Source organism: Anas acuta, chromosome 18 (assembly GCF_963932015.1).
Source record: "Anas acuta chromosome 18, bAnaAcu1.1, whole genome shotgun sequence".
NCBI lineage: Eukaryota > Metazoa > Chordata > Aves > Anseriformes > Anatidae > Anas > Anas acuta.
In genome coordinates, this window is record NC_088996.1 from 1,862,144 (window position 1) to 2,418,100 (window position 555,957).

The window sequence follows — 555,957 nt, forward strand, 5'->3', positions numbered from 1 at the left end:
CCTGCTAATTTAAAATCAAGAGCTTTGCAAGTTGAGTGCATTAAATTCTCCATGTATTTGACCATATAGGACGTATAGATGCACAGAGCACTGCTAAATTGAACATATAAAAGCAGGAGCAGAACTGCAGAACAGCAGTGCATTGTGCTCCAGATAACATTGCTTGGTTAGTCCTTCTTTGATATTTCTTGACAACTCCTTCTGCCACAGGCTTTGCACTGTTCCATAGGATTTCCTCCATTCCGGAGTCTGTTACTGTCAAAAATTTCATGTTTTCTCTCTTTTAGTGCCCCCTCTTCCTTTTTCCAGCATACCACAGCCTGCTCAGTATTGCTCTCCAGTTGTCCCCATACCTGAAGGGAAGGATAAGTCCACCAGTTCCTCAGGCACTGCTTGCTCTTTCCAGAGCAACAGCCTGGGCTGTTCTCCTGCCAGCAGAAGAAGAATGGGATGTTGACAACAAAATGGATCCGATTGTTTTATTATATATATCTTCCTGCATAATTCACCAGTTGGGCAGACAGGGTAGTGGGGAGATATTTATAGATACTAGAAATGTCACCAGGGTGCTCATTCTTCATCCTTTGAAAATCATCACGGGAAAGAGTTGGCTGCAAAATGCTACAACAGGAGAGTGAATAATTTGGTGCTTTAGGGGAGGAGAAAAAAATCTGACAGGCATGAGATTTTCCAACCATATCTGCCTAAAACAGGCAATTAAATACAGCTGGCCAAGCTATTCATTAGGAGTAGTGCATTAGTCAAAGGTGAACTTTTTCTGTCTGTGAGCTCTTCCAAGACAGCTGCCTGCTTGGTGTTTCCAGCGTACACCTCCCTGCCCACCCGTGGTCAGGTGGAAGGGGGCTGAGCTGCGAAGGACCCTGTCACCAGGGCTGGCACAGCCCCTCTTGTGTGCAGAGATTTGCTACTGAAGGCAGAGGAGCCCTGCAGCCTCTGCGGTGGTCACACACCACCCTCTGAATGGCAAATCGCTGCTTGGAAGGCCTGGTGTTTAGCAAGAGGCTGGGCAGTGAGGATCAGGGCTCCTTATGCAGAAACTGGTTGTGTTTTTTCAGGCTGGCTTTTCTTTCATACCTAGATGGTGTCTCTCATCACTTCTCACCAGCTGGATTGTGGCTGCTTCTGCTCGTGTCCTCTCAGAGCACCCACGTAGCAAAATGAGGGTAAGACCTGGCCTTTGGCGGAGCTGCTGAGCACCAGCAGAAGCCATGAAGGGAGCTAGCAATGGTCATCAGCCAGTGGCTGTGTGGTGGGGTGGCACCTTCTCATGGGAAGCAAATGCTCAGCCCCTCATGGCAGGACATAGGGATTTCAGATGGTGCCACCTGTCTGGCTGGAGGAAGCTGTATGTCTCTGTGGGACATGCAGCAGGGCAGAGCCTGGGGCAGTAGGATTTTGCTTTGGCTTCAACATGGCATCCTGCAGGGTTGTCCCTTGCTGAAGAAGGTCTGAAGACAGGGCCCCATCAGGTCAGGTCACTTCTGAACTCTGAATCTGAGGTGTGAGGTAAAGCCTGAGTGCACACAGACTTATGCACCCCAGTGTCATGGGGCTGCAGGACCATCACCATGGGGCTGCAGAGTTTCACCCATCACCATGGCTAATGGCCTCAGAGTCCAATGGTCCCAGTTCCTGTTCAGCACTAAAACCCTGCCTGGTGTTAAAGCAGTTTTCGTCACCTCTTTGTGCTTCATGCCGATCCACAGAGACAACAAATGACACTATCCTTGGCAGTGTCTTGATTGGCGTTGGGGTGGGCACCGTTCTTCATCCTAGAAGGGCAAGAGGGAAAATTAAGGGGAGTCCACGGGACTGGTGGACATCTAAGGCTTCTCCTGACACAGGAATCACACCTCATTTTTTAATAAGGAATAACAAGACCAAAAAAAGATAATAGTCATTTTATTTGCACTCTCCCAAATTTCACCCCTTTTACATCAGCAGGAAGCTTTGAATGCAAACCCTATGTGGACTATTGCCCCTTGAGTGCTGGTCTGCTCACTATCTGGCATCTCAGTACAACATTCACGTGCCCTGACTTTGGGCACTGAAAAAGTAAGTGTCTCAGTCTGAGCTGGTCTCTGGGCATCCTTTGCAGCCAGCAGGAAGTGGCTCATGTAGCGAGACATCTAACCCATCTTTGCAATCTCATCATGAGATCAAGGTCTGTTGAAATGCCCAAGAGACGCCAGGTCTGGTGGAGATGCTGAGATTTCTTACACCTGAGTACAAACTCCCACCCTTTTGTCCTGTCCCATTTCAGCCAGGTCCTGCATCCTACGATTTCATGTGGCACTGGATGCCCAGGGCAGCCCAATAAAGCTCTCACCTATTCTGAGCCTCTCTGCAGCTCACAGAGCCCAGTCGAGCTGGTTTGGTGCTGGCTCCTCAAAGACTCTGTGGTCAATTAGTTAACTTCAGACTGCTGACATTTTCCAAGGGGATGAAAGTAAAAGAAGGAAAATTGTGCTATTGAACACTTCATATCAGCCAAAATTGAATGAGCTCTCCTGGGACAGTGAAAAGGCTTTTCCATAGCCTGAGAGTGTTGTACCTGCTGCAAATTATAATCAGCAGAACACATTTCAAAGTAAAGTCTTCACAAATGCTTTGTAACGGTGCCCACAATGTTGAGGTTAACCAACTCCATTCTACTGCAACCATTTCTCGCAGAGCGAAGGAAAATGAAGGCTCAACATGTGAAAGGAAAACCTGGCTGATGGTCAGTAGATTGGTTGCACTGGGGCAAATTTATTGTGACTATTAAGAGGCACGGGCAATGCTCAGTGATGCAAATTCTGCACGTATTACTGCTCAATTATTTACAGAATAAAACCAGCTTTAATGTGTCAGCTAGACACATTCATTTTATAAAGTGGCATTAATACATTTAATTAGCAATGGCTTATTAGATTCATGTCCATTATTATGCATTGTTTCTTAAATGACTGTAATTGCCCAAACAAATCTACAAATATATTTACCTTGTTAATGGTTGTGCACCTCATTTAAAAAGCTTTTAGACTGCAGAAGACATTCATGGAATCATGAGCAGCCCTTCTAATTTGAGTGCTAGTGTGCCTGTTAGTGCAGAAGGATTATTTAAGGCTTTACATACTTTGTTAGAGCTTTGCAGCCTGCTTATCTATGCACAGACTTCACAAAGTTTTCCTTTAGGACATTTACATCATTCATTCCAATTGGTGTCAAAAGATGTGAGAATAAAGCCCAAATCTGCATTCAATATCTTGGCTCAATACTCCAAAGAGTGTGGCAGGAGCTAGGACGGGGGGAACTGAGTGCTTTTGTATCTCTGGTGTCTGCAACACCTCCTGTGTTGGGGAAGGGCTGTTTCAGGGTTCCTAGATTCACTGTTGAAAATGCTGCCTTGTAGAAACCAGAACCTTTGCAGTGTTGTGTAAGGTCTGATGAAAGGTTCACAAGGAAAAATGTCCATGATCGAGGTTTGGTCCAGGCCAGCAAATGTGGGCTTACCTCTGAGCTGGGCAAGCAGAGGGATGCTCCAGACCACAGTGCGGCACCTGGCATCTCAGCTGGAGGCATAGCTGAGCCGCACGGTGTGCCGTTGGCTGTGCTTAGCAGAGATCTCCACTGCAGCCTCGTGCTGGAAAGTCATCAACACCCACGGTACATGTGGGATTGGATAAATGGAGAAATGATTGTAAGAGACAGGCAGAGTTCACAGGGTCTTAGCAAATTATACAGTGAATGCATAATTGTTGAAGGGAAATAAGTTTTGTTAGCTGCTGCCTGACAGATTAGCCGTCTGGATGTGGCTGTTCACTCTCTCACAGCAGAGGCAGGATAAATCAGAACAAAACCAGCTTTTTCTTTTGGAAACCACTTTTCCTTCAGCCATCACCATGTGCTATTTATGGAACTGGATTGTTATGACATCGCCTACATGTTGCCTGTGCCCTGTCTACTTAGAAAGCATTTCAATTAATTACTGTAATGCTATTAGTGGGAAGAAGCGACAGATAAGAAGAAAATGATTAGAAAATGAGAAATAAATTACTATCAGAGGTATCAGAGGTACTCACAACACAGAGTGAGATTACCTCCCTTCGGAAAGGTATTTGATACATGGATGGATACGATGGCTGCCTGTGGATGAAGGGAGGTCTGCTCAGACTGGGGCTGGCTGACGATACTGGTGGTAAGCACGTGGAGATGCCTCCACCCAGGGAACCTGGTGCAAGCCGATGTCATTAGTCTCTTATTAGGTGTATTTACACGGGAAGCTGGGATGAATTGAACAGCACAGACAGGATTTGTCCCTCCTCATGCAGACCTGGACGTTCACACTCCCATGCCAGCCTCCGGGCTGGTACGGATCAGGCCTCCAGCAGCTGAGTGGGGCTATTCACGTGATGTGCAGCAAATGCAACAGGGCCCCGCTCCTGGCCTCTGCACCAGACACAAGGCTGGAAGGTGGCGGAGATGCCAGCTACCAAAATATTGGAGGGTTCACAGGCCTCAGGGCTGCGGGCTGTCAGGGCATGTGTCACTGGGGAGATCTCTGCCTGCTGCACTGCTGATCCCCAGTGGCCCAGGGACTGGTCTGGACTGGCTGCCAGCAGACTCGAGTTTGCTGCTTGCCTTAATTAATTTCCCTGAAGGAGCCACGCTTTGGGATGGCAGGAGTGCAGCCAGATGCTGACCTTTCCCCAGACCCGAAGGTCTGGGGGTAGGGAGTGCCAGGGAAACCATCTCCAGCCGTGTCCCCTGCTCCCCATGCCCCAGCTTTTTTATGTTGTCCCCTCGGGTATTTATAGAGGCTCATGAGATCCCCTCTCATTCTCCTCTTCTCTAGGCTAAACAGGCCCAGTTTACCTACAGAACAGATGCTCCAATCCCTTAATCAGCTTCGTGGCTCTACGCTGGACCCTCTGGGGTCTGTTCTACATCCCTCTGGTACCAGGGAGCCCAGAACTGCACACCGTATTCCAGGTGTGGCCTCACCAGAGCTGTGTAGAGGGAAGATCACCTCTCAACCTGCTGTCCACACTCCTCCCGATGCAGGCTAGGATCCCGCACCGTCCACGTCTGCTCTCCAGGAGTCTGTCCCATCTTGTCCTGTCACACCAGGTCCTGAGCACCAGAGAAGGGGTGTGGCCCCATGGGATACTCCCCACACGCACCATGAGAGAAAGGCACCTGTGGCAATACTGTAAGATGGGGTCACACAGGATGCCCATGGCCTCTTTCTCACCCTCAGTGCCAATGTGACAGGGTGCTGGATGTGACAGGTCCACCCCTTGAGGTGCTCCTGCTGGACTCTGAGCTGCTGTTTTCATGAAAATCTACTGAGGTAGCTTGGGACAGCGGAGAGCACCTGCAAAAGCCCCACCACCACACAGGTCCCCTCAGTGTTAGCTCAGAGCCCACGCCAAGCAGCTCGGTGCATGGCACGGGGCCCGGCACAGCACACCATCCCGTCGAGAGCATCGCCCAGCATGCAGTGTCCTCCTTCCCATGGCAGTGCCTGCGCTGCCACAGCAGGGCATGATGCTGAGGAGGAAGATGCTCTCCATGCACTGATCCTGGAAGATCTGGGGGTCCCCAAGGCTCCAAAGCCTGCTTTTACCTGGCACATTTCTGGGGAGAGCTGAGGGCCCTTCCCTCTGCACCTCCCTTTAACAGTTCTGATAAGCGACCTGTGGCTGCTTTCACGTCATTAGAAGCTCAGCTCATGCATGCACCAGGCTGAGAGCATGGGATCTGCCAGATATTCATCACAAAACCATCTTGCTGTTGGCAGATTCCTTCCATATGTTTCTTAAATGGGGTGAGGCAGCGCCCCTCTCCTACCACTCATGCCTCAACCTGCGCATTGTGCTCTGCTCCACAAGATCCTCCTGCACAGGGCTCCTTGATGCTGACAAGCAGGGGAAGGGGAGAGGGGTTGCATGGCATGTCCTGCCCAGGAAATGTGAGGGAGGTCATGAGCAGCAAGCTGGAATCCCCACAAGGTCTGGCCTTCACTTTCCAACACAAGAGACATCGCACAGGGCATGAGGGAACATGGATATGAATCTAATTATGGTGTGGAAAGAGTTGTCAGGCCTGGAAATCAATTAACTGTTCTTCAGAAGGACTGAGTTCCCCAAACTGAGAAAAGTTATGAATAGAAAAATGTAAAGGCAAAAAGAAAATGGACAGAAAACTAAAAATTCTTTAAGGAAAGTTACTTGGAAGCAAAAATCCACAAGCAGAAAGGCAGGTGTAAGATCACGGTGAATGGATGGCATTAGCAACTGCAAATAAATCTGAATGCAATGCAATGAAACAGAGGAAAAGCAAACCTTCACAAACCAAACTGTGAGATGTAAGAAATCAGTAAGGGAAGTAAGCAGAGGTGTTAGTATCTTCTGGGATCAATGCACTCAGTTGGTTTTCCTGTGGCTCTCCCTAGAAGAGCTGGGGCTATTGCCCACCCAGCAATGTTCACTTTTGAGCTGCCCTCGAAAACATGGGAATTTCCAAAGGCCCCACAATTTGTGAACGTAATGAAATGGCCACCTGTGATGACCCAGCTAGATGAGGTGCTTAGGAAGGGAGCATGAATGAAAGGCCATATGCAGTCCCTCTGATGCTGAATGAAATGCCAGCAATGTGATTATTGCAAGTTTCCAAGGCTTTAGAGAGCACAGGTCTGTCACACAAACAAATGATGCAATTACTGGTTGGGCTGACAAAGGTATCTGCTCAGACATAATAGACTTAGTCCACAGGAGGCATTTTATTTACTGATGCATAATATGCTAATAAAATTTTGGTTTGGGAAATGCAGAGTGAGGGGGTGGGTTTTGGGAGGAAGGACTCCACCAGGAACTGCGATCCCAGGGTGCCCTAACTGTGGAAGGGGAGCAGGTCAGTGCTGGCAGCAGACCTACATGTCAGCATTGGAAGAGATGCTCAGAGCATAGCAGTTAACTGGGAGCATCTCAGTTTTGGACAAGGATACCTGAGAGCTGATGCTTTTACATTACAATGTGTTTGGTTACTAGCCTGGCAGTAAACCCAGGCACAGAGCGGAGATGTCCCTGTCCCTGCAGGTGTAAGGAGAGCAAAGTGATTGTCTTCTCTTCTGCTCACCTTCCTTGGAGACAGGTCACCACAGGGCTGTTTCCAGAGATGAAACCATCTCTCTCTTGATCATGCACACTGCACTCTGTCCTCCGTGGCCTTAGCATGAACCCTAAGGGTGAATTGGCTCCTGAGGGGAGGTGTTTCAGCACTCCTTAGAAGAACCAGTTCTGACTCTGCTGGGAGATTGCGCTGGAGCCAGCAGCACCTCGTGGTCAGCAGCCCACACGCTTGCCTTGCCTGCCTGCAGGCCTGATCCTGCTCCCCTCTCTGTACCAGCCAGACCTCCTGCTTTATGTGTTTGCTCTTAGTAGTCATTTGTCCCTAGCCTGTTTGGTTTAGGAACATCTGGGATGGGTTATGACAACAACAGCATCTGGTGTCAACCCAGCCAGGTTGGTGGGACCGAGGAGCAGGGACTGGGGACATGTGTCAGAGAACTGCTGGGGCAAAGTGTCAGGCTGCCTGCACAGGTGATGGTGCGTGGGAGAAGAAACGAGAGGCATCTCTGCAAATTAACGAGACATTTGATTGCTGGCTGGGATATACTTGACTTCAGAGGACCTCTGCATCTGGGAGCAGTGCCAGTAGGCTGAAGAATAGAATAATTGGCATGGGTTGATGGGTGGATAACAATAAAAAAGCTCTATTAACACTGACAGTTGATGAGATTGGAGAACTGCTTTGTCAGGGGCCATCTCTTCCCCTTCAGTCTCCACATGCATGCAGAGGATTGTCTGATTTAAGGTTAAATCTGTCTAAAGAATAAGCCAGAATTGCTGTTATATGAGAGGCATGAAAACAACTTCCTCATTACCCTGGCCACCACATATCACCCATCCACACCCACTCATCCATGGGCTTATGATAAGCTGATCATAATGTCAAGTGGTAAGTGTTCCTCCAAATAGTCCTTGTGGCCCCATCCTCAAATCTATGCTAAACCTTTCTGTCTTTTTGCTGTGTTATACATAAACATATATGTACAAAATATTTTTCTGATTTTTTTTTTAAGATATCATGGTAGCCAAAAGGGTTGTCTGGGAAATCAAAAGGCAACCGAGTCCTTCCCAGTGGAGAACAGCTCAAGGCAAACCATTGCCTGTGCTGATCTTCAAAGAAGATAGCAATCAAATGCTTTCAGTCTTCCTGGACGATTGTTTTATTAGTTAAACCTGGAGAACTGAAAAAACACAGAAAATTTACTCATCTTATAACATTTCTTTGTAAAGATCAGTCAGGAAAATCTGTGGATGGACTCCCAGAGTAGGTGGTGAGTTAGCAAGAGGTGATGAGCAAACACGTCTCTCTGCAAAGACCACCTAAGAACTGGTGATGCCTTCGCAGTGCTGCAGGGACCGGCTGCCACTGCAGGCTGTAGCTAGGGCTCCTGCAGACAGCAGTGCGGTGGATGAAATCACACCAGGCCAAAGACACATCTTTTCCAGAAGTGGCACCTTGAAAAAACTGACAGGGAGAGTTCACCACTTCTGATGGTGCTTGCTCCTGTATCATTGTCTCTGGTAAAATCTGCAACTTTTATTTCTAGTCGGTCTATGCCTGGCTTCAGCTCCCAGATATCAGTCCTGTTGTCTTTCCCAGTGTACTGCAGAGCCTTTCAGAATTTGATGTTTCTCCTCATTAAGTTACTTATTTGTTGCGAGCACATTGCCTTTCAAGTCTCTCTTCAATTAGCTAAACAGATCAAGTTTTTAAACCCTTTACTTCAAAGTGTCCTCTCCTGTCCTCAGAACATTTTACGGCACTTTTTTTTGCACTCTCACACTTTTTATCATTCCTCTAATGTGTGTGGTTGGCCTCAGCATAGCCATCTCCAGAAGACAAAGTCACCTCCCTGCCCCAGCCCTCTCCTCTGTTCCTATATCTAAAAGCAGTGTTAGCTGTCTTGCTGCTGAGCCACGTGGAGCTGCAGTGCTGCTCTGAACCCTAAATCCAGTTCAGTGCTGGGGCTTTGAGGATCAGCTTTGGTCATGGTTGCATCAGCTGTGAAGCTGTGCCAGAGCTCTCTGCAGTCACACTGGGCAGCTTACCTTTAAGTATATATCTGTGTTTATATATGAAATGGAGGCTGTATCTTGGCTGTGTTGATCAGCTTTAAAACCAGTGGCCTGGGTTTGATCCTGCCTGCTGTCAGCCCTTGTCTTGCAGAGCGGAGGAGCTGGCAGCTCACTCAGAGCTGTGACTGCAGAGGAGCAGGGCAGCCACTGCTGCCAGCCACTGCTGTGGTGTGCCTTTTGTGCAGGAGGATGTGCAGCCCCCTACAGCCCTCGCTGTGGTCCCCTCCAGTGCCCCATCACCTCCCAGCATGTCAGCACAAATGACCTCCTTGTCTCAAGCCACAGCCGGCTGGCATGCTGCAGCAGCAGCAGCTGGAGGAAAGGACAAGAGATGGGGAGTGTGATCCTTTCCTGGACCATTTTTCCAGCTCCACTGACCTGTACACTTCCTGAGCTGGGATTTGTACCTGATTCCACAAGGAGAGCAGAGAGGGGTGCAGGCTGGAAGAAGGTGAGATGGTGGCTTTCCCAGAGCTTTTTCCCTACCTTGGTCATCACCACATCCCACAATATTTGGAGCTGATCCTCTAGCACATCCTCCCCACTTCTTTCCTGTAGGCTTTGTGCACATAGAGATGAACGTGCACTGACTGATTTTCTAAAACTGATCAAGTTTTTAGCAAGTTTTCGCAGAAGGATGTCCCAGCCTGAATCAGGTATGACTGCATGTTGTTGCTGTAGAGTGGGTTTGTTAATTAACAATGAAGGAGGTGGCTGCCTGCTCCTGAGACAATGAGAAATTGTCTCCTTTTAAATGAAAATCCTTTGAATTCCAATGTACTAGAGCCAGGACATTGACTAATAGGCTGTCCAACAGGTGTTAATTTGAATTTACCTTGGAAAAAAGACGTGACGTGGAAGGCGGATTAAATCACATAATCCAGCATTTGACTAAATCCATTTCTTGAGCTCCTTGATCTGTCCTATTACTTGATAGCAACCTGCCTTGGAATAGTATCTTCAAACTTTAACAGGGGTCGGTGAAAATCATGATTTGGCACCCTCAGTGCTCATAACTGGGCCAGTAAATAGGGCAGCATGTCCAACACAGCCTGGCATACCTTGGGGATGAGCGGATGCCACTCCTGACCATAGTCCATCAATGGCAAGTCCCATGCAGCATGCTGCAGGCTGCAGGAGCTCTCCAGATACCCCCATTCTTCAAGTAGTCAGGCACATGCCAGAGGGATGGGAGCTCTGCTGGCATGCAGGGCAGAAAGCAGCAAAGCAGGACCCTAACTTTGCCCAGTCTCTACCTTGCAAAGTCTGCAGCAACTGCCTGCCCTGGAAGCAGATGAGAAATGTCCAGCCTGATGAGCTGCTGTACTCAGCTGTTTCCTGAGATGTTTGGTTCCTCTCCCCATCCATTTGAAGAAAAGGTGTCATGTCTTCCCATCCACTCACCTGCAGATAAAGGTAGCACTGAGCTGGCTGTCCTTGGTGGACAGAGAAACAGCCCAGCCTGGTGGGACAGGGTGAGCAGATGTGACCAAGCTGCAGTAACCTGGTTCCAGCAAGCACCAGCCTAGGGGGAGTGGAGGAGATTAAACCAGAATCCAAGCTGGCTGCCAGATTCCCCTTGTGGTAAAGCTTTTCCAGTACAGTTAGCTGATTCTTTCATATTTAACACTATGCATGTCCCCAGGCTGAGCTTCTCCAACATAAGCAGAACAGGGATACCACACCACCCATGTTCAGCCTCCCCATGCAGTCCTCCTTTTCCCACCCGGTCTTTGGAGGCTCAGGTAAGAGCATCTCTTCAGTTCCACAGACAGGGGGATGTTTCTGTGTAAACACAGCCACTAAGAAAGCTTGGGTAAATGCCTCTTTATTTTGCTCACAGCAGGCAGCTCAATTTGTCTCTAATGAGCACTAGCATGCTCTCCTGCTATCAGTCATAGCAATTACCCCGGACTCACCAGTTGCATACAGAAAACGTCGATAACCAACAACAACCTGCAACATGCCTGGTGACATCAATGACACTGTGGCAAGGCCACCAAACACATAGGAAGAGGTGAGTCAATGGCTTCATATGAACACTGAGGACAAGGCATGGGGGCTGCTGCATCTCCTGCTGCAGGAGGAGGGTGCTTTGCAGCAGGGTGAGCACAGGGGTACCTGTGGCTGGCAGCTCTCACCTTCTGGTGGTTCCCACGGGTGGACAGCAGGCTGCGGGGAGCTACCACCAGCCCAGGGCTTTCGTGAAGAGGCATTGTTTTTTTGGCAAGAGAAACCAATGGCCCTCCATATGTAGGAGCAGAGGAACTTGTCCTGGTCCATTTTAAGAGCTGTCCCCTGAGACCTTCTCCTCCTTTGTGCGTTAGCCCTACATAATGAAAGACCTGGGTCTGCAGAAGTTCACTATGGGCAGACACCTCTCACTTAGATCAGAGGCCATGGGGCACACCTCCAGCAAGAAATCTTTGTCTTTTGCTCAAAAAGACATAAATTCTGCCCGTGAATTCATTTTTTTGGCTGAGGATGAGATGGGACATGGAGATGGAAAGCAAGGTGACCTCTGCCCACAATCAGGTGAATTTCCTTCTTTTTGCCTGATGTCCAGCAATACTGACAATGAATCATACGTAGTACCCACCCCAGGGGAAGGGGATGAAGGCATAAATAGGCCTGGCTGCAGGTGGCCTGCAGAAAATGGGAGAGCTGTGGCTGCTTCGGGTTGAACAGGCAGAGCTGAGAGCAGATCTCTGGGGTAGGTCTACAGTTCATGGTCTCACATGGCGCATCTCTCCAAGAACACAGGCTGCAAATCCCTGCTGAGCTGTGGCCTAGAGGTCCCTGAAGAAATGCTAGCAAGCTTTCAGGAGCTTTCACTGGTCTCTCTGCATGTCCAGTATGGCATCCTCTCAATCCTCCCACAGGCAGTGGGGGATTGCAGCACCATCAGCCTCCTAGAGAGTACAGGGATGAGCTGAGCAGGGTTTTCAGCCATTCAGGGAAAAAGGAAAATGCTCAGAAATAAATGCTGGGTGTATTTCAGAGGTGTTTCTATTCTCATCATCAGCTGATCTAAAGGACAGCTCTGCCAAAACAAAAATAATATTCTACTCAAAATATTAAAATAGAGACTTGTGAATAATAAAGTGTCTGGAGTTCTATCCAACCTCCTGTCATAAATGCAGGATATAAATTTTCATGCATCCTTCTTTGCAGACTGTACAAGGGGCTATATTGCCAAAGTGGTTGTTCTAGGTAGCCTGCTGCTTGGACTATTTTTCTACTGCTCTCTACACTCAAAAAGGGCACAGTTAAAACTTTGTGAGAACTGTACTTCTCTTTTTCTGAAGTCCTTGGTTGTACTGCATAGTATGCAAAGCCAGGAATGAATTTGCCTTCAGCCCTGACCTAAAATCAGATCTGTGCAAAATAAAACAGGTTAGCACTAGCCCACCTGCCTCGTATTTTTCCTTTTAGAGAATTACAGCCAGAATTAATCCTAAATTCATCTTAATAAAAATAATGATCTTCAAAGGAGATGGAGCAGAGCAACCACATATCAAAGGGGGATGTTATAACAAGAAGACTTCTTGCAGAAGTTATCATAATTGACAACACAGTAATTGGAAGAGAGCAGTGGCTCCTTGATAGAAGGATAGCTTCTGGGTAAGTAATGTGAACTTCTTGTTACTAATTAGATTATATTTTGCAGCAGATATATCACAGGTTTTGGTACTACCTCGGTTCCTTTTGGTAAGTGCTTTGTCTGCCACACTCCCTGTGAAGATGTGTGCATGCTGTCACGGCAGTCGGGGCTGGTGGGAGGCACATGGTTCTGGCTGCTCAGCATGTCCCAGGGGAGGAGACCCTCTTCCCAGAGGTTTATAATTTTGGTAAACTTTACTCAGGGTGACATTTTTTAGGAAAGATTCTGCATCAAACTGAAAAAATCCTGGACAAAATTCTGAAAGCTATTTGAAAATGTTTAGATGTGTGAACTTTGGGGCTGGGAACTAATGGGTTTGTCCAAACAGCCCCAGTGCCTAAGAATGCCTATTCCTATGAACATTCACTCACATTCAAATGATTTTATATGCCTTCATAAAACAAAAAACAAAAACAAACAAAAAATTTCTCAGTAGTGTCTGAAAGATGTCTTACAGGGAAGCAGTGAAGTGTGTTCAGACTGGGACAGGAAAGGAACTGGGATGAGTTGGACAAAGCTGCTAGGAGTTGGTGGGTGTCTGTCTGGAATATGACATGAGAAAGATAGGGGAGGCCTGGGAGAAGAAGCCGGAACTGTATTTTACTGAGTGTTTATTAAAAAGAACTAACCCGAGGTAATTCCACAAGTTTGCACAAGATGTCCTAGCACCAAATGCAAAGTCAAACCCTGAATCAATTAGTAAATACCAACACACCCTCCCCCAAACCAAAGCAAAACAAAACAAAACAAAAAAGTAAAAACAAAACAAAACAAACAACAACAACAAAAACAGCTGTGTAGTCCATTACAGATTGCAGATTCATTTTTTCATGTGTTTCCATCTCATGCACTGCACAGAACAGATCTTCTCCAGGGACATGCCAGAGCTGGGTGCTGAAGGGACACTACTACCTATAGAGCCCTACATCAAATTTGGAAGGAGTTTTGGGAATGGAGTATGGAAGAGCTTTTGGCTGATGGGGTCATGGGCAGTGTTGCTGGTCGATGGCTGGAAGTTTGGTGTCTGTGTCTCCATGTGCTGCCTGGGAAATCATGCACAAAAGACAACACTGATTTTGGGCCTTATTTTCCAGACACAATAGTACCTGATTTGCAGAAATTCATAAATGCAGCTGAGACTCTTCCTTTACATCCCAAAGATGTTCTATGATGGTAAATCTTCCCAAACAAGTTCCTTTTATAAACCTGGCCCTTGAGAATGCACCAACACAAATACTATTACCTTTCCAAGCCTTAAGTCTTTGTACAATAAGGAGACATTGGCCCTTCATCTGGGTGTCTGGAGATAAACTTACCTTTATACAGCCTGATTTATTCTGGTGATGAACACCATTAAAGAGGCTCTTGGAAATGAGAGTAGGAGATGTGAAACGGGCAATAAAGAAAGCATCCTCTCTCAGGACCAGGACTAGGAATTTGTGTTGTCTGCTGTGAACGCCAGGCTGCTCGGAGAGCAAGGAGACAACAAGGGATGGCATTTCTTCCATCAGAGAGCACTATTCAGGTTGGTGGTGAAAGAAAGAGTCACAGGACCTGGACATTACTTATGTCCTGTGACCTGGACGGAACATTATTTATGTCCTATGAACAATTATTATTTATGCTGTCCTATTTGACATGGGGCAATTTCTGGACTCTTCTCCACAGAGGCCACCCATGCAGGCCCCTGCTGCCAAAATCTTGCCGCATAAACCCAGTACAAAGACATCTCTGACCAGTGGCTATGGGGCAGAGGGACAGTTCAGGCACCAGAATCTCATCTGATCACAAGGGGCTTTGGCCAATAGTGGAAGCTTTAAAGTCTTTGAGCAAAGTTTTCTTAGGTGCTGACAGGTTCTGATGGCAGAGGGAAGGAGAATGATTTGTCTTCACAGCTGTTTTTTTTAAGGCAGAGCAGGAGTAAAAAGGATTATTTCTTTCCGTTAAGTAGCGTCTTGCCATGGTGCTGTTTGCTGTGGCTCTGTGTGGACACTGAGCTGCTGGCAGTGCATCTCCTCCCTGTGCCTGCTCACTTGTATTTGGTCAGTGACAGACCTGCCCTGCATGGACAGGTTTCTCCCTCCTCTCTTGACCACTAAAGCAAAGACTTCATAAACATGGCAGTGCATGTTTCCCTGCTTGCATGCTCCACTGTGAGCTCCCTGTTCGGCTAAGTCAGTCTCTAGTTGCATGCAAGGATCAAAACACAGGCATGGAAGATGATTTAGGAGTGCTGCAAGCAGCTTCTCCTAGTTATCTGCATTTTTTTTTCCTTGAGTGACTTGATTTATCAAAGTCTTCAGCCCAGTTATTCTTCCATTTCCCACTAGAGCCCAGAATAGAAACCTCTATGCAATACATCTCCTTGGGGGACTCCCCAGATGGAGCTCTGTTAGCTGTGGAAGCACAGATACAACGTCAGCACAGATTCTCCTGACTTCTTATCACAGAGTTGAGCCTGAAAATCCCAAAGTTCTGACTGAGCTGAGTGCTCCCATGTGCTTGATCGCTGCCAGTGGTGCCAGGTATTGCAAAGACTGAAGGTGGCCAAATAAGTCCGTGCTGTCCCTACAACAGCTCTTCTCCCAGGCTCCTTTGGTCTCTTAATGCTGCCACTAACACAGAACATAGGTGAAGTCACTGGTAAGGCTTAGATAAACTGAGTCCCAGTGGTTTGAGGGCAGTTTGATGGAACAGAGGTGGCATGAGGAGTAGGAGAAAAACCACGCCTTGCTGGGGGATTCTTTGGGATCTGGAGGGCCTGGATAAAGCACGCAGCAAGAGTCTGCTGTCCGGGGAACTTTGCTGGTGGAAATCTGAGCAATGCAGCAGGCACTCACTTCTTAAATAAGCTAAAAATAAATTCTTCAATCCAAAGTAATCCCTTTTTGGGCAGCCCAAAGGGCAACTGGTATTAGGCAACTCTTTTACCTTGCCCTAGGACATCTAACTTTCAGTTACTGCATCAGGGTTAGATGGATCCTGGCCTGAAAAGACTGAGGTAGCTCCTGAGCTTTGTTGCAGCCAAGCAGTTTTGATCACAGCAGGCACCTCAGTCCAATGTATAAACCCTACAAAATCTCTGAGCAGATCTGGCCCCTAAAGAGTTCTGAGGCAGCATTTTGGCACCAAATGTTCTGAAAGACAATTTAGTCATCCCTGAGATGACTTCTACCCTGATGCAGTCTTGTGGCAAGCAAAGAGAGACACCAAGAAGGTGAGCAAAAAGGACTTCCTGGCCATGCTTGGATATTGAAATGGACACGTGCTGCGAATCATCCAGATCTGTCCTCTGTCCCCTGATGGATGTCCCTCTCCTACAGCAACTGAACTGAACTGAAGAGCACTGCTTTTTTGGCAGATGCAGAACTCTGTCAGCAGCCTGAAGTTCAAATTAAAATAAACAAACAGTGCTTCCCAAAGCTCGAGCTGCTACCTGGCATTTCGACAAGGAGGGAGATGGGGCACTGGGGCGTATTCCCAGGCTGCTCCTGACTCACTGTATGACTGGGGTGAGTCATTTCCGAAGGTCTCTCCTTCTGATGTCCTCTCTGCTCTGCAGGGAATGATAATGCTGCTGGAGGCTCTTGCAAATCTCCATTCTTTATTAAATGTCTGTAAGTGCACTAGTGCCTGGGAGGAAATGCCCTGTGGAAACAGATCCCTCCTTCATGGGCAGAAAGCACATCCAGGCTTGAAGTGAACTTCAACTCACAGAACAGAAGTGCTCACCAAATTGTGGGTTTTGTCTATGAAAATAGCTGAGAGAAAGATGATTTATTGTTCAAAGAATTACTGAAGCAATAAGTCTTAGCAGCCACATAGCATTTATTACATCAAGAAACATCACCCATCTGGTCTCAATGCCTTATAATGAACAACTATAACCAGCACCCAACCAAGGAACTTGGGGTTGCTGAAGCAGACTTGCTTTTCAGAAAACAACTGAGTTTTTGAAATCACCCATACTTAGAAACTTCACTTTCCTTGTTAATTTGTTCCAGTGATAGTCCATCTGGCTTCAGGTCTCACCAGCTGATTTTTCTGATGCTGGATAAAAGAGCTGCCTTAATATCTTATAATTTTCATTCCCTAAAAGTGTTTTCACTTAGTGATCAAGGCACCTCTCAGCCTCTTGCTATGAACTAAAATGCTGATCTTTGTAAAAACCTCACTGAAGAGCATTTCCCCTGTTCAGTTTTGAGTTTGTCTCCTTCTCCACTAAGACATCTGTATCCGTCCCAGGAGTCCTGCTCCAGTTCCTGGAGGGCTGACTTCTTTTACTGTATTCGGCATTTTTTGTTCAAAGGACTCAGAATACCCTTGCATCAGAACTTTCTTCTTTTGTTGATCTTTGCTTCCAAACCCCTCTGTGTCTCTTGCAACTTTTAGTAGCAATGATTTTATCTTTATTTCTGGGTTGCTGAGCTCAGTGTTGAACAGTGTATGGTGTTATGCTAAGCTTTGCCAAATGCCACTTGCAACAGCTCTTCAGAGGGTAAACCCCACTGAAACCCAATCTGAGATCTGCCAGATCCCTGCTGCTGCACCCATTTAACATCAGCTTTCTCAATAATGTGCAGTGATAAAATCTTAATCAGATTGTCAAGTAGCATATTATCCAATACTGTAGGAAAAACTAAGCGTATTGCATCATTGACAGACCAAATTTTAATATTAGAGAATGATTTCAAGTGTCTTTGACAAGATCTATTTTCTTAGTCCCATACTGACAGGTGTTAATTATTCTGCAGTCCTTTAATTTGTCATCCGTTTTCAACGTCTTTGCAAGGCAACTGAGAGCAGGGCTAATCCTTAGGTTCTGGGAAACATCACTATCTGTTGTGCTGTAGCCAGGGGTGGTGGGATAGCTTCTGGGAAGATGAGGCTTATTGGGCTGGCCATTCCTCCCACCCAGACTCTTGTCCTCCATCAGACTACTCCACCACCTTTGTGGGTTCCCAGCAACATTTCTGTATTTTTCCCTTCAAGGAGAGGATTGTCCGTTCTGGCTCTGGATCTTACCCTCCCCAGAGGGACAGATTGCTGCTTTGGTGTTCAGTTTAACTCCCTGCAGCCCTGGCTGTGCTCTGTGCCAACAGCCACACGAGGAGGTGGCATCATGGTCTTGCTGTTGAAGTGACTTGTAACTAAGCCATCTCCACTACATAGAAGAGACTGCTGGCAAAATCCAACCCTGTTGTTCCCAGCTGACCCTCATCATGCCCATCCACAAGGCCTACCAGGTAAAGGCCTTTTCTTAGATGGTTTCTCTGCCCATGGCTAGTCTTGCTCTTTCTGTGCTCCACTGCCTCAGTCCTCAGAGAGGACACCTGCTCAGCACACCCCTGCCCTGCCAGCTCTCCTCTGTGCACTGATCTCCAGAGAGACAAAGCAGGGTCTTCATCACCACACCTTCATCCACAGAAAGTGGGAGTGAATTGTGCCACACCCTGTCTGTGTATGTGGGTGTGTGCCCACAGGGACCGCTGCCTTCCTCCACACAGCCCAGGAGGACCCTGCCAAGTGACCCGGAACAGGGCAGGCTGTGATGGCCTGCACTGGAGCAGGCCAGGCACTCTCCATGCCACCCATCGGAATCCCTCCTGTCACACAGTCAGACCCTGTGTGGCAGGAACAGTCTGGCAGAGACCTCATCTGGGATGGTGCCAGGTTGCCCATGCCCATGGAGATGCCCCTCTGACCACCAACAGGGATCCTGTGGAGATCACCTAGTGGGGCCAGCAAAGACGGCTGGATATCAGAGCTTAAGGTCCTCACCATAGAACTGAAATCAATTATTACAGGAATTGGAATCAGCAGGTTTTATTGTCCTTTGAGACAAGAATTGGCTCCAGCTTCATCTCAGTCATCATTGGTTCTCAATGCCATAAATCCTGCTGTTCTCTTCAATACCTTTTATGGGAAGTGAAGAAATTAGCTAATTCCCCATTGCTCCCTCCCCACTTATTAGTACTACAAAGGGTTGGGTAATTATGAATAGAACCGCCAGGCAAAATGAAACTTCTCCCTTTAAAATGCTTTTTAATTAACTCTGCTGGGTTTGTGTGTTTCTTAGGAAGTGCTGATTATGCTTTGCTGACTTTGAGCTCTGCTTTTGTGGAGACAGGTGATCCCCAGCACAATCCCAGCCAGAGGGGCAGAAAGGGGCCCCATCTTCTTACCAGACCTGCCCTGGGAAATGCTTGTCTTCTCTTGAGGGCAGTGGTGTGTTACAGCCCAAACCTTGTTTAATCTGTTTAAGCGGAACAGCAAAGAAACAGAAAGCTATGGGGAAAGCCTGAGGAGGAGCTTGGCAGGTGAGGGGTGGTGATGGGGTAACCTCTGCACCATACTGAAGAGGTGGTGGGGAAGGATCCCTGGGGCTCAGCACCCTTTGGAGCTTCATACCTTGGCCCATAAGGTCTGCAAGGTGGCAGAGATGGGGCAATCTGGCACCAGCAGATGAGGAGAGCTTCTCTCAGAGCCTGGCAGCACAGGGACAGGCTGCTGGGGCTCCATGCTGGGAGGGAAGCCCCGCTGTGGTACCTGCCCTCCTTCAGCCTATCCCAGTGGGGTGCTGTGAAAGCCTTCTGATGCCTCAACAATTTCCATTTCCAGCAATCCTTCCCAATTACCAGATATCATTTTTTTTTTCAATATATAAGCAAATTTGCATAACGCTCAAGGCAAATGAATATTAAAATTAAAACACAAAATCTGACATCTCCTCAAAAAAAAAAAAAAAAAAAAAAAAAAGAAAAAAAGAAAAACACTGCCATGTTTTCCAGAAACCCCAAACTCAGAGCTGGCGGAGGTGAAAGTGCAGTTGCCCCCCCATGGTAGTTCTTGTCACCGCCCCCCCATGATGAGGGATGTTTAGTGAGGAACACACTCTGGCTTCACTGGCACTGCTCGCACCGTGGATGAATGATGAAGAAACAACTGAGTGTGCCAAGCTGCCAAGAGTAAAAGGAAAGTCCTCTTTGAAGCCTCCAGTGCTGTGGGACACTTCACTGACTTTGCAGTACAGCCTTTTAGATGGATAGTGAATCACGGCTTGCCAATGTAAAATTAATGGAGGCCAATTTTAAAATAAAATCTTATAGGCTTGAGCGACAAAATTTTACAACATGTAATAATGTCTTGCTTCTTCACTCTGCTATTTCCTGGCATAATGATGAAATGCAATAAATAAATACATAAAAATAATGACTCTTCCAGACCTTGTAGCTTTCGTTTTAATAGATGCTATTTAAATACACACAGACGTAAAGATATCTACCTTTCAAACGCTGGTTACAAATGTTGGGAAGGCTGCCAAGAAAATGGCCTTTTATTTTTCCCCAATAGATATCAAAAAGGAAACAATTTATATGTTGAAATTGCCTTTATTTTTGAATCCATAAATATTTGTTACTGACAAAAGTGGAAAAATCCTTAAGACTCTAAATTTTACTAAACTGATAATATTTTTGTTTACAGTACATACAGAATGTGCTTTTACAGGTAAGTATAACAACAAGAATAATACAGAGAAAAACAGTCAAATACTGCTCATCTTGAAGCTTGTTTAATGGTTAACCAAGAGTCTGTGCAAAGTTACAGATACAAATGTACTTCCTCTTCAGTACTACTGTATAATAAACATGGAATCCATAAACTGGGCTAAAGCACAAAAATATCCACTTAATCCCTCTTAGGAAATATTGTCCCCCAAACTAAAAATATTACAGTAAGAAGTGTCTTTCTCAGAGCCAAGAAATTCTTGCTACAAAAATGTCTAGCAGGTTTACAGATGGAAGGCTGGGAGTGGATACGAAGCACATGGGCGGAGGGTGGGGATTGGGGCAACGCACGTCTCCTCTGGCGGAGACCTCCTGTCGGGTCGTGGTGGAGACGTGGGATATCGCCTCGCTTGCTGCTGAGATTTGGCTTCCAGATTTATTCCAACATGTTCACAGCACGGGTCTGATTCTCCCCTTGCCCCCAGCAAGTGAAGCGCAGGTTGGTTTTCATGGCTGGGGTTTTGTGCTCAGTGAGGGCACCTTCTTGCAGCCTTGAACCAGCTAAGAGAGGCTGGGAACAACACCTTCCACCATCCACTTACAGACACACAACACGGAAGCGGTTGTTCTCTAAGAAACAACCCCAGCACAGGCTTATTGCTAACAACACATTTTATGAAAATATTTAAGCCCCCTTTTCATATATTTCCCCTTACTAACTTTTACTCAACTGAAATACACCTGATCATGAAATCTGTATGTGTTAAATATATTTCAGCAGAGTCCCTCCTTCTGGACCAAGCACTAAATTTGAAACAAACCTAAGACAAGCTACTTCTCCATCACATGAACTGCAGATGGCAAATTGATCACAAATTAGAACACTTACTTCAAATACAATTAAAGTTACCCTGTTTCACGATGTTTTTGTTTGTTGTGGAAGAAGATGAAGAAATCTTCCCAGCTACCAGGAACTACCCATCTCTTACAAAAACTTGATGCCAGGCTCTTGCAGACTTCTGGTGGGAAAGCTTCTGATAGACACAAGAACAGAAATACACATGCAGGAAGCCCAGATGCATGGGATTAGCTTTGCAGCTGGCCAGGTTAGCAAAACAGTAAGCAGAAATTAAATCTAGGCCAGGAAAGGAGGGCTTATTTCCAAGTAGTTGTTTCACCCACCCACCCACTCCCATCCCCCAGTAACAGAGCATCGTTTATAAAAGGAACATTAAAACATTGAAAAATATTTCATTTTTCCGTAAAACACAATTCACTGTCATTAGAAGTCTTTTATGACAAAATTTCTGTTCCGTGTGGTGATCTGCATGGTTCATTAAAAATAGTTTTCCACATTTCAAAGAGTGAGTCAATAAATCTTGGAAGCTTAAATTCGTACAGGGTCATTTGGAATCTAATGACATTTTACAGTATGTATATATATATATATATATGAGTATTTATGTGTATACATATATACATACATGTATCTGTATTAATGAGATAATTGTATAAAACCCAGTGCAGCTCACTATTAGGTGTTGCTGCTTGGGGAATGCAAATAATTATCAGTTTGTAGGAAATAATATAAACTTTTCTACATCACCCTCCCCCAGTCCCTGCACATGCACTCTGGGAACTGGATGCTCCACAGATGTGTGTTTCCACCTGTGAGTTGGAGAAAAAGACAGATCAATTCTTCATAGTACATTAGGTTAATCAAGGCAGATTATATTTTACTGTACAGAGGAATGTGACTGCTTCCTGCTTTCCTCCTGAGTGCAGAATGAGATGGTGACTCAGACAAGAGAAGAAGAAAGCAGAATAATCACAGTGCAGGTAACAGCATCCTTAAGAGCTGCTGCCTGCCAGTGGGACCATGACCAGAAGGAAAGCAGTGGGAAGTCTGGGGAGCTGCATCCCCCTACCCAGCACTCTCTTTCCAGGTAGACACCAGATTGCAACACATCAGACATGATGTGGCAGGACAATGGTGACAAATAATAATAAAAATGCTTTGCTTTTCTACAGTGTCTGTTGTGAGAGGGTCTCAAAGCACTTCATAGACATTATGGAATGAACCCTCATAATGTCTCTGCGGAATAGGAATAGTTGCTATTATCATCATGTGTTGACCACAGAAAATGGAAGTGCTAGGGACCAGGCTGTGGACCTTGACTTCCAGTCCTGGCCCAAGGGTCTTTTCAGTGACAAACTCTCAGAATGAGCAATAAGTTAAAAATGATGAACACCTCTGTGTGCTGAAATGCTACAACCCTAGATAGCAATACATTCCAGCACACAACTCAAGCCATGGGAACACACAGTGCCCAGAAACAAATTGCAGCCATCCAGGCCATGGTGCCTTCTCAAAGAAATTGCTGAAAATTTTGCGTGGTAGTGACAGAGTCCCTGAAGAGATTTGGCCTAGAATTTTTTTTTTTTTAATGGTTCTCATGGGACACATCTGCTTGAAACTGTTGTGTAGGTGTAAGAGGTAAGGAAAAAGGGCCACGATTTCTTTGGAGGATTATTGCCCGATAAGACAAGTTATCAGAGGGCTTGTGATGTTAGTTAGTATAAGAGAAGGCTCTGAGGTCCTGGAGCACAGCATAGCATCTGCATGGGCTACTTGAGTGAAAATTTTCCATATTTGCATCTGGTCCAGCAGCTTCTTAGCTCACAAACTGAACACTTAGACAAGGACTAGAGGTTGAGACATACAGCCATGGAAGTAGAAAGAGAGGAGCGTTCACCTACCCGTGGCCTCACATGGTCACTCTGCTCCTCTGTCCCTGCCACCTCAGCTCCTGGAGAGCTTAGATTGGACTCTCCTCTCCCACAGTGTTCGCATTTCCCTGCTTGCAGAGAAGACCCTGTCTTTGTATGGTCCAAAATTGACTGGAAAGGCCCCAGAATCTCAGTAAGGACTGCCTCCCCATCAGTAGTGTGCACTTCTCTTCAGATCAGTCATGAATTTCACATTGCAGGAAAGTCACCAAAGGCAATGTTTTCACAGGGATTTGCATTCTGTGAAGAAATACCCAGTGACTGAGCTGAGGAGCTTGAAGGAAGCTGGGGAGAGGAGTGTCCATCAAAGGAAAGGTCAGGAGATGAGGTGTGAGCCTTTTCTCTCTTGTCCCTCCCGTGCTATTGAACTTCTACCCTGATCCACAGATAAATTTGTCTGTTGCCCAGAACAGTTTTGCCCAATGCTGCATGTTATAGACCATCTGGACCATGGAGACACTTATTTGTTCCTTCCCATCTCAGTTTCCGTCAAACAAAGCCCCAGTACTCCTCTCAGATGGATTCTATTCTGAACACAGTCTCCATCAGGTGGGGCAGAAGAAAGTCCATGAACTAGGAGCAGCAACCCCAGGATGGTGTGGGAAAGAGAAGGGCCTTGGATACCTTTTGAAAACTGCAGCACAGTGAAAGTCAGCTTGGCTCCCCCTCTGTGGCCTCTCTAAATTCCACCTGGAGTAGACAGCATGCTCCTCCTGCCTACTCTGCACCAGAAGATGCAGGTGCTGCATCATCAGCTGCCACGCGAGAGTCAAATTCACAACAACCCACAATCCTTGTATGTAGTATTGAGCTGGGAACAGCATTAAGGCCAGGAGGTGGGAAGTATTTGAGGGGTGGAGAACAGAGCTAATTTAAATGGAGTTTAGTAAAGAGTCAAGTAGGAGAAGCCTCAATGTGGGTAAGCAGAATGTGAAAAGTACCATATGGGAACGTGTTTGCAACCTAAAGTCAGTCATCTTTTCACTCCAAGGAGGGAGCGTGCCTGTCATTTTGGTTGGGTGCAGGGGTGTGTGTGTGTGTGTGTGGTGCATGTGGTGGTGCTTTGAGTTCACACCAGGGACAGTGAGTGCTGGATAGTGTCCGGCACTACTGCAGTTACAGCGCTGGGTCTGGGGGGCCTCTGAGATCCTTTCCTGGCCAAAGAAGTGCATTCCAATGTGAGTTGGTTCTACAGAATTTGATAGGAGCAAAAACGAAGAAAATAAATAAATAAATAGATAAATAAATAAACAAATCAGATCTCAAGCTGTATAGAAAGCCAGAGATAAAACCCTCACAAATTCTGGACCCATGAGTCTATTTTTTAAAGATTTTACAAATATACAGTATCTAATTACCATTATATCAGATATACAACATGCCCATTTATTATAATTATGCTGGATATATAATTTATATGCATGAAATGTAACTGCATGGCTAGGATTGGGACTCAGTGGAATTGGAATTTGGAAGGTTTCTTTCCTGGGCCATTACCTAGTAAGACAATCACAGAAAATTACCGGCCTACTTTTTGGTAGACAGACACCCTCAGCTTTGTGTTTCTGCTAAGGGACAGAAAGAGATTTGCTACATACAGAGTTCTAGGTTGCAACTGAGAGGAGGAAATATGTCTAAAAACAGGGGAACTGGGCCACTGGAAAATACTGTCAGGAAAAGAAACTCTTGTGGAGAAGCCCAGGCTCACTGAAAACCATGATAGGCTTTCCTGGTAGGGGTTTTAGTGGAGTCAGGGCTTCCCCCAGTACAGGTCAGCAGCATGAAGCTGAACAAATTCTGGTGCTGTAGGCTCAGCAGTGGCAAGAAGCTGAAGAAAGAGAGAGCCTGTTCTCCCTTCCTATTTACATGTTGGAGACACCGAGATACTAGAATGTGGAGAAAGGGTCTAACAAGCATTTCAGTATATTTGTGCTTATTGAACACATCAACCCCACTACTTCCTACACCGAGAGAGCAGGCGATTTGTAGGCACTAGTATATTTTTATCTTATGAGCATATTTAATATAAACTAAATTGTTATTTCTCAGCCAGGCTATTCTTGTCCCTAGATCTGCCAGTCCCCTAGCAAAGTCTTCCCTTGAATTTGCTCCAAGGGTGAGGAAGACCAGATGGATGGGTGCTGGCTGATACCAAGCTGTCTGGAGGTGATCCCCAGCAGCCAGAAGCTTACCTACTTGCTACTGAAAGGTAGCTTGATGGCTGGCATGAGGGATGAGAACAGGGCCCCTTCCTACCAGGATGGGGTGCTGCATTTTCTCCTCCCCGTCACAGGCTGCATGAGACTGGTTCTACTTGTAGCAATTGAAAAGTCCTAAATTGATAAAAATAATCAGATAATGCAGGTGAGCCCTTGGAAGGAGCCATCTACTACTATGGCTTTCTTTGACAGAAACTGATGCATGTCAGGAAATTTCCTCCATTATCCCTCACTAACTTCAGTTTGGTTGGGTTCTCCTTATGTCATCAATGTAGGGGTGGCTTTAAAAACAACAATGTGGGTGGGACTGTCAGAGAAGTCTTTTCAGACACTGAGTTATTAGAGGTTATCTTGGCCTATAAGGCCACTGCAGTATGGGGTGAGGTGGCCACCCCAGTCCTTACTGAATATCTACAATGCTCGAGGTCATGATATCAAACAGTCACCTCTGTTTTGCTCGCTGTGCGGTAGTGATGGTGGTGTCCTGGAATATAATGCAGCTGCTCTACTGTGTTGTGCCGTCGGGAGGCGAATGCTTGGCGCTTGGCGGAAGTTGGGTTCATACCTAAGGTATTGTACAAGTTATTTGAGGCACTGGGATGGGAGTGCATTTTTGTCATCCTGTAGCGATCCAAGACGGGTGTGGAAACAAAGACGTCTGTGTGTGACAATGCCCGTGACATTGACTGCTCGGGGTATCCCGACCGCTCTGGGGAGAGCAGGGGGTCTTGGGAGTGGAGGCGCTCGGCGGACAGAAGCTGTTCATCTGAGAGGATCCGTTCATAGGACATGCTAAACTCCTCGGGCATGATCCTCTCAGGGGACAGCACCCTGTCCTGGGACATGGCCCTGATGGGACGGCGGGGCCTCTCCCTGTGGTTGGTCTGCTGAGACATTTTGATGACGTTGATAGGGAGCGTGCCCCGGGCTGCCAGGTCAGGCAGGTGTCTCCTCCTCATGTAATACTCGTCAGCCTCTTTGTCAGCTGTGGGAAAAGAAAGGGAACAGTTAGAAATGTCAGAGCCATGTCCCACAGGCTGTGTGCTTCACACAGCCATGGAGAAGCCTCCTGAGGACTGTCTCCAGCAGCTGGACCTGGGCATGGACATCCACGTCAGGGTGCTGCCTGTCAGAGAGGCACCAGCCCTGCATGTGTTGTGTGGCCATGGGCTTATGGCAAACAGAGACAGCTCCAAATGCATGGAGACAGATGCTATTCCCAGTGTGATGCATCACACCTTCCCACACCATGACACAACAGACTCCATGCGCTGCTGAGTACAGGTCATGGTACCACACGATTTACACAAACAGCAAGTCATGGCGAAGTTATCCAACATCACCTTTGCAATACAAAGGAAGCATAGGGAAGGTGAGCTGGAGCAGCCAAGTTCCCCATTTGGGGGAACCCATGCCTCGTTTTTGACCTCAGATGTAGATGTGCTGTGGCATTCCTAACTGATGTTATTGCATTTTAAATGCCTGTTTTTAAATAAAAAAGAAAAGTAGCTGTGGTGGGCTCTCTCTAAGACATTGAATCATCTGTCTGAGATTTTATTTTCCAGTTTTTCCAGATATTTTGCTTGATATTGTAGAAGTTATCTCATGAAAAGTTTCTTGCTCATTTTGCTTCTTCTCTGTCTTAAACTATATCTTTGTTGCTCAGGATAATGATAACTCAGCACATAGACACAGACACACAGCATCATCTTTTTGTATTTCAAGCATATGAGGATTTCATCTGTTGCAGATATATCCCAACATATCACTTTAATCCCAGAGCAGATGGAATAACCTGACTCAAGCAACTTGCAACTTGAAGATGAAGCAAAAAAAAAAAAAAAAAAAAAAAAAAAACCAAACAACCCAACTTTCTGGTAAAACTGACTGATGTTCATATGCCATAAGCAGGTAAGATTAATCAACAGCTGCTGGGCTTCAAAGCCAGTGCAGCTTGTGGACTGCTATGATGTGCCTGTGACTGCAGGATGCAGAAAGCTTCCCCACACAAAGGTAAAGTGAAGTTCTCCACCTTACAGAGAGAGCAAGATCTCTTGCAAAGTGACCTAATGGGAGCTGCTTAGCACAGGTACTACAGAGTTGAGAATGCGCATGATCCAGTATGCCTTTTCATTATCGATCTGGAGCCAAGTGTTGATGGGCAAACACCTCATCTCCTATAGACCACACATAGCTCCTAGTACCTGTCATAAAATTCATTTGCAAAGTCTTTTGCCTATAAGATAAATACAATAAAGATATATATATATATAACCCCTTTTCTCTGCTTCAGTATTTCACTCCATTGATGTAGGTGATGTAAGATGGGAAAGTATCAGATAGAGGAGGAGGAAAAAATTACGTGTGGTGTTGCTGAGGTCGCTCAAGTGATAAAAATTGCAAAGCTCTGCTGCAAGACAGTCTAGGCAACCATGGGGTGTGCGAAGTAGATGATCCTCTCATGGGACAGCACCTTGTCCTGAGACATGGCTCTGATGGGATGGTGGGTCCAGACCCTGTGTCCTCAAATGCTTACAGTCTATGTAGACATTCAAAATACCTAGTAGTTAAATAGGAATTTGGTGAGGAAATTGCTTGTTTACTCTGACACAGACATAGATCTATAGGTTTTAGACATTACATTGGATGAGGAATTGTCTGTTGTCCCACGAGGCAGAGTTATCTGAGGAAATGCCAATGCCTTATGATACAAGACCAAGTGTTGACAACACCCCAAAAGTTAGCTCACAAGAGAACAGTTTAAAATTGGTGTCTTAAGCTCTTCAGGAGGAACTCAGATTGCTTTAAGCAGACTGTGATGGATGCTCTCACGCACTGGTCTCCTCCTTTCCTATCCCACATGCTCAGCGCTCTCTTTCATGCCCCCTGGCTGCCGTTATTCATGTTTCTCCAAATAGTCCAAATACCCTAGAAGGTTCGTGAAGAGAATGGTTGGTCTTATCTCAGCATCCAAAAATACAAACTGAGAATATGTGTGCTGAAATGCATGCCCTGTTAGCACCATCATTTCAGTCAAGCTCTTCTTTACAACCTACTAATTGCCAGGGCATGAAGATTACCCAGAGCACTCCTCTGTTGGCATGCTTGCCATGAATTAGCTTTGCTTACCAGAGTATATATTGTAGAAATGAGTCGCTTTTTGCAATCAAAAACTTCTTGGAGGAATCTTGTTGCAAATGTCAGACAGCAGCTCCCCTGGAATCAAATGACTTGTCCTTTCAAAATCACCTTATATGAAGCCTGAGAAGGACTGGGGAATTTTGATATGGCCACAGGAATTTTAGATATTTGTTTTCTATCATGTGGCCATAGATAGACTTGCGTACACTTAATGTGCACAGACTTGATAACGATGTGTAAGGCTGGTTGCAGAATAGGAGCTGAGCAATTAGCACTTTGGCACTTGGCCTCTGCTCTGGAAGAGAGAACTGCTGCTGGATTTGCCCAAGTGACTCTAAATAGATGTAATTAAAGCAGAGAACATCCCAAATGGAGATGTGCTTGGATGCTCACACCTGGCTGTAGTAATTGCCAGCAGGAGCTAAACCAGTTTAAGTGACATTTGCAGCAGTTTGATTCTGTTAGTGAGGTGGCAGAATCAGCTGATTAAAAGTGGTTCAAAGTTGTTCCTTGCTAATTTAGGTAAAAAATGCAGCATGGTCTACACTCTAAAAAGAAAAAAAAAAAAAAAGCCAATTAGAAACATAAAAAAATATTCTTTCCTTCCATTTTCCATCTCTGTAAGCAGTGTAGAAGTCTCCATGGCCTTTTACTAGCAGTGGCTAACCCATTCAGGGACCTGATTTCATTTTAAAGGTGTTCTGAGGCTCATGCAGGCTGTCTCCTTCTTTGCTGCTGAGAGACACATGTAGATGTTGGCACAGCTATTCCAGAAACGTTTTCAGGTGCAGACAAACTTCACATCTCCATCTCAGAGGAATCAAAACCACAAACTCCATGCTAGCTGGCTTAAGCAGGCACAAAGCAGACATTTAACAGGCTGCTGTCTCTGAAATGTAGTGCCAACTGAGAAGCACTGGACTGGTGATGGAGAGCAGAGTTTGAGGAGGGGTTGGGTGCATTGTGTCACATGAGTGCCTTTGCGCCAAGGAGGAAGCTCTGTGGCAACTTTCCTACTGCAGTGAAGAGCAGTGAAACAAGCACACCTCCAGGCTTCTGAGTTTCAAGGCTCCAGGTGCTTACTCCCTATGGGTGGTGGTGGAACTGCTGATGTCTGTTTATATTTGTCTGCTGAAACCCAAATGTCTCCAAGACCTGAAACCTGCTAGTCTGTTTTATCTCTTCCTTGTTGCACCAGAAAGTTCACAGGGATAATAGTGCTATCCCTTATCATTTTATTGATGCTCATGTGATAACTGACATTTTTAATTTTAGCCAAAATAAAACTGCAATCAAACAAGTTTCTCCCTCATGGATGTGCTTAAAATTCAAAAACGTATCCTGAGTGGATTTCTAAAGGACAGAAATGATGAGTAGACAAAAGAAAATCACTGGTCTATTGATTAACAGTGAGTTTTCTCTCTCTCTCTCTTTTTTTTTTACTTCTTTTTTTTCTTCTTTTTCTTTCTTTTCTTTTCTTTTCTTTTCTTTTCTTTTCTTTTCTTTTCTTTTCTTTTCTTTTCTTTTCTTTTCTTTTCTTTTCTTTTCTTTTCTTTTCTTTTCTCTTCTCTTCTCTTCTCTTCTCTTCTCTTCTCTTCTCTTCTCTTCTCTTCTCTTCTCTTCTCTTCTCTTCTCTTCTCTTCTCTTTTCTTTTCTTTTCTTTTCTTTTCTTTTCTTTTCTTTTCTTTTCTTTTCTTTTCTTTTCTTTTCTTTTCTTTTCTTTTCTTTTCTTTTCTTTCCTCTTCCTCTTCCTCTTCCTCTTCCTCTTCCTCTTCCTCTTCCTCTTCCTCTTCCTCTTCCTCTTCCTCTTCCTCTTCCTCTTTCAAAATCAGTATTATATTTGTGGGGCTTTACTCATGTTTTTCAAATGTTTGGAAGTGGAATTACTAGAAATTACATTTTCTAGACATTTTTTCCCCCTTCCCATTCTTTGCCCTTTTTTAATCTTTGGAACATTGACCAGGGTTGGTCTCATCAAACTTCAGAAATGTTTGAGTGCTTCATCTTGACTTGGCTTTAGGACAAGCTGACTTGGCCAAGAGTTTTTTTTTTTTTTCTTGTTTTTTTGTTTTTTTTTTTTTTTCTTCTCTTATTTAGAGGGAATGCCTAAATGAGTGTTCTTCCTCATATGTCTCACCTCAATATGTCTAAGATGAATGAGACAAACCCATCGCAGTAAGGCAGAGAAGAGCTCCTCCGACACTAATTAGGGAGATGAGGTACATTGGTGGAGTTCTAGGAAGAGAGTGTGGAAAAGCTAAGGATGGTTTTTATTCTCATGGCTGTAAGTTAGCATGACTAAAACATGTGCATGTCTGTAAGCAAGATCATCAGAGCAATTTTTTTGCTTTTCTCAAAGGTACTTCTCTGCTTTTCTTTCTTAGCAATTCCAGTGTATTCCCTCTTTGGACTTGTCTCTCCTGTTTCAATTGGCTTTAACAGTTTCAAGCTGCCTAGTCATTTGTGATGATTCTTCAGCCAATACCGAGTGGCTTAATATGCCTGAAAACATCAGCTTCCATTCTGAGTGATCTTTCCCACTTGTCTGGAAGCAACTTTTCCATGGGGTGCTGGGTAGGGCAGAATTAACATGGATGCTCTTGCTTGGCTGCATGTTCCCACACCCCATGCACCACTGCTCTTCTCCTGCACAAGCCCAGCAGGGTGAGGGCAAAATTGGCACAGAGCATCCCGTGGAGAGGCCCTCAGAGATCCTCCAGCCTGGCTCAACTGGTAGCACCCCCCCGCTGGGTCTCCAGGTGTCTGTGCTGTGAAGCAGCTGTGTTTCCTTGTTGCACAAATCACTTAGATGAGTCTCCTAGACTGGGAAATACTTCATTAACTTCTAGGCATCAAAAATCAGGCTTGTTATCCAGCAACAGGCTAGGTAAGTTTGCCAGAGCAACTCAGGAGCGAATGAGAGACTGGCACCTTCTAACCTGGATATGACTGTCCTTCACTGGTTATAGAGGTGCCTGGATGAAACAGAGACAAGATGCCTGATTACTGCAGGATAAAATAGGGTGAGGTAGATCTGACCATAGCCTCACTGAGCTCTGGATCCTCATCTCTAGCAAGGAAATAGTAAATAAGTCTTTGTTCCTGGAGACTCCTTGATTATTCAGTTCAGATGTACTTGGGCAGAAACTGTCTTCCACTACTTGCCTCTGCTAATTGTGGGAAAACAAGTGACCTTTAACTGTCTGGAAAGCCTGAAGAAACCCAGAAAATTAGCTGAAACACAGATTTTAAGAGTATCTAATGCATTTTGTTTGATTCAAATAGAAATATTATATTTGCTATTGATTTTTTTCAGAACAATTCATTTTTTCCAAGCATGGAAGGCAGTTCACTAGAAACAAAGAATTTTAAATATGAAAAATTCAAATGTAATAATTCATTTGCAAAGCCCAGACTTTTTTGCTGTTGTTGTTCTGACAGACTTTCTGTTGTCTTTAGCTCCTACATATGCACTAAGAAAATGATGTTGCTCTCATTTTGGAAGGGAAAGTGTGGCTTCTTATTTTCCTTTGGCTCTGGAGAAGACCAGATATAAGAACATGATTCAGTTATCCTAGAGGTGCTGAGTCTATGAAAGCCCAGTGGGAGCATGGAGTGCTTAGCACTTTCAGAGCTGAAAGTTTTTATTTAGTTACCTAAACATATAGTGTGAGGCTGTTGGTTTAGCATTTGTCAAACTGTTTGCAAGGCGATGGACTGGGCTAGACCTGACAGTGATGGGAAAATAACTTCTCTTTCCCTTGTATAATGCAGGGATTTCCTTTTAGGGCTGATGACGCTGAAAAGCTAAAGGGGTGAATGAACCCCACATATCTTCCATAGCCAATAGCTAGAGATGAACTCTCATATTCTTAGGTTTGTGTTGACTGCCAGGTGTCCCCTGAATGGAGACAGAGATATAATTGCCCAGAGGGTCAGGAATGCCTTGGGAGAGGAAGGCAGACTCTGCTCAGCACATTCTTGAAGGCATTTGAGCTTGGTACCTTAACACAAGCCTGTTTTAATCTTTTTATGCAAATATCTAGAAAACAGTGCTGGAGGACAATACATATTCCCTTCTTCTGTGACACACTGAGGGGCAGGTTGGACATGGAGGGACCTATCCTTTCTTCAACTGCAAAACAAAATTTTCCAGACCCCATGGGCCAGACATTTAGCAAGGTAATGACCAGTTCATGGGTGGCATTACTTGGTTTGAGTGAATTTATATTCAGCGTGAGTCAGGTAAGCATGGTAGGAGTGGGTAGAGAGTAATGTTCAAATCAAATATACATTTCCAGATGTTGGCTGTGAAAGATGTAGGAGTTTCAGTTAGCACGCATTTGTTGTTTTTTAATGTTTCAGTGAGCTACATCAATATCCTTTACTCAAGGAGCTTTCAATGACTTTCAATCTATGCACAACATGTAGCACAATGGATGAATCACGGGCTGATCATTTGCTTCATCACAACAAGAGCAGTCATTGGTGCAGTTCCTGGTGGGTGCTTCCCTAACTTCTTCCCAATAATGTCAAGAACTCGTCCAGCCTCTGAACTGGAAGTATTTATTCCAGGTAATCCCAAGCATTGCAAACCAATTGCAAATAAAAGAACATTTGGGGGGCTTTTCAAAAGATATATTTCAATGCAATTTCATCCGAGAAATTAAAATGAGTCATCACCTCAAATTAGCAACATTTTAAATCAGTAATGTTTCAATGTCATGATTTCAAAAGTTTCCCATTATCAGGTAATATCATCAAAACTGTGCAAGAACATGGACAGCTCATCTCAAGGACGCAGGGAGGGGAAAATGTTTATGGTTTGGGAGAGAGAGCTCCAAATGTTGTGTCATGGATAGTCCAAGGGCTTCTCAGCTGCTTAATTTTGTGTGTCTCTGTTATCTGGCTGAATTGGGAATGTAAATTTTATACAGACTAAGGAAGTAAGATCTACTTGTCATCCCCAGCTACCTTCAATGAAACTATCACAAGTATAGATACACCTAAATAATTTTTCTAAAATAAGCAGTATAAATACCTGGCTGCACCCAAAAATGTCCTTGGAAACATAATAAAAACTTGATGTCTCAGTCTGGAGAGAGGGTTTTTCATCAAAAAATATTACTTATTTCAAAATCCCACCAAACTGAAGAGAATTCCATGATTTTCTGAAGAGATTTCCCATCAGCAACAGTGTTGTGCTGGAGCATTACAGAAAAGTTGTCAGAACAATGCAATACTTAAAACAGCAAGAAAGAACACATACTAACTGGTGTGAACAGGGCAGAGAGCAACACGCCAAGACATCAGAAATGTACCATCGACCAGTGTACAGTGTGGGTCAGGACCGGCTCTGGACACACACACCATGACACATGGTGCGTTTCAGCACTGCTCAGGAGAGGCAGAGGTGCTCCTACTGAAATGGATGTTCTCAGCCATTTCAGCAGCTTTTCTTTGGCCTAGGTTTGTCACCTGGTTCCAGCTGCTTGTGCAGATGGTGAGCACCGAGGCGAGCTTGGCTGGTGGAGACACAGCCAGCCTGGCTCACCCTGGCTCCGCCACAAAGAAAAAGGATTCTCAGGTGACTCCACCAGGAGCAGATATGAGGTGGAGGATATGAGGCAGCCCTGTGAGGGGGCCAGTAAGCAAATAACCACATGTGCTCTCATGGTAATGAAGGGACTTTTTCTCTCTACTCTTCCTTGATAGGAAGTGACAGCCGGGAGAATCATTACCAGAGATGCCAACTTGGGCAGTGCAACAACAGAGGGAGGAAGATTGTTGTCTTAAAGTTCCCACCGCGGCTGATGAGCAAATGAGATACAAAGGAAATGAAATGAGCTGGCACCTACTTAGTCTCTTCAGAGAAGAATATTTACTTGGGTTTGTCTTGACAGCAGACTCGTAAGATGGTGGAAGGTGAGAGAGGTTCTGGAAGGACCGGGAGAAGGACAGATCATAAGGTTCAGTGGCAGAAGTAAGGATGTTGTTCATTCGTGGCTTGTCTGCAAAACAAAACAAAACAAACAAACAAAAAAAAAACAACAAAAGAGAGAAAGACACGTCCACAGCATGCACCAAAACAAGATGAGAGGTGAGCCATCCCCACAGATCTGGCTAGGGAGGAGAGCTATATCTGAGCGAGCCTCAGCAGCAGGCTTTTGGGCATAATTCAGCTTGGTACCCACAGACTGGTAAAAAATGGGTCCTGTGGATCTGTTTCCTTTTCCACAGCAATTATGGAGAGAAGCAAACTGCCATCTTGACAGCCCCCAGACAGACAGAGCAGCCCTCCTCCCAGGGGCTGCTGGACGGTGGGTCACGTATCCTGCAGGGCTGCACCACAGTGTGGTGGGACCAACCCCAGCGCATCCTGTACAAGTTCAGACACCATCACCTACCTTCACCCAAGCAAGATATATGTTCCTCAAAGCCACAGAAGTGTGTCTGTGGGTTCATTTTAATTGGGGCTGATAATCAAGCTGCTCTCTCATCATGCCAGATTTCTGGCCTGTGCTTTGAACCTGGAAGCTCCTGTACAAAGTCCAGTCCACAGCCCCAGAGATCTGGTGGGCCCTAGGGATGGCCATGATCCCCTGCACATGGGAAGCGTGAAGTGGAGCTGAGCTCATCTAGGTGCAGTCACAAGACGAGGCAAGGCCTGGAGAGGTTCCTGAGGTGAGGAAGCAGGGTTGGAGGACGCCCTCCTCTACTTTTTTCCACTTTGTTGGTCACTGAGGGAGTCCCCAGCCCATGTCAAAACATCCTCTGTCAGGATGCTAATGCCGAGGGCACTGCCAATAAAGATTAGCACTGAACTACAATGTTAAGAGCGAAGTCCAGGAAATCTGCAGAGTTTGCCTCGTAACTGAAATCATGTCCCTTTGCTGCAAGCTGGATGGAAAAAAGTCTTTCATCAGCTCAGCTGAGGGACAGAGGCCTGTTGAGGTAAAGCATTTATAACTCCCAGGTGTTCAAATATTAAAGTAGGCAGAGATAAGAGTATTAAAAATAGCAAGAGCTGATATTGTTGGGAGCAAAGCTAGAAGAGGCTACAGGGTCATTGAAGGGGCTCCGTGTGGGCTTGTAGCAGTGATGAGGTTGCACTACCTGGGTCAAAAGACCAAAGAGGTGGCGACTCCAACTGTGCTGTGATGATATAAGTCAAAGGACAAAATGTTCTGATGCAGCTGAGGAGCAGCAGAATGCCTTAGGCTTGGTTTCATGCCTGCCTGCCACTCTTCAAAAGGGTGCTCATGAAGAGCATTATTATTATTATTATTATTATTATTATTATTAATAATTTATTTATTTATTTTATTTTTTTCAGGAGTTGTACCATCTCCTCTCCTGCTGCCTGGGTCCTGCCTGGAGCCTTATTTGAGCTAGAGAGAAGGACTATACTCCTGGAATAGTTATTACCTGGTAAAAAGAACATAACCCCAGCTGAGCATATAGTTAATGTGTCATCTCTCTGAGAGCATTATTTTTCTTCTGATGACTTCAATGCATGTCTCGCAGACTGACTGCAGGATTAGGAAATGCATCATATTCATCAGGGAGGGGGAAACAATTGATTAGATATTATCCAGTAAACAGAGACTGTATCAGCATGGAAATTATATCCCCACTCCTATTAGTGTTTGTGTGGCAAGGAGCCTGGGTAAGATCTCTGCAATTTTTACAGACAGAACCTGCATATAATCTCCATTTTGCATGGACATTTGGGCAAGCTGAAATAAGCCCAGTCATATGTATTGTGTTCAGTGCCAAAACAGGAGCATTAATTGACTGCTTGCATGAGATGTATGAAATTAAGTGCCACACATTTCTCTGATGGGCTTGTGCAGAATCACTGCATCTTCTTGCTGTTTTTTCCATCCAGTCAGTCAGGAACTGATCATTTTGATTTTGGCAAATTAGAAGTCACCTTGAAATTCACTACTTATCATTCAGTAAAATAAGTAATAAACTGAAATGACCAAAGATAATTTCAGATGTCTTTTGCATAATGTAGTTTGAGGGAAAGATCAGAGGCCAGAGAAGCTCTAGTAAGGAGAAACATCTTGTGCAGTTTTAATTCTGGGAACAGTTCAGCAGAAGTTTCTTAGTAGTTCATCACTCCTGCAATGTATTTAAGTCACAATTTCCTTTGGTCACTCTTTTTCATTTGTGGTGCTTATTGACTTCTATGGAAGGTGCAAGACATAGTTAATTAACAAGATGTAAATAGGGAGATCTCCCCATTTCCTGCAAGACAGATGAGGTGGCACGCTGCTCTGTTCCCCATCATTCCCACTCATTCCAGTTCAGTTCTATGTTCTGGGCAATGGGAGATGCCCACTGGAAGATGGACAATGTGCTATGGTTACTGGATTTACCTTTGAAAGTCAGTATTAGACCATGTTTGCCTCACCTCCATCCTGCAGCCACATCCCATTTCATGTCTGGGCAAACTTGCAAAGCTATTTGCAGAGGAACATGGATGAAATGAAGCTCACCCAGTGCATAGTGCACTACAGAAATGGGAACATTACCCAGCAACCTCATTTCTACTGGTTTCAAGATTCCCTTTTGCTACAGCATTGAAGCAACCGCACCTTTTTACAGCCAATGCAACATCTTAAAATTCAGAAAGTGTCTCTCTGATTAATTCAGCAGGAGAGGGCTCAACCCTGCAGAATTTCCTCTTCTGCTGAGCATCAGCAGTTTCACATTGCTGCTGACAGAGTGCTGCATTACTCCAGCCACAGGCAGGACTGGTGACATGGGACAGCATTGCCAAACACACAAGGCTGCATAACATTGGCACGGTAAGCTCAGGAAGGGAGCCAGCATCTTTGTGGACAAAGACTTGGCCTTTGCAGCTCTAATCTTTCTTCTTGGGGACCTACCAAGCAAGAACAGCACATTTCTTCTGCTTCATGGGCCAGAACTGTTGAGCCAGTCCAAACCTTGTTGTACTTCCATGAAAACCAGTGGACTCATGGACCAGACTCAGAAAGGCTCCCCTGTACCACTTGGATCACGGTCTTAGAGGAAGACTTGAGAAGGTGCCACCCTACAGCAGATGGGAGCTGTGACAGTGCAGAGAGCTCTGCTCCTGAGGAACCAGGAGCACTGCGGCACTGCGGGACTGCCAGGGGAGCACCTCTCCTGCAGTGGCCTTTACAAGGGCTGGCATGTCACCTGCATTGATTTTAGGGGGCTTCAGCACTTCCCTCCATGCACTAGGGATGGCAATTGCAGCTGGCCTCTGAGTGGATGTTATGGATTCACGCTTCTGCTTTATGCATATGCCCCATTACTTAATAAACTATGAAGGAAAGAAAAGTGCTCTCATTTCAGGGAGATACTCATTGTACACTTTGCAAATTCTGTGCAAGCACAGGGCTGAGAAGCAGTCTCAGGATTTTTAAAGCTTGTGTGGTGGAGACCAGACCTGAAGTCTGTGAAGTGTCTTGCTCTGTCCTTATTCTTTGAAGACAGTTTCTTTCAAAGTCTGTTTACATGTGGAACAGAAACTTTTATGTATGAGGACAGGAGCAGATGATAACCAAGACCAAAAAAAAAAAAAAAAAAAAAAGAAGTGAATTTATGGCAAAGTTTTAAACAAAGCTCAAGTGGCAAAAAGGATGTGCTCCATATTTGCATATGAGTCTGCACATATGTTGTGTGAATTTTGCAAGACATTTCAACAGATGCCTTTTAAAACATTCACCCAGAGAAACCAAACAATGTCACCTAGGAGAAGCTGATACAACCAAGCCTTCTGCTGCTCAGCTTCAGCTCAGCCTAGCTTCAGTCCTCTGTCAAAGCACACACTGCTCCCCCAGCACTGCCTTCTGCTCAGCCATTTGAAGGCTCAGACACAAAGTATTCTCTGATTCGGATGCAAGCCCTTACAAAGGGACACATTCCTCAAGAAAATCTGTTAGTTGCTAATGATGTTTGGTAGCCTTCTGTGCCAAGACTTAGCACCGCCTGAGCCGTCCTGGGAATGACACGCTGCTATAGCAGGCACAGAGCTGATGTTCACACACTGGAATTAAAATTTACAACTTGTATCTTCAGCTTTTTTGGAGGGAGCTATAAGTGTTTTCACACTTTTTTTTATTATTTTTTTTTTTTGTGTGTGTGTTATAAATACTGTTATTAATAGTCTTTTGCATGTCTCACAAAGAATCTCAGAGAGGTTTATACATTTCCAGCTCAGATCCTCTGTGGTGTAAATCAGCAGCTCTCCAGTGAATAGCTGTCCTTGTTTATAGGAGTTGGAGATGTGGGGTTTAAAATTCAGTTAGTAGAAAATAAAATACCTCTGCATATCAGGATGACTTTTGGATTAGGTCTTTCAGGGCTGAGTACAGAACAGCAGGCGAAAGGGTTAAGAAGCAAAGAGGGTGAGCTATACCAGCACACTGCAAGATGCCCTTACATGTTACAACGTATGCACATGATTTAATAATATAGCTGAATTATATCACCCAGGGACTATTGACATGATGCTTCTGAGCACACTGTGCTTAACAGGGCATAGCATAGTTACACACCACAACACAGGGTGACAGGAATAATATTGCCAACTAAAACAAAAGGAAAAACTTCAGAAATTATGATTACACTTAGCAATCACAGAAAAAGACACTTTCACTTCTCCCTAGGCTGGTTATCTTTTTATAGGGATGCAGAAAACAACTCATGGCTCTGGCATGAGAGCAGCCAGAACACAGAAGGGTGCACAGCTGGAACCAGGACTCATTCCTGCTGAATTTGAGACTGCAGTTGGAAAACATCAGCCTGTTAACTCCTTCCACCTCTCAAGTGCTTCCTGCTCAAAGCTTGAACCTGCAGGGAGGGGAAGCAGACTCGAAGAGGCAAAGACATCAGGTGTGATCCTGGGAGCAGTCTAGAAAAGTAAGTTGGTATTAGCTCTAGCCACTGAGAGACACGAATCGTCCACCCTGGGTGGCTTAACTGAGGTTAAGCTGTCCTTTCAGCCCTTTGGGACTAGGGCAAGGAACAAGCCTCTGGTGGGCTGGGGGTGATGCAGGGAGCACCACAACCTTCTGGCTGTGTCACAGGGATCTCTACACCGACAGCACTCCTAGCAATGCAAATAGCAAAGAGCCATTGGGCTCAGCAATTCTGCATGCTCTGATATTTATGATGCTGTTGTTTTACCTCCAGAACTTTTTTATTAATTAATTAATTTATTTTCCACTCATGTCCACTCAGGATAAAGACACTGTTTTGCCTCAGTTATGGTTCAGGGTCTTCTGCTTCTGTAAGAAGAGCCTGAGGCCAGTGTCAGAGCTATCCAGTTCATGTGGCCCTTTGCTTCCCAGTGGTATTGTCATAAAGAGAAGCTTCTCAGGGTCCTCCCACAGGTGAGAATGGAGACACAGGGGCACATCTGGGTGGGCCATGGGCCACATCAAGGGTGTCAGAACAGCATCCATCTGCATGTTGAGGCATCCATGCTCCGCCGGGGGGCTGCACGCAGAGCTGGGACCCTGTTTTAGTCCCTCCATAACAAGGCCATGAAAACAGTGATTCCTTCATCTGAACACAAGAAATATTTAGTCTAAAAAGCAAAGAACAGTTGCTTCAATGCTGAAGTCTGTAAAGAAAGCTGCCATTGAAAACCTCTGTCTGTGCTCTGTCCCAAGGTTGTTCTCTGTCCTCTATTGACTAGAGGAAGGTCAGCACACATTATCAGAGGCTTGTCGCGTGACTCAAATGCACCCACAACCCAAGTGAAACAAATACACCCCTTGTGCTGAGGCTGGCTCTGCACTGAAGGACATTACCAGTAAATTTCCAGGTCAAGGCAGGTGAATGGTGAGCTTCATTCACCAAACACTTGGCTCCAGTCTGCCTCATGAGAGTGTAACTGGAACTGTACCACAACACACCAATCTCTGTGTACTTTGCTTTGCAAAGTTTGTGCACAAGGTGGTTGAATCACTGATTGCCACTGATATCTCCATCATCAAAGCCCTGCTGCTTTGCAGAAAGTGCAGTGAACATTATGTGTGTACTTGTTACGTAGGTTATATACTGATTATCTTTAAATTCCTCACATATATTTCTGCTGGGGATAAATCTAATTTAAACAGTCCTTAATTGTTATGATTTTGTAAACAGTATCTTAAACACAATAGACATAGAACTCTCAACAAATTGCTGGAGGAGATGTGACAGTATAGGGAACCGTTTTCATATCCTCTGGGATTGTCCCAAATCAAAGCTTCTGGTCTGATGTCAGAAAATTGATGCAAGAATTATTATAGCAATATATCCCCCAAAGTCCTGTTACTGTGTGGGAAGGAAGATGTCCTGAATGTTTGAAATGAAAAAAGGGAAAAAAAGGAAAAATAAAAAAGGGAAAAAAGGGAAAAAAAGGGAGGGAGGGAGGGAGGGAGGGAGGGAGGGAGGGAGGAAGGAAGGAAGGAAGGAAGGAAGGAAGGAAGGAAGGAAGGAAGGAAGGAAGGAAGGAAGGAAGGAAGGAAGGAAGGAAGGAAGGAAGGAAGGAAGGAAGGAAGGGGGGAAGGGGGGAAGGGAGGGAGGGAGGGTTATAAATGAGAGGCACACATACATGCATGTGTACATAGGAGTTTGTTTAGAGTTCAAATGGGTACTGCTATAGAATTGAATTCACCTCTGTCAGAGTAAACCCAGACATAACCTCTGGAGAAACACTTGACCAAATTAAAAACTCAAAGTGAAGCCATTTGTTGCTTATGGTTTTTGGTTTTACCAAGTATTTTTTTGAGATGATTTTCAAACGAACTGACATAAAACTTATAATGTGAACTTCCTACTAACTATATTATTTAGCAATTTCCTTGTTATTTATATAGACATAAAAATGTTTATACAAGGCTTTTGGTGGTTTAGTGTAATTAAATATGCACTAAATACAATGAGATTAAACTTAAGTAGCAGTAAAAAATAAATAAAGCTTTACAGAAACTGAACCAAGGCAGTCAATATATATTTGTCATAGCTAATGCTACACTGCTTCAGTTCTGTACACCTATCTTCTATTTTTTCATATTTTAAGTTTTTTATAAGGGAATATTTTGTATGTACTTGTTTTGTATAAAGACTAAGTAGATAAACAACATAAATTAACATATCAAAAGGTGTACCTGCATTTCACACGCAAAATTTAGTTGCACATAGAAATGAGTTCTTGAGCACTCACATTCACCTTTTGTATACAAAATACCCAGTATTCCAGAAGCAGGTGTGGAATTCTCTATTTGGAGCTAAAATATGCAGCTAATGTCTAGAGCTGAAGTTTAGAGCTAAGGGAACCAATATTAAACTTCTTATTTCAGTGGAACTGAGGCTTGAAGGCTACTGAAAGCAGAATTTAGACTGAGGTTGCTAAAGGCCCATAGAAATTTCTATAATGGGATGTTCAGTGCCCTAGGAATTAATTAGGTACATGAACAGACCCACATCAGAAAGAAAGCCAACAGCCTTCTTTCAGAGGTGAGATGCTGAAAGTCACAACGGGGAGTTGAGAGTCCTCAGCAACAGCGGAAATGAAATCCTGGTGTGGCAGACCATGAGCTGACAGACCCACTTGCCTCTGGTTATTCATCATGGTCTTCACTGGAAAGTGTCTTCCCGAGCTTGCCACGTTCTACAGGACAGCACAAACGCGTCACCTCTCTGCAAACGCTTTTTGCTGGCCAGGCAGCAGGAAAAGGGAGACTTTCCTCTCACCTTGCATTGGCTGAGCTGCAAACAGCACTAGGTTAATTAAATGATAGCAGCCTGACAGAAAAGTTTATATACGATCCCCTCATTAATTAGTGGTTATTCCTTCCTGCATTAGAAGAATTTGGTATAATCACGCCATGATCTCATGGCTGCATGACCCACTGCGATGGGCATACCCTTGCACTGAGAAGCTGTGTGGCACAACCACAAGCCAAATTAAAACTGAGACCCTTTTACCTCTCGGAACCTGATGCTGAATGCGAACAGCTCACGTAACTCATGCCAAATTTGCCTTTTTTTATTTCTTCTTTCCTTTTTTTTTCTTTTTTTTTTTTTTTTCCTCCCTTGGGCCTCATGAACATGGATTTACTTTATTTTATTTCAGTTTGTTTATTTGCAGGAAAAAACTGCCGCAGTAATACAAGGGAGTGTTTGGATATGGTGCTGATAAGCTTTGTGTGCATACAGAGAGGGCTTGTCACAGTGACATCTGCAGGCAGCAGGGCAGGGGCCACCAGGAAATATCAGTCCATGGAAACTGGTGTTTGCCATCCTCCAACTGTCTCAGCTGAACAAAGGCTGAGTTGCAGACAGAGGTATAGAAAGCTGCTTCCAAAACACTGTTTGGTGGAACAGATGCTCCACTGCAACAGAACATCTGGATCATTCCTCTCTACTTAGATCCTGTTATGATTCCCAAGACCATTGGGGAGGACGATGGTCTGGTGCCATTTGCTCTACATTTGCAAAAGGCTAGCTGGTTAAGTGTGGGGAAAGGAGAGCTCAGGGAGCTTGGCTTTCATCCCTCCTAGACGAGGAGGTCCCTTGCAGAGCCCTGGGCCCCACATCTATCACATGTGGAGAGCCTCCTCTGATTATTGCCAGGGTTATATGACTTTGGAGAGGCAATGTAATGGGAATAATGGGAGAAAGTAAGGAACCACGAAGTTGCTGGGATGGTGAGGATAGGATCACCAGCCCAGAGGATCTGAGTTTTCATCCTGATAGGTATTCCAGTTTGCAACAATCCACTCTCCCCATCATATACATGTATACCAGGCCAACTGCATCCTGCAGACACGGGGTGGGGTGGGGTGAGGGGGAGGAACCAAATACAACTCTGAATCATACAGTTATTTGTAGTCAGATCATTCAAATTGCTTTGTATGACCAAACAGTTTAAAACCATAGAACCATTGAATGACTTGGGTTGGAAGGGACCTTAAAGATCACACAGATCCAACTCCCTGACATGGGCAGGGATGCCACCCACTAGATCAGGTTGCCCAGGGTCTTGTCCAACCTGGCCTTGAACACTTCCAGGAATGGGGCATCCACAGCCTCTCTGGGCAATCTGTTCCAGTGCCTCATCACTGCCTGAGTGAAGATTTTCTTCCTAACCTCTAATCTCCCCTTGTTTAGTTTAAAGCCATCAATTTTTAAGGCACAGTAGTGGAGGGAAAAAAAAGAAAAAAAAAAAAAAAAAAGAAAAAAAAAAGAGTTTCTAATCCAAGATCATGAACACTTCTGCTGTGGTTTTGTCTCTCAAGTAGATAAAAAAGAAAAGCATCTGTCAGGTTCAGAAGGAAGTTTAACTGTTCTAGCACATTGTTACTTTGAATTATTGAATGCAATAGGGATCTGGTGGGCGAGCTATGTTAAAACCTCTGCACACAGATCACAGACACAGGTAAACTGGGCTTATCTGTGTCTTTTGGGGTAGATCTGGAATCCCAGGCCATTGTGGATGTGAAGAACAGGTGGTAGCATACAGAAAGAAGACAATACAATTCCATTCCTATTACTTTTCTCATGAAAGTAGTAAATATTAAAAGAAAACAAAAAAAAAAGAAAAAGAAAAAAGAGAGAGAGAAAAAATATTTAAAAAGGTAGTTTGAGAGTGTTTGAGGCCTTCAAATCATGTTCAATAAATATTTCTATGTTACTGCAAGATCTAAAGCTGATGTTTCCCCTGTGGCTTTGGGAGATAGGAAGAAAAAAATAATTAGTCTTACAACTGAAGGTAACATGCAGACTGAGCAGCAGCAAGACCCACCCAGTAGGAAGGGAAAACACCAAAACTTTGAGGAGACTTTTTTAAGGCTCCCACCCTTTTTTGCAACAAATTGTGGAAGTTCCTATTCAAGCACACATGACTTTCACAATAAATCTGTTCCCTAATATTTGTCAAGATGAAGTTACAGAGTTAAAAAAAAAAAAAAGCCAGAACACAAAGAGCAACAAATACAGCAATTCAGAGCAACAGGTAAAGAGAACCAATATCTATTAGGATGAGATCTACTCATCATTTACTTGTTCCTTAGCAGAGAGGAGGTTCCAGCTGCAAGTGCTGGAGGAATATCTCACATTCACAGGGTGAAGGGTGCAGGAAAAAACAAGGAGGAGACCCAGACGAGGCACGAGGTGAATAGGGAAGAGAGCACAGAGGGCTGGGGTGCACTCAGAAGTTGCACTGATTGCACAGCGGCAGTGGGAACCAGCGGCTGGTTTGGGTTTGGATGGAGCTGGGAAGAGGCAGGTGGTTTAACTGGGTGGTCTGTGATTGCTACGCTGCTGTAAGGGACATGCTGCCCACAGTAATCTTGAGCCAAGGCAATCAAAGCAAGGAGGGAGCTAAGGTAGAGCTAACACAAATTCTGGCCACATATTATGATACCAAAATCATGCCAGTTTAAGAGCCCCTATCCCATATTCACTGTCCTTCTAACCTATCTTAAAAAAAATGCACAAGCAGCACTATGAGTTGAGGGGCTTAGCTGACAAGATCGACTTTTCTTTGGTTATCATTTGGATGGTTAAATCTCACAGAACTTTGCTGATGTGAAAGTGAGAAAGGAACAACCAGACAAGGGAAACCACAAGGTTGATAGGTAAAGCTATAAAAGATTGGGCCATATTTAATTGTGTGCTCTAATGTAAAATATGGTCCTATGTTTAATGTTAATGGAATACATCATTCATGCATCATTGCCATAGGAACCATTCCATTAACATTAAACATGCTTTGATACCAGTAAATACTACTGGCTGGCAGAGGAAAGTTACAACAAGTGTAATTTTGCTCTTTGTTTTCTCTTACCATGTGTAGGTGTCTGGGTGGCACTGTTTAGTATCAGGTGATTATAATTTTGTTCTTGGTCATCTGAAATTCACAGAGAAAAAAAAAAAAAGATCCCTTTAAGAAACAGCTTAGCAAACCCACTGATCTACAGATGATAATTACAGCTCACAGTATTCACAGGAAGTCTCAGCATGATTAAAGAAAGAAGAAAATGCTTAAGAAAGCAGAAGTTTCTGTTATGTAGTTCGCTTAAAATTCCAGATGCAAGAAGAACATGATAATGGCAAACTGCTCCCCTTCTGCTGAGCCTGCAAATTAGCGTTGTCTGTAAAGGTAAGAAGCATGCCCAGCCAGGAACAAAACAATATCACTGTATCAGCTGCTGGAACCTCACAGTCCCAGCTCCACTCCTCCTCCATCCCACATGAAGCTTTCCAGGACATTACCACCAGCTATACAGGTAACAGACTCTCCCACTGAGACCACAACCTTACACAATAGCAATGTCACGTAGAGTCTAGGGAAGGATCAAGTAAGTAGCTTAGTAATGCAGGAGGAAGAGTTCAACAGCTGCACCTGGGCTGCAGCTCTCTCTCCCCTGAGAGCTGAGACTACCACGAGACCTGGTGGATTCTTATTAAATGCACCATGCTGAAAAGTAGGAGGGAAGCAGTCAAAAGCAGCTTGACTGCTACCTTAGTGATTAGTAACTGTCCAGAAAAAGTTTCCAGAAAAACATTCAATAAGGAATTAAGTGTCTTTGTCCAGTACTTTTTTTGTTTGGTATGGGGATTGTATTAAAGTAGGGGGAAAAGATTTCAAGGATTTTACATCTTATGCCTAATGTCTAATCTGCTATTCTTGAGAACCTCTCATGGATATTTCACTTTGCCGCCAGGAGACCTGTTTCATAATAACTTTCTTACTGCTTTTTAGATCAATTTCTTCTTCCTGTTTACCAGGAACATGGAGAAAATCCCTGTTCTTTCTGCAATAGTTTTTTATGCCAAAGTTGTTATTTTGTGTTCCCTTAACTTTATTCTTCAAGCTAAATGACATAACTTCCTGTATGCTTCCCTATAAAATTTGCTTTGCCTTTGATTGTTTTCATCCTAGTGCCCTGCATGCTTTATGATTAAACTAGATCCTTCTCCAGCCTTTTACCCAGCCTGGGACATGTTTGTGGGAGGAGACCTTACTAGTACAAAGTGGAATGTGTGGATTTTTCCAAGTGCTCTACTGTTGTTCACACAAACTTGTATGGTATTTTCCTTTTCCATAATGATGCAAAATTCCTGGTTCATATCAAGTTTATGATTCATTATGCTTTTCCTGCTTTTCAAAAGAACTGCAACTTGTCCATTTGTTCAACAAATACAAAGTTTTTTAGTTTTCTTGTTTCAGTCCAATGCATAGCATTTTTCTCCATCTAATCAATTTATTTTCAGTCTATTTCTCGAATTTTTAAAGAGTATTTTAAATTCCAATCCCATCCTCTAATAGACTTATGGTCATCCAAGCTTCATATCATCTGTAAATTTAATAAGCAAATTCCCTTTCCACCAGTAACAAAAAGACTGAATGTGGAAACACATCAGTTCATCTTTCTACTGATATTTACTCACTTTTTATGGTTAGTCAGCCCTTATGGCATCTACCCTATCGAGGTTCATTAGCACCATGTTTCTCAAATTAGTCTCACATTACTTTCCCACAAATAACTGAAAACCTAGCTAGAGTCACAGTCCCTCATACAAGCTATTTCTCCCTGGATAAAAAAGCACAGTAATAATAATGATAATTAAAAGAACAGCTTGACATGATTTGTCTGCTACTTTATCTCACTGGAAGTTCATCTTCTTGCACAACATACTGGATGTCTGTGTACAGCCAGGATTAAAACCAGAGGTTATTATTATTATTATTATTATTATTGGATGTCAACAGACTAGGTACCTTAACTTACTTAGCATCTCCATCTAGAAAATAGATACTTATCAAATACACTGCCAGTGAAGCTTAGAAATTATTAGCCTGGCTACCAGTATGTTATGAGCAAACCTTGAAAGGAGGTCAGGTTCCCACAGGCATTTAAAGAGTCCTTCAGTAAGTGGCCGACAGATCTCCTAAGACAGAATTTTCCTTTCGATCTTCCATTGACGGTTACTTTTAGCAAGCAAAAATTCTGCAGTCATTACTTGTGATTTTGTTTCTGTTCCTCCATACTGCCTCCTTTCACTTTAATGTGAAAACAGAATCAGAAGATGAACGGCATAAATTTAACTCTCTGATATTTCTGGAATCCCCCTCAGTCTGGAGGGACTTTCAGAGGTTTGGGATCAGCTAGGATACTTGTCATCCAGTTTCCAGCAAGTATGGCACAGAATTCTGCTCACTAATTTCTACATTATGTTTTAACATTTTCTGGAGTTCAAACAAACGCTTTTGGTAATACAGTTTTAAAAGACTTTACATGATGGTAAGTCTGACAGATACTTAAAAGAAATAACTGCAGTATTTTTAGACTTTGCTACCAAAAAACATTATATACTTTAGTTCTCAATCATCTGTCTTCAACTCCTATTAGATCTTTCATACTTTTTGTCCAGAGTAAGAAAACAATTTATTATTAGAAAACTCCTCCAAAAGTAGATATTTCTAGATCATGAGACTTGTCAATCCGCAACTTGATTATTCTCTTAGATAGTCTAAATATTTTGTGCTTCTGAAAAGCTTTAGAGATAAGGTCTGGGCCAGACTTCAGTTATAGTCAGTTCATGAAACTGTCAGGCACAAATGTGTTCTGGATATTGCCATTTCAGTGGTGTTTAGTCAATACAGCCAGGAGCTGGGCTGCTGAGACTGACAGATACACAACTTTAGAGCAGTCTCCTCTATGCAGAATTTGTAGGGTCTTTGGTTGCAAAGGTAGCCATTCTGTTCAGTGTGCATCAGGGGTGTCTGTGCCCTGATACCAACTGCTTCTCTCTTACAGCTGTTTTTCTGTTCTTGAGTTCATAGAATCACAGAATTGCTGAGACTGGAGACATCTCTGGAGATCATCTGGTCAACCACCTAATCAAAGCAGGGTCAACTAGAGCAGCATTGGCCAGCATTTGGCCAGCAATTTGGCCAATCAGTGGAGATTTTGAATATCTCCACTGATGGGAAGTACTTCCAGTGCTCCACCACCATCATAGTAAGAAAGTTTTTTTCTTAGATTTAATTGTAATTTTCCATATTCCAGTTTGTGACCATTGCCTCTTGTCCTATCAGTGGGCCCCAGTGAAAGCGCTTGTCTGTTTTCTTTATTTGTCCCATCAGGTATCAATACACATTGATTAGATCCTCCCCAAGACTTCTTTTCTCCTGACTGAATAGTCTGAGCTCTCTCAATCTCTTCCTATACAACAGATGCTCCAATTTCTCAAACATTTTTGTGGTCCTACTCTGGAGCCTCTCTAGAATATCTCTCTCCCCTGTGCTGGGGACCCCAACACTGGACCCAGCACTCCAGATGTGTCTCGCCAGTGCTGAGCAGAGGGGCAGGATCACCCACCTCGGATTGCTGTGCTTCTCCTAATGCCACCCGGGATGCTGGTGGCCTTCTTTGCCACAAGAGTGCGTCATGGGATCATGTTCAACTTCGTATTCATTATGTATTTTACCAGTTATTTCATCCATCATTTATTACTTTAAATTATTTAATTGAATTATTAAATCTATTTTTGAAAGGTGCAAACTAGGTACTGAGTAATGAGCCTATTGTATTTTATGATGACCTGTCCTTGACATTTTCACCTGGTAACTTTACTGAGCATGAAAATTTCTACACAACCATTTCTCTCCTTAAAAAGTGAGATACATTCCCAGGAGGTCTCCATACTTCCATGTGCTTTGTATAGCAGCCTGTGGTACCTATGCTAGTTCTTCTGGATTCCAGCCAGGCATAGGGCTGCAGTTATGCAGTGTAGTTAAGGACAGCAAGGACTTCCAGCATGGCTGTGGCAAAGCTACTTTTCAAATCAAATTGCTAAAAACATCCAAAGATACAAACTGTTTGTCCTATTCTCTACTAATGCTGCTCACGCTGGAGGAGTTGACAGATAAAAGGCTACACAGAGATGATGGAGACATGCACTTGAAATGTGAGCATTTAAAACAGTAACTGACAAAACTTTAGCACATTAACTATTCCAGAAGGGAAACAACAGTTTTCTCTCTCCTCGAGACACAGAGTAGTCCAAAGCAGTGACTTCCACTCGCAACCTCACTCCTGGGGCAAGATATGTCTTCACTGAGGACAGTATGACTATATCAGCATGAGTAGGAGCCATGGTCTTGTGACTCAGCTTTCCATTTCACCCTAATTTCCTCCCCTCCCCTCCCCTCCCCTCCCCTCCCCTCCCCTCCCCTCCCCTCCCCTCCCCTCCCCTCCCATATTTCCTCTGAAAAATCTCACATGCTCTTAGGTTACTGTTTAAGAAATGGCATTCAAAATAGTCTTATCCTGAATTATTGGCATTTTCATATGGCTGAGCTAATCAGGCATCTGAATGCAGTACTTGCCTTCATTTACAGTTTCTGTAGCCTATTGTAAACACTTTCTAAGCAATAAAATGCTTTAAAATGATGGCCGAGCCTTCCTACACCTCTTCAGGTTTAACAAGATAATGCTGTTAATTGTGAAATGCCAGTTAGGCAGAAGCATATCTATTGTATAGACAAGGATCTGAGTTCAAAGCTATTTACTAGGAAACTCCATTAGGGAAATAAAGGATTCATAGTGCTCTGAATTGCCAGACCACAATGCAAAATTTCTGAGCACAGCTGGAGGAGTGATCAGATACAATAACCAGCAGAAAGAAAGAGGCATTTTACAGTGGGAAAGAAAACCTGTGGTCCCAGAGCCTTGGGAATCCAGGAGAAGCCACATGGATAGACAGGGCTGTAAGGGTTTCAAGTTTCTTTGCAAAGAAAATGGGCTCATACAGTTAGGACAGAGAAAAATGCTGCATCCCACAAGACTGTGTCTGTGGTATACATGTGAATCTTATAACCACTGCTCTGGGAACTAGAAGCCGTGTGGGGATGGGGCTGTGGTGGGGGCGTTAATGACAGGAGAAGGGAAGATGGAGCAGGAGGGATGGGATGCTGGGCCTGCATGAGGGATGGTGCAGGAGAAGTGTGACACAGGTCAAGAGAAGGCTGTGTCCCTCTGAGGTGAGGAAAAGACCAAGTCTTTAGGAGGGAGAAAGAGAAGTCTGCAGGTGCCAGGGGATGAGGGCCTGTCTAGGTGGCCTGGCTGCCTTGCTCAGGTGGCCCTTCTGCTGCAGGTACCAGCCTGTCCGAGCCCTCCAGAAGGCTTAATGCTACCAGGTAGGACCCAGTCGTAAGCACCTGCATTAACTTAGACAACCATGGGACCAGCCACAAAGCAGCCTGCCCTGACATTTCCTGCCTGGTCATGTCCCTGCAGGAGGCCCTATGCAGCCACCCCAGAGAAGTGGCCCCACCATCAACACAATGTGCACGGCATGTCCGGTTCCCAGCTGTGCTGCCCACCTCACACCCCTGCCACCACCAGTGCCAGCACTGCTGGGGACAGGCCCCAGCAAACAAATTCTGCCAGTGGCAGTGACATCTTGGACGCTGAAAAGGGGAGAGCTTCTTCTGAGGCAGGCTGTCATTCAGTGCTAAGGGCATCAGATAATCTTGTGCACTGTCACAAAGCTGTCATTGTCTCTTATCCTCCTCCCTTCCTCCTGTTTCTCCAGGTCTCCCTGTGGAGGTGACACTGAGGTGGGCTGGCAGCTCCCCGTGGCCAGGCCAGGTGTCTCCTGCAGGAACAGGGTTTCTGCTGGGCTTGGAGTCAGGCCTCAGAGAGGTGTGGGTATGGGCACATGAGAGGGATTCAGGAGCTCCCCAGACTTTCCCAAGATCCTTTCCTCAGTGTCCCCAGCCAGCATCTCCAGATGGAGAGGAGAGATCTCTCAATTAATAATCTCCCAGATTTTGCTGAGAGTGCATTGCATTTTTTAAAAGACTTAGTCTGGTGTCAGCTGTGGCATCCAATGATTGATTTGAAGAAATGTAAATGTCTTCTTTACTGTGGATGATAAAACATGAAGCTGTAATTTTCCCACTGAATATGCAGAATGCTTTATGGTCACCAAAACAACAAAAGAAGTAGCTGAGTGACTTTGGTGATGGGACAATATGAACTCCCTCAGATATCTATGGGCAATGGGCACTGTAAGTGCCCAGAGCAGATCAGGATCAGACCCCTGGGGACCTAAGAGCATCTCTAATGGCCATGTGAAATCAGCACACCCTGGGTCAGCTCCAGGGGTGGGATAGACTGAATAGCCCCTCACACCCTTCTTCTCAGAGGTAGGTCTTTGTCTGTGGAGGTATCGATCTCAGCATTGAGAGGATCTCTTTTCCTGTGGTCAGGGTTGACAGCTCTAATTTGCAGCATAAACTGCAAAGTCAATTGTCTGCCTCAAGGTGTAAAATTCCGAGTACCTGGTGAAGAAAACTTTAAATATACCCCAAAGAATTCCCATTGTACTTCTTATCCAGGAGATGCTCTTAAGAAACAATTCTTTTTGTGTAAGGACCTTTGTGTAAGTAACCTTTCCTTTGCTACTTTGTTTTACTCTACTCTAGGGTACATTTTTTTCAGTCTCAGGGATTTTATGTGTGTTTATTGTTAATAAAAACTTGATTTATTGTGATCTCCAATGGAAAAAATAGCAAGTGTCAGAATATGGAAAGAAATTGCTGTATTTTCTGGTCTGTCTTCCCTAATAAAGTCCCTTATAAAAACAGCAAAGGAAGGATATTTTTAATATATGCCAGCTATATAACAGATATATGATAGCTCTGAAAGTCATGCAATAATTTGTGTTAGGTTTGCAGTAGTTATTAAAGCAGTGGGAACTGCTCTGAAATCTATATTTGACAGGACCAAAGAAATGGACTCAACAGAAGCTATTCCCTTATGAAATACACTTTCTTGCGTTCTGCCCCTCTGGTCTTTTCAGCAGCCTCAGCGTTTGCCTACCTTCAGCCTTATTCTCCAGCTGAGATATTCAGCAGAGAACATAACAAGCAGTTTATTTTTCTGATGACAAGATAACTGTTTGCCATCTGCATTAATGAAATGAAAATCCCCTTCAAGAGCTAATCTTCCAGAGTACTTAAATGCAGCAAAAGACTACAGACTTTAGGAACTGAAAGAGATGGAGACCCCCAAGGCAATGAAGAAAGCAGACCAAGAAGTGATGATGAGAATGTAAATGCCTGTGGCACAAAGCTACCAGTTTATTATCTGCCTGTCCCCATTGGGCTTTTTTTTTTTTTTCCCCACAATTTGTGGTCAAGGGGGTACCACTTGAACTGATGGCCTTCAACTGCTGCCATGCTGGTCAGGCAAAACTGAGCAGTGTGCCTGGGTGAGGAGAGAAGACAGCGACTCTTCTCTACAGGAAGCCTTCTCCCATCAGTTCAGATCAGACAGGATGGTGGCAGAGGGCATCTCCCAGCACTGGGGACTGTCCCAGGGAGCTGGCGGAGGCTGAGCCCTTGGTCTCCTCCCGAGGGAGACCTGCCCAGCCAGGACTCTGTGGTGCCTTACCAGGGTGACGAGCATACAGATGCTAAGCCTAATACTCATTAAAACCCAGCTGTCTTTCATGTACATTAGCCAATAACTAATTACCTTATACTTTTATACTATGGATATTCAGCCTTGCAGAGTGTTTCTGCACCTGGCTAACAATACCCAAACTGACACCCAAAAAAGGGACTGTAGCAATGGACACAAGAGTCAAAAACAAAAATTAAGCTACTAGTGAACTCAGAACATCAGTTGTTAAAGGGACTGGAGATGCCAGATTAAAAGCTGTCCACAAACCTTTAATTTGATCTTCATTAAGTCAGGTTTTTGTTCCACCATTCCAGCCTATTTTTCAACTGTAATCCTATGACTCATTCATTGAACAGGATGCTCAGGGAATAAGGCAGCTATTCAAGAGTTATTTTAATCCTCATTAAGTAGTGAATGGCCCTGTTCTTTAGTATCCCACGCCATCCAAATACTGCACTGATTATGGAAACTGTTATTTTCCATACAGGCTTCCCTCTAGTTCTCATCTAAGTCTCACAAATGTCTCTATACTCTCATTACAGGTAGGGTGGGCTCTGTTAGCCCCAGATTTAAGCTGAGCAAGAGAGCAATTGTACCTGCATCTGCAAGATTTTATTACTTTGAGGAACCCCCATGGAACAGATAGGTCAAATTTTGCAGATCATACTGGGGATTTTTATTAGGATTTTGCAAGCATAACTAAGACGCTAATTAATCATATCACTTTTGTGGGGAAGGTAAGGCAGGTGCAAACATTTCTGGTTTACATGTGGGGAAAATGAAGAATGCAGATGAAAGCACTTCCTGAGGCCATGCAGCAGCACAGGGAGGATGGAGAAGCTGGAAATGTTCCCCCCAACCCAGCTCCATCCCAGGATGGTTACTCTCCTCCCCCAGCCCCATCATCACAGCAGTGAGAGCACATCCCACTAGTTACAGCTGTGGAAGCTCGATGGAGCTTAGCACCTCTGAACATCTTCTTGCAGGTGTTGGAAACTTCAGCAACGAGAAACCAAAGTGACGTGCAGAGGCTCTGATTAACTGAATGGCTCAGCTTCCTCCAGGCTGCTCCCAGGAGGCAGGCCCACGTTAGCAGAGCCTCCCCAGCATCCTCCGACAGAAGGTCACCTCCTGCCTGTCCCCTCAGCAGCACCTCTGAGGGCACAAGGAGCCCTTGCTGCCAGCCTGGCTCTGTGGTTAGCTCACATAGCAAGGTCAGGCAGCAGGTGAGTGTTTCTCACTCCTTTGGCTACTTCAGACTTGCCAGCAGGATTTGTGTGGTGGCTTGACTGCAGCCTCCCCACTGGTGGCAAGAGAGAAGCCAGCCAAGTGCTTACCCTGCCCAGTTGTCAGGTGGTGCCTGCTTCTCATGTCTTGGTGCTCCTGCTCCACTATATGGTAGAGACTAATGCCCAGAGCTACCCTGTCCAAACAGAACTCAAGGCAGATATTTCTTCTGGGAAAAAAAAAAAATCCATCTTGTGCGTAAAGACTGTATGAACTAAGATTTCACTGGAAACTTCAGCTCAGCCATTAGCTACTTTTTGACCTCTTCTTTTTGTAATGGAAGGTGAAGTCTTTTGAAACTGAAGTTACTTTTATGTGGACACATGAAGAGTCTAGTCTAACGAGTGAAGGAAAGAAATGGCAGAACCCAGGTCAACCCAGATGAAGTACGTGCTGTAACAGAGCAAGTTACTGATGGGAAGCTAAGATTCTGCTGTTGAGCTGGTTACAGTTTCTTATCAGCAGGTTTTTTATGTAAGTGTGTATGTATCTCTACAGGGACATAATGTGAGAGTGCATATGCTTTATACATATACCTGTATAAACCACCTATGATGGGTTTTGCCCCATGCTCAGTGCACAGTCCAAACTGGAAGACTCAAACACCTTTAAGTACCAGAACTGTCTTCCCAGAAAGATCTTATTTTGGCTACCGAAGATCACATATTGCAGCTTTAATCTTTTATGTCTGACTTTCTATGCACACTTCTGGAGCCTGTCAGCATTGGCAGGAATAGTTGATTGCATGGGGGGAACTGAGGGCAAAATGTATTAGAAATACATGATTCGAAGGCAGGTGGGTGCAATCATCAAGGGTGGAGGCTGAAGTACCTGGACAACCATGGTTAGAGGTGGTCCTCATGCAGAATAACAAAGCATATGTGGGGGCAGGGGACATCTCACTTCCTTTGAAATGTTCTCCTTTCCTTGGCTTTGCAACAGGTAGGGCTGTGTATGGAAGCCGTAACTTCTTCACAATAACCAGTATTGTTCTTTCATTACTTCAAGGTTACAGGAGATGGAGACTTAAATGAACAGTAATAAGACCACTTGATAAAAATCACACAGCCTGGTGGGTACACCAAAAACAGGTGGAAGATAATCCTTTGTGGAAAATGATCCTTCTCCCACAAACATCTGAGCAAACAATGGTAGTGTGAGAAGGACTGTCTCATACAATGGAGCTTCAAGTTTGCTCACAAAAACATCTGTCTGTTGAAAGCACTCAGAACTCACACTCTCAATCACATTAGAGTTTCTTCCTCCTACACGTGTCTTAAATCTAGTGATGCAACCATCGGTGCCAAACTGCAAAAGAAAACTCTCTGGAAGACCTCTCTATGAGGAAAACACAACTTTTGTTTTTAAGCAACTAGAGTTAAAAAATACACCTACAGAAAAATAAAACTACCAAAAAAAAATATCTCAGTCTTGGCTAAACTGATATTTTAAAAGAACAACACTGTGTTGAAGATAAAGGTTATACAGTTTCAAGTATCTCTCTCCAAGGAAACAGATACCTTTTGAAGCATCTTTGGAGAAAGCTGTTTTCTTGATGAAGAAATGTTTTTCCTCCAGGTACACAACGGAATATAAGATCAAATAGTGCAGCTTTTTCCAATGCTAACTAGACTCACCAGCAGGAGACTCTGGAAAAGAAACCTGTCGTGCACAGGAATTTTTCAGCAGCCATGCCTCTGTATTTAGAAAGCAATAGTGACAATAAACCCCCCAAAATGGGTATGTTTGAACTCAGGATTAATCTAGAGTTTAAAATCTCTCTGTAGCATTTCAGAATTTATTTGCTCTGATTTTCTTTGATTTTATTAATTTATTTGTTTATTTATTGCATATTTAAGGCTGCCATTTCTTGCATGTTCCAGCATAAATCAGGAAAAAGAAATGGGGAAATTAAGATAAGAAATCCAGATGAAGAGAAAGAGAATAGGGACCTTCTTTCTGGGACAGAAAGCTCTGCATGGCTGGAGGGAAACTGCACTGTACAAATTTAGTTGGTGTTGACAGTCAGTGCCTGGGATCTCTTCTGCATTTGAGAACTTCTCACCGACTCTCCAAACACAAAGTAATTAGATAAATATGGACTGGGTTTCTCAAAAATCAAACAGCTGAACAGGCTGCATGACTAACATTAGATAGCAATGCACAAACAGCATCTGGGGGGAGCAGTCCTGGATGCTAACCTTTGGAAACACATCTAAAATACGCAGATCACAGTGAAAACATATGGTCAGATAGGAAAAAATTATAAATAAAAAAAAAAAAAATTTAAAAAAAAAAGAAAAAGAAAAGAAAAAGAAAAAAAGTGTCCTTTAAAGGGCATTTCTGAAGATGAAGTTGATTTTGGAGGATATAAATAGTATGGGTCTCTACAGCAGAATTAGTTAAATGCAATCTTATGTGGAACACAGCCAACTATTGCACATTCAGAGTGGAGAAAGAATTATGCTAATACCTTCGGAAGAAATACATGGTTGTTTTTAACCCTATGGTATTGGCAGGAAAGGGAACACAAAGTCCTCCCCATGTTTTCCCTCTTTCATGAGGTATCAAGGGAACCAAAAAGTGAGGATGAAATCACTACAGGAAGGGCTCTCCAGTGGGGTTGGACTGCACTCTCACTGTGAGAGCAGAAAGCAAATACCCTATTCAGTACTGCGCTTTAGGGAACAGACCAGGGAAGCCTGACCCTCCCATCCTGCTCTCCCTTTACACAGAACATACAGACTACTTAGCAGAAAGCCAAAGCCAGAGGCCTCCTTGCTTGTTACACTCCAGGCATAAGTCACTAGTAACAGCTTCTTGACAGACAAAAAAAAAAAAATAATTTGGATTCCCATGCAACCAAATGGGGTTTCCTGAAAACAGGTATGCAGTCAGTGATGCAGTCCATGCTCCCCTGCAACAGTATCCAGTGGCCCTGTATCTTATGTCATGGGCTAGAAAAACAGAAACCCCATGAGATGCTCTAACACAGCCTTGTGCTCTAACTCCCTGGGTCAGGTAGAAAAGCAAACACCAGTTTGGGGTTTAGTTCTCAGGAAAAGGGATTTAAAGAGCAGTGGAGCCAGGAGGCTGCTGGAGTTCAATGGCATCCATTGCATCATGGGGCAGAGAAGAGAGCCAGCATGGTGGCTGGTGAATTTGCAGTGTGCCTAACCTCACATGCAAAAATACTCAGAAAATTAGGGGAAAAGGAACTTCTAGCTCCAGAAGCAAAACGGTACCCCACATAGGACTGTCTCCTGACTAGCCAGGCACATAAAGGATAGTAACTAATTCAATTCCTTTATATGGAGTGAAATTGCAGATTGAAATTTTATCCCTAAGTGAATTTGACACTCAAACTGGGAGAAAACTCAAGGGAGGAAAACCCCTCTTTATGGATCCCTGAGCTTGGTTTAGAGGCAGGGAACTCTTCTTGTAAAATCACTCATTATGTCCAGCCACCCAGATGGAAAATCAAAACAGACTGAAACTCCTTGAGAATAAATGCTCTTCCTCCAAGCCCAGATGTGAAGTCAGTTCATTTTCAGCACCTAATTAATTTCCTGGTCTCAGTTTCTATTTCCCCCTCAATAGCTTGGGGCAGGTACTTTTCCTGTAACCTTAGAGGAAGATGCCCACAGACCACAGCAAGGAGGGTGGGCTGTCAGCTTGCACCAGAATGTGGGCATGGTCCTTCCAGCCTCCACTCTGGCCTGGGAGTGGGAAATGTACCTTCTTATAATCAAGATGATGCTATAGGAAATCAGATTCTTAACTCATCAACTGATTTTAAATCACACTGAAGACACAGAAATTCACTTGCTGTCAGTCTGCCGGTGAGACACAGTCAGCCTGAAGGTGCCTGGACAATGAAGCAGGGACTTTCTCATTATATTGCACAGTTCTCTGCTAGGGGCCAGGAACAAGAACATTTGTGTCATGATTGTTTGAAGTTTATTTCTTCCTTTTGCTGATTTCTGGCATTTTCTGCTCCCGGAAGCTGGACTTGTTTGCATGCTTGTTAACTGCTGAGCATTGCTTTGGGCCAGCACTGTACAGACAATTAAGACCCTGAAACAATCTAACACTGATCATATTCTTAACTTCAAGCATGTAAGTTAAGTCACTAGACCTAATGAAACACTTAAAATGAACCATAGGCATAAATGCTTTATTATGGCAAAAAGAAAGTGGCACTATGTTAAAGAACTAAAAGCTCTATTTAAATCCATCCCTAATCCTAACAGCAATTAAGCAGATGGTTAACTTTAAGCATCTGCTTAAGTCTAACTGGAGTCACATTAAATGGTGTCTTTCAAAATAGAACTCCTGTAGAAATATCTGTATATGCCAGCATCAAAATCTAGCTTTTTGCTATTAATCATCTGTTCTCTTCTTGCAGTGTTTCCTTTCCATCAGATTGGATGTGGGAGAGGGTGACATGCACTGTTTGAAATAGCTGAGGACAGCTGTATTAACTCTGACCGCCAGCAGTACGACATTCCTCCTATGAAGCACAGATCTTTGGATATTTTATGCATGCTTGTTATTTTAATTTTTTAAAAATAAATATTTAATTAAAAAGCCCTTTTCCATATGCTCTAATTAGAAATTTTCTGCTTGGCTTACTCAAAAACAGCTGAAATGATGAACTACTATTTTTTCAATGATTATTATTATTTTTGGTATATTTGTAAGTCTCAGAGAGACTTAGATGTTGGGAAAATTGGATGATTAATGTTAAAGGGAAAAAAAGTCATTTAAAATGAGAAGATCTGGATGTGCTTCATAGAACTCGCTTTCCTTTTTGGGGAAGTAGAAGCACAGAAGCAGGGGCTGAGTGCGAGCTCTGTGTACAGCTGCTATCAGCCTAACACAGAACTTAGAGTCCATCCAGTGAAGGAAACCTGCCTGGATTTCAGTGTACCAAATTGCTTGGCACACTGAAATATTTCTAAATAATGAATCTGTTTATACTGCCAGTAAGTTACAGAATTCACTGTATCATAGTTTTGCTCAAATAAGTATTATGTTTGGAAACCCTATTTTAACTACTGAAGTAATAGTTTTAAAACTAGCACTGATGTTATGATGAAATTGTTAGTTTGTCTTTACACTACATTTTTTTTTTTGGTGGCATCCTGGTATCTCTCCATAGAAGATGAGCATCATGTAAAACAAATGCTTTTTTTTTTTTTTTTTTGTCAGTATATCCCAATTTTAGCAGAAGCGTAGTTTTTTTTTTATGATAAGTATTTAAAGCCTCAGGTCCTTTGATTAGATAGAAATTTCATCTGTCTTTTCATTAAAAGGAGATCATCTCCTCCTTGTTTGTTAAAGGAGAGGAAGCAATAGCACATTACTCCTTGGAGGCCCTGAAGGCAAACAAAAGAACTCAACTTTTATTTATTTTGAACCTGGGGTTTTTAATCCAACCTCAGATTTGTTTTCAGATCTCATTTGCAGTTTCTTTAACATGTGTGGATGTAATACTGAAAATCCCCTGATAACTTATGCAATATTTACTACATTTTTGCATTGAAACCTAGCAATATGGCAGAGTATAATATTTATAGCAGTATGAACTACTCTCCTGTAGGTAAAGCAATTTCTATCTATTTACTCATTCTCTGCCTTCCATGGGAATACTTATGTTATCAAATTTGATGCTCAGCTATGCTTACTGGAACATAGCTTTTTTGTTGTTTTATTTTATATCTATACCAAGTTCACCAAGGCCAAGCAAAGCAGTGCTGTGGTCATATTAATTGGATGTAAGTGCATGATACTACTGAAGGAGGTGATCTTGCTCCTTCCTCAGCACTTAGCCACACACTTCCATCTCTCTAGTGCCTGTGCTAGTGTATACATGTATATGATCTAGTATAATCTTGCAGGAAATCGATCAATTTCCTGATCCCATTTTCTGCACAAAAGTACAAAAGTTGGAGGTAAGACTGAGCAGCTGAAGATGGGAAAGAGGATGCTGCTGTGCATCTCAGAGGCAAATGTTATTTTTGTCAGATTGAAGGGATCAAGGCAAAGGGACTGGTTTGCTTAGGTAATTCTGGACCAAATGTGAAGCTACTAGAGGAACAAAACTTCAATAAGAATGTGGTCCATGTCTTCAGAGTAAAGATTACAAATTTCAATAAGAAAAAATATATTTGTCCAAGCTAGATAGTTTTTCTGAGCCTCACATCTCCATTTTCTGGAGAACTACAAATTCCTCTAGTTCAAATACTGCTCAAGGACCACCCTGTAACTATGGAAAATCTGGCCTCAGCTGACCAAGGCATTTCAGATGACATAACACAGCCTGACTGAAGCCTTCTGAAGCTGGCAAGCAGTTGTGTCTGCAGCCTTTGGGTAAAATAATGCTGAGACATGGGGTGCCAAGCAATTAATTACACTGTTTATTGTGTGGGTTGTCCTTGGAGAGCATGGATAGTAAAGAAGACAGAGAAAATGGGGAGAGAGATGAAATACAAAAGTAGTCAAGCAAGCTGTGTTGGGATGGTAGGACTGGGGAAATTCTGCTTCGTGGCTGCAAAACCACACAGACTACATTGCCTCCATCACGGGTAAGCCTCTCCATAGCATTCACTTAAAAATTCAGCATGCAATGATTTAAGGGTGGAATTTAAGTGAAAGCACACTTGCCCAGAGTAATGCTGAGCAGACAGCTGGAGTGAAATTTATGTCCAAATGTGTCTGTCTCCCCTGTGCAGGCCTGGGCTCCTTTCACAGTCTGCAGAGACGGGACATGCTTCTCTTTGTCTGAGATCCAAAGCAGATCACTAACTCAAGCTGTAGACATGCAGACATCTCTCCTTCTCCCTGTTGACTCTGAAAGTCCACCAGCACTTTGGGGAAATCCCTTAACTAGTTTTCAGATTGAGAAGCTGGGAAAAGGAAGAGGAGTAGCAAATACTCCTCTGAATAGCAAAGTGCTCTACTGAATAGCAAAGTGCTTCCTGCAGGATACAATTATAACGTGCAGGACATTTTCCCAATGCAGAAAATATTTTTTTTCTGTTTTACTCTCTGTCTGCTTTGCCCTTAGATGCTGTGGTGTGTTGTTGTCCAGATGGTGCTGACATACAGCAGAGTGCGAAGTCCAGGTGCAAAGCACATCCCTTGGGGAAGGTGGGTCCCTCTGAACCAAGATATGAGCTGCAAAACCTACTGAGGAGGGACTTCTAGACCAGAGACCTAGCTTCTGGGCAGCAAAGGAGGAGAAACCTGAGCAGGAAGGGATTTTATCTGAAGTCTCTATATAGAATTTTGAACAACCATTTTCAACCAGGAAACATAGAGCCAAACACTTTGTTGGTACCACAGATCTTTGTTGACATTACATATCTTGAAAAACATGGGTGTGTGAAACAATTCTTAAAGGGAAAAGTGGGGTGCTCAGTGTAGGCAGTATGAAGAGGGGGTGCCCTATGGGGACGTTACTTTGGCACTGATCATGCAGTATGCCATTTAACACGTGTATGTGTTCCAGTACAGTCTGGATGACATTATCCTCTCTTTTGCACAGTTGTCCTGGTTATGGGCAACACCTTCACTATTAGGTGGATGTCACTGAGATACTGACACACAACTGGTATCAGAACCATGGGTCCACCAGACCTACTGTCAAGTTCCTCTGAGACTCTTCTCCCATCCCCTGGCCGACACGATCCTCTTCTATCTCAGAGCTCAGAAATCTAGCTTCTTTCCTTCTGCAAAACATTTGAAAGTCAGTGTGCTGGTTGGTCAGCGTCACTTAACCTGGCATCTTCAGGAGACACTTGACTTCCTCACACCTGGTATTTCATGACACCAATTTAATGCTGTCAAAAACATTTTGTTCATGAGGCTAGCAGTGTGTCAAGTACCTGCCAAATAAGCCCTCTTAAATGAACTGGTTAACAGCTAAGTTGGAAGCAACTTTCCTCCTGACAGGTTCTTTTCTGAGGCTCTTTTTGGGAGCATTTCACTTTGGAAGAAGAGATACATTTCTCCAAAATCAGGCTTGGGAAATTCTACCAAATGCAAACTCAGCCTCATTTCATGTGACCATTTTGCTATTTCATGCATGTGCTCTCCTTTCCTCAAATGGCCTTTTTTGTTTAGTGTTGTATGTATTCATGCTGGTATCTTTTACCCAGACCACCTCCAACTTCAGCTCTAAATGTAGGAAAAACAAATCCACTGGAGAAATACAACTGCTTGGAGAAATGCTGGAGATCCTTCAGCACACAAAGGATGAGAGCCTATCCTATGCTGACAACGTCTACCATTTATATTGTGAAAGTCATTGACACGTTGAGAGAAAGAAAAACGTGGATTCTCCCTGCCTAGAGAGAGCTGGTGGCACTGCCAGCTCCTTCCCCCCTGCCTCCCTGCTGCTGGGCCAGGGTATGGAGAAACTGGAATGGGGCACAGATTGGCCAAAAATTTTCCTTCCAGAGCTGGGTGAGGCCCACAGTTTGTTGACCATGGCTCTGTGCCAGCATTGCACAAAGGGGGTGGAAGGCAGGGCTGTGGCTGCACTTGTTGCGCTAGGCGTTGTGAGCCCCTGGGCTGTAAATCCAGGCTGCGTGGAGCTCTGCAGGCTGAGATCAGCCCCTCCTCTAGAATGGGTGCCTTGGTGCACTTGGCTGTCACAAACACAACATCTTGGCTGAGATTGTGTCCCATGGCCAGGTCTCAATGTGGCTGACAACAGCTTTGCACACAGTTCGGACCAGATCCTCCTGCTGCATGCTGCACTCCACCATGTGCCCCCGCTCAGCTGCTGGCTTAGGGTACGTGTCTGGGGAAAGGACTTGGCAATGCCATGCACTGGGTGTGCCATGGGGAAAAAAGGCCTTTCGAGGATTGTACAGAAGTAAGTACTTGATAAGAATTGCAAAATCGGCAGGCTGTCCCAGAGCTGAGCCAACATGTAGTACAAGGGGTGTAGCTGGGCTTTCGGAGCCGCTCCCCACCTGCTCAGGAGTTTTCCTGGCTGATTTTGGAGCAGGCTTTCAGCCCAGCTGCTGAAAGCAGCTTCAGTACAAACCCATGGCTGCCTTCCTGGGACATTCACATGACACTATTGTGGCTACTTGTCACCCATAAAACTCATTGTGCTTTGCAAAGCAAACCACAAGTCACTCCCCTGATTCTGGGGGTCAGTGGCAGGCCCCAGAGCTAAGTGCATTGAATGCCTTGCAGCTGTTCCTCAGCTGCACTCCAGGCAGAGCAGCCCCACAGCCCACAGCTGCAGCCCCAGAAGCCAGGAGGGGACTGTGGCAGCCTGCATAAAAGCAAACAGGGGGCTCTGAGGACAGGCCAACTGTATGAAGTTCAACAAGGCCAAGTGCCGGGTCCTGCACCTGGAGTGCAACAACCCCAAGCAGAGCTACAGGCTGGGAGAGGAGTGGTTGGAAAGCTGCCTGGCAGAGAAGGACCTGGGAGTATTGGTTGATAGTCGGCTGAATATGAGCCAGCAGTGTGCTCAGGTGGCCAAGAAGGTCAACGGCATCCTGGTTTGTATACGAAACAGTGTGACCAGCAGGGCTAAGGAAGAAATGGTCCCCCTTTACTCGGCTCTGGTGAGGCCGCACCTCGAGTACTGTGTTCAGTTTTGGGCTCCTCACTACAAGAAGGACATCGAGGTGCTTGAGCGGGTCCAAAGAAGGGCGACGAAGCTGGTGAGGGGCCTGGAGAACAAGTCCTACGAGGAGCGGCTGAGGGAGCTGGGCTTGTTCAGCCTGGAGAAGAGGAGGCTCAGGGGCGACCTTATCACGCTCTACAGGTACCTTAAAGGAGGCTGTAGTGAGGTGGGGGTTGGCCTGTTCTCCCACGTGCCTGGTGACAGGACGAGGGGGAATGGGCTAAAGTTGCTCCAGGGCAGGTTTATGTTGGATATTAGGAAGAACTTCTTTACCGAAACGGTTGTTAGGCATTGGAATGGGCTGCCCAGGGAAGTGGTTCAGTCATCATCCTTGGAGGTCTTTAAAAGATGTAGAGCTTAGTGATATGGTTTAGTGGAGGACTGGTTAGTGTTAGGTCAGAGGTTGGACTAGGTGATCTTGGAGGTCTCTTCCAACCTAGATGATTCTGTGATTCCGTGAACCCTCTCCTCACCCCCTTCACCCCCCTGAAGCCCCTGGGACAGGCAGCCCTGCACCAGGCTCTGCTTTCATCTGCATTTGGAGGAGAAACCTCTGCACCCTAGTACACAGGAGCACAACTCAGAAGAGCTCATGTAGGTGCTTTGCTTCTTCCATCAGGGAGAGTTCATTGATGGTCTGATCTCAGCACTCCTCCTGCCAGATCTCTCATGGACCCCCTGCCCTGCCCTGCTGGGGTGCAGGCCCACCCCAGGACCCGCGTGTCCCCAGACCGCCAGCACTGCTGCCTGTCTTGCACAGGTTGGAAGAAAAGGATTTTCCGAGAGTACCTGGAATCACAGACAACCCTCCGCATTCACAGATTTTGCATCTTCTAGTTCCTCTTTGCTTAAAATGTCACCAGTGTTTGTTGTTTTATTTTTCCTTTGTTGTTGTTATTTTTTTTTTTCATTTCATATTTTGATCAGGCTTATTTGCTCTGAGAGACACCAGCAGTGACTCACTGTGGTTTGGGAATCTCTCTCACCCGTCCCCATCTGAACACACATAGCTAGTAAGGTTCACTATTTCCATTCCACCTGGCTCTTTCTGCTGCCCTTGGCTTTGCCAGCAGCCTGGCAGCTTTCACAGCTTCCCTTGGGAGAGACCAGCTCCCTGCTGGGTGCTGATGGCAGGTGGGAGGGATACAAGAGAAAACGAGGCAGCATCCCTTTGCAAACTTCCCCTTGGCAGGACAACATGCAATTATCAGAAAGTCAGTTTTCATTTCACGGCAGCCCTCCTCTGTGCCCGAAACCCCTGTGTAGCAGGGATCAGCTTCCACGGAGGAAGCTGTGGTGTCAGTCCCAGACAGATGAGGAATGGGGGAAGAGCACTGCAAAGCATGGTGACTGACCAGACATCCCTCTAATTATTTAATTAGCTATTCTGTAAGTTGTGTTATTAATTGCTATTAATTAATGGAAAAAAGCCCTGATGTTCTTGTTGTGGATATAAAGTACATATTTTTTTTTTTTTTAAGTCAATTAACTCTTGACGTCAAATGTTGTGGATTTTACCTGGGTTTGGGTAAAAAGATCTAAAGGTAAGATTTAAATTTGTCACTTGAATGTCTCTTGTTGTGTAAGGAGCAACGAGAGGAGCTGTTACAAGACCAAATGGATCTAATCTGGTCATGAACACATTTTGGCTGGACAATAGGAGAAGAACCTGAATCAGCCATGGATCCTGGCTCTGAAAGCCACCAGGTAAGAGGAAAAGAGGTAAGAAAGGTGACGATACCTTTACAGTGGGAGAAGGCAGGAAGATAAGAGACAGCTGCCTGCAATGCAGGGTACTGGCCTCAGGCAATCCTTTGAGGCTGGGACAGCTGAGTGCCACAGGGGTGGCATCCCCCAAGCACACAAATCAATCACATGGTGAACACCAGCACCTCTTTGTCTTGCTTGCAGGAGGCAGGAGGAGAACAAACCCTTGTGCTGGACTTGGGATTTTTCCTATTTCTTCTCCCCTGGATATTTTGCATTCTGCGAGGGAAGCAATGAATCGTGATTCATTAGCTCCTGATCAGAATGCAAAGGCTGGGTCTGGCAGTAATAAGAACAGGTGATGAAAACACGGTCCTTTTGCTGAGATGATCCTTCCCCACCCCCCACCCCACCCCCCATGCTGTAGCAGTGTGGTGCTGGGGATACAATGCTGCACTGCTTCCCCGCAGCACAGCACAGCTCGGCATGGCCAGAGGTTCAGACACGTTAGCGTGGCAGGAGCTGATGAACAGTGAATGAACATGGCATCTTACAAAGAATTTTAGCACACTTGAAAAAATGTTGCTCTAAATCTTTAACACCCACCACCAAACAGCTGCTTTAGGGTGGAACGCTGCAGCCGTTCAACAATTCATGACAATGCTAAAAATGGATGAGTAGGATTGTAGTAACCACAAGTACAGTTTGCTCCTGGACACAACTGCAGAGATGTCTACACAGATGGCAACTCCCCAGACTCTTGGGAGACAGCAGCATGATAGGGACTACAAGCGGCACTTGCAAGTCACACTCTATGAATGATGCTCAAGATAAAAGTTTCTAATGCAGAAACACAACCTGACTGCATAAGAAGGTCCAGAAAAAAAATCTCATCTAGTCTTTGTCTCACCTCTCGCTCTCCTCCCCCTGCACGCATCTCTATCCCACTGTGCAAAAGAGCTCCTTCCTCCAGAAGCCATACAGACAGTATAACAGGGACTGCAGGCAACAGGGAGAAGAGCAGAGAAGCTGGCTGCAGGGAGTATGGCAGAAATATTTAGGGCAAAACTATAATTTCCTGGGGAGGTCAGGCTTGCTGGTTTGGGCATGGCTGGTGGGCTAAGCTGTGAGCTGCAGGGTGGAGCAGGGAGGTGATGTGGCTGGGAGGCAATACGAAGGGTGGGCTAACACACCCTGCACACTCACCAGGGGCTGGGGGGCTGGGCCTTATGCTGGGACTCCTTGGTGCAAAGTGGAGGGCAGAATTAACAGCACGAATGATTTTCTTGATAGAGAGGGTTTGGTAGCTGCTTTTGTAATGGGGCTTAGAAGAGGTCAGAATTCTTTGGGGAAAAGGGTCTGTGGATTGGGACTCAGCATGCTGTGGTGGTAGAAGAATGGCTTGTGGGAGGGGTAAGAGAAGGTGCTCATCTTCAGAGAGGCTCCACAGTGCTTAGCTCATCACCGCCAGCTTGGGAAAACGCTGCAGCAATGGCATCTGGCTTTGAGGCTGCTGTAAATGGCACAAGTCCAGCCTGCTGCCTGGTAAGCTACATGCAGCTTGCGAACACAGCATCAAGCCAGATCACGATCTGTTGTTAATGTTACAAGGTTAATAATAATAATAAATAAATTGCACGCTGCAGATCCAGGCAAATAAAAACTGCTGTCCCTGACCACAGGGCTCTGAGATGTCTTTGCAACATGTGAGCTTTGTGCCCTCAGTCATCCATTCCAGCCCTCTGCCACAAGTGCCACCAGCCAGGTCATCACAGGAGATCCTGTGATTAGAAAGCTTTGCTTTTTGTTGCTCCTTGACCTGCACTGCCACGGGTAGCTGCCTAAGCATTCAGTGGCCCAGCTCAAGGCTGCCAGATGAAACTATTCATATTCACAGGAACTCTCCAAGGCCAGGGCACAGAACAAGCATTCTGTGAAATATTTGAGTTTTTCAAAATTTGCTTTTCCTCCCTTCATGGAAGAGGAGTTACCTAGTGCCAGAGGCCCCCCAGCAGAAGCCTGCAGCAATGACACAGGAACAGTGGCTGAAAGTAAGCTCTGCCCCCAGCTCCTAGTCCTGCCTGGGGCTGCTCCCACCTTGCAGCAGGAAATCATCTGGTGGACAATTAAATCTAATGGTCGCTGATGCATTGATTCCTTCATACCTGGGTCTATTCTGGTTTGAAATTAGCCTAGTGTTTGAGGGGTTAACACATCCCCAGCAGCCTCAGCCACAGTCCTTTCTGCAGGAGCACAGGTTAAATATACATATACACTTATATCCATCTACATATTTATTAATATATATATATTTATTTATATATATGAAGGACTCAGCAACCGCTGACTCCAGACACCCAGAAAGGGCTGCTGGTGTGCTGGTGCACAGGAGTTGGGGTCCCTCTGCCAGAGCCAGCAGTGACACTGCAGGATGCTGAGTAAAGAAGCAGAGGCCAAAGCACTTTGGAGTGACTCCCAAAGAGCTTCCAGCTTGTGGCAATGCCCATGGGTATGGGGCAATGCCCAGCACATCAGATGTGGCTTCTTCCTTATGGGTCTTTTTGCCAGGAACCCTTTGGTGCCTCAGCTTCTCTGCATCTCGTATGGTGGTGGGCGGCCCCAGCTGGCCTCTCTGTGCTGCTGTGGCCTGGCTGAGGAGCATGGAGAGAGCTGAACACAACCAGGTATGAAATCCTTGAACGAGCCCCAGGGCTGGAGGGAGAATGACAATGTCTGCAGTGCTGCTGTTAGGGCAGCGAAGAGGAGGGGAGGCGGCCTGCAAGCCCCACCATCAGCACCCTCTGTCAGCAGGGACAGGGTGTAGGAAGCACCTCTTCGTGCCTTAGGGAGCTGCAAACACCTTTCTGGCAACCCCTGCTTCCTCCCCACCTTCCTGCTGGCAGGCTCACTCACCTTTCTGTTATGAGCCCCAGGCAGACCAACACTTTTGCTGCAGCTCTACCGTGGCACTTGGCATGTGAATGAGCACAGGGGCTTTGTTCAACCCTGCCACCCTCAAGGATGGCCTGAGAGGGCAGAGGGGAAGCAACAGTGGGGCAGAGCATGGGATCATGGGATCATGAATTTTCAGGGAGTCTTAAATACTTCCCTGCTTGCTTTTTATTCTGCAGGAACCATTAACAGGGAGCTGTGCTTGCTCAAGAGCTTTGCTGTGCTGGGAAAGTCTTCAGGAGAGGCATCCTGAAGAGTAGAAAGTCCTCTCTTCTCAGGACACGGCCCAAAGCCATGACGACCCATCCCAACAGATGCTGAACATCCACACAACACTATCTGGGCCTGATTCAGGGTCTGGGATGCAGGAGAAAAGTCCCACCACATCCTGAAGGAAGTCATAAAGCAGCAGCCCCACTGAATGTTTGCTTTGAAGCCTCTGAAGGTCTGAACTTGAAGGTTCCTTTGAAGGGAACCTGAGATAATACGCAGTTTGTAACAGAGCTTGCTCTCCCTGCCTTTCTGAACTGGAGCTTGATGTGTTTGGAGGACAGAAGAGCCAGTTGTTGAGACTGCTTGCTGAATCAAGATACAGGCAGCTCTGTCCCAAGAGTGTGGACCTGTCTGGACTTGGTGCATGGCATGAAGACAGTAAGCACCATTTCAGAGCATTCCATTTAGTCACAAGGCAGTCCTGTGTCTCGCTCTTCTGACTTTGTACAGCATATCATGGGGCTCAGAACAACCCTTCTGTATCCAGCTGAGCTCCTAGCAGGCTCAGGGGGTATTTCACTGGTGGTGCTGGTGTTTCCATGCACGAGCATCTTCCTGCATAGAGCACATTGTGCTAGAACTCATATAACCACCGGGGCACAGACCCTGCACTGACAGGCTCTTCTCTGTATCAAAGGCAGCAGCTTGCACAGAGAAGCATCTTTGGGCATGTTTCATCTCTTTTCCCTCATCATCACTAACATGAGCTCCTAGCCACGATCACAGAGCTGTGCCACCACTGCCAGCCCTGCTCAGCAGACTCACGCGAGCGTGCCCTCTCACAGCAGTGACGAGCAGCTCTGGGGAAGCCCCTGTCAGCCCGCCAGGGTTGGAGGAGCAGCTCCCCGACAAGCTCTGTGCTTCCAAATCCCATGACATTTCTCATCTGTCAGCCACAGCCTTGCCCTGCTCCTGTCTACCTCTCTTGCATCAAATCTCTTGCATCAAAAGCTCTTTTCACTTTGCACGCTGCGACCCAGTGAGTTGCATCTCCTGACTGCCAGTGCTGAGGAGGCTCCAGCTCACAAATAACCCCCCTGAGCTGCACTTCCTCTCCTGGGGGGTGGAGGAAGGATGGTTTGTGCGGAGCACAGAGGCATCAATATTTCAAAGCTCCTAATGCAGTCTCTCTATGAAGTCTCTGCTGCTCTCCTGTGCATGCCCCTTGCTAGATAAATCATTAGCAGGGAAACCAGACAGTGCTTTGCAGCACTCAGGCTGATGGCAGAGCCCGGCAACAGCACTTGGTCCCCATCAGTATTATTGCACACTGCTACTAACAAAATCTTCACCTGTGCTGTGGGCTTCCCAGAACTGTGTGGCCAGTGTTAAAAATGAGGTCTCAACTCAATCTGAATTTTGTAATATTTATAAAACAAATATTTCTAAAAGGTATAAAAGGTATAAAAGCTATTAAAGGTATAAAAGACAAGTAAACAGCGCTGGGTGTGCGGGGAGTCTACGCTCCACCAACATGCACACACGAACATCAAACATTCTAAATATACAGAACATTGCTTTACATACTAAACCCAAGTATGCCTATACATATGTACAATCAGGAAAGGTAACAAACAATCCTTTAAGTTCCATAACTTAACAGTCTCCATTTTCCATTCCTTTTCTTGATTACTAACAAGTCTCCATTTTCCATTCCTTTTCACTCCTTTTTCCTGCTTCTTTATTGATGTAACTTCACCGTGTTGCCTTTTTTATCTTGAGGGCAGGCTCCCCTCTTATACCCTTCTCTCCACAGCAGTTCTTTTCAAAACAACTTTCCATTGGTCAAACAACTTTGAATGTAACAACAACAGCAAACACTCAGAAACATCCATGCCTTAACGGGTGGAGAACAAGAGAACCAGCTGGAGAACAAGAAACTGGAGACTGTATGGAGTCTCCTGAATCACCCTTCTTTGTTCCCTCTAAACTCTTATATTCCTGATGGCCAGTTATCTCAATGCTATGTTCAATGGCTCGATGTTATCTCAACCACAGGGCTTTCCAACCCCCATGGCCACATTCCCAAATCTCCCCCTTCTTTATTAATATCAACCATTTTCTTGACACGAATCACCACTCCATATATAACACCAGCATCACCTCTTTGTTTTCCTTATGTATTTGGTACCAGATTTGTTTTACTGGTGCAGCACTGTATCTAGAGCTGGGCAGTCCCATAGACACCCTTCATGGCCTATTCACATCCCTGGATTAGTTTAAACACTCTGTTGTCCATGATATGCCTAGCACGGAGCACTAGGTGCAAGCTGGACCTAACCCATGGATTTGAACAGTCGGGAACCAGACAGCCTTCAGTGAGAGATCTTTGTCTTCAGGGGATAGGTGTACAGTCACACTTGTAATTTTCCTGGATATGCCATCTTCTAAAACCTTAAGAGGGTGCCACCAGCAAACTCCCACGAGTCTGTAGCCCAGTCCTGCTCATTTTGTCTCACAGGCAACATCAAATGGAAACTGATTTCTGGGGTTCTCATCCAGTGTGATAAAACCCAGACAGACATCAGCTCTGTGTGTAAAACTGAGCCAGTGCTCAGCTGTGTGTAGAGCTCTCTCCCTTCCTCCTTGCCCTCATATTTTCTTGGACCTCTTGAATTGCACTTTCAAGCAGAGATCAATTTACTGAACTTCCTTACAGCCTCAATGCTGCCCTGGTGGGCAATGAAAGGATGATCTTGTGAGGGCAATCCCTTCACTCCTACAAACCCAATTAGGATTGCAATCAGCATGAGCCATGAGGGCCTCTTTCCCTGCGGACAACAAGCCTCAGAGACATAATTTCATGCTCTTGCTGTCAGCTGCCTTGCACAATTTATCTTCTCATTACCTCTTTAACAGTAGTGCTAGTCACTGACTGATCAAGGAAAATAACTCTTGTGATGGAGACATTGACTTAGGAAATAAAGCAGTAAGCAACATTTTGTTGCATCAATATATATGTTGTTTCTGTAGCCAGAACCCAGAAGAGTCTGGAAAGGTGTAGTACAATTGGTTCCCAGTGTCCTGTGTGCTGATGGTGTTCAAAGGTAACCCTCCTTGGCTTGTCTAATGTCATCACAAGATGAGTGGCCTATCACAGAAACAAATGCTGGTTGACTGTACAGAAGAGAGAAGAGAGAATGGTTGATGGTAAATCCATATCTGGCAACACATATTGCAGACTCCCACATTGGAGCAGATATTTATTAGATTCTGGTGTTTTTGAACCCCCCTAGATGCCCTGGTGCCCTTTAAACTGTTGGAGGCCCCACTGTGACCCCAAGGAAGAACTGAGAAGAAATGACCCTAAGAGAAGAACATCTGGCAAAATGACTAATGCTAATCACAGAATCACAGAATTGAGGGGGTTGGAAGGGACCTCAAGAGATCATCGGGTCCAACCCCCTTGCCAAAGCAGGTTCCTCAGAGCAGGTTGCCCAGGTAGCCGTCCAGATGGGCCTTGAATATCTCCAGAGAAGGAGACTCCACAACCTCCCTGGGCAGCCTGTCCCAGTGCTCCGTCACCCTCACCGTGAAGAAGTTCTTTCACATGTTGGTGCGGAACTTCCTGTGCTCTATCTTGTGGCCACTGCCCCTTGTCCTGTCCCCACAAACCACTGAAAAGAGGTTGGCCAAATCCCTCTGTCTCCCACACCTCAGGTATTTATACACAATGATGAGATCCCCTCTCAGTCTTCTCCAGGCTGAACAGACCCAGGTCTCTCAGCCTTTCCTCGCAGGGAAGATGCTCCAGGCCCCGGATCATCTTTGTGGCCCTCTGCTGGACTCTTTCCAGGAGATCCCTGTCTTTTTTGTACTGGGGAGCCCAGAACTGGACACGGTACTCCAGGTGAGGCCTGACCAGGGCAGAGTAGAGGGGGAGGATCACCTCCCTCACCTGCTGGCCACTCTCCTTTTAATGCACACCAGGATCCCATTGGCCTTCTTGGCCACCAGGGCACACTGCTGGCTCATGGACAACCTATCGTCCACCAGGACCCCCAGGTTCTTTTCCTCAGAGCTGCTCTCCAGCAGGTCATTCCCCAGCCTGATACATGTGGTTGTTAAATGACTAATGGCTTGGCAAAAGCAGCAAGCATGTGGCTCATGGTTTATGCAGAAGGACAACCCTTTGTGGCAGCTTTCCATGTTCACCTACAGTCATGGCATTCATCTGCAACCACGAAGTGATAAGGCAGCTTCTTTTTCAGCTGAATCTACCACTATCAAAATCCCTCTCACCTTCACAGTTTCTTTTCTATGCAATCCCACAGCTTTCTTGGAACTCAAGGAACCTCTTACAAAACTCGGTTCTAAATAGTGCGGTGGCATTTTATGGTAGGTGCAGCTGCAGCTATGGGTTTTTATGAGGGCTTTCTGGTTGGACACCTTCTGCAGTGGTACACCAATTTCTCCCTCTAACTGAGCATATTGCAGGAGTCCATGGCTATGCGATTTGGCAAGGAACCAGAAATGCTTTGATTCTGGAGGCATTCTGTTTTCAGGAAAAGCCTTGGCATTTTCCCTGGGGAGCAGACACTTTTTATGGTGAATTTCACTTTGCTGTGAATTCAGCTTCCAACAAACAGTAGTTCTAGAAATGTTTTGAACAGCTCAGTGCACACCCAAGCCACTGGAACTGTAGAGGCATATAGAGGCACCTGTTTCTAGCTGTGGGGAATGGTCCAGCACCCCCATGAAGTGTGAACAGCCCGGCAAGGACACAAACTTTCTCAGCACAGCTAACTCAAGCTACATGCAAGCAACAATACAGAGAAAAACAACTTGCATCCGAATTTCAAGCTTCCATCTTAGTAACTGTTGTTTTATTTAGGATATCTAATCCTGAAATTAAAGCTCTTCACCTCATCTGTTTATGTCCTGGAGGACATTGTGAATTAGTGCACTTGTCCAAGAAATCCAGCAGACCTAATATGATAGTTGAGTTATCTCACGATCCGTAGGAAATCTTTACTGCAAGAGGAATGCCTCAAGGCTCCTGCAATCAGCAAGGTCCCTGAGAGGAGGAACGTAAAGAGCAGATCTTCCCAGATGCGTGTAGACAGGAGGCAAATGGTCTGGGTTTCTGAAACTCTACCCAGTGGCATCATGAGATACCTGCTTTGCCAATGACATTTTCTGTCAGCAGCACCAGCACCAAGATGATCAGTTATCTAAAAACAACCATTACTTTTATGGATGAGTGGTCATCTGTGAGATATGCCACTGGTTGCTATGTGCAGTGAAACAGGTATTCGTTAGTACATTTGCATGGTAGTGGAAAGAGCAACCAGCCAACACCAGACATCAGTGTGCTAAGCACTGTTCAGTTAGAACCTTCCAGTCGCAGTAAGTGAGATACATGATGGATAGTGTAGTGCTGAGCATGCAAACAGCCTGGAAACTGTTTGTGAGTGCTGCATCCAGCAGCTGCTTTGCTGGTTCAACATCAAGGCTACAGCAGGGTGAGCATGCAAGGCACTTTTGCCAGCAGAGAGAAGCCCAGCAGTTATAGTTTTGTCTCTGAACAGGCCTTTGTCTCAGTCCCTCCAGCTTCCCTTTATTTTTAGGAGGGAAAAACATACTAAATAAAATATAGACACACCAGCAAAGACGCTGTTGGCACAGGAGTTCCCCTAGCTCCATTTGGTCCCAGCTCTCCAAGCTTGTTTTGCTATATTTGCTTCCACACGCTGGTGTGTTTCACTCCCTGAAGTAAGAAGGGAGCTGTCACAAATCATTACAGCAGGCACATCTCCGTATCTCCCCACATCCCTTGCAGGGCTGTTGGCAGTGCTTGTCACTATGCAGGAGTTTGCTCAGGCAGACCCTTTGGATTACCCTGCCCTGTGCTGCTATACAAGACAGTGGGTGGTGTGGGGAGCCTGTAAGTGTCCCTAGAGTGGAAAAGGCTGGTACAGGGAAAATGCTCCCCCTCCCCAGATGGCTGTAACAACAGCTAAGGGCTGATGTGAACATATTCACTGCCCCCACTGCTTTCACACTCCATATCCAGCAGCCTGCAACAGCAGAAGAGCTTGCCACCTTGTCACGGGCTCTGATTCTGGATGGGTTGCACATGAACTCGCCAAAGGTCTGCTCTGTCCAGCAGTTATCCCAATAGCACACCATGTCTGCCTTCACCCCGCCTGAGAGGGGGGATGCACCCAGCCAGGCGTGCAGGCAATGTCCCCATGCACTGCCCCCTCCACAGCAAGGCCATGGCCTCCAGGCATTCAAGCCTGGCTGAGGAAGCAACCTCTGAAGCAAAGCGAGCATGCACAGCCACCCTTTCCACATTGAACTACGGCTCCCTGAGTTGGAACCATTGCCACTCTACTTACAGATCTTAAAAACAAGGTCTGGATCTTGTGCTGCAGGGTCTGAAATGCCCTCCTAAGCATGGCGACCTAGTTCAGCATGGTGCCAAGGCACTGATGCAGACACGATTTCTGAATCCTTGGCCAGCACCTCCAGCATGATCTTGCCCATTAACTCTGCATAAACAAACAATCACTTATAACGTCAGGGAAAATAATCTCACCCGTAATCACTGATTAGAAATGTTTGCTTATGGCTGGATATTTATAGCCTACAAGAGGTAAATGTCACCCTCATTGCCTGCATTGCATGGGAGATATTGTTTAATTAGCAATCACAGCCTCTGGGCTGCTGCTATTTGGAATGTGAGATGAGTGCTGCTGTGCTTTATTTACCCTTCCTTCTTATCCTGTTCCTGTTCAGGAGTGGGATGCAGCCAGACTCTTATCTGCAGTTGCTCTCAGACTCACAGAGTAAGCAGGACAAGTTTTGAGATGCTTTTCTGCAGGATCTGTGGGATCTGCTTCACCTCTCACCACCACAGTCACCTTGCTTGGTCTCCAGCTGTGATCTACACAGCATTTCCTGGCTACTGTGCTGAAGCCCTCAAGTTCCTCAGCTTCAAGAACAGCTCCAACAATGTTGTCCTTCCTAAGGACAATTTGGCAAAAGGGTGGAAGAGATGAGAACAGTAAGCTGATAGTGATGGAAATAAATTGACCTCAGTTTTGGAGTAAGTTTAAAGGCAGTTAGTTCCTCAAGGAAGTCCAGCTGAGTAAGGCATCTGAGACTACAGTTTTGACCAGCCCACGGAGGAGAATGGGCTGGAGCAACTCTTGCTTAGAGACCACCAGTTGTGAGCTGGGCTCAACAATCCAAGTGTTCCTGGAGAGGGTGCAGGGACTGAGGGAACACAGTTTCTAACCAGTGACAAAAGCAGAGGCACTTGAGGTCCTAGCACATCCAGAGAGTTTGGCAGGAACAAGAGTAAGTATGAGGCCTCAGAATGGCCTGGGTTTGCTAAGAGATCAGACAGACACCTGCACTTTACACTTCAGCCTAGTGTGGGATCAGTAGTAACGGTGACTTGCTTATGGGCCTCTTTTCCAGATTCCCAGCTTTGTTGTCCTTGATGCCTGCTGAGCACACTCAGAGCAGCCTCTAAAAACACAGCCCATGATCACCTCGTCTCCACAAACAGGGTTTGTTCATGCTCTGACAAACCGAACCAGAGCAACAATCTGTCAGCAGGAGATTGTTCACTCTCACTTAGACCATGGCAGTGCTGAGTTTCTTGCAGAAAAGCAAAAAGACAGAAGCCCATAAAAAGATCTATTCCTCACTTTTTTCCAAGGGCATCCAAACGTTGTCTCGTTGTCTTCTCATGATTCTTCTACCAAGACTCTATGCTTGTGACAGAAGTATACTCACAGTATCCCCGTCACTGGGGAAATATACCAAACAGACCCAGCACGACCACAATATGTGGCAATGAGATAAGGAAGTTCATGCCACTGTTAGCCATCAGAAAAAGAGTCATCTGAATTCAGTGCCAAGGAGACCATCTGTGCCTCAGTACTCCTCAGTACTGAGCTGATTTACAGAGGGACACAAGGGTCTTCTTCCAGCAGACAGGTTATTAAGGCAGGAGCACATTTGGCTTGACATTTGTGCAGCACAAAGCAGTTCACCTACCAACACCCTCAACCACCATAGCCTACATCTGGGCTAACCTGGGGCTCCTGTGGTACAATCAGAGGCTCTACTCCTCCACATTTACCTAAAAGAGCCCTTTCTCATGGGCAGCAATCCCAGAGACTGGAGGAGCTCAGAGGTGTTTAAACTTCTGGGACAGAATGAGGGAATGGCCTCAAGTTGCGACAGGGGAGGTTTAGGTTGGAAACTAGGAGACATTTCTTCTCAGAAAGAGCAGTCAGGCATTGGAACGAGTTGCCCAGGGAGATGGTGGAGTCACTGTTCCTGGGGGTGTTCAAGGAAAGGCTGGACCTGGTGCTTAGGGACATGGTTTAGAGGGTGATATTGGTAGTAGGGTGATGGTTGGACTAGATGACCTTGGAGGTCTTTTCCAATACTAATGATTCTGTATTTCTGTGATTCTATGACAGAGATGTAGAGGTGAGGTACCGGTCATCCTGAGACTGTTTCTGTGGGACACCTCATGGCTGCGCAGGCAGGATGCAGAGGCCTTCTATTTAGGTTCTGAGCTTCAAGTGCAGCTTTTTGGTTGAGCGTTATCTATTGAGATAATTTTTTCTTTATCTGACTGATGCTCATTCTTTCCTAAGTAGTTGTTTTCAGTGTAGCTTTAGCCACTACCTCATTGCCTTTATATTCCAAGGCTATCCCAGAAGACTTGGAAGAATGTATTTGAAAATTCTTACACTGGACAGAGCTTTACTAGGCAGTTTTATTGAGCTGCAACTCACCCACCTTCTCAGCTGACACACCCTCTCCTATTACACAACACAGGTTTCCCCACTCCAGGTCAGGCCCTGCAATGGCTCCCCATAAAGAATCTGCCCTCTGACTGACTGCACTCACCCAGACCAAAATTTCTAGGTGTAGTGGGTTTATGTGAAGAAGCTCTATATGTTAAGAAGTGCTATAGACTGACCATAACCCCCGTTCCCTCATTCCTCTGCGCTGCCTGGAAGAGGATGGATGGGGGAGAAGGTGCTTTTGGTTTCTTTCCTTTGTTTCTCACTTCTGTAGCTTGTTAGTAATAGGTAATAAATCTTATTACCTCCCTTTGCTGAGTCTGTTTTGCCCATTACAATAATTACTGCGTGATATCCCTGTTCTTATCTCAACCCTTGAGCCCTTTTCATTGTATTTCCTCTTTGTTCCTCTTTGAGGGGGGGGGGAGTGAGAGAGCAGTTGTGGTGGAGCTCGGCCGCCCACCCAAGTAAAACCACCACACTAGGGATAAGCACTGTTTCCTTAATAGCAGCCACACACACTGCTAAAAGCATGGAGAGCAATGTGGTATGGAAGTCCCAGGCCCTTTGTGACAGGCAGAAACCTTATACATTGATGTCTACCATCAGTGCTTTTAAGAATGGCCTGACATGAATTTATTGCCACCTCTGCAGCCTGGCACATGAGCACTAAAATTGCACTAGGTTTAGACTGTACCACTACTCATTTGGTAGACTGCGGCATGTCTGAGTGGGTAGTTCTGCCTTTTACTGTGGAAAAGGTCAGTTACAACTTTGTAGCTGTAGAACAACATCATCTAAGCTCATGCAGGGGCCTTTGCTGTGGCAAATCTTGAACAGAGATCATTTATTACTCAAGTTAACCACAATGATTGCCTGGTTCCTGCATAAACACTCCATGTCCCAGACCAAGTGCTGGCTGCAGCACTGAACAGTCTTACAGCAAAGAGAGAGCTTTTGTATTGATACTTAGTGCTGCCAGGATGGTAAGAGGAAGAACAGGTATTCTTCAACACTGAGGACTTGCTAGAGAGCCCTGGGCCAAGAAGAATGCTGAGCTGCCCAGGTTAGTGTCTGCATTAGTCTCCAGCATCCTTGGACCTTGAGACCAAAAAAAGAGGGCTACGAAGATGGTGAAAGGCCTGGAAGGGAAGACGTACGAGGAACGGCTGAGGGCACTGGGCCTGTTCAGCCTGGAGAAGAGGAGGCTGAGGTGAGACCTCATCGCAGTCTACAACTTCCTCGTAAGGGGGTGTCGAGAGGCAGGAGACCTTTTCTCCATTAACACCAGCGACAGGACCCGCGGGAACGGGGTTAAGCTGAGGCAGGGGAAGTTTAGGCTTGACATCAGGAGGGGGTTCTTCACAGAGAGAGTGGTTGCACACTGGAACAGGCTCCCCAGGGAAGTGGTCACTGCACCGAGCCTGACTGAATTTAAGAAGAGATTGGACTGTGCGCTTAGTCACATGGTCTGAACTTTTGGGTAGACCTGTGCGGTGTCAAGAGTTGGACTTGATGATCCTTAAGGGTCCCTTCCAACTCAGGATATTCTATGATTCTATGATTCTATATAACCAACAGAAAACCTTCTTAGTGTGGCTGTAAAGTGATTACAGACAGACCAATGAAGCAGCAGACACATCCCTATCTCACAGAGGGGACAGGACACTGGAGGAGCAGAAGCACAGGGACTATGAACAAGGGATCCCATAGGATTACAGAGGGGAAGCTGTGGAGGGAGTGAGGAGTGTTTGTTGTGGTGTGTTTAGCCTCAGGTTAGCTATGGCATTATTTGGTGGGGTTTCAGCTTGAAAGGTGCATTACAAGTGCAGTGATTATAAAGGCAGTATATTAACGAGAGTTACCTTGCATTAGAGGACCAGGGAGAAAACTAAGGTGAGAGATGGCATTTCCCTGGTCAGGCAGGGAGTCTGTCATTGTACCCAGTAGCCAGACTTGTGGAAGGGATATCAGCTTACAAATGGGTCCACTGCAGAACTAAGCATGGATGAATATAACCTTCTTCAGGTTGGCTGAGGGCTTAGCCTGCCAGGTTGCCACTGGGGCAAGGCACACTTATTTTTTTGATAAAGACAATTAATTACAACCCATCAGAACAATACAGATCAAGACATCTGTATCCTGCACTGGTATGTGTCACACACGTTTGACACAGTATGGAGAGCTGCAGATGAATTAGGGTGTTATTTGCAGCTCCACATCCAGAGGTGGTGCAGCAGATGCCCTATGAGGTGGAGCACCAGAGAGGTTACAGGTAAAAGCCACTGGGAGCTTTTGAGCAATATAGGCCTGAGCACTGGAATGTCACTTCTCTCTATTTACAAATGCATTTGGGTGTCTCTGGGTAGACAACAGTTGCCTTGTGTCTCTTAAACATGCTCTATTAACTGTCATCACATTTTATCACTCCTCTGGCAATATCCAGCAACACCTCTATAATTTATTGTCATTAGTTTTATTCACAACCATCACAGAGGTCACAGCATGTGGGGGAGAAAAGCACTTCATCCATTTCACCACTGAACATGCTGGAATAATAGCTTTTCAAGTGGCTGATGTTAAATAGATATGAAAAGATGATGTGTAAGGAGGGATAAGGGAACTGACCTTTTTCCGATGAGAGGCTCTTTCAGCATCACAACACTTGAAAGTTGGGTGAAATGAACCCAGACTTCCAAAACTGTGCTTTCTGACACCTCTGATGCAGATGTGTCCCTCTGAGCTAATCCACTCAGGCTCCCTTTGCAGGCAGGAGGAGGAATGGGAAGCACTGTGTTCAGATGTGTGAGATGAATTGTACCATAGGAATGCCTATTTCTTTCAGGACTCTGAAGAGATCCTGGTGAGATTGACTTGGAGATATCTACAGTGGTCAAATGCTTCCTACATACAGGGCAGCCTGCACTTAGTGGCTGATAAACTCAGAGGAATGGGAACTGGCTTCACCCACTCTCCCTGTTGCTTTGTTGTTCCAGATGACTATTGAACCTGCCAAGGGGCCCTGCAGAACTCATTCCAGGGGCTGCTGGGATTTACTGTAGATATCTTTCCAGACAGGCCTGTGTGTTTTCTGTAGAGAAAACAGAGTACGAAGAGGGAGATATGTGCCCAATTGAGTTTGTGAGATATAGTCAGGATGAGACCGGATTCACACCCAGACTAGACAGTGGAGCAACATGTCCAGGATCCACTGCTGAAGTGATTCTCATGTACACAGGGCAGAATGAAAATCCTAAACATGTCAAATGTGAGAAAAACTTGGATTTCCATCACATGCACAATTCCAGATGGCAACTTTTTTTCCATTCTGAAGTATTTACATACATTGGAATTATATTCCCATTGTCAGGAGCAGAGCAAAAGGCACTGCATAAGCCACAGTATGCTTCGGGAAATGTAATCTGTCCAGTAAATGGATTGTAATGGGAGAAATAATGACACAGGACACCCACTTATACAGGTTTCAAAAGATGTTTAGGATTAAATACTTCTGAAAAAGACTTTTTTTCTCCCTGTCATGGTTTAACCCGTCCGGCAGCTAAACACCACGCAGCCATTCGCTCACCCTCCCCCCTCCCTCTCTGGGACGGGGGAGAGAAATGGAAAGTGAAGCCCGTGAGTTGAGATAAAGACAGTTTAATAAGACAGGAAAATAATAATAACAAAATAATAATAATACAATGATGACAATAGTACTACCACTAATAATATGTACAAACAAGTGATGCACAATGCAATTGCTCACCACCTGCTGACCGATGCTCAGCCTAACCCCCGAGCAGTCCGGCCCCCTCCCCCGGCTAGCCACCCCTATATATTGTTTAGCATGACGTCAGATGGTATGGAATACCCCTTTGGCTAGTTTGGGTCACCTGTCCCGGGTCTGTCCCCTCCCAGCTTTTACTGCACCCCCAGCCTGCTCGTTGGCAGGACAGAGCAAGAAACTGAGATGTCCTTGGCTTAGTATAAGCACTGCTCTGCAACAATTAAAACATTGGGGTGTTATCAGCACTCTTCTCATCCTAAGCCAAAACACAGCATTCCACCAGCTACTAGGAAGAAAATTAACTCTGTTCTAACTGAAACCAGGACACTCCCCCATGGAGGAAAGGGAAAGAAGAATTTGAAAGGAGTAAGAGTAAGCTTAATTTGCCCTGCAGAGGGCAAACACTTACTCTCCTGTTTTTAAGAGATTACAGAAATGAAGCACCTCAGGTAATTGCCAATAACACTGTAACTCCCACCCCAAATCTAACACACCTGTGGAACAGGACAAAATAGGAGTCTGACACAAAGCTTGGCAGTTAGCTAAGTGAATAATCCATTCGTTTCTGATACATCTTCAGCAAAACTATGTTTTACCTTCCTGGAAATCAGCTTGTCTCTCTGTAAGTGAGAGGCAGAAGTTATGAGGGGCTAAAGACTCCTGGTCACCGAGACACTTCTGTTACAGCTACAAGCAGTGTAGGCTTTCATTAGGTTGGAAAGATCCACTACAACAGTGACATTCCCACTTACACTTCCTATGGAAATACTCTTCCAAATTCTCACTGCTTTGGTGGCCAGGAACACCTTACTCTAATCCTAAACATATCTGCAACCATGTATGTTCCTTTTTTTTTTTTTAATGTTTCTTCCCATTTTGATTTCTCTTCTATTCAAGGTTGTATGCCTCTTCCCATTGTCTGAATTGTGGCTGTATCGACAATGCTCCCCCAACATGTGTAATTTGCGCCTGACATATTTGTATTGAGACCTTCAATGAAAATATTAAATAGGATTGTACTTAAAGACAAACCCTTGAGGAGCTCTTGTAACTTCTTTCCTGACTTCTCCCTTTCAACACAACCCCTTGCTGTCTTGTCTATGCAGTTCCTCCCTTCCCTTATAATTCTTCTGTAATCCTTATTTTCTCTAGCATCACTAATCAGTTCCTCATGTGACACCATATCAAATGCCTTCTTAGAGTCCACAAAGATGGTATCTAACATGTTTCCTTTGTCTGAAAACTCCATTACCTTATCAGAGAAAGATATCGGATTAGCCTGCCACAATCTCCTTTGGATAAAGCCATGCTTCGTTCTAGCCCATTTCCCACTTATTTCCATGCCTTTAATTACTTCTTCCTTCCAAATCTGTTTTAAGGCTTGCATTAAGCTGAGTTCATCGTTCAGGCTCCAGATCAGGTTGTTTGCTCAGGTTGTATTGAGGTTGTATTGAGACCTCATGTCCACGGCAGATGGCTTCTGCTTTGTCCCCAGCAAGGATACAACCAGGCGGGGAGCACTCCCTGCTCCCTCCTGGCTGCAGGGCTCAGGGTCAGCAGGGGAGGTGAAACCTCCCTGGCGACAGCTGGTGAGGTATAGCTGAGAGGAGATTCTGGTAGGCTGGGTGGCAGGGGCTGCTCAAAATCTGGAAACAGGCACACAGACAGACCTCAGAGGTGGCACCAAGACACAAGCCCAAGAGGGACTGTGCAACATTTGCCACTTCTTTCAGGCAATTGGACCTCCTAGCTCAGACAGAAAGGACCTGCCTCCTCCAGTTGCTGTTCAGATGAACCCCAGCTTAGCTTGTTTGGAAGATGTTTTTGTCTATTTGGGAAAGCTTCCTTTAAGGAAAATGTCCAGGGAGATTCACCTAAGATCTGGGGATGAGTAGGAGATCCAATAACAAACTCCCATTCTCCAAACATGGCCTGTGTGGAAGATTAACAATCCCTGAGTCTTCTGTGCTGATGTTTGTTTCAGAACCTGTGATGAAATCTCTGGTACCCCTTGGAGGTGTGCCTCAGCTCCTGGAGTATTACCTCTGCTTGGTAATAAATGCTCTCTCTCTATACTTGTGTTCTTTCTGTCTACCCTGCTTCTGATATCCTTGTAAACAACCACATAATATAAAATGGTAACCAGGTCCTCCTTTTCTTTTGGAGACATACTAAGTCTGGCTTTAATTTGGCCTCCCTTTCATTTCACAGTTGCCTCACTTATTCTTTCCTTATCCTCATTTCATTTATACAACCAAAGAGCTTTTTTCTCTGGTTTAGTACATAACTCACTTTGACACTTGACTGTTCTGCCTTTATCACTATGCTTCTTGACCACAAAGATGTACTATTTTGCTGATTTTTTTTTTTTTTTAGTATGGTTTCCCAAGTTACAGCTAAATAAAAACATCATACGATGGGTGAGCAATTGGCTAACGGGCAGGGCCCAAAGGGTTATGGTAAATGGGGCTGCGTCAGGCTGGTGGGCGGTCACCAGTGGGGTCCCTCAAGGCTCCATTTTAGGGCCGGTACTTTTCAATATTTTTATAAACGATCTGGATGTAGGAATAGAAGGTATTTTGAGCAAGTTTGCTGATGACACCAAACTTGGAGGAGTTGTGGACTCGAATGAGGGTGGAAAGGCCTTGCAGAGGGATCTGGATAGGTTGGAGAGCTGGGCGATCGCCAACCGCATGAAGTTCAATAAGAGCAAGTGCCGGGTCCTGCACCTGGGACGGGGAAACCCTGGCTGCACGTACAGACTGGGCGATAAGACGCTGGAGAGCAGCCTAGAAGAGATGGATCTGGGGGTCATGGTAGACAGCAAGTTGAATATGAGCCAGCAGTGTGCCCTGGCAGCCAGGAGGGCCAACCGTGTCCTGGGGTGCATCAAGCACGGCATCGCTAGTAGGTCGAGGGAGGTGATTGTCCCGCTCTACTCTGCGCTGGTGCGGCCTCACCTCGAGTACTGTGTGCAGTTCTGGGCACCACAGTATAAAAAGGACATGAAACTGTTGGAGAGTGTCCAGAGGAGGGCTACGAAGATGGTGAAAGGCCTGGAGGGGAAGACGTACGCGGAACGGCTGAGGGCACTGGGCCTGTTCAGCCTGGAGAAGAGGAGGCTGAGGTGAGACCTCATCGCAGTCTACAACTTCCTCGTAAGGGGGTGTCGAGAGGCAGGAGACCTTTTCTCCATTAACACCAGCGACAGGACCCGCGGGAATGGAGTTAAGCTGAGGCAGGGGAAGTTTAGGCTGGACATCAGGAAGGGGTTCTTCACAGAGAGAGTGGTTGCACACTGGAACAGGCTCCCCAGGGAAGTGGTCACTGCACCGAGCCTGACTGAATTTAAGAAGAGATTGGACTGTGCACTTAGTCACATGGTCTGAACTTGGGTAGACCTGTGCGGTGTCAAGAGTTGGACTTGATGATCCTTAAGGGTCCCTTCCAACTCAGGATATTCTATGATTCTATTCTATGAAGTTCATACCCAAGACCAAATTTCAGCCCCACCTGAAAGGACAGTAGAATCACCTATGATCATTAAGACCCTAATGAGACCCTAATGCAAAATATTGGCAGCTGAGTAGATGAGAGATATTCAAATGAGTGTCTCCACCTAGAGAAAAATAAGCATCTTTCTGCTCTTATATATTCTGTTTGGCAGCTGCCTTGCTGTCAGTCCATGCATGCTGTTTTGCCATGCTCTGCCTGTGAAATAGCATGTGTGTACCTTCAGGCTACCACAACTTGTGCAGACTCTTGCCCAGTGGGGATAACTGGTATGGGAGACTGTGTTTAAAATTTTGAAGTTGGAATTTTGGTTGTTTTATGATCTTTTTTCTGTAGATGGGCAACAGGAAACAGAAAACATCTGTGAGCAATCATGCTTCCCTCTTTGCATTGCTTGCAGAATAAGTTGTTCTCCTCCCTTCCAGGTTCTGCTTACTCCTAATCTGCCATTTTAAAATTCAGTTAATTGTGGAGCTGCCTTCCCTGCAAACTTTGCTTGGGTACAGTCTTCTAATTGTTTTACACCTGGAATTTGAAACCTGATGTTTCTGAACTGAGGTCCTCAAATTCTTTAGGTCTTGCTCAACACTTCCCTGAGTTTATGAGAATTTTCCCTTTTCAACTGAAAAGCTTTACCCCCAATTCCATCCTTTTCACTATTATTTAATTTCAGTTGAAACCTTTTATGATCATTCCACCCAAAGTTATTTTATTCTAACAGCCATTTGTAATGTCTTGCAATCCCTCAGTGTAAGTATTGCTTCTTGCTTACAGAGTGATTATTTGGCAAAGAAACATGATAATTATCATGTCTAAGGCACCAGACATTTGCAACTGAGCTGTTCTGGTTCTGTAAATTATTATCTATGAAATTAAAGTTACTCATGTTGACAAAATTCCTCCACTAACACTCCATTAATGTTTACCCTATCCATGCTTGATCCTGCAAGCTTTCAACTCATTATAAACATTTCTCTGATATGATTTCTTCTACCATTCGTTCCCATATTAGGAATGACAATGACAAACTTTCATTAGTGTGATCTCCTTGCTTTTCTTTCTCGTCTATCATATTACTAGCTAACTCATATAGTTCTGCCCCCCCTACATACCCAAGAACCAGTCCAAAAAACTAATTCTACATGTTGGTTAACTCTACCAAGTCCAATTTCACATCTTTACAGTAGCTATGTTTCTTTCTCACGGTTGTTGTGGTTGCTGCTGCTGTTCCCATGCTAGTATTCAAATCCATTCATACATGAGAGAACATTCAGACATCACCTCCCCCTCCGCTCCCCTGTTCCCTGCTTAGTGATTGCAGAGACCTGATTTCTATACTGTTTCAGAAAAAAAGAAGTGAAGAAAATCAATCATTCCAATGCTAACAAAGTCAGGATCCATCCTTGGGACGGATGGACTCCAGACAATCATTTTAACTAGGCCAAGAACTCCTTAAGTACCTTGTTAAATGCCACAGCTCTAAGAAGGAATCAAACAGCTGGATAATGTGACAATATCGTGGTGCCGGCTCTTGGTGGAGCCCGAAGGAGAGGCATATCCAGTACATCTTAGCTCAGGAATGGGGGAATGGAAACAATCACATAATGCTATTTTTTAGTTGAAAAGAACATTCTTTTAGTTAGGAAAAAATCTTACCTAGACCTCTCAAATATTAAATATTAATAATTTTACCTCCACACTTTACTTGTTGAAATTTCTGCTTTCATTACCTGACTTTCCTTCTCCTGCTTTACTATTCGTCATTACCAGTCATTGCGAATGCATGAGCACCTCCCAGATTTCTCCCCTCGTTTTTCCTCAGTCAGACCAGCTTTCTCCTCAGGTGGAGCCCATCTGTCAGGAGTATTTTCATCTGAGTTCCTTCCAGAGAATGAACACCCCAAAGCCTTTCTTTTAGCACCAATATTGAAGCTATCTTTTACTGATTATTTTGTCATTGTTTCCCTGCTATGTCTCAGGAGATCCTACAAATCCCACAGAAAGTTACTCAGAAATGCAGCAGTATTTGTCTCAATAAGAAATGTGACCAGTGGTAACTTTTTTACACTCACCAATACTTTTCAATGCCATATCTACATGATATGCCTTCCATCCTTCTTTATTCTAGTGAAAGTCCCTCTGGAAGTCCTTAATGAGGACTCCCCAACCACACAGACCTTTCTATTGTTCTCTGTGTGTTTCCAATCCTCTGCTTTTTGAGAACATTTTCATTTCTGCTTTTCTGTTTCATTTTCCATGTACTCTGTCCTCTGTTTTTCTTGGACTCTAACTCTTGTAACTTCTACTGTCCTCTTTTATTTTTACAGGCTGGGGTGCTTCTTCCCTCTCCACAGATTCCTAATTTGCATTTGTGCTGATTTCTTTTGCATATTCATTGCTGCAGCAAATCTTTTTTTTTTTTTTTTTTTTTCATTTTTTTTTCAGAGATGTTTCTATTCCAGCATCTGGCCTCTTCCTCTGCTACATGGTCTCCAAGTTCTCCTGATCACCTCATGTCTGCAAAATTTGACTTTCTTGCAGTCATTTCTACCACCTGCCATCATTTGCTCAGATTTCTATGTAAACTTTATCATCCTGTCTCTGTTTGCAGTCTTTGACTTCCTCCAGGTTAGTTTGTATTTGGCCTTTTAGAGTTACCACTCAGGAGTATTGTTTGCCTGATCCTCCTTCCTAGTTTCTATCATTCTTCTGAACACTAATATTACTTCAAATCATTACTACTGTCCAGGATCTATAAATTGAAAGCAACACATACAAGGATGTGAGAATGCAAAAGATGGCTCAACCTTAGCTTTACCATACCCTGGAGGCCATGGAAAAAGAAAAAGAAAAAAAAAAAAAAGAAAGAAAGAAAAAGGCCCAACTTTTAGCAAAAGATATAAATGACAGTTCTGGCTTCTGAGAACTTCATCTGACCAGATTAGCCTCATTCTGGGAAACTGGTGGGACTTTGGCAATTTAGCTCCACTTCTCCATCATACAGAAAATGACTTAGATCTTCTCTCTTCAGTCAGCAGATAAAGATACTTTCCCATTGCTCATGGTTTTACAGAGAATAATTCTGTCCAAACTCTGCATCCAGAAAGAAACCTTTTAATGACTGGACATTGAACAGTGTAACTTGCTTATCAAGTGGGAAAGAAATCTGCAGTGTAAAGGTCCTCTCTTCTGCAGCTATTCTCTCTGAGGGACTTTACCAGCCTCCCTGGCAATTTGGGCTTGTTAACATAGGGACACATGCAAGAAAAACACAGTGCTCTCATGAGCGTTAAAAGCCTCAGGATACAAGCAACTGCCAGATATTTACACCTTTAACTGTGGGCTAATGAAGTCCTTAGCCAGGGAACAGAGCAAGAATCTAAGTAAGGCCTCACTAATCATTCTATTATCAGCACACAGATCAGAAGCTGCTCCTCTCCACCTCCCTTTTGATATACAGCCAGCTATTAGGGAAGCTCCAACACAATGAAATCAGCCCTGTTGTGCTGCTGTGGGATGAGCTGAATGCCGCTCAAGAGATGCTGTGGATGGCTTCAATTCTGCAGAACTGAATGCCCCAGTGCACACAGCAGCACTGGTAGGGAGGGAGCACTGCGTGCATCATTTGCTGCCAGCCTGAAAGAAGGGGAAGGCAAATGCAAACCAAAGGAGATCATTTTTAATGTATATTCACATAAATTTAATGCAGGGCTTTCAGGCTGGTATATCCCATGGGCAGATGTGCATAGATCTTTTTGCAAAGGATCTGGTGCTGTGATCTGTGTGGCAGAACTCATGCCCTAGAGGGCCCTATTGCAAGTAACTAGCTTCCTTTCTTTGCGTTAGATTTTGAAATCAGTTCTAAAATTCCTGAAAACAATGAACAGAAGCTGGGCTTGCAATTCCCTGCCCTCCCTCACAGCTTCAAATACTCGCTTAAGGGGTAAGTATCATGAAATGCTGGTGAAATGCCCCTGGCTTATACAAGAGAAGCCATCCCAGGATGGATCTCATTATTTACTTTCAACAAATATTTTTCTGATGTTTAGTGCATTTCAGCGACCACAGGAAGGTGAGAGATGTGTCAGCACCTGTAGCAGGGCTGCAGTTAGAAAAGAATTGGGAAGTTATGCAGATTCAAGAAGGAAGCTGAGGCCCTTGTGATAGAGGGTTGTGGGCTGTAATTATTTCCCAATTGGTAATTCGGATGTGTTGCTTTGGAAAGCAGCAGATGGTAATTACTTTCCATTAGATGTTTGCATTTACTGTGGAGCTGTTTCAGTCCTTTCAGCATGGGGTGGAGCTGGGGCCTTGCTGAATGGGCTGTCTGACATCTTTACCAGGCTTTGGAGCCGTCACAGCGGCTGATGTTTGTTGGGGAAGTGTGTGGACGCTTCCACAAAGCAAGACAGGCAGAAGGATAGGAGGTACTCTGGTGACCTGGGATCAGACTTGGAGTTCAGGGTTCAGTCGTTGGGAGCAAAAGCAGCACAATGCAGCACAGCATGAGGAGGCTGAAACACAAGGAGCCATTCTCTCTGGCTGGGGATTCAATGTTAAGCCCTGTCTGCAAGAGTTTATTCCTCTTGGCTCACATGTTAACAAGCCCTTCTCATTCTTTATGTTCTACATACACTTGCATTCCTGACATCCTGATTGCACAAACCATTGTAAGATAAAGTCGTGTTCCATGGCACAGACGTTAGGTTCCTGTCACTTTCCAAGCAGCATTCAGTTCTTTCCTATGCTCTTCAAGTGGACAGTTTTGCTGCAGGAGTAATAACTTTGCTTTTCTGTTTTTGTTATGAATATATAAAGGAAGTCTTCATATCCTTATTTTCAGAATTCTCCCAACTGAAAGCCTAGTGTGGCAGGGTAGCTTCCCAGATATCCTCATAGAAATCTGCTTTAGCATACTGTGGTGTAATTGCCTGAAGTAACTAGGAAAATAAAACTAACATTCACATTTTTTAAGGAAAAGGTACAGCATTGAAGAGGCTTTCAGGGTAGGGCATAACTGCATTACCTGGGCGTTCCCTAGGCTCCCAAACTTAGATGCTATCGCGCTGGGGAAACTTGGTGTGCTAGCCCTAAGGAACAGCACGGAGCGTAGAGTGGAATGGAGACACCACAGCTAAGCTCTGTAACCAGGTGGGGACTCGATTGTTCTTGTGCACAAAGCTGCACTTTTTGCCACCCTGAGCCAAAGACCTGTCATGTTTTGACAAATGCTGTACCCTAGTGTACTTTTTTGCTCATTATAATATCATTATAATACCAAAACACACCTCCATCCCAAAAGCTACCCATCTCCAAGGTGCGACCACCCCTCACTGAGCATGCCCCCTGAATTTCTCAGAGCCTATTACTTTAAATGGAGACGGGAGAACTTTTCACCAATCATAACTAAGATATGGTTGACTAGAGCCACTCAAGTGCCACCTAAAAGATAGAAAATAATATAAATTGGACTAAGAGAGAGGGGATGTCAGGGAAGATACCACTGTCAGGGGAGATACCATCCCAAGGAAATACAACATCCTGTGGACCTCCTGACTCCTGGGATCAGTCGACGGGCTGAGCCTCCCTTTCCCCCCCATTGGGACACCTTTGGGTGAGATCTGAATATTTGCTTATAAATCTCTATAGAGTCTTTGATCTTTTTAACGCGTTCATTTCTAGGCTGTGTACCTGTAACACCTGTAACACCTGTGTATTTCATGCATTCTAGCTTGCTTTGCAGACAGTCACTATCTCTGGCAATCCAAAAGAACCTGATTATCTGTTGCTGTAATAAACCATACTTGATTGCATTGTGATAGCTCTCATTAAGTGCAACTAAGGGTGGTTATCTGTGATAGTTCAGTGTTCTGAATCCAACCAGACCCCCAGACGGTTAATGCGTTGTTGGTGAATGTCCGACTGGTTCAGTACCCTGAATCAGACCGGGCCCGTAATGGTTAATCAGCTACACCCCTTAACATGACACATACTTGTTAAAGTCTGTGTTTAAGGGTCTGAAACTATTTGAAAGGTTCAACAAGCCTTTCTTAATTTTCATATTCTTATCCATCTTAACCAGGGAAATTCAGCCAAGATGGATTAGATCACAACTTAACTGAGGCAGTTACACACTGCCTCACAAGTTAAGCTGAGGCAGGGGAAATTTAGGCTTGACATCAGGAGGGGGTTCTTCACAGAGAGGGTGGTTGCACACTGGAACAGGCTCCCCAGGGAAGTGGTCACTGCACCGAGCCTGTCTGAATTTAAGAAGAGATTGGACTGTGCACTTAGTCACATGGTCTGAACTTTTGGGTAGACCTGTGCGGTGTCAAGAGTTGGACTTGATGATCCTTAAGGGTCCCTTCCAACTCAGGATATTCTATGATTCTATGATTCTAACTTTTTCTGTTAGATATTTCTCTTCCCATGTATCAGAAGATATAAGAATAGCCAGAAGGGGTAGGTCTATACTCATATAAGCTTTATCCAAAAGGTTCAATAAGAAGGCTAAGATTTTTATAAACTACATGTCTATGTCTATAACTGAATGAATGTCTGTTGCTCACTCAAAGAAGTACGGGCAGCCTGAGAAAGGAAACGTGCTTGGGAAAATATTTCAAGAACTTTGAAGTTCAAGGTTACAAATACTTGTTAGGAAGGGAAAATGTGCTGTGATTATGGATAAGCAAATCTTGGAGTAGAAGGGGATGGCAAATTTGACACATATCTGCATACAGGCCACATGAAAGGATAGCCCTATAGTTCTGCAGACAACACAGAAAGCAAAAGTCCTGTGCAGCAACAGATCTGGGTATATTGGCAGCACAAGGTCATAGAAAAAGCAGAGGGCATTCAAAACAGCCACAAAATGACTGAATGACAAGCTAAATAGGAAAGATTAAAGGAACTAAATTATGCATGGCTTGGCCAAACAGTGATTAAATAGCTGGTTGAGGAGCAAAATTGTTTAGTGTAGTCTGATGAGGGACAGCCTGAAGTTAAAAGGTGAGACTGATATTGGAAAATGGGGATTGTACATCAGGAAAAGATTTCTAAGAAAAGCTCTAAGACTGCTTAATACGATATTTATGAAGGGTGGTGGAAATCCAATTATTTAAAACAGGACTTGACAAAATGCTGGAGAATATGCACAGGAACAAGGGTGATTTGCCCAAGGCACAATACCAGAACTGCCTAAGAAAGCAAGCGGTGCCACTTCCAATGTGGCTGTCAGTGCTTGCTCTGTTATTGCTGATCCTGTTAGCAAAGACATCCCTGTGACAAGCTGTATGCAATCGAGGGAAGGTCTTTAAAACACAGTTCCAACTTGGACCAAGCCATCTCATTATTATTGACATTGTAGTAAAAACTCTTCACAACCCTGGTGAAGATTGAGTGGGTTGTGGATTTGTCTAGCCAAGTCTTGAACACCTCCAAGGATGGAGAAGCTGTTGCCTTTCTAAGAGACCTCTCTGGCTGCATAACCCTCCCAGGGAAACAAGTCCAGCACCCTCCGCATCTATTTGAGGTCCAGGTACACCAGACCCCAGACTATCCTACTGTCTGCTGGAAATTTCTGAGTTCTTCTACATCCTTCCTGAACTTGGGAGCCCAAAGCTGCACACTGTGATCCAGGGATGGTCTCAACAAAACATGGCAGAGGAATATAATTACTCATTCCGGTCATTGACACCTTTCCTGGTGTCACAGTGAGTGCATGGTTCAGCCACAGATTAAATGCAGAACCACCCTCTCACTCCCAAACATTTTTGCTTGCTGGTCCTCATGCTGTGTAACTATGTGCAAACATTGTATCCTTCCTGCTCTCCTCTCCACAAAAGGGGGCTTAAGGGAGGAGCAGAAAATTTTGGTAAGATGAGGAAGATGGTTCCTTTGAAGAAAAAACTCAGATTACTCCCTATGAGTACTTATCATATCCTAATATGTCATATATTATGGAGTGCCAAACATGCAAAGACCCCACAAACTTACTCAAACTGAAAGGAGAACATGAAGCAGATAAACAATTTTATAATGATTCCCAGTAGTCCCTACATTCTTGAAAAATACCTGCCAGAATGACAATAAAAAGTCCTTTCCCTACATAGGCCTTTTAAGGGGCACTGGTCAGCTGCAAGGTGTCCTGAGGTCTTTTAGCTCTAAGGATGTCATGTAGCATGCAGCCTCCATGGTCTGAGCTACTGGACTTTTTAGGATGCACTGTAGAAATGAAGAGGATTGGAGTCTATGGGAATCCTTTCAGAATAACTTTTCTTTCTAAGTGTAAAATATTATTCATGTCCACGATAATTATTAGAATAATAAAGATCTCATTACTGAACCAGCATGACTATTCTCAGGTACTGCATTGAATCCTCCTTGGGAAATGCATCAGTATAAGATATGCTGATACTGCCTTTTAGCAGATACATTTGAACAACTTGCGCTAATTAACATTAATAAATATATGCTAAAAGCATAACAGGAAACTGGGCTACAGTGCACAGTTTTGGCTACTGATTGAAAATTATACCACCAGGCAAAATTTTCTGTTCAGTATCATTATCAATCTTCCAGGGACTTTTATTATTTATGTCTTCAATCAATGCAACATTTGGCTTCTGCTGTGGGCTGTATCTTCCCAGCTCACACAGTTGCTCCATTAAAGCTGCATCCAGATACCTAACGGCCTGTTGTGTATTTAAATGAACAAATGACCAATGAGCTGTTTTCCTCATGGAGACAAAGGTCTAAATTCTCCCGCATGTTCAAGTATTCTTTCCCCATTGGATATTAAGGCCATATAGTGGAAGGCCACTGTTCACACAGTGATAATCCTGAAGGTTGCTTGGTTTCCACCCCCGCTGACCCATTGCACATCACAGTTAACAGACAGCTCAGACATCACTTGTGCTGAAGCCACTGAGCCCACAGGAGCATTCTCAGCATCTCTCTGAGGAGAGGGTTCATGGCTGAGGACCAAAAGCACAAATTTGGCCAAGGATAGGTGCCCATTTCTAACCACATGCAACGTTGATGGGATGATTATACACTTTTTTGTCTCTTTCCTCTGTGTTTCAGCCCCACTTGCCTACTCTGTTTCTAAGGATTCCCTGTAGGGTGCTAGTAGGACACCTCTCCCGAGCATTAGATACCCTCAGACGGGATATGTCCAAGCCTGGGTCACCCATAAGACTTCCTAACTACTTGATGGGATGATTGCTTTCACATGACCAAAACAGAGGCATTCTTCTTTATCAAAGTTACACAGAAGCTAAGGATGGGAAGAAAGGCATGACTCACTGTCACATAAATGAGGACAAAGGAATTGCACAGGTATAAGTCAGTAAATCCAACAATAAAGAGTTAATTTCAAGGGCAGGATACATCTGAAAGCACTGGCTGTCATAAAAATATGAGTGCTCCTCCACAGAGTCACTATCCCCCTTAAGACCAACTACATTTAACAGGCTGAGTGTGAAGGTCACCCTCATCCCAGATTGTATGCTGCTGCCAAGCATCAGACCAGCGCTGACCGTCCTGCTCCAGACCAACTGCTCCGGTGCTCAGGGTGCTCCCAGCCCGCTTGGTGCTGGGCAGACACGGATCCCCTTTACATCATGATCACAAGGAGCATGTTTCCCATCTAAGCCAAACAATCCCATTAGGTCTTTTAGCAGTTTCAAGCTTTCATGTAGGCATCAGGATTCCTCCACTCAGCAATTTGCTGAATTACCTTGGGGATTTATAGTTTAATAGTGTATAAAACAATCCAGCTACTCCTCCCTGTAGTCCTGTAAACTCTGACTGAAAATACCTTTCTTTCTTACCTAGCTTCTTCACCTGTCACTGGGATTGGCTGACATGGGAAGGGTGCTGAATGATAAAGCACTTTCACACAGGCTTCTGCATGCCAGCTGACTTCCTCCAGCTCTTGGATGCTCAGCTGTGACGTCTTACCCCGCTTGTGTCCTCACTGTGCAGTAAATATGTACAGCCATGCCACTGTACCCCCATTGTGACCTTAGAGGTGGAATCAGCAGGTACAGCCTCTGATGTACTTACATCAATCCTCATCCTCCTTTAGTGCTACTGCCACCTCCATCTGCACAGGGGCAGATGCTGAAGGTTATCTAACATCTGTAAACTGAAAAACAGAATCCAGCCTGGAACCTTGGGCTGGCACCTGGACCACTCCTCTGCTCATGTCAATGCTCCTGTGAAGCTAACAGAGGAATAAACCTGAGGAGCAGAGACTTGAGTCTAGACATACTTGAGTCTAGACACAGACATGTGGAAAGAGATTTCCGGTTGTGCCTGGCAGTGGTAGCCCTGGTAGACCAAACTAATTGGCCCTTTGTACCTTTTGATTTTTGCTTGGGCCGAGATTGATGGAAATCTGCAGACTCAATTCATTGTCCTCCTGAAAGTGCCAATTTCTCTTCATTGACTAAAGAGGGAGCCTATGCGCCTCACACACAACATGCTCCTAAATGAGACACTTCAAGTAAATACTTGGAATTGGTCTAGATGAACCTCTGCCTCTGAGTAATTTGTTTTGTTGAATAGAGAGTGAAAAGGTGAAAGAGCAGAGGAGAGCATTGGAGGCAGCAATGATTATCAGTGATGGGCTGAGCACCACCACTGCAGGAGAACACCTAGAGAAGAGAACATTTAACAAAGAGCCTCCAGCATAGTTTTTAGAAGAGGTCAACCAAGCAATGACCTGGATTCAATTCTTCTGGCTGACCTTTGTTGTCTGTTGTTATAGACATGAGTGACATGGTCCGAGGGGGGAGGGGGAGAGAGATTATTCGTACTGCCACAGTCTTCAGACAAGGTTTCAGAGGTGACTTGCAAGAAAACTGAAGGTTAGACCAGTCCTCCCATCACAAGAGCACAACTGGATGCTTGCTGCAGTGCTGGAAAGCCAGTTAGCATATTTTGCCTCTCCTCTATTGCAGAGCAAGGCAAACATTTCAGTGTAATGGACTTCTCAGAACTATTTTAAATCACAAATATCAAAACAAGAATATATTTGCCCTGTCAGAATATTTTTTGATATATTAATACTTTTTGACATTGATATTAAATGAGATATGCATGCCTAATAAGAGAAGCAACATCTTTTTTTCTCTGAAATTGTTCTGACATACTTTGGTTCAGAAATGAGAGGCAACCCTGTTTGGGGACACAGTATGTATCCTTCCTGATACAGTATCTTACTAGGAATGCTGCTTTGAAGAACTTTGGTATCAAATACAATGAAAAGAAAATGGAAATCTCACTGTGGAAACTAATGATGAACTAATTTATCCAAGTTAAAGGAGAAGACTGAAAACAATTCTAAGCAGTTTAATGACAAAATGCTCTAATCCAGTCCTAGCGTTAGAGTTTCATTTGTGGCATCTTTTATTACAGAACCTTTACCCATGGGAATATGGATGTGAATAAAACATTTCATTTTATGGCCACAGAACCACAGAAACAGGAAGAAAAAAAAAAAAAAGCACACCAACTTTGGAGGGTTTAAAAGCTCTTTCATCATTACAGAAATCCTCTAGATTTAGAGCAATTTTCCAATAATATAGATTTATGTTAGTCTCTTTGGAAATGCTGGTTGGGTTTGGCGCAGAGGCTCAGCAAGGAGTCCCACTTGCATGCCCTGGGAGACATCCTGGGGAGAGCATTCAGGGAGCTGCACAGGTCAGAGTCCTAAGAAACCAATCTTGGCAATTAATTTTCCAACAAATGTGTGAAATTTGTGATTATTTGCGTCTGGAATAGAATCTGCACCTGCAATGGCATCTCTGCACAAGTGTCTGCAATGGCATCCCCATGTGCAATGGCATCACCTAAACAAGTTCTTTGCAGCCCAAAGGCCTGTCCTGGTTGTGTCCTGACAGCTGACAGCAAATGTATGTGGCAGGCGGATCAATCCATCCTTGGATTCAGCATCTGCTTTGGGAAATGTGCAACGTGTGGGCTCGTGAAAAAACAAAGCCCATTGTCATATTTATGACATATATATAGCTGGTACATGGTGCTGAATCCAGAGGATTTCACGAGGTAAGCAGATATGGCTACAAACCAGTTGCCTCCCTGAGGGAAAAAAGGTGAACAGAAACAAGGAGTCAACGTTTCTCAAAACCTTTTAAACATCAAAGGAAATTCATTTCAGAGAAGCTTAAGGATGCTTCGTCTGCAGTCTCAGACACCAAGAATTCACAACAAGCTGAAGCCCAGCCAGATTCCCTCAAAGAGAAGAGAGGCAGCTCTTCCAACATACTTTGAAACTTCATTTGCATTCTACAGCAGCAAATAAACCATGAATATAACTGGGCAGAGAAGAGGCCTCCTATCACTCTGATTTCATTTGCAGAATCCCAGGGAGAGTAGGAAAAGCAGTTTGAGTAGAGGAGGGCTCTAAAATTGCATTTTTTCTTATTATTTGGTCTTTTACAACTGTACTTTCAATTCTGTAACCAGAAGCTACATCGTCTTTTTAATACAGAACCTCATGCAAGATTTCATATTAAACTTGCTAGCTGTTTTGAGCAAGTACAGCTGGAGAAAGTACATTTGTCCAAAAAATATTAACCCCCACCTACAGGTAAATTCTCGGGCTCTTGGAATCTAGAAAGAATAAGGAAAATTCAGTACATTGGAACATTTCTTGCCAAGCTGCAAGGAACATCTAGAAGTCTGCTTATCATCAGCTGCAGGTCTTAGGAGGGCTCCTGAGAGGCACCTGCTGACAAGTATCACAGGGACAATTTGTGTCACTAAGCGACTAAGCTGAATTACTGGGGTGGTTTTACTATGATAGGCAGCTAAACTACACCACAACTGTTCTCACTCCCCCTGCCCCTTTTCTAAGGAAGGAAAGGATAAAAATAGAAGAGCTCAAGGTTTGGGATAAGGACAGGGAGTTCACCCACCAGTTATTGTCATGGGCAAAACAGACTCAGGGTAGGGAACTTAGTATAATTTATTGCCTATGACTAACAGACTAGAGCAGTGAGAAACTACAAACTGCCCTGTTCTCTTCAAGTACTGCTCCAACACAGCTCTGTGCCATGGAGTCCATCCTCCAGGAGCAAACTGCTGCAGCACAGGTTCCCCACTGGTGGCAGCTCCCCCCAGACCCCCTGCTCCTGCGGGGGCTCCTCTGCACGGGCTGCAGCTCCAGCCCGGGGCCTGCTCCTGTGGGGGCTCTCCATGGGCCACAGCCTCCTCCAGGCCACATCCACCTGCTCCACCGAGGGCTCCTCCACTGGCCCTGGGTGGCAGGTCCCTTTTGGAGCCAGCTGGAGCTGGCTCTGGTCTGACATGGGGCAGCTGCTGGGCTCTGCTGACAGAGGTCCCCCCTGCAGCCCCTCACCACCAAACCCTTGCCACGTAAGGCCAATACAGTCATCATATCCTTCTTGTAGAAATGCAGCAGGCCAGGCGAGGGGAAGTCTGATATGAGAAAGAAGAGGGGTTCTCTCTTTACTGTCATTGAGAAGACTTAAGGCCTCCTCAATGATTTTTCAGAAGAGAATGGCTGGGATGAGTCCCCAAGTCTCCAGGCAGAGAGCATTTCTGAGACAGCATTAATGCTTTCCTCAAAACATCTGTTTCAAGAGCAATGACTGAGCTCCCACATCATAAGATAGACTTGTTTACCCTATGCTTTAAACTTCAATACTTCAACACTGCATCTCATGTTCTCTTATTCAGAACATAAAGCTGCCCAGACACTGCTCCCATTTCAACAACTCCATGCGGCGGCATTTTCCACTCAGTGGAGTAAAAGCTAACGTCTGCCTGGTCCTGTGTTACAGGACCAAAAGCAGTCAGCAATGACTTCCTGCACACCACAGCCCAGCTGGCCTCGAGCAGCAAGTCTTCAATCCTCTGATGCATGGCTCTGAAAACCAAGTCCAGCGGGTGGAATCATGCAGCTGGAGATGTCAAAGCTTACCACATGCAGTGTCATCACAGGGAAGATTTTGTTTCACCTGCCTAAAACAAAGCCAGGTCTGGAACAGAACTGGAGGATATTTTGCTTGGTGTTGCTCTGCTGTGTGGTGGCTGTTGATATATTCACATCTGCTGTCTCTCTCTCTCCCTCCTGGGCTGCTCCAGGTATGTAGTGACAGACTTCTGACAGACATCTGCTGCTGCATTACCCAGAGAAGCAGCCCTGGGATGCTTTCTCCTGCAGGTTAGCTCTTTCCTCTCTACTCCTATTTTTACTGCCCCAATGCAAAATGAAGGTGAGAATTCAGTTCATTAGTAAGAGGCAGAAGCTCCTTCTCCATGCAACTAGTTTAGCACAAGGGCAATATTTCTGAAGATCCCTAGTGCAGATTCAGCAAGCCCTGGACACTCTGGTACTCTTGAAGGGTCACTTCACCTTTCACCCCACCTGTGACTAGAAGCAGAATGCATCTGTTTGCTCAACAGCCTGAAAACATTTGCTTTTAGATTAGGCATAAATTTTAGCCTGTTTTCAATAAGCTGGAAGATACAAGACAGCTGAGGTCAGAAAGCACCACTGAAGCAGACACTTCAACACTGAGACATTCATTTTACTCTGCAGAAGACAGTGGAAGAGCTGTCTGGAAAACTAACAGGACATTTAAAAATAAAAAAAAAAAATAAATCTCTGAATTTGTTCCCTGCTGTGCACAAGATATATTCTGAGTAAGAGAAGGTATCAAGCAAGGACCTTTCTATATCCCTGGAGAGACAAAGAACTTGATGACAACTGTCTGTCCCTGGAAGGAGCTGCTGGGATGCAGGCCAGGTGGTGGGGAGGCTCTGAGCCCTCTTATCTCCATCCAGAGACAGGAATCTCTCCCTCTTGGCCAAACTCCATCCCTCCTTCCCAGAGATACTGTGACACTTTGTACCTTTCAGAAGAACCACTTAGTAAGCAAGCTCGATACGGACTTTGCAACAACTTGGTTGGTCCACTCCTACACTGGTACCCAACAAATTCCAAGTAATCATAATTTCCTTAAGATTTGAGGCAGAAGCCTCAGCTCCATTTATGAGAAAGAATAGCATTTGAATTTGACAGAGACCGACAGATGCACAGACGAGACAGAAAGCAAAACACAGAGCTGAGGTCCAGAAATTCTTGATTACAACAAAACGTGCAAAGATCTGGTCTGTAAGTCTTCAGGAAGAGCAGCCACACACCCAGGATTTACACTTCACAGGAAGTGTTGTTTTTGAAATTTGTTTTCTGACTGAACTAACATCTTGTTAACCAGAAATTCAGAGAAAAAATCATTCTGGCAACAGTAATATGCAGTATTAACAAAACAATATCTGTTCCTGGTAGATGCTCATGGTAATTGATACAAGCTGCAATGAAGCAGACAGACATGCCTATTTCTCCCTTAGGTTCCCTGCTCAGCACCTCTGGCTAGACTCGGCCGCCTGGACTTTCATGTCCTTTTTCTCACAGACACTTTTGGAGCCCTCGCATCACTGGTTACCCTGGAGACAAGGATTTGGAGATACGGTCCTGAGGGAGTCACTGCTGTCAGACTTGAGAGACACACCCTGAAATAAAGTCTTCCAACACAAGACTGGTTTCCTCATGGGTCCGTCCAGAATTATAGCATCTGGGATGACCACTGAAGAGAGAAGTATTTTCTGAGTTCTCTCTACAAAACACTCCCTTCCTTCCTTTCCTTTTAAATAGACAGTGGTGCTGTGATTGACAGTCAAGTTTTCTAGATTCTACAAAGGTTTGTACAGCTCTAAAGTGTCCAATGAAATGCTGGTGCATCAGCTAATTGTTTGCATTCTTCTGCAAGGCTTTATTTTACTGGTATATTTGCAGCAGAGCTTGAGTTACCCAGGTTCAATTTGGATTGGTTGGCTGGGCTGCCCTGCGTCTTCCTCAGAATCCTTTGGTGACTCACAGAAACAATTATTATCACTGCCTTTTTATTTCTTGTTGGTGCTTATGAGTACTTGCCATAAGATGGACACCATAATCTAAGATCTGGGTAAGCACTGTAAGCCCATCAATATTTTGCTGTTCCTGCTGTTACAAGTGTCTTCTGTCTTTCTTCTAATACCTTCTCTTTGAATTTTCACTCGCCAGGCTGTCACTGAATAGAAGGTGTTAGACACAGCTCAATCCAATTAAAATCTTCTGACTTCTGAACAAGAATAAGTACTGTATTATACACAAATGTTTCAGTGGGAATCTGTTACTTCCCGTTATCCTTGACATCTGGTCTAACTGAAGCTTAGACTGATGGCTCTGGGATTGGATCTGCAGGCTATCACTTTCTCACAATTTTATTGATTTTTTTTTTTTCCCAGATTTTTCTTCAAAACCTTTCTCAATACTAATCTAAATGATTGGTCTCTCCTACAGCAAAACAAGAAGGTTGTTGGCCATGTACTGGCCAGTATAACTAGAGAGGGGTACTGTGTGCTTAGCACTTCTAACACAGAGTACAGACTTCCCATGACCACCTACAAAGCAATGAATCCAGACAGTACCAGGGTAAAAACTGTCCTGAGACATTGGCTCCACCTGGTGCAGCATATAAAAAGCACACACCTACAGCTCAGCCTCAGGAGACATAAGATCCTCTTGCTAAGGCTAATTGCATGAATTCTGTGCCAGACTGCTCCTAGGCCCAAGCAGTGCTGGATACTTGCCAGTTCCCAATGAGCAGTGAGTATCTAGAGTCTTAACCTACAGCCATGATGCAACTTTTGCAATACTTTCACACCATTCACTCCAGAAGCCAGTAGATGGGATCAAACACGCTACAGAATTAAATACCTTAAAAGCTATAGCAGACAACAGGCAGATGAGGTCTGAGGAATGGGCAGGGCACAAGCAAAGAGGAGACTAAAGAAATCAGATAGTGAGCAGTTACACCTAAACATCAGCATCAGCAGGTGATGTTCAACTATTGCTGCTGCGAGACAAGAGCCCTTCACCAGTGATACAGGGCAGGACCATGAGGACCCACAAGTCAGCCTGACTTTGGCATGGTGTCCCTAAGTTGTCTTTCTGTCCCATTTGTTTCCCTTGGTACTTGAAAACCACTGTCTCTGAGCAAAGGGAATAATAGGACTTCCTGAGCTTTTTTCCTCTCCAGCAATGCCATTTGAAAGTGTTGTTATTTCTTATGTCAAATGTTCAGGTAATCTTTATTCAGGGAGTGGCTGAAAAGATGTGGTGTCCTGGGATACTGTCTGGGGTATTCACCTGATCTCAGATAGATAACAACAATTAATAAGTGCTCAGTGGCAAATCCCCCCATATATCCTTTATCTTGGCTGGCTGTCAGGGCATATCATACACAGCACCATCATTTCTGTAGATATATCACAGTTTGTTAAAGCAGATGTATAAGAAGAAGTACGAGAGAGGGAGAGTATGCTGGGATGACTGATATAATCCAATCAACCCTTGTCAAACGGTTGTGCTCAGAAACAGGAGTGAGGAAGGACCTGACATACAACAGGTGTATCCGTTATTTGCAATACCATTACTTACATGGCAAATTGATGATAGTTAGGGTTCTAATTAATCTCAGTCAGATATGAGTACTTTTTGTAATTTTTCAAACTACACTGCACAAATACTTGATAGTTCTTAGGAGGGAACCTCTGTCCTCCAAGATCTCTACCATTTATCTCCCCTCTTAGCACCTCTCCTTCCTCTTGGAAGGGCAACTAGCCACTGATGGAAGCAGATGAAGTACCAGTGCTGAATGACACATACAGGACCAACAAAACAGAAAATTTTGCTGAACCAAATACATGAACCTGTATTCCCAGAATGTTTCTGACAGAACATGAGGGAAACAGCTTCTTATTCCTGAGGTTTGATAATGTTCTATTCAAGCCATCTAAGCTTGCTTTCTTCAATGACATATTTTTGCAGCTCTATTTATGCCAAGATATTTTTTCTGTCAATCTCTATTTACACTGCTTCAGTATTTTTCAAAACATCTGATTAAGTTTGCAATAAAGTTTCTAGTGTGAAAGAGAATCAAAAGAGGCCAATATCATTTTCAGAAATGCATAGAAAGCCATTATCTGTTATTGACACTCTCTACATGGCCATAATTTTCATGAGAAGCCATCTGAAATACTGTATTTATTTTGACATGAGGTTGCAGAAGAAAGAGTTAAGAAAACAGAAATAAATTTGATGGGATAGGGGGTGGCGCTGGAGAAACGGATGAGAAAAACAAGTACCATATTCCACATCTCAGATATATCTCCTAACAGCCTGACTAATAAGAAAGCAAAGCAACCTGCAGATTTATTTATTTTTTATTAGCCCTTGAGCAAGGGTAAAACATATGCAGTTAACATAAAGATCACCTTTGGTCACAGTAGGTTTATATCAAAAATATTCCATTTAAGCATGCCTAAGGCTTGTGAACAACTCCATGCAACAGGTAATTCGGAACAAGGGGCTGATTTCTCCTGCCCACTTGGTCACCTGGATCCACCATAACCATCAGATCATACAATGAGCATGTATTGTCTCCAGGCCTCCTGCTGAAGCTGCTGTGTAAAGACTGAGAAAAATCAATTTTGCTGGAAAACAGGAAGAAGGTATGAAATATTCTAGACCCAAGCAGGAATAGCACCCAGGCCATTGATTCCAGTCTCTTGATCCAAGAGACACTGTTCTCTTCTCATCCAGTGACTCAACAATGTGAAACATATTCCAACTAAGCCATTGATTTTTATTGTCATTAGACAATAGCTTTCCTAGGTGCTGTTGTAAATATTGTTTTGCATCTACTTGTACCTTATAACTGTAAGCGTCCTTAAACATCCAGATCAGTTATAGCTGTGACTCCCTGGTCTGTTTAAACCCCAAACTTACTGACTTCCCCAGCAAAGCTGATATCTGGGTCTTTCCAAAAAGTTCATGTTGAATGACAAGTCCAAGTAGAAAAAAGTCATCCAGCTGTGATAAACAGCAAGTAAAGACCCTGCCAAAATATAGGCTGCAGGAAGACCTGGCTCTAGATTGTGATCTGGTCTTTGCAGGACCATGCAAAGTGGTGCATTTGAGTCAGAGGTTCACGGGCCATGTAGTACATCTACCAGGCTACTCAGCACTTTCTCCATCAAAGTGGCTGTGAAAGTTGACTTCACAGGTCTGAAATCACCTCAACACTAATTACTAATAAAGATTAATTATCAGAATACTGTGATAGCAGGCAGGGAGCTTTATAATTTCTAAGTGGCTACAATTAAAGTTTTACATCAGCAGCTGCTTTGGCATGAGTCATGCAGGAAATACCACAATATGAGTGCACAGCCTGTTGGAGCAGGTGGCCTTACGTAAAAACATGTTTTGGTCCCTATCTTTCCAAGAAACATTCACCGGCAGTGAGTACAAACCAGACGAAATTCTTAATAGGCTATGCTGGAAGAGTTAAAGGATGGAGTGCCCATAGAGCAGCCGTGTGGTAGAGTGCAGACATGGGAATCCATATCAGACCTTCTTCTCAGGCAAAGTGGTTAGGTGTGGGGAGTCCCAGAAAGATAATGAGAGTTTTTGGGTATTGGTGAACTACGTCTGTTTTGTGTGGATTTATATTAAGCTTCTTGATTGTGACACAGTACCCATGGGATAGTGTGTGTCTCTTATGGGAAAGGCAGTCATGAGTGAAGTGGAAAAATACCTGTTTTAGAGAAAAACTTAGGAGATCTGAGGAGGAGTAAAATAACTCCAGGTACTCTCTGCATGGATCTGGATGGTGCAATGGAAAAGGGTTGTGGCTGTCTGTGAATTTGGGGAAGACCAGACACAGTGGTGATGCCTGGGAGGATTGCTCTGTGGAGGATGGCCAGAGAAGACAGTTTTGTTTAATGTTTAAATGTTTAATGTTTAAATCCTGGCAAGGCTGGGAGGAAGGCAGAACTGATAGTGAATTGAGATCAAGGAAGTTTAAAAACAACAATGACAAAAACAAACACAACAAACTACTAGGTGTAGGGGCACATGCCATGGAAACAGTGAAAGAGCTCGGGCCAAATGTGCAGCACAAGAGAGTGCAAAATGTCTTAAGAGAAGCATCTAGGTAGAATTGAAGAGGGACAAGGATGAATAGACTACAGGCAGAACATTGCTTGCACTAAATATGCCCTGACAGACACTAGGAAACACTTTCACCCCGTGAACAGAAAGATCACTGGACCCACTAGGCACTGAAGGGGAGGCTGCAGGGTGCCTGTTGATACTGAACTGCTGAGATGCTGTGTTTGAGACTGATGAATGGCTGCAGGGAGACTTCTGCAGTGGTAGCAGGTTATGTAAAGATATCTGATCTTCTGAAAGTAATCTCCAGAGACCTGAAGCATAGCAAACTATGACTAGTATGGGCATCTTGAGTGTTTACCATGCATACATGCTGAGGAGTTATTGACCATCCAGACCTCTCTATTAATAGATTTCTTTTGTTCAGTGTTAATGGCATCATGATGCACCATGCTGTTACACAAATTGAAAGCACTGGAAGGCAACTTATCCATCAGAGGGTTGTTCTGATGCAAGCAGATAAACAGTCATACAATAGCAAACAACAGACATCTCCAGTGTCAGCTATTCCAAGAGTCTGATCCTCAGCTGAACTTGGTTAATAAACAGGGCAAAACATATTATAGCTGCTCAATACTAATATATATACATATAAATCCACTTTGATTAATAATAAAAGATTTTCCTTAATTCTTGATAACTGTTAAGTAATTTCCATCCATTTTTGCCATGATTTTAATTCCTGGTGTATGAAAAAAAATCAATTCCAGCTTAAGGCATATTAAAGTATTACTCCATCTGAAGATGTGATTAGACTGAAATGTACAAAGCTGGGTGTAATGGTCTTGCTCTAGTAATGTCACTAGCTAATTAGAATCCCTTGTGATATCATGGCTGTGCTATGCTTCCCTCCCATCAGGAGATACTTCTTCGGCAGGCTCCAGTAGGCAGTTCACTTACAAGTGATGTGTCCTGCACAATTTAAACTGCAACCAGATTCTACTTGCTCCTGCATGCTCTCCCATAAACCTTTGTTTAATCAAAAAGATGCTTCAAACAACAATACATGAATTGTCACTAGGAAGCACGTTGTCAGAAACTGATCTGAGTTTTCAGTGTAAGAGTCCTTGCTCTTCATGGGGCACAGAACACAATAAAGAGACAAGGTATTTCAAAAAGGGAAAATGTAGTCTTGGTAGTGCTGAGAAGCACATTTGTGAGGCAAGAAGGAGGCAGATTGCAGTCTCTGAGAATGATCAGCAGAAGGCAGAGTCTGTGTACCCAGAGCGGGACTGATAATTGTGCAGGGGGAGGAAAGATGGGCAGAGCTCTGGGGTGGGAGCCACCTCACCTGATCAGAGATTTTTGTCTAGGTTCCTCTGTTCCCCATGAAGGCCATTGCTAGAATGAGTAAAGTAATCCTCCTAATGGAGTCTCTGCTCCATCTAAGTTTATCTGCACCTGTGTCCTTAGCTCCCATCATGAGGAAGGAGGAGGGATAGATTTATTCTTCCTGCTGTAAGACAGGGGAAGTGGGGTATACAAGATCAGATTTTGGTAGCACTTAAAAATGTGCTGTGAAGATTGAAGGACTTTTTAAAATCATCTTGATCAGAGCTACTTCAAATATTGGAATTTTGGATTTTTTTTTTTTTAAATAAGGTTTTCTAGTTGTGGTTTGTTTGTTTGGTTGGTTGGGTGGTTTGGTTTGGTTTGGTTTCAGGAAACGTGGTCTAGATGAGTGTCCCCCAGGAGTCAGTACTGGGTTCAGTCTCGTTCAATTTACTCATCAACAACCTGGATGATGCAACAGAGTGTACCCTCAGCAAGTCTGCTGATGACACAAAGCCCAGAGGAGTGGCTGACAGCCCAGAGGGCTGTGCACCATTCAGAGGGATGTCGATGGGCTGGAGAGTTGGGCTGAGAGGAACCTCATGAAGTTCAACAAGGGCAAGTGCAGGGTCCTGCACCTAGGGAGGAATAACTCCAAGCACCATTACAGGCTGGGAATGACCTGCTGGAGAGCAGCTCTGCAGAGAGGGACTGGTCCGTCCTGGTGGACAGCAGGCAGACCAGGAGGGAGGAAGCATGTGCCCTTGTGGCCAAGAAGGCTGAGAGGATGCTGGGCTGCATTTGGAAGAGTGTTGCCAGCAGCTCAAGGGAGGTGATCTTCCCCAGCTGCTCGGCCCTGCTGAGGCCACACGTGGAGCATTGTGCCCAGTTCTGGGCTCCCCAGTACCAGAGGGACATAGAAGTACCAGAACGAGTTCGGAGGAGGGCTCCTAAGATGATGAGAGGACTGCAGTGCCTGTTGCACAAGGACAGGCTGAGAGAACTGGGCCTGTTTAGCCTGGAGAAGAGGAGATCGAGGGGAGATCTCAGTAATGTATATATAGATACCTGAGGGGAGGGTGTCGAGAGGATGGGGCCAGTCTCTTTTCAGTTGTGCCCAGCAACAGAATGAGAGGCAATGGGCACAAACTGAAGCACAGGGGGTTCCAGCTCAGTATGAGGGGGCACTTTACTGGGAGGGTGACAGAGCACTACAACAGGCTGCCCAGAGAGGATGTGGAATCTCCTTCTCCAGAGATGTTCAAAATCCACCTGGGTGCCATCCTGTGCAAGGTGCTGTAGGTGATCCTGCTCTGAGAGGGGTTGGACTGGGTGATCTTCAGAGGTCCCTTCCAACCCTGCCCATTCTGTGATTCTGTTTGTTTTGTTTTGTCAAGTTTGTTAAGGTCCACTCAACTTGGAGCAGTTTTCTTGTTTTTCATGTGAGCTAGGCTTTTAGAGGAGAGAATACCTAGTACCTGCTACCTTATCTACCCCATGGGAAGTGCCAGACTTTCTGCACAACATTTCAGGACAGGATGCATAGAAACCAATGCACAGAGCAGGCACTTGCCTGGGGCAGCTGGCAAGAAATGTTGAAGACTTAAACCTTGGTCCTCCTGTGTTGTTTCTGTCTTTGCTCCTCGCTGGAAGAAGGGTTCTTTTTCAATTCTCTTGTGACTTCCTGATTTCTGTTTGTGGCTTTTAACACCCTAGTCACGAGCTAGAAAATCAGGTTGAAAATCAGGTTCCTCCTTGAGTCTTATCCCTTGTCTGAGTTCAGAAAGTGCTTCCTACCAGAACACTAACAACAGCATCTAAAAAGAGAGGTCTAACTCTGCTCACATACCAAGTTTTCTCTAGTTTTGATAGAATTACACACTCAGTCCAAGGGACCAAGGTCTGAATCCGTCATATGATCTGGGACCAAAATACTAAGTTTTAATCAAGTTATTGCTGTTAAACACTGGAGTCAAATTCATCTCAACTTTCTATGAGTTGTTCATAAGAAATGTTAAGCTGGTTAAACTTTGATAAAATCTACATTTAAATAGCAGTCTCCTCTGAAGTAAGAAGACTTATACTGATGTGTGAACTGAAATAAGATTGACATTTGGAGGACGTGAAATCTTTTGGGAAGCCCTAAAATATCCCCTAAGTAGGTCAGCTCAGTGACCTGGATCTGTACTTTTAATACAGGAGTAGCCTATATTTTCTCAAACTGTTTGCTGAATAACAATTGTTTTTTGGGCTGTGGATTTATTTTTAGTAGTTAAATGTGACCTTTGTAGGAAATCCTGTAATGAGAACAGTAATGAAGCTGGCTGAGGGTGAGCCACCCCACATGCTTTGATTTAAAAGTGATAAACACGTACCATTCAACCCCAGCTATTTCTGGAAGAAACAATCTTAAATGCAAATTTTACTTCAGGAATCATGTCAATAATTCCAAAAAGTATAAAAGGAATTTATTCATGGCACACAATATTCCTTGACTTGCCAGGTAACTAATAAACATCACTGGAAAAACAGATTTCATTAGGAATTTAGAATGAAAGTAAAAGCCTGGGAAAGGCCAGAGGTTCCCCGCTGCCTTGCCAAGTCCAGCTCTGATTGCAGCAGCCACCACCAAGGAGTTCTTCAGATCAACCCCAAAATAAGCTCCCTTATTTTTCCTTTCTAAAATGGAATATGGCCATTTAAGTACAGAAAAGGCTGACCCTTCCTCCCAGTTTGGGTTACTTAACCTGAACTAAAAGCCCTGCATAAGAACCCCAATTCATACAATCCAGCTATGGGAGAAACTGCAACCTAGATTGGAAAGAGAAAGCTCTTATCTCTGTCTTACGCCACCAAAAATATATCTGCCCAGCCTTCTCAGGGAGTTAATCTCAGTTACCATATGCATTACTCTGGTGATCTAAATTCATACTGGGTTCATGGAAAATGAATATATGTTTGAATATTCTTCAGCCAAAGGATGAAATTAGTCACAAGATATTAAGTAATGGGTATATCAAATGATAAAAGGAGTGGCTTCTCAAAGGACACAGTGGAGGCTTTTTTCCCTTTCTCAGGCCCTTAGCAAAGATCTGGCTGTCTCTTATTAAATCAAATGCTCTAGCTCAGCTAGCAGAGGTAAGAAAGATGCATTGATCACATGGTGAAGTGTATGGCCTGGTTGTGCAAAAGATCACCGTAGATGTTCATATGCATCCCCGGTGTCTCCAGTCAACAAAACTCTTTTGTTTCACACAAGGCTGTGAGGAGCACATCTTCACTACAGTTTATTGTGAATATCATAGGAGACACAGCTACCACCTTTATTCTTTCCAGAGAAGTAGGATAATTGTTGCTATCCCTTTGCTAAGATACAATTAATTACATTGAGAAAATAGATGGAATTCATCAGAACTAGGTGTTGTTTTTTTTTTTTGCTTTGTTTAGTTTTGAATGATATGAAATTATATGGAATGTAGTCCTGTGTGTGACATCAGATCCGGTACGTTTTGTGAAAGATCACATTACAGCTCTGGTCAGCTATAGTAGCTCTGCTTTTAGTGCTATTAAGTTACCTTGTCATTTTCCCTAGCTTTTTTCACTTTTCTGCTAGCTCCAAGAATTTGCCCCTTTTCCTGTCTTTTTTTTTTTTTTTTTAATATTATTGTTTTATTATTTTTTCAAAAGTAGGCTAGTCGCTGCTAGAAGAATGATGCATTTTAGATCATTAGAACACACACACAAAAAAAATAACAGTTTCTTCAGTGAGTTTCTTTAGTACAAGCTTGAAGTGTGCCGAGGGATATATGGGCACCATACAGCAAATGAAAGGCTAACGACATTTAAGCAAAAGTTTAGAAGTTCCTTGTAATATGAGCAGAGTGTAGTACATGTATGCATGCTACTAAGTTTTCTGAGAAGCTGGAACTGTGAGTTAAGAGGTGCTTATGTCAGACATCTATTCCTTCACACTGGTTAGTCAAGGTGATGAAGTGGTTGGTCTGGGAGATAAATTCCTGGAGTATTCTCACATCATCAGCTAAGGACGCAAGCTCTTCAGTAAGCAACTGTTCTTGCAGTGGGAACACCACTTCCCTATGCAGTCAATTAAGGATTAAAATTGTCTCCAAAAGACAATTCAGATTTTTAGTGAGATGTTTTGGTCATGTAAGATGAGTCTTGATGAAGTGATAAGAGATAACGTTTTAGTGGATAAATATCAGATAGGACCAAGCTCTCCAGTGCTTTTGGCTGCATCTTCAGAATGGGTCCAGAATACTTTTAGTATTGCATTATTCCAGCATGACTCCACTTTGTCCTCTTCTTCATAACGACTTTTAATGATCCATCAATTATCTGGAAGATTTCACCCTTCCAAGCTTTGACTTCAAGGAAAAATGCTGATGTATTGGCACTTGCTAGCAGAATACATTAGAAAAATAAATCAGACTGTTAAAGGGATATTAAATGGGAGAATGATTTCCTTAATACTTTTAATGAACAGAAAATTCTGACTCTCTTAAAATGTCAATAACATTATGCAACCATCTGCACAGTTGACTTAAAAATCAATTTATTTGGGTATTTGGTACAAATCCATCTTAAAATAATACAACCAAGAGATATGTTGGCATCTTGGTGGTCTTTTTGATTTATCTATGGAAAGACTGACAAAATGGGACCCGGAAGGGGTGTTAGAGTATTTGTGATACACTTCTTTCCCCTCCCTATCATCCCTTTTTAAGATTTGCCCTCAGACTGCGTTTATCTTCAAAGTGTTCTAGAAATTCAGTGCAATGTCAGATTAGAGACTAGGTCTCAAGTAAAAAAATACAGCCAGAAGACTGACTTTTATTTATGGCTAGAATGTGCAATTCTTGTACTCGTGTTGGCAAGTTCTAACTAGAACACCCTTGCTAACTCCAATGACAGAAAGAGCTCAGGGAATCTTGGTATGAATTACACAACCGGAACCTTAATAATAACATAGGTGAGCAGGGTCTGCCCATTGTCTCAGTGATTAGGGATGCTTGTGTGTGCAATTACATTGTTCTACTGTAGCTGTATGTCTGAATGGGAAGTCAAATTCCAGAGGGACCTTGACAGGCTTAGGAGTCCCAAAAGACCAGGTCAGGCTTGAGAGATGTGCCTGTGCAAGCCTCATGAGGTTTAACAAGGCCAAGTGCAAGGTCCTGTAGCCGGGCTGGGTCAGCCCCAAGCACAAATACAGGCTGGAAGTAGCCCTGAGAAGAAGGATCTGGGGGTGCTGGTGGATGAGAAGCTTGACAGGAGCCAGAAATGTATGCATACGGTCCAGAAAGCCAACTGTAACTTGGGCTGCACCAACAGCAGTGTGGCAGCATGGCAAGGGAGGGGATTGTCTCCCTCTGCTCTGCTCTTGTCAGACCCCACCTGGAGCCCTGCACTGGTCTCTGGAGCCCCCAGCACAAAGAAGGACATGGAAGTATTAGACCAAGTCTAGAGGAGGTCTACAAAGATCATCAAGGGGCTGGAGCACCTATCCTATGAAGACAGGCAGAGGGAGCTGGAGTTGTTCAGTCTGGAGAAGAGAAGGCTCTGGGCAGACCTCACAGTGGCCTGCCAGTGCCTGAAGGGGGCTGCAGGGAAGCTGGGGAGGGACTTTTTATCAGAGGGTGTAGTGATCGGACAGGGGGTAATGGCTTTAAACTAAAAGAGAGGAGATTTAGATTAGATATGAGGAAGAAATTATTTACAATGAGGGTGGTGAGGCACTGGCATGGGTTGCCCAGAGGAGCTGTGGGTGCTCCATCCCTAGAAGTGTTCAAGGCCAGGTTGGATGGGGCTGGAGCAACCTGGTGTAGTGGAAGAAGTCTCTGCCCATGCCAAGGGGTCTTTAAAGTCTCTTCTAATGCAAACCATTCTATGATTCTATGAACAGACACCTTTTTTTAAAAGTAGACTGTAATAACTACCAAAATGAGAAGACGTAGCTTAGTTTCAAATCCTTTCCTAATATGCAAATTTTATCTTTAGGCATACTTTCATCTTTTTCCAAGGAAAAATATATATTGGGAAAACATGGAATGACACTGAAGTTTTGAGTTGATCCCAGTGCTAGGCATGATCTAAAACATCTGAAGCTGCATTTCCTGTAGCACATTTCTTGTTCTTGGGTCTTCCTAAACCTGTCCTGTTATGAGAAAAGCGGGCATGTACTGACTTATCTGTCAGACACTGCGTGGGGTTCATCCCAATATCTTTTAGTCAATTTAAAGTTAGATGTCTTAAGCTAGGTTTCTGTGCTCCTCCTGCAGTAAAAGGAGAAAGAAAGTCATTTCCAGAATACAACAGAGACAACCTTAAAATGATGCATCATTCTCCAGAAGTGCCCATCTCCTGATCATGGCAGGAGGTGGATGAAGTCTTAGATCCTAGCCATTGGGTATCTCTTCAGCTTGTGTGGTTGGCCAGAGCTCCCCATGTTTAAGCCAATACATCTTTTCTTAAGTGGGAACATCTCATTTCTTAGTGAAATGCTGTATTATCTGGGTAGGTGATATGAACTCAATATGGTCATTTATTCCATACATTGGAAGAGATGTAAAGGAGCCATGATGGTTTATAAAGGTCTAAACACGGTGGATAGCTGTCTTTCTGGGACTCACAGCACAAAGCCCTGTGTTGAAATCAAGAGGGAAATTATGTTTCTCTTCTGAATCTCCACAAGAAACAGATTTTATGTACTGATTTCACTTGGAATTAATTTGAATTCAAGAGTTTCAGGTAAGTGGGATCTATTTATTTAAGTACATTATAAATTTTGGGGCATGAGGCTCAGCTTAAAGTGTTATCTACATTTAATAGTAGTAATAAATAGCTCCAATAATGTTTCCATAGCAGTAGCTTTCTTATATATTTCACATACTGAAGGTTAACTGCTTCAGAAATACTTTGGATGGACAACTTCTCTTGGAGTAACCATTGCGACTGCCTTATAACTGTACTGATAGATATCACAATTATTAGTTTTGAAACTGGTGAGCAATTCTAGCTGTAAACAGCAAATCTCTCACAATAATCTGCTGATTATTATCCTGCTGAAATAGTTGGAAAAGTTCCCTTGAAAGCTAAATGTTGAATTCCAAAACCACACTGTTCACTATGGCAAATTTTTAGGTTACATGTTAGGAAGAACTACTTTACCGAAAGGGTTGTTAGACACTGGAACAGGCTGCCCAGGGAAGTGGTGGAGTCACCATCCCTGGAAGTCTTTAAAAGATGTTTAGATGTAGAGCTTAGGGATATGGTTTAGTGGGGACTGTTAGCGTTAGGTCAGAGGTTGGACTCGATGATCTTGAGGTCTCTTCCAACCTAGAAATTCTGTGATTCTGTGATTCTGTGAAATGTGACTTTCAACTGGGTGTACTCAGCCTCTGGAACTACTGACAGGAAAGAAACCTAATTAATGGGAAGTTAAAAGAGAATGACAACAGCTGAAGCAGGATTACTAGTGTGAGCTTTTGCTCTTAGTTTTTTGTCATTCTAGAGAAATATTTTTTTTATGTATTTATTTTATTTATTTATTTATTTATTTTGAGCAAAAGACACAATGCAGACATTTCGAATATCTCATTTAAACTATATGATTTGGAGTCTGCTACAAAGAAACATCTGATGGAACAGATGCCAAAATCACTGGGGAAATGACTGCCTGTATGTTAAACATCCCAAGATCTCTAAATATCCATGACTTTCTCAGCTTCCAATTCACAAGGTGTTTTCTGGTGGCAGCTGGGATTCTTTTAATTAAAATTAGAAGAGGAGAAATAAAAACTTACGGAGTGGTATACCTTGCAGCTACAGATCTAACAGCTGGCACTCTAGAGAGGGAGAGATCATGCCCTTAATTTTACACTCACAATGTCGTACGGTGTTCAGAAACAGATCAGACAATTTGGGGACATGAACCATCATCCTGACAGTTACAGTCCTTAACAGAGGTCTGCGGTTAATCAGTGCATTTTAACTCCCTCTTCATCCAGGATAGATCGACTGGTCATAGTACTACATACTACCATATCTTTGTTAGAGGTCCTGCCTTCACAGAAGGACGATGAAAACACACCAGCCCTACAAAAACAATGTCCTGCAGGACACCTTTACTTCCCCACAGAAGAGGAGTGATGGTTGCCCATCTCCCATTTTCCTCTTAAGCAAAGTCACTGGCAATCTGGCACATGGCAGTCCCAGCTGGCCATGCTGTCATCATCTCCAGTGCCCCAAGAATGAGCTACTCCCCACCTGCACTGGATACACTGGTGAAATAATAGAGGGGTTCCTTCTGCAACAAGCAGGGAAACGAGCTGTGCTTTAGTGACAGGGTACTTTTCAGAGCAAGCCCTTACTTTGAAAATGTGCCTCTCAGGAGAGAAACGACCTGAAATTGTTCCATTCTACGGCTTTCTGAAGCCCAGTCACCTATCCTTGCTCTGAAAAGGAAGTAGAGGACAGTAAGAGTTAAACCTATTTCACTGTTTTCTTGTCCAGATTTTGTTGGGAAAAGATTGGTGACAAAAAAAGGATAGAGCTTGTGATCCAGCTGGTTTCAAAGCTCTTCACAGGTTCATGGATTGAGTGCAGAAACTCTCATGTTTATTCTGGAAAAATCTAAATAAGAAATAACAAGCAGGACATAATGTCCCAGGGCTGTCTGAGGAGGTGGGCTAACAGGAGCTGGTGGTCATAGTCCCCATCTTTGCAATTTATTCTCAGCAAATCTCTGATTTTCCTTGCTATTCCAGGTTCTGTCCATTTCCTGAGGTAGGGAAGTGAAAGGAGGATTTGCCTGTTGCAAAACCTTCTATCAGGGTATGAAGGACATACCAGACAATTTTTCTGAGAGATGAAGGTGTCCTCCACAACTGGCAATGCCCCTCATTGGGATGCTAAGGATTTGTTATTTTGCCTAGTAAATACTCAGGGTTATGCCTCTCAGTGCTCACTACTGGGATTTACTGATGTACCCATCCATGCTGCACCCACTGACAGGGGAACATCCTTCCTTCCCCATGTCTTTTGAGTTTTGAAAGAGCCAAGCTGACAGGTGTCTTTAGGTTCCTTTCAGAGACTGCAGCATGCTGTCTGTCCCAGTGAACCTGGCAAGATGGCCTGTCATGACACACTTCAACCACAGCTTTCTGCTGCTTGGGGAAATGCCCTTCCCCTTTTTCCTGAATTCATTTTTGTTTCCAGTGACCAGCACTGCCAGGACACCCCTTCCAGCATGCACAGCCAGGGCTATGCTAGGTGACCAAAGTCGCCTTGTGTTCTCCTTATCTGTCCTCCATAAACACTCTGTCATTTTGTCACAGCTCTCCCCATGTTCAGTGAAAAAATTTCAGGTTTGGGTTCTGAGACACTGGTTGGAGTTATTCACTCAGGTCAGGTTGGATGGGGCTTTGAGCAACCTGATCTAGTGGAATGTGTCCTTGCTCATGGCTAGAGGTTGGAATTAGATGATCTTTTAGGTCCCTTCCAACCCAAACCATTCTACGGTTCTATGATTTCCAGGTTGCAATATCAATATGTGAAACTATGGGTACACTTATAAATTAATGGTCCAAAGCCATAGGTTTCACAGTACTGTTTCATATAATTCTTAAAGACTTTGAGTATAATGAGTTTGTGCCTCTGATCCACGCAGTGTGAAGCACTTTTGCCAAATACTTGTGAAATAATCTCTTTCTTCTAGATCCAGCACTGCAATCTCTCGTGTCCAGCCATAGTAACTACTAGCTGTGGGGTAGATTTTCTGTTTAAACCGGTGCAACTCTCATGAAAATGCAATGGGAAAAAAAATGGAATTACTATAGCATAAGATCCACTTGCTAGAAATCAAATATTTACCCAGCAGGACACACACACCACACTGAACAGTAAATGTCTGAGGGAGTACATGCACAGTTTGTATAGCACTGTATAAACTTACAGCACTATATAAAAATAACAATAATAACATTCCTCTCCTTGTATTATTATTTCTCAGCTATTATGTACACTAATGAGGATTTCCAGTTATAACATGTTTTCTGCTAAGTGCATTATTTGCAGATTCTCTAATAAATCAATGTTTTATGCAAGCAAAAACCTTAAAGTTAATGTTAGAAAAAAGTGCCTTATCATCCCCAGCAGCTTCTGAAACCCTGCAATGCAGGCTTTTATTATTTCTGTAAAAGAAAAAAAGAAAATCAATAGAGATTCCTTGTGCGTAATCCTCAGCAAGATTAGCACTTTGTCAACCTCTGTTATAATCTCCTGGAAAGCACAAGGAAGAAAACGAGGGGAAAAAAAAAAAAAAAAGAAAAAAAAAAAGATGCCATGAGGAAACCAAGAAGTGGGAATCTGGGGGTGTTCACTGTTCTTATTCTTAAGATGAATATTTGAAAGGTAATTGTGGTTTTCTCAGCTTGGGACTCAGAAATTATGGAGGTGCTTTTCCCATCTGTTGCAATCTTGACATTTGTAATTGGAAGAGAAACCTTCCAGAATTGCCATCAGTTAAGCATTCTGCTTTAACAGGTGATTACGGAGCTTGATCAAAACTCATTGCAGGCCCTGCAATGCTGAGTGCTGCAGAGCTTCAGGTTTGGGTGTCCTGCCCTGCACAGCCCACCTTTGCAGTATGGGGGTCTCAGGGAGCAGGGTGGGATCAAGCCCCAGCCATGCCTGGAGATCCAGTGTGCTGCATGGGGGACTGCCTGGAGCAAGCTGGCGAGGGCATTTAAGGTAACAACTCACAACTGCAATAGAAAAAATCCATAGGCAATGTTGCAAGCTCTGAATAATGGATCAAGGGCTGAAAGGGAAGGACAGGGAGGGACAGGAACGGATAAAGCTGTGTGCATGCAGGACTGAATATGTTATGTCATATTGTATCTATTATTTCCATAACACTGCAACCACCCATTAATTAAATTCATAGATGATCTGCATGGAGAGGTAATCCAAACATGAGAAAGGATGAGAAATAATATTCAAAGATCAAATGAGGCCAGAAACATAGGCAGAAATTCAGCAAAGATGGCTGGAAACACAACAAACAGTTCATCGAGAATAATCATATTTCAGTTCAGGCCAATATATTCTGCAAAATCATGTCAAGACAGAAGGGTGGGTGGTATTGTTCCACATAAAAGCTGGAATCACTGAACAGAGTGAGAGACAGTATACATGGAGGGCAGACTGCTCCAAGGGATGCATCTTGTACGAGCACATTGCTCCTAGATTCTCATTTGCAGGTGCCCAGAAAACCAGCTTTGCTGCCAGGGAAATTCCCTTTTCCAGACAGCAATTCCTAGAAAGTATAGTAAGTGCGATAGACTACCAAGTCAGAGTTTAGACAGAGAATTCAGCAGCTGCTTTCTATTTAGCCAACTGGGATCCTACTGGGTAGAAAAGTGTCGTTGCCTTTTAGTACTGTATTCCTAATGAAACCATCCTTGACTTTTACTCACCTCCACCTTACAGCAAATATTCAGGAGTTTAAATACAATGACTGATTTCAATGCATAGTTTATTTTGAAAAATGGAACTTTCATTTTTTTTTGTATCATTCCCTCTCACCTGAATTTCTTTTTATTTATTGGTATAGAAATGGCCTGCTAAATAAAAAAAAAAAAAAAAAAAAGTTATTTTCTGTAAAAAAGAACTATGCATTGCTAGCAACTTTCAGATCTCTGCAGCTTGCAGCTGGAGAAGGAATATGCTTTTCATGCAATTCCCATTTCACCTGAAAACATAAGGCTCAGTGAAAAACAATCAGAGAAAACTGAATATACTTCATGAAGAATTTGTATTCTCAAGACCTTCACAAGTTATCCATTAGTTACAGTTAGCAGATAAAACATACTTCCAGGTAATCTTACATCTACATGTAAAACTTAATTCTGCATGTAGCAGTAAGCTACTATGGGTCTTACAGCTGATTAATAGCATTTAATAAACATGATTTTATTGTTACATAGAACTCATTTGTTCCGTATGATAACGGTGTAATGGAAAAATGTGAATATTGGTTTTACTTCCAATGTCTCTGCTATGAAGATGGAGATCAAGGCTTACTACACTATAGGAGTTGCTGAAGCAACAGAAAATAGGCTATATTTGAGATCTGAATTGCCAAATAAAGAAGCTTCTTTCTCTTCACTGACTGTACAGGAGAGTAAGCTCCTGACTATTAGAGTGCCTAATCTATGACTAAATTCTCTTGTAATTTTTGCTCCAGATCTGTGGAATTCCCTAGACCAACAAACCTTATTTATTAAGCTCCTGACACTGGGATTCTGGACTCCTTACATAAAACTAGCAATAAAGTCTTCTAAAATCTCATTAAAAGATTAACCTCCTATCGCAAACAGCTGGGACATTGCAGAGGAGTCTGCTGAGCTCCCAATATGAGAATGTAGAGTAAAACCTGGGAAAAATTCTTCTCTCAGCACATTCCTTCAGTAAATACTGCACAGCTGCAAAGAGACTCAGATGGGATACATATCACCTAATATTAGCTGTATAAAAAACTTAAGTCTATGTTCTTTCTACAGCCCCCTCCAGAAGGCAATTCAGATCTTAGATAAGATGAATTGTGCTTAGGAAGGACCCATTTTTATCTGCTGACTGCAGAAGGCACCTTGGCTCCTGACAGACTGGACTGGGAAATCGGGAACATTGAACAAATTCCTAATGTTTGGTTGTGATCATTCAATTCCTGATCACTGCCAATTACTGTGCAGCTGTAGCTACATCAGGTGAACTTTGTCTTTTTTCTAGCCCCATCCTGAAAACTTCCAGGGAAGGAGCATCTCAAGACTTTATTGCCCATATTGCTTTCCTGAGATGAGCTCTTTTTCCTCTCTCTGCTTGGGTTTAGCTATTAGAGAAACAATTTATTAGATCTGTCATCTCATCTCAGCTTGCCTGATATTCGTGTGCCAGCTTTTTATTCAGTAAATTCAGTGCTGTCTGAATCCCTGATTTCATTATGAAACAAAGCCCAATTTTCTCAAATCAATAAATTATTTAATTCTAATATTCACAATTTTCACTCACTTCATGGCTGATTGGTTTAAACTCAGAGGAAGAGCTGTGTTATTTCATTGTGGTTGTTTGCACACACCTCCTGGTGCATCAGTTCAAAATTGCACATGAACTAAGTTTTTATAAGTATGTGGTACCTGAAGCTCAGCAACACACTTCTGTGTGTTTTTAAGTGCGGACTTTTCATTGTCTAGTTTCTATTGCAAATACTCAAAAACAAAGTCTGAAAACTAGCTTCCTGTAACTTCACCTAATAAAAGGCAGGTAACGAGAACACCTGAAAATCTAAGGAAAGATGTTGTCGTAAGTACAACGAATGAAATTTAATACAGCAGTTCAAATAAATATCTGCAGGCACTTTCTTGTCTTCTGTCACTACTCCCTGAGCTAAGTGACAGCATGTCCTTTATCTGTTTGATTTGAAAATGACTGGGCTTTCTCTTGGGAGCTGTGGATATGCTTTCCACACATACAAAGTTTCCATCAAGTTAAAGTTAACATGAACAGCTTTAGAGATTTATGTAAGAAAATAAATCTGTTTTTTGTTGTTGTTGTTGTTGTTGTTTTTTTTGTTTTGTTTTGTTTTCTTACTCTATCATCACATCTTATTTCTGTATTTAACCCATATTAACAGCAGAATCCCAGCAGCATACATATTATTGAATCTTCTTGGTAGGACAAACCATTATTTTGTTAAGAAATTTTAAACTCTTTCAGTTAATCCACAAACCCTTCGGATACAAGATTCATCAAGGATCTGGCCAAGGTATGCAAATGAACATTTCCCTGGCATTATTCATTGTTGTATTTCTCATTTTTTAACCAGATTATGACAAAGCTGCTGTGAGCCCCCTAAGCAAAAACACTCAAAGTATCAGCAGAAAGGGTAAGGTAATCAGTTGATTGTACTAAGAAGAGATTTGAAGGGGGCATTTGTGCCAGGGAGCTGGTTCAAAGGGAGAGGACACCAGATGTCTTCAGATCAAGGACTACTCAGACTACTTCTCTTTTATGAATCAGTGTTAAAATACCCACTTTTAACATGTCACCAACACATACATACACCTAGGTAGTTCTCAAAAAAAAAAAAAAAAAAAAAAAAGAAAAAAAAAAGTAAAGAAATCTTGAAAGCATTAGTTAAAATCTATCTAAATTCTTACGCTTATCTGAGGGTCTGAGGAGTGTGAGCTGATGAGCCAGGGCTCCAGGGCTCCATACCCAGCTACTATGTGCCCCACAAAGGAAGGAGCTCCTCTTTTGCCCTACCACACATCTGTCCCATCAAATTAACGAGTTAAAGACAAAGAAAACTATTCTAATTTCTACATACTCAGTACTGGGCTGATGCCCAACCAAGCACTCCTGTGGTTCTACAGACAAGCTGATAGAAAAGGTCTCAAAAGATAAAGGATCTGCCAGTCCTTGGGAAATCATGGCTGCTAGGATGTTCACTATGGTAGAAATGCAAAGATGAGAGAGAGAAAAGATAGAAGTGCATAAGACTGGGGTGGGAAATAGAGGATTTGATTTATTTTCCTGTCCTCATTCTTACTTAGCAGTCCCAGTAACACCTCTCTCCAGATTTTCTTTTCTGTACGAGCCTCTCCACTCCCTCGGTCATCTTCCTTCATAGCCCTAAATGGTGGTGCAGAGCTCTGTGAGGGTACAGCGTGGCATTGTCCCACAAGGTTCTCAGGAAGGCACAAGCAGTTTGGTGCCATGTGTTCTGTGAGCTAGTATAGAAGGGGAAGGACACATCTCCCTCCTGATGGTGCACGATGCACCGGAGGTGCAGCCATTGTGTTCCTGCAGTTCCTAGGACTCCAGGAGGGAGAGATCCTTACACGATGTAGGGAGCTGTGCACTGGCTGTTCTTCATTGTTCCCCAGACTGGGCTTTTGGCTAACTAGGATAAATTTTCTCATTAATTGTCAGTTTGTCATCTATGCCACCTCCCTCTGTCCTTGCTTTTCTCTGAACTCTTCCAAAGAGAGTCCAGTACAGTACTTGACTTCTTCCCACATTCACTGGTTTAAAACCAGTGCTGTGGAGCTGGTTTGGTAGCTGCCCCCTGATTTGCACAGGTGCTGGAATAAGCCAGAAGCAGTAACAGGAGAGCTGATGCTTCCTTGATCATTGCTTTGGAACCAGAGCTGGGGGAATAGGTTTTTCAAGCAAAATTGGTTGAACCTCTTAGTATGAACTATTTTCTGGTGGAAAACACATTTTTTCATTAAAAAACAAAACAACAACAACAAAAACACAAATAAACAAAAAACAGCCACAAGCCAAATCAAACCACCACCAATGACAAAACCCTAAGACTAAACTTTACTATTTGCCTTCATTCATACGCAGATTGGAGGGTCATTTTGGAGTGTCGACATTTCTAGGAAAAGGAGAATGATGCTCTTGGCACTGCCCAGAAATCTAGTTTAAACAACCTGGAGCTAAATGACTTGAAGGAGGGTGGAACCTGCTGCTGACAAGAAGTGGGGGATAAGCCCCAAGCAGTAGAAGAGTAAGGCTGAATGCAGGATTCACAGGCCCTCAGCTCAGGAAACTGAGAACAGAGAGCACCAGTATTGTAAATGCAGGTGTGAAAGAAAAGGCTAAGGCCTTAGGAAATAGCAGAACACTGCAACTAACTTTGGTGCTTTGCTAACTGACAGGAGAAATAAGAGTCACTCCATTACTAGTACCTGGAGAAAATAACTTGATGAACAATACTGTAGGTGACAATTCTGTCAAACATGAATCAATGCTGATCAAAAATAATTTCTTGAGGCAGATAATGGGATGCTGGTACTGTGTGGGTTTAGCAGCGAGGAACACACTGAATCATTGGTTTAAGTGAAGCTAGAGGAAAAAAAAAAAAAACAAAAGAAAACCACCAGCATCTTTTTAGGGATGGGCAGGTCAGTCAGCACAGTCAGCTCTCTGTCTTTGTGTGCTCTGCCATGACACTAGGAACTGGTTATTACTGCTCCCTGCTACAACCAGAAAACTGAGGCAGAACCAATGTTCCTATAGATCCATTGGCAGATGGGGACCTTTAGACCCGTGCTGATCACCCAATCATCTCAGGGTAGAAAACATCATATACATGATCCTGCAGAAAAGAGTCCTGCTCTGCTTCCCCAGCCCACAAAGGCTTGGACACCAGACCAAATCCCATTGCTTTAAAGGTTTGCTTTTGGGTGGAGAATTGTACTTTGGTAACTTAGATTTTGTCTTTGATTCTGGAAGATCTCAAAACCACTCCTAGCTCATGATAAAGCTGCCAGGGAAAAATATGGACAGATATATACAAAATAATTATTTTTACAGCATGTAACAACCCATCATTTTGCTTTCACCCTTGAAAGGCAGGGTAGCTGTCCTCAGAATATTTATAGAATAATAGAATGGCTTGGGTTGGAAGGGACCTTAAAGATCACCCAGTTCCATGCCCCCTGCCATGGGCAGAGATGCCATCCACTATATCAGGTTGCTCATCCAGACTGGACTGGATAACATCCAGGGATGCAGAATCCACAGCTTCTCTGGACAACCTGTTCCAGTGCCTCACCACCCCTGCAGTGAAGAATTTCCTCCTAATGCCTAATCGAAATCTCTCCTCTTTTAGTTTAAGACCATTCCTCTTTGTCCTATCATTATCTACCAGAGTAAAGAACCCTTCCCCATCTTTTTTATGGGATCCCTCTAAGTATTGTAAGGTCGCAACGAGGCCTCCCCAGAGCCTTCTCTTCTGCAGGCTTAATATCCCCAGCTCTCTCAGCCTTTCTCCACAGCAGAGGTGCTCCAGCCCCTTGATCATCTTTGTGGCCCTCCTCTGAACCTGCTCTAACAGCCCCACATCCTTCTTGTGCTGGGAGCCCCAGACCTGGATGCAGTGCTCCAAGTAGGCCCTCACCAGGGCAGAGCAGAGGGAGACAATCACCTCCCTCAACCTGCTGGTCACGCTTCTTTTGATGCAGCCCGGGATGCAGTTGGGCTGTGAGAATATTACCCATATTTCTCCCACCATAAAAGGTCTGAGTGTATCAGGTCATGGTATCACAGCAGTGATTTTTTCATTGTACCTTGTTTCTTCTGGGCACATGGACATGTTCTCCCAGAGCACAAAGCACAAAGGACTTCCCTCTGAGTCTTACTGCAAGTGGTTAATTTCCAGTCTCTTGGCTACATTAAGTGCACTGGAAGGGACTGCATGACTTCAAAAGCAAAACCCAATGGTCTGGTGTCTTCTGATGCTCTGAGGGAGATTGATAGATCCTGTGAGCTGCAAGCACTTTTGCCTCCTTTTCTCTCCCAAGTTATCATCACCTTGCATATTTGGGTAGAACATCTGGTAGTACTTTTCCCAGTTCTGGTGTAACCTGCCTCTGCATCACCAAACAAGTGGGAAAGGATATGACTCATGCAGACACCATCTATCTGAAAACTATTGTGTGACATTTAAATAGCAGGAAATATATCCTCAAAATCACAGCGTTGGCTTAAAAATTATGCCTATCAAATTCCCTGAGTGTGTTGGTGTATATATTGGTGAAGTTAGGCTGGGAGAATAGCCATCTGGCAATGTCTCTATTTCCATGAAGTATTCAAAGAGCAGGGGGAACCTAGGCTCTTAGCTTGGGTGCTGAAAACACTTTGACAAAAATTTGACAGAGATTTGCATGCAATCACAGCACAGATAAACCTGAATGATCCTGAGTCCTGCACCACAGCAAGAAATCAGAGCATGCTGCTCCTTCCCAAGCCTTGAAGATTGTCCTCTGGATCAGCCAGGACAAACTAGGCTCAAATCAGCCCTAGTATATTTGAACATGTCAAACATATCTGTTGGAATCCACAACATTGCAGCACGATATAGATGAATTTTACCCACCGTACAGCGTGTGCTCAGAGCAGAAGTGTGATTTCCGTCTTTCATCTGCTTTAGGTGTTAACTTCAATTATTACCTTAAAATATGTTTGAGTCTTTCACTCTGTCCCTCTGAAGCCAGACTGGCTCCTCTTTCTTCTCACTTTTTCTTTCTGTCCTGCTGGTGGAATTGAGGTGGGATTTTGTTTCAGTGACTGTGCCACTGAGGAACATGGTCTAGTGCAAATTGGTCATGGGGTCAGGGAAATTGTCAAGCTCTTGCTTGCAAGATCCCTCAAGACTCAAGCATATTAGAGCCTCTCAATGGGCAGTTTGGACACTGCAAGAGGTGTTTCGATTTCGTGTTCTGTTTTTTATATTTCACTGTTTTTAACAGATTTCTGTCCTAACACCAGAGATGAAAGGTGATCTCCACTTCTCAGCTACCCTTTTCCCATTCAGACAGTTCCACTGGGGTGTCCAATTGTAACAACATTAATATTTGCTCTAGGAAGCTTTGAGTTCACAAGGTCACCCTTGTAGAAAAGAAAAGGGAATGTATTTGCATTTCTGCAGATCCATACGTGTCCTCAGTAGGAATTTGAATTAAATGTAAAATGATCTCACAGCCTATGCAAATGTAACTGACACACAGCAATTCTGCTCTCATTTCCCTAATGTGGGCAAATCGTGTGTTGCCCTATTAATGAGTCTTTGTATGCAGATCATTATCAGTGAGACTGTGGAAGACAAATTAAATAGAAGCCCTGGTCCAACAGGGCATGTGTCACCTTGCATGCTGCTGCATGCTCTGACATGGGAGCAGGATCTAGCACCTTGCAGAGGTACAAAGCACCGTCTGGCCAGGGATGGGTGCAAGGACTGAACGTTGGAGGTACAGGTAAGAGAAGGAAAAGCCTGGTGCTGGCCCAGCAGGTGGGAGGAAATGTCACCCAGATGGCTCACAGAACATTGCAAGATCACAACAAGGAAGTGAATCTTTCCAGAAACAGGTTTTTCTCAAAAATCATAGATGTCTTCAAACTAATGCTGCTCATGGGAATGTACCAGTGTCAACACATTCTTAATTGGGAAAAATGTCTTGGCACCTAGATGGAATTTCTAGTCAAAAATCAGAGGGAAGGAGAGAGCTGAGGCTTGAGCAGAGGCAGTATTTCAAGTCTTGTTGTAAGGGCTTTCACCTTCGATAGGTAATGTGGAGGTTCGGTCCCATGGGTTCTGAGCACAGCCACTCCAGCAGGAGAGGACGGCTGTTGGTTGGGCTGCATTGCTGGAAGTGTTCAGGATGTTCTGGCTGGAAGTGTTCAAGATATTCTTACCTCAGTGCAACCACATCTCCTAGATGCACCAGATGTAATGGAAGCCCTGGCTGATCTCCCTTCCCCCTGCTCCCATCTCCATGTTCTTGGTCCTGAAAACTCTTGGTTTTGTCTTGTTTCAGAAGAATAATTTCATGGAAGGGCAGAGTCTGGTCTGATTGGGGACTCTAAGAAATACGCAGAGCAACCCTGATACAGCAAGGAGTTTGGAGTAAACTTATTTTATACAAATGGTTAGCCAAACTGCCTGCAAACAGGCTAGTTGATAGCAGAGATCTATGCTCCATGGTTTCAGCTGATGCCTACACACCAGCATCTGCATGCTTAGGAAAACTCTTTTGGTCCCTTTAGAACTAATAAAAGACAGCCTAATTTTTTAAGCAGATAACTGAGTTTTAATTTATTTTTTTATTATTATTTTATTTTTTATTATGTACAAGTTAATGACTTGTATTTGCTTGAGGCATTTTTAGCTTCCAAGAGATATTCAAAATAGTACTATGAAGTGATTTGACAGATAAAACATTGGTGCTACATCTGGGATTAATAATACTGAGCTTTTGCTTGTAACCTCCTGCTCAGCTCTGTGACTTCTATATTATCAACTTGAAATACCAATCTAAAGGAGCTCTTGAGTTAATATTTGTTTTAGTCTTGTAGAAATTGCACTATTGTTGTCTGTTATGGTCAGAAATGGATGCAGAGCACAGTTCAACCATGCCAGTGAATTTGTATCCTTTCCAAAGAACTATGAAGTGCAGCAATGAGGATTGAATGAGAAGTTATTTTCCACAGTGCCAGGGCACTTCTCCTAGCATGAGATTAGGTATATTTTACTGGAAGCACAGAGCTTTAGATAAATGAGAAATTTCAATATCAACCATTGCCCCAAAAAAACCTGCAGCCCAAATAACAGTTAGAAGCATCACAGAAACACAGAATCACAGAATCACAGTGGTTGGAGGCACCTCTGGAGATCAGTCCCAGCTCCCTTCCCAGAGCAGGTTCAGCTAGAGCTAGAGCAGGTTGCCCAGAACCATGGCCAGCTGGGTTTTCAATATCTCCAAGGATGGAGACTCCACAACATTACACACCATAAACACACTTCTGTTGCAGTGTTTAGTCACATTAAGAGTAAATGTATTTTCCTATCTTTACACTGAATTTCCTGTACTTCAGTTTGTGCCCATTGCCTTTCATCCTGGCACTGGATAAAGCTAGGACAAGTCTGGATCTGACTTTATGCCCTCCCACCAGGCATTGACACACACACTGATCCTGCTGAGCCTCCTCCAGGCTGAGCAGTCCCAGATCTTTCAGCCTCTCCCCATAGAACAGATACTTTGTTGTCTCCTTTGCCCTGTTCTGGACTCATTATAGGATATCCTTATGTTTCTTCTGCTGGGGAGCCCATAACTGGACCCAGCTCTCCAGATGTGTCTGGCTGGTGCTGAGTCTATGGCAAGGATCACCCACCTTGATAACAACAGTTCAATGCGTTAAACATCATCAGATCCATGGCTCTGTGCAGTGGGGTCACCTTCTCCAGCAGAACAGCTGTGTGTTAACGCATATTTTAGTCCCAGCAAGGGCTGAAAAGTGGGCTGCAAGCCCATCTGCAGCCCCAGTGAGCAGGACTCCATCTCAGCCCAGCCCTAGCACTGCACCCCCCTGCCGTGCACTTCTGCCAAAACAAGAGCAGTCCTTGCCAACCCGATTGGTGGCTGAGGTGGGTTGAGGGTGAGATGGGTACATTAGGGGAAATTGTTCAACTTCCCTCATTTACATTTCTGTCCATTTACAATGCTATTCCAGTTTAGTATTCCAGAAATATGATTTATGCAATCAAATTTCTTTGATCTTACCCAGCTCACAAAAGCTTTCAAGATGCTTTGCCTTTGCAGACTGAGTGGGAGTTGCAGCAGACAAGTTCAGGGGCTGGACGTGTATCTTTTAGCAAGCTCTAACAGCAGGTCTTTGGCTGCAGCCATTGCCAGGTGGATTACCTGGTTTGTCTGGATGGGAACACTTAAACAGAGAGCTCTGTGTCACTGAAACTGAATGGCCAATGATGGGGGACACAAACTACTTAAACAGAGCTACAATATTTGCTTGTGGCTCACCACAGGAAGAGAATTTTTTTTAAGGGGAGGCTGTGTTTAATGAGAGCCTTTGAACAGATTTGGGGCCATTCCACGTAAGTAAATTGAGAATACAAAACTGTCAGAGGCTTTCACTGAAAGAGAGGGACCCTGCATTACCCCTGGAATGCTAATTAATCCATTATTACTAACTTGTCAAAACACTGGTGTAGACAAATTTTCAAACCCAAGCATGGGCAAAGGTTAAACACTGTGAGCCAGGTATTTTGGTCGTGTTGTCGAAGACTTTACAGAGCTCTGGGATTTGGCCCTGTGCTATGGGTACTACACATGATTTGTGGCTGAGCTGGAGCTGACTTTGACTGTTCTGATGGAAGTAAATGTGAATTTGGTACCGGGTCATCACATTAATTCCATGCTTGAGATCTAGTTTGGCAACATTTGAGAAAAAGAGAAATATGCAAGGAGGTTCACCTGTCTGATTCATTCTGCTTTTATTCTATGGCATGTTCAACTCTCATCTCTCCTCAAGGGCTGTCAGCCAGCACCAAGGTACCATCCCAGGCCAAGCAGGTGAAGTCTTTCTGAGATTGCAGTGGAGGAAGCTGACATCTGATGTTTGCACACCTTCAAGATGTGCCCAGTTCAGCAGAAGCCTTAATGCACAACCTTTGCCTCACTTTTGAGATGTCACTTAGTCTATGGGAGTAAAGAGTGCTTTGGCCCATGTCTTGCTGACTAGAATTACAAGACTATTATCCACTGAACCATCTAAAAGTGTTTTACTAAAATTCTTTCAGTTTAAGGACATATCCTGCTGGATCCTTGGAGTGAACTTTGAGCTGTACTTCATGGTGGCTGTGGGGCAAATATGAATGCCTCCCAAAATTATAGCTAAAGCAAGGAAACTTTTTGAATATTTTATAACTTTCTACAGGCTAAACAACATCAATAGCAAGCTGGACCTCCAGATTTCTGGGCTGATTAAAGGACAAACCAACTTTTCTATATAATTTCCTGATATATTAAAAACAAGTTCTGAAGGAGAGTGAGTTTTTCACCAGTTTAATTACTTGATCTCACCAGTGTAACTAGGAAAGGTATGATCTACTGTGTTGCAGAATTTCTACTTATTTATGCAAATTTATAAATATGTGGTAGAAGAAGAAATTTCAACAAAAGAAGTTTAAATCTGTCCTCACTGATTGGTCTTTCCTGGACATTATGTAGTCATTGGTAACAGATTTCATATTACAGTTAACACCTAGTGTGGAAAATAATAATATCAATTCATGTGATGAAGTTATAAAAAAGTAAGTAAATAAATAAAAACAATATTAATAGCAAACAAAGTAATACTGTACACCAGTAATTCTGAAGCTGAGATTGTCTCTGAGCCCAATCTGTGCTGATGTTCAGAGCTTGGTGATAATGAACACAGCAGCTCAATGCCATTTGGATTATCATTAACGAGAATTTGCTGGTTTTGCTTGTTTGTTTGTTTGTTTGTTTGTTTTTGTGTGTGTGTACTTTTTTTGCCTGGTACTTAAACAGACATTTAAATGTTATCCAGAACTTTCCTAAGCATTGGCCCTATTTTAAGAGTGACCCTTTATGCTGTTGTTCTTTCTCCCTAAGCTATGACCAATGAAGGTAGAGAAAAGCCCAGTCATTTGCCAAATTAGTCACCATGGCATCACAACAGAAAAATAAGAACTCTGATAATGAACAAACCTAACAGGAGAATATTCTAAAAACTAACAGGCAATTCTGGGGCCTTTATATGTTTTGCTACAACAAAGCAGTACATCTGCCACCATATATGTTAGCAATAACGGGACTGTTTCTGTCACTTTCTGTACAATTCTCATATTATATTTTAAGTTCAAACTGCTACTCTGGACAGTATAAAGTCAGAATATTACACGGCTCAATGAGTATTTGAATCCTAGGAATAAGAGATGCTAAATATTCATTTGCTTCCATCTAACTACTGCTGACTACAATCTCTGTTCAAGTCCTTGAAGTCTAATTTTAATTAATAGGAATTATTGCTTAATATTCAGCTTGAAATTTCATAGTGCTTCCCTCTTTCCTTTTTGGAGGTTGTTGAATATTCATTGCCCTCCCTGAATTTGCATTAAGCCAGGAGAGGTTTTTCTCTTGAAATGAGGATGGATGTGTGCTACAAGTATCAGTGAGATAGTGGCGCATCCTCAGGAAGCCTGGCATGCAAGTTTCCTCTGTTTTTCTGCTTCAGTAACCCCAGACCTCCTGGGTCATCTTCTTGAACATCTCTGCATGGGATGTCTGCCATCACTGGCAACTAAGTAGTCACAATCTATAACGGAGGGTGAAGGAAGGAGGCTGGGAGAGTTTCCATAGTGACTAGCCCATCATCAGGGGCTGTGGGTGGAAATGAAATATCTGACATTGTGAGAGTTTCCACACTCGGTATTTCATAAAGTTGTGTATGTGTTCAGGTAGCTCCATAACCAGGTATGCAAAGTGAAAGAGACCTCATTTGCTGTGTCACCTCATGTTTGAATTCAGTTCTACCTCTGTAGAAAGGGAGAAATGTCAGACAGTAAGCTCCCAGCAGACTGATATTCTGACATTCAGGAAATGCAGGTGAGCATCTGGATGGCTGAAGGATGCAGGAAGCTTTGAGGAATGGTCCAAGGTAAATCCCACTGTTGCACAGAATAGAAAAATCCTGAGTTGTGACTGCCTGAAAAGTGGCAACAAATGCAAACATCTGCTTACAGTCTCCTGGGAACAAGAAAGGCTTCAGGAAAGGTAACCATGTATGACCTCTGATAACTGAAATCACCAGGCCTGATCACAACAGGACTCTCTGCAGCTCAGCCTCCTGTCCAAACAGGAGCCAATAACAGATGAGAAACCCCATGGTGGATAATTATCAAATGAAGTGCCCGGGGAAAATGTTCTCTTTGAACTGCATCGGTTATTGGTGGTTGGCTTGTGTTCTGGAAGATAACAGATTATGACCCAGAAATATTGCCTGTGTGCACACATAGGCAAAGAGTGAAGTGGAGCTTATATAAGCTCCTCAAAGCAGCATATAAATAGGTATGTGAATATACACACACTACATTTGAAAAGCACACGTATAAAATGGGATGTGGTCTGCTAGACCAAATGTTGCTCAGGAATTTCCTAATTGCCATTTTGACTATAGTGTGCACACACAGGGGAGTTTGAATGTGCATGGCTTTTCCTTTTTCAGACTTAATTCTTTTCTGCATTAGGTGGTTTGTGTGGAAAATGTCCACAGAAGAATTTCCTCGGAAAATCTTTTGTCTTGGCTACCCTCATAAAAATGGTCTGCCTGTGAGCGAGGCCATATAAGTCAGTGAGAGTGAATGGGCTTGGCCATGGCCAGAGCAGCTCCACCTGTAAGCAAGCTGCCTTGGGAGAGGAGATCAGCTCTCTGCACATGAAATCTTAAGGCAGATGTTTCCAGCTAAGGTAAGTGATAAAAGTCCATATTGATAGCCTGTCTCACGAAGCATGATTTGCTGTGCCTCCTACTTCTGTAAACCTTGGTAGCTACTGCTCCTTGGTCAATAAACCTTGATGTTTCCCTCAACAATTGTCGATATTTATGTCATTATATCATGATTCAGGGGACAATATTCCTAGGTTCTTATGCAGCAGAAATCTTTAGGTCTAAAATCAAGCAGGCCTTTCATGATATATTTGTGCTATACCAAATTCAGCAGGACTGTCAATAATGTAATATAAATAATAGCTTACTCAGTTTTGCAAAATTTATTTTTGTATCGGTTACAAAAGCTTTCTCCTTTATTTTACTTTATTTTAATATCCTTAGTTCTTAGTTCACATCTGATCTGAACTTAGAGCTTTTCTTGTTTTACAGAGAAAGAAGCACATCACTTTCAACCCTTCTTTGCAGAAGCAAGCATTATGTTTTCTGTGTCAGAAAAAAATCCATGGGGGAAACTGTGTGCATGGGTCCTTTCCACAGTCATAGAAGAGACCGGCCACCATGAGCTCCCTCCCAGTTGATGGCAGCCTGGAGTGAACAAGAAGCCCTGCATTACCTACAAGCAGCCTCTTTATTTCCTTCAGTCCATGCAATATGGAAGGAACTGAACAGGGCATTGAATGGACAAGTGATGGTGTGTTAGATGGTTCCCACCATCTCATCCTGGTTGGTCGTGGTTGCTAACTCCAGGCAGAAGAGCAGGACATCGCTGATCTCAGCATCCTGCCGGAAGACATGGCATGCCAGGACCCACTCCTTCAGCCCTTGTAGAAGCAGGAATAAGTGAAGAAGCAAGCTGGGACCACGAACATTTCAATAAAGATGACAGATACTTTCCCCTTTCAGGCTTTCCTATGTCCATACTTCTGATTTCAATTTTGTGACAAAAAGTATCACAAAAAATGTACTTTTTTGCACAGAAAATATCTTTCAAGAAAAACTTTCTCATGTTCAGCTTTTCAAAAATAAACCAACATTTCCTGTGTCCACCCCCCTCCCATCCTCTCTCTCCCCCTCTCTCCTGTTGCTCCCCCCCATTCTGGGCAGCTTGAGATGCGGCAGAGCAGACAAAGGGGGCTAGAAGCTGCGCAGGTTCACAGACCTGCCACCACAGAGCTGTGGTCCCTGAGAGGTAGGAGATTTTCTGTATTTTATCTAGGACTGTTCATGCAGCTGCTTGCTGATGCATGACATCCTTATATAAAGAGGTGAAGGATCCTTAAGGCAGAGCCATCACTGTGCTAACTACTGCTGCTTCTCCCTTATCCCTGCAGGTGTGACACAGGGCATCACCTTCAAGACACCTCTTTTTCCTTACCTTTGAAAAAAATTCTTACTTTAACAGAAAATCAGGAGCATGATCAGAGATTTTCCTCAACACAGTTTGGTCAGTCATGCCCTCAGCAGCCCTGGATATATCCTAAAACTCCTGATGTCTGTCCCTCTCTGGTGGGCTGGCTTCACTGTATTCTCTACATCATTTTTTATTTTATTCATGTATTTTTTTAACTTTTCTTTCATCTCCAGTTTAATGAGACCATAGCAGGTTAGGCCACTTTCACAAGACTTTGCAAAGGTCTTTAAGCCAGCGTGAAGAATGTTGTTGTAGCTCAGTTTTGCTCTCAGTTTTCTAGGACACTGCATACCTGATAAGGTCACATAGCGTAAGCCCAGGCTGTGGGTAGCCAAGCACAGAACTGCAGGTTTCAGGGACGTAAGCCCATTTATTTCCTATCTCTTGCTATTCTGCCTTTGTTCCTCTTCTGACTGTTTTGACCTAAGAGGACATAGGAAAGAGCTTTAACTAAATTTTAAAATGAAATGTTTAATTCACTCATAAATACGCTTGTCTGTGGGTTTCTTTTTCAGATCTTGGTTCAAGGGAGGAAGAGAGAGGTAAAAAAAAAAAAAAAAAAAAAAAAAGAATTTCATTTTGAATTGACCCAAAAAATCCAAAAAATCAGTTTTTCAGTTCAGTCAGCAAACCAGATCATCAATTATTCAGCGTGTTACACATCAGTGTGAGGGAGTCAGCTCTGTGCTGGGTCTGGGAAGGGGTGTGGGAGGCCAGCAAGGTAACTGGGGTGAGAAAATCACTCCAAATGGTGTGAACCTGCTCTATGCTGAAGCCAGGTGGTCTCATACAGCTTTTGCAATGGGACAATTTTTAAGTGCTCCTCGGCCAGTCTGGGCAGCATAGCAGGTGAGAGACACGAGGTGGGTATGAGGTTTTCAGCACCTCTGTTTGCTGCTTGAGGAGAAATCCATTCTGCAGCTGGTGTTGATACTGCAGCACACTGAAGTATCTGTCTTCTAAGCTGACTGGTTTGGTGTATGCATGGAGGCACTTCCCATGCTTGCTTAGGTGTAGGTTCTCCTAGTTCTTGTGCAAGACAGAGATGTTCAGACCCTTCAGAACAGAACACGGTGAGTCCTGAAGTTGTGAGGATATGCTGCTCTCATCTATGTTGCTTCTTGGATGTTGGCCAGACTCACAAACGTGTCCTCTCTCACCAGTAGTAGCCTTCCTTCCTGAGCTGCTGCTGAGGCACCTGCACACAGCATCCTCACTCTGCACAGCTCCTTTCTGGCATTATGCCACTGCTGACTGCCTACAGGGAGCCCTGAGCTGAATAACCTACTGCTCTCCTGACATGGCCTGGTGCTCCTGGAGCTGGGGAACTCCCATCCCATCACACTGGGCATGGCAGGAATCAAGAGATCTCTGCAGAGCTCTTTTGAATCCCTTTTATCGTACTGTGTAGGAACATCCTGAGCACATCCCTATTTCCATCCTCAGCACTTTATTGTGACAAGTCTAAAAACCTGAACCTAAATCTCTAGACCTCCTTGAGAAGCATGAGCTCTGATTCCCAAAGGAACTGCCACGGGGCCAGAAAAGCCATCCAGGAGGCCATAAGCCATGTGTGATGCTGAAGGAGGTCAGTCTGTGGGACTGCCAGCAGCTGCCTCCCAGAGAGAGATGATGTGTGAAAGAGAAGTCTTTGACACATTTCCTCTGTTCGTAATTTCCAAGATTTCCTTGGTCCTCAGTGACCTTGCAGATGGGAAACACTATGGTGAGTGGAACGTATTGCATGTACCATTTCTGCACCTTGACCCCTCTGAGTTCCTGCCACCAAATATTCCACATCTGGCTGGTACAGCACTTGTAGGACACACAACTCATCAGGTGTAAGGCATCAACCCAAAGGGGCTCTGGACCTTGCCTTCTGCTGGGGAGCAGATTACAGTCTGTTAATATCACATCTACCATTCACCAGATGCAGTTCAGATAAAGCAGCAAGCTCATCTCAGCCAACTACACCACCAGCCCATGGCCATTATGGTCTCTGCTTAATTTTCATGTTATCTTAAGAAAAAAAAATCTGTCTCGTTTATTATTATTTTTTTTTAATACCAAATGAACATTTTCTTGAAAATTTGAAGTTAGGGGTTGTTGGGAATTTTGAATCTGTTTTTACCGTGACAGAATTTATCTGGGGCTAATTGGCCAAGCAGTCTAAACCAGAATACTGCATCATGGGGATAGAAGCTAGAAAGAGAGAGACGTGTTTTTTTCCCCCTTCAAGAACTGAATTTCCTTCAGGGAATATTGGAAAGAAAAAAGAAAAGAAAAGAAAAGAAAAGAAAAGAAAAGAAAAGAAAAGAAAAGAAAAGAAAAGAAAAGAAAAGAAAAGAAAAGAAAAGAAAAGAAAAGAAAAGAAAAGAAAAGAAAAGAAAAGAAAAGAAAAGAAAAGAAAAGAAAAGAAAAGAAAAGAAATAAGAGAAATATAGAAAATTGAATACATAGAATAGAATATAGAATAGAGTTGAATATACATATATTCTATGGAATAGAAAATAAGTAAACCAAGTAATTTTCAATAGTATTTTTCCCCAGTTTGTGAAAATTTTCATTAGTTAAAATTTCAATTTTTATCTACATAAAGCTATGCTGGAAATGTATTGCCCACTTCCCATCATGACATATTTATTCTTTGCTATCTATCATTCATGTTCCAGCTCTGAATCTGGAAATTTAATCAGAGGTTCTCTGAGCACAACTCAATATCCCTCTTACTTCAAACCAGTGGTTACTCTGGGGGATCATACCCCAAACCAAGCATGAATCATGTGTTTTATCAGACATTTTCAAGAATCCTAGGGGGAAAAATGCAATTATTGGTAAAAACTTAATATCCTAGACTGAAATAAATTATAGTTCTAGTCATTGTTTGGAAGAGTTTTACTATTAAGCATTTATCAGGAAGCCAAGGCATGGTGGATACTTGATTGTACCTTGTTTGATATGTGGCACTTCATTATCTCATCAGGAACAGACCTGGGGAGGGGCAATCTGAGAATCCAATCAAACTGGTATTTCCAAGACATAGCAGCAAGCTCCGTTATAAAAAGATGTTCACAACATCTTTTCCACATGTAGACTCTCTCAGACCACCTTATTGACGGGACAAATAAAACAGAGCTAGGTAGCAAGCACTCCTCCATCTCATGACTTTGAACAGTCTCACAGCCAAAAAAAAGAAGGAAAAATCAAACTCATCTACATGAATGTGGATCAGAAAAATAATTTGATTTTTCTCTTCTTCTTCTTCTTCTTCTTCTTCTTCTTCTTCTTCTTCTTCTTCTTCTTCTTCTTCTTCTTCTTCTTCTTCTTCTTCTTCTTCTTCTTCTTCTTCTTCTTCTTCTTCTTCTTCTTCTTCTTCTTCTTCTTCCTCTTCTTCTTCTTCTTTTTTTAAATTTTATTTTTCCTGAGCATCATTAAGACCCAGGTACTGAGCACTTGAAAATAGCTAACAAAATTTATGCAAGAAAATGATGCACAACCTACCATTTTTATTCTGTAAAACTTTCACCTAGGTTTTACAGCAATGTCTGCATCTTTCTTGTTCTCTTACTAGAGAACATGTACACAAATAACTCCTGTCCCAGACAGGCCCCCTTTGTTTGAACCTCTGCATCTTCTGAAAGGGCCAGACAGGAGGAGTGGACCAGGAGGGTTCCCTGCTGCTGGAGGGGACCGTGACGGTGCTGAGGCTCACTCTCACAGCTCCTGGGCCAGGGTCTTTTAGCAAGAGTAATGACTTGCAACACAGCTCACTCTTTCTTAACCTCAGCAAGAGCACTCCACCTCAGCCTCAGGGCAAGCAGATTTTCTCTGGTGAGAGGAGGACTGAACTGGGGTACCAGCCTTTCACCTAGGTGGAGGTGCCTACAGAAATTATTGGTTCCAGATTGGTGAATACAATCATAGTTTCCTGGTGTCTAAAAAGAAACGGCTCTTGTCTGGGGCAGTTTTCTTCTGCTATCACCACTAATCCTGTTAATAGAAATTGCATCAATAAACTCAGCTCCTTTTGATGTCTTCCTCCCTAATCTTCATGGTGGATTACTGCAGTAGGTCACCTTGAATCCTCCCTTATCCCTGTTAAAGCATCCTCCTTTGAAATCTGTAATTATCTCTCTGAGATAATTGCCAAAATCATTTGCAGTCCTGGAGAGATCTTCAAAACCTACTTGTTTATGAAAGCAAATAATTCAGGTTAATCAAATATTGTGAGATTTCCACTCTGCCTGTCTAGTCATTTGTACATTTAAATCTGCACCTTGACTGTTATGCAACTGGCCTGAAAGGCAACTTTCATTGCAGGAGGGAGGAAGACAAAGTGCTTAGAGGAGAAGCCACTTTAGAACAAACCTAGTTTCAAGAACAGGCTCTTATCACTGCTGGATGGCTCCCAGTGTGTGGAGGGGTGTTGCTACAAGAGGTATTGAAATAGGCTGGGCGAAGGCGTGCTTGAGCATTTCCAGCACCCACTAAAAACAATAGAAACTGCAGGTGCAGGAGTAATTCTGTGTGGTTGGTGGCTGTTTTCAGCATCATTTGATGCTGACAGACTGAAGGAGTTTGTTGGCAAACGGGTCTGTCTCACATGATGGGGGATGCAATTGATACAAAGGAAGAAACTGCAGACCTGTCCCAGCTGCATCCTTCAGGGGAACACTTCTGGGCAGCAGAAAATCCCTGCTGCTGCCTCAGAGCAGGTAGGCTCAAGGTGTGCCAAGGGCAGACAGGCTCCAAAATGGGACACAAACTCTGCTAGATGTCTCCCGCAGCAAAGCTAAAACAGGGACCTGGGAGCATCTGGGGGAAGCGTATGCTCCTGATGTCATTCTGTAGGAACTGCTGGATTTGCCTTGGTCCTGGCCCTTGTCTGGACTATCCTGTGTCTTGTGCCCTCACCCTCTGGTCCAAACAGGCTGTCCTGGCTGAGACTTGCCAGGGTGGCTGCAGAGGAAGCCTCTATGGCTGCACTGAGCCTCCCACTCACAACCAGCCACTTCTGCTCTCTGCGTTTGCAACATAGCCTTCAGTGTTGGATCAAGAGAAGAAGTTGGGCTGAGACACAACCAATAGACCTTTCCAAATGTAAAGAGCCTAAATTTGACAGCACATTGGGTTGAACTCAGTAAATCTGATCATTTGCCATTTAAAAATCCTGGAAGAGACTTACTGGTATTTCTGGGGCTATTCACACATTGAAAAAACATCAGGACCCTCTTCACCACCAGACCGGCGGTCCAGTCACATCTTTGCTCCACACCCATTCTCCTTCTTGTCCCAATGGGAAAAAACAATAATAATAATAAAAATCCTTTCTGACATCTACAAGCCTGGAGCAGCAGATGTGATTGACCCTGCAAGTGCCTGACACTGCAGACGAAGAGAAATCACTGATGTTCACGGAAATACCTATTTTCCAGAGTCCTTTCCTAATTTATTCTCTACAAAATCAATGAAAAATCTTAGATAGCTGCTTGCAGTTAAAATGTTTATTTTGGACAAATGATCCTACTATCTGGATTCCCTGGGTTTACCAAAAGAGTCTTCTTTCTTATTAGGCGCTTGGTTGTTCTGAACTACATTGTGGCTGTAACACTAAGCCAAATACCTGTCTATTAATGTGCTATGAACACATCTTTTCATCCAACCCTATATACTATGATTTTCTACTCTGATAAAATAGTCTAGATATAGTTGCAGGGCTATGACTAGAAATTTTATTTTCTATGGTAACAAGAATTAATTTCCAGTTGAGTTGAGCAGACTCTTTCAAGGATCTAGAATTGTTTATCTAGGACAAAGTTTTGGTTCAAATTCTGGATAACGCATACAATATATATAGCTATCGTATCATATTTATTTTTAACATTTCAGTGATACTCCTCAGTGTTCTTTTCCCAACATTTGTTAGAGGTGTCACATCATGGTTCCTTGAAACAATAAGTATTTATGAGAAAAGAGATTTTTGACAAATCTGTACATTTAATGGCAAACAATAATAAACTCTTTAAACATTTCTTCAGATTCTGAAAAAGGTGATCTTATTCTAAATGACATTTGTTTCAAAATTTCATTTATAGTCATACTAAAAGTGAAATAAGTATATTTTAAGATTGAAAGTGAAATGGAAATGTTGCAAGATATGTCCCAAATTTCTGTTATCAGTCACAGTGAATATTTTTAAACATCCTTTATCTTCTCTTTTCAGAAAGGAAGAACACACACACATCAAAATCTCAGCATTCCTTATCCAATCTTCACATCCAGCTCTACCTTCCTGTCTCATCTTTTCTCAGAAGCTAAACTCAGAAGAAAGCACCTCTCTATAACTATGGCAAGTACCATCAAGAGCAGTGATTCCAACCTGGCTGTCCTGTCTACAGAATCCAACAGTTTACAGCAATACACAGCAGCACTGGACACTCTGCTCTAATTAAAATGCCATAATATAAACTTAGTTTTTATAAGACCAATAAAACTTCATTCTGGGAGTGGACTTGGCATAAGCATGGGACCAGTCTGCTGCTGTTTATTTATTTTTTATTGATTTGTCAAGAAAGTAATATACATCGTGTTCTAATTCTGTAATACTGTCACTGTATAATTGAAGGAGGCACTTCTGGTCTAAGTCCCCATTTGCAAACAATTACATGTTGCTTTAAAAAATAAGTCTTGTGAAATTGATTTTTCATGTCTCTTGTGAGTGATGAAGTATAAGTTTCAATAATAAAAAAAAAAAAAGCGTAATAGGTAGTTCTGAGACTGTCTAGTTAAAATGTTAAAACAAAACCAAAAACAAAACACAAACAAAAACAAACCAAAAACAAAACACAAACAAAAACAAACCAAAAACAAAACAAATTATTCCAGGTGAAGGAAACAAATGCATCACATACAACTGCGTTTTAATATTACACAATCTAGATCCATCAGATTATGGATCTGATGCAGGATATCTCTATAGCCTCTGACAAGATTGTGACCTTTGTGTCAGTGACAGTAGAAGCATACAAGCAGACAAAAAGGAAAGGTCATTTTCTGAAATGTGGATTAAAACATTCAAGGAACACCCAGTGACCTGTTCTGCTGAAACATAAAACACCTTTGGCCCAAAGACCCACCAGGTTTCTGACCATACTAGAGCACTGGCTGCAGACAGAGTTAATCCTGATGCAATCTCTGCATGCTCTGACAGCCCTTGAACAAATGTCATTGCTGCCCCTTGTTGGGAGGCAGAGCTGCAGAAGGTGTCCACCAGCAGGGACTCAGCTGGGATTGCTTCTGCCTTTGTGAGGAGCCCAGTCCATTGCCTTGCCCTGATTACATCCTTGGCAGGGGTGGACACTGATATTTCTCCAATGCTTCAGTAAGAAAAGTCAATAATAAGGCTTCTCTGTGAATACACCAGATCTTCCCAGGTGCTCCACTCCCTGTGCAGACACCATCCCTCTGATCATTGCTTCCCACGCAGGGCACCTTTGAACCATACGTTCCAGCTGGACTCTCAGTCAGTGCCCACCTTTAGAAGCCAACTCCCACCTCCCTCATCCCTCAGGGGGAGATTTTTCCAGACATAGTTTTCTATCTCTTCCTCTGTATTTTTAGCAATATCTCAGCAGTTCTGCCTGACACTAGAGCTCATGGCAGCTTGGCTTGAGCCAAAGGATTTATTTCAATTCCTTGTAACACTGCTTCCTTTCTCTTCTCTACAGTGCCCTTTACCACTGTGGGTTTCCTGCCCTGCCCTGTCCCATGGCTCTCAGAACCACAGATGTTTCCAAATGCCGGGGGAAAGCAAAGTAGAGTCTGTCCTGTCTCATGTGTCACTGACAACTGTTGGGGGGAGTCCTTGTTCCCATTGCAAAGAAGGCAATGTGTTTGCTCCCAAGCCAGAAGAGTAGCAAAATGTTGGCAATAGAAGTATTGTTTTACTGAATGTATTTAATTCCTTAATCTTATGAATAGGTACCCCTAGATGATCCTTTGTGCTTGGGCTCTGTGTACTCAGAGCTGCTCTTATTTTAAAGAACCTGTAGATTGAAGAGGGTGAAGACTGAGTGCAGGGGGAACTGCAAATCCCCTAGCTCCCTCCCAACAGCTTTGCACCCACTCCTGCTTCCAGTCCAGCATCGCACCTCCAGGACTGCCATCCTTGGGATGTATATGCAGTACCACACACCTCTTCTTATTTTGCCTTTCTCATTATTTTTTTCTTTTATCATTCTCCTGCTCCCCATCATGAATCCACGCATGGGAACCTTTGCTGTTCCCAGAAGCTCTCCTTGACGCACATCATCACGGCTTGATTCAAGCAGTACAGATATAAGAGCTGCTGGATATGTAATTTAAAGACATAGCACTGCTAAACTGCACTGTTACAGCTGCTGAGCACCTATTCTAGTTTGTAGCCACAGCTACACGCATTATATTAGCTGAACATTTGTAATTGCAGCCCAGTGAGCCAGACCCAGGGAAGGAAAAGTGGTTAAAACTAGCAAAGGTCATGACGGGAGTGCGTGATGCAGTATGGTTGAAGGGGAAACTGATAGCACAGCTAGAAGGGAGAAACCGTATACTAGGATTTGGGTTTAATTTCTGCTTTATACAAATTTTTTACTTACGCTAAATCAAGTTAACAGGATGGCATGCATAATACGATACAGCATGCAAAATCAGTGCAGCTTACAGTGACTGCATATAAGGAGGCATGTTTTGTTCCTCGCCTCTAATGAAGTGTTAGTCTTGGCATGGCAGCGAGCAGTAAATGGATTAGCAATGCTACAGTCGTTTGTGAACACTCCTAGCAAACTCAGCAAATTGCCTAGCGTTCGGAGTAGAGAGGGCTATTCCACATTGTGCTACAAATACTTGGGGACTTTGGAAATGTGATCATGACAGTGCAGCAGCAAAGCTGTCCCTATAGTGGACAACCCAGTCCAGTCCTTCCTGAGAAAGGCTGGCTTAGGAAGCACCATCTGCAGTTTGCATAATGACCTATTCACACACAATTAAAGGCATGTGTTGCTACCACTCCAAGAAACTTGAGATTTCAAGGTTTCTCCACTGCTATGTTTTTCTGAGTCTGTGTTTTAATCTCCTCAACAGCAGGAGCAGGATTCGACCCTATAGTGTGCAGCAGCTGTAGGAACAGTTTAATCAGTTATCCCGAAGGCATAAAGGGAGTTGGGACGGAGACAATGGTCTCTGTAATATTTTGCTGTGGATGAGGCAAATGCATGCAGCAGAGCTTGGTGCTCAAGTTGGGAGGGTCTGCGAGTTTTAAGAAGTGCAGACAGGATGGAGGTGGATTTAGAGCAGAATTAACTGCAGTGGAAAAATAAATAAATAAAAAGGAAGAGGAAGTAGATCTTTCATTTGCCAAAGAAGCAAGTTTAGGCTGCCTACATCCATCCTCACAGTGAACTCATTAGGTTTGTTCCATCTGGGATTAAAACAAAACAAAGCAAAGCAAAACAAAACAAAAAACAACACAACAAGTCGTTGGCTTTTTTTCCTCATTTCAGACAATGGAGCATTTTCCCTTGACATCTTCACAATGAAGTGCTTTAATTTTTAAAATTTGCTTAATTTGGCTGTTTTTGTGTAAGAAAGTGAAAACAAAAACAATCTCCACAGCTAATGCAAGTCATTATGTCTGTCAATGATTTTACATCACTTTCCCATTTGACCAGTGAGCTGAGATGGCACAGCTGTGTTTCCTGCCTCTGCAGGCTGGTGGGGCCATGACTGAATACAGGCAGCGTACTGTGCCTTGCAGCTACTGATAGTCATCCTGGCCTTTGCAGAGACCTTCAACAGCTGTCCCAAAGCTTGGAGACAGTTTGAGTGTTTCTTTCATTTTCTGAATACATATTGGAGGCAATGGAAAAAGGTTCAAACCATGGCTTAATTTCTAACATCATCTGAGTGTGAAATACTCTTTCTAAGTTTTTTTGGGGAGTAACTTAAGACCACCATAGCTCCCTTCTCCTTGGTTTTATCCCAAACTAATTCTCTCATGGCTATGCAGGAAGCTATTTAATGCTTTTATGGCTCATTTTTTTCCTAGCCACAAACTCCAGAAACTATTTTTTTTTTGTTCTTTTTAAGTGAAGGACAAGATCAAAGATAAAAGCTGTGATCATTGCCTTCTAAGAACTGCACAAAAAGCACACCAGATTTAGGGAACTTCTCAATAAGATCTCCCAGAGGCAGAGAAAGCAACATACAGATAGCAGGCCAAGAAGGGGCTGGAGAATTTTCAGTGCTTCCCTTCCCTGCAGTCTCCAGCTGCATTTTCTCCTCCCTACGGGGTGTGTTCTAGGTGGGAGTGCTGCTACGCTTGTGTGGTAAGGAGCTCTGCTTCCTCCAAAATTACTGGGAGCTAAGACCATTGTTCTTATGGTCCAGCAGCAAAAAGCTTTAATGGAAGCAACATTCACAGCTAAAATCTGCAGTTTGTTGCACAACAGTAACCATATGGCAACTCCATAAATCCAGTACACTTACATTTGCCTTGTGGAGAAAGACACACCTGTGTTTTTTGTAAATATCACCTAATTTACTAAAGCATTCCCTTGAATTCTGCTGGGCTACAGTTATTTCCCTCCTAAGATGTGACCTCCCTGGGTAATGGCAGTGGGTATAACTCACTCTCAGGAGTGAGGTAGAAAGCAAGGTTCCGACTGGCATTGCAGGAGCTTTGTAGTCTTTGCAGTGACAAGAGCTTCACATAAAATGTTATCTGTTCTCTTTTTTTAATGAAGAGAGTGGTTAAAAATGCTGTCCAGAAAACAGCTACATCCTGAAAGAGAATCCCCAAGCCTTGGTTTCTTACTCAAGCCTTTATCTCCAGTGGTCTTGAACCCAGCACTGTTCTCCCCTTGACTTTTGTACAGGGGTTTCACATGCCGGTTTAAAACTTTCCTGTGGCTCTGGGCAGCATGATGTATCTAAGGGCACCACGATCCCTCAGGACTGCTCTTCTCCACAGGAACATGTCTTGTTTTCCATGTCTAACAAAATGAGTGATGGGATTTGTCTTCCTAAGGGACTAGTGGGGCAGAAGTCCGTGGAGTGAATGGCAGCCACTGGAGGCACAGAAATTCAGAGCAGGACCATCCTGTGCCTCCGCTGCCAGACCATGACAAATGCCTCTGGTTTCTTCCTTCAGTTAGGAAAGAAGGTGTTTCCTGCAGAACACAGCTTCTGTACTCTCCTGTACCTGTGAGGTCTGGTGGGCTCAATTCCCCAGTTAGCATGAATTAATTGCACATCTGTCTTTCTCACATGCAAATCAGAATTGGGTACCACATACTGCAGCAGGCAGCACGACTACAGCTGCGCAGGGAGGAAGAGATAACCCTAATAGCTTATGTCAGCAACCTTCAGGTCTTTTAACATTTCCAAGTGAAAGGTTCCTCTGCTACCCATCAGCAAGGCGTCCGGGGCCTGCTGCAGCACAGCCTCTTTTCTCCCACAGGCACATTCTATCAGACTGCATAGAACAAGACATCCCGAAGCTTTCATCCTACTTTTAGGACAGGGAGGATGGGATATAAAAAGCAGAAATGACAGCAGTCCAGACCAGGTCAGATCAGGACTGGGATCATAGTTACCCAGGCCTGCTGGCATTAGGACTGGAGGAAGAGTGAGTAGCAGCTGCAAAGGAGCTATGAATGTCTGCCCATACACAGAGGTCTGTGTCTCTGAGTGTATGTTACAAAACACATCTCCTCTTAGCACTGACCAGTGGAGTGGTAACATGGAACTTGCAAAGAGAGAGAAATCAGCTGAGCAGGGTAGGACCACATCCTACTTGTGACATGTTACACTAATGATTAAAATGAGTTCACAGACAAAGCTCATCATAAACAGCATGCAAGCAATTTTCTCTTTGTGGAATCTCAATTGACACTCTAATTTCATTTCTAGAAAAAATAAGTGCTAGCTAAGATTTCTAACAAGTGCTCTCCCAACCCTCACACAGCCCCCTTTTCCAAAGCCATGTCCTCTAGAATAAATCCTTCATGTTCCATGGGGTGTCTTCCTAAGGCTGAACATTACTTAATTATTAATAAAAAGGGCTTGAAGAGCTATATCCTGCTGATGCCCCTTCCACTGTGATGACCTCATTAATATGCAGGTCCACAGCACACTGAATTGACAGGATGGCTTCTGGAGTTCAATGGACTCTGGACCAGCCTTTTATTGAATAAATTAAGTAAATATTCCTCTTCTCCAAAATACACTGTAAAAATGATTGCCTTCCTAATGTTAAATTGTGAAACTCGGGCTACTATTTATGGCTGGGTTTCTTCCTATATAATCATACGTCATTGTTTTCTAATGAAATGCATGATCTAGTTAAATGAGCATGAATGGAAGCAACAGTGCCACAGACAAGAAAGCAGGAGGGATATATAATTAATGTGATCATGGAAAAAAAAGCTGTGTGATATCATTCCATCAATTATCAGCTTCTAATAATTCTGTCACCAAGTAAACAAAAGCATTTTATCAATTAGTGCCGATCGTTTCCCCATAGAGAGCACTGAAAACTGCTGAAAACCAAATCGTAACTGCAGCATTATAGAAGGAAAAGAAGAGGAACATAGGAAAAACCTGAAGACTGTTACCCTTCTGTATTGCAATGACAGTCACTTAACAAGGCTTTGTTGAAAGCAGAGAAAAGATTTGCGGCATAAAATAGTAATAAAGAGTTTTGGGTGGAGCACTCTAGCAATTTGGCTTCGGGAGACCAACTTTCATTTCCTTACTGTCAGTGATGTTCTTTGAGACTGACCCAGCACATCTCTCAGTAGGTCGTGTTGTGTCCTGGCCTGAACCATCCAGCTCAGTTAAACTTCAGTCCAGCTTGGAGGAGCACATGTACTGTGGGTCTAGACTGCCTCAGTGGGTTCGACATTACCTTTTTGAGGCTGATGACTTCTTTAAAACCAATTACATGCATAGTGTTTCAGGTGTTTGAGAAACTACAGTTTATAGTGATCGTAAGGGATAGATTCTTCTCTCTCTGTGTGATGATGGCACAGATATCTGTATCTGAACTACCTATCTTGGCTCCTCCTAAGTTCACAGGAACAAACCTTCCTGCAGTGACTTATCTGCCCTAAAAGTGATGCTTCTTGCTCCCTCTGTTGACCACCACTAGCATGATGCAACTTCATTGTCTCAGTTTAAACAAATCTCCATTGTGATGAAATTCACACCTGCAGGGAAAAGTCTTCAGGACCTTTGGCTCTGACTGCCCCAGCCTCACATTAAGGTCACCAAGAACAGGGTCAGCTTGGCCACAAAGGCAAGTTTCTGAGCACCTCAGAGAAAAAAAGAAAAGTTGCCCAGAGGAGCTGTGGGTGCCCCATCCCTGGAAGTGTTCAAGGCCAGACTGGATGGGGCTTGGAGCAACCTGGTCTGGTGGGAGGTGTCCCTGACAAGGCAGGGAGTCAGAATTAGAAGATCTTTAAGGTCCCTTCCAACCCAAACTCTTCTGTGATTCTCTGACTCTATGCAAAGGTCCTAGTGGGAAGGGGCAGAGAGAGGTACTGACTAGGAATAAGATTTGGGGATCCAGAACTGTGTATCTAATGGACTTCACATCTCATAGCAGGTATGGAGGGTCTGCAGCTGCTGCTCTCTGATAGAGCCTGGAGTTACAGTTAAGGGAGGACTGGAGAGATGTTTTAACCTGCTGGTATGACTGCTACCCCTGCAGAGGCTTTATACCCTGCACAAAGATGTTTGTGAGCACTCAGCAAGAAGCTGTCTATTCAGAGGGATTTTCATTCCTCCTCTCAGGATGGGAGGCTGGTATTTGACTTCATTATCTCCTAACTTAAAGTTCAGGCCATCTGGCATCCCAGTGTGCAAACAATCTTGTAAATTAAAAGGAAAAATATGGTCATGATTCCCTTATGGCTACAGATATGCAAGCTATTAAATAACTGGTGATGTGCAGAATGTACTTGGAAAGAAACAAATTTGGTTCCCAACTTTGCACCCCCAGTGGGTCGAGCAGTATTTTATGTAGGAATGTGACCTGAAATACGGCTGACCTTTTTCCTTTATGGCATGTTTCCTTCACCAGCCCATTGCACAGACTTCTGATCCTCCTGGAACTGGGTAGAGTGCTGGTGATTTTGTGTCAGAGTCGTGATTTTGTACGGCAATCCTTAGAGTTTTAAGCCAGCCTTTTGAGACCTTTTCCAACACCTTCACTCTTTATCTTAGTCCACAAGCTAATTTTGCTCTCTGCTGAACACACAGAACTTTTTTTTCACTTCATTTTCTTTACCTACTCTGAAAAAGTTTATTCATAAAAAAAATAAAATAAATTACCACCCTCTTCATTTCTTTATTGGAAGACCCACCTACTATATTTGGTGTCGTGATGCATTTTTTGCATGAGAGTCCTATTTCATTTAAGAGCATTAGCAGTTTCAGAAGATATATAAAGATGAAAGATCTTTGCATGTTTTAACGAACCTCAAAATGAGCTTTGGAACAATTTGATTAGAAAGCTCTCAAAACCTCAAGCATTCCCTCAGGACTGAGCCATAATGAAGGTAATAATTAGCAAGATCAAATTTGAAAATGACTTATTCCATAAATATATGTTTTACTCTTGGTATATGGAGCCAGACCCAAATAAGTAAAGGTCTGGAGAAGTGGAACAAAGCTAAGAGCATACATACAAATGAAAGTACAGAAGCCTTGCCTCCATGGACAAAAATAAAATAAGGTTGTAGGGTAGAAAAGAATAGCTCTGTGTCTGCTCTGAGTCTGGGAGGAGTGGAGCATCTCACCTTGATGGAGAATACAAACATTCTCCTGAAAGTCTATGTGCTGAAGAGCTCGTCCTCCCCTCAGCTTGTCAGCTGGTTCTGCCGACCTCTTCCTGGGATGTGTGGGCTTGCATCAGGAAAGGGGAATTGCTCTGAGAATTTCAACAAAGACCAGGTCTCTTGCTTTTCTGTACCAGCAGATAATTCCACGAAGTTTATGCATGAACTCCACTCTTACATTTTCTTTCCCATCTTTTTCAAAGTTGGCAGGATCTTCCATCTTTCCTTGGTATGTGTGTGTGAGTGTTTCTAGCAACTCTTTGCCGACTGAGTATGAACATATACCCCTCTCCAAGAAGACATATTTCAGCTGGGACTTGGCTTAGTGTGATCTGCCAGACACGGGCAATACAGGAGACCAGTCTGATGAGTAACACCAAAGGCCTCACCTACTTGTTTGAGATTGGGCCACCTGTAATGAGACCTCAGTGTAATACCAGAACCAAGATCCAGCTCTGACTCCCAAATGTCCAGCAAGTCTTTGCAGATCAGACAAGGTATTTACTTCCAGCTCTGAACTAATTAAGACAATCATAGTGCTGCTGCTTGGAGTGAAAGCAATCCACACACAAAGATGTTATCTGAACAACACAAAGTCTCCAAATCTGATCTGGTTAATTCACTGTTGCTGTGCTCTGGGTGATACCCCAGAGAAGGCAGCACATTGCCATGAGTCTGTCTGGATTTTGCTGGGATTCTAGGATATAACTTGTCATTCCCAAGACCTGGGAGAGATGGGGAGGGTTGGGAGGGGGGGTTGCTGTGCTTCCCCTCTCTGTTCTGACTCATCAGGAAGAACAGACACATCACTTACAGTGCAAGATTGCTTTGGTTTGTGCCCTCCCATCAGCAGCTTCCTACTCATTGAACATAATTGGCATTGATGTGATCGGTCTCACTAGGTAATCACTTAGATGACACAGTGAGATTTCACTGTAATTCAGATTAGTTTTTCAACAGAGATTATTCTGCTGAGGAAAATTACCTGGTGAGGTCCTCGTGGCAAGACTCCCCTCAAAGAAGAAGCCAGTACTTCCAGTCTGTGTAACTATGCCTCCCAGCTCTGCTCTGCAGCAGGGTAGACTGCAAAACACTGTCCTTTGCAGAGTCCCTGGTGCTACACTGGATCATTACAGCTCCTCCTGCCAACTTGGTAGAGAGGAGCATCCTTTCTCACCCTCTGGGACTGGCTGGGAACAATGACAGGCCTCAGGGAGAATAACCCAAGCAGAAGAATTTGTACAGGCTGCACAGGGCAATGATATCTTTCTCACTGCCTACAAGGTCTCAAAACCTTCTTCCTGCCATTGTCATTCTACACATAGCATGCTTGTTCAGAAAATTCCCCCAAATTAGCTCTGCATCAGTTTTATTTCCAAGACCTCTCTGCTCACCAGCCTGATGTAATAAGTATCCAGAGGTGTGATACTGGTGTGGCACTGCCAGGAGCAAATGTGTCAGGGTTGGAGCAGATAGACAGGACAAGACCCACTGCAACCCGCTGGACCACTGAAGGAACTTCCAGCATATGCTTTGAACTTCAGTGTGCCTGGAAGTGCTCCCTCTCTGCCCCACAAATCACTTCGGAGCTTGGTACCAAGCCTGTGTTCACCCATTTCACCTGATCCAGCCTTTCACATGCCCAGCGCCCACACAGCTGTGTGATCCATGGCCCATCCTGCTTAGGAGAACCCAAACACTGCCTGGATCCAGGACATACAGGACTTGCCGGCAGATGGCCTTCAGGCTGAGCCCAGGCTTTCCCCATCAGCAAGCCCTCCAAGGGCAGAAGAACAGATGTGCAAAGGGGCTGGAGAAGAGGACTTGGCAGCTCCTCTGCACAGCTGGAGTGGGGCGAGGCAGTGCAGAATCTCAGAGCAGGATCCAAGTCAGAATTTTGCTTGTTTTCCGTGAGATTATCTGTTTCTCTAAGTATCTGTCTCTTGCTGCTAAGCTATTGAGTGTGTCACCAGTGATGGCAGGATTCTAATAAAGAGTTGCCCTGGGGAAACTGCATTGTCCCCTTTGCTTCCCATTGAAATCTCTGGTGCTCTACAAATTCAGATCTGCAGTTGTCATGCTAAGATGCAGCAGCTCCAGCACTTCCTGAGCATGAAGCTGCAGAAGAGCTCCATCCTCAGGGCCTGAGACTGTCTCCATCTCCAGCCTGCAGCATCAGATGCATACGTTAGAAAGCATTCTGCATGGATGGCTAACTGTGCTGCTACCCTGGCTGCATACAAACCACCTTCCAGATAACTGCAAACAAACCTGACACTTCTGCTGGTCACTTGGGAGATAAAGCCCACCAGAGTGTGTTTGTTTCATAGTTTCTTGATGTTCTGATAGAGATTAATCAATCATGTCAACTCTTTGGCTTGCTCTATAATTTAACCACTTGCAGTGGTTTGTACCACTGCTCTCTTTTTTTCTGTCTGGTTAAATGATCTTCTGCAGGACACCCATAGCTTAATGCACTCCCTGGGCTTTGTGTCATCAATTAATAATATTTTTAACTACCTTTTCATTGGATTTTTGCCTTGCTGTCATTTGATTGTGCCATTCGACTTGCTAATGACTTGCACGCCACTATACCAAAGTGACAGGCCTGTGTTTCCAGCTGTTTAGCAGTTCAAGTCCAGTGCTAGTCCAGGGTTGTGTCCTGCAGTCAGCAACAGAATTGTCCTGAGGCAGGAGCTGCTGGGTGTTGGGTAAGCTGGGTGTATAAAATCAGTCTCACTTGCTGCACACCAAGGTCTGTCCTGCAGTGAAGCCCTGGTCATAGCTCACCCAGAGCACACAGAGTATGGACGTGCCAGTTCTCAGCTCTACGTACCCATCAGGCATCTCCTAACATCACGTTAACTGATCACCCTGGATCCTGGAAGGGTCCTGAATGCTGCTTTCAAGCGAGGGGACAGTCCTTGGAAGCATGCACAAAATTGTCTTAGTCTACTTCTACATTTTTTTTACTGTCCATCTTACCTCTGTCCTTGGCACTCCTAACCTTCCTGCTGGCAGGTGCTGGGACAAGACCTCTGTGCTCACAGATCACCCTTCCTTGTATGCCTTGTCCTTAGGCATGCTGGAAAAGAAATCTGCACATTAATCATTTCCTTCCGTTGCACTCAAAATCACACTGAATCCTCTTTGGAAAAACACAACTTGTGAACAACTGAACTTTTGGGCTTTTCAAAGCCACCACCAGGATGGCTGGAGGAATGGGAGCCAGGAGCTGGGCAGCCAGGCATCTCTGGGGAAGGAACAATGAGCCAGCCTGCACATTCAGGCCATGGGAATGTGCAGAAAATGGACATTTCCTAGGAAATAGAGTAGAGTTTTAGTCCTGTGACTGAATGAGAACAGTGCTCTGACTATTGTTCCTAGCACATCACAAATGACCTTGAAGCTTTCCATCTGGGTCTATGACATTTGCCTCCTCACAGTGATTGACTTCCACAAAGAAGGAATGACTCCTATTTCCTGGGGCCTAAGGGGGATTTCTTCTTAGTCATGCTGACTTGTGCTTTCAACACCAAATTCTCAGTTTCTTTTCCTATTGACTGCAGTGGCACCTACACACTCATAGCACAGATTTGTGAGAAACATGCAAAAGAGAATAGTGCAGTGACAGTCCTCCCTCGCTGGGACTCCTTCATGTAGATTAAAAAGAGGAACTGTTTCAAAAATAGGATGATCAGTTCTTGACATAAAAAGGCAGCCAGTTTTATCTCGGGTTGTGCATTAAAATTATCCTTCTTTTTTTTCGCAATCCCTCCTCCTCATCAGAAAAATCTCACCCCAGGCTATTTTGAAGCTCCAATGTGTCGCTTTTCATTCATGTTTTTCAATGTACTACTAAAGCATGTGCATTTTTTAAATTTCATATCTGAAATGTGTGAACTGCTCTCCACTGAAAGGAAAGCCTGAATTTCAGAGGGCCATTGCCATTTGCTCTGTTTTGAGGTTAAGTAGTATGGAGAATGCCTGAGGCATTCACAAAACAGAAGATTTCACAGAATGAAGCGAGGTGCATGAACGTGTGGTGATGAGCTCTCTGAACTGCTTTGCAAACATTTATGATGTCCCCTGAGAGGAGTGGGAACGAATTCATTAATCTGCCATTAACACAAGAAGAAAATACAAATGTGCACATCTCATTCCTTGGAATGGCACAGCAGATGGGACTGGACAGTGACTGCAGGCCCAGGAAAGGGGCAGCCTTGGGACAGTATTGCTTGGAAGACCACCACAGGATCAAAAGACCTTTCTCCAGAGAGACTCAAGGACTTGGGTGGACAGTCACATCAAAGCAATGCAAGCTTTGTGCTGGCTCCACAGTGTGGACTCTGGTCCTTGTGTCCAGGAGGTGTCCCCTGACTCAGAGATCTGCGGAATAGTAGAGGATCAGGTTGGCAGCCAGGCTCCTGAGGACTGAGATCCTAAATGAGGATCTGAAGACAAGAAAAAAGATGGATAAGCCTTCTGCTCTTGAACACTGGCTAAAGCATTACTACAAGCAGCCTGGAAGAACACCAAAGACTTGATTGAGGAGGGAAACTAGGGAAAGCTGTGATGGGGAAAGTGAGAGGGAAGAAGGAGTTGCCATGCAGAACCACTGTGAGATGCCGAGGTCAAAGATCTCAGTGACTGAAGTCTTATTTCTGCCACTGGAAAGTTTGGATGGGTTTCTCCAGCTTTCCCTGTGCCTGTGTTTCTCCCCACCAGCTGTGCATTTGGACTGCCTGTTCTTCAGGTCGTTATGTCTCACAGGGCCAGTGCCCAGCCCGGTGCCAGGTGGGACCCTTGGGAGCTACAGACTGCAGCAATTCTCCTGCATGCATCGCCTCTGGGCTCAGCTGGTAAGAACAATTGGAGAGGGCCCACGTAGGATTTCATCTGATCCACACTTGCTTAATAAAGCATTCCAGTTTCATAGCAGCTTTTGTTGCTGAGGACACAGCGGTATGAGGAGGAACACTATAGCTTTGTTAGCATGAGTGAAAATTTCAGCCTGCTGCTCTCCAGGTCTCAAAAACAGTTGGGGGACATTTCTACACAGCATGCAAAAAAGCCAGGTGTGTACTGTTCCCCAGCATCGATCCATTTCCTTAAACATCATCGTTCTCTGCCTAATGCATTAAAAACACTTTTTTTTACTGATTTAAAAGGAACGGCCTGAAATATGAGGCTATTTATGTTACAGTAACCACAGTCTAGAATGAAGAGTGTTGCAGAGAGATTGCATAGATTATAAGGCATGTAATCATCTTTAACCTTTCCTGCCTGTTAAATTGGTTCATTTCCTTTCATTCATGTATCTGAATTACTTTTATGTAAATATATACTTTTCTTAGCTTCTTTTCATGCTTTTTTTTTTTTTGTTTAAAGACAAAAGCAGCAATTAAAGAATGATAAAGACATTACTAAATAGATCATATGCTGGTTTCCCGTTAGAAAGGAAAGTGTTACCACTTTGAGTGACTCCAGTGACTTCAGCTACAATATCTTAGAGAGCGAATTAAGTGTTTTGCTAGCTACTCATATTAAATTTGCTGAATCTCCTATTGAATCCCCAGCATCCCAGCTTCAGGAAGCCAGGACAGTAATGGAAGGAATGTGAGTACTTGAGTACTTCGCAAGACAAGAGAAAGCAAACTCAGCCTAGGACTGTGCTGTCCTAGGCATGTTTGGAGCAAGCAGAACCCCAGGAGATGACAGCAGACAACGTGAAGGCAGGGAGTTTCAGTAAGAATGCAAGAAAATCAGGGTCCTGCTGATTTCCAGTGGCATCCACCAGGGGAAGGAACAATTTAAAAACAGTTATGGCCCAGGAAGGACAAAACAAAAGAGCGAAATTGTCAGGAAAAGCAGTGCCTTCCTTCAGACAAAGAGAAAGCATGCAATTAGGCATGGCCAGAAGTAGGCACAGGAGGTTCCTTGTGTCCGTATCACAGAACCAGGGCAAACCAGAGAATGTGTCAGGTTGGAAGGGACATCTGGAGGTGCAAACTGTCAGAAGGGACAGGGCGAACAAGAGCTGTAGTGCTCCTTCTCCTCCCTTGGGAATTCCTGCAGATCTTTGCTTGATGCTTTTGTACCATGCAGCACTTTGGGTCTGCTGGTGCTGCATGGTACAAGCTCCAGAATTAATATCCCCAGCTTTCTGCCTTGGAGGAGGCCTCCAGAACCTGCTGCCTGGCGCTGGCTATGTCCAACAGATGCTGCAGCCAGCAGCCAGTGCCTGCAGTGGGTATGCTGGCTGCATGCTAAACCAGGTGCTCTGGTCATCTCCACTGCGGGCTGCATGCCGCAGCCAGAGCTGCCCTCACCTTCCTCTCAGAGACAGCCCAGCTCCCTTCTGCCACCACTGACGACTTTCAAATAATCAGGCGTTCCCTTTCAGGAAATCCTGCCTATGCTACTGCTTTTCCCTGCTTTGGAGAGGAACCGCTTCCTAACACAAATGCAAACACCTCCTTTTAGCTTTGAAGACTCAGAACTGGATGAGTAAATGTAGACACCTTCCTTGCCTTTCCATGTAGCCTACCAAGGGCAAGGTGCTGCATTGGGCCAGGGCAATCTGAAGCACAAATACTGACTGGGCACAGAATGGACTGAGAGCAGCCCTGAGGAGAGGGACCTGGGGTTTTGGTGGATGAGAAGCTTGACCTGAGCTGGTAGTGTGTGCTTGCAGCCCAGAAAGCCACCCGTATCCTGGGCTCCATCAAAAATGGCATGGCCAGCAGGGCAAGGAAGCGACTGTCCCTCTCTGCTCTGCTCTGCTCTCATCAGACCCCATCAGTAGCACTGTGCTCAGCTTTGGGGCCTCAGCACAAGAAGGACATGGAACTGTTAGAATGAGCTAAAAAAAGATACATTTAGATTGGATATTAGGAAGAACTTCTTTACAATGAGGCTGGTGAGGCCCTGGTGCAGGCTGCCATGAGGAGCTGTGGGTGCCCCATTCCTGGCAGTGCCCAAGGCCAGGCTGAATGGGACTGGGGGCAACCTGGTATGGTGGGAGGTGTCCCTGCCCATGGCAGGGGGTTGGAATTAGGTGATCTTTAAAGACTCCTCCAACACAAACTGTTTTATGATTCCAGGATCATCAGGGTTTTGGGAAGCTGCCATCCCTGTAGGTGAGTTCTGTGACTTTTTGAAGGGCAGTGCTGAGAGAAAGCTTAGCAGATGTAACATATCGGGCTCTGTGCACTCATGTCATGAGTGCTATTTGTACACTGCCAGTTGCATCTGCTGCTTTGTAGCCGAGTGCCCTTCCTCCTTCCCCCACCCATATCTTCTGCACCTGTGAGACTAGGTGAGTCCGCTGGCAGACCCTAACAGTGTGATCAGAGATGCCCAGATCTCTTCAGCGCTTGCTTTTCTGGAGCTGTAGTGGCTCAGCCCACAGAGGCAGGAAGAATCCCATTGAAAAATGATTGCAAGATAGTGCTGCAAGTAGTGGGACACCTACACCATGCCTTCTTCCTGAAGCACAAACATCTTCCTTGGCCTGGGCTTTTGGGATTGCTTGAATGCTTCTGTCATGAATGCAGCTCCTGTTCCCTAGAGTTCATGGAGCCTTTTGGGATGATGCTCTGCCAAGCATTCTGCTAAGGTACTGCTGTATTAGGCAAATGAAGAAAGAGATGATGTAAAGGAAATCGTGAAGAGGAGATTTTCACCAGACTGGCCAGAAATGTTGTCTTTGCAGAAACAGCAGCTAGTTGTTCACCTGACTTCTTTGAGCAATGTTCCCTACTGACATAATGGAAAGGCTCCAGAGTGTGAGACAGAGAAACAAACAGGGGCTTTACACTATTCCTTTAGCCTCTTCCTTACTGAATACACAGCTCTCGGTGGCATTAGTAGATAGGCTGTTTGCCATCCCAGGATGAACCTAGTGAATCCAGCACTGGCCATGCTCAGCATACAGCACACACAGGGAATAGTGCTCACCGTGGAAGTTCAGAAGTATCTCAGGAAGCATCCTGAGGACGTGTGGTGTTAAACCTCCTCTACCACCTTCCTAATCCCTGTAATCTCCTTTCCAGCCTCCTCCATAGATGGGGCTGATCCGGCACCCTCCAGGAACCATCACCTTAGCCAAGGCTTCTACTTCTTTACACCTGCAGAGCCGACAGGTCTTAGGGTCCGCAGCATCTCTTAATGACTTTCATTGGTAGACAAGTGGTCATCAGTGTGGGCAGGGCAGAACTATTTACAATATTAAAGACCCTGCTCATCAGTGATGGCCATGCAGGGACTGTTCTGTGTAAATGCATCCATTAGAAACTAAGCTTGCATCCTGAAAACAGGTCCCAGCACTTACTCCCAGGAGGTATCAGCAGGGGTTTGGTTAATGTAATTCACTCGGTGCTGAGCAGACCCCCAGGTGAGCAGGACCAGACCTGATGACATGCTGTTATAATAAGCAGGGCTGGCATTGAATCACTGAAGATACACAGACAGGAAGCTGGTGATCAGAACTGGTTCTTTCAATTATCAGAACATATCTATGTCCAACAGAGAGCCCTTCACAAACTCAGAGCTGGATCTACCAGGCTACACAGCAAGGCACTAGGCTGGGTTGCTATCAAAGGTTTCAGCTATGTTTCAGTCCTCTTTACTTTAAATCTCAGCTCCTTTGTCTCTGTAGTCCACATATCTCTATTTTCTGACTCACTGTTGGCATTAGCAGATAACAGATGTTCTTCAGCTCTAATGTTATGTCAATGGTGATTTATAGGTTTGATTGGGAAGCTACATTGCAAGTTCTCTACATGGGCTCACCCTGGGGAAGCAGGAATGCAGGGTCTCTGAAATTGTGAATAACAAAGGAGGAAGTGAAGACAGATTATTCACATTTTGTCAAAATGCAGGCATGAGAGGCCACCCAAGGAAATTATAATTTCAGAAACTTTAAAGAACACAGAATGAAGGATTTGTTCATGTAGTGACTAGTTAAACTGTGAATCTCATTAATATGTGCAGGAAAAAAAAAGACAAAACCAAAAACAAACAAACAAACAAAAAAACAGATTAGACAGGCAAAAGCAATAGCCCACGTACAATGTTAGGTGTGGAAATCCCTGAACATCTAATTACTGGGAGTTGTAAGAGGAGTGTAGAGACAGAGGAAAAATCATTCTGTGCTTTCATGAGTTTTACACTTTTTTTCTAATCTTCTTCTGTCCAAGGGAGATACAGCACTGGATGGTACTGGGTAGGCCTATAGCAGTTTTCTCACCAAGGAGCAACCTTGGTGTAGCACACCAGTGCTACAAGGAAGCAGGATAATTGGTGAGTTTAAAAAAAAGGAAATGCTTTCTGTAATACTTCAGGAAAACTCAGGTCTCTGGGTGGGTGGTTTGTGCTAACAGCAACAGATCTAAATTTGATGGTGATTTCTATAGAGAAATCACAAACCTGAAATTAGCTTATGCTCACATTCTGGCATATATGTATGTGATCTACATTACAGTCAGGAGACAGTCACCTACAGCAAGCTTATACAAATAGTGATGTGTTGATTATGCCTTGACATTCACTTATGGGTTGAAGTGAAGACTTTTAGAGATGAAGAAAGAGCTAAAGTGCCAAGTCTGTATGAGCAAGGCTGATGACAAGACATAACCATCATGCACTGAGTGCATATGGAGGGCTGGGGAACTGCTCAGAGTGAATAATCCTACAACAGTAGTGCCTCTCTCACTAACCCTCATTTACCTCCTTGTCATCAGAAGGGACAGTACTGAAAACACCACAAACACAATGTTCCCTGGTGGTTTTTTTGGTCACTAAATCATCCCATCTCCTGAACCTATAGAGTCCTTCCAGGTGCTCAGGTCCCCTGACCAGGTCAGAATTCAGAAAGACAAAATCTGGTCAGCTACAGCATAGAAAAGTGTTGCCGCATAAAATGTAGTGTGGCAATGCTTGATGGGGCCATTGAATAGTGGTGCTCCTATGCACCAGTGCTTCCCCCAGCTTAGCTCACCATGCTCACCTTCCCCTTTGAGACCCCCATGGTGTGGCAACCTGCCCTCCAGCCCATGGGCTCCCACACCACATGCTTGGCTCTCACACACTCAGTGTAGAGGAAAATCTGAGCAATATCTACATTTCTTTTGTATGATAGCTTCCTGTGTGATGTGAATCATTGCTGTTGCAGCACAGGATATTTGTAATAAACAATTTTTGTTACTCTTCAGTAGCTAAGCCAAAGCCGCCTAATCAATATCTGAAGTTGGGACCTGCTTAAGAGCTCATCAAGCCATGTGTCGTTATTGTTGTACAAGCCAATGTGGACGCTGTCGTTTTGGTAACAATAATCATAGAATATGTATGAATTCCAGTGAAGCACCCCACTAATGAATGTCTCCAGGTTGGAAAGTAAATCACAGAGCATCGAGACAGACAATTGAATATTTAAAACAGTCCCCAAAGTGCTTCACAGTCTCTGAGCACTGAAGCAGACATTGAATGGATGGTATAAAAAAAACAAGAAGCAAGTAATTAGGGGCTGAGGAAACAAAAGCAGGTTCCAGTAGCTGGACTTTGTCGGAGCCACGCAGATTTTAATTGATTTTTCACGAATTGGGACAGATTCACTTTTCTGATCACCAAGATGGTTCCAATAACAGCCAGTTTGGGACTCATGCCTATCAATACCCGCACAGACCATAGTTTGGCTATGTGCTCAGAAACCAGCTATACTTAGAGGCTGGGCTTCATTTTCCTGAACACCAAGCTGCTGCCAGCAGCTTGCACAGTGAAAGCGAGCTGCTCTCTGTTCTGTTTGTCATTGTCCATCTGTGTTTCTAATGGCCAGCACTAGGAGGACAGGGAATGGGTGGAAAGCCAAACTTTCTGAATAATGGAGCCAAAGTCCATTTCTGCCTGCATTAGAGGGAACTGACAGGGGAGAACCTGGCCAGAGAGAAGGAAGGACTGATGCCCTGTGGCTGGAATGATTCAGCAGGGATGGGGCTATTAAAGAGGATGGACCCAGGCTCTTCTCAGTGGTGCTCAGTGAAAGGTCGAGAGAAAATGAACACAAACCAAAATACAGGAAATTCTACTCACACAAAAAAAGTTGTTTTGTCATCCCCATATCGTTCACCCTCCCCCCTCCCCACAGCTGGACACAGTCCTGGGCAACCTTCAGTAGGATCAATGGGATGGGACCAAGCTGCACAGCTGCCTCCAGCCCCAGCGGTGCTGTGATGCTGTGGCTGGCCGGAGCGAGATGGCTACTAAGAAACAGTAGTTATCTTGAGGAGATGCTGAGTTTATCTTGAGTTTCTACCAGGGAAGCCATGTTCTCCTCTCCCATGGAGAGAGAATAGAGACAGAACTGCATTGGTGACTGGGACACAACTAGGATGAAACTCTCCTTTCCTCATTCCCTTTTATCTCCCAATTCCTTAAGATCAGTTCCTACACTTATTATCTGACAGACGACTGTCAGGATTTCTGCATGCAGTAACTCACAGCAATGATGCCAGGTAACAGTGGAATTTTCCTAGCAGTCTAAAGCCCTACTTGGCAGCCCTTGGGCGGGTGATCCAGACAAAATTCTGATACTTTTGGTTGCTCTGTGCCCACACTCTGTGTTGGCTGTACAAAAAAAAAGACATATAGACAGGCAGACAGATAGAGAAAGAGAGGGAGAAAGAGAGAGAGAAGGAAGGAAGGAAGGAAGGAAGGAAGGAAGGAAGGAAGGAAGGAAGGAAGGAAGGAAGGAAGGAAGGAAGGAAGGAAGGAAGGAAGGAAGGAAGGAAGGAAGGAAGGAAGGAGAAAGAAAGAAAGAAAGAAAAACGAAGGAAGGAAGGGATGTGGAGCTATGGAAACCTTTCACATGCTCACCAAGCTCAGCCCTGGCTTAGATGCAGAGCCTCTAACCTAAATTAATAGATCCTCTGGGGTCTGCAAAACTGGGCTAATATTTTGCAAGAATAGCTCTCCCCTGCTTCTTGCCCTCCAGTATGATGAAGACAAAATGCCTTCATTATTGCAGCATTTAACAGTGTGCAGTGTTTATGAAGAGGCTGGAGGATGTGAAGGAATCCAAACCAATTACATTAATCTCACAGCAAATAAAGCTGCAAATATTTACCTTCACTATACTGCTTTATCTTATTGGACAAGCTCTTGAATTAATCTAAATCCAGTCCTTTAACCTTGCTAGATGGATTGTCCTCTTTGACATCAGGAGGTCGCCTAGACTTTACAGTTGGTCTCCACAAGCAGATACCAGCTCATCTGTATTGCACTTTGGGCATAGAAGCCTTAAATCTCTTTCGTCTATTGTAGTTCTAAGAGAAGTTTTCCCTGTCTCCATCTGGTTGCTTAGTGTTGCAGCATGATACTGCAGAGCAAATGGAATGCAGGATAACTCAGTCAAATGAGTAATAAACAATAGAGGAATGTTCAGATTTTTTTACCAGTTTTTCTTCCTGGAATTATCTCAATTCACCACCGTGAATATTTTTCTCACTGCAGCTCACTGATGCATGATATAGAGAAAATTCTCCTCAAGATGATGTGCCTCAGAAACCTCCTTATTGTACTACATACTAGCCTGGGATGGGAACCTCCAGCTGTATGTTTGCCTTTTTTTTTTTTTTCTCCTCATGTGACACCAAACATAGTGCTTTTGGATGTGAATTCAGCAAATACAATGAATCAGAAAACATTAAAGATGTGAGCAACAAATAAACTTGTTTTCCCTATGGGACAGAAGCACTTAGGTCTAGGGACAGACAGCGTTGGTCCACTGTATGAAACAGCCAATTTATTTGCTGTTTTCCCTGTACCTCTCAGTTCTCTTTTCTATGGCATTACCTTTTCAAATTGCAGCTTCTTCACCATACCACTACCTATAATCCCAATTCTTTGAGCTCTTCTTAGCCTTCTTGCCCACAATGGCCTTTGTACCCAGACCACAGAAGTGGTGGTGGATGTGTTCTTCCTTACGCAGTGCTTGGCAGAATAAAAGCTCTGCAGACAGTTGGCTACACAGGCTTAGAGAGCACCTAAAGACCATATTAAGCAAAGATACCAATTATCTTGAGTTACAGAGCAACTTCTGTTAGCTGTTCCTAACTGGTAGCCTAGTAAATATAATTTTATTTTATTTTTTCTATTACCAGTGGAAGCCAACAGGCTTTCTTTTGAACTTACAGCACAGGGTCTCAGGATTAGTCTGGATTTCCACCTGCCTGAGCTGTTTTGGCTTATTCTAGCTGTGATAACAATGCAGGAACCGGGATTTACTCTAGATTATCTCTGCCCTGGGACCAGTCTATGGCAACGGCTTGACAAAGCCAGGTAGCTCCTGGCAACAAAGAACAGCCCTTTGTGTTATTGGGGCTGGGGCAACTTTCAGGCTTTAGCTGGGTGTTTGGACAAGGAGGAAGCAGGTTATCACAAGAAAATGCACAAAAATAGCCAGAAGCAGACCCAAATCAAAGAGGGAGAAACAGCCACCATCAATACCAAACTCCGTCCGTTGAAGGACTGATGCCAATGACTTCTTGCAACCTCTCCTCCTTTTTTTGGGAAGGAGGGAACTGTTGATTTTAGGATCCAGAAGGAGATGGAGAGGCTAAGTGCAACCCCAGAGGACAGAGTTACCTGGGAGCTTCCGTATAACAGGTTTTACTGTTTTATTAAGGTGGCTTTCCTATTCTACTTAGACAATTTGGACAACTAGACTGTTAAAACATTAATTGAAATGATGAATTCTGAGCTCCTTTTGCCCATAATGATGTTTGTGACACAGCTCTGTCTGTGATTTTAAATTCCACAAATGCGTGCAGGTGCATGCATCAACTTCTAGAATGGCCTTTGGCGATACATAACGGGGTACATTCACAGTACAGGTGTTAGCATGCTCTTGCCTGAAGCCTATTGACGCAAGTTGTTTGGAAAGATGTTGCCTGAGGGTTCAGGAATACAGGAGTTTACTGTAAGTTCAGCTGTCTGTCATGCTGTGCATGTCCTGCTACAACCCTGCAGGATTTTCATTTATTTCGTGACAGGTGGTTTATTTCTTTACTTTCCACTCCCTACACGCAGGTATAGCATTTTGCTTATAGAAGTGCCAAAGCAGAAGAGGGGAGGTCAGTAACTCCTGTGTCTGCACAGAGGCAATACGCTGTAGGAAGCCACACACAGCCTAACCAGCCATGGCACACCTCATGCACCTGCCCGGGGCTCTGCCCAGCTGCTGCTTCTTCCTGTGCTCACGTATCTAACCAGGCAGGACGTCAATACCTGAGCTCTCAAGAAGGTATGTGTATTCTCCACAAGAAATCTGGAAGGAAGATTTGTGTTTCAAAGAGAAGGTGTTAGTAGGATATAGAGTCTTCCTTCATAACCTGGTGCTCTGAGGGCACACAACAGCCTGCAAGACACACTTCTAGTGAGAAACTTGAGCTAATTTAATTTATCAAAGCAAAAGAACTACTGTGAATCAAATATAGTCCACAGATTTCTACACTGGAAAGATACCAGTAGTGGGAAAACACCTTTGTCAAGTATAAAAAGGTGACACAGAAGCCTCTGGAACCTGAAACCAGACACGTTTCTACAAGTGTGGTGTATGCATATGCAAGTGAAGGAGGTGTAAATATACATAAGTGATGGAGACTCACAGCTGAAAGAAATCATCTGGGTATGGTGTTGAGTCTCCATCAGAAGAAACCTTTAAATCAAATCCATATATTCTTTCAAAACAACTGTCCTGACACCAGCAAAGCTACAGCATTTTAGGTATTGCAAGCAGAGATCTCTTTCTCTTGAATGCAATGGTCCAGACATCATAAGCCAAGAATACCTATCAGATATACCAAATTTTGGTGCAGCTGTAGCAAAACTGATACCAATGGTGGAAATAGTAACTGGAGAAAGGCTGTTTATTTAGGACGAGACTGGGGTGGCAGTACAGAGGTACAAGTGCAGCACAAATAATGTTCAAGAAATGAGAAAAAAAAAGATAAATTATTCAATTGATGTGACTGGACCCTTGTTCCAGCTATACCATGACAGCCAAATCTGTTCCTGTGGACAGAAGGAGCTGGGGGGGAGAGAGGTGGGATGCTTCACCTGGGTGGATGGACTGAGCAACAAAATTGTGCCATGCTGCTTCCCAGCCTAATGGCACTGGCAGGTACCTGCCACTTCATAATAGAGGCAAGATGACAGACTGCATGAGCAGAATTCCCCTAATGTACCTGATATTTCACCATCATTTTAGAACTGCTCTTGCACTTCATTTCCTCCCTCTTGCAGGTGATCAAACAATATGAAGAAGAAGAAATAGATTTTCAGAAATCACTCCCTGAATTTGTTTCCAGTCTAACTTTAACACAAGTGTAAAATCACTGCCTGCTAAGGAGAAATTCCTGATTTATACTTCTATGAGAATGATCCCCTTCCCTCTGCCGGGAGTACATAGCCATAGACACAGACCATGACTCACACATCTGCTGTACCTCGTAATTCTTCACTGGACTCAAAACAAAACATCCCCCATGTGCACCCAGGCAACTGCTATGTCCATTTCTCTGCAGGTCTGAAATCCCACCCTTGCAGTTCTAATAAACCACCAAGAAGGAGCTCTGAGAGGCAGCACAGAAATAGGAGTTATGGAGTTGAAGAACAGAAAGGAGAAAACCTGTTCAGGATATTAAAAAGCCCTAGAGAGCAGCTCTGTTGAATGTAGTGGAGCTGGCAGGGTCCTGGATATCTGCAGCATTTTACAAGTGTTTGCATTTTTTTTGCAAAAAATGTGTTGAAATCTGAAATATTTTATTAACTCATCTTAGTTTTGCTGAACTATCTGTTTAAGAAAAAGAAAAGCAAACAAGCAATTCCATCCACTCCAGATGAAATGTTTCATTTTGACATCTTTCAAGGAAAATCATTTATATTTTCATTCAGAACTAGCTCATTAGGAAACATCTTTCAATTGTCATTTAAAGAAAAATCTTGAATTGGAAACAAAATACATTGTTACACATAAAACAAAAGACTTCCAACTGAAAGTGACCAGCTGACTGCTTGCCAGCGAGCAGGAACCCCATTCTGGCATATCACTACAGTTGTGCAAAGTCCTGTTCTGCAGCCCCCTCTGGGGACACGATCCGGAGGCAGCACCTGCAGTCCTGGCAGCCCCAGGAAGAACCACGACACACACCCTGTTTAACCGTGCAGGCTTTGAGGATGTATCAGTGTCCAAGAAGAGATTAAATACAACAGGAAAATTGCACAGAGCAATAACCAAGGCGGGACACTGTAATAAGCCTGGGTTCTGGGTCATTAATTCCTTGTTATCTGGCTTAATTCAAATGCAGAGCAGATACACGGCACTGCCCTTTATTTTACTGAACCCAAACCTTACCATGAGGTTTCCATTTGCTGTTCACTTCAGAAGGCATTTTGGTGCAATATCTCCAACAAGCTGCATGTTTTGTGGGATTCTTTGTATACACTATATATGTTTTGTGAGAACCACATGTGGGTGCAGCATCTCCCCAAGTGGGGGTGTCTGTAAAGGGCTGTGCCCAGATGCTTCAGCCTGCAAGAGGGACAAACACTGTCAGAATCCCAAGACCAGCAACTGTACAAACAGCCTGGCAGTGCCAAGCTGGAATATTTCACCTTCAACAATGAAACTATAAAGAAGGAAGCAGAAATTCCAGATTACTCCATTTTTACAAGCCTGCTGCTTTTCACAAGGAAAGGAACAGCAGAAGATACTAAAAATGAAAGTCTGGATAGTCTACCTCCATTACACTTGGAAGGGTGACCATTGACCATGATCATAAGGTGCCCTGGGAGGGACTTGGGAGCCCAGAGCACTACTGATGCTGGAGCCTCAGAGAGTTACACCAGCTCCTACAGAGATCCTTACCTACAGTGAGACCTTCAAGTACAAATTAATCACACACTTCATAGCAAGCTGTGAAGTTATATGTACCCATAAACCTGTCTCTATCTCTTTGCAAAACCTGAGTGAGGTTTTTGTCTGCATCCTAATTTGTTGCGTTGAATGCACCAGTTCTCAGGTCAGGCTCCCAAGTCACTTTATAGAGGAATGAGTCTGGAGGCCCCAGAGGAGTAGGGCAGAGCAGTAGATTAATCTCTTCCACATCGCTTTTGTCCCTATCATGTCCACAGTTCCCAAACTGTCTGCACTCTTCCTGGGATGCACTGGGATGCTGGATTGCATCTCACAAAAGGTATCTCTGGGAGAATTACACAAAGCTTCCCCTAGCAAACATGCTCATGGACATCACTGAGGCATTTGCTGTGCAGGTGGGATTTGGGAAGCACACACTGCTTGTCTCTGCTCATGGTAACATGCCTGTGCTTACTAATAAGCAGACACTCTCAAAGGAATCAAGGAAGAGAAATGGAAACACAACACTTCTGCCGCCACAGCTTAAACAGAAGCTAATGAGTGGCTGATCATGCTGATCACTAAGAGCAGCTGTTTTCCCCACCTAGATCAGAGAAGATGCACTTTCTTTAATTGTAATTGCTGCATAAAATACTGACTGAAATTTGAACTTCTTTATAGGCACTGCAGCCCATTTCTGAGCATGCCGTTTGCTGCACATAGTTTGACCAGCTCTGCAACCTTCCAATGCATACAGTAAAAAAGTGCTCATTTTTAGAACAACTTTTACTTTTCAACTGCCTAATATCTGTATTTTATGTACCAAAAAATACAATTCATTCTACCATAATAAATATCCACAAGAATCCTAAGAGACCCTGGACATTTGGATTTGGCCAGATCAAGACAATGATTTTCAGTTTTACATTGCAGCACTATTTGTTTTGCTGTTAATTCTAGTGAGGACAATTGATCAATTGTTTTAATTTTAAATCAGAGAGCTAATATCCAACTTTGGCTTCCCTTGTGGTCTTTCAGTTACTGCATCTGAGCAGCAAAGATCACATTCGTTCTTTCTTTTCTGTAGTAAATTCAGCTACCCCATATGAAGACTAGCAGCTGTATTTTCCCCATTAGATTGGACATGATTAAATATCTTTGCTTTTAATTATATTCATTCCATAGTATGTCTGAACAATAATATGTAAGTCTGTGGTCACTCCAAAGTCTAGGGTAGGCAGATACCTATAAAGCCAGAGAGCAGGCAGACTGCAGAGCCATTTGGGCACATTTGGGGAGGTTTTGAGATCTTTACATAGCTGTTGAGGTGTTCTTCCCTTACCACAGTATTTCTATTGGCAATACCTGTACCAGCATATACGTGGGAATAAAGGTGGTCTAACACACTGCATCTGTCTTCTGGCACTGTCTGCTACTTCACCTCTCTCCCTACCAAGTTCCCACCTTCCTAGGGTATCTCTCTGGCTGTATTGTGACTTGGCACTTCTCCACCTCAGGGTTGCTGGAGGTCTTGTGCCCTCCCTCCTCCTCATTTGTCCTTCTCATTCTTGTCCTCCTCCACCTTCTCCTCTTGTTCTGCATCAGCAACCAGCCCTCTCTACATGTCAGTCCAGATTCTGCCCCAAACCTCACCTACCTTTAAAGATATGAAATCAGGGTCTTGAGTGAGGTTTATCTCCCCTCACTCTTTGGTTTTCATGAGCCTCCAGATAGTCTTTTTTGGAAGTAAGGATGTTCAGTATAAATAAAGGTGTTGAGCTTTGTTTGCTGTGTTCCTCTTTCAGAATCAATTATTCTTGCAACTCTCATTTGTTAGCAGATTTATTGCTTTGATTTCTTACTGCATACTGATATCCCCAATTTTGGTCTCTCCAGGTACCTAGAGTGGTGGCAAATTGCATTCATAGTTTGTGGGTCAAAGGCTCCAGCTCAGATCCCAGTGACAGCTCAGGAAAGAGGCAAGTTGTGATTTCATTTTAAGTTCTGCAAATAAGCTCTGGTTCAGCCTGCATCTTCCCTTGACACTTTTGGTCGAGTCTAATTCCAGTCTCTGCAGTTCTGTTCCATTCCCACTGAAAAGCTTATTTTGTGAGCTTAATTTAACTTGAGTTGATGCTCCATAGATCATTCTGTAGCCAGAGCACATTGTGCTCTGTGATCCTGCTGATCCTCACAAGATAAACCAAGCCAGACTGGGTCATGGCATATGAGACCATCAGGAAGCCGATGCTGCTGTAATCAGTGATCTTAACTTGGTGCCCTGTGCTGTAATAGGTTAAGTCATTGGTGATGACTCATAGGAAAATGTCTGGGATAGCTCTCAAGAGGTCATCTATTTCACCTTCCTGCTAGGAGGCATTGACCCTACCTGTGTTAATCCTGACACATCTGTTTAGCCTGGACTTAAATACCTCAGAAGGCAGAGGAACCTGTTAAACAATGGGCGCAATTGCTTCTGGTCATATTTATTTCCCCCGTTTTTTGTGGTAAATGAAGGGTGACAGTTATTGTGGGATTGGGAGGGCTCTGGGATTGCCATTTAAATGGTTATCCCACCAGTCTGAAATTTTCTTTCATTCCAATTTAGAATAAAAAGGAGAAGCCATTTAAAAATTTCCCTCAGATCTTTTTTTTTCCCCTAAAAAAGGTTTTGCTTGTGGGCAGAGAAAACAAACTGGTGTCAGCCTAAAACTAAAATCAATAAAAAGTTCAAATACTGTATAAAGTAAAAATTTGTTGTTCCTGTGCTTGAAAGGCTTTTTAGTAAACAAACAAACAAAAAGACACACATTGAAGTTACTTCCCGTAAAATAAACAGAATTGCACTATTCACCGTAACACTGTCCCGTCCCAGAGCTCTGTCCCCAGCCAACACCAGCACAGGGTTATATCCCCATCCTCAACCCCTGATCCCGTAGTACTCATCCCTCCACCTGCAAGTGGCCCATGGAGCTCCAAGGATGCTGGTGGACAGGTTGTAACAGCCAGGTTGTAGCTTTCTGCTCCCTCTGGCCACATCAGGTGCTTCTGCGAGCAGTCTGGAAGGGCTTTGCTTCTCACCTAGGGGCTGCGAGCTCCTTTCCCGCATCCACAGGCTCTGTCCCTCTCTTACAGACCAAAGATGCTGTGGCCCACTCCTCTGTTTAGAGCAGTTGCAGCTCTGCAAGTCTGCATCTTCAGGCCAAACCCAGGGCAGGGGCAGCTGCAGTGGCTGCCAGGCACACTTTCTGCCTGCCCCGGCTTTGTTGTACACTCACAGCTGGCACTGCTTCCTTGCAGGCTGGCAAAGGAGGCTGGCTTAGGAACTTTATGGATATCTGAGGCTCGTCCAGGAAAGGCAGATCCCTGACATCTTCCCTGGCTCATGGTGGATGCTACAACACCACTGGACAAGAGTGGGCACAGAAATACAGTCTGTAACAGTGCTCATCCATGGCTTGGGCTTACCAGCTGGCCACACTACCAATTGGCAGAGGGTCTGGGGGTGGTCTGGGCTGTGAACATGTTGTACCAGTGACTGACACCTTCAGCTGCAGCTGCAGCTATAGCCAACAGCTCCGACCTCTACAGAACCTCCTTTTGAAGGGAAGGATATACATCAAAAATAGGTCCCTAGACTGCTTGTGCAAGCCTCTAGGGAAAACTGTTCACATTGCCTCCCTTTGGGGACATGTTGGAAGAAGCAATGAGGGAGAATGCAAAAGACATTCTGCATCTGAAGAAAGATGCAGCTGACATTCAGCTGTGCTTGATCTGTCTGGGGGATGCAGACCAATGCAGACCACATTCCAGTCTGTCTAATGAGGCCGTGATGATTTGTTTGGCCTTGTAACTACTTCAGTGAAGAATTTAGCACATCTTGTACATGCACGTCTCACTCCCATGCCACCTCTGTCCCATCCACTGCTGCAGCTCACACTAACCAGTATCACCAGGCTTGGAAAGCTGGCACAGGATCTGAAGTCTTAAAAAGGTAGACAAGGAAAAACTTAGTTATCTAACAGATTGCAGGATACTGACAAGCTATTCACATCCATCTTCCTCCTTGACAATCCAATGAATACTTGGTGCAAATGGGAGGTGATAAGGACATGGTAAAGTAGCCTTCTGCCATGATGGAGGTTCTGAACGCAACAGAGATACTTCTGAGGATGACAGCTGCTTTCCTCTGGCCTCAGAACCAAAAGCTTTTTACAGAAGTGTGTATTTATCATAACCCTGGTGAGACACAGAGAAACAGAAAAGGGGCCTGGGGCAGGAGATGGAGTATGTGGTTTGCTCTCCACCACACTGTCCTGCTCACAGGCAGGCAGACTGGAAGGTAGAAGAGATTAGATAGAGAGGAGATGTATTGTCTGCTGGGCTCTCTCTTTCTCTGTCATTAATCAGCTTCTCTTCTCAGATAATTTGTATACAGTATAACTTAAAGCAAAACAAAGCCTGTGGAATGATTTGTGCCCTTATGAATTCTTAATTCAAGCAGGACAGCAGATAATGTCTCTCAAAATGCTTCTGCTGTGCTTTACAGCAGAAGCCAATTAATTACTGCAGTGATGGTGTTTCAGGGCCACCTCCTCTCCTAGATAAATCTTCTGTGTCCAGTGACAGAGAGGGTTCTTATTCCCCATGCATTACACACAGGGACAGCTCTGCACTGGAAAAATAGCTTTGTCTACTGTAGGAGAGGTGTTTTGATGCCAGGAATGACCTAGACACTGCAGAGAACACTTTCTGCTCAGGAAATCCATGTTGCATGTGGCACTGTTAGCCCTGTCTAACATCTCTCCTGCCTGTCTGTACTCAGGCTATGACAGTGATGGAGTTTTCACCTGAAATATTTGCTTCTTAGACCTGCAAGCTGGACTTTGTGCTGGTGGAAAACAGGGGGCAGTGTTTTATCTAAAGACAGGCTCCCATGGGAGCAAACCAAGCATGTATGCAGTTAGCAGGTCTCTAGGAAAGCTAAGCTCCAACTGAGGCATCAAAATATCTAGTAGCTTTCCCAGTGTCCTATGAAAGGCCTTGCCATAGCTATTGAAGTGTAACAGTAACTCCATTGGTATTACCCTCAGAGTCAATAAACTTTCATCATTATCTCAAAGCTCAACAGAAGCTGAAGTCTCTGGTTAGTTTTTACATCTGTTTATTTAATACTGATACATTAAGGGTGTTCAGCCTCTGGCAATCAATTAAACAGTACAGGCAGTCAGCTTTGGGCTGGCTTCTAACCTTTCAAGACAAGTATGGAAATCTGTCTGCAGTTTCCCCTATAATGGTTTCTTCTAGGAATAAAAAGAAAAACAAAATAAAAATGAGTGTTGCAGTGTTTCTAATACATAATTCTCTCTAAACCAACTCTTGACTGAAAAAACTTGCCTCAGCTTGGGATTTTATAGGTTTTCCTTTATGTTACAAATGAGGATTAATGAGTAGCCCCCCCCCTCCCCCCCCAGTGACAGCTGGGTGCCCAGTGTACTCAGTGCCTTTCAAACTTTTAAAAGGAACAAAGGCCAACTGCAGTCAGTGGGAGTCATTGCACTAGTTCTTGCACTAAATGCAGCAGATTTGGGATCAGAGCTGCAAGAAGACAGATGATCATGAATAACAATATGTACCAGCTGAAAACTCACTAGTCTGCTTCATCTCTGGTGCTTTGTGTGCTTAGATGAATCACGTAAGCCTCGAAACCTTTCAGTGGTTTATCTCCGCACCCACTTTGCAACACAGTAAATTGCGAAACAGATAGGTCAAACCCCTAAGTTTTCTCCAGAGCAACTCAGAGTTTACTGGGAGACACAAGAAAAGCGCCCAGGGTCCTGACTCACTTTCAAACAAGAAGGAAAAAATAATGAATGGAAAGAACCAAGATCATAATAAATCTTGTTCTGAAGTCTTTAATAATGAAGCTATATTGTAAATCCATCACAAAGAAACATTAATATGGAGTCACCAAATAGGTCAGGTAAATTACATCATCTGAAAATGGTGTGATACCTCGAGCCTCCATAAAAAAAAGCAACCTAATCCCCTAGGACTGAGAGATGACTTTTTTTAATTAGTTGAGTATTAAAATCTCTGTGCTAACAACTCATAGTATTCTTCTAGCTTAGCTAGGATGATACATTTTACCTACCATTTCACAAAATATGACATGTACAAGGTAAGTAGTAATTAAGGATGCTTATCTGTGTGCCAATTTGCATCCTACATGGTTAGCCCACTGTGATGTCACAGAAAACCTCCTGACTAGCTGTACAGGCTTTGCTGCAAAAAGAAGACATTTTCAGTGAGCACCTTCCCTCGTTCTGCTCGGTATGTGCAGCCTGTGACATCTGTCCACATTTCATACTTAAATTGTTATGCTAAATAGAATCACATAATCAGGTTTTAGTTGGAAGGGACTTTAAAGATCATTTAGTTCCAACCTCCCTGCCACTGGCAGGGGCACCTTCCACCAGACCAGGTTGCTTCAAGCCCCATCCAGCCTGGCCTTGAGCACTACCAGGGATGGGGCATCCACTGCTTCTTATGGGTAGCCTGTGCCAGTATCCAACCATCACTACAGTAAAGAACTTCTTCCTTACACACATGTATAATCCAAATCTACCCTTCTTTAGTTTAAAAAAGTTACCCCCTGTGCTATTACCATATACCTTGTTAAAGAGTCTCCTCCTGTCTGTCTAGTAAGTCCCCTTTAAGGCTGCAGTAAGGTTCCCACAGAGCCTCCCCTTCTCTAGGCTGAAAAACCCCAAATATCATAACCTCCTTTGATACAAGCCAGTGCTGGCTGAGTTAGTGGGGAGGAGAGAGCTAGGATGTATTCTCAGCCCTTCCTCTGACTTCCTGGGTGACACTGGTGAAGACTGAGCTTTCACCTCATTCTCCTGCTCTAGTGCTGCAAGCCCCCACGTTTGCAGCTCAGGTTCCCTCTGAATCCCAAACTCTCCCCAACCCTCCATTTCCAGCAAAAACCCAAGGCTTTCAAGACTCTTGCACTTACCAAACCAAGGAAAATATGGTCTGCGTCCCACAGATGCCAAGCTGAGGAGGTACAGTGTACAGCTATGGATGTGTCAAAGATGTAGCTCCATTTATATGTGCAGCTGATGCAGTTTAACGTTAAATACCATTGGGAACATATTCAAAGATCACTTTAAACGAAAACACTCTGATAGATTGTGTGGTGTTTGGGATCGGCCACAGTTCCTCATTTCAAGTGCCCTTTGGCTTTTCTTTCAGATAGAGCCATCAGAACAGGGCTCGCCAAAAATAGTTTTTGAAGGGAAATCATCTTTTCAAAAGGAACAAATATTTCCCTTGAAGAACTGAATTCTTTTTGAAACATCCTCCTAGTAGGTTTTATGTTTTGAAAACTTGAAACATTTTTTCAGTTCTCAAAACAGGATTTTTCCCACTTTTCATCCAAAAATACTCTTTTCACAGGAACTGTTATTATATTATTACAATATATTATCCTCCTTGTCTGTAAAGTATCATTGAAGATATGTATTATTGAGTTATATTAAAACATCTATTTATATTTTCCCACTTCAAGCAAATGGTATTTTTACCAGCCTTACTGTGCATTCCCCAGCAGCAATTCCAGCAGACTTTCACTCCTGATTCACTGGCAAGATGCTAATAGTGTCACTGAGGTTTCTGCACCCAGAAAAGGTTTGTTTAAAGCTTTGGTAATTGCTTTGAGCTCCACAGACTAATAATTGCCAGGCAGGAGAGCTGTGAGTCACCAAGGCATCTAATCCTGTGACCTGCAAAAGTACCTGGAAGAGGCAAAGGTTATTTAAGAAAGCAACATTTCTCCTTTCTGGTTAAATTCAATTTCTTTGTGTTGCTTTGCCAGTCAATGTGTAGTTGTCTAAGGAGTGCAGAGTGTGACATATAAAAGTGGTAGGTGTTATTACTAAGCATATTAAACTGACAAGAAAAACATAGGGCTCAGAGACAGCTGAAAGGCACTTTTAAGTCTCACCAAGAAAAACAAGCTTGTGACGTACTCCTTCCTGACCCAGGCTTGTATAAATGAACCTCAGAAGTCCAAGGAGAGATGAGGTCCCCCACCATAAATGACAGACAGAGAGGAAGACTGGACGATTGTCCAAAATTCAGGCTTTGGAAAAATAAGCTGGAACTGAGAGGGCTCTGAGAAAAAAAAAAAAAAAAAAAAAAAAAAAAAAAAAAAAAACAACTTTCTATAAATAAACGTGGGCAGGGAAAATGCTGGGGAGGGAGAAGATCTAACAGACAAACTTGGCACAAGAACAAGAAGTATACACTAACCATGAATAAATTCAGACTGGAAAATTGAAAGAAGTTTTCAGCCATCAAAAGAACAAAACCCTGGAACAGGCTTCCATGAGGAGCTTCAGGAGGAAGAGATGCTGGGTATAAGATGAAGGGCAAGAGAAAGGCACTGAGAGAGAAAGGCAAGCCTCTGTCCCTAGTCCTGCAGGGTAACCACATCCTGAGGGTCCAAGACCTTGGAGTGATGCGACTGCACCATCCCAGTCCCAGGGACCTCAATATCTCGGGACACAGGTGTGGGCTTGGAGTGATGTGCCCACAGCAACCTATCCATCCCTCCTGCATCACCTTCCTCAAAGGCTGATGTGACATTTCCTCCCTGACATTTCATTTTCTTTATCCACTGGGTCAAGGAACACTTTGCCAAGGTCAAAGCAATTCTGGTTGCTGCTGTTCTGAGCTCATTCTAATGGCATCAGTGTGAAACCGTGATGAGTCTGACAGCTGAACTCCAGGCTTAGAGATCAAGAGGTTTCTTCAAAAAAAGAGGTTTCTCACAGAAACCTTTGTCCCTGGTTTATAGCATGAGCCTTTCCTTCAGGGATGCTGCCTCAAATTCATACTCTCTTCCCATTTATCACATGACCTCTGGCAACCCTCCTCACCAAAATAATGGGTCTAAAGAAGAGGGATTTTTGAACAGTGGATTTTATTTTTTTTTTTTATCACTGGAGAAATTTAGGAAAAAATCATCAGGAAAACTAGTTTGCAGTCATTTTATTTATTTATTTATTTATTTTCCATCAGGAACAAACAAACAAATAAAAAACATTAAAAATGGCTATGGTCAAATGAAACTCTTATGGATTTTTCTCTTCAGAAGACTGAAACTAACCTAGGATTGAAACATTTCAAATGAAAAATTTGATCGTTTTTCAAAACTGACAAAATGAAATATTTTTCTTACTGTTCTTCTACCTAACCCCAGTCTATCAGACTGTTTTTCCTGACCACTGCCATTTCTCTCTATTAAAATAGGTTTGCACAATGCAGTTTTCCTACCTCTTCAAAATCATTTTGGACAACTTCAACACAGCTCTTTCATTCAATGGGAGAATCATGAGCAGAGAGTGATCCTAAGATCCTTTTTCAATCCTTTCTACAGGGTTTAAATATCCACTCCATGAGACTGGTGAGAACTCCCAGCAAGTGGGCACCCTCCCTGTGACATCTGTCAATGGCCACTGAGATAGCTACATGAGAAGCACATCAGAAGAGCTAGAAGCTAACACTGGAGATGTGAGATTAAGCTGATCTACCTGATCTATATCAAAAGACATCAATTCAGAGCTTGCACAAAGACACAGAACATCACTGGGTTGGTTGTTTGCAGCTAAAGATCAGGTTTCCTATTGCATGTAGGTTAGGGATAGAAGTGGATGGTCCTCTTAGATATATAAGCAACAGAGCAGAAACACACTTCAAAACTGAACAAAATGTTCACAGATCACAAAGAAAACCAAGCCCACCACCAAGTGAGTCTGGAAGTGGATGATTCAATTAATTTTCAATGATACGCAATTCATGCCTGGCACCTGAAAGACTCTTTTATTTCAAGGACTTTTTGCTTTGAGACTGAAAATGAAATTGAAAGTAAAATATTTGGAACAAGAAGTGAGGTGAGCATTTCAAAGAAGACTGAACAAAATATTTGTGTAACAGTCAGCAAGAGACAACACTTGGCTTTTTGCTCAGCCATAATGCTAAGACTCATGCACACTCTGATATTAGCGACTACGTTAAATAAACCCCAGAAATAATGCTAGATGTTCACCATGGGACTGGTAAAATGTGTTGCTATTCTGCATAAGAAAAGACTCCTCTTTACATGTGCAGGCAGTCTATCTCAATTTACTGATACACATAGAGCAGCTCAGAGTCAGAGTGAATACAGAAAATGTTTTCTTATAAGCAAATAGGAGATCACATTATTTCATAGAAGTTACTATAATAGCTGGAAATTAGCAAATGTTTTCACATCCTTGTTACAGGAAAAAAAAAAAAAAAAGAAAAAAAAAGAGATCAAAAAAAGAGAAAAAAAAAAACTCAACTAGTGTTCCTGGATAAAAATGACATTAATTGAAAGTTTGATTCTATTCCCTAATGTATTTTCCTGTTGCATTATAATTAAGAACTACTCACACCTAAGAGAACTCAGTATCCCTTCAAATTAGGGCATTACTAATAAATATGTTAATGTTTTTTGACTAGTTCTTAGTCAAAAAGAACTCCACATTGCCCTCATAATGGGTGTCAAGGCGAGGCACACTACCAAGGCCTCGGTGGATGTTACAGCTGCTGTTGGGCAGGAGGGAGCTTATAAAAAAGATAGAGAGCAACTTTTTGCTCCATCAGACAATGACAGGACAAGGGGGAATGCTTTTAAACTAAAAGAGGCGAGATTTAGATTAGAGGTTAGGCAGAAATTCTTCACTCAGAGGGTGGTGAGGCACTGGAACAGGTTGCCCAGAGAAGTTGTGGATGCCCCATCCCTGGAGGTGTTCAAGATGAGGTTGGACAAGGCCTTGGCCAACCTGATCTAGTGGGTGGCATCCCTGCCTGTGGCAGGGGGTTGGAACTGGATGATCTTTGAGGTCCCTTCCAACCCGAGCCATTCTGTGATTCTGTGATTTCAAGGCCAGGCAGGATGGATGAAGGCAGATGTCCATGGGCCATTCCATGTGCAGTTTCACTCTGGGTCACCTCCAAGTCACTGCAAAGATGCTCTGGAGGGCAACAGGTGCATGGTCTTTGGCCATACTTGACCACCTAACTTGGCTAGGAGGCTGCTCTTACAAGACAGCAGATACATCACTTAGATGCTGTCTGAGACTCTTTGAAAAGAGCTTCGGGGTTATTTTTTCCTTGTTCCTGGTAAAGAAAGAAATGCAAAGGAATGAAAACAGTGCAAGAAGCAAGCTGACACGTGAATGTGCCTTCCTGCGCTTTGGCTCTGTCACTGTTCCTGCTAATGCAACACACACCCACGGCCAGGCTGTGGATGGTGCTTACAGCATTGAGCCTTGACACGTGCTGCAGGATCCAGGCCAGTTCCCATCAAAGTCAAGCTGATTATTTTAATTAGCTTTGTTTCCTTCCAGCCCCCTGACTCTTTATTTTGTTTATTATGGTAACTGATTTGAATGTTACGTTGTTAACCTCAATCACAACCCAATTAAAAAGTCCACCATAAAATGCTGTGTCTTTGCCATCTTGACTTGGAATAATTAATGTGAGTAGTACAAAAAAAACTCCCTCTACTACTTCTCATTCCCATTTGGGGAATGTGGCACAGAAGTGAGGACCATTTGCCATTTGGGACTGTCACCCGATGGCACTGACCCTTTCTGCACCATCACAGGCAGCATGGACATCTGGGCAGCCCTGAGAACCAAAAGAGAGGAAGGTGGAGAGGAGGGTGGAGAGGTGGGAGCCCCATTATTCCTCTAATGCTTCCAAAGGGAAAGCAGGCTTCTTCAAAGCAGGAAAAACCCTTTGGGTGACAGTTTGAAGGGGACATGGTGGAAAGCCTGGAAAACTTGACCAGTGGCTAGATGGAGGTTACACTTCTAGCAGGACCAGTACCCAAGACTGCCTGTTCTGGGGAAAGGCTAGAGTCAGGTCCTTAATGAAACTGGCTTTACATTTGGGAGTTTTTGTTTTGTTTTGTTTTGTTTTATGTCTGTTTGTTTGTTTTAATTGTTCCTAAAACCCTTTTAGAACAGCATTCTAGTGTTAAAAAGCATTAGGATTGTATTTTCCCTTCTGCCAAAAAGAGAAAAGGGTTAAAGAAAAATTACTCATCCCAGGGATTGAAGGCTTTTTCTAAAGCACTGCTTGCTCTGGTCCTTGGGCTACATCTAGGAAAACTGGTCCTTGTCCATCAGTACCCCCAGAACAGCCTTTCTCTCCTTCCATTATCCAGAAACCTCCACAGATTTCCCTGCTCAGAAATATCCCTCTGCCATCAGCTTTCCTCCCCATGATAGCTCAGAAACCCATAAAAGCGCTTTTTGCAATGCTGCGTGGATTAAATAAAGTCTCTGAGCCACCCCACCACAAACACACACACACACACACATACACACTGCTGTATTTACAGATTGCAAATTGTCTTTACAGCCATGAGCTGCACACATGCAGATACAAATCTCAGCACAGCAGGGTCCTGGGTACGCTGTTGCTGGAGCAGCAAGAAATGCTGCTGGTAGCCACCGGTGTGTTGATAGCTAGGGCAAAGCTGCGTCTTGTTCTTCAGGCTGCAAAGCCGGGGAAGTGGTATAAAAAAAGCTGGGCATGGATGTGTGCCAGGAGGTAGTAAACAAACTGGGAGCTCTGTTTTTCCTCTGGCTTTCACTCCAGAGCCTTGTCTGTCTGTGGAGGAGATTGCCCGGCTGCACTGGGCAGATTTCTCAGATTCTAAAACCGGCACTTTTATTTATTTTTTGGTGATGGGGAGGAGTAGGAGTAATTAACCCTGCTTTGTAGAGAGCCAGGTGAGCAGCAGGAAGCTGTGTGGACTCTGCATTCAGGCCAAAGGCAGTAAATGGCACGAGAGCAAAGTTCAGAGCTGCCTTCAATCCTCGTTCACATAATGAAAGCATGAAAGCAGATTCACACGATGGATGAACATGAAAAGCCAAACATATCGATCACTCCGTACATCGCTGGCAACCAGCTGTTCTGGCAGCAGTCTTACAAGGGCTCTGCTGCAGTCAGACACAAGATAATGAGGAGCAAGCAAAGGAGCCTGGATCGGGTGGGTTTTATGCCTAGGGAGAAACCCTGCTTGTCCTAGCATCACCTGTGCTGCTCCGATGTTGCTCACGGTGACTGTGTTTTCTAGATGGTGGACTCTGTCCAGCAAACGCATTTGCTGTGTGCCTGAAACCTGCTGCACAGAGGCAGAGAAGCTGTGGCAGTGCTGCAGGGAGCATCAGGACGCCAGAGCTGCCCGAAGGGCCCAAACATCCAAACCCTCTGCTTCCCTCGGGCTCTGCTGCACGACTAACAAAGCAGGTGGTGCGCAAGGTAAGACAGCATTTCACGTTCGTTCTTCTCCGTGCAATTAGGCAGAACGAGGCCTCTGCACAGGCAGGGCAAGCGCTGCAGGCAGGGAAGGCAGCAGCACGGGGCTGGCTGCAGCGTGTGGGCACGGAGCAATGCTGAGGCCGGTGTGGGCAGGGGCGCTGGCTGGAGAGCTGGGGGTGCTGGGCAATGTAACCCTCACCATTTTCTCTGCCTCTTCATGCTGTTTTTTGTCTCAGCACAAATGCCCTCGGGTTTGCACATTAGGTGCTCACTGCCAGCTCGCCAGCTGCCTTCCCTGCTCCAGGAGCCCCTGGGGATACTCCCGGGCCTGTGACCCATCCACCTCCCCAAATCTGGAAGCCAGATCTTTGCAGACGGAGGCGGTGACCTCAAATTGTCCCTGAGCACGGATGGTCCTCTGGGAACCGATTTAAGAGTCTGAGAGGCACCTTAATGGGGGGAGGAGGGATGGGGGGCAGCAGCAGGATATGTCCACTTGGAGACCCACCAGAAAGGAGGTCCTCGGCCTGCTGGTGGCTGAAAGCACCAAGCCCCTCTCTCTCAGTGCCACAGCCCCAAGGAGGAAGGGCAGTGCAGGGAGAGCCAGCCCCCAGAGGGGGCTCACCAGCTTTTCCCATGGGAAGCACCTTCCCAAGGTTCCCTTTTGCTCATACATCTGTGAAACTGTGCAGAGATGGAGAAGGAAAGTCATGCTTCCCGTGACAACACTGCTGCTGCCTGGTCCCCGAGCTTTTCTTTAGAAACATAAAAATAGAGATAACAACAAAACAAGACAATGCACTGTGTCACATTCTCCATGCCAAAGGCTGTGGCTAAGCCCTCATCCCCTGCCATGTCCTCAGAGCCTTTTCTCAGAGCTCCACAGGCTTCTGCAGCTCCTCCTTTGACCTTCCATCTGCAGCAGCAGAATTCTCCTCCAGGATTTTGATCTGGCTGTCTGCCTGCAAGGGTGCCTTGTAGCTGGTTACCCATGCCCTGCTGACCTCCTCGAAACCTTAACCAAAGTTTCTGCTCCTTTCTACCACCAAAATAAATGTTGAACAGGCTCCTGGCTCTGCATCAGCCTGATTCTATTCTCAAATGGGTTCATATGGTTTTCTTCTAGGGAAAACGTATGACCTGTGTGTCCAGGTCCTACAGACTCCACACAGCTGCTCTGGAAGGCATTGTCTGACTCTGTGGGCACAAAATACCCTTTTCTTGTATGCCCTTCTCTGTCCTTGTGGTTTTAGGGTTAGCTGTGGCTATGAGATATCTTTTTCATTTGTGACAAAAAAATGAAGGAGGATAATAACAGAGATTGCAGGGAGAGGAAAATAGCTTTATATTTAAGGAGCTGGATGCTGTTCTCAAGACCTGGAGTCTGTCTCCATTCCAGCACTTCTATGTGATGCCAGGTGAAACCTCACCTTGTTATGGTCATTTCTTTCCTTTTTTTTTTTTTTTTTTTTTTTTTTTCTTTTGTATTTACTTGCCAATTCCTTAGTGCTCACAGCTGCCTCTCTATTGAATGAGACAGTGTTTTCACCTCAGCAATGCTAGACCCAGGATGGCATTATTTTTTTCTCGGAAGTGCTCATTTTTCCCCATCAACCATACAGGCTGCCTACCCAGCTCAAGCAACTAACTACCCAACAGCTGGGGCAGCAAGATGAATTTTACCTGGTGTGTCTGTCTGGGAGTGGGGATATTTTTCCTTTTAGGCTCTGCAGTATTATTGTCCTTTCCTATCACTTTATGATTATCCTTTTTATGACAGGGTTTTCCGACTCACAGGGTACAGTTCATTGAACAATGCAGAACTCAAACTAACAAAAAACAACCACCCAAATCTGAATAAAAAGGATGTTCAGCATTCAGGTCCAGAGCTGGAAGATTTTAAATGCAACCAGACTGCAGCTCATGTTAATACAATGTTCTGTGAGCAGAGCTCTCATTTGATTTGTCATTTATCAGTGACCAGTCTCAGTGCTACAGATGGATTCTGCAGCAGACATTGGGGATTTCAGGAGAAGGGGGAAGCCAGGAGAGGCAGCAGACAGGAAGGGCAGTTCTGTAGTTTGCTAGTGCCTTACACACCTCTGCATTCATTCACAGATCAAAAGTACTTGCTCTTTACAACTGCTCAAACCCACTGCTATTGCTGTCTGTAGGATCAGGTCATCTACTGAGCTGTAGTGCAGAGGGAATTACTATTCTAAGAGAATACACGATTCCTTTTTTTTAAAAAAAAAAAAAATTGTTTTATCTATAGAATCTATGAACAATGTTGGTATTGATTAATTTACCATAACATTACACATTTCTAAATGAGGCCACATGTTTTTCATCGATAAATGCTCAGAAAGAAAAGCGTAGAGAGATGAAAGGTAAAGAGGTAAAATGAATCCAGGGAGAAATGCCACAAGATGAATCCTGGGAGAAATACCACAGGAAGTTTTGGAAATTATACTTTTAGAAATAAAAAGTTAACAGTTGGACTTGATGATCTTTTCCAACCTAAAATCTATGATTCTATACATTAGAAAATGAGAATTAAGACTGAGATTGTGGCTTAGCTCTAATTCCTTCCTTAAAGGATATCTCATTATTTTGATATGTTTGTGTGCTGATTTAACGTGCTGTGCAATGCAGCTTCCATTATTCATACCATCTAATGTGTGGTAAAGTACAGCTTCATACTTTGGATTTGCTTGGACTTCCACTAGTAAAGGAGCTCATGAGAACAGGTCATGCTAGAAGAAAATCAATTCTTATAGATTTTTCCAAACCCTCTAATGAGACTGATAGCAAATCAAGAGCTAGCTTTGCTGTGAAGAAACCCCAGGCATTTGGTAACTTTTGGTAATTTCAGTTATTTACATAAACACGGAAAGCGCTTGATACTACAAGTACTGTCTATCTCTTTCTGAGACCTCAAGAGCTAAAGACTCACAGAGCAAAATATCTGATTCTGCTATCAGGATTCGGGACTATGGCAATACCACAAATTATGAAATTCTGAAATGTGTGCTTTATGATCGAAAGAAAGTGGATTTTCAGACTTAAAGGAAATCTGTGCATCTGTTTCACTAACACGTTTTGAAAATGTCTGTCTGTGAAGCTTTGAGTCCTTCGTTTTTTTGAGTAATTTGGACTTACTCCTTGTAGCACTAGGAAGTAATGGGATGACTTCCAACACCTGATACTGCTACATCTGGAAAAGCTGCCCCTGGCACATGGCAGTGTTTGCATTAGAGGAAAACACTAAGCAGAGACAGAATCAATGTCTCAGGAGGGAATATCTCTGTGGTCTTCTTTCAGTGTCACAAGTGTGAGACTCCTTAATGGCCTAGATGATTAAAATGATTTTCGTGTGAGATGGAAAGAGCAAAGATGAGGATCACAAAGGCACGTAATAAATGTACCACGTGGTTAGGCATCGTACAGCTGCACCTTGACACTGTAACTCATGCAGATGATATCTGGATCACTGCAGGGATCAAAATAAGAAGCCATAAGCTCCATTCTTTCTCATGCTTGTCCCTGGTAGAAAATACTCAGTAAATAAGTAATTGGTTGTTTCCTCTCTCCAGAGGAGTCTGTATAAGAGAAACAGTTAAACATAATTATGCCATATGAGCTAACAGAATATGTCCGTTCCGGCAGAGGCTTACGAGCAGCTTCTGATGCCACATTGGAACCTCACTGGCTTTTCAGACTCAAAGGGACTTTGCTTAAGTTCCCTTCTAAAGGAAACGGCTTCAGCTCATTATTTGCAGACAGCATCTGTCACTTTTCTATGCCAGTGGATGCTGATCGTCCTCAAAGAACATTGTACAAATGTGCAGACTGCTGTGTGTTGAGAAAGAACTGCTATTATATCAATTTTCCACTTGAAAGCAGCAATAACAGCAAAAAAAGCCTGAGCCACATGACTCTATTGGATCTGGGGCACTTTCACTGAGGCATTCACCCTAAGTGAAAGACAAGAAACTAAAAGAGAAGGTATAGACAGTTTCAGTGCTGCCAGTGTGTTACTGAATACTCTTGGTAACCCTGGGAAATGCAGAAAATGGGTGCTTGTGGCCATACTGGTAGAGAAAGAAAATCCAAGGAGATCTCATTTGTTGTTTCATGTGGACCTGCTGAAGGAGCTTCTGCTCACTGCAGCATCTGAGACTCACATGCCATTGGGTTGCATAAAAGATCTCCTGCAGCAAAAGCTGCCACAAAGTGCAGATTCTGTAACTTACAGAGCCTTTGAGGCTCCTGGTCCTGTGAAATCTGTAGGAGCTGAGTACATCATCTCCTTTCTTAGATCTGGACAAGGGATATTTGCTGTGCCTTGTGTTCCCATCAGCAAGCACAGCAGACATACGGAAGTTTACAGGGAGATGGGATGCTGGTTCATCCCTCCATCCATCCACCTATCTAGTTACCCTGGCAAATACCACTTTGTTAGCTAGTTCTGCTGCTACAAGTCCATCCTCCACTTTGATTGCTAACTGTAATGTGGGAGCCTCCAGGTACATTCCCATCAGGGGCTCTGTCCCAGCCAGCCAGACCCATTCCCTCTCCTGGGTTGTACAACAGGCAACATGCAGGTCTGTGGTGAGACTGAGAATGTCTGGCACAAGCAGACTTTTTCTGAAGTCCAACAAGCAACATTTGCCTATAGCAAGTAGAGAACAGTGGATAAGCTAGTAACCGGTCACTGCCCTCCAGCTCTGAGCAGCTTTATCTGGACATAGCCTACATACCTGCAGGAAGACAAGGACGTGAGGACAGGGCATTTCAGGACATTTGATTCTGAGTAGGACCAGCAGGTATTTTGGTGTGAAAGTGGGGCCAGAGAAACAATTTCAAAATAAGAAAGCAGGGCACTTTCATGAGCAGTGTTACAGGAACACATTTGGTAGGAACACACTGATTGAGTTTTGAGGCTCCAGCCATGCATACAGTACATAATGCACCTAGGGAACGCCAAAACTTACCATCCCTCCTTCAAGTTTCATGGCAGGTCTGACTGGGACATGAAGAGACATTTATTGTACGTCTGCTGCCACAGTTGTGCCCTGAGATTCCTGCAAACAGTTCACTCTGTGCATTTTGTACAGTTATTTGAGGCAGTTTACTTGCAGTGACTAGTGAGGAGTCTGTGTGACTTCTGGATGGCACAGGTTAAGTGAGACGACCTCACTTCCTTGAGTGCTAAAGTGAATGGAGAAATAAGGAGCAAATGTCAAGCAGCAAACACTTCTTGGCATGCCCTGACTTCTCTTACAAAGACGACTTCACTTCATGGGCCATATTCTCTAAAACCTCTCTAGGAGAATCCAGAAGATCGCCTGGAAGACAGACGGAGTACAGATGGAGTTACTGGCAAATCTTCCCCTAATTTTAGGGGAAGAAGATTCCCTCTTTGTGACTCGGTAACTTGATCTTTCACATCTGCCTGTGTACCATCCTAAGCCAACCCTCAAACTTCAGTAAGGCTGGGGCTTTTGAACAGCTGTAGAACAGGCAAATATCACGGTCTTGGCTGCTCCATCTTCCCAGGCCTGGGCAAGGAGGCACTTACAGAAACTCTAGGGAAAGGAGTTTGAAGAGCATCACCCACTGACAAGCTCTGCAACCTTGCTTGCTTCCAAGAATCTGTTCGCTTCCATGTAGGACAGTCAGAACTGGCATAATGGGAGGGCAGTGGCCTGTGCCAGATCCATGTCTGAAGGAGGGGCAGAATTAGGTAATCTGCTCCTCTGGAAATGCTGAATGGAGAAACTTGAAAACCTGTAGGAATTCTGACTCAGCTGGCCTGCATCTCTCCATAGGAAGCTAAAGATTTCTCAGTATGATCAATTCAGATGTGTTTTCCCTACATAAGAAAAAATGGAGTTTTCACATAGAAGGGCCATTTCAATTTTCATCAGCTAAAATTTTCATTGTTAAAATAATAGTCCTGAGGCAGGAGAAATGAACATTCTTCCTCTGACTGCAAAGGGAAACCAAGAAACCAAGTAACAGTCTGGTTCCTGTCTTCTTATCAAGTCCCCACCAAATTTTTATTTTTTTTTTTAGTTTGTTTGTTTGTTAGTTTTTTTCCCCCTCCCTGAAATACAGGAAAATGAATTTTGGAGAACTGCCAGAATGATTACATGAAATGCCCTCTTTGCAAGAAGGAATTTAGAGAAGAGCAAGATTTAGTATCAAATTAAGAACAGTTGATGGACATTCACTGCTACCCCAGCAATCAAAAGAGGAATGACTTTCCACAGCAAAGGGAAAGGTAGGGGTTTATGAAGAAGTATCTCTTGGTAGTGGGTTCTGATTGTCCATCTACACCTGTCCCAGGAGCACCTAATCCCCATCATGCTCCGAGATGGATTGGAACCTGGACTGCAGAGATGTGCTCAAACTCCTCTCAGGGTTTTACCAACAATGTCAAAAAGCTGACATTCTGAAATGTGTCACTGCAGATGGATGACCCAGATAGCAAACCTGGCAGCTGGCAGCTGTTCTCAGGATATCGCTGTTGGCCTTTGGAGCTACAGGCCAACAAAATTTTCTGAATTTTCATTTTTGAAGGACCAAGTTTCTAACCTAGTTGACTGACATTTTAAAGCACTTGTAGAATATTTTGAGGAGGTTACTTTGATCAAAATTTAAAAAGTGTACATGTATCTCAGCATACACATACCAAATGCATTTCATAATACACTTTAAGTTCATTCAAAAAGAAACAAACAACCTTTAAATATATGGATGTTTTTTAAATCCTCAAAATTTCTGTTTCAGCTATTTTTTTTTATTCATTATTTTCTTCATTCATTATTTATTTTTTGCTTAACTGGTTAAAAATTTTGTCACTCTCTAAGGGATTCTGCTGCAATAGGAAGGGGCAGAATTTTAGAATGTATATGGATTTCAGGGAGCCCTAATTCATTCTGTGTTTCATTAGAATGCAAACAGCTTCTCTATACACTGGTTGTCCTCCAAAAGGGTTGGGATTTAGAATTAGCTGGAATGTTTGAAAACTTCAGCCTAATTCTTCTCTCACTGAAACTAGTTGCAATGGTATTGCTGACCTCAGTGGGAAAAAATCAGGAATAGGGTTAACAGAATCTCACACCAGAGTGACGTGCTGGAATATCAATATTGCCAGATCAGCATATTTTGTCCCAAAAGGTAAGCTGTAAGTGACATTACAACTGAACGATACCCTTTTTACAGTTCTCCATCAGGTCCTCACATTGCAAAGCCATGCAGCAGGCATTTACATGTGATACTTTCAGTAGTAATCACAGATTTCTCATAGATGGTGTTTTAGCAGTCTTACTGCATGTCACAATTTAATATTGAGGTGAAACAAATCCTTTCTGTAGCTTTGCTCCTTGGAGCTGAGTGTCAGGCAGCAGCAGACTGAGCAGTCTCTGCTTGCAGCCAATTTACTTGAGCAAGGTTTTGAAATAACTTTGTGACAACCTCCTAATGAAACCAGGGACAGGGCTGTTCAGAGAAGTCTAATTGATTGCGAATGTCCACTGTTTCCCAGTTCTGGGGAAAGCATTGCAAGAACCATAAATAAGCATTGTAGCTCATGGCTCATACATCATTTTAAACATTTGACCTTTTTGAAAAGATGGAAAACAGCAAAATAAACAAAGGCTCTAATTTTGGTGTTCTAGCCACATTGGATTTATTAAATCTAGATGTGGAGAAATGAAAAAGGGGGCCTAGGAGTTTTCTGCATCTTCATTGCAGGGGGAACTCTTGCTGGGAGGGATCATAGAATCATAGCATGGTTCGGGTTAGAAGGGACGTTAAAGATCACCCAGTTCCAAACCCCTGTCACAGGCCACCCACTAGATCAGGTTGGCCAAGGCCCCATCCAGCCTGGCCTTGAACACCTCCAGGGATGGGAATCCACAACTTCTCTGGGCAACGTGTTCCAGTGCCTCACCACCCTTACAGTGAAGAGTTTCTTCCTAAAATCTAATCTATATCTGTCCTCTTTTAGTTTAAGACCACTCTCCTTTGCCATATTGTTATCAACCCAAGTAGAGAGTCCTCCTCCATCCTTTTTATAATTCCCCTCTAAGTGTTGAAAGACTGCGATGAGGACACGCTGGAGCCTTCTCTTCTTCATGCTGAACACCCCCGAGCCTTTCTTCATAGGATAGGTGCTCCAGCCCCTTGATCATCTTTGTGGCCCTCCTCTGGACCTGCTCTAACAGCCCTACATCCTTCTTGTGCCTTACAGCCTTACAGCTGTAATAGCCTTACATCCTCCTGGATGCAAGGCTCCAAGTGGGCCCTCACCAGGGCAGAGCAGAGGGGGATAATCACCTCCCTCAACCTGCTGGTCACACTTCTTTCATTGGCCTTCTGGGCTGCAGGCACTGCTGGATCATGTCAAGCCTTTCATCCATTAGAACCCCCAAGTCCTTCTCTGCAGGGCTGCTCTCAGTGAGTTCTCCTTCCAGCCTGTGCTCATACCCAGGATTGTCTGGCCCCAGGTGCAGCACTGGTTGCACTGGTTGAACTGAGGTTCAACTTGGACTGGTTGAACCTCATTAGGTTCATGTGGGCCCACTTCTCTGACCTGTCCAGGTCCCTTTGGATGGCATTCCTTCCTTCTTTGGTATCAACCGCAGCAGCTTTGTGTCATCTGCAAACTTGCTGAGGGTGCACTCAACCCCATCGTCTATATCATTCATGAAGATATTGAAAAGCACCAGTCCCAAGATAGACCCTTGAGAGACACTGCTCATAATGGGCCTCCACCTGGACATGAAATGCCCATGGGTGGCTTTGCATCGCCCCATGCTCCAGCCATTCTCAGCAACCGTGGTACCACCAGCAGCCTTCCTTCCCCAGCAGTGGATGAAGCCATTTATTTGCTGCTTGGGATTTTTTAATTTTTTTTTTCCTATGTGAAATCATACATCTCTTGAGGAGATACTGTGTATAGCATAAAAAAATAAGTGAGGCAGGTCTGCACGTATGTGGTTCGAGATGAATTAGCCAAGCAAGGTTGAAATACGGTTGCTTCTAGAGCTATGTAGGAGCTGGCACTGGCACAGGCAGTCTAAAGAGAGTCCAAACAATTCTTCAGCAAGTCTACTAAAGTGACCTTGGTCGTCCTGAAAAGCACAGACTCACTACTGAAGCTGCTGATAGATGAAGATAATGCTATGTCTTTTCTAATTAGATTTTTAAGTGCTTCAGGGTGAGGACTGACTTTTCACAGGGGACACTACAACATCCAGCAGGATGAAGCTCTGAAGCAAGTCAGAGCATCTGGCTTTATTATCTGAATAATGACCAAATCATAAGTAGCATAATAATAAGATGAAAATTGTATGATGGAACAAGAAGTAACACTAGTAATATGATAATAACAATAATTATAGTCCTGTTATTAGTTATAATTATCCCACTGTGTTCGGCAGACCTGATCAGAGGTCAGGTTCAGCTGGGGAGTGTGTCCAAATGTAACTGGTCACATTGTCCATGTGCGAGAAGCCCCAGGGAGGAGCTGGTGGCTGTGGAGGTTCCGTCCGGGTGCAGCTTGTCCCTGAATGTCTCAGGGCTCTGTCGGATATTTAGTGTTACAGGTTGGGACAGTAAGCTAGTGACCTGGAGATGGGGTGAGAAGCTGAGTCTGAATCAGAGGTGTGGGTGACTAAAATGGGCCATCTGGGAAGCACTTCTCTGCCCACGTTGCCTTTCTGACAATGAGGAGTCCAATCTAAAGCAGTAATTTAAGGTTCTCTGGTTGTAGTGCAGAGAAATAGGCACTTCCAAGGCTCATTTATCAGACACAGGCATGTCTGAACTTAGACCACATGCCTAATTTTTGGCAATTCAGATTCTTAGGGCTTCAGATGGCCACGTTTAAATTGGGTGTAATAACACTTTGTCATCTATATTTAAATTGTCAGTATTTTGGGAGACAACTATTTTTTACTGCAGCCATACTACACTGATCTTACTTGGACTCTGTAGATCCTACCGAAGTACCGTTAATCTACGGTAACAATAATTACAAACAATGCTTTATTTAAATAAGTACAGTGATCAGCCATTCTGGTTTCTTTTGAGGAATATCTCCTAAGCTTTCTGTTGTGAATAGATAAAATACTCCGCTATTGATCTGTGAACACTGTTGACCACTGACACAGGCAGTAAACTGGCACAGCTGGGAAGTCTGGAATTGAGAGAAGCTTTCTGAAATAACTCTTGCTCTTGTGCAAACTGGAATGACAGCAATAATTTGTCTGCTCCTGTGTTGGCATGCTATGATATCACCCAAAACAGAGAACAGCAATGGGAAGTCTCCTGAGATATTTCCCCTTCTGGAGAGGCTATGAGCTGCTTTGCAATTCATGCTGAACTACTGGAACACAAAGAAGTGCCAGCTAGAGATATCCTCCTGTGAGAGTCACGCCCAGCCATGGCTTTATTCCTGTTATTTTAATTAAGATTTTCAACTGAAAATTGATTCTCTTAAAATACTGGAGGACCATTAGAGTGGTCCAGAGAACTCTACCTGGTGCCTTACAGCATTCTCAAGCTGCCCCTTACTATCCTTTCAAGAGAAGACAGTAAGTCTTACTTAAGAGAAGACAGTAAGTCAAAATCATGCCCAGGTATGCAACTGGAGCCTCAAACAGCTGCGACCACACAAAAATAAATGCTGCAGTCAGACGTAGCCAAGCCAGGGATCCGCCATTCAGTTAACTGTATGGGGTGGGGACATGGCACTTTTTTCTCCAGTCCAGACCCTCCAAAATCTTGCTTTAGCACTTGCACTTCACTGGACAAAATGGGAATTGCTGGAGGTGGAATTGTCTCCTCACCAAGGCCGTGACAGTGCTCCACCGCCAAGTGCCACTGTCATTAGTGGACATGACTGGTGGAGCAGCATCGGTGTTGCACTTGCATGGATTCTTGCCTGACATGGCTGTGAAGCATCTGTTACCAGCAGCTTTCCCTGTGCAAACCTCACTAGGCATCAAGAATAAAGCTAGTATAGCCATGACCTGTAGATTTCTTTTTTTTTTTTTTTTTTTTTTTTTAGGTTTTGAATCATCCTTACCAAAAGAAACTCACATAGGGTCAGTGGGATAGCTCCCTGAGCAGCGAATGGGACATAAAATCAGCTGGACTGTACCCCATGCTGACAAAAATGCATTTGTCCTCCACAAAGCAGGCATGAATCTTCATTTATGTGTGACTCCTCCATTAAGTAGCCCATTGCCCAGTACTTATTGCAAAGTAGATGCACATGTGGGTGCACAGCAGAGATTTTCCTTAGCCTTTTCCCCCTCATCTGTTCTGCGTCAAGTGCACTCCACTGACTTCAGACCAATCTGTCGAAGACTTATAGTCTATCTTTGAAGACCATTAACAGCTAAACTTACTGAATCTATGTTGGTATTTTTGATAGCTCTTTTCCTCCCTGTCCGCACAAGAAGAGAGAATTTGGGGTAAACTAACAGCCTGTGCTGGACCTCTCTAGAGAAGGGCTTTACTGGTAGCCTGGGTAATAAAATAATGTATCATATAGGAAACACTATGAGTAGGCATTTTTTCATCCAACAGCAAAATTAGATCCAGATGAAAAATATTTTTTTTTCCTCCAAATGTGTATTTTCAATGAAAACTTGGAATTTTAAAATTCTGAACTTGTTCCTATTTTACTGGTTTTCTTCCCCGTGTTTTCTGGCTTTGTGGTTTTATTCAGAAAGCTGTATTCCTTTTGTGAGTGTGTGCACATCTGTATTTGTGAGTAATTGATGTGGTCTAACTGGGATTGTTCATTACTGTCAACTTCCTTTGCAATCCTATAATTTTGACATCTATATGTTTTTCCTCAATTTTACATTGGGTTGACCCCAAATTACTGTGAAGCAAGGCTAACTCTGAGACTAAATAAAATGATGCCTCTGGAAATTGAGAATGTATTAGTTATGTCATTGGATGGATTCCCTGACAGGAGCTTAAACCGAGCACTTAAGAACTGTCTTCAGCATCTTATTGTCTCTGACGAGATCATGATTCAGACTACTCAAGCAGTATCTCAAGTAACCCTCGGGGAGTAGAACTGGATCCAAGGACAGCATTTTGATACATAGGTTAGCAATGAATTCAGGTTTAATTACCTTGTCTCTGCCAGCTTAAAGGAAGTTGTCAAATAAGATCACAGAGGGTACAGACAGCCATGCCCAGGTATGCAACTGGAGCCACAAACAACTGTGACCACACAAAAATAAATGCTGCAGTCAGACGTAGCCAAGCCAGGGATCCGCCAAAAGATTCACCCAGTCAACCTCTCCTGCCCCTCAAAAAAAAGAATCCTACGCCATGCAAGCATGTACCCAGCAGGGAGAGGTCTGCTTGACCCATCACAGAGCCACTTGCCTTGACCACACGGTATTAACCAGCTACACCACCTCATGTTTTGTGGGTTTTGTTTGTTTGTTTGTTGTATACATCCTTGTCTCATACAACCCTGAGAACTGGTTGTTTTCAGGTTCTCCTTCCAGACCACATTTGGCTAGTGTTTCAGCTTCTTGGATGTTTTTATTTTGTTTTGTTTTGTTTTTAAGCTGTATTTTTCAGGTCACAGTTTAAACTTTTTTTTTTGGAGGATTGCAACTCCAAAAGAATGAACCACCCAGGCCTCGATAAAGAGTTTACAAAGTATATCAGTACTGCCAAGTTACGGCTGCATGTGCTTCAAAAATCCCTGCTACTTGCAAGAAATCTATGCAGTTCACGTATATATTAGCCAAATGTGGAGAAACAGAATTCAGTGCCATTCAGAGCAAATAATATAATGGACTGAGAAATACTGCAGTGCAAAATTCAACCCATGGCACAAAATATTTGTGAGAAACCACTCCATATAGCCCCATGCTTCCATATGTGCTAGATGAGAATACTTGAGCCTGTTTCCCCAGTCATGATGGTCAAGGTCTAAATGTAAGTTTTCCCAGCATTTTCTATTGTTAGAACCAGTTTCCAATTAATAATGACTTTGAAAACTTGAATCCATTGGGCCAAACCTCTCCATGTTAAATGCATTCCTCAGGGTTGATTTTCTTCTTTTATTCTCATTCTCAGTCTCATTCTTAATTTTCTTATTCATACTTATTATTGTTATTATTTCCCTTGAAAGATGTTTAATCATTTACCAAGTAAAAAACAGCAAGGAAAGGGTTTGCCTGTATTTTAATAACTTCAGTTTTTTATTTTGAAGCAGGGGTTTGAAGACCTGCAGTTTGAAGAGCACGTGGGGTAGGGCACTATAGGGGCTCTATAGGGGCACTATAGGGCATTCCTTTGCTACTACTTCTTAGTGTTCCACTGAACTGTAAAATGGGCCTGAAATTCCAGGAGCAGAGCTATGGAAACATTCTGCTCTCATACCTACAGCTGAAGGCAGTGAGATTGTGCATACAAGTGCTATAAAGTGCTACAAGCAGAAGTATTTTGTTCATGAACTGTAATATTTGACAGAATACAGAAAGGAGTTGGTGAAGATAACTTATTTGATAAAAGAGTCAGGAGTACATGAGAGTATTCAGAGTAAAAATATCTAATTTAGCATTAGTAAATTGTCTATACTGACCACTTTGGCTTTAATCTGAGCAGAGCTACCTGGTTGTAATAAAAATACCACACCTTCCCTTAAAAATGGTGTGAAAGAAAATGAAATGAAAAATACCATGACAGAATTAATATGCTCTGATCATCTTAGAAAAGGTGATAAGGAAACTGATATTTCTGTATTCAGTGCAGACCATGGACAATATGCAGTAAAGCATGCCTGGCACCATGAATACACGGAGAGCTTAATGACATACTGAGCAGGTACAGAATCAGAACCAGAATCAGAATCAGAAATAGCATCTATATTGTGCTCACGATGAGTCCAGAGTTCTGTGCAATCGCATGAAATCTCAATTGGAATATGTACATGTAAATGAGCCCAACTCAGAGTTACCTCAGTTCTGTCATTCTTGCTAGGAACTGGGAACATGACTTTTTTTAATGCAGCAATTTTGGGGTGAAAAAAATGACATGGTCAAGACTCTCTGCACCTTTGCTGGGTTTTGCAATGGAGACTGAAAGCGTCTGATGATGGCTGCTTTTAAAAGCTGAGGTGATACGCCCTGACCACAAGGAGCACCTTGCTGTCAACAAGGAGCACATCCAGATGGCTTTAAGGAAACTCCAGATTCAGATTTTGTTTTCAGGAACCAGCTACATGTGAGTTCCCATGCTGAATTTTGACAGTTCACCCAAATTTCCAGCACTGCTGAAGGTTGCTGATATTTCTCCTTTGCATTTAAACATGCAATAAAAGTTTTTAGCCATTACCTGCTTTCATTGCCCCTTCTTATGCTCAGCCAGTCCAACAAAGGACTTTGCCAGCCTCCTGCAGTAACCTGCCTTTTCCACACTGGGTGTTGGGGGAGGGGGAACGAAGAGCTCAAATAGAATTGCTTTAGGTTCCGGGGATGACTGTTCTGTTGCAAAATAAAAGTGTTGTGAAAGTTTCCCCATCTCTGAGGGATCAAAAGGAAGTGTGAAAATTATCTGGTTCTTTGTGTGAGATCAAGGAAGTAAGACCACCAGGGAAGTCTTCAGATGACGACAGGACTTCCCATACCCTCATGATTCTGGCTTCTCTAGGACTTTTTTAGTCAGTAATTACATTTGCCAGGACTAAGGTTTTAGTTTGGCAATTCTTTTCATTTTGAGGGAAGTTAGTAGTAATTACAAGTTTCCAGGCTGGCCGTTTCATAAAAGAACAGAAAAATCTCAATTACAAGAGAAGGTCACTAAGGCTACTGCTCATTCTCTTCTTCTCACTTTTGCTTAAATTGTCAGTGAAGATGGCAGCTGGCATCGAATGGGGTGCCTGATTGTATAGCCCCATTTCAGCATCTTCTCCAGGTGGAAGTAGAAGGGAATGCAGGTGACCAGACTGCCTTACCCTGATGCAGCAGTGCCCTCCAAGCCTCTTGGCTTTTAAACTATCCTGGCTGTCATCTTATTGCTCATTTTGAATTATGATATTAATAGAAATAATGTTAATTTAGCCATTAAATTCAATTAAAGTGAAATGCTGACAGCTCCTGAGTCACTAAAAAGCACCTAGTAAAATTTTCAATAGTGCTCTCAAAATGCAGCCAGATGTTCTTTGCACTTTGAGTTACCTAATGTCTAAGAAAAGTTAGTGGTTTGACCCAACTGTATTTATTGCCTTTAAGCCTAGGTATTTGACGTTTCTGAAGATGAGATAAAGGAGAAGAACCTCCCACACTACCTGTGAAGCCATGACCAACTCCGGGGACACAATGATTTCTTTAACAGTGCTGTGAGTCTCTTTGTGTGTATGGTAAGTTGTGTTGTGCCTGCAATCCAAAATAAAGGCCAGCACATGCCACTAGTGTGCTTCACACAGAGTGCACCAATGAGTACATACATGGACTTTCACAACTACATCTTCAAAAGCTGTTTTAGGTGAGCTGAAGTCCTGCTGTGCTCTGCTGTTGGGCTTGTGTGGCTCAGACACCAAAGCATGGTGTCTGATGGGTATGGGCTATGTGTAAGGGTTTTCTTTTGTTCTTTCATATTTTCATACAGGATGCATGGGAGCAGGTTGTCTTGCCTTGAGACACTGCTTGTAGGAAGGGCAGAAAGCCTTTGGATGCCTGTCTCACCCCAAGCATATAATTCTGTAGCTGCCTATCCTCCTCTGCAGCATCGCCCAGCCATGAGGTCCTGCTGTTGCCTGCGGTCCAAATTGCACATGACTACTGATTTTTTTTCACAGGTTTCACTAAACACATGGCTACAGTCAGGTAATGCAGGTTCTGCTGAAAGCCTAATGCAGAGTGTTACAACCCCTGTACAACTCAGGATGGATTTTCATCTGTACAGCTTTGCAGGTAGTCACGTAGCTAAGTGACACTGAGCTGAGAAATCTATAAAGTGGAACGTCTTTGTTAGCCATCTCGTGGAATTGTTAATGTCATCTTTAGCTCTCATTCATGTCAATTAGCCAAAGCCCCATGGAGGAGGACTAGATACATAATTCCAGCTGGAACTGGTGCGTCGTGTGGTTGCTGCCACAGGTCCTCAGCTCAGACTCATCACTCATCCGGCTAGTCACAGGGGTACTCTGGCAGTCCCATCCGGATGATGCTTATTTAGTCCCTTTGGTCTGCTGAAGCTGGTAATAAATCAGCTCCATAATGAGGTGAAATTGCCATTGGAACACGCTATAACTACATTGTCCAAAAGGCTTTATTAGGCAAAATAGCTGCTTGATATCTGCCTAGTTTGTTGGTAGCCTTTCTAACTGGTTTGTCTTATGGCTGATCTTGAATAGTTTATATATACAGAAGGTATTTTCCAAGACATTTATAGGAGTATTGGGCTAACAGTCCATAGCAGCACTCAGGACTGGTCATCTTTGTTCTCCTGGGACAAGGGTTACTTCATAAGAGTAACACTCTTATGCCATTCACACTCACATGCCATTTTTTCTTGAAAGCAATTCTCAAAGGTGGTTACAACATCAATACTACACATTTCCTTTCCCCTCCACTAAAATAGGGCAGCCCCGATAATTTTCCTTATATCAAACTGGATTAAAGGCTAGCAATTCCAGCGCTGTCTAGGGGATTTAAACACCCTGATTGCCAGTGATACCACTAGAATCCAAATAGCAGAAATCTTTCTAAATGCTTCCACACTGCTTTCGCCTACAGCAGCCACCAGCAAACCTTTATTTTCCTTCTTTTCAGCCCAAATGTTTTTTTTTTCCTAATGTAATGTACTTCCTGATTACATTTGCCTGTATCATTCTATATGCTATTTAAAAATGACATTTATTGTTAAATAAGCCCTACTCATTTATACAGTCATCACTCAACCATACTAATGAGAGGCTAACTACAATTTGTAAGCTGCCGCTTTTCTTTCCCTTCTGTAATTATATCAGTGATACTCAATCTTTTCTGCCCTGTGAGCCACAAGGCCTATTCTGTGGTCACTGAAGAGCTGGGTGCCTTCTCCACAAAATATTACTTCTGAACAGGGGTCAAACAGCTGGAGGACATAAAGACTCAGCCCTATTGACATTTCCTTTGCCCTGAAATGGTGCTGATTATCTCTCCAAGTGTTCTGGAGACTGTGTTTTGCTTAGAAGCTTTTCTGAGTGCCACTTGAGCTCCTGATATCTTCTGCAAAGATTTTTAGGATGAAGAGGGGTCCAGATTCCCATCAGCACCACTAAACACAAGTTTTCTACCACCCTCGCTGTGCAAGACACATGGTATGTTCTCACTTTTGCTTGGCCTTCTCCTGGTCTTCATCTGCCCAACACTGTCACTGAGAACATGGCTGTCTCACTTGGGAGCAAATAAAGGGTTTATAGACTTTTTTTTGATTGCAATTTTCCCCTGCTGCACAGGAGAGGGTATGGCTCTGCTGGTAGCAGAAGTCCTGCTGATAGCAGCTATTGTGATCTGCCTGCCCAGCTCTTGCCCCAGCTCTGTGCTGGAAACCACACAAAACAGAAGTTTTCCAGCACTGTGCCCAGGCTCTTGGGCACAGGTGCACTTACTAAGTTGAAGACACTTGGCAAATGGCTTACAGGTGTAGCCTTCTCCACTAAATCCATGTCTGATCCTGGTGTTACCAGGGCAGCCAGATGCCCAGGCCATGCCTTTCTACAGGGCATGAAGGGGATGACACTTTAGCAGCTTTAGCATCTGAACCAAATGCCTGAGGCACCCTCAGAGTCCTACAGTTGGGAGGAAAATTGCTCCAAGGCTAAGCCTTGCCCACAGCAGCTCCAGTGCCAGGTCCTGCCTCTCCCTTTACGTGGCAAAGGACCTTGTCTATCCACCAGAGAAAATTTCTTGAGGAAATCCAGGCTTTCCCAGGATCCTTTGAAGCCTGGGGAAAGCATGCTGAGAAAGGAGACTTCCTCACTATTTACCCCTGTCATGACGCCAAAGTCAAATTTTTGATCCTAGCCTTTGGTGTGGATGCAATTAACACGTGGCCTGCTCACTGTGGGATGGTTAATAGAAGAGTGAGGAGAGACAGGAGCAAATGCTGGCCCTTTTTAGCACTCTGTTACTGCTCCTTCTGCTATCTGAAATGCTGCAGTATATCATTATCTGTTGATTGCAGTCTTTTGCCCAGTTTTTGCTCTTGCCCAGTCAGCACTCATCTCCAAGACAATCTGAATTAATTGTGTGAAGGACTTCACAACACTGAAATATTCAGCAACATTTAACCAAAATCAAGACAGAGCAGGACTGGTTCTGATCACAGTTTGAGGTGGGCAGACATCTCAAGGATTGATGGGTTTTATGGCTGCTCTTTACCCCAAGAGAGGGAAAATGCTGCATTTACACCTTGTTGTGCCACAGATCTACTATTTTATCAGCAGAGCATGTATCTGGTGGATGGAATTGCTCTCTGAAGCTCTTCTTTCTTTGTCCTCTAAGGGTTTTCTTTACCTTCTTTACGAACCTCAGATTTCCACCATTTTTTTCTGTAAATTCTGGTTAATAACCCCTGTCGTTGATACTTCTGCTTGTAATAATGAAGCGAGTGCTGGGGATTAAATCAGACTTACCAGACAACCACTGCCAGGACAACCGTTTGTCCCTCTCTCAAACACTGGTACTACAAGTGACTGCTTCCTGTACCTTGCTGGTCTCCATGGCTTTTCAACGGAGTTGGCGGAGGTGTGGAATACTTATTAGCTAACTCTGTTAACACATTAAGTGGATGTTATCCAGATCCACTGACTAAATGCAAGTATGACTATTAATTGTCTCTTTCCCCGAAAGAAGAAGAAACAGAATTTTATCAAACCAAATACCACTTTCTCAGCTATGTCTTGCCACCTGCCCAACCAGAAGAGACAGCATCCTTATCTTTGTGACAATAGTAGTAGTAGTAATAAGAACAACGGTAACAATAATTACAAAAATATCTCTTTTTGAATGCAGTGTTAGGGCGCATAAGTTAAAAAAAAAAAAAAAAGGATGCTGCTTTCTGGAACTCTTGATTTGGCAAGCTGAACAACCAAATCAAAGGAAAAGATGTTGCACATGGATGCTACTGGCAGCTTGATATCCCCATTGCTGTTCACCTCTTCTCCGTAATATTTTGTGCTGTTTGCCTTCATCTTGTATCAGTGCATGAAAGTCAAGCAGGTCTCCAGTCCCAGCCCTACCACTGAGCTATACAGCTGTGGATACATGTCCTTACTTCTCCGTGTCTGCTCCTCTACCTGTGAAGGGGGCAATCAAACTAGCTTTTGCACAGCTATATGGAATTTTCAGACACTGAAGCAGAGGAAGGCTGTATTTCAGCACCGCAGACAGATTGTTAGTAGTATCATCTTTCTTTCTCCTCTTTCCTTCCTCCTACCTCTCAGTTACACAGCATCCCACTGTTCTCAAAGTTCATATGCTTGAGGGGAAAAAAAAAAATCTGTTTTTTCCACTGAGTGTCAGCATAGATCAGAGGCTACAGTAACATCTTTAGCATGGGCAGATTATAAATGAACTTGGAAGGTTCAAGTAATTCATATTCATCATTTGAAAATGTACAAGACTAAATCACAAGTTTGAATGAAAAGGTCAGAGAGAAAATTCAATCTATTAAAACAGAGCAAACTATTAGCAATAGTCAGGTTTGAGTGTTTGTTTTTAATTAAAAATCATTTTACTTGACTATCATATTTTTGTCGCACAGCAGGTATTTTGTTCTTTTAAGGAGTAACATAAAATCTTTATAAAGATTCTCCTGCCTAGAACCTCCCTTTCTGCCCATGCACAGTGCAGTGTAGCCTGTTTGCATTTGATTTAAAATCCTTACAATGAGCCACTTTTTGAGGATTGCACTGGTTTTATTCATGTGCTCCCAGACACAAGTGTGGATAGAGCTTTCTCTTCTGCTCCCTCTCCAGTTATTCTGGCAAGCAGGTTAAACTGAAGCAATGGTGCAGGGAGATATTTATGCAGGCATTCATAAATTGTTGTAGTTCTGTTTCCACCGCGGGGGCTATTGAAGCCCTTTGGGTTGGCGTATAATGAAATGCAGACTCCCTGTACTCCCTGTGTGAGGACGTGAAAAAAAATCAGATTCCCTTTTTACTTTCCTAGATAATAAGTCCTTTGTTTTAACTAATCTTTCACTTTCAGGGGTGACTAGATGGTTTAGCTGAATGAATCCTATTATTTAAAGCCTTTCCTTCCTGCTTCTCAAAGTGTGTTCTGACTCATGTACCTATTTTCATGTAGAGATTATTTAGATAAGGTGTTTTTTCTCTCCCTTTAAAAATAGCAGCAAGCAGCATTTTGGACTAAGCCTTATGTGTATATATGGACAGTCACTGGCATCAAGCTTAGCAAAAGGCATGGGTGCTAAAATGCCCTTGCGAACACTTGGAGATGATGTTTGACTATTGCATAAGAAGATGCAATGAAAATACGGATGCTGACTGATACTTTCAGGCCTCCTTTAAGTATTAAACGATGAATACTAAACCCAGAAGTACAGCCCAAACTCAGAAGAGCATTCCCAAGCTTGTGCTTCTTCTCGAGCTTGTGCTCACTGGGTTCAATGGGAAATTCCTGAAACTGAGCGATCACTGGTGACTGTCCCTGCTGGAGTGGGACTCAGCGCGGCCATGGGGCCATGGGATGCAGGAACACAATGCATTGGCCAGAGTGGAAGAGAAAGTGAAACTCCTCCTCCTTCAGCTCCCAGGACATAGGTGCTGGGATCTGGCTCACTGGATCACAGCAAGGGAGGCGGCTGCAGTCCTGTGAGCTGAAAGCTAAGCCAGGACCAGAGCGTGCTTTTTCTTTAATATAAATACCACTAACGTATGTGCATAGGATACATTTTCATTGAGTTCCCCATGTACTATACACCCACATACTCAATGTGAAGCCATTACCTCTGCCTCATTCTCCCAGTCCAGCCTACGCTCCTATTTAACTTAGTGCTCCCTGGCCAAGACACTTTTTAAATTCCTTATTCTCCCAGCACGCTAATGATCTCCTGGAGCAGGATCCACCACCCCCCTGACGTATCTTTCTACAAGCCAGAATGTCTGAGATTCAGCTGCAAAAATGTCCACATGAACCTGGAGTCAACTTCCAAAAAGATCTTTTAAAAAAGAAGCCAGATACAGAGAATGGGGAGGGAGAAGGAACAGCAGCCAGCAAAATGCCTTTGCCTGATTCAGGGGATTTATCTGCATTTCTAGTTAATAAAAGACATTAATTGATTCACGTTTTTTATGGCTGCACACAGAGCTATTTCTGGCTGGAAGGAGACACTGTTAAATGGAATGAGTCAGACCAGACCTGTTATGTCACCCTGGGACCCTGGAAGATTTGTTAATAGCTCTGAAGAAATCAAGTTGCTTCACGGGGCTATTTGCTTCTCAAACATCAAAAGGAGAGGGAAAATATAGCAATTCTGAAGGATGAAAATATTTTTTTTTACATGGTCCTTTGCATTTGACGAATAGCAACAGGATAATCAAAGAGCTTTGCTCTCCACAAGGCACTTGCATAGAAATCTCATCAGGATTTATCAGCCCAGCCAAACCTAATCTCCAGAGACATGGCTCTTAGCTAAGGAAAGTCCAGGCAGGTCACAGCTCCTCAATTCACTTCCGAGGATTTCTTCCAGATTAACTTCACAAATCAAAAGATTGTGCTGAGAGAGTTTTACAGGAAGCAAAGTCTGTATTTTTCCTTTTAAAACTATGTAGAAAACATATTATTTCACCAAACCCCACATTTTCCCCACAAAGGAACCCATTTTATAGACATCAGTATTCAAAGTTGTGCTGGAAACAAAACTGTTTTAAATTAGAATTTGTCTTTAGTGAAGAACTCAGTTGCAGCTGAGGTGTTTCATGTTCCTGTTCTCCCTTCTGGGTCATGGTACCCTACCAGATGACACCTCCAGGATGTGACATGCGGTGGTGACTGTGATGGTTACTCACAGATGGAGTCCAGCCAAGGAGCCCACAGAGATGGTGGTCCCAAGTGGCAGGGGCACCGAAGGAACCTCTGTTATGCCTTCAGCCCTCTGACCACATTTCTACCTTCAGTTTGGAAAGTAAATTGGATAATTTTAAACTGAGACATATCTACGCTTTGTTTTTCACCAGAAGACCAAAAATATCCATGGAAAATGTTGACAAATTGGAAGTATTTGTCATTTCTGCTTCTGTTTCCCTGGTGACGAAAAAAAAAAATAATATTTCCAACTAAGACAAAGCCTGCGGCTCAGTCTTGGCCAGTTCTTCCCAATATTTGCCTTTGGTCTTGCCTCCATGGTCTAAAGCAGAACAATGGTGGCCAAAGCTTGTAAAATGTGTCTCCCTCTTGTCTACGAATTTGGAGCCCATTTGCCCTTGTTACCACCTGTCCAGGACAGTTCATGATGGGATAAATGCCTATACTGGCCTCATCCTATTCAGAAAGTGATACTTATGTTTGTTGTCATGCTATAGAAACAGCATTGCTCTTTGTGGTGATGGTACAAGTTTTCTGTTGTTGTTTTTTTTCAGACTTTTTTTTTTTTTTGTATTGACATCTTGAATATTCACAGATCCTGGCCATCAGAGGAGTCCATCAAAGGGCTCAGCTCTGTGTTGTAGATATGCAAAACAGAATCCTGGGTTTCTTCTGAACTTTTCTCACACTGGGTGGTGAGACTAATTTAGCAGCATATGGTTTGTAAATCTGCATGCGGCCTCAGTGTGATAGCATTAGCAGACTTAAAGGGGATGGGGGGAAGTACAGGCATGTTCAAATCCTTACAGTTCAGACAAATCTGCCTCCAGTTATGCTTGTATTGTCATTTTTCTTATGGAAAAAGCATGCCAGAGAAAAAAAGATCCTAAGTGGGCTCCTCCAAATCCACCACTGCCACGGAGCCTGAATGGAGCACGACTTTGTGCATCGTTTGTGCGACTGCTGGATTGCAGTGTTTTAGCTCTCCCTCTCTGTATTAGAAAGCGAGTGATGGTGCTTTTGGGGAAAGCCATTCTTCTGTGAGAACAGCTCATGGGGACATGCAGATAAAGTAATCTCAGCCTCCAGTGCTCCACCATCAGCACCTGACAAAGCCCCATTCTCTGGGTGGCTGTAGCCTGCTGGTTTCCCAAACCAAAATTTCCAGCTTTCACATAGCAACCAGGGATTTTGCTGTTCCCTTTCTCCCCCGTATCGGTGAAGACTTCCATTAAAACACCCTGGAATCCTTAAAGACAAGAAATTACTGTGGCACAGCAAGGATCAATACAAGCAAGATAAATACTGCTTGTGTTGGCCAGAGCTCTTGTACTTCATAACACAAATCTCAAAAAGCGATGCCAGCTACAAATCCAGGCTAGTCTTTCTGTAATGCTATGCTTTTTAACTGTGATGCACTGTGTTGAGATGCTACAAAGTGGGCTTCACCTGGTGCTGGAGTTTCGTACTTGCTTTAAGGACCAATGCTGCTGAAACAGTCCCATCACTCCTCCCCTGCCCTTGCCAGCTTTGTCCTTGCCTTGCCTGTCCTTGAGCCAGGGAAGCATTCAAGAGGACACAGTGAGCTTCTTTGGGCTCAAACCACTGTAGGGTTGGTGTAATCACACTTGAAGTCTCCAATATGGCCCATTGTGTGGTCACACCAGTGCTTGTGCTGACACAAAAGAGCACACAGGGAAAAATGTCCATCCCAGCTGCCCTGCTGGGCTGAAATCTTAAACTCAAAATCCCTGGTTTTAACTGTAAAGCTTGTACACATAGTCTTGTTAATCATCTGGGCTGTTATTTCTTCAGAGAAATGCATCTATCTTAGGACAGAGATGAAGATCTCCCCCTGAAGAGATGCCTAGCTCTCCCCCGGACCTTCTGAGAGCCTACATGATCAGCTTAGACTGAGAGCCCAATTTTTAGATGCTATGAGCAGGATGATATGAATCCCATCTACATGCCCGATATAGAAGACTCCAAAGTTATTATGAGCTTTGCAAGGCACTGGGCCACCTGAGAAAGGAGGGTGGACTAAAGTGTGTCCTCTTTGGAGAGGCCTGGAGGCCTAATGTTTGAGGCAGGGGCCCTATCTTGGCAAGAAAACCAGTGGGCAGATGAGAAGAATGCAATAGCCTGCTCTGTTTTACTTCTGATGCTTTCAGCTCCTGTAGAATAAGGCTGCGAATAGACACAACTCTCATGAAAAAGAGCAGTCAGAAGCTGATGTACTCAGAGGTACAGCAGCTCTTTCATGGGGGATATTATTTGTCCTTTCAGAACAAAGCTATAAAGACTCAAATAATCTGTCCTTCTCTGGGAAATTGTCCTTTATTCTACTCCCATCAGGCATTCTGCATGCTAGCACAGGGTTATTACAGAAACATTGTCCCTGCTGGTCTCCAAACTACTTCATCATGCTCCTAAGCTACAAAAAGGGAACCAGAACTGGAAGGTTGTCATCCTCTGAGCCTTGTTACAGGAATGTTGGGACATATGGTTCTTTCATGGATTGACCAAGCCCCATGCTGCAGAGCTGGCGTGCTTGTCCCAGCTTGTACCAATATGCTAACTGTCTGACTGTCAGAGAACTTCACAGCTTTGACCTTGAAACCTCTTGAACTAAAATTATTCATACCAATCCTCACCTACTTGTCTTTGTGCTGATATTGCTCTAATTTACACGTGATTTTCCCTCTCAGCTATTAAGCCGCTGCTGTGTTTGTGCAGGACGTTCCCATATCTCCCAGCTTTCCTTTTCTGGGCTAAGCAAGCTAAACTCCTGTATTGTCATCTTGCTTGACAGGACCACTGCTACCCAGCAAACCCTCTTTGTACCATGGATTTATGCCTGCTCCAGATTGAATTAATCTTCCTTAAACAGTAGATAAAGAGAAGCTGCTCTGTGGCTCCTGCACCTCCTGTGGGTGATTTCTTATCTAAAAAGGATTAAATAATAGCTCAAAGGCACCAGGTTTTGTTTTTGTTGGTTTTCTTTGTTTGTTTTTCTTCCTTCCTTGTTCTTCAGTAATAAAAGCCAGTGGATGGCCCATATCGATCCTGAGGGCTGGAGGCTTCTGTCCCAGGGTACCTGTGCAATGCCAGTACCGAGCATTTAGGGTGGGGATCCTCAAAGCGGGTGTATCAGTGAGGTCTCTTCTTGAGGCAGTCACCCTGGTAGTCAGGGGAGAAGTTATGCACGATTACAATGAAGCTCCTCTGGGCTACTCTGGACGTGTGATACAGGATGTGCTACACAGCAGGGCCTCCTTCTCCCCAGGCAGTACCAAGGAAGACTGAGCAGTGAAGTCAGATGGAGATGCCGCACTGAATCTACTTTGTCTTTACTGCCTGTTTCAAAAAAAAAAATAAAAAAAAAATCTGCTACTTGGGAAATCACACATGCCCAGGAAATACAAGAATCCAAGTGAGTAAGCATGCATGGACAAATGTAGGCTTTTCTCCTAGCCAGCAACATAACCTGGCAGGGGTCCTAGTCCCACTGAAGCCAGTGAACCAAAGGGACCAAAAATCAGAGCTCTGCCACAAGGATCCTGCAGTGCTGCAAATTGAGAGGAAAATATTGATGCTGCTAAATTTCTGCTGATAACTGTGTCTGAATCAACATTTGTGCAGACATCGGGCTTGTGCTGGGAATTGTCTCTCACACTATAGCCAGCCCCCATACTGCAGGATGATGAGAGGGAACCTGAAGAAGAAAAATGAACACTGCTTTTGCCCTCAGATGTTCCTGAAGATTTTCTGTAGACTCCACAGGCATAAAGTCACTATTGTCTAATCTCAGCTTCACCAGTACGGCTCTCAATGCACACAGATCTGTGACTGAAAGTTTTCTTGATGAGAGTGTCCTGGAAGGCAATAGGTACGTCAGTGTTCTCCTGAAGAAAAGCCTATGTTTAGGCACAAAGACAGCATGAACAGGTCCACGACTGTCTCATCTGTGCTGCCTGGGCCATCTTAAGGATGCTGCAGATCTGAACACCTTTCTGATACAATCTGAAAGTCACCTCAGCTGTGTGGTGGGCATGGCTAATGCCACTGTTCCAGGTAGACACAGTCACTGTGTCTCCTATCACTCAGTCTCCTGCATCTTCCCACCAAACTTTTTTCCTGATCTTTGCATCATGTTGGATCCACGTTCCTGTCTTGTCCCTGTCTCTGGTTCCCCAGCTTCAAAATTAAGTTAGCAATTCCAATTTATTTGGTGAGTTTCTTGGGCAATATTCATTCAGGAAAATGCTTTGCAAATGGTTAAAATTTTCTCTATTACTGTTGCCATCCCCTGTTCAGTGCCTCTTCTGCAGATCAGCCTAAATATTTCAAGGTACTTCCTTCTTATCTGCATATGAAAAAGAAGCCAGCAGCTCTGAAGGGCTTGTTTAGAAAATCCAACAGCAGCTATCTATTAGGTTTTCACTTGCTCTATTCAAATCTTTGTTCACATCTAAGGGGTGAAAGCTCCATAATGAGCATGAACATGATAGTGCATGATACTCCTGACAGCAAGAGGAAGAGCTCTCCTTGGTGGCAGGATCAATGGGAGATCAATGATGGAGACCATGATGGAGACTGTGGAGCGAACGTGCTGTCCCCGTGGCTTCCTGACACGTGCTAGCTGTGGCTGTCTGCATTCCTTACACAGTCAGGGTCCGTGTCCCTGCAATTTGCACATGAAAAATTTCAAAAGGATCACCAGCCACTTCAGAGATCCTAAGAAAGGCTCAAGATTTTCCAGAAACCTTGTGTTGCAGCTGGAGGAACAGAAGGAACTCCGATCACTCACCAAAAGAAGAGCCTGAATGCCTTACTACCAGGTGCTGTCCTGACGAGCCAGATAAGTTTGCTCGAGCAGTGAGATGTGGAGACATGGGGCCATGTCTGTGTTTTACACAGGAGAGTTTTACACAGTGTCTTTACTACAAGACGCAGACCGTGCTGGAGGCTGCCAAGCTGCTGGAAGGACCTGCCTTGTGCTCTGCTTTGTGTTTGTAGGGTAGGGGAGGGAAGGGCGCAGCCTGGCCCCCTGTGACTGCCGTGCCCCCAACAAGGTGGTCTTGTATTCGTCTGCAGCCAGCCTGGAGGCAGGGAACAGGGGTTAAGATGCAAGACAAATTACTGGGGCTTTGTGCATTCAAGAGCACGCATCCCTTTGGGCTGCCTTCTTATACGGCACTAGAGGGTAGGCCACACATTTGCCTTTTTCTGCTCATCTTTTATTTGTGCTTTTACTTAGATTCATTTGATGGTGTTTTGTGCAAGCCCTGAACTTGCCCAGGCACAGTGCAGCTGGTGAAGCCTGCTCTTGGTAATTTGGAGTCTGCAGAGTCAACCTCCCTGTTAAGGCTCTGGGCTATCAATGACCCATCAAGAACTTAGATTGAGGTCAGCTCAACAACTTCAGCAGGTCTGTTTTGCTTGTGCTCATTTTTCATGCAGCAGTAGAAGCATTCAGGAGGCTGAAAGTCCCACCTCATCTGGGGAACAGCATGAAGCTGGATGTCCCATAACCTGGGGGAACCTTGACCAGGACCCTGAGAAGCAAGCAGGCCAAGAAACCCCAAGAAGGGCTGAGGTGCCATCAAGCACAGCATCAAAACTGCATCCCCTCTGCAGTGCCCAGAGGCCAGAGCAGAGCAGTGAGGGTCAGCAAGGGCCCCCCACCTTGTGCTATCTGCAAACGTGCCCCAGTGACTTGGATGCAACCTCCTCCCATGCAGACGTCAGTCCGTTCTTGCTCTCCTAGGCTGGAGTGTCCTCTTATTCTTCACTCAGGTCATGCCAAACAGGAGTGAATTGAGGGTATTTCTGGAGCTTTGTGGGTAGACCATATGAACTGTTTTACAAGATGAGATCCTGCCACAGACACATTTGGGACAGCACGAATTTCAGCAGGTTTCCCCCAGCCCCCATAGTTTGAGGCACTTAAACCTCAGACATAGATATTGGGACCACATTCTTCTGACACTTACAGTAACTTTGCCTATTTCAATAACTGCACAAGTATCGCAGTCTGTGTTTTGTGCCTGCACCCTCTTATCTCAACAGCATCTTGTGACAGTGTGATCTACATGCTAATGTTTACATTGAATGAAACAGAATTTCTTGCTAGCTGTGCTGAATTGAGCATTTTTAATTCGATGCCTTTCAGGTGCTATGCAGAGAGAGAGGATACATAGTAGTCACCAAACTGATTTCTCTGTCCCAAATCTACTTTCCAGACTTTTACCCAATGCTCTTTCCAAGCACACGATCTGTCAGGCACCTTTAAGTGTTCATTCATATTGTACTTCCTAACATGAGTCTTAGGTTATTCTTATCACCTATATTTGAACTAGATTTATTTTTAGTTTCTCAGTTTAAAATGAATATGACGACATGCCTTTTATAGACAGTATGCTCTTGGTATCTGAGCATATCTTGAATTAATAACAGTAGCATATACTTTAGAATAAAACATGTTGTATTTTAAACAATAGAGGTGGGGTAATGACATAAGAAGAACAGATAAGAGTATAGTACTTTAATAAAATTTTGAAGGTTTGCATTTCTAGAGAGAAATCTGTGAGCTGCGTGTACAGATATGGGCCCACATAATGAGCAGATCTCAGAAATATGACTGTGCAGGATGAGGATTTTTGCTCAGCAGATCTGTATCTTGCTGTCTGCACTAGCATTTTTCTTATCACAGTTGAGGGTAAGGCCCTCAAACTCCTTATGCCTTGCCCACAGAATTTGAACATATATTAGTCAAATCCAGTTTGACTCTTAGAGCCAGGGATCAATTTTCAGCCTGACTACTAAACTCCTTTTTGTTCACAGTTTAAACACATTTTGTTCAAACACATTTAAAGAAAAATAAAAAGACTCTAACATGCCTTTAACTCATTCCTTGCTCAGAGGGAAAAATGCATCTCAGGAAAACAAACCCATGATTTTCTCAAGATGGAGAATGGGGCAGGTGTGCAACAGCAATGTGGTAAGGTCTGCATTGGCACACACGAGTGTATTTTCTACTGCAGATACAAGCCAATGCCATTGAAATCGATTCAAAAATACCAATCATTAGCAGAAAGTGTGCTTGGAATCTGCTCTTTGGTTGAGGAACTAGGCTGCGGTCCAGAAACTGTATGTCAGCTATATGAATTACTGGCAAAATCCCAGCTTCTTTATTCATTCATTTACTGCTAGGACTATCCAAGACTCAGAAAAATTGTCATGAATAGATCTGTTCCTGCTCAAATGCTTCCTGTTCCATGCACCTCGTTTCTACAGGGACTGCCTCATCATTTGCCTCCAGCTGAAACACTGCTCTCTGTTCTGCAGCCGATAATCCAGAAAGAAAGTCAGCAAAAAAGAGATGCTTCTCGCTTTTCACCTGTCAGACAGAAAATATTGGGTTCAGTCTAACCACCAGTCTTAGAAACTGCTGCAGACCTGGGTTCTGGCAGTTTTACTCCATGACAGCACCAGCAGCATCCTCAAGGCACTGCATGGAAATGATGTCCTCATCTAGGAAATTCTTTAGAGAAATCATCATGGCAAACAATGTAGTGCCCTTGATCCCATCACCTTGCTGTTCCTCAGGACCTCTGCACTTTTTTGTTCATAGAGAACAGGAGCAAATTTTGTGCTCCACAAACTTCCCCTGTCTATAACAAACGTATGCCACAACCTGGTTTCAAAACCTAAACTGAATCACAGCAATGCTGCTCTGGCAGGTGGGAAATTGCTGAGACTGGTCTCTCCATGAATGCACAAAAAGTAACTCAACATTGAGAAATATCTTCCAGCTAAAACAAGAACTTTTATGTATGTTCCAGAGATAAGCGTCTCCCCTAGGGGAAAAATAAGATTCTGATTTCTCAGACCTGGGCTTCACTGTGAAAACTTCTTCACACTTCCTTCAGCATCTGCTATACCAACCTATGACAGCACAGGCCATCCACTTGTGAGCACTCTCTCCCACTAGCCCATGGCTTACAGCAACCCACGTCGCATCCTGGCACACTGCAAAGCACAGAAGCAGAGTGACAGCCATACAGGTCCTGTCAACGATCTCAGCCTGTGGCATCAGGATAGATGAAATGCCCAGGCTCTCTCCACTGATTAGAGAAGGATTTTGTTGCCTAGCTGAGAGTACAAGCCTAACTTTAAGCCAGAGAGAGCAGGAATCATCTGGCTTCAATTCAGACCTTGCAGTCCCATGAATGGAAGATTAACGGCTCAGTGACAAATGCCACCAGCACTAACACCTTGAGCACTGTGTACAGTTTTGGGCACCACAAAATAAGGACTTAAAAGTGCACGAGAGTGTCCAAAGCAAGGCTAAGAAGACAATGAGGGATCTAGAGGGGAAGACATATGAGGAGCAGCTGAGGTCCCTGTGTTTGTTCAGCCCAGAGCAGAGCAGGCCAAGGGGAGGCCTCATGGCGGCCTGCAGCTCCCTCATAGGGAGAGGAGGGGCAGGTGCTGAGCTCTGCTCTCTGGGGACAGTGACAGGACCCGAGGGAATGGCATGGAGTTGCGATAGGGGAGGGTCAGGATGGATGTTAAAGAAAGGTTCGACACAACATGAAACAGTCACGGCCACAGGTCCCCACACCATCAAGAGATAGAGATTAATCTGTTTCCAAGAGTAGAAAAAGTCAATAAATAATAGAAGTCTGTCTCTCAAAAACTGTCTGCAATTACATTTGTGGCAGTCACCGTATGAAGTCCCTACAACTGTCCGCAGTTTTATACAGACTACGGGAGGGTAAACTGAAGCTCCTGGGATCAAATAATTTTCCCATGAGTACTGAACACGGAAAGCAAATCTGGAAAGTAAATCTACGGCTTGTGTGTTCAAAAACACTTCTAATATAATGAGCCAATTTTTCTTCCACGAGACTTACGAAGATAAACTTTATATAATATACTAGCTTTGCTGTAGCAGTAAATTTTTGGACATGCCCAAGCTCTTCACCTGCTGAACTCTGACTGTGGGATTTGGCTGTTCTGAGGACACAACTGCTTCAAAATTAGAGATTGACCTGCTGAGTCCCCCATTTTCACCTATGAATCACCATTTTTTTTCATAATATTTAAATTCCTTATTTACAATCCTCAAACACATTTAAGATTGAATGGCGACATGCTAAAGAAACAGTATTCCAAATGCAAGGGTGATTCCTAATTTCACTTAAAATCCCTCTGTATAGAGATAACCAGCCTAAGATGCTCAGTAACGTTGCAGCAGGAAATCATATTTTTTTTTTAATAAATCAATTCTTGAAAATAGATATAGAAAACAAATCTTCAAAGAGATGTTTGGGGCATGCAGCTGAAGCTCCCTGTTTCATAGATAGCTGGGCTGTAACTGGCAGCTTTTCACCAGCCTTCAGCTCAGCATTCAAAGGTACCTGCCAAAATGTTGCAAAGACTTGACAGACTCTATGAAAGGGCATCCAATAATAGGCAGGGCATTTTTCTTCTCCTCTCAGCTATTGCAATTTATTTTGATACACTGTTAGCAGATAGAAGAAAGAAGAGAAATCTATTCTGGAACACTACACTATTGAAAACCATCCATGGGCACTCAGCGGAGTGCTGGCCACAGTGGAGTATGCAGGACAAGGAAGTGGGCAGGAAAATGATTCACTAACTACAGGAGCAGAATGAGTTTAGAGATAGCTTCGGTTCTTTAAAATTGCCATGGAAACCTAAGGTGGCAGGGTGGTTCAAACACACCATTTTGGTTTAATGTTCACTCGGAGAGAAAGAAGAGGCAACCCATCCTGGCTAGCATCCTCCCTTCCTGCCCCAGTCCTATCTGTGTCCTCCAGGAAGCATGTTTCATGAGGTCAAGTTGAAAATGCCATCAACAGGCTGAGGCGGTGAGCGACATGATCTCCACATGATGAGATTCTCTTCAAGTGCACCAGTGAGACTGCCTGCACGGGAAGTTTTTGCTGTTGGTGCAGGAAGCAGACTCCATTTAATTGCTGGCTATGGAGCAGCTGTGGGCTTCTTGCCATAGCAAGCTGAATTTCCTGGCTTAGCAGTGACATATGCACTCCCTGCCCTGCTTGTGGTCATTTTTCTGCTGCTTTCTCAATAAACTTGAGGAAGGCTCTCAGATTATCTGCCAATCCTCCTCCTTCTCATTGCTCATAGAGTGGGAGACACTAGCTTGGAAAGCCCCTTTCCAAAAGTCTCCCTAGGTTGTGCTTTAAGCTCAGTTTGTGGCCAGTTGATTGGAAGACAGAAGGGTATGAACCCCTCACCTTACTCATTTCAAGGCACAGGGCAGAAGGTGACCCCAGGGACTGATCTGGGTTGGCTTATGCTCATCCCATTCCTGGTCTACAGATGTGGCATGCTGTACAACTGCTGAAGGCATTGGTATGGTTTCCACAACCTCCCACCCTCCTCCCACCCAGATATTCAGAGGGCTATAAAAAAGAGAGCTGTCCAGACTCTGCTGAGAAATGGATGGTTGTGTCTGGAGTTGGCTAAATAATTCAGAGCGGATTGAAATGCCCTATTGCGTAATGGAATCTTTCTGCAAAGCCGTGCAGCAGTTTCCATATCCCAATGATCCTATTTTCAAGTCAATACAATTAAGTGTCAGAATATGCAATAGCTGAAATTAATCCGGAATCAGAATGCAAGTGATCTTTAGCACATGCACTGCAAGAAACCATCAAAATCATTAGATATTATCCAGGATGACCATAAAATGATTCATTGGGATGCTGCGGGCTCTGGCTTGACATCTTTCCATTGATATGACATGTATAACAAGTGTTTAATGAGAAAAAGGACTCAACATACCTAGCCCTCAATTTTTGCATAATCTATTCATCATGTGTTACAGAGGCAGGCATGAAAAAAATGACCCTTAAACTTCTCTTTTCCACTATTTTAATGAATGTACTGCATATGTAGATTACTAATGATGGGGTGAGGCTGTAAATTCCACTCTGCAGCTGATTCACTGCATGTTTTGAAGCTGCATCAGGCCAATGCTGAGTTGAAACAGATGTAAGCCAAGACCCCCAAATAAAAAAAAATAAGGGTATGAACCAGGAAAGAAACTGAAATGCGAGGCTGTTAACACCAGACAACAGGGAAACATCTACAACAGCAGGGAACCAGGACTGTGCTGGAGAGAAAGGAGTCAGAATCCTCAAACTGCTAATGATAATTACATTAATAAATCTCTTCTCTCTCCCTGCCCTTCCCCTCCCCCCCCCCCCGAATCATATTTACATGCAAATGAACCAGTAAAACTGCTTTCTGAGCTGCTGCTTTTAAAAGGAGCTCAGCTTTTTGTATGCCAGGGTCTCCAAAAGGAACAGAAGTGTGTGTAAAAGGGGGGATGTAGTGCCAACAAGTATAAATACTCGATCCCATTTCACCACATTGTATCACGTCTAGGGTCTATGCAGAGCTCACAGCATGCTGAATGTTATAAATCCACTGAGGTGTCTGAATAAAGATTAGTTTGCATACAGACATGTCGTTTATAAAATACAGAGCCTGTCAGATATTCTTCAGCTCACAGAAAACCAATGAAGGTGGAAAGAATGTGCAAATGAGGCAGTACAATGGATGGGTAGATCAAGACATCTCAGGAAAAAAATGATCTGATCCTCATACTGACACGGGACATTCCAAAGCCCTATCATTGTCAACATGCTTTTCTACGAGCCACACTCACACAAACTTGGCAATGCTGTCTTGGGCAACCACCCCAACCACCCTGCAGTGGAAGCTGGGAAAGCGCCGGAGCTGTGAGGGCAGAAGAAGATAAGAAGTGGAGCTGCCGCCCACCTCAGCTGGCTGAGACATCGAAGCAGCTTGGGAAGATCTTGGTTGCTAAGTATGATCTGGAGCTGCATTGTCCTCTTTCATGTTTGTAGGAGGATCCCTCATAACAAAACAAATGTTAAGTTGTCAGAAAGATCAAGCTGCTGCTTTATTCTATAAATTTGTCTTGCAATAAACCTGTGTGATGACCCCATTGGCATCAGGCCCTCCATCTCCTGGTACAGGCACACTGGGTTACTGTGAGAGCACAGTGGAATCCCCAGAGTGATCTGAATCCCCAGGAGGCTGCAGGGTGCTCCCCAGCAAACTGAAGGTCTGGCCATGCACTGGCACAGATGGTGGCAAGACACTTCCCTCAGCTTGTGCTAAACAGAGCCCACAGGCAGGCGAGCAAGTGAGGAGCAGCCATGAGACTCAGATGCCACCTCAAGCCTATCAGCTCTCTCTCCCACCCTGTCATCACCTTGTCTCTTCTCACTCTCACAAACCCCTACAGCTTCCAAACCTCAAACCTGTGTGGTTTGATAAGATGGAAGAACCCATCTTCCACTGCTTTGACACCAGGGGAAATGTGGTCCGTCATTCCTTAGAACAACTCTTTCACCTACACATGGTCTGGGAGGGAAAGATGATCATTTTCTAAGGCAGGACTAAATGAAGATCAATTTGCTTCTCTTGCATATGAAGAAGAAAAATGCTGATTTGAGGGTGATACTGCCTGTGAAAAAGCCAACAACAGTAGACCTCTCATTCTCCCTTCTGCCTGTGCATTTCTGTGCATTGTTTCAGGTAACTGGGGGTAGGATATTTATCAGGAGATGGCAAAGGGTGATGCTATGGCTGGGGTGGATGTAAGGTCCTGTTAAAGGACAGGTACCATATTTCCACACTCCAGACACATGCTAAGCCAAACCTGTCTCAGACTGGACAGCTGTACCTCACATGATGGTACCAAAACAGTCCCCTGGGCCACGCTGTGAATACATGAGGTACCAACGATGCTTCAGGACAGTGAGAACAGAAGCAGCAGCCAGTAAAAACCATGTTCAGGTTGTAAATCTTGCCTTGTTTGCACCAAGTATCACAAGATACAACCTAACTGTGGGTAGTTGTTATTGCTCAGTCACCAGGCTCTACACCGACATATTTTTCACAATTCCCACACCGCAGGATGCTCCGAAGAGATGGCAGCAGCAGTGTAGTCAGTTTCTAACAACCATATCATACTGTCTTGGGTATATGGTTCAATTTTTTTTCCTGCCTACTGACACTAGTGGAGAACATCTTTGGTGCCAATTCTAGCGGGATACTTCAAGAAAAAAGATTGCTACAGATAGATGCCTCAACTCCCAGCACATCTCCCAGCAAATCCTGGACCAATAAAGACTTGCAGCCCTGAACCAAAGGTAAGATGTCCCATTTCAGAAAGTAGTATTGGGACAGCTGTGAGGAAGGACACTTGGTTCTTCCTGAACTTTTCACACATGCTTTTCAAGCTGCTCCCCTACCTCTGCACCTCCTCAAAGATCTAGCATAAGCTTACAAGAAACTAGCAGATTTCCCTATTATTTTCCCATTTCTCTGTTATATGGGTCTGCAGTAGAGAAGTCTAAAATCCCATGTTCCTCACTGTTTCCTGACCACCCAGTGCTCAGTTTAACTTTTCCTGCAAAAGCTTCACTATATTTAACACCATTGCAGTGTTACCAGGAAAACAAGTTGTTTAGATATGAAGTGAGCTCAGTGAATTTCTGCTGTTGGCAAAGACTGGTGAAATACAAGGAGCCCAACTCAAATTCTGAAATAATTTTGAGGGTCTGAGGCTAGTAGTGAAAATCAAAAGTCAAAAATCAAAATCAAATCAAACCTACTTTTTTTTTTTTTTTTTTTTTTTTTTTAACCTGAAAGCTCAACAATCTTGATCTGGAGTGAATTTACTATTCTTCTAGACATGTTGACTCACTGTGGTTCAATATCCTCATGGCTGCTTGCCCCGTGTTTTTTGTGCCTGGAAAAGTTTCTATACCAGTTTGTGCGACTGAGAAAAGCCCTGGCAGGACTGTGAGTATGGTCTTTTTGGGGTAGGCTCAACCTGGCACATCTGATATTAGCAGGAATCTCAGCCAGAGAATATGTTGAAAAAGGTGTTTTGTTTTTTGTTTTTTGTTTTGTTTGTTTGTTTGTTTGTTTGCTTTTTAATTAGGTTAGTGCACAGAGGAATATCCCATCTTCAGAGCTCCTGCTTGTTTCATTGGAGCACTGAACTCTCATAGCAACTCCCACAGCAAACAGAGCACTAGTAACTATGTCTACCGTAGCAACTCCAAGTAGATGGGAACAAGTGTCTGGTGCCCAGCCAGTGAACACTCATTTAGAGGTGCCAGTTTCTCCCAGGTGTGTCTAATAAAACATCCAACTTCTAGCTACCTGAAGTTTGATGAAATTAACCCAGCTGTGTGTCTCTCCATGGAGACCTTCTATGGATTTCGGATTTATTTCTAGATCACCGTGACAGACTGACAGTGAAGGCCTTTACTGTGGTTTGAAGAACTCGCTACATAGTGACTTTATAGACTTAAATGCCAGACAGTGATGCATCGCCCAGTGGAATGTCATATAAGAACCATAAATCACAATCTTGCAAGAGCCTGTGGATGTCAGACATGTGAATATGCTGATTTGGTATCCATGGTAGTTTGGCATGTCTCACGTCTTTGTCTTCCACCCAAAATAGACTAGCCTTTAAATATTACTCAGCACTTGGAGTCCTGCCATGGCAGAAGACAGTTGAGAAAACACCAAAAATGTGTCTCCCAGTGCAAAGAAATATTGAGATAAACTTCATTGGCTTTGTTCAATCTAAAAGCAGAAAGCCATTCCACAGTGGTGTAATGACAACATAGGATGAGGTTATTTGGCTAATAGTAGCTGAGGTGGAGATTTTAATTCATGCATTGGAACTGAAATAAGATGAAATCTGAGCATGACGTAGTTCAGCTAAAGCTCAGGAGTGTATCCCTTGCTGGAGCACTCATCTTTCCTGTCTACATGTACACCTGCACTGCCAGCTCAAACAGAACACAGGGAATCTATCATGTAATACTGCCTGAAATAATCAAATGATATACGGTGCAAACATAATGACAGAGACCCTAAGTCACTTGCTAAAGCCAAAGGCCCTACGTTCACAGAACAAGTAGGCAATCAAATCAGATTGCAAACACAGACAAATCTACACAAGCAAACAAGGCAGTTTGCCTGCAGAATGTGTGCACGTTAATTACTTGCACCAATCATGCATGGGCATGTGAATTTACCATTACGAAGTTAAAAGTTAACACTAAGCATTGTTCAAACAAAACATGAATTTGCAGGTAACTTAGAAGTAAATTCAAAGGGCAATACATTATTTTAGGTCCATTAGCAGCCCAACTATTTGAATTTCTTCAACTAAAAGCCTTATATACACTTTTATCAGATAGGGTAGAAAACAGCACCCTATCTGATAGCTGTTCAGAGAGGTGGCACACAAACAATCTGGACTCCTGTTGCCCATTCTCCCATCTTCCCAAGGATAGGAAATGTGCTCTGTGGGTTTTCCAGCAAAGCCAGTGGGAAAGGTGTGAAACCCACTGGCACATCTAAGGAAGAACAACCCCCCCCAAGCCTTTTCAGTTAAAGAAGGAAAGCAGGTTTTATTTTTATCGGAGAAGGTACTGGAAAAAAGTATGTTGTAAAGAAAACTGCTTGAAGGTAACTCAAACGTCTGAGACAAGGAGGTGGATTGCAAGGCTCTGCCCAAGGTTACCCATGATCTTGATGAAGGCCATCAGGACACACCACTCTGTAGACTGTGCCTCTCCTGGGTACACTTTCTACCTCATCCTAAATACAGCCAGGCCTAATGTGTTAGGACATGACTGTAAAACTTCTTTTTGGTGGGGAGGAGAAAGGGAAATTTTGTGTGACACGCCATCCATGAGTCTTTCCTTGAACCACTTTAGTTCCCCGCCCACCTGAAGGTTCTTGGTGGTTTTCTCTGCTTTCCTTCCACCGGTGCAGTGCCAGGCTGGAATTGCCAGGTATTGTATTACAAGTCCCACGGGTGCTGCCTCAGCCTCAGTAAACTTTATTTAAGCACACACAGACATACACAGACAATATACATATATTTGTTTCTTCTCTGACAGTTCTACAGGACCAACACTGCTTTGGATGACACTTGTGGTAATTTTGAAAAAGTGCAGGAAATGTAAGAAAATAAAGGTCGTTTAATAACTCGTGAGTCATGGTCATCCACGGAAACAACACAGGTGCATTCAACCAGGCACATGGACACATCTCCACATACAGTACATTGTGTCTATATAGGTATCTCCACATACATTGTGTCTATAGAAATGTACAACAGTCTCAGAAGTCATCAGGACACAAAACCAGATGCATACTGGCATGGCACATGCTTGCAATCCCAGTGTCGCAACCCACTGCCAGTGCACCACTGTGACTCAGTCAGGGTGCGGGTGTGAACAGAAAGATGCTCCCAACATAGTCTCACTGTACACTATAAAAACTCACCAAACAGGCAACAACGTCATAAATGAACATTCATCTGGGGTTCTGGTGACCAGCTACTTCGAGTCAAATCTCACAGCTTTTGTGTCACCACAACTCCTGGGATATACGGTTACTTATCTAATATAGCTACAACTGTCTCTCAACATATATCATATATACAGTACATATACACAGAACATACACAGAGCAGTATATGTATATTTTTGTGTTTTCGTGTTTGTACATTATATCACAGATTATATGAACACATAAAATATATGTTTTGGACCTAAAAAGAAATAACTTTATAAAATATTCATAATACCCCATCCCAAAAAAAGCCCAGAAATTAAAAGAAATCCAGAAACACACTCTTGAACTGTTACTGCCTGCCCGTGGACGGCATTACACTCCTTCCCTTCCCCTTTATAAGTACAGCAGCACAATGGTGGTTTGTATCCATGCACCCAAGAAAACACAAAGCAGTATAAATTGTTGAACTGCAAAGTCAGAGTGGAGTCTGCAGTCTGGCTGTCCGACTCTACACTCTCCCACCGTCTCCCTTGCTAGAATTTAAAAGGTTCTGCCAGGAGCACAGTATTTTACCTGCAGCAATATTTGCTAGACTAAATCTACCAAGTGCAGTCCAATACTGTTATCTCATAGCACTTAGAACCCAGCTTCTGAGTTATAGCTTTTTATTTATTTATTTATTTATTTAAAAGAATCTTTTTTATTTAGCAAAAAATTGTTTCCACTGTACCCTTCGTGTGTCCTCGTCCTAACGTGACAAACCCGGAGGAGATGAAATTATGGAGATCTGGCCCTCCACTTCGATAAATATCCTTTCCATAGTGACCTGCCAAGGGAAAAAAAACAAAAACAAAAACAAAGCAAAACAAACAACTTTATTCAAGTTTTATATATATACAAATACATTCTGTGTAGCCCTGCTGTCACCCTTTATATGAGTACCAAGGCCTGACCACATGGTTGCATTATTAATGGTAAGCAGAGGCTACAGAAGAACATAACAGCTGCAGTAGCAAACCCTAATTCCCATATGGACAAAGACTTATGAAGAGTAAGATGAGTATTTTGGTGATGACAAGTCATGAACAGATTCTGACAGGGGAACCAAATAACCAATATTAAACCAAACACCCCAAATTCCAGGGAATTTGACCATCTGTGCTTTGGATTCAGGTTTGCTAGTATCAGCATTCCCAAGGAACTGGACTCACTCAGGCCTTCAAGAGTGAGAAGCTAAAAGACATCACATGAGATGCGGCTTTGACTAATCCTGATTCCAGCCAGGCCCTTGACAGCATTTGTTCACTGCTGCTGGAGTTTTTCTCAGCACAAAAGTGAAGTTGCAAGTATCTCTTTTGTCCAGGCTGGACCAAAGTGCCCATTAACAGTATGACAGCAGACTTTGTCTTTTAGCTTTGATTTATTTGCTCTGGTCCTTGAACAACATCCACTGATAATTTCTCAAGTGCGATAGTCCTCTGCAGAACACTTCCTAGGAGCTCTCTCAGTCCATCACAACAGAGTACTATCAACTGTTCAGGAGACATCCAGCTTTTTAACGTTCTGATATATTAATAAGAAAAAAGGCCTTCTGCCTCCCTGTTACCATGCAAAGCTCTGAAATGAGGACATAGATAATTTTCCAGATACTCTTTATCATCTCCTCCCTTTTTCATGTTGTTAATTTTGCTATTCCTTTTATTTTAGAAAGAGGCAAAGATAAGATAGGTGCCAGGGGCGGAAAGCAAAGCAGCCGCAGGGGCTGGGAATGCAGCTCCCTCCCTACCAAGCCTCCATCTTCTGTGTGCCTTTCTGCACGAGCTGGCGATGCATCACTGTTCCTCCAAGCCATGGTGGCTGGGAGCAGGGCAGATGGTCCAGCACACGGCACCCGAGCAGGAGAGCTGAGTCAGGAGGCAGTGGGGAGGGCAAAATGGGCATCATGGAACCAGGTGGAAACGCAGCCCAGGGCCATGTTCTGGCTGGCTCATGTTGCCTCTGACAGATGCTACAGCCCTTTACTATTTTTCAAACACAGACTGAATGCCGTGTGTTCTCACACATTTTCAGGCTTTCTGGGAACATTGTGAAAACTAAAATGCACAGAGACTTTGAAACCTCAATACTCTGCAAAATCTTCTTTCCCTTTTTGCCAGCGATTCCCACCACAGTGCCTTGGCAACTCCTGCTGACTTTACAGACCACTACCCGTGTCACCAGAGTCCCCCTTGCATACGGGTGGGCTCAAGGTGAGCACCTTCTCAGGGTCTAAACTGTGCCACCAGTCTGCCCTGCAATAGACTGGGCAGGCTGCAAACCCTGCTCCCAACCTGGGGAGGACACCAGCAACCCTCTGGCCAGGAGAGGCCAGCACAGCCTTTGTGATCACAGGAACACGTTGGAGATCCTCAGACCACGTTGGAGATCCTTCTGAAAAAATGTTTGTTCCTATCTAGTAGAAAAAGCATCCCACTCCTTTTCCTCACATAGTTTTGCTGGTCAAGGTCAGTCAAGTGCTCCCAAACTTCTCAAAACACACACGAAGTGTGTCTACAGGGTTGGGAGAGTTAGCAGAGAGACAGTTTTCTTGTATTTATAGTAATGCAAGATGGTAGCAAAAGCCTTCAAATGTGCAGGCATCCATCCATAAATTGGCTGAGAAATATTTCTAGGAAAAAAATAAGGGTTTTCTGCTTTCACAGGAGAGAATTTGGTCTGGTCTCTTGTTCTCGTCTTCCTACCCAGCTCCTGCAAACCCTGCCTGCTGTGTTCCTGGAAGAGGATGGCAGACATTTGCCTCTGACTCCCTGGAAGCTATTCTTGCTTTATGCAAGATTTGTTCTTGCCCTGAGAAGCCTGCAGAGGTGGTTTGTGGTTGCAGTGCCCAATTCTTTTTTTTTCTTTTTTCTTTTTCCTTTTTTCTTTCTTTTTTTCTCTCTTTTCTAAAATGTGCTGCCTTTTTTCTTTCTAGTAAGCCAATTTTTGCTCTTATTCCATCAAATTGTATGCTCTCAGGGCCAGCTACTCAGGTGGTTGTCACTTTATCAGTGTCATAACTTTGCAGTTTTTAACAAGGATAAAAGAAACATAAACGTGTTCTGTTACCTCTAGCTGAAACCAGGGCTCTCTTTTTATATCCCTTTGGAGGATCTGTTTAAGTCAGAGATCAAGAAGGCAAAGTATATTAAAAAAAAAAAAAGCAAACATTTACTGGCAGATTTAAGATCATTCATCAGCCTTTTGCTCTCTGAACCTTGCTCTGCCTCTTCTTACGCTACATAATAGTTAAATTAAAAGATTCCTGTGATAACAACCTATTAGCATTTGAACAGGAGTCATGTTTTCCCATGAGAAATTCAAACCTGTAGACTTCAAGTAGCACAAGTTTTTCCTTTTTACGGGTACATTATAGGATGCCACGTTTGTTTTACATGGTTCTTTATTCCTGCTCATTTGTGATCATTTCTCCTGCCCTCACCGTATAGAAGTGCTGGTACCAAGCTTGTACATTCAGGAGTACTGTGGGGGCTGCTGGTGCGTCCAACTCAGGACCTGTTATTCAAGTGGACTTTTTCATCACCTCTTGACATTGAACCTGAATGCTCCTCCATACCTTACTATCTCTGTATGTGTCCAGGAGCCACAGCAGAGCTGAAAGACCTCAAGCAAAGGACTCAGGGCTGCAGGACAGGGTAGGTGCTGGCAGGGCTACGCTCAACCAGAGAACATCCCTTTTCATTCTTTGTTGGGGATGTCTTCCTCCTTCCTCCTTTAGTTGTGTTTGTGTGCTCACCTAGGGGCTGGGCATCTTTCCATGGTCGCTGGGAGGGTCTGGGCCTTCCAAATGGGGCTACAGCCATGAGCTGAGCTGAACTGCTGATAGAGATGACTGTTCCATGGGCTAAAAGGGAGCTTAACCAAGGTGTTCATTTTTAGTAGGCTGAAGGTGGATCTTTGCCTTATAGTGAGAGCTAAAAATGCCCTGATTCCTGGCAAAACAAGTGTAAGTGGGTCTATTTTTAATTCATTTCAGACATCTGAGATATTTTTATTGCTAATCAACACCCATCCAAGAAAACCCTGCCATTCCAGACAGAAAGGACCTCTATGAAACCCAGCAAGGCTCCTGGAGCCCATCCTGGATCTGAAGGTTGCCAGCCATGAGCTGCTCAGCAGGGCCAGGTGGAGGCATGGAGCTGCTGTGGGACCCCAGGTGTGCAGGTACATGGAGAACCCTGGGCTAGATCTGCTGCGGAAATGGGGTGGGGACAGTTTGGTGGCTCTCTTGTACCTGCTGTCCACAGGCAGTGTTCACGTTGCTCTCCTTCCTCCCTGACGTGAAAGCACATCACGGCAAAGCTGCCTTTTGATGGTGCATTTCCCTGGGACAAGCCTGCAGCTACGGGGAGCTGAAACCCACCACCCGAGAACTAAGAGAAGTCAGAGTAGTCAGGCAGAGACAGAGCAGCAGATCAGTGTCATGAGTGAGGCGGGGCAGCCCAGACCTGCACATTCATGCCCTCAGGCTCCCAGCACACCTTCCCTCTTTTACAGCTCCTGCTGTCAGTGGAATTAGCTTCTGTCTGCCGGTTTTCCACACCCAGGTGTCCTACCCAGCTAGCTGGTGTTATCTCTCTCCAGGGCTTGTTGGTAGCCACCGAGGGTCACATCTAGCATCACCATCACCCGACCAGCCCTGAGCCGGCCGGCTGGGCAGCTGCATCCCCTCCCTGTGCCTCTGCCCCACGTTCACAAGGGGAGCTCCCTGGCCTGCAAACACCAGCTGATCACTGAACAGGGAGACCTGAGCAGGAGCCAGATATGATCACAACAGAGCCTCACAGCATGCCCTGCTTCCAAAGCGACACAACCACCCACCTACCTGATCTCACAGGATGGAGCATGCTATCTTCCAATACAGTATTTCTGGGGAGATTTTGCATCCATAAGATCTATTTCTTAGGACTAGGATGAAATATAAATGCTGCTTCAGAGCACTGTGTCTGACTGCCTGGAAGAGGCTTTTCTTGCTCTCTTGCCCCCTGGTCTCAGTCACTCTCATATTCGTGCGCTCTAATGCATGTAAACTCTCAGACACACACGGGCTTGCAGGCTTTTTCATTAAAAGAAATGACCTGGAGTCCAGCAAGGCAGTGTGTTACTAAAGCAAATGAGGACTTACACAACTTAAAATTTCCAAAAGAATTTGAAACAAGGAGAAACATGACTTTTTTTTCCTCTCTTTTGGTTATAACATACATCAGAGACAGAGAGTGGGTGAGCGTTGTGCCTGCCATGCAACAAAGACATATTCTTTAGGGCATACAGCTCAAAGAGGGAACATTTCATTGTAACTGCATCCTGCATAACACACATATGGAACAAACTCAGTCACAAACAGCAATTACAAGCCTGGCTCCAATTTAACAGAATTATTAGAGCTGAACTAAAATGCTGTTATCCACCTTTCAGAAATGGTATTATTGAGCACGGATTACATCACCCAGAGAAGGGCAGACAGGGGCTGTCGTGGACAGCCTTTCAGATGATACACACTGGGATTCTGACCTCATCCCCGCCCCAAGGTTTCCTTGGAATTAAACTACATCCAGAGAGGAGGTCCCAGCACCTCAACACCTCAGCAGAAACTTTATCATTAGATAGATCTCCTGTCCCCCAGCCAGCCACCTCACATTAATTGTCCAGCATGATATGGAATAATACCCCTTTGGCCAGTTGGGGTCAGCCGTCCTGCTTCTGTCCCCTCCCAGCTCCTGCTGCACCCCCAGCCTCCTCGCTGGCAGGGCAATGTGTGAGAAGCTGAAAAGTCCTTGACACAGTGTAAGCACTGCTCTGCAACAATTAAAACAAGTAGGAGACATTTCTTCTCAGAAAGAGCAGTCAGGCATTGGAATGGGTTGGCCAGGGAAGTGGTGGCGTCACTGTCCCTGGGGGTGTTAAGGGAAGGTTGGACGTGGTGCTTAGGGACATGGTTTAGAGGGTGACATTGGGGGGGGGGGGGGTGGACCAGATGATCTTGAAGATCTTTTTCAGCCTTAATGATTCTGTGTTACACTGATGAGAGGCTAGAGCCTGAGCTGGAAAAGGTCACGTGGAATGTGTGGAACAAGGTAGAAAAAGCTGCAATTTACTAGGTCCTGCATTTTTGCCACCTAACCTTACCCACGTAAGTGGCCTAGAAGAAAGCTGGAGAGGAACTCTATCAGGGAGTGTAGCCATGGAACCAAGAATAATGGCTTTGAAAAAATGGAGGGGAAATTTGGCTTAGATGTGACGTGAGGAAGAAATTCTTCACTTGGAGCACAAAGCACACATGGGAATTAGGGCTGAAGATGCACCTTGCTTCTGTTCTTTTCCATAAAGAATAGAATGAAATTACCTAAAAAACAGTTTTAATAAACCCAGGGCACAGGATGGGAAGTGCAGGGCAGTCCCTGTGGCCGAGGGGCAGCCTTTTTCTCTGGCAAGCCAAATTGCCCGGGGGAGCCAGCCCCAGAAAAGGGGCCCTCAGCCCCCCAACCCTCCTCCTTGTCCACGTGAGGGCATCTTCCAGGCCTTTACCATAGGAGCTTTACCATAGGAGCAACGGTGACATGGGGCAAAGTCAGGAACATCAGGCAGACAGCCACTGGAAGCAGAGGTGTGCCCATAGTCCTGATAACAGTGCACGACCCAGTAATGGCCGTAAGACAAAAGGCAGCACCGGACCCATGCATGACAATCAAGCTGATGGTGGCATGGCACCGAAGTGTGGAACTGGACGACCCCCTGGTTTGGCACCCTGGCCAGAAAACATTCCGGATGGAAGGCATCCTGTTTGGGCAGTCCCAGGCAAAGACTGGCTTAGCCTTCTGCCAAACACGGTGGAGCCCATGCAGCTGGATCCACCACATGTGGAGGAACGGATGGAAGTGGATCCAACTCGTCCAGAAGAGACCTGGGACTACTGCAGCATGTCTTTGTGCTCTGCCATCCGAGAGCACCAGCAGCATCGCAGGAGTGCCCGGCAAGCCCCCTACTCATTAGCTTGGAGCCACCGAACACCACGGACATCCTGCAGGCTTACCTGCAAGATGTGCCGGCAATAAACAGCTCTTGCTAATTCTCAGCGGTTGGTTGAGTGAGTGCTTCTTTTTTTTTTTTTTTTTTTTTTTTTTTGGGGGGGGGGGGGAATGGGCTAAAGTTGTGCCAGGGGAGTTTTAGGTTGGATATTAGGAAAAACTTCTTTACCGAAAGGGTTGATAGGCATTGGAATGGGCTGCCCAGGGAAGTGGTCAAGTCACTATCCCTGGAGGTTTTCAAAAGATGTTTAGATGTAGAGCTTAGTGATATGGTTTAGTGGAGGACTGGTTAGTGTTAGGTCAGAGGTTGGACTAGGTGATCTTGGAAGTCTCTTCCAACCTAGGTTATTCTGTGATTCTGTGATCTCTGTGAGGAAAAAAAATGTGTTTTTTTTTGGGGGGAGACCCACAGCCTACCCGTTTCTGAGCTGCTCCTTTCTGCTGGAGTGCTTCTTCTGGAGCTGTTTTGCACAAATCAGCAGAGTGAGACAAATGATGTAAGCAGCCAAAATTACTGTAAGGTGTTTGCTGAGCACAGGACAGACGGCTCTGCATCATGCACATCTGTCTGTCCTGTTCATTAAACACAAAAGTCTCTAAAAGCTCTGAAGGCACAGCTGTAGACCCCCAGATTCTCTTTTTGAGGCTGGGGAGCCACAGGGCACAGCCTGTAAGTGCACAAACCTTCTCAATTGGAGGTAAGTGCCTGTGGAAGTCGGGGGTGTTAGACACAGCTGTGGGCTACACTGATGGACACATTTGCAGTCCGGTCAGGCACCATGATATTTTACTGCAGCATGGGGTGCAGATTAACAAAGATTACAATAATAAGAAAGGGCACCCAAGGGACGTCACAGAAACATCACCATTTTCTTACTAAAAAAGCAAGGAAAGAGAAGCCAGCTGGCACCTCTCACACTTGTGAGAAGAAAGTATGGTCAGGGCCACCGCAGTGTGTTTTTTCTAGTTTAATTCCATAGTTCTGGGATCACCGTGTCTACTCTGAAAGTGCAAACATATGGAAAAAGCAACTGGGAAGAGTTCAGTTGTAGTTAGGATGAGCTGTCAGCATCGTGTAGCCAGGGCCTGGACAAAATGTAGTCCAGATCAGTACAGGGAATAATGGAGTTTTCTATGCCTTACTGATACTCCTTACCTAAATTACACTGGTGGGGTAATAAGAGTTGTACTTGCCTTGTATCGATAAAATAACCCTATCCACAAGTTTACCCTCTTTCAAAACCACCGCTACCTCCTCCTTCTCCTCCCCTTCCTCATGCTAATCCCCTGTCCCTGCATCATCCCTCTTGTTCTCCATCACCACTGAAGACAGCAACTGACCCTGCTTAAATTAACTGTCCTCAGCCCCATGGTCTTCTAGGTGAGGGTCTCTGTGATGCCTGCAGGTCCTATGGGGGCTGGTCGAGTGAAAACACAGTGTAAGGTCAGCCCAGGATCACTCACAAGCCAAGGGGGAACTTCTGGTTCCAAACAGAAGGAAAGGATCATTCAGCTTAGGATGACTTCAAAATTGGGAGATCCTTGTTTTTCCTCTTTTTTTTTTTTTTGGCTTCTGGCTTATCAGCTTTTGGAGAGCATCACATCTTCCTGCCTTCTTCCCAACAATGAAAGGTAAAAGCTTACTATTGACAACTGAACACTGGAGCTCTCAAATAAAATTATTGGCCAGGAACCGGGCTTTATGGAAAATGACGCGCACTGGAAGACTTCCCACAACATCGCAAGAATGGGGAACAATTCCCTGGCATGGGGTATGTGTCAGTCCCAAACAGCAGCCATGCCAAAAATATGCCCATTCACTGCACAGCAGACCAGGTGGCCAAATCCAGTGCAGCAAACTGCATGAGTCCAGGTCGTGCTGTTGTATTTGTCTGGCATTGGAAAAGATGGTGAAGTAAAGATAAAAGCAGTACTAGATTTCCCGATAAGTGATCAAGGCAATATCTCATTTTGTTAATTGTTTACTCTGTTTACAGCAGTTGTCCTTGATTTTGCAATCTCCCTGGAAGCCATAACAAGCTATATGAGGTTTCAGAAAATATCAATTTTTACTATTCTGTTAACTTAAAAAATGAAATCTGTGAAAGCAAAACACAGGACTGCAGTGCTGGAGAGTCTCACCAGCAACATGCACCAGAGTGACAGAAATACAATGATGAGCTCATATTCTGCTGAGATGTCTAAATAAGACACTTTCAAAGAGAAAGGATTAAATTGATAGGAGAATAAAACAGAGCACCTCTCAAAGGCTCCGAATGCACATGCTGGTTAGCAGACAAGCCTGCTGAAGTTTCTGGTTTGTGCAGGAGACGGCTCAGCTCCCTGTGGTGTGCTTCTTAGCACCACACAGCTGTACATGGCCATGCCATGAATCATGCTCTGAAGCTCCACAAAGAGCAAACATTCAAGCCCCCTAAAGCCAAGCAGAGCAGTCCTTTCATCTGCAGTACAGCAAGCAGAAGTGACCCGATGGATGGACAGGTCCACCAGGGTCGAGGGGCTCACCCAAACCACAGGGTGCCCAGCTGTCAGTGCTCCCCAGCCCCTGTGCTAGAGCTGCTCCCTCTGCCATGGAAAGGAAGAAGGAGGGAAAGGGACGCTGAGCCTTTTCCCCTGTGGAAATAAGGACCTCTTTCTCCATGTGCCCAGTAGCATACAGCTCAGTGAAAGCACAAGCACATCCAGACCGGCTAATATCTCCATAGACAACTTGCAGCCCTTGCCCACTGAGCACAAGAAATAATACAAGAAAACACTAATAAGCCTGTGAACAACCCAGCAGGCTTGGAGCTCCCATTCAGAGGAGTTTCAGACATGTCAGCACCCAGCACAAGTGCAAATCCATCATTCCCACTGGTACCAGGTGGAGCTGTGCCATCCTGCTACATCCCTACGTGCTCAGCTGTGCGCAGGGCTGGCATCAGAGCAGACCTGAGCAGAGCAGGGGGCTTCCACGCATCAGGGGGATCCTCACGGCTCACGCTGTCAAAACCTAATGATGAAGCAGCCCTTAATCTTTCTTCTGCATCTTTAATTACACCCTTTAATTGTACAGCCAGGAATGCAGAGGCAGATCAAGTTTTGTATGACTCAGGAGGGGGAGAAAAAGTTGTGTATTTTTGTTGTGTTTTTTTTTTTCCAAACCAGGTCATCAATCAGTTCACATATCCCCCATACTCATGCATTCATACTTAGCATATAATACCCTCTCAGGGAAACATAATAGAGACCAAGGACTGTTTTATAGGCCTGCTGAATTCTCTAGCAAGGAAACAATTACTATGGGTTGATTTAAAGTATTTTATACTGAGAATATCAGTCATGATTAAAGGCTGCAGGTTTGCACTGCAATGTGTGTATGGCTTTATCTAGTTAAGTGGTTAGCCCATTCTCCCAGCTCTCAGAAACAAGATCTTTAATTTTCATCCCTGCCATGCAACACTGGAGACTTTGCCTCTTCCTTGCTGAAAGAAAGGAGAGAAAGAGAGAAAGAGAGAAAGAGAGAAAGAGAGAAAGAGAGAAAGAGAGAAAGAGAGAAGAGGAGAAAGAGAGAAAAAGAGAAAGAGAGAGAGAGAGAAGGAAGGAAGGAAGGAAGGAAGGAAGGAAGGAAGGAAGGAAGGAAGGAAGGAAGGAAGGAAGGAAGGAAGGAAGGAAGGAAGGAAGGAAGGAAGGAAGAACGGCACTTCCCTGGCAGAAGTTTCCAGGGCACAGTTGCTGGGTGTGACAGAGCACAAAGTGGAGAATACATCCACATGGAGCCATCAGCTCCTTGGTGTCTTTCCCATGCCATGGAGCCGTCAGAGCCAGTGGCAGCGCCATGGCTCACAGGGGGCTGCCCTTCAGCGTCCAAGAGCTGCTGCAGGTGCAGCCCAATTAGCGAGCCTTTTGCTGCTACCAGTGAATCTCCAGGCTTTGTACCAGCAGTGCAGGGTCTTGGGGTGGCCTGGGCTCACCTGGGCTGGTTTTGGCTTGTTTCAGCTGTGGAAGCAATGCAGGGGCTAGGCTATCACCTACCCTGGGCTGGCCCCACTCTGCGACCAGCCTGTGGCAACAGCCCAACAAAACTGGGCCGCCCCCTGGTGCCAAAAAACAAAAAGCCCAGCAGAGAGACATGGAGGTGAGACCCCCAGTGAACTTCAGGCCCTGGCGCAGGCTGCCCCAGGAGCTGTGGGTGCCCCATCCCTGGCAGTGCCCAAGGCCAGGCTGGATGGGGCTGGGGGCAGCCTGGGCTGGGGGCAGGGGACCCTGCCTATGGCAGGGGCTGGAACCAGGGGGGCTTTAAGGTCCCTTCCGACACAAACCCTTCTGGGATTCCGTGACTAGTATGTTTTATGTATTCGTTTTAAGGGCATTATAAATAAGCCTTTCTGTATTAATTCGAACTACGAGTGCTAGTATTGTTGTAACTGTTAGCTGTGCTTTGATTAGAGTGCTAAGACGTTAATTAACTCACCATACAAATTCAACTCCACATACGAGGTGATGTGATCTCCTGTGGGCTGTGCAGGATTTTGTGTGTAACACTGCAACCATGAAGCATCGCCATAAATCTGTTTTCTTTCTCCCAGTGCTAATTCCCAGATGAGTATGGAAGAAATTCAGAAGTTTGCAGCCAGAGAAAATGCCAGCTTAGACGCACATAAAATCTTTTGGATGACACATTTACAGAAACCACCTTAATTAATTATCTCATGAATATCTTGGCTGCTTTCCCTGTAACAGTGTTATATTTCATGGCTCACGAGTTCTCCCCAGCAGTGGTGAGCCGGAGGAGGCTTGTCCCACCAGCCCCAGCCCCATGCTATGCTCTGCTCATAGCACACCACTATGCTTCACCATTTGCTCATACTTTGCTGGTTGTTTCCACTGCTAGAACATCTTAGGCAATGCAGCACAGGGTCCAGCATGCTCTCCTTATGTGGAAGCCTGATTTCTTACTTGCAGTCAGATCTACAAGCTTCTCCTGCTGAGACAAGTTTACATATGGGACTAGTTTTTCTTGGTCAAAGCTATGTTGGCTTTTAGTCTGTGCCTGTGCAGCACTGAAATTACTAGACCTTTAAGCTTCTCACAATAAATTGATGTTATTAAGAAACCTTAGATTCACACAATGCATCTGGTGCTCCGCTTTTACTCGAGATGGCCAACAGAGGTACAGCTGTTACAGTTAGCTCTGGGTGATCTCAGGTAACTGCAGGCAACCCAGGGTACCTCAAGTGACCTGGTTGCTGGAGTTGCTCATGACTCAGACCTTTTTGTTGTGCCATGAGAAAGGACTGAACCTCTGCTTCCCACGGACAACTCACATGCACTGAGAATTCACATAGAAATTAGGAATAATGGAGGACTGATGGTGACACCTGTACTGGTGAATGAGCGTGGGCTCAAAGAGAAGGTGATGCACATGAGCTCCCCTGATTCAGGGCCCTAGTCTGATCCAGAGCCCCTGCTCCTGCATTATTAGTAAATAATTTATATAATGTGCTTCTCCCATTCCCTCTCTAGAGGACTTGGGCCTGCGTTCAGTGTCCAAGGTATGAACATGGCAGAGCTGCACCTTCTCACTTACTCTACAATGTGGATGGTTTTACCCATTTCCATTTGAAAATTACAGTGGGCACCCCCACTCCTGCGCCCAGGCATGCACTCATGGCTGCTCCTGTTTCTGCATTTCCTACTGAACCTCTTTCCTCAATAACACTTTTCCAACCTTCCCAAGGGAGCAGCAGCAACTACATACACAGAAGAGTAACCCAAGGGGAATGTCGAGTGCTTTTCCAGTGCTCTGTAATCTGACTTCTGAAGGGGAAGCAGCAGGGAAGAGTTACTGCTCTGTTACAACAGGTGCTCAGAAATTATGTCAAGAACTATGCACTAGAGCAACATACTTCTGCTAAGGAGATGAATATGTTGTTATCAAATTACACTGAAAATGGAAAGTCTCCAGAGGATAAGAGGTGACATGATCTTTGAATCAAACTGCAAGACTTCTTAGTGTTGCTTTGGAATTTTGTTTTGCAGGGACTTCTGCAGCTTTGGCTCTATATTTCCAAATAACATCTCTCGAGATAGCTAGGTGAAATTGGTTTACGCCTGCATGCTTAACTGATTTTAAATCAGCAATTTTAATTTGGTATGAAGATATTAATTCCAGAAATGCTTGAAATGATTGCATTTACAAAAATCATTTTGAATAGGGAAGCTACAAAACTTTGGAACCATCCCCAAATGCACTTGGCTTATGAGGCTATTTCTCAACAAACAGAATTTTTGGAAATACATGTCGCACACTGCAGCCTGCATACTTGTACAATGAGTTTCAGGGGAAAACGGTGATAACGACTTATTTTTCCTTCTGGGTAAGGCAGTTAGTGGGAATGCAGCTGCTGCTGCCTCAGTTAACTCTGAAAAGCTGAGTCCTTCCACTACATTATCTCAGGAAATCTCTGCGAGATGGGATAAAAGGAGATGAAATAACTATGTATGTCATAGCCTTAGTGACTTTCTGAGGGGCCTGGTCCTATCAGTGTGAACAGAAAGGGCAGAGGATGTAAAGACAAAGATTATTAAATAATGAGAATTTGGCATTAAAGAAAAGGTTTATTTTTCCTGGTTAATGAGAGAAAACCTTCATCTGAAAGATGCAGCAGCATACAAGTTACTAGGGAATTTTCATGGAAAGGGAAGTGAAGGAAATTGATAAGGTTGACCAAGGTGGTTGACCAAATGGCATAAATGATGAAGCACTCCACTGTTAAATGAGAAGAGGAAAATGGCCTCAGGTGCTCTCTGCTAATGTGAGCAGACTATCTGTTATGGTTTTGGCTGGGATAGAGTTAATTTTCTCTGAGAGAGAAAAATGCATGCTGTGTTTGGACTTCATTGAAAATAATGCTGATAACACACTGATGTTTTAGCTGCTGCGCAGAAGTGCTTACCCATAGCCAAGAACTTCTGTGCTTCTCCTGCTGCTCTGACAGCGAGGGGCTGGGCAAGCTGGGAGGGGACACAGGCAGGACCCATCTGGGACGTCCCATACCACATGGCATCACGCTCAGCCATAACAGCTGGGGTAAAGAAGGAGGCAGTGGGGGATGTTTGCCTTCCCTAGAAATTGTTACGCGTAATGAGCCCTGCTTTCCTGGAAGTGGCTGAATACCTGCCTGCAGATGGGAAGTGGCAAATTAATTCCCCATTTTGCTTTGCTTGCATTTGTGGCTTTTGCTTTACCTAGCAAACTGTCTGTATCTCAACCCGTGAGTTCTTGCACTTTTACCTTTCCACTTCTGTCCCCTGCCCTGCCTGGGGCTGTGAGGTACAGAGCTGCCTGCTGGAGTTAAACCACAGCACTGCCTCTCAGAGATGCTCTGCTATCTAAGCCCCATCCTGTCTTCTCATATCAAACCCCAGAGCTGATCATCTCACTGGTATTAAGCAATCCTCTTATATGACCCTTAATCTGCCCCATTCATGGTATGGCTATAGGGAGCTCAAATCAGGGTTTGTCCTGGATCTTTTCTAAATTCAGTCAAACTTTTAAAGCTGTGGAAGAAAACAGCTTGGGTGCAAATAGAATGGCAAATGATATGGTACATGATACACAAGGAGGACAGCACGCTCCTTTGGACTCCTGCTCTAATACGGTTCTGACATGAGTCTTGTCTGTCTCCACTTTATTTTCTTTGTAACAGAAGGAGATCAAGCCAGAGGACTCGATACAGGCATCATTCATTAGCAGTTGCTTGTTCATTAATGTCTCCTCTGTTGGTGTTCCCCCCTCCTGCTGAGCTCCTGTCATCGGTAATGTTGCACTGAAGGCGCAGGACCATGGGTACGTCCAGCTGCACAGGAGGCCACCTGGGCACGTCTCCAGCACTTGCCTGTGCATCCAGGGCTTCCCAGCGCAGACACGTGCAGCAGCTCACAAACTCAGCAGGTGCCTTCCACCAGGGCAGATGGGGAGAAGTGAGACTTTGGTCGAGTTGCAGGCCCCTTAACAACCAGGCGTTTCTACTAGGAGTGAGGGCAGGGTACATGAGACTGTTGGGGTTTTTCAAACCTCTTCATAACGTGTCAGCATGGAAAGAGCCATGTGTCTCTTGCAAGTGGAGATGCAGAAATGCTATGCTTGTGCTGGTGCTCACAATGGATCAGGAGCACAGGACACACACAGCTCTCTGCGTGGAGTGCCGGTCCCTTAGCTCATGTTGCAATCTGCATGCACCTCTCCCTGCAGAGCAGGAGGACATGTTGTAATTCCCAAAAATTGCAGATTCCTAGAGCTAGCAATAAGTTGCACCAGTACTGTCTGTTTACTTGTTTAAATGCTTATAAAGAGTTGCTTCTGGGTATCTGATCTGGTTTTATATGATAATTCCAGTGCTTATTCATAAAGCTCTCTGTAGCTAGGAGGAATGTCAGTAAATAGCACTGTGCTGGGCTCCACAATCAGGTAACATCCTCTTTTATTGGGGTTAGGCAGACAGGGATATGACAGGGAGACATTCCCCCAGTACAGTGAAGCAGTCTCATGACACATCTTGTACCCTTGTTAATGAGAGGCAGAAGGCCACCAACTCCCAGAGTTGCACTTTGATTTGTACCCTGGAATGACTTTTAGCATAGGTTGCTCCAAGCCTAATCCACTTTCTAGTGACGCTGCCAGTGTGAAAGCTATGCACAATCTGTGGAGCTGAGCAGCTGCTCGGGAAGTGAACAGCATCATAGCCAGTCAAGCTATGCTACTTCTGCTGGAGATTTGCTGATCTAATTTAGAGAGGGCCTAATATTCCCCTTCTAATTAATTTGTTATGTTCGCCTGCAACTGAACTGGCTTTTGTTCTTTGTGTGCTCCTGAAAAATTGAATGCAATACCTGATGGAATTTAATTATATAGGCTGGGAGAAGGTGATTAAGGGCAAAGGGAGGGCTGATCACACTGTATACATGCTTCAAGGGTATTAGCAGAAGGGAAGGTAGAGGCTGCTTTTTCACAGCTGGAGGGGGAACACTAACAAGTGATTGTTCTTCAGCAGGAACTTTAAGGTAGAGATTTCATTCTTTGACAGCTGACTGCCTTTGCAAGGGTCAGATGTGCATTACTAAAGTTGTCTGGATCTGTCTCAGATACCGTTTCAATGGAATTAGGTCTGAACCTCACCCTTGGCCTTGTGCAGAGGATCTTGTTTCTGATGCTCTCTTATCCCCTTGGGAGCTGTGTGCTTCCACAGCAGGGAAAGGAGAATGCCAGGAAAGGCTCGCACATGGAGCTGAACACAAAGATATTTGCTCCTGATCTCTGCCAGGGCTAGCTTGACCCAGAGCTCAGGAAGCCCTGGACCTCATATCCCAGTTCTCAGTGGGAGAACTGAGTTTCCTGAGGTGCTTAAAGTGAAGGAAATTCAGGACTAGGGGCCCTTAGGTTCAACTTCAAGAGATATTCAGCAAAACTGCACAATGCACCAGTGTCTGGTCACCACAGCAATGACCTTCTCTGCTTCATGGTATAGGAGTAACACTTATTCAGAGAAAAGAAGTGGAATTGCATGAAGGGTAGCTAAGGAAAAAATAGCAAAGTGAAGAAGAGAGTGGATAGGAAGAACTAGGACAAACGAGAATGCCTGATCACAAGAAGCTGTTCTGTTAGACCCTTGGGAAGTGCTAAAAGTCACACAACTGAAGGTATTCACTGATACTATGAGCACCCACCAGGCTTTAAAAAGCACAAAGTACAGAGTCTTCCAGGCTCACGCTGCATTTCAAGGTACTTGAATAGCAGGGATGCTCAGGCATCCTGTACCATCAGATCCCTTACGGAGATGGGTTCCAAACAGTGGGGAGAGAGGTGGTCTTGGGACCAGGATGTCCAGAAAGCCAAAGGAACCCAAGGCCATAACCCCCATCAGCAAAAGACAGTTTCCTAGGGCAAGGGTGGCTGCAGATTCCTGGAGCACAGCACTAATCCAAGGACAGGCAAAGTTGTGACCTTAAAGGAAAACTGGTGGTCAGAAAGGTGACAGAGGACGTGCCTCCTGCTCCCAAACTGGTGGGATCCTCCTGTGATAGTGTACTGTTGGATGCAGAAAGGGGTGAATGTGCAAGGCTCTCCTAGAGATGGTCCTGTGGGCTACACATTCCTACCCTAGCATCCCCATCAGGGTGAGTCTTTAAATAACTGAAAATGGAAGAAAACTGTCAAAGCCTTGTTCTCCTTAGAAATGCTGAACATACTCTCAGCTGGGAATCCAGCAGCAAGGGGCCAGGGGAAGCAGTGCAGAAGCTGGCTTTGCTCCCAGCTATTGCTCTGGTACCACAGAATATGCCAGCTCCAGGGAAAGTGACAAGGAAGCTCATGAGACTATACTCAGTACTTTGAGACCCCATCTGCCATGTTGGAACACCTCGTCCCTGTCCTGCTTAATGATCATTAGCTGGAGGTGGGTGAGAAGAGCCCCCATGTTAACAAGCACCTGAGTGGCAGAGAATAGGACTTCCCTGCTGAGTGAGAACCCCTGAGCAGAACATCAGCTCTTCTGTAGCATACAGCAAACATGTTCCTGCCTGAATGATTTGTCTCAAAACCATCAGGGTGGCCTCTGAGTCAGACTGTCTGACTGTCAGTGATGATGGTTGTCCCATTGAGGGGGTCACTCAGAGCCCATCCTACTGCAAACCTATCTCCCCAAAATACCTTATCATTATCATTAAACTCTCTCTCAGCTACCACCAGACTTCAGGAGGTTTATGCTGCTGCAGCTACAATGCTGCTGCCATCCCAACCAGCAGGACATGCGGAGAGGAGTTGTTGTCCTACTTCTCTGCTGAAATGGAGACAAGCCCAGGCATACACAGGTCTGGATGTTCCCACACATATACCAACCTAACCAACAGAGAGGTCAAAGCTACTCCACCTGCTGAGCTAAACACCACATGGTCCAGGAGAGTGTGCAGCAAATGCTTGCAGATTTATATGAGAAAGGATTAAAAGCTGCTATGAAAACAGCCATGAACATGAGGTGCTTCACAACTCACCCACTATCTCTGTTTGCAGCCAGCTGGTGGTACCCATACAGTCTGCATAGGCGGGTGTGCCTGGTATTATCCTGCCCACTGATGCACCAGGCTGCTGGATCTGCTCAGAAGCACTGAGCTCTTTAGACTTGAAGGTCTGACTGCACTCAGTGCTGCTGTACAGCCCTGTTCTGCCAGCTGGGGCACGGCCTATGTGAGTCCTCCCTATGCTCAGGAGCAAAAAGAGATGCTCTGTGAGAGCTTGATCCCATGTGAATATAATGGTAAGGAACATGAAATAAAGCAAGAAGAATTTTTCTGACTTCTTTTGACACAGTTGGATCTCAGGTCCCTTCCAGTCAACTGCAGCTGCGTATGGGCCATTGGACTGCACGTTGAACTGTGATTCTGAGTTACAAAGCAAGAATGACAATACCAAGCATCAGCTTCCTGAGAGCAAAACATATCCTATACTGTTTTTCACTATATGGTACAGATTAATTGGCTTTTAAATTCTTTGGTTGGAATGGAAATGGTCGCTGATTTTACCCCCCAGCATGCAGCAGTTCAATCTTTTCCAGTATTTATAAGTGTTCTAAACATGTGCATGAGATTTGAATGTAATGAACTTGCTTTCCGGAAGGAAGGAATGAACTGGGGAGAACATGGCAAATTGGGAAGCCTGAAAAGAATTATTTGACATTGATTGCTAGTGGTATATTAAACTGTCCAGTGTGAGTATTATGTTTGTTCTGCTGTTCCCAAAGGTTTTTGGTTGGTTGGTTGACTGTTTTTGTTTGGTTTATTTGTTTGTTTCTTTACTAGTTTTATAATTTTATGGCTGCTGACCTCATGAACATAGCATTTCTGACACAACCCTGACAGGGTGATGATAATGACCAATGACCAATCCCTTGTGATCGAGGTCAAACACCACACTTGTGCCTGGCCTGTTCTGCCAGTAGCTTTCACAAAGGTGAGTTACAGTGACTATGTAGTGAAATACATGAGCAAGCTGTGTAAGGGAAAGCAATTTAGATTTCAGTTTGGTTTGGGAATTTTTTCACTAGTGTTATGGCATGTATTAGGAGCAGAACAAAGATTTCTCAGGTGGACTATGGTAATTTGTATCCCTTCACTAGTTCCCACTGCTGTTTTTTCTACACAGTGCACTATTGTGATTTTTCTGTGCTCCTACAGCACACACAGCAAATTCAGTTCCTCCCATTTTACAGTTGTCTGCATCTGGATGCCCAAAGCAGGAGAGAAGCAGTATGCAGGCAGGCAGCCTCTTCAGAGGGACCACAGCCCTGTATGGTGACCTTCCTCCATACCTGGATGAAGGTCAAAGACAAATCCCAGCAGAGGGTGCTGTGCAACTACACCCAGACCGTGTCATCCCAAGTCAACATACCTCTGTGCTCAGATAACAGGCAGCATGAGCAAATTGAAACACATTTGGAGACTGGTGTTTCTGCATCTGCAGTGGGTTTAAATGACATATAGCTGCTGAAGACGTGTGAGATCAGCTTTTCAGTGCCTGACCCACAAGGAAAAAGGGACCAGAAGACATCAAGAAGACCTAGGTCTTTAATTCAGCACAAAATTTTTGCTTTGGAGATCTCAGGCAAAGCTGGATGGAATCTGGGGTTGAAATTGCACAAAACTGTACTGCCACACCATCACAAAAAAAAACAAAAACCACAGAGAATCTATCATGAGAATCAAACATTTCAGCCTGGACTTCCATTAATTGTGTAATCTTTTTTAGATGTATGGTTGTTGAAGTCACAAGTTTTTTTGGTGCAGGAAACCTTGTGTTTTTCATTTGGAGAATGTCAATGATAAACACATCAGTGTGTTCAAAAGAAAACACAAGAAAGAAATTGAGAATAATAAAAAAAAAAAAAAAGGAGAGAGAGAGAAATATATATATTAAAAAATCCTGCTGCTTTTAGAGAGACTCATCCTCTGGTCTAACCCAAAGGGTAGGAGCCAGCAAAGATATGTCACAGTGCTTCACAGCTGGGATTTGGAGACTGCAACAAACATAAAATACCAAGGAGAACTTCCCTTGGGGTCCCAGAGTACCCTGATAACAGTTAAAGCTAACCAACAACTTTAGAAGAATAGTATAGCTTATGTTTTATAAACTCTTAACTCCAGGAGAGTGGGATGATCCTCCTATGAAGGAAGGCAGATTATCTCCCATCTCCCATCTCCCATGGGGAGGCTTTGCACCTTCCTGTGAGGGAGAAACTGGCCATTGTCAGAGTAAAACATGAGTCAAAATTTGTGTCTCTTCATTTCTGTATGTTACCTGAAGGGAAGGAAAGACATGAAAGTGGGGAATCCAGGACTTCATACGTGAATGCTGCTCAGCCGTAAATGAGAGACCAGGGACGGAGCCTGGCTTGCACATCCCAGAAAGTACCTGTCGTTTTGCGGGATCAGGCCCCACCATACTGATATGCACTTGGTGCAAGCCATTGATCAGCCCCCAAAGCATGAAATAATTAGAGCTCCAGCTACGGCGCCAATACTGCAATGATTGCATCTTAAAAGCAAAGAAGCAGCAGAGAAGTGTGGGCAGCCTCCTCCCCTGCACGCTGCAGCCGCTGCAACATGCTGAGCAGCGATCACTCCACCCCAGCACGCTTTCCACCCCTGCTACTGCAGGAGGAAGGAAACGAGTCTTTGGGGAGCCTTAGTCCTTTAATGAAAATCAGCCAGTAATAAAGTGTGCTGCTCACATACACTAATGAAAAAAATATTCTCTTCCCAGCGAAAAAGCTTCTGGAGCTCGTTGGGCACACTGCTTCCAGGAATCGGTTTCAAGACAGACAATGAGCCCTGAACGGCCTGGCCCCAAGGAGGCATGGATGGAGGGTGAACTACTGCTGCCGCTTAGGTTACCCCAGTGTCACTGTCACCAGGCTCAATTCCAACGGGGCTGGCACCACGCTGCCATCCTGCCTGTACTGAAACACAGGATTTCTGATCTCTACTCCCCCCCTTTCTCCAGCTTCAGACCCAGATCATCAAAAATGTCAGGAAGTTTCACTGACTTTTTAGGCTTGATCTCAACAGGTCAAACAGTGGATCTGGATGATTCCTTCCTCCCCTTGCTAACATACAGCCAGGAAGCAGCAGGGAAGACAGAAGGAAGGACATGGAAAAACACAGGGGGAATGGTAAGGACCATGAGAAGGGAGAAATGAAGAAGAAATGAAGACAGGAAAGAGAAAGAGATGGGCATAATTTAGCCAAAGCCCCTTAACAGCAGGAGCAGCACTATCCGTTCGGGTTAAAGACTGCACTGATCAGTTCCTGCAGGGGGAAGGGACATCTCACAGCTCACAGCTGGGAAAGATGCATGGTAAGAGAGAGAACTGAGCAGGGGCAAGAGACCATAGGAAGTGTCACACACCAAACCAAAAGCTCTCCCATTCTTATCCTGAGCTCTCTAGCTGTGGAAGGAGGGTGGCTGGTCAGAAGATCAAGCTGCCAGAGATTTTCATTTTCATGCTAGTAGAAGCAGGCTTTGAGTATGTATTTTTGTAGGCGTCAAAAAATACAATGGTCATGCCTAAAGCACTGGGCTTATTTTTTACATCAGACACAGAGATCATCTTTCCTCCTGTTTTAGGAAGCAGTGGACATTTTTACAAGACACTGGGAGTTTCTTCCAGCAACCTATTCCAGCACTGCATGTCCCTCAGATTCACAAGCAGGATCAGCTCTGTTTGCAATATTTCTTTATTTCCTCCAGTTCTATATGTATCTTGCACACTGAAATCCACAGGCACCCCACACATGTGAAAATGTGAACACCAACTGAGTCACCTCTGCACCTCTGGGCTTTTTTTGCTATGGTCCAAGCTGCTCGAAATGCAACACAACCCTCTTCTGAAGTCCAGAAAGACACCTGACAATTTCCAAAAGATCATCAAATGTCAGCATGAAAGGAGAGTCACAAGTTTTCTTGCGTTTCTGAAGGGATCCTCACAGTTCAGCCCAAGCATTGAGAAAGGGAGAATTATAATAGGTCTTGCCCTTGTGGTCTAATGTCACCTGCCATGATGAGTGATCTAACCCAGCTCTGAAGGGGCTACAAGTGAGGCAAGTGAGCCCTCTGACCAGCCATCCATATGCTAAAGATCTAGCCCTCAAGGAAGGCAGGAGCGGTTTATCATTTCCAATTGAATGCCACAGCTTGACAGATGCCAGCTGCTGTGGGTGCCTCTGGTAGAAAAAATTAGAAACTGCAGATGTGCCTCGGTGGAAAGTTCTCCTTGCACCTCCTGTTGTGCCCTGTGGCAAAACCTCGCTGCATTGCTCAGCTCCCTGACCATGCCCGGGCTGTCGGTGCTCCAGGATTTTCCCCACTGCCACAAGCTCCAGCTGCATCCACCTCTAGGAGAACAGGGGGATGGGCCTTGTGAGGGAGAAGCCCTTGTTCTCCTGAGCAGAAGACAAGATTCTGGCTCAGCTAAATAGGAATACTTGGATGGCAAGAAGCTGGGATACCTTCGGGGCACAATTTAACTCCTAAAAGAGCGTTGTGAGAGCTGTTGGGCCATACAACCCGCAGCATCTCCTTGTCTGAGTTGTGTAATGGCTCTGTGTGCCTGGCACAGAAAGGAGCAAGAAAGCTCTTTAGGTGAAGAATTAAATCTCCCGTTTTATTTACAGATAAAATAAAGCCTCAGTTTCCTACAGATAACATTCATTTGCCGTAACTTAGCTCTCCAGACATGTAAGTCCTCCCCTGGCCACTCCTTTCTATATTCAGTGGAAAGAAAAGAACATCTTAATTTCCAGGTAGCTCAGATAAAACCTCCTCCAACTTCCCTCCAATTCACCAGGAGCTCTGGTGACCTGTGCAGCCTTACAGGTGACTTTTGGATGTGAGAGTCTCTAGATGCGAGAGGTGATTCTCAGCCTTTGGCTGAAGACCCAAGCATCACAGGGCCTTGAGGGATGTCTGCTGCTCTGAGACATTACTAGGAAAAACTTTACTCACTTAACTTTTGTGTGTTGGCTAGAACAAGACTAACTGACATGTTCCACGTCCGCCAAACCGAAGATTCTTCAAACTTTTCCTACAAGGGGTGTGGTGGTTAAAATCAGTGCTATGAAGAAAGTGTTTGAATGCTCACCCGTGTGAGCACAGTGGTTGGAGGCACCGCTAAGCGTAGGAGTGATGATGGAAGGGATGCGTCAGTGATGGCTGTAACAGAAGGAAAGCTGACAGCCTGGACTCAGTTATGATGTTAGCCTGCTTGGTCTCTTTGGACAAGTTGTGCCTCCTCCTGCGCTTCAGTCTGACAACTGGTAAATGGTGATAATACTTATTTTCTCAGTTGGGCTTTGGGAGCTTCCTTATTAATATTTATGAACAGCTCTGTTTATAATTGTGAGTAAATAAATGGGAATTGACAGTCTAAGGATACAAGTTGTCCTATTTCACACACTAAACATAGTCACTTCTTGTTTCTGCTTTTACTTGGAAGCAAGGAAGTTAGGAACAACATCTTCAAAAACTCTCACATCTCAAATGGAGCCCCAATTAAGAAAGAAAAATCAGTACTTATGGGACAAATCCCGCTGACATCAGGAAAGACTGGGGAAAGCTCTCGCAGGTATTTCAAATGCCTAAAGATGTAGATAGGTGCCTGTTGAAGTTCACCAAAGTGCTGAAGTATCTTGCTCTTTTCTTACATCAATTTGAGAGGGGACGTAATGCTCAAATACTCAACAGCATTTGGAATCCTATCATCCACTCATTTTCCCATGGCATCTGTATTAGGTTACATTTGGGACCCTTCTGACAATCTCCCTAGTTTTATTTTTGCATCTTCCCATTCTTTTTTGTCTTGACCAGCAGCTGCCCTTGACCATGTTCTTGTCCCTGTTTCCAACTCAGCAGACAGCTGCTAGTGCACCATTCTATACTCATCCCTTCTAGTAAACCCATTTCTCTTGTAATGGTGGAGCTCCTTGAGCATCAAGTGCCTCCTGACGTCATTGCCCAAACTCTTCCATGGCACTTCTCACTTCTTCCTCTACCCAAGCTACTGCAAAAGGACCTGAAAATGAATTCTTCTTTTCTGAAGGAAGTTGCCCTGAACAGTGTTTTCATCATCCTGGTCACTCACCACCACTCACCCATGAGCAATAACCCTTACCCCTCAAGCCCTCGATCCAAGCACATAGTTAAGCACACTCCTTCTGAATGCAACATCTTCTACAAGACAGACATCAACACAGGGCTCAGAAGACCTGTCATCTGTTTCTTTCTTGGCTTCATGATGGCTCACTGAATTCATGGAAACGGTCTATACCGCCTCCTGACTCAGTTTCCCCATCTGCAAATAAATCATGGATTTTGATTCTCTCCATCAAGTACTTAAAACACACTAAAACCAGCACTTACAAGCAAGTCATGGTTATTCTGGAAAGAAAGTTAATACTGCTTTGAAAATGGCTTTGGACTAACACAGAAGTTGGTCCTGCATTATCAGACTATTTTTTGGTCCTGGTTATCAGACTTTTTTTTTATTGATTATTAGATGATATATTTTCATGTTTCCCTGAATTACTTGACTTTGCTCTGCAACCAACCCTTGAAGATACCTCCAATCCTTTACCATGAGAGATTGTACTGACAAGCAATGGGTGATCATGGCACAGCCAACACTGTGCAGACTGCCAGGGGGCCCTGTTTCAAGGGTCCCACAACAGAGATAGCCACGGAATCCCACTTTACAACTGTGGGAGGTGCAACTTGCTGCCAGGCCTGCTGTGTATTTCAGCTGCTATTGTGAATGTGCAGTGTGAATCACAATGGAGAGCTGGTAACACACTTGTGATCACAAGTTTAATAGGCTGAATGCATCACTGACACCTTGAACACATTTCATACTTGACATTAGCTGCTCCACAAGGGTTAGAGGTGTCTGTAGAGCTGTCCAGAATGGGCTGGAAATGGCTAAGCAGAAACAAAAGAGAACAAACATCCACAGTCAAGCCTACAATGCAAGAGTGATATTATAAATAGAATTACAGTGAATAAAAAATTAGGAAAGCAATTGTAAGTTAAAAGGCTCTGAGAAGAAGAGAAAGGACTGGAGAAGCTTCCTGGAAGTGCTTTATCATATGCTGCTGCTGAATGAAGAGGCTGGAGAGAACTGACAGATCAGGGTCTTATACCCACACTAAAATAAAATACTAGTAAATCCCTGTGTGCGGACACATGGAGGAGTCTAGCACTTCAGGGGTGTTTGAAGGAGGCCAGGCCTGGGAGGTGTCCTGCCTGGCTGTGAAGGGCCAACATGCTAAGCTTGATACTGCCAACTGCAGTAACTTCAGCAGGGCTCTGGAGGACAGGCACCCTATGGCTCCTGGCCTATCTGCAGGACCCACAGGCACTCTTCCCCCAGACCTGCAGGCTCTTTCTGGGCTGGAAAACAATCTGAAGAGGAGTGACTTGACACAGCTATTCTGTCTTTGCCTCTCTCTTTCCCTTCCTGAGACGCAGCCCTAGAATATGGACACAGAAGGGCTCACATCCATTAAGCTGGGTGCCAGAACGTGGGATTGCAGCACCAGATTTGAGATCTCTGCAGATCTCACAAGAGTTCTATCTGTTGTTCTACACCCAAACTGTCAAAAGCCCAGGCTGGTGAATTGCTGTGAGCAACAGCACAGCCTTGCCTTTGCTTCAGAAGCCAAACTTCAAGCTCTCTCTCCACGCAGTGGAGTCCCTTGTTGGAAGATCCGTGTTGGGATCTTCCCCCTTTGCAGTGCAGCAAGCTGTGCCAGCCTGCCCCATGTCATCCCAAACTGGATGAGAGTGGTATCACACTTTGAAACCACCTGATGCAATGTTAACCAGGTCTTCTGCAAGATTCACTTGAGGAGAACACAGAATCGTAGAACTGTTCAGGTTAGAAAAGATCTCTCAAGTCCAACTGTTAACCATTAACATGTGGTACAGCTGCACTCTGCAAGCCAGGCTCCATGTTTACAGCCCCTTTTCTAGACCCCAGCCATCAGGCCATGGCCATCACAAAGGCCTTAGAGCTCCTCACATGCTGTCCTTGTCACCATTTGCACCTCCAATCATACACTGTACCAATTAATGGTTAGTGATTAGTGACTGCACTGGTTAGCCGCTACCTCCCAGGTGCCTGTGCTCTGCACCAGAACTGTTCCACCAGCCCTGGTTGCTTCTGTTCAGCACGATGGGCAGCTGAACAAAATGCCCTGGCACCTGCCTATTCTACATTAGCATGGGAATGCTTTACTGCCCATGCGGTCAGGAGACGTCACGGAGTTAAATTGCACAAGACAGCCACTGATGGATTATGGCACCCAAAATTAACAAGAGGGATATTTATATTTTCACTGCCGAAGCCCTGGAACAAGTCCCTTTTTGTTTGGCAGCACTCCCCCAGAATTGCATTAGAAAGCTGCTGAAGGCTAAGGCAGATGCTTGCAGAAAGCGAGTGCTGGCTTTGTTTACTAGGTAGTTACTCTCATACGGAGGAATTCAGCCAGGCGCTTTGATCTTAAAGGTGACACCATTATTTTTCTGACTCTCTTGAATGTGAGCTCAGCTTTGGCCCCTCTGTCAAGCAGTTTTATTCAAGGAAAACAGTTTTCTTGGGCTGAGTCACGCTGAGCCTGTCCTTTGCTAGTCCTGGGCCAGATTTGCACATGATTTTGGTCATTTCCTGTCAGGAAAAATGCTGGCAGAGTTCCCCAGTGGCAAAGTCTTAACAAGAAAGTACATGGTGGCTCAGTAAAATCATGGCAGTGCCATATGTGGAGGGATGCTGAGGCCAGCTTGAAGAGTGGGGGCTGCTTTAGCAGCTTGAGGCTGATCAGCTGCTTGGTCTGAGAGACGGACTCTGCCTCGGGACAGGGGCTACGGGCAGTGGTGGGACACCGAGTTTGTTCCTTGTGTCCCAGGCCAGGAGGTGTGGCAGCCACCACTGAATCAGTTCCTCGGATTCAGCCTGTTCATCATAAGGGCTGTATTATCTTTCTTTCCTGCTGTGCAAAACAAGAGCTCAGCAGTCATTTTAATTTTAACAAGCAACTGGAAGCAAGTGTAGTTTTAACCCCTGAATTTTCAGCTCGTGGCAGAACCTTGCCCTAGCTGCAGGGAGCCGTGATGGGAAGCAGCAGAAGCTGCCCACAGACCTGGTGTGTGACCTGGGGGACCCTGTGTCCTCGTGGGCAGGACAAAGTCTTGTCCACCTCCCTCACCTACCCACGGTGCTGGTGTTTGCTCCCTGTCCCTGACCGTCCCTTGGCAGTCAGCAAACTGGCCATCAGGGCAGATACCATGCCACCTTGCTTGCAGGACTATTTTCTGTTTGGCTGAATTGCTAATGTCATCGTAATTACTTAGGAAAATTCCTTAATCAAAATCACATTTATGGAAGGTAATGAGCAAATAGGTCAAGGAGAGCAATGTCTGTTTCCTAATCAGGAGCTGCTTCCCTGAGCATCTGCAGAGCTGGCTGCCTTGAAGGGCCATTGGGGAGGCCCAGGAGACAGGGCTGTGGTCCAAGCCATGACAGAAGTACAAACTGTCTGACCAAGAGTACCCTTAGGGGTGCTGCACGCACTGGGGATTCTGCACACCTATGAGGACTGATTCATGAGCCATGCTGCTCAGTCATCCTGGAGCTCATTGTGTCCAAGAAGGTGCCACAAGTCCCTGAACAGACCTGACCATCAGCTACAGCACCCAGAGGTCTTGGAGGAAACCTGGTTGATAGAAATCATCCTGATTCTCGGAGAGGTGACATCAGTCGGAGACTTGGACGGTCTGAAACACTGCAAATACAGAATACAGTTTCTGCAAGGCTTTTTATTTTGAACAACTAAATACAAAGATGAAGAGGGTACTACCGAGGCACAAATCTCTAGCTAGGTGGTCAGCATCCCTGTCCAGTGGACCAGCCAGATGGTCTCCCTCTCTCTCTTGTTGGAAATCTTTCTGCTAGGCAATTGCCTCTATACAGTTAAGTCCATGCTGTTAGCTTCAGATCTGAGAGTTCAGAATAAACCCACATCACACACAACCTTTTGTCACCTCACTGCACATGTTTTCTAGATCATTCAAAAGTGCATCGAACAGCACATGTCCCAAAACAGATCTTCCAGGACTCCAATAACATTCACCCTGTGTGAAACCCGACTGTTCTCAATCATTGTTTTCTATCCTTTAATCTCCTATTAATTCTTGAGAAGACCTTTCCTCCTGTCCCATGGTATTTTCAAGCATTGTTGATGAAAGACCTCACTGACTATTTCTGAAGGAAAATGACTGAAAATGACTGCACTGCTTTGACAGAATCACATCCATCCACCTGTCAGTCGATTCCTTCACAGAGCGACAGCAGACTCATAATGTGTGCTTTCCTTTCACAAAAGCCATCTCGACTGTTCTGGCTCATTTTACTGTAATCCCTCACAGTGCACCTGCTCTACCAGCACATCTTTCACATTCCCAGCATCGTCTCTAAAGACTTTCTAAAGATGAGCATTGCATTTGCCACTTTCCACTCATACAGCACAAAGGCTGATTAAATGGTTAGACCAAACCTCAGAGTAACACAGCAGCTCTGCTTTAACAACCCGTCAGTGCATACTATCGAGTCCCACTTACTTTTTACCATTTCACTGATAGTTCCATACAACACGTCACTGATTCTTTAGTTTCAGGGAGCCCTTCAGAAGCAGCCCCACCACATGGAAATCTCCTGTCCCCAGCACTGCAGCAAGCATTAGTGCAGCTTTCATCAAGCCACTTGCCAATAGTTTTATTATAGTTCCTCTAGTATTCTCGTGTTTTGAAAATACACATTGCCATAGTTCTCTAGCATCTCTGCCTGCAAATTTTGCTTCCTTTATTTTAAAGAACCCAGACCTTGATTACCTGAATAGAAGTTTTATTAGAAAATTCTGTCCATCCTCTTAGTTCCTTGTTCTATTCTTACATAAACTTACATGCCCCAAACATGTTACTCACAATCACTGTGTTTCACCTTTGGGGACGGTTTTCCAAGCACAGCATCAGCCACACTATGCCTGAGATTCACAAATTCTGAGAAAATCTGAAAAGACTCTTGGTGTCCTGTTTCTTTTGGAGTGTGTGAGTTCTCTTGGTCCCCACTCTGTATTTCAATCCACCCAGCAAAGGTGGAGTGAAGACATCAGATAGCATAAGCCAAAATAAAACATTTTTCAGGTGCAAAACCTCCTTTTACTGTAGCACAGGTGAAATCTCTGCATCATGCATACCACTTGTCTAGGAGACAGCTCTCTCAAACAAAGTTGGGGATACTGTCCCAAAAACTAAGGGCAATTCTAGATTTGAACCTCTCCCACTATAAAGGTAAGAAGGATGTTGTCTTTTATGACATAATTCACCCACAAAATGCTAAGAGCAAAAGCAAAACAAACAAAAAAATCCCCAAACCTATCAAACTAGAGAGAAAGAAATGCATGTAAGACTGAACATAGCTGTGGTCTTTAATGTAATGCTGGACTTCTTGAGAGGAAGAACCACACTCTCATTCCAAGTTATCCTTCTCCTGGTGAGGACTCATGTTCTCCATAGGTGTGACAGTGCCTGGACTTTGCCCCATTCTCCTGACTACCCAGAGCTAAGCCAGCATGCCTCAGACAGGCACTTGCACGCCATGCAACACCTGAGGTGCCAAGACATCAGTGCAGGTATGAAAGGAGCCACCTCTGAATGCAAGCAGTGCTTCCAAGCTGCAGGGAGCTGAGAGCCTGTCTGCAGCATCACACTTCCACGGGGCTCTGAGCTTCCATCGTGCTGTGGGGTAGAGGCTCACGGGAGGTTATCGGTCGTGCCAGCCTCCCTCTCCTGGCTTCTTGTCATGGATGCCCTCACCAACAGGGCAGAGAATTTTTGCTAATTGAAAGTGCCCCAGAAAAGCCTGAGTGCCTGATTTATGAAGGGCAGTGCAATTAGCCTCATAAACAATTCAACACTGTAAATCGCGAAGGGCTGGCTGGCAGCAGACAGTGAAACATTAATGATCTTACAGCTGCTCAAAGGTAAATATTTCATTAGCTCCACCAAGTATCATTCTGACAATTATGTTAAACCGATGTTCACAGGTGTCACCCAGCAACGTGATGCAACACTGGGACCACATCTGTGCAAATCCCGACCTGAGTGACCAGACAGCCGGGGTCTGCCAGCTCCCAAAGAAGCACATATGCCTGCAAACCTGGACACACGTGGACATCTGTGCATGGAGTGAGCACAGAAAGGCAAGAACTGGACTTAAAAGAGCAACGTTTGTACTTCTGTGCAGAAACCAGCACTCCCCAAGCCATGTGATGTCCCTTGGTGCCAAGGGCAGGGAAGGAGCTCTTTGCATTGAACTCATGAATACTGAAGACGTCCAAGCACGGAAGAACCAAATGTCACAAGATCATGGGATTCTCCTACAGAGAAGGAACTAGATCTTCAGCACTAATCCCTTGCTCCTCTGGCTCCTAAACCACACAAGCTAACAGCAGCAGGACCCTGATCGCTGTGCTGTGCTGACCCGGAACAATCATGCTACCTGGAAAAGACTGCAGATCCCTGGGGCTGGGGTTCCTTGCTTGGCCTTCCTTGGGCACTTGTGCTCCTTGTTCTCTGGTCATATTGATCCTGAGCATGATGCTCATCCCCTGAGATCCTGGCGGAAGATCCTGGGCACCCTGTGCAAAGTGTTGGTCTTGCACGCTGCATCCATGTGAAATGTTTAGAGAAACAGAGACAGACAGAGGAGCTGGCACAACAGCACATAAGGAAGTAGCAGTGAAATGTGGAGTGCACAAATAGGAGATGAAGAGGCTCCTGGGAGAAATGTGATTAGATAAGCACTACTAGAAGCATGCCAGAGCTGGAAAACTATGGGGTACAGTCAGGATTGAGTGACACAAATGGCTTTGCCTGGAGCCTGGGATGAAAGGAAGCATAACCTGGTACAGTATGTGCAACTGGACACTGCAGGGGTACCAGAAAGTCTGCAGCAGCAATGCAACTGTGAAATCAGGCACAAAAAGTCGTGTGCTCCTCAGGAGAGACAGAAAGAAAGGCATAAGTGGCACTGAGTTCCAGGTGGGGAGGGACAATTCAGTTTGACAGCTTGGATAGAACAAAATCTGCTCAAATAAATAAAAATTGCTAGCCTGGATTTAAAAAGAAAAAAAAAAAAGTTTTCTAAAAAATCCATGGGTGAAATAATTATGGAGATGTTGAAAAGGAGCTTACTGTAGGACCTGAAGCCTGCTACAAACTTGCACAGTGGGACACAGGTTTCAATAGAAATCTTTGTAATGTTCTCAGTCATATACCACTGAGAAGTGCGTCATTGTGGGAGAGTTTAACTCCCACCTCCAGACCAGAGAAATAACGGTACTGATAACAGGAAAGCCCAGTTATTTCTGGATGCAACAGCTCACACATTTCTCCATCAGCCGGGAGGCACACCAGAGGTTATGCTGCCTGGGACTGGGGCTTGGTTTCATAATACAGACCTTCTCAATAGACTCGAACTGAAATATGGGTGTAATGTGACTTCAGAGGACAAAAAGAAAGATAAAATAGGGAGATTGTCTGGGATGCCAATGGACTAAAGAGCTCAAAATCTGAATGCTGGAAAAACTAGAATTTCCTCAAATTCTAAGACTAAAACTATCCAAACTGATGGACTTAGAAATCTCCCATGTAATCTAATAGTTGTCTGGTGTCAGACGTGACCATAACTAGATGTGATTTTTGTGCACAGCACAAATTACCCAAAACCACACTTTTCCTCGAATGGTACGATAATGCAAACCTCATCAGGGTGCTTCGCTGTCTCATATGGCATATCAGAAAGGGACAATCAACTCTGCTGTATGTACTGAAACTGAGAAATTATGTGCAATATTTTCATAAAATCACAGGGTGCTTTGAGTCGGAAGGGACCTTAAAGCCCCCCTGGTTCCAGCCCCTGCCATGGGCAGGGTTCCCTGCCCCCAGCCCAGGCTGCCCCCAACCCCATCCAGCCTGGCCTTGGGCACTGCCAGGGATGGGGCACCCATGGCTCCTGGGGCAGCCTGCGCCAGGGCCTCTCCGCTCTGTCAGTGAAGAATTTCCTCCCATGGGAAGGGACCTCCCGTCCCGAGGCTTTTTTCACAAAGCAACTTTTTCCACAAACATGCCATTTTTGTGTTTATTGGCAGCCACAGTGCCATACAATCCCTCTCTTGCATGTCAGATGGCATCACAACAACTTGTGGCAACTTGTCCAGCCCCTCAGCTCTCCCATAAGAACAGTCAATGATGATCAAAATCTGTCCTTACCTACCTGAATCCTTTGAACGGCAAGCACACTCAGAACCACACTAGGTGAGAGCAGAATGGAAGCAAATGGAGTTAGTGGAGACATTAACCCAGGTCCTGGTGCTGCCCAGGGGCTGGTGCACAGCAGGATGCTGAGGACAAAAAGGAAAGGATCGACACTAGGGCTCCTCCTCCACCTTAGCTTTTCCAGTCAAGTCACACCTGAAGTCCTCTGTAGTCATCTCTGTACTTCTCAGACACTTATCAAGGAGGGTGACCCTCCCAGAGCAAGTGGCCTCAGCAGGAGGAGGACAGCAGCTAACCCTGTGCTGTGAGGTTCTGGGACCAGGCACCAAAGTGATGCAACAAGGGTAGCCAGAAACCTGGAAACTTCGGGTGAAAAGCTCTCAGATCCACAATGCTCATCCGCAAGGTAGCTGTGGGACACAGCTGAAATGGCCACAGCTGGAGCTCCCTGATGGCACCCTGAGCATAAAGAGCCCTTTCGACTTCCCATCCACTGCCCTGCTTCCTGACCACTGAATATATTAATATTTAAGTAGCAATTAATAGAAATATTTTTTCTGCTGAGCTGGGCAACCTGGATGCCATGCTGCCATACTCACTGTCAATGATTTCCGGCAGCCTGCAGAACTTCAGTAGGCTTAATATTACATTAAGTCTACAGCATGGACACATCTCAACACCTTCCTTCACCCTCCAGCCAACACAAGGGCTAATTCCTTGCTAAGTTCCCCAAAGCTATCCTATATAAGGACCACAGCACTGCTTGCTACGAGGAAGATGGGATGTATAGATACCTGAATTTTGAGTACAGGTTGCCTATGGGAACAGTACAGGGATCCGGCACATGGCCCCAGGACTGATCTGGATTTCAGATTCCTCTGGTAAGCACGATGTAGACAGTATAGCTGCACCCAGCCCGTGGAGGTTGCTGAGAAATGCTTTCTCAGTAGGAAAAAAGGTGGATCCACTGAGGAGAGATGTGAAATGAGAGGTTGTGTTCCTGCAGCTTGGAGATATTGGGTAAAAAGACTCATGCCTGGGAATTAATATTTATCTTACTGCATTTTCAGTGTGGTTATTCCGAGCACTGGAGCACTGATCTGTGACTGGCAGCAAATGAACATCTTCCATGGTTTTTGTTTTAGAGAGCAACAGCTATCCACAGAAAGTGATTTAACACTGGAAGATAGATGTGTTGGCACAGCTGACAAACCAGGGACAGATCTGAGGAGGAAGCTGCAAAAGGCCATCCACATGCATTAGAATTATTTTCCTGGGAAGGATTTGATGAGACGTGAACTACATTATTTGCTAATGTTGCAGCATAAGCCTTGTCCAAAGCCCAGGAGAGTCAAAAGGAATCTTTCCATTAACTTCCCTGATGGTAAGTAAGATTGTGACAGATGTACTCCTTTTTTCTTCCTGCTCAAATATTTTAAATCAATCAGAGAGTAGTTTGATTTGCCCTTTTATGGAGAAGGGGATCATTCCCTCTTAGGTATGCTCATATAAACAGCCACATGGGAGTCCTTCCAGCTACCTGTAACAAGTAAAATTGTTCAATGGTAATATGCTTCAGAGCAGAGGAAAAGGAGGCAAGATGCACTGAATCTCCAAGCTGCACACACATGGCTGGCATGCCAGAAGGAACAGGGACTTGCACCAATGCTGTTTGCAGACAAAAGCTGCCTCCAGATCCTCAATATAAGCCAAACCTTCCTGCTGTTGTTCAGTCTAGAAACAGTCTCCTGCTGAAAGACACCAGAAAACACCCCTCATGTATCGCAGAAGGTGGGAATACCCAAAGATGTGAGCCTTGCGAAGGAGAAGTCAAGCTGCCTCATGTAGAGAAGCACAGCCGAAAGAAACAGGGAGGCAGCCCTGCAGACTTCTCATTTCATCACTGGCCAAGCAGAGCTTGAGACAGGGCAATAAGAGATACCTGGCTAAACCTCTGAGTATTTCAATGACTAAAACCACAAATCAACTAGTTTTTCAGGGTCCTGAGCAATACCATCTGCTGGAGATGCTCCCGCTTTCCCTAAGAAAGGTCTCAGAAACTTTCATTTATGAACATCAGATAAGCTCTTCAATACCTACTCAAACAGTGATGTATGGAAAGTTAACTGTGACTTCCCCAGTATCACCCTAATTCTCACAGCTCTGTATGCTGAGCTGAGAGACTTCCACGGCAAGGCTGTAGGAGTTCCTATGGCCTTGTAGTGCCAGTACCAGCACTCTTCACAGAGGCTGTGGCCAGTGCTGACCTGCGGAGACCACAGCCTCTAGCACTAACACCAGGGATAAAGAGGTGAAGCTTTGCTTCAGAACATTTCTGTGTAATTTTTAACTCAGTGAAGTCAGCTGGGTGCCAAAACAAAGGAAGCTGAAAGGAATGAAAGCGGAGTATAGATTGAGTTGTAATATTTGGGCAGGGGGTCAATAAGAGGGGAAGGAGAGTTTAGTGATTATGGTACATTCTTAATTAGAGTATTGCTTCCAGCTCCTCACCTCTGTTTATATAGAGTGTGATAGGATCAGCAATCACAAAATGGGGGGAAGCTCAACACACAGAAAGTCCTTATAAAGATTTCATTCCTCACAGTGTCAAAAGCGACCAGTTGCATTATCTTCTGGAGGCCAATTTAATTGTTGTCAATACAAGTTGCAAATTGGCTTTAACATTTTAAATTGATGTTTTCTCTAAACTGCTCTGATTAATGGAAGAAAACATTGTGTTTCTGCCTTTCATCTGAAGATCTAATGCATTTTACAAACAATAATTGATCCAGCACTACACATGGAGGCAGACAGGGAGAAGCAAACCTGCTGCAGAAACGATTTTACCCTTTCACAGTGCTCAGCAGCGCTGCGGGACAGCTCAGGGCAGAGAGATGGTTAGACAGAGGCTTAGTTGGTTTTTCCCCATGGAAAATACCGAGAAGTTTAAAACTAAAACTAAAACTAAAAAACTAAGCTGCCAGAGCATCTAAGCACAGGTTCTCCTGCATCCTTGCTCACAGGCAACCTCTGAAACTCTTCCTCATGGCTACATTTACATGGGACACAGCTCGGTGGTGACAAACTCAGCGCTGCCGAAGCAGGACGATCCTGCACAGCACTGCTCCTGACTGCGCTCCTGCACCTCATCAAGTGTTGGAAGGCCTCTTCCTGAGCTGGTTTTGCTGGGTGGATGAGCTAAGCAGACAGAAGGATATGACGTGCTGCAGCCAGCACCCAGGGCAGCGGGCACGGATGGAGCCCCCTGCTCAGCACCAGAAGAGCCATAAGGTGACTCAACCACCTGTGAAACTGGAGTGTGGGGGAAGAATGGGGAAGCCTGCAGGTTCAAATCAAGAACCAGGATGGGGCTCAATCAAAGCCTGAGCAGGAGCAGGACCCTCTCACCTACTGCTTCCTCCAATGCACGACCTGAGCTGGGCAGCTGCTGAGTGCTGAGCTGGCAGATGAGCTTCAGCTCAGACACCCCTGGATCTCCAGGAGAAGGAATATCTGTCCTAACCTGTCTCACAGCACCTCTAACACTCCTCTCAGTTACACCCTGTGCCACGTACCTGCTTGAACACCCCTCTGCTTTTGATCTTTGCCCGTATCTCTGAGTAACACAGGATGAGGACATGAACCACTATCCCACCTGCGATGTCACATTCCATAACTGTTTCCATGTCTGCTTTTGTGTTGTTTGACAAGGGTATTCATTTGCTATCCCCAATCCAGCTGTACAGACCAAGAAATTAGGAAAGCATCCAAATGTACCGCGTGGACCCCCTACACACTCAGCCTCCATCCTCCAGTAACTCTTTTCTCACTGCCTGTGGTCGGTGTTACTGCATCACTCCCGTGCCTCACTGAACCCCAGGATTTGCTCATAAATTCAGTAAAACTGTTACAAAACCCAAAGCCTGGTGCTGGGAAGGAGGGACACACAGTGTGTGTGCAGCAAGCAGGTGCATGGCCCAGGCCAGGCGCAGCACGTCCCCATGATCTCTCCATCTCCTGCACCGTGCAGGGCCCTGGCATCAGCCCACAGGATGCTCTTTGCACATTGATGCCAGAAAAGCCTGTTTCAGTAAGTTTGTCCCTTCTCCATGTGGCTGTCTTGTTTTCAGCAGGCTGAGTTTCACTGTGAGGCTTTGTTTCAAAGTAAATCTATATGCTTAATCCTCTCTCCTCCTCACAACTTGTATTAGTTGCTCTTAAAAAAGAGATGCTGTTCCCATAGTAACCTAGCATTTCTAGATATCGCTGTGGATGATAAGCACTGCCGTGCCTGGCCTTGTGGCTCTGGGACTGCACTCTGCTCAATGAATGCTAAATTCCACCAAAACACTTTTACCAGGGGCCTGGTATTTATTCTGCAGCTCTGGATGTTGCTACTCTGTTATGGCTATGCGGCTCATGCGAGTATCAAGACATTATATTTATATGTGTGTATATACACACACATTCCACCTACCCATGTTTTTCTCCACAGTGGAGACTTTTTTTTTTTTGCAAATTTTTAAATTTTGTCACTTGTTAGCTGTTTTGATGCCTGAAACCCTGACATCAGTCACAGCAAATATTTGGATGCGAGACACAAGAAACTGTTGTAAATGTTGTTGCTTTTTATTCTCCAGTAAGCTCATTGCACAATATATATGCAGTGGGGATATTTTGCTGTCTCATGGGGCTTGTTAGTGGGGCGGAGTTTTCCCCAAGGTTCTTTTTTTCACCAATTTCTCTAAAACTTCACAGCTCAGTGAAACACTCAGGAGAACAGACTAAATCAATAGCTGGAGGCAGCAGTCCCAGCCTCGTGCAGGGAGGGACGGAGGCTGCATGGCTGTGGAGGGCACTGGGACCACAGGCTTTAATGTTGTCATTAGTGGGCAGCATGTACTAAACCTTTACACTGCCCATGGCTGAACATCCCCACAGCTCCAGGCCCTGAACACTGGCAGCAGGGGATAAGGAAGATGTCCAGAAAACGAGATAAGCAAAGAATTAGTGACTAGTTTAAAAAATCCATCTGAAATCAGGGGAATTGAGCTCACAGGAGATAGCTTTGTCACTGGTTCACCTGACTTTCTGACCCATCCCTTCTCTACTGTTTCTTGAATTACTCAGGGACAAGGTGCTTGCTCTCCAGCACGGGGATAACAGCTCTCGCTGGTAGCGGGATGCAGGACTGAAGGAGCCAGGTCCACACCCGTGCCATGAGGCCATGTGCCCCATGCATTCAGAGCAGGGCTGGAGGGATCAGCAGCACTCGTCCCCTCTCAGGCTGATAGGTCCTGGGGCACAAATGACGCAGCAACAGGTATTTACAAGGTTTTAAGCATTTATTTTGAAGTCAAGGGAAGATGTAAAAACAAATATCTTTTGAACTAAGCTGTTAGCCTCTCCGTGCTCTGCATTCCCATCTCCCAGGCAGAGATCGGCAATGCCACGGAGGATGGGAGGACATCAGCTGCTCTGGCACAGCTGGGATAAGTGAATACCTGTATTATCTGACACCGTACAGTCTAACGTAGGTCCTAAATAAGTGAGGAGCCCAGCTCCTCACACCAAAGGAGATGTCTTATTTCATTTTTTTGACTGTGTCTTATTTTAGCTATCCTGCCCCAATTCCAGCTGCACCCACCTCTCCCCACTCTCTGCTGGACAACTTTCTTTCCTGTTTGGCAATGGTTTTCTGGATGCCAGGACACTGAGTAAGTCAAAACGCTCTGAGACAGAAAAATCTGTCATTTTCTGTCTGTTCAGGAAGTGCATTAAGCTATTTGTGATTTTCCTAGGTGGGAAAGGTGTGGGAAGGATTGTGGATTACCGTAACAGAGATGTGGTTGGAGGAAAAACAGATTGAGTGGCTTTCAACCACTTTATCTTATAGAGATCCTAGAGGTTTCAGTTTGTCCTGTTTCTCTCTTTAGGAATACAGTGAAAAGAAAAACCCTGTTCCTGGAACTCTCTGGGTGTTTTCCAAGTTGTTTCCCTAATTCTTCACCCCCCTGCACCGTAACTAGCTTTACAACAGAGCACGGGCTGTAAAATGCTACTGCAGGGACTGGGGGATCATTTTACACCTGCTTTGTATTCCCCTGAACAGCTGTAAATGACAACACAAACTGTGAAGCAGCAGGGAATTTGAACGCCTTCGACATACATTTCTACGCTGATCTTTGGTAAATTAATTCAAATAGTTGCTGGGGATTTTTGGGAGAAGCTGGAGAATTTGCTGCATGAATAAAGGAAGCAATTCAAAGCAGAGGCCAGGAGACTTGGAGGAGAGGAGGGAAGGGAAGGAAGGAGGATGGACAGGGACAAGATGTGGATAACCTGGAGGAGACCTGAACCTTGGCTTACCCTGGCCTTACAAAAGGCCCAGTGTGTGTGCTGACCCACGTGCAGGCTGAGGAGGGCATGGCCAGCTGCTATGAACTCCTCTCCCATGCGATAAGGAGGACGGATGCACTCCCCGTGCTGCTGTGCCTATGTTTGGCTAGAAATGTTAGCTACAATTTCCATAAAGATTAAAGGCCTCCCCTGCATTTGTTCACATTCAGAACAAGCTCAGAGTATGCCTCTGGGTGGAAGGCACTGCTGAAAACAGCACTTTGAATATGTACATCTCTGGAATATCCTGACTCAAATGGCTTATTAAAAGCCTTCCCCAGATATATCAGGCTAATCAGAGCGTTAGCCTGTGTTGTTTGCTGCACTGAAAGTGGTAATCCTGTCAATAGGCTGTTCTTCACACCTGCAGGCACCCCCATCCCTACAGCAGGTGAATAGAAGATTTTGTGCACTGGCAAATTATCTCAGCCTACCCCAGAGGTCATCTCTTCACCTGCATGTCTGGGGCTGGTTTCAGACCAAACTCAGCATATTCTGTTGGTGAGGCAATGTGGTATGCTGAGAATTTACAGAATAAAAGAATATAAAAGTAGGCCAAATTCTTTTCTCCAAGCGCAAAAAAGGAGTTCTGCCATTGTTTTTGCAGCCTCCTGATCCTGGATGTAGTGAGAAGCAGCATAAGTCCAGGCACAGATTTTACCTACCTGCCTCATGGTTGGGTAGGTGCTCTGCTTTGGAGAGCTTTATTACTGAAAGCATTGCACAGTGACATCAAGGACAACCTTGTCCTGAACACATCTGGAGATATCCTCCTCCCACAGAGCTTCCCACATCAGTCTAACGGTCCCTAGTATCCCCTTTCCTAAGGCTTGCAATACTGACGAAGTGAATTGTATGAAGAAGAGACAGAATGGAAGAGACAGAAGGAGACCAGGAGAAGAAAGGTCCAGTTCACACCATGCACTGCCCCAGAGCATCATAGGTTTGTGCCAGCTGGGAGTCTGGGCCGTAAGCCTGCCTCCCTGAGCCACAGAACTTTACTTAAACCAAGCCCATGTCCCATCGCCACAACAGCACCACACTGATTTACACCAGCCAAAGACCTGGGTCAAAGTTTTATTTGGAGTCTTTTGTGGTTTGGTCCTGTTTTGGAGGGGAGGAATGAGGTCACTCTCTGAGTGATGGTTAGTCCTGAGCTGGCTGCCCCTCCACCACCATGGCAGTCAGAAAACTCCCGTCAGACAACTTCTGCAGGGGCTGAATATTGCAGGTCCTTTGCTCAGCCACATTTTGGGTTGAAAGCAAACCATCTCCTTGCATCTGACTTTCAGAAGACCTTCAAAACCCTAACGGCATTGGAGGTAGTGGTCTGAGCTGAGAATCTAGTCGTGATTTTTCTACAAATGCTAATGGCTATCAGCATCACTGTCGCAGGAACTGCCCACGTCTTTCCTGGCACACCAGCTGACTGTGGACGATGCAGAAGGATTGCCTCTGGTATGACCTCTGCCCCTTGTGCCAAACACAGCGTCTTCCCCCACAGGAGCCGAAAGCTCCTGTCTCTGCATTGCAGATAATGTATGACGTTTTCCAAGCCCACAGAAACTACTGACCTTTCTCCCACCCCTCCTCATTCCTGTCCATGCTTGCTCTCCATCCACTGGCAAATGGATGGCACTAACCTTCACAGCAGGTGTCAGGAGAGCTGACGGCCAGGGAGAGAGTTAACATAGTTCTCCTTCTGACAGGCCTAAAGTTGCTACTATGATGGAGACATTCAAAATGCCAATAGATAGCTAGGTGAGATGGATTTCCTGTAATCTCAGACTCATCATATGATACCTGTTACTCACAATAGCAAACAGTGAACTAACAAGAGGTCTGTGTGGGCTGAGGGAATGTTCCTGTCTACAGAGAGCGCTGTAGCTCATACTAATTAGGTGGTGCACAGCTGGAGAGGTGTGCTCTGACCCAAGCAATCTGTACGCACACACTTTGGCTTTACTTATCTGCAAAGAACCTACCTGTATCAAAACAGCAGCACTGTGTGAAAGCCATGAACAGAAATGTCAGTGGGACATCTCAGTGTTCAGGGTGTGAACTGTTCCCTGCCATCCCTGAAGGATTTAAGATTCTCAGGGGAAAGCAGAAGGTGCAAGAATCCCTGGGGTGATGCCCTTCATGCACATGGAGCCACCAAGCAGAAATGTATTCTCTTTCTGATGAACAGCCAGCCCCCACACCAGCTAGGGAAAGCGGCAGCTCTAAGGTGACAGGGTGAAGCTTTCTTGAAAATCAGTGTCCTTACCTGAAGAATGGTAATTGTCCCCATGTCTAGGACAAAGAGACCTACTTTTTCTTTCCCCTTCAAAAAGTTTTAGGTAGACCTGAGTTCCTCTGTCTCAAAGCTTAACAGTGAAGTGCAGACCAAACCCAACACGAGGCCCTCCCATCTGCCATGGAGCTCTGACAGCATTAAAGCCCCTGCTGCGCAGTGCCCAGGTGAATGTGCTGAGGACTCCTCTCTGTGTCTGCTCTGGTCTTCAGCTCTCCTTCGGCCACTTGCAGCAGCTGGAGACAGTGACCACAGTCCAGTGGGCTACCAGAGGAAGCTCCCACCCTGTGATCTGCTGCTGTGACTCCCTGAGGGCTGTCCGAGTGCTTGCTGGAGGAGCAGCAGTTGCAGGTGGGAAACGGGCACCTCTCCATACATCAGGAAACACCAAGCAGCGCCCAGCGAGCTATGTACCGCAGGCAAGTCCTCAGCAGCACCTGCTCATGCTGCTGTGTTTGGACTCTGCTGCCTCAGCCACGGACCACCTCAATTTGTCACTGTCACCCACAATCATTTTGTTCACTGACACCGAACCAGCCTGATGGAAAAATGAAGCCATGGTTTATTTAGCAAGACTTAAGGGTGCCCTTCTAGTTTTAAGTTTGGAAACAAAAGTTCCAAGTAAAACAAATATAAAACTCAATCTCGGTCTGTGTGCAACTACTGTAGTCCTTTCTGGTTGCTTAACCTCTCATACTCTGGGGACCTGAGACAAACCACAGCCAGTAGAGCTGATGCTTCAGACCCCACTGCAAAATGCTGCAGCTGTGGTCTTTTCAGGACAATTTACAGCACCAGTGAGCAGTGCTTAGCCTGGTTCCCACTACTACATGCTACTGCCTCCTTTTCCCCCTCAGCTTTCCCTCAATCCTCTCTTTTATTTTTTTTCGTGTTTTCAAAAAGGAAAGACAGATAGTGAGCCCTCTTACACTTCTATACTGGGGCTTACCAGCTTTATTCCAATTGAGCGTGATATAACCCAGTTTTGTTCTCCAACTTTTACTTCCTTCCCAACCTTAAAGATTTTAGCATTCACTCATCCTGATTCCTGCAATAATCTGAACAACCAAGTACAGTGAGAATGGAGCACTGCCCTATTTTGCAAATGAAACAATATAAAAAAGCATTAACTGTATAGCTGTTTTATGAGCTCATAATCTTTTGTAAGTGATTAGCTTTCTGTCTCATATGATATATGAGGACATGTTAATAACGGACACAACTGAGCCAGGAACAAGTTCTTTTGGGCAAACTACAAGAGCAAGTTTTCCTTTCCCAGCTTTGGCCAGGGCTCAGTGCGACGTTTGGTCCAACTGGCTGCCCCAAGCAGCCGTGACTGACTGCACCGACAGCTTCCAGTGGCTGTGCTGGAAGTGAAGTCCCTCTCCTCTCGAGCTGGATTCGTGAATATTTGTACTAGCACCCCACTCATGGCACCCATGCATCCATTACTTTAGTAGAAAGTCCTGAGAGCATCCATTGGAGCCATTGGCTTCTGAAAGGCACCCGAGAAGGATACTTCAATTAGGTATTCCTTTCACAAACCTTCCCATTTGCCTTTTTGTTAGCTTTGGCAGTGCATAAATGTGACATTTAATTCAGGCTTCCAGTATTCAGCTGGTCTCTGATGCTGCAAGCAAGGAATTTCATCGCTGTTCAGGGTTTGCCTGCCCTAACTGTTGCCCATTACTCCACTGGTGCCAATGGGAAAAGACAGGAGGGCTTTTGAAAGGGGTTCACCTCATTGTAGGGCTTATGTCAGAGTTGCTCTCTGATGGAGCCTGTAGCTGTTTCCTGGCCATGTACCCTTATTTCTCATGTTTCTATCCAGGGGCAGCATCACAGAGCCTCTCATGAGCCAGCAGATTTGCAAAATCACCTTCCTCTTCCAGACAACTCACCTCACCATTCTCCAGCCCAGCATTTTATTTCAGAGGTATAATTCTTTAGCATAATAAATAAATAAATAAATAAAATTATAGGGTTCACTGGCCGCTGTGCAAAAATCAGAGAGAAAAGAAATCCTTCTGACTTCTCAGGGAAATTATTTTGTTCCCAGCAGTAAAGGAGCCTCCATGAGAACATGGTCACCTGGTTCCGTCTCCATAGGGTGGTGGCACATTGCAGCAAAACTTTTTTAATAGTCATCACAACAAGGCAGTGATACCAGCCAATACCCTCAGTCATGGGCACTTTCCACAAAGAGGGGAGTACGTCGAGTCCTGCAGGTTGTGGAGCAGCCAGAGCTCCTGCTAGCTTCCTTCAGAAGCTTCCCCAGAAGGGACTATTAGCAAAACCTCCTCTGATCGCTGGGTGGCACAGGCCAGGAAATGCCACCCAGAAACTTCTGTGTGAGGCCGAACAGCTTGTGACTGAATGAGGGCATATCTTTAAGGCACACATCCAGTTGCAACTGAAAGATGAGAAGTGATGGGAAGCCTGCTACATCCTTCTTAACAAAGATGGTCAGCAACCATCAAGGTATTGTTTTGACAATTATTGATATATGAAGCATTAAACCAATCAGAGTAATATCTTTACCTAAGAGGCTTGCATCCTTATTCCTCTGGGGAAATCAAGGCAAAGAACAGTCAAGTGATTTGAGCAAGTTCCCCAGAAGCAGAAACCAGAAAAACATTTGTGTGCCCCAATTCCAAGGCCAAGGCAAGCTGGTGTCCTTTAGCTCCTGGAATACCATCTAGGTCACCTTCCACACTTTGCTCTTGGCACAAGCCTACAGTTCACCTGAGTGAAAAAAGTGGCCTCCATTAGGTGGATTTCTTCCTTCCCAGCTGCTGTGTGCAGAGAGCCCAATTATGCTTTATAGCATGTGTGTTTGGTTGGAAATACACAATGTTCTGAGCTTAATGCAAGCATTTTAGTACGAGCTGAATTTATACCTCACTGATTCTGAATTTTTAAAATGCCTAGAGAAAACAGCCACTCTGTTCAGCAAAAACCTTAAAGAATCATCACCACTGATCCTTGTACTGCTCTGCTCTATCTGATTGCCTTTTAAATGCATTTATTATCCTAATTTGAGTTTTCAAAATCTGCTATGGTAAAGTGTGATGTTCTGCTGACTTCTAACATGCCACTGGCACAACCACCTCAGAAAAGAGATCAGGAAAGCAGCACTTACCTGGGTTACTTTTGGAGGTGCGCACAGGGGTGTAATGGTTTTTGGAAGATGTCCTGACTGGGGTGTTTTCTTTGGGGGAGGTATCTATGGCCGAGATAGTCTCTCTTTCACAGTGTGCTATTGGGATTGGCCCCTGCTGCCTTAAGATGTCAGCCAGAGCCCTGGGGAGAGAGGAAAAAAAAGAAAAAAAAAACATTTTCACAAAGCAGCCAGAATGGCATTCAGCATTCTCACTTCCACAGTCACTGTATAAAACCAGCAGTACATGGGTTTCTACCATAAGAAAAAAAGAAAAAAAAAAAAGAAAAAAAAAAAAAAAGGGAAAAAAAGGCAATAAAGCAACAAAAAATATGGCTTAAAAGCTCAGTGTTTGTTGTTTTTTTGTTTGTTTTGGTTTGTTTCTTGGTTTTTTTTTTTTTTTTTTTATCTGTGCATGTGTCTACTGCATGTATTTGCAGGTTTGCCTAGCTATTGTTTCCTTATTTCCTATTATTTCACCCCAGGGTAATGTCATCTCTCCATCACTGTCTTTGCTGTCAGCAAGAGTGCAGATGGACTGCTCTCCACAGCACACAGCCCTTCACAAAGAGTCACCATGGAACTCGCCAGAGACCTAAGACTCTGACACTGTGAGCTTATAAAGGTTTCTCCAAAACTGCCCTGCCCACACCAAATTTCAAGACTGAATCAGATGAGCAGTCCAGTCCCCATGCTTCTTAAATCCTTACTTTTTCTGCTAGAAGGTCAATACACAGCAGTGATAGGAGTGGGTTTCTTAAAAGAGAACCAGCAGTCCATAAGAAAAGGACTAAAAATATTTTCATGGGTTAATGTCAATACAGCCATTAGCCTATCTTTAGCTTTTGGTCCATTAGAGGCTTCTTTAACGGTTCTGAGGTCTCACTGCTATTCCCCATGAAAAGAAATGTCACAGAATTCAGCTGCATCCAGTGTTTTCCCCTTGGATGAGTGGAGACTCAAAGGTTTTTTCCTCTGTGAATATCACAAACACAGTGGAACAATTACAGCGTGAAATGCACTGATTTTCTTAGTGCAGCCACAAGCTATCTCTCGAGCCATAGGAAAAGGGGTGGCTCGTGTGGATTATAAGGGACAGCAGCATTTTAAAGATGATGGAGTTTGAAAGGTTCCTTTCTCTTGGTAGAAGGAATCTGCCTAATGTCACCTCGGGTACCAAGAAAGATGTAAGGAGGAGAAATTCCTTCATTGCATATTGATGAGAATGATGATGGTGTTGCTCATACCTCCTCGCATTTCTTAAATGCCATATTTTTGGTCTTTTATATGAGAAATAGTTTGGGACCTGAGTCCATTCCATTTTCCAAATCATTTCCTTTACAGACTGCCATCCTTGTACATAATGAATTGCAACACTAATGTGCTCTACAGAAGAACCTCTTGGAAGACCTCAGAGGCTCCAGAGCAGGAATACATTAGTTCACACCCACCCTGTACAGCATAAGAATATTTTTTAATGTTATTTGATTATTTACTGTTTGTACAGAGGGTATAGAGGCTATACCCACTTACATGATGTGTATACATGCACACACACACAATACATATGAAGTAAAAATGTTGTCATGTGCAGGCACATCAGAGCACAAATCCCTGCCCTACATGGTACTGCACGGTTCCCTCCTGAGCAGAGGATCCATTCAGCCACCAGTAGATAGACCCGATGGCTTTTCTAGGTAAGTACCTCCCCACTATAGTACTGATCTTGCTGACTGGGGAGGATGTGGGAAGTTAATAAGGTCTATTTGGCACCAGGATCCAGTACACCCCTTTGGAGACAACACATTTTCTAAAGACGGTAGGTTGGCAGAACTGAGCCCTTAGTATGTATCTCCAAGATAAATTAAGCATCAGATGACCATTTAATGGTATGTGCAGTTCAGAAATGCTAAGAGTCATTTTTCAATCACATGGATTGTGTTAGGACCGTTATTTACTAGCCCATAGAGGCTTGGGCTCATTTTGAGCACTTGCAGAAGACACTCTTAGTGTCGAGAGTACAATCACTTAGAGCACAGAGGACGATGACAGCGTGGATAGCACTAAAACACTATATACCACTTAGCTTAATATAATAACAGCCAGCTGGGAAGGAAAGGACAGGTCATTCAGAAGGGGCTGTGTAAGGTGAGGAACGCAGAGGCAGTACAGGAAACTCAAAGACGTGGAAATGGAGTTCGAAGTATGGTGGGATGGAGATGGCAGAGCACAGGCCAGTGCTCCCCCAAGCTGAGTTTGCTTAACCTGACAAGAACAGGCTAAGAGAGGATCTGCAGACCTCTAATGGGGAGCTGTGGAGAAAACGGAACCAAACTCTTTTGGAGGTGCACAGCAAAATGACAAGAGGGAAGTAGCACAGGTTGCAGTAAGGGAACCTCTTCTTACTTATAAATTAAAACAAAGCCATGGTGGGGTTGTAAAATACTGAAATGGGGAACCAGAGAGGCTGAGGGATTTTCATGTTTGGCGATTTTCAAATTCAGCTGGATAAGGCCCTGAACAGTCTCATCTAGCATTGAAGTTGGCCTTGCTTTAAGTAGATGGCAGGACGAAGGACCTCCAGAGATCCCTTCCAACCTAAATTCTGCTATAATGCTGAGTTCACACCTCACACTGCAGGTCACCTTTTTTCTTCTGACTCTGTTGTCTCTTCTCCTACCATTATTGATCTCTCACTGGGGTTTGATACAGTCCTAAGAACTAGCTTTTTTGCCTCAAGTGCGGACAGTTTGCCTCCATTCACTAAAAATAATTGAGGCAATTAAAGGGACTATGTTTTGGTAGGACTGGAGCCAGCCAGCCTCTCAGACTCTATCTACCTGAGAGGCAAACCCCGAACCTGCTGCCCTCCACGAGGGCAAACCACATGTCTGGGTAATATTCCAGTTTGCGAGCAATTCCCCATAAAGCTCTGCTTGGTAACAGACAGGACCTGAACCCACTGGTCCTCAGCACCAGCACAAGCACAGCTCAGATGCTAGAAATTAGTTTACTCCCTTCTTTGTTCTTCCTCCTGAAGGCACAACAAGAGCTACTCTCTGGGTTAGGTGTTGGTCAGAACATGACAAGAAAATGCTTTCTAGCCAGGTGCCAGCCACATGGCATGGAGGAGACTGTTACCCTCAGGAGCACTGAGGTTATCACAGTCAATACTCAGGAAAGTGATGTCTGCTATGTCAGGCTACACATAAGATAAATTGAACATAACCATCAAAAGCAAGGCATAGCTCGTGAGTGTATGGGACTAAAATACTGTGACTTCAACCGTGCCAAAAGTATATATCTCTAAGCACACCAGTCAGGACACAGTTGTGTGTCCTGATTGCTAACTCTTAGTCCTCTTCTTTAATGTTTATGAAGGAAAATACATTGTTCAGCACCAGCAGAACAAAACATTAAAGGTGGAGGTGAGAGTCAAACCTGGATCAAACTGGTTAGTTCCTTGCCAATTCAATCACATCTCCGTGTGTGATTCAGTTGATTTCCATAAAGCACAGAGTGCTGAATCCCACACTGGTGGAAGGTCAGTCATGCTTACTGAGGAAGGATTTGGTCAGCATGAGCTTTTCAGGTACACCTATCTAATCATCCACTGAAAAAGCTTCAGGGTAAAGCTTCAAGCAGGGTAATAAAGTCACTGGAAATATTTGGGTCTTGCATGTGCAGCCATTTGGGTGCAATTAGTCTCACTGATGTCAACAGCATCCTACTCACCTGCCCCAGGCTATAAGGCACTCCAGAAATCATTCTATGACACGGGTTTTATCTCAGGGAGACAAACCTCACTTGCAAGAATGTGTTACCTGTGGCAGCAGGTGGAGTGGCCTGAGCTGCTAACTGTGCAATCATATCCTGAGATAACAATTTACAACAGCATTTTCATTAACCTCTATTAAGTGAGAACACTAAAGCTTCTTTCCATGTAAACCCAGAACAGAGGTACTGACATCAGGGATGTTATCCCAGACCAGTGCTGGACTAGCAACGCAGAAGCAGACCCAGTGATGTCTTGTAAGGCATCCCAGGTAATGAGCTTGTGTAACTTCAGACTAGTTCTTAGGGGAGAAACACAGTGGGACAAACACAAGGACCCTAGTGCAGATAAATAGTTGTGGCCATTTTCAAAAGGGGAAAAAACAGCTTGTTGGAAATTCAAAGAGACAAAGGGGATGGTGTAAGCAGGAGGGCAGCAAGGTTGGGTGTTAGCTAGGACCTTGATGCTGAAGGATGCAATCAGCAGACAAAAAGAGAAAAGAGCGAGGGCAAGCTGGGAGAGGGGCAATGGCAGGGGGTAATGGAAAAAGAAAACAGAACAAGGAGAAAGTGAGGAGAAAGGGTGGTAAAATGTAGGAAACAGACAGGAAGTAACCACGTTGAAGAACAGGTAGGGTCTAGCAGATATGTGGAGGATACTGATGTGGGCTGGGACAGAGGATCCTCTTTGCGCAACAGGGAAGTAAATTGCCAATAAAGCTTCTGCAGGCTGAAGGGAGATGATCCTTCTCTACTCAGCTCTGGTGAGACACACCTGGAGGTCTGCATCCAGTGTTGGGCTCGCCATGGACATCCTCAAGCAGGTCCAGTAAAGGCTCACAAAACCAAAGAAGGGCTTAAAGCACCTCCTACATGGGCAAGAGGCTGCGCGAGCTGGGCCTGTTCGAACTGGAGAAGGTTCGGGGCCCTCATCAATGTGTGCCAACAACCCAGACAGAGGGTGTAAAGGAGGAGCCAGGCTCTTCTCAGCTGTGCCCGGTGACGGAGGTAATGCACACAAAGTGAAGTACAGGAAACTCCACTCACACACAAGGAATACTGTTTTGTGCTAAGGGTGACAAAACACTGAAACACGTTTCCCAGCCTGTCCGAGTCTCTGTCCCTGGTGACATTCAAAATCCAACTGGCCCTGGCTGTAGGCAACCTCCTGTAGCTGGCCCTGCTTTAGGTCTGTACTAAATCTCCCAGAAGCATCTCCAGCCTCAGTGATTTTGTGAAGTTCTTGCAGCCAACTCGGACTACCCCACAGGAGGATGCAGACCCATGACCCCACAACGAAATAGGCTCAAAACACAGCAGAGGGAATTCCCTGTAGGAGGCAGATACCGATCCTTCTGGACCCACCCTAAAACAACAGCTCCAGTGGGGTGTCCTCAGGCTGGTCAATGGCACTGAGAGCAGGCCCAGGCTGAGAGCCAGGTCCTACAGGAACATCGAAATCCTCCCATCTTGCACAGGCAGCACCACCACAGCTTCCTGGCTTCAGCAACACTGGTGTGGTGATTTGCTTGTCTCCTGCACCCCTGGGGAGGAATTCCTTGCTCTCCAGTGTTCTGTGCACTGAAGGAGAAAGGATTTGCTTAAGATCACTGAGAAAGCTTGGGACAGGGCTGGGACCAGAGCCCCCAGCTTCCCAGCTGAGTGCCCTGTCCACTAGCCAAGGACGCTCCACCTGAACACACACATCCCCGCTACCCTTGGCTGCTGGTCAGGTTTTTGCAGGATGGATCTGTGGAAATGCAGAACTCATGTCAGAGCCCCAGGGACAGCACCATGAAGATAAGAGAGAAGGATTGCATTTGACAGGCTACCTCCAGTGCACATACAACCCTCTCCTTTTGGAATGGAGAGAGAGGGGGGGAAAAAAAGAAAAGAAAAAAAAAAGAAAGAAAAAAACCAAACAGGTCCTAGGTATACAGGGAGAAGCAAAAAGCTGAAACAGGAAGGAATGGTTGCTTTAAGAGGTGAGTTTGCAACACTTCGGCATTTGCCTCTGAAATGAGCTCTGAGAGACAGAATAGAACCTGCCCTGCTATCTGCCTTATTTTACCTAATCTTGGGGCTACATGTCATCATGGAAAGTGCATGTCAAACCCTTTAACTAACAGTGTCCTGAAGTGTGGCATCGCTTCCTAGATGACTATAATAAAGTAAGATATATTATTTGGTAGAGACTCTGATCTGCAGAAGGAAGAACAGCCCCTGCCTCAGCTAGACAGACATCAGCCAGCAGAAGGGGAAAAGAGGAGGGAGTATGGTGCAGAGGCAACGCTCAACTACAGAGGCTGAAGACCTCGCGGCTGGAGAGAAGAAAAACTTGCAGGGGCTGCAGAAGATCAGCTTGCTTAAGCACACTCTGCCTATTCACCAACCCCGCCAAGAAATTTAACCTCCTGTCTTCATTACCAGTGAGGTAACAGCAGGCTGGAGGAGTGCTGTCCTTCACCACAGTATTTTTAGAAAGTGGTGTCCTGTTTTCCAAATATCCACGGGTTTCCAGCACCAACTGATAGTGTGAGCATGGACACAGGTCTCCCTTCTACTGAAGAGATGGGGAGCTTTGCTGGCAACTCCAAAAGGCCAGGATGTCATCTGTGGGAAATCAGATTGGAGAAGAGAACTCTGCAGATGGTGGACAGGAAAAGGGATTGACTGTTTTCAGTAGTGCAGGTTGTACACTCACAAATTCAGTCATGCCTTATGAAAATCCTCTCTCTTGGGGATCTGACTTCCTCACGTGTGGGCAAGGAGGGGGGTGTTAGAAAACAGAATTGCCTATTCCAAGTCCCTGTGAATTTGGGGAAGAATAGAAAAAGAATGACCAAATGGATCTGGCAGAGCACAACAAAAAGAGCAACGTCTGGCTGAGCTAAAAGCCTGCTAAAAGCATAGCTGTGATGGGGTTTGTGGCAGAACTCCAATCGACTTCAGCATGGCCAGGATTTCACTACAAAGTCCTTAAAAAAAAGAGTGAGGTTAAAGACTCCCCTGTGCCCTATTACTAACCCAGAAAAAAAAAAGGCAGTTAGGCTGTGAGAGGTGATTTGTCCAGCTAGGAGCCAGATCACCTGCAAACGATGGGTGATCTTTGATCTTGCCACCAGAAGGATGAGGCATTTACTGATTACACAGCAGTGCCTGAGAAACCACTGCAGAGCAATAAATGGAGGGACACATGGGGATGCTGCTGCCAACAAACCCTGGAGATGCAGACCTGGAGGACTGAAAGTGATTCCGCCCCTTCAGACACTGCTTCTGAAGGTGCAGGGGCTGGGCAGCATGCTATAGACACACAAGTCCCAGGTCAGCAAAAGAGATAACTGGTCTCTGCGTTGAGAAGTGAAAATATCTGCAACTTCTGAGAAGGGTTTCTGGGGAGGAACTCTGGAAATGGTCATTTGCAGTAACTCAAGGGGGCACACAGAGGATGCCTGAGTATGTCTGTGAGTGTATGCATGTGCACAGGAATGGATGAACACACACGTGGCATTAAGAAGGAAAAAGGTTTAAGCATGAGGACACCCAAGAGCAAAGCATTGAAAGTTCCTGCACTCAGTAAAGCTAAGGAAGTTTTCTTTCTTAAAAATAAATGTAAGAAGGAAAAGTCAGATGTCTTCTGAAAAACCACTATCTATGAAGCTCCTGGAATCTATGAAGCTCCTATGAAGCTCCATCTTTAAATAAAAAAATCACTGAAAACTTAACTACAGACATGCTAGGGGCCGGATCCTTATTACCGTTTATGACAAAAGAATGAGGCTGGAAGTATTCCTGGTGAACTCAAAGCTAACACAGAGGTGATGTAATTACATTATGGATATGCATCCACTGTATGGAGGTAGGTATGTAGAACATACCCTTCTGCTGAAACAGAAGAGGCATAGGAGTTATATTGAAACAAGAACACAAGTTTTGCTGTGAGCTCGTCGTATCTCCTGTCTTTAAATGTGAGATGAAATCAGCAACAGGAAAATAAAGCTCCTGTCTTCGGGACAGGTTCTTCATTCTGTATCTAGGATATTAAATGGCAGCAGTGCTTAAACTGAACACATTACTCAAGCAGTTTACAGCTCTAGCATTAATATACGCGTTGATTAAGTCCAGCTCTTATTGTGATGTGGGCAAGGAATTTGCTACAATCACTAAACAACAGATAGTATGAAAACCTTTGAGAAGTGACACATTGGGTCCAAAGAGAAAGACTGTTATGCAAAGCTTTTGTCATTAAAAAGTAAAAATTGAAGCTTTCTGACTTGGTGCCAGCCTTCCCTGGCTTTATCCAGAGCACAAGGGAGAGCCTGGTGAAGCGGCGTGCCAGGGAAAGCAGGCTTGGGTGCTGGAAAGTGCTGGGAGCGGTGCTGTTGTACAGAAAAGGAACTCAGCACTTGTCCTAGTTGGAGAAAGAAGGTAAAATAAAAAGAGCAGGTATTCCAGAATGATAAAGATCTACAGGAATTAGGCCTCATACAGTTTTACAGTGTGCTATTGCTTGTGCTCTTGTGTCTGCATGCACAAAGCCAGCGAAAGCACTTGGTGGATGTGCAGCACTTTGAAAGACAAGCCAAGTTGTTCTGCACACAGAAGCAGTTTCCTGCACAAGGCATCTGTTTTGCACCAAAGCCTATGTTGTAGGTACAACTAAAGGACTTTAAATTTACTGATGCAGACTCTACTTTCTCTAAAAATCCCTATCATTGCAGCAAAGGAGACTGGGGCAAGGGCTAAAGCCCAGCAAATTATTTGCTGTGAAAGAATTTCAGGCTTATCTGCCTGGGTAATGAGATACTTGAGACCTCAGCACAATACAGAGCACCCAGATCCAAGGAAATACAGATTGCCCATGTGAGTAGGGGCAAAGGCAGGCAAAGAAACCACCATGATCTGGTTTTCCTGATAGGGTTTAGATCTTCTTATGTGAAACAGAAGTTTTAAAAGGCTTGTGATCTCCAAAGACACAGAGATCAACTGGTAGTTAAGGATATGAGACTAAAAGAAAACAAGTTCAGAGCTGGGATGGATTCCCTTGGCACCTTGTGATGGAGGGTTACTAATAGAGGAAGTTAATTAGAAAGCAGAAAAATATCAAATATATGAGAGACGCTGAAAGGATTCAATGGAGGGAGCATGGTTTTTGAAAGCAGCCTCTCTTACTGGGAGAAGTTCAAAAAGAAAGGAGAAAACTCAGGGGCAGCCAGAGTCTCTGTGCTGTTACCAAAGGCTTTCCAAAGCAGATTTCATGTGGAAAGCACAGCACAGCCCAGTTACAAAACTGTGACCAGAGCTTCAGACCAAGGTTTCCCCAGTACGTGTAAGTGAAGCAAAAGAAAAGAGGAATTGTCCAGGTACACCACACATAGGTGCACATATCCTGCCCTGGCTGGGCTCACTGGGAAGGGGCAGCCCATCACTGTCAAACAGCAGAAGGCTCGGGGCTTCTCCCTGCCGGGAGCTACAGCAGCTACACAAGGCAGTGCTGGCTGGAAGCAGGACTAGTCATGGGCACCTGCTCTGAGACAACATGACCGAGACTCAGAAACATCAGGAACAAAGGATACAAAGCAGAGCAAGGAGCAGCTGAAAGGGATGTGAGCAAGTCGGTTGAATGAGACAGAGCAGAGTAAAAATAAGCAGAGTATAAAATCAGCAGGAAAAAAAAAAAAGAAAAGAAAATAATGACAGAATCACAGAAATATTTTTTTCCGTGCAATCCCCATGGCCAGACATGTGCTCGCTGCACTCACCCTGCCCTGGGGAGGTACAAGGTTTGATTGCTTGGCTCAAGCAACGTATGGCAGTGGAGAGGAGAGCTGGATGAGCCAGCTGTGATTGTGATTCACAAAACTAAGTCAAGAGACATGTAGCTATGACAAGCTCCACTGCTCGTAAAGAGGGCTGAAACCAGCTACCCTCCAGTGACTCCTCTGGCAACCACAGGGTCCGAGAGCCATGGTGAGGGGCACCCTACAGGAAGAGAAAACCTCCTGTATTTAAGCTTTGTGCAAAACTGTGCACACCACGTTCCTGGGTCTGTGGACAAACAGATCCATTGCCTCCAGTTCCTGCTGAAATTCAGAGCTGCGGAGTGAAAACGGCAAGAAACTGATCAATTTAACAACCAAGGCCTACTTGGGAAAAGGATGTTCATTTATAGAGACAGTCACTGTTGTTATTCACAGAGCGGAGGATGCGCGGGCAGGGACTGAAGAAAAGAGGAGCACAAATATCTTTCCTCTTTGCAGCAACAAAGACGCCCTGGGAGCAGGGGACTGCGAAGCACTCCGAGCAGAAGGCGCCTGTGTCCCTTCTCCCTTTCAAAAGCCAAAACATTCATCGCACACACGCCGTGCTTGGACGGAGCCAGTGAGTGGCCTTTTAGCAGAGCACAGAGCTCATTTGCTGGGAAAAATCCCAGCGCTGCTTCTCACAGCTACGCAAGAACAGCTGGGCTTCCACCGCCGCCCCGGGGCCACCACTGCTACTAGCTCTCTCTGGCTCACAAGCAAAGGCTTCGGCTGTCCATGCAGCAAGCAATCAGTAACATTTCCAACCCTAGCTGTAAACTATAAACAGTTTTCCAATTTGTGCATTCCTAACTGAGCAATGAGTGCAATGGTTCCTGCTGCTGAGGGCTAAATAGGGGTCACAGAGCGATAGTACTAACAGTGAATTATTTATGTACTGTAGCACGGGGATTTAGGGTCATGACCATGGGAGGAAAATATTCTGGGTCACCCCTCCTTGCTACAGAACATAACCAGCTTTGAAAACAAATAGCTGATATTCCTCATTCACTGCACAAGATTCCCTAACTCGTTCCTGCACTGAAAATAAACCAAATAGTCTGCTCACTTAAGAAATGCTTGAGAAAAAAAAAAAAAAAACAACTGACAAACTGATGAAAACAAACCCGCAATCAGAGATTACGAGCAGACAAAGCATTGCTCGGTATAACTCTCAGAAATCAGCCCCAATTTCTCTCTGGAGCCCAGCATGCATCAGTTCCGGCTGTGTAACTCCAGAGCAAGATCCAGACAAGAGGCAGTCACATATGGCCAGGCTGATCCTATAATCATTAAGATCCTATAATCATTAAAAAATCAGCTGTGTTTAAAACGTTCCAAGTGTTTCAGTAAAATATGAATACTTTAGCTCCTGTTTTTCAAAGCACTTCCACTTACTGCTCTTAAAAATGAACCTAAGTATCAGTTCCTGGCGCTGCTCTGCCCGGGATCACAGCAGTGCCTCTGCTTTAAAGGTGCATGGTGGTGCCTGAAAGCAGGACCGGATCTTCAGCTCTGAAATGCACACACATATCGCAGCGCACAGTCAGCCTTTCATTCCACATGAGAGTGACGGTTCTCCTGTGGATTTGTAAACCCTCCTTTCTATCAAAAGACAGAAAAATGAGCCCTGCCTCCATCAAAACATTCATTCTAATGGAGTTAATAAGGATTTTCTGTAAAAGCTGGATGAGAAGGTAGCAGAGAAACAGCATCTACACACAGCTCTGCTAACCGACCATTTACAATGAAATGAAATTTAAAGCAGGATCTTGCTTATGCTGAAGTGCAGGGGGGTCTTTCTTAATCTTCCCCATGTGTAGGATACTGTTCGCAATGGGCTCTTTCTAGGACAGCAAGCATTTCTGTTTAAACTCTTGCTCTCCTCATTCCAGAGGTTTTGGTAGGATGCACACGGAGATTTAACGCACGTGTCATCCCTACCGTGAATTATTCTGGATGGTACACTTAACTCCAATTGACACAGCCTCAAACAGATATAAATACCTGACGACATTCTGGTTTTCTCTTTCCCTGTTACTCAGCAGCAGCAGTTCTCAGAAGCAAACAAAGACAAACCATTCCACTCCACACATTTACATTCTGCTTAGAGCACAGATAGCATTATTCCTCAGATAGTGCAGACCCTGTCTGCTGGAAATGCACTTCATAATATTTAAACCATCGTGCAATGTTGATCAAGTTCAGGTAACACAGTTCTGAAAGGTATAATCTTTTACCAGCTACCGTATTATAGAAGTCAATCAATTCCTTAAAATGCACTGAAAGTCAAGCTTTCCAAGCACTCAATCTGCCATTCATACTTCTACACAGAGGTGAATCATTTCACCAGAACTTATCTAAATAAAGAAAAGCAAGCATCAAAGAAATGAAAACATCAGGAATAATTCAGACAAGTCTGGCAACACTGTCTCTGATTTCAAAGGAGCCAACCCCGTAGCTCATTGGAGCTAGAGCAAAAGTAATACATGGACAGGCAAGCCAGATCTCCAAATTTAGTGTGAAGATAATGCACAGGCAAAGTTGCCTTAAAGCCAAATGTGCTGGACAGTTGGGGAACTAGCTCTTGGTAAAGAAAATACTTTAAAGAGCCCATTTTCTGACTATGCTGTTTTCAGGACCTGCACAGACATAAGTGACCAAAGAGTTATTACAATATTTCTAACATTGCAATGTTATTTTCTTGCAGTGATGGGGTTTGTGGTGGAATACATGGGCCAAACCCTTAGCAAGTATAAAGCAGCATTACTTTTTGGCTTTGCTGAGGAAACGGCAATTTACACCAGCCGGCACCCCCGTGTGTGTAGGCTTATAAAGCAAGGAGTCTAAATAAAACACATCTTCCCAAATAAATGAAAACTGCGTCATTCACCTCTTTTTTCAGTATAAAAAGCTAAAATTCTTCCCCTAAGACTATGTTGACTGCATTTGAAGTTCAGTCTCAAAAATATGACCCAAGGTTTTACTTGTTTTGATTAAAAGTTCTTAATTAAAATAATTTCTATGGAACATCATCTGCAAGAAGCACGGACTTTTCTCACTGATGTGCTCACAGCTGTTCTTATAAAGAAGCTCCTTGACAATTTATGTTCAAACATGGGAACCTCCTGGATTCCCAGCACACTAGAAGTACACACCATTTGAAGGGACTTGAATGCGAGCTGAGAACGTACATGTGCTTGTCCAAAAGAAGTATCATGGAAGCCTGAGCTTTTGCTTTTAAACAAGCTTTTCTCTGACACATCAAAAGAGTTTTCTCTGATTAAAAATGTTAAAACAGCAACGAGAAAAGGATATCAAACTAATTCCCTAGCAGTCAGACAGAAAGGACTATGAGCTTGAGTTATCTGATTTAAAGGGGAAAAAGAGAGAGAGAAAAAAAAAGCAATGGAAGAAAATGCACACTCCCTGCTACCACTGCTTTCCCTAATAGCCCTGGGGCTGCCCGGCAAAAGACACTTGGTGGAAGGACGCAGAGCAACTGCCTGCACGTTTCCTCAACTTCTCCCCGGCTGCCCCAGGGGTGCTGCTCCTCAGGCCGACAGGGTGGGACCCGTGGGGTTGGGGACCCCCAGGAGCGCCCCCTGGGGCCAGTAGTAGTGGTGCTGAAGGGGGTGGCGGAGGGCATGGGAAAGTGCCCCCCTTCTGGGGGGCGCTGAGGGGGCACCGGGACGGGACCCTGGGATTGAAGCTGAAGGGGGTCGGGAGGAATGGGTCAAGGGGAGAGGTGGTGCCTGGACAGACAGCACCAAGGGAGGGGGCCCTGGATGGATGGTGAAAGGGAAAATCCGTTGTTGGGTGGTGCCAAGAGGGAACTCTCAGACAGCCCCCGCAAACGGGAAAATCTGGGGTGAGTGGCTCAAGGGGAGGCCCTCGAAAGTGACAGTGCCATGGAAAATCACCTGGCCACGAGGGGCAAAAGGAGAGCTCTTAGACAACCCATGGAAAGCAGAAATGCTTGGAAGGGTGGTGCAAGGGGTAAATTCATGGCCAGGCAGTGGCCATGAGTCAAAGCCTTGGACACATAGTTTGGAGGGGTGCCCCTTGGACAGGTAGTGCTGCTAGGGAACCCTCGGACAGCCAGTGCAAAAGGGGAACGCTCAGACACCTGGCTCAGAGGGGAAATGCTTGGACTGGTGGGGCAAAGGAGAAACTCTTTGACAGGCTGTGCAGCTGGGAAGACCTTCGTCTGCTGGCTGAGAGGAGGAACAGTGGAACGGGTAGTGCAATGGGGGAACCCTTAGCCAGACAGAGCAAAGGGAAAACTCTTGGGCAGGCAGCACAGCGGGGGAACCTTCGGGCAAAGGGGCGTCCCGAGGCGGCGGTGGGGGGAGGACGGCATCGCACCTGTGTATGTTCATCTCCCGGGGCGGGCGCCGCGCCTTGTCGTAGGCCACCTTGGCGAAGACGCCGGCGATGAGCACGAAGGCGATGGCCCCGCACGAGATGTAGACGGTGGCGTTGGTGCTGTCCTTGTCCGGGTCGTACTTGTCGGCGTCCCCGTCGGCGCCGTTGCTGCCGTCGGCGGGCAGCGCGCCGCTGGCGGTGGTGGGGTGGGCCCACTCGGGGCTCTTGTAGTTGCGGCACAGGCTCTGGTTGAGCTTCTCGGCGCGCTTGTTGCAGCAGAAGCGGTAGAAGCAGGTGCCGCAGCAGTAGCGGAATCCCGTCTGGCTGTTGTTGCACTCGAACTCCTTGTCCCACTGCCCGCTCACGTCGTAGTACCCCCAGCACGTCTCGTACGCCGGGGCCGAGCCCCCGCCGCCGCCCCCGCCGCCGGGGGGCGTCCTGCCCTTACCGCGCCCGGGCAGCGCCGTGGGGGCGGCCGCCGCCGGGCCCGCCAGCGTCTGGTTGAGCAGCTCCTTGCCCGGCCTGGGGGTCCGCCGCGGCGCCGCCGCCCCCTGGGTCCGGTTGCCCTTGGCGCGGGGGGGCCCGGCCGCCTGCGCGGCCGGCGGCGGGGCCGGGAGCTGCAGGGCGAGCAGCAGCAGGAGCAGCAGCGGCAGCAGGTGCCGCGGCCCCATGGCGGGGCGAGGCGGGGGCCGGGGGGCGGCGGCGGCGGCGGCGGCGGTGGCGGGGGGCGGCGGCGGGCGGGGGGGGGCGCGGGGCTCAGCGGCCGCGGCGCTGCCCCATGGGGCGCGGGGGCGCCGCTGCCGCTGCCGCGGGGGGCTCCTCAGCGGCGGCCGCCCGGCGCCGGGCGCTTCATGCCGGCGGAGCCCGGCGGAGCCCGGCGGGGCGCGGCTGGAGGCGGCGGGGTCCCGCGCGGGCCGGCGCTGCTCCGGCGAGGGGCTGCGAGAGACGGGGAGAGGGTCAGAGCGCGCCGCGCCCCGGGCAGCCCGGCCCGCCCCCGCCCGCCCCCCGCCCACGGCCTTACCATGCCGGAGCGGGACCGCAGCGCGGCCGCGAGCAGCAGGCGGGCTGCCCGCGCTCCGTGCCGAGCCGAGCCGTACCGAGCCGCTCCGGATTAAGCCCGCCCACCGGCGCCGAGCCCGCTCCTTACATCACTCCGGGCCGGCGTCACCGCACGCCGACGGGCCGGGTCCGAGCCCCCCCCGAGCCCCCCGACCCGCCCGGGGCACCGTGCAGCCCCCCACACACACACCTCCGCCGCCGGCCCCGGGTGCGGGATGGGTTGCCGTGCCCCCGCGGGGCCGTGCGCGGTGCCCGTGGGCTCGGAGGGCTGGGGGGGGTGGGGGGGACACGGCCCCGCCGGGCTGTGCGGTCCCCGTGGGTGTGCACGGGACGGCGGTGCCCGGAGGGGCGTGCAGGGGGTGTAGGTGTGCAGTCCGTGTGTCCCTCCAAGTGTGTGCGCTGGGCGTTCAGGTGTGAGGTTACAGTCCCCAGAAGTGCAGGAACGCGGTGGTCCCTGCAAAAGTTTGAAGGCTACATAGACCCTGTAGATGTGTATGGGTTTTAGGGACCCTGGGGACAGACGCATGGTTACATTCTCTGTTGGAGTGCGTGGGATGTGTGGCCCCTCGGTGTGTTTGAGCAGGCCCTATAAATGTGTACAGGTTGTTTGCGCGGAGCCCTGCAGACAGGCATGGGCTGCCGGGGCTGATGGAGCCCGGGTGCCCCCAGGCAGCTCAGGGGCAGAGCTCCATCACCTCCTCTGAAGGTCTCTGTCCCAGGGCAGTGCCCACAGCAGAACCCAGTGCTGCCAGGTGTTGCCCCTTGGCCCTGCCACCCCCTGTGCAGGGAGATGCCTCCCCAGGCTTCACAGCAATTGCTGCACCAGCCTGCACCCAGTCCAGCTGTGTCCCAGTTCCCTGCTGTGCAGGCTCAGCTGTTCCCCTCAGGGCAAAAGAGAAGGCATCCCTCAACCTGGCCAATGCACTCCCCACATCTCTGAACCAATTCCTTTCCAGGGTGATTGGGGGTGCCTTCAGATGGGCTAGTAATGGGCTATCTGTGTCCAGAGTGATCCAGGCACAGCCACCACCGGTTTGTTTAAGGTATCTTTGAGCAAGCTTCCTGCAAGCACAGGCGATTTCAGTGCTGTGAGCCGCTGGGCCCCCAAGCCAGAATTTCCTCAAAGTACTGGTGCTTCCCCCATGTCCCACTGCAAACTACACTAAAGCCTTTACAAACATTTCCTGAAGACATACAAGGCACTGCCAACTGTAAGGACACACAGAGGACAGAGAGGAATCACAGCAAAGAGGAGTGCACGCAGACGGAGCTGAAGTGATGCCCCGCAGCTGCAGACAAGCGGCTTTCGGGGACGTGGGGAGGGTGGTGTAGGGGGAGAAGGAGGACTGGAGAAACCACCCCTGAAAAGTCTCCTCCCCTGTACCTCACACACTGTGACTCATTAAACATGGGTTTAAATCCCCACAGCTCGCGGCTGGAGACTCCCTTAGGAGAGCCCACAGGCTGTGAGGTTGGCAAAGAAAGCTTTAGCTCTGCCATCTCGATCTGCTCTGGTGCTGGGGTGACTGACATCAGACTGTCTCTTTCTTCCTCGAGAAGACCCGCTCTACCATAGGAGCACTGGACTTTGCAGACATGCCCAGGTCACGCTGGTAAATTACAGCCTGGGGTGCCCAGACCTCAGCAGCAGCTGACCCCAAACTCAAGGGAGGCAGGAGGAGGCAGCCTGAGACCCGTGTGGCATGTCACCACCCAGGTGAGCATCAGTGTGAGCTGGTTTAACACTGGTGCCTTTCTGAACCCCGCATGCTGTGAGCCCAGCTCATCTGTCCTCCCTCTGGGGACAATGCTCCTATTTTGGTATACCACAAAACCTTATGTTAAAGGCTGCAAACCAGACTCCTTCCTACTTGTTCTCTGAGGAGGAAGCAGCAGGTTTGGCTCCTATTGGGAGGCCATCTCCAGACATTATAGGTCTTCCAGCTCCCCAGCTTGGCTTTGTTAAAATCACCATGGCAAGGATCTTTAGCCCAGAGCTGCCTTGAAACTCTGTGTCCTGCCCCTGCCTCTCTAAGGTGGGTGCTTTGCAAGGTGCGTGAAGTCAGGATGGACAAATCTGCGTCTTCCTCTCATCGGGTTGTTTCCTGCACCCTTGCGCAGGTACCGAGGTCTGTGCAGAGGCACTGCTCTGGGGAGGGGAGTCACCACCAGAGGAAACCCAGCATCCTCTCCCACGTGGGCAAGGCTGCCTGCCTAAGGGAGTCCAGATTCACAGTTCTTGAGACATAAACTGTCTCAAGACTCCTCTATCTTTATGCTGACTGTTACAGTGACATAGAAAATGCCTAGCAAAATGGTATCACCTGGAGAAGAGCACCAAGTGTTAAGTATTCTGCCCTACAGAATATTTTGGGTCAGAGACTCGCCTTTTTTAGTGTGCCTGCACAGAACTCCAGTGCTGGCTGATGTCTGGGCTCCGCATCCTGTGATGCTGCTTGGGCTGTGTCGGAGCGAGGCCATGATGAAACACCCAGGTGCCTCTGCTTCCTCCCACTCCATTTATCACCACCAATAAGCGTGCTAATGAAGGACAAAGGCTCCACAAATCTTTGTGATCCTGTTGCCTTGCCCTGAGCCAAAATAACGGGATGGAAAGAGCTAAAGCGGATGTGGAAGGAAGTCACTGAGGTGCGATACCGGGTGTCTGGGCTTTCCTGGGGCTTGCAGCTCGTTTCTGGCTGCAGAAGGGAAGGACAGTGGCTGAGATGCACGCAGCAGAAGGGACCCTGCCCCACACCGACCCACGACAGCAGTGACGAGAAGCCCAGGACAGGGCACTCCAGTTACCGCCCTGCTCCCTGGCTCCATCTCCACCTGGAAAACACTGCGAAATCTCCAGCATTTTCTGGTTTGTCTCCAGTTCCATCCTCCCCCGTTGTTTTTATCAGCGTGCCTGTTTCAGAGCTGTTGGCTTGTTTATCTTCTTTCCTGGGTGCTTTCATCTCTCTTCTGGAAATCCCGCGGCTGCTGGCAGCGAAGGGAAGTGCAGGTCCAGTAACTTCTGTTTAATTTGATCCGTGCACAGGCTCGTTCACCTTTAGCCTGTTTTCCCTGCCACCACTTGTCGGACTCTGATGACTTTGTGAGGAGTTTGTAATGAGTCTGATGTGCTCAAAAGCTGATTCTTCCTCGTCAGGGGATTAAATTGTGACCGTGAATCTTTATTAAAATGAGCTCAGCACTTTGGACCTAATTTTTCTTCTAAAATTAATGTAGCTACAAAAAGCTAATAATAGGAGTTTGGGAGATTATTTCTATGAAGCTGAATTCTTTCTTGCTTGACTCAAAGTGGGCTTCTTTTATGATTGTAGCAGCGGTATAGGGTGGATCCCGTGTCTGTTTTAAGCAGAAGGCTGCCTAGTCCCACAGACAGGACAGGCAGTGAATGGAAATGAGACAGGAAAATGTGAGGGGAGCAAAAGCAGTGACGGTGAAGGTTCAGGGAGCAGGGGTCATGAAGCAAAATGGGCAGTACCAGACAGGATCCACTCCTTCTGCAGTATCCTGAGCAGCCTCCTGAGGAAATGTCAAGAAACTAGCTCAGAAAAAGGGGCATGTCATCAGCCTCTAGCAGGTGTTTTATTCCCTGAAGCCTAAGAGAATTCTGTGTTTTATATGGTTTTGTATAGTTTGGGGAACTGTGGTTATCTTTACCAGTGGGAACATCTTCTTTCTCCTTCCTATCTAGCCAGCCACTGTGGCAGTGGATGCCGCAGGCTCGTGATGCCACACAGCAGTGATGTGTGTACCTGTTTTTGGGGCATTCTCAGCACTCAAGCCTCTGTTTTCTGTCTCAGCAAGACTGGAGAAGTGACTGCAGGGCCATTGGCAGATATGTACAGGGTGGCAGGAACCCACCTGTGCCACCTGGGCTATGAAGATGCTGCTGCTGCTTGTGATGGTGTCAGCAGCAGGAGGTGCCACCAGCCCGGACAGCTGAGCACTCCCAGGATGGCTTCCCGAGTTGGCACCAGCCAGAGCTTTGGCTCAGCAGCTCATCAGTGCACTCACTCGAAATGTCCATGTGGACCAACAGACGCAAAGAAACTTCTCCAGCAAATGCCCGATTCTTCATTATTCCTCCAGGTCTGCTTACAGAGGAGGCTCCAGAAGGTTCTCTTACCACTGCTCCTCTGCAGACCCAAAGGCCTGTTGTCAGGTGGGCAGAAGTAGGCTTGGTGTCTTCTCCTTATGGAAGAAACTCTGACTCAAAGCTTACCGACCAAGACCCATGAGGTTCCTCCACTAGTGTCCTGTGGCCTGGACAGGGACAATGCCAATGCCTGCGCAGCTCACCTGATCATTTTCTGCTGCTTTTTCTCCTGGTTTGAACTCCTCTAAAATACACTTGCATGGCAACACTGGTGTAGGGGTGCCAGAGGCATTTTGCTCCTTCCTCTGTGTGCAGAGAGCCAGCTCTGAGGTCAATCTTGCTGTCCCTTGCTTCACCTGGAGGGAATTCACCCAGCAGTGTGTCTGTGCTTTGTGAAATCTTGTGATGCCTTCTTGGTGGTAACAGAAAATTTAGCCCAAGGGAGTCTCTCCCACTACTCACTGCAATGCGTGGCATCCCCTGAGGATCCAGGCATACAGACAAGAATGCAGAGGCTGTACCATGGGCTTCTTGTCCCTTACGGGTATCTGCCATGCAACAGAAGGACATTACAACCTGTGTGGGCTTTCTGTTTTTGTCACTGCAGACTGGGTCTTTGCCACAGGCTGGGTCTTTGTCAGCCTGTTGAGGACAACGTGCCAGCCGAGTGGTAGCAGATAGATGATGGATGCAGGTATCTTGCCCCATATTGGGTACTGGTGGTTAGCTTCCTTTGTCCTGCTACATGTGCATGGGAGGGAAACCTGCAAGCTTTCTTTCACATCATTAATGTTGCTGTTATTTCCTTTGCCACTGTGGCACCAGCCTCCCTTGCTAACACAAGGGCAGACTCCTCCTGCTTTTCTCAGCACCTAGCAGGTCACTGCTCCATCAACGTCCAACAGATCTGACTCTGCCATTGGATCTGGCAGTCCTCACAGTTGTTCTTCCACTCAGATTACCCTACAGCTCAATACGCTTCATCACCAACCCATCTGAGCCAGGAGAAACTGTCCTGGTCAGCAAAGAAGCAGATGGAAGGAACCAGATTGAACATATTCAGCACCTTGCACAATCATTACCTAGCCGTGGGCTGGAAGCAGATGATAACTCAGAATGAGAGTTATTAACTTTGGTGTTGATTATCACAGGCCTCAGACAGCATCCTGTCTGAGATGGTCTCCTGGCCTGGAGCTCAGCAAGCCCTGTGGCCATACCCCCCTCACCCAGGGCTCCAGTGACAGCACAGGCTCTGACAGCATCTCAGGAGAGCTGTGGGTAGGGTACTCCCAGCTGCTAGCACATAAGAAAAATCCATTGTTTTGTTGTAATCCTGAAGACTTTTGGGCCCAGGAAAATTCAGCTTATACTCCTTCATTCACAGAACAGAAAGTCATCAACTTGAGTGATTAGGTTCAGTTGCTCAGCCTCTGGACCTAAACAGCATGTATTGGTGTCTTTGGTTTTCTGATATCTATGCTGAATGAACAAAGAGGGTGGAAGCCAGACCACAGGGGTCATACAGTATCAGTTGGGACATGCAAGCTGAACACAACAAATTACTCACAGCTGCCTCTGTGGCCATGGAGCAGACAAGGAGCATTTCCCAGCAGCCTTCTTTTCTGCTGTCACTTGTGTTTCAGAAAGCTTTGCATTATTACCAGCCATTTGCACAGCTATGAGTTCCCACCAACCATGGTGAACATTTATCCTGGAGACAGCTGCCTGCCTGCTCCTCTGACAGCATCACCCTAGCTGGGGGGTGCTTAGAAGGTCACCCTTCAGCAGCTCCTCTGCATTCCTGTACTTCAATGGAAACCTTGGAAGTGCATCGACTCACAAGAGGTAGTTACACCCTAGGCACCAACTGCTGCATCTTAAACATTATCTGAACACTTGACTGCTACAGCCAGTGTTTCTGTCAGGGAAGGAATTCCTCTTGTTTGGAAAAGATGTTCAAAAGCCTGTGAGGGATGAAGAGGTGATTCAGCTGAACATGAGCAAGCGAAGCTAATGCTGAGCAGAGGGAAGCAGTTGAATAGTTCACAGAGAGGGTTCAGCCTGTTCGGAGGCTGCACAACTAGTGTGCATCGTCTGTAGGTCAGGATTCCCACTCCATTCTTTGCTTCTTTTAGTTTCTCAATCACAGAAGTGACAGTTCGGACTATCACTTGTGATCAGTAAGGAATCTCTCTTCCTACATGGGTAGCTGGGTACCCAGAACGACCACCCACCTGCCCGGGGATCTTCATTAACATAAACACAGAAAACAAAACAAAATGTACCAAATAAGATGCTTAATTGTGTGTGTATTTCCTGAAGAGGGGACAGGCACTCTGCTTATTGGACTTGAGCATCCAAAGAAGTTACAATAGCGGGCGCAGCATAAGATCCTACAGACAGGAAATGGGATGGGATGGGATGGGATGGGATGGGATGGGATGGGATGGGATGGGATGGGATGGGATGGGATGGGATGGGATGGGATGGGGTGGGGTGGGATAGGATAGCGTGGGATAGGATAGGATAGGATAGGATAGGATAGGATAGGATAGGATAGGATAGGATAGGATAGGATAGGATGGGATGGGATGGGATAGGATGGGATAGGATAGAAAACAGAGCAGTTGTTTAGCAAAAGTAGGCCAGGCTGTAGGTATTGTGGGACTAGAAGGCTGCTAAAATGGAGTCCACAGCTTGTCAAAAGAATTGGATTCTTGTGTTTTATGCTGAGCCTCTCAGGCTTGCTTTGTAGTCAGGACACAGAGACAGAGGGAGGCTGTGCTGCATGGATTTGCAATTGCTCTTTAAGGAGAAACTCACGTTCTGAGAAAACAAAGTCTGAGGCCGTTACAGTGAGTGTCACACGGACAGCGACTACTGGGGCTATTCCCATCCCGCTGTGCCCTGTGGCTGAGTCAGAGCCCCCGGGAGAGCAGGGGCAGAGATGCTGGCCCAAACCCCATCCGTGGTGCAGCTGCAGCAATAGCCTGTGCTGGAGGATTGCCTCCCTTCCCTGCACCAAGGCTAGAGGCAATTCCTGCTGCCAGCCGGGTGGAGAGCTGGGCTTGGTGTCAAGGAGAAGCAGCCTTACCCAGGCCACGGCTGTCTCCTGGAGCCCGCTGCCTATGTCAAGGTGCACTGGAGGAGCTGAAGGACCTGGAGTTTGTCCTGGGGGATTTCTCTGTTGTTGGTGGGGTGCCACCCAGCTTTCATATGGGAAGTAATATAGTACCTTCCCTGGCAGGGCTTCTCCTGGGGTCTTCTCATCACTCCCTCTGAACAGGATAATGGTAGTGAGGCCATGGAGGAGCAGAGAATGAGACACCTCCAGATCTAAGGCTCTGCAGAGCTTTTCTGGTCTGACAGTCACTCATAAGCTGAGGCAAGGAAGCATGCCGGGGCACATTGAACGGTGGCAGCAATAGGGGATGCGGGAAGGGCTGGCAAAAGGCACACTGCCTTGCATTTTTGCATAAGGTCGAGCAGCACAACAGCCAGCACAGTGCTCACACAGTGACCTGATAAAAGACAGTCGGCTGCCCAGGAGAACAGCCTGTCTGGTGTTCAATCCCCCTCGTTGCAGCTGGTGTGTCAGTAGGGGAGATCACTGCATCAGGCAAATGAGTTACCCAGCCATGGCAGTGCCTTCAGTCCATGTGACACATCCTGCCCCTCTGTAAGGCCCTCTATTTCTCTTTGCAGATGATTTGTAATGTACATCTTTCCTAAAATCCCCAGTTCTTCCCAGTCATTCACAGGCCAGGTAAATAGCTGGAAAATGGGTGGCATCAAAAGGTTTTTTGAACAGAACTCAGAGCACTCTGAAATTAGGATATTTTCTAGGGCTGTGAGTGAGACTGAAGAAAGCCAAGCCCCAAGCTTTCAAAATTCAGAAAAGTCAGGGATGCGAGCATGGCTCACACGGCAGGCATGGGAAATATTTACCCAGCACATGAGCAGCGCCAAATGGCGGAGCAGGGCTGGTGGGGGACCAGGGCTGCTGTGCTGGAGGCAGGTGCTGCTGCTTAGGCAGGGTGCCTTTGCCCCATCTCGGGGTATGACAGAAGCTTTTTCTTTAAATCTTTCTGCTGCTGCTACTTCTGTTGGTAAAGCAGCCAAAGCCACACGCTAGGAGTGGATTGCTGCTGCCGGCAGCCAGCACAACAGCTCTCAGAGCAGTCCAGGAGAGGGCAGGCATCGTCCCCAGCCGTGCAGCACCGTGAGGGAGAGCTGGGCAGGGGACGGAGCATGTGGGACGTGGGGACACCAAAATGCATCAGCCAGCCGGGCTGCTTCCACCAGAAACTGTGTCTGGGAAGGAATGAAATGAAAATCTGTTGTATTGTTGTGTGGGGATGTGTTCGGCACAGGCATACAAGGTTTTTATTGAAAGTTCCCTTTCATTCCCTGCACAGGATGTGAGCCTGGAGAAATGAGCACAAATCAAAGACCTGCAATGCCGGGATGCTGTGGTGGTGTTTCTGGGAATACTCCCATGGTTCAAAGACATTTTTGCCAAACTCTGTCTCACTTCAAAGTAGCTGCACAGCTGTGACAACTCACCCACATACTGAACAAATTTAGTGAGCATCAGTCAGAGGTGCATGCTCCTGACGGTGTAAGTTTGGGCTCTGGTTTAGTCCTCAGAAGCCAATGGCAAGTGCTGTCTGAGAAGAGAGGGTTGAGAGACAAAAACCTGATGGCAACTAATGGAATCTGGATCCTGGAGTAACAGAAAAGCAACATGGAAATGTGAAGGATTCATCAATTGCATGGCCAACAGCATACAGCTGTTGGTGGAACTGGTCAAACACACTCTAATAGCACAGGGAGAGCCAAGGTGTTTGATGAATTGCTCTGCTCTGCTCTGTTTGGTCCTCTGCACCAGGGTGGCTGGCTGCTGCCTGCCCTGCTGCTCTGCAGGACAAAGGCACTTCTCCTCCCTGGCCTTGTGTTTAGCATTTCTAGCTGTCTTACATAGAAGATGCTCTCCCCTGCCTAACTCCCCAGCTGTAGCAGATCTGGGTTGTGCTGGTTTTGCTCCAGCTTGGTTTGCAAAAGCCATGCAAGTCCAGGAGTCTGTCAGCAGAAGGACACCACCAGGACCCCAAGCCATGTTTGCACCTCATTTTCAAAAGGTCATTGCTGTGAGGCAATGGACATGTCCCACATTTGCAGCACGGTGGGCAGACCATAAGATGCGATGGAGACACCTATATATTCAGGGCTAGAGGGCAAAGAAACACAGGCTCTGGAAAGCTTTTTGCAGCCTTCCTGAGATCTCAAAGAATAATCACTCCATCAGCTGCCTTGTTCACAGTGCAAAGCCCTTCTGTAGGATCCTCAGGCTGCTTTCCCCCTTCCTCAATGGAAGCAGCCGAGCAGAGAACCGGCTTGTGTGAGAAGCAGGCTGCTCCCTGTGCGTGTCTGCCTGTGCGTGGGGAATGGTTAGCAAACTTGCTTGGACTTTGGAACTTCCCCACTCAGATTTTATTAATTCTCCGTTTGCAATAATCCTCAATATGTTTCGCTTACATTCAACGAGCAAGAGGGGAACACTGCCTCAGTTAATTTAACTCCCACAAATTCCCACTGCTGCTGGGAAAGATTGTGCTGCCTAGCAGATAAAACAGCCTCTTTATATTTCAAAAGGTTAGAGATTAGATCTGGTTACTGTTATACTTTTATTAAAATTCCTATTTACATTTTTTTCATTGATGCAATTACAGAAAAGACAGAAAGAACATTTTCAATTCAGTTCTTGAGCACTGAAATATCCCCTGGCCTGTAGCTTACATGCATGTAGAAAGCCACAGCCCCATTTCCCTTCCCTGCAGATGGGCAGGGAGGAGCTGGTGCAGGCAGTGCCTGTCCTCCTCTGTGCGCCATGCTGCCGACTGCCGAGAACTAGCACAGGGCTTGACCGAATTTCTCAGGCTTGTAAAAAAAGGGGAGGTGAGCCTCTGAACAGAAGGGCTCTGCAGATTTTTTTTTTCTCCTGGAAAATAGAGCTTTGGTTATATCCCAGATGTGAAGCTCAGTGGAATTTGCAGTTTGGCCTCTGGTGCATCCCTCTGTGGTTTTGGTAGGGTTGCAGAGGCAGAGATCGAGCTGCTTTATTTGCACCAGCTGAATCTTCATGATGCAAAGCCAGATATTACAGCAAGAGTGCAGGACTCTGGGCTGCCACACACGTGGCATCAGGTGAATGTATGCCTACAGGTAATGGCAAGGACAAGAAAACCAAAACCTATGGGCACTTGCATTGAGGCAAGTCCAGAGTCCCTCCAGATAGAAAGAAGAATTGGGCTGCTTAGGAGGAGCATTGCCCATGTGGAGCAGGAGGAGAGGCAGGGCATGCACACAGCGATACTGCTCCCACTCTTGGCAAGGTAAGAAAGAGGAGACAGCAGCTCTTGAATGCCACTGACCCCTGCTCTGACACAAATCATGTTCACTGCAAATCTACAAAACTGTGACCTGCCTGCTCTCAGCTCACACGCACAATAAAGCAATGAGCGATGGAGACACTTAAACACAGCAGCTCCTTCGATCAGCCGGCATCTCCCTGTTCAGGAGAAAGGGGCATGCAGCGGGAACATCAAAGAGCAGCACAGGGGAGCATGAAGGGTGGCCCTTGCAAATACATGCAGGACATCACAAGCAGGGATCAAGAAAATCTTGAATTCACTGCAGCAGATGAGAGTCAGCAATGCACTTAGTAAAAAGCAGCACTGGTGGAGTACAGCAGCAGAACCGTGTTTCCTAAAAGATTGCTCAAGAAAAGTGTATATTTAGCCTGTAGGGGGTATGGGGCTCTCTTCAACAGTGTCCAGCCTAAGGAGGTCTCTGCCACCCCCAGGCAGCACAAGCAGGTGGAGGCTGGTAGCCAGAACAGAGGACAACAGGTAGAAGATCAGCGTGGGAGCTGAAAACCAGAGGGGGCATTCAGTGGGCCACTGCACAGCACTCCTGAGGCACAGGACAGTGGGACAAGGCAGAGACAGTCGTGCTTCTGTGTCTTTGCTGCACTGCTTACCAGCAGCACTGACCATGCTTGGTCCCCACCTTGCTTTCAGCCCTGGATAACAATGGGCCACCCAGAGCATGACCCCCTTGGGAAGCCAACGGTCCTGCACTCAGAGCCAGCTCCAGAGCCAGCAAGGAGTAGTTACTGGTGGGGAGTGTGAGAACAAGCAGCTTCATGTCCCTGCTGCAGCAATGCTCTGCAGGGCCCCGCAGGGCGCCTGGTGCTGAGGGCCCAGGGTGTCCTCACCAGGCAGAGGGGCTGCAGCTCCAGCTGCACAGCCAAACAGTGCCTGGGAACTCCTCACTCTGCTGGAGGAGGAAGCCTTTAAAAATGCAAAACCTCCAGTGAGACAGCAGACACCACAGATGCTGCACTCCTCCAGCTCTGGCCCCGGGTGAGTCTTTGCAAAGCCTCGCGGTCTGCACCAGCCCTGCAAGTTCTCCCAGCGGCTTTGTGCGAGAAGTGAGCCCACGGTCCTTCATACTGGTTGTTTTAACTCCTTTCTTGACAGCACAGAGATGCTGCTTTCAGGTCCCTGTGTGACATATGGCAGAGTGGGTGTGGGGTGGCTGGAAGCCACCTGGTAGCCAGAAGCTTGCTTGTCTCTTCAGGGCTGTTTATTTTTATAAGGTGTCAGCAGACTCAGTTAGAGACTCTGAGACTACTAGAAAAGCATTTGGGAGAAAAGGCTTCTTCCCCACACTGCACCACTGGCCTCCTATGACATTATGCAGCCAGCTCTGCCTCTCCCCTGGGTTTGTTCAGGCTGCATGTGCCTGCAGAGCATCCTGGATGCCAGGTACAAGCAGCACGCTCCCTTTTGGTTTTCAGAGGAAGGTCAGGGCCACCCTGGGCACCTTCTATGTTTGCTTTCCTGCATGAGCCTAGTTCCTGCTGGACTAGTCCAGACCTCATTTCTTGTAGGGCTCCTGATGCTGTTGCTGTGGAAGGTGGACCAAGGAGACCCCAGAGCCCTTCAGGCAGCATCAGCTGGTGCAAACAGGGGTGCAGTCACTGAAGGGTCTGCAGAAAAGCCATTCCCAAATGTCCTCTCCAAGGACAAACACTTCTTCTGAGAAAAAGCTGTCTGTTCCCTCTAGTTTATCCCATTGTGGGAGTCTACTGCAGGTGGGGAGAAGACAGTTGTGCTGGGAGAATTTTTTCATGGGGAACTGCATTGCCTATGCCCCCAAAGAAATGCTCTGGATATTTTCACTTCAATGGAATGTTTTGAACTGCGTGAAATTCAGAAGTCAGGTTTGGGGCTCTGATTTTACAGTGTCACAAACAAAGAACTTGTATTTTATTTTATTTTATTTGTTTTGTTTTGTTTTGTTTGTTTTGCCACTATGGCAGGCAGTGTTGCAAGCTGGGGTTATTTCCAGGAATGGTGAGGCAAGCAATGTGCACCAAGGGCTTCTGCCTGTACCCTCTGAGGGGCATGAGGGGCTGTAAGTGGGTGGATAACCCACATGCCAGTCATGATGCCTTAAGCACATCAAAGGGGACAGAACTAATTTGAGGCTTACCAGGTGGTTCGTGATGCACACACAAGCGAGGGTGCACACACGTGTGATGCGGGTGGGGAGCGGGGAGCTGCAGAGAAAGGCACATCTTCCAGCACAGCCATCTTCACACAACCCAGCTCCCCGGAGCCAGCTCAGGCACCTACAGGTCTGTGCTGAGAGCCAGCATCGCCCTGAGTCACTGCAGGAAAAGAGCTGCCTCTGGAGGGGTTTGGTGAATTGTGTTCTGGATGTCCTAGGGCACTTTTTTTCCCTGGAGAGTAAAGGGAGAATAAGAACCTCATGTACCCCTGTCCCAGCTCCTTCTGCCTCTCAGGTGAAATGGGGACTGCATGTCCATGGGCTGGAGGCATGGGTACGTCCCTGGGACATACGTACAGGAACACACACCCCCGGCTTCTCTCTGTGCTGCTGGCGAGGATCACAGGTGCCAGGAGTGGGAATATTCACTGTGAGTTGGGCACTGCCAGCTGGCACCTGAACAGAGACCCTAAATCCTGCTTTTCACAGGCTGCTGCATTGCTGTGAGGTGGTGGCAGAAACTGGTCTGCCAGAAACTCTCCTCTCCTCTCCTCTCCTCTCCTCTCCTCTCCTCTCCTCTCCTCTCCTCTCCTCTCCTCTCCTCTCCTCTCCTCTCCTCTCCTCTCCTCTCCTCTCCTCTCCTCTCCTCTCCTCTCCTCTCCTCCACCACCTTCTACTTTTCTGTTATTAGCAGTATCACAAAGCATGAATCCATACTAGAGGATTTTTGCCCACCTGCATTCTTACTTGCAGAGAAGATGCCCTGTGCTTGGGGGCTGATGTCTCCAGGGAGGTTGGGCTGGATTTTGTCTTGGTGAAATGCGGGTGGGTTACAGCTCCACAGCCTTCATCTCATAACTGTCCTCTGTCACCCTGTAGCAGCTTTAGAAGACCATTGAGTGTAGCATTGCAGCCTTGGGAACAGTGGAGATCGTTCTGTCTCTCACCACATGTGGCCAGCTCTGGAAGGAGAGCAGTACGAAGAAGAGTGCACACTGCTTAGGACACTTTCACTTCACTGAGGAGAGGAAGCAAAAAAGAAAAATGCATTCAATTGACATTGGGGGAGAAATTTAGGTCAGCTGAATTGTAATTACCTGCGCGGGAGTCTTGCCAAGACTCTGGGTTTAACACCCCTTCTCGCATGAATCTGATGAAACTTGAGTATGAAATCACAAAAGGAAAAACTTGTTCTCCTTTGTAGGGCTGCAGAGACATTTTCTGCAACTTGGTTTCTCAGAAAAGGGGTCAAAATGTCTTCCCAGTCCGCCTGTTTTTACAACAACAAAGAAGCCCTTTTTTTTGTCTGAGGGCAAGATCTGAGTTCCTAGCAACTTCAGAAACTTTCCAAGGCATTTTGATGTTTCCCAAACAAAGTAGGAGGAGGTGGGAATCGAGGTTTTATGGGAGCTTTGCTTGTCTCACCAGCATCACCCCACTTGTATAGCTTCTAGACACCCACCCGCCAGTGGGGATGGGGAAGGTCAAAACGGCAGCTGGGTGGTAGCCGCTGTGAGCCAGGAGAGCTGTGTGGAGCTGGTGGAGCTCTGCTGATCTCTACAGCAGCAAAACTGCAGATTACCAAAAATCATGAAAAGTGGTAGTCAAGAGTAGTCAAAAGAATAGTCAAGACTTGTGGGGTTGGGACTGCAGTGTGCTGGCAAGCCCTGGTAGCAGATATGGTGGAGCTTCCTGGGGGACTTGGAGGAAAGGTCTTTGCAGCAGAGCTTTCCTCCCACCAAACGATCCTCTGATGTGTGGAGCCCTTCTTCTGCCTGGGGACAAGGCTCTGGCTGACCCAGTAGCATTTGCCATTTCTAGTTGGAAAGATTCGAGGTTTCATGGCTTGTAATTTGGAGCACGCTGGTGTGGATACATTGGACCTGCCAAACAAAGCTCAATCTCATCTCTTGCGAGCATGGTGCAAGCAGCTCAACACAGCCCTTGCCCAAAAGTGATAAAGAACTATTTTTTTCTCTTGAGCAGGCTGCAAACGGCAGCACACAGGAATCCTTCCCACCTGTGTGGTGACTCAGAGACCCAGGTCCAACCTCTGTATCTATAAGAGAAAGGTGGCTGCTTTGCACTGGAATTGCAAATTGGTGTTCTAAGGTTTGCAATTTAACTCAAAGCTGACAGGAGAAAAACAAAACAAAACAAAACAAAACAAACAAACAAACAAACAAAATAAACATGTCAGGCTCCAAATTAGCATGTCTTGAACATGGTGTTAGTGGGGAACTCATTGCCACAAGAAATGCAAGTGGGTTTGAAAGGCTATCAGGCAAACCCACAGTGGGATGCTAGCCTGGGGCTATCACGCACACTGCCTGAATCCTAAGAAGTGCAGCTGGCCTCTGCACAGATGACCACAGCTCTCTAATGGGCTGGACTGACGTACAGCCAGGGGATGTCCTGCTTGAGAGGCAGGCTGAGCACCTGCAGAGGGCTTGCAGGCTTTGTGCAGTGAGCACCCTTTCCTCCGGTGACACAAAGGGACATTCTGACACTGGCTTTGAGTGGGGCTGGGACTACCTGAGAACCACAGTGGGACTCCCCCTGGAGAGATGGGAGCCTTCACCCCGGGGTCACTCCATGCCCAAAGCCTTTTCTGCTTGACAGGGTTCAGCAGAAGGCCTCTGGGCCAGCCCAGAAGCAAAGTCTCCTGCAGCTGTACTCTTGCACATCTCTGCGCCCCTCTCTCTCATTCACTGTTAATTGAAAGCCAGACTTGCAGATAGCAAATGATTTCTAGGTGCTCACAACCCTAACACCACCTTAATTAAGTTCTTTGGATGAGAATTTCCTTAGGCTGTTAGTTCTTCTTAATGAGACCCGACAAGGGGATGGAGAGAACAGGCCATTAGACACGGTGTTCTGAGATAAATCTTTGCCAGTGCACCTTTGCTCCTGGAGCTTCAGTGCTCGTCTCCCAGGCCTGACAAGCCCCATGTCACAGATGAAAGTCTTCTTCATCTGAGTGATTGACCATTTGTTTCCAGTCTATCAGTTGCAGTAATAAAGCTATGACCTCTTTGACAAATCCTTTTTCTGGAAAAATAGCAAAGCTTTACTCAAGCTAAGGGTGGATAAGAAATGTTGATAGACATTGCCCACTCCTCGTACTCTTAACAAGCAGAGAAAAACTGCTAGTAAGTGTTATACAACACCAAAGCTCTCGGAGTAAATCTTCACCATGATGGAGTGATCAACTGTGGGATGACTTCCGAGACAAAATGCTACCAGCAATGGCAATGCTTTTCTTTCCTTGTCAGAAGAACAATCTCCTTACCCACCCCAAAAGTAACCAGCCAGGTCTCACACGATGCACAACCAATAGGTCTTTTCTAGTTTTATTGACTCCATGATAATGATGGTCTCTTTATCCTTACTTTTCTCAAACAAAACAAACCAAAAAATGTGCATTTAAATTTCTGCTCCGAGTCCCAGGATGCTTTTTCTCCTCCACCATTTATCCCCAACCCTCAGACTCACACCAGGCTGCCTGCATTTTTTTCTTTATTTATGTTTTAAGGAGATGCATTAATTTTGCAGGGGTTCTCCGGGGAACAGGAGAGGTAGTAAATTGATTTATGAAATTCATTTGCTCGCATTTGTATGCTGGCAGCTTGTCCCTTCCTCTGCTGCCATCCACCTGGGACTGGGGGAGTGGGCTGAGGGATGTGTGGAGGGGAGCTCTGAGCTCACACACCTGCTCCTGCCCAGCTTCCCATTTGTGTTTAGCATTAAAGATCCTCTTTTAAGCTCCACTACTGGGTCAGAGACTGACCTGGGTAGGTGGGGAAGAGCACAAAATGTGCAGGATGAGCCTCACTACCCCAGCTCCTTGCTGAAGGCCAGAGCCCTCTTTAGCCCGCAGGGGATGCCTCTTGCTCTCCTTACATCATGGTTGGGACAACAAAGATCTTGCTGGGGAGGCCTCAGCTGGAGGCTCCAGAGACATGGTGACCACATATTGATGCTGCTGCTGGTCAGGACCGAGGCCATGATGATGCACCTCTACTGGGTATTAAGCAGCTTATGTCTGGGTGAAGTTTAGCTGAGGAAAGAAAAGCCAGATGTGACACTCAGGAGCCTCGTCCCTGTGCCCAGAGTACCTGGAGCTCCTTCCTATGGAAGTCTCAAGTCAGGAGCTCAGACTCCGTCCAGCAGCAGCTGTGCCCTCTCTCTCCTTCCCAGGAGGGAGAGTTGCTGGGACAGGTGCAAATTACAAGAGAAGGGCATTGCTGGGGGAAGGTGAGTGTATCCAGGCTTAGCAGCTGGGAAATGCCTGGAGCTGGCATCTGGAGAGACGAGGTTTGGTATCTCTAGCTTTGCCTGAACACAGCCCCAAACACCTCATCTCCCTGCACCATACTTTCCCACTTCCAGCAAAAATAGCTTCGTGAAGGGGCAAGGAGTGAATCAAGGTGATGCAGCCCAGGGGAGGATCTGGCTTCTTAGCACAGGCCCCTCTTCAGTTCTGGGCAAGCAGTGCTGAGCATGGGAATGCCTGAGCATCACGGGCTGTGGAGGTGGGGAGGAAGCAGCAGAGCTTTTCTCGTGCCTCTGGCTGGTTAAGATGCGGAGCTGGAGCTCGATTCAGCCCTGCTCCTTCAAACAGCGGGGGATCCGACCTCAGCTATTTACTCCCGATTGTCCCCCCCTGGTTAGCGATTACCAGCACAGCTCTCTGCTCCCCGATATGACTGCTTTGACCTTCTCTATGCCACCAGGCTGCCACATGCTCCTTCATCCTTCTGGGGTACCGCAGCGTTCAAGTGGGTGCCGCTGTTCATGGATGGATGCACCCGGCGGGCTGAGGGCTATGTGAGGTGGTCGTGGGGGGTGTCCCCATCCCCTCCCACCTGGGGACAGCATGGCGTTGGGGCAGCGAGGACAAGGCAGGTGCTGCTGTGCTGGCCGGAGGCTCCCTCCCATCCCGTGTCCACACATGTGGTGGCCCCTTGGGGCTCTGTCCCCAGCAGCTCCCTGCACTTTGCTCACATCGTCAGTGGGCACCCTGCGCAGTTTCAAGGCTTCCGTATTTATGAATTGGTCCTTCTTATTACTATTTACTTATCAGTTCTTTGCTAGAGAGCTGCCTTTTCTACGCAGATGGATTTGTCCCCTCGGCACATGTTTTGTTCTGTTACGAGATTATATCAACGTGTTTGTTCCCCTGTTTACAGATGTGTTATAATCCTAACTGCTTCATGTAAGTGTTTAATAAAGGTATTTACTCTAAATTGCTTGCTGGGATTTTCTTCTGCAGTTGAGGAATAAGAAGAGGCTGGAGCGTGGTATTTCATTCCGACAATTTATATTAATTGACATTTTCTAATGGAGGAGACTTAACTGACCTGAATGGTTGTTCCATCTGAGTCAGTGGCTCTACTCGGAGGACTGACACTGCTGAATTTTGTTGCAGACACTAACAGATGCTCTGTGCTCAGGTAACAAACACATCCTCATGTGCAGCCACCGCAGTACCAGGGCAGCTTGTGCCATCTTGCCACAGCAAAACAGCGATGCAAATTAACCATGACGCGTCACCCAAGGGTAAGTGCTCCTTGGCATGGTCCCTCAAGGATGTCGCTCGCAACACCAGGAAATGTTTGGAAAACTTAATGCCACCACATGCAGAGGTGATGCCAGCTGGAAATGGCACCTGGCACCACTGGGACAGCTGTGCTCTTCGTGTCTCCCAGGCTGATGACCTGTGTCTGGAGTGGGGTCTGGTGGAGCTGCAGAAACAAGTCCTGCTCCCTTGGCATGACCTACGCCCTCCTCGCTGCTGGGTATCCAATGCCCATGGCCCTGGCAGGAGGGGTGGCAGGCTCCCCGTGTGCTCAGGGCAAAGCCACCTGTCTACCTTGCCCCAGGGGCTTTGCCCCCAGCTCCCCACCTTCCCCCAGGCAGATGCCCTTCTACCTTGGGTTCTGGCACCAGGTACAAAGCAGCTGAGCCATGGGACCCCCTGCTCCAAGCAGCACCCTGGGGTGCAGCCAGCCCTGGGTGGGCAGCGATTGCCTCTGGGACAGCTCCCAGGAGCTGGAGGCTCTGACAAGGCTACCAACCTGCTTGATGAGGTTGTATTACAGTCCAGGTGCTGGAAAATGTACCATGAGCTAAACCACACAAAGGAAAAAAAATGTAGATGACATTGCAGGATCCCCCCCAGCCATTTGGGATCCAAAGCAAGGCTAACCCCGTCCTCCCAGAACCCAACACACCCCAGCAATGGGGCTGTTGCCTCCTGCAGAGCACGGTGCCAGGAGAGCCATGCTCTCCCTGCATCCCCTTTCCCATCACACTCCAAGAGCCTCCCAGCCACGGCCCTATGTGCCCACACCAGTGCCACCACCAGTTTTGATTAATGAGCAGGTTTGGCCTAATGGCAAACTGCACAGAGTCCAGGCACTAGCAAAAAGGAGGGTTGCGTTTGTTGATGGGTAAATGCTTGCACTAAGAATAGCTCCTTCCAGCTTTGCTGCTCACCTACCTTATCCTGCTCCAATTACCTAACTTAATTTACTCCAGCTGTTCCTCCATATCTCTATGATCTATTTTGTACCTCCTTCTGGCTCCTCTTTGATTTCACTGTATATTTTAACAAACCAGATTCATTTATCTTTGAAAGTGCCTCTCCTTACAGGAAGACTGTGTACAGCTCAGATATATTCACATCGCTTCCAGTCCCAGTCCACTCCCAGCCAGGCTTTGTGGCATATACAGGTGCTGGCAGCACTGTGGTTATCTGCATAACACAGTCAGCCCAGGAAACACTTGTTCTTGAATGAAACTTATTGTCCTGACCCTTTCCTATTTCTTTCAGCAGATGGGTTTGAGGGGGGAAAACTCTGATCTGAATTCCTGAGGTATACCCTCTTTGAAAACAAGGCTCAGCCATTATCTCCCCAAGCTCCTCTTTCAGACCTGTCTGCCAGGGAAATGCTGGTGCTGTGGCTTTTGCTGTCATTCTCAGCAGCAGGACTACTCCAACATTTGTCTAATTTCTTGTTTTGATAGGGAAAAAAATGATGACTTGGCCAAATTCTGGCAACTCTGTTCCATGTGTTGGAGCACACCTGAAGTGGATCCTCCCTTCTTCTCTGAAAGTCCTTTCCATTGTCAGGCCCAGGGAAACTGGAGAGCACAAGACACCACTCTGAGATGCTGCAGCGTGACCCACAGATGGGTCCACAGGTAGAAATTCTCTAGCACATTCACAGTGGAAAGGAGCAGACCAGAATGGAGCATCCTCCCCCCACAAAGGTCTTTGATATACCTTGGCCTGTTGGCTTTGTTCAGCCCCAGCCCTGATCCTCTGCAGTACTGGGGCACTGGAGCAGCCTGTGGAGCTGAAGCAGGTCTCCAGGACTCCTTCGACGGGTGAGGGAAGGTGCTTTTAGCCCCGTCCATCTGTCTGCAAGCCTCTGCTGCCGGGCTCAGACTCCCCCTGGAGCTGCCTGTGCCTGGCAGGTGTCTGCAGAGCGAAGGGCATGGCCAGGTGAGGCTGAATACAGCTCTCAGCCCTCCAAAGCTGGGGGTCAGGGCCCCACCGTTTGTACCTACCATGCGAAGGCTGCTAAAATCAGTGGATGATGCCCAGCGTTTTGGGGTGAGCAGGTAAGACGCCCGTTCCTGGTCTTTGAGACTTGCTCACCTCTTCTTGCTTCTCATCCCCTGTCCTCTCAGGGGCTTTTATCTCTGCCCCGGGCCGGGGCTGTGCCAGGAGCCGCCACGGACCCGAGCTCAGCGCCCCTCTGCCAGCCCCGGCCGGGCCCCCCCCGAGCCCCGGTGGTCGCCCCCGGCCCGGCGGCAGGATCAGCCCCTCGCGGCCCCTCTGAGCGCTGGTCGGAGCGGGAGGAGGAGCGGGGGCAGCGCGGGGGGCAAGGGAGCAGCCGGGTGGTCCGGGGGGGCTGGAACCGGGCGGCGGCACCGCTAGAGGGCAGGGACGGACCGCCGGGCGGCGCGGAGCACGGCACGGCACGGCACGGCACGGCACGGCACGGCGATGTATGATACCGAATGGCACAGCACCGCCCGGTAATGCACGGTACCGCACGGCACGGCACGGCTCGGCCGCCTGCCGGTCCCGCTGCCCAGCCCCGGGCCAGCATCTCTCCGTGCTCAGCCACCGTCACGCTGCCCCCTCGCTGCTCCCCCTGCTCCCCATCCCTCGGCAGCGCGGTCGCAGCCCCCGGGTGCCTCCTCAGAAAGCAGGGGGGAAACTGAGGCACGCTCAGAAATGCCCCTAAAGCCCGTGAGAGCTGCAAGCTGCCCCTGCACCACGCACGCTGGGGAGCGGGGATGTGCTCGGGTACCTGGCAGCATCTGTGAGGCCACCGCTGCCGCCCGCTGCCAGCTTTTCCCACCAGGGTGCCAAGCTGCCCCGATGCCCTCCTGCTGCCTGCGATGGTGGAGCTGAGCAGGGAGTATTGTCCCCCATGCACATAGCTTTGATGTCTCAAGGACTTTCTTTCCCTGCTCTGAGAAGAATTGGATGCTGTAACTTTTTTGCTAACAAATCCCATTGGTATCCAGATTGGACCTACTCCCTAAATGGGATTTTTGGCCAGTGTTGGGGTGTTCATCCCTGATTCTAGCATCTTCCTGCATGCTACAGTATGCCATGTTACAGTGTGGCAGTGTGAGACTCCCCAGGCTCCTGAAGATTTTCATACTTGGGTACATAAATATTTGCTGCATTAAGGATATCTGCTCCACCATCCAGCTCAGCTCTCTGGGTAATGTTCCTTCATGGTGGAGGCAAAAGCTTGCCCTCAGCAAACAGCATCCAGGCTCATGTTCTGATCAAAAGGCAGAAAAATGGGAATTTTCTAATAGAAACCTGATTCTCTGGGACAATCCTAACCAGTGCTGAAGGCTGCAAACATTGCTTACTGCAAGATTGGCAGGCCTCTGTCAAGCAGCCAAGGGATTACTTCTTTCCTTCCTGCTAGAGCTCTCCAGTGTTTGGTCCCTCTCCATCACACCTATCTGGTGCTTCACACACTCTTTGCCTTTCATCTCCTGGTGGCAGTGTGGTCCAGGTGCCTTGGACCTGTTCCAAGCCCAGCAGGACAGCAGGGAGAGAGCAGCTGATGCTGGGCACCCATCCCACCACAGCAAGGGTTTCCTTGTCTCCTTTGGACAGCTCTGCTCTTCACTGCACCCTCACAGGCAAACGCCTCCCCTGCCTGCGAAGTGGCTGTTGTCCTTGGAAGTGCCCTTTTTCCTCCATGACCAGCTGTATAACATGCCTTTTCACATTGTTCTTTTGCCTGTGACTGATGCTGTGGTTTTGTCCCCCCAGTGAGCAATCAGCCATGGAGATGCCCCCAGAGATGCCCCATGTGGTGTGTTGGCCCTACAGCAGCTGGAGGAGGCTTTGCACTGCACATTGCAGGAAAGTGCTTTCAAACCCTGTATCTTAAAGCACTGCAAATAGAGCAGAGACCCCTTGGTAGATGAGGACACTGTGCCAATGACCTAAAGTGGACTTCTTGTGGCTGTGCCCCCTGTCTGCTGCTCAGGCACATGCTCACTGAGCTAATATAACTTCACTCAGAGGCAAAACCAAAGGACCAGCAGGACAAGGTGTCCCAGTGTCCTGCACCACGGGACCAGAAGGACTGGGGGTCTTTCCTGGCATCATGTGGTTGGGATGTGCCACACATGTGCCATTGACCTGATGCCTTTCTTAGCAGCAAGGTGGTTGCAGGGATGTGTAGTCCTACCAAATACCCATGGTTTTCTTAGAAAAGCCCAAGTGATGCCAGGGGTGGTAACAGGTCAGGGCAGAGCAGAAGTGACCAACAGCTCACAAACTGCTTGAAAAGACCTGGCTGAAATTAAATAACCCCCACGCAATTTCTGCATGAGGTTTTTGACCAAGGTGGACTATGACATATCTTCTGTGTGGCTGTACATTAAATGTGTGTGCATCACATGGCTGTAGAGAATAAATCCTACAGTTCTGCAAAACTAGGAGAGTCCATATGACTAGGCAGCCCTGAAAATAGTGAACATTGCAATCACTTCTCTGGACCGTGCAGGAGGGACATGGCTGGAAAGACCAAGGTCTGGGTGTCAGCTATTGACAGAGAACTGATGCTGAGAAGGTCTCAGTGCCCTCTGTGTGGGAGCTAGGTGGGCTTCGGTAAGGATCCTATTTTTACCTTTTACCCCATGCAGGAGCCCACAGAATTGACCAGCCCCTGTTCCCATCTGGTGTTGTGGGATGGCATCACTTGGGAAAGATCCAGAGGACTCTGGGGTTTGTAGAGATAATGGGAATGGGATCCCCAGGATCTGGGGACAGTGAATCCGTATCAGATCTTCTTCATAAAACTCCTTGTTAGCCTCTCACAGACAGTCTCACTGGCAGTGTCATCTCTCCACACACACCCCCCCCAACCCCCCCCTTACCCCAGTGAAGTTTGCATGGCTTCTGGGGGTATGCAAAGGAATCCCAGCCCAGGTAATCTGGCCTCTGGTCAATATTGGATTTCTGCTTGCTGGATCTTTTTAAAACCCCACACTCCAAATACTCACTTTCCAAACCTTAAGAACAATAAAATGACTTTAAAAGACACTAGCTCATACCTAGGGGGAGAAAAAATCACGATAAAGGTCACTTCTGTTTAAAGGGCAGTAGCCAGTGTTTTGTTTAACTCTTAAAGCATCATTTAAAAATTTACAGAAGAAATCTGGATTTAAAAGAGCTTCTTTGGTGACACAAAGGCTTTAGTCCAAATTCCTTTAGCTGCACAGAAATTAACCTGTTCCTGACTCAGGCAGCTGGCAATGAATGCCCAGATCTCACCAAAGTGTCCAGCCAAAGACTTGTCCATTGCTCCTGGGTTTGCCAGGCACTGAGCATGGTTCTGGGTATGACATCTCTAAGATGGAGTGTGGAGAAGGACAGAAGGTTTGTTTCTGGAAGGGTATCAAAAGCTTGCTTTTTTTCATGTTGGAATGAAGATATATCCATTTTAGAATAATCCAAGTTTTCTTGGATTTTTCCATTTCTTCGTCACTGGTTTCAGTGCCAGTTTTCTGGTGCGTGTGTGTGTATTTTAACCAAGCAGGGGGGACTGGAGTCATTGCAGGCAAGAACAGCAAAGATCCTCCTGTCATCATCTGAGAAAGGCATCGGTCTTCCCGGTGTTGCCATGTCCCAGCTGCTCACCCCATGCAGATGTCTCAGACAGCCATGGACACCCTCAGATGTGGGTGCTGAATCCCACCCCAAACAGCCAGCAGAGCATTTCAACAACTCCAAAGGCATTTCCAGCACAATGAGACCGACTTCATCTATTGCTCAGTCCTGGTGGATCACAATTGTGACTGAAGTTCTGTGACTGCCTCTCATCTTGGTGCGTGTGTGAAAGAAGCTGCTTTTTATCTATGTAAATCTGTGTCTGAATCACTTCTCTTCCTTCCTAGGATTTGGAGCACAGTGGACATGTTTTTTTCTTTATACTTTACCATAAAATTGGTCTGATGTAAGGGGTGATTTCCTGGTCACTGGCACAAAAGGTGCTTTAGCACCATGATGCTGAGCCTTGCATGGGCTACAGGAATAGGTTTATACTTCTGGGAAGCTACATGGGATGCCTTAAAAGTGACCAGCTCTGGGATGGTCGCTTCTTCCCATAATGCATGTTATTGACAGGCTCTGTGGGAGATGGTGAGCTTGTCAAACCACTCAGTAATGACAGGAAGCAACCAGAATGCTGGGGTTGGATCCAGTCACCCAAAGAGGTGTCTGGCACTGTCTGAGATACCCTGTGTGTCCGTGGGTCTGCACAAAATGCCATCCGACATGAAATGAGTTCTGCGGGATGTCTACACTCTCCTGGCACTGCAGCAAAAGGAGCACAGCACAGCATCTCCACTGCATGAGCCTGCCCTGTTCTGGTGTTTGAATCCTCCCCCTGGCTTTGCATTTTCATGTCATAGTTCTGACTCAGTTCAGATCTCTGAAACTTGAAGTGTGCCAGGTGCTGCTCCAGAGCCACGGTGCTGTGTCAGCAGCGTCACATCCCTGTCCCCTGCTTCCAGCTGCCCATTTGCTCCAGGTCTGTGCCAGTGGTCAGAGCATCCTGAGTAGGATCAAATGGAAACACCGATTTTGACAAAAGCTCTTGACCCTCACCTCACTGAGAGTGGCACTTACAGAATTGGCAGGCATTTTGTACCAGTTTTTAGGTCTTCTACCATCATCGTTAGAAAAATCTATAAGAAATAGTGATCAGCTGCCCAGGGGTATAAGAAATGGGTTGGGCCAGGCAGGGCAATGGCAGTTTGGATGTTCTGCTGTCTATGGGGGATCTGGATGGATGATGAAATATCATTTCCCCTAGTGGACAGAGCCCAGACCCTTGGTGGGACTGGCTGAGGAATGATCCAAGCAGTGCTCTTGGCAGTGTGGGCAGCCCTCCTGCTGCCTCCCAGGGCTGGGATGGAAGTGATGCTGCTGCCCGAGAGCTCAGGGTAGTGAGCTCTGCCCAAGCCCTTTCCAAGGGACCAGTTCTGCCACGGGACAAGGACTTCGACCTCTTTGTGGTGAGCCCAGGCTGTGTGTTACTTTGATTCCTTGGGGCTGGTGTCTCCTTGCTGACCATGGTGCTGCAGCCAGTCTCGCCAGTGCTGTTGTTCTCCAGGCAGCAGACACCAGTGCTTGCCAAGGGAACAATAACCCCAGCTTCAGTCCTCTGCAGGGCTCAGTGGGATCATTAACACCTGCCCAGTAAAGCTGCCCTGTCCCCCTGGAGTGTCAATCCAATGCCTGATTTGCCCTGCTCTGCCAAGCATGAGCCTTGGTTTTTCACTGCTCTGGTTTTATTGATTTTCATTTTTATGACCGAAGCAAGTGCTGTCATGCTCTGCTGTGAGCAAGCAGCAGCCTGCCCCGCTGGTGCGGCCCCACGGCACATCATTTACTGCTGCTTCATGGTCCTCAGCTCCTCATTAAGCGGGGGCAAGGCTGGGATCAGGCACACTGTCCCCAGGAGAGGCCGTGCCTCTGCACTCCACATGCCGCCTTGTTGAGGGAGAAATGAGGCTGTTAATGGTCAGGAGAGGGGATGCCAGCAGGCAGGGTTCATTTGCTATTCCCACCATGCCCTCAGCAAGGCTCTGCTGCACTCTGCAGCTGTGCTGTCCCCCAAAGGGCTGGGTGGGATGCATCTGATGCACAGCTGCCCACAGGGTTAGTACGATGATGCCCTCGAGGGGCGGGCTGGCTGTCCTCTCTGGACAGGTCCAAATGTCTCCACTAAGTTTATCCCTTGGCCATATCCCTGCTTTGTTCTTCCCCTCTATGGGATTTCCTCATCCTCTTTGCCCCTTACCTTCTCTGTTGCATTTGGCCTGGGATTTCCAGATGATCTCCACGTCTCTAGTGTCTACGTGGGGGAAAATCACCCCACAATGTCCTGATGCAAGCAGGAGCACAAGGATCCATCCCCTTCCCCTCCAAGCTTGGTGGCTTGGCCAGATAAAGGCTAGACCACCTTCTACAACATGGGGTCACCTGCCCCAGGCAGGACATCTGCCTCCTGCTTGACCCTGGGCTGGTGACACAACTTGCCCAGCACCACCAACTGTGGAGGTCCACATGGGGTCCAAGGCCGTCAGTAGACACCATGGGCTGGCCAAGGGCCACCACCCAGAGATGCCCTTGGCTGAGCCACCTGTGAGCCTTCCTGGGGCTCAGACACGGAGCTGCACCCACCCTGCTTGCAGCCAGCCAGCCCTGGTTGCCTGCCAGGCAGGCTGCTTCCCCCCGGCTTTCTCCCTCCCTTCACTGTGCTTTGGATGGTCTCCCCTTAAAAGTGGGTTTCTCCCCATGGGATCCTCACAAGACAATGGTGCAATGGTGAAGGTGAAGGTGTTCAGGGTTTGGAGTCTGTCAAATCACATAACGAGCCTGAATTTTCCCCCACCCAAGACAAAAAGCATCCCTCGGGGCTGGTCCCCACGCAGCAGGATGCTCCATGCACTGAACTGGAAGCACACTGATATTGAGGGGGAGATTAGTAAGACTGGACTTTTAGAGGCTGCCAGTGCTTCCAGTTACATGACCCTACACTAAGCTCCTTGCTCCTCCACCAGTCTTGAACCTTTGGGGCAGGTGATTTCCATGCTGGGGATCTGGCACAGACCGAACCATTCTGCAGCGTTTCGTCCAAGCACAGTAGCTATTTCTGAGACTGAGCTGGAGAGAAAAGGTTTCATTTTGTTAAGATTAAAAACACTGAAGACTTAGTCTTTGAGTAATTCAAACACTTCTGTGCTTTGGAGCAGAGGCTGGAAATTGGACAGAAAACAAACATTTTTTTTTTTCTTTCTTCTGTCCTGTGAGAAAAGAACATTGACTTGGGCGTTCTCCAAGGGGTTGGTGTTTTATAGCTGGACCTTCTCTGCTTGAAGGCAACCAAGCACATTTCTGGCAGCACCCAGAAGGTTCCCTTTCCTCTCCCTCTCACTACATACATGCAGCAAAATATTCCTGCCATGTATGCTTGCAGATGCACTACAAAGCGTGCTGTGGTCACCAGCAACAACTCCTCTGCTGCCTGCCTTTCCAGATGCTGCCTGGGTGGCATTTGGCAAAGAGTGTGCTCAATCCCTCTCTATCCCAGTTCATTCAGCAAATGACCACACAAGACTTTTTAACCCTTTAACCTCCCTCCCTAGAAGGGACACATACAGAAATCAGCTCAGAAGTAAGGTGAAATCAGATCACGTGCATACAGAAAAGGAGCAGCGATTTTCCAGTGTGCCAAAAGACTTGTCTGCAGGGACACTGAGTGCTTTGCTGAGGTCCTTTCACTGTCTTGCAAGCATGATGGTGATGGATGAAGTCATCTTCTACCATGCAGATGAAGTCTTTCTGTGTTTTTGTTTGTTTGCTTGTTTTGTTTTGTTTTCACTTACACTGTATCACCGCTCCTCAAGTGCCGAAGAGAGGGAAGAGTAAAGTGTGCTGGTCTGACTTTGATGTCAAGGAGCCCAGCCTTTGATGATTCATTTTTAATCAGAACAGGTAAGCAACCTTTTATCATTTTAACCTATAGCGTAAAAAGCAAACATAGTTCAGTACCAAGTAAAGCATTAAAAAGGTAACAAGTATGTAACTTTTGAGAAATGCTTTGAAAATACTAGACTCAATGATAAAGATTTAATAGTGCAGGGATTTCTAGCTCTCACTCAACTAGTCCTTGGAAAAATGTTTCTGGTCCTTGGATAGGTCCCTGTCCCATACCAGAAGGGTAAGATTTGTCTCAGACCAGGTCCTTGCTGCAAACATCGTTTGTTTGTTCCCATGCCAGACTTACAGGCTCTGTAATGTCCACTCATTGTTCCTCGGGGCTGACCTGCCAAATGCTTAAACAGCCTTTTACCTGCCCATTTCTACAATGTGTCTTTCTTCCTTCCTTCCTCCCTCCAGGACAGGTCTTTAGCTAAAGGTTGGTGGAAATGCCTGTTTATTTTCATTAAAGTTGCCAGCTCCATTGCCCATAATCCCTGGAGTGCAGTTTTTATCACTTCTTGTTGAAGACTGTCAAAATAATTCCATTAAAAAAAAAAAAAAATCCAGATGCATTTTTTAACAGATAGTCTGTTTTCTCAGGAAAAAAAAAGAAAAAAAAAAAAAAAAAAAAGAATGAAAAGAAAACCCAAAGAAGGTTGCTTTTCGCCAAGCAATACAAAAATACATCTGAGCAATATCAAAGTACATGTGTAGATTCCAGCTAAACTGTCAAGCCCTAAATATCTGCAGTTTCCAATGAGGTAGGGAAATGAAAAACCACCATGAGACCTTGCTGCAAGCAGCTTGTCCAGCTCTGGTGTGTAAATGTCACCTATGCACAGGCGTTTTGCAGGAGAATGGCAGACATCAACTCCTAGAAAAGTGTGTTTCAGGTTTTATGGGGAGGGGAGCAGCATGAGGAGAAAGGGGAGAGCAGGGTGGGGAATGTGGGTGGCGAGCACAGCTCGCGGTTGGTGGCCCAGCAGCAGAGAAGGTGGCCCAGGGGCTCCTTGCCCTCCACCAGTGGGGGGGTGAGGTGAGCGCAGGGCTTGCTTTGGCCTGAAGGGCATTATTCCCTGAGCTCCTTCATGCCTGCACAGGGCCCAAGGGATCTGCACATGAACAGAAACCAGCATGCCCTTGGTTAATAGCACAGCAGCAGAGTTACAAATTCTGGGACACCCAGGGGACCTCCTGCAGCTTTCCTCTTCAGGGAAGAGCAGTTATCTCCAAAATGGCACTAAAAAGGGCCTCACCTATGGTGACAGCAAATAAAGACCTGTCAGGAAGCATTCGGCTGTGACAGTGATGACAACATTTGCTAGGCCATGTGTCAGAGCTCAGGACCTTAGCTTACCTGCTTAGGATCAGGCATCGCCTGGGACCAAGTGGCACTGAGTGAGTGCAGCTCATTGACTTGGACATCTGCAGACATGCTTTTCTTGCTGCATCTCAGGCATTTGACCTGCTAATTGCATTCAGCCCTAGAGCAAATGGCTCAGTAAAATTCTCTAGAGGTGAAGGTTTCTACGGGAAAGCTTGTGAGAAGTTGTGTCACAACAGGAGTGGAGACGATACAGTGAAGGCACTGACTGTGCTCTGTGCTGCATGGAAGGAAAGCCAAAGGGTTGGACAAGAAGGTGCTCAGGAGGTGAAGCCCTGTATGATGTGTCCCAGGCTTTAAGACTCACAGACCTTCATATAAGCCCTGAGACAGGGCTCTCCTGTGTGTAAGACACTAATGAGAGTGAAGGAGCTGCTGATGCTTGGTTGGTGGTTAGCTTTACGTCTTCCTTCAAACTCACCTGTTCCTGGTGCTTCTTCTTGCCTTCGAAGCAAAAGACTGGTTGGGAAAGAAAAGCATGAATTTAGCTTTAGGTCCTGAGAGGTCAAAATGTCCTTCTCCCAATTCCTTGTGTCCTCCTGAAGTGCAGTGGAGAACAGTGCAACATTCAGAATGTCACTGGTAGTAGCAACAAATATGATATGGATCCCTATTTTCTTCACTCAGAGTGTGATGAGGCACTGGAACAGGTTGCCAGGAGAGGTTGTGGGTGCCCCATCCCTGGAGGTGTTCAAGACCAGTTTAGATGAGGCCCTGAGCAATCTGATCTAGTGGGCGGTGGCCCTGAACATGATGGGGGGGTTGGAAATAGATGATCTTTAAGGTCCCTTCCAACCCAAGACATTCTGTGGTTCTATGATCCCAGTGATGGGAGTGTGCTGATGGGTCGCAGGATGCCTGGTCCCCAAGTGCCAGGGCAGAGATCTGTCATTTGGTGCACGGAGCAGAGATGAATCCTTAACAGACCATTAAGGAATGATCATCCTGCAGCCAAAAGCTCTTTGTCAGCTCCAGTCCCATCCTGTGGAATGGTTCTGCTCAGAAGTGCTGCTTCCTGCTCAGGCGTGGCTCTGTTCAGCAGCACATGGATAGGGTTGGGACCACCTCGAGAGGTGGGAGTCAGGAGACCTGTCAGGCTCCACCTGAACACCATGGACCCCTGCCCTCCATCCCACCCTTCTGCATCAGCTATGGATGATGGACAACTTCTGCTATGGCCACAGCCCAGCACAGAGCCGGGGCTCTCTGCGTTCACCCACACAGGCTCTGTGACCTCACTTGGAGAACCAGATTTGAAATGGACCCATCAGACTCTTGTAGCCTGCCTGAATCCAGCTCATGTCTTGCGGTAATGAGAGCCATTGTGAAGCCACTTGTGAAGAAAACAAAAGTAAGGGACTCAGCAAGTCGGTTGGTGCAAGTCCCCTGTGACACTGGGGACCTGTGCAGTGCCTGGTTTGTGTGCAGAGCACACCTGGTGTGCAGAGCACTTTGCTCCACGGTCCTGGGGAAGACGAAAAGATATCTTCCCCCAGGGCTGTTCTGCTTAACCTACATTTAGGAGCAGTCGTCACTCAATCCTGCAAGGAACACGTTATCATTTACTTGGTGGCAGAGATGTGAGCTTTTGTTTATTGAAAATAAAAACATACATGCTGCTTAAAATGTTTTGCAAAGGTGGCATGAGGGCAAGGCTGGGGAAGAGCAGTATGCTTCATCTCTCCTTGATAAATTACCTTTCACAGTGCTTCCAGCACCTCTCTCTTGCAACAACCACTTAATAATGTACAGGCGCTGCAGCTCTCTCATTATGGGGAAGAAAGAGAGACATTTCAAAGAGCCACAGTGTAGCCAGTTCTCAGGGGTTCACTTCCTGGGCTCCTCTGACACAAATTATTAAAAACATTTCTCAGCACAAGCATGGCTTAGGCGACCTTCAACAGCCTGCACCATAAACAAAACCTTAGACGCGCTTGGCAAAAGAAGTGAAAAGGAGAAAAAAAAAGGGGGGGGGGGGAATTAGAAACATGGAAATGTAATAACTTTCCATTATGCAAATTTGATTTAATCAGAGATGAAGCTGAAGTGCAATAAAAACATACTTTCATTAAGTTTATGACTTTCAGACTCTATAATACCCCAGAAATGTCAATTATGAGGTTACCATAGTGATACATGGCTACAACTTCGAAGTGATCTCTTTCCTCGCCGATAAGTGCACAATGAAGCTAGGCCAAGACCTGGTTTCTCAGCTCCTTAAACTGATAAGAGCTTGTGACTCAAATGGCAAACACTTTTGACAACCTAGGTGAGAATTAAACCTTAAGCCCTGCTCAAATCAGCTGTGCCTGAGGGACTGATGGGATAAGTCCCCTTGGCCCTGCGTGGGACGTACAAGACTCAGATTTTAATTTCCAGATCTCAAGATCCATTGCGGTTGTTAAGTCCTAGAAGCGGGCAGCCCATGAGGGACATGTCACCTGTGAGGGACAGACTGGGGTGTGTTCTAGCTGTATGGTGCTCCCTGGCTTGTAGGATGGGGGCCATAGACCAAAAGGCCATGATGACCAAGTGTGGTTCCCAGCAGTGCATGCGTCAGTCCTGGGCTGGCCACGCGGTGATTGTGCTGGAGGAGCTGGCTTCAGTGCAGATGGCCTGTACGGGGAAAATATTCTGCCAACGTGCAACACAGTCCAGAAGAAAAATAAGCTTCGCAGCAGGGCTTCCAGGGCTTCCTCCTGTGGGTGGGAGATCACCAACAGGTGGGTTCAGCCAAGAGTCCCGATGGTCAGACAAAGGCCATAGTGACTAGCAGGGGCTGGGGGTGAGTTGTGAGGTTGTCAGCAATCTGGGGCCATCATCAGGTCTGGAGAGAGCATTTGGGATCAGACAGTGTGTTGATCCCCAGGCAAGCCTACAGTGATGGGGAAAGTCCAAGGTCAAGCCAGAACCTGTCAAGTTGGGGTCATGAGAGCCTCAGCTTAAAAAACAGCTCCCAGGAGAAGGAGAGGGAACCCCTGGTGCGGTCTGAGAGCTGCACTGCTTCAGCTCTTTCTTGAAGAGGTCCAGTGCTGATCAAACTTCTTGCGCAGCTCTCAGCAAGCTACCCATCCAGCTACACCCCTAAATGCTGGGTGTGTGTTCAGTGCTGGGGCTTCCCCCTTTCCTTCACCCCCTGGGATCCCACTCAGCACCCAACTCCTCCACCAGGGCTTTATGCAAGCCACACTCCAGTGCCACACCAGGGAGCTGGATGTTCCCCTTGCTTACAGGAAGGTATTTGCTACTGCTTGCTATGCTGCTTTTTCAATCCAGTACTACTGAAGGTATAAACAGGAACCACCTGGGATTCAGAGTCCCATAATCCCAGTGCTGCTGGTTTTGTCAGCCCTGCAGAGATCGTGGGTTTGTTTAAGCCTGGAGTGCAGAAAACAGCCAGAGAGGAATGGAAAACATCCATGTGGGTAGACAGCAAAGACAATGTTTCTTTGGACTCCTGCAAAACACCCCTTCCAAGCTCCCACTGCTTATGTGTTGTCTTCAAAGAGATGACAGGTCCCCAGCAAGCCCTGTTTCTAAAGCAGCAACTTCTGTTTTTCTGGGAAAAGGTCTGAAATTAGGTGACCGCAGATGTGATGAGAAGAATTTAGCTACCATGCATGCTCTGAAGTGAAACCCAGCTGGTAAAGATCACAGTAGAAATCTCTTATTTTCTGCATGCTATCAGATGAATGAGGTGTGCCTTGATGCCTGGAACTGTCCTTTGCGGATCTGCACTCATGCTGTTACTCAGTGCCCAATATCCCTATATAGCAAACTGAACATTAAAAAGTGGTGTGATTGCAAAAATCTCACATGGAGAGAAAATGAAGTGATATCTCTATGTGAAACACATGACACGGATACTGATTGTGGCCTATTGATAAATGAATTAAATGAAGTGGAATACCAGTTGCAATTCAAAAGGAAATCATTTAATCATCTTTTTAAAGGTTATAATTTAAGAGTTTACAGCAACTTTGTACAGTTTACTAGCAATTTTTTAATTGCCTCTGAACGAATGCTTCTGTTCAAAATGTCAGCACTGGGAAATTCACAGCAGTCTCAGCTTTCACTTCTCATAGCCCCTGATAAGGTATGCATCCACTTTGTGCTAATTACATAAATCTCTTTTGCAAAATGTTATTTTGAAGCAAGCCTGCACTGAAAAGCCAAAACACTCTCAGAGTTTACCAAACTTCTGCTTTTATCCACATGTTAAATTAAAACAAGCAAAGGCACAAACAGAAAAACAAACAAACAATGAAAACCCAATGATATATATATATATATATATAAGAAGCTAAAATATTGATAGTACCTGAGCAAGGAGGTGCTGGAGATGAGCAGGAAGGGTGTTTGGGGACATGCTCACAGTTGTTGAATAATCACCAATTTTCCTTGATTTGCAGGCAGTGTGAGGAGCTGCAGCTGCCCAGTGCTGGGCAGTGACAACGAGGACCTTGCTTTGCTTGGGTTGAGAGTGAGCAAAATGTGCTCCTGGGTGCTCTCCTGGAGCTCTCCCCACCCAGACGCAGCTGGTGCTCAGCCTTGCAGCCAGGCTCTGCCTCGGGACTTTCAGGGCTCTCACTGCTGGGCACAGCAGCAGCAGCCCCACTGTGGGGCCTTCAGCCATCAGTCTGCTATCACACACTGCTGCTGCTGAAACTGAGAAATTCAGTCTGTCTGGGCTCTGCAAGGTGTTCTGGGCTGCTTTTTTCTTTAATTTTGGGTGCCCACATGTGATGGGGCTGGGTGTTCCTGGAGCTCTGTACCAGTGGTTGCCAATGGCCAGGCATTCCTCAGCTCATGATGCTTGCCCTAGGTGAAGCTCTTCAGGACTCCTCAAAGGCTCTTCAGAGCTTTCCAAAGCAGCTGGAGTAATTAAGAAAACAGCTCAGTAGGATGGATTGACAATATTTAGCTGGAACTTCGTGTGGCTGGAATGTGAGTAGATGTTTGTGTTGCAGAAGTCTGAATTCCTTCAGTGCAAACCTCATTTGTAGTTACACTGTTACATGTGGGAAGAGGGATTGTCCCTTTGCAGTTAGTTCTGGGCTGGAAGAGTGAAAGGACATTTTAATCCGCTATCTGCAAAGGAGACTAAAAGCCAAAAAATGAGTGGTATGCTTGTAACAGCAATATTCAGCTTGAGATGCAGGGCGAGTATTGATCATAAAGCAATCATACATTTACCATGGGATTTTAGGACTAACTAAGCTACAGTCTGGGTATGAGACACACCAGTGTTCCTCTATTTTTAATTTTACACAGACCTAGTTGGTTCCACCATGGAGACAAACTGTTAGGAGTTTCAAGAATGACAAAACTGGTCAGTGTGTTTCTTATTGGCACAGATTCAAACTAGTAAGCCTAATTTTCTTTTGTTTGGCTTGTTGATAGGTCATTCAAATCAATTAGCATTTTGTGCTGCAGAATGGTACCACATTATGAAGCAAGTTGGGGAAAAATGTGCTCTTTTCTATTTGATAGCAACCTCACCCACTGCATGGGAACTTCAGCTTCTGAGCTGAGCTCTGCGATCAGAGGCTGGCTGCAGATCTGATGCTGTCAGTGAAGCCCCTGAGGTTGATTTACTGCTGATGAGCTGTAAAGGATGGGGCTGCCTTTCTCCTGGAGGGGGGCTTAGGAGAGGGTGCCTGGGTCCTCACCCCATGCTTTCTAAGCAACAGGGAGTGGACCAGCAGTTATCCTGCTGTCTCTGGCTCAGAGGGTCAGTGCCTGTCTGCTTGGCTTATAGAGCACATGATGGTGCTGCCAAGTGGGTTTTGGAGAAGGACATCAGTTCAGTGCAACCACTCAGCACCAAGGACGGTGTGTCTGTTCCTGCCTGGGACTCTTCACCATGGAACTCTGCAAGGTTACGGGATCTGAGCCATGATGTCCCCTCCTGTGACAACATTGGCCCAGGAGGCCCTCCCTCCTCATTCCCACTCCTGCTCTAGCATTTAACAGGGGATCAGTTTGTCCACACAGCTTTCCATCCTGCCGCACTGCCCCTTTGCCAGGAGCTTGCTTCTAAATCATTGCTGGGGTCCCCAGGTTCAGTGGAGGACATTACATTTCCCCAGCTTTTGCAAAGGCTGTGATTTTGTAGAAAGAGATACAGTAAAGAAGGCATTGTCTGGTGGATTGAGGCCTTGATATTTCTAATCATACCCTGCCTCAGCCTCTTTGAGTGCTGAGAACCCTATTCACTGGCATTCAGTGGTTTCTCTGGGTGCTATTTCAGATGCAGAATAATTAGCAACATGCAGGAAAAGCAACAAAGCCTTGAATGGTATTTAGTGACAATTATTCCACCGAACCATTTCTTACTATTATAAATGGAGCTTATTAGCACTAAATTGTTTCCATAGGAAGCAGCATCAGCAGTAAAAAGAATGGCTGCAGGCTGGCTCGGCAGTGCGGGAGTCAGCGCAACAGAGCCTGCCCGTCTGCTCCTCACTGCAGGAGCGTGCGGTGGGAGAAGCCCACATGCCTGCCATGGCTCGGGGAGCTTTTACTTGGTGCTGGAAGCTGGCCTGGCTACTGTTCCAGCCCCACTTTGCAGCACAGCGATGCAGACACCCACGGTGACAGATCTCACACCTCTGGGGTAAGCTGGTTTGTCAAAGGGGCTAGAGATGTTGGAGAAGTGGGGAAAAGAGATCCCAACTTTCATTTCATCCCTCTGCTTGGAGCTGTTTCCCATGGGAGAGGTCCTGCTGTCCTTCCTCTTGCTGTCCTTGGGCCCAGGTCTGGGCTGCAGGATGCAGGGTAGTTAGTTGGCAGTACAGCTGTAAGTGAACTGCTCTTTGGTCTGCTGGTTATTGAATAAGAATCTTCTATGCTCTAATTTCAGGCCATTTAAAATCTGCGATCTCCAGAAATGTTCCTGGAATATATGTATTATTTTTTTTAACTTGATTTTTTAACAAAGAATTGATTTAGGAAACTTTTGTGAGGAAAAACATATAGCTTTAAGCAATATATATGTGTACATATTATTTCATTGATACAGTTGTTTGACAAACCTGCCCGGTACAACTGAGTGATTTCAAGTGTTCTGAATGTGCTGCTTTTAGAGACAAAAAACTTCTCTGAACAACTGCCCACTTTTATCTGGAAGCTGCTCAGGTTCAAGCCCCTGAGGCACAGCTGAGACTGGGGACAGCTGGTTGGCTACTTGGCAGACCTGTCACCAGCTGAAACCTGCAGCAAGATGGGGAATCTTCCCTCCCTGGGCCTTGAAGCTGATGAAATCTTGAAAGTAGGATACCAGCATCAGAGCCATGACCCACCAGAGCTCCACCAGGCTGTGCTGCAGGAGATGGCCCCTGCTCCTCTGTTACCCATTCATCAGGGGGTATTGGAGCTAGTTGCACAAATCCCCATTTAGTAGCACTCCGGGAGGTAATTAAGACTCACACATGCATAAATCCAACACCTGCAGCCAACAGGAGAGAAGCAACCCTCTAGGCAGTGGCCTCCTGCCTACACAGGGCTTGCTCCTCCCCAGTTTTAGTGGTTCCACAGGCTCAAGGCAGCTGGAAATCCAGGAATGTCTTAGAGAGACAGGTGAGATTTAGAGATGCAGCATGCAGAAACAAAAGCATAACTGCTAACTAAACACATGATGCATTCACCGTAGTGGAGCATGACAGCCCCATAGATTTGTGAGAGCGTTCACTGCACACTTCTCTCATGCTTTACAGATGATTTAGTGGGTGCTTCAGTTCATCCACTGTTCAAAATTTGTGGGAGATTCCCTCTCCTTCCCCATAAAATACCTCCAACCATCTATAAAATGTAAACCAACACACCTGCAAGACAGACAAATAGAGGGCCACGCATGCATGGCAAAGGTACTTCTGCAGCCAGTAAAATAAGTACTGATGGGTTTGACGTAGGGAGCTCAGGCTCTTTTAGAGGAGGAACATTCATTTCCCTTTGCTGGAAATTTGATTTCCCTGCTTTTTTATCTTCAGGACATGATAACAGCACCAAACACTGCAGAGAGCTTTAAAGCCAGGCAGTGCACGCTCTTGGATGAATCACTCGATTCGACTTTTGAAGGTCTGGGATCCTCTCCAGGGTATGCCCTCTACTACAGGGGATTTTTCTTGTCAGCCCCTTACTTATCCCAGCTCAGAGTTGTCCTGAGATGTGTAGCAGCAACACGGTCATTACTGCCTTGTTCTGACATGTTCAGCAATTAAAAGCATCCATGACTGATGAGTTTTCGGTATTTCTCTGTCAGATCGGGAAGAGTAGGCAAGTTCCCTGTGTTCAGTGGGCGCTACCTGACTCTGTTAGTCAGCAGTAGGTTCTGTCTGAGCAGCATCCTGCAGGAAACTCCTGTTGCTTTGTCAATTGTCCATTAACATTTGCCATTGCTTAAAGCTTTGCAGATGAGGAAGAAAAATTTTTGTAAAGTGGCAGGGGGAGTCAGGCCAATTAACAGCACATCTATTATGGGAAGGACAGAAGATGGCTGCGTCTTTGCTGTGCAGGAAGGGCACAGCGGGTGGCGAAGGCTCCCCCAACAATGGCAACCAGCAGCCGCTGCATGGAGCTCAGGCCGTTTTGAGCAGCATGGAAATTAATTAGAGCTAAAGATCAGCAGCCAAAGAAACTCGAGGAGTAAATGTCACTTCCAAAGTAGGGCAGGGGGGTAGCTCTGGACTAATTAACCACAGCTTCGCTGCAGGAAAAGGACACGATTGACAGCTGCAGCTTCCTGTGTGTGTTCTGGGCAGAGGCCACTGAAGGTTAACATGGACTGAAACAAATACGAGTCGCTCGGTCTCCTGCAGGAAAAACACATAATTCAAAAGTAAGTTTACTGTTGACAAAGCACAGTGGAAAGCACTATGCATCTGTCACACATCCTGTCTCCTTGTGGCTGTGCAGAGCTGCCGTAAATAATGGTCATAAATACTGTAACCAAGTGAATGTTTACCTCACTCCCATGCTATTTGTTATTATGCACAAAGAAAGTTGTATTAAAAGAGTAGATCCCTGCAAAGTCACCTCTCACATGCATGCAAAGCACAGGCTGGGCGCTGCCATGAGTGTACAGCCTGGCAAGGGTCTCCCTGGCATTTCACATCACTGCTGTACTCATTTTCCCCAGGTCCCTCTGCCTCATTCGGCACGCGGGAGGCTTTCCCACAAGAAATCTGTGCAGAGGACTGCTTCCCAGCTGGCGCTGGCAAGGATGGCACAGCACAGGGTCCATCTGCAAGAGCCGCCCACCGTCGTGGCTGGGAGGTTTCCCCAGGCAGACGGGAGGAGGCACGTTTCTTCCCGGTCTCCCTTGCAGCTGCCTGAGCTGGGGTAAGCTGCAATCTGGGAAAAAGCTGCAGAAAATCTGTGTCCTCCTGCCCTGCCAGCTGGGAGAAATCACACAGCCTCCTCTGCCTCCCTTCTGCCATCTGGGCACTGAGTGGGCACTGCCAGGGAAGGGACACCGAGGTGACAGTGGGCAGGAAGGCAGGAGCAAGGTGTTGTCCTGCAGTGTCCAGGTGACTGAGCCCACCTGGGGACAGGAACCAGGGCTGACCAAGAGCCCGGGGACTACTGGACAAGTCCCTGGTGGTGAGGCAGGTGCAGGATCAAGCCTGGAAGGCAGCTGAGCAGGTTGGGGTTCAGTGAAGTACCCACAGCGTAGCCCAGGCAAGAACTGTGGGCAAGGAACTGAGCTTCAGAGCAGGTCCCAGGAGGTGCAGGAGACAATGCGTGTGGTGTCTGTCTGCGGTAGTCCAGTACCAACATGCTGGAGTTTGGGGTATCTCAGCTCACCCCTCTCTACCTCACCTCCCATAGCAGACATTCAAAACACAGCTGAAACCCCAGACAAACAGCACTGCTCAGCCCCAGACCTGCTGGTACTGCTGGTACAGTACAGAATTTCTTCAGAACCTGAGAGAGATCTCAAGGGTCAGAAGTTGTTTAAACTCAGATGCAAGGCATCTCCTTGGCCATGAAGGGCAAGGAAGCACGATTCAGACATCTGGGGAGTTCCTAATGCACAACTGAAAGATTCTCTCTTGCTTTTAGGGTTCCAAGTTTTGTGTTTTTTGAGGGCATGTTGCCATTTTATGCCTGACAGCTAATGAAATTGTATGTGCATGTGTATGCAGAGCATTCCAGCAACTTGATTTCATTATGCAGAACGTGCCCTGAACTAGCTAGGGAATCATTAAGGCACATGGTCTTGCTGCAGGATGGAAGGATGGCTTCCCATCCCTAACAAGCACAACGGATGACTCCTCCTGAGTCTCTTACTGGGCTAAATAAGGGGGGGAGGGGGGGGGGGGAGCAGATAAAATCCAGTCTCCGTTGAGCTAGGAGAGGACAGCAAGAAAATGAGCTCTTAGTGCCACCTTTGCAGTGAAGAGTGAATAGCAAGATGCTGCGCTAGAAGAGATGGGCTACTGCAAGCCCTCAAGTAGTTCCCACAGTCTGGTATGGAGATGCTAATGCAGAAGGAAAAAAATAATCAGTTGCAAACAGTGATTTAAGATCAGAAACGTCAGTCCTGTGTCACTGTGAGAAAGACCCAGAAGGCATTGCTTATGACAGACACTGACAGACAGGGACAGAGTGGTGTGAGATGTCAGCACCAAATCCAAACAAACCTGTGCCTTGCAACAAGCACCATGCTTTCATGGTTATGCCAAACCACATTATTCTCTTGGCCACAAGTCCTCTCTGCTCCCAGCACTGAGCATCACTGGGATTGCAGAAGAGTTCATCCCACTCTGTCTGTGTCGCTTTTGTTGGGATGTCTCATGTATGCTCCTTCTTCTTAAGCTTTTGAACTCAATCCTGAGCTGAAGAACAGGAGAAGTCCCATGGGAGAGTACTTATAGAGCTGTGGATGGATGCTGTAGCAAGGACTGGAGACAGGGACTCAAATGGACTTAGGTATAAACTTTCCTGGAAACAGCAACATAAAAACACCAACAGGCACCCAAACCATCACTCTCAAAGCACACAGCAGAGTGCTCAGCACCGGCTGTCCCCCACGCTGTCTGGACATGTCCATTTGTCCCCAGGCCAGCCCTGACCCGGGGGCCTGAAGGTGGAGTCCCTCTGCAATTCAGAGCTCCTCTCCTTTTGCCACCTCCCAGGTGATGGCATCCCCATCAGAGCAGCCCTGAAGAGAGGACAGAGCTACTGGTGGGGAGGGGACAGAGGCGCAGGCGGGGAAGGGGCCCAGACAGAGCTGTGCAGGGTGCTCGTGCTGACCCCACATAAGATCTGGTTCACCTCTGTTGACTCAATCAGCCAAATGGAGCCAAGACCCTGTCAGCGTCTGCCCGTGGGTTTGGCCAGTTGAGTGAGCAAAATGTCTGGGACATGAAAGCCATTTCAGGAATTTTCTGTTTCTTGTGCCAAAGGACAGACCTCCCTCCACTCCTGCTGCTGCTGCTGCTTACTGTGGTCCAGAAGCTTCCACTGAAGGCTCTCCTCTGTTTTGAGGTTTTGTATTATTTTCTTCAGTGCTTTGCCTGGTGACAGCTGTCATGAGATGTTTTGCTCTGCATGGGGACAGCTGGGTGGTGATTATTAATTGCCAGTTTGGAAGTGCTGCAGGTCATGAGGGTAGGATGAGACAGGCCCTACCAGGGTCACTGCTGTCAAATGCTTGTCTAGCCTGGCCTGCAGGTCTCTGGTGACAGGCACATAAGTACCATGCTTCTCTTGCACAGTCTGACCGTAACACTAGGGAGTGTCTTCACATTCCTCCTGAAACTTCCTTTCTGCTTGTTCTTTTCCCAGACATACCAAAAAGATCATCTGTCTTCTTGTGCAGGAATCTTTTGTCTCCATGCCAACTTTCCGGAAATTCTGGTTTGTTCAAACTTCCCTCCCAAGGCCATCCTCAGGAACTTTCACTCACTTTTTATTTTTTTGCCTGGAGGAAACTAGATCCTGTTTCTCACAGCTCCTACATCTAGGACTGCTAGTAGGCACCCTGGTCTCCATCAGTCCCTGGCCTGGGTGATGCAAGGGGCAGTGAGAGTCCCCTGGTGCAAGGAGCTCTGCTTCTGGTGCACGGGGAGCACAGAGAGCAGGAGCAGCCCAAGTGATGGCAGTGAGAAGAGCCAGAAGTCCATTTGCAAAGCAAGCTGTGAGCATCCTCTGGGTTGGGCTTTCTTGGAGCCAGCAACCAGAGAGACCGTGGGGACACAAGTGGATGTGGGTTGCTGTGAACTACTGCCCAAACAGAAAAGTGTTTGGGGTCCAACTCCAGCCAGCAGAGCTGGAGAAGCTCTTATTTCACATATCAAATGTCTGCTATATTTCCATTACCTCAAAATAATGGATGCTTGATATATGAATGAGAACTTAGTGACCAAGATCAGGAACAAGTCTGTCCCATTGCCCAGAAAGGGAGCCTGAGGACAGAGCAGGGCACACTGCTATCCCTGTCCCACAGGGGCACTGGTCGTTGGGTGGATTTGGGGTTACCAAATGCTGATTGCAGGTAGAAAATCCTCTAGCAGAAAACAAAACAAGATGAAAACTACCAGCAAACAAAACAAAACCAACCAACCAACCAAACAAACAAACAGGAGTCCTGGATCCCAGCTCAGTGTTCTTGTCAGGTGTGATAACCGATGTCTTCCTTCCAGACAGCACCCTGCTTGGGAAATCCTGCTCAGAGATTGGACCGAAGGGGCTCTGCAGCCTAGGGAATCTCTAAGCTGGTGAAGATGGTGGTCCACCAGGATTTGAAGAATATCCTGCTCCATCTGTGGTTTGTTCACCCTTGTGCCTAGTCACTCTTGTTGCTATGCCCAGCTTTCAGTTTGAATTTGCCTGGCTTTAGTTTCCAGGCATGGATTCAGGCTTTGCCTTTCATTTCAAGACAAGAAAGTCCATTAGCACTCAGTGTTTTCTCTCCATAAGGTAACTTTATCCTTCATCAAGACAGCTTTCAATCTATTTTCTAAAAGCAAGACAGAATAAACACTTCCCATTACTCTAGCACTTTTTGTCCAGCAGTCACATCCTGTTATGGCTCTTTATGCACGCTTTCTGTGTTTTTATCTTCCCTCCTGAGCAGCAAGTGCCAGATAGAGATGAGAACAGTACAGTCAGCACCACTGCTGCTCTAGAGAGAGGAAATGCCCTTTCTGCTCCTTTGCCCCCATTTCCATATGCAAACATCTTGTTACTCCATGCCAGAGTGCTGCCCTGGGAGCTAATGCAAAACTTCTGTAAGAAAGAGCTGCCAACATTGAAGTCATTAATGTTGTTCAGATCAGTGCTCCCTTGTTCCTTGGCAGACAAAGGATGGGGGTCCAGCCCCACGTACCCAGGCCACAGCTCATAAGCCAGCAGGTGAGGAACACTTGCTCACTGCTTTACAACTTGTCTGTGTTAAAGCAGACCTCAGGTTTCTGGACCCTTAGTTATTTTTTGAAAATGGAGGCACTGAAGAGAGAATGATTTTCTCCAGTTGCTGTGGTACCAGTTGAGAGAATGACCCCAGAAATATGAAGAGGATTGTACTCCATCCCTCTGCTCATTATCCTGGCCTAGCGACCCCTCTACTTGAAACCTGGTTGAAAAACTCTTGGCTTCTTCTTGCTTTCCTCATTCCGTTTGCTGTTGGCTGCAGATGGGGCATGCTGGACTGCTAAGGGGCTCAGTCTGTGGATCCTGCAGCTGGGTGAGACAGAGTCCGGCACTGAAAGGCAGTTCAGGCTGGCTCACGTGTGGAGAATAGGTCTGCAAGTCACAGGGCCAGGCAACAGGAAAGACTGGAATAACAAGAGATTTTCAGAAGGTGTACATCCTTCTGCGTTTATAGGATGGCAACTTAGCAGATGGAAACAGAGGAACCCAGGCCATCAGGCAGCATATGAGCACCAGAGCAGAAGGGACACTTGTCACTGAGTAAGTGCTGGGACTGCTCAGCTTTCGGTGCCAGCTCTACCCGCAGCATCCTGAGCATGCAGGCACCTCACAGCACAGGGAACAGCAATGGTGGGTGAGGAGACACCACTTGGGTTATCCCATCTGACCTGCACACATGGCCAGACTCGCACAGTCATGTCTTCACCACAATTAGAGCCTCCACCGTTTTGCTTTAAAAGGATTTCAAGTGAAACTTGATTTATTGCCTGCCTATCCCAAGAGTTTGGCTGCTTCATTAGCCTCATTGGAGCTTGTTTCTAGGCTGAATCTGTTGGGACTTAACTCCCAGCTACCAGATCTCCGGCTACCTGCTTTTTGCTGCTGTCACATGTCCAGACTGCTCCACACAATCCCCTGCATGTGAACTTTGTCTCCTCTTAAATGAAAGCATGATGCGAATGGCGGTGCCTTCAGCAAGCAGAGCTCTGGGCATTGCCTCCATGGCATGCCTCAAGGTTACATTGCTGCATCTCCCCCAAAGCTCTTCCGAGCCCTCTAAACATGCTGCGTGGGAGGAACAAGGTGATTATCATACCCGAAAAGCTGCCTTGCCCAATGAAATGGAAATGTGATTTACTGAGGTTCTCACTACTGTGTGGTGGTCATCCAGAAGAAACCACACACCACAGCATAAATTTGATGCTTTTCTTGCTAAAATGGGCAAATGACCTATTAAGAAGGGAGCCTTCCCAGATAAATGAGATAGATGGAGTATCGAGCTGGCTCCAATGCCCACTAATTTAAGAATAGCCCTGCTGAATCAGTTCTTCCCTGCTGTCAGTCAGAGCTACTGTGGTCTGCTTCTATCAGATCTTCAGTTGTTCTACACAAACACACATGGGCAGCCTAGAAAGAAGCCGTGTTTCATGCTAGGAGCTTTGTGTTGAGACTACACTTAATCAAAACTAGCACTCTTCTCCAAAAACCAGAACTCTTTTCCAGATATTCACCAGTTGAAAAAGAGTTGCTGAAGCCAGGCAGTTTCTGATAGGTGTTGCACATGGGCTTCTCTTGGACACCAGACCATGTGCCCTGTGAATATTTCTGACTCTGGGGCCTTCTCAGTGCTGTGCATGTGTCTGGTTTCCAGAGGCTCCTCGTTGTGGCTCCTCATGTAGTTCAGAGCGAGCTGTGGGCTGTTGGGCTGCGGACAGCTCCAGTCTCTCTGGAAGATGTGGATCAGATAGTTCTGGTGCTGTTTGTTTGGTGAGCACATCCCAGTTCAGAGCACACGACTTCGTTCTCTGTTCCCGCTCAACAGTGAGGAGGATGAGGGGTGCTTCAACTTCAGAAGTCATGAAGCTGGCACTTGAGCTGCAACATAGTAGGCCCAGGCCCAAGGAAGGAGTTTTTGTGGGTGGAGATGGATATCTTTTGTAGGCACTGGGGGCCTGCCTGAGCCCCCCTGACAGCCATGGACTTGGGGCCAGTGCTGCAGAGGATGTGCACATGCCTTTGCTGGAGGCCAGCACTGAGCCACAGGGATCATCTCCTACCTTTACCGTGCTCTTTGAAGACAAAACTCATCAAAGTGAGTCAGAAGAAAATTCAACTTAGTCTAGTATGCTGTCCCCAAACACATTTGCTAGATGGTATTACAGAGAAGTGGAGGAAGAGAGAAGGCAGCCAGCCATGCTTCTCTTCTTATGGTCAGCTTCCAGTGAAGTGAGACTGAGAAACTTCTGAAGTCGGTCTTTGTGATTAAAGTCCTGCAAAATTTTGTTTCCAAGAATCCTTCAAGGATTTTCTCATGTTCTGAAAATGGCTAAAATAAACACGTGGGTTAAATACGTGAAATGTTAGTATCCATGACATCCTGAAGTAAGTATTCCTCGAGTTCATTACATCTACATGAAGAATTGATTCCTTCCTTGTTATGAACATGCTACCTGGTCATTTAATTTGAAGACAGCACAGTTTCAGGCTGAGAAACTGTGATACTTTCTTCTTCAGATTATGCATATGGCTCCTTACTTTCTAGATCTCTGCCACTTTCCCTCTCTGTCATATATTGTTAAAATCCTAGTTTGTTTGACCCAAGCTATCAATGTGGATCCCGTCTGCTCATCCTTGCTCTTTTTTTCTGAACTATTTCCACTTCTTTCATGCCTTTTTGTGACCAGGCAATTAGACGTATGGGCTGAAATGGGGGAGCATTCTTGATATGTGCAATAGAAATCTGTGTTTTCTCTCTTCAGAGCTTTCTTTCTGGATAGAAAATCTTTCTTTCTTTTCTTATTCAGTATATTTTTTGGCCCACTGTGGATCTCTGAGGTGTTCATCTCTGAATTTTATCTGTCCTTGCGTGGTGATGTGAGGTAGTTTGAAGCCCATCACTTCACATGTGAAGTAAAGCTTGCTTTTCTCCCACTGCAAGACTTTCTATGCAGCTACCTGACTTTCACATGCTACTTTATTGCACAGTCATTCAGTACAACGAGGTCCTTCTACAACTGCTTTCAGCCAATTTTCCTTTCTATTCCAATGAATAATAAAGTATCTGCAGGCTACGGCCCCTTATTATATAGTCCCTTCTCCAGAGCAGTTATGAATATGCTGAAAAGTCCAAGTCACTGCACAGAGCCCTGGGACTGCCTTTCATTTATTCCAGCCCATTGCTTCCTCTTTTAATGAGTTCTTAGTCCATGCGAGGGATTTCCCTCTTATCCCATTGCTTCAGTGAAGCAGCTTGTTAAAAGTTTCTTGAAAATCCTGGCTCTTGTTCGATTATTCATTGATTCCTCCCAAACCCTCCAGAAGATTTGTCTGCATTGAAGCCCTTCTTCATCATACCATGTTTATCACTTCTCTGCTAATTCTGTTCTTTACCATCTCTACTGACGTCTTGTGGAGGAGATCAAGTGTACTGATCTGCAGGTTCCCACATTTGGGCCATACAATTTTGAAATAAATGATATAGTGTTTATTACTGACTTTTCCACTTATACCAAGGACACTTTTTTGCAGGATGCTCCACTCCACGGTTAGTAATTCTGTAATTTATTAGGTAAATTCTTCCTGGTTCACCTGTGTATTACTATTCATCCTATTGAATCTTTCAAAAGGTTCTTCTGCAGACCCAGATGTCTGAAACTGTTCCTCTGTATCATCTGACATCAAGACAGGTGTCACATCTCTAAACACCTTCATTTAGCTTCTCTGCTGTGCCTTTCTCTTTGTAGCTGTATTAACACTTCGGTCAGCTATTGGTGCTATATTTTCTGACTGCTTTTCTGTTCTTCATGAATTTAAAATGAATTAATTAGTAGTTTATCATGCCTTTAGTGAGTTGTTCCTCTAGGTCTCTTTCTTGGCTCTTGCAAGAGCTCTGCTACTTCCTTGTCTTTGAAAACTTAATCTCTCTGTCCATCTTGCAGTTTTTGTTCTACCTGGTAAGTGATATAAGTTTCCTTTGAGCCTTCCACACACCTTAAACAATTTTCATTCTTCTAATTGATTTATTTATCCTTAAGCTTTTCTTTTCAGTTTCTTCTAAACAAATTTCATTATTTTTATGTATCTCTCCTATTTGAAATACAGCATTTACACTGCAGCAGACCTTACTGGTTTTTTTGCTCCTAAAAAGATACTGAATTTGAAAGTACTGCAGTCACTGCTGTGAAACAGCTTTTTTTTATTATTATTATTATTTTTATTTTATTTTTGAATTAGAAATTCTTTTTAAGTTTGAAGACAAGAGATGTTTCTTCTCTTTCTAGTTTCTGGCGATCACTTACAGTGTCCATTCCCTGTCTCAGTCAGGTATGCAAGGATGTTAGCCTGGGATACTCTGGGAACTCTGCCAGGCTGTTAGCGTGGGATACATGGACAAACTTTCTGCTTTCCCTGCTTGTCTGGCCTCTCATAGCATGTTACAGACACATTTGCACTCCTGCTCAGATGGTGACAGTAAATCCCGTCTCTGTTTCTCCTCCTCTGGCTTCTCATTTCAATCCAGTGACATACATGTTCCCTGTTGAAAAAAAAAAAAAAAAAAGACTTTCCATGAGGTTATCCTGAAAGGATGCTGGAAAAAGCCATGACTTGACAGCCCCTGGAGCAAAAGTCCAAAATGTCCCCATTCTGATACAGTCAGGATTCTTGCAGGAGACGGGGAGCTGGACAGCCTGCCTTGGCAGTGCAGTCACACAGCTATCTCACTACTTCATCTTGGGACAGAGGAGCTGAGGACCCACATGCCTCTGCATGGGCTCTGAGTGCCATTACCTGCTCCCTTAGCCCGGGGTGGCAGCACCATGCATGAACAGGAGGCTTGGAAGCTCACAGGGGAGCTTGGCTGTGAAACAACATCAATCTTAAAAGTAATTCAGAGCAACTGAGTTCTGGACACACTTTCCTCCTCCGTGCATGATTTTTCATTTGTTGCTTCAATTTTGTTTGTTTGTTTGTTTTCCTATCTTCAAAAGTTTTGTAAGTTGAATATAAAGGGCTTGGTTATTTGCTCAGCTTTGAAAGGCCTTTCGGCGTCTGTTAGATCTGTTTCATTGCATCCTCCTCTCAGACTTGGAACTGGGATGGAAAAGAGGGAGAGGAGGCAGTTGTGGCAGCCCTGGGAACACAGCACTTCCCTGTCTCTGATGAGGTGGAAAGCAAGAGCAGGCTGGCAGAGTCAGGCAGTGCTGATCTCTTTGGAAGCAGGAAAAAGAGATTTTTTGATGACACGTTTTGGGGAATGTGACCTATGATTCCCAGTCTCCTGAAAGTGTTGCAAACTTGGGTCTGTATTGCAGGTTTGAGGGATGCATCTTCAAGTGGGGCTTTTGTGCTGTGGTTGTTCCCATGAAGCTTCTTCCCTGAAGGGGACGTGAATCAGTCTGCTCTTTCCAAGCTCCTGTATTGCACCCGGTAGTCACATGCTCCTCCTTTCCATGCTGCTGTGTTTTACAGGCAGGGACCACAGAAAATGAAAGCAGCTTCCAGCTGACCAGTAACAGACCAGTGCAAAAACAGGTCTGGGACTCTCCAGCCAGCAAATTGGCCCTGACACCTTTCTCCTCATGCACTTAGGGTAACAGCACAGCAGCAGCAGCTTAAAAGTGTAGTGACATTGCTTCTCCTCTCTGAACATAGATTGCACTGAGACAAACACTGATTGCAAACTGAGACAAATTGCCTTGTTTCAATAACAGAGAAATTAAATACAGCTAATGAGTAACTGTTCTATGAGATAATGTTCTGTGCTTCAAAATTTTTGTCTTTGTAATGAAAGGGAAAAAAAAAAAACACATCTGAAGTTTTGGGTATTCACAATTGCTTGAATATTTAGTTGGAAAGTAGAAAAGAGGGGTTTCAATCTGAGTTTCTTCACTAAGGGAACCTTGAAACTCAGAAACTCACTGCCAAAACTATGTTAAAGCCAATATGCATACACAGAATATTCTGGCTTTCAACTAAGCAGTATGTTTTCATGGGAATGTGTTTTGTCAAATGTTTCTACTAGGCCTAATTGAAATTTCTTCCTTCATCAAAATGCAAACATTTTCTTTTGACAGCATTGAGATATAGTTTATGGTGATATAAACTCATATTTAAGCGGAAAGCCAAAAAAAAAAAAAAAAAAAGAAAAATTGTCAGTATTGAAATGAAAGCAGAAAGTCATTTTTCCCTCCTCCTATCAAATGCCAAGGGAATGAAGATGTTACCACAAATATTCCACTTCAATAAAATGGTGAGTTTGTGATGGAAACTCATGCTGCCAAAATAGTTGTGACAGGCTCTGCTAATGACAGGAGAAAAGGGCCAGAGAAAAGTTTGTGTGTGTCCCAGCTTCTCATTTAACCATGGCACTAGGGTACATTTCAATAAAAGAATAAAGTGGCTGGATATGCTGGTGTGATAGAATCGTAGAATCGTGAAAAGGTTTGTGTTATAAGGGACCTTAAAGCCCATCTAATTCTGACTCCTTGCCATGGGCAGGGCTCCCTGCCCCCAGCCCAGGCTGCCCCCAGACCCATCCAGCCTGGCCTTGGGCACTGCCAGGGATGGGGCACCCACAGCTCCTGGGGCAGCCTGAGCCAGGGCCTCACCGCCCTCTGAGTAAAGAATTTCTCCCTCATATCTAATCTAAATCTCCCCTCTTTTAGTTAAAGCCATTACCCCCTGTCCTATCCCCACACCCCCTGACACAGAGTCGTTGCCAGCTCTCCTGCATCCCCCTTCAGGCACTGGCAGACTGCTGTGAGGTCTCCCCAGGGCTTTCTCTTCTCCAGGCCAAACAGCCCCATCTGATATCCTATATCCCGCGGTGAGACCCCTGCAGGTCCCCGTGCCCATCCCCTCTGCTGACAGCCATCCCTGATACTGGGCTTTCATTAAACAGCAGCAGTGGAACCCGAGAGCTAAGGACACAGCTTCTCAAAACAAGGCATTCCACAGCTCTGCCTTGTGCAAAGCCTCCCTGTTCACTCCAGATACAGTGAGAAAAATGAATCCATCATAAGCTACGACCTTTGAGTGAATATTCATTGGTACCAAGGTTCTACCCCTGGCTGCCAGAGCACCACCCTTCTACAAAGAGAGATGAAAACTTCACAGGCAGTTTGTGTCTGACCAGTACTGGAGAAAATGGCACAGGCACTCTGTACCTCAGCAGTCCCTAAGCAATAGTATCTATCTGCAGCTCTGCTTTTCTTTACAAAATGCTCAAGAAAGGCAGATCTGATTATTTATTTCCTATTGCAATAAATATGAAAGCACAGCATAATTACCTGTCAGAGACTCACGGAAGTTGCATAACTGCTCAAGCTTCGAAAAATGTAAGGAAAAAATTTGTGAAGATTATTTATGGAGGAAAAATATTGATGAATGTTAATAATAATCATAGAATCATAGAATATTCAGAGTTGGAAGAGACCCACAAGGATCATTGAGTCCAGCTCAATAATAAGCTGTAATTGAAATGTATATTAGATAAAATTTTCCTTCCCACTCAATTAATGTGGTTAGGGAAACAGGGGAAAGTACAGTCATTGCATAGATGTCCTGAGCACCTGCCATGGTAGCTGGGGGACAGTAAAGTCCAGGGCATCAGGTGGCTGTCCCCTTGGGACTTCCATTTGTCATGGCCTGCTGCAGAAATGCAGGCTGACAGCAAGGTCCAGAGAGCTGCTGGCTGCAGAGGATGTGTCTGGGTTTAGTCTGCACCTATCCAGCCATTGTCAAGGTTCTGCAGCTGCTTTGTGGTGCACCTGAGGGCACAGCAGAGAAAACCCTCAGGTACTGCACATTGTGTTTAAGTCAGTGGAGCTAAACTGCTGGCGTCAGTGTTTGATTCAGACAAACTACTTAGAGCAACACGTTCACTTATATAGGTACTCTTTTACTCTTTTTTATTATTTTTTTCTTTTTTTCTTTTTTTAATATATATCTCTGTATTTTTAATTACAAGGGCTATTAAGTTTTATGAATATAGTATCTTTGTTCCTTGAGTTCATGTTAATTCACTTGAAAACCTATTAGTGATGGAAGAATCTCTAAAGGTTTTCTCATTCCAGTAAATACTTGGAAGAGATCCAAATCAAAATTGTAGGCTCAGGTTCTTTAAGTGTGTGCAAAATGCAAAACCACATTTCCATCTGACCTTGGCTTTTGATCATCTGCTGATCCTAAGCTCAGTCCTCCTGAAGTTCCCAGAAGGATCAATGGAATGGTCTGGTCTATGGCTGTCTCATAGGATTGTGAGTATTTCTAGTCTGGCTGTGGAGGAGGAGATACACAACATGTCTTCATTACCCAATGGCTTGGCATGAGGAGCAGGATGTTCTCAAGCTTTGGACTACCTAGACTCAAGCAGATTTGGTTAGGATCAACCTTTCTCTCAGGTTTTGACTGTTCTGAATGATTTCCCAAATAAAAGAAAGAATTATATCAAACAAGCCCTTGAATGTTATCAGGCATTTCATCGAGGTTTTCAGGAAGGTACTCCTCAGATTGGGCACCTTAAAGACATTGATATCCAACCGAGTTCATCCAGCTCTTTGCCTGGGTCATTAAATCTTGCTAGTCACATTGCGTGGGGTTTCTTCATGTGAGACTTTCCTCCAGCATGTTTCTTTTGGGCTGCAGCCATGCAGCTTGAAAGCCACAGGGTTTCACACCACAACAGAACTCCTGCATGTACTGCTGTCACTGTGGACCTGTCCCTTTGTTCATGCTTAATACAGAGCAACCTGTTGCAGCCTTTGCTAAATAGAGACTTTAATAAACTGAGATGTCAAGTAAGAAGAAAATCCAGCTCTTGGGGAGTTGTACAAACCTGATGTTATTGTGCCCACTGCTGCTTCGTATGGGGTCCAGGCAGGGTTCTTCAGAGAGCTGGTGTCTGTGCATGTGCTGTGATGACTGGCTGGAGCACTGAGACAGCCACTTTTTCCTAGTACAGCAAGCAAGCCATGTGTCAGATGGAGAGAGCTCTGAAGCAGAGCCATAAGGAAGACATCATGGGGTAATTGTTAATTTTCCTCATGAGTTCATTCATTTTTCTGTGCAAGCAGCGGCACCTCCATGCGAGCTGGCGGTGGATGTGTTCCCCAACCATGCATGCCAGCTGGACAAGAGGCCACTGTCATCTCTGAGGAGTGGCACCAGAGTGAGCACAGGTCATGCTGAATAACCAGGACACTGACAATCATCCAGCCAACTGACAGTCAAAATGGAGAAATTGCATCCCAGAGCCAACTGGTGAGAATTTCTAACTAGAGTGTGAGCAGACTCATTGCAAGGAAATGTAGAAGGGAAACAGCTTTTAAGTCTTGTATTCTTAAGTCTTTATTTATCTTAAGAGAAGTAAAGGTATTTGCTATTCTACTGAGAGACACCAGAAGGGCTGAAGCAGGGCCCTCAGCTACTATTCTTGATCTGCAGGAAGCTTTATAAAATACCCAGCTGCTTTCTTTGGCCCCATCCCTCAAAAGACTGTCACTACAGTCCATTCTGAAGAATATCGGAGCTGTTTCTTGCTCTCCAAAACCTTTTCGGAGAGGCCTTTGACTTTCTGCCTGGATACACAGGAGTATCCCAAAGCTGTAGGGCAAAGGAAGCAGATACTCCCACACCTTTTCAGGACTATCCTTACTCAGTAGGATGTTTACTGAGACAGTAGGAAAGGCGGTCCTGGAGCTTTTGTTCAGTGCTGGGTCTGTTGAAGGCACAAACTCGGGGCAAAGCCTGGGCTCCACCAGAGCCACAAGAGAAGGAGAAGAGAGAATTTTTATTTATTTATTTAATATAATATGCCTCAGAGGCGGGACTGCTACAACTGTGTCTGGGTGGACAGCCCCGGTATCTGCCCCTTAGTAGCAGCTGAGCTGAACATGCATTCCCGTGCATTAACAGCATATGAGGCAGATCCCTGTGGCAGGTAACTGCCTAGTGCTAACAACATCCTTGTGTGTCCTCACTGACACACAGCGCTGGGCACAGCCCAGCAATAAATACTTTCTGTATTGCTAATCAAGAAAAATATTTCCAGAGCCACTGAGCTGTCAGCTTTCCTGCCCGCTGCACACAAGCAGTGCTGAGGACTCCATGACAATGCTTACAGAAAAAGCCTCCTTGCCTCCTGTGTGCTTTATTATGCATAGGAAGTGCTTGCTGGCAGCAGCTCCTGATTTTCCCAGTCACCTTCAGGGATTCACATGTATAAAAAGGATGAAGGAAAGTTGCTGCTCATTGTCAGACACCATCTGGGGCCATCCACAGGGAGAAGGTTTTGAAGAAGATGAGCCTCACATTTGGGGTTTTGCTTTGATGAGGTGGACAAGAAGAAAACAGTTGTTAGCATATACAAAACTAGAAATAGGCAGATCAAAAAGAAAAAAAATCAGCAGCTTGGGAAAACTGGAAGCAAATTCGGCTGTGTGGATTGTCTACAAAGTGGGGCAGGACGGATAAGAGGGGTGGGTGGAATTGTCAACTATTTGAATTTAGCTTTGGGAACAAACATCATGAACATGGCTAAATTAGGATACATTCTTGCTTGGAATCTGAGTTCTGGTTTCCTTTTATGCCATATGGCACCATGTGGAGTGTCAGAAAGATGGTCTGCTTTACTGGTGAGGACTGGAACGCAGATGTTAGAGGAGTTGTTTGACATGCCCGGACACACAGCGTGCTGCATCATTTGAGAGCAGTTTGAGCTGTGTATTGATGTAACCTGAACTGGATTTCAAGAACTCATTGCCCATAGAAAAATCTGATGTTCAAAGGGAACACATTCTTTGAAGAAAAACATGGTGAGGTTGTCTAGCTTTGCCTGAGAGGTATCACAGCTCTCTCTGTAGATGAGGGTGGTCCTGCTGGGAGATGGCACTAAGGCATAAAGTGACAGTCTCACAACACGTCCTCCCTGTGGCAGCAGTTCTCTTTGAGGCTGTTTACTGGCAGTAGAAGCTAGTCCAGTGTCACCAGTCTGCACAAGGCACTGGACCTCAACAGGGTGCTCCATGGCACTGGCCTATATCCCAGTGCCTCTCACTGGACCATGCCTTGCTTCACCACCTACAGATGCTCCCAGCATCAAGAGACCATGAGAAACTGAGCTGATCCAGTCTGCAAAACAGACTTGGTTCTGAGATTTTAAAAGCAAAACCTAAATGCATTGTTTCATTCCAGATGAGACAAATATCTTGGCTAACCCACAGACATGACAGACAGGATTCTTTTCCCAACCTCTTCCCCCCCCACCCCCACCCCCACCCCCCTCCTTCATCTCTTAGAAAATAAAAAAATTATTTGGATTTGTGTTGCTTTGGCTGGTCTAGGAATAATTATTTATCAGCACAATTGGTTTTGGTTTGATCAATGAGCTGTAAAATGAATGCCTTGCAGAACCCTAGCTGGTTGTGCTTTGTATCACGTCCAGTCTCAAAGCTCCAGCTGCATCCCTGTCCAGGAGCTGGGAGGCCTGAGAGGTGGCGGTCTGGGGAGCATTAATTCTATTTTCAGAAGTCTGTATCTGAACAGCCAGAAAGCATCACAGGAAAAGTGTTACTAAATCTGTATTAATGACACTTTTTGGTTGTGAATTATGATAATATTTTTAAGCCTTTATGATAACCCTACCTGGAGCTATCATACAGCAGTAAAGAAGCCATAAATGTGATAACAAAGAATTCTTTCCCGACATGCAGCCAGCCTGATTTTACAGCTACAATTCATGTTAAGTGTGCATTCATTAAATTATTCAGAGATGATAATGTCTCCTCTTCATAATCCTTAATCACCATGCCAATATGATTCTGCTTGCACTGGCTAAAGAGTAGCTGAGGGAGAAATGCATTTTGGCAGGGCAAGGATCACTAACGCTTTACAGTAACGGTAGATTAATTAATGACAGATGATGATGGAACGTGTATCAGAGTAAACAGAGCTTCCACCTCAGCCCTGCAAGGACTCACCATGGTTAGCACTATAGTGGGAAGCATCTCAGTGCCTTATGTAGTAAGATAGGCACAGCCCCTCATTAATACTGCCCTCTGCATAGCTCCAATATAATAAAACATTTTCAAAGAATAGAAGCTTTTCTGCCAAAAATCCATTGAATCAGAAGAGAATTTTCATATAAGATAACATGGTTCTCTGAGGGATGTCCTGGTCCCTGACCAGGACATGCAAGACACCCACCCTGATGTGTGACCTGTGTTCATCGCTGCTACACTTTGCCTGTTCCACCCTGGAGTCAGCAATCACGGCTCACTGACAGATGGGCAGCCCATGTTCCCAGTGGTGGCATACACTGCAGCTGTGACCTGCCCTCAGGTACATGGCTCGCTCCTCCGTCTGGAGGCCTCATAGCAAAAGCGATGCCTGGCTGAAGGTCATATGTGCTCCATCTTACCTACCTTCAGTCAGCCTGCTTCATCCTTTTATAGATTTTCACAACAGACAATGACAATTTTGCCCAAACCTTTTGCATCCTGGTGTAATACTAACGCTGGACCTCTCCATAACAGCATTTATGGCTAATGGCTGAGCCTTGCATCTGAATGGCAACATTTTCCATGTTCCCTTTTCCACTTTCCATTTCTATGAACTATCCTAAAAAAATTGATCCTTTTTTTTTTTTTTTTTTTTCCTCTTTGTATTTTGCATATTTCACTCCATCTTCTATTCTGAGCCAGAAATACGAATACTGGCAGTTTCTTCCTCCAACACCCTTATGTACTGTTAATGTTGATACTCTGTTGAAAGTCACCAGAAACATGGGCCTTGCAGATCAAATCATTGCTGGTGAAGAAATCAGTGAATCCAACTGTGGGAACCCAGTGACAAGTGGCAGAACATGAGGAAACAGCCTCACGTTATGCCAGGGGAGGTTTAGATTGGAAACAGGGAAGAATGTGCCCACAGAGAGGGTGGTCAAGCATTGGAATGGGCTGCCCATGGAGGTGGTTGAGGCCCCATCCCTGGGGGTGTGTAAGAGATGAGGACATAGCACTAAGGGATGTCGTTTAGTGATGGGGTTTGGTTGATGGTTGGACTTGATGATCTTGAAGGTCTTTTCCAGCTGAAGTGATTCTGTGGTTCTATGGCTCCAAAAGGCACTGTTCATTGTGTGCACTGTGGCAGCCATCCTGGACTTGCTGTTCTGGGCTAGAGCAAAGCAGTAACTTTGTTCTCAGGAATTTGCCTGTGAACACCAGTCCCTGGCTCCCCAAGTGTGAGCAACTATTTCCCGAAAGGGGATGACAGGCCCTTCTCTTCAGCGTATGTGAGCGTGACAAGAACCAGGACCTGAAATTTAGACACAAACTAGTCCAGACCAGAAATAAGGTGTAAATACTAATATATACTCTAGAAGAACCTTCCAATGTCCTTTCTTTATGGTCCTGCCTGAGCAATCCTTTCCTTTTCAGATGTCTTGCACAGGTCTCCGTGCTTCAGTACCAGCGATCCTGTTAGAGCGTGTCACAAGGAATCGAGAGCTCTTTTTAGTATCATGATAAATGGAAAACCCTGAGCTTCAGCTTAAAAAAAAATTGCCCTGCAGGAAATGTCTTCCTTGGGGCCTCATTACTCTCCACACTGATCGCCTGCAGGAACATCACTCACTTTTTAATGAAACCCAAAGGGAGGAACGTGTTCTGCTTGGGAGCAAATCACATGTGGTTTCCATCTGGCCTCACAAGTTAGCTGCATGGTGCAATCACCACCTGCATTGAGAAACAAGTTAATTATGAAGCCCCTTGGCAAGCATTTTTCCTAGCATGGAATGAAGGGACCCTCATCCTCTGCTCCTTCACCATTCCCATCAGAAGGCTCAATGGGCACCCGCATTCCACTTTACCACATGATGAAATGCTCTATATTATCACTTCTTTTTTTTTTTTTTTCCTGGTATGAAAGCATTAAGCCCATTATGCTCCTTAATGCAGGATTGAAAATCCAGCAACAGATGCTGGCACATCTTCCAATGGGAATGGCTAGCAGTAAAAGTAAAGCATTTATTGGTGCAGAGCAGGATGATGGTGTCAACTAGTGTGAGCTTGTGCTGCATATGGCTTTGGAGCAACATTGCGTTTTCTTGGCTGGAGTCTCTGAAGCCTCTTGCAAGATCTACTCAGGAATTTCATGTCAAATGATTTTCCCCTGGGAGATGTGTTTGTCCTTTTTTCCAATAGTTATTTTCATTTATTTATTTATTTATTTATTTATTTTCTGAGAAGGTAGTATTTTTTGTATGGGTTGAGGGGTAGAATATTTTACCTATATCAGAATGTTTCATTTCTTTATTCACACTGAGCTGGTTTGTATCAAATCAGTTCAGAATGCTGTCAAACAGCTGGTTGCTGCCTGTCAGGAGCTGCTCTGTACCAAATCCCCACCTTCTCTGTTGGACTGGGCTTTCAGAAAGACCTCGCCTAGTACATGCCATGGTCTTTGCTGCACAGGGACCGAAGTGGTTGCAGGACTGATGACCAGAAGCCACGGCCACGATGGTGGGTGTGGGACAGCAAAAACAGGCAATCTGCTCCCATTAAACAATGCTGTATGAGTTCATATGAAACCAAGGGGCTGATCATTTTCATAGGCACAACTAATATTTTCCAACTTCAGGAGTGGCAAAACAGCCTGCTGTGATCCCATGACCTAAAACACTGTTAAAGGATGCTCTGGAATCAGAGGGGCCCTGGATGCAGAGAGGATGCAGAGATAATGCAGGCAGCTGTCCTGGGCTGCTGGTGTTCAGCAGGTCTTTCACTGATTTTTCTGAAAACCAGCACAGGGACTGTCTTGCAAAAAGGATTTGAGCTGTAATCTTTCTCAGTGGGAGTGTAAGAGACCTTAAAGCCATTCTCATGGTAGCTATGTAAAGGTTTTGGTCACACCTCCCAGTAATGTGGTGGAAATACAGTTTTCTGCCTTGCTTTCTTTCCTTTCTGCTAGAAAGCACCAGGTCCAGAAGAACAGTAATACTTGGACTCCTCTAGGAATGAGGTTGTGTGCTCTTCCCTGAGCACCCCAGTCTCTGGGTTTTCTTCAATGTCTTTTCTTATATCATTAGTTATCATCCTTCCCTGTGTGTGACACAGCAACAGACACAAAGCCACCCAGGTACAGAGCTGGACCTCCTGCACGTGGATGCTGGAGCCTTACGATCCTTCCTGCTTTGAGATTACAAATGGCACCCAGCTCTGTTCCCAAACCCACAGACATTTCTGCACCTCCACATGCCACAGAGAGACCCAAACCCTGACCAGAATCCCAGTGTGCCCATCAGTTTGTCTTCTTTTTGGTGTTGGAGGTGGCTCTAATTGCTGAACTTGTAAGGTCAAATCAGAGCTCAGCTCAGACCTATTGCAGGGGTCACTGCAGGTTTTCCTCATTCTGTGACACAGTTGCAGTTTACCAGAATAAATGAACTGAAACTCAGCTCAGCTCCTGCAACCCTCTTTGCAAACTGGTCTTTGGGAAGCTGGGGCTCAGAATGAAATTTCAGGATGTCCTGAGCCCTCCATGAGTGGTTGTCACAATTAATTCATTGGCTTCGATTTACGGATGGAGGAAGCAGCATACAGGTATTTTTTTTTTATTTTTGATTTAATATCACTCTGTCAGTAACCGATCTCAGCTGAATTATAATCAAAGTGAAATGAGTGTGTCTAGACGAGGTTTTGCATAGTTTAACAACATATTTCCACTTCATTTGGTGCTGGTTTATGCATAGACCTACAGGGAAGGACAAGCACAAACAGTTCTTTCCAACAGAAGTGGCACTGGACCAAACGTTCTCACAGTGCAAAGACCCTGGAGAGTATTTTTCACCTGCTTTGGACCCGTGGCACCAGACATAGATATGAAAAGACGGCATGGAGCTGGACAGGTGACACTGAGCCGTGTCTCTTCTGTCTCTCACATTAAATAGGGGGAGCTTCTGAGATGGGCTCCAGCAGTGGCCTCTCACAGGAGTGGAGCTGTTTGCCCCTCGATGCAGAAAGTTTCCCCTGCCCTGGGTGGCAGTGGCCAGCCTGCCCGTTACACTGGGCAGGGGTGACTTCTCCAGGGGTGACAGGTCCTGGCTTTATTCCTTCCTCAACCTCAGATAGGGAAGGAGGAGACAGGGCCTGGCAAGCAAAGAAATAAATAACATACACATTTAATAGAGTATAATCAAACTCATCTGCCAGTGGAGCATGCTAATTAGCTTAATGAGATTTCTTGGAATGAGAAAATATTACTTATTTCATTAACTGCATGACAATTGTGCTCCTAAATGAATCAAGAAATAAATCTAAGAATTAAGATGTAAAAATAAAGCATTAATAAAATAACCACTGCCAGAAAAGTGCTTTAACCCAGGAAATCAGGTTAGGTTTAATACCCTGTAGTATTTTATGAAAGAAATGACATGAAGCATTCGGAATATGACTGCTTGCTTCCAAGACAAGCTGCAAAGAGCCTCTCCCCTCCATGTCCCCAGGGTCCCAACACTAAGCATGCCTTCTGCAGCAGTTGGACCACACCTGAACCCAATGCCAATGAGGGGAACAGCACGGGTAATGGTCCACAATGGGGGCACCTTATGGCACCCACACTTCTGAGCTCGTGTTCATTAACAGCACTGCTTCTTTATCACCAGGGTGAGGGTGCAAGAAAAGTGCTGGGGACAGGGCTGTTACAATACAGTTAGCCTTCTGGAACCTACCGTGGAAGTCTCCAGTGATCTGGTGGAGCTGTTGGTGGCTCAGACACCTCCTTTCCCAGAGCACAGGTGGTATGTGGAGCTGGGCTGGTTCACTTTGATGCTAGAGAGCAGTAAGGGTTGCTAGGTTTGAGAATTTAGCTGGTAGGCTGGTAAAATTTGATGAATAATAGGAAAACTGCACTGTGAATAACAGGCATATTGGATGAATAATCTCTTGGCAAATAATATCTGATCTGCTTGAGTTGTCAGCAAGGGACATGTGCTGCCTGCGTATGCTGTGGGAAGGCACCGAATAGTCTGCAGCTTCAAATTTAAGCTTTGTTAAACAAAGCCAAACAAAGCCCATATGGTTTATGAATAGAAAAGGTTTTCATCCTGTTAAAAAAAAGCAGTCATGTAATCAGTGGCTATGCTGAGCTGCTGGGTTGGGAAGGGAGTTAAAATGAAACAGTACAATCTGATTTCACTGTAATGGCAGAGAATGGAAAAAAGCAAGCAAGCAGGGTCAGGGCCTGCACTTTTAAACACCAGAAGTTTCATAAAAAAAAAAAAAAAAAAAGTCATCTTGGCAGGTCTCAGAGACTCCTTTCAGCTCCAAAACAAGGGGACCAGCAAGGAAGTCCCCAGATCATCCCCGTGCTGTGTAAGCATGTGCCAGGGGCCACGGGAAGGTGTGGGCACAGTCCATGGTGCTTCGCCTCACACATGCTGCACGGACAGAGCTATGAGCATCCCCTGAACCAGTGCCTGAACTCCCCCAGGTCACAAAGTCTGAAAGCAAAACGGAAATGTTACCTTGGGAGCCCACAGACATGGGGAACCTAATTCCTGTGTTACTTGCACAGTTCTTGTGTGCCTGGGGAGTGGATCCTGTCACATTCACTGAGTGTACCATCACTGCTGGCTCTGTGCAGCCCCTGACGTTCAGAGGCTGTGGATGTAGCCAAACACTAAAAAAGTGGTGTTGGAGTGCAGGGACTGCTCCTCTGACGTTGCCCTCTTTCCCAAGCTCCCCCAGTCTTTGCTTTTTACTTTCCCTCCTGGTTTTCTGTAGACACTGTCACACTGCATCCCTCTGCAAAGTGCCCAGCCCCTTCCCACAGTCTCCTCAGAGCTGCCCTTGTACAACTATCCTGATTCCGCTAAGACAGTGTTAACAGTTATTTCAGACATTTTTTACTTAAATAAAAGAAGCAGGATCCTTTCTGGGAAGCAGGGACCTACACCATGGTGATGTGCTTTTGAAGTGACACCATGCCTGGGGCTGGGTTGAACTGATTTCCAGAACTAGGAGTTTTCCAAGCACTGTGACAGGGTTGACCACAGCCACGATGCATTGGTTCTGTCCTCTCTGGCTGAGTCCGGAGAATGGGGAAAGCACTTGCTAGTGTCCCCACACAGAACTGGAAATCAAACCTGTGAATCAGAGGAGGGTTCCAAATACACGTGGACTTCAGTGCCCCTCTTTTTGCTGAGTCTGTCTGCATCAATGGCTTTGATTTCTCTGCTGCATATTGTATGCCTTAAATGATAGTGATGAGTTTCAGCCCATGCTGCATCGCCAATGAGCTGCAATGGGAAATGTGTACTTTGAAAATGATAGCCAGCAGCTGTGGTGTTTCTTTTGTCCCCTGAGATCCCTGTTTGTTTAATAAACTTGTATTTTTCTGAACAGCACAGCTCATTGTGAAGGTAATCTTAAAGGGAAAAAAAATGCCTGTGAACAGAACTGATTAAATATCAGAAAATACAAAGCATCCCGAAACCCAAATGACAAAGCCACCTGATGAAAAATCTACAAAGACATTTTAATTAAAATTGATTACAACCAGCAAAAATAAACATCTAAAAAGTCAAGATTAAATCCTTTAATCAATAAAGACCTTCACACTAATAGAGCCCTCTTGATCCTTCTGACATTGGCCCAATCCATTCTCTGAATGCCCTCTCAAAGAATGGAGACAATGAAAAAATATCTAATTCAGCAGATTTCACAGCTGGATGGAACCAAAAACCCTGAAGCCACCAAGATCTCCTCATGTCCCTGGCCTTCCACCTCCATGGCAGCAAGGCATTTTCTGTCTGACCATGTCAGCTCACAGCACACCAGTGTCCTGGGGACCTTTCTTCTGATGTTTACCTTCCACTGCACCAGACTTAGGAACACAGAAAAATATTTGTTCCACTTGCATCCAAACTGCTTTGATACCTTCACTGAGGGCTCCACTTGACCTTTCTCTTGCTGAATGCACACCCACTGCCACCTGACAGCGTGGGTAACTGGATTTCCTGTGCCTACAGCCCAAATGTTCTGCTCTCCGTCATGTGAGAGAAGATAGAGGTGGCCCCACGTTACTGCTGGGCAGTGACGTCCTATTGCTAACAGTGTCCCCAAGAGGGACCTGAGTCCTGCTGTGTCACCTGGGGCACAGAGGGGCCAGTCCCAACCTGCAGCACCTTGAACCCTGAGTGCTGCAGTGTTCTGGCTTCAGGAAGCCAGAGCACCATTCAGCCTCCTTTGGTGAATATATTAACCAGAGAGGATCTTTGTGAACTTCAGTGGGCTCAGAGCTTCTCCCTCACTACACTGGTTGTCATCCTCTGGCAGCTGCCTTTGCACAACACACTCTTCCTTGGGACAGACCAGGCCAAGATTTGGATAGCAGGGCCCAACACCCTCTCCAACACACTGATTGGATTTTTCCTACTTTCTTTTCTAACAGAGAAACAACTCTCTATCAGGCCAGGCCAAAAGGACATCTGGAGCATAATTCCCACCAGGTCTTTGGTTTCTGTGTCTTCAGGGAGGGGATCCATCACCTTGTGGTCAGACTCCTCTGAGACTGTCACAGGGGATGAATGGAGAAATGCATAAAAGGCAGTCTTTGGCCAGAACCACCTGGGACAAAGTGCCAAGGCTCCATTTGATTTAGTGGGGATTTTATTTTGCATTTTGAAATAAACAGCAAGGACTGAATTCATGGTCTCTAACAAAACAAGATGACACCAGTTACAGACAGAGCAGTTATTCTAATGTCCTGCATGTACCGATTCCCCATCGAAGGGTAGTTAGTGATAACCAGCCTGGTGCCAAGTTCACACATGGGTAAGTCGGGTGCAACTTTGCTAAGAGTCACCATTTTCTTAGTGTAGGACCAAAATAGACTTGATAACAGCATTTCCATGGATTTTTTCCCCAGCACTTCCTTCCAGCATGGCATAGTGCCATGAATTTAGATCATTTTGTTTATTTTCTAATATTCATTTCACAGAATTAACCTCTTTACTAAAAGACAAGAGAAGATTTTTGGTACCGGTGTCATTGAAAGTGGATCTGGTTCCCAAATAATAGGATCATCAGATAACTCAAGGGGGAAAGGATCTTGGGAGTTCTCTAGTCTGATTTCCTCCTCAGTCAAGGGTCAACTCTCAGAACAGACCAGATAACTCAGGATGTGACCCGTTCTGGTCTTGAAAACATCTAAGGAGAGAGACTGCAGAAACTCTCTGGGCTACCACTCTTACTCCTTGTAATGTTCCTAGGGTGGAGTTTTTGTTACATCCTGTTGGAATGTCTCATCTCAGCTTGTCTGCAGCTTCTCATTCTCCTACCATGTGCCACTGTGAGAAGCCTTGCTCTTCCTTCTTGATCCACTGCCCCAGACAGTGGGAGCATCCCTCAGATTTGGAAGGGAGACAAGGTGTTTAATGAAGATTTCAATAAACATTGTTCTGAAGACCTGGGGACCCAATATTGTTCTTGGATTTGTGGTGGTCTGGAGGAGCACTGCTGTCACAGGTGGTCCTGTCATCACCAGGACAGAGACGAAAGCTGTTTTTTTTGCAGCTGTGACTTGCCTCTGTGCAAAGCAGCCCGTATCTCTGAACAATCCTGACAGTGCAGCAAAAAAGATTCCTGACAAGCATATAATTCAATTAGCTTCTCACTTTCACATCAATGCAGTTCTAGCTCATGAAATTGCTTGTCATTTATCCATCACTCCCAGAGACTCCAGAATCCAATTGCCTTTCTTGAAGCCAGAAACGAGACACTAACAACAGGACCCATTAGAGATGTCATTCAGGGCTTTCACATCTGCTCTCCCTGATAATAGATGAAGCTTTGTAGCAGATTGCAGCTCTGGAAGAATTCGGGGCAGCTTTTTCCTTCTCTCTGGAGCCTGTGCAAAGTCCCCCAAGACCTCATGCAGAGGCAGACCCTACAGATGGCTGTGTCAAGACAGGCCAGCACATCTCCAAAAATACACCCAGCTGAAGCAGACCTGACTTTTTACGGTAATTGCTTGCACCAACTGATTTTCTTTTTAATAATGATTAATTTATTTGATGAATTTCACCTTTCTTTCCTGTTTACTAATTGCTTTCAGACAGATTGCAAAAATACCATAGTTATTTGGAGACTAATTCTGGAAAAGCAAAATGCCAGAAGGCCAGAGGCTTCCAAAGGGGACTTCATCTGTTCTCCAACGGTAGAAACCAAGCTCACTGTTTGGGAGGGAAATCTGGAGCAGGCACAGAGGTGGAACAAGACAAGACAGTGGGACAAGACACGTGGGTTGCATGCAGAGGGGTACCTGGAGGCAACAAATGTTCCCTGTGCACATAAAGACCCTTCAGCAGAGAGAAACAGAATCAGTTCCTGACTGTCACTGAATGTCTGTTGGATGCATGCAATCTTTATTCACCCACGGTCAGAGTTTTGGATAATGACCTACAGCCTACTATCCATCCAGACTTCAGTGGCTTTGTCTTTCAGGACAGAGCTGATCAAAGCCCAATTCCAGGTAAAGGGTTGTGTTTCATTCTTCCCTTTGTAGCCAAGAGACATTGGGATACAACTTAGTGCTGCCTCCATGCATGTAAACATATGGATACCTGCTGATGGCAAACAGCCTGCCTGGAGTCACCTTTCTAGCAAAGCAAAAGGCTTGAACTTTCCAAAGCAAAGCGTGCAGCCATGCCCTTTCATCTGGTGCACCAGGGATGATGGTCTAACATAGTGGCTGCACAGTGGACTCCTCCCTGGCACACATCTGGGAGCACCCACCTGGTGGAACTGGCCAGGCTGTGATCTCACAGCCCCTGGCTTTTTGTGTCCAAGACCCTCCTTCCTTGAAGCTATTGGCCTGCACTTGGATAGCTAACATCAAACCCTTGGAGGAGAATGCAGAATTTCTGTGAAGTAGGGCTACAAAATGGAATGTAGCTGCAGGTAAAGGTTTGAAGCATAACAGAGGAATCCAGTATACACCAGCACTAGCACCAGCATCCCAAGCCATTATCCTGTCTAGAAGAGCAGGCTCTGGCTGTTTATGCCGTCTGCCTGTGCCCTCAGAGTGCAAATATTCATTTTTCCTGGGATGTGATGCCAACAGGAACTGAATGTGCATGAGAGACCCAGCTAGCAAACAGGCACAGGTGGCTTTTATTCTCACTGTTCATTCACTGTGGCCATGGCTTGATGGTATGGACACTGGCAGCGGTGACATCGCCGTCCCTGCTCATTGTCAGTGCCAACACAACTGCTTGGGAGATTGTGCTGAAACCAAGAAGTGAACTCATCTAATTTTATGTGATTAGCAAGGCTTTGCAGGTTTTATTAATGTTGGTCATGTCTCCAGCTAAAGGCCAAGGACAGGCCTAGCAACAGCTTTGTGGACCTGGCGGGAGATAAGAGCTGCAGCACAGGGTAAGGATAAACAGAGAACAGGGACATTATGGGACTGTCTATAGGCTGGAACCTTCCTCAGAGCCCTTCATCACCAAGCCACAGCCTGTGTAGCCTGCTGCAAAAGGCACAGCAGTCTTTACAGCCTACATGAGAAACACAAGGAATGGAACTGGGATTTAAGGCCAAATTAAGTCAGATCTCAGGCACCACATACTGACATACCATCACTCCAAGGAACAAACAGAGCTGGGAAAACACTGGCATTTCTCACTCACTGAGATTTAGGTACCTGAGAACACTCTCAAAACACAGAATCTGGACTGTGGATATAAATATTCTTATTTCTCTCCAGACTCACTAGGATTTTCAGCCTATGCAGCCCCGGCATTCACCCATCTACTTCACTGCCATGGGTTGAGATGCTTCAAGGAGCAGCATGCAGTTCTGTTACCTGGAGCATCCTCTTCTCAGTGGAAGCAGCCAGGCTGAAGCCTCATGTAGAACAATAATTAAAAGAAAATACAAAGCCAATTCTGCCCTTGACTGAGAGTTGCTGGAGCCTAGCAGGTTTTGGTGCTGCAGCTGTCACTGCTTCCCTGCTGAGTCTGGGGCATGATCTTCACCGGGATTAATTCCAGACAAATGACTGTGGCCCTCCATCTGCTAGTTGGCTCTGAGTTTCCTTACTGAAAGGTCTCTGACGACTCAAGGAAATTCTTTTTTTTTTTTTTTTTAACTACCCACAGAGCAGCACTCAGTACCATGCCCTGTGTGCGCTTATGATATTAACTCATGCAGCCTTGTTGAGTTGTGGCAATAACACATCTTATGGGCATGAATATTTTGAAAGACCTAGTCATTCAAAAACAAGGGCTTAAAAATGTTTAATATCTTTATAACTCCTTTCCAAAGAGATTATTCCCTTCTTTCTTCAGTCTTTTTCTGCACTTGCCACTGCACTAAACCAAGCTCATTGTTCCCTGGTGCCACAGACACAACAGCCTATAAATCCCATTTAGGAACGATAGGTAGAGGCATAAGCCCAATTTGCACCAGGGCTCGGACTAAACATGAACGTTGGCCCCCATTACATGATCTGCTATCTTCCTGACACGGTGGCCTTCATGTGCAAAGAGCAGAAGCTCCTGGATAGGTCACAAGGAAGCCACACAGCTACGTGGGTGCAGGATCTGGGCTTCCCAAGCCCTTCTTACCTGCAGCGAGGAACAGGTTCACTCCAGCACACTGTCAGTGACTTTTTTGATACTAATTATAATTCAATACTGTGTCTGTGGTGTCCAGAAGACCAAACCCTCTTCCTGTAGAAGATGGATCAGATGCAGAGCGAGATGCCTTAAAGTGAACTTCTTACCGTCTGCATTCCATGAAAGACTGGAGGAAGAGATTTCTCTTTAAAAGATATTTTTTAGAGATGATCCATCAGTCTCTACTGTCTTTTCAGCAAGGAAGCACCTATGTGCTTTGAGACCATCGTCTTGAGATACAAAAACATGCCACATGAGCAGCATCCAACCAGAACAACTTGGGTTTTGTACAAGGGATGTTCCCCTCTAACAGACTGTTGAGCACCTGCAGCTGGGAAATTATTCACAGAAACTCTGCACTGAGTTATTTCATAGATGTAAGAGAATAACAATCTGCCCACGAGCAATGTATGAGCTGAACAGGAGTTACACACCGAGAAAAAGCTTTGTGCAAATCCTCCTCCTCCCCGTGCCTTTCAGAACTTTTATTTCACCAACTATCTGTGGGTCAGGCTGCGTACAGAAGCATGACAGAAATTGTGGCAGAAACATCTGTTTTGGAGGGAGCAGAAAGCATCTGCTGTCTGCAGATTCAAAAGGTAGAGCTAGGGTGACCGCACACCTGATGTCACCTGGTGATACCTGTGTCTCCTTGACACTGAGAAGCACCAGCAAAGAGGGGCTGTTTATCCTGCTCTATACATGGGAAACCTGATTTCCCAGAGGCAAAGGCAAACTGGTGGGTGCTGTTTGTCTCTCCAGCACTGCCCTGGGTATTTGCTGGTGTGACTACCCCCTGCACTGGCAGGGGCTGGTACACAGACAAGGCATGGATGGGACACTTGCAGTCAGTGGAGGTGTGGCATGGTGCTGGTCACTGTGTTGAAGTGTGCTCGATGGGGACCTGCTCCCTCTGGGTGTGCTCACAGCCTCAGCTGAATGGGGTGTGAACGTCACTGAACAACACCAAAGTCTTTGATTTTGCTCAGAGCTGCTCCCAGAGCTGTGACAGTCCTCAGAGAAATGCCTAGAAGGGTTTCTGAACACTGTCAGACTGTAGCACTCTCCACAGACTACAGGGCCAACCTGAATCACTGGTTCTAGGAAAGCCATACTCTCAGCCTGCTAAAGCTACCGAAGAACATCACCATATACATTTATGTGGCAGCAGCTCTCTGTGAGACCAGAGCCGTCACTCCATCACTGATGATCCCTGGTACTTGGTCTGGCTGACAACAGAAGATTCCCTGGAACTATTTGCAGGTGGGTGTAAAAATAGACCTAGAAGTGAAGAGCAAGATACCCTCACCATGAGCATTGTGCTCCTCTTGGTGGAGGATCCAGAATGACAAAAACTTGCCACCATCTCCCCCGGAGGTTTTCTGAGGACCCTGAGGGACACAGAAAGGGTGAACATAACCACAGAGTACAAAGATAGGTGTTAGGGAGATTTTTGTGTAACAAGTTTAGCTATTTTATTCAGGAAAGTTTTCCATAATTATTAGGTAATTTGGACTATTATACTACTGACACATCAGTTTTACTAACAATAAATTATTTCCCCTACATTTAAGATGTATTTCTTTCTGCTCATAATGACATTTTGAATGTAACAGTGTGCTTTAATATCCTCCCTGTAGACAGTGAAGGGATCATATCAAGCAGCTCTTTGAAGTCAGGTATGTTCCAGAACAAATCTGCTGAGCAGGTAGGGTTTGCACAGGGGGAACTGAGAAGTTTGCTGCTGCCAGGTGAAGTGGACAAGATGTTACGCAGGTCAATGAGCCTAAAGATGAAAGGCAGACAAGAAAAGGCAGTTTCTAATGACAGGAGCTAGTCAAACCTGGAGAATTAATATTTCCCATGTGAGCACAGAGCAGGAAGCTGTCATGGGAGTCTGAAGGATCAGTTTAGCTGCAGAAAGTCAGCTCACCTTGGTTTTAGCAGGTTAAGGTGACAAGCAGTGTGACAGGGGTTCAATTATTTGCTTTGGTGTTTATCCCCTAGATGACTGTGAACAGCTCTCTCTGCTTCTTTTTGTGCAGTTACTAAAATGGCCTTCGTAATGCAGAGGGTGCCAAAACCAGACAAGTAGGAAGTCTATATGTATGTATGCAGAAGAGACTTTACAGGTTTACACACTGATTTAGTGAAAAAAGACACCTTGCTTCAAGTCAATACAGTGCCATAAAAGCGTGTCTGGAGGGATCCTAAGCAGAAGTTAGATAATAATCCTCTTCACTGCTGCACCGGAGGCCTGGCCAGGTTTGCATGCACAGAGCTGTTCTCTCCGAGACACTGCGGGGGAATTGTCTGTGCTTTGAGGCTGGAGCCCTTGAGCGGACTTGGCTCATCACCAAAGGTTGTTAGTTGTAATGATACTGAAGATGGGGTCTTCAGTCTCTGCAGCTGGAAGGGCTGATCTAATTTTCTGCAATGAAATCAACCTCCTTAAGAGTGGTGGACAGCAGGAAAAGGGGCTGAAGCCACTTACAGCTGAGGCAAATCATTTTCTCTGCAATGTCAGGCAGCACTGCAAGAGGTAATGCAAAGAGGCTGTGGAATCTGTCTCTGGAGGCTTTCAAGACTTAGTTAGACAAAGCCAGGGGGACCTGATCCAAAAACAGCAATATCCAGATGATCCTGCAGTAGTCCTGTTTCATGGGGAGGTCCCTTCCTACCAGCCCGTCTCAGTTTTTTTCTTCTCACTCAGATCTGAGGACTTCTTGGAAGCACCAGACTGATGGATAGATGTGCAAAGTTATGCTACACTTGGAAGAAGGTGTATTTCAAGGTGGCACCAGGCTGCAACCTAAAGAGAAACAGTCTGGGTTATAACTCTGATTTAAACCTGAAGCAGCCTTCAGCCCAAGCAGCACTTCAGGCCCACCAGTACCCCTGCCTGCTGTCCAAAAGACACTGAAGTGCTAATCAGCAGATGGCAAAATATCTGTTGTTCTGGCAACCAATTAATTCCGTGTTTTGTAATGAGCCAAAACGGAGGTGGTAGAAGAGAGGTGGAGACAGTGGGAAGAATGTTTCTGAAGACATTGTTCTTTCTTACTAATCAAGTAAAATTTGCAGACTCTCCCAAACTCATTTCATGCCTTTGACCCAGATGCAGACTGATTTTAAAACATCCCGTACCCATGCTGTGGTTCAAGTGAACATCAGTAGATGCACAAGTGAGTGCCAGTGATGAGGAATGCCAGGAGCTGTGTTATTCAGCTGGGCTGCAGTGGTTGACTTCACCTGGTCACTCCCACAGTCTTCCCTGCACTTTGCTGAACCACCACATTGTTAATTTGGATGCTGCAGGACTCACCTTCTGGAAGTCTAGTGATATTTGGTGGCTTCCAGAAAAAATTGGTCATGTTTGAGTTGTCTCTGAAAGGTGATGCACGGGCAGGGTTTGTTATGGTTAGAAACAGTTTGTGGCATTTGAGAGAAGGTCAAGTGGTGTGGTCATATCCCAGTCAAGCTGTTAGGCATGCGTCAATGTCCCTGACAAACCCCTTGCTCAGCACAGCCCAGCTGCTAGCAGAGTCTCTGGGAATGAAGTAGTACCCCCAGTTGGGGAATACAGAGTTAGAGAGCACTTAAGGCAGGCATAAGTACTTTGAACTGGATAGGATACATCTGGATGGACCTGGGTTTTGTCCTTGTGAATTTCTAACATTTTTGAAAGGTCATTGTAACTGGAGGAGGTTCATGACAACTGGGGAAAGGCAAACCTTGTACCCATCTTCGGAAAGGAGCTAGGGAACTCCAGGTCATTCAGCCTTACCTCGGTCCTTGGGATGGTTATGGAGCAAGTCCTTCTTGAGGCCTGGGGGAGAGCCAGTAGGGACTGACCAAGGGCAGTATAAATCTCTGTGCTACAGAAAGAATTGTTTGCATTATTTTCTAAAAGTCCTTTATTTTGACGTGAAAAAGTGAAGTGTACTTATATATGTATCTAGAAATCCCCCTTTTAGCCCTCTGTTTCTTTGCTGGTAACATGAGTTTAATTCTAAAGAGCAGTGTATACCAGGAGTGTCAAAACTCAAGGTGAATGGGAGTCTTTTGATATTCATAAAGAAAGTAAAATGGCTTTAACAGCCACTGTCTGTCTTTATGAATGTTACCGCTCAAAACAGAAGTTTGTCTGTGGTGGAAAATAAATGTCCTTATTTACATCCTAGCTCTTGGAAATCACAAAAGAAGCAGTCAAAGCCTTGCATGAAAAGAGAGAGAGAACCATTGCACAAATGAGAGGAACAGAGAGCAGTTACAGATGGTAGAGAGACACTTTGAGATGCTTTGGAGCTGAGACATTTTCTAATGAGAAAGTGAAAATGAGCTTAACTGGCACAATATGAAAAAGGCACTACCTAGGAGATTGTCTTCTGCCTTAATCCAAAGGACACTAACAGGGATCGAGGAAGAACAGAGGTCTGAGACAGAGCTAAAATTTGGACCAAGTGATTTAAATGGAAAGTTTCATCATTAAATCTGATTTACTGTGTGATTCTTAACTTGTAGGAAGCTCCTGAAACAGGAGTAGGCACCTGATGATCTTATACTCTGTGTGAAGAGCAGGTCTGAGGACGTTCATGTCCTCCAGACACACTGGACTGGTTCTCCAGCTGTGTTACCCCAAGAACAGGCAAAAAAAACAAGAAGCCAGAACCACCATGGTGTGTCAGGTTCTCCTTCTCCTTTCCACCTGATGTGAGGACCATGTTTCTTGGAAAGAAATTATTTGACCAATAAAGAAGTTAGATGAAGGTGAAATTAAGGGTGATATTTTCTGGTCCATGAGACCAGAAGATAAGGAAAAGGAGAAAAGGAGATCCAATGTGTGTCCTGCTATCTCCACTGCCTCCTCCTTTAAGCAGATGGCAGATGGGAGCAGAGGTCCCAGCCCAGCCCTGGCTGTATATCACAGGCCCAGAAATCCCTCATTGCCTGTAGCCACCCTGCTTTTGGCCATGCACCAGCCTGGATATGTCCGTGGAGGCCCTGTGCTGGTAGGAGGCTCCTGAGGAGCAAGGTATTCCTAAGAGCATGGCACCATCACCATGCCCCCGGGGGCTTTCCTGCCAGATCCCTCTCAGGAAAATGTCCACAGTGTTTGTATGGGGAAACTCTGTTTTACTTTGGTTTTGCCTTTGACAAAATATACTGACATGAATTTTCTAACTTTTGCAAAGTACTTTGAGTTACAGTGACAAGAGCCCCTGTAGTACTGCCTAAAATTTAGTTATTCAATTATTAATTACTGCTATCAATAATTCAAGCGTTCTATTATTAATTGTTACTATTACTCTTACTCAGGCCAGAGGCTAACTTTCACAGAGCAGCTCACAGCCTGCCTAAGAGCAATGCACCTTCAGTTCCTCAAACAGCTTGCACATGCTGTTGTACCGGACCTTCACAGTCCTGTACCTCTCTCTTCAGCACCTAAACCCAAGCAGGAACCGTGGGTCTTTTCTGCACCTACTTATATGGAAGAGCTGCAGTCTGAACACCTTTCACCTCCTGGTAGATGGACATGGTGTTTAAAAAGCAAGCCTGTTTTTCCATCAGTTTTGCAAATGAAAGTTTGGAGCTTTATTCACGACAAAGCAGAGAGCTTCAGAGAACTGTTTATTGCAGATATTTGGGTGGTTAAGTGATATCCAGGAATGCACGCAGTGCTGGGACTTTCAGTGTGGGCATGGAATCGATCTTAAATTAGTGTGTTGTTAAGCCCCCCCCCCCTTTTTTTTTAAATTCATGTTCTGATTCAAGCAGAGCTTTTTTTCATTACACATGTGATTTGGACTATAGTAAAGGTCACACAGCCTGTGAGCAAATCTGTTCAAAGAGACCTCAGCACCTGCACCTTGCACAGATAAAGCCATCTGACCACTCAGCACTGGGCAGTGAGCAACACTGGATGCAAATTCTCCTCCTTTTTGAACAATGACACAGAATCTACACCAAAAAGCCTGGCAACAGGAAACGAGTCAGTCTGAGAATAAATATTGCTTGCAAGCAGAAGTAAAATTCAGCATTAAACCCTCCTGAACCAGATTTTAAGGTCAGCAGAGACAAATAAGCCTCCTGGGGTGTGATTCCTTTGAGGCAGATGAATTGCTCCCTGGGAGGCTGATTCTCTCCAGTGCCCACAGAGGGTCTCCAGGATATCTGTCCAACTGAAGACATGCTTTGTAAAGTCTGGTGCTAGGTGCTGGGAGTAGTCTCTGGTCTCACCACCTCTGGTAGCACTCACCCAGCGCTACCCATGGGAGCACTCTAACAGAGTGATTTTGGTTGCAGTGAATGGCAGCCAACAGCCTGACATGAAACCAGCTGTCAGGAGACAATATCAAAACAATTTCACCAAAGGCTCACTGAAGATGGAAGTGAAAATGTTCAATGAGGCTGTCAGCAGAGTGGCGGGGCAGGATCCTTACAGCATGGTGTAGCCACAGTGGCTGTGTCTCAACATGTGCACTGTGCACAGACAGTGCACCCTGCTCCACCATGGTTCACGGACCAGCTCTGTCTCCCACTGACATCACACTGCTGCTGCTCCAAAGCTCTTCAGTTAGGGATCATCTTTCTCCTCATCCTGAGTAACATACAACAGCACACAGAAGAACTTCTCTGGGCTAAAGTACAGCTGTTTTCAACCATGTCTTACTAAACACAGATAACTAAAAAGGATGTGAATTATTTTAAGAGGTCCTGAAGTAATTTAGTTCTTCTCTCTACTATAGGAAGAACCCTTTATCCAGCCTAAGTTTCCAGTCTTAGTTTGTGATGAATAATTTCTGGAAGTGATCACAGAAACAGAAGGTTTCTCTGAGGAGCTCAGTACTGACAGAAAGCATCAAGGCCAAATCCAGCTCCCCCAGTGCTACTGATGTTTTCACTCACTCATCTTTGTGCACAGTTTTGGCCTAAGAATTCAAGCCAAATCCACAGACTAAATGAGTTACCATCAGAGTCAGAAAATTGCCTCTGATTCCCATGCTGGCTCAGGGGATGGTGACAGAGTGAGAGAGCCCAGCAGAGGTGCTCCTTGTCAAAGCCGGATCCACTGTGGGAGGACGGGACTATGCTCTGCAGAGATACAGGTCTCTTGCTGTCTGTCTGCAGGCTTGGACACCGAAGAGCAGAGCAATGCAGTGAGAGCTGCTCTTGTCAGAAGAGCAGCATCACCGGAACTGTACCTCCTGAGCCCAAAGACGATGGCTATCACCTGCGGGAAATAAAATATACCTGAAATGCAACAGAATGTGGCTCAAAACCCAGAGACAAAACAAAACAAAACAAAACAAAACAAAAAACAAAACAAACAAAAAAGCCTCTCCGGACAGTGGGTTTTGGCCAGGGGTTTGGTTTTGTTTCATTCATTTTATATTGATGGATAGATGCAGGATAAGGGTGTCCCATAGCACAGCTCTGCTGAATAGGTTACATACAGTCTCTCTGATAGCCCTCTACTGTGTTTTGACTTTAGGTCCGTCAGATCCCACTCTGTAGAGGTCTCACAGGCAACATAGACCAGCCTTTGCCAAAGTCTCTCAGGCCCTCATCAGCCAAAAGTTCTCCGTGCTATACAAGAAGCTATTAGCACCTCCCAATGCACAAGCTGACATGTTCTGCAGAGCCTATGTTGCTTAGCAAGATCCTATTTACAGGGAAATCTCTCTTGTGTGGAAATACATTTTCTCACACATCATTTGCTCTGCCTTTCTCTTGTACTGTGAGATTTTCCTTCACACAGTGACAGGAGTGAAGATTCACAGGAGGGCTACCGTCTCCTCTATCAATAATATTCCAGAAAAGTGAACTTCACTTGAAATAGTGTGGGAAAGTGTGACAGCTTCCAATGATGAAATCCTGAAAATAAGGTTATGACAAGTTAGCGGTATCACTCAGCTGCACCCCATGCTCATTTCTCCCGCAGTAACAAGTTTTCTCTGTCTTCTGTTCTGGTGCTTGATACTTTCTCATCCCTGCATTGTTTCTGTGCCATCCAGTCACACACAAAATCCCATCATTAAGATCCATCATACATGAAACTGGCCTGGTGGTGTACCTAGCAATAACTGTCTAATTCCTACAATGCAAATGGAAGGAATTTCTTTTCAGAAGACTGAAGAGTGTTTTGATTTTCTCTTCTTAGAAGCACATAATTAAACTTTTTTCTTCTTATTGTTATTATTTTTTTCCCTGTTGTTTCAACTCAACTCAAAATATTTCCTTTTTGGTGGGAGGTGTTTGGTACACCTCCATGTGGAGTCAAGCAGTGGTTTCCTGGAATGATGAATAACTAAAGGTATGCTACTACTGGTGGCTCTGAAACTCTCCTCTGAGGCTGGCAGTCTTATCACTCTGCATTTGCTGTGGTGTAACTCACTTTACACTGAAGCAGAGACTCTGCACATCATGGGAATCACAACATTGTTGGAGCCTTGTGATCCACCCAGTGATGGATCTGACCCCATAGCAAGGTCTGTGCCTCACGTGTTCGAACTACAGCTCCCAGAAGGTACTTAGCCAAAACAGTAAAACAATCCAGGACAGATTTGGAATATCTGGTCACAATGACAAAGTAATACAGTATCTTCTGTCTTGGGAGTGTGAATATGTTTCATATTGACTGAAAACCACAAAGTGCAATGAGTTGTGACTGAAATACTTGGGAGTGGTGTGTTCTATGAAAGAATAAAGTGGCCTTTTCTCCTGTAAAAATAAAGCATCCTTAAACCATACACAGATTAAAAGTTGGATGTGTTCCTCTCCTGTGAGCTGTCCTCCCCATGTGGGGACAGTACCTGGCCAGTGCTGCTGCATTTGCAGAGCAAGTGGCTGGAGCATGAGAACTGCAGCGTCTCAAGCTCAGGTCCATGGAAAACCCATTCCGTACTGTTTCACAAGGAATGATGCAAGTGTCACTCTTATCATTATGATCATTTCACAATTCTAAGCTGTGGGCATAGCAAAACAGAGCCCAGGCTGGCAGACACGCAGCATGGTGGTTGGAAGCTCTAGGTCTGCTGGGCCTCAGGGCTGGCTGCCTGCAGGACAGCAGCACCAAGCACGGCTGTGGGACATGCTCCTATCTGGCTGGAACTGTGGCAGAATCACCTGCTTCTCCGAAATGGCTCATTGCCGACAAATTCCTACAGATCTCTTTATGGCAGGATTTCCAGCTGGGCCACAAACTGAAATCTTGGCCACTTCCCCTTGGCATTTTTGGTTTCCTCTCCAGGACTTGTCTAATTACACTGCACAGATTGTACCAAACAGCTGATGGCAGGATGTTGTGTTGTCTGTAGCCTAATGAGGATCTGCTTTTAGACAGGTAAATATAAACCTATAATAAGCTGTCCTCCACACAGACAACAGCTCGTACTGTTGACATGACCTACTCACTTATTTACAAAAATTTGGCCTCTGTGTGGCTATCTGCAAGAAGTGAAACACACTCTGTGTGAACCACAGTCATTTGTGAAGAGGGTGGAAATCCATCCCTTTTGTTATCATAAAATAGCTATTGCTGGTAACTTTGGTGGTAGATGCTAATTGCCAGTGATGTGGACTTGGACAAACATGAATGGCAACACCTATGTGCATAGGGAGTAATTAGGTGAATATTTCTGTCACTAAAACTATATTTTCATCATAAAATCTGAGTCAGACACATTATGTTGAAGGTAATTGCTCTTTGGGCTGCTCAGTAACATCAAATGCAATTCCACAGTACTTTGCAAGGACCTACTATTAACGACTGTATTAGAGACATTTGTCAAAGCTGTGGGAGGAAGTCCCAGGGTTTTTGCAATGAGGCAGGGGTGATCCTGCTCCCGAGCACGGGCTCTCTGGAGACATCTGAAAGCCTTTCACTTGCTACATTTTCTTTCCCAGGCGCTGAGCAGCGAAGTCTCAGCTGAACAGAACACACGGATGTCAAAGCTGTTTTCAAACATTAATGAGCTCCACAAATCTTTACTGCACACTGCTTGCATTTTTTAAATTAACATATTTGTTCACTGGATCTGTTCAGGGCTGATGAGCACCGAACCCCCACCCCCACCCTGTTTAATATTTGTGCTGCCGAGTTCAATTGACATCCTGCTCGCTACAGCCAGAAGCAGGCAGCAAGGTGTTCGGGGTTTCCTAAGAGCATGCTGTCAATGTAAAGCCCAGGAGGGTTTTCAGAGTTGTCCTTGCCTCATGTGGAGTCCTTCATCATTTAGTGGCTTGGGCTGTGCCTTCTGGTTGCTGAGCTGACCTTCACAGTGCATGTCCCCCACCCTGCAGTGGTTAGTGCTGCAGGGGAAGGCAGGGGGAGGCTCTAACACAGGGGCAGCGTGCAGGAGCCGCGTTCTTGGAGCCGTGTTCTCTGCTCTCTGGGGAGAATGCAGAAACTTTTCTACTCAACAAGCAAAGCCCTTGATAACCTGAGGTGTGCCTCCTCCCAGCCCAGCTCTCTTCCTGAGACATTGCCAGAGCAGGAGCTGGAGAAGTTGCTTGTCCTGGACCCCAGGAGATTCGTAGTGAGAAGGTCTGATAGCAAAGGTCCCTCTCCTGAGGGTGTCCACCCTACCTCCCACCCACCCACCACCTTCAGTGTGCATCTGACCCTCTGTGCTCAGTGCCACAACACAGGACAGAGAGAGGCTGGGAGCACCCCTATAGCTTCTTGCTGGGAGCTTGTTTTTTCTGCAATAAACTAGAGAGCAGATGAGGGTGGAGGGCAGAGGTGTGCAGGAATGTCGCTGAGCAGCACCAAGACAACCAAAGTTACCACCAAGAACATTCAGGTTTGGAATTTAGGTCTAAACCGTACATACTCTGTGGATCTGTTCAGATTGAAGCAAGAGAATTAAAAAAAGCAGCGGGGTGAGCAGTGATCATCACTCACAAGGCAGGTGGGTGTGATGGGCTTTTGTCTGCTGGTAATTCCTGGGGAGAGACTAGGCATGTGATGTACCAGATGAGGAAATCTCTTTTAAAGGGAAAATAGTGTGGAATGAGTAACAAGAACTCTATTTCCAAGGATAAATTACTCTGTGGAGTCAGGGCTATTTGCATAAGCACCTATCATGAAATGAATATTTATAGATCACCATATAGACTCCTGTGGGACAACTATACAAACAGAAGTCTCTTCCTTTTTCTCTGCTCATGTGGTTCAGCTTGTGACTCCAGGGCCTCCTCTCTGTCTCTCCACACAAGGCAGAGGGAAAGATCAAGCATGATGTTTTGGTTTTACATAGCTAGAAAGGGAGAGGGGCACTTGGGACCTGACTTGGTCCCAAGCGCCCCTCCATCCCAGCTCCATGCTTATTCTTGGTTCTGTTGACATCTTAGTTTTTGACGTGCTGGAATTTTTAAACAAACCTTGTCCACTGCCTATCCACCCACCTTTTCTCTTATTTATTTTTTCTTTCTTTTTTCTTTTTTTTTTTCTTTTTTCTTTTCTTTCTTTTTTCTTTTTTCCTTTTTCTTTATTCTTTTTTTTTTTTTTTTTTTAATTATTATTATTTTTTTTTTCCTTTTGGTGTAAAATTGAGTTTCAGAGGCTTGGATTCTTTATAGGTACAACTACAGGGATTGTAGATGCTCTTCCAGACAGAGATAATCTTTGTATTTTGGAGTAGATGAACTGTCCTTTTGACAGCAGCCTTCCAAGTCGTGCTGATTGCAGACACATATAATTCATACAAAAAGAAGGACTGCTTGAAATGAATGAGTTAATCAGGATGACAAACAGCTAGGAATCTGAATTTCTTTTGAACATTGCTGTAATTCTTCCCCTGACCTTGCTGTTAACGTAGAATGAACTTCCTCTGGCTACATGTTCCCATAGCCAGGTATTGCTGAAGCTGTCTTCTGCTGGGGAGCTGTCTGCTTGGACTTATCAGTATCTACTTGTTCTAGTGTATCCCTGTCCTTCCAGGTAAGACCCCTTAATGCCTGTCAGTGCCACATACAGCTTCAAAGAGATTGTACTGTGAGCAACAGGTTGCCTTTGAGGCTCATACAGACTTGCATCTCCAGCCAGAGTATTTAAAAGGAGAAACTATTTCTTTCTTCAGAAACTCATCTGAGCCTCTGCTCAGATGCTTTCAGTTAGAGATGGTTTAGATTAACAATGTTGGTTCTGAGTCCTTGATAGTACATTTGACTATTCATAACCATCACAAAGGACAGATTATTTTTTACCATAATCCTTTAAGAAGATGTAGGGAAACCTGTCATTTCCAAGGGAAACAGAGAATAAATTGGGACCTCTCCCAGAAGCAAGGGAGCATCACATATCTGGCATGTCAGTGAGCAACAGACACATATTTTTTGTGGTCAAAGATAGACTGCTTAAGTAGCTTTGCATGCTATTTGACCACAGTATCAGCCTACTAAATGTAGCACTGCTTATCAGAGAGGTAGTTTTGAGTGACCCCCATGCAAGTTGTATCAGTGTTCACCTGCTCATGACAGGCAGTGGTGCCATGGGCTCCCAGTGCCTCCCCACGATGTCCCAGCCTACCCCAAACCAGAGCCCCTACATCTCTTCCAGAAACTGCAGAAAGTTCTTTGTAAATTCCTGTGAAACTTTCTTCTTCTCTTGTGAACAAATCATTTTTAATTAATGTACAGTATCAAAAGCTGCAGGACTTCATAAATTAATGCAAATCTTGTGTTTGTACAGTAGTATGAGTAGGCATATTACAGAGAACCAGTCTGAAAAAAAAAAAAAAAAGAATAATAATCTCATGGTTTGAGTTCAGTGCACAGATGTCTACTCAGTAATGGATTTCTGGCAATCAAATATTTTCTTTAATGTTATAAGACAGCTTGGTGGCATTTGATCATGATTACCCAAAGCATCCCACTGTGTTTTGGGGTGTAATTGGATGGAAAAGTATTCTAGTAATTTATTCTATAAAGCAATTGTCCCATGAAGTAAATACTTCTGTTTATGAGATGCAGCTCATTGTCAAGGTTTCATTTCATAAGTATTTGTGCAGTCTAGATCTTCTACCCTTAATACTTAACCCTGTATCTATTTTCTCTACCCTTGCTGGAAAAGTATGGGTGAATCTGGCTGCCAGAAGTACATAAAATCAACAGAGGAAGGTCAATTTCTCTGACGATATGTCTAGAGAGGTCCAGTTAACCTGTGTTATAGAGATACTGCTTATACAGAACCAGAGATTCATTGAACTGCCTATGCACCTATAACAGAGTTAAAAGCCCCTCATTTGAATTGTTCTCCTGCTGCCTTCTTTTTTTTTTTTTTTTTAAGGAAGCTGAGAAATAGCAGCTCAGACGAAACACACAAATCTGAACTACCTAAAATAATGTCGTTGGGATACTGCTACTGAAAGCCCATCCCAAAACAGCAACCTGCGCTCAGGTCTTGGCTTTGGTCACTCCACGCAAATGTGCTGAATTTCCTCCACCCTCAAGGGGTGTAAAACCAAAGCCCCAGATCTACAAGTCAGGCTGTGCATCACCTCCCTGGCTAGGGCTGCTGAAAGCGTCTGGACATAGGAAAGAGAGAAATGCACTCTCTTGCTGAAATTCAGAGAACATTGCTTGCCTGGAGCCTGTGAAGAACCTCCACATGCGTGGTCGGACTGACCACTGCTGGCACTGTTGGGCTGACCACTGCTGACATTCTTGGACTGACCACTGTTGATATTGTTGCACCGACCTCTGCTGAAGTTGATGCACTGCCCACTGCTGCCTAAGGACATTCTGAGAAGGGCCTGTCCCTGGCCACGTACCTTCATCCCGGTGGTACATCATCTCACGATGTACCCCAAGAAGTCCCAGCGGGCTCAGCAGCTGTCCTGCTTTTGGGGAATGTGAGAGGTGCAGGTTAAGACTGCTGAGGACTGACCAGTGTCTGGGCAAAGGCTCTCACCTGGTTGACTGAGTGCAGTAGGTGACTCCATCTTCAGTTTGGTCAGGGGTAAGGACAGGGACAGGTCCTTTGCTATTTGCAGCTGGAGCCAGACTGAGATCCTACCTTCACCTCAGATGGCTAGTGGTTGTACCTGGAGCCTTGTTCCTCTAAATAGATGCTGGTAGAAAATTGTGACATGTCAAGAGAACAATGAATGGAGGAACTATTGTGTCTGTTTTCTGCTTCAGAAACATTTCTGCATGTTTTCCATGGAAAACTCTGATCCTGCCTTATGCAGAGAGCAGAAGCATGCCTGGCTTTTTGTTCCATTTCTATGCAAGTTTCCAGAGTCAGAAGGACAAACCCAAAAAGAAAATCTGACAACTTCTCTGCATTAAAACAAGAAACAGAGGGCAGAGAGGGCAGAGTCAAGCTATGGATGCCTCTCGAATGCTACAGAAACCTGATTCAGACCAGAGGAAGCACACAGCACCTTACAGGATCAAGATCACCACAAAGGTGAGATGCTACAGCCAAGACATCAGCCTGGTTTAGCTTCTCCTTTAGAAGTCTGTGAGGAGAAGGAAATAAAGTATTTGTATAAGTGCAGGTGGAAAGGGACCTCTGGAAGTCTTCAGTCCACGCTGACTCGCAGAGCAGGGCAGTCTCCAATATCTGATCAGATCAGCTGTGGCTTTGTCTAGCTGATCCCAAACACCTATGAGGACAGACTATTCCTCCTAGAGTGAGCTGTTTCAAGTCTGTGCTACACTGAAGATTTTCTATATTAAAAAGAGACAAGACACAGGGGAGAAATATTGGTGCACAGAGGCTTTCCAAATGCTGATTAAATCAGTAGATGAAATAATTTGCCAGATCCTGCTGTTGCTTATCTGTTGCCAGATGTTCCCCATAGCTGTGAAACTGGAAGCTCATCTGCTACTCTTCCAGCATGCCCTAGTCAAACCTTACCCAAGCCTTCAGTATATGCAGTTCATCTGGTGTTTGGTGCTGCACAAATCTAGCATTGAGGGCATATCAGTTTTCTCATCTGCAGTTCTCCATCAGAGAAAATGCAGCAAGTGATGGCTTCCTAATCACAGCCTGAGACAAAGGGACTCATTAAGTATTAGAAGTCCCAGATTTAATTATTCTGATTTCTCTGAACTTTTTTTTTATTCTTCACAACATTGTCATTTATATTTATGAGATTACAGAGAGATTTCATGAGTTATAAACTTCCTAAATCCCCCGAGTAAAACAAAAAAAAAAAAAAAAGCTTTTAAACAAAAGCCAAGTTGAGAGGTTGAGAGGAGGCAGGAAAGAAGAGTGAGTACTGTTGAGCAGGGACATGTGGAAAAGCAAAATAATTCAATCTTTATTGCAATTTGGGAATATATTTCAGTGAACCTTGTCCATACACAGGATGGGGTCAGCCTATAGGAAGCCAATAGTTCCTCAGGAACTTATTCTGACTGTTCAAAGAGGGCCTGCACATAAGGACTAGTGTTTGGGTTTCCACACAGGGATCAGTGCAGCTGGCAGCCCCCCCACGGAACAGCCTTCTCCAACCCTTGGTACTGGCTCTGCTTTGCACCTTGTGGTGGATGGTGGGGCACCACGGTCATTCTTCACCTCTGTGACTTCCCGCACCCAGCAGAGCAGGTCAGCCTGCAGTGACCCACCAAGGGACCTCGTTACATAGCTGTACCCCGGGCCCACCATTGAGAGAAGATATTCAAGGGGATCCACTTGTCTCCATACCCGTTACAGCTCTGCTGTTGGGAGGTTTAGAGGGAGAACAGTGTTTCAACACAGCAGGACACCCCTGACTTACAACTAGAGGACATGGTTCTCTTGGAGAGACTGGGTTTGTCCATGCAAGTTAAACTGCTGGAATTAGTCCCAGCTGCAGAGCAATCTCTCTTGGAAGTAATACTTGGAAAGCCTCAGGTGGTAGCCTCCTGATGTGGCAGCTATTTTTTCAGAGAAACAATGTGCATTCTTACCAACTGCATGATATACAGAGTTCACCCCCTGTCTCATTTGCCTTCACAAACTCTTGGACAACTTCTTTACCAGAGCTCTCTGCAAAGAAGACTTCCCAGGTCTGCCATGTGCTGCTTCGCTTCTGCCCCTGAATCTGCCCAGGGATTTGGAACAGAACTATGCTAGCCTAGCAGATGATCGGACACTTTGGGATGGGATAGATGACACATAACCTTTTTTTTTTTTACTCAAAGTACAGGAACGTTTAGGTCCCAGGCTTGATTTTTCCATCTGTAGTTATTCAGGATATCCTACAAAACCATGCAAAATGTGGCTTTGACCAAAAACATCTCCTGAAATCACAATGCTGGAGATCAAAAGTCATGAGTCAAATCAGCATGAGATTGCCCACCTTCTCTGGGCTGTGTCACAGCACAGCAGCCATGCCTGGGGAGTACAAGGCAGATGCAGCCCTCCATGCCTTCTGGCAGCTCAAGGACTTGGAACACAGCCATACGAAGGGAGCCAGGGCGCTCTCATTCCCAGGGTAGACTGAGTTGCTTTGAAGACAGGCACTAGACCCGGTGGAAATCCCAGCACTCGCAGAAGTTTTCATGTTGCATCTGTGTCCTGTGGGCATTGATCTTGTTCATCCTTTGCCTTCTGCTGGGGACAGCAGCACTCCTCCCTGCACCTGCTAGCTGCTCAGCCAGCACTCCTTAGTCTGGGCTGAATCAGCCCCTTTATGGCTGTGGCAATATTACGGGCATCTCTACCCGTGCTGCTTCTGGCCTGGCTCTTCTGTCTCCTGCAATGCCTGAAGACTGCAGATCTGTGCTGCCTTGTAAAAATTGCCCAGTTTCTGGCTCAAAGCTTGTGGCAAATAGTACCAACAGTAGCCCTGTTTGAAAGCATGGATCCAGATGGGAGGCAAATGTCCTTTCCAGAGCAGAACTGTGCTTTCTAAACACTGGTGCAGCAACTGCAACCACTTTGTCCACTGCTGAGCCCTCTCACAGAGGCGTCTGTACCAGCTTTTCTCCCTAGCCTTGTTTAATTATTCTCCTTACCTTGAAATAACCACAATATTTGCAGAAATAAAAAGAAAAAAAAAAGCCTTGCTGATGAAGGTCCGAAAGGAAACACAGAAGAGTGATGCAGAGAAAGCCACTGCTGGGTCCCTTCTTCAAGGGATGTTTAAGGGAGCAATGAGTCTCCATGTGGCCAGGGAACATTCTCCTGTCTCCATCCACACATGAAAAATCCTACTAGCACCTGTAGTACTTTCATATGACATGTGACTTTGCCGAACTGACACATAGATTTTGCACACACTCAGAGGTGATTTTCAGCCAAAAAAAAAAAAAAAAAAAAGTTAAGATGCAAGAGCAAGAAAACTGTGTCAATGGTGTTTGGCTGTGGCCCAAGCCCAGTAACACAGCAGGCGTGGGAGCTCCCTTGGATGTTTTTGCTTGACGAACTCCCACTTGAAATGGCTGATGAATTTCAATATTTGGACAGATGGCTGGATTCCCAAATCTGATTCTAAAATACACATTGAATCTCCTCAGAGACTGCAATATCCTCCTTTGCAGGTTGTTATTTGCTTGGAAAAGATATTCTTCCTTTCTTGTTTTGGTGACTATAGTTGGTATCTTCTTCCCACTAGTAACTTCACTAGATCTGCGATCATGTTCTTGCTCAGCGTCTCTCCCCATGATGTTTGGAAGTGTTGTGCTAAGGTTTATTGTGTTTACAATAGATAGATTCCTTCTGCAGTCAAGAAGGGCTCTGGTATTACCAAGGAACAAAGACTTGCCTCCATCTGCAAAGATAGGATGAAAATCATAGAATCACATTATAGTTGGGATGATAAAAGGGAAGTGAGAAAAACAAAACCAAAACATGATAATCTTAATTATAGTCATTTAGCCTTCCTCCAAATCAGTGTCATTCTTGTGGCCTGGGTGAGAGCATAGTGTGGGTCAGAAGAAGAGTCAGCATTAAAAGAGAAATTACTGACGTCCAGAAGTCCTCATCTGGCCACTAAGGGAAAAAGGGAAAAAAAAAAAAAAAAAAAGGAGGAGAAGGAAGTTTGTGACACCAAGTTTAGATCTAACTTAGGGTCAGGAGAGACCTCCATGCTGGTCAAGGGTCCATCTTCACTGTCCAGGTGCTACCAGTCCAGAAAAGACTTCTGTCAATAATCAGGCTAACACTATTTCTGGTTACTTCAGAGAGAAAACAAGGATGCTGAAGTCTCCTTGGTGGTTGGCAACAGTAAAACATCTGCAAAGCCCAGATGGAGGAAGAAAAGGAGAGGATCTCCTGGAAAAGCAGGAAGTCTTCTTAAGTTCGTGCATCACAAAAGGGGCTGGCTCCAAGTGATGAGTCCAGCAGAGGTGACCATGCTCTCCTGATGGGGCTTGACATGGCATAGCCCTGGATCCTACCATGGATGTCAGTGCCACGGTGTCACACATCCCTTGGGACATTGCCAGCATGGAATATGAGCATTCAAGGCCATAGGCACTGCTCCTTTCTCACAATTTCTGCTTGAGGTGGCAGGCTCCTCACTCAGCTGGGCTGTTCTTGCTTTAGACTTGTCCACAGTTGTGCAAATAGAACTTTATTTTTTTTTTTTCCCAGCAACCAGACTAGGTTGTTTTACTGACAGTGATTTATGAAAGGCTGTCTTCTTTGAGGATATGGTGTTAATTAATTGCTTCTGGAGTACTTGGATAAAAAGAATATTTACTTACGCAGTACTCACAAACTAAATATTTTGTGCTTTTCACAAACATTTCTAATATGTGTCCACAGAACAATAGATCAGCCAAATGAAGCAGCTGCAGAAGAGACAGATCATACATACTTCTGAAGTAGTCAATTATTTAAATTAATTAATGAGTAATGACTATGCATGCATTTTGCATATAATTTGACTATTACAATGCCAGAGCATTCAGCTGGAGCCGTAGCAGTCTGTTACTACGCCTTCAGCAGAGACAGACTCTTCACAGCAATCACAGGGGGTGCTGCTTTACAGAAACTTCAAGGTCTCCCTCCTGGTGCTGCTGCCTGCCAGGAGGCCTTGAGAAACTGAAACTGCATCTCTGTGGATTAGCAGAGTCTCCTGTTTAAACTGGTTCCAAGGAAGAAAAATATGTGTAGGTATCTAACAGAGTAGGTAGGCATCCATTGAGATTCATTCTGTAAAAGGCTAGGCACCTAAAGCTAGATTCTTATCTGTATTCAGGTGCCTTCCTCCCACAAAATTGCTAGGGATTATGTGCTTTTAAAATTCCTACTGGGTGCTTATTTGCATCCATATGTGCCCAACTACATTTCAGAAACTAATCCTGGCAGCCAAGCCTGAATGAATCCGGGGGGAATCCCCTCCCTGCTTTGGGCTCGCTCTGCAGTGCGGGGCATGTTCACATACCCTGCAACAAACACTCTGCTACCCATCGCTCATCTGCCCAGCCTTCCAGAGGTCCGTTGTTGTCTGTGTAGGACCCTTTCCTGCTAACAACCACCAATGCCCATTTTTTTGTGTCCTTTCACCCTTTTTTCTGGAAATTTTCATGAGCTGCACAGCTGTAATAAAATTTGTATGGAAAACTCTCATGTCACCTAAATAACGTAAATAGTGGTTGACATATGAAGACCCATTTTAATGAAACTGTGCCCGGGGTGGTGGGGGAGTCTAGTATATATATAGATTTATTTATTTATTCATTTATTCATTTATTTGTATATAAATGTAAGTTACATGTATAGACATTAATATATAGAGTCATTTTTAATAAAACAAATGCTAAAAGTGGAGAAACAGTACTCTACAGTTTGTTTAAAAAAATAATAATAATAATTTAATTTATCTTGTATACAGACCATGCTGACAGCAGTCAAAATACAAAGGACATATTGCATGGAGCTATGCAATAACCCTGTTGGCTTTGTTTTGCATTACATCGTTGAGATCTTGTTTTTTTTTTTGTTGTTGTTGTTTTTGTTGTTGTGTTTTGTTTGTTTGTTTGTTTGTTTTTGTTTTGTTTTGTTTTGGCATGTAATTGGGTTAGGAATTTGGAAGATCTGATGCTGCAGCACACTCTCCCTGTGTATTTACAGTGGTGGATTTCTTAGGTCCCTGTATACCTCCCCCATAATAGTGGGAGGACAACTAATGACTAACACTTTAACCGTTCAGAACTGCTACTCTCAGAGGTAACCATGGTCTGAGTGTTTTAGACTAAACACCCCAAGGATTCTTTCCAGTCCTGACTTTGGTGCGAGATAGCTAGTACAGCCATACAGCCAAACTCTGCAAAAAGGTAGCTGTTTCCCCAGAACTCCATGAAAATGGTCCCTGGTCCACGCTAACCCCCGAGGCATTCTGGTTAGTACAGCTCTAAACTGTGCCATGAAGCACGCTCCTGATCAGACACTTTGGGCTGCCATGCCCCCCTGACTTTGCTGAGCTTCTTAAGTCTGGATGTAGACCCAGGCTCCCCAAGGCAGGCTGCTGTTATCAGCTTTCAGTGTACTGAAGCCCATCAAGCAGCCCAACTGAGACAGAGAGATGCAGGGAGACTGCTTAAGCCTTATCTTTGCTAAATATCATTCTGGTTTAAAATGTTTAAGAAGCAGAACTGTACCTGAAGGAAATCTCCAGAAAGATTTGCAAAGGGCTAGGGAGCAGCGAGACCAGACAAAAGCTGTTTCTTGTAAGCCTGTAAGCCCTGCCTTGACATTGAGTGTCATTCAAGAGGAAACCATGGAGCTGAACACCAAGGGCTCCTCAATTATTTTGCAGAGGCTGAGTGGGAGGGTGGCATAACCTTCCAGACCCTCAATAATAACTTCTGTCCCCTGCAGGCAGGGAGGAGTTTTATAAATGATGCAGGTGTCATGGAGACATGATAGTGTCAGAGGAATTAAATCAACTGGAAAAGCATACTGAAAGTGTCTTCCTGGACTGAAGTGGGGCATTAGCCCTTCTGAGTCCTGAGCCAAGGATGGCAAGCACAAATATAAGGGTGCCAACAAATTGGCCATGCTCCTGGGGCTACAGAACCCCCCAAAGAAGCCCTTTGTGCCCATACCCTCTATACAGAGAACCTGGTGACCTGCCATGAAGGCTCAGAGGACTGAGTGGCCCGTTTTTTTCTCCATCCTGGTTGTTGGCTGAGCATCACATGTCCCTTGGTTGCTCCACAACCTGGTCTCAGCTCTCTGCAATGACTCTGGGGATTTGTCTGTCTGTTCATTACAAGAAGTTGAGCCTTGGGGCAGTCTTGGGCAAAATCCTCTCTTTCACTGTGAAGAAAGGACCTTCCTTAGTGTGGAGAGGTGTAGATGGAGCCACTGCCAAAAAAAGCAGCTATACTGGAGATGCTCAGCTCCTGAGATTCATCTCTACAAGAGCAAGAGCACCAGCAGAGCAGCAGGTACAAGGGCCTTCCTGGTGGGCAGATGCCTATGTCAAGTGTCCATGAAGAGCTGGGGACACCAAGGTGAGTGAGAAGCCAAAGGGCTAATGGATGGCCTCCAGACTGCCATTATTTATCATAGAATAGAATGACTCGGGTTGGAAGGGACTTCAAAGGTCATCCAGTTCCATCCTTCTGTCACGTTCAGGGCCACCACCCACTAGATCAGGTTGCCCAGGGCCTCATCTAACCTGGCCTTGAACACCTCCAGGGATGTGGCATCCACAACCCCTAGGCAACCTGTTCCAGTGCCTCACCACTGAATTTCCCCTCTTGCTTGTTTCCCAAGCTGTGTGCATTGGTGTAGAGGCACTTCAGTTGGGCAATCCGTCATATCATGTTTCCAGAACAGTTCCTGATTACATTGGGACAGTTCACAGGTATTTCCCTGTTGCTGCTTAGAGTGATAGTGTTCTCAGATATGCTTTCCTCACTCAGAGAATTAGAACAAAACCAAGAACCCACCAGGTATGTCTCAGTGGCTGGACACAGGGGATTACAAGAAATCAAAGCTGATAGAAGTGGAAAAGGCTAAAGATTTGGAAGACTAATTCTGTATAGCCTGTAGTCAACCATGTTTATGTGGCAAGGAAGAAGCACTGCCTTCTCAAGAGATCACCTCACAAGATACTAAAAGGTTAAATTTTGAAGTGTAAGCCTATGATAAATAAAATACAACTGAAACTTGATGACTGCACAAAGAGCTATGGGTTAGCATAGCTTGGAGTGAAATGCGAGTCTGTGGGAGTGTGGGGAGAATGTTATGCACAGTATGCTTGGCAAATACTTTGGATTGTGGAAGCAGTTATAACAGAAAAGGCTGATGGAGAGTCTTAAAGACTCAGTAAATTTCTCCCAGCTGGACATGCATGGGACACTGAATTCAGGAGCATTCAGGACCGTACGTATTGGTATGGTTTCAAGGCTGAAAGCAAGATGTAGCCCTGCTAACAGTTGGCACAAGTGTTAACTCTGAAGGTGCATTTCTATGAGGAAGAGCCTTTGAGACTGACAGCCCAGCTGGCCTAGGCCACACGAGTGGTGCTAACGTAATCCCTTTCCTAGGCAGTCATGCCAGTATCAGCTCAGGGGCATGTTGCAGCAGAAGCAGTCAGCTGGCATGCACATTTCATCCTGTCCCAAAGCAGGGTAGCACGTGCTGGCACCCCCACCGCAGTGCTTCACAGTCACATCTTCAGCAGCATCCTCTGCCATATCCCCACCACATCGCCATCGATGGCCTTGAGCAAACAGCAGTGTGACAGGGCAAAGGGTGTGGGCAGAGCTCTGGGGTCTGGTTCCTAATGGGATCTCCTCATGGGCACTGCAGTGTGCTGGTGGGATTGGTACCCCTTGCAGGGGCAGCTCTAGTAAGATGGAACATCTGCTTTCATAAGGAAACCCACATTGTAAATACTTTTAAGCTCATTTTACTTTGCTTACAGGATGAACCAAGAGCTGAAACATTGTCTGCAACCCTAACTCTGTGAAGGAGAAGTAACTCATTAGAGGAGATTACAACAGGTGAATTTTAAGGTAATTCATTAAAGCAAGATCATTTTTTCTTTGCTGCTTGCACCTCTACAAACCTCCACTGCAGATCACTGTGTTTCTCCTGCAGAGCTGCATGGTATTGCCAACATCACAGAGGAGCTCCGTCCCTTTCAAACTGCTCAGGGAGGAGATGTTTTTAGTGATTGCTTCTTCTTCTTTATTTTGTTTTCCTTTGTTTTCCCCACAGATTAATGACAAGACAGCCCAGCCTCCGCAACTTGAAAGAATTTTTTTGTCTTTCTTATTTTTTGCATTCAGAAATAATGAGTGTCACATGGCTGGAGAAACAGCGAGTGTGAAGGGCAGCAGAGGACAGTCCAGAGATGTAGGCAAAAAAGATATGTGGCTGAAGTAGAGATCCACAGATACTGTGAAGTGAAAGATCTCCTTGAAAAGTTCTTTGCCATATGGGAAAGTTCTCTTTCAATTTGCTGGAAAGAAGGGAAGATCTAGAAGGAAACACAGAGAGAAAACAGAGATCAAAGTCCAGAAAGTACATCGTTCCATCTGTCATGTGCGTGAAAACGGGAAGGACTGAGCTGGTGCTTCAGGAGCTGGGGTTTCAGGACATCCTCTTGAACAAGTCACCAAACCCCTCAGCCCTGGGGAGTGGGAAGACCTGTGATGTGCACACACCCAGCCATGAGATGACAGCAGGGTTGGTGGCATGGTGTGAGGGGATGTATCATTTATATTAGCAGCATGCCACCCTGAGCACTACTGATAGGTTATGAGCATGATGGGGTCTTCTAGCTGCAAAATGGCATTTGGTTGGAACCATGAGCCACAGGGTGAGTTTGACCTCGTGGTACTCAGTGTGAAACCTGTTGTTTTGGAGCATCACTTGCAGAGTATTGCTGAGCTTAGGAGTAAGAAGAACTGTGGCCTGATTAAACTCAAGGCACTTGTGACACTTTCATGTGCCAGGAGCTCTCTAAGAATCACTCCTGTGTGATTCTGAGTGATTGCAAGAGGTGCTTGGAAGCACTGCAGCAGAAAAGGAAGTAATACAGTGTACCAGGTCTGGCTGGAATGTTAACTTTCCCGGCAGCAGCCCATACAGTGCTGTACTCTGCACTTGTAGCTGGAACAGCAGTGTTATCACACCAGGGTTGTGTCTACTGCTGAGCAGTGCTGGCACAGCATTGGGCCTCTCTCTAACCCTCCTAGGGGGTGGGCAAAAAGTGAGGAGAGAAACATCACTAGGGCAGCTGACCTAAACCAACCAAAGGGATATTCCATACCATGTGATGTCACACTCAGCAATAAAAGGTGGAAACAGGAAGAGGAGGGGAGGGGTGGGCTCTTGTTGTGAAAACATCGTTCCTCCTCCCAAACACTGGCTATGTGCATCTAGGCCCTGCTTCAAGGACATGGTCAATCATCGCTCATTTGTGGGAAGTAGAGAGTAATTTCTTTCCTCTGCACTTCCACATAGCCTTCATTTGTTTTATTTGTTTGTTTTCCTCCTTTTTTTTTTTTTTTTATTTTCCCTTTCCCCCTCCCTTTTCCCCTTCCCCTTTTTATTTCCCTTTAGTTAAATTGTTTAGTTTATAATAATCCTTATTTATTTATTATTATTATTTCCCTTTAATTAAATTATCCTTATCTCAACCTGTGAATTGTTCTTTGCTTTACTTCTTCCCCTCGTCATCTAAAGAGGGGGAGTGAGAGAGCGATTGTGGGGTTTAGCTGCCCAACACAGTAAAACCACCACATACAGGAAGGGAGTTTTCAGTCCCTGATGACTGAAGGAACCCACGGAGACACGGACTCTCTAAGGCAAGATCATTTCACTTCATTCCCACTACTCTAAGAGTCCTGCCCAAGGAACTGCCAACTTGACCAACAGGAAGAAGAAAAAATCAACCTCTGTACTCATTTTGCTGGAGCCTGTGTCATCTCCTGCTTGCTTCCCACAGCAAAATAGGGAACAGTTGCCAAGTGGACTTGCTGGGGTTGGTCCAAGCTGTCACTGTGCAGTTTGCAAGGGGAGCTGAAAAAATGCAGTTGTCTGCAAGCCAGGAAACTTTCAGCTCTTTTATGATCTTCTTGAAGGTTTGGAGCTTTGTGCTAGTTGAGGAATGCAGGTGCTATAGCAATTAGGAGTCAACGCATTTTCATGAAGCCATTGAACATCCCAATTATACTGCGTTGACAAAGGCTATATTCACGACCACATCTGTTATTTTGACTTACAGGAGCTCTTTTGTAAGCCTAGATATGTATTACTCTTGGCTAGCTCCTCTGGGAAATCTGCTCGTCTCACTATCAGCCTTATGATTGCCCAATTACTTTTATTCCCACCTTTGCCCTATCCCATCCTATTGATTTATCCCCTGCTTTAAGGGTGGTTTTATCCAGTCCCCCAAAGTGGAATAGGCTGCCAGTGCTGTTAGCAATTTGTCAAAGACTAAAGGTTCTTGGATCATGGGAAGAAGATCAATCCTGCAGAAAAAGAGTCTGGAACAGGTCTTAAGCCCCAGCTTGGAGAGCACTATTAAGGAGAGCACCATGCAACAAGGCTCCTTCATGCACGAGGTTCTGTAAGCACCAGACCCCACTGACAGCAAAGCCAACAGGGGTATGTGTCAGACCTGCTGGTCACCAAGACAGCCTGTCCCACTGACTCCCAGACAGGCAACCCAGGTTCCAGCACTGCCTTGCAAATGAGGAAGATCCAGGAAGGGCTGCAAAGGGACATCAGCCACTGTTCTGTTCACTCCTACAGTTCACTGCTCTTTGAGTCAGGCTTGACCTGTTGGATGAGAATAGGAGTAGTTATCTGAGTAAGAGGAGTGAGGAATACGCTTCAGTGGGGTTTCTTAATAACCTCAAGCTCTACATTGGCTTTCTGAATTTTCTGGCAAGTGACAGTTGGGATGATAAAGGAGCAGTGCCACTTAAAACACAATTTTTTATTGCTCCACGGAATAATGCAAATGATGAAAGAAATCATGAGACTAAATTCTGTCAAAGATGTCTGTTTCTTTCCTACCCATCATTGCAACAGCGTGAGTCTTCAAGAGGCATCTCTTGCCCAGATAAGAGTCAGCAGTGCTACCACCCACCTTATATGGGATGACTCCAGTGAACTGAGGGCAGAGGATTGGTGGATGATAGAAAAAAAATATGAAAAATGGATATTGAGTACCCATCTAAACACAATCACAGCATGGACAAAAGCAAAATAAATTTATTCACATTCCCATCCTCTCCTGGGCTGCAAGTGCTTATATTTGAGACCATTTTTGTGCTTTTCATGGAGATCTGGTCTGTCATTTTGCAGAAATATTGGGTACTCACTTCATCATCTTTGTGGCAAAATGTTCTTGTGTTGTCTTTGTTTTCCTCTTCTTTTTTTTCTTTTTTTTTTTTTTTTTCCTCATTTATTTCCTCACTAATTGCTTTCTTTCCTTTCCCCTCCAAGCAGAGCTGGCTGGTATGAATGCTGAGCTAGCTCATCTGGGTGTGGAAGAGTGATCTTCCAGACTTCTCCTAGCAGCAGACATGTTGTCCTTGCTTGCTTTAGCGATCTTTCCCAGATTCTTGGCTGGTTCTGTGGACTGACTCTGGGATGGGATTTCCCTAAGCAGATGTCACAGAGCTGCCCCACTTGGAGGCATGAGAGTGCAACCATAGAACCATGGGTTACAAGTTGTTCTTTATACTATGCAGACCTCAAATGCGGCTCAGTTTTCAATTAGATTAAGCATCTTCTTGCCTGTAAGCCTTGGAGTCTGAGAGTTCCTGTAGTTTCCCTTCTCATGCATTGTTATAAGAGGCCTGAAAGCCTGAAAAAGGGACCCAAACACCAAACAGCACTGTTGGACTCCTTTGAACTTTCAAGTCATGTGATACCCATAGCTCCAGCATTATCAAGGAATTTAGGCAGGTTTCAATGGCACCAAGAAGAGTAGCCAGCATTGCCTTCTCTGCTAGCAGTGTGCCCTGACACACTCATTTATGGCTTTATAGAAAGCCATAAAATGTTCTTCTTTTCACCCCAGGAAACTAGTAGGGCTTAGAGGACAGGGAGGTGGGTCCATGGAGCTGATCAGGTCCATTTCTCCAGGTGTTTTGAAGAAAAGTTATGCACTTTGATTTCCTTCAACGATCATCACAGTAGAGATAATCTGTAATCAGGCTGATGTAGTTTGGTTCAAGTACAAATACCATCAGTGGAAGGCCCAGAAAGGAGTACAAACTCACATCAGAAATTACTGTTTCCCTTGTCTCATTGCTTCCTTGCACCAGCTGCCTTTCTGGGGCTGATCTGATAACTTTCACCATATCCTGCATCACCTAGGCTGTTTGGCTCTGACACAGAGCTGTCCCAGAGTCACCCCAGCAGACATCAGACCTTGGTTTGCCTCTTGGAGTTACTGAGAGCACTCTGAAGTTAAAATAAATGAAGGATGCAGTTGTCCATCGTTTTCTATCCCAACAGAGCACAGCTACATCCAGACAGGGAAAAGATAAATGTGGGAACTGTGTTGGAAGCACCCTATAGAAACAGATCCAAATGGTTCATCAGGAAGTGACTCCCACAGGGGCCTTCATAAGATGGGACCCATGGGGACATCCCTGTCAGCACTGACCTGCAGAGGGACTGTGCGAGGAGGGTAGCACAGGAGTGCAAAGGTGGGGTTGAAAGAACATCTGCTCCACCACACAGGCTGTGGTGCTGGTGCCCTCACAAACGCAGCACAATGCATCAGGGCAGCAGCAGTGCAAAGGTGCAGAGCCTGTTGAACAGGGGTAACCAAACTCAGGCAGTTACTGAAAGGCTCCCCAAATCCATATGTTGGACCCTGACCTGTCAGGAAGCAACAGCTAGAAATAAATCCCATGTGCAAATCTGTGTTATGGTAGTAGTAGAGGTGCTGTTTGTGCTGGGTTTGGGTCACCTATTTAGGGGTAAAGAGCTGTATTCTGCGCTGAGTATTCCCTGCTGCTTTTCACTATATGGTTGCATAGACTGAGGCCTTATCATCTAAGACCTGTCTTAAACCTAGTTTTCATACAGTGTGGCTTCTGCTGTGTCATTTATTAAAATGTTGGTCCAACCTCTACAGGGGAAGAATTCAGGAGGAATGAGACAATCTGGAAAAGCTCCCTTTTAGAAGTTGCTAAAGGCACCGTCAGATCTGGGTTTGGTATTTTTAGTGTTTCTCCTGGTGGGTGGGGTTGGGTGGTGGGAAACAAAAAAGCTGCTCTTCAGGATAATAGGTAGGGCAAATGCATCTTTTCCTTGTACCCCTTGCCAGGTTTGCTGGATGAATGCAGTGCAAGTACGTATTTTTCGGTGAGAGGGCTTATCAGCTCTAGAAAAATATTACCCAAGCTGATGTTCAAATGAAGATTAAAGCATGAAACCTAGCCAGAAAGGTATCACACACACAATTCTTCCTTGCAAAGCACTGGTTATCTTTCTTAGTGCCCACGGTCTCTTCTGAGAACCATCATCCAAAGTTATACCAGTTAGTCCAGTTGGCACTAGTAACGTTTTTAGGAATACATGAGATGAAGAATCCTGAAGGTAAACAGTTAAAATATTGCCAGACCATGTCCTTAACCTACCAAGATTTTCTGAAGTAGATAGAAAAATAGATGTTTCTTTATGTTCCTTTTATCTATTACCTAAAAGACCCATGACGAACAGTGTAGTCCTTGATGTTGCATTGATTTAAAGCTTGTGGGACCACAGAAAATGCTTTGGGATATATCAGTTAATTAATAGTGAGTTTTGGAAAGACATCTCTTCTCTGCAAAAGAATGGATGCTGGACAGAAATTAAAAGAATTTGTGAAGACCCCAAGGCAGAATCCAATGAGTGATGGATCTGGTTTATGCATTCTTTGCAGAGGACCAGTTCCCTTGTCACTATTCCCGTAATGCTCTGTTAACTCAAATTCAGCTTTATACTTCATGCATAAGCTCTAAAGGAATTAGTTCATGAAGGAGAAAGACACTTTTGTTTATACACTGCACTCATGTCTGAATGATTTTTCTCAGGTTTCTGCCAGTGGCATCAGCAGCCTTCGTCGACACAAATGCAAGGGACAGGACTGTGTGATGGGACTGCTGAGGTGCTCATTAGATCTTGTTTGTTTCTACCATAAAGATCAGATTTAATTTAGCTGTTAAGTTTCATCTCTCGGTCTCACCTCAATGACTGGGCAGGATGTGAAAACTTTCCCTAGTGCCAAGCAGTTTTCACAGCAGTTTCAGTTGGTATGTCAAGATCAAGCAGAAGGAAGTGGAAACAGAATCCAAACAGGACTACAGGAAACCAAGTGTGGGACTCCTCAAATTTATTTGTACATCAGTTGCTGATTCAAAGTTGGTCTTCAAGGTGAAGATAAAGGCAGATTGAATCAGCCCAAGAAAATTCGTTTAGTTTATCAACTAAAGCTATACACTGCAAGCAGTTCTGTGAGAAGACCCTGATATACCAAGGTGCTGAGAGACTCCTGGAGAAAACTGACAGTCCATTCTCTGCTTGGGTTGCATAGACAGTCTCTTCACTAAAAACTGCCATCTAGTTTTCTATCATTGTGTCTGAGTCAGTTGTGACATAGGGTATGTCTGTGATTCCCTGGTTTCTGAGACATGTCTCAATGGAGCCATGGAATTCAGGGGGTGTAAAAAGGAACAGATATGGGCATTTTTCTCAGAGCAAGATCTATGAATTAGACAGGCAAAGGAAGAAGTAAGAGATGAAAGTGGGGAAACAAAGCATAGGAAGGGGTCAAAGGGAATGCAAAGGCCCTTAGAAGTAGAACTTAATAAAGGAATTGGACTTGATTATCTTTCTGGGTCCCTTCCAACTTGGGATAGTTTTTTGATTCTGTGATTGTATGATTAGAAATATCTCTCAAAGAAAAAATGCATGATGGGAAAGCATTGCTACATAAGAAGCAGAGAAAGTAAATGGTGGGCAAGAATCTGTCTTCCTCCTTGGAAGCTTTTGAGAAGGAATCCAAATCGTCCATAAAGAAGAAGATGAAGAAATGACAAGTGCAAGGAAGGAAGTGAAAGGGAGAGAGGAGGACTTGGGCAAGCACCCTGCCTGCAGATGGACTGGTTGATGAACTGATGGTGTTTGTAACACTTTGCTGCAAAATACATGGACAGCTGAAGGAAGGCAACTATGTCTCTGACTCCCAGCAAGATATGAGATTTCTACACCCAGAGGCTGATAGATGCCAAGAAGATGGAGTGAGTTCTTAGAGGAACCCCTGTTTGATGCAAAGATTGCTTGGACAGAAATGTCAACCATGGATAACACAGGTCACTCACAAGGGCATCATTCACTAACTTTGCAGTCCCTTCATGCATAGCCAGCTGGGTCAGCTCAGTACAAGCCTGCCCAGAACCAAGGAACGGACAGGCATGGGATGCAGGAGTTCTTGAAGTGCTATCAGGGGTCCCAGCTAGCTCCACCTGCTGCACCAGAGAAATATGGGGTGCCCCCAGCCTCCAGTGTCACATCTTCCTGCCCCAGAAAGCTGTCTGGGACATGCTGGCCTTAAAGCCAGGTCCTGCCCTTGCCTTCTGAGTGCCCTTCACTCACCACGTGGGGTCTGAACCAGGACCTCCCAGGACAAAGTGAATCCTGGTTTGGGGACCTGTGTGGGGAAGAATGCCAAGAATGTGCACGTCTCTGTCATATAGCCTTTGGTCCTGTGTCCTGAAAAGAGGGAACTAACAGACACTCCTACCTGGGCTAAAATTATCTGTCAAGCCATAAGTAAATCGTTCCAAGTAGGTTTTACCTTAACACCACCAACAGTCACAGCAATCCCATGACCTGCTCACACTTGTAATAGCTGTCTGGCTCAGAGGGACCTGCCCACCACATTCTGTGACATGTTTCGGGTAAGACAAAACAGCACACGAGTTTCTTCTCTGTTTTCATTCTGGTTTTCATAAATTTCACATTTCCAGCACTTTGTTCTAGATATATAGATTTCCTTCTCTGGTGACAAAAATGTTTTTCAATTTATAGAAATGCCAGTTCAATATATCTCTATAGAATATGATGAGACTGGAATTGAATTGAATTTCCTGCTTGTTCAGTTTTTTATTAGTGTTTCTTTATCAAGCAGTCTGGCAAAATAAACACATTTACTTTATATATTCAGTGTCACCATATCTCCATTTACCTTCTGCCTTTGAAATTGAGAACAATAATGCTATTTAGTTCTTTCTGAAGTGGACCCAGACTTTCTGGGTGTGCTTGCCTGAATGTCAGGTGGGCAGATGGGCTCTGGGGCATGAATTCAACATCTTCACCTGCACTCAGAGGGAAGGAGGAAGGAATACGGCATACAGCACTGTAAGCTGGCATGAGTGATGCCAGAAACAGAGTTACCATTGGCAGGACAGGAGGCATCACAGCAAAAAGCTGGGCCATAGTAACCAGAGGGGATTTCTGATAGCACAGTTTTCAAACACCATGATCTGCAATGCTAGAGGTAAACGAAAGAGATGTCATGGAAGGACAAGTACTGTGCTTTGCTACTAGCACAGTTTTCTTTGGTCATCTTAGAGGCAATATGCACAGCAGAACCAAGAGAAGGAGGTGGCAGTGGGAGGAACAAGAACACTTTTGTGATGCCAGGTCCCAGAGCAGACTGGCAGCTGGGGAGACCAGCAGAGTGGGGACAAGTCACCTCAGGGAGGGCAGTCTCCAGGATTATTTCTCATCTTCCTGTTTGTTTGCTTGTTTTGCTTGTCCCTGCTATCACACCCTGGTTCATGCATTCACTGGAGCTGGGCTGTCATGACTGGCTGTGTGGGGGCAGCTGTGAGGAGCCACCGACCTGCGAGAGGTGGATGTGAAACTCAGCGACTGGGGTGTTGGGGTGTGATGTGCACCTTGCCAGACCCTAGAGGGGAAGGCTGCCATTGAGATGATAAAGGAAGACATATGAAATAGTTCTTCAGGCTCCTCTGGCTTTTTACATCACAAGAGCAAGTGTCTCTTGCAGCACTGGGGTTCCTCAGTCACCCTAATGAAAGCAAAATGTTGAAGTGTTGACAGTTGCTTTTGATTTATTTCATTCTTTTTTTTTTTTTTTTTTTTCTCATCTGTTTTTTCTTGTCTGGTAAGCAGAGCAGGGAGCATTAAACAGACATCCCTGGCACTGCAAGTATGGAGCAGAAGACTCCTTACAGCTGGTTTACACACCTACTTCTCAATACCTCTCAAGGCTTCCTTGTGCAGTGATGTTTGTGTGTCTAACTGGAGCCACCTAGCACAGAGCAAGGCTGTTCACCCAAAAGCAGGTTGCATGGGTTTAGACTGACACACTTTCTGCTGGACTGTGATTAAAAGCCTGTCCTTCAAGAACTAAAGAGTGTGTGTGTGCACGTGTGTGTTCTGTATGGAGCAGCATGGCAGGTTCTCACCCATGGAGGAACAACCAGAGTATGGACCTGTTCTTATGGGGAAGGAGTCCTTGTCCCCAGCCCTACCTACCTGTTCTCTTGTATTCCCAACAAGCTGGCCCAGGACTGGAAGTGCCAGGAAGCCTTGGCTTCTGTCTCACTGTCAGGTGCCCTTTATAACAAGTTCAAGACGTATGGGATGCAGCTGGAGAGCTGAGTGCCAACCCAACCACTTCATCCCTCAAAGACCCAGCTCTGGTCTGTTGTGTACAAGCATTTTCTTCTTCTCAGTTGACTCATTTCCCTGGGTGCGTGGCCTAAGCACCAGAAACACCCTGACTGCATTGTTAGGTCAGTATCTTCCAAATTATTGCTTTCTTTTTACATCTGACACTTTACATGAACACCTGGAGCTGCCAGAAGGCTTGTCAAACTGACAGTGGCACAGAGCAGCATGCGGTGAGTGCCACAATGCTGCCAGGGAATTCAGCCCCGGCACTGGCCAGGGCTCCTGCTAGACTCCTGCCCAAAAGGCTGTCTTTGGCCTGGGTTTCTCTGGCAACAGCTAAATAATAAGCAGGCAGACCCTTTTGCAAGGAACAAGTACAGACAGTTCAGATGTGTCTGGATCTGTTCGGAGCTACAGGAGTCCTGGAGAATTTGGCATGCTGCTGCTGATTAGCCTTTAATTTGCAATGTTGTAATTAAGGCCAAGTGTAGGGAATTCCCAACAATGCTGTAATCCTCTAAAACCAGGATATGTGAGCAAGCCATCTCTTTCTGTGCCAGGGCCATAGTTTCCCAGTTTAGTGGCAATTCAGACTTACTGGTTCTGGATCAAAGGAGAAGCTACTGATGCTGAAAGATAAAATAAGCTTTGGTTATTTTCCTGCTCAGAACAGAGAAGAGCTGCTGCTGTCTCCTGCAAGACTTGCATGCCCAGGGTGTGCTGTAAGCTTTGAGCCAAGATTCCTCCCTAAGTGTGGTACATGACTTGTGTGCTTCATATAAAGGGGGCCACTGATGGAGCACTTCCAGCATGGTTACCATTGAGGCCACTTGTGTGGAAAACAGAGCAAGGGCTGATGATCATCTGCATTCACTGGAGAAGGCTGTGATACATGCAGTGATTGTCTTTTCCAGAGCTGTTTTGTGTCTGCAGAGTATGTGGCTGGTGATCCCAGTAAAGTTGGGTTTGTTGTTGTCTCCATCCATCGTTCCCAATCTCTGTGCACAGTGACATCCTGAGAGATGACAGGATATCTCAGGGAGGAGAAGGAATTACCCCTGCAAAGATCAGTTACCTGTGTTTGTAGGCAGAGTGTATTTAATATTTAAAGTATTATTAAAGTATTAATATTAAAGTATTTAATAATTAAATATTAAAACCATTGCTCAAACTGTGGCTATTTAATTCCCACCAACTATTCCATTCACAATATCCAAAACTGCCACTTAATGTTTTTTCTATCATCAATATATTGACAATACACATAATGCACAAGAAAATTTACAAATTACAAGTGAAGACTCCATATACTGAAGTTATAATTGCACAGGACTTTAAAAACAAGCATTTCTGTAGGTTGCATTTCACCTGTCCACATTTTGGCACTGACGGGAACAATTCAGCAAAACGTAATAAGCCAAAACACACTCTCCATCCAGCAAATGTGATGTGCTCCACTTCAGTTTGCCAGAACTATCGTTTACAGGACATCAGAGTTACTGTGGGCAGAGTTACTGTAACACATTCGTTGTGACAGCACAAAGGGAAACCAAGAAACAACTCCTGAGATGAAGTTGTTCTGATTAGAAAAGCTAAAGTTACTTCCCCAAAAGTCTTTTTTCTCCTCATAAATCTGCATTTGACTACTGACCAGTTTGTGATTTCTTAATTTTTTCATTATTATCTGATGTTTTTAGCTAGCAAGGTTTTGTAATCAGAATTAGTCCCACAGCCCCATCTGCAGAGAGCTATGTGCTTCCCGGGAAGGATGCAGAAATTTAACTTTGGTTAATTTCACCACAAACCAAATGGACCCTTTTGGTCTTCCATACCTGCTACAGTGAGAGCAGACATTATCAGGAAGGGTCTAACAACCGATTTTTCTCAGACTTGAGGGGGACAAAGGTAGGGAGCACCCTTCTGAAGCCCAGTTCGCCCAGTTCAAGAAATCCTATAACAGCATACTGTTTGAATAGAAATACACCTCAGAAAGGGGAAGATTTGGATTACCTAAGAAACAATGTCACTACTCATTTCTGAGTGAAACAGCCTTCCCACCTTTGCCGGTCGTTAAATTCTGTTAGACGCTGAGCGTTTGTAGTAGGCACCTCCAGCAGAACGCAAGCTTGTAACAAGCTGCACTACACTGCCTCTTACTGCCAGCATGTTTCACCACCAATACACAAGCTGGTGGTTAAGATGAACCATAAAACCGATGCTGTACCTGAATTTTCATAAGGCTAGGCAGAGAAGCAGGTGCTAAACGTTGCCTGGAATACAAAGTGAAGAGGAGGATGCAGAAGCACTAGCTATGTGGATCCACTGTGAGTGGATGCCTTGCTAAAGGTTTCTGAGTGAAAGTTATCTGAAGTGTAAGATGAAACACACTACATTAAATCATTCCAAAGAGCGTGAAGATCTTACTAGAGATTAAACTTCTTGTTCACCCACTGTTCCCGTACTTTTCCCTAGGGACTGGTCTCAAGTACTGACAAACTGAACACAAACCCAGGGGGATGTTGAGCTGGACTCACACGGACTTCTCTTCTGTTTCTATTATCTCCCAAAGCCTACCCCACTAACCTTACACTATCCGTCAGGAGGCATTGAGCTATCCCAGGAAGGAGAACAGGGATCAGAAACTATCAGTGGCATTTTCAGTTTGGTCTAATGAGGCACCTGGAACTTAATACACTGAGGTAAAAAGCTGAACTACTTTGAATGAACAGTCTTGAAAAGCTAGAAGATGAATATCCAAAATATGCGTACAATAAGGTTGTGAGAATTTCTCTACTTCTGGTTCCTGGTTTATCTTCTGCCCAGACTTGTCTCTTCAGGCCGGTGGGACAGCGCACCTCTGTCTCACTACGGAGCGGCAGGACAGCACAGCTCAGGGTTCAAAATGACCACAGTACAATTCGGTCCTCGGTGCTATGATTTTAGTTCTTTTGGGTTGCAGCAGAAGTACAAAACATGAAATACTAAGCTTACATTCCATACTTACAGTTTTATCATCTGTTCAAATTAGTTAACAAGCACGCTGATAGAACTAAGAACAGCAGTTAAGATATTGTGTATATAAAAAATATATCCGTGCCCCAAACCTTCCTCTGTTCCAACGGCTATATCATGGTAAAACTATATACATGTAAAATAAATAAATAAATGGCACTAGCACAAAGGTAGATTGAAGTTCCCAGGGTTGATAGGCAGCAGCATCAGTATGGGTTCAAGAAGAAAGATGCACAAGCATCCTTTATTCTGCCAGTTCACGTCATGGCTATTTTGAAATGTTTCTACAGTAGAGCACATAACTCAATGCTTCTTTAGCCAACAGAAAATGAGCAGATATTTCAGCCTCATGGAAGTCTAACAGTCTCACAAACTAAAATACTACTTTATAATTACAACTGTCTACCTAACTACTTGCTGGCAGGGATTCTGCATGTAGTAAAAGATACCTACACTACATAGGCTATTCGGTGTTTCAGAACACCTGTGAAGTACTTTCTCAAATCTGCAGGACACCTCACTACATTTGAAGGATAGTGAAGTGGTGTGTGTGTTTTGACAAAGTATTGAAGGTACTTACATCCTACGTATGTTAACAACCTCATCTTAAAAAAAAAAAAAAGAAAACACCCTCATATCCCATTTTGACTATGACAAAATGGATAGGCCCTGACAGATTTTTTTGGTTTACTGACACGATTAGTGTTCTGCCAGACAATCCAGCTGCACCAACTCACGCTGTCCTTGCACAGCTCTTGTATCCAATGCACAGGAGGGCAGGAGCACACAGCCGAGCGCGGGGAAGGAGCAGGACTGCCTCTTCTGGCAGCAGCTCACCAGTCCATTGCCTCAGCTGCAAGGCGAGCATGCCCCCCAGCCAGCACCATCTTCTGATGGGCGCTGTTTCTGGTGCGCGTTTGGAAAAGTTACCAGAAGTGAGTACTCTTTTCAGAGAGCAGTATGCCAACACAGGAGGGTCCCCGCCGCCCCTTCAGCCCACCCTAGCGCTGAGGGGACCGAAGGCTCCCCCGGGGCAGCTCCAACCCCGCAAGGCCCACCGAGGAGCCGCCGCCAACAGCCGCTCCACCGCCCCCCTCCCGGCGCCTGCGCCCTGAGGGCGGCTTCGCCAACCGCCATGAGGCGGCGGCGCGGCCCCTCGCCGTCCTGCCGGGCACCATCGGGCTCCGAGCCCCGCAGGGACGGGTGCTGAGCCCTCCTTGCTGGTCCCGGCTTCGAGGGCTTTGCGTTTTGTTTCAGTTTAGGCTGTGGAGAACGCGGCGCGGTGGGCGCGGAGAGCGCGGTCCGTGAGGGAACGGCGAGGGGAAGGAAGGGGAGCGCTGAGGGGAGGAAGGGCTGCAGAGGTTTTAAGTTTCTTGTTTGGTGTTTTTGGTTTTTTTTTGCTTTTTTTCCGCGTCAAGCCTCCCCATTCGATGCGAATGGTGCAGGAATGCATCGCCTAACACGAGTCGGAGAACCTCAAAGCCTTCGCTGAGGGAACCGCAGCCGCAGAGCAGGCAGCAGAGCTCAGCTGCTGAGCACAACGAGGCTCGCTCATTTCGGCGGCTGTGTGGCCTCAGCCGCTCCCGGTGCCTAAAAATTAAGCCAAAATAAAAATAAAAGTAAAAAAAAAAAAAGCCGTATGGGAGCTCAGTGGCCCCGGCCGGGGCTACGCACATGGTCCCGGGGCTGCCTCAGCTGCCCACCCGCGAACCAGCCATCAGGAGGGGAAATCGTGGGAGGAAAAAAAGCCACGATGTTTTGAACTTAACACGTGTGTTTTGTTTCTTTGTCGCAGGGTGCTCTCTCCTCCCTTTCTGCCTTCCCCCCCCCCCCCCCCGGGGAGCACGTCTCCGCAGCACTGGAGGCAGGAGCCTGCTACACGCAGGTACGGTGGAGGTAAACGCCTTGGGAATGCACCTGTGTGTAAAAACTTACACGGTTGGTGTGTAAACCGACTCAAAAGCCCCTTTCCAGTCTTCTGGAGTTGTCAAGTGGTATTACCGCATCATGCCATGAAAATGAGCGAGGTGCATTTACGGTTCCTTAACGGTGAACAGATTCTCCAAACTAATCTGTGATAAAAGAGCATTTCCTATAAGGAAAAATAAAACTTTCACCTATCTATTTCACAACAATGAAAGGTCCGGGAATCTAGTATTTCCACAGCTCAAAGCCAAAATAGATTACTTAATTATTCATTTCTCCAGATCTTTTTGGTGTAAAATCTGAAAGTAACTCAAACAACAAAATCTTCAGAATAAATTAGGGCATGTGTTAGAACTGAGAGAAAAAATCACAAGAACAGACTTTCACATGTTTTTCAGAACACCTACAAGTAAGTATCAGTTGGGTGTGGTGGCATCCTGTAAAATACCTTTTGTTAAACAGATGGAAATGAAACTTGTGTGCCATCAGCCTCTTGTGGTGGCATGTTGGGAAGTAGCAAAGCTAGTTAGAAAATAATACACATGTACAGATTTAAGAAATGGACAACGTTTCACTGTAGATGTTTATTCGACTTCTAGTAACAAAAACCTGTGAAGTCCCATATTTTAATGTACAGTGATATATTTTGTCATATAAAATACAACTTACAGAAATTTCTATCAAGTAAACCTAAACAAACACACTTGCTTTTTGCATACTTTTACGTATATCTTTAAATTAAAAACATCTCATTAAGAAAAATCTTACACCATAGTAGATGTTTGCATTTAATACCGCCTCTTTGCATTTTAACATTTTGTCTACGGGTTCAGAATACAGACCAATATTACTAATAATTAATATTACTAAGTAATTAATAATTAATAATTATTAAAATTACTAAATAATTAATAATTAATATTACTAATACTTAATAATTAATATTACCAATCTTCTTTTCAAACTTAATGCAGTTTTATACCTTTTTCAGTGGACAGTCTTATATACACTACCAGCATAAGCAGGGTCTGACAACAGTGACACTTTTTTTTTTCTTTTTTTTTTTTCAGGAGCAAAACACTTTTAGAGCAGAAAGTACAGGAAAATGGAGACATTTCTTAAATTTCCAGCAAAGTTCTGCCAAAAGAAAACCCAAGAAATGTCCCACATAATTAATTTAAATCGAAGAAATAAATTCCATGGCCCATTTAATAAACTTCTTTTATTTAACAAACTTCTTTTTCTTTCCTTTGGTATACCAATTCATTTGTAGTCTTAGCTCTTTGCCAATAGATGTCTGATTTTTTTAATTTTTTTGATGGTTATAAAGGTGCTACTTTTATATACTCTTTAATTGCAGGTTTGTAAAAATGTGAAATTAAAAACCCCTCATCCACATGAAAAACTAGGTACGTTTTTTTTCGTTGTTGTACACTTAACAGATGGATTTCAAAACACAAAATACCTGTATATAAAAAGGAAGATAGTGCACTTTAAGCTTATAACATTCCATTTTCAAATCCTCCGTCCAATAATCAGTAACACTGTTCTTCTGCAGCCTTCTCCTAAATACGCATGACCCTTGCATTGTAAAATAAACAAGACAGCAATATTTGACTCCTTGTCAAATATGCAGCAAGTGAAAGTCCAGTATGTTCTTGCCTTTTACCTATTTGAATATTGTCGTTCACAGTTGTTCAAAAATTGCTAATTTGTCAGTACATTTTGTAAGGCTAGATTTACAACAGCATTTTTGCAAAGGTGAGAATATACAGTATATACAGAAGACATTGACTCAGTCCTTGCAGTGGTGTATATTATCTATGGGAAATATAACAGCAGTTATAGTTCTATGACTGATTAGTGGAAGATGAAGCTTCTGCTTCTGTTGGTTTCTGACCTTCCTTAGGTGTTTCTGGCTTCATCTCTTTACCGATCTCCCTACTTTTACTCCGATCTTTCTGATCTTTTCCTCTTTCACGATCTCGATCTCTGTCTTGATCTTGCTCTTTTTCCCTGCTTCGATCCCAGTCTCGGTCTCTGTCACGATCTCTGTCTCTGCTTCTTGATCGTTCTCTGTCACGTTGGTTTCTGTCTCTGTTTTTATCCCATTCTTTGTCTCTGTGTCTCTCCCAGTCCCTGTCTCTGTTCCAGTTTCTGCCACGGTCTCTTTCCCAAGGTCTGCCATGTTCTCGATCCCTTCGTCTTTCCTCAAAGGGTCTGCTTTGTCGATTATCTGCTTGCTGAGGCTCTGGCTGATCTAAAACCTTGTCTTTACTTCCTCCTTCGTATCTCTCTCTCTGTCTCCCTTCAAATGTCTGGCCTCTAAATTCAAGATTTTTGCCTTCTCGGAAGTCAGATCCTGACCACTGTCCTTCTGACTCGGGCCCTTGCCCAGGAATACCAGAAAGAGGTGCAGACGGCCCAGCTTCCTCCCACATCTCCTTTCTGTGGCCTGGTGGATGACTGGGAAGGTCCAGGAGTGGTCTTGGGGTTGGCTTCATATTTTGTGGCGACTGTGGTCCATGCTGTGTAGAAAATAAGGAAGGAATGGGACCCTTTTGACTTCCAAATCTTCCAGGGGCAGATCCTCTTTGTCCATCGTTATTTGGAGAAACATGCTCTTCTGAGAACTGTGGTGCTGGGCCTCTAAAATTAGGTCCATGAGGTCCTCCGTGTGCACTGAGCATCAGTGGTGCTGGAGGTCCTCCTTTCTGCCCAGACAAAGAAAATGGACCTCCAGCTCGGTTCTCCTCAAAGTGCTGTGGGAGAGGTCCACCCTCACCCTGAACTGGTGGAGATTCAGTTTGTTCTACAAATTGATGAGGCTGAGGGTTTCTTTGTTCTTCGTATTGCACCGCAGAAAGACCCCTGTCTGGTTCAAAGTGACCAGGTCCCTTTTCCTGAGAAGTAAACATTGGATTTGCCTCGTTTGACCAGGATACTTTGTGCATATCTTGCAAAGACTGACTGTCATTAGATGTGGAGAAATTAGGCTGAAAAGACGTACTTGGAGGTGTCGGAAGCAGCACTTTACGTAAAGGCCTGAATGTGGAAGGTTCTGCAGAAACTGCTTGACTCACATTTTCCAAAGTAACTTGAACAGTATTTTCAAATTTGCTATTAGGTGCCTCTTTTTGGAGCACTGCAGGAGGCTTTTCACTGGAAACCCAGTTATCACCACCGTAACTAAGCTGAGTAGCAGGAATTAAAGTTTTATCTTCCTTACCAAGTGAAGTCTGCAAAGTGTTTGGAAAACTCGCTTGAGGGTCACAGCTCTGGTTTAAAACTTGTGCTTGCTGATTGGAAGATGAAGGTAAATCTACTTTTTGCGCAGCCTGTTGGTCCTGATGGAACAATTCAGTCTCTATTAGGGAAGATTTTGGTGGAGGTGACATTAAAGCATCAGACACCGAGAAGTGAGCCACTGGAACACCAACAGCTGCTCGTTGTTGTCTGAGGGCTTCTTCTTGCTCCTCAGTTTGTCGTTTCTGCTCTTCTAGTTGTTTGTTTAATTCTTCTAACATTTTTTGCAGTTCCACCAAGGATGAAGACGCAGATGAATCTGGCACATACGAGGCAGGTGTTTCCACGGAAGTGTTTTTAGTGTCTGTATACATTTTGTTAGGTAAATCATCAACCGTAACTTTTGCTTCCTCCAAGATAGTTTTGTCTTCCAGATCATAGGCCTCATCCTTTAGTTCTGCTGTGTTACTGGGCTTCTCCACACTATACAGTTTTTTGCTTTCACCGGTCTGCATTTCAAAAGCTTTCTCTGGATCATAATCTTCTTCGGTATCGTATGGCCTGTCATCCTCCTCATCTTCTATAGCTTTGTCTTTTGACATCTGTCCAAACTGTTGTGCAATGGGATCTAGCAAAGGAACAGCTGACACACCTCCATCCACAGCTGCTTTAGCTTCCTGATTTGAAGACTGGACAATTTCAGTCTCCTTAGCAAGAGGTTCAAAAGTCTTCTTTTTACCAAAAAGTGTCTGGAGGATGTACTCAAGAGGTGTGGTAGTTTTTGAGGATGAAGAATGCGTAGCAGTAGCACTTGTAGAAGCGGTAGCTGAAACTGGTGGTGGTACAGTACTTGTGGTTCCACTCTTAATCGAGGATGGTATTTTTAATACTGAAGGTGTAACTGATGAGGTTTCTGGAACGGGAAGTGGGGGTGGAGGTGGAGGAGATCCAGGTAGTGTTGTACTTACAGCTGAGTCTCCCGAATACAGTGTGTATTTCGGAGTTTTCTTTTCTTGTGAAGAAGCTACTGGCCCCTTAGAGTACAGCGATGTTTCTGTTTCCTCTTGCACCTGAATTCGGCTGCGCTTTGTCTCTATTTTGTCTGTATCCATGGTAGTAGCAAGACGCTTCCCTTTCTGACAGATAACCAATCCAAGAATTAAATTCGGACGTGAAGACTCGAGACCTGAAAGGAAACACAAAGATTGCATATGTAAAAAAACTACTATTTTTTATCTGTGTTCTCAATAGGAACTTATCATTTTATATAATGGCAGCTATGAGTCATAACAGTAACAGTTCTTCTAAATTTCATGCAGTGACATTATCCCATAAGCCTATGTGTCTATATTTAATTAGTATTTATATAAATTTGTATACAGTAACTAAAAATGTTTTAATTCTTTCCCTGATATTTTTTAATATTGCAGTAACAGGTGAATCTTACTGAAAGATGTCCTTGTAAATGTCTCTGCTGTTCAAAAATTAAAGAAAGTTTTCCTATTTTTGTATTATTACTTTCTACTTATTATTGTCCACTTCCTCCCCCAATCAAATATTTCCTTTCTAAATACTTTGCAAATACCTTATATACACAGAGATACTGATAAGTGAGAAAACCTGGACAAGCAATCTAACTTTCTGTAGGGCTACGTTGGAATTGAAGAACTAGAAATAAAGAGAAAAAAACTAATGCTATTAAAACAAACAAACAGACAAACAACAACAACAAACACTTCACTTTCTGTTACAAAGAAAGCACGAGGCATTGTTAAACTTAATAATTACATTTCTGTTCTAATCTGTGCTAAAATACCGGACTGACATTTACACCATTCCATCAAGGTGACTTTTAACACTGTTGTAGAATTGAGTTTGATGCCACAGACCCTTCCCTAAGTAAGAAATGTGAGCAGAATTACTCCATTGTGAAAGCTTCAGGCTTGAATCCCTGGAGAAGCATTTCCAGAAATGACCAGAAAGTTTCCCATAAAGAGGAAAAATGCAAACAGCTGAAGGTCCGTTTCACATTATCGTATTCCTTCCTTGTACATTCACATTTCCCACAGGCACTCGTGGAAGACAAATAAAACCAGAATAAAGAGCAGGGAATAAATCCTTTAACATACAGTCAGTGGCAAATGTAGAAAAAACATATAAAGAGAGGATTTTAACTTCTGGATTTAGTGACTTGAGATCCTCATTTGGGAGCCATATTAATATTTGCATCCAGCTAGGAATCAGGAATATAGAAACGAAACTAACAGCAAAGAGATTTACTGTGGTTATACGATGAGGACTCTAAAACCTACACTGTCCCTTATATTCATGACCCTTAAGTAAGAGTTTAAAAGAGGTGTAATATATGAATTGATGTATATCTTTAGTCTCTTACTAAACAAAACCAACTGCTCACTAAGGAACAACTTATAAATAACTAATTATTGCCACTGGAAACTTCTTGATACCAGCAAAAACCCAAACTTCCCATAGTTGCAGATAAATTCTATTTGCCATTACCAGTCATAAGTATGAACCTTTGCTGAAACAACTGAATTCAAAGTTTTAAGGGGGCTCCTAAATTTACTATCTTATGAGAAAATTACATCAGCTGTTTTTATTTGTATAGCTGAAATTATATTCACGTACGCTAAGAAAGAATTAAATGAGGTAAGCCTATTTCTTAAGTTCAATGTGAGGTTTCCTCAGCAAGAGGATTATAACCAGGTAAGTCAAGACGATGACTTCTTCAACACAGCTTCATTAAGCATAAATATTTCATTAAGCAGTAACCTGCCTAAATTCTGAAATTCTGTGTTCTGGTGACTGTGACTGGTAATAGTACAGCACGCCTGTTTTAGCCACATAATGGAGAGACCAGCAAAATCTGGTTACTCACTAGAAGGTCTTTGCAAAAAGACAGAAAAAATTGAGGCCAATGCAAAATCTACTTGAAGTTTCCTATCAGAAGCAGCTCTCATTTTAAGTATTTTGAAAAAAAATAACACTGAAATTTGATTGAATGCATTCTAGTTCCACAGCTGATTTCAGATTACTTCAAAGTTCAGTGTTTGAGTTTTACATAGTTCTGTGGTTGAGAGGATGTTGGCCATGTTGGTTTAAATAAACTTCTCTACTATTTCCTACTTGTACATTTAAAACTCAGTGCCAAGTTTTTTCCTCCAGATATAGTATTTCAGTATTTTGTGTTGCCAATTTTCACTTTCTTCCATGGTTAGAAATATATGTATATATATACACACGAATTATAAATGCATCAAGAAAATGACCTAGCTATACTAACCAAAACTAAGACTTGCTTATAATTTAGTTTGCTTATAATTCTATACAGATTGCCCTTGTGAGAGGGCAGGGACGGCAAGATGTACAACGAAAGGAGGCAGGACAGGAACTAAACAAGTAATTATCTTTGGTGAATCTAAGATTATTTGGAAAGGATCACAAATCCTTGATTCACCCAGTTAAAAACTCCTTTCAACCCACTGCCTAAAAGCAATCCTAGAAATTCTGATCACTATAGTTTACTACCCCAGATGAAGTTACATTAATGCATAACATCAGGGCATAGCTCAAAAGACAGCTTACTTGGGAAGACTGTGTACACTCTGAAGAGACTCAATAGTTAGGTATGATTCACTCTGAGTGACTGCTTTACATTTTTTCTTTATCAGCATGTGAGTAATGACTCCACATTTGGTCAGCATCGACCCGTGCAGAGTATCTCTCAAATCTGTGTTCACCCTAAAACTCCTCATAAGCATTCACTGTTCTTCTGTCATTAACGTATTGGTTATCTGCTCTTCTGCAGAGACCTGTGATTTGTCCAACTAGTCACAACATGCATCTCAAACATTGACTAATTGAAACGAACAGGTTTCAAAAATCTATTGGACTGTGTATCTAAAATTAACAGCAAAAAGTTAAAAAAAAAAACAGTTCTGAATCCCTGTAAGAGACAGAGATCATCGCTAATAAAAACAGAGTAAAACTTAAACACACGTTCAAGATAAATTCCAGATGAAAGTGTAGAGATGAAAGTGCTAAATAGTGTTGTGTGTATGTGAAACGAGACAAACAAATTCACATACAGTAAACTACCAGAAAAAAAAAAAAACAAAAAACAATGCTGAACATCCCACCAACACATAATATCTGGTAATAAATATCTGAGGTGGTTGAAGTGAATAGATGTGAATATCCTTCCATGTTCCTCTATATTTATATCACCCATGACAAAGTTTTGTAGATCTTCTAGGCACTACAGCAGGTCAGAGGTCCTCAGTTGTGTTCCAAATCCAGTCCATCAGAAAACAGGAGAGATTCATAATCCGTATACACCTGATGGAGTTGGTTGATACAGCTGGAATATCTTCCAACTAGGACTTCTGGAGTGATGGGATTATTGTCCTCTCCCTCCTCCCGCCCCCAGTCATATTTATCAAAGTATCTTACACTGTCATGTTTTTTGAGTACTTGCTAAACACTATTTGAAGGTACACAAATTTAAGGAGATAATGACCACTTACCAAAAAATATCTTTATTGGGTATAAAAAACAGTAAATTCCATCAGATGTCAGTAACAAGTATGTATTACAAGTCTTTTACGCTGCTGTATTAATACATGCCTGCAAGTGTTTATACCTATGTTTCTTCTGGGCAATTACCTCCAGTTTTGAAAGAACTTTTCCTATTTACATTTTGTAAAAACCAGCCTGACATGCCTCATTTCTATGCTAACAAGTCTGTCTACTTTTGCCAGGCCTCCACTTTAAAAGCTTCATTTGAAATGAAATCTACAACAGAAATATAAAAGCTAGTGTACAAGGACAGCCTATGTTTGCTCAAGAATGCAAGGAGGGGAAGATCATTTAAATGCTTCCCTAGAGCAGGTTAAAAGCACGGCGGAAGACTGCAGATGTAGCCAATTCAATGGCAAACTCATTCTTATATGTTACTGTCCAGAAAGGAATGTATTTCAGTTATTCGGGCTGGAAAATCTAGCCCACAGTTTAGGACTCTGTCTGCCTCCCTGTGCCAAGTGTTAACACTTACATGTTCTTGTTTTTTGGTTATGAAACAGGAATAATAGTTTTTGCCTACTTTTCAAGAACTGGGTAAATTAAAGACTACCAGGTGCTTACATTCAGCTTATAGAGACTACATGATGACTTAAGGTAGCAACAAGCCTGCCTTTTTAGCTGTAGCCTGAAAACAATGACGTAGACTGTGCACTGTTCAGGGATGGATAAGACAGGCTCAGAGTGTATGAGAAAAATCTTGTCCAAGAACACAAAGCAAGCGCCCTTTGCAATTTCATGCAGGAAAGAAGAGTATTTTCCTAGCATTACATTACTTGTTGGTGGTGGTTTTTTGTTATTGTTTTTTAAGTTGTATGCCATTAACATGTGAAAACCTGGCCAGGCAGAACACACCTCTGTTTATGAATATAAGCCCTGAGAATGCTTTATTGAGTTTAGTCCTAAACTTGTATTTGGGTAGCAGAGGACAGTCAGCTTGTCAGAAAGGTCAGCTCCTTACATGTTTTAATGTGTAATTATTTTGCGCTGTTTAGTATTTTGCAAACCATCCTTACAACAATGAAGTATTGCCTTCATTGTAACCTGTAGCTCTTAAGCTCCTCAACCTGTTACTCTATATGAAAAAAGGTACTTATTTGGAAACTAAGCATATGCACCGCCTCCATCCTCAGATGAAGATGACTTCAAATTTTGTAATGTAAAGGTGTTTCACATCTGAACTCATTCTCATTTCTTCTGTTTCCATGTTCAATGCACAAAGATGGAGCAAATTCAAGCCATACATTACTGCTGATAACTCTAACTAAAAATAGAAGAGCGTAATATATACCAACCTATACCACCTACTGTCTGCCACCTACGCAAAAGGAATTTGCCTGCTCCCAGGCAAACCAATGTTCTGAAGTCAGTGATTTGTCTGGAACTTGATCCAGGTAGCACAGAATATTTCAGACCCCGTGTACATGCATATTGCATGCACAGCGTAATACATACCATGAGATAACAACAATGTAGTGAAACCATAAACGTTACCTTTGTCTTCAGAGATTTCTTGACTGCTCCGTGGGATAAGAGTCTCCTATGTGATTTAGGGGACAGCACATGGCTTGTAGGGACCTAAAACTTGGTGGATTTATGGGTTGTTGAAAGTAGGGTCAGTTGAATGTTCTGATAATGTTTGCTTGTTTGTCTCAATATAGTGGCTGTTCTATGTACTCCATTTTATGGGTAAACAAATCCTCCTAACAGCAGAGATTTATCTTGTTGGAAAGGCTATGTGAGTTTCAGACCATGGCACCTTGAGATGATTGACTTTGCAATTTTTTCCTATATGCACACTTTTAAAATGTTTTTATAAAATTATATATTTTTTAATTATGCTTACATTAAACATTCAAAACCAATTGGTCTCTGATTTACTCGTTTTGTAATTTTACCTAGCAGTTAACCTCCCCTAAATTTTGTGCTTACCTGGTCCCTCAAAGGGCAAGAGGTTGGAAGGAATTGGGTCCTTAGAACTCAGTGGGATCAGGTAGAGATTCTTGACATGTCTGTTGTTATTAGTTACAACACCAAAACAACCACGTCTGATAAAATAGGAGTAGAGAGAGAGATAGGCAACTTCTTCTTCTTCTGTGGCAGGATGGAAACGAATCAAACGAATCAAAAACAATTCCTGAAATACAAAATCAAAGTGGAAAAATTCAACCTGTAACACATCAGCAAATAAAATTGTTTTCCACTTTCATCCAATATAGGATGAAAGTCTGGAGCAGCTTTAAACCAAGATTTAAGAAAATACTGTCATTCAATTGGTAATATTAAACCAGAATCAATTTTGTCATTTTCAGAAATACCAACTATTTACGTATCTCACATCAAGCTACACCTCTTTAGGTTCAGAATATTCAAATAATTATGAAAGAAATGGAAAATTCTTAGATTATATTTGCATACTGTGCTTCATTTTTACTAAATCCATAAGGGTTTTAGTAGTAAAATTTATTACATACACTTACTAATAATTTCCTAGTCTTTTAAAATTGAATTTCTATCTTCAGTAACTGAATAAATAGATTGTTTATATTCAATCATTAAAAAACAATAGGTTGTATGAATGTTTAACTACTACACAGGGGAAAGACGATTGGCAGCTCAACAGGCAAACCTGTTTCTTCAATAAATCAAAAATTTCAATGGAATAAGTGGTAGCAGTAGTTTTCTAGGTATGATCGACATCAATATAAATTAGTAACAAGGAAATTCTATCAAAAGCTGCTGTATATTTCTTCCTGGTTTTCCAAAGGATTTTAAGTAAATACCTTACAAAGTGAAGATTTGAGTTTGCCAACATAATCCCAGACTGCCTTCGGTGAGATCTTCCCACCAATATGAATCGTGTCTGGTAAATCCTAAACAAGAAGCATTACATGGTCGTATAAGAAAAGGAAAGAGAGGCTACAGTTTTGAACCAGCACAGATTGCCCCATCCCAGTAGCTTAGGCGATAATACAGTACTATGTTTTACTGAACTTGCACATATACATTCCTAATTTCAGACAGGCTGTTTCCAAAATGCAAGGAGTTCATTATGGCATATTACTGGAAGGCTGGCAGTACACACAAAACAGAAAAAGCACTGCCTGACGAAGATAGCAGTGGAAGGTCAAATACTTTTCTATGCCTATCAGCCGATTCTATTTGTTAGCTTTGCTTTTACAGGGAACCTGTTATATGTAGTATAGCTTTTATCTACGCTTTCAATTTATCTGAAATTTTTGCACCCATATGAATTCTAGTTAGCTTCCTGTCATGATGACAGTGAAACCTGTTTTAGCAAAAACAACAAGAGAGCCACCAACCCTCCTAAGAAAAGACCTAAACTACATGCCTGAAACCCTCAGTCACAACAAATACACTTCTTCAGAGAAGTTAAATAACTGCTCAGTTGTTTCATCACAAGCTGTCATACTACCTAATTAGTTGAATGTACACCCTCCCAAAATATAAAAGCAGTTGCATCAAAGTTAATCAAAGGATGATATTTTTAATAAATGGCCAAACTTTTCTAATAGATCACATCAGTGATCCATCCATCTGTTTGTGAGCAGAACAAGGCATCTCTTTCAAAACACATGCTGATGATGCTTCTCGTCAAAAACTGATCTTGAAATCAAGCTATTATTCTATGTTAGATACTAACATATATATAAACATATTAACAGACATGAGAATTCTTCACAAATACGTGAGGAATTTTTTTTAAAAGGCTTTCTCTCCTCCCCCCTGCCTCAGGCTACTGTTCCTATTACTAAAGGAGATTACTAAAGGGATGCAATTTTTTTTTTTTGTTACATGTCCAATATAACAACATACACAGTGACCCCAGCCTTTCTAACAACAGGAACTGCAATACATTCTAAACGCATAAACATGTCAGTGCTAACCTCACTAAGATAATCAAAGCACCCGGAGACAGGATATGCTTTAGTGATAAATTTGGCCACACTCTGCAGATTAATAAATCCTTTCCAAATGGTGTTGAGGCGAGAGAGGAAAAGAGACGTATCGCTGCCTTGAGGTGAGCGTGGCTCAGCAACACTGCAAAACAAATCCAAAAGAGAAACGTTATAGAGCACAGTAAGAATGCTTCCTTCTTCTTCTTTTCTTCCCTCCTCTTATTGATCAATTACTTTATTTAAAAAAAGCAAGTAACAGAAGCCTTAGTAAATGCTTTGTTAATGTTTTCCACTTTCATCCAATATAGGATGAAAGTCTGGAGCAGCTTTAAACCAACCCTCACAAACACTTAATATATTTGAATGCACATGCAGATTTAAAGTCAAATATCTTATAAGTTTTATTTATCTGTTAAAACACATTGAAGAATTTTTACTGTCAATATATAACGATGCTCAGAAAATTTTACCAACTAGAGAAGTTAAACAAGGAGATGACGAATTAAAAATTTAAAGTTCAGGTGATCGCATTTAAAGTTGAACATGCCTTTTGATTATTGGCAGTGGAGGGTAAGAAGCAAAGGGGGACAAACAAACTGACCATAGCGAGACCAGAGATTCAGTGGCTTAGCTTACTATTAAATATACACACCTGATATTGGGTGACTGATGAACAGCTAAGTATCTTGGATCTGGTGAGGACGATGGCTTTGTTAATACTGATTTGGGAACAGTCATAACTGGTTTTGACATTTCCTGCTCTGTCTCCCCTGTTAAAACTTCACCAGATGCAGTACCAGAACGCAGGGCTGCCGTCGTAGTACCAGAGGAGCCGCTCATTGGTGTTCTATGCTCTCGGCCAGAAACTGTTACAGTTGTGACAACTGCACCAGTGCAAGAGGCAGGAAAAGTCGAAGGTTCTTCAGATGAAGAATCTGTGTTGTTATGGCCTTGGGTTGTAGGAATGTAAGTTCTTTCTAAGCTTGACTGGGAAACTGCTTCTGCTGCAGGTGCAACTTCGGTTTCCTCTGTGTTTTCAGAGGCTGCCTCTTTAGCAGGCTCCGCTGCTGCTGATGGTGCAGAACTTTCATATTTTCTCTGAACTTCTGGTTTAGATTTTGACACTGCTTTTTTAGCAGAAGCCATTAATTTTATCTTCTTCGGTGGTAATTCATCTTCAGATGCTGAAATCTGACCTACAAAATTAATTTTAAAGTGTTTTTGATTACTGTTTAACAATGAAAAGGTCTGAAGAGAAAAACAAGTAAGCAAGCAATGCTCTTAATAATTCTTTTACTTCAGACAAAGTCAACACTGTAGATACCTGTACAGATTTTGCAGTTCAGGTCAAAAAGATGGGCTCGATGTTCATTTGTTGTATCCTTCAACATACTGCTAAAAACGTCTAGAGAAGGAGCACTATTTACATTTTGTACAGTTTGGGTTGACTTCTGCTGCTCCTGGAAATGAACAAACACAGAAAACATTCTGGTTGATTGCTAAATTCAATCATAAAAAAATACTTTTGAAACCGTTAATTCCAGTTCTTTAAAAAGATATTAAGGGCTGTGCAGAACTACTGCTCTGAGCAGCACTTACAAAAAGATAGAATTTTGAAATATTCTTCCCCTTTTATCATTTGTTTAAGAATATCATGTCAAACAGAGTTCTCAAATAGTATTTGTCCTCATTTCATTTCATGTAATTCCGAAGTAGATACTATCACATTAACTGCTTCCTGAGAATACAGAATTGTAATACTGATCACATTTTTGGGGGGGAAAACAATTGGCTAAGATTTTGCTGTAAACTGAGGCAAAGGTCTGAAAAACACGCATCATCTGATATTTTAGAAGCACATGTGATATATGCCCGATATTAGGTTGTTGCATTCCTTCAAACCAAAAGGAAAATGCTCATAGCACACCTACTAGGTGATATTCTTACAGTTCATTGAAACAACCTGCATTTCTGATACAAAATTTGAGGCCCTAGTTAGCATTTATCTCCCTTGGCACCTCCATGCTAAAGCAATAGCTAATACTTATATCAGAATCAGACACGGGGGGAGAATCTTCCATATTTACATCTGGCACTTGTTCCCGTTTTACAGCTGCTTTCTTGATCTCGTGTGATTTGTTTCTTGACTCTAACATCTGAGAGAAACAAAAACACTTTAGTAACAAGTCTGCATACTGATTTTATAATTTTATTTTGTATTTTCTTATCAGTTGGCTAGTGGAAGAGAAAAAGCTTACGTTATTCATATTTCATTAGGAAGAAAACAATATATTAATTATGGGTGGTAAGGGCTGGTGAAGTTACTGTTAGTTCATATCTAAGGACACACTGGAGAATCATATTGCTTACCGCTTTGGCTGGTTTCTCCTTCCATACAGACAGTTCTTTAGATAAAAGTTCTTCGGGTTTCATTCTCACTAGTTTTGACACTGAGATTTCTCCACGAAGAACACGATGAAAAAGTCCCTAAAAAAAAAAAAAAAAACCACACTTTGTTGCCATGCTGAATAACTTAAGCAACTAACATGATTTGCAGTGCTGGACTGTCAAAACCCTTTCAGGTTTCTTAATTCCCTATTAAAAATGCCAGTTAATCTTAAGAAAACTTAGCACGGTGCAGCAACCAGAAACTAATGATGAAATCATCATGAAGTATGAATTTTCCACATTACCATAAAATATACTATCAATTCTACTGAACAGGAATTTTGAGAGATGAACTGCCACTCCTGTTTCATATCTATAGTAGAATTTTTTTAAAAAAAATTACATTGTCTAGTCACTATTCCCATCTGCACCAGCTTCTTTTTCTTTTAAAAGATAAATTATCATGTACACAAGTGGTCTCCCATACAAACCACAGAACGTCACAGAAGAAAAACATTTATTTTTTTTCTAAGAATGCCATTCAATAAACAAATATTTCACTACAAAGGCCAATCTTAATAAATACACGCGATCCAACTGGACTTCCATTCCAACTGGATTATTTAATATTTGAATGGCTTTAAAACAATTTTTTAGAGCATAATTCATAAGTCTCTCTCTTGAAACTACATATTGATGTATTATTTAAAAAACAGAATATATTTCAGTACGTTTACTGTTTAAGTAAATTCCAAACCTGATTTTTTGGGTCCTCGAGATTGAACATGATCCTACGGTATTTACTCTTGTATCGGTTGTCCGTAACTTGAAACAAATTAAACATCTCCTTTTCAATATTGAGTGCTACTTTCCCTACTTCACTCTCTGTCATGACCAGATCATCACTATCATTGACTCTGTTAAAAACAAGAAAGGGTATGCGCATTTACGTTAGGCACAAATTCTTCAGGCAGCATTCATAAAAACTAAATTTTCAGAGGAATGAGTTAACCACGCTTTTATTCACTCAGTGAGGACTTCCTTAAAACACATTTCAAAGCCAAAGTCTATCTCAGGACCTCAAAATGTCAACAATGGCAACCTTTTGCTACTGTCTACAGAAGACCACGGAAGACAGCCTTAACGAACTGAAGCCAGGTCAGTCCTTACAAATACTCCTACTCATGACACTGCAATTAGTTTTTTGTTGTTGTTTTTTGTCATGAGCTACTGAGGGAGCTAAAACGCTTCAGTTTTAATCTTAGACCCTCCACTGTGAACAGCATTTCTATTTCAGAGACACTACCAGAGCACAGTGGCCTAAGTCTTGACAGCTGACAAGAGCTTTAATATTTGTGGGACAATGTTTCAGCTTTTTTTTTTTTTTTTTTTTTTTTAAAAATAGTAATACAGTTGCTAACTTTGGGAGAAGAAGGAACCTCTGCCTCAGCAAGCCCTTCCAACCTTTCACTGTGATATTCCCTACACTATGCTTCGTACAACCCCTACATCTCCAAACACCACCATTGCCAGATATCAGCTTCAGGTCACCTGCATTATAAACATCTCTATGCTGTGATTTAATTCTTCAACTGTAATTGTCTCTCACTACAAATGGGATAGTGACTTTTTTTTAAAGGCTTTTTCACATGCCCAATTATTTGGCATCAGATTTTTTATTTTTAATAAAGCTCTAATGCTAAAAATACTTGTAGTAATTTCTAGCACAAATTAAATCCCTTAGTATCACTTAGCAAGAAAGAAACAAAACTCTGCAGGCTAACCCTTTACTTCTAGTTGTAGCTTCCTATATAAAATAAGTGCTTTGAATTCCCACCCACCTCTTCCATAACATTTCTTTTAGGGACTGACGAATATTTTGTCGAATCTGCGAGTTGGGCTGCGACTGGATAGGGCTAGCTTGTGTTTTTGCTTGACTACTTCCAGATGCAGTAGAAACGGAAGACAGCGAAGGCCTTTTGAGTCCTCCAGCCAAACTGGATGCAGCTAGTTTTTTGGAAACTGGCGAGTCATGAGAAGAAGCTGCTTGTTTTGAAGGAACGCCACCTGTTGAAGGCCATGGTTTCTTGGGAATTTCACCTTTGAAACTCCCAGCAGGTTTAAGCGTCTGCTTCATTAGTGATGTGCTAGACGTGGAAGGGGACTTCTTTGGAGAAAAATTTTTAGTGAGGGAAGATGCATGTTTCTCCACCATAGATGCTGAAGCAATAGCTTTCTTTGATGCCCCTATAAACTCTGTCGCTTTATCTTTCTTTCTCTTCTCTTCCTTTTTAGCTGTTAAAACAAAGAAGAAAATGCAGTATTAAATGCTTAACATTATAACTTCCTGTTTATGAAGACCAGCTGTCAACCTATAAGGAAGTCTGTGAAATACCTCTGGAGAACTACCAAGAATATAATTTAAGCCATTCATTTTTAAAGCCTTTTTAAAGCCTTTTTAAAAAATGTGTAAAAGTTGACTTTTTTAAGAAGAAGTTTGCCTTTGATCCTGCAGAGAGCACTTCTCAGAGACTGTCCGAAGAGTTTAAAAGAGTTGCATTTTGGTTGTAAAGGTTGAAAATCTCAGTCACAAGCTATGCAAGAAAATTAAAAAAAAAAAAAAAAAAGACACCACCTTCAAAGATTCCTGAGTTGGACTTCATGATTAAGCTTCAAAACAAACAAACAAACAAACAAACAAACATTTTCACAAAGTCTTTAAAAAAAAAAAAAGCAACACAACCCATATCTCACATTTAAGCAGAAATCCTCGCTCCAAACTTTCTACTTTAAGGAACAAGCAAAGAGAGTCAAGTTAAACAACAAATCAATTGCTTAAAATTTTAAATATACGTTCAAGCCATTTGGTTGCTAGTATGAGTATCACACTGTCGCTATAAACTATCAGATCTTCTCATTTACTTTCCAGTTAAACTCTAGATTTAATACTATAATATTTAATAATTAAATATTAAAACCATTGCTCAAACTGCGGCTATTTAATTCCCACCAACTATTCCATTCACAATATCCAAAACTGCCATTTAATGTTTTTTCTAACATCAATATATTGACAATACACATAATGCACAAGAAAATTTACAAATTACAAGCGAAGACTCCATATACTGAAGTTATAATTGCACAGGACTTTAAAAACAAGCATTTCTGTAGGTTGCATTTCACCTGTCCACATTTTGGCACTGACGGGAACAATTCAGCAAAACGTAATAAGCCAAAACACACTCTCCATCCAGCAAACGTGATGTGCTCCACTTCAGTTTGCCAGAAGTATCGTTTACAGGACATCAGAGTTACCGTGGGCAGAGTTACCGTGACACATTCGTTGTGACAGCACAAAGGTTCCGAGGGAAACCAAGAAACAACTCCTGAGATGAAGTTGTTCTGATTAGAAAAGCTAAAGTTACTTCCCCAAAAGTCTTTTTTCTCCTCATAAATCTGCATTTGACTACTGACCAGTTTGTGATTTCTTAATTTTTTCATTATTATCTGATGTTTTTAGCTAGCAAGGTTTTGTAATCAGAATTAGTCCCACAGCCCCATCTGCAGAGAGCTATGTGCTTCCCGGGAAGGATGCAGAAATTTAACTTTGGTTAATTTCACCACAAACCAAATGGACCCTTTTGGTCTTCCATACCTGCTACAGTGAGAGCAGACATTATCAGGAAGGGTCTAACAACCGATTTTTCTCAGACTTGAGGGGGACAAAGGTAGGGAGCACCCTTCTGAAGCCCAGTTCGCGAAATCCTATAACAGCATACTGTTTGAATAGAAATACACCTCAGAAAGGGGAAGATTTGGATTACCTAAGAAACAATGTCACTACTCATTTCTGAGTGAAACAGCCTTCCCACCTTTGCCGGTCGTTAAATTCTGTTAGACGCTGAGCGTTTGTAGTAGGCACCTCCAGCAGAACGCAAGCTTGTAACGAGCTGCACTACACTGCCTCTTACTGCCAGCATGTTTCACCACCAATACACAAGCTGGTGGTTAAGATGAACCATAAAACCGATGCTGTACCTGAATTTTCATAAGGCTAGGCAGAGAAGCAGGTGCTAAACGTTGCCTGGAATACAAAGTGAAGAGGAGGATGCAGAAGCACTAGCTATGTGGATCCACTGTGAGTGGATGCCTTGCTAAAGGTTTCTGAGTGAAAGTTATCTGAAGTGTAAGATGAAACACACTACATTAAATCATTCCAAAGAGCGTGAAGATCTTACTAGAGATTAAACTTCTTGTTCACCCACTGTTCCCGTACTTTTCCCTAGGGACTGGTCTCAAGTACTGACAAACTGAACACAAACCCAGGGGGATGTTGAGCTGGACTCACACGGACTTCTCTTCTGTTTCTATTATCTCCCAAAGCCTACCCCACTAACCTTACACTATCCGTCAGGAGGCATTGAGCTATCCCAGGAAGGAGAACGGGGATCAGAAACTATCAGTGGCATTTTCAGTTTGGTCTAATGAGGCACCTGGAACTTAATACACTGAGGTAAAAAGCTGAACTACTTTGAATGAACAGTCTTGAAAAGCTAGAAGATGAATATCCAAAATATGTGTACAATAAGGTTGTGAGAATTTCTCTACTTCTGGTTCCTGCTTTATCTTCTGCCCAGACTTGTCTCTTCAGGCCGGTGGGACAGCGCACCTCTGTCTCACTACGGAGCGGCAGGACAGCACAGCTCAGGGTTCAAAATGACCACAGTACAATTCGGTCCTCGGTGCTATGATTTTAGTTCTTTTGGGTTGCAGCAGAAGTACATGAAATTCTAAGCTTACATTCCATACTTACAGTTTTATCATCTGTTCAAATTAATTAACAAGCACGCTGATAGAACTAAGAACAGCAGTTAAGATATTGTGTATATAAAAAATATATCCGTGCCCCAAACCTTCCTGTGTTCCAACGGCTATATCATGGTAAAACTATATACATGTAAAATAAATAAATAAATGGCACTAGCACAAAGGTAGATTGAAGTTCCCAGGGTTGATAGGCAGCAGCATCAGTATGGGTTCAAGAAGAAAGATGCACAAGCATCCTTTATTCTGCCAGTTCACGTCATGGCTATTTTGAAATGTTTCTACAGTAGAGCACAGAACTCAATGCTTCTTTAGCCAACAGAAAATGAGCAGATATTTCAGCCTCATGGAAGTCTAACAGTCTCACAAACTAAAATACTACTTTATAATTACAACTGTCTACCTAACTACTTGCTGGCAGGGATTCTGCATGTAGTAAAAGATACCTACACTACATAGGCTATTCGGTGTTTCAGAACACCTGTGAAGTACTTTCTCAAATCTGCAGGACACCTCACTACATTTGAAGGATAGTGAAGTGGTGTGTGTGTTTTGACAAAGTATTGAAGGTACTTACATCCTACGTATGTTAACAACCTCATCTTAAAAAAAAAAAAAGAAAACACCCTCATATCCCATTTTGACTATGACAAAATGGATAGGCCCTGACAGATTTTTTTGGTTTACTGACACGATTAGTGTTCTGCCAGACAATCCAGCTGCACCAACTCACGCTGTCCTTGCACAGCTCTTGTATCCAATGCACAGGAGGGCAGGAGCACACAGCCGAGCGCGGGGAAGGAGCAGGACTGCCTCTTCTGGCAGCAGCTCACCAGTCCATTGCCTCAGCTGCAAGGCGAGCATGCCCCCCAGCCAGCACCATCTTCTGATGGGCGCTGTTTCTGGTGCGCGTTTGGAAAAGTTACCAGAAGTGAGTACTCTTTTCAGAGAGCAGTATGCCAACACAGGAGGGTCCCCGCCGCCCCTTCAGCCCACCCTAGCGCTGAGGGGACCGAAGGCTCCCCCGGGGCAGCTCCAACCCCGCAAGGCCCACCGAGGAGCCGCCGCCAACAGCCGCTCCACCGCCCCCCTCCCGGCGCCTGCGCCCTGAGGGCGGCTTCGCCAACCGCCATGAGGCGGCGGCTCGGCCCCTCGCCGTCCTGCCGGGCACCATCGGGCTCCGAGCCCCGCAGGGACGGGTGCTGAGCCCTCCTTGCTGGTCCCGACTTCGAGGGCTTTGCGTTTTGCTTCAGTTTAGGCTGTGGAGAATGCGGCAGGGTGGGCGCGGAGAGCGCGGTCCGTGAAGGAACGGCGAGGGGAAGGAAGGGGAGCGCTGAGGGGAGGAAGGGCTGCAGAGGTTTTAAGTTTATTGTTTGGTGTTTTTTTTTTTTTTTTTTTGCTTTTTTTCCGCGTCAAGCCTCCCCATTCGATGCGAATGGTGCAGGAATGCATCGCCTAACACGAGTCGGAGAACCTCAAAGCCTTCGCTGAGGGAACCGCAGCCGCAGAGCAGGCAGCAGAGCTCAGCTGCTGAGCACAACGAGGCTCGCTCATTTCAGCGGCTGTGTGGCCTCAGCCGCTCCCGGTGCCTAAAAATAAAGCCAAAATAAAAATAAAAGTAAAAAAAAAAAAAGCCGTATGGGAGCTCAGTGGCCCCGGCCGGGGCTACGCACATGGTCCCGGGGCTGCCTCAGCTGCCCACCCGCGAACCAGCCATCAGGAGGGGAAATCGTGGGAGGAAAAAAAGCCACGATGTTTTGAACTTAACACGTGTGTTTTGTTTCTTTGTCGCAGGGTGCTCTCTCCTCCCTTTCTGCCTTCCCCCCCCCCCCCCCCGAGGAGCACGTCTCCGCTGCACTGGAGGCAGGAGCCTGCTACACGCAGGTACGGTGGAGGTAAACGCCTTGGGAATGCACCTGTGTGTAAAAACTTACACGGTCGGTGTGTAAACCGACTCAAAAGCCCCTTTCCAGTCTTCTGGAGTTGTCAAGTGGTATTACCGCATCATGCCATGAAAATGAGCGAGGTGCATTTACGGTTCTTTAACGGTGAACAGATTCTCCAAACTAATCTGTGATAAAAGAGCATTTCCTATAAGGAAAAATAAAACTTTCACCTATCTATTTCACAACAATGAAAGGTCCGGGAATCTAGTATTTCCACAGCTCAAAGCCAAAATAGATTACTTAATTATTCATTTCTCCAGATCTTTTTGGTGTAAAATCTGAAAGTAACTCAAACAACAAAATCTTCAGAATAAATTAGGGCATGTGTTAGAACTGAGAGAAAAAATCACAAGAACAGACTTTCACATGTTTTTCAGAACACCTACAAGTAAGTATCAGTTGGGTGTGGTGGCATCCTGTAAAATACCTTTTGTTAAACAGATGGAAATGAAACTTGTGTGCCATCAGCCTCTTGTGGTGGCATGTTGAGAAGTAGCAAAGCTAGTTAGAAAATAATACACATGTACAGATTTAAGAAATGGACAACGTTTCACTGTAGATGTTTATTCGACTTCTAGTAACAAAAACCTGTGAAGTCCCATATTTTAATGTACAGTGATATATTTTGTCATATAAAATACAACTTACAGAAATTTCTATCAAGTAAACCTAAACAAACACACTTGCTTTTTGCATACTTTTACGTATATCTTTAAATTAAAAACATCTCATTAAGAAAAATCTTACACCATAGTAGATGTTTGCATTTAATACCGCCTCTTTGCATTTTAACATTTTGTCTACGGGTTCAGAATACAGACCAATATTACTAATAATTAATATTACTAAATAATTAATAATTATTAAAATTACCAAATAATTAATAATTAATATTACTAATACTTAATAATTAATATTAGCAATCTTCTTTTCAAACTTAATGCAGTTTTATACCTTTTTCAGTGGACAGTCATATACACTACCAGCATAAGCAGGGTCTGACAACAGTGACACTTTTTTTTTTTCTTTTTTTTTTTTCAGGAGCAAAACACTTTTAGAGCAGAAAGTACAGGAAAATGGAGACATTTCTTAAATTTCCAGCAAAGTTCTGCCAAAAGAAAACCCAAGAAATGTCCCACATAATTAATTTAAATCGAAGAAATAAATTCCATGGCCCATTTAATAAACTTCTTTTATTTAACAAACTTCTTTTTCTTTCCTTTGGTATACCAATTCATTTCTAGTCTTAGCTCTTTGCCAATAGATGTCTGATTTTTTTAATTTTTTTGATGGTTATAAAGGTGCTACTTTTATATACTCTTTAATTGCAGGTTTGTAAAAATGTGAAATTAAAAACCCCTCATCCACATGAAAAACTAGGTACGTTTTTTTTCGTTGTTGTACACTTAACAGATGGATTTCAAAACACAAAATACCTGTATATAAAAAGGAAGATAGTGCACTTTAAGCTTATAACATTCCATTTTCAAATCCTCCGTCCAATAATCAGTAACACTGTTCTTCTGCAGCCTTCTCCTAAATACGCATGACCCTTCCATTGTAAAATAAACAAGACAGCAATATTTGACTCCTTGTCAAATATGCAGCAAGTGAAAGTCCAGTATGTTCTTGCCTTTTACCTATTTGAATATTGTCGTTCACAGTTGTTCAAAAATTGCTAATTTGTCAGTACATTTTGTAAGGCTAGATTTACAACAGCATTTTTGCAAAGGTGAGAATATACAGTATATACAGAAGACATTGACTCAGTCCTTGCAGTGGTGTATATTATCTATGGGAAATATAACAGCAGTTATAGTTCTATGACTGATTAGTGGAAGATGAAGCTTCTGCTTCTGTTGGTTTCTGACCTTCCTTAGGTGTTTCTGGCTTCATCTCTTTACCGATCTCCCTACTTTTACTCCGATCTTTCCGATCTTTTCCTCTTTCACGATCTCGATCTCTGTCTTGATCTTGCTCTTTTTCCCTGCTTCGATCCCAGTCTCGGTCTCTGTCACGATCTCTGTCTCTGCTTCTTGATCGTTCTCTGTCACGTTGGTTTCTGTCTCTGTTTTTATCCCATTCTTTGTGTCTCTCCCAGTCCCTGTCTCTGTTCCAGTTTCTGCCATGGTCTCTTTCCCAAGGTCTGCCATGTTCTCGATCCCTTCGTCTTTCCTCAAAGGGTCTGCTTTGTCGATTATCTGCTTGCTGAGGCTCTGGCTGATCTAAAACCTTGTCTTTACTTCCTCCTTCGTATCTCTCTCTCTGTCTCCCTTCAAATGTCTGGCCTCTAAATTCAAGATTTTTGCCTTCTCGGAAGTCAGATCCTGACCACTGTCCTTCTGACTCGGGCCCTTGCCCAGGAATACCAGAAAGAGGTGCAGACGGCCCAGCTTCCTCCCACATCTCCTTTCTGTGGCCTGGTGGATGACTGGGAAGGTCCAGGAGTGGTCTTGGGGTTGGCTTCATATTTTGTGGCGACTGTGGTCCATGCTGTGTAGAAAATAAGGAAGGAATGGGACCCTTTTGACTTCCAAATCTTCCAGGGGCAGATCCTCTTTGTCCATCGTTATTTGGAGAAACATGCTCTTCTGAGAACTGTGGCGCTGGGCCTCTAAAATTAGGTCCATGAGGTCCTCCGTGTGCATTGAGCATCAGTGGTGCTGGAGGTCCTCCTTTCTGCCCAGACAAAGAAAACAGACCTCCAGCTCGGTTCTCCTCAAAGTGCTGTGGGAGAGGTCCACCCTCACCCTGAACTGGTGGAGATTCAGTTTGTTCTACAAATTGATGAGGCTGAGGGTTTCTTTGTTCTTCGTATTGCACCGCAGAAAGACCCCTGTCTGGTTCAAAGAGACCAGGTCCCTTTTCCTGAGAAGTAAACATTGGATTTGCCTCGTTTGACCAGGATACTTTGTGCATATCTTGCAAAGACTGACTGTCATTAGATGTGGAGAAATTAGGCTGAAAAGACGTACTTGGAGGTGTCGGAAGCAGCACTTTACGTAAAGGCCTGAATGTAGAAGGTTCTGCAGAAACTGCTTGACTCACATTTTCCAAAGTAACTTGAACAGTATTTTCAAATTTGCTATTAGGTGCCTCTTTTTGGAGCACTGCAGGAGGCTTTTCACTGGAAACCCAGTTATCACCACCGTAACTAAGCTGAGTAGCAGGAATTAAAGTTTTATCTTCCTTACCAAGTGAAGTCTGCAAAGTGTTTGGAAAACTCGCTTGAGGGTCACAGCTCTGGTTTAAAACTTGTGCTTGCTGATTGGAAGATGAAGGTAAATCTACTTTTTGCGCAGCCTGTTGGTCCTGATGGAACAATTCAGTCTCTATTAGGGAAGATTTTGGTGGAGGTGACATTAAAGCATCAGACACCGAGAAGTGAGCCACTGAAACACCAACAGCTGCTCGCTGTTGTCTGAGGGCTTCTTCTTGCTCCTCAGTTTGTCGTTTCTGCTCTTCTAGTTGTTTGTTTAATTCTTCTAACATTTTTTGCAGTTCCACCAAGGATGAAGACGCAGATGAATCTGGCACATACGAGGCAGGTGTTTCCACGGAAGTGTTTTTAGTGTCTGTATACATTTTGTTAGGTAAATCATCAACCGTAACTTTTGCTTCCTCCAAGATAGTTTTGTCTTCCAGATCATAGGCCTCATCCTTTAGTTCTGCTGTGTTACTGGGCTTCTCCACACTATACAGTTTTTTGCTTTCACCGGTCTGCATTTCAAAAGCTTTCTCTGGATCATAATCTTCTTCGGTATCGTATGGCCTGTCATCCTCCTCATCTTCTATAGCTTTGTCTTTTGACATCTGTCCAAACTGTTGTGCAATGGGATCTAGCAAAGGAACAGCTGACACACCTCCATCCACAGCTGCTTTAGCTTCCTGATTTGAAGACTGGACAATTTCAGTCTCCTTAGCAAGAGGTTCAAAAGTCTTCTTTTTACCAAAAAGTGTCTGGAGGATGTACTCAAGAGGTGTGGTAGTTTTTGAGGATGAAGAATGCGTAGCAGTAGCACTTGTAGAAGCGGTAGCTGAAACTGGTGGTGGTACAGTACTTGTGGTTCCACTCTTAATCGAGGACGGTATTTTTAATACTGAAGGTGTAACTGATGAGGTTTCTGGAACGGGAAGTGGGGGTGGAGGTGGAGGAGATCCAGGTAGTGTTGTACTTACAGCTGAGTCTCCCGAATACAGTGTGTATTTCGGAGTTTTCTTTTCTTGTGAAGAAGCTACTGGCCCCTTAGAGTACAGCGATGTTTCTGTTTCCTCTTGCACCTGAATTCGGCTGCGCTTTTTCTCTATTTTGTCTGTATCCATGGTAGTAGCAAGACGCTTCCCTTTCTGACAGATAACCAATCCAAGAATTAAATTCGGACGTGAAGACTCAAGACCTGAAAGGAAACACAAAGATTGCATATGTAAAAAAACTACTATTTTTTATCTGTGTTCTCAATAGGAACTTATCATTTTATATAATGGCAGCTATGAGTCATAACAGTAACAGTTCTTCTAAATTTCATGCAGTGACATTATCCCATAAGCCTATGTGTCTATATTTAATTACTATTTATATAAATTTGTATACAGTAACTAAAAATGTTTTAATTCTTTCTCTGATATTTTTTAATATTGCAGTAACAGGTGAATCTTACTGAAAGATGTCCTTGTAAATGTCTCTGCTGTTCAAAAATTAAAGAAAGTTTTCCTATTTTTGTATTATTACTTTCTACTTATTATTGTCCACTTCCTCCCCCAATCAAATATTTCCTTTCTAAATACTTTGCAAATACCTTATATACACAGAGATACTGATAAGTGAGAAAACCTGGACAAGCAATCTAACTTTCTGTAGGGCTACGTTGGAATTGAAGAACTAGAAATAAAGAGAAAAAAACTAATGCTATTAAAACAAACAAACAGACAAACAACAACAACAAACACTTCACTTTCTGTTACAAAGAAAGCACGAGGCATTGTTAAACTTAATAATTACATTTCTGTTCTAATCTGTGCTAAAATACCGGACTGACATTTACACCATTCCATCAAGGTGACTTTTAACACTGTTGTAGAATTGAGTTTGATGCCACAGACCCTTCCCTAAGTAAGAAATGTGAGCAGAATTACTCCATTGTGAAAGCTTCAGGCTTGAATCCCTGGAGAAGCATTTCCAGAAATGACCAGAAAGTTTCCCATAAAGAGGAAAAATGCAAACAGCTGAAGGTCCGTTTCACATTATCGTATTCCTTCCTTGTACATTCACATTTCCCACAGGCACTCGTGGAAGACAAATACAACCAGAATAAAGAGCAGGGAATAAATCCTTTAACATACAGTCAGTGGCAAATGTAGAAAAAACATATAAAGAGAGGATTTTAACTTCTGGATTTAGTGACTTGAGATCCTCATTTGGGAGCCATATTAATATTTGCATCCAGCTAGGAATCAGGAATATAGAAACGAAACTAACAGCAAAGAGATTTACTGTGGTTATACGATGAGGACTCTAAAACCTACACTGTCCCTTATATTCATGACCCTTAAGTAAGAGTTTAAAAGAGGTGTAATATATGAATTGATGTATATCTTTAGTCTCTTACTAAACAAAACCAACTGCTCACTAAGGAACAACTTATAAATAACTAATTATTGCCACTGAAAACTTCTTGATACCAGCAAAAACCCAAACTTCCCATAGTTGCAGATAAATTTTATTTGCCATTACCAGTCATAAGTATGAACCTTTGCTGAAACAACTGAATTCAAAGTTTTAAGGGGGCTCCTAAATTTACTATCTTATGAGAAAATTACATCAGCTGTTTTTATTTGTATAGCTGAAATTATATTCACGTACGCTAAGAAAGAATTAAATGAGGTAAGCCTATTTCTTAAGTTCAATGTGAGGTTTCCTCAGCAAGAGGATTATAACCAGGTAAGTCAAGACGATGACTTCTTCAACACAGCTTCATTAAGCATAAATATTTCATTAAGCAGTAACCTGCCTAAATTCTGAAATTCTGTGTTCTGGTGACTGTGACTGGTAATAGTACAGCACGCCTGTTTTAGCCACATAATGGAGAGACCAGCAAAATCTGGTTACTCACTAGAAGGTCTTTGCAAAAAGACAGAAAAAATTGAGGCCAATGCAAAATCTACTTGAAGTTTCCTATCAGAAGCAGCTCTCATTTTAAGTATTTTGAAAAAAAATAACACTGAAATTTGATTGAATGCATTCTAGTTCCACAGCTGATTTCAGATTACTTCAAAGTTCAGTGTTTGAGTTTTACATAGTTCTGTGGTTGAGAGGATGTTGGCCATGTTGGTTTAAATAAACTTCTCTACTATTTCCTACTTGTACATTTAAAACCCAGTGCCAAGTTTTTTCCTCCAGATATAGTATTTCAGTATTTTGTGTTGCCAATTTTCACTTTCTTCCATGGTTAGAAATATATATATATATATACACACGAATTATAAATGCATCAAGAAAATGACCTAGCTATACTAACCAAAACTAAGACTTGCTTATAATTTAGTTTGCTTATAATTCTATACAGATTGCCCTTGTGAGAGGGCAGGGACGGCAAGATGTACAACGAAAGGAGGCAGGACAGGAACTAAACAAGTAATTATCTTTGGTGAATCTAAGATTATTTGGAAAGGATCACAAATCCTTGATTCACCCAGTTAAAAACTCCTTTCAACCCACTGCCTAAAAGCAATCCTAGAAATTCTGATCACTATAGTTTACTACCCCAGATGAAGTTACATTAATGCATAACATCAGGGCATAGCTCAAAAGACAGCTTACTTGGGAAGACTGTGTACACTCTGAAGAGACTCAATAGTTAGGTATGATTCACTCTGAGTGACTGCTTTACATTTTTTCTTTATCAGCATGTGAGTAATGACTCCACATTTGGTCAGCATCGACCCGTGCAGAGTATCTCTCAAATCTGTGTTCACCCTAAAACTCCTCGTAAGCATTCACTGTTCTTCTGTCATTAACATATTGGTTATCTGCTCTTCTGCAGAGACCTGTGATTTGTCCAACTAGTCACAACATGCATCTCAAACATTGACTAATTGAAACGAACAGGTTTCAAAAATCTATTGGACTGTGTATCTAAAATTAACAGCAAAAAGTTAAAAAAAAAACAGTTCTGAATCCCTGTAAGAGACAGAGATCATCGCTAATAAAAACAGAGTAAAACTTAAACACACGTTCAAGATAAATTCCAGATGAAAGTGTAGAGATGAAAGTGCTAAATAGTGTTGTGTGTATGTGAAACGAGACAAACAAATTCACATACAGTAAACTACCAGAAAAAAAAAAAAAAAAAAAACAATGCTGAACATCCCACCAACACATAATATCTGGTAATAAATATCTGAGGTGGTTGAAGTGAATAGATGTGAATATCCTTCCATGTTCCTCTATATTTATATCACCCATGACAAAGTTTTGTAGATCTTCTAGGCACTACAGCAGGTCAGAGGTCCTCAGTTGTGTTCCAAATCCAGTCCATCAGAAAACAGGAGAGATTCATAATCCGTATACACCTGATGGAGTTGGTTGATACAGCTGGAATATCTTCCAACTAGGACTTCTGGAGTGATGGGATTATTGTCCTCTCCCTCCTCCCGCCCCCAGTCATATTTATCAAAGTATCTTACACTGTCATGTTTTTTGAGTACTTGCTAAACACTATTTGAAGGTACACAAATTTAAGGAGATAATGACCACTTACCAAAAAATATCTTTATTGGGTATAAAAAACAGTAAATTCCATCAGATGTCAGTAACAAGTATGTATTACAAGTCTTTTACGCTGCGGTATTAATACATGCCTGCAAGTGTTTATACCTATGTTTCTTCTGGGCAATTACCTCCAGTTTTGAAAGAACTTTTCCTATTTACATTTTGTAAAAACCAGCCTGACATGCCTCATTTCTATGCTAACAAGTCTGTCTACTTTTGCCAGGCCTCCACTTTAAAAGCTTCATTTGAAATGAAATCTACAACAGAAACATAAAAGATAGTGTACAAGGACAGCCTATGTTTGCTCAAGAATGCAAGGAGGGGAAGATCATTTAAATGCTTCCCTAGAGCAGGTTAAAAGCACAGCGGAAGACTGCAGATGTAGCCAATTCAATGGCAAACTCATTCTTATATGTTACTGTCCAGAAAGGAATGTATTTCAGTTATTTGGGCTGGAAAATCTAGCCCACAGTTTAGGACTCTGTCTGCCTCCCTGTGCCAAGTGTTAACACTTACATGTTCTTGTTTTTTGGTTATGAAACAGGAATAATAGTTTTTGCCTACTTTTCAAGAACTGGGTAAATTAAAGACTACCAGGTGCTTACATTCAGCTTATAGAGACTACATGATGACTTAAGGTAGCAACAAGCCTGCCTTTTTAGCTGTAGCCTGAAAACAATGACGTAGACTGTGCACTGTTCAGGGATGGATAAGACAGGCTCAGAGTGTATGAGAAAAATCTTGTCCAAGAACACAAAGCAAGCGCCCTTTGCAATTTCATGCAGGAAAGAAGAGTATTTTCCTAGCATTACATTACTTGTTGGTGGTGGTTTTTTGTTATTGTTTTTTAAGTTGTATGCCATTAACATGTGAAAACCTGGCCAGGCAGAACACACCTCTGTTTATGAATATAAGCCCTGAGAATGCTTTATTGAGTTTAGTCCTAAACTTGTATTTGGGTAGCAGAGGACAGTCAGCTTGTCAGAAAGGTCAGCTCCTTACATGTTTTAATGTGTAATTATTTTGCAAACCATCCTTACAACAATGAAGTATTGCCTTCATTGTAACCTGTAGCTCTTAAGCTCCTCAACCTGTTACTCTATATGAAAAAAGGTACTTATTTGGAAACTAAGCATATGCACCGCCTCCATCCTCAGATGAAGATGACTTCAAATTTTGTAATATAAAGGTGTTTCACATCTGAACTCATTCTCATTTCTTCTGTTTCCATGTTCAATGCACAAAGATGGAGCAAATTCAAGCCATACATTACTGCTGATAACTCTAACTAAAAATAGAAGAGCGTAATATATATCAACCTATACCACCTACTGTCTGCCACCTACGCAAAAGGAATTTGCCTGCTCCCAGGCAAACCAATGTTCTGAAGTCAGTGATTTGTCTGGAACTTGATCCAGGTAGCACAGAATATTTCAGACCCCGTGTACATGCATATTGCATGCACAGCGTAATACATACCATGAGATAACAACAATGTAGTGAAACCATAAACGTTACCTTTGTCTTCAGAGATTTCTTGACTGCTCCGTGGGATAAGAGTCTCCTATGTGATTTAGGGGACAGCACATGGCTTGTAGGGACCTAAAACTTGGTGGATTTATGGGTTGTTGAAAGTAGGGTCGGTTGAATGTTCTGATAATGTTTGCTTGTTTGTCTCAATATAGTGGCTGTTCTATGTACTCCATTTTATGGGTAAACAAATCCTCCTAACAGCAGAGATTTATCTTGTTGGAAAGGCTATGTGAGTTTCAGACCATGTCACCTTGAGATGATTGACTTTGCAATTTTTTCCTATATGCACACTTTTAAAATGTTTTTATAAAATTATATATTTTTTAATTATGCTTACATTAAACATTCAAAACCAATTGGTCTCTGATTTACTCATTTTGTAATTTTACCTAGCAGTTAACCTCCCCTAAATTTTGTGCTTACCTGGTCCCTCAAAGGGCAAGAGGTTGGAAGGAATTGGGTCCTTAGAACTCAGTGGGATCAGGTAGAGATTCTTGACATGTCTGTTGTTATTAGTTACAACACCAAAACAACCACGTCTGATAAAATAGGAGTAGAGAGAGATATAGGAAACTTCTTCTTCTTCTGTGGCAGGATGGAAACGAATCAAACGAATCAAAAACAATTCCTGAAATACAAAATCAAAGTGGAAAAATTCAACCTGTAACACATCAGCAAATAAAATTGTTTTCCACTTTCATCCAATATAGGATGAAAGTCTGGAGCAGCTTTAAACCAAGATTTAAGAAAATACTGTCATTCAATTGGTAATATTAAACCAGAATCAATTTTGTCATTTTCAGAAATACCAACTATTTACGTATCTCACATCAAGCTACACCTCTTTAGGTTCAGAATATTCAAATAATTATGAAAGAAATGGAAAATTCTTAGATTATATTTGCATACTGTGCTTCATTTTTACTAAATCCATAAGGGTTTTAGTAGTAAAATTTATTACATACACTTACTAATAATTTCCTAGTCTTAAAATTGAATTTCTATCTTCAGTAACTGAATAAATAGATTGTTTATATTCAATCATTAAAAAACAATAGGTTGTATGAATGTTTAACTACTACACAGGGGAAAGACGATTGGCAGCTCAACAGGCAAACCTGTTTCTTCAATAAATCAAAAATTTCAATGGAATAAGTGGTAGCAGTAGTTTTCTAGGTATGATCGACATCAATATAAATTAGTAACAAGGAAATTCTATCAAAAGCTGCTGTATATTTCTTCCTGGTTTTCCAAAGGATTTTAAGTAAATACCTTACAAAGTGAAGATTTGAGTTTGCCAACATAATCCCAGACTGCCTTCGGTGAGATCTTCCCACCAATATGAATCGTGTCTGGTAAATCCTAAACAAGAAGCATTACATGGTCGTATAAGAAAAGGAAAGAGAGGCTACAGTTTTGAACCAGCACAGATTGCCCCATCCCAGTAGCTTAGGCGATAATACAGTACTATGTTTTACTGAACTTGCACATATACATTCCTAATTTCAGACAGGCTGTTTCCAAAATGCAAGGAGTTCATTATGGCATATTACTGGAAGGCTGGCAGTACACACAAAACAGAAAAAGCACTGCCTGACGAAGATAGCAGTGGAAGGTCAAATACTTTTGTATGCCTATCAGCCGATTCTATTTGTTAGCTTTGCTTTTACAGGGAACCTGTTATATGTAGTATAGCTTTTATCTACGCTTTCAATTTATCTGAAATTTTTGCACCCATATGAATTCTAGTTAGCTTCCTGTCATGATGACAGTGAAACCTGTTTTAGCAAAAACAACAAGAGAGCCACCAACCCTCCTAAGAAAAGACCTAAACTACATGCCTGAAACCCTCAATCACAACAAATACACTTCTTCAGAGAAGTTAAATAACTGCTCAGTTGTTTCATCACAAGCTGTCATACTACCTAATTAGTTGAATGTACACCCTCCCAAAATATAAAAGCAGTTGCATCAAAGTTAATCAAAGGATGATATTTTTAATAAATGGCCAAACTTTTCTAATAGATCACATCAGTGATCCATCCATCTGTTTGTGAGCAGAACAGGGCATCTCTTTCAAAACACATGCTGATGATGCTTCTCGTCAAAAACTGATCTTGAAATCAAGCTATTATTCTATGTTAGATACTAACATATATATAAACATATTAACAGACATGAGAATTCTTCACAAATACGTGAGGATTTCTTTTTAAAAGGCTTTCTCTCCTCCCCCCTGCCTCAGGCTACTGTTCCTATTACTAAAGGAGATTACTAAAGGGATGCAATTTTTTTTTTTTTTGTTACACGTCCAATATAACAACATACACAGTGACCCCAGCCTTTCTAACAACAGGAACTGCAATACATTCTAAACGCATAAACATGTCAGTGCTAACCTCACTAAGATAATCAAAGCACCCGGAGACAGGATATGCTTTAGTGATAAATTTGGCCACACTCTGCAGATTAATAAATCCTTTCCAAATGGTGTTGAGGCGAGAGAGGAAGAGAGAAGTATCGCTGCCTTGAGGTGAGCGTGGCTCAGCAACACTGCAAAACAAATCCAAAAGAGAAACGTTATAGAGCACAGTAAGAATGCTTCCTTCTTCTTCTTTTCTTCCCTCCTCTTATTGATCAATTACTTTATTTAAAAAAAGCAAGTAACAGAAGCCTTAGTAAATGCTTTGTTAATGTTTTCCACTTTCATCCAATATAGGATGAAAGTCTGGAGCAGCTTTAAACCAACCCTCACAAGCACTTAATATATTTGAATGCACATGCAGATTTAAAGTCAAATATCTTATAAGTTTTATTTATCTGTTAAAACACATTGAAGAATTTTTACTGTCAATATATAACGATGCTCAGAAAATTTTACCAACTAGAGAAGTTAAACAAGGAGATGACGAATTAAAAATTTAAAGTTCAGGTGATCGCATTTAAAGTTGAACATGCCTTTTGATTATTGGCAGTGGAGGGTAAGAAGCAAAGGGGGACAAACAAACTGACCATAGCGAGACCAGAGATTCAGTGGCTTAGCTTACTATTAAATATACACACCTGATATTGGGTGACTGATGAACAGCTAAGTATCTTGGATCTGGTGAGGACGATGGCTTTGTTAATACTGATTTGGGAACAGTCATAACTGGTTTTGACATTTCCTGCTCTGTCTCCCCTGTTAAAACTTCACCAGATGCAGTACCAGAACGCAGGGCTGCCGTCGTAGTACCAGAGGAGCCGCTCATTGGTGTTCTATGCTCTCGGCCAGAAACTGTTACAGTTGTGACAACTGCACCAGTGCGAGAGGCAGGAAAAGTCGAAGGTTCTTCAGATGAAGAATCTGTGTTGTTATGGCCTTGGGTTGTAGGAATGTAAGTTCTTTCTAAGCTTGACTGGGAAACTGCTTCTGCTGCAGGTGCAACTTTGGTTTCCTCTGTGTTTTCAGAGGCTGCCTCTTTAGCAGGCTCCGCTGCTGCTGATGGTGCAGAACTTTCATATTTTCTCTGAACTTCTGGTTTAGATTTTGACACTGCTTTTTTAGCAGAAGCCATTAATTTTATCTTCTTCGGTGGTAATTCATCTTCAGATGCTGAAATCTGACCTACAAAATTAATTTTAAAGTGTTTTTGATTACTGTTTAACAATGAAAAGGTCTGAAGAGAAAAACAAGTAAGCAAGCAATGCTCTTAATAATTCTTTTACTTCAGACAAAGTCAACACTGTAGATACCTGTACAGATTTTGCAGTTCAGGTCAAAAAGATGGGCTCGATGTTCATTTGTTGTATCCTTCAACATACTGCTAAAAACGTCTAGAGAAGGAGCACTATTTACATTTTGTACAGTTTGGGTTGACTTCTGCTGCTCCTGGAAATGAACAAACACAGAAAACATTCTGGTTGATTGCTAAATTCAATCATAAAAAAATACTTTTGAAACCGTTAATTCCAGTTCTTTAAAAAGATATTAAGGGCTGTGCAGAACTACTGCTCTGAGCAGCACTTACAAAAAGATGGAATTTTGAAATATCCTTCCCCTTTTATCATTTGTTTAAGAATATCATGTCAAACAGAGTTCTCAAATAGTATTTGTCCTCATTTCATTTCATGTAATTCCGAAGTAGATACTATCACATTAACTGCTTCCTGAGAATACAGAATTGTAATACTGATCACATTTTTGGGGGGGAAAACAATTGGCTAAGATTTTGCTGTAAACTGAGGCAAAGGTCTGAAAAACACGCATCATCTGATATTTTAGAAGCACATGTGATATATGCCCGATATTAGGTTGTTGCATTCCTTCAAACCAAAAGGAAAATGCTCATAGCACACCTACTAGGTGATATTCTTACAGTTCATTGAAACAACCTGCATTTCTGATACAAAATTTGAGGCCCTAGTTAGCATTTATCTCCCTTGGCACCTCCATGCTAAAGCAATAGCTAATACTTATATCAGAATCAGACACTGGGGGAGAATCTTCCATATTTACATCTGGCACTTGTTCCTGTTTTACAGCTGCTTTCTTGATCTCGTGTGATTTGTTTCTTGACTCTAACATCTGAGAGAAACAAAAACACTTTAGTAACAAGTCTGCATACTGATTTTATAATTTTATTTTGTATTTTCTTATCAGTTGGCTAGTGGAAGAGAAAAAGCTTACGTTATTCATATTTCATTAGGAAGAAAACAATATATTAATTATGGGTGGTAAGGGCTGGTGAAGTTACTGTTAGTTCATATCTAAGGACACACTGGAGAATCATATTGCTTACCGCTTTGGCTGGTTTCTCCTTCCATACAGACAGTTCTTTAGATAAAAGTTCTTCGGGTTTCATTCTCACTAGTTTTGACACTGAGATTTCTCCACGAAGAACACGATGAAAAAGTCCCTAAAAAAAAAAAAAAAAAACACACTTTGTTGCCATGCTGAATAACTTAAGCAACTAACATGATTTGCAGTGCTGGACTGTCAAAACCCTTTCAGGTTTCTTAATTCCCTATTAAAAATGCCAGTTAATCTTAAGAAAACTTAGCACGGTGCAGCAACCAGAAACTAATGATGAAATCATCATGAAGTATGAATTTTCCACATTACCATAAAATATACTATCAATTCTACTGAACAGGAATTTTGAGAGATGAACTGCCACTCCTGTTTCATATCTACAGTAGAATTTTTTTTAAAAAAATTACGTTGTCTAGTCACTATTCCCATCTGCACCAGCTTCTTTTTCCTTTAAAACATAAATTATCATGTACACAAGTGGTCTCCCATACAAACCACAGAACGTCACAGAAGAAAAACATTTATTTTTTTTCTAAGAATGCCATTCAATAAACAAATATTTCACTACAAAGGCCAATCTTAATAAATACACGCGATCCAACTGGACTTCCATTCCAACTGGATTATTTAATATTTGAATGGCTTTAAAACAATTTTTTAGAGCATAATTCATAAGTCTCTCTCTTGAAACTACATATTGATGTATTATTTAAAAAACAGAATATATTTCAGTACGTTTACTGTTTAAGTAAATTCCAAACCTGATTTTTTGGGTCCTCGAGACTGAACATGATCCTACGGTATTTACTCTTGTATCGGTTGTCCGTAACTTGAAACAAATTAAACATCTCCTTTTCAATATTGAGTGCTACTTTCCCTACTTCACTCTCTGTCATGACCAGATCATCACTATCATTGACTCTGTTAAAAACAAGAAAGGGTATGCGCATTTACGTTAGGCACAAATTCTTCAGGCAGCATTCATAAAAACTAAATTTTCAGAGGAAGGAGTTAACCACGCTTTTATTCACTCAGTGAGGACTTCCTTAAAACACATTTCAAAGCCAAAGTCTATCTCAGGACCTCAAAATGTCAACAATGGCAACCTTTTGCTACTGTCTACAGAAGACCACGGAAGACAGCCTTAACGAACTGAAGCCAGGTCAGTCCTTACAAATCCTCCTACTCATGACACTGCAATTAGTTTTTTGTTGTTGTTTTTTGTCATGAGCTACTGAGGGAGCTAAAACGCTTCAGTTTTAATCTTAGACCCTCCACTGCGAACAGCATTTCTATTTCAGAGACACTACCAGAGCACAGTGGCCTAAGTCTTGACAGCTGACAAGAGCTTTAATATTTGTGGGACAATGTTTCAGCTTTTTTTTTTTTTTTTTTTTTTAAAAATAGTAATACAGTTGCTAACTTTGGGAGAAGAAGGAACCTCTGCCTCAGCAAGCCCTTCCAACCTTTCACTGTGATATTCCCTACACTATGCTTCGTACAACCCCTACATCTCCAAACACCACCATTGCCAGATATCAGCTTCAGGTCACCTGCATTATAAACATCTCTATGCTGTGATTTAATTCTTCAACTGTAATTGTCTCTCACTACAAATGGGATAGTGACTTTTTTTTAAAGGCTTTTTCACATGCCCAATTATTTGGCATCAGATTTTTTATTTTTAATAAAGCTCTAATGCTAAAAATACTTGTAGTAATTTCTAGCACAAATTAAATCCCTTAGTATCACTTAGCAAGAAAGAAACAAAACTCTGCAGGCTAACCCTTTACTTCTAGTTGTAGTTTCCTATATAAAATAAGTGCTTTGAATTCCCACCCACCTCTTCCATAACATTTCTTTTAGGGACTGACGAATATTTTGTCGAATCTGCGAGTTGGGCTGCGACTGGATAGGGCTAGCTTGTGTTTTTGCTTGACTACTTCCAGATGCAGTAGAAACGGAAGACAGCGAAGGCCTTTTGAGTCCTCCAGCCAAACTGGATGCAGCTAGTTTTTTGGAAACTGGCGAGTCATGAGAAGAAGCTGCTTGTTTTGAAGGAACGCCACCTGTTGAAGGCCACGGTTTCTTGGGAATTTCACCCTTGAAACTCCCAGCAGGTTTAAGCGTCTGCTTCATTAGTGATGTGCTAGACGTGGAAGGGGACTTCTTTGGAGAAAAACTTTTAGTGAGGGAAGATGCATGTTTCTCCACCATAGATGCTGAAGCAATAGCTTTCTTTGATGCCCCTATAAACTCTGTCGCTTTATCTTTCTTTCTCTTCTCTTCCTTTTTAGCTGTTAAAACAAAGAAGAAAATGCAGTATTAAATGCTTAACATTATAACTTCCTGTTTATGAAGACCAGCTGTCAACCTATAAGGAAGTCTGTGAAATACCTCTGGAGAACTACCAAGTATATAATTTAAGCCATTCATTTTTAAAGCCTTTTTAAAGCCTTTTTAAAAAATGTGTAAAAGTTGACTTTTTTAAGAAGAAGTTTGCCTTTGATCCTGCAGAGAGCACTTCTCAGAGACTGTCCGAAGAGATTAAAAGAGTTGCATTTTGGTTGTAAAGGTTGAAAATCTCAGTCACAAGCTATGCAAGAAAATTAAAAAAAGAAAAAAAAGACACCACCTTCAAAGATTCCTGAGTTGGACTTCATGATTAAGCTTCAAAACAAACAAACAAACAAACAAACAAACAAACAAACATTTTCACAAAGTCTTTAAAAAAAAAAAAAAAAAGCAACACAACCCATATCTCACATTTAAGCAGAAATCCTCGCTCTAAACTTTCTACTTTAAGGAACAAGCAAAGAGAGTCAAGTTAAACAACAAATCAATTGCTTAAAATTTTAAATATACGTTCAAGCCATTTGGTTGCTAGTATGAGTATCACACTGTCGCTATAAACTATCAGATCTTCTCATTTACTTTCCAGTTAAACTCTAGATTTAATACTATAATATTTAATAATTAAATATTAAAACCATTGCTCAAACTGCGGCTATTTAATTCCCACCAACTATTCCATTCACAATATCCAAAACTGACATTTAATGTTTTTTCTAACATCAATATATTGACAATACACATAATGCACAAGAAAATTTACAAATTACAAGCGAAGACTCCATATACTGAAGTTATAATTGCACAGGACTTTAAAAACAAGCATTTCTGTAGGTTGCATTTCACCTGTCCACATTTTGGCACTGACGGGAACAATTCAGCAAAACGTAACAAGCCAAAACACACTCTCCATCCAGCAAACGTGATGTGCTCCACTTCAGTTTGCCAGAAGTATCGTTTACAGGACATCAGAGTTACCGTGGGCAGAGTTACCGTGACACATTCGTTGTGACAGCACAAAGGTTCCGAGGGAAACCAAGAAACAACTCCTGAGATGAAGTTGTTCTGATTAGAAAAGCTAAAGTTACTTCCCCAAAAGTCTTTTTTCTCCTCATAAATCTGCATTTGACTACTGACCAGTTTGTGATTTCTTAATTTTTTCATTATTATCTGATGTTTTTAGCTAGCAAGGTTTTGTAATCAGAATTAGTCCCACAGCCCCATCTGCAGAGAGCTATGTGCTTCCCGGGAAGGATGCAGAAATTGGTTAATTTCACCACAAACCAAATGGACCCTTTTGGTCTTCCATACCTGCTACAGTGAGAGCAGACATTATCAGGAAGGGTCTAACAACCGATTTTTCTCAGACTTGAGGGGGACAAAGGTAGGGAGCACCCTTCTGAAGCCCAGTTCGCGAAATCCTATAACAGCATACTGTTTGAATAGAAATACACCTCAGAAAGGGGAAGATTTGGATTACCTAAGAAACAATGTCACTACTCATTTCTGAGTGAAACAGCCTTCCCACCTTTGCCGGTCGTTAAATTCTGTTAGACGCTGAGCGTTTGTAGTAGGCACCTCCAGCAGAACGCAAGCTTGTAATGAGCTGCACTACACTGCCTCTTACTGCCAGCATGTTTCACCACCAATACACAAGCTGGTGGTTAAGATGAACCATAAAACCGATGCTGTACCTGAATTTTCATAAGGCTAGGCAGAGAAGCAGGTGCTAAACGTTGCCTGGAATACAAAGTGAAGAGGAGGATGCAGAAGCACTAGCTATGTGGATCCACTGTGAGTGGATGCCTTGCTAAAGGTTTCTGAGTGAAAGTTATCTGAAGTGTAAGATGAAACACACTACATTAAATCATTCCAAAGAGCGTGAAGATCTTACTAGAGATTAAACTTCTTGTTCACCCACTGTTCCCGTACTTTTCCCTAGGGACTGGTCTCAAGTACTGACAAACTGAACACAAACCCAGGGGGATGTTGAGCTGGACTCACACGGACTTCTCTTCTGTTTCTATTATCTCCCAAAGCCTACCCCACTAACCTTACACTATCCGTCAGGAGGCATTGAGCTATCCCAGGAAGGAGAACAGGGATCAGAAACTATCAGTGGCATTTTCAGTTTGGTCTAATGAGGCACCTGGAACTTAATACACTGAGGTAAAAAGCTGAACTACTTTGAATGAACAGTCTTGAAAAGCTAGAAGATGAATATCCAAAATATGTGTACAATAAGGTTGTGAGAATTTCTCTACTTCTGGTTCCTGCTTTATCTTCTGCCCAGACTTGTCTCTTCAGGCCGGTGGGACAGCGCACCTCTGTCTCACTACGGAGCGGCAGGACAGCACAGCTCAGGGTTCAAAATGACCACAGTACAATTCGGTCCTCGGTGCTATGATTTTAGTTCTTTTGGGTTGCAGCAGAAGTACATGAAATTCTAAGCTTACATTCCATACTTACAGTTTTATCATCTGTTCAAATTAATTAACAAGCACGCTGATAGAACTAAGAACAGCAGTTAAGATATTGTGTATATAAAAAATATATCCGTGCCCCAAACCTTCCTGTGTTCCAACGGCTATATCATGGTAAAACTATATACATGTAAAATAAATAAATAAATGGCACTAGCACAAAGGTAGATTGAAGTTCCCAGGGTTGATAGGCAGCAGCATCAGTATGGGTTCAAGAAGAAAGATGCACAAGCATCCTTTATTCTGCCAGTTCACGTCATGGCTATTTTGAAATGTTTCTACAGTAGAGCACATAACTCAATGCTTCTTTAGCCAACAGAAAATGAGCAGATATTTCAGCCTCATGGAAGTCTAACAGTCTCACAAGGAATCAAGTGTCTGGGAAGTCGCAGCTTCAGGATGGAGAGGGCTATGGAGAGTTTGGAGAACCCTGAAACGCCCATGGGATTCACCTTCCAACCTCTGTACAATCTCTTTTCTTGAGTAGGACATTCAGAAGAAATTTCTGACACTGGGGGAGCTGCATTGTTCTCCCTCCAGAGCCTGACAGTTCCCTGAGGCTAGATTTAGGGAGAAATTAAGGAAGGTGGTTTCCCTCTACTCCCCTCCAGAGCTATGCCTAGAAGCAGACTGACAATTCATCTGTAGCCTTGCCTCACAGATGTGTTTGCTTCAGTGAACTCTGTAAAAAAAAAAAAAAAAAAAAAAAAAAATAATAATAATAATGCATTCAGTTCCCTGTAACTAGTGTCTTTTAATTTCTCATGAATAATTATTAGTCTATAACTCCAATCAGTTCTTAAGATCCTGCACCTCATCAGGAAGTTAATTACACTTAGTTAGCAATCGCAACAAAAGACGTGCTTCTTGTTGACTGCACCAAAACCTCATTTCTTTTCCTGACAGGGCTTGTCTTATCTCACTGGGAAGCATCTTGGCTATCGTTTATTTACAAGGCTGTCTTTATTTCAAAGAAATATTGAAGTGACATGACAGGAAGAAATCTGAGGAAATTATGAGAGAAGACTCATTGATGGTAAAAAACAAGCTGAGATTTCCAGTAATAAGTGTCAACTCCAGCAATGAGACGTCAAATCAGCTTACTACAGTGCATGAAAGACCTAATTCTCATCCTGCTTGTCTCCCTATCTTCCTCAGATACTCAATGACTGGTTATGGAATTACTTTTTCATTTCCAATTTGCATAGAAGACTGGAAAGCATGTGAATCCTCTCACTGCAATTTTCTCCCAGCTTTACTACACCAGCTCCTGAGTTTGTACACCTCATCTCTCCTGGCTAACATTCCTCTCTGAGCACCAGCAGCATAGAATCAGAGAATGGTTTGGGAGGGTTGGAAGGGACCTTAAAGACCATCTGGTTCCAGCCTAGGTTGCTCCAAAGCCTATCCAGCCTGGCCTAGGGCACTGCCAGGGATGGGCCACCCACAGCTCCTCTGGGCAGCCTGCAGCAGGGCCTCACCGCCCTCTGAGTAAAGAATTTCTTCCAAATACCTAATCTGAATCTCCCCTTTTTTAGCTTACAGACATTACCCGCTGTCCTAGCCCCACCCCCCTGACACAGAGTCCCTCCCCAGCACTCCTGCAGCCCCCGTCAGGCATGGGCAGGCCACTGTGAGGTGACCCCCGGAGCCTTCTCTTCTCCAGGCCAAACAGCCCCGGCTCCCTCAGCCTGTCCCCACAGGAGAGGTGCTCCAGCCTCTGAGCACCCTCGTGGCCTCCTCTGGACTCCTTCTCACAGCTCCACGTCCTTCTTGTGCTGGGGGCCTGGAGCTGAGCGCAGGGCCCCAGGTGGGGCGTGACGAGAGCACAGCAGAGGGGGACAATCCCCTCCTCGCCCTGCTGCCACGCTGCTGGGGGGCAGCCCAGGGTGCAGTTGGCTTTCCGGGCTGCAAGCACGCATTGCTGGCTCATGTGGAGCTTCTCATCCACCAACACCCCCAGGTCCCTCTCCTCAGGGCTGCTCTCAGCCCATTCCCTGCCCAGCCTGGATTTGTGCTTGGGATTGCCCCAGCCCAATGCAGCACCTTGCCCTTGGCCTTGCTGAACCTCATGAGGGCTGCACGGACCCACCTCCCAGCCTGCCCAGGCCCCTCATGACGGCAGCCCTTCCCTCCAGCACATCAACTGCACCACGCAGCTCAGTGGCATCAGCAGACTTGTTGAGGGTGCACTCAGTTCCCCTGTCCATGTCCCTGACAAAGATATTAAACAGTGCCGGTCCCAGTGCTGACCCCTGAGGAACACCACTTTGTGTGAGTTTCTCCAGGCTCCTTTTCAAAGTTCTGGAAGAACAGGCTCTCTTTTTGACCTGAATGTGTGCGTATGTCTCCATGGACTGGGAAGAAAGCCTTGGCAATCAGCTCCTTTGTGGACATCTGTATAAACAGGTAAGGTTGAAAATGTGCTACAGGTCTCTGCTTTCTGTTTGGAACCATTCCTCCTAAGGAGGTGTATTGGGTGTGTAGTTACCAAGTTAACGTAGCATTTTTTTGCTCTTAAACAAAGGAGTCAGTTATTTTTAGTGCAATCTTTATCTCATTTATTCTTGCAGTTTCTGTAATTGTGTTTTTTGTTTGTTTGTTTGTTTTTGTTTTTTGACTCATAATTTTACTAATTCTGATCATTCTCTTATTTTTATTTTTGTTACGGTGCCAGTGTTGCTGGTACCAGAACAAAAGGTGCTCTGTCTTGGACTTGATGATCCTCATGGGTCCCTTCCCACTCGGGTTATTCTATGATTCTATGATTCATCTGCCCATGATGCTATGAGGAGTCTTAAAAGTCCTAGGGGAAAATCATACAAACTCTTCCTTGATGCTTCTGAGCATCTCAGCCCTCACAAGTTGCTTAAAGATGCATTGTCACAGGGAAAGGGCATCTGTGAAATCTGTGAAATTCTTCTTTCCTTTAGATCAGTATTTTGAGACCTGTTATACTTATTATGGAGTCCAAATTGAATTGGCTATAAAGCCATCCAACCTCCCCTGGGGCAATCGTCTGAATAGGGAAGTTTCAATCGGCTGAAATTACCTGTCTGTGTTTCTGATTTTAGCAGCAGCTGAAAAGGATAGCATTCTTATTTCTGAAGACTTTATGGATCATCTTCTCCAGGAAGGAGATCTATGGCAGATTTCCATGCAGAGTTATAGTGCTCTTTAGTCTGCACAAGGTCCATCGTACCCCTTTGTATAAACTGGTCATGGAAGCTGGTGTTCAACTAATGGAGCAAAAGGTTAAAGGAGGGAAATCTGAATAGTAAACTAGAAGATTTCATAATTTTCCTTACATAGAGAATAGGTGCATAATATACCAATAACTTTAAATGATTGCATCTGAAAATCAGTAATGAGCAGCCATCCTGAGGAGCAATCCTGGCCCAGCACAGTCACCTGGAACTGGAAATGCCTCAGGAGGGACCTGCTGGGCTTGGCTGCAGGACCAGGAGCCAGGAAGTCATGCCCTCCTCTAGCTTTGTTGATGCCCTTCAGGATGGGATGCCTTTGGGGACACTGTTCACAGAGTTCATGTCTCTGCTTCTCTGCTCAGTCTCTGCTGTGGTGGGAAAAGCAGAGTAGAGCTCCCTGAGACCCATATTTCACCTGCAATCAAACTCTTGGCATGGCTCATGACCTCCAAAATACCTTGGCTGGTTTAGGAAGAAGGGTTGGCTCAAGCCCCACATCTGGTTTGCCTTACTCTTCCTAACAGGTCTATGCTTGATCTCAGCCTCTTCCCTGCTCCTCTTCACACCCAGAAGGGCACAGATCACAAGTGAACACCTCCAGGGGTCTTCTTCATTAGAGCTTTTGCAGCCCCACCTCCATTCCTGCCTACCACAGGGGGTTTACCCGAGTGTCTGTATGGCTCTGCTGCCAAACCCAGGAGTTCTTCACAGTACTTCTAGCATCTTTCTGTTTGTTTATAAAAATCCTTAATGTCTTTCACATTCATTAGCAGTTTGCCATCTGCTGTCTTAATAAAGTAATAAATGAGTGCCGTGGTGAGTTTCTTGACAAGACTGAAAGCTTCATTTGCATATGCATTTTCATCCATCTTTTCTAATTCTGCTCACTTTCATCTGCAATGTGTTCTGACTCTATGTTGCTATACACTCCCTCCTAACTACCGTTGTTACACTGAGACAGGTGCTAAAAAAAATAAAATAAAATAAAATAAAATAAAATAAAATAAAATAAAATAAAATAAAATAAAATAAAATAAAATAAAATAAAATAAAATAAAATAAAATAAAATAAAAACCTTTGTGAGATTCCAGGTCTATCTGTTCTCAGTGGAGCTGCCTACAGCAAGAGGAGCGACCTTCACACCACGTCAGCATGGACCCAGACCCTGTATGCCAAGCCCTGCTGCTTAGCCAGAGTAGGCATTTCTTGGGTTCTTAAGACAACAAAGCAGGGCAGTATCAGGGGGCTTGTTCCCTCAGTCCCTTGGTACTGCAATATTTAGATCAGATATTTAATATATATATATATATCCATTTTAACAGCTGTTCTTTTCTTGGTATGGCATTATGCAGCAGGGGAGAATGATCCCATTCCATGGCAGTACCTGAAGGAGTTAAAGACACCAGCAGAGAGTGCAAGATTGTTTCCCTTCTGGCTTTCTTTCAGCTTATCAATTATTTCTCTATTGCAAGAACAGCAGTGGATAATGATGGGCTAGAGTATTTTGGCATTCATCACCAGGCTTCTCAAACCCTTTGAGGCAGAAATTAGTTTGGGGGGCAGGTTTAGCATCAGGTATATTTGGGAAAGGTGACAATCAACCACAGGTTCCAGTTCTGTAGTTAATGATGCCCCAGAAACACGGGGTGAAGGAAGACTTGCCCAGTGGCATGACCCCGGTCACCCCTTCCCTTAAGTCCTGCTTCAGAACAGACCCCCACAACCTGGGAAGCAAACTGCATGACTCATAGGCTAAAAGATGAAATAAGGGACTTGGCTGCAGATACCGTGTGTGATAGCCATTTTCTACTTTTTAAGAGAAAAGCTGCCAAAGACTGGACAAGCTCAGGTAGGGGGTGAATGGTAGAATGTGAGACAGACAGCTGGGTGATTTTGGGTCTCTTTTTATTTTCCCTGTGACAAATAGTTGATGTTCTCAAAAAATGCCATTTCAGAACTTTTTGTGAATAAGTAAATAGTTTCAGCTGGGAAAAAAAAAAAAAAAAAAAAAAAAAAAAAGCAGAAAGAAAGCGAGAGAGAAGAAACAACCCCAGTTAAAGGCAAATACTTTCATTTCAATATTTTCCAGTCTCACAACTTTGTTTTGAAATCTGGCTATAAATTATCGTTGTAGGAATGAAGGAAAACCAGCAAGGTCAATTGGAATGAGTTGTTTTTACTGTGTATTTCTTTTTTCTGCTGTTGCCGTTCATCCTTTGAATTCCATGAAGAAAATGGGAAGTTATTTACATCCCTTTTGTAAATCCCCTACATCGCTACCAGAGGTAATGCTCATCTTGGTGACCAGTCCAAAATGTTTGCTTGGAAGATCTTCATGGTCCGGGTGAAGACAACAGCCCTTTCCTTTGGAGGGATGTAAAGGACGCTAGTGCAGCACTGCAGGTCACCGGCCTGCCTGTGTCCTTCCTCTCACTCACCTGCCTTGCCCACTGCTACGCTGGTGGGGGGGCTCTGCATTTTGTATATCTAGGGCAGGCTGAGGAATCAGGCTTGCACCTCCGTCATTGTAAGCCCACCCTCCCCAGATGGCCACCTGCCCCAGCCACTATTACTGCCCCTCAGGGCAATGCTGCTGCAGTCACCCACCCTGCCCCAGCTCTGGGATGAAGAGAGGCTGGACTTAGGTGAACATCTCCAGTTCTGCAGCAAAGCATTCCTGCATGAGTGAGGAGCAACTCATGCTCAGTGCATTCAGCACTGGTACCTCTCCTTGAAGACAGGTGGGTGCAATTTAGCCCTGCCTTTTGTAGGCAACAGCTAATGCCCTTTTCCAAAATTCAGTTACTTGAACTGTGCTGGGAGGTGGCAGCCAGCTCTGCACCCCTCCATTACTCAAGCCACTTTTAACCTAATGACAACTCTACTAACAGCCAAAATCAATACAGTCTTGGGGTCTCAATCTAATCACAGTTATAAAGCCAAAGAACAATCAGGGCTGTATGAGTTTCAGTGTGGGGTCATCTTGCAGTTTGAGTTAACCCTAAAGGTTCACCAATTCTTTTTTTTTTTTTTTTTTTAATCTGCAGAAGCACACCTTCTATGGGCCAGACAGGCAGCATGGCCTAGCCCCTTTGAAACAAACGTTAATTTGTCTGGGGACAAACAGAAAAGACTCACCAAAGAAGCTCTTGAATATTTCTCTATTTGTGGATGAAGATTGGGAACAATTAAACATGAGAAAAAAAGAAGAAAAAAAAAAAAGTTGGCTTTGTCCCTGTGCAGGGACCAGATACTAGATTTGTCTGGGAAACAGCCTCCAACGGGTATGAGTTAAGAGAGCATCAAGGCGAGGAATGAGTATGCTAACGTAGGCACAGGGCTGGTGGAGACAGGCAGTCTCACTGGTGAATGTCTTCAGAGGTTTTGTGCATTTTTGCTGTCATACACACTTCTGTTCAGCTGTTTTCCTTTCCACCTCAGAAACTACAGAAAGTTTACTATGAAAAAATCTTTTTATTTTATTTGAAGTGTGAGGCATTGAGGCTAAAATTAAAACATGTATCTGTTAGAGAAAAGCAGTTTTATTCAGAGAGGAATATTCTTGAAAGAAAAATAAATACTTAAGGGTTTTCCAGTCACTTATCCTAAGATACTGAAGTTAATCCATGCCCAGTGCTGGGCTCTGCAGGTTCTTGGGTTCTCATCTCAAGCCACTGACAATTCGGTCCCTTTTGGGGAGCTTTCTAGAGGGACTAGGAATGTCATCTCATTTTACCATGTATATGTGCAGGACAACTTTCAGGTCAGCATTACGGGAGTAGGGAGGGGAGCAGTAATATGAAGAGAGAGGAGGGAAAGAGTTTGGTTCTCCCGCCTGGTTTCCCCAGAAAAAAGAGGTTGATGCTGCTAGACTTGTGCCTTCATCATGCCCATGAATCCCTTGTTCCCAAACACCTTGGTACGCGCTGAGCTGATTCAACCACAGCTGGCAGTGGGGTGACATTGCAGGGAGGGCTCAGGTCTGTTCAGAAGAAACAGAACAGCCAGGGAGTGAAAGTCCTTGTTTCACCTTCTAAAGGATCAAATATTTGGGAATTTCCCTGAGACAGGGCAGACTTGCCCCAGATTTTCTTACAGGGGTGGGTCAGATTGTACCAGGTCCCACTGCACACGTGGGCAGGGGAGGTGAACACTGCCGAAAGGTTGCTCCAAGCCCTGCAGAGTGCAGTGGGATGTTTTCCTTGCAGTGGAAAATGGCTCAGGGATCGGAGTGCACTTGAGGCCCTTCTTATGCAGTCTGCAAGAGATCTTGCAGCTCTGTCTTGAGAAAATGGAAGAGCAAATTAAAAGCCATGAGTGCTGCATGACTCTGCCTGGTACATACTCAACAAACCCAGGAATTTGGGGCCACTCATCACTCAGATGGTTCCTCTGCATTATGTTTGCTGGATAACACACAGGGTGTCCCCAAGCATGATGGAGGTGATGAGGAGTGGATGAAGAGTTGTGTGTAATGTGATGATTGTCACTTTGTGTTGTAAAATTCTGCTAAACTGTGGCCTTGAAGAAATCTAGTGACAGTGAGACACTACAGACATGTCACTGGTATCAGGGTATCACGGTGTCCTACCATCAGCTTCTCATATGTCCCCTCAGGCCTGAGTCAGGGGAAGGAGAAGTCTATGTCTGTGTGGTCTAGGCAAGATTTCACCCCCCATCCTGCCCGCTGGCACCCCAGGCAGTGCCATCAGATCAATCGTCCCCTCTTCTACTGCTGCCCCAAGCCTGGGCTCTGTCTTTCACCCATGACTGACTGCTGCTCCTTTCTGATGCATCACAGCCGAGACAAGGGATCTAGAACTGAACATAGCATCCCGAAAAGAGACCTGACACAGTACCATTACAGTATTTCCAAAGTGATGCAATCTGTGTGCTGTGGTGTAGCTGTTGCATCAAACCAAGACCATCCTCCAAATACAGCTGCTATGGGCATCCCGGGAACTTGGAAATTACTCTGCAGGTGGAGTCACAGCTCCAGCTTCTGCAGTCAAAACAGGGGGGAATTAAGCCCGTGCTTAGTTTCTGACACCTTTCCTATTCGGGGGGGGGGAGAGGGAGGGTGGTGCAGACCTCTTGCAGGGAAGCTGCCAGTCTCACTTCTTGCTGGCATCCCATTTGCCTCTTGGATCTGCAACACAGGGCAAGGAAACACATAGGCTGCCAGAAGGGGCCTGGGAGCTGAGCAGCCACCTCCTGGACCAGAAGCAGAGCGGCTGGACCCCAAATTAATTCCAAAGGGACACCAAAATCAACATTTCCCTCCTCTGAACATCTGAAGGACTTGATTAAAAATACTCTGCCCTCCCATCCATTAAGTGGTTGGTTTTGTGATAGCTGACAAATCACCGAGGTTTTCAATGTACACAGATTTTTGCTGCTTCTGCAAACTTCAGTAGGATAAACAAGAACATTTTTCATTCATTTTAGGAGCACTCATAGCAACTTTTGATTTCAGTTTGAACCAAGATTTTCCTTGTAATAGAACCTCTGACATCTGTCTATCCGTTTTGTCTGGGAGGGCTTTGAAAAGCTCTCTTCAGATTATCCATGCTGGCATGTTTGACTTTCCAAATACAGTGCAGGGATGAAAGGTGACACGGCCATGAGATAATGGCATTTCAAATAACCTCCTTTCTTCAGGGTTTCAGGCAGAGTCACACCTTCAAAACCCCTCAGTTACAAACCAGAAGTCAGAAGCATCTCTGCATTAACACACAGCCAGGCATTGACAGTACTTAATAAAACTGACTAGCACCTCCGGCAAGAACAACACAAACATCTTATGTATTTGAAAACAATTAATACCCCTGACTGAGGACAGGCTGCTCAACAGAAAAGCACACCACAGATAAGCTAAAAGGAGACAGTTTCATGGCAAGATTTACTAGGGCAACCTCCTGCCCACATGAGGATTCACTTGGCACCTAGAGCCCAGATAATAATAATAATAATAATAACAACAACAACAACAATAATAATAATAAATTTTAATCAGAAAATCATCCTTAGAGGAAGGAGTGGTTGCTGTGTCTCTATTCACAGTTCCCTTCTCTGTTTTTCTGATGCTCATGCAGACACCAGTAGGACAGCAGAGGGTGTAGGTTACAGGTGATGGGATGAGACGACCCTGCTGGGGTTCTGAGGAGCAGGCTCACAGCTGAGTCCTGGTCCTGGCACAGTGTGTGGTGGCCAGACAAAAGTGCTGAAAAAAAAAAAAAAAAACTGCTGGTGAAAGATCCACATGGTCATCAGCACTCACCAGGGGATGTCTCTTCCTCCTCTCATCCATTTAATATTCACAAATTTCTTCCTGCACTCAATGAGAGATCCTTTTGCACTTGGTAATGAACATTCCTAAGGAACTGCCTGCAGCTCAGACAATCTGCTGTAATGGAGGCGACATCCCAGACTGCAGATTCACCTGAGTTTGCCACAATGTAGCACTCGACACAGGAGCAGCAAGCTATATTGCAATGAAGCAATGCTCCTGAGCCAAGAACAGATTGAAGAGTGAGACCACAGCTCCTGTGCAGCAACCCTTGTTAGCAATCAGAACATCAGCAGTGGCTCTCCAGGGCATCTGTGCTACATCCTCTTCCCTCGGAGCCAAACTTCAGTTCATTTTGCCCAACTTCTGCATGAAAATAAAAAAGGCTTGGGCCCCTGTAAGTCCTCTTATTGTAGGTACAATGTTTAGTGCACCGCTGTCTCTCCACTGAGACAGCACTGCCTTACAGTAGGAGACAGGCCTGTTTCTCCTTTGGAGTAGCTTCTTGCTCAGCATGTTCCTCCTCTGTGCAGCTCCTGCTAACCCTGCACTCCTGCTGTCACAGGTATGTCTTTCCCCATCACAGACTGCCATCAGCTGAGCTCTTTCAAAGATCAGTGTGGCTCACGGTGACATCTTGGTCCCTGCTGGACCTGAAAATGGAAACTCTGGGAATTTGCAGAGTGTCAGGCCAAGCTGGATAAAATACCATCAAGGCTGCCCTTGACCCCTCTCGCTCCTCCTGGGGACCAGCCAGGGAGAGGAGCTGCTGCAGATGGTGAGCAGCACTTCTCTGAGCACTCCTGAAGGGAGAAGGAGGAACAGCCAAGCTGCTCAGCATGGCCCCAGGCCCTCCGCTCTGCCCTTGGCCCTGGAGCTGTGCAGATGTCTCCTCTGTTCCTCCCCCTGGCCACTGACTTTTTGCAACAACCTGGAAAGAAGACAGGAGCTTCTGCAAAGCTGTCCACCGCAGCCAGGATGAGGGGCAAGGCAAAGGGCAACGTGTCCTCGTGCAACATCTGGAGCCGCTCCAGGGAGAGCTCCCGCTTCTCCAGAGAACAGGTGGTCCATGTGGTCCAGGGATCAAGGGTGGCAGAACTGGCAGAGGTAGACCATGGCCCCCCATGCTTTAAAGCCAATCCTGCAAGCAGAGACAAGATGCTTGGCAGTGCTCTCCCAGCTTTGGGAGCAGCAGCACCAGCAGCTCTCAGAGGACCCTTCTTGCAGCTCATGCAGAAGAACATTCATCTTCAGGGCCTTTTAAATAAGATCCTTCCAGCAATGAAGAGAAATAGCAGCCAATAACCATTAATCCCAGGATGTCTGTTCTCAGGAGGGAGCGGAAGCTCACTTCTCTATTCCCTTCTTTGCTCAGACTCTTGCATTACTCAGGTGCTCGTGCACAGGGTGGCACAGGGATGCGAGGCAGCAGCTGCATGCGGAAAGTTGTGTGCACATCCCTATGGACATGCTGCTGCTCAGAGGGAAAGGAGACTTGACTGCTTTGTGCTGGCTGGGTGTGCAGCAATGAAAAGAAATAAAAGCTAAAGCAAATGTACATTTTTCTCAGCTTCCTGGAGGTATCACATGGCAGCTTTCTCCTGGAGATGCTCCTGAACATCTATTCTTACAAATATATTTTCACCTCTTTATTCAGGTCTATAAGGAAATTGTCTCTCAAAACTGCTTTTAAACCAAGTTTGAGGCAGGACAAACGCCAGCACAGGGAGGATGGTGGATGACCTTGGCCAGCACCCCAGAGCTCCAGGGAAAAAGCAATTTTGCATTTCAAGACATGGATTTACACTCCTACGAAGAAAAGCAGACTCATATCCTTCTGCAAATGGCTGACATGCAGCTTCTAAGGGCTAAATGAATTTCCTGAGAACTCATTTGTAAATCCAATAATTAGTTTATGAATAACAATTAATTAAAAATTGGCTCCCCCAAGAAATGTAGCATGTCATCCTGTCATTTGTCCTGACTGATCTTCGTACAAGAATATTGCAAATGCCTGACACACATATAGGAAAAATTAACTGAAACCTGGCACAATGGCTATATTTTAGTAAAAATTGATTGAAGTGAAATGCAATTATTAATGATAGTCATGTATAATTGCTGTGATTACAGGCTGCATTCTGGTGGAGGGACACATAATTCAGACAATTGGCATGTCAGAGAAAACTCGATTTGTCACCACCTCCCTCCCAAATACATCTGCTCACCATGGGGCACAGTGCCCAGCTGGAGACATGTACCCTGCTCTTCCAGGTTGCTGTGACCCTGCTCTGCCTGCTCCCCACAGCAGGATGGGGCTTTTATTCAAGAACAGCAGTGAGTTCACAGCAATAGGCTTCATCCTAGATTTTAAATAAAAGCCAAGCTGGGAAAACTTGCACTGTGCTGCTCTGATGAGCCCATACGAGCACAGAGGTGGAGGCATTTGGGGACTGGGGTCACAGTAACCCAGACCCTCTAAAGCTATGTTCAGACTTCATTTTAACAAACACTGAAAGTACCAGAAAGCAGAAATTCACAGAGGCAAACTACATTTCAAAGTGACAAGAAATGTTCTGGAATTTGACCCCCCACTGAAGGAAAAAGATCTAGTAGGAGGGTTAGGTTCTGCAAAGAAGATGAACATTTCATTTCATGTCAATGGTAAATTTGAGTGGACTAAAAATAGTGTTTTTAAAGGCAGTGTTTGTCTCGCTTAAAAAGAAACAGCACCAATTTTGTTTCAGTGTGACATGTGCCATTTTTCTTCTGATTTTTTTTTTTGGGGGGGGGGGGGGTTCAGCTGCTGAAGCAGAATATTCATTCTTTTTCCAAATCTGCATGCAACCAAGGAGTTTGTTTAAAAAATGAAATACTCAACATACCAGTACCTTTTGTCTGCTTTTCACTAGCTGAGATAAACCTAGACCAGCTCACAGCTGTACCCGCTATGCTTTTTGGTCTCTCACTGAATCTGCCTTTATTATTTTTGAAATGATTTCAGGCTGATTCTGCATATCTTCCCATACTTAAAAAGGAGATAATTTGGGTTCTTGATTAGTTTTTGTGTACAAAATTCTAAATTATTTAGAGTAAGTGAGGCAATTCCCACAGAAACAAACAGTAACAGTGACAAGTCACAAACGAAAGCAGCAGCAGAGGCAGGATTCATCCCTGCTGTCTCTTAGCATCCCAGAATGAGAGCTAGTTGCCCCAGTCCCTTGCTGCAGCCAGAGGAAGGGCAGAGGAGTCCCTTTAAAGGATGCCTGTCTTTGATGCCTATCACAAATAGCCCAGTCATCTTGCCTGTAGAAAAGAGTCTAAAAACACTTCCCATGGTGATTTGCAGCAGGGTGATGGGCTGGGACTGTGGGAGAGGAGCCTGGGCAGAGAAGGAGTGGCCCAAGCTGAGGATCCTTTATGGATGACCAATGGAAAGATGCTCAGAGGTGGAGAAGTGATGGGAGGAAGAGTGGTTTGTCGCGGTGCCACTTCTCCTGGGGGCCTTGTGCCCAGGCACGCATCCAGCATTGCCAGTGCCACACTGCCTACCTGGCCACCATCCCTTCTGCGCAACAGCCCACCACCCTCTGAATCAATGCACCACGTCCCCTGTGCCCAGGAGCAATGTGGGGATACAGCCCCACGCCCCATCGTTCCCAAAGAGGGGCAAAGACTGTAGGGAGAACTCGAGATTTCCAGCTTCCTTCTGGCAGTGACATTCCTCTCTCTGTGCAGAAGCTGTGGGACATGCTGGCCCAGGCTCTGTGCAAGGTTTCTGCATAAAGAGAGCTTTGTCGCAGTGATCTGCAGCTCTGCTGTACCCCATGCTGTACCAGGGCTAAAAGTTCCCATTTCTTCTCCTTTGCTAACAGAAGTTTCTCTTTATGATCTGTTTAGTGCTCACTTTCTTATAGCCTTCTCTAAACATCTAGGAAGTCCCATTAAAATACCAGCTTATAGCAATTTCATTGCTAAGTCCAGAGCACAGTGTGTTTGAATGGGGTTAGGCTTATGAGACCTCAAAGCAGGAACTGTGGGTAAACTGCAACTTGGGGATCTTTTCACTCTCCTCCAAGTCATTATTATAAACACAGAAATTCACTTTTTTTTTTCTTTGTTTCCTACATGCAGAAGAAATAACAACATACCGTGGTCCTGAAATGTATAATTAAAGTCCTAGACCAGTTTTAATGCTGTCTTGCAATAATGATGAGCAATAACATGTTATTGTCAGAAGGCATCTGAGATCACACACATCCAGGTCTTTAAAGCTTATTTGATCTTTTTCTTTCTTTCTTTTTTTTTTTTTTCTTTTCTTCCCAATCCTTGTATTTAGTCCTCCTTCCTCCATATGAAGAATTCTTTGAACTGTTTGAATAGGCAGCAAGACCATGCCCTCTTCTCTGATGTCAGTGAAAATCATCACCCAAAGATTCATCCCCTCTTTGATTGGTTTCCTAATGACCTGGCAGACATGAACTTTTGCTTCCAGCATCTTCCAGTTCTCCCTGCTCATGCTAAAAAGATAAGAAAATAAACACCAGTCCATCAGAGGAAGAAAGAGGATGATGCAGACAAATTATCAATGGGGGTTCCTGGGAAGGTCACCTGAAACCTCCGAGAGATGAGACCCAAAGAGAAGAATCCTCCTACCTGGGTGTCTTTTCCTTCATCTTCAAACTCAGAGGGACTTCATCAGCTCACAGATAGCCTGGTGTACTGAGCCACTTGGGAACAAATCTTAGGGAAAAGGTTTTCCAGCATAATGATTCTCCAGCCAGCCCCTGCAGCAATGCTACACAGCACATTTGAGCTGGTGTAGCTTTGATCTCCAGGGAGAAACAAGTCTCTCTCATGTTTAGCAACACCACTTGGAGTATTATTAGGCTGCAGAATGAACACTGGAAGTTCCACCTGAAACTAGGGCATATTTTGAGCAGGAATACACCCTTTTCTAGATCTAAAGTTTAGAGGAAAACAACAAGACAAAGTTATCTCCTCATGAGCTGAGGTGCTGCAAGCCTCAAAAAACCTTTTGAGGTGGAAGGGGCAAAATAAGCTCACACAGCCAGAGCAGAGCTGTCTTCTCCCTGATAAGACAGAAAGCATTTTCAGAGGGAAACTTAGGTTTCCAAACTCTGAATCCTTGGGTAAGTTCACTGGAGACCTCTGAGATGTGCTCGGACACTGTCCATGGGTCAGAAGCACCCAGCATCCCATTTCCATAGGGTGAGCAGTTAGAGGAAGATCACACTCAGATGACAACGATTTTTGAAATCTCTGTAAGGGAATCTGTAGCCCACTAAACCTTTCGTGAAAGTTCATGCAGTGTGAGAATGGCATAAGGTTTATGTATAGGCAGAACAGGGCCCATAGGTTTAGATAACATTGGAGAAATATTGGAGCAGAAAATTCATTGTCTGAGGGGTTTTATAACCACAGAATAACAAGACATGTAAAGCAAGAGAATATTCCCTGAGAATATGCTTTGTTTTGGCAAAACAGAAATGCAAACTTTTTTTTTCTCTCTTCAAAGGCAAAGTTGTTCTGAATGTCACCTCTGAACAAAATGTTTCATTTAGAAGTATTGACTCAGAGCACTTTCCCCAAATTGGTATTTTGATTAAAATGACAAAGTTAAACCAGTCTTTTCATTACAAACAGATGTTTTCCAGCCCACCTGTTTGCCTGCTGAGATGGATTTCTGACACCCTGTCTTCCCTCAGGCCCTGATGAGGTCTGCAGGACAAGGAAGTTTGAACATGAGCAGGGAGGGAAGGCAGATTGCCTCTCCTGTCCGTGACCCAACTCATTGCTAAGAACATCTTCCTGGAAGGGTCTAGATCCTGCCTGGACCCAAGGACTGGGACCTGGTAGGACTGGAGTGGAGTTTACCCACTCACCCTCTTAAAACCAGAAACAAGTGGCCAATTTTCACACTGGTGCTGACTCTGCTACTAAAATAGAGATGAGGTTTGCACCTGAAAGGGCATTCATCACATTCTGTGTTATGATTTTCATAAATCATCTTCCTCCTTATCTATAATAAATCCAGATAGTTTTTTTCTTTTCCTTTCCCCAACTACCATACATCATCTCTGAGTACAAAATTAATTGTATGGATGCTTAGTAAAATTAATTGTATGTATATTTAGTGAAAAATATGTTAATTGGTTTATGATTTAAAATTAATTAAGAGAGTCTTTTGGGAAATTTAGAATCATTTGTCAAACCACTTTCTTGCTTATAGGAAGTCCAAAATCAAAATCTCCCATACTTCTCCCAGTCTTCTTGGGAGATTGGACTGGATGATCTTTCAAGGTCCTTTCCAATCCCTAACATTCTGTGATTCTCCAAATTTCTCTTGAGTTGAAGCTCATAAAACCTTTTTTGTTTGTTTGTTTTTTTATTCCTTCGCTTATATCTGTGCCATAGATTGGTATTAATTTTCAGTTATTGACTCTGACTGTTGAGTGTCTTTGTCACGGTTTGTGCTATCTGTAGCCCACAGGGAATTCCTTTGTCCTGGTAAGTCTGCCACCTTCTTTTGTTCTGGATGTATTTTAAGCTATAGGTTCCCGTTAAAATCTATGTCTTTGAGACTCTCCTGTAGTCATTCAAAAGAAAGAGTTCTTTGGTGGATGAGGGGCATTAAGCAGTAAAGCAGAAGTGCTGTTTTTTCTGCTGGCTGAAAGGGAGTCTGGATGAGAACAGCCGAAGAAAATGTCAACAGAGCTGATGTTGGACATCAGATGAGATGCTTGCACCATGAAGCAAGACTCCAAGTAGATAACAGACTTGAGATAAATCTGTCCACACCTTTCTCTTAACAGAGCACAAAAATAGCAAAATACCCCTTGAGCTCAGAAAAAATGTGTTATATGAACATAAATTAGGATAAAAAGCTCCTGAAGTTAGAGAAGCTTTGCTCTGTTGTAAAAAACTGCCCAGCTGCAGCCAGCAGGCCACCCTGTTCTCTGCCATTGCAAAGGAGAAGAAGTTAGCTTTGTGTTTTTCCCCACAGTTTCCCTCCCAGTTCAAAACTCTGTGATACCTTTTGGTTTTCAGTAAAATCTGCATTGCTCAGGCAAAGCCACAATATTTACAAGCTGCGTGCCTGCTCCTGGCTCCCCCAAACAGATCCCAGCACTTGCTGGTGTTGCTGACTCCTCCTGGCCATGCCTCCTACCCTCTCCTCCTGCCTGTCCCACCAAGGCTCCAGGGCAGGGCTCTGCCAGTACCATGGGGCTCCTCTGGAGCTTTGCTCCCTGCTGCCAAGCTGCACCACTTCTGTGCACGTTCAGGAAATGGCAAAGAGCTGGTAGCTAGATACCATCCAGTAAAGAAGAAAATCTTCTGCATTATTGTTAAAAATAACTAAACACTGAAAGCAAAGCACTCTTCTCCTTGCTGAGGAAAGGGAGGGTGGCCATTTTGGCAGAGAATAATCCTCACTCACACATAAAGTTAAGATAATGAAAAAAAAAAAAGAAAAAAAAAAAAAAAAAGAAAGATTTCTCAAGTGGCAGTTTCTTTTATTGCTCAGTTTAGTATCTTTCCCCTAAATCAACCCCTGAGTATGAGAAATGCTCAACATTGCACTTAAATCAAAATGTGCGTAGCCCACAGATAATATCAGTGCCCTGTTCTTATTTCATGAATCGCCTCTGTAATCCTCTGGGATCACAGTCTTGTAGCAGCAAAGCAACTGTTCTGAAATGAAAGAGAGGGGCAAGAATAATCTGAGAGGTGATGGTGAAGAAAAGACCATTGTAGCATTATTTCTATGCTGAGTTTTTTTTTTGATAACACAGACTAGGAAACTATATCCTGAGATTTCTTCATCAAAGTCACTGCCTGTGTTGGAAGGATGGAGGAGCACTCAGAAAGACACTGGAAAATGGTTGAGAAATGTGTGGGTTTTGAGGAAATCCCCATCCTTAGTCATGGAGTTGCAATGGTTAAATGCAAACAGCTAGTTTCTAGTCTGAGTTTCCTTGGCTTCAGCTTGCCACTTTTCTCAGCTGGCCTTTAGCTTCTCAAATAATATCTGTGCCCCCAGCTGTTGGAGGCTTCTCCCTGTACACATTGTTAGACAGAGACCAGTGAAGTTCTGTAATCAAGAGATTTTCTCTTCCCCATCTCACCCTGAGCAGGGCCATGAAGACCCATGACCTTGTGGGCAAGGTTGGATGGAGCCGTACATTTGACTGCACTTCTCCAGGGCATGAGAAAGTGGGTTTGGACAGTTTGCTGTCCTTTCCCCTTGAGTCATCACTGATCATTGTCACCTGAACACCTTACCTTGCCCTAGGCTTGAACAACTTTTGCCAGCCTTTGGAGTCCCTATCAACTGCTGGTGATGGGGGCAACACAGGGGAATCATCCTGAACTGCACAAGAGATTAACAGTCTGAGATGACTCCAGCAGTAGGATCTGTGTTCTTGGAGGGAAGTGTTCTTGGCCTTATACACCTGCTGTGGGCATCTATGTCCGTGTTCCAAAACCAGGGCCATGGGTGGCAATAAGCCTGAGGCACAGAGGGTATCAAACAACACAAGGTAGAAAATGAAGGATTTTCTCTTGTCCTGCAGTACATGGACCAGACTTAGACATGGGGCTGGAAGTGTGGAGTGGCCTGGGACAAAGCCACTGCACCATGCTAAGTGTTTTCAGAAGCTAGGCAGGGCCCTGAATGTCCTCAGCTGGGCTCTTTTGCCCTGTCCACCACCAGCTGCGTTAAAATGGACACCTAGCTGTGCGTGTCTTTGTGCCTCCCACGTGCCACAGCTGCTCTCGCGTTCTGTGAACTTGGCAAGAACTTCTGGACAGCAGTGGTCTCATTTCATCTCCTTTCCATCAGCCTCATGGGGGACAGAGAAGCAAATGGCACGGCAGAGCACACAGTTAATTTACGGGGAAATTGTCTTTTCCTGTGGTTGGTTTTGTCTCCTGGCAGTGCGCAAAGGCAACACCATTATCTGTTTCTGCCAGCGCTTCTAATGCTGAAATGTCTCTAATTAAAGGCATGCCGAGTTGTAGATACAGGATATCTTAATTACATGTGTGTGAATAAAGCATTTAACAAGATGTGAGAGGCCCTTCCCTTCCCCTTGGAGCCACCAGATCAAAGAGCAAACCCGCTCCCTTGGAAACAGACAAAATGTGTTGGTTTCTGGAGGGCTGCTTTGTCACCAGACTTCTCTCCAGACTTTTACTGGGCTAGTGCCAAACTTTGAAAATGATTAAAGAGAGGGATGGTGCAAAGAGTGCACAGGAGCTCCTTCCGTTTGAGAGGTGCCCCTGCACACAAGGAAGCCCACAGCGAATCAGGGCGATGCTAGCTGCCTCTCACTGCAGTAATGGGGTCAAACCTGCCTCCTGGAGCAAGACCTGAACTGTCCAGTTTGCCACTAGCTCATGGTCATGCTGAGCAGAATATTTTTATTCATTGACTTCCAGCTGGCAGGAACATGAACATCCTGTACCCTGCCACAGAGGTCCCATTTCCCCAGAAAAGTCTCTTTCTAATAGGTTCCTCGTAACACGTTCCCTTGTGGGACCTGTTCCCAGGCCAAAGTGTTGTGGTCACCTTCTGTACGTGGGCTGGTCTGGCACACCATGAGTCTGTCAGGTGGGATGACTAAGTGAAGAAGTGCATAACTCTGAAGCAGTCATCGACCTGCAAGTGGGGTCTTGGCTCCTCGGGCTGCCCTGGTACTGCGTTCAACAACCACTGGCAGTGAGGGGCTGGGAAGATTTATTTATTCCTGCTTACAAACACATCACTGGGTAGTGCACGCTCTCCAAGCACACTGATTTGAGATCTTGCCTTGTCCATTCCAGTAAGTTCAGTGCAACAAGTCATCTACCAAGAGATGAGCCATTAGTAAGAGGAGAGCAGAGCACTTACCAGCTGGGGTGTTTCAAACCCTGGGTACCACTGAGGAGTGAGGGTGACCTGGGCTGGAAATGCTGAAGATGACTTGCTCTGCAATCAGGGAACTAACTAACTAACTTTCCTTCTTTCTTTCTTTTTCTTTCTTTCTTTTTCTTTCTTTCTTTCTTTCTTTCTTTCTTTCTTTCTTTCTTTCTTTCTTTCTTTCTTTCTTTCTTTCTTTCTTTCTTTCTTTCTTTCTTTCTTTCTTTCTTTCTTTCTCTTTCTTTCTTTCTTTCTTTCTTTCTTTCTTTCTTTCTTTCTTTCTTTTTCTTTCTTTTCTTCTCTCTCTCTCTCTCTCTCTCTCTCTCTTTCTCTATTTTTTTTTTCTCCCTGCAAAAAGGGGCCCTAAGAGGCATGGTTTCCAGCAGCTTTGTATCAGTTACACCCACTTTCATTTCATTTCAGTCAAACACAAAGGTCTGGGGCTGCTCCTGGGTTATGACTAATCCGGACTCATGTCCAGTTTAAGGTTATGGCTTGATTCAGGTTTGAGTGAAATCAGTGCCTGGAGTCTGGCTTTCTGTTAAGTCTGTGAAAATATTCATTTCATCCAAAGTTAAGGGGAGCTATGCTTCTAAAACACTTAGGGAACCTCTGAAATGGTTTTATAGTGTGTTAACACAGGGAAAGATGTTCAAAATGCCTCCACTTTAAGACACATTTATTAGACCTCACTGGGTTCTGAAAGTAGAATGAAAGGTTCCTAAATCATTTTGGAAAATTTCAGCTCATCTCCCTGAATCTGCAATGAAAAATGAAGATGCTCTGATGGAAGCCCTGCCATCCGTGAGAAAAGCAAGTCATCAGCTGAAGCCATCAGTGATACTGTATCCCTGGCCAGGAGCCAGCAGAGCCTCCTTAAACGATGCTGCTGGACAAGTGTCCTTGGCAAGAGGGGAAGCGCATTTGGCTTGCAGAGCGCTGGCTGTGCCAGAGGGAATCCATCAGGAAAGAAACTTCTTAGGGAGTGCAGGGCTCAGGTGAAGGAAAAGAAAGGATGGGCTTCATATCAATGTTTTTTAACTGCTCTGCCTGCAGCTCCAAAGCATTAGACAGAAATATATATATATATATATATATATATATATATATATATATAGTAGAACAATATTTTTTTAGATTTTTGGTTTGGTTTGGTTTGGTTTGGTTTGGTTTGGTTTGGTTTGGTTTGGTTTGGCTAGTTAGTTTTGCAAAGGCCTGGAGAGTGGGCACTTACCCGGGTTCATAAGTGTGTGCAATCTCTCTCCTCTCCAAGGACAACCTAGTTCTGACTAGGTCTTTAATTCAAATACAAAGGCTGACAGATACTGGGTTTTACTCATCTCTCTCATCAGAAAGGCGAGAGAAGGGAACAACACCTGAGCTGCTGGGACTTTTGTCCCCTTCACTCGCTGAGGACAGGGTTGGTGCCTAGACAGAGGTACAGATGTCTCCACTCACCTCCTGCAGCAGCCCCAGCAGGGATGGCGCCCAGCCAGGTGACAACATTGCCAGTGCCTGGCTCATCCTCTGCAAGCTCTTTGCCTTTCCAGGGGCTCTTCCAGGTGCTTCCCATGTATCTCCATCACTTCCACAGCTCCTGTGCCTGCACTGGATTCTGCAGACACCTTTCAGGGGTGCATACAGAGAGCGGGTGCAGCCTGTCCCAGCCTATCTCTGCAAAGCCTTCCAGCTAGCAATATAACAAAAAGCAACCACCCATATTTCCCCCGAGTTTAGATAAGATTTCCTTCTTCATGACATTGCTGTTCTTCATTGCTGTTCTCCATGGATCAATTTTTCCCCTGCCTGCCTTAGCTTCTTTCTGTAGTGGATTAAATTGTTTTGATTAAATGAAAATGCTAGTGTATTACCAGGGAGGCTCAGGGCATCCTTATCATATAAACAAACTGCAAAGAGGTGGGTAGGACAATCACTGAGTGAGAGCTGCACGTTGCAGAGAGAAGTGTTACACTGAACGTTCATCCCTGCAGTTCATTATCTCATGGCAATAAATTTTATATCTCAGCTTTATTTTTCTATAGCCATAAAGCATAATGGACTGTTTCCAAGTTAAAGCCGTGACGCTGGGCATAATCTGTCCAGCAAGCAATAAAGCAAGGTGTTTTTGAAAAATTTCCTCCATTGCTTCAATCCAAACATAAGCAACCTCCTCAAAATAATTCAAGGGAAGAGCGGCTGGCAGCTTCTGATGAGTCAGCACAGCGCGTGGGGAGAGGCTTTGAGCACTGTGTCTGACTTCTCTTGCAAGACACGAAAAGGCAGAATATCCACCCAAGATAACTGCCACGCTGTTGCCATAGTTACCTGAACACTTTGTAGTCATCAATAGGTACATGTATATTCTCCTAACACACTGCTATGGCCAGGAATTAATACCATCTCCATTTTATAGATCCAAGGCAGAGAGATCCCAGGGACATGCAGGAGCCAGAAGGCAAATCCAGGAACTGAAATTCAGGCTGCAGATTTATGTCTTAGCCCTTAAATGTGGCCTTGAAATTCTGGCCCTGGCCAGGTACAGTCTCATTCATGGCATTTTCCTTTGGTACCAAATACTTCCAGCTCTTATCTTGGTCTGTACTTTGATGCTGTAAGGGATACCACTTCTGCAAAGACATCCTGCTTGGGAAGTTGTCTGCTTGTCTTCAGTGCTGGAGATGAGCATCCTGTATCAAACAGCATGAGAGCAAGTCCCTCATACGCTCAGGATACAGACTGGGGACAGGTAGCACAGGGACTCCCAGGAGCTGTTTTTTTGTTTGTTTTTTTTTGGTTGGTTAGGGTTGTTTTATTTTTGTTTTTGTTTTTGTTTTTTTCCAAATGCAACTCTGGCATACATCCAGGAAAGTTGTACAGGACTCATCATAAATCATATTTTTAACTATTTTTGGCTATGCCATCTAAAGGGGTCAAGGAAAAGGCTACCAAAGCATTAGCTCTGTCAAGTACAAATATTACCAACACAAAATTGTATTTGCCTTGAGGTTTATATATATATATATATATATATATATATATACACATATTTGTTACTGTCTCACTGCAATTTTTACTGGGAAAAAAAAAAAGCTATATTCTGCCAGCCAGAAGATAAATTGAGCTCAAAGCTTATTGCAAATTTCAGCCTAGGAATGTCTATTTGCCTTACAAATGTTGTCCCTTAGTAGAGATAGTTAATAACTCTTCTCCCATTAGATTAATGCATAAAGGTAAAAAAACTGTTTTATACACACATCCACATGCATACAACATGGTAACTTTTTTACAGATGATATGCACTCAGTTTCTCAAACTGACCCTTGCAACTGCAAAATGACAGTCTGATAGCACTGTGAAGCTATTTCTGAGTATATCTGGTATTTATGCAGGGTGAAACACTGAAAATCCTGCTAATCCCTATCTACATTTTGAGATCTCCAGATAACTTGGGAAAAAAAAGCAGTTTCCATGCCTGTTCACAAACAGGGTCTACTTCAGCATCTAATTACAAAGGCAATTCTGTAAGATCTGTGAAGCAGTCATAAATGACTGGGCTTCACCTTCCTCACTTTCCTCTGCTCTAAGATGGTGTAAATCCAAAGTAGTTTCACTGAAGACTCTGGACTTAAGAATATAAAATTAAGTACCAAAGGAGGCATATGGTGCTGAAGAGACGCGAAAGTCATGCCCACAGGCTTCAAAAATGTGGCCATAAGGTGCAATGCTCTACTATGGAAATGGAAACATTGCTGCCTGGTACGAGAGGCTCAGGAAGGAGGTAACCTCCTTACTAAAAGCAGCAGAGGTTTGGAGCGACATGTGCAGGAGAGAAACAGGGCCCTAAAACAGGGCTGTTGGTGCAAGGAAGAAAAGCAGAGTGTGTGCAAGCAGTGCAAGCAGTGCTGCAGGCTTTCACCTTCTTGTCATCAGTCCCGAGTGCATGTGGTACGGCATCAACACCGCTGTGCAGAGGCAGAGAGCATGGGACACAGACTGTAATTCCTCCACTGCTTCTTCCTCTGATGTGCTGCTGGTTGTGTATTAGCTTCTCGTTCCCCAGACATCATTTACCTGCTTAGATTTCAGACCTTTATGTGTGCTTGTATGGCTCATGGCACAAGGGGAACACTGGATAGAACCTTTCAGAAATCCCTGTCATCACACAAAAAATCAACATGCTGGGTCTAAATGGCCTGAGAGCATCCCTGCTGCTGTCTGCGCTGATCTGGTATAGGAACGAAGACCCAAATAATATCTCTCAGGTTCCATACAACCTCCTGTTTTAACCACAAAATAATATTTAGGCTTAGGACAATAACACTGGAGAAGTAACTTTTGGATTTGTGCCATTACTGAGGGTGGGGACTCCTAAAGAGAGCTACTTGACTGCTATATTGAGCTCTTTTCCTTGACACAAATTGAGGTGCAATCAGGTGCATAAAGAAGTCCTGCCTGCAGTCTCTGATGCCTGACACTTTAATTTCAGCTTCGTTAACACAGTCTGGTTGGCCAGAAACATAGCAAACACCTCCCTGGCTTGATCCAGACCTTGCTGGAGTCAGAGGAGATCTGTCATTGGAGAGGCTTCCCAAGTGCTCATGCACATTGCAGGTGAAGTGGATCTCCTTGACACTCTCAGCTACAGCAGATCAGCAATTTCAGAGAGCAGAGGACTTTTACCACCAGCCAAACCTGCCAGCTGCACCTGTCCATCCTGCTGCAGAAAAAAAAAAAAAAAAAAGAGTTCTGTAAAAATAAATTTTCATTAGCTTTTGAGAATCATTTCTGCTATCCATCTAGCTTAATTAAAATTTACCATTCAAATTTCAGAATAGCATTACATGCAAGGAAGGTTAAATGCCTCCCTCTTTTCCTCTTCTTTGCATTTTGGGAAAGGTTCCATGAATAGCTCATTCAGAATATAAATACTAGCTACTAATTTTATTTCATATTAAATGGCCTGCAAAGTAGATTTCACAAGACTTTGTACCTAATCAATAAAATTAAAACAGTTAAGGAAGGGATTTGCTAATGTAAGATGCTAAAAGTGTCTGTCTTTAATTAGTCCTGAAAAGAACATGCTGAAGTAAAAGAGCTTTTATGCCATGTCAGTATTTCCTTGTCCACAAATATATTAATTCATGAATTGGGTTAAAATGTAGTGCAACACAAACTGTTCACCTGTGGGTGAAGAAAGAGGGTTTTATGGGGCACTTCATTACCAAGTATGTGTGGGGTGGATGCAGGTGAGATCTCACAGAAGGAAATGGAGAGGAGAAAGGAAGAGCCTTTCAGCCCCAGTCATATTGGTAGCACACACCTGAGGCAGACCTGGGTGAAAGCGGGGCCTGGAAAAGGCCCGGGACTGAAAACAGAAGTCTGACCTTTGCCATGTTGTCTTTCTTGATTTAAAATAATAATAATAATAATAATAACAACAACAACAACAACAACAACAATAATAATAAAGTCTATTCATATATACAATTGGCATATTGCATTCAACCGCAATTTAATCCCTGAACAGATGTTACTCGTGGAATTTAGGATTATACTGGCCCTGGCTGTGTCACTAAACCATGGAGGCACTAGAAAGCTGTGATCTCAGCTAACTGGTCACCTTGGCTCTTTCCATGGCTATACAGTTACTGCCAGGGCTGCACAAATGATTTGGATGAGGAATAAGCACAGCTCCTTAGTAATCATGAGCCAAGCTGTGAGAAGCCGCTTGGTGTGGAACATCATATCCTCCATCCTTTCTCCCTCAGGGGGGCCACTGTGAAGGAAGCAGCACAAAATTCACAGATCTAAAAGAGCAAGATCCAAGAAAGAAAAGACTCCTAAAGAGAATGAGAGAGCACAAGAAGGAGCTAAATGGTTTGTCCCAGTGATCACAGTCTTCTGGAAGAGAACAAGGATTGTCATGTGGCTCTCAGTGGGAAATGTGACGTTACTGCAGGTCAGGGATTTCTGTTTGCTTCAGTAAAGAGATGCTGCAGAGATGGAAGAGCACACATGCAGATTTTAAAAATAATAATAATAATAAATAAATAATAATAATAATTAAAAAAAACAGCTTTTGGTTTTGTTCAAGCAGCTCTTTTCAGGAGCAATAGACAGCCTGTGACAACATCCAGACCTTCCAAACAGCTGTCTAGAGTGGAAAAACCACCTGACCAGCAGCTCTTTTTGACACTTATCTCAGTCTGGCTTCTTAATATCAATTTATATTTACTATCAATTTGGAATTATTGAACTGGTCAAACCCAACATCTCCCTCCAGCAAACATCAGCAGGCTGGCCAGCATGGTCAAACACACTGCATCCACCCTGTCCCTCCCTGGGATTTACTGCCTATGGAACAAGGGCAGCTCATGCTGAAGGTAGCAGGGATCAGTGCTGCCGCAAGTCAAAAGCAATAAATCAGTGGCCAGTAATAACTACAGCAGACAAGATCTCTTCTTTTGGTCACGTAACATGAGTTTTTTTCAGGGATCCAGAATCTGGAAATGCCCATGAGCAGCAGGGTCAAGTGGTCAGCTGAAGAAGTTGCTGGGCCACCAGCAAGCTGGAGAGGTGAGAGGTTGAACATGCAGCAGCCACATTAAGGGTCTTCCATCACAGCTGCCCAGAGGCCCTGGGAGGAGAGAGGGCTAGAAATCATTTGTGGGCTTTCTCCTGGACATTGGCACGGTCACCTACTACTTCCACTTTGATTCCTGCGTAGCCAGTTCCCTTGCTAAGTAGTTAATTTAAATAGGAACATCTATCTTCTAAATTGTGTGTATCAAACAATCAATCACTTGGAGGCTGAAAACCTCCCCAAATCTGTAATTATGGTGTCACAGCTGATTGTGATGAAAGTGAAGCTGTCAGGGAGACATTTGTGAGACAAACACACTTGCGCACAGCAGTTTTCCCCAGAGTGCTATGGCAAGCTTTCCTGCCATATGGGGCCATGATTAATAGCCCAGCCTATATGTAAATATTTAGCTGTTTAGGAAGCAACAGGATCCAATTACCTTTCAACCTATTTCTCTCCTCGTGATAAAATACAAAGTGGATTTTTTTTTTCTTTAAAAACAAAACAAAACTGATGACTCATATTCTACTGATGATATTAAAGACGTTCTTCTCTGCCTGAGGTAATATAGGCTGAGAGCTCAGCTGGGCTGAAATCTCTTATTTTCTCATTACAATAATGTCCCTCTCCAAGGAAGCGAACACTGGCGCTTTGTGCTGATAACCCCTCCTGACTGTCACTGTGACAGTGGCCTGGAAGCAGAGCTCTTGCTGGTACATGATAAAATCTGAAGCAAAGCTTTTATCATGAGCCCTGTGGTTTTTAGGATGATCCTTAAAGCTCACAGCTGCTGGAAGGAAGAGCTGCCTGAGAATCACAGCAGTCCCTGTGGGCAGAAAACAGACATTTCCAGCTCTCAGAGCAGCAGGGACAGTTTGAAGCTTGGTTTTATGTGCACCCGGAAGGGTGAGGAGAAAAATAAGATTCCACAACTTTTTTAAATTTCTTAAACAATTTTGTGATTTCTCTGCCCAGCTCATTGTTTTTGACTGTGCTCTGCCCTACCAGGGCTATCTGCCTCCATGCTCCAGTCCTCTCCATCCTCCCTGCAGAGCCCCTGCACATCCCCTCCTCACCCTTGGCCGGTTACAAGTTCCACTTGCCATCTTCTTGACATGACAAATAATTCTACCACAGCCTGGGGCTCCAGGCTTCCTCCTGCTCCCAGCTCCAGGCCCAGGGTCATGGCTGGACTGTTTGGGAAATGTCTTTAGTCATTCCAGAGCTAATTGCTCAAGGAAACACAAGCTCAGAGGATGGGGGCACATCTGTGATGGCAGGCTGAGGGAGCTGGGGTTGTTCAGCCTGGGGAAGAGAAGGCTCTGGGCAGACCCCACAGTGGCCTCCCAGTGCCTAAATGGGGCTGCAAGAAAGTTGGGGAGGCTCTTTTTACAAGCATATGTAAAGAGGGTAGTTATGATTAGATATGAGGAAGAATTTTTTCACTCAGGAGGCGGTGAGGCCCTGGCACAGGCTGCCCCAGGAGCTGTGGGTGCCCCATCCCTGGCAGTGCCCAAGGCCAGGCTGGATGAGGCTGGGGGCAGCCTGGGCTGGGGGCAGGAGGCCCTGCCCATGGCAAGGAGTCAGAATTAGATGGGCTTTAAAGTCCGTTCCAACCAAAACCATTCTGGGATTCCATGATTCTCTGATAATTTCCCCCCAGATACCTGACCTCAGAGCAAAAGGCTCTGTTGGAGCAAAGGGCAGCAGGCCCTGGGGCTCACTGACCGCTACCGCCCCACCAGCCCCTCCCAGCCCACGGGTTCACAAAGTCAGGGCCCAGCTACAGACGAGTGGTGTTCTGGGCTTTCAAAGCTCACTCCAGGTACAGCCACAGTACTCTGAGCACAATGTACTTATTGAGAGAGCTGGGATGTTAGTAGTGCCTAACGATGCAGCTTGGCATAATGGAATTTTCAAACGCAGACTTTTCAAGGTAGGGACTGGGGACCCTCATGCAGAAGATAGATGTCTGCTGCCCAGCTCCCACGGGATCCTGGCTGGGGTTCCCGTTATGATCTGTCTTCTGCACTGGTCCTTGGGAAATAATACCAGTGGGTTCCCAGCACGGCTGGCAGAAGGCTGTCCCCTTGGCTTCTGTTGAACGGCTCTGAGGCCAAAGCTGGCTGTGCTATAGCTTTGCTGCTCTAAGTGCTGTCAGTCACTGAGCACTGTGGTCGATGAGGCTGGGAAGTTCAGGGCCTGAACTCATGCCATGCTCCTGACAGGCAGGATGCCCAATCACTTTTCAAAGCCTGTAATTGGTGCTGTGAGTCGTCGTGTTGGTGTTCCTACATAGAGGGCTGCCCAGGGAACACCGCCTCTGGCTGGCCTCTCGGCTGCTCTGCCACTGCTGCAATTTGTCTGTGTAGGTCTCTGCTGTGATGTGGAATAGTGGCTGGAGATCCTGAGACCCCAGGACTAGTAGGAGCATTGACTCCGCACACAGAGGAGGAAGAAAAATAACCCTGCTTTGCTGCATGGAGGTAGTGCAGAACCCAGATGAGGAGGCAGGATGGTGCTGAGCTTCCCCTTGGCCGCAGTGCTTAACAGGGACTGAACTTGCAGCACTCTATGACCACTGTGCACCCATGACACCACTTCACCATCCTTCCAAAGCTGGAGGTTCCCATGGTGCTCTGGAGCCTCTGCCCTGGAAACCTTTCAGCTGAGGAATCAAAGATGGACCATGCAGTGTGCTCCTTCCACCTCCCCGGGGCCGGGGCTAAGGGCGCAGATGTGGGCACGCTGACTACTGAAGTGAATAGGAGGATGGCAAAGACGTACCGGGCACATGGAGGAAAGCATTCGATGAGGGAGGTACTGGGGCAGTCCTAAAGATGGAAGGCCCTTCTCAGAGAAGATTTTACATGGCATGAGAGAAGCAGAACTGCCCACAGACACTGGTGCAGCTGAGAGATGCTGAGCCTCCCCCACACCTGCAGGCTCCTTGTCCCTGCCCAGCCCCAAGAGGGCAACTCCTGGATCAGCAGTGGTGTTCCCCATCCCCACGGCCGGCCTCACGGAGGGCACTGGGTGCACTGGGGTGCTGCCTCCTCTGCAGTTCAGGCCCATGGCCAGGCCAGGTCCTGGCACAAGGCTGCAGCAGGAGGCCACTTCCAGCAGAGAGATATTTCAGTGGTAATTTGATGTTTAACCTGGAAAATGCTTATTTTGTGAAAAGAGAGATTCTTCTTTCCCCAGTCCCCCAATAGCTGCTTTTTTAAAGCAATTTCAAGACAATCATTCCTACCTGCATTTAAGCAAAATGAGTTGATATAAAATACAAGCAGTAACCTTTACCATTGCCATTAAAAGAAGACTAAATATGATTAAGAAAGTCACCATCTGCCCTGCAGAGACACTTTGCAGTGAGGATAGTTTTGAGTCACTTAGTTGTATTTCTTACTTACATTGAAATTTATTTTTTTATATATATGCTTTTATATTATATATTTGCATATATATATATATATATATATATATATATATATATATATATTTATACATTATATATGTGTGATGTGCTTTTCCCCCATAATAGAATACTGAATGTAGAGTCGAAGACAATTGGCTCTTTGGGATGAATCCCTATTCCTTTAACAATTTTGATTTTCTTTCGAGTGTAACATTAGCTCACAGTTCTATAGTGTTACTATATATATATATTTTTTTTTTTTTGGGGGGGGAATAATTATTGACTTTTTCTGTCATGTTTTCCTCTGGTTTGTTTCTTTTTAATTATGTTTTACATTGCACTGGCCCCAGGAGATACTGAAAACCTGACTGGACATGCCATCACATCCAGTCCTTGTGTCTGGCCTCAACCACTCAGTGACTCTGGAGCTGTGCACAGCACAGGGTCAAGCAGCGGAAAGGTCAGGCGGCACCAGGGGAGCAGGGTGTTTCTGAACATGCCATCAGAGTACCCACGTGAAGTTCTCAGTGGCTTTCTGCTGAATAGGAGCATCTGTTGGGTTTTCCTGTCTGAAAAAACTGTGCACAACTCCTCATGTACATGATGTGAAGGTCTCTTTTGGTGCATAAAGAGCAAAGGTATTTTGCATCCGTCAAAAAAGTGGGCTCTGCTTCTCCTCCCAATGGCTCTGTGAGCCTAGCAGTGTCTCAGGGGGCCTTAGTACAGCTATTTCTGACTTTTGCTGATCACAAGGGCCTCAGACAGAACAAGGCAGTGTGAAAGGCTGCTGCTTCCAAGACAGAAAGAAGAAAGGAAAGACTAGCAGCAGCAGGAAAGGCCCGTGCTGTGAGTGCCTCTGGCATAGGGGAGGCTGATATCGGAAAGACAGAGGAGGCTGGGAAGGTTTCAAACCTTTTCAACTTGGGGCTTGCTCAGCAGTTTCTCCTCTGGATGGATCCAGGTCAGTGTCAGCCCTCTGGCCACAGCCATTTTGGTGTTTGAAGGGACAACATCAAAAGAAGGTACAGAGATAACTTGCATGCACTGTGGCTTGAAATGGATTAAGGGAAGGAGCCTCTGGAGACCAGTCCTGAGAATAAAGTACAGAATGCTCTGACCGACAGTGGGATGGAGGCAGGGAAGGGCCAGGTCCAGCCAGCCAGCATGGGGTTGTGTATCCTCGTTAGGGTCTGGACTCACTGTTGCAGATTTGTTTTGCATTGATGCCAGGTTTGGTGGGCTCAGACTGCTCCCACAGCTGTCCAAGGTACAAGGTTTAGGTACGTTCACCTGTGATCTGCAATGCAAAGAAATAACCTGTTTTACACTATAATGTCTTCATCCACTTCTGACTGTGCTCCAAGGAGTCTCTGGGGACGTGCAGACCCAATGATCTCTGTGTGCCTCAGCCCTTGGTCTGCCGATGTCCCACAGTTTTCTAGCACAGAGGAAGACCTTGATCTCCAACATAAATTCAAAAAAGTCCATGAAGCCAGTGCGTTGGCCTGGTGTAAAAGCAAAGAAGATTGGAGCTGCCCTCTTTTCTGAACTGGAGGCACCTTTTAGTGGCAGTTACTGGCACTGAAGCTGACAGTGTGTGGTGGCTGAGAACCTCTCCACACATACTATCAACCCACCCCACAAGATACTCTGTTGTTTACAAATCACTTTTCATTAATTCTTTGGAATGATTGAGATGGCAACAAAACCAGGATTTGTTATTTGGCTAATTTTTGCCCTCTTTGAAAGCTGATAATCACTTTTTAGGGCTCTTGAATGGACAGAGAGCATTCTCTCCAGACTATACTAGGTCCATATTTTATCACAGTGTGATGAAAGTATGTGCCAGACAATGAGCAACAAATAAAATTGTCCAGGCTTTGCCCAGCAAAAGTAAAGTCCAGATCAGCATCACCTGCACTGATAGAAGAATTAAGACTTAATGTATTGTTTGCAATGGGATGCCACATACTTTCGATGCAGAAGAAACCTATTGGTTCCTTCCAAAATCCTGATACATGCTGTTAATTACCTGGCCAGGTCTTCCCAGTCTCTTGCAGAAAAAAAGTAAATGGAGTCCCAGCCTTCAACTGTTTCAACACCAGGCAGACCTGGGTACATGAGACCAAGCTGAAAACACAGTAAAAACAACTGAGCTATTATTTCCTGGTGACTAAAGGAACAGAGAACCCCAAGCCTTGTGTTAACACACAAAGAAAGAAGATGGATTGTTTGCTGAAAAACATTTATGTTCTGGGAAGAACCTTATCAAAGTCAGTAGAAGCAGCACTGTATCCCTGCTTTGTTTTCCTGCTCCTCTGTGATGGTTCAGGTGCCCATAGCTTGGGTGTGAGCAACATCAGACAGTGGTTGGCCAGCCTTCTCACTATGGTATTGCAAACAGTGGGCACTGGGTTAAAGGCTTCTCCTGTTTCCTCTGTCCACAGTACACTTAATTGGGATCATGGGGATCCTCTATCCATGTTAGCCTATTTTCTTCTTTCATTCAGACAGGTTTTCCTTCAGTTTCCATGGAAATAAACTGTGCAGAGACCAGAAGGATATGCATGCAGTCCTGTCCTGCTCTGAGCGTGCCCATGTGTGCAGTAAAGAGAAAGAGCTGAGGGCACCCCACTGTCTGGAAATGCTGAAATGCTGCATCCACCATGACCTGTGGAACAAGATACAGGCACAGACACAAGGCCCAGACGTGGTATCCTTGCAAGTACAAGGCCTGGGGATTAAACCCACGGCACACAAAGCCTGATAGTCTCTTAGCTGGTTGTTTCACACAGGACAAAGCAATATAGCACTGAGCTCACTTTTTATTACATTTTTTAAGGGAGGTCCTTCTTCCCACGCTTCTCCAAGAGGCACAACAATATTTCAGATACGTGATCAGCCCCAGGTTCCCCTGGCTGATCAGGGCTGTCCCCTCTGAACAGCACCAACTTGGATCTGACAGAGATAGGAAAGAAAACTTCACGGTGGGAAGGAAACCATGCAGTTATGAGTTGTGGTTGTGGCTGGCCTCCCTGAACCCACATACAACACTACAGGAGATGTTGCTGCAGAAAAGCGTTTGCATGCAGAAACATTCCGTGCTGATGCCAACATGAAACTTGTGTGTGTGGCTTCATGTCCCCCACGAGATCCACCATATAGACCAGGGAACATCTGTCACTTGTGAGGGCAAGGCTGAGGGAAGTACACAAGGACAGGCTCTTTGCAAGAGTCTGCCATGGGATAACAACAATTTTGCTACAGCACCTGTGCCGGGCAGTGGTAGCAGGGAGTGGGGATCGCCTGCTCTGGTTACAACCCTTGTGGTGTCTCTGAGACCCGCTCAGCACATCTGCTACCCAAATGTGTGCATTCTGGCTACTCTACTTTTCTAGCATGGCTGTGAGTCGTGGCCCTGTGCCGGGAGCTGAAAGGAAGGTCTTAGTCCTGCAGCAGGCTGGAGTGAGGACACTCTCACAGTCTTCTCCATGGATTTGTACAGAGCTACATCATGGTGAAGGTGTGAATGAACATCATGGAAGTTCAGAAGACCTGCTAAGGGCCAGCTGTGCCAGACCAGTACCGTGAGGGTGGAAAAAGACCCCTCCTCATGTAGCGAAGCACAGCAGAACATGGCTCTGCTGCCTGTGGCTCACCCTGCAAGGTGCCCATGAGGTACACACCACAGTGTCCGTACCTGCTGAGCACATCAGGTGCCTCTGCACAACTTCTGCCACCCTTTGCTTCCTGCCATTGCTTCTCAGGTCTAAGGTAGAAGGAATACAGGGATCAGAGAGAGGCTACATGGGGACTGTCAAAGGCAGAAGGTGATGGTTTAGCACCACAGAGACTGAAAAGACAGAGTACAGGTGTTCTCTGGGAGAGTAGGGGGACAACGTTTCTGCAGCCTGGCTTACCTAAAACCCACCCTGTCATATCAGGAGGGAGAGAACTGATAGTGCAACACAAATCCAGCCAAAGGCATGTGCAAGTATGAAATTACCTCTTGGGGAAAGTTAAGGCTTTGGCATTCAACCCTGTGCTATTGCACAAAGGGAAAAGCAGAAGGTGGAGATGTCATTAGACTATTAATAACTATGTGCATGGTACAGTCATTGCAAAACAATCTGACAAAATAAGCAATTCCAGAACCAATGCCTCCTGCTATTCCTTTTAATTTAAGCATCAGTAGCACTGGCAAATATCCCTGTTCCTTCTGGCATTTCTCAGTGTACAGCCACAGCCATTGGCAGGGGAAGATTTGTATACTAGACCTCTGGTCCAAAAGCAGGGGCTAGAAGGTCCAGTGCTGTTGGCTGGGACAGGCTTAACACAGGACATGATGCTATGTACAGTCCTTTTCCTTTATATCACTTCCAGCTTGTAGCAGTGGGTCTTGAAACCCAACAGTGCTGCTCAAAGGTGTGGGTTGGTCCATGCTTATCTTCTTTGTTCCCCACTCCAGGCAGAGGGATGTTTTCAAAAGCTCTCTCTTCTTTGGATTTCCTTTGCTCATATCATCTTTTTACACTGCGTTTTAATTCTCCATATAACAAATATTCCACAGAGGAAACACCTAGGCTCCTCAGGCTACACAGATCTCTCTTTGTTGAAGATATTCCAGAAATACAGTTATGCTATGTGAACACCAGTCATGGTCTCTGGCATCTGGTAAGGAGTTAAACACTGATGTATTGGCTCCTGCAGAGACCACAGCCTATTGAATTCAATAAAACTGTAAACCCTGTTCTGAAAACTGTTGCAATGAGTAGGATCCACTATCACCATGACATGAGTGACTTTTGTTTTTTGTTTGTGTTTTGTTTTGTTTTTTGAAAAAGGCAACAGCATTCTTCAAATCCTAAGCATAAATAAGCAAGTTGTGATCTTTCAAAGATATTAATTAGTGGAGAGGGACAGCATACATTAATAATCTCAGTCACAACAGTTTGCCCAGATGTTCATATAGCATGGGCATGTTTTCATTTCCAGCTTTTTAAGTAGATCCTCCAAAAAGTCTATCAATTTTAACATGGCAAAATAACATCATCTGTAAGTTCTTCCTGAAGATGAGTGACTATGAGTTGGAAGCCTCTGCTTCAGGGCATTTTCCTGATATATAAGCAACAACGGAATAAAAGCTTTATAGCTGGTTTCCAAGAAACTGAAAAGCAGAATGCTTTCTCAGATAACCATAACTCAAAAATAGCCTGCGCAATTCAGCACTTACTCATATAAACAAAGCACCCTCCTCTGGGCTGAGCCCAGACATGAAAGATAAGATGAAGGCTGGAGCTGCCCTCAGAAACTAAGAAGAATGGTACATTTCCAATTGGGCTCACAGTGGATTCATCCAGCCTTGGCACAGTCACGGCAGTTACTGCACACTGCCTGTGAAGTACTTTGAGATCACCCGATGAAAGACACTGTTAAAGAGCTAAGCTCTTGTAATACAGGCAAAGCCAGAAGGAAACTTTGTCAAGTGTTCCTCTGCCTTCTTGCATCCTTAGATCACACTCTGCTTAAGCTTTTTTTTTTTTTTTTTTCTGTGATGATAAGAGAAAGAGAGAAAGAGAGAGAAGAGACTTGAAATGAGGAAAAGATGAAAAAATGTAGTAATTTTTAAAGGAAAGTAAAAAAGAGGAGTGTCTGAACAGCAGCAGGGACTAGTCTGAGCTTACCACGTCTTGCAGCCCTCCGTGATTGCACCAAGGCACTGTGGGACTCCCAGTGGATGTCTGCAATGATTCTCTCAGTGAGCAGGGTGTCATTTGGGTCTGTATTGCTCCTCAGGCCTGCCTGGACTTTGCTGCCCAGCTGAAATGCTATGTGAGAGCTGGAGGCACTAGGAGATATGAACAAATTGGTCGAACCGGGGGCTTGTTCAGTCTTACCAGTCAAACCAAGAACAGCAGAAGTGAAGGACTCAACTATTAACAGAGCCAACTGATAGCACAATAGAAACTGAGGTCACCGACCAAGCTTATCCTGACATCCCACTTCCAGGTGACTGCACTCTGCTATTGCAGCTTCAATATCCTTCTCTTCCCCTTGCTCTTCAAGAGCTGTCATTTTAGTCCTCATACAAAGCTCCTTTTCTGCCTCAGTCATACCATTTCATCTCCTTCAGCAAGGAGGGAAGCAATAGATTCCACGAAGGTAATCCTGAACATTTTCTTGATCTAGGGATAAATTTGGGTCTGATGGGACTTTCATTCTCCTGTCTAGAGATGCCAGCTTCTGAATGAAATCCCTGACAATGTAGCTCCTACTCCAAATAGAGGACACAACCATGCTGTTTTCCCATAGCTCTTGCATCCTTCACACGACAGTGTGACTCCTTTAGCAAGCGCATGCTTTGTAAAGTACACCTGGAACAGCAACAGAGTATAAAGGACCAGTTCTGTGGTCTTGGCACAGTAGAGTAATTGCTGAAAATGGAAGGGTCTCCAAGAAGTAGGTCCATGATTCCTTCCATCAATGTGGCACAGCAGTGTTCTGCTGACCGGTGGCAGTCAATCAACCGTGCTTTATTAGTCTGGTTGCAAAAGTGATGTTTTTTCATAAGGAATTATCTCTGATTAAAAAAAAAAAAAAAAAAAGTTGAATCAGCTAAGAGCAAACATAAAGAAAAAATGATGACAAGCTGAAAATTGCAAAGCTTTGAGAAGTTATGAGCAGTTAGAACACATCTAGCACAGAAGTCTTTAGGTGACCTAACCTAGCTGCTGCTAATGTTCCAGCAGTAATAAACAGTAGTCATTTCCCGTGTCCCTCTCCTTGGAGAATCTCTGCTGCAACACTGGTTGGTACTTGAATTCCCATAGTTTATAACAAAGCTATTGTCTGTTATCGCAAACACAGTGACATTATTACAGAACTTACCCTGCAGCAAGATAAGAATTAGAGCCAACCTTAGCAGACACCAAATATTTACTTTAGAAAAGGAAAAGATATTATTTCATAAATCAAAAATTGTTCCCTTGGCCCTTAGAAGAAGTTTAAACGCAGCCCCGATAATTACAAAGTACAGTGTATAATGCCAAACCGGTCCATGGCTGACCCATCACTTGTGGATTCCCACCTCAGCACAATGCCTACGAGACCAGTCAGTGGAAATCTCTGACTGCCATTCACTTATGTCCTGCAGTGGATAGGGGAGGGGTGTTCAGTGGAAAGGCTAAATGCCTTTGGAGAGTGAACAGAGGTTGCACAGAGGCAGTGTGAGAAGAGCTGGCATTATTACCAGTCTCCTTTTGTGTGTCAGGTGTTCAGTGTGTGAAACTCTTTATCTGTCTTGCCATTACCTAGCTCTGTCTGCTCCAGAATGCTCTTCAGAGTTTCTTTTTCCTTCTTCCCTGTTCGTTTATATCCCTGTCTGTCTCTAGATGGTCTTTATTTGCCTACCCTGTCGTAGTGCCTTAACTGCAGAGCTCTCCACACCCCTCCATGAGCTGTATCAGAGGTCGTTACAGATGTCGTGGTGCAGGCATCTGCCCCACTGCACTGCCATGAGCCAGCGCTTGGTGGAGCAAAGCGGATGGAAGGAAAGAGAGGTGCATCCACACCGCAATGACCCTGATTCACCTCAACCTACTTGATTAAGCTGCTGATCAAAGCAAGTTTGCTCTAAGTGCCAGGCTGAAGTGCCTGCAGCAGTGGATGTCCAGCCCACCCCGTGCTGCAGGGACAGTGGAGGGACAGGGCAGGCAGCTGAAGCAGGAACATTTTCAAGAGCTGCGGCAAAATCTGCTGAGTTCATTTGCCAGGCCGGGCCAGCTGGGGTGACCCTGACACCCCACACTGCATGGATCTGGCAGAGACCACAGGGGCCTGGGGCTTTCTGCAGCCATCCCAATCCCCAGATGTCACACTTGTGAAAAAATCTTGAAGCTGTCATTGTCCCCAGACTTTTGTAGGTGCTGTCATATTGTTTAACTCTCCCCAAACAAACGAACAAACAAACAGAGCACTTCAGAAAACTTCTGCAGGGGAACATCTTGGACTGCCTGCAAGTGGAACAGCACCACAAACTGATGCTGCAGGGGCAGATCCTCAGCAGGGTGCTTGTGTTTTGAAGGTCCAGTTTTACAGGTCTTCAGTGCTGCTGGGGATAATGGTGGCAAGAACCCTGGGACAAACAGGAATGATTGGGATGGCCCTTTGTTCTGAAACCTATCGTGTTACACGAAATGCTTGTCAGACCCCTGCCAGCACAGGAACAGAGGTGAATCCCCTCAGCAGTTGTGTTTAATGAGAGGTCTCCCACACATGCATGGGGCAAGAAACTTTAGTAATCTGGTGACAGAGAGTCACAGAACAATGCAAAATTACAGAGAAATGTCAGTCTCTTTAATAAGAGACAGGAGCCCAGCAAGAGATATCTTCTGGAGGCATAGAGGGCAATCACATCAGTGGTGAAAACCTTGCAAAGGACTGGCACAACAGGAATAATGGGACTGAGAAGTTGCCCACAAGAATGTGCACGTGATTTGGGAAGTCTGGTAAGATATAGGTATAACTCCTCGTATAACAGACATCTCATGGATTTCAGGCCAACATGGAGCAGACAGATCCTTCCTGCCTGGCCAGTGAGCTTTCTAAATGACCTGCCCCTCTCCAAGAGAAAGGCTCTGCCAGCACCCATCAGAGCCAAATGCCCTTGTAGGGGCCAGAAACAAACAGAGACCAGTTCTGGAGAAGTGCACTCTGAACATAGACACCTCAAGGAGTGGAGAAAGCTTTGTTCTGGACTCTTCTCGAGCAGGTCAATGTCTATATTCAGTGTTTGGTCCTGGCATCCTGCTGCTTCCCTCCCTCCAGCTCCTGGCTTGGATGGGAACTGTGAGCTGCTCACCACATTCTGATTTAGAATTGTCCCTCTCACACATCAGCTGCTCACACTGCATGTCAAGAACTTATCAGTGTACTGTAGTCTTATGCATTTAGATATCTTACCCAGCTCTCCACACTGCTGTTACTACTTAGCTTGTGTGCATACTCTTGCACAAGCTGAACTGATGCAGGACCTGCCCCTGGGGGCTCCCCTGGTGACACAGAGGGGAGTAGGAGGCCACCAAACATTTCCCCTAAAAGACATGAGCACACTTACCCTGGAGTGGAGTGCTTGCATCCTTGCTGGGTTTGCATTGTAAACTGATTTTCTACAGCTCTTCACAATCTTCCTGATGCTTATTATGGTTGGAAATATTAGATTCCAGGCTCTGCATGTTAATTCTTCCTTGTCATACTCTACCCACTTCTGTGCCCCTGGCCAAATGGTCTCAGGGTATCATCTGCTTTGTTTCACAGAGAATACTTGCTTGTTGCATCTCATCTTTATTTATCAGGAGTTGTGTCGACAAGTCTTTAAAAACCCAGCTGATCTCTATTGCCTGCTTACTGAAAATCAAAAGAGCCTGCAGGAAATCGGATAGAACAACCATTAGATTAAATAAAAGCTGCCCCCTCCATCTCCCTTGATTCCCTAATCTTTTCTGCAGCAAATGTAATGCACACTGTGTTAATCTATGGGACACGGGAGGCTGTGCACTCTGTGCTCGTGGGCTGGAATTATATCAACTCCTATACAGGATAATTAAGCAACACATTTTATTGTCCTCATCATTTTCACAGCCTACAGTGTCTTTTGGGGAGAAGTTGGGAGTGGAAAGAGGAAGAAGGGTTTTTCAGCAAAACTGAGCCTATGGGGAAATTACAATTCCCCCCACTCGCTCTGTCTGTAGCAAAGACGTTCCCAGCAGCTGCTGCTGTGTGCCTCAAGCAGCAGGGAGCAGGGAAATTCCAGCTTGTCCTGTGTAATTCTTGTTCTTGCTTTCCCTCCAAGATGTAGGCAGTGGCCACAACCAGATGAATTTGTCTTGAAGTCAAAAATTAAAAATAATAAGTAAAAATGTCTGAATTTGAGCCACCTGCTAGTGTTTGACCTTCATGTCCTGGACCAGTGGAGCCCTACAGCTCTGCTCTCCTTCCTTCAGAGATCCAAGGTTTTAAGTTTGGAGTACCAGATGTGGGTCCCATGTTCTCCTCTTGACACCACCCCGTCATCCACAGTTCACTTGTCCAAGGTCACATTGGCTTTCTACATCACAATAGCTAAAATTCCCTCTTTGCAGCTGTGTCCTGAGAAGACTTGCAGAGGTAATAGTGCAGAGAGTGTCCTAAAACCCCGAGAAATTAAAGTCACATCACATTTCAGAGACAAGCCCTATTTCATAGGCTCAAGAACAGTATTTTTTACTCTGGAACCAGTATTTCTTTACCTAACTGATACACTGAAACTATGGAGTGTGTAAGCATCCCTTAGAGTCCAAAGATAAACCCACCATACCCTTCAGAGCATGATTTAGCCACTGTAGGATACTTTTTCTTTCTGCACATTTCCAGGCTGCTCAGTTAGATGGGAAGATCTTACATTATAAGAATTTGCATAGTTCCTGGTTTAATTAGCACTCAACACTCCCTTGTTTAGTGTGTTCAGTCCCAGACTACTGGACCAAACTGTCCCTAAGCTTCTATGTACCTGCTCCCTCCCCTATCCTTGCAGTGTTGTGGGTCACTCTGGGGCTGAAATTGAGCTCCTCAGTGTGGTGGGAGTCACACAAGAAGGGCTGTGGGATTCTGAAGGTCTGCCTTGTGCTGACGTGGGGAATGTGGAGGTCTCCTAAGCCTGGTGTGCCATCCCATGCCTCTGTTCCCATGTGTGTGAACGGACTGTGCAGTCTGCAGCCAGTGTGCAGTTTTCTTGCCTTGCTTAAATGCACACTGCTGTCTGTCTGAAGGCACAGGGGAGATGATAAAAGAGAATGTTGCAAATGGAGTACAGGGAAAGGAGGCAAAGACTATGAAAATAGACAGCTATCAGCTTCAAAGACACTTGAGGTGTCAGTATCTGGGACTTGTCATGCCCCTGAAGCTGTGCAAACTTGTGAGAAGAGCACAGAGCCTGTGGTAATGAACCTCATTGATAAGGTGGGTTCAGCTACCTGCTCACACCACTTTTCAGCTTCTGGGTTGAAGCTGCTTTTATCATGGATAGCCCAGAGCCTGGATATGTGTCTGTTTGCTCCTGCCACCCAGGGAGGCCCACGAGCTCCTCTCTGCCATTCCTAGGTGAGTGCACTGCTCACAGCTTTTAGGCCAACATCAGCTTGACATAGGTTGGGTTTTCCCTTTACACACAGCAATCCACAGCCCCAGGACTAGCCCCAGACCCCAGGGCTCAACCTTCACCTCATGTCAGCAGGGCTTTTTCCACCACTTGGATCTATGGATCGCCCTATCACTTCCCAATGTGAGTGAATGGTCAGGGATGTGGGGATAAAGCCAAAGGATTGTACACAAGTGGAGTGGTGCCTAAGCCTTGCACACAGGCTGGTGGCCACTTCTCACTGAACCAGACCCTGATGAAGAGGTAAGGACCAAAGTGTCAGTCTGGATATCACACGCTCGGGTTTACTGGAAGAGGAAAGGGGGTCTGTGGTTCCACTGCCACTGTTGAAGCCATGCAATGCTGACAACGTCCTGCCCCAAGCCCTGGCCGATGCATCCAGCCCTGCTCAGTTCAGGAGAGAGTCTGGTCCATGACATTTTCCCTGGCATATCACCAAGATGCTCTGAGCTGTGAGCCTCCGCTTGCACTTTTGCCCTTCTGGTCTATAAGGGCAGCTTGCCCAGACAGCTAAAACTCACAGCCTGAGGGCAAAGGTTGTCCTTGAGGAGCCTGCTGGTTACGAGGATCTGCCTGGCTCTGCTGAAGCTCAGCTGCAGCTCTTCAGATGCAAAGTGAGCTGGCTGCCAACCTGATTCTGCTGCACGTTACAGGGTGCGAGATATTTACCAATTTTCCATGGCTCAGGATTTTTGTTTCTAAATGCAGAATATAAGCCCAATAAAGCCAGCAGCCTTGCCTTATTCATCTTCATTGCTATTTAAAGGCCCATAACATTTTCAGCTAAAAAGGTGGCTGTATTTGTCTTTGAATACTTTTGCCAGGGATGACAATTAAAGAGCAGACTAACTTCTAAGGAGGGCTCTGTTACACCAAAGATTGTTATCATCCTCAAGAGGATTCAGGGCTATGAATCACTCAGTTTCCCAGAAGTTTAGTACCTGCTGCCATGAGGCAAATATATTTTATCTCAAGTGCATTACTCTGACTCACTGTAATAAGCACAGCTTGTCAATGCACAGTTGTTCCAATCCTAAAGCTGTTTTGCTTGATATTATGGTTAAGTGTGATCGGATTTCTTGAAATTTCTTTGAAATACCGTTGAGCAAACTCATTGCCTTGGAAGTCAACCTGAGTTCACCTCCTTACCATCACTGTCTAAGGACTGAACACTTCCCATCAGACCTCATCCCCTCAGCTCCCCAGAGCATGGTGCCCTTTATCAGCTGCTTTGACCACCAGCGGCCATGGGACACAGCCATGTGAGGCTGGGAGAACACAGCCCCAGCCCCCCCACGCTGAATCTTTTAACAGATTTTGTGCTGAGCTCAAGTGAGCTCCTGGCTATGGATTGATTTTATCTTGTCTATGGGGACTGTCACACTAAAAGATAGCAATAATACCAACGCTGTAATGTAGGCATGAAAACTTATGAGTGAGCAGAATTTCTCTTAGGCTGGTGGAAAGGGAACAGCAAGTCCACAGCCTGGGGTCAGCTGGGGAGGCAGAGGTGTCCGGGAGCAGGGCAGGGATGCCAGAGCAGGCAGAGTTGTCCTGCTCTGTTTCTCACCAAGGTCATGCAAGCTTCTCCCATCAGCTATTCCAGCCATTTCTTGTGGCTGCAGCTTTCTCTGCCAGGAGGACAGAGGATTAAGCAGAAGAGGAGTGATGTTTTGAGCCTTCAGAGAGATTAGGTACTTGTTCACAGACAAGAAGGACCTTTGGCTCCAGCACTGCTGCATATTCATGGCTGGGGGAAAAGCTTGTCTCTGAGTGGAGCTCAGCAGCCTCAGGTGAACCTGGCAGAAAACCCTGCGTTTATTTTTCTGAACACTGTGCAATGTTATGATTCCACAAAAGGCCTTGCTCTCCCTGTCACTGAGAAGAATAACATCCCCATGCTTGCTGCGACCCTTTTATGTGACAGAGTATTAATTCCAATGGCTGGTACATCTGTGGAGCCTGATCTGATTACACTGCTGGGCCAGGTAACAAAGGCAGGCAGGCCATGAGGATAGCCATTAGACAAGCCCCAGGGAAAGAATTGCCTCTGGTGTGACCTGCACAGAGAATAGAAGCTAAGAAAAAAAAAAAAAAAGAAAAGAAAAGATTAGAAAACAGCAAAAAAAACATTTTGTTCTTCTACGCTGTGCTATTTGAAACAGAAGCCAGTACTATTCCTCACAGACCCTGTAGATCATGAGTGCACTTCCTCCTGAAATGTCTAGATTTGCTCTGAAGTACTAAGGTTACTTAAAACATACATAAATATATATATTTGTTATAGGTATTTTATAAACACACATATTTTTGCATATCTGGTGTCTTAGTCTTTTTGTGATTGTGATTTTTTTGGGTTAAATTTATGTCGTTTTCAGGTTTCTCTGTGAAGCTATGAAAGACAGGCAATCCCATAAAAATGACTCTAAACCAATGAAAGAGGAGATCCTCCTACAATAACATGAGTATGGAATCCAGAGCTTTGATTCCTCTACTTCACAGACTGTCAGTACTTGTTTAAAGACTTGTATCTCTTTGCACTGGTCACCAAAAAATGCTGTTTTCACTGATGAAATTAATGTGGAAAATGTCAGCTTTTCTCAGGAAGCTGATGTTTAAACAGAAATCCCCCTTATTCAGAGCAAAGGGATGTTTTCCCATCCATGATCCATCAAGCCTCAGTGCTTGATACAACGCTCCCAGCCAGGATTTGGTATCTACTTTTCCAGACCTCATTAGTTTAATCACACAGCCTTTCAATATCTGTCCTTGAAGAAGACAGAAAACAGACACACACACACACATGGAAGGTTTGGGGACCTCTATGACACAGTCCTGCTGTGTGGCTGTAGGAAAATCCCTCGACTTGCCCTTCCTGGCCACCAGCCTGCTCTATGGAGTCACCTGCTTCTGGTGTTTGTTTTACCTGCTACAAGTAAGTAAACAGAAGATGATGGATTTCCACCTGAAGTAGACACCTTTGTTTATCCCTCCCTAAATTCCAGGCTATGGAGTTTATGAATAAGCCATGGTGAATGTGCAGAGGGGGAGTTTTCTTTTAGTCCTTTCTAAGTCTGCTGTGCTGGCATTGGAGACGATGGCACTGTGAGCGCAGCCCATGTCTGAGCACATCGGCCACTGCAGGGGTCGGTCCTGACCCTGGAGGTCAGCTGCACATGGGGTGGCTGTGCCAGGCTTCTCCAGGGGTCACTGCTCACATCTCAGCTCAGAAGCTCTGCTCTTGCAGGCACACGTTTGCATTCATGCCACTCGGGAATTCAAACAACCACATTTTTGAAGGGTTCATTGATCACTTATAACTCAAAGTCAGGGTGTTTATAAAACAGCACAGACCTGAACACACCAGGCAAACATACTATTTACTTTCTACTGCAGGAATGTCCCAGCAGAAGCTGACTCTGGCTCAGCAGAGGACCCCCCCAGGCTGCCCCACTTTGGAGGACACCAGCTTCTCCCAGCACCCAGCATGCAGGAGAGGACTCCCCTATCCCACCAGCGGGCCAGGACAGACAGAGCACGTGGAACAATCACACAGGGCCAGGATGTGGGAAAGGTACCCTCCTGCCCCAGGAAACCCCTTGGACAGTGGCAATGAGGGGAATTGGCCTCCTGCCATGTCCCACCTGTCCAGAGATGCTGAGAAACATCGTGACTCGAAGCAGGAGTGAATGCAGCAGGAGGGAGCTGAGGACTGCTGCCTATGATGGTGTCAGCCCATTTACATTTCTAGATACGCAGGTCCTGTAGTCAGCCATCACTGCAGGATCAGAGCATCTATCACAAGCAACAACAACAAAATTATCTCTTTACCAGCACTGCCGGCAGGAACAAGATTAGGCCAGTTATTTTTATTACTGGTTTTATTTTGTGTTACGCTGTTTGGGAGAGGTATCAACTCCATCTGTGGAAGTGTGATGTGATTAAGCCAAGGAGTTATACAAAAATGAAGACAAAGTGCTTTGCCTTTTGTTTGAAGGCAAAGTTCATCTTTATTTGGTCTGGCAGTACAGTCCAGAGGGCTGAGCTAGCTCTGGAGAAAGACGCCATCAGGGCCAAAACTGCTTGGTCTGGGGAGAGACTGGGAATGGCTGAAGTGGGAGAGGGAAATGGAACAGCAGGGAAACAGCATGGGGAACAGAGCCTTGGAAATACAGTCTGTTATATGGCATTTGGTACATTTGTTTCCACCTCATGAGTGAACCCAGGGACCTGGGATGGAAACATGAGTGTTGGGAGATCTTGTGCCATTTGCACTGACTGTAGGACAAGCCGTATTACAAAAAATTAACAGTTCCAGTGACCGTTAGAGGAGGGAAGAACAACAACATTCACAAATTAAGAAACAAATACTGCTCAGTTAAATGGAGGCTCATTAGCACTGCACAGAGCATTATGCACTGTGGGGATGAAGGAACATGGGACCAGAGGGGACTGCTCACAGTGTGACCAGTCCCCACCACTGGAACCACTGGGGTGTATAATTCTTTGTGAAAATAAGTCTGAGGAAAGGCAAATAATCCTGGCCCTTGGCTCTGGGCCCTGTTGAGAGGCTGTTCAAGGCCTTGAGGGAAATGTGCTCCCCTCAGAGCAAGCATAATTTGCTTTGTTTATCTGCTCATGCTGTTTCCCACACCGACACAAACCACCCCTGCTCATGCTTGGACATCTCCCTCTGACAGTGCACAGCAAATATTCGGGGGGCCACAGGGCACTTGTCCTCATTAGGCAGAAGAAGAGTCAGAATGGGGTGCTGCATCAGCACATAAGGGAGAGAACCAGCTAATTGCAGTCCCAAAGGGACATTCAAAACTGAATCAAATTAATGTCTTGCAGAATTCTTGCTTTTTGTTTTCATACGCAGCAAATAACTCCAAGGAGGATTGAACGGGGAGGTGCTGTTGCAATTCTCCTTAAATGACAGAGAGGGGGCATAGGCTCGTGTCAAGGGCATGAAGTAGCAACAGGCCATTTGTTTCTGGTAGAACACAGTGTACCATCATTGGAAGGAACCTTTCTGAGGACTGGCATTTTCAGATTACTATTTGGAAAGAGAACCCTGGGTTCCCACACTGTTCCTGGGGCTTCTTTGTGCTTCAGCTGGTGGATGAATCTTTGCAAATCCAAAGAGAGGAGAATCATCACTTCCCCAGGAATGCACATCTGTTCTCAGAAAATACAGCTTGAATAAAGATACACTGGGGGAACGTGAGGTAGAGAATGATCTGCTGGAGGAAAAGGGACATCAGGCCTGCACAAAAACAAGCAGCTTCAGAAGGTGAGCACCTGAGGAAGAGAACTGGGATAACCAGAGAATGATCAGAGGAACAGGAGGATTACGTTCACATTTGGTAAATGAGCAGACTTTTTCCCTGACTTTAGCATAATGTTTATTTTTCACTGAAGCTTCTTCTGAGCTTGGGGAATAATAATGAACTATTATTTGCAGATCAGTAGGATCTCAAATCTCCAACCTCTTTACAGACAAAGGTGTTAAAAGAAAAGGACTGGGAAGCATCCAGTTATATGCTCCCCTGCAAGAGAACAAAGAGATCCCAAGCCAGAGCCTGGAGAGAAAATCACAGCACAATGCCCTGCGCCAGTTACCTGGTGAACTGACCAGGGAAAGATGACTGAAATGGGAGGTGATATCTGGTTTTCACTGAGCACAAAGGGTTTTAATCTGACCCTTCTTCCTCTTTATTTGGGGTTCAGAAAAGAGCTTAGCAGCTTTGGTGAGATGATTTTTTTTGAATATGGCCCAGGGTCATAAAGATGATCAAGGGACTAGAGCATCTTTCATATAGGGAGAGACTAGAGAGTTGAGGTTGTTCATCTTGGAGAAGAGACAGTTCAGGGGTACATTTGCATGTGTTCAGTTCCAATGTGCATAAATGCTAGATGGAAGACAATGAGGAAGTGGGAGCCAGCCTCTGCAGTGATGCCCACTGACATGAAAAAAGACAACAGGCACAAATACAAACACATCAATTTTATATGAATGCAGTCAAATAATCTGCTTTACTGTGAGGGTGGCTGAACGCTGGAAGAGGTTTCCCAGAGAGACTGTACAGTCCACCTGTGGAGACATTCAAAACCCAACTGGAGGCAGTCCCATGCAGCCTGCTGTAGCTGGCCCTGCTTGGGCAGCGGGGGAGAATTGAATTGATGATATCAAGAGGTCCCTTCCAGCCTAAACGATTCCAAGATGATGAAGGTTTACATCCACGGGAGGTGACTGGGATCCCAAGCCCCACTGGTTTCATTGGCAGAGAGTTTGACCTACGAAAGCTAAGGGATGTCATTCTCTATTCTCCACTTTTTGGGAGAATCTCTGCTAAATCCCACATAACTCTTGCAAGATTAACTCTTCCTACAGGGCAAGCAGAGTTTATAGTCCCAAGAATGTGGTGAACTATGCAGTTCTGAAAAAGAACAGATCCAGCCATATCCTCGTCCAGCCACGGGAAAGATCTGCTGTCCTAGGACAACTGCATCCATGTCTCTGTGCACAGGACAGCGGTGGTCTCTGGGTATGTAGCACCTGCATTACCAGAAATGTCCCTGACGCGGCTTTGTGAGGATGCTGCTTCACACAGGCCCTTGGCACAGGGTGGATTCTCCCCGGTGTGGCCCAGTTAGCACCATCTGAGTTACAGCAGCAGCAGACCTGACAGGGACAAGCAAAGCACAGTATCACAGCAGTTTGTGCTGCCGACTGCTTTGTTTCTGAACATCATAATTACAGTCCCAGGGTGATACTGTCAAGCTTGGAGTTAGTAATTTTTCTGCAGCTATTAGAGCTGAATACTTAATCCAGAAAGAAAACATTAGAAACCCCTCTGAGCTAGACATCAAACCCTGCACTTAAATGAGTAAATGTCCCAAGGACATCGCTGTTGGCTGAAGACACCATGCTGTGGTCAACATGTGTCCAGCAACTGAAGTGTGAGAGCAGAGCATGCACACGTGCTCTGGCTTGTACCATCACCAGCAAAAGGTACGCAGGGCCAGTGAACCCATACACATATCTGGGGGAGAAAAATCTGCTGCCTTCCAAAGGCACAGTCCATTGGGGGAAGGTAAGGGGTGGGAGAGAGGACAGGACTCAGCATACAGGCATTAGCTGTGGCAGGGAGAGAGCTGGGGAGTAGGGCAAAGAAAGGAGAGCAGCCTTCAGGAGTTAGTGTGTCTTGTGGCAGAGAGGGGAGCACACTGGCACATTGGGCAGGGTGGAGGAAACTGAGGCAGGAGAGGTGCATGAAGCCTTGGAAAGGCCAAAACAGAGCAGGAGATGTGAAGAGCTGGAGGATGGAGAGCAGAGATGTCAGAATATGCCTGCAAGGTACTGAAGGTGGCAGGAAGGGAAGATGGGGCTGGGACAAGCGATGTGACAACACTTTGGTAGTTTAACCATGGTCTGTTATTGTCTTTGTTCAGCTCCAGACCCAGTAGATCAATTCTCAAACAAACACAGCTGATCCAGCCTAGACCTACTCCCTGGCATTGGGGCTCAGGGTTGGGTGCCAACACTTCCCAGAGTTTGACAGAATCAGCAATTAATGACCAGAACTTGTCATCAAAGGCATGCTCTGCTCGGCTTCCCTCTGCTTTTACAGACCCAGCTCCTTGTATAGACTTGATTTTATTTGTATGAAATGGCTTCTGTTGGTTGTTTTGTTGTTGTTGTTCCAGTTTGGGGGATTTATTAATAACCATTTCTCCAGAAACTGTGACTAATGAAAATTTCCATTCTATGTACTTTAATTTGAAAATGCTAGTGGGTAGAAAACAAGCAAAATCTTTCATGGATTTTTTATTTTTCTCCAGATCTTCCATTCTGCTTTTTGCATCTGGAAACTGAGAGAGGATGCCTCTATTTTCTGAAACTACATGGAGAAAGCCCTTCTTGCAGAGATAAAATAACAGGACCCCAGAAGTACAAAAGGGTTGAGAAGTTATTGAGAACATTTCTTTTTATGAGGGAAAAAGTTGTTATTTCTTTAAGTGTCTTTCCCCAGTTGTTTTTGTGGCTTTCTCACCAAGGGAAACATAGAGCAAGCAACACAAAAATTGAACTTTTCAGTTTGAAAACACAGCTAAAGAACATCCTATTGCAAAAGGAAAATGCTGGTTTAGTTTCCAGCTGTTGCCTGGAAACTTAAATGCAGAGCATTTGACAATTTTGTCTCACTTAGAAATTTCCCCTGGGAAAACTTCCCAGTTTTCAATCAGCTCTACTTTTTGAGCTTCACATGTCTCTAAATCCTCCACTGACAACTTGCTTCATGGCAGAAGCCAGCTGGAGGGGTTTTCATAACCTTGTTGTGAATTGTCACCGTCACAGACCAAACCCACAAAGCTCCCTGCTCTGTCCTCATTGACAGAGGAGAGTAATTGATTCCTGTAACATCTCACTGACTGTTTGTTTCAAACCCTCCGTAGCAGAGATAGATTTTAATGAAATGTTCCACTTTTACACACATGAAATATATCAAATTAAGTTTTTGAATGTGAAATAACAGTTATCAAATGCAGCCAAACAAAGACTGTCAGAATAACCAGGATATAGGCTGAACGAATGGGAAAGGCAGAGAACATTGCTGTCTCTTGCAAAAGGTTCAAATCTGGGCCAGGATGCTTGTCCCTATTGTCACTGAATCTGTGCGTTACTATACCAGCTCTGAGCCTTTCCTCACTTAGATTTAGTAGGGCTTTATTGGGAATGGGATGTAAATGATAAATTTTTCCACCTTTGCTCAGATAGCCCTGTTTCTAGGTGCTAAACCCTGATTTCCACATACATTTTATGAAATCTGGGTTTTGTCCCTCATCCCTCACAGTACTCACATATATGTTGTTATACATCCTGGAAAAACAGGTGAATATTAAAGTAAAATTTGCTGATGACAGTGTTTTTTCAGTGTAAGGAGCAAAAGCTGAACAGGCAGAATTACAGAAGGATTTCAAAACTGGTCAGTGAAAGGGCTGCTAAAATTCTGTGTAAATCTTTGTAGAGTCATCTGCTTGATGAAAAAAATGATCCTAACTTCCTATGTAAAATGGCGAGCTCTGTGTTGGCTACTGTGGCATGGGAGAGAGCTCTTGTATTGATTTAATAATTTAACATCATGTAAATCAGAAAGATTATAGCAGAATTTGAAGGTGTTCAAGGAGCAACAGGGAAAATGAAAGATGCAGAATGGCTTCCATAACACAAAAGTAGCTGTAAAAGTGTCAGCTGCATTAGATGGCTCCAAAATCCAGAGGTACCGAGAGGAAATGGACAAGAACTGATTTCTTTGTGGTTTAGGAGCTTGGGGTCATCAGATGAAGCTAGTAAGAGACAAGTTCAGGACAAGTGCGAGGTGGAGGTGCTTTATATAGTGGAAAACAAAGCTCAGGACCTTGCAGGAAAGCTACAGCAGCTAACAACAACAAAAATAAATAAATAAATAAAAATTAAATAAGCACAAAATAATTTCGAACCTCTTAAGAAGTAATGAAGCACAGAATTGTTCTGCAACCACTGCAATGTAGCATTCCCCTTCACTCATGTAGGCAAAGTGAATATAAACACTCATATCACAGTCATCTACTCACCAGAAGGCTCTAGCCATGCTGAATTTTAGCTTTCATCATTCCACTGTTTATTTTCAAAGACACCTGTCAGTGGATTATACTTTAAAACTGATGAAAAAGAGGGTCAAACTGTAGTTTATTTCAGTCATACTGAAACTGCTGCACATGGCTAGAATATTGATTTCCCTTTCTCAGAAGAACCCAGAACTAAATCAGAAGTCCCAGTTTTTCTTCACAAACACCCTGAACCCACCTCCAACTGACTGAGCTCTTGTGTAAAACTTCACTTGTGTCCATGGCATTCAGACTTCACTGGAGGATCCTAATCTGCCATGGGAAGCAGCAGGAAACATTTGTAGATTTCATCATTACAATGCCAGAGACAGTGAATATCGCAGGACAGGTTAAAGCACATACTTCTGCACAGGTCTTATCACATAAAATTTGGCTCAGCTGTTCAGATTGGAGCTGCAATGATTGCTATGAGATCAAAGTGATCTTTACAGAAGAAAATCAGGCCATGGGATGCATTGTGGATCTAATACACAAAACTGGGAAAGCTGCCACCGATGGTGGCCAACACGTGGAACAGAAAGGTCAGAAAGTCTCCATTGATCCTCAGATACATAATCCACATGAAGAAGTTGATGGTCACTTGCTACATATCTTTGGTGGATGTCATGACCATTGCCAGCTGTTGCTGTGTTGGACTAATGAACAAATTCTGCAGTTTTCCAGCAAACTAAACTCATTTAATGTTCCTAAGAACAAATTCTGCACACTTATTTTGAAGAGGCAGCTTTAAGGGCTGGTTTCCAAGACAGTGGATCCTGCATGCTCAGTTGACATTCATCGACTCAGCTGTCAGAGGTCTGGAGCAAGACAAGGAGAAAAGAGGTATACCTTGGATGAGAAGAAGGGTACATCAACCTTGCATCCTCTGTCTAGAAAGAATCAGAGTGCAAACTTAAGTACAAGTATGAGATATGTCCTTCTCTGTCTTCCTCTTTGCTTCCAGTCTGTAGCTCAGGGAGCTTATAAATGAGAGATTTTAAATCACTATTTAACATGTCTTCATAGTGTAGGTTTGTTTGTTTGTTTTTAATAGCTTCATGAATTCCTGCACAATTTTGATATCCACAACACCTTGCAGTAATCATTCCACAGTTTAATTATAACTTGAATGAAAACATACTTCCTTATTTTTACTTTAAACTGGCTAATGTATGTTACATATTAATTGCATTAGTTACATATATTAATGATTCTTTCTTGGTTTGAGGTTTTAAAAAATAATCTTATAATGTACTATTCTCCTGTTGCATGCCACTTACAGTCTAGAGGGGCATTCTTGTACCTCCTAGGACATTGTTTTTCCTGATGGAAGAATTCCTTTCAGTTTCTTCGTTCCCCCTGTGAAGATATATACCTGGGAGGTATACTTTTGAACATCCTTATTGCTGTTCTGTATATTTTCCTAGTTCTATTCCTAGTTCTATTGCCTAGTTCTGCTTGATCTAGTTAAAAGGTTTTGGATAATCCATGAACACCATATTGATCAAATCACACTTGCTCCTCTGCTCCTTTAAAGAGCACTAATATGTCTGTGAAACATGTCCCCCAGTAAACGTTACGCAGAGGTCTTTACTTTTTATAATATTTATCCGCAAACCTTCCACTTCCAAACCCCAATGAGGTTTTGTAACTATTCATTTCATTAATTTGAGACAGTTCTTCCAATTTATATCCCATAAAGAAGAGTTCCATGGATAGAATTTCCCTAAGCTCCTCTACTGCAAACATCAATATGAAGAATTCATTTAGCTTTTCTGCTCTCACCTTATCTTCCTTGAGCTGCTCCTTTCATGCCTCACTCATTTACTGGCCTTGTAGACTCTCTGGCAGTCTTCCTGCTGCTGATGTGTTTCAAAAGGATTTATTAGTAGTTTTTATACTGTTAGCAAGTTGTTCCTAGAAATATTTCTTGACCTGCCTTATTATGATTTTACATTTATCTTGCCAGAGCTTATGCTCTTTTCTGGTTTCCCCATTTAAACATAACACATGATTTAGGACTTGTAGAAAGCTAATGCTTTGTGACATAAGTTATAGTGGGGGAAAAAAAACAAGCTTGATCTTGACCAGGAATGTTACCATGGTGTCCCTTAGAACTCAGGTTAGAAGTAATGCACACCAAATCTGCTATCACCCCAGAAAGACTAGTTCTCATCACATCACTGTTTTGATGTAGGTGAGTAGTGCACTTGTCAAAGCACTCTCTATGAAACGCAAGGCTGGAATTCACCCAGTCATGGTGCAGATCTTGGCATACAAACCAATAGCCCCCGCTTCCCTTTATAAATCAAATCAATCACAATCTAGAAATGCCCACAACTCTCCTGTGACTCTAAAGGGAGTGAAAGACAATGTGCTCAGACATTTGCACCACAGACATCTACACCACAGGAGATCTCCCTTTCCCCCTGCCATAAGGATGTTCCATGTTCAGGAGCTCTGAGCACCTTGAAGAATGAGCTTCAGGCTGAATCATTCACAGAGACCCTTGGGGATAACAGAAGGAGGGCTTTAAGGGAGGCTGTGTACGAAGATTATACATATTCCAAGCCTCTATCAACTTTTTTTTTTTTTTTTTTTCAGAGGAAATTTCAGGAAGAGTTCTTGCATAAAAGCCAGATCCCCCAGGGTGATATTGGTTAAATGTTCTGACAGCTTGAATGTTGCCTGATGGAGGACGAAACTTTTCAGAACTCTGCTATCATACTGTAACTGGGTTACCTATATTTGGACTTTTTCAGTACATTTTATCTCTACACTAGCTTTTGCCATGAGTTCAGGGTGATTTGAAGGTAACTAAGAAGCAGAAAGGATCTCTGCTTCTTTAGGGGTGGCCATCTCCACCCTAGATGTCATGCTGCTCACACAGCGCTGCACTAAAGGCAGGAGCAGAGCAAGGTAGGAGAGCTCCCCCAGCAAGCATCACAGGCACACCTGGGTGATGCACTGCTAGCTTCACCCCTCTTCTGTTTCTATTAATTCAGGAAGTTTCTATTCCTGAAACTGCACTGATGAGAAGCCAGGTCTGGACAGTATGTGTGGTGGGTACTGCCGGTGTCTCCAGGGAACAGCAGTCTTCCTGCACTGGCAGATGTATTGAGAAACATCTGTATTTTACATGGTGCTGCAGTTTAGCTGGGAAATGTATTCTCTATAAATAAGAAAGAAATATGACAAAAGAATTTGCTTCCCTGGGAACTGGGATTTTGTCCAGTGTACCAACATAACCCTCTTAAGGAAATAGCTTTGTCTGATTTTGCTAGCAGAAGGTAAGGATATGGAAAGGTTGATTTACAGGAGAAGCTCCAAGAAGAATTAGCAGGTCCCTCAGCAATGTGCACTAGTGCACGTTTGTCAAAGGAACCAGTGACCATCAGATAAGTTCAGGATGACAAGAACAGCTCCAGGCTCACCCCATGAAGCCCCATCAGTAATCATCTAAGAACCAGACTGGGCACAAACTTACCCATGGCATGGTTCAGGCTGAGCTTCACGGGCTCTTCTGGGCCAATAGACATGCAAGGGCAGATGTTACAGGTGAAGGCGGTCAGGGCAATTATGGGCTGTCCATCCCCTGAGGAGCCTGGCAGCAAGGTCAGATCTTCCCTTCTCACCTCTGATGGGAAAAAGAAACTGGTTTCTGATGAAATTCAGCAGCCTCGTCTAGTGGTAGGAGTCCCTGTCCGTGGCAGAGGAAGTGGAATTAGATGATCTTTAAGGTCCTTTCCAAACCAAACCATTGTGTGATTAAATAACCCCTGGAAAAGGGATGGTGGGCAGTGTTTAATGGGGCTGTCTTCCTCCCTACACTGTAAGCAGCTGTTACCCAAAGCTTCTCCAGCACAGATTCACCCAGGAGGGAGAGGAAGTATCCCAGCAGCTGACAGCATCTTTTGTGAGCTTTGAATCATCCTGACAAACCAGAAGCACCTCGGGTCCATCTGTTGACGCCAGCAGGGACTTCTTAAAACCAAGCAATCCCCCTGTGTATACATCTCAAAGCTGTTCCCCAGCCTCCTTCACACTTCCAAATCTTGTTTTCCATGGCTGCTCAGAACAGAGGCGAAGGAAATTTCAAGGGCTTTAAACAACCATTTGCAGTTAATTTGGTGAAGTCTCTCCAGGCAATTAGCGCTGGAGGCTCTCAGCACCCCATGCTCCCAGCATCAGGCCTGTGCTCTGCCTGGTACATTTGCTCATGCAGGGAGGGAGTTGCTGTACACAATTAAGTAGCCCAGACACTTAATTTAAAGTGAAGTGAAAATAAATGGGTGACTGTAATTAGTTATTACAGTTTATTAGCGGCTCATATCCTTTGGCAGATACTGTCTTTATTTGCTATTTAATGGGATTAATAACTTCTTAAGTAGGCAAGTGACAGTGAAGAGCAGTTACAGTTTACAACTGGGAGACAGGCACTCTCTTGCCTCTTTCTTCCCTCCCCCCTTCCCTTTTTTCTTTTAAGAGGGATATTTTCTCATGTCTCCCCTGTAATACTTGCTGAGTTTTTGGCACAGTAAATCAATAAGCCATTGTGACAGGCAAACAGATAGTGGCTGCTCTTTTAGCTCATCTTAAGTGGTTGTGATTCTCAAGTCACACAGCATCAGCCACGAAACCCACCTGGGGTACACTGACTCCCCTGGAAATCCTGAGGTCTCCCAGCCAAAATGGCTCGGCTCAGTCTGATGTTTCCTTGGAGAACCCAGGCCTTGCATAAGCCAGCCTTTGTGCCTCTCCCCGTGCCCCAGGGTGGTGTTTCAGGAAGATTTCTAGCAGGGTGAAGGTCAGTAAGTGGTGCTGGGTTTCTACAAAGAACAGTTTCTCCCACTGCCCCCCTTCTCCGGGCTTCCTCCCTGCTCTCCTTAAACCAACCTTTGCTCAGGACCTCTCCAGAGTGCTTCCCCCTGGCAGCCATTCCCCTGAAGCCCTCATTTCCTCCTGCCTCTGCCCTTTTCCAGGCAGAAGCAGTCTGCGTGTGAGCAGCCCTGCTGGACTTACCCACCAGAGGAGACGGCTTGTTCATCGCTTCAGGGGCAGCACAGGCAGCGGGCAGAGGGGAGCCCCCCGGAGATGGACCCAGCCCCACCTCAGCCCCCCAAAGGACCCTGCCAAAGCCACCCCACTGCTGCGGCCTAGTGCTCTGCTGCAGTCCCAGTGTCCTGCTGCTCACCTGGCAGTTGACATTAGTTGCAGTGCCCACGGTGGGTTCCTTCTGCCTTATCTTTCTTCCTGTCACCCACCTTGATTTTATTTACTAGCAAGCAGGTCTTCCGTCTTCCTATCTGCAGCTTCAGGATTTGCTGTTGTACATCACATCAAAGGGACTTGGTTCTTAATTGCTGTTTCTGTAGTGGAGTGTCTTAATGTGTTTGGGCATAAAATGTCTGTCTTATTGCTGTCAGGACAGATTTTCAGTTTTATCCTTTTTTGAAACTCACCACCAAATCAGCCAGATAGGAAACTGAACACTGGAGAGAGGTATTTTTTGGGAAGGGTCCCCTACATCTGAAAAGTTATACATACATATGTGTGTGTGTGCGTTTGTGTGTGTGTGTTATATATATATACTTTTTTATTATTATTTTATTTTTTATCGATTCATTCTTAAGATATAGGAATTAGAGAGCTCCACCAGCTACTGAACCTCCTAAGTTAGAAAGCTGGGCAGGATTATTAAATACGAGAGAAATGAATCAAAGGGAAGCCTTGTGGCATCTGTGTCAAAAACCTGTGTTGAGCTGTGCAAACAACGAAGCAAACTCAATACTGCCTCATTTACATTTTTTCTTGACAGGACAACAAAAAACAAATTCTCCAGGCAAGCCAACAGGAAGGAAGAGTAATAAAATCAAAGCAGGGCATGCTGCTGTCTTCCACCTAAGTTCTAAGAAACTGAGTAGTAAGAGCCAAGAGTTTTTTAAAGATTATACTATTCCTTATTTCTCAATGAGGAAAGAGTATGACTTGGCAAACTGTCCCTGCCTCTAACCCTGTGAAGTGCTTCAGCTTTTGTTATTACTGCAAACCTCATCCTTGAAAGAGACCTAAGTAAGTTTAGACAGCCCATTAACTGCCCATTATTGGTGTATGCACTCCATCAAGATTAGCATTGCAAATGACTAGCAAGGGGATAAACTCATCTTGAACACAATTTGCTGCAAACTGTTGTTCTGGATTCTGCAGTCCTGTGGAAGGCCAGGGGTAAAGGAGGGAGCTGCAGGCACAGACCATGCATATCAGCATCAGTCCCAGAAATACAGTCATGGGCTAGGATGTTATAAACTGAATCCAGCAGACATCAAGGGGTTCAATCCCCCTTCTTATGGCTATCTGACATGTCATCATGCAGTGTAAGATTCAGCTCCAGATCAGGGTGTCTGTGTCTAGATGTCCACCTGTAGGCTTCTTCTGGCATCTATCTTACTTCTGTAGGGTCAGCTTCTCGGGGAGGACTCCGTTCTGAAAATGTGTCTGGGAGCCTGAATCAGGACTCAGCAAAAATGCAGAGACTCAATGCCTAACCTTGTGAAGTTAGTTGCATTACTTCTACAGGATTGTGTATCTGACTTGCTTTAGTGAAATGTCTGTATCATATTTAACAAAGCTCTCGATTTCCAGTATACATGGTGTGCTGTCCTCTTTATGATGCTATATTGCACTGACTCGGTGTGGTCTGTCAAGGTCAATTTACAGAAAAATTACTTACCAGACAAGGATGAATCCCTAAATATTTATGACTGAAGTAGGAAGTTATTATTGTAGGATCCTGTTTCAGTAATGAGTCTCCTGGTCTGGGTTGAATGTGACATGTACAACAGGGTCATGCACAAACAAGTTGTTTGAGTGATGCGGATGTGTTCGGCTGCTGCACCTGGATGTGGAGGAGCTCTGCACAAGAGCAGGGCCACCTGAGCCTCTTGGCTGGACTACCAGTCTAATATGATCTGGCCGAGATCTTCCATTTATTCATGGGAATGAAATCCACCGTATTTCTAGGGCTATTTATGATTATTTCTAAGTTAATGTACATAGATCAAATTCAGGGCTGTCTACTCAGAAATGCTCTAGCACATAAGGCAAAATACATAAGTAAAATCTTTTAGCAACAACAGTGGCAGCTTAGGTGGATATGACAGCAATGGCTCATTCAAATAGTAAATGTGTGAGTTGTCCTTTTGAGAAGCACTAACTAGTAAAATGATAATATTTCCTAGAAGACAGCGAAATGCAAACAATGTTGTCACTGCACATCTTGCAGACAATCCACTTCCCTTCTGTTCATTTTGAAGACTCATAAGGTTGCTTATTCAGACTTGGGACTTTTACAAAGCTATTTGCTCTGTTCTCCAGCTTCCCTGCTGTTTGAAATTCCCACTTCAGCTGCACCACCAAGACACTGTCTCATCTGCTGCCGTGGGCCAGACTGTAGTGCAGAATGTAATGTCTTGCTGTGATCTGTGCATGCACACACATTGTTCCTTTACAAAGTGCTGCGTGTGTCAAAAAAAGGTGTTTTACATCATATTTATGTTTCTCAGACGCGAGAGACACTCACAATATGATGGAAGAGAGGAAATGCCTCTGCCAGTGGGTGGTGGGTTTTGCTGCAACATGATCAGAAAGTAAATTATCCCCGAGATGAGAGTTCATAAAGTTTCTAGCTGTCATTTCCATCCAGCTTAGGATGTTAGGAATGTCCTACAAGCCTCTGGCCAACACAAGGTGGATCACCTACTGGTGGTGGAAATGTCCAACAAAGCTGATCAAACATTTGCTCAACTAATGCTTCTCGATTTGTTTTTGTCAACTAATGAACAACCTTGTGCAGAGCTAAGGTGAACATCTCCATTAGCGAACTGGATTTGCACATTTCCAACAGCTAGAGGAAAGGTCCTACAAGAGCTTCATAACAGTTCAAGCATATGAAGTCTTGCATTTCTTTATCTCCAGCCTTGTTGTTGGGACCCAAAGTACAGACAGGTTACATGAGATGTCCAAGATCACTGTAACCACAGAAAAGGAAGTGCTCTGATTTCAGCTTCCACCTCACAGCACTCAGCTGTGCTTTCGACCTGCTCCTAGTATGTTTAAAGAGAAAAAATAAAATAAAAAGAAAGAATGAGCCTAGAGCAGCCCTGAGGAGCTCTGCTGGTAAGATGGCACAGTTTACAAAGGCTGAATACATAGAAGAACCATTTTGATCTACAGGTGATTTCAAGCGAAGCATCTGCTTCAAAATTCAAGACTGATTCTCCTGTAATGCCATAAACAAAACAGGTCCGGTCCCATTTCAGGAATCTTGAGGTGAGCAAGACATCTGCTCAGGGCAGATCTGACACAGTATGTTCAGGAGACTGTCTTTCTGGAAAGACAGCTGGAGAAGAGGCAGGATGGCCTAGAGCACCTCAAGAGGCATTAGGCATCTCTGCTTAGGTGGCCTGTCACCGACCTACTTCCAAGGAGGCTGAGGTCCATCTGGAGTCCTGAGCACGTCATGCTTTGCTGAGCTGGGGCTTGCTGAGCCCCTCTTCCAGCTGCTGTTGCAAGACTTAGAGTCAATCAAGCACTGCCCTTGACACAGCGACAGCCCCGGAGGCTGTCCAGCTGTACCATTTTCACTCCCTGAAGTCTCAGCTCACTTTGCTGTTCCACTCATGACCTCTGTCACTTGCTGAGAGGGAGTACAATGATAAACATCTTATGTCATTCACCTGAGTGAAGATGTCGTGTGATTTCACCATGTAACGGTGTCAGTAAGTGAGACAGCAACACCAGGGACATATTCTCATCATCCCTGAAGCTGGACAGTCCTGTTTTGCCTGTACAGGAGGTCAGACAGGTTGGTCATGCAGGTCCCTCCCAGCTCTACCCTCTTTACATACACAAAGCAGATGCTGGCTTTCCATCCAAAGAAGATATCCTGTATTCAGCAAAGGTCAGGAAGACTTTGATACTCTGGAGAGAATGGTAGAGCTAGTGCCAAACTGCAAGGATCTTAGTTTTTCTCACTACAAAACTGCGCATTTTTTATCTTAAATGAGTGTTTGGCTTCAGCCCTGCTTTTCCTCCTGATAGTTCCCATTCTTCATCTACCCATGACTGACAGCTGAGCACTGACAGCACTGACTTCCCAAGCAGACTGGCTTTGTAATTATTCTCTCCAGTCTTTTCTGCTTCTAGATTGCATGGATGCTTTAAAATAATAAGTGTTTTAGGACATGCCCCAGAAAACACTAGCATCAGTCTTTACATTGACTCCTGTCAGTAATAGGTCACACTTCTGTTAAAGGTCTTTTAATGGCTTTGAAGTTTGATAGGTCAATCAGGAGAACCTACCGTTGACTTGTAGGGGCTGGAGCATGGCCAGAGCAGGTGGCACTAGGGCAGTTCAGTCACTAGCAAATGACTGTTTAGTGTGAGCACAATTCACTTTCTGAAAGCTTAAAATGTGAATGTGACCATATCCCAGAGAGGCAAGAAAAGGTGTGTCCCTGAGCACAGACAGATCTCCCAAAAGATGCCCTACCTTGACTCCAAAGTTGGATTTATCTGGGGAATAGAGATATTCAGTATAATCTTTGTTGAGACTTTCAGTGACAGTGATGAGCCTGAAGTTGGATTTTTCACAATTGGAAAGCCCACAGATGTGGTTGATGCTGAATGCTTGGACATACTGCATCTTACCTGCTCGGCTGCTGCCTGCCAAAGGCTGGTTGCTCTGTAGAGGTGACCCTAAATGCTAGAGAGTCAGTGAGAGTTGTTTTGCTTCTCCTTACACCTCATCAGAGAGCAGTGCTGAGCCAAGACTTCAAGCAGCAAATCAGGACACTTAGTCACTGCTGCTGTAGTTGTTGAGGGTAAACAGAAGAATCACAGATCAATTGGAAGAAGTGTTTTTTTTTTTCTGAGCCTCAAAACCCAAACAAAGACAATGATGTATGCAGTTAAAAATTATGAAAGGAAGTACCAATACTGAATGAATTGCTCCAAGTCCCTAGCTGTAGAAAGCTTTTCAATGACTCTCCCTTAGATTTAGATGATCATGTCTAAATTAAGGAAACTAATTAAACACTCATCGGCTAGTTTGCAAACAGCAAGCAATTAACTCCAAACATACTCACTGCTTGAGTTTGCTCAGCAGCAATGAAGACAGCATCCTGGACAATGCAAAATGCCTCGTGCTCTTAAGGCTCTGCTCTGCTGTGAATAGCACAGACTGGAGTCATGGAAGCTGTAGAGCAACCAAGAGCTTTTTGGAGCAGGTATTACTACCACATCAGTACCCTGGTTCTGTTGATTTTAGTGAAATGTAATCCTCTCCAAGCTCCAGGAGTACTAACAAATCTTCCCACTGGGCAGATACTGGGAACCAGAGCCCAAGCTGCTTGAAGGGGTGTCGCAGCACTCTCAAAAATGGGAAAGATGATACTGTAATGGGAAAACACAGGCTTGATTGAGTCAAATAAAGAGATACAAACCACAATTTTTTCTCTACTGACCACTTCTAGCCTTGACATGAAATCACTGAAGTGCCATGAACATGGAGATGACCCCCTCTGCACTCCAGGGCCCAGAGTAGGTGGGCAGCCCTGCCTAAATTTGTCTCCTGGGCACAAGTGTACCCATGGAGAAATTTCTGAAGCATCTCTCACTGCCCAGGATATATTTTTGTTGCATTTTTGCTAAAACTCAGGAGAGCAATTTTCAGGGAAGATTCAGCATAAGGCTGGTTCATAGTTATGAGAGAATATGGTAAGAAAATTGTTATCTTCCCCTGCAGATAGCTACCAGCTATATTTCAGAGGAGCCAAGCTGGACAGCTAGCAATTTCCGTGCTTACACCATTGCCTGAAGTACAGGTTTTACCTAAAGGCAATGATGTGAGCAGGGGAAGTAGAAACAAGTATAACCAAGGGGTGAAAAGGCAGAATGACCCAGGAGGCCACTTCAAACAGCAAAGCTGGCAAGAAGGAAACACATGCATCACAGCAGGGTTAGGCAGGACAGGAGAGCAAGGCTTACACAAATTTTAAATAGACCCACTGGTAACACTTAGGTGGGCATTCACAGTGTGAACAGCACATGAGGCACAAGTGGGGATAGACAGAAAGAGGTGTTTTCAGTCACATTGGAAGCAGCATGTGGCCAAGCTTTCACTGCATGGCAGGTGAATGCCATCAGTTTTACAGGTCAGTGCCCAACATGGCGAAGTAATTACAAACAGCTTCTAGATGACTCTGCATAGCAGGTGTCCAGCCTTGTCTGAAGGAGTAGAAAATACCATGAGCGTTATCATTCTCTCCTGTAAGAACTGCAGCTGGGAAGGGATGAGTGCTCTGTAACTTTCCCAGCTGGCCACAGGGACTCAGCCCTTGGCAAGGAGTTGCCATCCTCCAGCTCCTGGGGACCTTGGGACAATAGGATCAGGTAATTCACTCTGGGGCTGTCCTAGCAGCACTTCCAGAGGGACTTGAGGATTTGTCTCCATTCTCTGCTGTAGAGGGGTTACACAGCTGTGAATTGGGTTTCGGGGCACTTGGTGTTTGCAGAGTGCAAAAGACACCAAAAACTGCCAAAGGCTCTTCCTGTGTTTCCCTGCCTGGAGCCAACAAGGGATGCTGTCAGCAGGGATGCTGTCTATTCTTTTGTACCAAAAAAAAGACCCACAAGGTTGTGAAGGATCTCACGGACCTTAACTGTCTGCTCCACACCTTTCCCAAAGTAAAACCAGCTCTACCTCTTGCCTAGCTTCTCCTTGATGACTTAGCTTAGACCCTCCTCATGCAGTTCATCTGGTGCAATGCTGATTGTACCATTACACAAACATTCATTGGCCACCATTTCTTGGCACAAGGCCCACCTTCACAGTAGCCTTTTCCAAGCTGAGTATACAACTGTCTTCTCTTTCCCAAAGTTGAGCAACCCCAATGAATGTGACCACTCCAGGATTTTAGGTTTCTGATCATTTTTGGCTTTTATCTGTGGATGCTGTTGGGTTACTGTGATCGTCTCACTGTACAGCATGGTCCCCCAGCTGCACCTGGTGGCCAGAGCAGTGGTCTTCTCCTCCAGCCCCAGCTAGATTCCACCTAAAAGGAGTGCTTTGCACCATCCTTACTGAACTTCAGACTATTTTTTGGTTGTTTCCTCAGTGTCAAGGTCATTTAAAGGCCTTTTCAGTCTTTTGCCACCTCAGGCCATATTCAAACACAGGGAACTTGAATATCTTCTCTTCCATGATGATGGAAGCTCATAAATGAGGATGGTGAACATGCTTGGAGAAGGCCTTATGTGTAAGCTGTCTCAGGCTGAAAAAAAGCTGTCGGTAGTTGCTCTCTAAGCCTGGTTGTCTGCCCAGTTCTGTGTCGCCATGTGGTAAATTCATCTCAAACATATTTCTTCAGCTTGTTTATGGGAATTTAATGACTGAGAGAGTTAAAAGTGCCACAGCAGCCGCAGCATCAGATATTATCTATTGCTTTTGTGTTGCCCACAGATCAGTTGCCTTCTTAGGGAAATAAATTAGATGGGTTTCATATGATTTGCTTTTGACAATCAAGGCTGGCTATTACTCACCTCCATGTATTTTCCAGGTGCTACTCTCCTTAATTACTTTTCCAGGAATCAAAGCTGAGGTACAAGTTTCCAGCACTAAGATGTGGGACATCCAGTACCCAGTTCTTTTTCTCCTCCAAATTCAAACTTCATAAGCAGAGAGCCATGATGCAGAGACTGAAATGGACTGTGCTGCCCGGCTGGTGGGAGATGCTTCCTCCAGAATGCCTTCCCTCTCCTGCCCATACACCCACCTGATGAGGGGCAGATTCCCCAGATGTGTCCTCTACAGAGCAGGCGAGGTCCATGCCTGTGCTCCCATGGAGGGATGCTCCAGTCTCTGGCAGTGGGAGCTCTGACTGTCCATGGTCTTTATCGTGAGCAGTTACCCCCACATCTCCCTGGTCTAGCCTCCTGTTCATGCAGGCTGCGAGACCTTGTCAGCACTGCCCACAGGGAACAGCTCCCCGGGTGTGTGAGCTGTTTGGTGCCGCTCTTACTGACTTCACTGTAGCTCCCCTACCAGAGGAACATCCCAGTGCAGGCAAGGAAGGGCTCTCCTCCAGCTCTGGCAGGCAGGGCTGGCATTCAGCTGCTTCTCAGGAGGGAGAAAAGATGCAAAATACTGTTGGAAATCTCCTATGAGATTCTTACAACTACTCACATCCCAGCTGCTACAATACCAAGAAACCTCAGAGCTGATTTATTGACCAGGCAGTGTCAAGAGCCAGCATGCTGGTTGCTGGAGAGAGCAGGAAGGCTTTCTTCTTGATACCCACCCAGCACAGAGCTAGCAGGGTGAGGGGAGGGTTCAGCAGCCCAGTTGTTTTTCAGGGGCTGTATTTGTATTTGTATTTGTATTTGTATTTGTATTTGTATTTGTATTTGTTGGTGGCTCTCCGGTGCTAAGTGCTTCAGAAAAATTTGTTCTTCAAGGGGATCTGTAGCACCAGAAAGGATGGAGAGAGGTCACATATATGTCATAAATCTTGCAAATATTTTGAGAAGCTGGAATTATCTCTGTCTCTGCAGGTTTGTCTTTTTTTTTTTTTTTAACCTGATCATGCCCCTTGACTCCCTCACCTTCTTGATATTGCTAGTTTTTGCCTTGCTAAGAGTTACTTCCAGTCAATAAGTGAAAATTCCTCTTTAACAGTTTTCTTTCTTTTTCTTTCTTTTTTCTCTCTCTCTCTTTTTCTTTTTTTTTTTTTTCTTTTTTTTTTTTTTTTTCCTGGAAAAGAGCTGCAAAATACACCCTTGACAGCTTTCCTTTTAACCTCATTTCCAGAGCTCTGCTCTTGTTTAACAATAAACCACACACATCATTTACTGTTATTCTGTAAGTAACACTCTGCGATTCAACTCGGATTTATTCAATTTCACGCTGGAGCAAGCTATTTATTCCTGAGTCTATTTTCTTATAAGCTTAAATCACAATTTATCAGGGTTAAGCATTGTTTTAATTTAAAATAAAATATGAGAGAACGCATTGCACAAGGAGCACGATCTGCTACAGCCGAGCATTTCTCCCGTCTCGGAGCCATGGCTCTCCTTTCCTCCCGCAGCCCTTCCACGGGCACCGGGCGAGCAGGGGGATGTTTTACACCACACAGGGCTCCTCTGGTGAAGCGACCTGAGGTGCGACAACAGGATCAGAGAGGAGGGGTTGCATTTGTTGTTTCTCTGGATGGTGGTGGCACCGGGTTTGAGATAAGCATGAGAGGATAAATCATCCATCCCTGAATGCCGGGGAGCTGGGGAAGGTGGGGGGAAGGCTCTCAGCCTGCCAGGTCCCATTGCACTCATAGGCAGGGAGAATCACAGAATCCTTAAGGTTGGAAAAGACCTCCAAATTCATCTGGTCCAACCATCCTCTTACCACCAAAGGGCAGCAGCAGCTACACAAATTCACGGCTGTCCTCACAGCAAATACCCAGGGGCAGAGGATGTGCTGTCCCCTGCAGCCCTGCAGCCCCAGCACAGAGCGCTCTGTGTCCTCCGGGCTCCTGCTCAGGAGAGGAAAGCTGTGGTGATGGAGCATCCTCTCGCTGCATCTAACATATATCACGTGCTGTGGGAACCGAGGTGAGGCTGTATACTGACAGGTTAGGGAGGTTAATTAAATGTTGCCAGAGGAAAGAAATGAAGCTTCATTGCCAGAAGGCAGCAGGTCAACTAAGGCAGAGCAGGGCTGGGACAGGCACTCTGGTGAGGGATACCACAAAAAGCAGTGCTGGGTGAGTCTCCTGGCTCCACACTTCGTGGGACGGAGGAAATTGCTTGAGAAGCAGGAACAGAGAACAGGGCAGTCAACCAACAGCCTGCCCTGTGCCTGCTGCTCTGGGAGCTGTCTGATGGCAGTGAACAGAGGGAGTCTCAGTGCACAGCTGGCAATAAAAACCATGCAGGGCACCAAAAACAGAGAAAGAAAAAAGGGGTGTGAGCAAAGATGGGCTGCAGATTTTAAGGGAAAGCTACCAAAACTAGAGCATTTCTGTGTGTTGACATATGCTGGAAGAAGAGCAACTAAAAAACATCAGTGTGGTGGAGATCACTCCTGGGAAAGGCATTATAAAGCAGTTTTTCCTCATACCCAGCTGTAATATGAGATTGTAAATAGACTTGAAACGAGTCACAAGATGCACAGAACTGCAGACCTTGCCCTTTATAAACCACTCGCCTGCCACATGGTGCCACCCGCATTTTGGTTACTTAATGGGAATGGAGGTTCTGCCAAAAAAAAAAAAAATCAAAAAACAGAAACAAGCCTTTTCCAGTGTCCATAAACACGTTGTGAGGGGCATTCATGGAGAGTTAGATAATTGTGGAAACTTAACATTAACTACAGCAGCAGATATCTGCAGAGCGACAAACAGTGCCAAACAGCTCCTGGTAAATCAGGAGGAGAATGGGGAAGCAGCTGGTGTAGCCACTGTTGGAGGCAGCAGCTCCCAGAAAGAAAATGTTTCATAAAGCAATAGCAATGTGAGCCAGCTGCCAAGCAGGGAAAAGCTGGGATGGGGCTGGTGCACCACTGAATGGACCAGAAACAGATCTGCTCCTGCAAGAAGTGGCTGTGAGGTTCACCAGTGGGTACCATGGGGTTTTGGGGCTGCTCTGAGCTCATCAGGAGTGTAGCTCCCCAGGAGGGGTTGTTGCAGCAGACACATAGACCTGTACCATGTGCAATTAAAAATGGAAAGGAGCTGTGGAAGTGGATGGAAACCCTCACCCCACTGAGCTGGAAACAACTGGAGACTCAACATAGTGCTAAAACAGGCACAGTGACTTCAGCAGCCGCAGGGTGGAGGAATAAGGGGTTCAGAAACAGCAGAAGTGTGGACCTAACTTTATCAAGTACAGGAGGTTTTGCAGGAAAAGCCTCAGTCCCAGCAGCACAGAGCTCCAGGGCGCAGTGGGGAGGCCTGCAGTGGTGCTCCAGGAGCCACTGTAGGCACCACCCTGCCAAGGAGACCTTAGCCTCCCGTGGAGGCATGGGCATCTCCCTGGTCCCTGCCAGAAGACAACTGCTGACGCTGGATGAAAGCCTGGGATATGCTGCACTCTGTCATTTACTCCCCCTCCATAGTCCAGCTGCCACCTTCGTTATTCATGTCCTATCAAGAACACTGTTCATTCATTGTGCATTTTCTAGAGGAGAAAAGATTGTTGGATGTGGCATTTTATAACCTACAAAGGCATATTTTTATCTGCTTTAGAGTTTGCAGTTTCCACAAAATTGCTAGAGGTGTGGTATGAGCTGGATACAAACCCATTGGCTGTGTACAGAATGCATGCAGCAGAGTCCTGCCTCAAGGTCACTCGTGGGCTAAGTAAAATGCTCTTAAAATTATTATGGTGGTTTTCATGAGTACTGAAGAGGAGAAGTGGTAATAACATGACAGTTAAGATAAGTGTTAACAATTCAGTGTTAGGAGAGTCTCACTAGCGTGACTGTGAGGTTTCCCATGCGCAGTGCTGCACACTGACCAGCACCTGCACCGTGGGACATGCTGGCTGGGGATACACTCCTGTGGGACAGGGGACAAGGGCCCCTCTTGTGCATCTTGTTCAGGATGTGCCACAAGATCCAGAGCAATGCTGTGGTGTGACATCTCCAGGAGGACTCAGTCCCAGACCACCACCGCCTGAAGCAGGCACGGTGATCCCTGCACAGAGGCACAGTGCCGCCCACCCCATGGCAGGACCACCAGCCCAGCGCTGAGCCCCACGGCACAGAAGGCTCTAGCGCAGTGCCCTGATGGGGACAGACAGCAGGATCTGTCACCCTGTCATCCAGACCTGTCACCCTGACAGCTTACAAAAGAAGGGTTCTGCTCTGACCACTTGTCCTGAATGCTTTGGATCCAATGTTGTTCTTTTCTGAATGCACCCTTTTCCCCTAAATACGGTGTTTCAGCCCCAAAAAGTAAAAGTTCCAGAAGGACATAGTAGAGGGCAAATAAGAAAAAAGAGAAAGAAAATACCCTGTTCAATGTAGTTGGAGCTAGTTCTTGTGGTTGTTCTAGAGGCTGCCATTTGCACCTACATGCAGACACAATACACAAACCAAGACATGGGGACAAGAAGCTTTCTCAAATAAATAGTTTTACTTCTTTCAAAATCACAGATGAATCCAGCTGCAAAGGGCCTTCTGTGAGCTGCAGAGGGTTTTGATCTGATGGAGGACGTCATTCTTGAGGACATATTTTTCAATACTTCTGGAAAGTGAACAAAGTTGTTAGATTTATTTTTAATTCTACATTTGTTTGAAGTTATATCTTTTATATATTTTCCTCAACCATTTACTCTGCCAGCAGAAAGTGTCTTCCTATTTTTCTCCCTTTTTCTTTTCCAAACCCTCACTGTTGCGTAATGGCAGAATGACAAGAGAGCTTTGAAACTGCCCATGTCTGCCAGCCATCCAGTACTGGCAAAATTCTGCAGAAAATTAGAACAAGGGGGAAGAAAATTTGCAAAATGGGGAAAACCAATAATTTTTTGATACTTAAAATAAAATGTAAAAAGCTTTCTCTAAATAATAATAAATAATAATAATAATAAATAATAAATAATAAATAATAATGTCAAATGATTAATAATGATAAATAATTGATAATAATAACTAATAATAGGTAATAATAAATAATAATAATCCTCCCACAAGAAATTTAGAGAATCTGGACTTTGTGAAAGAGAAACAGAGTGGGCTTGTTTTCCTGGCAGAGTGATACATTTTTGACCAGTTATCTAGATCTCCGTAGCAGAATAGTGACCCCTTGTCCATGTTTGGCACTTTCTGCAGTGGCTATCAATGTGCTACCAAAGGAAGTGAAATTAATCTGCAGTGGGGAAACTGAGTCACAAAGAGACGGGAAACTGAGTCACAAAGAGACATGACCAGCTCGGCAGCAAGGCAAGGAAAAAAGCCATGTCCTCTGCAGTCAAATCCAGGCTTTTAGTGCTAAACTGCAGGATGAGTGGAGGAAGCCAGCCATGCATGCCATGCCTGATGTCGTTTAGTGGTGAATGGCTGAAGTGATTGGAGGCAGTGCGATCTCTCCCCTGGCAGCCAGATGCAGAAGCAGCAGCTCTTGGAAAGACACAGCTGGCAGGGGGCCAGGGTGTGAAGGGTTACTGTTTTCAATCAAGCCAGCCAGAACATTAAAACAGATGCTGGTTGGATGAAAAGTGGTGTAGCATCTCTCTTAATCGTGTCAGTGTTTCCCTCCCCTGTGCTCTGCTCCTTGAGGCCTGCAGAAAGCCCCCACCTCCCATCCTGCTCCTGGAGCATTCACTCCTCTGCCCTGCTCCCTATAAGCCAGCCCCTACAAACCCACCTGACCTATCTGCATGCAACACTCAAGCACCAGCTGAGCTCTACAGACACTGATGCTATCCTGACAGAATCATGCCCTGAATCGCAGGGAGGGTTCCACCCAAGACAAGGACTCTCATGAGCTGAAGCATGCCCGGACCTCCCAGCTGAGTTCCAATCACCCCCACTATTGCTGGAGTAGTACAGCTGTTAGATTTGTCAGAAATACCTGAGAGAGACCAAAGCCTTTTCCCTTTTGGCTCTCTGGGCATGGAGTTCACAGCTCAGCCCCCCTCTAACTACTCCTAAATGTGGGGAAAAATGATAACCCTCGATGTGAGGACCCAGGGGGGCAGCGATTAGCAGACACCCACTTCTGCTGTGCACAGAGAGTGGAAGCCAGTGCCTGCCTAAGTGTCCCGAAGGTCACAGCTTGATTTAATAAAGGTATCTGCCTAGAAAGGCAGCCTGATTTCCCATGCTGGAACAGCAAGCAGCACTTATTAGCTAGACCTCAGGGCTTTGCTAATGAGCTCGCAAATGTCTCACCTGGAGGCATGCAGGGCTGGATCCTGCTCGATGGAGATGAGAGTTGTTCCCTTTTAGCAAAAACTAGTGATTTCTCTCAAGAGGAGTATGCAGTGCGTCCTGCTCCTTCTTCCCACGCTGCTGCTGGGATTTGCAAGGATGGGTAAGCAGAGCTGGGGCTTTTTATATTCCCAGAGGGAACTTCCCCTTAGATCAGCACTGGGTTGTATAGTCAGGATACAGCAGAAAGAAATTTCCACCTGTAGATGAACAGCTGGTAGTTAACAATCATCCTCACCACTGCCAGCACCTTGCACTGCTGCCAGCTCTGTCCCATGGTAGCTCGTGGGCTTGTGAAAATTCATTCGCTGCCTGTTTTGCTTCAGGGAGCAAAGTTTGAGGCTTGTTGAAGGCTTTTTGTGGAGTCCTCTGAACTATTTGTATCGCTACCTGCAAGTGGCTTCCTCTAGCAGAGCCCCATGCATCCTGTCTGGATGGGGACAGCAGCCTGGAGTCACCCTCCAGCCCTGCTGGGTCTCCAGAGGACACGGTGACGGTGCCCAGCCATGGCTCAGGGTCCTCACCTCGATGCAGGGAAAGGCCCTGCTCTGCAGGGGAGAGGGGGAGCCCACAGTGGGACACGGGCTCCTGCCTTCCCCATGCTGCGCCCTCTGGCACTGCTCACATCACCCGCTGTCACCCACAGAGCCAAAGCTGATGGCAAAGATCAAAGAGGACAAGAAGGTGGCAGGCACCTTCATTATTTTAGGAGTTGAAAGGGATGTTTACAGCTTCCTGAGCGAGGTTGTGCCTCTGTGGTAACATTCCCAGCGCTTTCAGCATTGTTGCTGTCATCTTCCGTGATTAAACTTGTTCCCTTTTGATCCTTTCATGCAATGGGATGAAAACAAAGCAGGCAAAGGTGCAAGATCCAGAAGTATTTAGTCAGCACCCTGTTCAAAGTCTTTTCTTCTTTACTGAGATGGGGCTAAATGGGCCAATAAAATGAAGAGACAATTAATGAGAAGGAAACCAGAACCAAAAGACGCAATCATGGGGGCAACTCCTGTGCTTATGCATGACTTGTCACCCATCAGTATGGAAAAGCAAAGAAGATTTAAACTCTGGAGTTGACAGCAAGCCAACTGAATCTGAAGCATGGATAGAAAAGGAGAGTCCCCATGGGGACAGAAAGATGCTGAGCTTGATAAGCAGCTCAGCTTCTCTCTGCAGCCAGAGAAACAAAAATTGCCTGCTTCCAAACACCTTCACCCCTCCAGTGGAGAAACTTTACTGGGATTACAGAGAGGCAGAAAAATAACAGCAAGCATAAAAAGATCTGTTACACCTGTGAGAAGATCCCTGGAAGGATTCTTCTTAGGTTAGGCATGTTAATGGCAAGGAGCTCCCCAACCAAGCTTCCCTACTCCGTGTCACCACTGGGGTACAGCACACATGGGCTATGCACATCTCAGATCAGAATGAATTTTACTTGTATAATAAGGTGATTTCAAATGATGACTTTTCATGGCCTATGAGGTTTTAGCACTGTGCTTAGAGAGAAATGTGGCAGGAAAGAGGAGGTGCAGAACTAATATCACATAAGAGAAGGCAGAGGATATGGCCTGATCTCTTCTGGTCCTGTGCTAGGAACAGACAGGCATCCAAATAATAGAAAGCTTCCAAAAAAAGCAAAGAAGATGCCTCTGGCATTCTTTGCTCTCCTTTATTTTCCACTCAGTGTCTGTCTGCATTTCTGTTCTGCGTGATGGCTCCAAAGAGGAACCTGACTGCATGTCTGAGCAGAACCAAGTCTGCCACCACCACAGGAGATGGGGCAGGAGGTTTCTGGCTTAGCCTTGGAACAAGGTAGGAATGGGATTGCACATGTTTGTGTCACACCTGGGGCCTTCCTGGAGTGAATCCTGGGCTGAAGGGGGGGAACTGAGTTGAACATGCCCAGGAGCTGAGCAATTGACAGGCACCCAGGTGGAACTGTCCAGCATGGAGCCTCCAGAGAGCAGGACAATGCGTTCCCCTCCTCTAACACAGCTGACAAGTCTTGCCCTGGGCTAACAGCAAGTATATGCTAATAGAGTGGGTCTGTGAGGCCCATGTCCACAAACCCTAGGGTGAGAGCTTCCTGACTCAAAGGACACAGTTCATTACAGAGAGACATCTACTCTGTCCTGTTCTCTGTCCTCAGAGCTTTCCTTTTTGCCTCAGCAGGTGCTTCCAGAGAGGAAACTGGGCTGCAGAAAGGAAGTCTGGAACAGTACAAGATTTGACACTTAAAGAGAAAAATGGAAAAAAGAAAAAAAAAAAAAGAAAAAAAAAAGAAAAAAAAAAAAAAAGAAAAAAAAAAGAGAGGTATTCCAAATCTCTTTCTCCTCAGCATTTATCAGCCTCTATCCCAGCACTGAGCAGTTCCAGCTTATAAAGAATGACACATGCAGAGCACAAAATAACAGGGCTGCCAAAGGATCCTGAAGGGAAACAAAACCTGCAGCAGCTCAGAAGGGGATTGAAAACCCACCAGGAGGCCACGCAGCCGGGTTGGTTTGCAATTAGTGTGATAGGGGCTGCAAGAACACGCTCCTGCAGGGAAGAGCCAGCCCCACCACTTGCTGAAGGACAGATCTTCGCTGCTCTGCAGTCCAAGGAGTGGGACTTGGTGTCTTTTGATGACACAGTGCCTGCAGCAGGAGACCTGCTGCAGTTGGTGTCTTTACCAGCTGATCTTCTCATACATGCAAGGAGAATACTTGGTGACTTGTCCTCTTGGCTTTCCTTGCATCAGCTCCAAGGGGCCGTGCATCAGTTCAGCCTCTGCTCCTGCAAATAAATCTGAGGGTGCTCCCACAGCAGGGCTGTGGCTGTCACTTCACTGTCACTCTAGGCCACACTGGTGTCCCTGCCTATCCAGGAGGGGAAGGGGACTCCCTGGCATGAACCTTTTCCCTGGCAAGAGACAGGGAGAGGTGTTTTTCAGGCCACCTGGCGTGGACCAGAAGGGCACGTCCAGGCTGAGGCTGCAGGTATCAGGACTTGGGAGTCAGTCTCAGGCCTGAGCTGCTCTTGGACCTTCAACCTCCAAGGGTCCCCATGTCTCAGGCTGCTCCCAGCCCAGCCACCTCCTCTCAGGAGCCCTCAAACCATTTCCAAGTGTCCACGTGAACTGGGGAACACCATGCATAGCAGGCAGCAGCTCTTCCTCCTTCTTCCCAGACAGTCTTACTTGGGACTTGACATGGATGTTTTCCAGGTCAGATTAAATTCCCAGGAAGTCCTGTACAAACTGTCTGCCCCTCCCAGCTGTTAGCCACGGACCCTCAGCAGACAGCCTCCTGCAATCTTCCGGTGTCCTGGGGTTCCTCATCCTGAGACTGAGCCAGGTGATGGACCATGGGCACACCAAGGGTTACCCATCCAGCTGTGATTTGTGCTCCTTAACCAGGTCTCTCAACCTAACTCAGAGCCACTTGTAATCTGCTTCCCACTTGCACAGACTTTCAAGAGCAGGAAATACATTCCTATTGTCTGGTTACAGATATCTTGATTTGGCCATTATATTTCTTGGCCATTTTCCTGTAAACTTCAATAAAACTGCCAGAGTTGCTAGAAGAGTGGTTTTAGAAAAGAAAGCTGGTTCAACCTAAAACTTATATTCACCTTAATGAAGATCCATCTGGTGCAGTACAAAAAGCATGGAAATAATGAGCAGAAATGTGCTCAGTGATAACATTGTTCACTCCCTAACAGTGGCCATTGCTGGGAACTCCCCTGCCTGTTGTTAAGGGACACAGGGGACATTGTCTGCCCTTGTGGTCTGACATCAGTAAGTACTGATAAATGGGCAGGTTACTGAAAGTTTGGTCCCATTGCAGGTGGGACAGCCCAGAGAGCTGCTGCGAAGACAGGGGCAGGTGGGACCCTAACGTGCGTTAGGCAGGTCTGGATGTGACTGGTCTCTCTTATGGTGGACAGGCTGCCCGGTGATGGTTCAGAAATCCCAGCCAAGGCTGCAGTGACCGCAGCCAGCAGAGTAAGTGGTAGCAGTGAATTTTCATGTCCTTGTATTCCTGCAACAGCGCCTTCCTGCACACAGCACGATCTGGTTTGTGTGCTGGTCACTCAGCACTTCCACGGCTTCAGGTGGGACAGGGTCACGGGCAGCTGCTGACAGGGTCACAGGCAGACCCCAGCTTGAAACTGCAGTGTCACCCCTGATGGGCCATGTGTATTCAGACAGAAGCAACCAGCTAGAAGAATTTCAGTCCAAAAGAGAAATGAAGCTACCCATGGCCTGCCATGCCCATGTCCATATGTATCACCCATGCTCTTGTCACATCTGCAGTAGCTGAGCTGTGGGCACCACAGATGAGGGTCTGGATTAGAGAAGTCGCCTTGGCAGAGGTTGGTCTACCCAGGTTCCTGCTGTCCCCATCCTCTGCTGAGTGCCATGGGCAGACCTGGGACTTGCAGGCTCCCTCTATCTAATAAATCCATTCATTAAGGATCACTGAGCTCTATGCAGGCCACATAATGAGGCATCTGAAAACATGTATTCAGCATTCTCCCCTGATTAGGTGCCTTTGACAGGGAATGGTGACACTCATGTAATTAACACATCATTAAGGCAACTGCTGGTTCCTTTCCTCTGCTGAGTTATGACATACCTCCTTACAAAATGTGCTCTGTGGCTCTTGAGTGACAGCATTCTCTGCTCCATTCCCTGTTCACATGCAGGGCCCCAACACAGCTGGGTACTAGGTTTTGGGGACAGCTGCAGGATGGGCAGCAGATGGGATCACTCAGCTCCTTGCATGCTAGCAGAAGGGAGAGGAGACTTGTCCCACCCTGACTCTCCATTTCTAACCCTCACCGCTGAATCTTCACACAGTAACTCATCTCATCTTTACCACATGTCAAAATCTGCCCCTAGGACAAGTCACCACCAAAGAGGCAGCTGGGCTGGGTGTGAGTTGTGCATCATGGGGCAGAGCAGTGATTTTGTGGGGGGAAGGACAATGAAGCAGGCATGGACTAGGTTATGTTTCCCTTAAGGCTGTGTCTCCAGTTTCACATCATGATTCTGGACCAGTTGAAGGGTGTTTATTTATTTGTTTGTTTATTTGTTTCTTTTATTCTGTTTACCCAAAGACCTGGGTTTTCTGAATCACTGTCAAAAAGGATGTCCCTGGGCATCATACCCTTGTATCAGCCCTTATCTACCACATTGGCCCTTGTTTTTCCTCCATTAACTCCCACATTCCTGCTCTCCATCTGCCTGGGTACAGTCCCTCCGTCTGTCGATGCATGCAGACCTTAGCACTCGGTAGAGCCAAGGCCAACATTCCAAGTCCAGGAGGTGGCAGAGGCAGACGAGTCAGGGACAACACTTAACCTCCAAGGTCTTGTCTTAGGGCAAGGGTTGTACTTACACCAGGGAGGAGGGATGAGGAATAGCTACATCTGACCTTCCAAAATGGGTTTTCAAAGATCCACGGTCAATTTTGTGTCGAGGCAAGAGGGAGACAGAAAACCTGTCTGGGCACTGACTTTCAAAGTGATTTATCTGACCATGTAGCAGCTGGGAATCCAAGTATAAAGCATGAGAGACAGGTTAAATGTGCCAAGGCACTTTGTCTTCTGTCAGCATTAATATGCAGAATTAGGGCCTGGGAGATGTATCCTTGTAAAAGTATTGTTAAAATGACTAAGCCTTCCCAAGGTCCAGCTGAAACTTTCACTTGTAATGAAGACAGCTTGTCCCTTTATGACCAAAAATGTTGGAAAAAGCACAACAAAATCACATTTGGTTCCAGCTTCTCTCAAGAAAAAGAAAAAAAAAAAAGTTCTTTTTCTTATTTTGATTTTTTTTTTTGATGACAAAAAGTGAAGAAAAGCTTGATCTAAGTAGTTTTCCATTAAATTGTTCTTTCACAAATCAGTTCCTTACAGAAATGAAATTCATAGAAAACAAAACAAAAAAAAAAAAAAAAAAAAAACACGCAAATGGTTTGAAGCAGGCACTTTCTCTCTGTCATACAAGATTTGTGTAGAAAACATTTATTTAGGATTCAAAAAGTACTGATCATTTCTATTCTGTCAGTGATCATGGCAAACCTGGATGAGAAGCTCCCATGGCCACACAGCCCATGCCTTTCCAGAGCATCACAAACTGCTTTCCACATCAAATGACCCAAGGTAGTCTGGCATCCTTGGAGCAGCTTTAGCTCAGAGACTGGTGCTCTGTTCTCTTTGGCCAGCTTTTGCCTTTGCAGAAAGCCTGCCTGAAGTTTCCATCTTCTGGTGACCACAACCCGATGAACTTTTAGCCTGGACTTGTAGATATCTAAGGCAGGGAGTAACCAATATGCCAGCTGGTTTGCTGGAGAACAGTTATGATTGCAATAGGGCTGGCAAATCCCTTCTCAAGTGCCATACAAGGCCCGCTGCCCACACAGAAAATCCCAATAGCCTATATAAAAAGGCCATGCTCTGGAAGATGCTGTTTTCCAGTCCCAGCCCTTGCTTCCCTCCTGCTCCCATTAGCTCAGGGAGCCATGTCTTGCGTCATGCCAATAATGCACGGCTTCAAGCACAGCTACCTTGTTTTGTCGCCAGTCACGGCCAACATTTAAATCTACTCTGTGCACTTCTTCCATTTAGGAGAGCGGAATTACAGCAGAGATTTGTATTGGTTTAACAAAAGTATTTGCTAGGCAGCTTTGGAGACTATTAAGCGGAGAGCTGGGTTTCATGCTAATTTTCTTTTTAATAAAGAACAAATGGGCAAGAGTTCTACACAAAAGCGCGTGGCTGCTCTGAAACGAGCAGGAACGGAGCTACGAGCGACACAGCCCTGCTGTGTTATTATGTTTCGAGGGTGAATAACTCCTACAAATCATTTGTATACGTTGTCTAAATGGAACGCGCAGGGAATAATTTGAAGCAGGAAAGCATTAAGAAAGTGAAGGATACACTCCTGCGCTCGTTTGCTCAGCTTAAACTCCTTTCCTTTGTTTGCTGCCCTTGTTAGAGAAATTTTGCCTTGGTTAAACTTAAAATATGAGTGTGATTATAAAACCCAAATATAAACCACCACAGAATAGAAACCACTATTCATAGCCACAGAGCGCAGGAGCTTTACATAATTTCCATAGTGTGTCACGCATTTCTAGGAAGGAGAAAAAGGTCTTGAAAAGAAACAGCTGACGGGGAAATCATTAAGAGAGATTTTTATGCACACAGGGTAGTCTTAAATGAGAATAATGTTGCTCAGGAAAACAACACTTGCAAAGTTATTTGGGCCTAAAGTTCCAGATAGATGCCTCTTGGGGTTTGCAGCAGTGCTGAATTAGGGCAGAAGAGGCAAAACGTTTGCACAGGAGCTGTGCCAGGCTGCAGTTGAGGATTGCTCTTTCCACCGGCCTGTTGTGCTCCTGGCTGGGGGCAGGAGAGCAGGGAGCAGGCGAGGCGGGGGGGGGGAGACACAGCAGCTGTGGGGTCAGTGGCAGTGGGGACAGTAGCAGTGGGGACAGCAGCATCCCTCGCTGCAGTGCAACTGAGTTATGGCTTAGCTCAGAGACACAGGCACTATGTGAGTCCATCTCCTGTCTGGAGATATAAAGAGGCTAAAGACTCTAGGCTAATGACTCTAGGCTTTAGACTCTTATGGCTAAAGAGGCATAAAGAAGAGAAGGGGATGGATGGGTTTACCTGAGGAGTTGCCTGCCGAGCTGCTCTGGGAAAGGCACAGTGGTGGGAAAATGTACCAAGCCCTTACCATGAAAACAGAGAAGGGCTCACTCGGACCTGGGACGAGTACCGTTGGCAGGGTGTCTGTCTAGATGCACTCTAGAGAGAGAAAGTATTCTGGCTTTTCCTCCACCTGTAAGATTCACCTGAGCCAGACTGAAGTTAAGCACTAGAGCTGTCCAAGCACAGCTGGGCTAGAAAGAGTCCCCAGCAGCGCAGTGCTGGCAGCAGTCCTAACAGCCTGCAAAGCCAGCAGCAGTGCTCGCTCCTTTCCTGCAATGCCCTGCAAGGTGCGGCGGCAGGAGGAGAGGCAGGGATGTGCCCAGGCAGCGTGGGCTGGGACGGTCCCTTTAAGCAGAGTTTGAAGCCTGGTGCCAAATGCTTGCTCCTGGTTTTCATTTATTTATTTATGCTTTTAATTCCCTCCTAGATGCTGGGAAACATATTTGCATTTCATTAAAATGCATTTTCCCCACTTAGTTCTGCATTCTTTTCTGGCAAATGTTCCCGTTTTGTCATTTTCCCTGGGCCTGGAGCAGACTCAATGCATAGCAGCTGCCTTGCTTTAGCAGCCACTTGAATCTCAGGGCTGTGCTGCTTGCTGGAGTCTCACTGGTCTTGTGCCTGAATCAATGCGAGCAACTGACTAGGCTCCCTGCTGGTCTATGGAGCATCAGCCGCTGCAAGTCATTGCACCCAGAGAGGGAGCAAATTGCAACCACAACCATCAAGAGGTCCCAAAAGCCTGGGATCACCTTCTTTCTATCCCCTCTATACATGTTGCATGAGTTCATTCCTTGTCACTGCTCCTAAGGAATGTTCTCACCATCCCTCTGCCCTGTGCATGTTGGCGTCCAGCTCCTTCCCCCAGCTGTATGACATATTGACTCTTTTCCCCCCTCCCAGAGGAATATATATCCCCCTCCATCACTGTTTGTACTGCTCTGTACACTGACAAGCTCAAGGCTGTCCTGATCCTCCTTACAGACCAGCTTCCAGCTTCTGGCCATCAAACAAGTGACCTTCTCTCTGGAAGAGACACTTTTTCACGGCGTGTCTTACTTAATTACATCCCAGCTCAAATAACATCCATATTTAATTAGAAGAGGTGTCATTAAAGTGCTCTGCCCTCCCCAGCTGAGATGTCCTGTTCTGCATTGCTCATCAGACCATAGGACAAGCTCGTTGAGGCTGGACCTTGGCACCAAGAGGGTAAAATGCAGCCTCTGTGCTTTGGAGTGGAAGCAGGTTCTTCTGGTGATTTGTTGCATTTTGGTATCTGTAAGACATTCTAAAAATCTCCACACCACCAACCACTTTTTCTTTCAGAGGTACATTTAAGATCACCAAGATGAAAGACACTAGAAATGCAAAGCATCATTAATATTTAAGTAAGATTTGAAGAAATACAAATTTAAGCATTGTAAAAATTAACTGGGTGGAGATATCATTTCCTGCAGTAAAGAGCTTAAACTAATTCACATACTTTATTGCAGAAACTGTCTCCCTTGTCTCTGTATCCCAATCCATTCATGCCCATGGAAAACCAGGTAGATCTGGTGGCACTGGTGTAATGGAGAATGGGTTTGGGATGCCCTGAGCATCACAAAGCACAGGTTGGTGAAAGTCCAGATGACTGTGACTTCAGCATAGTCAGTTTCACCACTCTGTGCCAGAGAGCAATGCTACCCTAGCAGGGACCCCCAGGTGTCCTCTCCTCCATGCAGAGAAGGGACAAGGAATGTGGGCTCCAGTTCCAGGCAGCTCCCAAAGGCTGGGCACCAGCAAAGCTCCTGGCCAGAGCCCTGATCCAGCCAAGAGCCCAACACGGCTGTGTGGGGACCACCGATTCCCTGGGGACACAGCAGCGAGGCAGCTCCATCACGGAGGATGTCACCAACTCCACCGTGGGAATGCAAATAAATCCCCTCTTTTCTTCCTGGTAATTTGTTTCTGCGTAGAATAAATTGAATATGTAATTTCATTTTCTCTCTCGGAGCATTAACAACCTTGGAATTGTTCGGATTCACAATGAAGACAACAAACAAGTAATTACCGACAAACTGATATCGCTATTGAGAAGAGAATGCAATTGATTTTAATTCTCGTCAGCCCTGTTTACTCTCCCATTGCATTAGGCATAATAAAGTGTTACAGTAGATTATGCTCCGTTGTAAAGTAGTTCTTATCAGACACCACAAACTGCCTCTTCATTACAGAACATGCCTACCCCATTATGCTCTTCACACGGCGTCCCCTGGGGAGGGGACACCGCCGTCCTGCAGCAGGGACTCGTGCAAACTTGGATGCCAGGCTCTCTCCTGCCCTTCCAGGAGCTCTGGGGGTCTTTATAAACACATGAAGAAGGAAGATGCAGAGCCAAAGTTCATAGTCACCAGGACCTTTGAGCAAAGGTCTGACCCATGTCATATTTTTTAGTGATTTCATGAAGAGATTGCCATAAAGTTGCTGGACTGTAATTAATTAGAGATAAATTTATCGTGATGTGAAATCTGATGAACAAAATTCAACTTATGGTGCATTGGTTGAAAGACAGGTCTCTTGGATCCTGTTTTTTGCAGGCTGGGGTTTGTCTCCCAAGGAAGACAGGACTCCTGGTTTCTGTCCCTGGCTCCATCACTGTTTGGACATACGACCTTCATCCTTCTGTGCCTTGGTGCTTCTGGGTGTTGAAGAGATGCAGAAATCTTTCCCTTTCTCTCCAGAGGTGTGAAGATTTGCTTAAAATCTGGTTTACAAGTAGTGTAAAGGAGTGTGGTGAGCCTTTCCGTCTTGGAAAGGATGCTCCAAGGGTAGACAGATTATTTCAATGCTTATGAAAGGATTATAGAAACATGGAAGTCTCAATGTGCAAGGACTGCTGGAGGTCTCCAGTCCAACATCGCACTTTGAGCAGGACAGTCATGTTAGGTCAGGCAGCCATGGATATGTGTAGCAAGATCTGGAGATCTGCCAGGGATGGAAATAACCTAAATGACACATTCCCACCCTTATGGCTGCCATCTCCAACCACCACCTCCTGTCCCATCCTTGTGCCCCTGTCCTTGCTATGGGCATGCCTTGAGCAGTGCAGCAGTGCTGCTAGATCCCCCCATGAGCTCCCCACCACTACGCTACACAAGCCCAGCTCCCTCCCAGCTTGGTGTCAACTGGGAGCTACTAAAACCATAAATCCTAGCATCCCAATGAAATTGCTGCAAGCAAAATGTCCTAAATTCCCCAGAAGTGAACTCTTACTTCTGGCCCTGAAGCTGAAGAGTGCAGGAGGTCAAATTCATCCCATGGCCACGTCCTGCCTCCTCCCAGCTCCCCAGCTCCTGGCAGCAGCCACCTGGCTGGCGGGGCTGGGGAGGATGCAACACCCAGCCCAGAGGCCAAGGGATGCCCAGGAGTTTGCTGCATGGGGCTTCAGAGAGGTTCAGGTCCTTGCTCATCATCTCACAGGAGGCTGCTTCCCCAAGGCAATCATTACAGCTGCCTCCTACCACCATTTCCTTTGCTCACTGCAATTTTTGGAACTGTCTCCTAAGAATTTTCTGCAGGTATTCCATGGTATGTCTTTAAAGTGGGGCTTTTTCCACACGCTCATGCTGTTTTCTGACATCTCCCTCCAGTTCTGTCAGATCTTTACAGACAGTTGACGTTCTGCTTTTTAGTCCTTGTGTTATGTACTCAGTCCACCAGCTTTCAAAATATTTTTTTTTTTTTTCTGAGCACAATTAATTCTTAAAGAAAGTCTAAATCATGAATGATCATTAAAGGAGGCATTGTCTCATCTTAATTATCTTTGCAGAGGTTTCTCTGGTCTTTCTGAGTTTGGTAAGAAAATTGTTTAAGCACTGTCAGATAACTAACTAATTCCCCAATTAATATAACTAATGCTTACATGGCTCTTTATTTTAGAGAGCAATTGCAGCATTAAGTGACCTTGATAAACTCAGTATATTAAGTATCTATCTCTCAGGACACAGATACACTGATTTTATTATACAAATATTCATCTTCATTAAAAAATGTTCTCAAATTGACATCTTTGAAGAGGCTTCTCATTTCATAAACAGCACAAGTTGTTACACCGAGGGAAAGACATTATCATCTAGTTAGCACCAAAATTATCCAATAGAATTACTTGGTAACTCTTTCAAAACCTTTTCTTCCTTTGAAATCCAACTGAATGTGGAAAGTGAAAGGTGGAAGGTGTTACCAAGAAATAAATACTCTTACACCAAAATCTACAGACCTTTTTGAGTAAGTTTAGATGAAAGCATTGGTATTTTCATGCAAAGGAAAGTCTGCTTAAAGAGCTCAGTAATTCTGGACCAAGTACTTCATTTCCTCCCATCTCTTGCAAGTGGGGACACTTTCTACAACAGAACTCTTGCAGGGTCTGTCATGTGTAACAGAGTACTTTCCACCTCAGCAGGTGCTTTGTGCCAGGTTGCTGTAGCCTGTTTATGGGTGAAGTGATGCTGCTGGATTTTTACATTTGGCCAAACATACCCTGCTCTGCAGGCTAGCATTTGCTATCAGTTTATAACATGGAATTAAAAAGCTCTACTCACTGTTCTTTAGGTAGCACAATGCCAGCGCCAACCCTGACATGTCTCAGTCACTGTGCATGAAAGGAAACTCATACAAAAACCTCCAAGCCATGCAGAGCCTTCAGCCTGATGCCTGGAGCTGCAGCAGCAGGCTGGAGGGAGGTCTGTCCTTTGGCACAGGAAACAAGAACCTCCTGAAATGGCTTTTTGGCCTAAGCATTTCTCTTATTCAACCAGCCAAACCCACATGCGGTCACTGCCAAAGGCTCTCACAGAACCTCAGAATGGGCAGGGTTGGAAGGGACCTCTGAAGATCATCCAGTCCAACCCCTCGCAGAGCAGGATCACCTACAGCACCTTGCACAGGATGGCACCCAGGTGGGTTTTAAATATCTCCAGAGAAGGAGACTCCACATCCTCTCTGGGCAGCCTGTTGTAGTGCTCTGTCACCCTCCCAGTAAAGTGCCCCCTCATACTGAGCTGGAACCTCCTGTGCTTCAGTTTGTGCCCGTTGCCTCTCATTCTGTTGCTGGGCACAACTGAAAAGAGACTGGCCCCATGCTCTCGACACCCTCTCCTCGGGTATTTATATATATGTTACTGAGATCTCCCCTCGATCTCCTCTTCTCCAGGCTAAACAGGCCCAGTTCTCTCAGCCTGTCCTTGTGCGACAGGCACTGCAGTCCTCTCATCATCTTAGGAGCCCTCCTCTGAACTTGCTCCAGTACTTCTGGTACTGAGGAGCCCAGAACTGGGCACAATGCTCCATGTGTGGCCTCAGCAGGGCCGAGCAGCTGGGGAGGATCACCTCAGCTTCATGTGAATGGTAGAGTCAGCAGCAGTGAAGCTGGTCATAGCATCTGACCCAGCACATCACAATAACTGCATCAACAACCATTTGGTGCCAGCTGCGAGATCAGTCCTACAACCTGCTGCACCACGGCCAGCTCCTCACTGAGCCAAGCATCCGTCCCCAACTCCCAGAATCTGTGGCACCCCAAAGCCAGCAGAAGGATGTGCCCACCCTGTCTGGGAGACTGTTGCCCACTTACCTACCTCCCATGTCTGCCATAGGATGGGACACGCCAGCCCAAGGGGAGTCTGCCTCCTGCCAGTGACCACAGGGAATGCCTGTACAGTAGTCTTAAGTCTTTTTCCCTACCTTCTCATGTGTTAATGTTGGGTGAATGAACTCCACTCTCTGCATGTTGCATGTTGGAAGAAAATCTACATTAAAAAAAAAAAAAAAAAAAGATAACCTTTTAAAAGCAACTGAAAAGGAAAGTAAAATTATGACAGATAACCGTAAGGTGTAATTATAACTTAATACAATATTATTTTTTTTTTAACAAAATTCACAATAAACCCCTGCAGCCAAGGACCTGAGGAGTCAGTAAGAGCTTTTCTAAAGTCATTGAAGAAAGGAGTATATCCCAGTGAGGGCTGAGCATGCCAAGCTTTCAAAATACTGCCCAGAGCAGGCAAAGATGACTGTGATTATCAAGAAAGAAAAAAAGCTTCTCTGCAGAAGAATGTAGGTGCCTGAGGAAGACCTTCTTCTAGTTCTCAAGTGTTGAAGAATATGGCAACCAGAAACTCTCTCACCACATCACCACAAACAATGCAGCAATGTTTGATAAATCCATTTTAAATGCAGACCAAGTTTAGGCAGATTTTTCCCTGTATCCTGTTAATTCCAAGATCATTTTATAATACTAGTTTAATGCATGTTAATTGAATTTTAATTTCTATTCAAGTGAGCTTAACACAAATTATCAATTAAAGATGCATAATTTAATGTGAATAGAATTTGTCAGCCTGATAAATGTGTGTTAAGCTATATAACTGCTTAAATAAATATACATAAAGAAAATGTTCCATTCTTGGTAGTAGTATGAAGTGCAAGACTTAACAGTCTGACAATATTTATTAACATGTTCTAGCAGTTACTGACCAAAATTTAAAGAAAAAAAAAAAAAAGGTTATTTGTTTTTGATTTAATTATTGAAGACAGCAAACCCTAATCTTTCTCACTGCAAATGATTTCCTTCTTTCTGCTGTGTAGAGGCAACTGGCTCCCCAGGATGCTGAGACACACTCTTCCATGTCAAAATCTCCTACCAATGTCAAGCAAAGCAATTGTCCTGACAGAGCTTCATAGAGAACTTCTTGATCCCTCACAAATTCCTCACAGTCCTGCTTGATTTAATTTCTTAACCCTCACCTCATACCTCAGTGTGGCATGGGAAACACTATAGTGGAAGAATGGTGAGAGAAGAGCACAGTGGAGAAGCCAAGGGTACACACAGCTAATGCTCTCCTGCAGTGTGTCAGGTAATGAATGCAATCAAATAAAAGTTCAACTTTTCATGGCAATTCTTGGAGATACTGGAAAAAAAAGCAATGATGTTGGCTGAAGAGCACTAAGACTGATGTGTCATACGAGGAAGCGCAAGGATTGTAAAGAGCTGCAGTGATTCCTATCCTTTTGGAGTTCTGAATTTGAGCTGTGGATGAGCATGGGAATGCAACTCCAGAAAACTGAAGCTTCACTTAAACTTAGCAAAACTGAGTTAACAGGTCGCAAGAAAGTGTCAAATCATCTTATGGATTTATTTATTTATTTATTTTATGGGGCGGGGAGGGGGAGAAGATGAAGAAGCTGCAGGTGACTGAGTTATCAAAATGGAAGGAGTGTGCAGAGTACATCAAAAGAGCAAATCCCAAGGACAGAACAGCAACAAAGAATTAGAGAAGCTTGTGACAAGCTGAAGGCAGGACTGTACGTATCAAACATATATATGTTAATAATAATAAATAACACAATAGTTTACACAGTGCCAGCTTTTGGACAGAGGCATAATAACTGCAAAAAATGCTATTGTTTTACAAACACCTAAAGGAATGAAAACACCAAAGCAGAAAGAAAGTACAAAGGATAAGGGAAAGAACAAAATTATATGCAGAAACCTTTCATTAATCCAGTGATCGGGATGTCATGCTTTATGTTTTATTTCAACACTGGCCAATGATGTAGGGCTTCCTGCTGCAACTGAAAATGCTAAAACCAGTGATGAGAAAGCCTAGTCAGACTGAAGAGATCTAAAATTCAAATCAGACAATGAGAAAATCATTGTGTGAGACTACAAGCTGACTTAGAGGTAAAACTGAATGCTATGGTGATAATTTCGTAATAGTTTGGGGAAGCAGAACATTCATTTCAGGGCTGAGAATGTTTCCTGCACAGAGTGGGACTCTTGTCACCTCGTTGTAGAAAACAACATCTGAGCTAGTCACCCTCGACTCCCCTGACAGCCAGAGGAGAGAAGAGACACTTCTGGAGCATGATTCATCTGCCATAACGTAGGCGCCTACCTAAGGATGAGATGAAGGTGCATTAAAATACCTAGAGCTTCTGTCAACTATAAAGGGAATATGGACTAGCTCAGAAGTAAATATTTGCACTGAAGATGTCTAAATCCGTTGGATGAGTCCTGCCCTAGGTCTCTCAGACAGAAATTTTACTGCTAAGGACACAAGACTCTCAAAACAAGAAAGAAGGGAGATAAAGAAAAAGCCGAACTAAGGAAAAATATTATCATGATAAAGGAGAAGTCAAAGCCTTGGAGAAGAGACAAATACTACAAAGGAAATGCAAAAATGGGTTTTGATACTGCTACAAACCATGTAGAAAGAAAAGGTAGAACTCACTCTAAATTGTGATATATGCAGGTAAACAGGCTCCAAACACTTCAGCTGTGTGATTAGGCCAGATTGTTTTAGTTATACCAAGATAAATGACAAAGTGGCTCTGTGTTACTCTTCCAAATAGTGAGAATTGGAGTTAATAGGGAATGCCATTGCTATATATGTCATTTAATGTGTACATGATGTATCTGTGAGATAAGCAATGCTAGACATGGTTGTGGGAGGCAGCAGACAGCAGTGGGCTGTCTTGACAACACATGCTATGCAGTAGTTTGGTTTGAAGCTTTGGGCTCCAAACCCAGGGAAATATGGTTTAATGGATAGGTGGGAAATGGAAGCACTTTCTTAAAAAGGGCCTTTGAGAAGTTGGTAATTTAGTTTGGTATTACTGGATTTTGGGAGAGCACCCTTGGAACTAGGGCTGATAACCTAAGTAAAACATCATATGTTTGGCAGGAGTCTTATAGATTGCATAAACATTGGTGGCAAATACAGAGTCATGGTGCGTTCTTGTGAGTGATTTGAAAAATTGGAAAAGAAAATAATCTATAATAAAAGGTCTCTTGAGCTGAAACTTTTACAACCTTGAGTGACAAATAAACAATGTCAAAGGGGAAAGAGAAAAGTCACTTGCTTCTCATCAAGTCACTGCATACTTCTGCCTAAAGGAGGCCAGCCCTAGCCTGGATCCTAAAGCAGGACATAGCTGTGATATCTTCAGTGCCTTCAACAGAAGGAACATGCAAAAAGTAATAATTAAAAAAAAAAATGGTAAAAGGTGCATAGGATGTATTTTATGTAAATCCATGATCTGAGAGTGAGTCCTCTCCTAAGACCAACAGTTAAGAAAGATGGCCAAGTGGCCAAGGATGAACCAAACATTCCTGCTGCCCATGGGTTGGACTGGGATGCATTTTCATCCAGCAGGAATGAACGGAACGTATATAACTCTACTTTCATTTTCCATGCTGTGGAGCATACCATATCCCAGGCCAGGGATATATGGACATTAATCTTCCCCTTTCCTATTCAAACATATTCCTGATGTACAGCCAGAAAAACTAAAGCACAGCAAATTGATGTTATTTGCCTAATGTTTTAACAAATCTTGTGGCCAAGCTGGGATGGGAACCAGAGATCTGTTTCCTCGTGCAGTCTTTTAACTCTTACAGCTATATCTCCACTAAGTAGCTTGAAATAAAGTCCTTCAAACATGCAGTAAATCCAGTCTCCTTTGGAACCCCATGAGAAATATCTCCTTCTGGTGAGACTCATCTCTCAACATCATTCTTCAGAGGGTGCTGGATCCCTCATTCTCTTGGCTTGAGCTTTACTTATTGTGGGGACAGCTGGTTTTCCGTCACAGTGTCATGAAATATCTATCTTTATCACACCTCTGTAGATATCATTACCAATGAAATCTGTGTATCATTAAAAAAAAAAAGGAAGAAGAAGAAAAAAATCAGGTTAGTCAGATGAGACCTACTTTCTCTAAGGTTGTTTACTGGTGTTAAATATACTCATTTTCATTCTTGACAGAATCCCATCTCACTTTTTATGGTGTTTGTACGACTGGCATCCATCTCTCAAGCCCACGGGCATTTGCCCAGCTGCAGTTTTGGCAGACCAGTAGTGCTCTTCTGACCTTTAATGGTGTCTCCAGCATTTCTAGGCCTATTGGCAATTCATGCTCTTAGCCAAGGAAGACAACTCTTTCAAGTCCCCTGAGTAAAAGTTTTCTAAGCTTGCTGATATAAATATTTTCACTGATGACAAATGCTGTTTAACATCATCTTTAGTTGTCAAGGTACCAGAAAATAGTTCATCATCCTCATGTACTATTCACCTCGCTTCTTCCCAAATTCAGAACAGGTTTATTTTATGATATACTTCAAAATGTATGCTTTATTATCCCTTTGTTGTGCCAGCCACTGATTTTCCCAGATGCATCAGCTTGACAGTTATCTTCAGTTCGCAACTTCTAACATATATTAATTGCCATCAGCATTCCTGGCTTTATTATTATTATTTTATTTTTTTCACTTGCGTAGCTGCTGTCTGTGCTTCTTTTCTTCACTGCACCATTGAACCCTTGGAGAAGAAAGATGGAAGTGCGAGAGCCCAGGCAGAGAAGCCCATAGCCAACAGCCTCCACACCACATCCTCTGCATGTCTTCCCCTGGCACTCCCTGAGTGTTTATCCACCAAGATGGGGAGCAACTGCACAGTAACAAAATTCTCTGCTCTGATCTGGAGTGGGTCAGCTCTGGTTTCTTCCTGTCATGGGGGACCAGACCCCCAGAACACACCTGGTGCAGGGAAGGAATCACCAACTGTAACGGCGAGCTGCAGAGACAGGGGGGTAACGTACACCCAGACACCTCATCCCTGGCTTGAATGGGTTAGCATAGCCCCCTCATCACCCCTTTTAATGAAACAGCCTGGAAGGCAAAGGCTGAACACTTGAGGCCGGCTGGTGTTCTGGGTGGCAGGTCCCTGCGGGGTCACGGACAGCTACCAGCTCTCCCTATCCCCAGGGAAAACAAAAATGAAATATATTACAAAGTTCAAGGTTTTTAGCCAGCTGTAACCATGACAGGTGACAAGGAACTAATAGAGATACCTTCAGAGATGTCATGACTTCTTATTCTTCCCCATCCATGAAGTACTGGTGATTCACAGGTGACGGAAGAGCCATTCCCCTGCTGCTGCAGCCTGCAGCCAAGCTGCCTTCTGTGACGGAGGCCTGCCCACCGCCGGAGCAGTGACAGTGCTGTGCAGCTTTGGGGGAGGCCCAGATCAGCAGAGACCTGAAGAGCAGAGCAGGAGAAGGAGCCTGACTAGCAGCCGAGCAGTGTTTGCAGGTGGAGGCCAGAGCACGAGCTGAGCCTGCTGGCACAACACTCACCTGCAGAAATGGTCTGCACTGCCCCAGCATGGGCTGGGGGACAGGAGAGAGCCCCACAGCGTGGCCTTCCTGACTTGTGTTCATACTGGCTCGGAAGCCTCAAATCATTTCCTACAGCAAACTGAAAAACAGCCCATTCTTAGTCAATGTCTCTCTTTTTCTGAGGTCCTTTCAAATTCTGTTCCCACCCTCCAACATTCTGCAGCTCTGCCCTCCTGATTTCTCTTGTACATCAGTGAGCTTGCTGACATCTTCTGAATCTGACTTAACTCACTGAGCTCCTAGGCAGATGTTAAGAACCTGAAAGCCTGACAAATTCACAAAGCATTACTGATTCTGAGAGTGATTTTGACCAGCCCTATTTAAATTCATCCTTGGACAAAAAGGTCATTCAAGAGCGACCTGAAACTCTGCTTGTGAGGTCAGAGACATCAGGATTTAGGCTAACACATCAAACCAAGCAGGCAGAAATGGCAGGGGACAGTACTCAGCATTTGCTGGAAAAGGATCTACACCACAAGTTTCCGGAGGCCATGAAAGTCCAGCTTGGTATTTGCCATGTGATCACTTGCAAAAAAATAAAGTCAGGAAAGCTGGATATGGCCAGAAGACAAGGGGCTGCTGATCTCACATCAGGTTGTGCTGAGATCACAGATGGTAAATAAGAGACTGGAAATAAATGGTCCAGGGTTGTCTGCTAGAAGAGAAGCTCAGTGAACAAGAGGGTGGAGCAGTTCCATCTCAGGGATTATGCCAAGCCCATGTCTCAAAAGGCTTAACAGGGACCAAAGGAATGTCACTAGATGTCTAAATGCCACATGAGCTCAGCCAGTTACCTTTAGTGTATCAATGCTAATTTATACCAGTGGAAGAGTGAAAAAGTAATTCTGGTGCCCTGCAAACTTGGAAAAAAAGAAAGAGCACATATGAAATCTGAAAGGGTCTCAGGGAGGTGGCAATTCCTCATCCACCTTCCCCAGCTTGACAACAGAAATGTTTTTTTCCTGCCTCTAGGATGCCTTTAGGACAAGCAAGCCATCCTAGACAGAAGATACTTGCATCTCTCAAAGCCTATGACCCTAGCATAATTATCTGGAGTCCAAGCCTGTAACAGAATGATGATCTTGCTCTGGATTATGTTGGCTCAACCAGGGACAGGAAGAGATAAGAATTATGGGTCCCAGCTGTAGGAGGGCTGTTGAGTGTGGAGGGTCTGAGCAATGGTGTGAGGTCCAGCCATCCTCTGGGAACATTTCACCTTCCTGACTCTTGCTTCACCAGAGAAACAAAAGAGATACAGATGCTGGGTTATAAATTTTAAAGCAATTCTGCTCTGAACCTCCTTTTGAATTTAGAAGTGAATCCTTCATATAAATGGATTGAGAAATTCTTCCTCTGAAGTCATCCATCTCTTTATAGGACATCCTGACACCAGCTGAGTCAATCCAATGTCCATTGTTGATTTGAGTGTGTTCATCCAAGGCTGACATGACATTTCTTTTGTTGACAGAGCTCATATGTTACGGTAGCCTGTCCTTCATATTTCTCTGTCTTTCACTGCTTCAGCAGCTGCACAGCAGTAGAAACTGCTGCATTTACTTATTTCATTTCTTCAAGGTCCATTTCCTAGACATTCCCTGCTCCAGCTGAGGACAGCATTTGTCTGTTCATCCTAGATTTCAGCTGGAGAGGGATTTACCCTGCAGATTATTCTTCAAAGACCTATACAGTGAAATTCTCCAATGCACCAAGGCACTTGATTTTAACATCAGAATCAGATACATAATAATGATATTATTCCACATCTTCCATCCCAAAGGATTCGTCTCAAAAGCTAGATCTTGACAGACAGCTCTACAGGTGTGTCTGAATGAGCAACATAGTCAGGACTTCATGCACCATGGCAGTTCTGGGGAAAAACATGACAGCTAATTTGAACTTTGTCATGTCAAGCTCTAAATCTCACAGATTGCTGGGACAAGGATTCAAGCAGACAGCTCTGCTCTTCCAGCATGATGGGGTCTTCCTTGCTGAGAGCAAATCTCATTTGTGCAAGAACTAGGGCAAGTCCAGACTGTGGAACAAGCCTTGTACTCTGACTAAGGAGACTGGGAAGGTGCTCTGGGAAAGTTTCACCTCGTGCTGGGCCTGTCCTTATGTCCTGCAGAAGCCTTTCAGAGACAGTGGGCTGTGCAGGATGGATCACTGGTCACACCTGACACTGATGCAAGGCTATATTATCATCCTATACAGATACGGATCAGTGTGGACATAGCTATGTGCGCAGATACAGATTTACATGTAGTTCCTTTGGGAGAATCATGAACAAAACAAAATAAAACAAGAATAACAGCAAAAGAAACACATGCAGAAAGCATTAGTGACACTGACTGGAGCACACACCTCTGGAATCATAAGTGAGGAAGGGCTGAAAACTGCTATGGACAGATCATGGGGAAAGGTAAACAGGGGCACTGGAAAGATCGTTTGGTTGCTGTGGTACTGTCCTCCTGTACCTGCACCACCAGTGCCTAAGCCCCAGAAGAATAAAGTAATGCTTCATTAGCTGCTTTCTGCCATGCAGCAGATCTTTGTGACCTGAAAATCATGCATACTGATGAGTAAAGTCACCCAGAAGCCTGATAAATATGTGCTTGATTTACTGAATAAAACTGAAACCATGGCAGTTCATGGCACAAGATGGTGCATTGTCTTGGTTTTGGCTGGAATACAGTTAACTTTCTTCTTAAAGGCTCATACTGTGCTGCTTTTTGGACTTTTTTTGTGAAAACAGTGATTATAACACCCCAATGTTTTAGCTATTGCAGAGCAGTACTTATGCAGAACCAAGGAGTTTTCTGCTTCTCCTGCAGCCCTGCCAGCATGGAGGCTGGGGGTGCACAAGCAGCTGGGAGGAAGCCATCACCCTGGGCTGATTACCACTGTGTGGTGACAATATGTCTGGATGTGTCACCGATAGCAAAGCCTAAGCCAGGACTTTACGCTTGCAAATCCCTGTCTGAGAAGTAGCCCTGTGTCAGCTCTGGCAGCACAGCTCACCAAGCTCTGGCTGTGACCCATGCATGCTGTACCAGCTGTGAGGGGCTCTCCCAAACTGCTCGGAGGGGACACTGGGTCCATGTTCTTTCAGTATGGCTAGGTCAGAGGAGCTGGAGCTGGCAGGAGCGTACTGGGCAGTCTGATGTGTTGTCCTTCAGAAGAGTTGCCATTTCGCCTCCTCTGGGTAGTTTCCGCTCTGCTATGCTTGTGTAGCAGAAAGCAAGATGTTCAGGAAAAAACCTAAATTTCAGTTTCAAAAGAGGAAGTGAAGGAGAAACAAGAGCTACTGAGAGTCTCTGCCCTACCAGTGGCATGTGACAAGCACTTTGCTCCAATGGGGCCAACAGGCACTGGCTGCATCTCACCTTGTCTGGCCTGCTAGGGTTCAAGCTGCACTATGCACCATCCATCCATACAACCCTGTTCAGTGGGCAGCTGGAGGCTGAAGTTCATCTGTTAGGAAGCAACTGGGTGAAGTATTTTCTATGGCTCTGCTGATGTGGACCAGCTGAGGAGCTCAACCCACCTCCATCTTCAAACCTGGGCTCCCTCCTGTCCCCTGAACCTACACAGCAGGAAGGTCGGGGTGTGACATAAGAGGTTACAGCATGGGAATATGTAAGGTCCAGGAGTGTCTGGGAGCAGCAGCCAGGATCTGCATGAGCACTGTTCTCACCAAGCAAGTGCTATCACACAAGCAAACCATGTCTGTGGGTATAGGCAGCTCGGGGAGATTTTCCTGCTAGAAACCCTGCTTTAACACCCATGGTCGGGCTAAATGTATGGTCCAACCTCAGACCCCATCTTGTCGCCACCCCAGCCCCAGAGTGGGTCACAGGCTCTTCCCCCTTTCCTAGGGGAAATCAAGTCTAGTTCTTCAGTGCTGAGCTGCTCCCTACCTCATAAAGTTGTAGTAAAGACTTATGAGGGATTTTCTGCACAGCCGGCCAACCAATGCCCTTCACAGCACATCTCCAGCCCTTTAAGTATTCATGAGGCTGGGTCTGCTGCCTAATTGAATTTCCTCTATGAATGAATCAGTTATTTTCCCATCTCCTGCAGCAAAGATGCAGATTAAGTGTGTAAAGCTACGATAGTACACTAGGAAAGCAATTCCTTTCTGATTAGTGGCTAAGCAAACTCGCCCCTGCTGGGATCATTTTTCCAGCATAATTCTTTTTTCTTCAGACAGCCTGAAAATCACAGATTCATAGAATAATTCATGTCAGGATGGACTGCCAGAGGCCTCCAGTCCAGCCCCTGTTCAGAGAAGGGGTGCCTTCAAAGTCAGAGCAGGTTGCTCAGGGCTTCATCCAGTCAAGTTCCAAGTATCCAAGGACAGCATTAGCAACATCACTGTACCTTTGCTCCAGGGCTCCACGTCCTTCACTTCAAATTTTTTGTTTTTCCTCATATTTAGTCACTCCTCTTTGCTGTGTCTTTTGCCTCTTACAGTTTTGCAATGGACCACCACCAAGAGTCAGGCTCTGCTTTTCTGTAGTTGCCCTTAAGGTGCTGGCGACAGCAGTAACATCTCCCTCAGCCTTTTCTTCTTGACACCAAGCAAATGCAGCTCTTTCAGCCTGTTCTTGTGTCTCAGCACAACCATCATGAGCTCCAGCCCCCAAACTGACCACAGCACTTCAAATGTAATTTTAAAAGTGCTAAATAGAAGTAAATTATCACCTTCCTCAACCTTCTTGCTAATTCTTCCTAATGCAGCCCAGAAGGCAATTGGCCATCACAGATGCAAGACATATTGCTGACTCATATTTTCCTTGTTTTACACCCAAAGCTATCATTAGCCATACTGCCCTTTACAAGGAATTACTTAAGACACCATTTTCTTCATGAATGAAAAGGAAGAAGAAGACACATTCATATGATGGCTGATAAAGAAAGAGTAGACAGGAGACCAGATCCAATACTAGGAATACTAGGCAGCTGTCTCAGCCTTGCTTCCTGTTCACAACTTGTTTTTTTGGAGATTTTGGGTGCCATAGAGAAGTTATGCTGTACAGATGCCTTAAGCTCTGAGGTTAGCCAAGGAAGCTGCATGCTTTGTCCTTGGCCAGGAGATAATATCTACCTGGATAGTAGAAAGAAGGGAGAAATGGATCCCAGTGGCTTCATCATCTGGGTCACAAGCCTATAGGAAGCAGGTAAGGAAGTAGCAAGGACAAGGGATGGGAGAAGATGCAGAGTCAAGGTGACACACTGGATTGGAAGACGGCTGCTGCACCCAGACTGCAGATAGCTCACAAGCTTCACTGAGTCCTGGATTCAGACTTACATCAAGCCTTGCATGTGGGACTCAGAGCAAGAGAGCTCATCGTTACTTGGTTGGGTTTTGCTTTATACCCTAAACATTTCAAGGTAGTTGGCTCCCAGCAAAGCTGAGCTCAGATGCAGTCCTGGCTTGGTCTTTTCATCGTCGGGAAGGAAAGTCCCTCCTCTGTGTGGTGAGCCAGTCCCCACAGAGCTGCTGAATGGGAGCAGATGCAACCCACTGCAGTGTCCAGTGCCATCTATTGCAAGGATGTGCTCAGGTATATGGCACAGACCTGGTGTACACATGTGTACAATGGATGGCAAGAACCACGTGGGGCTTTTGTGAAAGACGCCTGGCTGCAGTCTCTTCATCCTAGTACTGCACCTTGAAATTTGATCTCTCCACAATATCCAGCCCTGATCCGCTCCTCTCCAGCCAGGAAAAACTTCAGTGGAGCTCTGCACCTGCCGAGATCTCCAGCCACATGGGACTGTGACAGCAGCAATAGATTATAAAGCAATAGGAAGCAGAAGGATTGTGAATGAAAAAAGAAAAAAAAAAAAAAAAAGAAGAAGTCCTTCCAGACCCAGTCTTGTTCATAACTGGAAACTTCTACATTCATAGAAACTGCCCCAACCCCTATCAACATGGAAGCCTGCACCAGTTTGGGGTGAGTTTCATTGTGCTGCAGGGTTAAGAAGAAAGATGTAGTCATCGTGGCCAGGCAAGGCAGCTCTGTCCCTTCCTGGTCTTGTTGCTAGGATCTCAGTCTCCATTCTATTTTGTTGTGTTTGCAGCCTAATTGCTTTCTTCACCACCTGTGACAATAGTGCTGACTTGAATAACAGATCGACCACCCCAGGAATTGTTCTCCACTGTTCCTGGCAAAAGCTTCTGACGTTGGCCTTCTCTGCCAACCAGAAAATTAATCCTGGCAAGAATCAAAGCATCTGAAGACATCAGGTTACTCCTCAGTGATGGGGATTGTTGACTGTGGTGGGCAATTTATAGAAGTGGGCCCAGCTGTTAATTGCCCCCATGCCTGGTGCCACTTTCCTGCAGGACTGTGGCAGGTCACTAGGCTTTGCTGCACATTGAAACTCAAAGCCTTGGGTTGCAGCAGAGACAGATGCTGCTGGTAGTGGGTCTGGACAACCAGTGCTCCACACCAGGGCTGAATTCCCAATTTCTGCAAGAGAAACACCATCCCTCCACACTCTTTTTCCTTGGGGGAAGCCAAAGCTGTCATTCATACATGAATTTTGTGACATGAGAAAAAGTAGTGGGGAACAGCTGCACCACCCCATCATGACGTTGAATGACAAATTTCAACCACCACTCCAGTGCTGTCTCTGTGCTTCAGTAATGAGGTGACTGTCCTCAGCTGCAAGGATGTGGAGATGTGGGTCCCCAGAGTGAGAGGAGAGACAGGGAAGAGAACTGCACCCCTTCAACCCCAGCTGACATCACAGCACCTTGCAGACACCCACTGATGTCCTGGAGGTGGGAACACACTGATCTCAGCATGCTCCCCACTCCAGTGCCAGCTGAGCAGAGGTGGAGGCAGCACCTCCGTGGTGGCACTGGGAATCTGTGGCAAAACATTTGCTAATGCAGCCACAACACGGACAAAAATAGGGCTGAGCTCCTGGAGATTTGGCAAAGGCCACCTGGTTAGTCAATACTAGGGGATCTTTCAACCAAGCTGGACCTGCCCAATCAAACCTGTTCCGTACTGTAGAAGGGGATAAAGTTCCTGTAGTGCATGTAAGAAATATGCTGGGTAAAACAGTCTGGGCTACTCCTGCCTCAGGAAAAGTCAAAGCCATTCATGGAATTGCTTTTGCTCAGGGACCTGGATACACTTGGTGGGTAATGCAAAAGAATGGAGAGGTCCGGTGTGTACCTCAAGGGGATTTAATACTGGGTAAGAACAGCCCATGAATTGAATTGTATCATGTTAATTACTATATAATACTGTATGTCATCACTACCATGACTACTATATATCCTAGATGAAAATGGTGACTAATTAGAATGTATGGGAAAAAATGTATCCTGAGCATGACATAAATGGTGTGGAATAAGGGGTGGATAGATGTCCTGGTTTCAGTTAGAACAGAGTTAATTTTCCTCCTAGTAGCTGGTAGAATGCTATGTTTTGGCTTAGGATGAGAAGAGTGCTGATAACACCCCGATGTTTTAATTGTTGCAGAGCAGTGCTTACACCAAGTGCTTACACCAAGGACGTCTCAGCTTCTTGCTCTGTCCTGCCAACGGGCAGGCTGGGGGTGCAGAAAGAGCTGGGAGGGGACAGACCCAGGACAGGTGACCCAAACTAGCCAAAGGGGTATTCCATCCCATCTGACGTCATGCTAAACAATATATAGGGGTGGCTAGCCGGGGTGTGGGGGTTGGCTGCTCGGGGTTAGGCTGGGCATCAGTCACCAGGTGGTGAGCAATTGCATTGTACATCACTTGTTTTGTATACATTATTAGTAGTAGTACTATTATCATCATTGCAATTATTATTATTATTGTTATTATTATTGTTGTTACTATTATTTTCCTGTCTTATTAAACTGTCTTTATCTCAACTCACGGGCTTCACTTTCCTGTTTCTCTCCCCCATCCCAGAGAGGGAGAGGGGAGGGTGAGCGAAGGGCTGTGTGGTGTTTAGCTGCTGGCCGGGTTAAACCACGACAGAGATGAACTTCACCATCGCTGGAGTGGTCAGACCTCCAGATCTGGGAAGTGCTGGTTCCTGGGACCTTGGGTCTCCTGTCTTGTCACCTGGGCTGTTCCTGGGCAGGCAAACCAGTGGATCCCAGTCAGTGGCAGCAGGGAGGTGAGGGTCTGCTCTGCTGTGGCTCTTGGGGGGTGTACTCATGCAAAGCACACTGGAGAAGCATTTTCTTGTTCAGCTGCAGAGAAATGTACCTTGGAATAGCCCAGGAAGCAGGCTGGGGAAGTCTCCTGTATAAATGGGTCAGCTGCATGACTGAAGTATTCAGTTCTCAGCCACAGTGAAAGGATAACAGCAGATTATTAGTGCAGGACATTTTGTGCTGCGCGTGGATCATAGTAACGCTGCTGTCACTGAGCAAGTCAAAGACCACAAATCCCCAGAGATCTGCAGCATCCCCTTGCAGGCCACCTCCCTGCTGCACCCCTCCTGCCTCTCCTGATGGGCCCCACAGTCCTGGTCTGAGCACCCGTGCTGTCAGGAGCCACCTCTGCATGTCCTGCTGCAAGACGCCGCCACCTCCCAGCCAGGTGCATAATGCAAATGCCATTTTTTCAGAGAGCACCATCCTGTGTGCAGACAGCGCCCTGAGAGCTGTTTGTGTGCAGTACAATGGAGAAATCTCTGTCCAAGGCCCCATTCTGCAGCAAACTGGGGGATTAACAAGGAGATGCTTTTAAGGGAAAAGGCCAGAGCAAAGGCTTTACACTGGGAATTCCTGAAGAGCTTTTCTAGAGGCACTGGAGTGGGACTTCAGGACCTTGTCCACTATGTGAATGCAGCCTGCTGGTTTGGGGGAGAAAAGCAAAGCCTCCATAACAGACAAATTAGTTCTTAAATGTGTAGCCCTGTGGGATGCTGGGCAGCAGGACCTGGGGGGCTTCACATCCTTCCAGCTGCCATAATGTCCTGCTGTGGGACCAGCGCCAAAACCTCTTCCACTTCCCTGTAGCTCATATTGAAGTCAGCTGAGAACAAGGAAAATATGCCCTTTGTTGGATCCTGGGGTTTGCTGCATCTTCAGTAGTTCAGGAAGCATGAGTGTATTCACCAGGGATTTCTAAAGTGTATTCTTTCCAGAAAAGCCCGATTTCTTATTGAGTCTAACTTTTCCATATGATTAACTGCTGTTTTTAATCCAAAAATGTTTTCGGTTAAATATATTGCCCTGAAGAGGCACTGCTCACCCTGCCTTGCATCTGCCAGTCTGTGACAATAAGTCATTCAAAGACTCACCTTGGTGTGTCAGGTTCATCTTCCCTTCTGCACATTTCACTAAAAGTATCTGCTTTGAATGGCATATTTGTGGAGCCTCTGAAGGACAGGATACCCCAGCCTGACTGATAAACAGCCTCTTCTGGCATCCAGGCATAAACCCCTTCTCTTGCTCCTTCTCATGTTTGCCCTCTGCTAAGTGCTGGCAAGATGAAAATCATCAAAACAGAGATTGTGCAGACGGAGCAGATTTCTCAATTAGAGCAGGTTGCTCATGGCCTAGCATAGGTGAGTTTTGAATATCTTTAAGTATGAAGATCCCACAGATATACCAGACCCCTGTTTCAGTGTTTGACCACCCCCACAGCTAATATTCAGAAAAATATTTTTCTGAATGTTTAATCAGTGTTTGCTGTGTTGTAACTATTTCCTCTTGCCTCTTAGCCAAACTCCATGTACCTCCAAGAATCTGTGTCTGTCTTCTCTACATCTTCCCATGGGAGATGAAGACAGCAATAAGATCTCTCTCTCCCTTTCTCCTTCTCTTCCTGAGACCGAACAGGTTCTGTTCTCACAGTCTGTCTCTGTACATCCCCCTAATCACCTCTTCTGGTGGAAAACAGCTGGGATCTTAAACCCAAGCTGGGTTTGTTCCTTCTTGGAGCTTCAGTCAGGTTCTCATCAGTTAGGATATGGTCTCCATAGGCCCAACCAGAAACAGGGAGCCAGGTTGGTGGGAGCAACAAAGACACATCATCTTCACAGATTAGCACAAGACATCTGCTACCAAGATGACAGAAAATGTTTAGAAATTAGTAACCCTAGAAATGGGTCACACTCTCTCTCTTTGTCTCCCATCAAATGCTCCTACATGAACTCTCAGGCTGTGGGCTGTTGGAAGCTGCATACCAGGTGGCCTCTTGCTCAGGTTTTTTCCCTAGCTTTAACAACTTAAAGGTGTTCTGAGGCATCTATTAGCTTGTTTTCAGAGCAAGGTAAAAACCCTTACCCTCCTTGTCTTGGTGAAGCTCTACTATGAGTAGCAAAGTACCAGCCTGTTGGCTAGTGACTGTACTACAGTTTCCTGGAGAGCATTTAAAAATCTCCCACCTAAGGCTTAATTCACAGATTTCCATCAAAAGTGATAATTTCTTTCACCCATTTTAACTCTGAAAGTTAGATGTCCGTCCTAATCTTTGTGTCAAGGCTCCCCCTGCAGTCACTGGAAAAAGATGGGCAGATGAGAGATGAGAGATTTTCTAAAGAGAAAATCTGGCCATGTAAAGATTTCCTTTGTTGAAGGTACTGGGGAGGAAGGACCCTCAGAAGAAGGGTCTGTCCCCAGAGGCCACATGGTGCTCCAGACACTCAATGCAGCTGGAAATGTAATTACTGGAGAGCCTAATCTCTTCCCCACATTTAGCTACACACATCAAACCCAGCACAAGGAAACTGAGAATTCATTTTTGTCCCCATAATGAGTTGTTACACGTCCCTATTTTCTTCTTTCTGCTTTGAAAATATAGACATCCATCACCCTCCCACCCAGTGCCCACCCTGCATTTCCAGAAGCCAGGGTCTTTGAGAATCAGTTCCTTAACAAATCTGTGGCACAAAGTAATTTCTCTGCCCTCATTTGCATGTGTCCATCAGTCTTTCTGACAGAAATGGTTGCAAAGAGCAGAGATGTGCTTGCCTCATCTAAGTATTGCAATGCAAGCATCACAGCTGATCCCAGGAGGGAATGTGAAAGGAAGGAGGGAAGGAAGGAAGGAAGGAAGGAAGGAAGGAAGGAAGGAAGGAAGGAAGGAAGGAAGGAAGGAAGGAAGGAAGGAAGGAAGGAAGGAAGGAAGGAAGGAAGGAAGGAAGGAAGGAAGGAAGGAAGGGAGGGAGGGAGGGAGGGAGAGAGGGAGAAAGAGAGAGAGAGAGAGAGAGAGAGAGAGAGAGAGAGAGAAGAAAGAAAGAAAGAAAGAAAGAAAGAAAGAAAGAAAGAAAGAAAGAAAGAAAGAAAGAAAGAAAGAAAGAAAGAAAGAAAGAAAGAAAGAAAGTAGGTAAAGGCAAAAAGACAAATAAAAAAGAAAAGGAAAAGGGAGGAGGGGGGAAAGGAAAAGGACAACCTTTTTGGGAGCTTGCTCTGATTTCCTACAAAGAAGAAAATCTCCCCAAATACTGCTTTCTTTGAAAAGTACACTCTTTTTCCCATGCTGAGAAATATTCAAAGCAAGTTTTGCCATTCCAAGATCCAGCAGGCAGCCTCATCACAGATCAGAGACATGCCTAGACCCAGCTCCCTGCCACCCTGCTCCCACCCCTGCACCACGTTTCCTCTGCACTGCCACCTTCTTCCCTCCTCCTCCACATTCTAGCTTTGCAGCATTTCCGCATCCTTCTCCAATGAAGACCTACCATCTCAACCCTAGGATCAACCTTCCATCATCCCCACAGCCACCATCCAACAATTCTGCTTTTGTTTGCCTTTCTTACCTACTGATATTTTAGCTTTCCAGAGTTAAAAACAGAGCCACCCATTGTGCAGATACTTCAGAAAGAGATGAAGAGGTGAAACAGAACCTCACAATGCAAGTTGCTCAGTTGCAGGCTGCAATGATCTACTCAAAAGCATTTTGCTAACACTTACTAGAAAAATATCCCTCCGTGTGACATTTTTCAGTTAAAAAAAAAAAAAAAAAAAAAAAAAAAAACAGCTTGAAGAGTTTTTAGCAATCAGTTGAACAGATTTGCCCCTAAGCTTAAATGTTTCTAAAACATTTCTGAAAAGATACAAGCTTCCAGCAGAACATCTTTGTTTTCAAGTTAAGATCTAGATACTTCCTAATGCTCCCTTGTGGCAAAAATAAAAAATACTCCTTTTCAATGAATCTTCCCTTTTTCATCCATTTTTTCCATAGGAACTTCTAAACAAAAGTCCATAAACCTGCCCTCTGTGGCTACCCCATCCTTGTCACCTTTCTGTCACTTATCATTTTGTTTTACCAGAAATTTTATTGTCAAATCTATGACACCCTGCAGTGTGCATCCAAATTAATATTCAACTGGGCAAATTAATATTCAACTTCCAACAACAAACTCGGGGTTCAGCCAGCCTCCTGATTAATTACTGGCTGCAGTGGAGAGAGTTACTGTTGAAAAACATTGACCTTCCACCCATGGGATCTCATTTTTCTTTGCTATTGCTAGCTAGAAATTTGGAACAGAGTGATGCTTAATCCTGCTGGCCCTGCCAATGTGAGCTCCCCATCTTTCTTTAAAAAAATAAGAGTGTGTGTACCACTTTACTTGCTGAGGGCTGGTTTAGCAAGCTATATGCTCAGGAGCAAAATTCCATTCAAGATAACGTGGTAAAACTTGGAGCAGCTCAACTTAAGAGGGGCTGTGCTGAGTTTTCACCCTGTTAGGTAAGGGTGGCTCTGAAGCCCCTGAGTTGACAGCAGAGAGCTGCCCTTGCTCATTGTTTATGCTCTTGTTTCCTTTTCATTAGTTTGTTAGGCAAATCTCCTTTCAAGTGTTTCCATTCTCTTCAGTCAATAAATGATAAAAATCCGACACGGACTGTTCTAAATGTGGAACCACAAAAAGACCTATTTCCTGGCAGCCCATATGTCCTCGGCAAAGGGAGCTGTATATCCCAGGGGAAAATTAAAGATCTGAAGCAGCATCTGAAAATCTACAGCCGAGTTTCTCAGCAGATCTTGATTGCAGATTGCTAAACAAAGCCCAGCACAGTGGACAACTAAAGATCTCCACCTAGTGAGACGGAGCGACAGGACAGCGTGCTGCTTTGCACGGGAAAGCCGGGCAGGAGGTGGGAAAAACGGCCTTCAATGAGGCAATTCAGCAGCGGGGCTGCCAAAATTTCCCCTTCTGACAACACCGCCCTGGGGCCAGAGCCACAACCTGCCCAAAACGCAGCGACACACACGGCTACGGTCAGCCCCTGTGCGGCGACTCCATTAGGAGAGCATTAAAGCCCCCTCTCCGAGTCCTAACCCATGCCCAAGGTGATCATAGCTGTGCAGTAACCACAGCCAAACAAATTGTACGATACAGTAATGATGGCTTTCGGCTGGGAACCTTTTCACGAGATGACATTTTTCCTATTGATGGGATTACACATTCTGTGGTGAGCACAAGATAATTGCAATTTCCAGGACTGCTACTGAACGCATAAAGGTTATGGGTAGTCTTATTAAAGCTTTTATATTAGTGGAAAATTGTATGTTATGAGCTGGGAGAAAATTAATGGCCATTCTTTTGTGGTTTGCATACAATTAATCCCTGGGGGGCCTTTCTGTTCCATCTGAAACGGGTGACGTGCATTTCATTAAAACTCTCACCCTTTTCTTCCAGCCACTCCAAGGCTCAGGGTTATTTCTTAGCGTGTCTTGCTGAGCTCGCAGGAGTGCATAAGTGGACTCCACAGCTCAGCCCTGCTCTCCCTGTGCCCAGCCACAGGCACTATGTTCTATTAGCAAAGAAACCTTTCTGATGAGGAGCCGGCTTCATAGGCAATTACATTGTGTTAACTACATGGTGGGTGACTGAAAACCAGAAAACAGTTCTCAGAAATGGCCACAGCACAGGGACATTTCACAGACTCGTGGAATCACAGAATGGCTTAGGCTGGAAGGGAACTCTGATGCTCATCTCGTGCAGGAGGCAGTGTACCTTCCGAACAGCCTGGCATGTCCTGGTGTTTGCCGTGGGATGTAGGTCCAGACCAGCAGCAGTTCCCAACCTGGCTAGGCTGAGATGTCTCATCTCATCAGTGCTTCACTCGTCTAAAGGATGACACCGCCAATCTCTCTTCTCTGCGGGCTTTTTGCAGGCCTGAAGCTTTTTCTTCTCCCAAGAGAAGAAATGCTGTTTTGTTTTCCCTCCTCAGATTTACCTCCCAGAACAAGGGATTTTCCATCTCTTTAAAATAAGCTGTCCCCTTCCCTTCCCCACCTGCTGCTCAGGACTAAGAGATAAATCTAATAATAACCCAGCAGTTTTTCCACTGCTTCCATCCCACTGTGTTCAAATAGCAGTGCCTCACTGTGCAAGCAGCACGGATCAATCTAGGGCAGCAGATATGCATCTTAGAAATAATTGGGCTGCAGACATCAGGACTACTTCTACCCTATAATCATGCAACCTACACCCTGCGCTAGCATCAGTCTAGTAGGCACAAGCAACCACAGCGCTGACAGTGGATAATGTCTGCATTTCAGCACTGGCCTTTCACATTGGTACAGGACACAGGATATCCATGTCCCCACCAAGGAGTTACTACTAGATTTATCAGAACAAACCGCACACACTGCAATGCAAGGAACACAAAGAAAAAGGTCTTAAAAGCCTGAATAAATTTGCTTGGGAGATGTAGAGCTTCTCAAAAGTATGTCTGAAATCTAGGTGCGAGTTTTTGTGGAAATGTAGTAGCTCGGCCAGTCAAATGTCCAATGGAATTGTCAACAACTAAAATGCATCAGATCTGTTAGATTTTCAAAGACAACAGTGCACCTTTGCATATTTAAAATTTAGAAAAAAACTTTTTCTTTTATTTCAGAAAAAGAAGTGCTAATTATAACTCCACTACCATCCCTGTATTTTTGAAGGACTTCAGTCCAAAATCTCTTTGCTTCACCTTCAGCTCTGAACTTGGGCTGCTAAATATGGTTACATAGTAAAATAGGTTTTTATTCCCTTCTGATGAGCCCAGACTATCAGGGAGGCAGGGAGATCACACCACTTGTGTTTTCAGACTATGCATTTCCAAACCCAGGTCAGTGCTTTGCATTGTGCTGCATTTTACCTTTTCTGTGATTAATGCTGGTAGGGAGAAATTGTTGTGAAGTTGCTGATGAGGTTGGAACTGAAGCCATTGCCCAGACTTTGACAATTGCCTCTCATCGCACTGGGATGGATATCTGGATAGAAGTAAAGACTGAGGAGGCTGACGTGACTTGATTCATGAATCCTCAAATCTGGAGAGTTGAGGGAAAATTGTTTTCTTAGAGAACCAGCAACATCCATAACGTTGATCCTTATCCACTGACCCTGCTGTGCTCTCCCAGAGGTCCATCTGTCTTGTCAGAAACGCTGCCAGACTCCTCCAAGCTGCTTCACACTTGGCTTTGTGATACCAGTGAGGGATCGCAAGTAGAAGAGCCTAATGTCGGCTCCCACTTCGCCAGTCCCAAGATCTATGTACTATAACTTCCCTTATAGCAAGCAAAGCTCGGTTCAAGAAAAATCAATTTTGTTGTGGTCTGTCTAGGACTCATCACTGCAAAGATAATGTGTGCTCCTGTTTACCATGTGGGGACATAACATTCATTTGGGTTGAAGTATGATTCACTAACTACCCCCAAATGGCAGCTAGGATAAAATGAATTTTAACTGGTTTTGTTTAACTGAAGAAGCTCTGCTCTCTGCATGCACAGTCAGAAAGCACAGTTTGCTGTGCTTCACTACCCCTGCTGAAACACAAGGCTTTTTGCTACAGGGCTCACCCCCACGACAACTCCTCTGCTTTGCATGGTTGCATGCATGGGCTAACAGCCAGCTCTGGGCAAGCAGACCGTCTTTGCTATATTATCCAGCAGAGCTAAGAACAGCACATTGGACCCCATTCCTCTCCAGGGCTCGGGGCATCTGCTGGCCCCTAGCAAGGAGGGTTGGCTTGGCCCCACCACCCCTTTGCACCTGCAGCCTATTGCCCCATGGCCAGACCTCTGCTCTGCTGGTTTCTGCCCTCAGGAGAAGTTGGAGCTGGGCCGTACTGGGCTGTGGTCCTCCCTGGAAGATGGTAACCTGTCCCTTGCAGGAGTATAAACGTCCCTTCAGACTTCACCTGTGAGGTATGAGGTGGGGCTGGGAGGGCAGAAGCGAGGGATCCCAGACATGCTTCCTGCCCTGTGCGAGGCCTCAGTGCCACAGACACCGTCCCGTCACGGTGACTGCACCGGCTGCAGCCCAGACCAAGTCTGGTGCTCAGGAGAGGGACAGGTTAAGAGGAATTGGGTTCTGCCCCAACCCCATCACATTCATCACAAACCACACGGTGTGAACCAAACCATGGAGTGAACTAAAGTCTCCGCTCCATGGCTCACTGCCTGCTTGCACTTCACAGGCTTACCCAGATCATTAGATACCAGCTGTGCTGTGTTCAGGATCCTCTGAAAGTCCTGCTGGAAACCCTGTCCTACCTTTGGAATAGGCTTGGGATTGCTGAGGGTTCCCCATGAATGAAGCAGAAGATCACCATGCATGGGGGTGAGAGTACGGCGCTACCTGGGTGCGGCACTAATCCTAATGTTCCTGCAGCCCGGTCAGGGGACATGTTTGACCCATTACTTGGGAGCTACACTGCCCGAAGACTAACTGGGAGACTAACTGGGAAAGCAGCAACACCAGTCATTTGGAGGCTGACTCCTTTTTAGCCAAGATTAAGGGCAAGACAATTTCCCAGTGAAGGCTGGCTGCATTTCATTCTCTGCACAGCTAACCTCACAGGCAAGAGGCCTCTGCAGTTTATTTACATGGCTTCTTTCAATTTTGAAGATAAATTGTCATCATTTGAAGACTGGTAGCTCTTCATACAGATCCTCTCTACTAAACAATGACTTCATACCATGTCATGAACCTGGATAGTGAAGGAGGGTAAATAGAAAGTGGACCAGGAAGGCCTTTTGCATGTGATTTCCACACGTTTTTTGGTAGGTGAGAGGCTCTCCATCATCAGGGTTAGTTGTTGGATCATTCAACAGAAAGTCTCAAGCAAAAGGAGAGCAAGGACTATTCATGATAGTGAGAAGTTTGCCCTGAGAGAGTCCCAAGCCTGTCAAGCTGGCACAGCCAAGCTGTGGGTGCATCAGGAGGAGCTCTCCTGGCCTGGCAGGGCAGCAGAGCACACATCTTGGTCATCACTGTCACGTGTAGAGAGAAACAGCCCCTGTCCACATTTAAATACAAATACCATGATAATGATGAGATTTAATCAGTTAGTTAACCCTGCTTAACTGCCCAATTCTGCCTGCTATGAAAGCCAACACCCATGTGCCCTTGCTTTCTACAAAAGGTCTGGACCACACCATGCCAAGATCCTTTCCAACCCCGAGTCTTTAGCTGGAGTTATAAAACTGCATACTGGAAGTCTGCAATTAAAAGATAAAATGAAATTACAGTCCTTATTAAAACCTGAAGTATTTGTCTGAAAACTTTAATCTTAGAGCATGGACATCTAGATACTGCAGAAAACTGAGGATTCTACAGTTTCCAAAATTATGTATGGGAAGAAACTCCATTTTAGACCACTCCAGGTGATTGATCTGGTTTCAGAGCATTCACAGATTACATTTTCCACCCCACTTCTTAAAAACGAAGCAGAGCCTGATCACTGTCACATGGTCCCAGGACTGAAAGAAAATCCCAGCATCTCAGAACTTGCAATTAAAATCACCAGAGGTGACAACATTGGAAATGCCACCTTCAAGTTATCTAAGATTTGCTTGTTTGTTTTTAATGTCTTCTGCTCAGAGGGAGAGGAGGATTTCATTAGAGCTTGAAAACTGCCTCAGGTGGAAGCCACAGCTACGGGGCACTGCATCTCTGCCTGAAAGGACATAGAAAGCTTTGTGTTTCCCCCCTCCAGACATAGATGTCTTTTTTTTTTTTTTCTTCCTAACTCAGTATCTCATACAGACTCAAAGGAAAGGCACGGCAACCTGGGGGAATTCAGGGAGAATTTGAGCTCAGAGCTAATTTGTTTTGAAGACCCACAAGAAAAATGGCAAAGGTAAGTGGGATGGGAGCTGGGCTCCAGCAGACCCAATGTGGGTCTCCATGACCCTGGGGCGTGTGTCCCCAGAGCTCTTCTAAACAATTTTAGTTTTCAGACAAAGTGTGGGAGTTCACCTCTTGAATAATTTCCAGCCTTCTCCTCTGGCCAGTGCTGGATCCTGCTGATTTCAAGTCTTGTCCAGGTGTATCGATTCCTCCAGCAGTGAAAACACTGCCATATAAATTGCAGATTGGAGCCAAAGGAAGGCAGCTGCATTCAGAGCACATGGGATAAAAGAGATTTATAATAAGAGAAAGGTGTGTTTATTCATCCATTGACCTCGGGCCCTGTGCTACTGCACTCCCCATAGAGGGACATTTGCTGTTGACCTTGAGACATTGGCTTAGCAGGGGCAGCGCAGCCAGCTTTTAATAAGTGAGTTTAGACAAGGCAGAACCATTCCAAGAAAAATGCTCCAGAAAGTGATCCTGTTCAACCTGACACAGCAAAATTAACAGCCTCATTCTGGCCAGGCTAATTCCTTTTTGTGATTATCATTATTATTCTGTTTTCATATTGCAATAAATAATGTAATTACTAAAAGCTGAGTGCTGATTAACACAGGCTCCCTGTTTCACTGCCAGAGAGACAGTCAGGCTGGGAACATGAGAGAAAGCCTCCAGCTCCAGCCTAGGGGTGCTGCAGTTTTCGTGTATGATATTCAGTCAGGGACTCACTTGGGGTGGCCCCATCAATGAAAGGGACTGATTTGGTGACCTACAGTACCCAGACCATGCCAGAGCAAGACCATGATCTACTGGGACTGCTGTAAAGGGAAGAAGCCAGGGGCTACAGGGAGGGATGTGGGTGCAGACCTCAGTGATGCAACTCATGGGCATTTGGGAGTTTGGCCCCTCATGCCATTTCTCCAGATCTGACCTTCCCATGAGCATGATGGGACCTCAAGCTCTTTCTCTTGTCCGTCAGGGACAGAATTGACAGCTCCAAAGGCTGTGCAGTGCTGTGCAGTGGGGAAAGAGGGGGGCATTGGGCACATGTGGTTCAGTGCCTGGGAGCCTGACCTGCCCACCTCAGGTACAGCAGGCAGAAAATTTGAGACAAGAAACTCTCCTCCCCTTTGAGAAAGTGAAATAATAGCGAGATACTGACATTGATTTCAGCTCCATTTAATGAGGGATAATTAACCCACCCATCACAGGGCCATAGGATTATACTGGTTGGAAATTTTCCAGTTAATGCGCTATTTGATATTTCCGCCTAATTTTCAAGTGTTTAATTGATGTCTTAATTATGAAAGATATCGCTATTAACACCATTCTCAAACAAATCCCTATCACCGCTGTGATTTTACACACCCACGTGGGCCTCTCAATGCCAGTCCCTGTGGTGGTCCCTTCCCTTGGAGAAGGCTCCTGCCTGTGCTTGCAGAGTGTGGAAGCAGCTTCTGCGAGTCCCCACAAACAAGGACAAAGCCAGGATCAGGATCTATCTGCTGGTCCCAGGACAGACCCGAGCCTTTCCCTTATGCAGTACTCAGGTGTGCAGGAGTCTTGTGCAAGCCTATGTCAGACTGAAATAATAAAAAATCAAGGTTGTCACCTTGCTTCTCCCCACCCCAGACACAAAGCCAGCTGGGTCTCTGCTTTGAGCCCTGCAGCTCATGCCCACTCCAGGGGCTGGGCGAGCCCTGCAGCTGCCTCATGGACCACTGAGCTCTGCTGGCAGCAGGGCAGGGTGCTCCTGCTACCAACCAGAGCTGCCTGGCAAAGCCAAGCACTCTTAAAGCCCAGCACGTGAAGGCTCCTGGCTCTGAAACTAGCCAAGGAAGGCACTTCACACCATTCTTTATGTCCAAATGAGAGAAAAGATGTGGTAATGAGAGAGCTAGACAGGGCCAGACATACCAAAGGAAGCCACTGACTGACCCCATTCCTTCTGCTCTGCCAGATCCTTCTGCTCTTGAAGCCCAAGGGCAACATACACGATGTGGCCATGCAGGGAGCTGCTTCCCAGCTTGAAGGGACTCGTGTCAGACATCCTCCCAGCACGTTCCAGCCACACAGATCTCACCACTGAATTTAAAAATGCCACAGCTGCCACAACAATTAAAAATGCAAACAAGGAAAACAAGCAAGCGGGAGAGCAGGAATGAATATTTATAGCTCCTTATGTAAACCAGATACAATGGAGCCATTTGGAGCTCAAATAGGCTTAGCGTTATCCTCCGCCACGGCATGCCTGGTGCAGCCTGCAGATCACGGCCCCACCGTGCGCCTCCCTGGGCTGAGTGGGAGGTGGGCACAGCACCACGGGACCTCCTCTGTGGTAGACCAAGACAAGGAGAAATTAAAGGTTTTGCAGCCCCTGGGAGGTTAGGAAACTTGTAGTGATGGGCAGACACCTGGTCTCATCCTGCTCCACACATGATGAACAAGGGGGAGGAGGCTGGCTGAGCCCAGACAGACTTTTCTAGGGCAGCAAGCAAGGTTCTTTGTTCTGCCCTTTACTGGAAAGCAGGAGATGCTGTTACTCATCTGCAGAGACCCTGAGGCAAAAACCTTATGACTGAGGTCTAGCAGATTCTCACAACTGATAAATTAATTTCAAAAGGTCATTGTAAGCTGTTTTAAAAAAGTGCAAGCACATGAAAAAGGGTTACAGCTCCCTGAACATTGCTGCCTGCTCTCTTCTTATGTGCTGTTGAATTAGATATTAAATCCTCAGATGAGCTAAATGAGTTGATCGTGGCTAATGTTATTACCAGGAGTACCAGAGGAATCAAAGATGATTAGCCATTTGTCATAAAGTCTTAGCATAGAGGACAGAGAGAATTAATTTGTCCCACTGACCTGCTTTTTGTTTCCATGTGGTTCTCATTGATGCTTGCTAGAAAAATGGGGAACAATCATGGAGAAATGGAAATCTGAAGTGATAAAACAGTTATTTACATGGCAGATCTGAAACTTGGAAAACAGATCATGAAATTGCTATAGTCTTTATTAGGGAAAAACAGAGCTTGCTGAGAAAAGACCTGAAAGGAGCCTGGAGTACAGCAGAGCAGATTCAGTCATGTACACACAGAGGAAATGTTCATCCAGATTCACAACTGTATTGCTCCATCTAGGATCACACGGCCCAAGTGGAGGTTCCTACACTTGACATCTCAACGCGAAAATAAGTCCCATCACTCAGGTTGGGTGAGATGTGTCACACTGGATTGTCCAGCCTTGCAATAGATGGCACACAGCCAGCAGTCACACCGAGGATCAGGTATTTATGTCTCTGCTTCAGCTTTCATGACAAAGCTTAGCTGAAATCACATGGCTCCACAGCTAATCCCAGCAGAACCAGCTCTCACTCTGCTCCAGGCAGCCCCTCTCCTGGCCACAAAGCAGCTCCTCCACAGATCAATATGACAGGAGCCCTTGTCCATCCCCAGGTATGCCTGCTGCTTGCCTTTCCCTCGGCGTTGCCTTCCTTGACACAGCTAATTTCCCAGAGGAGATGGATTGATTCTTCACGACCACTATGGATTTAATACATGCTATTTATCACCCATCTTGACACTCAAATGGAAGAAGTGTGTGCCTGCACAATATATATGCAAAAATCTTCATTGCATTTAGTTAATCCTCAGATGGCCATCAATAAATATCAGGGACTTAGAATCATTCAGAAGGAATTTTAATAAATAAAATATGCACATAAATATTTTTGTCGTTGTCGCTTAGGTTCTCTCCAGCCCTTCCCTTTTAAAAGTGTGTCAACATGCAGCAGCTCTCTTGTTTTAATTATGTCAGTCTGCCAAGCAGTAGAAATTGGCCTGGTTACATCAGTCCCACTGCCTGGGGAGAGGAAGACATCGGAGGGAAATAAATTGTGGTTGCTCTGATGTAACTGTGTCCTACAAGCGATTGTCCCTAGAGCCACTGGGTGCCATCTGCTTGCAGAGATGTCCAAGGTAGGGCCTGGGCTGGATCTGAGTAATTCTACAGCTGGCAGTGAGTGGTCCAGCAGCACTGTGCAGTGCATGGTGGGTCTGGCTTCTCCAGAAAAGCTCCTGGAGCCTTGTGCAGGGACCCAGGATACTTGGACAGTAGCTCCAGGCGCACAGCTGGGCCAGGATTCACAAGATCCAGCATTTGCTGAAGCCAAATGAGGTGCGAGGTTAAGAAGGGCACACCACTCATGGAGATGTTTTTTTCCTGTACAAAAACTTGGCATAAAGTAGGTCTTTGAGTACAGACTAAAGTCTGCCTTATGCACAAAATGGTCCTATCCAGGTCATGCATGATGAGCTGAGGTTTCCTGCAGGGTTGGGGACTGGCTTTTCTGCTTGCTGCTGTATTATACCCACAAAAGCATCTGTTTTTTCTGCTGCTGACCCTGGGTGAGGTGTCCCTGTGGTCTACCCCACTACGGTGCTGCTGGAAGTCTTAGTGCAAGAAGGATTTCAGGCTTCCTGGGTCTCCATCCCGATGCACTCAGACCAGCCCAGGGCATTCATGGGAATGGCAGGGTCAGGGTTGAATGAAACCTCACTGCATTCAAGTTGTCAAGAGATTTCTTACATAGTTCCCCCAAATGCAGTACCAGTACGAGTTACATTTTGCAGTCCCTGTTCGCAGAGGGCTTTGCCTTTGACATCCCTGGAGATGCAGTACAGGTTTCACTCAGCTTGGAGAGGTGGAGCTCACGTTGCAGGAAGCTCTCAGCCTAGCAGTGCTAGCATGGGGCATCAAGTTTAATAAGAAAAATAGCTGTTTTGACCAGGGTGATATTTCCGTAAAATACACCTATATATCTATTTATTTATTTATTTATTTGGGAGAAAGAAAAGAAAAAAGAAAAAAAAAAAAAAAACATTTTTTTAAACTAGTTTTTTCAAAACCCATTTTCCACCAAGACAGATTTCCTTTTTAAAATCTGAAGATGCATGTCACCACATGTCTAGAGGCACTTCCCGGGCCCTTTCCTACACTGAAGGACTGCTGCAGCATGAAGCCCCAGCATGAAGGCGAGTGCCTAACTTGACCCAGAGATTTTGTCCATCTCAGCCTGGCCCTGCTGAAACCATTTTCTCCTTCTGAGCCTGCTTTCTGTGTCTCCTTTTAATTGTCATTCTTAGACCAGTCCCATTTCTGTGCCACAAATACCTCAGCAAAGTTTTCTGTCTTAAGAATTGCTCAATATTTCATGTGGAGACTTCCCAGTTTCCAAGGCTATTCCCAACTGCTCTCTTTAATCACAAACAATTCACTGAGAAAGCCTAAAATAGCACTTCTTTGGCTTCTTATTAGAAGGTGGGGACCAAAGCTCTGTATATAAGGGAAAGATGAATGATGATGTTCAGATAAGGATATTCAGACAAGCAAACACTGAATATCTGAAGTGCTCATGCTCTGGAAACCTTTCTGTGGGCTGTCAACAGTTCTCTTCTTACCTGAACAATTCACATACTGCAAAGTGCAAGCAGAGACATAACAGGTGTTTTATTTGTAAGTATAAACATAAATCTTTTCCCTAAATGCTCAGCTGGCTCAAGGTGCAGGCACATGTGTTTTTCCCCGAGTTTCCATCTGCAAAGGGCTTGCGAATGGATGCAGAGTGTTGTCAACAGCGGGTAAGAAATGGTCCCCAGGGCTTCTTTCTGGGCAGGTCTGTGGGACCCGGAGTGGGGTGGGCTGCTTCAAACAAGCGACTCGCACAACCCAAACTGTCGGAGCCCATTTGAGGCCACAGCCCACGTACACCCAGCAGACCTCCCAGCAGCTGCTGCCTGTCCCAGCCTCAGAAGGGCGAGGACACGGAGCTGGCTCCATCCCCAAGATCCCTCCCCAGGGCCAGGGATGCAGCAGGCACGAAGCAGAAGGCCCTGGCCCTGGGACAAGCTGTGATTCCTCTTGGCCCTGGTCCTGCCCTGCATTGCACAAAGACGCTGTAGGAGGACACGTGAAGGTCATCAGCACAGAGCAGGGAGTCTGAGATAACCGTGCAGAAGGAAGGAGAAAAACACCTCCAGGGACTACAATAAATTGCCACCTTCTTCCCAACGGCTCCTATGAAACACTTGAAAAAGTGACCTCATTAATTAATGAGATGGGTTAACACTCTCTCCACATACTCTACTTAATTGCAATTCTGTCATTCTCAGTGAATTCTTAAAGCCATATTGATTATTCAAAGCTCTGTTCAATCAATAAAGCAATAAACCATGTATGCTTAAAAAAACGATTAAAAAGATAAATACATGAGACACTTTGAAGAAGCCACATCCTTCTGCAGCCCACTTAGCAGCTAAGAGCAAGCCATGGGTAAATATGTTTTAATGTCCTTGTCTAATTGAAGTGGGCAATTGTCTCATAAATTTATTTTAATCCCTAATCCATGTAAGAAGTATTTCCAAACAGAAATCCTCCCAGCCAGTAATGCCCTCAATTTCTCCAGCCGCTTGCTGCGTGCCCTGCACAGACAGTCACAGCAGAGCAGGAGAGGTCCCAGCCAGTGAGTGGGACTACGCGAACCTCTTGCCCTAGGGGACAGGGCAGGTGGGGGACCAAGGATCCCTAAAGGACAGGCCTGTTTGGGAAGCTTCAGAAACATCACGGCACTGTGGCTGGAGTTTCTCTGTTGCTGTGTCCCACTCTCTGCCATGGAGACAGAGCCGTATTCAGCCGTGGTTAGAGCTGCATCTGCCAGATGCAGACCAAGAGAGCCCATCCCTCTCCCCTGACTGTATCTGTCCTGGTGCCCATGTAGCTGATGGTCCTCCTCCTTTCATTCTTGGTCACAGCCTCCCTGCACTGATCATCTACCCTGGTTTTCAAGAGCTCCCTGGAGCACACCCCCATGCCTTTTCTCACGGGAACCAGGTCATGTAGCATCAGAGGAGAAGAGAAAGCCTCATATTCTCCTACCAAGCATGAGCACTGTCTCAGGTCTCTCCAGTCTGTCATCCTGCTCTATGTGTAATATTGCCCAGGAGATGTGGATCAGGGCAAAGATCTTCACTCCCCAGCTCCTCTACAGCCCAGTGTCTGAGATCCAGACCCACGGTGGTAACTGGTGCTGCTGGAATCTGTTATGGAGGTCACTGTGGGAGATGGGACTGCTCAGCAAGAAGTCCCCAGCTCCCGTTTTGGACAAGCTTTTTTCTCTTTTAGAGAAACAAATTCTATACATTTTCAAGACACATTACAAATAGGAAGGTAACAGTTCTCCAGGGCTTCTACCTAGAAAGGATGCAAGGTAAGAGCTTGAAGCTTGGAGGAAAGAAGGAAAAACACTTCTGGGCTTGGGATGTTTTTTTCTTTTTCTTTTTTCTTTTTTCTTTTCTTTTTCTTTTTTTTGGAAAACGTGATTTAACAACTATGGCCTTGTTGAACATAAATAAATAAATAATGTGGAGAACTGGGACGCGCTAAGCTCAGTGATTGCATAAATATTCAAGCTGCAAGAGAAATATAAGATTTCAAAGGTGCAAACCTAATTATGGAGTTGTTATCTATCCCCCCATAGTAATTCAAACATAAAGAACATTTCCCTGTCAGCTAGTGAAGGACCCTAGTACAAATCTGAGATGCCAAACCTGGAAAATGTGACATCCTGCCATATATCAGCAGGGGCTCACTCACATCACCGCTCTGCTTGCACTGAAGCTGGAGGCACGGCCCATGCTGGGCTGGGACTTGGGTGGGAGCCCGAGCAGCCAGCATGGGCTGAGGGGTGCTGAGGCCTCCATGAACTAGGGCAAAAGTACTCAAAGTATGGACAGTTCTCCTCCACCCTGATCAAGTCCCTGCAGCCAGTCCAGGAGTGAAATCCTGAGCATCTCTGTGCATCTGCCCCATGCTGCCACGGAGGATGGTGACTCCAGTGAGCTGGAGATCTCAAGGTGCTTCATGGCCTCTTTTGCACCCCAATCCCTTCAACCTCAATGTTTCCCACCCTGGGTCTGTAGGAAAGCTGGTATTTATCAATGCAGGGGCTGGGGATATGGGCTGGAGCTGCCGCAGGACCCTGAGAGCAGGGAAATGAGAAAGAAAGTGGACTCAGGCTTGGTTTGCTGTTTTGCAGATTACCGCACAGATCCCCTTGGACATCCCTTTTTGTTGGCCATGGTCTCCAGAGGCACTGCAGGTCAGCACTGTTCCCAGTTATCTTCCTTTGTATCTTCTTTTCCCCCATTCTACAATTTTTCAGGGCATAGCCCACATAAAACCACAGCACAGGAGGAATGGTAGTAGAAAAACGCCATGATACGTATTGTCTCTTCAAATCCTTCGTGGTAACTAGTGCTGAATGAAACACCTGCTTACCAGCCCCTCTTGTCCCTGTGCAGCTCGGGGACCTGTCCCTTGCTGCCCCTCACTTGGCTGCCTGCTCCCAGGGCAGCAGTCTGGGGACCCTCAGCTCTGGGTGCTGGTAAAACAGGGTGAAGCAGATGACTAAGCTGACCATGAGCCTTTCCTCTGCTGGCTTTCTGCTGTTAGTGATGAGCAGAAACATCTCCCAGAGGACCACTGAGCTGGCTCTCCTGGCCTCAATGGGGACGTATGGAAAAATGTGCCTTTAACATTATGGGACTGAATTTTTAATCGACCTTTTAGACTTCCCACTGTAGCTTGGCTTAAAATGTTGGTTTGCTTTATCTCACTGTTCAAGTTTAACATTTTTTCAACACCAAAATGTGATTTCTGCAGTACTATCTCCACAGCCAAAACAGGAAAAAAATGGGTCAAAACCCTCTGTGCACCTCAGGAGACCTGTGCAGGGGCAGGGAAATCAGTGCCCCAGCCTTGCTGAGCACACTGCTGCATGTGCTGCTGCTGGAGGGAAGGTCTCAGTTGCACCCCAGGGAAGGAGGTGATGTGCAGCTGGGACACCGGCTGCTGCTGGGCTTGCTTGGGGCCACCTTTGTCACCTCGTCTTGGGACGCACAAGCTCCATGTGCCATAAGACAAGCACCTGGGAGAGGGATGCTGTGTCCCAGCACACTTGGGGTGGGGATGCTGGCCCAGCACAGGGCAGCCTGCACAGCAGAGCCCTGCAGGAGCAGTGCCTGCCAGCTGCAGCACAGGCTTTGATAGAGCAATTAGCGCGGAGAGGGGAAGAGGGGATGGAAAAGGCTTTTTGGGGTGCAGGTTCCCCTGCCAGAGTCCCGTACTGGGCGCAGCACTCCCGAGATGCCGGGTTAGGTTTCAGCTGCTTCTGCACAAGGATGCAGCAGCCCCATCCCAGCAGGCCGACAGCACCACCTACTGCTGCAGGGACCGAGCTCGCAGCCCCGCTCGTCCCCAGAGCTGGGATGTCGTCCTCTGCCCGGCCGGACCCTGCAGCAGCCCCTGGGAAAGTGGCCTCCGATTGCGGGCAGAGCTGTGGGGACAGAGGTGGGGCACCCCACCTGTCACCCCAGATGGGACACAAGAAGAGCATAGCTCCTTTCCTTTCCTTTCCTTTCCTTTCCTTTCCTTTCCTTTCCTTTCCTTTCCTTTCCTTTCCTTTCCTTTCCTTTCCTTTCCTTTCCTTTCCTTTCCTTTCCTTTCCTTTCCTTTCCTTTCCTTTCCTTTCCTTTCCTTTCCTTTCCTTTCCTTTCCTTTCCTTTCCTTTCCTTTCCTTTCCTTTCCTTTCCTTTCCTTTCCTTTCCTTTCCTTTCCTTTCCTTTCTTTTCCTTTCCTTTCCTTTCCTTTCCTTTCCTTTCCTCTATTTAACCCAAATAAAGTGACTTTTGCATATTATCTGTGGTAGAGCTGGGACATGAGCAGCGATGTGCCTTCCTGCCTGTCTCCCCATCGGTCTCACAGACCCCAGGGTTGGCCTCCTGGAGCCCAGGAGCTCTGCTCAGGGGCAGCTGCTGCTTTGAGGAAGGGGTGTCTGGGGACAGGTGCCCCAGTGCCCATGCACATCCCTGAGGCTAGGGCAGGAGGTTTGGTCTCCTGTCACTCACATCCCACTCTGGTGCTGTAGAAGATGAAGAGACCTGTTTTGTTCCCTATTTGCTTCCACTGTCTCCTTTGAATGCCTGCAGCTGGTTGTCCTGGATCCTTGTGAGCCCCCAGGGATGTCTGTCCTGGGCCTGAGACCCCCGCTAGGATCCCATGGGACCGATCTTGTTCACTGCTCGGGTGAACGTCCCTACCCACTTTTGGGGCAGTGAGTTTGTGCCATGGAGGCCTCAGGAGCCCAGGACACCTTTGCCTACTGAAAGAAATCACATCAGCATGGGAAGGAGCAGAGGAGAGTGGTGGGTGCCGGGGGGCAGGAGTCTCTCCATCACCATGTCCATGGTGGTGAACGTGGCCTCTGAGGACAGGAGGAGCCCCCTCAGGCTGGGCGCAGAGCTCCCCATCAAGCAGCAGCGCCAGCAGCAGAACAAGAGGCACGACCCGGCTGCCAGCACCACGGCTGGAAGGTGAAAGTCAAACCATGGGCTGGGAAGGGCTGGCTGCCCTCCCGACCCAGCGACACCCGGTCAGGCTACATGAGGAGCTCCGTGCCGTGCCCATCCTGCCCTCCGTGACCCAGGGGTTCTGCTGCCTCTCTGCTGGGCTGTCTGGGGACAGGGGGACCTGCCCCGTCCAGGAGCCGAGGCGGTGCCCGTGCTTTGCTCCGCTGTCACCGCGGGGTGGTGGCACCTGGGGAGCCGCATCCCGACACCCCCGGGCCCTGTCGCCCCCTCCTGTGCACCCGTCCACGCGTGGGGGCGGCCCCGCCGGGCTCGGGGACAGCTCGGGGGCAGCTCGGGGACAGCCGGGTCCGTGTCCCCGCGGCCCCACGAGGGGGCAGCAGGTGCCCACGGAGGAGGCTGCGGCGGGGGCCGGCGGCCGGGACAGCCCAGGCGGAGCCCGGCCGGGCTGCGGGAGAGGAGGGTCCCCCCCCCCGGCTGATCTGCAACCGCTGCGGCTGCAGGAGGGACGAACGTGGGGGCACCCCGCTCACCCAGCCCTCGGGACACAGCCCGGCCCTAAGGGACACCCCCGTGCCTTGGGCAGGCTGCCTTGGCACGGTTCTCAGGTCAGCACGCCATGGAGCCACCCGGGGCTTGGCCCCTGTGCTCCGCTAACACAGCCGCCTCCCATCAGGAGGTGAGGGCAGCCCTAGCAGAGCACAGAGCAGGATGCTGAGCTCGTCCCACCTCTGTCCCTCTCTGCTTCTGCCCCTGCCCCAGCCTGTGAGACCACTGCTCCTTGTTGAAAGGGTCCAAATCTGGCCCATGCCCAACCACCCCTGGCTAAAGGTCTGCTCAGAGCCAAGCTGAGGGACCTCATCTTGACACAAACTCACTGATTTTCCTGCCAGAGCTCCCCACACCCCACTGAGATGCTTTTCTTCTGCCTGCAGCCACAAATCCCTCTGGACCCTCCTCCCCCCCTTCCAGCCCCATGCACTGCCCTGGGGTGCTCTGCACCCATCCCACTGCCTGCACAAGGTCTGTCCGTCCCCATATCTCCATGACTGCCCACCCATCCCACCCTCCTGCTCCCTGCCCGTGACCCTAGTGCAGCTCTGGGTGCTGCTACTGCACTGAGCCAACGAGCAGCCCTTGGGGTTGGCCACCGATGCTGGAGCCCAGTCCTGGCCACCAGCAACGTCTGTGTCAGTCTGGAACCCTTTCCTGCAGCAAGTACGCTGATGTAAGAGGGTTTTAAAGTGTGGTAGTGGATTTACGTTCCATCCCCCTCCTTGTAATGGGCTCAGGATGTTAATTTATAGCTAGCTGCTAATATCTTGCATCCATCAAATGTCTCAACAAGAGCCCCAAAGTGTTTTGCAGACATTGGCTACCATCCCCTGCATGGGAATTGCAGAAATCACAGCCTGGAGAGGCTTCAGGGACTTGCTGATGACCAAAGTCCAAGTCAGCAAGCCCCAGCCCTGTTCCAGCCCCCAACCCACCCTGCTCCTCCTGCCACACCGCTGGATTGCCTCCAAGCCACGGCCTTTCATCAAGTCCTGCCAGGCAAGCTGCCGAGAAGTCAGCCTCACAGCAGCCCAAGGCAGGGAAACAAAGAGTTAAACGATATCCTGATGGGCTGGTGAGCTCATCAGAGCTGGGATATGCTCATTACACTCAACAGAGCCTGGTAGACAACATCCGGAGGGATGCGGGGCTGGAAGTGAGCATGGGTTAGGAGAGGAGGACCTTCAGCTGCAGCCTGTCCTGCTGCCGGTGGGGTGGGCAGCCACGTAAGTAGGGTGGATTTCCATGAGTTTGGTTCTGGGGGTGGTGGAAAGGGTGAGGGGATGCAGCACAGTGAGGCTGGGGTCATCTTCTTGCTGAGTCCCAAAAAAGGGCTTGCAGATGCTCTTCACTCATCGAGATCCTGAGCATGTTGGTGGAACTGTCCAAACCCTGGGTGATGCTGAAAAGCTGCTCCCAAGGGATGCTGGAGGCTGGGCCCAACCCAGCTCCACTACACCAGCAAATGGACGCTGGCTCCGGCTCAGTTTACATCCAGGATGCGGCGGGGCTTGTAGGCGGCGTGCAGTCCCCCTGACACCTCGCCTTATTTCTCCAGCCCTGGTTGCAGAGCAGAGCTCGCCTCTCCACAGGGACGCTGCCCACGTGGCCAGCACCAGCCCCAGTGGGGTCGTGGGGATGGCAGGAGAGAGGATGGGGCCCTAGCACTGTGCTTTGTGCTGACACAGCTCCTTCCTCTCCCAGCGCAGAGCCGGCTCAGCCCAGCAGGATCCGTCCCTCGTTACCGCTCCCTGCAAGCCCCCTGGCAGCTGGGTTCCCACCTGTGCACCCGGGGGATGCTTGGTGCAGCCGGCTGGGACCAGCGAGGCACAACATGGTAAGTGGCACTCGGTCCCTCCCCTGGGGTCCCTGTCCCACCCAACACCCTCCTATGCCCTCTGCTGAGTGCTCCTCTAGGATCCCCGGCCATGGGGGTCCTGCAGCGCCCGCCTTTCTCATTTTTAGGGGAACTTGGGCACTCTGGCTCACTGGATACGCACTTTGCTCTGATTAACTCTGGACCTGGTTGATAGCCACTCTGAATTAAATTTGACCTGGGCAAGGCATCTCAAGACCAGGTTTCTGCAAAGAGCATTCACGTGCCCATCAGTCTGGCAGCCTTCTTGCCCCCCACCCCTCCATCCCACATGGGTTCCCTAATGCGGCTAATCCCTTCTCCTGGCAAACACAGACCCACGGCTCTCATCTGGGGGGTCTGTACTGAGGGTAGAGCAGGACTCAGTGAAGAGTCAGACAGAGGTACCCCAGAGCATCAGGAAAAGCTATGCCCAAAAAACCTTTCCCAGTTTTCATCAGTTCCCCTATGGCTTGGCTTCCTCCCACTTGTGACTCACCAGTGAGGACTTTGCTGGCCACCCACTGGGGAGGCAGGCAGGAGACTTCTCCTGGTTGAAGGACAAACAAACCCTTTGGGTCTCACCCCGAGGCTCAGCAGAGGACCTGTTGATACCATTTCCCCAAGGCAAGGGAAACCCCAGAGAGCCGTGGGGCAATGCGAGGTCTGGGGGAGACTCTCAGTGGGACAGCCCATGGCTTTGGTGTGGCCGTATCTGGATTTCAGATCACAGTCAGGGATGGGTAAGAGAAGGATGAGCACACCTGTGTTTGGGTGATTTTCATCTGACCAGAACTACCATTCACCCAAACCCAGCTGTGGTACTGGTGCCACCAGCGGTGGGGTGGGACACCTTGTTTGGGGAGGTATCCTGACAAAAGAGGACGGCAAAAATTTATCCACAGAGAAACTTGGATTTCCAACAAAACTTAGCAGGTGGTTTGCAAAATCCTTAACTTATTCCCCAGTGATTTGAGTGGCAAAAGTCTGGGCAGAGCCCCCTCGTGCTGCAGCCCCTCAGCACTGCCCTGCGCACAGCAGCATCAGCCCCAGCCCCAGGCAGTGCCACACTCATCCACACCACTGGTGCTCCTGGCTCTTGTTTAGCCCTGGGATGGAGACCAGCTCCACCTGGGGGTGCCGAGAGGGCTGCCCAAGAGGACAGGCCAGGTGGAGGTGGGCACCAAGCCCTGGGTGAGGTGGTTCCTCTCCCAGCTGGGGAAGCAGTGGTCTCGGCTGTGCAAAGTGGCAGAAACTGGGTGCTGCAAGGAGATAAGGGGAGCGTATAGGAAGTTCCCAGAGAATCACAGCTGCCTCCCCATAGAAAAAGGCTGAAGATTTGGAGAAGTAAATCTAGCCCTTGTATTGCCAGGAGGGCACAAGCCCATGGAGAGGAGCAGGGCCTTCAGACCGGGCTGTGTCACCAGGTGTAGCACAACTCTGGCCACATCTGTAGGTTGTTTGGGCCCTCAGAGCCTGGGGACATATGCACTGGTCTCAGACTTTGAGGCCTCTAAAGGATTTCTGATCCCCATGGCTGCAGACAGACCTGACTGCTGCCCCTGTAAGAACACAGACTAACAGGCAAATTAAATCACCTGTAATGAGATGGTTCATCGAGGCTCTTGGGGATCCATCTCAGCATTTCATGAGGCCACCTCCTGCCTCTGGCTGTGTGAGGCTGGTGATGCTTGTTTGAGAAGGACAGATTGCCCGTGAGCCCAGCATGCTCCTCCTGAGTGTATCGGTGGTCCCCAGGCAGGTCCCCATGTGGACCCCCACTTTGGCCACCCAGATGAGAGCTGTTGTTGCTGGGCGCTGGTGGGTGTGGAGGCCCCTCCACAGATGGGTGGGCAGAGAAATGGGGGACAGAGGGTTGGGGTGCCCTGCTCAGTCACAGGCTCCCTCCCCAGCACCACCATGAGATGCCCACAAAGTCCAGGATGTGCCCAAGCACCTCTTGCTCTGCTTTGGCATTCGGGTCCTTAGCACCACCAGCAGGTGTGCTCCATCTGAGCCCCCTGCTCAAACACCGAGCATCTGCATACAAAGCACTGGAAAAGCAAAAGGAGGAGAAACAACAACACACGAGGCTTGTCCTTTAGCTCCACCACCAACAGTTTCCCAAGGCTTCAGAGGCGGCAGCAGCAGCCCAGACATGATATCTGATACGTGCTCTGGAGGCATTTTCAAGCCAGCAACTGGTCATCTGCTGACGCTCTCCTTACAACAATAATTATTAAAAATGTGGGGGAAACCTGATAGCATTATGCTGCCTGGCTGCTCAGTACAAGCATTGCATCTTCAAGTATGAGCACATCTGTGATGAATTAAGGATGGAGCATGGGCAGAGCAGGAGCTGAAATCACATTAGCTCTCCCAAGAGCTGCAGACACATGCAGAGCTGGTAACAAATTCTCAGCTACTTGCAGGGAGTGAAATCCTTCCCTAGCTAACAGGGGAGAAATATGTAGAGCCTCATGCAAAAACACAAACAGAAATATGAAGCAGAGTACCTGAATTAGAGGAAAAAGACCAAATGTGGAGAAAAGTGTGATCAAAAAATCACTCTCTGCTGGGAAGTGCTAGAAAAACAATCAGCATCTGGGAATTGTGGTGAGAGGAATGGTTACACCAGAAAATAAAAGAGAAAAATCCACTCTAGTGCAAATGCAAGACAGGAAGGAAGGAGATGGTTTCTGCAGGAGTCCACATTAACACTCCACAAAGCGGAGATGAAGGCTCTCTGCAGAGCTCAGTGTAGAGGCAGAGGCAGGGCAGCAGCTGAGAGACAAGCAGGGAGCAGGGTGCCTGGAAGCTGGGCAGGGCGGGCTGCATTAGGCTGCTGAGATAAGAGACGTGGGCACCGCTCCAGGGGAGAGAGCAAATTTCCAGCTACAAAGCCAAATTAAAATTGTACTGTGCCTTGATCATAAAACCTCTCCACGATAGATGCTAGAAGGAGAAAGACAAGAAATGCCATGGCTGCCTAGGACAAATTTTCAAGAAGAGCCTTGCCAAAGCTCAGTTTTGGATTAGAAGAGCAAGGAGGCTGGTGCACAGGCTGCGTGCTCCAGCTGAACAGTTACATAGAACCTGGGCACATCTCTGCAGAACTGCAGCTGGGGATGTTTTCAGAGGGCTGGGCTGACTTCTGGGCATATTTTGGTCTGTGCAGAACCTGCTTTGCTTTGTCCCCAGGACACTGCAGGAAGATGTGCCCCATTGCTCTCAGTATTTTTGTCTTGGGACCCTGTGGCAGCTTAGACCCTCAGTTTATAAAAGTGTGAAGTGAGCTGCATCACAGAAGCTGACCGGAGCATGTTGTATCTAACATGGTAGTAACTATCAAAATGACATCTATGATAAGGCTTTGCACCGGCTTGCAGAGAGGACCAGCAGATCAAAAGGAGGAGAAATGGGGAAACCAGGGCTTGCTACTGTGGCCAGACTCATCAAGTGGTTGATCCCCCCTGATGGAGCGCTGTAGCTGATGTATCGGGGGGTGTGTCTTCTGCTGTGCCCCTGCGTCTCCTGATTCAACAGAGAAGGGGGAAAGCTGCAGATGGGAGGGGTGCAAACCGTGCCCACTGTGATTGTCTTTTTTGTTTGTTTGTTTGTTGTCCCAAGTTAAGCAAACCTGAAATAGCACAAAATGCATCGGTACCACCAGGGCTACATTTCTGCAACAGTGCTCCAGTGCTTTGGCAGGCAGATAAACTGGCAAATCGCATCAGAATAAACCAGAAACCTGGGCAGGCGACTTGGGTGAAAGAACAAGGGAGGTGCTGGCTGGCACCCAGCCACCGGTATCCCTAGGTGGGCACTGGGCCCAGCATGGCCCAGGTAGGGATGGATTTCCTTATGACTGTGCCTCTGGAGCAGCTTTGCAGCTCCATGAAGCTGCAGTGACACGGTGCAAGCCCTGGCATTGATCAGCAGCAGTGGGAAATGAGCTGGAGGCACCAGGCTCTGTGCTCATCTCCTCTGCACCTCGCTGCAGCCAAAGCGGGACGCAAACCCAGGCCAGCATCATCCATGTTGTGCATCCTCTTGTGAGCCGTCTGACAGGCAGGAAAACACCCAGCCTGCTGTGCCAAACAAGGGCCTGAGCAGGTCTGGATCAGTGCCAGGCTCAAAGCTCACATGGTGCCCAGGAAGAGCTGAGCTTGGTAGGTTCATCCCTGCAGGGCCGCTCAGCAGTGTGCAGGGTCCTGCAGGCTGGTGAGCACTCCCCAGCAAGCTTCATGCCCTGTTTTCCTCTGCAGAGCCCCGAGGAAATGGTGGTTAACATAATGCACACTGTTTCCAATTTACCATAATGGTTTCTGTGTGCTAAAGGCATGCTGTTTCTGGGAAAATGCATTTCCTCCTCGAGTAGGTGAAAAAACAATGCAGAGCATTGCCCCTGAGGCAGCCACATCTCTGACCCCACCACCGCAAAGCGCAGCATTTCAGTGCAGCTTGTGAGCCCTCACAGAGCTGGGAAAATATGTACAGTGTGATGGGAGCTTCTCTGCCTCCCTTCCTGGGCACTTAGCAAGGAAATGCTCCTGTGCCAAGGGCACAGGGCTGACAGGTCCAAGCTGGATGTGGCAGTGAGGAACAGCCAACTCCAGGGGTCTAAAGCAGGTGCTCAGCCCCCAGGAAGGTGCCTCGAGGTCTCCGCTGCGTGGTCCTGATGTGGTGAATCCCTGCCTCAGTTTCTCCACATGCAAGGGGAAGAGATCATGGATTCACACAGTGGTTTTGGTTGGAAGGGATTTTAAAAATCATCTAATTCCAACCCCCTGCCATGTGCAGGGACACCTCCAAACAGACCAGGTTGCCCAAAGCCCCATCCAATCGAATTTGAACACCTCCAGGGATCTGGCATCCACAGCTTCTCTGGGCAACCTGTGCCACAGAACATTTTTCATGGTGAAAAATTTCTTCTTTATTCCCTGTCCAAATCTGTCCTCTTTCAAGTTTAGAATTATTTCCCCTGGTCCTGCCACCACAGGCCCTGGTAAAAAGCCTTTCTCTGTCTTTTCTATAAGCCCACTTTATAAGTTGAAAAGGTGCAATAAGGTCTCCCCAGAGCCTCCTCTCCTCCAGATGACCATGCCACAAGGTGCTGAGGTGTAAGTGGGGATCTGGGAGGGAAAACAGCTCCAGGGATACCATCATCCCACCACTGCATCTCTGGGAGCTGGAAGCTGGGGAATAGAGACATATCTGTCCTGGGGCCCATGGGTGGGCAATAGGACTCCTGCAGGTACCCTCAGCCCTGCCTACCTGCAGGACTCGGTTGCTTATTCCTCATTTCAGTGCTCAGATAGGCATGGTGCTCTCCTCCCCCTGTATCAACTCCCAAATTGTTCTCCACCTTCATTTGACTTGGCCTGAGGCCATGCTAGTGATTAATGGCGTGATGGAAAGCACTCAGTCCACCCTCCAGCAGTAGTCCTGCACTGCTCTTTCTTCTTTCCATCTCAGGTCTCCTCCTCAGACCCTGTCACCATGGAAAACCCCCCCAAGAGCCCTGACGGGAGTGAGAAGTCCCCTCCGTCCAAGGAGCTGCTGACCAGCAACACGGCCAGCACCCTCTGCATCAGCTCCCGGAGCGAGTCTGTCTGGACCAGTGCGTCCAGGAGCAAGTGGGAAATATACCACAAGCCCGTCATTGTCGTGTCTGTCGGAGCAGCCGTCTTCCTCTTCGGGATGGTCATCACCAGCCTGTCTTGCATCCAAATCAAGAACAAAAATGTTTACAAAATGTGTGGCCCGGCTTTTCTGTCCATGGGACTGATGCTCCTCGTTTGTGGCCTAGTCTGGATCCCCATCATCCGTAAGAAGCAGAAGCAGAGACAGAAGTCACAGTTTCTGCAGAGCCTCAAGTCCTTCTTCTTCAACCGCTGAGGGACAGCCCATGGCCTTCCCAGGAAGGCTCCCTCCCCTCCACCCTCCTCTGCTCATTAGCCATAAAAAGAAACATGCTTTTGTACCCTCCTATAGGAATTTACCCCAGACAGTCTCTTCCCTACAGGCGGAACACACTGTACCGGTGCCCGGTGTGTAAGCAAACTTTGCCTTTCACCCAAGGAATCCCAGAAAGAAGAGAGTGGGACGTGGCGGCCTAGCCCAGCATGGCAGGTCAGAGCACTCTGCGTCCTGGGGCCGGCCAGCCCCGCCACGGGGGTGAAGCCCAGTGTGAGCACTGCTGCCTGCAGTCAGCACACCACACCTACACAGCGGCGGGCCCAAGGCCGCTCACCCAGAGCCATGGAGAGGGGCAGCGGGACAAGGCAGTGCCACAACACTTCGTGTCAGAGGAGGCCACCGAAATGAACAATGCACGTCACCAGAGCAGAGCAGATGTGATGTTCATGGCCTACAGTTCCCACATGTGGATCTGTTATGACAGCTGGCCAAGACACGGCTGTTAACTAGAGCTCACTTCTGGCTCAGGGTGTGGTGTTCACACATATTTATTCCTCTACAGGGTCAAGTCGAGGAGCGGCACCACTAGCAGAATGTTTTAGCTCCCCTTGGCAGAAGGTGTTTAAGCAAGGCTGTTCCCCCAGGCCTGAAGGGACTAAGTTGTTTTGCAGCTTCTCTCCGATTGTGCTGATGCTCTCTGCCAGAGCCACCCAAAAACTGAGCTTTGGCTCTTCCATGAGCCCAGAACTGGACTGCAAGCAAGCAAAAGAGTTCCTTTTCTCCACCACTTTGTATTTCTGTCTTAATAAATGTGTGCTCTGAGGCAACTCACTAAGGAAAGCAAGGATCTGCATGGTTTTTGCTTTAATTTCATATTTTCAGCAGGCCTTAGAAGAGAAATTTGAAATGCTAATTCTCAGTCTGAAGAACTGGTCTCTGTCTGGACAGCAAAACCTGGTTTGACATAAATGGGTCCAAAACATCAACCAGCTCCTAACTCTGGGCAGGAATCTGCTTTTTTTACCAAAGAGCTGATCCATCCTGGATCCCACAGCAGCCCCTATCAGGTCTGCATCTCTGGCCAGGCCCCCAGCTCAGCAAGCTAAGGCTCGGGTGCCCTGACTCCCATGGTGGGGTGAGGACTCAGCACCCCCAAGGGTGGGCAGGACATGGCTTGGTGTTGACCAGAAGCAGAAGAGGAACACAGCAGAGGAGACCCCACCGAGGTGCTCTTTGCAGTCTGCATCTCCACTGTAAAGCTGAGGCAGCCAGGTTGCTCTTCTAATGCCATGGGAGGCAGAAAAACCAGCAGGGGTGCTCCGAGAGAATTTGCAATGTATTTGACAGATAGCCAGGGCCTGATAATCTCCAGTAACTGCTAATGATAAGCTTTTGTAAGCCTATAGGTTTCTGTAACTCTGTGCCACACTTCCACCAACAGTTCCCAGGGAACGCTAGAGAAGAGTACCACGAATAGGGCATGCAGACAGAGACCCTTCTCCAGGTTTGTCTCCACCTTCCAGCAGCTTAGAGCCAAGGCAGAGTTTGCTCCAGACCACTGTTTAGCACTAATAGATCCAACATGCTCTACTCCTCTTGTTTTGACCACTTCTTCAGATCAGTTTGGACTTTCAGGATGTGCGACATCCTGAAGCTACGGGCTGTCACAATCCCTCCAAATCCTCTAATCTGGGGTGCAAAGTTCAGCTGGTGCCACCGTCCACCTCCACAGAGCGTTCCCACCCTCTCCCATGGATCAGGCCTGTTAAAGCAGTGGGAGATTCCTGGCAATGAAGTTTGAGAAGGACAGTGTGGAAAAGAGGTACAGCAAACTCTACAATACTTTGTATTGAATTAGGATAGTGGGTATCAACGCAGCCTGAACAACTTTCCATCATCTCAGATGTTGCATCCAGCAGAGTTGAAGCAAGGCAGAGGCGATAGCCGGAGATGCTGGGAGCTCTGGATAACATCAAGACATGCAGCAAAAGGGGGGAGGATAACAGATCCTGCTGCTGCAGGCCGTCAGGAGCCCAGACGGTCAGATAAAAGGGAGATGTGCTTAGTGCAGTCAGGGACCATGAAGCTGGAGCTGTAGAAACTGTGCTCAGGGCCCAGATCTGACTCACCACGTGGAATTATTTAACCTCCTAGCCACCTCTGGCTGAACTCCCTTAAAACAGTGCCACTTCAGCATTTCTGCCTGCAGATATAGCCTGGGGGCACCCAGGGCCCAAAGCATTCAAGTGACCTGATTGAGCTAGGAGGTTGGGCTCCCTCCAGGATGTGATCCAGGTGGGCCAGTGCCTGGAGAGCCCCAAGGCCTGCAAAGGGACAGCGCAGAGGCAGCTGGCTGCTGGCACAACTGCGTGATGGGTACTCGAGGAACACACGTCCTTTCACCCAAGACTGCATTTCCTGGGCGGTGCAGATGCGTCCATCCCCAGCCGGCTGGTGCCAGGTTGTGAATGGGGTGTTGGAGGTGCGTGGTCTGGCACCAGACCCAGCAAACCTCCGTTCATTCTTCAGACATTCATCCCACTGTGTGGTGCGCTGCCATTTTTTTCAGCCCTGGCTTGGCACAAGGCTGAAGTCTCTATTGATTCAGCTGCAGTGGGCAGAAGCAGCTCGCCTCAAGCTGCTGCTCGAGGATTAGCAGCAGTTGGAAAAAGAGACAAATGGCAGGGCTTGCAAGGAAGAAATCACAGAGCAACCCGAGGGACATCCCATTCCCCGTCTGGCTCCAGCCTGCAGGTCTGGTGCCGGGCGCTGCCCAGGCTGGAGGAGGCACCTGGGATGGCCTCAGCTGCAAATAGCTCTGGGCAGCCAGAGGCTGTTTGGCCAGGCTTGCTGCCCGAAGGGATGTGAAAGGAGGACTCAAAGCACCAAACAGCGCAGGCAGATGGAGCAGGGGGTCCTGTCCTCCGTGTCTCACAACCAAGGAGGTCAGTGAAGTGTTAATAAGAAGTCACTGAGATCACAAATGTAATGGGATTCCAAGCTGGCCATTTATAACATGAATATTCAATTTAATTAAAGCAAAATATCCCAAGGGACTTTCACCTTGCTGCTGTGGTCTCATGTGTGGTGTTTCATAGCTAATGGTGGAGGGAAAGCTGCAGTATCAGGTGTGTGATGGGGGATGCTGTGGCCTTGAGGGGCCACCAGGTAGGGACAGCGGGGGGGAGGATGAGGGAACTGGAGCTGCAGGTTTGCTCGGTGCTGGCCACATGCCCTGGGTGAGGGTTTCAGGTCTGTGGGTTTGCTTGGCAGACACCTCTCGTGAGGTGTGAGAGGGGAGCGTGGGTGGCACGGGAAGGAGACAGCAAGAGGACGGAGCCTGCCCAGGTGAGGATGAAGGCAACAGCCCAGGGATCAGCAAAGCTCCTAAGGAGGGGGCATTCATCCCATGCGTCCTAGCAATTGCTACCCAGATCTGTAGGGGGTCACTGGGGTAAAGGGACAAAATATTAATTGAAGGGAGAGCTAAATTAACAACTCGAAGCTCAAGATGCAGCCGGAAGTCCAGCTCTCCTCTTTGTTGCATGAAGTATAAGTGCCTGATTGCTCCTGGGAGGCTGGGTAGATTTGTGCACACAATGCAAACTGCTCCCAGCCCTGGAAATGCATGGTCATCTTCAGCTGAGAGAGGCTGGGTGGGAGCGACTTAAGGAGAAGGAGGTGCGGGCAAGGCTGGAGGCTGCTCTCGAGGGTTTTGTTAGGAGCTGACACGCAATGCTGTGTCACCCTGCTGTGGCCCAGCCAAACCCCACAGGGCTTCCACAAAGTGAAATCCTGCCTCAGTGCTGTGGGACCAGAGAACTTCCATGTCCCACTGCCATGCATGGGAGGCTGCAGAACCGGGAGGTGTCTGCGGGTTCAAAGCAGGGTTATGGACAGCAGATCCCACAAGACAGTAAATAAAAAGGGACGTCCCTCTAGCATCATGGCCATCCCCAAATAGCATCTCCTGACACTGCTGGAGACAGCACTGGGCTGGAAGGACCCTGGACCTGACAACAGGGCAATTTGTTCCTTTGGGTCGTTCCCATGCACCCCCAAAGTGGGTCTCACTGCTCCCCACTATTCCTCTCCACCCCTGCTGAAGCCTGTTTGAATCCTTCTGGGATGCTTTGGATCAGACCAAAAAGCCCCACCATGTTTTAAGGGAAATATCAGGGTAGCTATAAATGCAGTTATGCCCATCTCTTACTATAGCTAGATTTTCTGCAATCTGCTTCCCCTGTTCTATGAAAAAAAAAAAAAAAAAAAAAAAGGAAATCCACAGCAAAATTCATTGTGTCTGCCAAGCAGGTCAAGGAGGAAGTGGTTCTCCTGCACCTCCAACACCTCCAAGCTCCCAGCCCCTTCCTAGCCGGGCCGGCTGATGCCTCAATGTGCTACTGGCCTCCATGGGCATCCTGAGGTGTTCCTGCTGCTTCCTCACAGCCCGGGGTGCAGGCAGCATCCTGCTGGGCAAGCTGCAACCTCCCAGAAAACTCCTGCTGGCAATAAAATCCCAGATCTCGGCACTTGGAGCATGACAGCTGTCACACCAGCTTGGACACACGTGCTGCGAGAGGTGGATGTGAGCCAGCCCAGCCTGGCTGCGCCCCTTCGGCCTGCAGAGGGAGGCGAGAGGAGGCTGAGGCCAGGGGAGGCTGAGGCCAGGGGAGGCTGAGGTCAGCAGAGGCTGACGCAGGCGGAGGCTGACGCAGACAGAGGCAATAAATCTGGTCATCGGCCTGATGCAGCCGTGACCGAGGGTTTTCAGGCCCTGCAGCCACATTGGGCTGTGAGTTTCCCGGAGTCTCTGGTGTTGCAGCTACATAAGCAGTGCTGCTTTTTCTTTTTTCCTTTTTTTTTTTTTTTAACTTTCTTTAACTCAGCCGGGGTAGCAGGTTGCAGCCAGCGCCACAGGGCAGCCACCCCGCCACCAGGCCAGGGGCCGCAGGCAGCGAAAAGCTGGGCCTGGAAGTTCCCCCCCAGCCCCGTGTGCTGGGGCTGAGAGCTGGGGACTGGGGCTGGGGCTGGGGCTGGTCCGTGCCAAGTCAAGTCCGTGCCTGTGCTGTGCCGTGTGATGCCGTGCTGGTTCTTGTCGGTCAATGCTGTGCTGTGCCGTGCCACTCCATAACATGCCTGTGCCAGTCGGAGCCATGCCGGGCAGAGCCGTGCCAGTCCGTGTCACACCAAGGCACCTTGCCTGGGGAGGTCCTGGAAGAGCAAGGCAGCAGAGACCAAGAAATTCGGCTCTTCCACCCATGCCTCGTCCCAGGAGGTGGCGATGCCCTGGTGATGCCGATCTCTGCAGGACCTGTATGGGTTGAAGCCAAACCCTTGGGGCGTTTCTACAGCTGGCAGATGTGGTGTCATCCTCTAGGGACCCACCTGTGACAAGGGATGGAAGCTGCTGGGGGTGGGAGGATCAATATCAAAATGTTTCCTGAAGAAACTGGGATGTGCTGCTTGGGGAGACCCTAGGTCAGGGCTATGGGACTGCAGCAAGGTGCTGCGGGGGCTGTGGTGCAGCTCTTCAGCATCGGCTGGGACACGGCTCTGCCTCCCTGCCATGAAGATAGCCTGGCTCATGCTCAAGCTTTTCCCTCCTCTGCCCTTCTTAATCCTGCACAGAATTAACCCACGGCACTGGTTCTGGGCAAAGCCCTTGGAGGTCTCAGCTGGGTTTGGCTCCTGCCCACCCTGCTGCCTGTCTTCTCTGGGTGGAAATAATTATTTTATTAGAAAGTGCTTTCATTTCCTTTGTCCTCAACAAGTGTAAAGCTGAGCACAGGTGTGAGAAGGGCAAACTGTTTGCAAAGCTGAAACCAGCTCAGAAAGTCCTTGCTGGATGCAGGCAGAAACGGTGATGGTCAGGCCCCCAAGGCTGTCCCTGGCAAAGGCATAAAATGGGGAGGGAGATGGGAACGTGCAGGCTTAGGTCTTGCAGATGGCAGCACTGAGCTGGGGATTTAAAGGATGGGATGGACAAGAGGGATGCAATCTGCAATCAGTTTGGCCGTGCTCCCGGGATGGTCAGACAGGGCTGAGTTCTGTGTCCGCAGGTGCCCTGCCTTGCTCGGGTGTGTGAAGACTCGGAGGTACCCTGGCTTGAGGGACTGAGGCACTGGAGCAGAGACCGGCCCTGAAGGCTCCCAGTTTAACTCCACGCTGGGAAGAGCTGCAGCCCCTCCCTGTGCCGGTGCTGCCAGCCTTCCCTGGCTTCACCTGGTGCTCACAGCACAGGTGGGAGCTTGGTTACCCCTGTGCTTGCTGGGAGAGGGCTCCAGACCCTTTCTGGTTCTTCTGTGGGTTTTCCCCCAGCCCCGGGCAGATCTGCAGGGTCTGAGGGTGTAGAACGCTGGGTCTGGTCTGTGCCCATGTCTGGACAGCCCCCGAGGGTCCCACCTTTGGCTGCTGTGCCCATGGCTGACACCAAGGTTTGCACAGTGCTTGGGTTTGGGATAATGCAGAGACGTTAGTTCCATCTCTGCTTGCATCAGGTCCCGGAGGAGCAGTGGCTGAGCTGTCCCTTCAACCGGGTCTCAGCATCCAGGTCTGAGCCAGCTCTCGCCTGCTGAATCTGTCACAGGGGCCGGCCTTGAGGAAAGCAGCCCCTCCGTGCCCATTTTTAAGGATTTCTGTCCCCATGTTGTAGTTAAACAAATATTGACTGACACCTGTTAGGCAAAGATTTTGTCAGAGCACTTCCATTCACCTGCTCAAATTCCCGCTGTGTGTAACCAGGGGAAGCCGCGCTCGCTGCTCCCTTTGGAGAACTGGTTTGCTCCTGCCGCATACTTCTGCAAACCTGTTTTGGGCCAGCTCCGGGAGCGAGCATTTTCCTCCAACATCATCTTTCCAGCTACAGCAGAACTGGGCTAGAAAAAGGCAGAAGAGGTAGGCAGCGCTGTCTGTTTTTTATTTTTTTATTTAATGCCTTGGGAACAAAATGCAGCTGGTGCAGTTTTCTGAGCTGTTAATTGGAGGTGAATGAACTTCTGGAAACCTTTGGGCTCCTTCCCGGCTCAGGGGAGTGACTTTATTTAGTGTGCCGCATTTCCTTAAGTGCTATCATGGGCAAATCGCTGCTGTCACACACTGCTTGGCATAGCTCAGCACCACTGAAATGCACCCAGATGAAAACCCTTCCTCCTGCAGAGCAAATCCAAGCTGGACCTTTGGTACCCCCAACGCGTTGTGCAATGTTTGGCTTATCAAAGCCAGGAGGAAAACAGAGAGGGGAGAGCTGGCACTGCTGAAATCTCCCATCAGCAGCCTCCATCGCCCCCTGCACCTCCCCACGCTGAGACATTTGGGTGCGTGAGCCCCAGCCAGCTCTGAGCCCACCTCCTCCTTTTCCTCCTCTGAGGGCTGAAACCAGCCCACCACCTGTCGCTTTAGGGCCTGAAGAAAGCCTTGACTGAGTGGTAAAAGCTGCACAGGACTCAGAGCAAACCTCTGGGGAGTCTGGAGGCATGGGACAGGCCACCCCACCACGCAGCAGCTCCTCCAGAGGGATCGGAGGTGCCAGAGGCATTCCACCCTTGGAGTGGGGTCAGCTGCTCCTGTTTCAGGCTTTCAATGACCTCCATGAGTTTTCTTGGACTTTTTTTCATACCCAAGACAAGAAAGAGGAGAAGACTTCTTGGTCTGACCTGATGAGATCAAGGTGGCACCAGCCTTTTGTAGCGCGGGGCTAGACAGGCCAGGGCTGACTCGAGCTCCTTGCATCAGATCTGTCTTCACTGAGCTGCTTGCTCTGGAGGATGTCGCTGGTCTGAGGGGACTCCTGGGGTCATGCCCTGTCCCCTGTGGCTGATGTCTGTTGGGATCAGAGGCTGGAGAAAGGCAGGCTAAAAGGGACAGAAAAGTCTCGAGGCATCTTCAGGGGTTGTCCCATGATAAAAACTGTCTGTTTAATGGAAGAGCTCTCTGAAATTCAGCAAACAAAAGGTAAAGCCTTGTGTGGGTGGGGGGGAAGGAAAAGAAAAAAAAAAAGAAATGGGAACTGGATACATGGATACATCTGTGGGAGAGAAGGGAGGACAATGAGCAGGTCCCTCCCTCCAGAGGGTGAACAGAGAGACAGGGCTCTCATAGAAAAACTGTGACTAGGGCCAGTGCTAAACTTCCAGCAGGTTCATCAAAACGCAGCTAAACCAGGCTGCAAAACCTCTCTTCCATCCTCTGTCCATCTCCATTATCACAGTAGCCCACTGAAGGACCACAGGAAATGTATCTGGTTCCTGAAAACAGGGTGCTCAGGTCCTGAAAGCAGCTGTGCCCCAGCACCTCCTGCCAGCCCCTGGGTGACTGATCCAGGGCTGGCAAGGAGCAGATCCTGCCCCAGGCCCTGGAGGGGGACAATGCACAAAGAAGAGAGCAGTTATTTATTTGCATATTCAAAAGCCCTCATTGTTCTGAGATGAGAAGGAAAATAAATAAATAAATAAATAAAATGCCTCCTGGAGCAGGCAGAGCAGCTCACGCTGTGGTTTGCAGAGCACCTGGGGCCAGGCAGGTGGTGTCCCCGTCCCTCTGGCCGCCAGCCTTGCATCCAAGGGTCCTGTCTCGAGGTTTCACAGCCTCAGGGTGGCCGAGAGATGGGTGGGTGGCTGCCACCTGCAGAGGTCATGCCCTGGGCTTTTCTTTCCAGAGCCGAGGGCTCCCAGGAGCCTCCACCACTCCCAGCCCCTCCCTGCTTGCCAAGCAGGCATGGACAGGGGAGAAGCAGCAAAGGGGGAGCAGGGAGCATCAGTCCGGGATTGCACCAAGCAACACCAGCTGCAACGACACAAGCCGGGAGCTCTGGGAAGTCCTGCCTGATGCAGCGACACGTCACTGCCTTGACAGTTCTCGTTCTGGGGATGGGCGATGACACAGGTTGTTTGATTTCTAGCTTTCCAGCAAGACCTGCTTTCTGGAGGTGTTGCAAGGGAGATGTATTTCTGACGCTCCGGACAAAGCCCCGCTGCTTCAGTTTCCCCAAAAAGCGAGGGAAGTGCTGAGATCTTCTCCGGGAGAAGTGAAGGCAGCGACGGCAGGGCCACGAAACGGTTAAAGCCGTGTCGTGCGCTCCCTCCCGATTGTTCTGCAAGGTGTGTTGTGACATTTGTACTTCCTCCTGGCAGCGACGGGCTGCAGGGAGGGACCGCGGGATGCTGCTGGCGCCGGGGGCTGCACCATGGCCCTCCGCGGGCTGGCTGGGCGCTGCGCTGCCATCCTGCTGCTGGCCCTGCTGTGCGACGTGGTCGGCCTGATCCTCCTCCTGCTGGGGATTTTTGCTCCTCTAAGCTACTGGGACTTCTTAGTCTACATGGGGTCACTGCTGCTCGCCTTCAGCCTCGTCTTCTGGGTCTTCTGGTACACATTCAACATCGAGGTCCCCTTTAGGGAGCTGGGATTTCACTGACTCGCGGTGCTGGCAAAGCCAAAATGGAAACTCGCACTTGGGAGAACATCCTGACCTGCCAACAAGCTCCAATGCATCATTCACCTGGTGAAGAGCATCCCAAAAGGACAAAAGGAAGGGTCTGCTGTTCCCTGCAGCACTGCCCGCCCAGACGGACCCCCGGGGGACAGGTACCTGCAGCTCGGCACGCACAGGGACGCTTCGCTAGCTGTGGGGAGCGCCAAGGTCTTGTGGGGAGCACCAAGGTCTTGGCAGGGCAGCCGGACCTGTCAGTGATAGCCACGCTTCAGGAGCAACATTACATGTAAAATGCTCTGGGGTGGATTAATGATGGGCAGGAGCATGGGTCTGATGAGAGGAGCCTGTGCAAATGAGTCTGGGGAAGGTGGCTTGGGTGGAAACCGGGAGCGGGGTTTGTACCTGGGGTTTATTTGCTACATTCATCGGTCACAGACCATGCTGTGAGCTGTGGGTCCTGGGGAGCCACAGCTGTCTCGTGACAGCTCTTAGTGGCCAAGGGACGGGCAGTGCCAGCAGCCTCACAGAGATAATTGCAGCCTGGGCAAATAGAGAAAGTCACTGAGAACGATGCAGACCCACACCGAGACCTCTGTGCAAGTTGGGCATGAGCGAGCAAGCAGAGGCAGGAGCACCCGATGGTCCCGGGGCCAAGCTCAGCTCCGCACACCCGTGTGACACCGCCGTGAGCTCCAGGGCTGCCCGAGGCTCCTCCAGAGGGGGGTGCATTCCCAGTAAGGCAATGGGGAAAAGCCAAGGGAAGGTCGTGTCACCACAGCACTGGTACAACACACAGCCTGGTGACGAATGCTGAACACACAGAAACTGGGTACAAAGTGCCATGTTTGAGCACTGGCTTTGAGATTATGCTCTCGTAACGTCAGGCTGCCCCAGACTTTGTTCTCCAGTGGGCACAAAGATCAGGCGGTGTGGCGCTGGGCCCATGCTGAAGATCAGCCCCATGGAGGTGATGTAGAAACCTCCAGGTTGGCCGGGAGCTGCTGCAAAGGGTTCAGTTCTGGCCTCACCTGCGAGCAATAACTTCACTGCAGAACCCAACAGAGGTGGAAACGTCCATGTGTTGAGTGAGCACCACTGCAGATGGTGTCCTGCCTCCTTCCTGGTGTCCCAAGGGGATGTTCCTCCTCACCAACAAGCCGGTGTGGCTGCTGGAGCCAATTAGATTGAATTAATTACTAGCAGTCCTGCAGTGCTTGGAGCTGTATGCCACACGATGATGACGGCAGGACACCCCAGAGCCAACCTCGCCCCGAGGACCTAAAGGTTTTATAGCAATGTGTGAGACAAAGAGGAGGCAGAGACGAGGGTGATGCCCCCACTGCGGGTGCGCTGGGACCAGACTCACCTCCCTTTGGCCCTGGCATCTCAGCCAGGCACACACAGACCAAACACAGTGCAGGTGGAAGATTGACAAATGATGAGATCCCCAACCATCAGCCTCCCAGGAGATATTTGCTCACATGATTTTGTGCAGATAAAGCCACTCACAGTTAGCGATAAAAGTTTTTATTTACTGATTTTCAGCATTTCTCATCCTGAGGGCAGTGACTGCAAGAGGCAGCCCCAATGTTTCCTGCACTCCCCGTGGTGGGGAAGCTGAAGCCAGGGTCACGGTGTTTCACAGCCCTTGCACTTGATGGGATGCCCCGGCCAGCACCTCGGTTTTACCTTCCACCCAGGTGCCATTGGACTACCTCCTTCAAGTATTTCCTTGATGCGCCTCCAGATAAGAGCCTGTAACAAGCATTAGTTGGATACTGCAGCTATACACGAGGAAGGGCAGCGGTTAACAACACCCTCCTTTATTTGCTCTGGGATTTTTAATTGCGAATGCTAAGCCTGTTCGATCCAGCCACAAAGCCTGGCTGAGGCTTTGTCACCATTCAATGTCTGTCCCTTGCTGGGTGCAGGTCTCGTCACGTTGCCTGGGGACAACACCCCGTGGAAATGGGTGCAAGGTCCCCATCACCACCTGTCCCCACTACCACGACTGCCAGGCTCGTGAAGACCCCTGGGAGGCGGTGGTCCCCATGGGGTGTGACCTACTCGTCCATTTTCCCCTCTGCAATTTGTCTGCTCTCCGATGCTCACCAGTGTGCGTGGCTCTGGGCAGGGTGGGCACCATTCCCTGGATGGGGCACAAATCACAAGCGTGTCCCCACACCTATGGGTGTGCGAGGTGCCTCCAGTGCCCTTCTCCTTCTCTGGGCAGCCTCTGGAGGGGCACGGGCACAGCCAGGGCTTGGTGCCTCCAGGGCTCCCACCTCTGGGCAACA

General features: G+C 45.2%; 4 protein-coding genes and 2 long non-coding RNA genes across 12 annotated transcripts; 2 read left to right on the forward strand and 4 right to left on the reverse strand.

Annotated features, from left to right (window-relative positions):
- Nucleotides 1-20,247: 20,247 nt before the first annotated feature.
- Nucleotides 20,248-275,794, reverse strand: SHISA6 (shisa family member 6). Of its 7 annotated transcripts, none has more exons than XM_068654923.1 (7): nt 275,663-275,794; nt 274,642-275,577; nt 260,681-260,841; nt 217,054-217,149; nt 45,381-45,443; nt 34,420-34,545; nt 20,248-26,378 (listed from the first exon to the last, which is right to left on the reverse strand). In XM_068654923.1, exons 2-7 carry the CDS (start codon nt 275,310-275,312, stop codon nt 25,828-25,830), a joined length of 1,668 nt encoding a protein of 555 aa, XP_068511024.1. In that variant the 5' UTR covers nt 275,313-275,577; nt 275,663-275,794; the 3' UTR covers nt 20,248-25,827. The 7 variants fall into 7 exon arrangements, with proteins under 7 accessions (XP_068511024.1, XP_068511022.1, XP_068511027.1 ...); XM_068654921.1 differs by having other exon boundaries at nt 34,393-34,545; nt 275,663-275,793; XM_068654926.1 differs by lacking the exon at nt 217,054-217,149 and having other exon boundaries at nt 34,393-34,545.
- Nucleotides 173,473-194,630, forward strand: LOC137841709 (uncharacterized). Its single transcript, XR_011088705.1, has 3 exons — nt 173,473-177,523; nt 177,611-177,795; nt 193,086-194,630. It is a non-coding gene; the product is annotated as an uncharacterized lncRNA (long non-coding RNA).
- A 105,242-nt stretch (nt 275,795-381,036) lies between the features above and the next one.
- On the reverse strand, nt 381,037-399,829 carry LOC137841946 (death-inducer obliterator 1-like). Its single transcript, XM_068655449.1, has 12 exons — nt 399,778-399,829; nt 398,899-398,949; nt 395,392-395,845; nt 394,308-394,467; nt 393,533-393,649; nt 393,181-393,318; nt 392,487-392,619; nt 391,815-392,358; nt 391,151-391,304; nt 390,026-390,115; nt 389,175-389,379; nt 381,037-383,829 (listed from the first exon to the last, which is right to left on the reverse strand). The coding sequence occupies exons 1-12, from the start codon at nt 399,827-399,829 to the stop codon at nt 381,248-381,250; spliced, it is 4,680 nt and encodes a 1,559-aa protein (XP_068511550.1). The 3' UTR covers nt 381,037-381,247.
- Nucleotides 399,830-401,933: 2,104 nt separating this feature from the next.
- Nucleotides 401,934-421,464, reverse strand: LOC137841947 (death-inducer obliterator 1-like). Its single transcript, XM_068655450.1, has 11 exons — nt 421,347-421,464; nt 416,263-416,716; nt 415,181-415,340; nt 414,406-414,522; nt 414,054-414,191; nt 413,360-413,492; nt 412,688-413,231; nt 412,024-412,177; nt 410,897-410,986; nt 410,048-410,252; nt 401,934-404,720 (listed from the first exon to the last, which is right to left on the reverse strand). The coding sequence occupies exons 1-11, from the start codon at nt 421,462-421,464 to the stop codon at nt 402,145-402,147; spliced, it is 4,689 nt and encodes a 1,562-aa protein (XP_068511551.1). The 3' UTR covers nt 401,934-402,144.
- Nucleotides 421,465-486,694: 65,230 nt separating this feature from the next.
- LOC137841872 (uncharacterized) lies at nt 486,695-488,655 on the reverse strand. The gene is made up of 2 exons (XR_011088814.1): nt 488,471-488,655; nt 486,695-486,824 (listed from the first exon to the last, which is right to left on the reverse strand). It is a non-coding gene; the product is annotated as an uncharacterized lncRNA (long non-coding RNA).
- Nucleotides 488,656-537,529: 48,874 nt separating this feature from the next.
- Nucleotides 537,530-547,287, forward strand: PIRT (phosphoinositide interacting regulator of transient receptor potential channels). Its single transcript, XM_068655240.1, has 3 exons — nt 537,530-537,679; nt 538,158-538,290; nt 543,787-547,287. The coding sequence occupies exons 2-3, from the start codon at nt 538,288-538,290 to the stop codon at nt 544,207-544,209; spliced, it is 426 nt and encodes a 141-aa protein (XP_068511341.1). The 5' UTR covers nt 537,530-537,679; nt 538,158-538,287; the 3' UTR covers nt 544,210-547,287.
- The last annotated feature ends 8,670 nt before the right edge of the window (nt 547,288-555,957 follow it).

Excerpts from the sequence above, each read along its gene's own strand:
- SHISA6 (XM_068654921.1), bottom strand. The coding sequence starts at position 275,312 with ATGGGGCCGCGGCACCTGCTGCCGCTGCTGCTCCTGCTGCTGCTCGCC. Across the intron at positions 217,150-260,680 it reads CACCTCCAAAAGTAACCCAG|GTCACTATGGAAAGGATATT; the intron begins GTAAGTGCTGCT and ends TTCCCTTGGCAG. Across the intron at positions 34,546-45,380 it reads CACCCAGACACCTACACATG|ACAAGCCACGAATGAACAAC; the intron begins GTAAGAGAAAAC and ends TTTGTTTTGCAG.
- LOC137841946 (XM_068655449.1), bottom strand. The coding sequence starts at position 399,829 with ATGCATTCCTGCACCATTCGCATCGAATGGGGAGGCTTGACGCGGAAA. Across the intron at positions 395,846-398,898 it reads CACTTCACTATCCTTCAAAT|CTAAAAAGGAAGAGAAGAGA; the intron begins GTAGTGAGGTGT and ends TTGTTTTAACAG. Across the intron at positions 394,468-395,391 it reads AAAGAAATGTTATGGAAGAG|AGTCAATGATAGTGATGATC; the intron begins GTGGGTGGGAAT and ends TGTTTTTAACAG.
- LOC137841947 (XM_068655450.1), bottom strand. The coding sequence starts at position 421,464 with ATGGACAGGGGAACTGAGTGCACCCTCAACAAGTCTGCTGATGCCACT. Across the intron at positions 414,523-415,180 it reads TCGAGGACCCAAAAAATCAG|GGACTTTTTCATCGTGTTCT; the intron begins GTTTGGAATTTA and ends TTTTTTTTTTAG. Across the intron at positions 413,493-414,053 it reads GCTATTGCTTTAGCATGGAG|CAGCAGAAGTCAACCCAAAC; the intron begins GTGCCAAGGGAG and ends CATTTCCAGGAG.